This window comes from Jaculus jaculus, chromosome 12 (assembly GCF_020740685.1).
Source record: "Jaculus jaculus isolate mJacJac1 chromosome 12, mJacJac1.mat.Y.cur, whole genome shotgun sequence".
In the NCBI taxonomy this organism is placed as follows: domain Eukaryota; kingdom Metazoa; phylum Chordata; class Mammalia; order Rodentia; family Dipodidae; genus Jaculus; species Jaculus jaculus.
The window spans coordinates 63,066,616-63,643,331 of record NC_059113.1 but is presented as its reverse complement, the minus strand read 5'-3'; the positions used below and the strand labels follow the sequence as shown (position 1 = coordinate 63,643,331).

At 41.0% G+C, this 576,716-nt stretch overlaps 5 protein-coding genes, 2 non-coding genes and 8 pseudogenes across 19 annotated transcripts; 7 read left to right on the top strand and 8 right to left on the bottom strand.

The window, feature by feature from the left end:
• Positions 1-9,810: 9,810 nt before the first annotated feature.
• Positions 9,811-10,990, bottom strand: LOC101594734 (annotated as a pseudogene).
• Positions 10,991-28,626: 17,636 nt separating this feature from the next.
• LOC123453639 lies at positions 28,627-29,836 on the top strand (annotated as a pseudogene).
• A 9,602-nt stretch (positions 29,837-39,438) lies between these two features.
• LOC123453602 lies at positions 39,439-50,868 on the bottom strand (annotated as a pseudogene).
• A 25,825-nt stretch (positions 50,869-76,693) lies between these two features.
• LOC101595023 lies at positions 76,694-78,245 on the top strand (annotated as a pseudogene).
• Positions 78,246-85,210: 6,965 nt separating this feature from the next.
• LOC123453825 lies at positions 85,211-85,317 on the bottom strand. The gene has a single exon (XR_006633003.1). It is a non-coding gene; the product is annotated as a U6 spliceosomal RNA (small nuclear RNA).
• A 30,805-nt stretch (positions 85,318-116,122) lies between these two features.
• Positions 116,123-159,768, bottom strand: Rmi1 (RecQ mediated genome instability 1). Its single transcript, XM_004671023.2, has 3 exons — positions 159,560-159,768; positions 120,072-120,161; positions 116,123-119,226 (listed from the first exon to the last, which is right to left on the bottom strand). The coding sequence occupies exon 3, from the start codon at positions 119,188-119,190 to the stop codon at positions 117,346-117,348; it is 1,845 nt and encodes a 614-aa protein (XP_004671080.1). The 5' UTR covers positions 119,191-119,226; positions 120,072-120,161; positions 159,560-159,768; the 3' UTR covers positions 116,123-117,345.
• Positions 159,769-159,862: 94 nt separating this feature from the next.
• Positions 159,863-171,659, top strand: Hnrnpk (heterogeneous nuclear ribonucleoprotein K). Of its 6 annotated transcripts, none has more exons than XM_045131027.1 (16): positions 159,863-160,013; positions 161,874-161,954; positions 162,363-162,460; positions 163,767-163,823; positions 165,226-165,269; positions 166,133-166,205; positions 166,680-166,751; positions 167,258-167,371; positions 167,486-167,614; positions 167,979-168,286; positions 168,377-168,431; positions 168,747-168,830; positions 169,065-169,080; positions 169,159-169,241; positions 169,605-169,774; positions 170,525-171,659. In XM_045131027.1, the coding sequence occupies exons 2-16, from the start codon at positions 161,897-161,899 to the stop codon at positions 170,553-170,555; spliced, it is 1,392 nt and encodes a 463-aa protein (XP_044986962.1). In that variant the 5' UTR covers positions 159,863-160,013; positions 161,874-161,896; the 3' UTR covers positions 170,556-171,659. The 6 variants fall into 6 exon arrangements, with proteins under 6 accessions (XP_044986962.1, XP_044986959.1, XP_044986964.1 ...); XM_045131024.1 differs by having other exon boundaries at positions 170,465-171,659; XM_045131025.1 differs by lacking the exon at positions 159,863-160,013 and adding an exon at positions 160,287-160,365 and having other exon boundaries at positions 170,465-171,659.
• A 5,506-nt stretch (positions 171,660-177,165) lies between these two features.
• On the top strand, positions 177,166-192,087 carry C12H9orf64 (chromosome 12 C9orf64 homolog). The gene is made up of 4 exons (XM_004671024.2): positions 177,166-177,575; positions 178,267-178,526; positions 188,968-189,163; positions 191,747-192,087. Exons 1-4 carry the CDS (start codon positions 177,245-177,247, stop codon positions 191,977-191,979), a joined length of 1,020 nt encoding a protein of 339 aa, XP_004671081.2. The 5' UTR covers positions 177,166-177,244; the 3' UTR covers positions 191,980-192,087.
• On the bottom strand, positions 184,256-184,987 carry LOC123453659 (annotated as a pseudogene).
• A 14,810-nt stretch (positions 192,088-206,897) lies between the features above and the next one.
• Kif27 (kinesin family member 27) lies at positions 206,898-418,889 on the top strand. Of its 3 annotated transcripts, none has more exons than XM_045131475.1 (17): positions 206,898-206,971; positions 210,205-210,589; positions 253,692-253,892; positions 256,587-257,527; positions 324,481-324,687; positions 331,931-332,097; positions 332,903-333,006; positions 343,544-343,699; positions 364,845-365,050; positions 372,331-372,528; positions 386,906-387,016; positions 391,155-391,331; positions 396,435-396,650; positions 408,169-408,375; positions 411,041-411,239; positions 415,299-415,463; positions 418,132-418,889. In XM_045131475.1, exons 2-17 carry the CDS (start codon positions 210,292-210,294, stop codon positions 418,590-418,592), a joined length of 4,014 nt encoding a protein of 1,337 aa, XP_044987410.1. In that variant the 5' UTR covers positions 206,898-206,971; positions 210,205-210,291; the 3' UTR covers positions 418,593-418,889. The 3 variants fall into 3 exon arrangements, with proteins under 3 accessions (XP_044987410.1, XP_044987409.1, XP_044987411.1); XM_045131474.1 differs by having other exon boundaries at positions 206,911-206,975; XM_045131476.1 differs by lacking the exon at positions 324,481-324,687 and having other exon boundaries at positions 206,911-206,975.
• Positions 209,398-209,588, bottom strand: LOC123453969. The gene has a single exon (XR_006633130.1). It is a non-coding gene; the product is annotated as a U2 spliceosomal RNA (small nuclear RNA).
• Positions 418,890-428,159: 9,270 nt separating the features above from the next.
• LOC123453948 lies at positions 428,160-428,264 on the top strand (annotated as a pseudogene).
• An 11,624-nt stretch (positions 428,265-439,888) lies between these two features.
• On the top strand, positions 439,889-554,389 carry Gkap1 (G kinase anchoring protein 1). Of its 6 annotated transcripts, none has more exons than XM_045131758.1 (13): positions 439,889-440,106; positions 440,723-440,810; positions 451,548-451,803; positions 452,418-452,561; positions 473,967-474,044; positions 476,446-476,569; positions 484,112-484,134; positions 511,620-511,772; positions 530,183-530,284; positions 536,813-536,876; positions 551,300-551,370; positions 552,598-552,675; positions 554,074-554,389. In XM_045131758.1, exons 3-13 carry the CDS (start codon positions 451,588-451,590, stop codon positions 554,119-554,121), a joined length of 1,101 nt encoding a protein of 366 aa, XP_044987693.1. In that variant the 5' UTR covers positions 439,889-440,106; positions 440,723-440,810; positions 451,548-451,587; the 3' UTR covers positions 554,122-554,389. The 6 variants fall into 6 exon arrangements, with proteins under 6 accessions (XP_044987693.1, XP_044987692.1, XP_044987694.1 ...); XM_045131757.1 differs by having other exon boundaries at positions 439,889-440,156; XM_045131759.1 differs by lacking the exon at positions 439,889-440,106 and adding an exon at positions 440,382-440,401.
• LOC105944946 lies at positions 486,819-487,820 on the bottom strand (annotated as a pseudogene).
• On the bottom strand, positions 517,463-518,227 carry LOC105944949 (annotated as a pseudogene).
• Positions 554,390-576,716: the final 22,327 nt, after the last annotated feature.

Here is a 576,716-nt window from a genome sequence, read left to right as displayed (position 1 = left end):
TAATCTGTGTTTTTATTGCCTGAGCAATTGGGGTTGTATTCAGAAAGTCTTTGCCAAGACCAATATGTTGAAGGGTTTCCCCTACTTTTTCCTCTAGCAGTTTCAGAGTTTCAGGTCTGAAGTTAAGGTCTTTAATCAATTTGGACTTAATTCTTGTGCATGGGGAGAGAGAAGAATCTATTTTAATCCTTCTACAGATATATATCTAGTTTTCCCAACACCATTTTCTGAAGAGACTGTCTTTTCCCCAAAGAGTATTTTGGGCATTTTTATTGAATAACAGGTGGCTATAGCTACCTGGACTTACATCTGGGCCATCTATTCTGTTCCATTGATCTACATGTCTGTTTTTGTGCCAATACCATGCTATTTTTGTTTACTATGGCTCTGTAGTATAGGTTAAAATCAGGTATGGTGATACCACCAGCCTTATTTTTATTGCTCAGTATTATTTTAGATATTTAAGGTTTTGTGTGATTCCAAATGAATTTTTGGATTGTTTTTTCTATTTCCATGAAGAATGTCTTTGGAATTTTGATATGGATTGCATTAAATGTGTAGATTGCTTTTGGTAAGATTGCCATTTTCACAATATTGATTCTTCCAATCCAGGAACAAGGGATGTTTTTCCACTTTCTAGTGTCTTACGCAATTTCTCGCTTAAGAGCTTTAAAGTTCTCATTGTAGAGGTTCTTTACTTCCTTGGTTAGGTTTATTCCAAGGTGCTTTATTAATTTTTTTTTATGCAATTGTGAATGGGAGTGATTCTCTGACTTCATCCTCTGTGTGTTTGTTGTTAGCATATAGGAATGCTACTGATTTCTGTGTATGTATTTTGTATCCTGCTACATGGCTGTAGGTTTTTATCAGCTCTAACAGTTTGCGAGTAGAGTCTTTAGGGTCCATTATGTATCGAATTATGTAATCTGAAAATAATGATTACTTGATCTTTCCTTTCAATTTATATCCTTTTTATGTGTGTGTCTTGCCTTATTGCTATGGCTAAGACTTCCAGAACTATAATAAATAAAAGTGGGGACAGTGGACACCCTTGTCCTGCTCCTGATTTTAGTGGAAAAGCTTCCAGTTTTTCCCCATTTAGTAATATGTTGGCTGTAGGCTTGTCATAAATAGCCTTTATTATATTGAGATATGATTCTTCTATTCCCAGTCTCTGTAACACTTTTATCATGAAGGGATGTTGGATTGTCAAATGCTCTCTCTGTGTCTAATGAGATGATCTTGTGATTTTTGTCCTTCAGCCCATTTTTATAATGTATTATATTTATAGATTTGCATATATTGAACCATCCCTACATCTCTTGGATAAAGCCTACTTGGTCAGGGTGAATGACCTTTCTGATATATTCTTGTTTTCTGTTTGCCAATATTTTGTTGAGAATTTTTGCATCTATGTTCATGAGGGAGATTGGTCTGTAATTTTCTCTTTTTGTTCTATCTTTGCCTGGTTTTGGTATCAAGTTGATGCTGGCTTTACAGAAGGAATTTGGTAGGATTCCTTCTTTTTCTATATCCTGGAAAAGCTTGAGAAGCAATGGTGTTAGCTCCTCCTTGAAGGTCTGGTAAAATTCAGCAGTGAATCCATCTGGGCCTGGGCTTTTTTTTAGTTGTGAAATTATTTGATAATTGTTCCGATCTCCATGCTTGTTATAGGTCTATATAAGTGATTAATATCATCTTGATTTAATAAATCAAGGAATCATCCATTTCTTTCAGACTTTCATACTTTGTAGAGTATATGCTTTTATACTATGTCCCTATGACTTATTGAATTTCTCTCAAATCTGTTGTGATGTTACCTCTTTCATCTGTAATTTTATTAATTTGTGTCTCTTCCCTTTTTCTTTTGGTCAGAATTGCTAAGGGTTTATCAATCTTGTTTATCTTTTCAAAGAATTAACTCTTTGTTGCATTAATTTTTTGGATTTCTTCTTGTTTCTATTTCATTAATTTCTGCCCTAATCTTAATTATTTCTTCCCATCTACTGATTTTTGTTTGCCTTGTTCTTCTTTTTCCAAGGCTTTAAGGTGAAGCATTAGGTCATTTACGTGCAACCTTTCAAATTTCTTAATATAGGCACTTAAAGCTATAAATTTATCCCTTAGGACTGCCTTCATTTTGTCCCAGAGATTTTGGTATGTTGTGTTCTCATTATCATTTGACTCTATAAATGTTTTGATTTCCTTCTTGATTTCCTCATTGACCCATTCATCATTTACTAGGGTATTGTTTAGGTTCTATTGTTCTATTGAGTATTGTGTATGTTCTATAGCCTTTCTTGCTATTGATTTGTAGTTTCATCCCATTGTGGTCAGATAGAATGCAAGGAATTATTTCAATTTTCCTGAATTTGTTAAGATTTGCTTTGTGTTCTAATATATGGTCTATTTTAGAGAATGTATATTCTGCAGCATTTGGATGAAATATATATATATATATATATATATATATATATATATATATATATATATATATATATATATATATATCTGTTAGGTCCATTCCTTCTACGACCTCATTTATTCCAGATGCCTCTCTGTCCTCTCAATTTATGAGAGTGGGGTGTTAAAGTCACCCACCACCACTGTGTTTGGTGTTATCTGTGACCTTAGTTCCTGTAGTGTTTGTTTGATGAATTTGGGCGCCCCCATGTTAGGTGCATATATGTTTGGGATTGTAATGTCCTCCTGTTGGAACATGCCCTTAATCAATATGAAGTGACCCTCCTTTTCTTTCTTGACTAACGTTGGACTGAAGTCTACCTTGTCAGATATTAGGATAGCAACCCCTGCTTGTTTTCTAAGCCCATTTGCTTGAAACTCCATTTTCCAACTTTTCACCCTAAGATAATGTCTATCCTTTATAGAAAGGTGAGTGTCTTGGAGACAACAAATTGTAGGATCGGCTTTTTAACCCTGTCTAACCCAGATCCTTATACGGGTGCTTTTCCTTTTCTTCGGCATGGAGAATTTTTTCAAGTATTTTCTGTAGAGCTGGTTTTGTCTTCAAGTACTCCTTTAACCTGCTTTTGTCATGGAATGTCCTTATTTCCCCATCTATTTGAATGGATAGCTTTGCAGGATAAAGTAACCTTGGTTGGCAGTTGTTATCTTTCAGAACTTGGAATATATCACTCCAAGCCCTTCTAGCTTTTAAAGTTTGTGTTGAATAATCTGCTGTAATCCTGATGGGCTTGCCTTTGTAGGTAACTTGATTTTTCTCTCTAACTGCTTTCAATATTTTTTCTTTGGTTTGTGTGTTTGGAAGATTGATTATAATATGGAGAGGAGAGGTTCTTTCCAGGTTTTGTCTGGCTGGGGTTCTAAAGGCTACCTGTATCTGCATTGGCACCTCTTTCCCAACTTGGGGGATGTTTTCTTCTATGATTTTTTTGAAGATGTCTACTATACCCTGAAATCTTATATTTGATATTTTCATAGTGTCCCGAATATCTTGAAATTCCCACTCATACTTTTCTATAAGTTTGTCCTTCTCATTGTTGGACTGTTTAGATCTGCCACCTGGTCTTCTAGCTTAGATATTCTGTCCTCTCCTTCATCCATTCTACTGGTGAGATTTTCTACAGACTTTTTTATTTCATTAACTGTGTTCCTCATTGCTAGTAATTTTGACTGGGTTTTCTTTATTATTTCTATTTCCTTATTTATGTCTTGTATTGCCTTCTTTATTTCATTAAATTGGTGTCCAGCATCTTCTTTGATTCCTTGGATTTCCTCTTTGAGTTCCTCTTTCACTCCTTTGATTTGGCCTTTGACTTCTTTGAACATATTTACAATCATTCTTTTGAACTCTTTCTCAGGCATTTCTCTAACTTGTTCTCACTGGAGGTCATTTCTGATGCATTAATACTTTTAGTTGGATTTATATTGTCTTGCTTTTTAGTGTTTCTTGTGTTATAATATATATATTTTTGCATCTTGGATTAAGTTAATGCTTGGATATTCTAGCTTGCTGGGTAGTCTTAGCTGTATCAATTGATCTGATGTTATATATCTTCAGGGTAGGAGCTTAAGTTGTTAGGTGTGGCTCTTAAGACTCTCAGAGTATCTACAAAGGTGTTCCTAGGGGTTGAGTTTGCCTGCTATGGGAGTATTCAAGTAGGGTGAGTGGAATAAAATACAGGTGAATTCTAAAATTTAACTAAACACTGTACACATTCAATCAAAAACAGCACCAAGTATTTATGTAAAGTAGGTATTATAACAACCAGATCCTCTATCAACAAAAAGGTTAAGATTTCTGGTCTGTTGAGGGATCCAAGTCAGCTTGTGACCAAGTGAGAGCCTTCCCTGGTGCAATCCCAGTTACCTTTTTGGATGATTTTGGTCTCAGTCAAGTTGCTGGCTGGGTCATTGGGCCACTGTTCTGATTTATGGAGCTGAGAACTGGCTTTTCCTGTGGGGCAAACCGAGCCTGGCAACTGTGGCCCTGCAGATCAGCACCCCTAGTGCTGGAACCGCTACTGCTGCTGCTGAAGCTGCTGCTTCTGGATCCTTAGCCACTGTTGCTGCTTCTGTAGCTGCTACTGCTGTATCTGCTGCCACTGGGGCCACTGTTGCCAGTGCTGGAGCCACTGATGTTGCTGCCAGACTCTGCTCCTGCTGGAGTCCTGCTGTAGGCTCAAGTTGGCGTGGCTGGGTCCTGGGACCACTGCTCTGGGACCACTGCTCTGTTCGCTGGAGCTGGGCACCAGTGGTGGGGGAGGGGAGGAAGCCACAGCTGCTCTAGTTCTCTCACTGTTCCACGTGTTCTTCTACCTTGCGATCTGCTCCTCCATTGTTCACTGTCACTCTCCCTTCACGTTTCTTGAGTTGCAGAGAGCTCTGGTGTGAGTGGAAGCTCCCCTCACCTGGCTTTTCCTGTGGCTCGAGCTGAGCCTGGCGGCTTTCTGGTGTGCCGCAGCAGTTGGCAGACCTGCTGGGGCCACTTTTGCTGGCTTGTGAGGGCTCTGGATGCTCTGGATCTCTTCTACTTCTCCGCTACCATATCAGTTTCCTATACACCTCACATTTTAGTAAAACTGTGTATTTTGCTGAGTTTTTTTTTTTTTTTTTTTTGGTCTTTTTCCCCCTTAGGCTTCTTTGGCATGGTACCTATGCTGCCATCTTAACCGGAAGTCCTAAAGTTTTTTGTTTTTTTCAAGTTTAACTTTAATTTATTAGAACCCAGTAAGTGATGATTTTAAAAGCAGAGTTCCCATATCAAATTAACATTTAATTCAGGGCAAAAGTACATTTAAAATAACCTAAATCTTAAGGCAGAAGTAAAACATTATAAAAACATCATGTTTAACACAGACTGTATAATGTCAAAATTTAAGAGATTCACATAATATTTTTAGCAAAAAAAAATGTTAATACAGTCAGAAATATTATCAATTGGTCCAAGATTTCTCAGTTTATAAAATGTCTAAATTGCTGATTGAAGTTTTTGCTGTGTAAGAATAACTACCACATGACTAAGTGATATATAATGACAAAGGAACTAAGGTATGTGTGGTGGTTTGATTCAGGTGTCCCCCATAAACTTAGGTGTTCTGAATGCTAAGTTCCCAGCTGATGGATATTTGGGAATTAATGCCTCCTGGTGGGAGTGTATTGTTGGGGGCGGGCTTATGGGCTTTATAGCCAGTTTCCCCATGCCAGTGTTTGGCACACCCTCCTGTTGCTGTGTTCTATCTTATGTTGGCCAGGGGGTGATGTCCACCCTCTGCTCATGCCATTGTTTCCCCCTGCCATCGTGAAGCTTCCCCTCAAGCCTGTAAGCCAAAATAAACCTCTTTTTCCCAGAAGCTACTCTTGGTTGGGTGATTTCTAACAGCAATGCGACCCAGACTGCAACAGTAAAGTGGTACCGAGGAGTGGGATTGCTGCTAGACACCTGACTATGTGGCTTCAGCCTTTTGTAGCTGATTTTCAAGAGGAATGTGGAAGGCATTGAAACCTTGGCCTAAGAGATGCCTTGCAGTGCTGTAAGTACAGCTTGATGGTCTATCCTGGTCAGAGCTGAAAGACCTGAAGGCAGTAAGAACTATGGACTGTGAGGTTTGGCTTATGAGGGTGAGAAAGAGCTTTGCCTGGACTGGGCTAGCAGTTTGTGTGAGAAGTTTGCTCTTGTGCCCTTGTCCTGAGAAGTTGTACAGGGTTGCTTTGCGTAGAAATGAACTGGTGTGTGCAGAGGGATATGGCACAGAAAGGAAAATCTTTGGGTGAACTGTTGCCTGTTCAGCTGCAACTGAGAGATTACAACCTTTGAGACTGGGCTAGCTGACCTGTGCTGGGGCAACAAAAAGAATGTCGACTCTTTTGAAAGGGCCTGAGTGCTCAAGGAGTGTCCTGTTCTTCAAAGTCTGCTTTATTCCCCCCTGGATTAACAAATTGGCACCCTACCTGGTATCGTGGAGTATAAGAAATGCTGGAAAGAGGGTCATTGAGTTTGCAACACGGTCTTGTGTTTTGGAAATGGCCATGGGCAGTGTGAAGCGGGTTTGCTGGTTGCCTGCATAGAGACCCCATGGGGCCATGAGGACGAACCGTGGCTTGCAGTGGAGACCCAGTGGAGATGCCGGGACCATGAGATGGCTGCCGAGGAGCTGCCGGCCCCGATGAAGTTTCCCAGGACTGTGAGTAGCCTAGCTGGAGGGGCGGAATTGGAATGCCAGAGACTTGTTGCTGGTTAGAATTATCAGACTTGAAGATTTGTCACTGGCTAGAGTTGCTGGACTTGAAGCTACAGATGTTTGCCCCGGTTGTTTTAAATCTTATATTGGTTGAATGTTTCTTTGTTATGCCCAATGCCATCTATTGCAGTGTGAATATTTATTCTGTGCCATTCTGGGTTTTTTGAGGTTATATTTTGGTATTATGGCTCAGTTAAAAGATTTTGAACTATGGGGATGTATGAACATCATTGGGATTGATAAAAACTATGGGGACTTTTAAAGTCAGACTGAAAGCATTGTATTTTACATCATGTATGGATATCAGTTTATGGGGGCTAGGGGCGGAATGTGGTGGTTTGATTCAGGTGTCCCCCATAAACTTAGGTGTTCTGAATGCTAAGTTCCCAGCTGATGGATATTTGGGAATTAATGCCTCCTGGTGGGAGTGTATTGTTGGGGGCGGGCTTATGGGCTTTATAGCCAGTTTCCCCATGCCAGTGTTTGGCACACCCTCCTGTTGCTGTGTTCCATCTTATGTTGGCCAGGGGGTGATGTCCACCCTCTGCTCATGCCATCGTTTCCCCCTGCCATCGTGAAGCTTCCCCTCAAGCCTGTAAGCCAAAATAAACCTCTTTTTCCCAGAAGCTACTCTTGGTTGGGTGATTTCTAACAGCAATGCGACCCAGACTGCAACAGTATGTAATTTCATGGTTTTCGTCTATAAAGACTGTTACATCAGACGTGACATATTAGTAGTATTTTAGATTTATCTCTCAATGCTAATGTCCAAAGTATGTATGTTCTCTTTTTTAATATATTTTATTTATTTATTTGAGAGAAATAGGGGGGAAAGGGAATGGGTGTGCCAGGGCTTCCATCCACTGCAAACAAACTCTAGACACATGCACCACTTTGTGCATCTGGCTTACGTGGGTCCTGGGTTATCAAACCTGGGTCCTTTGGCTTTGCAGGCCAAATCAATAAGCCATCTCTCCAACCCAGGACGTGTGATCTCTTCAACTGTTTTGTTTTGTTGTTTGAATTTTTTTTTTCCCAAGGAAGAGTCTCACTCTAGCCCAGTCTTATCTGGTGAGCACTCTGTAGTCCCACCTCTACCTCCTGAGTGCTAGGATTAAAGATGTGTGCCACCATACCTGGTTTTGATTTTAGTTTTGTTGTTAGTGGTAGTGGCATATTTGTTTGTTTTTTGATTTTTTGAGGTAGAGTTTCAGTCTAGCCCCTGCTAACCTGGAATTCATTATGTAGTCTCAGGCTGCCCTCAAAAATCATAACGATCCTCCCACCTCTGCTTCCCAATGGCTGGGATTAAAGCATGCACCAGCACCACACCTGGCTGTTTTTAGTTTTTTGAGTTTCAAGCAGCCCAGACTTACCAGGAACTGGCTATGTAGTCAAGACTGGCCTTGAACTCCTGTTCCTCCTTCCTGTACTTCCTGAGTGCTAGAATTATAGCCATGTGCCACCATGTTCCATTATTTTATCTCCATTTAAAATTTCTGAATCATATATATTATTATAGGCATGATTCCACTGACAATAAAGTATGAATTGTTTGATACAGTAGAAAAACTAACTTCCATATATTATTCCACCTTATCCTGGTCATTAAGTAATTTTGTGCTGAAGTCTAAGAAAATAGCAGCCTATTTCTTCTATAAACCTGAATTTTTGTATATTGTATAGGTGGAGTCATCTTTGCTTGGTTGGTTGGTAGGTAGGTAGGTATTTATGTGTGTATATACGTATGTGCAGTGTTGAGAATCAAAACTAGGCCTTACACATCCTCAGCAAAAACTCTATCAATGAACTATATCCCCATTCCTATAGTTCATGTTTATATTCAAATAACAGTAGTCCTTCTAACATATAGGATTAAAAACTTTGAATGTCCCCTAATATCAAAACTGTTCACTTTTTAGGGAGCAAGATTTAAAAGTGCTTGAATTCAGAAAATAAGGATTAGTTTATATATCCTAATGAATTATGTCAAAAAAGACAAAATACATTGAAAATACTTCTATAAGTCTAGCAAATGTGAGGTTGATGGGTTCTTACCTGATGCATTAATTACAAAGATTTCATTTTTATTACAAATCATTAAGCCACTTTAATAAAACAGCTGTAGACTTCACTGTACTTATATTTATCTGCACATTAATTAAAAATGTTAAAATTCCTTATTTAGTAGTTCTGGAAAAGTCTAACCAAATAAAATCATTAAAACTACCAGAAAAAGCTTTGAAATATTGCAGATTCATTTCAAATTAGATTTAGTCCCTTTAGGGATTTGTCATTTAAATGAACTCTGAAAATAAAAAGAATGTTAGCCAGCACTGGCAATAGCTAAACAGTAGTGTTATTACTTGAAAAACTAAAATTTGAAAATACAATGCCAATCATGCATCTCACAACTTCAAGAACTAAGTAAGGCACAACATAAATATTGTTATGTCTGTGAAAATTTTCTTAACTTTGATCAGGCATCAGATGAAAGTTAATCTACCAAAACGCATCATTATGTTTAAAAAAAAAAAAAAAAAAAAAGGAGCAGCTAAGGTAACTCTGTACACGTTGCCCAGTGTTCCAGTGTTTGGCATCCAGTTTCCCCTCTTTTCTGTCATTATTCTAATATAACTCCTTGAAGAGCATTAAATGAGGGTAGACAGAACACCTGTTGGGCTAACAAGAATATATTAGTGTATAACAATTTTTCAGCTGAATAACTTCTCACCATGGTTATGCTATGTGCAACTTATAATCTGTACAACCACTCAATCCTGCTTGTCTATCTGTGGGGGGGGAAATGGGCTTAGTAAAATGTGGCATATACATTAGTTTGCTTTAAATGCAAAGATTAATTGTTTTTGGTTCCACTGTGTCATAACCAAAAGCATTTCTGCTTTGACAATACAGTATGAAAAAGTTCCCTTATGTACATAGGTACACTTCATCAATAAAGTTTTTCCTTAAATCTATTACAATGTATCTTTACAACTGAAACAACTGATCTTTACAACAAAAGTTAAAGTTGACAAAGTAGAAATAATTCCATTTTTACAGCACTTTGGTTTTCTGAAGTTTTACTTTAGGCATAAAGGACATCGTTGAAACGTTTTCCATAGTCTGCAGGATCAATCTGAAGCTCTAGTTCTTCACCATTTTGCTTCAGTTTGTGGAAATCACTGACTCTGTCCTTGGTGGCCTGCTTCAGTACGTCTGTTTGAATTTTGGGTTCTCTCACCAAGTTTGAATCTGGAATTAAGTGCTGAAGAGGATTGGAAGTTTTCTGTTTGGACATACCAGGATTTCCATTGTGGTTTACATGTGAACCTGGAGCCACATTTGCTGAAATAGATTGTCCAGTTGGGAGATGGGAGATTGCTTGATGACTTTCATGTGGAGAACCTAAAACAGGGGGCTTCTTTAAAGCAGCAGGAAAATCGTCAGCTTTTGCTAGGTCATTCTCTTCTATTCCAGGCATGCCTGCATCACCAACTCGTTTGATTTGTTCTTTCCCATGTGGAATATGATTACTTGAGGGTTCCTCATTTGCAGCATTCTCAGCTATGTTTGGAATATTGTTAGGTATTACATGATCATTTATACCCAGTTCTTTTCCATCATTTGATTGAACCTTGGGACCTCCTGCTTTTGTTCCTGTAAAAATTGGTCTGCTAACTTTTTAATATTTTCCTCATGTTGTGCTCTTAACTCCTTGATCTGTTGTCCACACTGAAAACTTTCATATTCTAACCTCTTCACAAGATAAGTATTATTCTTCCTATAGTCTTGAAGCTGATCTTCTTGTTGAAGAAACTCCTAGCGAAGCTCAGCAAGTTGTTCCTTTAAATGATGTATATCTGCCATCTGATAAGCTATGTTGTTCTGTAGTTTAACCTTGTCACCCTCACATCTTTTCCGCAGGCCCTCTATGGCCTGCAGCCGGCTGCGGCCAGAGTCGGCCTCCTTCTGGTCGATGTGTTTCTATGTGTGTCCACAATGAGCAAGAGGTCGGAATTGCGCTTCTCCAGGCGTCCACGGGCCACCTCGGTGCGCTGGACCTGGCCCTGCAGCTCAGCCACCTCCTCCTGAAGCAGAACGTGAAGGGAGGAGATGCTCCAGTAGTTGAACGCGAGGATGACGATCACCACCAGCAGCACCACCAGCACGAAGGAGGCAGGCGGCCGGCCCGCCGGTTAGCCCCGAAACCCACCATGGGGTCAAAGCCGGCTGTCCCGCGGGGCCTCGCCTCGCCTTGCCTCCGACACCTGCGGGCAGACGCTCAGGCCTCCCTCGGTGGGTATGCGGACCCCGGGGCCTGTGGGAGGAGGAGGCGGCGGCAGAGGCGGGCTCGCAGGCTCCCGAAAGTTCTTCTTAATGTGTTTCTTCTTTTAAAAAAAAAAAATTAAAGGCTAGGATAATTTTTATTTAACTGACCTGGAACTCACTCTGTAGTCCCAGGCTGGCCTCAAGCTCTGCCTCCCACACGCTGGTATTAAAGGCAAACACCACCATGTCAGCTAAAAACCTATAATTTTAAGATGGTTCTGCAAAGAGAGAAAAACATTATATTTCTCTACATTTCTTTATAACTAGCAAAGAGAAATATAAAAGTCAGGAGAATCTGTTGATGGCAGACAAACAGGAGGCTCTGCTAACAGCAGGTGAACAAGAGGCTCTCCTGGGATGAACAGCATTTCCTGAGCCTGCATTGTTGAGCAAACTCCTTAAGATAAGAGGGTCTCCTGGTCACAGGCCTACCTTGCACCTCCCAGGTGCCACTTCCTGTAACTGACCAACAGATCTGTTTGAAAGTTCCCTTTTTTTTTTTACTTTTATGGCTGTAACTGTCACATTTAAATTGTGATTTAGGGTTTAGCTCCCATTCTGTTTTTTTTTCTAACATCATGTGATTATTTCCAATAAAAGCTGACCACTCTGAACAGTTCAGGGCTTCACTCAAAATCTGAAATGGAACCCCGGGATACTACTGTATCCTTTTTTCTCCTTTTCTATATTTTTTACCCACATTCCACAAGTCAATGGTCTTACTTGTGCAACACCAGACCGCATAACAGCTCCTGTCTTGTTCAGGCTGGTTTTGCTGGATGGTTATTACTAAGGTTATAATCTAAGTCTTATAAAAGATGACTTAGGCCTAGAGAGATGGCTTAGCAATTAAGGTGTTTGCCTGCAAAACCAAAGGATCCCAATTCAATTCTCCAGGACCTGCAGAAGCCAGATGCACAAGGTGGCACATGCATCTGGAGTCCCTTTGCAGTGGCTGGAGGCCCTGGCAAGCCCATTCTCTCTCTCCCTCCCTCTCTCTCTCTCCCTCTTTCTCTATCTCAAATAAATAGATAAAATATATATATTTTTTTTTACAAAGGTGACTCAGTCATTGTGATTTTGTTCTTAGGAAACTGATCCTAGAAAAAATCTGCTATATACAAAAATATTAATATAGTTTTTCTAAGCTTTATATAACAGTCATAAATATTTCTTTAATTAAGCCATAAAATTATTCAATGTTAAAAGGTACTTACTTAAGAAATTACTTTGTGTCTGTCATAATGTCTCAAATCAATGTTAAAATCAGGCTAGTTTAACTCAACAATGACCAGGTTTGACTTTATTCTTAGGCTGTGTATAATCAGTCTCACTAAGGTTTTATTTTATTTAAGTAAGTTCATAGATAAATAGATAGATAGATAGATACTTAAACATGTCTCTTGCCCTAAAAAAAAATCTTAAACTGCTGTTCTGCCTCCATTTTGGTTTAGCAATTGGTGCCTGCAAAGTTATTCAGACTAGCCAAAGTTGTTTTCAAACACAGATGCCACATTTTTATACTGTCTTATCTTTTCTTGACATACGATATCTAGATTAAATCAATTGACTTAAAGTTATTGATAAAAATAATTGATAAATTTTGTTTTCAGGGCTACTAAAATATTATGCCTATACTTCTAACTGATAGACACTTAAAAGATAAAGATAAAATATAGCCAGGTGTAGTAGCACAAGCCTTTAATCCCAGCACTCAGGAAGCAGAGGTGGGAGGATTGCCATGAGCTCGAGGCCACCCTAAGATTACATAGTGAATTCCAGGTCAGTCTGGGCTAGAGTGAGACCTTACCTCAAAAAAACAAAAAATATATATATATAATGTGCATATTTTCTATGTTCCATATGTAGCTTACACTGACAAGTAAATTAAAACACTATCCAAAATGATTTTAAAATATTGTGTCATTCCCTGCCCAGATCTGCTTTGCTAACAAGATATGTTCTACACCTTTTTAACTAAATCTATTTTGCTAATCAGATATGTACAGTCTCTCTGAGTGATTAATAAACATATATAACAGCCAACTCAATTGGAAACATTAGAGTTAAAAGGATAACCAATATTTTGGTTCCTGCTTCCAAGTCAAAAAGCCACAGGAGATGATGGAATACTTGTTAACATCTATCCTCGTATGACATCTGTCTTCTTGATCAGAGAGAATATGGAGACCCAGAAATGAATTTGAAGTAAGTGTATCTGCAACAGGACAGTCACAATGGAGGAAAATCAGCCCTCAAGGCTTCCCAAAAGAGGGAGGGCCACTTGGTCAACATGGCCTTGACTTATCCTAGAAAATGACAATTCTAAGAGTTATAGAACTCCTCACAGGTCCCTAAAAATGTCTCTCCTATAGTGCCATTATTGACCTTCAAAATATATAGTTAATTCTGGAAGTCTACATGGTTTTAATCACCCAATAAAAATATAACCACAAGAGGTAAGAAGATCACCACAAGTTCGAGGCCACCCTGAGACTACATATTGAATTCCAGGTCAGCCTGAGCTAGAGTGAGACCCCAGCCCATCTTAATATGTAAAAGCAATTTAAAATTATAGCTATTTTGATATTGGAGAGTGGGCTTATGTTTGGATATGGTTCTGACTTGTTTCCCAGCTCCAGCTATGGGTCCCATACCACTGAGGGGATCAGTTAGCCAAATCAAGAGCAGTGGTTCCCTACCATGGCTGTGTGCCACGATTGCGCTTGTGTGGGCATCACAACAGGGTATTTGTTGCTAAGTAGGTTAGACCATGAGTTGCTTTGTTGGGTCATGATATGCAGAGACATTTATCATACCAATAACTGTGGGCTAACTCCACAATGCACAACCCATATACCTCAACAAGGAGGGGCCAATGGGGAGGGGGTAGGTCATGGATGAGCCTAATAATGGTACCAAACTGCCTGTATTTGCTGAATAGAAAACTAATTTTTAAAATGTATAAAAAAAATTATAGCTATTTTTCTTGCTGATGTAGATGGTGCTGATTGTTCTAAGGTGTCTCTTTGCTCAGATATATAGAAGTAAACCAGATTCACTTGCTGTAAATGGTATTCCCTTAAAATTTATAACACAAGGGGACCCACAATCCCCCAAGAAATTGGGCCTATACCCATCAACCAAGGGATATAAATTCATCACACCAAAGTTAAAAGGACAATCTCCTCAGCTGATTGTAACAGCTAACAGATTACCAGAAACCCAGATGGTCCCCTTCAAGTCAAGCTCCAGAGCTCACCTGCCCCTGACAAAGAGACTACAGTCCTACTCTAGTCACTCCAAAAGCTGACTAGTCTATGAATGGCAGAAGCTTAAGGAATTCAACACTAGACTAAAAAGAAATGGACATGATGTATACTGTGACTGGTTGAAAAATTACATGTTAAAATATAAGGGATTATGACTGGAAAGATGTTTTAAATGTTGTAAAGTCACTATAAGAGTTAACTGCTAAGATGATAAACTTATTTCTGTCAGTAGCTGAAAAAAAATCCCAAAATAGATATCTGATACCAATCTTTGTTCAATTGGTACCCCTGCCTAATTACTCTTATCTCAGCTACAGTGAGCCCTTTGTTACTTGTCTTATTTCCCCTAACAATTGGGTCATGCATTCTCCGAAACATTACTAATTTTATATCCAGACAGATAAATACTTCCTCTTGATAAACATTATCAGCCAATAAAAATAACCCCCTTTCAAAAATTTGACAGGAATACACAAGAAAAGTGGGGAATAAAGAGCCAACCTGACACCATTTGAACATCAAGAGATATTTTGGTATTATGACTAAGTTATGTTTCTGTTTCTCTAAGTTTCTATGTTTGAGCTGGGGCTACAAATTGGTCCCTGGTTACTGTTCCCAGGATTGTGTATTCATAATGTTCTGGGAAGTAGTTTAAGTGTATCAGCTGGTCTACTTCTGTCACCATGCTTGCTGGCCTCTGAAAACCCCCTACCCTGTGATTTCTATGGTTTTGCCCTATTAAAAAGAAGCCTGAGTGACCTTGTGGCGCAATGGTAGCGCGTTTGACTCCAAAAAGAAGCCTGAGAAGCTGACTCAGAGCTGCTTTCTACACCCCTGCCTTACTGAACCACTCTATTGTACACAATTAAAAACTTGCTTCGATTTGACCATAATTTGTGGTTGGTCTTGCAAATTCTGGGTTAACATCTTCTCTTAAGCTTAAGTTCTATCTACTATTTAACAAAATCCATCTGAAAACTTTACCCTCTGGTCAGTGGGGATTTGAATTCTTTGAATTCATGATACTCTGGAAATAGGTGGAGAGATTGCTCAGTGTTTAAAGGTGCATGCTTGCAAAACCTGATAACCTGGATTTGATTCCTCAGTACCCATGAGAAGCCAGATGCACAAAGTAGTGCATGTGTCTCGAGTTCTGCAGTGGCAGGAAGCCCTGGTGCACCCACACTAATTCTATCTGCCTCTTTCTCTTTCTCTCAAATAAATAAAACATTTTGTAAAAAAAAATCAGCTGAGCTCCTTGTGCAGACAGTGTGAGGGCATGCACTGCAGTCTTGAGTAAGTAGGCCATCTAGACCCATTTATGGGCTCCTCCCACCTCCCAGGTCTGAGTTGCCTGCCCAAGTCTGTGTGCTGGATGACTGAGCATGAAGTAGGCCAGATCCCTGTTCCCTTGCTCTTCCCAGTCCCCTGGTCCTGGTAGGTCCCATTGTGCCCTGCGTGGGGAGGTCTGGTCCCTGTGTGAGGTGTGTAAGCAGGCCTTTTGCTCTGGTATCCTGACTGGCAACTAGGTACCAACATCCCTGTTCACCTGAGTCAGAGTGCTAACAGGCCAAAGTACAAACACTTGCCTCCTCATCAATAAAATAGTCTTCCTAAAATGGGTAGACAACAATGCAAAACAGGCAATGAAATCCAGAAAACTGAGAGATCTCCAAGGATCCTAGTCCTACAGTGGAAGCTTCCAAGGAAACCATAGAGAAATCAACAGAAATTCATTCCCAAAATGAAAACACAACAACCAATGAGACCTTGATTAAAAAAAAAAATCACTGAACTTGAAGCAAACTATCAAAGACCCAACAATCATATCAATTAAATTGAACAGAATCATCTCTTAGAGCGTTCAACTTTTGACAGTAGGCTTAACCTGATTGAAGAAAACAATGGAACCCTCCAAAGAGATATGAATAAATTGAAGGTAAGTCAAGAAATGGGAGACCAGGATGGAGAGATGGCTTAGAAGTTAAGACACTTGCCTTCAAAGCCAAAGGACCTTGGTTCAATTCCCCATGACCCATGTAAGCCAGGTGCATAAAGGGGTGCATACATCTGGAGTTGTTTGCAGTGACTGGAAAACTTGGCATGCCTATTCTCTCTCTCTATCTATCTATCTATCTATCTATCTATCTATCTATCTACCTATCTATCTATCTATCTCTATCTCTGTTTCTCTCTCTCTCTCTCTTTCTGCCTCTCTTCCTATCTCAAATAAATAAATAAAAATTAAATATTAAAAAAAGAAATGGAAGACCTCAACAACCAGTTGATGAACCTTCATGAAGACTTGATCAAATGCAAGAATAAACTACAGGAAGCACCAAGAAAACGAGAACTCAAATTGAAATCATACCTCAAAAAAGAGATGGACACAATGCCAAATGATACAATGGAAAAATAAAAATCAAATACAAATTATAAAAACCTCTTAGAACCACTCACCAACAGAGTCACTCATGTGGAAGACAGAACCTCTGACCTGGAAGATGAGTCAGAAAAATAGATCAGGAGGCCAAAAACTTTGCTAAGTTTAAAAAATCAAGTGAACTAATAAATTAAATTTTAAAAAAATCAAGTGAACAGAATATGAGGGAACTGTGGGACACTCTAAAACAACAAAACATCTATATCATGGGTATACCAGAAGGAGAAGAGATCCAGACCAAAAGCACAGAGAACCTATTCAACAAAATTATTGAGGAAAATTTTCTCAATCTCACAAAAGAGAGGCCTATCCAGATACAAGAGGCCCACAGAACACCAAACAGATAGGACCAAAGAAGAAACTCTCCAAGACACATCATACCTAAAACTCTTTAACAATTAAAACAAAAAAAGAGTGTTAAAAGCAGAAAAAAAGAAACAATTCACAACATACAAAGGCAATCCCATTAGAATTACATCATATTTCTCAGTGGAAACCCTGAAAGCCAGAAGGGCCTGGAATGGAACACTTCAAAGTCTGAGACACTATGGCTTCCAACCCAAGCTTCTCTACCCAGCAAAAGTATCCCTCGTAATAGAAGAAAAAAGAAAAACTTTCCAGGCACGGTGGTGAACGCCTTTACTCCCAGCACTCAGGAGGCAGAGGTAGGAGGATCGCCATGAGTTCGAGGCCACCCTGAGAATACAGAGTGAATTCCAGGTCAGCCTGAGCTAGAGTGAAACCCTACCTCGAAAACCCAACCAACCAACCAACCAAAAGAAAGAAAAGAAAAGAAAGACTTTCTATGAAAAAACTTGGAACATATCATTCTACATGAACTCACACAATCACAGAAAGACAACTGTCACATGATCTCACTCATCTGCAGTTCGTAACCTGAATCAGTTCAAGTTGCTGACATAACTGAATAGCATCTTGAGGCTTGAACAATAGGGAGGGTAGGTAGGGCTTGGGGGAAGCGGAAGGGTGGGAGACACAAAATTGAACCCAAATTGAACTAGGACCATAGAATCTTATATCCTGGATGTCAGACTAAAAGGTAGAACCCTCAAGAGGACCTTAGGGGGAGCACCTGAATAAAAGGGCCCTGGAGAGAGTGAGTTGAATCCTAACCTCAGATTTCTTCTGTTTCTCCTTCTTCTTTGTCTTTTTCTTTTTCCTTCTCCCTTGGTGCTGGCCTGTAATTCCATTTACCATGATGTGATATATATGTATGTATATGTGTGTATATGTATATATATATGGAGGGGGGGCACACTGTTGAGCAGAAAGAACTACTAGGTCTCCCAAAATAAACAAGACAGACTTCTGTGAGAGCACTTGATTACCCATCAGAGATTAGTGGGAAGACCTGCTGCTGAAGACACTAAATGCTATTGGCATGGACCATAAAGAGGCCTGGTTAGAATCCAGAGGAGAGCCAGTCCCCAGAAAATTAGCCCACCTAGTTCTGGAAAGCACTTCATGAGCTTCTGGGGGAAAGTGGCCAATGTCTGTCCAAGCAACTCAAAGTCTAAGCTGCTCAGAAGCAAACAACCTAACGTGATGCTCACACAAGTGCAATAGTGGTACACAACCATGCTAGGTACCCAACTGCTCTTAGATTGGCTAACAAATCCACTCAGTGGAAATGAAACCATATCTGAAACTTGGAAACAAGTCAGAATCATATCCAGATAATGATTCTGCTTTCCATTATCAAGCTCCCACTAACCTTAGACTATAAGAGGGTCTATACCCTTTTAATTTTCTCTAAATCAATAAAGGTTGTCCCATTTAACTAGCACTGACTTCATTCTCTATTTGAGAATCTAATTCTCTTTTTCAGATGGGAGCTGGATCTGAGGAGATAACAACCCAATGTACTCCACCCTAGCCCCAGCTGAAACCATAGAGATATTGGGAAAATGAGCTAGAATGCTGCTTTCTCAGTGAATCTGTTATCAGCACAAGGGTGAAGGAGATAGATACTGAGGACACTCAACACCTACCAAACCAGAGATCCAGAGGCTCCTAAGTGCAAATCACTGAAGTAAACTTAAAATGCTCCCAGCATGGCTCAGGGAAATTTGGCGAAAAGGGGCAGAAAGATTGTTAGAGCCACAAGTTGGGACATTTTTCACAGAGACATTGCCTCCTCCCCTCCAAATGCATGACCCACAATCCCCATGGAGTAGACCTGCATCCCCAACGAGGAAGGCCTCTTGAGAAAAGGGACAAGGACGAAGGAAAGGATGATACCAACATGTGTTGTTTACATTCAAAATATGTCCATGTATAATAAAAAAGAACCCAGAGATAAACTAAGATTCTCATATCATATTGATGAATTATCATATCATATTTGTGAATTGACAAAGACCTCCAATTCCTGTAACATATTAGTGTATTGCCCAGGAAAGCGGAGGGTTACTATTCTGATTCCTGCCTTCCTCATGAAAGTGGAGATGATTTGTTCTTCCTCTAATTCTCTCTTCCATACAATTCTTCTGCCTCGGAAATGGGCACATTTAAAACTTAGTAGGTTGTAGATTTGGGAAATTTCTGTGGAATATTGTAGCACACAGCTTTAGGTTTACTAAGATGAACTTCCAGACCAGGCACAGTTATGGAGGAAGGGATTTATTGAAGTTTACAGATCCAGGGGAAGTTCCATAATGGCAGAAGAAGCTGGCCTGCTTTCATAGGACCAAGCAGAGAAAGAAGTACAAGCCAAAAAGCCAAAAGCCACACAGCACAGCACAGTTCAGGAACTCCAGCAAGACACACTATATATATCTTTAGATTGAAATCTGAAACCCACCACCACACCTTAAGATCTGCCCAGTGAAACTGCCTCCAGCCTAGTGGCTGCAGATGCAAACTACAAACTAATAAAACACTATATATATTGGGGACCATCTATTCAAACTACCACATTCTGCCCTTGGCTCCCAATATATTCATATCCATCACACATTTCAAATTGTCCTCAGTCCAGTTTCAAAGGTCTCCACAGTCTTGACCAATTTAAGATAGTGAGTCCTGTAAAATTAAATAAGTTAAATACTTCCAACATATATAGGCACAGAGTAAACATTTTCAATTGGTATAATGTATAGCAAGGAGAGACTACCACAATGCAAACTCAACCACCATTAAGCAATCATCAAACTTTTGCAGTTCAAGTTCAATATAACCAGAGTTGACAGTCTCCAGATTTTTTAATTCACTCCTCCAGCTGGATAGAGTAGCCAGGGAGTACTTCTGTCCTAGGCCTACAGTGTGCTTCATGGTAGCCCTTGCACAGTACTGGTATATCCAAAATATCTTCAAGTCTTCATGCAAACCATGGTCCAGCTGGGTAGAGTAGCCAAGGAATACTTTCATCCTAGGCCTACAGTGTGCTCCATGGTAGCCCTTGCACAGTACTGGTATATCCAAAGTATCTTCAGGGCTTCATGCAAACCATGGTCCATCTTTCAAAGACTCTTTCAGCCTATCAGGGCATCAGGCCTGCCTCATGTCACATGTCAGCAGCAACTCCTGGAACCGTGGGCAATTCACAACCACTCCTAGCATTTTTTATGTTTCATAAACCAATACTAGGTGTGCAGGACACAGCCATATTCTTAATCAGGGATGAAATAAATCATAGCCTTGAAAAGCAGGTTCCTTTTTTAGGCAACTCTTTCCAAAAGAGTTTGCATTTCTATGATAGTCTTTCCTCAGGCATCCTTTCTATTGTTTTAATGTAAAGGAGTTGGCCATCTTTTTAAGATTGCTAATGTGTTTGACAGTATCAGGTTCAGTAACCTAAGACCAGTCTCGGTGCCTATAATTTTAACTTGCTTGAGGTTTTTCAGCTTAAAAATCTTAAATTTCTCAGTCCAATATCTTTAGCCAAGCACATCAGTCTATTACAAATTAAACCTTGATCAAACTCTCTGGGCCTGGGCAGTAGAATGCAGCCAGCCCTTATACCAGTAGCCCAGTTCCAACAAAGTCCTCTGCAGTCTTTCCTTCTCCATAGAAAGCTCATAAGCCAAGCCTTGAAATTTAATACTGTCGGTACTTAGCATTCTCAAACTTTCATCAAAATAACCTATAAAACTTGGCTTACCACTCCAGAAGGCATATTTAGTTGCAAACACCAAGTCCATGTCCATTCCTCCAAAACAAAGGTTCCAAAAGACATGGTTAGGTACATCTCACCTCACTCTCGGTACCAACTTCTGTAGCAGACAGCTTCAGGTTCACTGAGATTAACTTCCAGACCAGGCACAGTTATGGAGGAAGAGATTTATTAAACTTTACAGATCCAGGGGAAGTTCCATAATGGCAGAAGAAGCTGGCCTGCTTTCATAGGACCAAGCAGAGAAAGAAGTACAAGCCAAAAAGCCAAAAGCCACACAGCACAGCACAGTTCAGGAACTCCATCCAGCAAGGCACACTATATGTACCTTTAGTTTGAAATCTGAAACCCACTACCACACCTTAATATCTGCCTGGTGACGCTGCCTCCAGCCAAATGGCTGCAGATGCAAACTATAAACTAATAAAAACACTGTATATGTTGGGGGACATCTATTCAAACTACCACAGACATATAATAAAACTTTGCTTTATCTTTCTGTCTGCCTGTAAAGCTAATAGCAAAATGTAAATGCTGTGTGTAGAATGCTGACTTTGTCAGGATATATTTTCTGTTTGCTCTATGGAACATTGAGTTTTTAACTTTTTTTTTTTTTAAGTAGGGTCTTGCTCTATCCCAGGCTGACATGGAATTCTCTATGTAGTCTTGAGGTGGCCTTGAACTCGTGGTCATCCTCCTACCGCTGGGATTAAAGGTGTGCATCTCCATGACTAGTGAGTTTTAAATTCTAATGATCAATGTTAGTCTGTGGGGAAACATAGATTTTGTCTGGTATTGCAGTCCTGCATTTGTAACCAGTGGGATGTTTGGTGACACCAATTCATGCAGCATGATAAGGGTACCCCAGTGGGAGTTCAGACCCATAAGGCTGTGGCCTACACTAGGTGCCAAGCAACAACAGCATAAGGACAAAGAGTGACCCTGCAGACAAGTAACAGGTGCAGCTGTGACTACTTGGTGATCAGTCACAAGCAGCAGAATTGTCATGTAACTGGGCAGGAGGCTAATAGACTTATTTGCCTGATATTCCCTGTCTTTCTTTTTAGATGTTTGTTTTTTTGTTTTTTTTTTTTTTAATCTGGGAACTGCAAAGATTACTCAGTCGTTAGAAATGCTGTTGACTGCATCTTATATGTTTTCTGGTTTACTTTTCATTTTAGAGGGAATGGTATGTTTATGTTTAGACAGTTTTATTCTCTATATTGCATGTGATAAAACACAGTATGGTTTTCCTAACCCATGCAGTGTGACAGTTTTGAGTGGAAAATGCACCCTGACTGTTATCATGTTTGCATTCTATCTACTCTAGTTTATTTTTTCTTTTGTTTTGTTGTTGGTGGTGGTGTATTGCTATTAGACAGGTTTAGAGTCTGTGTGGCTGATATCAGTCATAGATCCTGCACAGGCAGGCTAAGAACAACCAGGCAAAATGCAATAAAAGGTCATCTAGATTGTAGGGTATTATTTAGGGTCTGTGGTGGTTTGATTCAGGTGTCCCCCATAAACTTAGGTGTTCTGAATGCTAGCTCCCCAGCTGATGAATATTTGGGAATTAATGCCTCCTGGAGGGAGTGTATTGTTGGGGGCGGGCTTATGGGCTTTGTAGCCAGTTTCCTCATGCCAATGTTTGGCACACCCTCCTGTTGCTATGGTCCACCTTATGTTGGCCAGGGGGTGATGTCCACCCTCTACTCATGCCATTGTTTTCCCCTGCCATCGTGGAGCTTCCCCTCAAGCCTGTAAGCCAAAATAAATCACTTTTTCCCAGAAGCTGCTCTTAGTTGGGTGATTTCTACCAGCAATATGAACCAGACTGCAACAGGGTCCATCAGTAAGGTATTGAATCTGTAGACTCTAGGCTTACTTAGGGTCACATTGGTAAAGGAAGCCATAGACTCTAGGCTTATTTTGGGTCCCAATGGTAAGAGGTAATACATATTCTCTGGGCTTCCCTAGAATTATGATATTGAAAGTGCTTTATATATAGGCTCTTTGTTGTAAAATTCCATGCCACTTCAGTGATATTGGCTGCCATGGGATCACATGACATGACCTCTGGCTGGGGACATGATTTTGAGGCTCCCAGGGACTTGATTTTCTAAGTAAATAAAAGTGCCACATAGTGAGAATTTAAATTAGGGTGAATATTTTAACTCTGTTCCTCTCACCTTGTTCTACCTCACAGTAATGTCATGAGCTGTTTAAAACTGCTGTTTAAGCTGGGTGTAGTGGTACACCCTTTAATTCCAGCACGCAGGAGGCAGAAGCAGGAGGATCACCATGAGTTCGAGGCCATCCTGAGACTACATAGTGAATTCCAGGTCAGCCTGAGCTAGAGTGACACCCTACCTCAAAAAACAAAAACAAAAAAAAAAAAAAAGGAGAAAAGAAAGAAAGAAAGAGAGAGATAAAAGAAAAGTATAAATTAAAGTATGCCTTAAAAGATTTGGGTAACATAGCCAAGGGAATTTCCCTTCTTAATTCCAAAAGTAAAATAAGAGTGACAATTGCACAAAACAGTGATTGGTGGTTTTAGTCAGATGTCCCCATAAATTTATGTTCTGAGGGCTGCGTGTGGTGGCACACACTTGTAGTCCCAGCACCCAGGAGGCAGAGGTAGGAGGATTGCTGTGAGTTCAAGGCCAGCCTGAGACTACATAGTGAATTTCAGGTCAGCCTGGGCTAGAGTGAGACTCTACCTCAAAAAAAAAAAAAAAAAAAGTGTTTTGAATGCTTGGTCCCCAGCTGGTGACAATTTTGGAGGTGGAACCTTACTGGAGGAGGTGTGTTGTTGGGAGTGGGCATTGAGGTGTTATAATCCAGCTCCCCCTTGCTAGATCTCTACTCACTTTCCCATTGTTTTCCACCTGGTATGGCAGAGGAGACATCCAGCTTCTGCTCATGCCATGCTTTCCCCTGCCATCATGGACCTTCCTTTGAGACTTTAAGCCAAACTAATATCTTCCCCTCATAAGCTACTTTTGATTGGGTGCTTTCTCCCAGCAATAAGGTAACTACAACACTGTGTGACTTTAGATAAATGTGCTTATAGCAACTGAGAGCAACATCTGTGCCATTATCAAGGTTAATGTTGTGCATGTATTCTGCTAATGTCTCATCTGTTCCACAAGATCTAAAAGAACAGGTATAGATCATGGCAGACACCATATCATGTGGTGAACAGCTTTGAAAGTGGATTTCAGAATCTTTATGGTGGAAGGAAATTATAACTATTATCCTAATATTAATATAATATACTAATAATATCCTAATATCCTAATAATCCTAATAGTAATTCTGATAATTTTTGGACCTTTTATACACAAGTTCTGTTTTATTCATTTACCATCAGCCCATGCTCAGATGATCCTGCAAAACCCTAACTCTGTCTATCTGTGGTCCCCTTTTTTCCCTGCAAGGTCTGAATGTCTATAAGAATGGGAAGCCTAAAGAGCCCTAATTTGCTCAGGGCCCACTTCTCAACTCCTTGCTTTTTAGTCTTTCTCCTCAATGCCTTATTTTTTAAATATATTTTTTTTATTTATTTAATTTTCAGGCAACAAGAGATAGAAGAGAGAAAGACAGAGAGAATGGGCACACTAGGGGCTCCAGCCACTGCAAATGGATTCCAAATGCATATACCAGGACCAAGGTTCAGTTCACCAGGACCCACATAAGACAGATACACGGGGTAGCACATGCATCTGAGGTTCATTTGCAGTGGCTGAGGCCTTGGTATGCCCATTCTTCCTCTCTCTCTATCTGCCTCTTTCTTTCTCAAATAAATAAGTAACTTTTTTTAATTTGGGAGGAGAGGAGAAAGTGGGAGGAGGATTAATTAAAACTTTAGACTTATGAATAAGCCATATGGAAACCTACTTCTTTGCTAGGTAATACTATCTATTGTCAGAGACCATGACCTGACCGCCCTAGGACAAAAGAAGAACTAACAGCCTTCATATGGCCCCTCACTGCCCTAGGACAAAAGAAGAACTAACAGCCCTCATATGGCCCCTCCCCGAGGGCAAACACCAGCTCTGGAAAATGTCACAAGACATTCCATTCCAAGATGTTCCAGAAAGATTACGGCCAGGTGGCCCTACCTCCTCGGGCCCCCTGCTTGGCCCCCTGCCTGCTGACTGATTACAAAAAGGCTAAAAAATCCAACATTAAACGAGACCTTGACAAAACCTCCGCTTGGTCTCCTTCTTCTTTCCCGCCCGTTCTTTCAGGTTGCAGCCCTCCTCAACCACCCCGCGTAACATTGGCCCCGCAGGTCGGGGGCAATCTATGTCTTAACAAAGAGTTTTGGAGCCCAGCATGGTGGTGCATGCCTTTAATCCCAGCACTTGGGAGGCAGAGATAGGACTGCTATGAGTTCAAGGCTAACCCTGAGACTACCTGAGATAGAGGGAGACCTACCTCAAAAAAAAACAAAACAAAGCCGGGCGTGGTAGCGCACGCCTTTAATCCCAACACTTGGGAGGCAGAGGTAGGAGGATTGCCATGAGTTCAAGGCCACCCTGAGATGACAGAGTTAATTCCATGTCAGCCTGGACCAGAGTGAAACCCTACCTCGAAAAACCAAAAAATAAAGTAAAATAAATTAATTTAAAAAAAAAAAGATGTTTGAGTGCTGGAGAGATGGCTTTGTAGTTAAGGTATTTGCCTGAAAAGCCAAAGGACCTTTGTTTGATTACCCAGGACCCACATAAGTCATACGTACAAGGTGGGTCTAGAGTTTGTTTGCAGTGGCTGGAGTCCCTGACATGCACATTAACTCTCTTCCTCTCTCTTTCTCTCTTTCTCTCTCTCCCTCTTTCTCTGTGCCTCTTTCTCACAAATCAATAAAAATAAAATATTTTTTAAATTTTTGTGGGGGGTCCCGAGGTAGGGTTTTGCTCTAGCCCAAGCTGACCTGGGATTCACTATGGAGTGTCAGAGTGGCTTCAAACTCATGGCTATCCTCCTACCTCTGCCTCCCAAGTGCTGGGATTAAAGGTATGCACCACCATGCCCAGATTTTTTTAATATTTTGAAAAAAAAAAAAAGAATTTTGACAGCTGGAGAGATGGCTCAGAGGTCAAGGCACTTGCTTGAAAACCTAAGGACTAGGGTTCAGTTTCCTAGTACCCATATAAAGCCAGGTGCATGAGTCACTTTGTGCATCTGGCATTTGTTTACAGAAGCTAGAGACCCTAGTATGACTATTCATTCCCTTTCTCCTTCTCCTTGCATATAAATAAAATATAAGTTTGAGCAGAAGTATCTTGCAGAAGTATATATAGTTGTGCCCAGAAGCCATAGACTGTTATGAGAAAAAATTCAGTTCCAAGGGTTGGGATAACTTCCAGTGAGTTGTTGGTCAAGGAGGTCCATGATGCCCCCAAAACATTACAGGCTATTTCCAAGGCTGCCCACCATAACTATATGGCAAGACCATTACTTAAGAATACACATTAGGGGGTTGGAGAGATGGTTTAGCAGTTAAGGCATTTGCCTGCAAAGCCTAAGGACTAAGGTCCCGTTCCCCAGTACCCAAATAAACCAGAGCACAAGATGGCACATCATCTGGAGTTTGTCTCTAGTGGCTGGAGGCCCTGGTGCATGCTCTCTCTCTCTCTCTCTCTCTCTCTCTCTCTCTCTCTCTCTCTCTCTCTCTCTTTCTCTCTCTCTCTCTCAAAAGAAAAGAGAAAAAGATGAATCCACATGCTTGGGCTGCAGGTCAATGAGAAATCAAGCTGAACTTGAGCTGGAAGCCTCCTCCCTATTGACTAGCTGTCATAGTGCTGGAAAAAGCTATGCAGCACACATCCTTTGGGGAGAGAGAAGTCATCAACAATCTTAACTAGCACTGGACCCTGCAAGTCTTAAGGCTGGCTAGCCAAGCCAAATGTGCCAACTGATTACAATGGTGGCATGTGTGTTATGGGGGGAAACAACTGCTTTCTGATTAGACTTGAGACCTGTTCTATGGAAGGAAATTCATACCTGGTACTGAAAACTTAGTCAAAAGCTTATGACTGGAGAGATCATAAGCTCTTGGAGAAAACTAACACTGTTATCTGGCTAAATGCATATATTATGCTCACCAAACTGCCCACGTATATTTATTGCATATTTATACTACTCTCTTTTGGTTAGAGAACCTTCTCTTTTCAAGTAGTGGTGACTACTGAGGCCTATCAAAACTCAGCAAAGTGCTTTAAGAAGTGTACAGTAAAGCACAGGGACCATTGTGGAAGAAGTAACAGAAAGAATGTAAGAGTCAAAAGGGTAGGAATGCTTATATATGGTCTTGCATTACTTCATGATCACACAGAAGACCTACATAATAAGAGGGAAGAAAAATAATGATATCAAAATAGAAGAGAGCGAGAGAAAAGAGGGGAGTTAGTGGAGGGAGATTTGAGAGGGGCAAAAGGAAGAATAGTGGGAGGGTATTATGATCATGGTATCCTGTCTATAAATATGGAAGTTGTCAATAAAAAGTTTTAAGAGGGCTGGAGAGATGGCTTAGCGGTTAAGCGCTTGCCTGTGAAGCCTAAGGACCCCGGTTCAAGGCTCGATTCCCCAGGTCCCACATTAGCCAGATGCACAAGGGGGCACATGCGTCTGGAGTTCTTTTGCAGAGGCTGGAAGCCCTGGCGTGCCCATTCTCTCTTTCTCCCTCTATCTATCTTTCTCCGTGTGTCTGTTGCTCTCAAATAAATAAATAAATAATTTTTAAAAAAAAGTTTTAAGAAAACTGTAAAACCCATGGAAAAATACCAGGAGCCAAAAACAGCCCCCAGATGCAGATAGGCAAACAGCCTTGTGACCCCCAGATGCAGACAGGCAAACAGCCTTGTGATCCCCAGATGCAGACAGGCAAACAGCCTTGTGACCCCCAGATGCAGACAGGCAAACAACCTTGTGACCATAGCTTGACCATTAACCCCGCCTAATGTACTATAGATAACCCTGTCAGGATGTTTCCGAGGAAAAAAAAACAAAAGAGGATCCCCACCGACTCCAAGTCTATTAATAAGTAACCAGTAATCAGTGCTGGGACTGAAATCATGCTTCTGCTTCTGTAAACCTGCTTCTGCTCTCCCTAAACCCTATAAAAAGAGACCCTTCCCCTTGCCCGGCGCGCTCAGCCTCTCGAAGGACTGGAGTGCCCGCAGGCGCCTGTGCGAACAATAAAGCTGCCTCTTGCCTTTGCATCCAGTGGCTCGGTCTTGGTTCTTGGGCGCGGGTCTCCCACCACGGAAGGTTCCCCCTCCCCTGGGAATCTTACAGCTGGGGGCTCGCCCGGGATTGGGAACCCCCGCCCAACCCAATTACTGCCCACCGGAAGGTAAGCATTTGATTTGGTGCACCATTCTATCTGTCTACGTCTGGTAACGTTTTTTGCGCTGCGTTCGAAAATCGGCTCGGATCCGTGTCGTTCTGTATCTGGGCGGCTTGAGAAGGAGCTGACGGGCTCGGACTTCCCCCCCTGCCACCCTGGAGGACACTTCAGGGAATTTGGGAGCCCGATTTTTCGGAGCTCAACAAGTATCCGAGGGATACGTTAGTCTGTTGGGTAGACGAACAGTCTCTCCATCTGAATCTGCATTTTCGGTTTGCTACCGAAGCCGCGCTGCGCGTCTCTGTGCTGGCTGTCTCTCTGTTGTCCTAGTCCTTGGTGTTTGTTTAGTGTTGTCTCTTGACAAAATGGGTCAAAAAATGGTGACCCCCCCTGAGTTTAACCCTAGATCATTGGAAAGACGTTCGGAAGATTGCTTCCAACCAGTCAGTAGACGTCAAAAAGGAAAAATGGCAAACTTTCTGCTCCGCAGAATGGCCCACTTTCAATGTGGGCTGGCCAAGGGATGGAACTTTTAACCTCTCTACTATTTTACAGGTGAAAGATAAAGTGTTTGATCGTGGCCCGCACGGACATCCAGATCAGGTCCCCTATATAGTTACCTGGGAAAGTCTGGCAGTCGACCCGCCACCCTGGGTCATTCCTTTCATCCCTCCTCCACCTACCCCACCGCTGCTTATCCCTGCCCCTACCTCCTCCTCCTCTTGTTGTCCAGTTGATACCAAGAAGCCCCTAAAACCAGTACTTCCCCCGGACCCCCTTATAGACCTCCTCTCGGAGGAGCCCCCTCCCTATAGGTCTCAGACCCACGATACCCCTAGTCACCAGCCACCGGCCCCTTCGGCCCCACCCGAGCTCCCTTCCCCAGTGGCTGGACGTCTGAGGAGTCACCGAGAGCAGCCACTCAAGAATGAGACTTCACAAGCCTTACCCTTGAGGCAGGGGCCAGGGGAACAGGTTCAATATTGGCCCTTCTCTGCCTCAGACTTATATAACTGGCGGACCCACAATCCGCCTTTCTCCAAAGACCCTACTGCCTTAACTAACCTGATTGAATCTATCTTAGTTACCCATCAACCCACTTGGGATGATTGCCAACAACTCTTACAGGCTCTTCTCATGACAGAAGAAAAGCAGAGAGTCTTCCTGGAAGCCAGAAAGAATGTTCCAGGCGATAACGGGAGACCCACCCAGATACTAGATGAGATTAATGATGCTTTTCCCTTGACCCGCCCCGACTGGGACCACACCTCAGCAGACGGAAGGGGACACCTACGCCTTTATCGCCAGTTGCTCATAGCGGGCCTCCGTGGTGCTGGGCGCCACCCTACTAATTTGGCCAAGGTAAAGCAAGTAATACAAAAACCAGATGAATCCCCTGCTTCCTTTCTAGAGAGAATTAAGGAAGCCTATAGCATGTACACCCCCTATGATCCAGAGGATCCTAATCAGGGGGTAAATGTGTCTATGACTTTTATCTGGCAGTCTGCCCCAGATATTAGAAATAAACTTCAAAGATTAGACAATTTACAAGGACAGTCTCTCCAAGATTTATTAAAGGAAGCAGAAAAAAATTTTAATAAGTGAGAGACACCAGAAGAGAGAGAAGACCGCTTACGTAGGGAGGCAGAGGACAGGGAGGACAAGCTTAGGAAAGAAGCAGAGGACAGGGAGAATGCAAGAGAACGCAAAAGGAGCAAGGAATTGAGCCGCCTCTTGGCCACTGTAGTACAGAACAATGATAGGACTAATAGGTTGGGAGACCAAGGGAGACCCAGACCCAGAGTGGACCGGGACCAATGTGCATACTGCAAAGAAAAAGGACACTGGGTAAAGGACTGCCCTAAAAGACCCAGGAAACCAACGGATTCCACCCCGAAATCCAACCTGTTTGCCCTAGATGAAGACTAGGGCAGTCAGGGCCAGGAGCCCCCCCCCTGAGCCTAGGTTAACTCTTACTGTCGGGGGGCACCCTGTCACGTTCCTGGCAGATACTGGTGCCCAACATTCGGTGCTCACCCAGTGCCCTGGACCCCTGAGCGACCAGACTGCCTGGGTACAAGGTGCCACAGGAGGAAAACAATACCACTGGACCACCAAGCGGAAGGTACATTTAGCCACCGGTAAGGTCACACATTCTTTTCTACACGTACCAGATTGCCCCTACCCATTGTTAGGGAGGGACCTTTTAACAAAATTAAAAGCCCAAATTCACTTTGAAGAAACTGGGGCCAAAGTATCTGGTCCTAAGGGAGTTCCCCTACATGTACTGACTCTTAATCTGGAAGATGAATATCGGCTCCATGACAACTCCCTAAGGGAACCTAAAGATATAAATTATTGGCTAAAGGCCTATCCGCTGGCCTGGGCAGAAACTGGAGGGATGGGATTGGCCAAACAACAGGCCCCCCTTATTATAACCTTAAGGACATCGGCATCCCCAATATCAGTTAAACAATACCCAATGTCTAATGAGGCCTACCTGGGAATTAGGCCTCACATAAGAAGACTCTTGGACCAGGGAATTCTGACCACCTGTAGATCCCCATGGAATACTCCGCTATTACCTGTCAAGAAGCCTGGTACCGGGGACTATCGCCCTGTCCAAGACCTTAGGGAAGTTAACAAAAGGGTGGAAGATATCCACCCCACTGTGCCTAATCCTTATAACCTGCTGAGTTCTTTACCTCCCTCTCATCAGTGGTATTCAATATTGGATTTAAAGGATGCCTTTTTCTGCCTGAGACTGGCTCCCCAGAGTCAGCCCCTGTTTGCATTTGAATGGAAGGACCCTGACTGCGGAATCTCAGGGCAATTAACATGGACAAGACTTCCCCAGGGATTTAAAAACAGTCCCACCCTCTTTGATGAAGCCTTACATCGGGACCTGGCTGACTTTCGAATCCAGCACACTTCCTTAATTCTGCTCCAATATGTGGATGACCTCCTGCTTGCGGCCTCCTCACATCAGGACTGTCATACAGGTACCAGGGCCCTGCTTGAGACTCTGGGACGCTTGGGCTATAGAGCTTCTGCTAAGAAGGCCCAAATCTGTCAACAAGAGGTCACCTACTTGGGGTACAAATTAAGAAATGGCCAACGCTGGTTAACACCGGCCCACATAGACACTGTAGCTCGCATTCCTGTCCCCCAGAACCATAGACAACTCAGAGAGTTCTTGGGGACTGCTGGGTTCTGTCGCCTATGGATACCAGGGTTTGCTGAAATGGCAGCCCCTCTTTACCCCTTGACTAAACAAGGAACCCCCTTCAATTGGACTAAGCCACAGCAAGAGGCTTTTGACAAAATTAAACACTCTCTCCTCTCTCCTCCGGCTTTGGGCTTGCCTGACATCACCAAGCCCTTCGAGCTATTCATAGATGAAAGACAGGGGTTTGCGAAGGGAGTGCTAACTCAGCAGCTTGGACCATGGAGGCGCCCGGTTGCATATCTCTCAAAAAAGTTAGATCCAGTGGCCTCAGGCTGGCCACCATGCCTAAGAATGATCGCTGCAGTTGCAGTCTTGACCAAGGATGCAAGTAAACTAACCCTGGGGCAACCTCTGACTGTGCTAACGCCACATGCCATTGAGTCTATCGTGAGACAGCCCCCAGATCGCTGGCTGTCTAATACACGTATGACTCATTACCAATCCTTGCTTCTCGACAAAGACCGTGTGCAATTTGGTCCGGTAGTGGCCCTAAACCCGGCCACCCTGTTGCCCCTCCCTGAGGGGCCAGAGACTCATAACTGCCAGCAGATTCTTGCAGAGGTACACGGAACCAGAAAGGATCTCACTGACCAGCCGCTGCAGGATGCAGATTTCACCTGGTACATGGACGGTAGCAGCTTCCTACTGAATGGTGAGAGGCGAGCCGGGGCCGCAGTGACCACCAGAGACCAGGTAGTCTGGTCTAGCGCCCTGCCTGGAGGGACCTCAGCACAAAAAGCGGAACTCATTGCCTTGACTCAAGCCCTCCAGCAGGCTAAAGGTAAAAAACTCAATGTGTACACTGATAGCCGGTATGCATTTGCCACCACCCACATACATGGGGAAATTTACAAAAGAAGGGGCCTGCTGACTTCAGAGGGAAAAGAAATCAAAAATAAGACTGAGATATTGGCCCTCCTCAAGGCTCTGTACCTACCCCAGAAGCTCAGCATTATACACTGTCCAGGTTATCAGAATGGAAACAGCCCCGAGGCCATAGGGAACAGGTTTGCTGATAAAGCCACCCGTGAGGCAGCTCTGGGACCCCAACTCTTGATTTTGATGGCCACTGAGGAGGGGACTCCTAAAGCAGCATCTCCAACTCCGGGATGGGAATACACGAATGAGGACTTGGACTTGATTCAGAAACTGGGGGCATCATATGATGCTGCCCACGGCAAATGGACTTACCTAGAAAAGACTATTGTACCTCAAAAGATTACAGCCCTCCTCATTAAGCAACTTCACAGGCTAACCCACATGAGTGCTCAGAAGATGAATACTCTACTAGAACAAAAGGAAACAGGACATCTTTTTCTAAACAAAGGTTCAATCCTAAAAGAAGTTGCAAACACTTGTAAGGTGTGTGCTCAGGTAAATGCTGGACGAGCCCAGATGGCCTTTGGGCCTCGCCTGAGGAGACACCAACCCGGGGCTTGCTGGGAGCTTGACTTCACTGAGATAAAACCGGGTATGTATGGTTACAAATATCTCCTAGTTTTTGTAGACACTTTTTCAGGATGGGTAGAAGCATTTCCCACCAAGCATGAAACTGCCAGAATGGTAACCAAGAAATTACTAGATGATATCTTTCCTCGGTATGGAATGCCACAGGCACTCAGGTCAGACAATGGGCCCGCCTTTGTCTCCCAGGTAAGTCAGTCAGTGGCCAAGGCACTGGGGATCAATTGGAAGTTACATTGTGCATACAGACCCCAGAGTTCAGGTCAGGTAGAAAGAATGAATAGAACAATTAAAGAGGCTTTATCTAAATTAACGCTTGCAACTGGCTCAAAGGATTGGGTACAACTCCTACCCCTGGCCCTCTACAAGGCCCGAAACACCCCAGGCCCTCATGGCCTAACCCCCTTTGAAATCCTTTATGGCAGCCCCCCGCCAGCTGTCACTTTCATGCTTACAGAAATTTCTAATTTTACTGATACCCCCACCCTACAGGCTCACTTGAAGGCCCTACAGTTGGTACACCAGGAAGTTTGGAAACCTCTAGCAGCTGCCTATAAAGAGACAACTAATAAACCGCTAATCCCCCATTCATTCCAGATAGGGGACTCGGTTTGGGTCCGTCAACATCAGACCAAGAATCTGGAACCTCGCTGGAAAGGACCTTACACCGTGCTCCTGACAACTCCCACGGCCTTAAAAGTAGACGGAATCACCACTTGGATCCATGCCTCCCACGTCAAGGCTGCCCTGACAGAATACCCAGACAGCACACCACCAAACCTCGCATCATGGAAAGCACATCGCACTCCAAATCCCCTAAAGATAAGACTCTCTCGATCTTAACATGCCTCTTCTTAACTTTCAGTTTTGTGAGTAACGTCTCTGCTAGTCCTCACCTTCCCTTATCTTTGACTTGGCTAGTCATTTCTGAGGGAGGACAAATTATTTGGTCTAATACCTCCCCTGCCCCGTTATGGACATGGTGGCCCTCCTTAACCCCCAATCTGTGCGCCTTGACTGCCCATAGAAAACCTTTTGAAGAGACTTTAAAAAGGACTCACCGGAAGAGACACAACCCTCCTGTTAGCCCAGGATGTTACTCCAAACCTGCCAGACAGTTGTTAAACTCCACTCTATATGTTTGACCCCAACATGCCCAGGCATCAAACTGTGGAACTAGAGTGGACTATTATTGTAAAAACTGGGGATGTGAAACCACTGGGAATGTATACTGGCAACCCAAATCCTCCTGGGATTTTATTACTGTAACTCGCCTAAATCAGGGTAACAAGATGCTTCTAAACATTACTTTCACTTCTCCCGGCAAGGCAGATAGGACATGGCTCAAAGGCCATACTTGGGGGGTCCGTCTTTACATAGATGGGCCAGACCCAGGTTTCCTCCTTACTATTAAGCTCCAATTATTGACTGACATAAGTCCAATAGGCCCCAACCCAGTTCTACCAGATCAAAAACCTATCCCCCAACTCCCACTTTCCTTGGCCCCGCCTTCTAAACCTACCAATGTTATAATTCCCCCTCCTAAAAGACCAACCACTCATCCCTATAAACCCCAGGGAACAGGTAATCGACTCTTTAGTCTAATACAGGGGGCTTATCTCTCCCTAAATGCCTCTAACAGTAACTATACCCAAGACTGCTGGCTCTGTTTAACTGCTGACCCTCCTTACTATGAAGGTATAGCCTTACCAGGAAATTTTACCAATTCCACTAACATTCCTACTCGATGTCTTGCTGTTGCGTCTCATAAATTAACTCTTGCAGAAGTAACTGGCCAGGGCTCCTGTATCGGGACCATACCCACTACTCTTCAACATTTATGTAACAAAACTACTCCTGTGTCCCCTGGAGCTTATTACTTAGAATCTCCAAATGGAACCTATTGGGCCTGTAATACAGGACTGACTCCTTGCGTTTCTGCTACTGTCCTTAATTCTACTGCTGATTACTGTGTCCTAGTCCAGTTATGGCCACGCATCACCTACCATAGATCAGAATCCATTCTTCAGGTATTTGAAAACAGACCTAGGCGGGAGCCCATAACCCTTACCATCGCCCTCCTTTTGGGAGCAGGAGGAATCTTAGCGGGGATAGGAACTGGAACAACTTCCCTGGTACACTCTGAGCAGACCCGAGCCCTACAAGAAGCGATAACCACAGACTTACAGGCCATAGAAAAATCTATTTCTGCTCTAGAAACTTCCCTTACTTCCCTTTCAGAGGTAGTATTGCAAAATAGAAGAGGCCTAGACTTATTGTTTCTAAAAGAAGGGGGCCTCTGTGCTGCCCTTAAGGAAGAATGCTGTTTTTATGCTGACCACACGGGCATAGTCCGGGAATCTATGGAAATGCTCAGGGAAAGACTAGCCCAGAGGCAGAGATTGCTAGAGTCACGACAGGGCTGGTTCGAAAGTTGGTTTCATAAATCCCCTTGGTTCACCACCCTCTTATCCACTCTCCTGGGTCCTTTGCTCATTCTTGTGCTCCTATTAACCTTTGGTCCATGTATTCTCAATAGGCTGGTACAGTTTATATGGGACAGGCTCTCAGTTATCCAGGCGTTCGTCCTCACTAGTCAGTATCAGCCATTAAGCCAAAATGACATTGGATTATAAGTAAAAGATTTTACTCAGTTCCAAGAGAAATGGGGGAATGTAAAACCCATGGAAAAATACCAGGAGCCAAAAACAGCCCCCAGATGCAGACAGGCAAACAGCCTTGTGACCCCCAGATGCAGACAGGCAAACAACCTTGTGACCATAGCTTGACCATTTACCCCACCTAATGTACTATAGATAACCCTGTCAGGATGTTTCTGAGGAAAAAAAAACAAAAGAGGATCCCCACCGACTCCAAGTCTATTAATAAGTAACCAGTAATCAGTGCTGGGACTGAAATCATGCTTCTGCTTCTGTAAACCTGCTTCTGCTCTCCCTAAACCCTATAAAAAGAGACCCTTCCCCTTGCCCGGCGCGCTCAGCCTCTCGAAGGACTGGAGTGCCTGAGGCGCCTGTGCGAACAATAAAGCTGCCTCTTGCCTTTGCATCCAGTGGCTCGGTCTTGGTTCTTGGGCGCGGGTCTCCCACCACGGAAGGTTCCCCCTCCCCTGGGAATGGAGTTCTTTTGCAGAGGCTGGAAGCCCTGGCGTGCCCATTCTCTCTTTCTCCCTCTATCTATCTTTCTCTGTGTGTCTGTTGCTCTCAAATAAATAAATAAATAATTTTTTTAAAAAAGTTTTAAGAAAACAAAATAAAACTCAGGCTGGAGAGATTACTTAGTGGTTAAGGCACTTGCCTGCAAAGCCAAAGGACCCACATTCAACTCTGCAGGACCCATGTAAGCCAGATGTACAAGGTGGTGCATGCATACATCTGGAGTTCATTTGCAATGGCTGGAGGCCCTCACACACCCATTTTTCTCTCTATCTGCCTCTCTCTCTCTCTCTCTCTAATAAATGAAAATAAAATATTTTAAAATGAATTTTTAATATACACTAAATGTCCTTTATATAGATTGATTACAATTTCTTTTTGAGGATTTATATACAAGTGCAAAATATAAATTCTTTCATTTTATGTGTTCATTGAGAATCTTTAAATTTCTTTTTTAGTAGAGATTACAGAAATACAATCCCAGAAAACAATGGAATTCAGTATCTGGGTAGACCTGTGTGTGTGTGTGTAATAATGATAGCCATGTTGTTCAGTTTGCAATTAATATCTTATGATTTTTAAAATGAATTTTAACTTACAGTTGTGACTTTAAAATATAAAAATTATCGTCTTCGTCTATGTTCTCCTTCAAAACAGTTTTTATTTTTTTTGGAGGCCTTCAAAAAAATTTATGTTAAAAGTCATTTTAAAGGCTCTGTTTTTGAGATCTAAAATTTTTGCTTTATTTCTGTGAAGTCACATCTTTTAAAGGTATACGTAAGGAGAGTAAAATGTTATATTTCTCTACATTTCTTTATGTCAACCTTAGAGAAAAATAGAAGTCACTTCCTTGTAGGAGCTTATAAAAGAATGGAATGAAACACTTGCTTAAGCAGATCAGGATGGTAGATAAACAAAATGTTCTTGCTGGTCTGAATAGCATTACCCCAGGCCTGCATTGTTAAGCAAAATCCTTAAGGGCAGATAAGTTGGATATTTGGAGAACCTGGGACACAGGCTTACCTCACACCCTCCAGGTGATTCCTATAACTGACCAACATACCTGTTCACATGTTCAGGGTTTTTTTTTTCTATAATCATCTAAGAATGAAATGTCCCTGCTGTAATGCACTGAATCCCCCTTTATGTGTAAAATAACTTTTATGGCTGTTAACTGTAATATGTAAGTTGTGATTTATGGTTTAACTCCCATCCTGTTTTTGCAATAAACATCTTGTAGTTTTCTCCAATAAAAGCTGACACTCTGAACAGTTTGAGCAGCTCAGAGCTTCTCTCAGAAATCTCACCCTCTGATGTGCAGCCACAGAGCATCTGTTCTCACTGAGCACTTTGTGAGTCAGTCGCCTTACTGTGTGACACCAGAGCCCACAACATATAGATTTAAAATTAAAGACTAAGAAAGGTTAGCCAGACCAATATCTAAACTAAAAACTAACAATGATAGGTCTGAATAAAAGCTATACAATCTTTGGTTTTTATTTAGTCTATCTCTGTATGTATGATATGTAATGTCAAATTGACTTACAAGTAAGTGGTCATATAGATAAAATTGTTAAATTAGTCCTAATTTAATTTTAAAAGTAATATAATTAAAACTTTAAACAAAAATTATACAATTCTTAATCAAAATTTTATTTAATAAGTCCTTGCCTTAATTCAAATTATACAAAGTCTTTGCTTGCTTAGATTGGCTCTCAGGACTCAAGCCTCAGCCTGAACACAATTACTCCCACGTGGGGAATTAAAACAAAGGAATGTTTCATTTAGACCCAAAATCCAGAAATTGAGAGGATGACTTATCTCTGCTTTCTGCTTCCTTAAATAATTAACATACTTAAGTAAATAATATATTTGCCTCAGAGTTTTACAGATTAACCATAAAAAAATATTTAGGGCTAGAGAAATAGCTCAATAGTTAAGGCTGTTGCCTACAAACCGTAACACCTTGAGTTGGATTTCCCAGTGCCCACATAAAACCATATACACAAGATGATACATACATCTAGAGTTAGTTTACAGCTTCTGTCTATTTATATTCAATCTCTCTCTCTCTCCCAATCTGCTTACAAGTAAATAAATAAATAAATAAAAACATTTTAAAACAGAGATGCCAAGATGTTATCTTACTTTGGTTACCTTTGATAACAGATTTCTTTTTCCATAGTAATACTAAAAAGGAAAATAAAAAGCCACTCCTTTCTGCCCCGGCCAGCGGGGAGTTGAACAAGGACTCAAGGAGAAGCTAACCTGAATGGGGGAGGCAAACAGACACAAGAAGGAGACCAAGCTAGGTATTTGTCAAGGTCTCAAAGTTTATTTTTACACAGGGTTTTTATAGGGTTGTAGGGGGAAGGAGTCATAATCAGGCCAGAGATCACAGGGTTACTGGCTAAATGCAATTTCTTTGTTTCTTCATCATTTACCAGCAGCACCAGGAGAGGCGTGATGGCTCCTTCATTTCTGGTAATAGATCATTAGATGAAGAAATAGAAACTTAACTTGCTATATGGCGGTTTCTGTCAACATGGCCAAGGTTTGCTTCATAGCTCCCAACATCTCCTCCCTTCTTCTACTCAAAAAGAGGGGGAGGCCCACTTTGCAGTGGTGGGCATTAACCAACTGGGGGAGTAGGGACCCGACTCCTCCCATGGAATGTCTTTTTCCCACAATCTTTGGCCCTTGCTACCTTTTGGGGAGGGGAGTCAGGGCCTATGTGGCCAGAGAGTGAGGCACAGCCTTAATGATAACAGTTTTGCTACCAACCTCCATGTAAGTCAGGTTTTTCTCTCAGGGAATTCAGAAGCGGTCAGTAAGGGAACTTCCCTTGCAGTGCTTTGCCTCGCACCCACATTGGTGCCCATATCACACTCACTTTATTGTGTGCTGATATGCATAGGTCTGAATACGATGCAGCTCCCCTAGGAGGGGTAGCTATTTGGCCATGACAGGTAGACTGCAGCAATAGCAGAGGTGTAGAGGACAGCAGTATAGTAAATGAGCACAGAATGTAAGATCAAGGGAGAGTGACAGCTGCAGGTGGTAGGTCTTCAGTGGCAATGCCTCAATCCGCCAGCTCCAGTCTGTGATAATGAATCTGCAAAGGCTGCATCTTAATAGCATCAATCTGTTGACATATAAAAGACATAATTTTATTTATAATAACAGGTCTGATTGTGAGTAGGAGGATTAAAATAAGTAGAGGTCCTATTACTGATGGCAACCAGGAGAGGAAGGGGGAATTGGTCCAAAATTGAGAGGAGGAGGGACCATATTGAGAATGCAACTCTCGACTAAGTTTTTGCAAATTCTGTTATGTTTTCCTCAATGATTTCGGATTCATTGATATAAAAACAGCACTCCTCTTGGAGAGCCATACATGTTCCTCCTTTTTCTGCTGTAAGGAGGTCAAGAGCATGTTGATTCTGTAGGGTGACCTTGACTAGGGAGGTGATCTGTCTCTGGAGGGATTCAAGACTATTAGTGGGGGAATCAATCATCTGTTGTAGTTTTTCAGAAAATTCACTGGCAGAATATAAGGAGTACCCCAATGCTCCACCTGCCACCCCTGCAGAAATAATTGATGTGATCAGGCTTACACCTACTACTAGTGGAAGGAAGGCTACTCTCTTATGAGTGGTGTGGAAGAGCCAGGCAAATTCATCGGGGCTGTACATGGTAAGTTGGGGGACCACAGCTACCAGGATACAGGGTCCCGGGGTGGTGCTATTAATGTGAGTAAACAGGGTTTCAGTGCACCAGAAATAAATCACTGGGGGGAATATAAGTTCCATAGTTACAGAGGTGTTTTGTGTGCAAGTTAAGTCAGTAGGTAGTAATTCATTAGTAAGGAAGCAGCGCAATGTGAAAATGTTATTTAGATGGTGAGAGAGTAGTAGGACTGGGGAGAAAGGCGGAGTGGTCTTGTAGTAAGATTGATTAAAGGTAAGGCTGAGTGTAGAGGAGGCATTTAGGGGAGTTGCAGCAAGGATTGGACATGAAAGGGAGGCACAAAGCAAGCAAGAAGAGGCATTTACCTGGGAGGCCTTAAGTAGATTGACAGCATATTGGAGATATATTGGCCAAGAGTCCCATTTTACCTTGTCATGCTTTTGGAGGGCAGAGTGGAGGTTTTGCTCATTTTCTAAAATTGTTTGATTTACTTGATCCTTGGGGTCTGCAGGGACTAATTGTCTGGATATATATATATTTCCCATAGAGTAGGAGGACCAGCCATCATTATAGAGTTTGCCTGCGACTCCCTTTTCCCAGTGCTCATGCCAAGGGTCAGAGATAACAAGGATGAGTTCTTTTCCTTGGAGGCAGAGAATACCCTTTTTACCATAGACTATGCATTCTGCAGCTCCAATATCTACAACCTCCATAGGTGGATACATAATCTAAATAACTGCCCTTATTGTCATAAGAAAAGCAGGCATAAGAACTATATGTAGCAGTAATTGTTTTGGGAGTGATTTTAAAGGTGAGGGCTGACTGGCATCCTGTAAGAGGGCAGTGCCCTGAACCAATAAGGGTGGTGGAATCCTGTTTGATGGGGCCCTCCTTTACTTGAAATTCCCATTGAAAGATGGTAGCAGTAGTTAAGGGGACGATGGGCAACAGGAGCAGAGGAATAGTAGATGTCTGGGGTTGGCTGTTTTCATCTTGAATCTTGAGTACTGGAAACCTGGAAGAGAAAAGAGGAAATTGCCTCAGGAACAGGGTGTTCTTGGGCATGTTTTACTGAGAACTTATAGGTTCATTGACTTGTTTAACTAAACGCTCTGGTAGCCATCTTGCAGCATCATTTTGAGTATCAAACACACAAACTGACCCGCGGCCCCAAATGAGGACAGGGTCTGGGCCATTCCATTTTAAGGTTAAAGGATCTTTCCACATAGCTTTGGCAAAGGTGTTTTTTGTGTTTGTGTGCCAAAAGCGATCAGCAGCTGACTTTCCTTGAGCATCAAGGGTTAAAAAGTTTAAGACAAACAAAGCATGATGAAGAATGTTTTTGGGGGAGCCTTTTATGAGATATAAATCCCCCATTTTTAACTTTTGGAGGGTATGTTTAATACTTTGATGGGCTCGCTCAACAATTCCTTGACCCTGGGGATTGTACGGTATGCCGGTAATATGTTTAATTTGTAATTGATGACAGAAATTTTGGAATTTATTTCTAGTATGTCCAGGAACATTATCAGTTTTAATAATTTGGGGCTTTCCCATGACACTAAGGCAATTGAGTACATAAGCAATGACATTTTTTAAAGCTTCTGCAGCATGGAGGCTGGCAAAAATGAATCCACTAAAGGTATCCACAGTAACATGGAGGTACTTAAGATTACCAAATGAGGGAACATGTGTAACATCCATTTGCCAGATCTCACTGGGAATTAAACCTCTAGGATTTACGCCTAAGTGGAGAATGGGTAGGAGGGTGACACAGTTTGTGCATTGTTTGACTATCTGACAAGCTTGTTCCCTAGTTATTTTTAAAAGAAGACACAAGGTTTGAGCATTAAGGTGATGTACAGAATGAGCTGATTTGGCCTGGGCCACAGGATCGAGCTTAACAAGGAAAGCAAACTGGGTGGCTTTGTCAGTCATGACATTGCCTGTGGCTAGAGGCCCAGGGAGTCCAGAGTGAGCACAAATATGGCCTATATAAAAGGGATGTTGTCTAGAATGTATACATTGCTGAATGGAGAAAAACAGAGGGGTAGCATTTGTAGTGGGTTTTATGTATGGCACAGTTTCTAAAAGGGGGATGGATTGAGCAATATAAACACTATCAGTATACAGATTGAAGGGAGTATTTGGAAGTTGTTGAAAAACCTGCAAAACAGTGAAAAGTTCCACCAATTGAGCAGAGTGGAATGGGGATTGTAGGAAAGTGGTTTGATTGTTTACAGTGAAGACTGCCACTCCATTAGAGGAGCCATCAGTGAAAACTAGGGGGACATGGGGAAGGGGCCGGGGAGAATTTAATGTAGGAAAAATAAATGGCTGAATTCTCAGAAAGTGGAGAAGTTGGTTAGCAGGGTAGTGGTTATCAAGAGATCCCTGAAAAGAAGTGCAAGATATTGCCCATTCATCAACATTTTGTATTTGGGAAGTGGAGTAGAGTAGAATGATTTTATCAGGGTCCTTACCAAATATTTTTCTGCTTTGATCACGTCCAATTTTTATTAACTCTGCTACCTATGAGGTGTAAGGGGTAAGGACTCTGGGTGGTGAAGTGGGTAAATGGACCCAGAAGAGGGGCCCCTCCTGCCAGAACACCCCAGTGGGTGTAAAGTCAGTGGCACAAATGACCAGGAGAAGAGGCTTTTCATAATAGATAAAAGTGACACTTTGGCTCAGAATTGCAGCCTCCACTATCTTCAGGGTCTCTAGAGTGGGGGCTGTTAATGAGCAGCCTGAAGCAGGATCTGGGTCTCCATTTAGGATGTCAAACAAGGGTTTAAGCTCTCCAGTAGTTAACTTAAGATAAGGTCTGAGCCAATTGATATCTCCTATGAGTTTTTGAAAATCATTTAAAGTTTTTAGATGATTAGTTTTAACTTGAATCTTTTGTGAAAGAATTTTGTTATGAAAAAGTTCAAAGCCTAAGAATAAGTAAGGAGGTTTTAATTGAATTTTATCAGGAGCTATCTGAAGACCAGCTCTGGTAAGGGCCCTAGAAAGCTCTTGAGAGCAAGTAAGGAGTTCAGTGGGATCAGGACCGACCAAGAGGATGTCATCCATATAATGAATGATATACAAAGAAGGCCATTTATGTCTAAATGGATCTATAATTTGGGCCACAAATTTTTGGCACAGTGTAGGGCTATTAGCCATCCCTTGGGGTAAGACTTTCCATTGTAATATCTGCATAGGGCCTCTAAAATTTACCACAGGTAAACTGAATGAAAAATGCTGATGATCTTCAGGGTGCAGGGGAATTGTGAAAAAGCAATCCTTTAGGTCAATAATGATTTTCCAATATCCTGCAGGAATTGCTACTGGAGTGGGGAGGCCTGGTTGCAGGGCTCCCATAGGTACCGTGGCCTTATTAATTTCTCTAAGGTCCTGGAGCAGTCTCCATTTTCCAGACTTTTTCTTTATAACAAAGATAGGAGTATTCCAATGAGAGGTGGTAGGTTCAATGTGGCCTGCAGCAAGTTTACCTGCACTAACGTCGTGGCTGCAGTTAATTTTTCAGAGGCCAGAGGCCATTGAGCAACCCAAACAGGCTCTGTTGTTTACCAAGATATTTTATCTGCATGGGGTACAGGCATGTCAACAGCCATTGGGATAAATTTTCATAGCCTATTCCAGCATGATCAGTCTTTATAGTAACTGGTATTGGCTTTTTCATTCCCTGTGAGTATTTTCACAATCCTTGTCCCAGGCAGAAGCCTTGGTTAAGCATCTTGTAAGCTACCAACTCATTAGGGCTGCACATAATGAGGTTCATTTGAGAGAGGATGTCTCAGCCCCAGAGATTAATGGGCAGGCCTGGGACCACGTAAGGTTGAACAGTGCCTTGATTGCCCCACGTTGGGTGCCACTTGCTCTGGCCAGCGGGGAGTTGAACAAGGACTCGAGGAGAAGCTAACCTGAATGGGGGAGGCAAACAGACACAAGAAGGAGATCAAGCTAGGTATTTGTCAAGGTCTCAAAGTTTATTTTTACACATAGGTTTTTTTAGGGTTGTAAGGGGAAGGAGTCATAATCAGGCCAGAGATCACAGGGTTACTAGCTAAATGCAATTTCTTTGTTTCTTCATCAATTATCAGCAGCACCAGGAGAGGCAGTCACCCAGGCGTAACGGCTCCTTCATTTCTGGTAATAGATCATTAGATGAGGAAATAAACACTTAACTTGCTATATGGTGGTTTCTGTCAACATGGCTGAGGTTTGGTTCATAGCTCCCAACACTTTCTATCCAGAGAACTGCTCTTAGAGATATAAAATAAATAAATAAATAAATTTCTAGATTTAAATGTTAAATAAAATGTCTAGATCAAAAATTATTAAGTTCTTATATATGTTTAAAAATGGTTATTAAATTTTACAATCCAAAATTCAAACTCTGTGAAAATGATTTTGCTTTTAGTAATGTTTACAAAATGCCTAATTCTATTTCCCACAACAGATTTCTTAGGTATTACCATGCTTTTACTAATACACACTTAATGGTTTACAAGCAAAAGTTTTAAATTTATATGTTTTCCATTAGAGTAAACCTTTATTTTCTTTACTATTTTTCTTGTACACTTACAACAAAGTTTCTTAAGTATTCTATTTTTACCAGTGTTTATAAAAGTAGCTTACAAGTGTAAGGTTTGGGAGTGACCAAGACCACAGAAACCACTCTGAGGCAAAGATGAAAGCATTTATTAGGGAAAAATATGAGCTGCCAGGACTGACTCTCAAGAGCAGAGCACAGCCAACCTGAAATTCCAGATAGTGGGATATATAGGACTCTTCAGTTGGGGGAAGGTGAGGAAGGGAAAAGTTTAAAAAAAAAAAAAAGTTTTCTTTAGGAGAGATCTAAGATAGCCATGCTATGATACCAGAAAAGTGACCACAAGATAAGGGGGCAGGAAATCATGACTTGGGCGGGGGGAGGTGGGCATTGTTAGGCAATAAAGGTATAATGGTTAGGTGGTTTCTTGAGGAATGTGGATAACCTACTTCTTTATGTCTCTGTCACCACATGGTGTCTCCATTTTGGGAGCCTGTTCTAACCTATCACTCCAGCCTTTTGTTAATGATAAGAGATGAAGGTTAATTTACTCATGCTGACCATAAGGATGATGAGTGCTTATGGGAGAGGCTGGATAATGCACTTGATGAGTCTCCCTTCAGGGCAGGTGATAAGGCAGTTTCATGGTGGCTAGAGGTGGCAGAGTGGTGAGATCGATAGCACCAGTGTAGCATGTTGTTATACCTTGGTCCTGAGCAAAGCAGAGTGCCGGAGCCTGCCAGCTGAAAGAGTTTGAGCCTGATGGGGAGTAAGGATTAAGGAAAGACAGAAGAAAGACTGAAAGCATGGACCCCAGTCCAGGGCTGAAGCAAGGCCTCAAGCCAGGACTGAAGACATGGTTTATTTCATAGCATTCCTTTTTATATCTTTTTACAAACAGTTTTTCCATGGACAAAGATTGTATGAGCTTTACAAGTTTCTATCAAAAAACCCTTACAGAGTTTTTGTACTTCAATCACTTCTCCATACAAAAGACCAGCCAAATGGCTGAATATACATAATCTTGCTTACAAGTAGGTGCTGAGGTCTTGCTGCTAAGTGGCTTCCCCATACTGAATTTACATAATCTTGCTTGCATGTAGGCTGCTATAGTTTTGCTAATGTCTTGCTGCTGGAAGCCCAGAGATATGGATACAAGTCCAGAAAAAATGGCTCCCGACAATTACCCCTTTTTTATTGATTATTTTTATGAACCAGGCCCCACCGGGCCTCAGTGCAGAAAGACTGTGTCTGTCTTAGGTTGTTCTCTAGGACATTTAGGCCTTACCTGTCATTGGTACATGAATTCCATCATTCATGCCCTGTCTTAGGTTGACCTAACTTGAGAGAATCTTACCCGTCTTTGACTACTAGCCTCTGCAGGGGCTTTAAGATAATGTCTCAGGAAACTGAGGTTGGGTCTGTAGCTGTATCCCATGTATTTCTGCATGGATATCCATAATGGATCTTAAAAGGCATTTAACGAGTATGGGCAACAGACACAGAATGAGCAAAAGACAAACACCTGTAGCAGCAAAGCTTCCTATCCAAGAAGAGAGAGAATTCCATCCAGGCAAGGCAGACTTAAAAGCAGATATTAAGTCATCAGCAGCTTTAGCTGCATCAAAAGTAAGATGATTATTTTGCAAAGACAAAATCTCTGAATGCAACTGAATCAGATCCAAGGAAATATTATCATTATGCCAAATACCTCTTAGATGCATTTTTATCTTTTCCCAATGCTGTTGACTGTCATTATATTTTTTAGAAGTAAAACAGATCCATTGAAAATCTACATGACACTCCAAACGAGTTCTAACTTTCAACCCTAGTATCTCCTCACCCAAATACGTAACCTCATCATACAGAACATCTATTTTTTCTTCCAGTTTTCTATCTATATCTACTTGAGTTCCTAGAGAAATAGAAACATTTTTGGATAAATCATTAACAAAATTGCAGTTTGAACTTCTTGTGACAAAGCAACAGCTGCAGTAGTAGCAGTAGCTAACAATGTAATAAAAGCTAGGATGCCTGCAATTACTAATCTTTTTGGTCTACTTAAAGTATTCTTTACTTCCTGTAACACCTGTATTCCCTTGTCAGAATACCAAGGCCTGGTTACATTAACAGGAATCATAACAAATGCTGGTTGCTTAAAAATCATAACTCTATCAGAGGACAATTCTGAAACACAATTAGACAAAGTACAATTGAACATTTCCTCAGCCCATGTAATATTTATGTCTCCCATTAACATAGCGTAGGGTGGAGTAACACAAGCCATGACCCTTCCCTTTGGGAGGGAAGAACTGTCATTCCTGGGGGAGGTGACGCTCACTCCTCCCATGGCTGCAGCAACTTTCCATAAATAAATCTGTTGGAAGCCCTCATCAGACCACCAAAGTCCAGCAGAGAGTCCACCAGTCCAGTCATTGTTCCATTTACCACTCCCTTCTGCTCCAGGATTTCCTGACCAGTCCTTAACATGCCTTTTAGTTATGGAGATGTTATACATGATTTAAGCAGTCCCAACACACCTTTTCCAATACAAAGACCTATTACACCAAGGCGATTGTCCCTCATAGGGGGCAAAAGCAGCTGGTGACTCGGCTCCTCTGACTTGATTCCCTGAGGGGAGCCAAATAGAGACTTGTGAAATAGACCCTTGGGCTGGAGAGATGGCTTAGCAGTTAAGCGCTTGCCTGTGAAGCCTAAGGACCCCGGTTTGAGGCTCCATTCCCCAGGTCCCACGTTAGCCAGATGCACAAGGGGGCGCATGCATCTGGAGTTCGTTTGCAGAAGCTGGAAACCCTGGCGTGCCCATTCTCTCCTCTCCCTCTATCTGTCTTTCTCTCTCTGTCTGTCGCTCTCAAATAAATAAATAAATAAATAAAGTTTTTTTTAAAAAAAGAAAGAAATAGACCCTTGACTTGCTTTTTTCCCTTTATCTGCTGAATGCTTTACAATCACATTCCTTGGTTGAATTTTTAAACATCGAGTTACTTCTGTTTTAGTTAGGCATATAGGAATACCAGTGCCATGACCAGTATAATTGACTCCAAATTTCTGATGAGCCTGCATATTCCTACTGGATGGCATGCCTAGTAAAACGAGTATTGTTTACCAAGACTATAATTTCTCTATCTTCCCAAGTTGCTGGATGTAAGATGGGTGGGTCAGGAACATAAGCCCAATACAGCCCACTGTGGATCATTGGGAGTTGAATCCACATCATCAGGAGCAGAGGCATCATTCTTCTGATGTTCAGTCCCTGCGAACCGGACCAACCTCTCTGGCAGCCACCTGGCATTGTCAGCGTCCTGGGGGAAAACACAAACATACCCTCAACCCCATATTAATACTGGGTTGGGTCCATGCCATTGTCCATCAATGGGGTCCTTCCATCTAACCTGAGCATAAGTGTCCAATGTTCTAGGATACCATAATCTGTCTGCAGCAGAATGACCAGATGCATCCACATTTAAAAAATTTAAAATAAAGAGTACATGATTTAAAGCATTCTGTGGTGACCAAGGATATAACTCCCCCTTTTTTATTTTTTGTAATTTATTTTTTAAAGCTCCATGAGCACGTTAAACAATTCCTTGTCCCTGAGGGTTATAAGGTATGCCTGTTTTATGAACACTTGATAATTGAGCACAAAAGCACTGAAAAGATTGACTAGTGTAACCTGTACCATTATCTGTCTTTATAATTAATGGCATACCTGCTACAGCAAAACATTTGATGCAATGTGCTATGACATGTTTAGTAGCTTCCCCAGTCTGTGCTGGAGCCATCAGAAATACTGAGTATCAATGGATACATGAACATATTTTAATTTTCCAAATTCAGAAATATGAGTTACATCCACCTGCCACAGATGATTTGGTTTTAATCCTCTAGAGTTTATTCCATACTGAGGAATTGAGTGATATTCAGGACGGGTATTACATTGTCACACAATTTGCCTAGCAGCTTCTCTAGTAATTTGAAACTGCTTTCTTAAACTTTGACTATTTTTATGATGTAAATTATGAGATCTTTGAGCTAATTCCAATTGAGATATACCTATGATCTGTGTGGTTTTATCTGCCATACCATTTCCCAATGCTAAAGGACCTGGAAGCCCTGAATGAGCTCATATGTGACCCACAAAACAAGGATGAGAGCGAGCATGTATGCATCTCTGTATTTGACTAAACTTGCACTTGAATATTAGCACTTTTTTGTTGTTGTTTGTTTTTTTGTTTTTCAAGTTCAAGGTAGGGTCTCACTCTGGCTCAGGCTGACCTGGAATTCACTGTGTAGTCTCAGGGTGGCCTTGAACTCTCGGCGATCCTCCTACCTCTGCCTCCCAAGTGCTGGGATTAAAGGCGTGCGCCACCACACCTGGCAGTATTAGCACTTTTAATAAAAGATACAGTTTCAAGTACCTGTAAAACTCTAGCAATATATTGACTATAAGTATACAAATTAAATGGAGTTGCAGCTAAAACATTAAATACTGTAGCTACAGCTCTAAGTTCCACTATTTGAGCTGATGCTGGGGGAGTAAAAAATGAATAAGACTGTTCTTGAATAACATATGCTGCTTTGCCATTCGAGGATCCATCTGTAAACACAACTAAAGCATCTTCAATAGGCTCTGCCCTGACTGTGTGTGGGGAAAATAAAGGAATGAGAATTTGCAAATTGCAACAACTTGTCTTTAGGGAAATGATTAACTATAATAACAGGATAATGTGCAAAAGCAATAGCCCAAGAGTCCACATTTTGAAATAGCCAATCTACTTGTTGCTTTGTAAAAGGAACCCCTATAATAGCTGGTTCCTTACCAAAATATTTTCTAGAGTTTACTCAAGCCATTTGAATTAAACAAGCTACTGCTTCATAATAAGGACAACACTCTAGCAGGAGAAACAGGTAAATGTAGCCACAATAGAGGTCCTTCTTGCCATAAAACTGCAGTTGGAGTATGTTTAGTGGCCAGAACATATGCAGCCCATCCACGAGACTAATCTATATATTGAATTTGTTGTTTTTCAATAGCTTGTTCTACTAAGGCTAATGCCTTACGTCCCTCATCTGTTAACTGACATAGAGACTTTGGATTTGGATCTCCTTTTAAAATGTCAAAGAGAGGCTTTACTTCTCCAGTACTAATTCTTAAATGAGGTCTAAACCAATTAATAACTCCCAAAAGCTTTTGAAAATCATTTAAGGTTTGTAGCCCATCTTTCCTGAGTTGAATTTTTTGTGGGAATGTAGTTTTGGGATATAATCTGTGTCCTAAATATAAATATGGTGGCTCAGTTTGAACCTTGCTTGGAGGTATAATTAATCCTTGCTCTTTTAAGGCTCCCTGTAAATGCGAATAAGCTGTTAATAATAATCCCTCTAGTGTGAACACCAGGAGAATATCATCCATATAATGAATAATATGTACCTGAGGATAGGCCTGTCTAGTCTTTGTTATAGCTTGAGCCACAAACTTTTGACACAATGTGGGGCTGTTAGCCATACCCTGGGGCAACACTTTCCAATTATATCTTTTAATAGGCTCCTTAAAATTGATAGACGGCACACTAAAGGCAAATCTTTTACAATCTTGAGGAGCAAGAGGAATAGTATAAAAACAATCTTTTAAATCCAATATAATTTTATAAGTATCTTTAGGAATAGCAGAAGGCATAGGCAATCCCGGTTGCAAAGTTCCCATTAATTCCATTGTTTCATTTACCTTTCTAAGATCCTGTAATAACCTCCATTTTCCAGACTTCTTTTTTATAACAAAAATTGGAGAATTCCAAGGTGAATTTGAAGAAGAACCTCCTTTACTGACTTCCCTTGAAGGGCAGCAACCAAGGCTAGCCTTTGTGCATAGGATGGTCCTATGTCAGAGCATAGACTAATATAATCAGTTATATTCCCCTTTCTCCTAAATGGCCTCAAGGCAGCTTGACAAGCAGAGTTAGCATTCTCATAGGCTAATAATTTTACAAGTACAAGTCCTGCTTCAGAATCTCCAACCAATCTGTTAGCAGCCTGTAATAATCTATCCACAAAGTTTTAATATAATTCATCAGGTCCTTGCCTAATTTTTAACAAATCTTCAGTCCCCCTCCCAATAGATGGAAGTTTACGCCAAGCCTTTTTAGCTTGTACATTGACCTGAGCATAAACACCTGCATCAAACTTCAATTGATTCTCAAGTTCCCGATATGGTCCCTCTCCTGCCAGCATATCAAAAGTAAGATACCCCCTGAGCCTTATTCACCTCAGCAATAGCCTGACAGTTCTCCGTATATTCTGTTTTCCACAATAAGTAGTCTCCTCCTGACAAACATGCCTTTGCTACTTGTTTCCAGTCCCCTGGAGGGAGCGCCTCAAATGCCATAGAGTCTATAATAGCAAGCGTGAAAGGAGCTGTAGGGCCATACTGCACACAAGCTGCTTTTAATTCCTTCAACTGCTCAAAAGGTTATGAGATCTTACTTTATTCCCTTGACTATCTTTTTGTTCAAAAATAGGATATACATCAAATCCCTGCATATCTTCTCCTCTTTGCACTGCTCCTGTGTCCTGACCCGCGGGACCTCGTTATTCATGGGGGTGAGGAGGACCCCAACCTGAAATAAGATGGGCGAGAGAGAGGAAGAGACTCAAGCAAATGTACACTTGTCAAGAGTCCAATTTTATTGAGCCACAGCGGCCTTTTTAAGGGTTAGGGTTAGGGTTAGGGTCTTGGGTGAGTGGGGGGGGCTGGAGGAGGCAGGTAGTGGAAAGTTACAGAATCTTCTTGGCCTTTGGCCTAGGACAGTTTACAGTTATTCCAAGAATTCACAGTATAGTTCTCACGTCTCTGCAGTCACCAGGCAGGATGTTAATTAGTTAGGTGTGGCGGGGTGAGGGGATGGAATCAGTTAGGTATGACAGGGTGGGGGGATGAGGAAAGGTCGGAAGTTGCTCAGGGCAGAAGTTATCTCAGGGCAGAGGTTATTTCAGGGCAAAGATCTGTTCAGGGCTCATCTCCTCATCTCCAACATCTCCCCCCTTCTGTATACAAGGACCAGGATAGGGAGGTTACCGCGACCCCTTAATGATGTCCCAAAGAAGGGCTTGTTTTGGTGGCCGATTATTTTTGTTTAAGAGTAAAAATGGATCCAGAGGAGCAACCTGACAGTAACCTGACATCAGAGAGGCGAGCATTCCCCAGAGTAGGTTGAGCGCTGTTACTCATAGGTCATTGATTTTGATAGTCATTTGGATTGACCTTAGAACAAGGGGCACAAATGGGGTCTGAGCCTGTTAGAAGAGCAGTGCTGGACCCTTACCCGTCATTGGATCGGCCTCCTCTCGGCGAGGTCGTCCTGTCTTAGGCGGGTCGAGACTTAGCCACCCGTTCCGTCGCTGACTTACCAGACCACTCACTTTGTGGAAATGTAACGCATTTTGCTCTCAACAAGACCGTCAATGCCACATAAGGATCCTGGAGGAAATATGTTTGGTAGCCAATTAGTATGAGGGGTCGCGGAGACCTGAGTTATTATTTGGAGGGGCGGGACCAAAATTTCCACCCCAGGGTGGGTTTTTGCAGGGAGGTAAAGTCTAAGGGTCGAGATGGGGGGTTGTCTTGTTCTTTTGGCAGGTCAGCGGCAGATGTTTCTTCTGTGGCGAGGCGAGGTAGTGGACTTCCACCGGCTTGATTGCAGAATCTACCTGACTCTTAATGAAACTGGTTAGTCGTCTGAAGGCCCAGGGGCCAAAGGAGATAAGCAAAAGGAATCCAACAAAAGGGCCTAAAAGACTGGGAAGCAAAGTAGTTAGCCAGGGAGATGTGGAAAACCAATTTTTATACCAAGATTCTTGTTGTTCTCGAGTCCTTTTTCTATCCTCTAGATTTCTTTTAACTTTATCAAGGCTATTTTGTATTAGCCCAGTCTTATCTAAGTAAAACAACATTCTTCTTTGAGGGCTACACAGAGTCCCCCTTCCTTTAAGAACACCAAATCTAGCCCTCTCTGGTTTTGAAGTACAACCTCAGAGAGCAAGGCCAAAGAATCTTTGAGATCTTGTATCCCCTCATGTATGAGGTTAAGATCTCTGTCCACTAAGGCACTGAGTTGTGAAAAATGCTGTTGGGAGGTTACCAGCGAGGCAATACCTGTCCCGGCCCCTGCAGCACTAAGTCCCAGGAGCACAGTCAGGGTGAGGGCAGTTAAAGGCTCTCTTTTTGGTCTAATGGCAATGCCTTGATCTATAGTAGTGGTAAAACTTTCAGAATCATGAATGAAAAATCGTGGCAAAACTATAACTACAACACAATAGCCCTTAGTCTGTAAAAAGTCCTTGTTGACAATAAAGGGAGTCAGCCCCGTGGAACAAGCAAGATAGGAGTTACTAGGGGCTTTAGTATATATAAAGGAGTCATTGATAATAGCAGTTTGGTTGCATACTGGTTCAAGAGTCAGAGGAGGGAGCATATCAGGGCCTAATAGACACAGTCCGAGGCCGGAAATGGATGTAAGAGTAGTACCCCCCTCTGGGGCAGAGTGCCAGAATAATCCCTCTGCACTGTTAGTAGACACAGGAGATGTAAGGATGGCAATTCCCTCATAAAAGGGAGGTCCTAGAACTTTTAATCTGTATGGCATTTCAATCAAGCTCTATAATTTTATTTGAGGAACTTTAAATAAACTTATTTTAAGTAAACTTTATCTATGACAACAGGAACGTATGGTATAGACAGTCTATTTCCCTTTTATTTCTCCCTCTCATGAGAAGACACTCTAACTGCTTTAGGGGGCTGGGTCGAAGACATCAGATCATTTACTACTTCCTGCTGAACGGGACACGAAGTGGAGACTTGTTGCAGTTAGAGAATCTCTCCTAGAGAGGGGAACTATTTTAATGTACCCCAGAGTGTAGGAAGATAATCTTGAAAGATAACTTTGGAAAGAAAGAATAAAAGTAAGGAGTTACTGAGAAGTGAACACACAGCAAACTGGTCTTTTTGTAGGTCGAGGGAATCCAGGTAGACAGGCTTGGATCATCGCAGGACCATCTGAGGATGAGCTGGCTAAGATTTTCTTTCAGAACTGTTCATTAAATGGCACAGTAGTATTTAACATGGCTTGTAAAACAGATGAGATGCTAGCAGAGTTATCAGAAACATATACATAACATTTAATCTTAATAATAAAGAGCTATTTTTTATCTTTGGTTATACATTTTTCTCTGAGTGTTTAAGACCTTGCAGATAGCCAAAAGTTAATTAAGGATTAATTTTGGAGGTCATTAATGGCTCTCCAAAGAGACTTTAGGGACACAGGAGTAGCCCCATAGCTTACTGGTGTCTTTTGCCTGTTAGGATGAGTCAGGGCCATGCTGGGCAAGTAGTTTTCCCTTCTTTGGGAAGTCAGGAGGACTGATTGCTTCTCAATTGTGACGCTCCTATTTTACATTGTACACCACTTTTGTTTGGGTCTCCATATCCTCCCTGCTCAGGAAGACAGGTGACTTACCAGGGGGCCAGTGTAGAAGTGTCCCATCATCTCCAGTGGCCTCATGACATGGGAGCACAGGCCAAAATATTGACACTTTTTACTCCGATGATTCCAATTGGCTTTGGCTTCTACATAGGTGATTAACACACTTAGAAAGGAAGTTACATCAGCTTGGATGTACATACATATGGAGCACATTTAATTACTGAAATAGACTTAACTAAAGAATGGCACAGGGCTTCTAAAATCATTTTGTCCTATCTTTAAAATTTTTGTTGTACTGTGGTAGCATAAGCCATATATCTGAGGTATAGAAAGTAGGCACATCTCCCATTTTAAATATCCAACATTTATAAGTAAAGGCAGAACCTGTTATCAGTCTTGAAAACAGTACCAGTTGATTTACAAACTTAACTTATTTAACCTAGAAAACAAGTAAGACAGTATAAGGTCTTAGCACCTGTGTGAAAACATCTTTGATTAGTCCAGATACCTGTGTGGGTACAAATTACCCAGAGAACATTGGAAACAGAACCATGGAGCTTGATTTTTTTTTTTTTTTTTTCTCAGATGAGGACCATTGTTTGAGCATGAGGCTGTGCCCTAAAGTAGGGAATATGTCTTAAGGGTTAATTTTGTTATAAGCACTGTACTTAAGATGCCAAAATTGAGACAGTTACTTTACATATAACAGAGTAGAATCTGGTCTTTTCTGAGCCCAAACAGCTAGCTAAATATTAATATAACCCTTGATAAATCTTTTTGAAAGAAAAAAACATTATTTGACAACCAGTGATTTTGGCTTAAACTTGATAACTATTGATTTCATGCACCACAGAAATTTTTTATTAACATAAAACAATTTTATGTTTTACCCACGACTTAAATTTGATAAAGCTCAAGCAAACTATCCCAACATACTTAAGCCTGAAATTTTTTTTTTTTTTATCACTGCAGCCAATATCCTATTTAAGTTACTTTCTTGTCTCCTTTTCCCGTTATTTTTTCTCTCTTCTGCTTCCTTTATTTTTTCTTTCTTTTCTTTTTCTCTCTCTTTTATGATAAACCTTTTCAGCTTCCTTAATTATGTCTGTCAAAGCTAGATCTTGTAAACCCTCCAGATGTTGTAATTTCTTTTTAATGTCTGGAGGGGACTGCCTTATCTATGTCATTGTTATCGCTGCCTGTTGACCCGGAGAAGTAGGGCCAAAAGGAGTATATCTACGGGAAGCCTTCATCAAGCATTCTAAAAAAAATAGAGGGAGCAGCCCCCCTGAGACCTGCCATCAGAGCCTGGCGGTAGACTGTCAGTTGCTCCCTACCTTCTGCTGAGTTATAATTCCATTCAGGTCGGGTGAGAGGGAATCCCACATCAATCTCATTTGGGAGCTAGGTAGGCTGCTCATTTGGGCCTGAGACAGGCTAGGGTCAGGGGGAGGACCAAAGGCTCGTACAGTGGAATCAGGTCCTTCAGTTTCTAGTCCCTGCAGTGGGCCCATCTCCTCTTCCCTCAGGCAAAGCTGGAGCAGGGAGAGCAGGGGGCTAAGGTGGGGGAGATGGAATCGGGGCAGAGGGCCACTCGGGAGGGTCCTCTATTTCAGGATATATTTTGGGCTGAGCCGAGGGGTCTGTGGCCATTCGGCTTGGTTTTCTCGTGGCTTGTTGGGCCACTGCCAGGACTCGGGAGCCTGACTGTGGTGGGGGGGTGGATCCAGGGCTTGACCCATGCCGGGGATCCATCACTAGGCTCTCCCAGACCAGGATGTATGGCTGTTGATCTGGGTGAGAATGGGTCCCTTCTGAAAAACAATATTCTTAACAGCAAAAATAATGGTTAGATCAAATGCTCCCTCTGGCAGCCATTCAAAGGAGCAGAAAGTCTGTTATTTACCTTTTTTAATTTTTACAGATAAGTCATGAGCCTTACTTCTAACTTCAGAGAAATGAGATACCATCAGAGTCAGGGGGGTCGTCATAGTCTGTCCCATAATTAGAAACAAGAGTCCACAAACAAACACAAAATAGATACTGACAAAAAGAAACCAAAAACTGTGACACCTCTGATGCGTCCAGAACAGAAAATCAAATGCAGTTTCAGATGGAAGATGCCTCTGTGGTTTCTCCTGAAGGAGAAATACACAATCTTCCTTTACCAGATAGGAGACTGTCAGCCACCCTGACTCTCCTCAGATCCTGGGGCGTCCCCCAGGATTGCAGCCTGTGGTCCTGCCAACCACCATTGTCAGGTCCTCACGGTCCTGAACAACAGCTGCCCAAACCGAAATTAAAACAGATCAGAGCAACAGAAATCACAGAAATCACTCAGACAAACACTCAGACAAACACTCAGACAAGCAGCGCTGCAGACATTTACATTGTTTACCTCCAAGGGGGTCTCCGGAGTCCTGGGTAGACGTGCAAATCCCTGGACGAGCTCTCAATTGAAAGACCCCCAGAGAGAGACCTTCACTCAAGTCTCGAGATAGCACGCACCCAAAGACACACAGGAGACCCAACTTGCTGCAAAAGCATGAGGCTTTATTTAGGAAACCAGAGCTCTGGGGTCGACACATATCTCACGCAGGAGACAGAGGTGTCGACTCTTTGCCATTTCTTCAGTAGTAAGTTTTGATTTAATTCTTTACTGACCCTTTGTCATTTCCTGGGATGAATGTTAAGTCCATCAATCATAAACCATGGACATGTCTTATCAAAAAAAATAAAAAACTGTATAAGATCCTTTTTCTATACCCGTATTCCTCGCTCTCTGAGAGAGGCTTTTAAATCCTTTATGAAAGAAGCCTCTTTAGACAATGAATGGCCCATCTTGATGGGACGGAATGAAGAGGGAAAACTTACCAGGTCTTGCCGTCTTCTTGGGCGGAGAAGCGGTGATCACTTAACAAATCCTCCGGAGGTCGCTGAATTGGGGGTCTCCGTCCGGTAGGGGTCCGTGCCTCGAGCCGCCACGTTGGGTGCCACTTGTCCCGACCCGCGGGACCTCGTTATTCGTGGGGGCGAGGAGGACCCCAACCTGAAATAAGATGGGCGAGAGAGAGGAAGAGACTCAAGCAAATGTACACTTGTCAAGAGTCCAATTTTATTGAGCCACAGCGGCCTTTTTAAGGGTTAGGGTTAGGGTTAGGGTATTGGGTGAGTGGGGGGGGCTGGAGGAGGCAGGTGGTGGAAAGTTACAGAATCTTCTTGGCCTTTGGCCTAGGACAGTTTGCAGTTATTCCAAGAATTCACAGTATAGTTCTCACGTCTCTGCAGTCACCAGGCAGGATGTTAATTAGTTAGGTATGGCAGGGTGGGGGGGATGAGGAAAGGTCGGAAGTTGCTCAGGGCAGAAGTTATCTCAGGGCAGAGGTTATTTCAGGGCAAAGATCTGTTCAGGGCTCATCTCCTCGTCTCCAACACTCCTGGCAAGAGTGGCTTGCAGGGGTGAGACAGAAGGCCAAGAGTCAAAGATACAGGATGAAGTTCACCCTCAGGTTTTGAAACTACCTCAATAGCGGGAGGTTTTGTTACAGCAGAAGGATTGGGAGTGACTGTATTTCCTGGAATGCGCTTTCCCTGAAATTGCTGTACTTGTAAAGACAGTGATTTAACCATACTTTGAAAACGTTGCTTCTCCTCTAAATATTTTTCTTTCTGTTCATCCTCAGATTTAGTAAAAGTTATAAAAGGTGGAAAGTCTTCCTCTTGGTGACCGTCTGTCACCTCCTCCTCTACTTTTGCTTCCTTATCTGAATCTGAATGATCAAGGCAACATTCTTCTTTTCTATAAAATAATAGCTTAGATCCAGACTCTGGTTCTTCAGGTGAAACAGAAGGCTTAATTTCATTTTCTAAGTCCACGCTGGGAAGCAGTCCTTTGTCTTTAATTGTACCTGATTTAACTTTATCTCTTTCATATCTAGGATCTAAACTATCTCTAACTAAAGCCCACAAGCTAAAAGTTTCCACTGGTACTTTACTTGGCCTGTGGGCATTATAATAATCTTGAAGCTCAGTCCCTACCCTTTGCCAGATTTTTAAATCGATAGTTCCTCCTTCCAGGAACCAAGGACAGACTTTTTCTATAAATTCCAAAAAGTTACTAAGTTGTTGTAGACTAACTTTGGTTCCCCGAGTACACAACATATTTTTTAGCATATGAACAAAAAGCATACGACTACTACCTTGTCCATTTTTACTTATATTACTCACCGCTCCTTTTTTTCTTTTTCCAAGCGCGCTCCTTTTCAATCTAGCACTGTCCTTCACTGTATCCCCATCTTCAGGCCACACGTTTGGGCGCCACTGGCAGGAGCCTGCCGGCTGAAAAGGTTCAAGCATGATGGGGAGTGAGGATTAAGGAAAGACAGAAGAAAGACTGAAAGCATGGACCCCAGTCCAGGGCTGAAGCAAGGCCTCAAGCCAGGACATGGTTTATTTCACAGCATTCCTTTTCATATCTTTTTACAAACAGTTTTTCCATGGACAAAGATTTTATGAGCTTCACAAGTTTCTATCAAAAAACCCTTCTTGTTACACAGTTTTTGCACTTCAATCACTTCTCCATACAAAAGACCAGCCAAATGACTGAATATACATAATCTTGCTTACAAGTAGGTGCTGAGGTCTTGCTGCCAAATGGCTTCCCCACACTGAATTTACATAATCTTGCTTGCATGTAGGCTGCTATAGTTTTGCTAATGTCTTGCTGCCAGAAGCCCAGAGCTATGGATACAAGTCCAGCCAAAATGGCTCCCGACAGCAGAGACTACTCTCAATACCATCCCTGTATTGAGCGGGCCTCAGGACAGTCGCTGCAGATACCTGTTATAGAGGTGAGGGAGATGGGCTCTGTGCATCCTGTGAGAAGACAGAAGGGAGAACAAAGGTGCTTGTTACTCTTGTCAACAGCTATGACATCAAAATGCCATGCATAAAGGGAAGATGAGCATTCAGAGGTGAGAAATAGAGGACTTGGGGCAAGAGAGGAGGCAGAGGGGCATTTTGTGATCAGAGAAAGAGTAGGAACACAAGAGTTTGAGAGTGCCCATTGGGGTGGCAGTGTGCTTATCCCTGGATGATAGGGTAAGGGCTAATGAAGAGGGGGCCCAAGGAATAGCTCTGATTCTGGCTAAGGCAAGTGGGAGAAGCTGGGGTCAGGATAGGTGAAGTTAATCAGGGATAGGCAGAGGCAGAAAGCATGAGTTAATGTTGGAGTTTAGTCTTATAAGACAGCATCAGACAGGGAAGCCGGTTAGTCTGAATCATTATTTATATTGTAGTTATATTTTTTCTTATTGGGTGATTAAGACCATATAGGCTGCCAGAATTAATTGTATATTTTGGAGGTCAATGATGACTCTGTAGGAGAGACTTTTAGGGATCTTTGAGGTCTATGACTCTCAGCATTGTTACCTGGTAGGATAAGTCAAGGCCATTCTGACCAAGTGGACTTCCCTCTTTTGGGAAGCCTGGAGGACTGATTTTTCTTCAATGTGACTTTCTTGTTGCAGATACACTGACTTGGAATTCATCTCTGGGTCTCCATATTCTCTCTAATCAAGAACACAGATAACTTACCAGAAGCTGGAAGTTAGTACTGTCCCATCATCTCCTGTGGCCTTCTGCTCAGGAACAGGAAGAAAAATGTTGATTATCCTTTTAACCCCAATGTTTCTAATTGATTTTGGCTTTTATATATGGTTATTAATCAGTCAGAGGGACTATAAATATCTGATACGCAAAACAGATTAGTTAAAAAGGGTACAGAACATATCTGGTTAGCAAAGCAGATCTGGTTAGAGAATGATACAATCGTTTAAAATCATTTTGATTAAGATTTAAGTTTAGTTGTCAGGTGACAGTATAAGCTATATTTGGAATATAGAAAGCAAACATATTCTATCTTTTATCTTTTAAAAAAAATTAATTATTTATTTGAGAGAGCGAGAAGAAGAGGCAAATAGAATGGGATTGCCACAGCCTCCTGTCCCGTCCCGTGGGACCTAGTTATTCAAGGGGGCAAGGAGGACCCTAACCTGAAATAAGATGGGTGAGAGAGAGGAAGAGACTCAAGCAAATGTACGCTTGTCAAGAGTACAATTTTATTGAGCCACAGCAGCCTTTTTAAGGGGTTAGAGCACGTACTTCCAAGGAAATGGGATGAGTCCTTTGGATATATGCCTAGGAGTGCTATAGCTGGGTTATATGGTAGATCAATCTTTAGCTGTTTTAGGAACCTCCACACTGTTTTCCACAATGGCTGGGCCAGATTGCATTCCCACCAACAGTGCAGAAGGGTTCCTCTTTTTCCACATCCCCGCCAACATTTATGATCATTTGTTTTCATGATGGTGGCCAATCTGACAGGAGTGACATGGAATCTCAATATAGTTTTAATCTGCATTTCCCTGATGACTAGTGATGTAGAACATTTTTTTAGATGCTTATATGCCATTCGTATTTCTTCTTCCGAGGATGCTCTATTTAGCTCCATAGCCCATTTTTTGATTGGCTTGTTTGATTCCTTATTATTTAACTTTTTGAGTTCTTTGTATATCCTAGATATTAATCCTCTATCAGATATATAGCTGGCGAAGAGTTTTTCCAATTCTGTAGGTTGCCTCTTTGCTTTCTTCACTGTGTCCTTTGCAGTGCAAAATATTTGTAATTTCATGAGGTCCCAGTGATTAATCTGTGGTTTTATTGCCTGAGCAATTGGGGTTGTATTCACAAAGTCTTTGCCAAGACCAATATGTTGAAGGGTTTCCCCTACTTTTTCCTCTAGCAGTTTCACAGTTTCAAGTCTGATGTTAAGGTCTTTAATCCATGTGGACTTAATTCTTGTGCATTGCAAGAGAGAAGAATCTATTTTCATCCTTATGCAGATATATATCCAGTTTTCACAACAGCATTTGCTGAAGAGGCTGTCTCTTCTCCAATGAGTATTTTTGGCATTTTTATTGAATAACAGGTGGCTATAGCTACTTGGGCTTACAGATGGGTCCTCTATTCTGTTCCACTGATCTACATGTCTGTTTTTTGTGACAGTACCATGCTGTTTTTCTTACTATGGCTCTGTAGTATAGGTTAAAATCAGGTATGGTGATACCACCAGCCTCGTTTTTGTTGCTCAGTATTATTTTAGATATTCGAGGTTTTTTGTGATTCCAAATGAATTTTTGGATTGTTTTTTCTATTTCCATAAAGAAAGCCTTTGGAATTTTGATAGGGATTGCATTAAATGTGTAGATTGCTTTAGGTAAGATTGCCATTTTCATAATATTGATTCTTCCAATTCAGGAACAAGGGATGTTTCTCCACTTTCTAGTGTCTTCTGCAATTTCTCACTTGAGTGTTTTCAAGTTCTCATTGTAGAGATTCTTTACTTCCTTGGTTAGGATTATTCCAAGGTACTTTATTTATTTATTTATTATTTTTTTTGATGCAATTGTGAACAGGAATGATTCTCTAATTTCAGCCTCTGTGTGTTTGTTGTTAGCATATATGAAGGCTACTGATTTCTGTCTATTTATTTTGTATCCTGCTACATTGCTGTAGGTTTTGATCAGCTCTAACAGTTTGCTGGTAGAGTCTTTAGGGTCCTTTATGTATAGAATCATGTCATTTGCAAATAATGATAACTTGATCTCTTCCTTTCCAATTTGTATCCCTTTTATGTGTGTCTCTTGCCTTATTGCTATGGCTAAGACTTCCAAAACTATATTAAATAAAAGTGGGGACAGTGGACACCCTTGTCTTGTTCCTGATTTTAGTGGAAAAGCTTCCAGTTTTTCCCCATTTAGTAATATGTTGGCTATAGGCTTGTCATAAATAGCCTTTATTATATTGAGATATGTTCCTTCTATTCCCAGTCTCTGTAGGACTTTTATCGTGCAGGGATGTTGGATTTTGTCAAATGCTTTCTCTGCGTCTAATGAGATCATCATGTGATTTTTGTCCTTCAACCCGTTTATGTAATGTATTACATTTATAGATGTGCATATGTTGAAACATCCCTGCATCTCTGGGATAAAGCCTACTTGGTCAGGGTGAATGATCTTTTTGATATACTCTTGTATTCTGTTTGCCAATATTTTGTTGAGAAATTTTGCATCTATGTTCATGAGGGAGATTGGTCTGTAATGTTCTTTTTTTGTTCTATCTTTGCCTGGATTTGGTATCAGGGTGATTCTGGCCTCATAGAAGGAGTTTGGTAGAATTCCTTCTTTTTCTATTTCCTGGAAAACTTAAGAAACAATGGTGTTAGCTCATCCTTAAATGTCTGGTAAAATTCAGCAGTGAATCCATCTGAGCCTGGGCTTTTTTTAGTTGGGAGATTATCGATAACTGTTCGGATCTCCATGTTTGTTATAGGTCTATTTAAGTGATTAATCTCATTTTGATTTAATTTAGGTAGGTCATATAGGTCAAGGAAATCATTTCTTTCAGATTTTCATACTTTGTGGAGTATATGCTTTTGTAGTATGTCCCTATGATTTTTTGAATTTCTCTGGAATCTGTTGTGATGTTACCTTGTTCATCTCTGATTTTATTAATTTGTGTCTCTTCTCTCTTTCTTTTGGTCAGATTTGCTAAGGGTTTATCAATCTTGTTTATCCTTTCAAAGAACCAACACTTTGTTTCATTAATTCTTTGGATTGTTCTTTTTGTTTCTATTTCATTAATTTCTGCCCTAATCTTTATTATTTCTTCCCATCTACTGATTTTTGGTTTGCCTTGTTCTTCTTTTTCCAAGGCTTTAAGGTGAAGCATTAGGTCGTTTACTTGCGACCTTTCTAATTTCTTAATATAGGCACTTAAGGCTATAAATTTACCTCTTAGAACTGCCTTCATTGTGTCCCAGAGATTTTGGTATGTTGTGTTCTCATTATCATTTGACTCTATAAATTTTGATCTCCTTCTTCTTGATTTCTTCATTGACCCATTCATCATTTAGTAGTGTATTGTTTAGTTTCCATGATTTTGTGTATGCTCTATAGCCTTTCTTGCTACTGATTTGTAGTTTTATTCCATTGTGGTCAGATAGAATGCAAGGAATTATTTCAATTTTCCTGAGTTTGTTAAGATTTGCTTTGTGTCTTAATATATGGTCTATTTTAGAGAATGTTCCATGTGCTGCTGAAAAGAATGTATATTCTGCAGCCTTTGGATGAAATGTCCTGTATATATCTGTTAAGTCCATTCCTTCTATGACCTCATTTAGTCCAGTTGCCTCTCTGTCTATTTTTTCCTGGGATGACCTGTCGATTGATGAGAGTGGGGTGTTAAAGTCACCCACCACCACTGTGTTTGGTGTTATCTGTGACCTTAGTTCTAATAGTTTTTGTTTGACGAATTTGGGAGCCCCCATATTAGGTGCATATATGTTTAGGATTGTAATGTCCTCCTGTTGGAGTGTGCCCTTAATCAATATAAAGTGACCTTCCTTATCTTTCTTGATTAACGTTGGACTAAAGTCTACCTTGTCAGATATTAGGATAGCTACCCCTGCTTGTTTTCTAGGCCCATTTGCTTGAAACACTCTCTTCTAACCTTTCACCCTAAGATAATGTCTATCCTTTGTTGAAAGGTGAGTTTCTTGGAGACAACCAATTGTAGGATCCTGCTTTTTAACCCAGTCTGCAAACCTATGTCTTTTCATTGGGGCATTGAGGCCGATGATATTAAGAGATACTATTGAAAGGTGTGTATTTATGTTTGCTTTTTGTTGTTGTTGTTGTTGTTGTTGTTGTTGTTCTGGTTCTACCTATGCTGTCTTCTGTTAACTAGTATTTGAGTATTGCTTGTTTTTTCTAGGTTCCTTATATGTCTGCTTTTCCTTTTCTTCAGCATGTCGGATTCTATCAGGTATTTTCTGTAGAGCTGGTTTTGTCTTCAAATACCCCTTTAACCTGCTTTTGTCATGGAATGTCCTCATTTATCCATCTATTTGAATGGATAACTTTGCAGGATAAAGTAACCTTGGTTGACATTTGTTATCTTTCAAAACTTGGAATATATTACTCCAAGCCCTTCTGGCTTTAAAAGTTTGTGTTGAATAATCTGCTGTAATCCTGATAGGCTTGCCTTTGTACGTAACTTGATTTTTCTCTCTAACTGCTTTCAATATTTTTTCTTTGGTGTGTGTTTGGAAATTTGATTACAATATGGTGAGGAGAGGTTCTTTCTGGGTTTTGTCTGGCTGGGGTTCTAAAGGCTTCCTGTATCTGCCTTGGCACCTCTTTCCCAATTGGGGGAAAATTTTCTTCTATGACTTTGTTGAAGACACCTACTATACCTTGGGAGTGGAATTTATCTCCTTCTACTATGCCCTGAATTCTTATATTGGATCTTTTCATAGTGTCCCGAATATCTTGAAATTCCCACTCATACTTTTCTATAAGTTTGTCTTTCTCTTTGTTGGACTGTATTAGATCTGCCACCGGGTCTTCTAGCTTAGATATTCTGCCCTCTCTCTCATCCATCCTACTGGTGAGATTTTCTACAGAGTTTTTTATTTCATTAACTGTGTTCTTCATTGCTATTAATTCTGACTGGTTTTTCTTTATTATTTCTATTTCCTTATTTATGTCTTGTATTGCCTTCTTTATTTCATTAAATTGGTGTCCTGCATCTTCTTTGATTCCTTTGATTTCCTCTTTGATTCTTTTGATTTGTTCTTTGACCACTTTGAACATATTTATAATCATTCTTTTGAACTCTTTCTCAGGCATTTCCTCTAACTCGTTCTTACTGGAGGACATTTCTGAGGCATTAATACTTTTAGGTGGATTTATATCGTCTTGCTTTTTAGTGTTTCTTGTGTTATAATGTATATATTTTTGCATCTTGGATTAAGTTAATGCTTGGATTTTCTAGCTAGCTGGGTATTCTTAGCTGTATCAATTGATTTGATGTAATATATTTTCGGGGTAGGAGCTTAAGGTGTTAGGTTTGGCTCTTAAAACTCTCAGAGTATCTACAAAGATGTTCTTAGGGATTGAGTTTCCCTGCTATAGGAGTGTTCAAGCAGGCTGAGTGGAATAAAATACAGGTAGATTCTAAAATTTAACTAAACACTGTACACATTCAATCAAAAACAGCCCTGAGTATGTATGCAAGAGTAGTTATTATAATGACCAGATCCTCTATCAACAAAGAGGTTAAGATTTCTGGTCTGTTGAGGGATCCAAGTCAGCTTGCAACCAAGGGGGACCCTTCCCTGGTGCAATCCTAGTTACCTTGGATGATTTTGGTCTCAGTCAAGTTGCTGCCTGGGTCGTCGGGCTGCTGTTCTGATTTCTGGAGCTGGGCACTGGCTTTTCCTGCAGTGCAAACTGAGCCTGGCAAGTGTAGCCCTGCAGATCAGCACCCCTGCTGCTGGAACTGCTGCTGCTCAAGCTGCCGCTGCTGCTGCTGCTGAAAGTGCTGCTGCTGCACCCACCACTGCTGCTGCCTCTGCTGCTGCTGTAGGTGCCACTGCTGGAGCCACCACTGCTGCTGAAGCTGCTGCTGCTGCTGTGTCCACTGGTGCTGCTCCCACTGAAGCTGCTGCTGCTGGGTCTGCTGCTGCTGCCACTCCTAGATCTGCTGCTGCTGGGGCCGCTGTTACTGGTGCCAGAGCCACTGATGTTGCTGCCGAACTCTGCTCCTGCTTGGGTCCCGCTGTCGGCTCAAGTTGGCATGGCCAGGTCCCGGGAGTGCTGCTCTGTTCACCGGATTTGGGCCCAGGCAGTGGGGGAGTGGAGGGAGCCACAGCTGCTCTGGTTCTGTAGCTGCTCCACGTGTTCTTCCACCTCGTGGTCTGCTCCTCCATTGCTCACTGCCGCTCTCCCTTTGCGTTTCCTGAGTTGCAGAAAGCGCCTGTGTGAGGGGAAGATCCCGCACCTGGCTTTTCCTGCGGCTGGAGCCAAGGCTGGCCGCTTTCTGGTGCGTCAGTGCAGCAGCAGTTGGCCGAGCTTCAGGAGCCACCAGAGCCGCTTTCGTTGGCCTGTGCGGGCTCTGGATGCTCTGGATCTCTTCTACTTCTCTGCTGCCACTTCAATTTCCTATACACCTCACTTTTTAGTGAAAGTTTGTATTTTGCTGAGTTTTTTTGGTCTTTTTTCCCCCTAGGCTGCTTTGGTGTGCTACCTATGCCGCCATCTTAACTGGAAGTCCAGTTTGTAATTTCTTATACACCTCACTTTTTAGTAGAGGATTTTATTATGCTGGGTTTTTTTTTAAGGCAGGGTTTTAGATATAATAACCTTAGGAGAGAATTAAACATTAATGGGTCCATTTTAATCTTAAGATTTAGTTAAAAGGTTAATGTGGTAGTTTGAACAGATGTACCCCAATGTATTTATTGTTTTACTCATTTGTAGTTTGTATCTGCAGCCAGATGGCTGGAGACAGTATCACTGGGCTGATCTTAAGGTGTGCTGGTGGGCTTAAGATTCCAATGTAGAGATATGCAAAGTGTGCCTAGCTCCAGTTCCTGAAGTGTGCTGTACTATGTGGCTTTTGGCTTATGCTCCTCCCTCTCTACTTGGACCTATAAAGGCATGCCAGCTTCTTTTAACGTTATGGAACTTTCCCTGGGTCTGTAATCTTCAGTAAAAATTCCTTCCTCCATAACTGTGACTGGTCTGGAAGTTCATCTTAGCAAACATCACATTTGCTGTGTGCTACAGTTGACAAATAGAGGATCCTAGTTATCTTGGTTGGATGCTCTAAATTCAGACTTTCATGACCATTATTATGACCAGATTGACATCAGTGAGTTAAAGTTCAGCTTAATTGTACTTTTTTAATTGTACAAATACAACCTGAATACCATAGCAATCTGCTACCAGCCAGGGCCATACTTTGTTAGTCTGATTTGTTAGATTTTGTTAGCCCTAGGCTAATAGTCATTTTGTGTCTCAAGATGTCTGTAATCTGATCAAGTACTTTGTCTTTAACCTTTTGATTAGGCTTACTCATACCTTCATCTATATGCTTCTACTCTACAATCTATGTAACTACTCTGTAACAATTTTTTCATCAAACATTTAACATCCAACACTTAAAGTTTCCTCTCCATCTTATCTTCTTTAGTCAGTTCATCTCATAACTACCAAAAAAAAAAAAAAAAAAAAACTTTTATTGTCCTTACCATAAGACTTTTAATATGACCCTTTAAATTTTGGATTTTTTTCCTCAAAAGGCTTATTGAAATAACTTTTTTTTTTTTTAAACTACACTCTTAGCTTTTTTTTTTTTTTTTTAATTTTTATTTATTTCAGAGTGACAGACACAGAGAGAATGACAGATAGAGGGAGAGAGAGAGAATGGGGGCGCCAGGGCTTCCAGCCTCTGCAAACGAACTCCAGACGCATGCACCCCCTTGTGCATCTGGCTAACGTGGGACCTGGGGAACCGAGCCTCGAACCTGGGTCCTTAGGCTTCACAGGCAAGCGCTTAACCGCTAAGCCATCTCTACAGCCCTGAAATAACTTTTTTTTGAAAGAGTACATCATATTTGATTTATACTATTTACCCAGAATAAACATACAGATTTTGATCATTTGTTGATTTTGAAACTTTGTGTCTTATAACTTTCCTGAAACACATTTTTTTAAAAATATATGAAAACAGATTCAAACAGTTTTAGAAATTTTCTTACAAACTCAGTATTGAGTACTTCTAAATTTAAATATAAATCTTGAAGCTGTTGTTTGTTAGTAGCTCCAAAGAAGCATAGAAAGATAAAGTAAATGTAAAAACAGTTACAAATTTTTTTTTTAATATTTTATTTATTTATTTAAGGGAGGGACAGAGAAAGAAGAAGACAGAGAGAATGGGCATTCCAGGGCCTCCAATCACTGCAAACGCAAGTGCCTTAACTACTACACCATCTCTCCAGTCCCAAAACAGCTACAAATTTCTTATAAGAACTCCCCATCTGTTCATGGTGATTTTGTATTCACCTATCATCATGTTGGGGCCAGGATGCTGAGATTCCCTGTGCTTAGAGCTCGCTGGCTCTGCAAGAAAGGGAAGCTAAGAAAGAGCCTTCTTTTTTTTCTCCCTAAATTCCAGGTAGAGTTTTGACTTCCCTCAGGGCTACAAGGCAGCTTTCTAATCTTGCCATTTTACAACTCTTTAAGAGTAGGAGAATCTTGTATTTTTTTGCCTATGATCTTAATAACTTTTAGTGTTCCTTCTGGGGGACACTCAACAGTAAAATTGGTTATGCCATCTAGTACAGTGGGCTTGGTGGAGAACATCCTCCTGCCCCAATGAAATGGCACTGCTCAGAACAGAAATCATTCTGCAGCCTTAGGGCTGTAAGCCACATACATATTCATACACACACATTCATTTTAAGTGCACCTTTATATAGACTCTAGACAACCATTTCCCCTTCACACATTCATTCATTCATTTATTCAGACGTTATGCATTCTCACTAGAAGGACCTGGTAAGAAGAGCAGGTAGAGTAGAGAAGGCCATGCATGCAGAGTGAAAAATAGGATATTTTGTACCATTTGCTTATACATTGGCAGAATTTTTTTAGATCAGCAAGAATTTAGAAATCAAAAGTACCATTTTCAGACCATTTGGACCTTTTTTTCCAGCTTATATTGTGGCCAGGCAGAGTTGCAGAGAAAGATAAGATGTTGTCCAAGAGTCATAGAGGCTTTAAGGAGACAGAGAAAGAGCAAAATGACCCCTTGGCCCATTAAGGTGAACAGTGCCTGCACCTCCCATATGACCAGAGGCCATACAGGTCACAACTGTCAGCTTTTTATCCTGTTAGTGGGCAAGACAGGCACCTGTGCTCCTGATGGTGAAAGCAGCTGGCAGTGAAAGATGAGACCTCAGGAGATAAACAAAGGTGAGAAGAAGGAACCAGGGCTTAATCTGGGTTTACACAGAACACCAATTTGACCCCCTGGCCCTTTAAGGTGAATAAGGCCTGCACCTCCCATGTGGGCAGAGGCCATACAGGATACAGCTGTAGGCTTTTAAGTCTGTTTGTGGGCAAGGTGGGCGATTGTGCTATCAATGGTGAAAGCAGCTGGCAGTGGAAAATGAGACCTCAGGAGGGTGAGGGAGGAGGAGAGTGTCCCGAGATGATGCAACCAAACCAAAAAGTGCCCCTTAGGGTACAGTAGACCATACAGTGAGAGACCCGAGGTGTTGAGAGTGTGTCTTTCTTGAGACCTGGGGTTGGGACCTAAAAGTAGCCGAGGTGTGTAGCCTGGAATGCTGGTATAGCTTCCCAAAGGAGGGATTAAACCTGAGAATGGGACAACCCTAGAGGGACACTTACCAAGAAGGAGGGAGATGATAAAGGGAAAAAGAGCGAGGCTGATTTGTGGTGAATGTGAAAGCCGGTACCAGGCAGAGATGGTCCAAAGCCTTCAGAGGGTCAAATGTCAGCTTGGAGGTCTAGTCAGGGTAAAGGAGTTCTTGCCACCCAAGAGGGCAACAGGAAGCCTCCTATCAGAATCACAGCACCAGATGTAAGGCTCAAAGATGAAATGAGCTGCCAGGACTGACACTCAAGAGCAGAGCACATACAACCTGAGATTCCAGATAGTGGGCTATATAGGGCTCTTCAGTTGGGGGAAGGTAAGGAGGGGAAAAGATAAAAAATAAAAAAGGTTTCTTTAGGGGAGATCTAAGATAGCCAGGGTGTGACTCCAGAACAGTGACCACAAGGTAAAGAGGCAGGAAATCATGATGGTGGGGGGCGGGGGGGGGGGGAAGGGGGCATTGTTAGGCAAGGAAGGGATAATGGCTGGGTGGTTTCTTGAGGAATGTGGACAACCTGCTCCTTATGTCTCTATCACCACATGATGATTTCATTTGGAGAGTCTGTCCCAACCTAACAACAAGGATTTAATGTTTCATCCTTTTAATAATAAAGTCTCTAATAACCTATAGTTAATTACATCTAAATGCTAAGATTATACACTTTCTCATTTTAGATAAACCTTCAAAATACTAGAAATTTAAATTTGTGTATAAAATGTGAAGTATTATTAACTTTTATTTTGTTTTTTAAAAAATCCTTGGCACACACCTTTAATTCCAGCACTTGGGAGGCAGAGGTAGGAGGATCACTTTGGGTTCAAGGCCACCCCGAGACTCCATAGTGAATTCTAGGTCAGCCTGGACTATAGTGAGACCCTACCACAGAAAGCCAAAAAGAAATTAATTAATCCTCAAGGGTTCTTAAGGACAACATGGTGACCACCTAATTGCACTGCATCTCCCCGGGAAAGAAAGGCAAGTCATTAAGGATTTACTGGGTCCTTTAAGGGAGAGAAATCTCTAATACATTGCCAGTGGGAGGGCACAGAGGAGAAAAATTAGGGAATCACTGATTCCCTTCCTCACAGGTAGCCCATCAGTGCCCCCACACCAAGCAGCTGCCGTCCCAGCCATAGTCACAGTCTCAGGATACTTTCGCACTTACTGTAGGAAAGGGGGCCCAGGCCAGCATAGTTTCATTTGCCTCACTGCTCAGGGGTGATCACCTTGCTACCCTCATCCACATGTGACCTCCAGCAGGCTCCGTCCACTGGCCCACTCAAGCTCAGGCTCCATCCATTCATCTGCCTGACAAACGTGTGCCACTAGTTTGCCCATGCAAGTTCAGTCTGCTCTGTCCATTTGCCCACTTATAGCTCTGGCTGCCCACACATCCACACAAGCTCAGGCCCATTCCACCTGCCCATATAGGCCCAGGTTCACTCTGCCTATCAGCCAGTGCAAGCTCAGGCTCAATGCCCCTGTCTGCTCTGCTGGCTGCCCTCCCATCTGCCACTTCCATGTCCCACTATGGTAGAGCTCAAGCTGCTTCTGCATCCCGCCTTGTGAGAACTAAGGCTGTTTCGGCATCCCAACATGTGAGAGCACAGGTGTGAAAGCTCAGGTTGATCCATCTACTCATGTGTTAGCTCAGGAACATTCTGCCCATCTGCTTGCATGCCTGCTGGCTCAGGCCAGCTACCCCAAGAGGCACCACTTCCCCAGTTCATCGAACCACACTCCTACTCTCTCTGCCCATACACTATGATGGGCAGACCAGAGTACAAAGGAAATAACATGAAAAACCAAATGCAAGTTAATCCAGCAAGATCACCCAGTCCTAAAATGAACATCTCTAATCAAAAAATAGGAGAGACATTAGGAACAAACACCAAAATAAAGCTATGAACAATGCAACCCTGACCAAGCTACTGGTAGAACTTGCAGAAAAGAAATAAAGGACTTATAGTCATGTGGATGCTGCCATCACTAGACTAGACCTAGTAGATAAGAAAATGGAAGGAGTTCAAGGAAAGTTAAGAGATATGAAGGGGGGTGAAAAGAAAGAGGACCTCAAAAATCAGCTGGCAATGCTAACTGAAGACGTACAGAAATGCAAGGATGAATTCCGAGAAGCATAAAGAAAATCAGAAAATGATGTGAGAAGGAAACTTGATAGGGGATGCAAACTATACATAGAAAAGCAGTAGAAATTGCAAGTCTAATTGAACAAGCCCAAAATTCTTTAGAAGCTCTCAAGAATAGAGTCAGCCATGTGGAGGATAGAAACTCCGATCTGGAAGACAAGACAGAAGAAACAGATCAAGAGTTCAAAAGTTTCAAAAAGTTCAAAAATTTTTGTGAACACAACATGAGTGAATTGTGGGATACCCGTAAATGTCCTAACATCCGGATCATGGGAATACCAGAAGGGGAAGAAATTCAGACCAAAGGCATGGTGAAATTATTTAACAAAATCATCAAAGAAAACTTTCCCACTCTCTTTAAAAAAGGCCTATCAAGATACAAGAGGGTAATAGAACTCCAAACAGATTGGACCAAAGGAGAAACTGTCCAAGGCATATTGTCATTAAGACTCTCAACACTGACACCAAAGGGAAAATCCTAAAAGCAGCTAGGGAAAATAGCATACCACTTTTAAAGGTGACCCTAACAGAATTACTTCAGACTTCTCAATGGAAACCCTGAAAGACAGAAGGGCTGGAATGGAACACTGTAAAGGCACAAGAAAACCTATGGCTTCCAACCCAAATTACTTTACCCAGCAAAAGGATCCCTCATAACAGATGTTGAAAGAAAAACTTTAATGACAAAACTCAGCATTACAAATATATGAACACAAAAACAAACCTACAGAGAGTATTTCAGGAAATTTTCCACACAAAAGAATCAAATAATCAATCTCAAATGCCTACAACAAGCAAATTGCAATAACCAAACTCAGAGAAGGCACAAAAAATTTCAAAGTCCATGAAAACACCAAAGCACATATACCAACACCATATGGCAGGAATCAAATCGAACCTCACAGTCACTACCCTAAATATTAATGGTCTTAATCTACACATTAAAAGACACAAGCTAACAGGATGGATCAGAAAATTAGACCCTCAATCTGTTGTTTTCAAGAAACCCACCTTACCACTAAAAACACACACCTCCACAGGGTGAAAGGAACAATATTCCAATCAAATGGGAATAAGAAACAAGCAGGCATAGCTATACTAATATCAGATAAAATAGACTTCAAAACAAAAATAATCAAAAAAGACAGAGAAGGCCACTTCCTACTTATCATGGGAATGATCCATCAAAAGGATATCACAGTCATAAATCTTTATGCATCAAACACAGGGGCACCACAGTTCATAAAACAAAACCTACTTGACAATAAAACAGAAATAACCACTAATGTAGTTGGGGACTTCAATACACCATTATCAGTAACAGACAGATCATCCAAACAGAAACTCAACAGGGAAGTAAAAGAGCTCAACAAAACCATAGATCACTTAGACCTACCAGACATCTACAGAATATTTATACCAAATCCACAGACTACACATTCTTCTCAGCAGCCCATGGAACATTCTCTAAAATAGATCATATACTGGGTCACAAAGCCTGCCTCCATATATTTAGGAAGATTGACATAATTCCCTGCATGATATCAGATCAAAATGCCATATTGCTAGAAATTAACAACAAAAGACCTACCAAGAATCCTATCAGCTCCTGGAAAGCACACTTTTCAACAACTAATGGGTAGTGGATGAAATAAAAAATGAAATTGCGAAATTTCTAGAAATGGATGACAATGAGAACACATCACACCAAAACTTATGTGACACAATGAAGATGGACCTCATGGGAAAATTCGTAGCATTAAATGCTTTCATAACAAAGACAGAGAGGTCCCAACTCAATAACTTAACCATCCACCTAAAAGCATGGGAAAAGCAAGAAAAAGCCAACCCAAAAAGCTCCAGACAGAAAGAAATAATTAAGATCAGAGCAGAAATTAATGAATTAGAAACTTTAAAAAAAATTAAGAAACTTGATGAAACAAAGAGCTGGGGTTTTTTTGAAAAAATAAATAAGATTGACAAACCCCTGGCCAATCTGATCTAGCACAAAAAAAAAAAAAAAAAAAAAAAGAAAGAAAGAAAGAAAGAAAGAAAGGAGAAAGAGAGAGATGCTTCAAATTAACAAAATTCAAAATGAAAAAGGACAGATCACAACAGATAAGTAAAATTGGGATAATTATCAGGACTTATTTCAAAAACCTCTACTCCACAAAACTGTATAATTTGGAGGAAATGGATAAATTCCTGGACAAATACCATCTACCAAAGCTAAACTCAGAGCAGATTAATCTCCTACACAACCCTATCACACTCATCAAGATTGAAAAAGTAATAAAATAAATAAATAAAAAAAACACAAAAGAAGAGTCCAGACCAGATGGCTTCTCAGCTGAAATCTATCAAACCTTCATGGAAGAATGCAAACCAATCTTTCTCAAACTGTGCCACATAATTGGAGAACAGGGAAAGCTCCCCAACTCCTTCTATGAAGCTGGTGTCACCTTAATTCCAAAACCACGCAGAGATGCCACAAGAAAAGAAAACTACCGACTTATTTCCCTGATGAACTTAGACACAAAGATCCTGAACAAAATCCTCACAAACTGAATCTAAAGCATCAAAAGCAATATCCACCTTGATCAAGTGGGATTCATCCCAGGAGTGCAGCGGTGCTTCCAGATTTGGAAATCTGTAAATGCAATACACCATATAAGCAAGGCTAAACCTAAAACCCACACCATAATTTCGATAGATGCAGAAGAGGCCTGTGACAAAATACAACATCACTGCATGATCAAAACATTGGAGAGAATTGGCATGGTTTATTCATATCTTAACATAATGAAGGCTATATACAAAGCTCCTACAGCCCAAATAATACTTAATGGAGAGAGATTGGAATTCCAATTGAGATCAGGAACAAGTCAGGGGAGTCCACTCTCACCTTTGCTCTTCAATAAAGTACTAGAAGTCCTAGTTCAAGCAATAAGACAAGAGAAAGAAATAAAAGGGATACAATTTGGAAAGGAAGAAGTTAAGTTAGCTCTATTCACAGATAACATGATTCTATATGTGAGACTCAAGAGACTCCATCCTAAAACTCTTAAAGGTAATTAACTCCTTTAGCAAAGTAGCAGTATACAAAATAAATTCACAAAAATCAGTAGCTTTTCTATATAAAATGACAAAGACACAGAGAAAGAAATAAAGACATTGTCCCATTTTTCAATAGCAACAACTAAAAAAAAAAAAACCCTTGGAATAACATTAACTAAAAAAGCAAAAGATCTAATCAACAAAAACATAAAAACACTCAAAAAAGAAATTGAGGAGGACTTGAGAAAATGGAAAGATCCCCCATGCTCATGGATAGGCAGAATTAACATTGTGAAAATGGCAATCCTACCAAAGGCAATATACAGATTTAATGCAATTCTAATTAAAATTCCAACATTGTTCTTCACAGAGTAGAAAAAATTATCTCAAAATTCATATGGAAAGGCAGAAGGCCTTGGATAACCAAGTATATCCTCAGCAAAAGAAATACATCTGGAGGCATCACTATACCTTATCTAAAGTTATATTACATAACCATAGTAATAAAAACAGCATGGTACTGGTATAAAAACAGGAGTATAAACCAATGGAATAGAATTGAGGACCTGGACTTTGAGTCAAGCAACTACAGCTACTTGATATTTAACAAAGGCCCTAACAATATAGGCTGGAGAAAAGATTGCATCTTCAACAAATGGTGCTGGACAAACTGGATAACCATATGCAGGAAATTGAAACTTGATCCACACATGTCACCATGCACAACACTCATGTCCAAATGGATCAAAGACCTCAATATAAGATCAGAAACTCAGCTACTACTGGAAAAATATATAGGAGGAACTTTCCATGATATAGGAATGAAAAAGACTTCCTGAACAAAACCTCAGTAGCACAGGATCTTAAACAATCACTCAGCCAATGGAATCACAAGAATCTGAAGAGTTTCTTCACAGACAAATGCAAATAAGCAAAGCCAATATATCACTCACAGAATGGGAGAAAATATTTAATCTCTTGAATCTGCAAAGAACTCAAAAACATAAACAATAAAAAGTCAAACAACACACTCACAAAAAAGAGCAAAGAGGTGGACAGGCAATTCACAGTGGAAGAAATACAAATGGCAAACATACAGTTAAGAAAATGACCATTATCCCTAATCATCAGGGAAATGGAAATTAAAACAACTATGAGATTCCACCTTACCCCAGTAAGGACAGCTAACATCAAAAAATCAAATGAGAATAAATGCTGGTTAGGATATGGAGAAATAGGAACCCTCATCCACTGTTGCTGGGAATGTAAGATGGTACAACCACTTTGCAAAGCAATATGGAGACTCCTAAAAATGCTTACTATAGAGTTACCACAGACCCAGTTATTCCCTTACTGGGCATGTACCCTAAAACCTTCAAGCCTCAGTCCAGAGAGATTTGCTCAACCATGTTTATAGTGGCTCAGTTCATAATAGCTAAGAGCTGGAATCTACCCAGATGTCCATCACTAGAAGAATGGATAACCAAGTTGTGGCATATTCATACAATGGAATTTTACACAGCAGTAAGAAAAAAAAAATGACACAATGAAATTTGATGAAAAAGTGGTTGAGGTTTGTTCCAGGTGCCTTTCTTGTTCTAGCCTGTGCAGATGGGTTTGTGGATTTTGTGCTGGGGGTGCGGGCCATGGGGGAAGCGGAGCAGATTCACTACGTCTGCAGTTGTGACCTGGACGTCAATGTCCAGCTGAAGATCTGGAATGAATGGCTAAAACTACCTGTGAAATACCCTGACCTGCCCAGAAATGCCCAGGTGGCCCTGACTATATGGCATGTATATGGACCAGGAAGATCATTGCCGGTGGGAGGGACAACTGTCTCCCTGTTTGATAGATATGGAGTGTTTCACCAAGGAATGCATGACTTGACAGTCTGGCCGAATGTAGAGGCAGATGGGTCTGAGCCCACAAGAACTCCTGGCCGGACAAGCAATACTCTCTCGGAAGACCAGATGAGCCACCTTGCCGAGATCACCAAGGCTCATCAGCAAGTAGATTGGCTGGACGGGCTGACATTTCAAGAGATAGAGATGATCAATGAAATTGAAAAACGAAGTTCTAATTTCATGTCCTTGATGATTGAATTTTGCTGTGTCAAGTGTGATGACAAAGAATACGGTATTGTTTATTATGAAAAGGAGAATTTGGTTGAGAACAAACAGCACAAGCTTGTGCAGTGCTTAAGAAGTGGACCATTTGACCATGATCTCAAGCCAATGCTGCTGCCAGAGACCAGCTGAATGATCCACTGACATTCAAGGATGTGGCCATAGACTTTTCCAAGAAGAATGGGAATGTGTGGACCCTGATCAGAGGTCTTTGTACAAGGACGTGATGTTGGAGAACTACAGCAACCTGATCTCTGTGGGTATTCTTGTGTCTAAGCCTGACCTGGTCACCTGCCTGGAGCACAATAAAGCACCCTGGAATGTGGTAAGAAAGAAGACAGAAAACAAGCAGCCAGATGGAGAAAAACCTTTCAAATGCAAGGAATGTTACAAATCCTTTTCTCAGAACTCAAATCTTAGAACACATCAGAAAATCCAGACTGGAGAGAAACTTTTCAAATGTAAGGAATGTGACAAATCCTTTACCCATTGCTCAACTCTTAAAAATCATCAGATGATTCACACTGGAGAAAAACCACACAGATGTCAAAATGTGGCAAATACTTTATCCAGTTGTCACAACTTATAAACCATCAGAAAATTCAAAATCAAATGTAAGGAATGTAATAAACCCATTAGTGATTGCTCAACTTTCAGAAAGCATCAGATAATTCACACTGGAGAGAAATCTTTCAAATGCAAGGAATGTGATGAATCCTTTACTCTGAACTCAACTCTTAGAACACATAAGACAATTCATACTGGAGAGAAACCTTTCAAAGGTAAGGAATGTGACAAATCCTTTTCTCAAAAATCAAATCTTAGAACACATCAGAGAATACATGATGGAGAGAGACTTTTCAAATGCAAAGAATGTGAAAAATCTTTTACTCAGTCTTCAACACTTAGAACACATCAGACAATTCATACAGGAGAGAAACCTTTCAAATGCAAGGAATGTGACAAATCCTTTACTCAGAACTCCAATCTTAGAACTCATGAGAAAATCCACACTGGAGAGAAACCTTTCAAATGCAAGGAATGTGACAAATCCTTTTCTAGGTACTCAAGTCTTAGAACACATGAGAAAATCCATACTGGAGAGAAACCTTTCAAATGTGAGAAATGTGAAAAATGCTTTTCTCAGTACTCAAGTCATAAAAAACATCAGATAATTCACACTAGAAACCATAAAGATGTAAAGAGTGTGGCAAGTTCTTTATCCAGTTGTTATGTCCTAAAACCCATCAGAAAATCTGTACTTGAGAGAAAGCTTCCAAATGACAGGAATGTGACAAATCCTTTACTGATGGCTCAACTTTCAGAAGACATCAGATAATGTGCACTAGGGAAACCCTTCAGATGCAAGGAATGTAAAAAGTCCTTTACCCTGCATTCACATCTTAGAAGACATCAGATAATTCATACTAGAGAGATATCCTACAGATGTAAATAATGTGGAAAACCTTTTATCATTAGTGATGGAATTCATAATGAAGAAAAATCCAACAAAATGCCTTATTAAAACTCATAGGCACTCAATTTTAGTTTATACTACAGAAAAGTGTTTTAGAAATAAATATGAAAATTCTTCTCATGGAGATAGCACATGTCAATTTAGAGGTAGTTTATGTAAGTACCCAGCTATGTCATCAGTAGAATTTTAGTTAATGTATCTTTATGTATGCAAAAAGGTGGACAAGCACTTAATCAACTTCAAGTCTAAGTAACAACAGAAAATTTATACTAGAATGAAATAAACTAAACATTACACACATTACCCTAAACCAGAGTACTAAAAGAACACAATCAAAACTAACATTTTAATCATTTGTATATTTTGGGAAAACACTATCAATATATGGGTAGACATAAATATGTCCTTTTGATACAATTTGGGTTAATAGTATTGGAGGATTTTCAGGTGCAAACCCTGTAGATGAATGAATTCCATAATTCCTATTTAAGGAAAATATATTTCTTTAAGCTTTCACTTGAATGTTGTCATCTATACTGAATATTTAAGTCATTTTAAATGTGCATATATTTTCCTAAATAAACATATATTTTACATCTAAAAAAAAAGTGCTTGAACCTGGAACAGATCATTCTCTGAACTTTCCCAATTACAGCAAGTTAATTCCTGCATAGTCTCACTCATCTACAGCACCTAACCTGAATCTACCCAAGATGCAATCATACCCAGCAAGCATCTCTAGGACTGGACAATAGGGTGGATGAAGAGGGAGGGGAGAACAAGGGACAGGGTGGGGGACACAAATCTAGACCCAAACAGCAATGGTACCATAAAATTCTACATTCTAAAAAGCAGAACAAATGGTTGAACCTTCACCAGGCCCTTAGAGGGAACACCTGAGTCACAAGGCACTGGAGAAGGTATGGTGAAGACTGACCTTAATCTTCCACAGCTTCTTTTTCCCCCCACCCTCTCTCTCTCTCTCTCTCTCTCTCTCTCTCTCTTCTCTCTGACTCTTTTATATTACCTATCTTTTTCTTCCTTTTCTTCATGGGCACTGACCTGTAACTGCCAGTACCAACAGGTGGCTATCATCCACAATGTGCTTTTGATCAGAGAGACCTACAAGGTTTCCTAAAAGACAGACAGATTTCTGTCAGAGTACTTGATGACCCACCAAAGGTTAGTGGTAAGACCCTACTTCTGAAGACACCATAAGCGGTTGACACGTAACATGGAGTGACACGGCTGGAAGCTGGAAGAGAGTCAGTTCCCAGACAGTCAGTGCATCTAGTGCCAGAAGGTGCTACATGGGCGACTGGGGGAAATGACCAATATCTGTCCAAGCAATTCATGGTCTAATCTACTTAGCAGCAAATAACCTGTTGTGATATTCACACAAGTGCAATAATAGTGCACAGCCATGGTGGGAAACAAACTGCTCTTGATTTGGCTAACTGATCCTCTCAGTGGAATGGAACTGATAGCTGGAGCTGGGAAACAAGTCAGAAACATATCCAAAAATGAGCCCGCTCTCCATTATCAAACTACCACCAATCATTAGCTACAAGAGGGTCTACACCTATTAAATTCTCTCTTAAAAAAACAATGGTTATCCCATTTACTGGGTGCTAACTTTACTCTCCGTTGGAGAATATGCTTCTCTTTTTCAGATAGATGCAGATCCTAAGGAGAAAACCACCCCATCATGCCTCAAATGGGCCCCAGCTGAAACTAAGAATAATTGGTGAAACAAGCAATGGTGCTGTTTTCTTGGTGAACCTGGTACCAGAACAAGCATGAAGGAGATCAACACAGAGAACAATAAACTTTTACCAAATCAGATATGCAGAGACACAGAGGATCCGAAGACCTCACTAAAGCAGACTTAAAATGAACCCAGCATGGTTCAGGAAAATTTTGTGGAATTGGGGGTGGAAAGAATGTCAGAGCCACACATTGGGTCATGATACAAGGAGACATTTCCTCCTACCCATAACTGAGGGCTAACTCCACAATGCATGAACCATATCCCTCAACAAATAGGGGCCAGTGAGAGGAGGGAGAGCAGGGAAAAGGCTAACAGTAGTACCAACTTGACTGTTTTCATTGAATGCAAAGCTAATCAATAAAACAAAATAATCCTCAAGAGTACTGGTTTAAAAAAGCAAATAGGTTGTCAAATTTAACAAACTATTTGGCTTCCTAAAGTAAGTACTGAGCACCCTATAACCATTAAGTGTATATATGCATGAACATATTTTATATGTTTATGTCATCTTTAATAAAAATAATTTTAAATTAATAAATAAAAAAATCAAAATTACAGGTTTTTCCACAATGAGCTTTAGGGAGATAAAGATAACATCAAAGACTCTTGCTTACAGAGTAAAATTTCCATCAAGTACTTCAAACTCCTGTGCTACAAAATTTCAAGGGATAGACTCTCAGATTCATACTTCCCTCTTCAAACATTTATACATACACATGGACTTAAGAAATGCTGAGTGTCCTGTCAGATTGGCCACCATCATGAAAACAAATGATCATAAATGTTGGCGGAGATGTGGGAAAAGAAGAACCCTTCTACACTGCTGGTGGGAATGCAATCTGGTCCAGCCATTGTGGAAATCAGTGTGGAGGTTCCTAAAACAGCTAAATATTGATCTACCATATGACCCAGCTATAGCACTCCTAGGCATATATCCAAAGGACTCATCTCATTTCCTTAGAAGTACATGCTCAACCATGTTTATTGCTGCTCAATTTATAATAGCTGGGAAATGGAACCAGCCTAGATGTCCCTCAACTGATGAGTGGATAATGAAGATGTGGCACATTTATACAATGGAGTTCTACTCAGCAGTAAAGAAAAATGAAGTTATGAAATTTGCAGAAAAATGGATGGACCTGGAAAGGATTATACTAAGTGAGGTAACCCAGGCCCAGAAAGCCAAGCGCCACATGTTCTCTCTCATATGTGGATCCTAGCTACAGATGACTGGGCTTCTGCGTGAGAATGAAAATACTTAGTAGCAGAGGCCAATAAGTTGAAAAGGAGACATAAAGGGAAGAGAAAGGAAGGGAGGAGGGTACTTAATCGCTGATATTGTATATATGTAAGTACAATGATTGTGATGAAGAGGTAATATGATGGAGAATGGAATTTCAAAGGAGAAAGTGTGGGCGGGAGGGAATTAACATGGGATATTTTTTATAATAATGGAAAATGCTAATAAAATTTAAAAAAGAAATAAAAAATTAAAAAAAAAAGAAATGCTGAGTGACACTGATTTTTAATTACATTACAATTAAGTACTCCAGGTAACTAAACATCTTTAACTCTTACTTTTATATTTTGCAGATCCCTTTACATTTAAGCATTTTTTTAAAAGTTGTTTTAAGGCTAGAGAGACAGCTTAGTGATTAAGGCAGTTACCTGTGAAGTCAAAGGACCCAGGTTCAATTCCCCAGGACCCACATAAGCCAGATGCACAAGGGGCACGCACGCCTGGAGCTTGTTTGCAGTGGCAACAGACCCTGGTGTGTCCATTTTCCTTGTGTCTGTCTCTCTTCTCTATATATCTCTCTCTGCTTGCAAATAAATAAATAATGTTTTTTAAAAAATTGTCTTAGGGCCAAGCATGGTGGTGCATGCTTTTAATCCCAGCATTTGGGAGGCAGAGGTAGGAGGATTGCCATGAGTTAAAGGCTATCTTGGGACTACATCATGAATTTCAGGTCAGCTGGGCTAGAGCAAGACCATATCACAAAAAATAAAAATAAAAAAATTGTCTTACATATTTAAATTTTACTTTGGTATATTTTAAGTGATGAAGATAAAGCTAATGTTGGTTTTAGCACCACTACAAATGAGGATGATATGTTCTTTCATTAATTGCTTTTGTTATGACTGTTTGCTTATCCAGACTACTACCTTACTTGAACCAAGATTCTATATTTAAAGGGATTCAAGTTTCTGTATTCACTATAATTTGGATTCAAAGCAAGCTATTACCTTTAAATTGACCAAGTTTTACTTTAACCATCTAAAAGAATACCATTCTGGGGTAACACTGTTTTTAAATCCAAGTTCTTAGAACAAAAATAGACAATTTTTTCTATGCATATTTCAATGTATATTCTTCATATCTGGAAAGTTACAAATGTTGAAAAATAACTAAAGACTGCCAGAGCCCTGTGATACATTCAAACTCTGACAAATTTAATGTAACTTAAATTTCTTCTCACTATTAGAGATACCCAGAGATTTGCATTAACTCTTCATATTTAAATTATACAAAAGGCATCAATATCTAATATTAATGGTATTTTATAACTTGAGCTGATATTTGTAAAGTCAGTATTTAAGGTGTCCTATAATACAGTTAATTAAGATCAACAGTGACTCTTATTCTGGCTCTAAAATAATAAATAATAAGATCTAGTTATTTCCACAAAACATAAAAGTCTTAATTATAATAGATCTGACTTTTCATTTCTATTATAGTCAATAAAATATTTGGTTCAAAAAATTATAAAATTTTTATTGTTATCTGATTTCTTCTGTTATTTGACTGTCCATTCAATTCCCCACATGGGGACCTGATACAATTCAAATATAATGTTAGGTCAGGACAAAATGGAGTAACCAAGAACAGGAGGGCAACAGAGACATAAGGAAGTGGGTCATTCACATTCCTCAAGGAACCATCCAGCCATTATCCCTTCCTTATTAACAATGCCCCAGGTCTAGGTTTCCTGCCTCCTTTGTCTCCCACCTGGTGACTTCTGGTCTCACACCCTATGGTTAATGTAAAGAACAAAGGAGTGCCTCTCCCCTTCCTCACCTTCCCCCAACTGAAGAGTTCTATATAGTCCACTGTCTATGATCCCAAGTCAACTGCTCCACTCTTGAAAGTCAGTCCTGGCAGCTTGTGTTTTCCCCAAATAAAAAATTCCATCTTTGCCTCAGAGTGGTATCTGTGGTCTTGGTCACTCCTGAACCTTACATGTGGTACCATGACTCAGATAGGAAGGCTTCTGGTTGCCTTCTTAGGTAGCCAGACCTCCTTTTCCCTGACTGGACCACCGAACTGCCATTCGACCCTCTGAAGGCCTCAAACCATCTCTGTCTGATACAGGCTATCACAACCACCACAATTCGGCCTCACTGTTGTTCCATCTCCTCCTTCCTTCTTGGTTAAGTGTCCCTCTTGAGTGGGCCTGCTCTCAGGGTTCACCCCTCCTCTTGGAAGCTTTGCTGGCATGCCAGGCTATACCCCCCAGCTAATAGGCCCCAACCCCAGGTCTTAAGAAAGTCGCACTCTCAAAATCTCAGGTTTCTTACTCTGTGGTCTACCTTACCCTAAGGAGCACCTTTTGGTTTGGTTGCACCATTTCAGAACACCCCTTCTAACTCCTTCCTCTCCCTCTCCCTCTCCCTCCTGAGTTCTTACCTTCCATTGCCACTAGCTTTCATCTTCCACAGCCAGCCACTTTCACAATCAGGAGGACAGTCACCTTCCTTTCCCACTAACAGGCTAAAAACCCAACATTTGCAACCTGTATGGCCTCTGCCTACATGGGAGGTGCAGACTCTGTTCACCCTAATGGGCCAAGGGGTAATATTGGTGTCCTGTGTAAACTCAGCTTTAAGCTCTGGTTTATTTTTGTCTCACCTTTGTTTTGCTCTTTCCCTGACATCTTATCTTTCTCTGCAACTCTGCTTGGCCACATCCATAAGCTGGACATGAGTCCAAATGGCCTGAGAATGATACTTTTGAATTCCAAATTTTCACTGATTTAAAAAACTTCTGCCAATGTACAGGCAAATGGTACAAAATACCATATATTCAAACATTTTTTTCACTCTGCATACATGGCCTTCTCTCTGCTCTACCTGCTTTTTTCATCAGTTCCTTCTGGCCACCTCATCCCAACAGCTCCTCCAGATCTAGCTCTCTCAGCCTGTCCTGACACCCTGCCTGGTAACAAAGTTTGCTTTTAGTCTCCAGAGTTGTAAATATAATAGAAATTTAAAATGGGAATGCATAATGTCTGAATAAATGAATGACTGAATGTGAAGGGAAAATGGTTGTCTAGAATCTATATGAAAAGTGCACTTAAAATGAATGTGTGTTTGAGTAAGTACGTGGCTCCCAGCCCTAGGGCTGCAGAATGATTTCTGTTCTGAGCAGTGCCATTTCACTGTGGGGATGTTTTCCACCAAGCACACTGTACTACAGGGCATACCAATTTTTATTGTTGAGTGTCCCCCAGAAGAAACACTAAAAGTAATTAAGATCATAGAATAAAAAATACAAGATTCTCCTACTCTTAAAGAGTTGTAAAATGGCAGTATCAGAAAGCAGCCTATAACCCTGAGGGAACTCTACCTGGAATTTAGGAGGAAAAAATGGCTTTTTCTTAGCTTCCCTGCCTTGCAGAGCCAGGGGCTGCAAGCACAGGAAATCTCAGTATCCTGGCCCCAGCATGATGATAGGAAAATGCCAAGTTATTATAAACAGATGGGGACTTCTTATAAGAAATTTGTAACTGTTTTACATTTATATTTCTATGCTTCTATGGAACTACTAACAGACAGCAGCCTCAAGATTTATTTTTAAGTTTAGAAGTACTCAATACTAAATTTGTTAAAAAAAAATCTAAAATTTCTAATGTTTAAATCTGCATTCATATTTTTAAAAATGTGTTTCAGGTAAATCATAAGAAATAAAGTTCCAAAATCTATGTTTATTCTGGGTAAATAGTATAAGTCAAATCTGATCTACTCTTTCTTTTTTTTTTTTTTAATCTTATTACAACTTTTTAAAAAATTTTTATTAGTTTTGTATTCAGCAAATAAAGGCAGTTTGGTACCATTCTTAGGCTCATCTGTGACCTACCCCCTCCCCATTGGCCCCTCCTTGTTGAGGTATATGGGTCATGCATTGTGGAGTTAGCCCACAGTTATTGGCACAATAAATGTCTCTGCATATCATGACCCAACATGTGGCTCTGACATTCTTTCTGCCCCTCTTCTGCAAAATTTCCCTGAGCCATGTTGGGTTCATTTTTAGTCTGCTTCAGTGATGAGGTGTTGGGGGCCTCTGAGGCTCTGGCTCTCTGATTTGGTAGGAGTTGATTTTTCTCTGTGTTGGTCTCCTCCCTTGTGCTGATATCCAACTCATCAGGAAAACAGCACCCTTGCTTGTTAAAAATATGGACCGCTTCACGAATTTGCATGTTATCCTTGCACAGGGGCCATGCTAATCTTCTCTGTATCATTCCAATTTTAGTATATGTGCTGCTGAAGCAAGCACTACTCTTTCTTTAAAAAAGTTATTTCAAGAGGCCTTTTAAGGGAAAAAATGGTCATATTGAGCTGGGCGTGGTGGTGCACACCTTTAATCCCAGCACTCGGGAGGCAGAGGTAGGAGGATTACCATGAGTTCAAGGCCACCCTGAGACTCCATAGTGAATTCCAGGTCAGATTGGGCTAGAGTGAGACCCTACCTCGAAAAAAAAAAAAAAAAAAGGTCATATTAAAAGTGTTATGATAAGAACAATAAGTTTTGTTGGTAGTTATGAGATGAGCAGACTGAAAAAGATAAACTGGAGGGAAAAACTTATATGTTGGTTGTTATACGAGTAAGCTTAAACAGGTTAAAGACAAAGTACTTAATCATATTACAGACTTCTTGAGATATAAAATGACTATTAGCCTTGGGTTTGCATCAGACTAACAAAGTATGGCTCTGGCTGGTGGCAGGTTGCTATGGTATTCAGGTTGAAAACTTTAATTCATTGATGTTAATCTTGTCATATGGTCATAAAAGACTAAATTTAGAGTACCCAACCAAGTTAACTAGTCCTCTATTTGACAACATTTGAACTAAATCTTTAGGTTATTATATCTAAAACTCTGCCTCAAAAGAACTATTTATTTCATGGTGAACAGTAAAAAAAAAAAAAAAATCTTAGCAAAGTTATGTTGTGATTTAAGATGTAATCCCTCAATTCCTACAATAGTCAGTCTTAATACTTTAGATTTAACTTATGTCATTACTAAACAAGTTTACCAAAGTACTACAGACAGAACTATAGAGGTGAGTAAAGCTCAAATAGTTAAATATGGTGTCATAAAACTTTTGTGTATGTTAAGAGGTTAAAAATATTTCTTGGGATGGAGAGATAGCTTAGCAGTTAAGGCATTTGTCTGTGAAGCCTAAGGACCCCAGTTTGATTCTCTAAGACCCATGTAAGCCAGATGCACAAGGGGGCACATGCATCTGGAGTTCATCTTCAGTGGCTGGAGGCCCTGGCATGCCTCCAGCCACTTTCTTTCTTTTACTCTCTTTCTCGCTTTCTCTCACTGCCTCTTTCTCTCAAAAAAATAGACAATAATAAAATATTTTAAAATATATTTCTTTTCAGCTCAACAGTTAAAGGTGCTTATTTGCAAAGACAGGTACACATAGTAGAGTATACATTTGGAAATTGTTTATAGTATCAAGTGGCTATGGCATGCCCATGCTCTCTTTTTCCATCAGACTTGTCTACTTTTTTCATTAGATCATGTCTGCTTAATCCAGTTCTTCTATTCACTGGGCATATTAAATATAGCTAAATTAATTTCAAAAACTGACTTATAGATTGGATGTGGATCTTATTTATCTTTTTGTTTGTTTGTTTGTTTTTCAAGGTAAGGTCTCACTCTAGCCCAGGCTGACCTGGAATTCACTATGGAGTCTCAGGGTGACCTTGAGCTCATGGCAATCCTCCTACCTCTACCTCCCAAGTGCTGGGATTAAAGGCATGTGCCCCTACGCCTGGCTTTATTTAGCTTTTAAAAGTGCTAAATCTCCTCATAAATATATATATATATATATATATATATATATATATATATATAAAGGTATTCCACCTCTGATGAACTTCAAAAATTCTAAAATTTTTCATGTCTATTTTAAATTCTGTCAGCAGATCTTTTGTTCATAGTTCATTAACTGTAGTTTCATGTGCCTTAAATATGTAAACTCTACTTTTTGTTAATATCAGTCTTTTCAAGATATCAAAATATTAGATTATTATAATTTGGTTTATACAAAGTCCATGATGGTTAGCTATCAATAAGCAGGCATCATCATGCCTGGCTAAAAATCTGTAATTTTAAGATGGTTCTTGTCTTGTTCTTGCTGATTTTGCTAGATGGTTATCACTGAGGTTATAACCTAAGTCTTACAAAAAGTAACTTATTGTAATTTTGTTCTTTAAAAATCTGAAAAAGCTCCCCATGTCTTACAAAAACTCCACTGTAACATACATATTAATATAGTTTGTTGGAGTGGCTGGAGAGATGGCTTAATGGTTAAGCATTTGCCTGTAAAGCCTAAGGACCCTGATTCAAGGCTCAATTCCCCACGACCCACATAAGCCAGATGGACAAGGTGGTCAGATGCATCTGGAGTTCGTTTGCAGTGGCTGGAGGCCCTAGTGTGCCCATTCTCTCCCTCACTCCCTCTCTCTCTGTCTATCTCTGTCTCTCTCTCTCTCTCTCTCTCTTTCTCTCTCTTTCTCTCTGTCTCCCTCTCTCTGCCTCTTTTTCTCTCTGACTGTTGGTCTCAAATAAATAAATTTTAAAAAGTAAACAAAACTTTAATATAGTTTGTCTAAGCCTCATGTAACAGTCATTAATATTTCTTTAGTTAAGCCTTAAAATGACCAAGTTTTATTTTATTCTTGAGCTATGTATGTATGCAGGGTTTTAGATATAATAACCTACAGATTTAGTTAAAATGTCAGTGTCAGTCAAGGTTTCACTTAATTAATTGTCTCATTTCTGATATCTTAAGTTCAATGCTTACAGAGATATTGATACTTAAAAGATGAAAATACAAACAATGTTAATATAGTTTGTCTAAGCTTCATGTAACAGTCCTAAATATTTCTTTATTTAAGCCTTAAAATTGTTCAATGGTAAAAAGTACTTATTTAAGAAATTGCTTTGTGTCTCTCATATTGTCTCTAATGTATGTTAAAATTGGGCTTGCTTAACTCAACAATGACCAAGTTTTATTTTACTCTTTTTTTTAATTTATTTTTATTTTTTTATTTGAAAGTGACAGACAAAGAGGCAGATAGAGAGAGAGAATGGGCACACCAGGGCCTCCAGCCACTGCAAACGAATTCCCGATGCATGCACCACCTTGTGCATCTAGCTAACGTGGGTCCTGGGGAATCGAACCTCGAACCAAGGTCCTTAGGTGTCACAGGCAAGCACTTAACCACTAAACCATCTCTCCAGCCCTTATTTTATTCTTAAGCTATGCATAAATGGTCTCAGTCACATTTTCATTTAATAAATTGTCTCATTTCTGGTATCTTAAGTTCATTGCTTATAGAAATATTGATACTTAAGACATGTTTCCTGCCCTAAAAAAAATAATCTTTTAAATTGCTGTTCTACTTCCAGTTTGGGGGAGGGATAATTGGTACTTGCATTAGTATACAGACTAGCTAAAGTTGTTTTCAGACACAGATGCTAAGTTCTTACACTGTCTTGTCTTTTTCCTGGCACACAATTTCTAGATTAAATCAATTGCCTTAAAGTTATTGATAAAATAATTGATAAAAATATTGTTTTCAGGGCTACTAAAATGTTCTTCCTATACTTATAACTGAAAGATAAAATGTGTATGCTTTCTATGTCCCAGATATAGCTTATACTGCCACCTGACAACTAATGTTAAATATTAATCAAAATGATTTTAAACTATTGTGTCATTCTCTAACCAAATCTGCTTTGTTAACCAGATATGTTCTGCACCCTTTTGAAGTAATCTGTTTTGCTAATCAGATATGTACAGTCTCTGAGTGATTAATAACCATATGTAGAATCCAAAATCAATTAGAAACATTGGAGTTAAAAGAATAACCAATATTTTCGTGCCTGAACCCAAGTCAAAAGGCCACAGGAGATGATGCTTGAATTTCTACCCTCTGATAAATTATCTGTCTTCTTGGTCAGAGAGGATGTGGAGACCCAGAAACGAATTCCAACTCAGTGTATCTGCAACAGAAGAGTCACATTGGAAGAAAACCAGTCCTCCAGGCTTCCCAAAAGAGGAAGGGCCACTTGGTCAGAATGGCCTTGACTTATCCTAGCAGATGACAATGCTAAGAGTCATACAACTCCTCACAGGTCCCTAGAAGTATCTCCTACAGAGCCATTATTGACTCAAAGTATACAGTTAATTCTGGCAGCCTACGTGGTCTGAATCACTCAAAAAGAAAAATATCACTACAAAATATAACTACAATATAAACAATAATTCAGACTAATAGATTCCCCTGTCTGATGCTGATTACAATACTAGACTCTAACATTAGCTCAAGCCTTCTGCCTCTGCCTCTGCCTCTGCCTGTACCTGATTAACTTTACCTACCCTGACTCCAGCTCCTTTCACTTTCCTTTGCCAGAATCAGACCTATTCCTCAGGCCTCCTCCTTCCTTAGCTCTTACCCTATGTCACCCAGGGATAAGTACACTGCCACCCCAATGGACACTCTCAAACTTAATCTCTCTTCTATTCCTACTCCTCCTCTGATCCCAAAATGCCCCTCTGCCTCCTCTTGCCCCAAGCCCTCTATATCTTGCCTCTGAATGCTCATCCTCCCTTTACACCTGGTGCTTTGACAAGAGAAACAAGCTCCTTTGTTCTCTCTTCAGTCTTCTCACAGGGTGCACAGAGCCCATCTCCCTCACCTTCTCTATAATAGGTATCTCCCAGCGACTGCCTTGAAGCCAGCTCAATACAGTGATGGTACAAGAAAAGTCTCTGCTTCACTCAGTACCAAGTCATAACAACATGCTACACTGGCACTATTGATCTCACTATCCTGCCACCTCTAGCCACCATAAAACTGCCTCCTCACCTGCCCTGAAGAGATACCCATTGACCACATTATCCAGCCCCCCCCCATAATAACTCATCATACTTATGGTCAGCATGACCTTCATTTCTTATTATTAACAAGAGGCTGGAACGTTAGGTCAAGACAAAAATGGAATCACTAAGGACAGAAGGAGGGAAACAGAGACATAAGGAAGTGGATCATTCACATTCCTTAAGGAACCACCCAGCCATCATCCCTTCCTTGTTAACAATGCCCCAGGTCTAGGTTTCCTGAACCCCTTGTCTCCCACCTGGTCACTCTGATCTCACACTCTATGGCTAATGTAAATAACAAAGGAGTTCCTCCCCCATTCCTCACCTTCCCCCAACTGAAGAGTTTGATATAGTCCACTGTCTGTGATCCCAAGTCTACTGCTCTCCTCTTGAGAGTCAGTCCTGGCAGCTCGTGTTCCCCCTGCCCCCACAACCCCTTACCCCCCCCCCCCCCCGCCCAAATAAAAACTTTCATCTTTGCCTCAGAGTGGTCTCCATGGTCTTGGTCACTCCTGAGCCTTACATATAATAGTAGAGATCAAGTTATTATTTACATATAAAAATTGTAATAATTTATATGTTAAAAACTAATTTTGCCTAAAATTAAGAGCTAGCTACTTCACAAAGGTTCATAGACATAAAAACAAACTTACCAAAAAAATTAAAATTCAAAGATAATAAATTATTTTAAACATGATAAGCTTCAAATCATATAAATGTTTCATAAAATAAAATGTAAACTAAAGTTCCCAGAGAACAGCTCTATCTGCTGCACCTACTTCCAGCAAGGCTGAATGGACAGATAAAGCTCCTGAGATCACAGAGAGATGGAATGTTTCAAGTCAGAGCCAAATTACCTCAGGCTACCATTAGCCCCTTAATAGCCATTTATTGCCCACCTCTTTGTCTGAACTAACATCCTGGTGACTATCAATTGATCAGGTGCAATCCTTTTTGAAATGCAAGAACAAACCCCAGCTTCCACCAACCCAAGGGCTAAGAATGACATCAGATAGCATCTGAGGCCTATGGTGGAGATTTTCTAGCTTCCCTGCAACCAGCCTACCTGAAGGTCAGCCAATGTATTTTGAACAGTACCTAGATTTATGATTTTCTTTTGTTCTGTTACTATAAAACCTTCATGAAATTGTTAACATACTGGAACATGGAATTTGGGGTAACCTAAATCTGTGTTTCTGGGCCGTGATTACTCATATTTGGCTCCAGAATAAACTCTTATCCCCCTTGAGATGAGAGCTGTGTCATGTATGGACAGTTTTGGTGCCCAAACGTGGGGCCCAAGGACAAACCACTTCCACTTAGAATGCAGCCAGTCAGAGCCAGGTACCAGTGTGGGCCCTTTGTGCCCAACCATCCAGTGTTGTCTTCTTGAGTGCAGGTTGATGAGTTCATTCTGGAGCTTGGACCTCCCTTGATTTGCTCAATGGTCCACTTGTTTATTCTGAGCTAGTTGTGTAGTGAGTGCCAGACCAGAAATGAACAGAAGACCACCTCTAGAGGTTTTCAGATCAGATGACTCTCTGCTCATCCTTTTGATGTCCTTTGACTGCCACTCCTTCCTGTTGGAGCCTGTAGAATGTCCCTGGGGCTGAGGAACATTTCTTAGCAGCTGCCCCATAGGGTCTTCGACCAGCAGTCAGAGCACAGTCTCAAGAAATTAAGACTCTGTGAGACCAGAAGTGGGGGTCAGTTTAGCAAGAAAAATATGCCTTGCAGGGGCCTCCAAATGTAGCAAGTCCAAGACCATAAATGAGCAGAAGGCCACTGAATAAAAATTTTAAAAGGAGGGGTGGAGGGATGGCTTAGCAGTTAAGGCATTTGCCTGCAAAGCCAAAGGACTCATGTTCAATTCCCCAGGACCCACATCAGCCAGATGCACAAGGGGCACAAGCATCTGGAGTTCATTTTCAGTGGCTAGAAGCCCTGGTGCACCCATTCTCTCTGTCTCTCTCTCTCTCTCTCTCTCTTTCTCTCTCTCTTCCTTCTTTCTCTGTCAAATAAATAAAAATTAAATTAAATTTTTTAAAAAGTCTTTATTAAGCCTGCTGGCATATGTCCCCTCTCAGCAAGGAGAGCAGCCTAAAAAATATTTTTTAAAACTCAAAACACACACACACAAAACAAAAGAAATTTTTTTAATTTTTAAAAATCTTGCAGGGCATAGTGGCACATGCCCTTAATCCCAGCACTCAGGAGGCAGAGGTAAGAGGATTTCTTTGAGTTTGAGGCCAGCCTGGGACTACATAGTGAATTCCAGGTGAGCCTGGGCTAGAGTGAAACCCTACTTCAAAAACATTAAACAAAACTCTCAATGCACTCAATGCAATAAGAAATGAATCCACATAATTGTTCTTTATTTATTTTGAGAGAGAGGGTACAGGGAATAAGTGTGCCAGGGCCTCCTGCCACTGCAAAGGAACTCTAGACTCATGCACAATTTTGCTCATCTGGCTTTACATGAGTACTGAAGAACTGAATTCAGACTGCTGATTTGCATGCAAGCACCTTTAACCACTGAGCCATGTCTCCAGCTCCACATAGTTGTTCTTAATTCTAGCTTATATTGTAAATAAAGGTCATGTTAGAGAACATGAAAAATGCCTTGCTGAACTCTAATTACACTAAATGCGTATTTGTTTTCTTGAGTAATCTAGCCAAATGGCATTCATTCAATAGATCTCTCAGTAACTTGTCATCTATATTCTCAATATCTCAGTATATACACTGCACTGAACTAGGCTCTGAGATGCAGCAATGTACAAGACATTTGACCTTACATTGACAATGGTGATAGTCACTACTCAATAGACTTCATAATTAATTATCATGGTAGATAAGTATTTGTACCTAAGTGTTGGGAGCTATGAACCAAACCTTGGCCATGTTAACAGAGACTGTCATATAGTAAGTTAAGTTTCTACTTCCTCACCTAATACTCAACTGCCATAAACAAAGACTGCCATATAGCAAGTTAAGTTTCTACTTCCTGACCTAATCTTTAACTACCAGAAACAATGGGATCATACACCTGGCTAAATGCTCCCCCATCCTGCCAGTAGCTGATGAAGAAACAAAGGCATTGCAGTTTAACCAGTAATTCTGTGATCTTTGCCCTAACTGTCACTTCTTCTCAATACTATGTTGCCTTTTGGTTCATCCCAGTGGTCACAGCCATCTGAAAAGAAACTTCCCTAACCAAAAGGGAGCATAGTGTTAATATATAAATATGACCATTAAGTGTATTGCTTACAGGGTAGTTTGGTGAGCATAGTATATGTATTTAGCCACACAAGAGCAGGTTATACACCCCTAAGGTTCATGACCTCCCCTGCCATAGGCTTTTGATGAGGTTTTCAGTACCAGGCATGTATTCACTCCCATAAAGGGGCCTTCACTCCAATTAGAGAGCAGTTGGTTTCCCCCAGAACAAACATGCCACTGTTACACCTGTTTGGTCATTTGGCCTGTCTGGCCAAACTTGAGGTTTTCAGTGTCCACTGTTTTCACTGCCAATAACTTCTGCCTCCCATAGGGCTGAATGCAGTGAAGCTTGTTGCAGCTTTCAGTCATCTGGTCTACAGGGAGAAGGTTTTCAGCTCACTATCAGCTTAAGTTCTCAGTGACACTACTGCCTAGACATGTGGAGACTTCACCAATAGGATCTTACCATTTGTTTCTGGTGGGAAACCAAGGGGCTTGGCAATAGCCTGTGATGTTTTAGAGGCAACAGGGACCTCCCATGCCAACAACTAACTGGAAGGTATCCCATCCCTGAATTGAAATTTTTCTAATAACAATCTATGGCTTCTAGATGTGCCATTATCCAAAAAGTAGGCTTTCATGTGTGATATTCAGAATATCTTTAATTTTGATTGACCCTCTCCCAACCTGTTTTTACTCAGTCTCTTCCTCTGGCCTCACTTAGGCCACTCCACTCCCTGTAATCTATTCTTTTACTTACATATATACAATCCCCTTAAGTCCTTCCCTCTCCTCCCTCCCTTATAGCCATTTTCTAGCTTATCGGCCTCCGCTACCAATTTTTGGTTCCAGCTCACATACAAGTCTATATATTTGTAGCTAGGATCCACATATGAGAGAGAACATGTGACATTTGGCTTTCTGGGCCTGTTGCCTCACTTACTATAATCCTTTCCAGATCCATCCATTTCCCTACAAATTTCATAATTTCATTTTCCTTTGCTGAATTGGACCTGGAGAATCAAACCTGGGTCCTTAGGCTTCACAGGCATGCACCTTAACCACTAAGCAATCTCTCCAGCCATAAAATATTTTTAATCTATAATTTGTTAATTGACAATTTCTGTACTTACAATTGCAGACAATAAACCATGTCTTTATTATCCATTCATCTGTTGAGAACATCTAGGCTGGTTCCATTAGCTATTGTGAATAGAGCAGCAATAAACATGGTTGTGCAAGTATCTCTAAGGTAGTGAAAAGAGTCCTTAGCTGTCTCAAGAACCTCCACACTGATTCCCACAAAGGCTATACCAGATTACATTCCCACCAACAGTGTAGAAGAGTTCCCCTTTCACCACATCCTCACAAACATTTATTGTCATTTGTTTTCTTGATGGCAGCCATTCTGACAGGAGTGAGATGGAATCTCAAGGTAGTTTTAATTTGCATTTCCCTGATGGCAAAGGATGTAGAACACTTTTTTAGATGTTTATATGCCATCTGTATTTCTTCTGGTGAGAACTCTCTACTTAGTTCTATTGCCCATTTTTTAATTGGGTTGTTTGATTTTTTTTATTGTTTTGTTTTTTGAGTTCTTTGCATATTCTGGATATTAATCATTTGTCAGATATATAGCCGGCAAATATTTTCTCCCATTCTGTAGATTGTCTCTTTGCTCTATTCACTGTGTCCTTTGCTATACAAAAGCTTTGTAATTTCATGAGAGCCCAATTGATTAGTGGTTTTATTTCCTGAATAACTATGGTTATATTATATTCATAAAGTCATTAGCTATACAAATATGTTCTAAAGTTTCCCCTACTTTTTCCTCTAGCAGTTTCAGAGTTTCAGTTCTGATATTAAGGTCCCTGATCTATTTGGACTTGATTCTTGTGCATAAGGAAAGACAAAAATCTATTTTCATCATTCTACATATAGATATCCAGTTTTCAAAGCACCACTTGTTGATTTTTTCCAATGAATTTTTTTGGCATTTTTATCAAAAATCAGATGACTGTAGCTGCCTGGATTAACATCTGGGTCCTCTGTTCTGTTCCACTGATCTACCGTGCTGTGTTTGTTAGTATGGCTTTGTAATATAACTTAAAATTGGGTATGGTGATACCACCAGCCTTATTTTTATTGCTCAAAATTGTTTTGGCTATTTGAGGGTTTTGTGCTCCCAAATCAATTTTAGGGTTTTTTTTTCCATGAAGAAGGCCAGTGGAATTTTAATGGGGATTGCATTAAATGTGTAGATTGCATTTGGTAAGATGACAGATTCACAATATTGATTCTTCCGATCTAAGAACGTGGGATATCTTTCCATTTCCTAGTGTCTTCTGCAATTTCTTGCTTGAGTATTTTAAAAGTTTTCATTGTAGAGATCCTTCATTTTTTTTTTTTGCTTTGGTTTATTCCCAAGATACTTTATTTTCTTTGAGGCAATTGTGAATGGGAGATATTACCTGATTTCATCCCCCACATAATTGTTATTAGTATATAGGAAAGCTATTGATTTATGTGCACTTATTTTGTGTCCTGCTATGTTGCTAAAGGTGTTTATCAGCTCTTACAGTTTGCCAGTAGAGCCTTTAGGTGTTGGGCACTGCCAGCCACAGTCTGGAGCCTTTTGGAGACAGGCCTCAGCTGCCAGGCACAGCTAAGGACCCACCCCTGGGCTACAGGAGGCTATTCCCTTTCCAAGCCTGGCACACCTGAACTTAGACTTTGCCTGTAGCCCTATGACTTTTGGCCAGTTGCCTAGGAAACTCCTTATCAGCCAGCAGCCTTCACACAACCCATCCACCTTCAACCCTCTTCCCACCACTATGTAGATCAACTGACTCTCTCCCTGTGTGCTGGAATTAATATCCCTAAGAATAGCCTAGCAACCTGGGAACCCACAAATCCCGTTAGGACCTTCTTCCAACTTCCTCTTCTCAACTGCTTATAAATCCATTTCCTTAACAGAAAATAAGAGCTGTTCACTGAGTCTGGCTCTCAAAAGTGGTTCTTTCATCACACTCACAGCTGCTCAAGACCCTGATCTCCACAGTTGCCTGGATGCCTTCGAGGAACCATGGCCCTGAGGATCCAGGAACCCACAGCTGTCAGCTGAACAGGGACCCTCTGAGATGTGCCAGTGCTCTCCCAGAGGGACTGGGAAATATCAGCACATGTGGCCTTGCCTCCACAATTTTGAGGGCTGGCACATTTCTCTTTTGTCCCCTTTATTTTTGGTTCATGCCATCATCTTGGCATTTCCACTCTTTTTCTATCATGAAGAATATTGTCTCCCACTAAAAGGAATCATAGATTCATGGATTAAGTGCTCTCTTGAAAGTTAGGGGAATTAAGCTCTCCCAGAAGGAGGCCAACTCCTTTTGGGAGGAAGTTCCCCAGGTCATCTCCTGGATGATTTCTGGGTATCCATGTGACCCAGACACATGACCCCACATAGCTTATCTGGCTAGGAAATGAAAAGTGCAGGAAGGAAATTTCTCCTCACTCCCTTGTCATTTTCTTTCAAGTTTCTCCACTAAGACATTGGAGAAACTGCAAGCTGGCTATATAAGCACTCCAAAGCAGCTCGGGTTCAGTGGCAGGCTCACACACACCAAGACAATGGTGCCTTGGCCCATGCAGGTGCAATGTCTCTGGCCCCCGGCAGTCCTGGGGGACCCCTCCCTTCAATCCCCCTAGTGAAATTGGACTCAGGAGGCTCCCTGGGCCAGCTGGCACCTTGGGCCACTCGGAGTCTCAGCCATTGCCTCCATGCCTACCAGACCTGACCCCCAGTAAGTGCCCAGGAGCAAGGTGGGGCTGATCCAAAGGTGGCAAGTCATGCAAACTCCCACCACACCCAGCCACTGCCTGCTTCACCAGCACCAAGAAGCACCAGGAAATAAAAGTGTCACATTTAACTAAAGCCTATGTAAATAATGCTATTTGGTACATGATGTCATAAATATAAATACTGAGTTTATGTTCTAGGTCAACTTCAACTTATATAGAGGATTATTGAAAAAAAAAAAACAAAACACAATTCTCTCTGAGGTGGTTGAAGAGCCAGCCCAAACCAAAGTAATACCATGACAAGCTTTAGAGATATCAGTAGGCCTAAGTTTCTGTTTCCTGCCAAGTTACTGACACAGCACTTTGCAGTTACTGGAAAAACCACAAACTAACTGTCCAGTACCTGAAACAGGCCAATCAGAAAGGACCAAGTACATGTTATACATTCTTGTGGCTCCTGTGGCTATAGATAAGTTTGCTTAACATTCCTCAGCAACTATGTAATCAATCAGCTTACAACATGTATACCCTTGCTAGATGTCAACCAATCACCTTAGAAATTCCCCTTTTCTTTGTTTGAATTTAATAAAAGCTTCTCCCAAATGCCATTCTGGGCTCTTGGACGGATCCACTGTGTTGGTAAAGTCAGGAGCCTGAGATTAAGCCCGAAATAAAGCTCTTTGTTATGGCAAGCATGTCTGACTCTCTTGGTGGTCTTTGGGGATTCAGTGATCTGGGCATAACATTTAGGGGCTTGTCCAGGATCCCCAAGACCCCTGAGACCCTTGACACATTGAGCTGAACCACCGGCTGGTAAGTGTCTATGTTTTGTCCTTCTTTCAGTTAATCTTAAACGAGCTTGCCCTGTAATTCTGGTTTTGCCCCCCATGGTCTGGTGGATGCACCACTGGTGACCACCCTGTCTGAGAAGTGGGGTCCTGGGTGCCTCAGGCCAAGCTGACAGGGATTCAATTCCCTTAGTGGATTTGCAGAGACGAAGTGAGTCACTTCCATGGCGTGACAAGAGACTGATGTCTCACTTTCAGTTTTGTGTCCAGTGGCCAGGAGGATTTATTCTTTTTCTGTGTGTGCTCATTGTTCTTGTTAGTTCTGTTGTGTTTGTGACAATGACTAAAAAGATGGGACAGACATAGGTGATACCCTTTTCTCTCCTAGAGGGTCATTTTAAGGAAGTCAGGGACCGCACTCATAATTTGAGTGGGGAGATCAAAAAGGAAAGTTAAATGTCTTTTACAGGAGCAAATGGCCAACCTTTAATGTTGGATGGCTGACTGAAGGTACTTTCGATCTATGGACCGTTTTTCAGGTCCAGGAAATCATCTTTGGCAGACCTGGCCACGTGGACCAAATTCCTTACATTGTTGTTTGGTGACACCTTGTTGAAAATCCCCCTCCTTGCCTAAAACCTCTTGTTCACTCTAAAGCCAGTACTTCTAGAGTCTTGGCCTCCTGACCAACATGGTAATCAACCTCACCACTACTGGCCTTTCACCTCTAGTGATGTTTATAACTGGAAGATTCAGATCCCAAAATTCTCTGAGAAACTGGAGATTTAATAGATCTATTATATTCTATAATTGTCACCCACTAGCCAACTTGGAATGACTATCAACAGCTTTTTCAGATCCTCTTTACTACAGAAGAAAGGGAAAAGATCCAGACTAAGGCTCATAAACCAGTCCCGGGATAGATGGGACCCCAACCAACAACCAGACAATAATAGATGCGAGCTTCCCTTTGACTAGACCATACTGGGATCTAACATGACAGAAGGTAAGGAGAGACTACAGATCTACCAATAGGCTCTAATGAGGGGTTTCCAAGCAATCGATAGGTGGCCTGCCAATCTGGCCAAAGTTAGTGATGTACAGCAAAGGAAAGATGAATCACCTGCTGCCTTTTTAGAAAGGCTCATGGAAGCATATTGAACATATACAACCATTGACCCAGAGAAACCTGAGAATAAGACTGCAGTCATACTAACTTTTGTCAATCAGGTGGCACCAGATATCAGGAGACACATACAAAAATTTAATAGGTTAGCAGACAAGAGTTTTCAGGAGCTAGTCACCTTGGCAGAATGAGTCTACAACAACAGGGAAAGTCCAGAAGAGCATCAAGCTCATGCTTTAGCCTCAGCAAATGAAAAGAATGCTCAAAATTTGGCCAAAGTTCTTTTGGCAGTGACTGCTGAGTCCCTGGGAAAATGGAACTGACAATTCAAGAAACTTGCAACTGAACAAGGTAAGAGGGGACCTCAATGGGAGACATCTACACTCCAATGCAATCAGTGTGCCTATTATAAAGAAATGGGGGACTTCCGGTTAAGATGGCAGTGTAGGAACCACATCAAAGCAGCCTAGGGGAGAAAAAGCCAAAGAAAACCCAGCAAAATACACATGTTAACTAAAAAGTAAGGTGTATAAGAAATTAAAACAACAGGAGAGATACAGAGCATCTAGAGCCCACATAGGAAGGCTGAAGTGAATCCAGCAGTGGCAGCACCAGGGCCAGTGACAGCTCGGGCAGTGACAGCAGCGTCTATAGCAGTGGTGGATCCTGCCGCAGCAGTGGCAGCTACAGCAGTGGCAGCTTCAACAGTGGCAATGGCAGGGCAGCTCCAGCAGCAGTGGTGCCAGGTCTGCAGGGCCACAACTGCCAGGCTTGGCTTGCCCCACAGGAAAAGACAATGCCCAGCTCCAGAAAAAAAAAAAAAAAAAAACATTGGTCCAGTGACCCAGCCAGCCTACTTGAACATACAGGGAACCAAAGAGCACAAGCAGAGCACAGCATAACTGAGATCAAAATCATCCAAAAAGGTAACTGGGATTGAACCAGGGAAGGGTCTCACTTGGTCACAGGCTGACTTGGAACCCTCAACAGACCAGAAATCTTAACCTCTTTGTTGATAGAGGATCTGGTTGTTATAATACCTACTCTTGCATAAATACTCTGTCCTCTTCTTCATTGAATGTGTACATTGTTTAGTTAAAGTTTAGAATCTACCTGTATTTTGTTCCACTCAGCCTACTTGAATACACCCATAGCAGGCAAACCCAACCCCTAAGAACATTCTTGTAAATACTCTGAGAGACTTAAGAGCTACACCTACCACCTTAAGCAACTACGCTGAAAATATATAAAATCCAACCATTAACTTAATCCAAGATGCAAAAATATATACACAAGAAACACCAAAAATCAAGACAATATAAATCCACCAAAAAGCACTAATGCATCAGAAATGATCTCCAATGACAACAAGTTAGAGGAAATGCCTGAGAAAGATTTCAAAAAATGATTGTAAAGATGTTCAAAGACGTCAAAGAAGAAATCAAAGGAATGAAAGAAAAAATATCAAGAAATCAAAAAGGCACAGGACATCAATTTAATGAAATAAAGAAGTCAATACAAGACAGAAACAAGGAAACAGAAATAATAAAGAAAAACCAGTCAGAATTAGTAGCAATGAAAAACACAGTTAGTGAAATAAAAAATAAAATAAATAAATAAATAAATAAAAACCTCTGTAGAAAATATCAGCAATAGAATGGATGAAGGAGAGGACAGAATATCTAAGGTAGAAGACCAGGTGGCAGATCGAATACACTCCAACATAGAGAAAGACAAATGAATAGAAAAGTATGAGTGGGAATTTCAAGATATTTGGGACACTATGAAAAGATCAAACATAAGAATTCAGGGCATAGTAGAAGGAGAAGAATTTCAGTCCAAAGGCATAGTAGGCATCTTCAACAAAATCATAAAAGAAAACTTCCCCAAATTGGGAAAGAGGTGCCAATGCAGATACAGGAAGCCTTTAGAACACCAGTCAGACAAAACCTGAAAAGAACCTCTCCTCACCATATTATAATAGAACTACCAAATACACAATCCAAAGAAGAAATAATGAAAGCAATTAGAGAGAAAAATCAAGTTACCTACAAAGGCAAGCCCATTAGGATTACAGCAGATTACTCAACACAAGCTTTAAAAGCCAGAAGGGCTTGGAGTGATGTATTCCAAGTTCTGAAACATAACAACTGTCAACTAAGGTTCCTTTATCCTGCAAAGCTATCCATTCAAATAGACGGAGAAATAAGGACATTCCACGACAAAAGCAAGCTAAAGGAGAATTTGAAGACAAAACCAGCTCTACAGAAAATACTTGAAAGAATCCTCCATGACGAAGAGAAAGGAAAGCACACATATAAGGAACCAGGAAAAAACAAACAATACTCAAATACTACTTAACACAAGAGAGCAAAGGTAGAACAGGAACTAAAAAACAAAATGGAAAACATAAATACACAACTTTCAATAATATCTCTTAATATCAATGGCCTTAATGCTGCAACCAAAAGACATAGGTTTGCAGACTGGGTTAAAAAACAGGATCCTACAATTTGTTGTCTCCAAGAAACTCACCTTTCTACAAAGCATGGACATTATCTTAGGGTGAAAGGTTGGAAAACAGTGTTTCAAGCAAATGGGCCTAGAAAACAAGCAGGGTTTGCTAGCCTAATAAATGACAAGGTAGACTTTAGTCCAACATTAGTCAAGAAAGATAAGGAAGGTCACTTTATATTGATTAAGGGCACCTGCCCACAGGAGGACATTACAATCCTAAACATATATGCACCTAACATGGGGGCTCCCAAATTCATCAAACAAACACTACTAGAATTAAGGTCACAAATAACAACAGACACAGGTGTACTGGGTGACTTCAACACCCCACTCTCATCAATTGACAGGTCATCGCAGGAAAAAATAAAATGAGAGGCATCTGGACTAAAGGAATGGACCTAACAGATATCTACAGGACATTTCTTCCAAATGCTACAGAATATACATTCATTTCAGCAGCACATGGAACATTCTCTAAAACAGACCTTATATTAGGACACAGAGCAAATCTTAACAAATTCAGAAAAAATTGAAATAATTCCTTGCATTCTATCTGACCACAATGGAATCAAACTATAAATCAATAGTAAGAAAAGCTATAGAGCATACATAAAACCATGGAAAGTAAACAATACAGTACTAAATGATGAATGGGTCAATGAAGAAATCAAGATGGAAATCAAAAAATTCAGAATCAAGCAATAATGAGAACACAACATACCAAAATCTCTGGGACACAATGAAACCAGTTCTAAGAGGTAAATTCATACCTTTAAGTGCCTATATTAAGAAAGTAGAAAGGTCACAAGTAAACAACCTAATGCTTCGCCTTAAAGCCTTGGGAAAAAATAATAAGGTAGATGGGATGAAATAATAAAGATTAGGGCAGAAATTAATGAAATAGAAACAACAACAACAACAAAAAAAAACAATCCAAAGAATCAATGAAACAAAGAGTTGGTTCTTTGGAAGGATAAACAAGATTGATAAACCCTTAGCAAATCTGACCAAAGGGAAGAGTGAAAAGACACAAAGTAATAAAATTAGAAATGAAAAAGGTCACATCACAACAGATAGCAGAGAAATTCAAAAAATCATAGGGACATACTATAAAAGCATATACTCCACAAAGTATGAAAGTCTGAAAGAAATGGATGATTTCCTTGACCTATATGACCTGCCTAAATTAAGTAAAAATGAGATTAATCACTTAAATTGACCTATAACAAACATGGAGATCCGAAAAGTTATCAAAAATCTCCCAACTAAAAAAAGCCCAGGCCCAGAGGGATTCACTGCTGAATTTTACCAGACTTTTAAGGAAGAGCTAACACCATTGCTTCTTAAACTTTTCCAGGAAATAGAAAAAGAAGGAATTCTACCAAACTCCTTCTATGAGGCCAGCATCACCCTGATACCAAAACCAGGCAAAGATAGAACAAAAAAAGAAAATTACAGACCAATCTCCCTCATGAACATAGATGCAAAAATTCTCAACAAAATATTGGCAAACAGAATACAAGAGTGTATCAAAAAGATCATTCACCCTGACCAAATAGGCTTTATCCCAGAGATGCAGGGATGGTTTAACATGCGCAAATCTATAAATGTAATACATTACATAAATGAGTTGAAGGACAAAAATCACATGATCATCTCATTAGACGCAGAGAAAGCATTTGACAAAATCCAACATCCCTGCACGATAAAAGTCCTACAGAGACTGGGAATAGAAGGAACATATCTCAATATAATAAAGGCTATTTATGACAAGCCTACAGCCAACATATTACTAAATGGGGAAAAACTGGAAGGTTTTCCACTAAAATCACGAACAAGACAAGGGTGACCACTGTCCCCACTTTTATTTAATATAGTTTTGGAAGTCTTAGCCATAGCAATAAGGCAAGAGACACACATAAAAGGGATACCAATTGGAAAGGAAGAAATCAAGTTATCATTATTTGCAGATGACATGATTCTATACATAAAGGACCCTAAAGACTCTACTAGCAAGCTGTTAGAGCTGATCAAAACCTACAACAATGTAGCAGGATACAAAATAAATAGACAGAAATCAGTAGCCTTCATATATGCTAACAACAAACACCCAGAGGATGAAATCAGAGAATCACTCCCATTCACAATTGCATCAAAATAAAATAAAATAAAATAAAGTACCTTGAAATAAACCTAACCAAGGAAGTAAAGAATCTATACAATGAGAACTTGAAAACACTCATGTGAGAAATTGCAGAAGACACTAGAAAGTGGAGAAACATCCCTTGTTCCTGGGTTGGAAGAATCAATATTGTGAAAATGGCAATCTTACCTAAAGCAATCTACACATTTAATGCAATCCCTATCAAAATTCCAAAGGCTTTCTTCATGGAAATAGAAAAAGCATTCCATAAATTCATTTGGAATCACAAAAAACCTCGAATATCTAAAATAATACTGAGAGACAAAAAAGAGGCTGGTGGTATCACCATACCTGATTTTAACCTATACTACAGAGCCATAGTAACAAAAACAGCATGGTACTGGCACAAAAACAGACATGTAGATCACTGGAACAGAATAGGGGACCCAGATGTAAGCCCAAGTAGCTATAGCCACCTGATATTCGATAAAAATGCCAAAAATTCCCACTGGAGAAGAGACAGCCTCTTCAGCAAATGGTGTTGTGAAAACTGGATATATATCTACAGAAGGATGAAAATAGGTTCTTTCACCATGCATAAGAATTAAGTCCACATGGATTAAAGACCTTAACTTCAGACCTGAAACTCTGAAACTGCTAGAGGAAAAAGTAGGGGAAACCCTTCAACATATTGGTCTTGGCAAAGACTTTTTGAATACAACCCCAATTGCTCAGGCAATAAAATCACAGATTAATCACTGGAACCTCATGAAATTACAAAGATTTTGCACTTCAAAGGACACAGTGAAAAAAGCAAAGAGTCAACCTACATAATGGGAAAAAGTCTTCGCCAGGTATATATCTGATAGAGGATTAATATCTAGGATATACAAAGAACTCAAAAAGTTAAATAATAAGGAATCAAACAAGCCAATCAAAAAATGGGCTATGGAGCTAAATAGACCATTCTTAAAGGAAGAAATACGAATGGCATATAAACATCTAAAAAAATGTTCTACGTGACTAGTCATCAGGGAAATGCAGATTAAAACTACATTGAGATTCCATGTCACTCCTGTCAGATTGGCCACCATCATGAAAACAAATGATCATAAATGTTGGCGGGGATGTGGAAAAAAAGGAACCCTTCTGCACTGCTGGTGGGAATGCAATCTGGTCCAGCCATTGTGGAAATCAGTGTGGAGGTTCCTAAAACAGCTAAATATTGATCTACCATATGACCCAGCTATAGCACTCCTAGGCATATATCCAAAGGACTCATCTCATTTCCTTAGAAGTACATGCTCAACCATGTTTATTGCTGCTCAATTTATAATAGCTGGGAAATGGAACCAGCCTAGATGTCCCTCAACTGATGAGTGGATAATGAAGATGTGGCACATTTATACAATGGAGTTCTACTCAGCGGTAAAGAAAAATGAAGTTATGAAATTTGCAGAAAAATGGATGGACCTGGAAAGGATTATACTAAGTGAGGTAACCCAGGCCCAGAAAGCCAAGCGCCACATGTTCTCTCTCATATGTGGATCCTAGCTACAGATGATTGGGCTTCTGCATGAGAATGAAAATACTTAGTAGCAGAGGCCAGTAAGTTAAAAAGGAGACATAAAGGGAAGAGAAAGTAAGGGACGAGGATACTTAATCAGTTGATATTGTATATATGTAATTACAATGATTGTGATGGGGAGGTAATATGATGAAGAATGGAATTTCAAATGGGAAAGTGTGGGGGTGGGGAGGGAGGGAATTTCCATGGGATATATTTTATAATCATGGAAAATGTTAGTAAAAATTAAAAAAAAATACTGCAAGTCTTAGCCATAACAATAAAGCAAGAGACACACGTAAAAGGGGTACAAATTGGAAAGGAAGAGATCAAATTATTATTATTTGTAGATGACATGATTCTATGTGTAAGCGACCCTAAAAGCCAGGCGTGTTGGTGCACACCTTTAATCCCAGCACTCAGGAGGCAGAGGTAGGAAGTTTGCCGTGAGTTCAAGGCCACCCTGAGACTCCTTATTGAATTTCAGGTCAGCCTGAGCTAGAGTGAGACCCTACCTCAAAACATCAAAATAAATAAATAAATAAAGGACCCTAAAGACACTTCCAGGAAACTGTTAGAGCTTATAAACACCTACAACCATGTAGCAGGATAGAAAAGAAATACACAGAAATCTGTGGCATTCCTATATGCTAACAACAAACACACAGAGAATGAAATCAGAGAATCACTCCCATTCACAATTTCATCAAGGAAAATAAAGTACCTTGGAATAAACCTAACTAAGAAAGTAAAGGATCTCTACAATGAGAACTTTAAAACACTCAAGCAAGAAATTCAGAAGACACTAAGGAATGGAAAAAGCATCCCTTGTTCCTGGATTGGAAGAATCAATATTGTGAAAATGGCAATCTTACCTAAAGCAATCTACACATTTAATGCAATCACCATCAAAATTCCAAGGGCATTCTTCACGGAAATAGAAAAAACGATCCAAAAATTCATTTGGAACCACAAAAAACATCAAATATCTGAAGTAAAACTGAGCAACAAAAATAAGGCTGATGGTATCACCGTACCTGATTTTAACCTATACTACATAGCCATAGTAATAAAAACAGTATGGTACTGGCATAAAAGCAGACATGTAGATCAATGGAACAGAATAGAGAACCCAGATGCAAGTTCAGATAGCTATAGCTATGTTATATTTGATAAAAGGCCAAAAAATACTCTTTGGAAAAAAGACAGCCTCTTCAGCAAATGGTGCTGGGAAACCTGGATATTTATCTGTAGAAAGATGAAAATAGATTCTTCTCTCTCTCCATGCACAAGAATAAAGTCCAAATGGATTAAAGACCTTAACATCAGACCTGAAACTGCAATTGCTAGAGGAAAAAGTAGGGGAAACACTTCAACATACTGGTCTTGGCAAAGACTTTCTAAATGTAACCCCAATTGCTGAAACACTAAAACCATAGATTAATTGCTGGCACCCCATGAAATTACAAAGATTTTGTACAGCAAAGGACACTGTGAATAAAGCAAAGAGGCAACCTACAGAATGGGAAAATTTTTTGCCAGCTACACACCTGATAGAGGATTAATATCTAGGATATACAAAGAACTCCAAAAATTAAATAATAAGAAATCAAACAATCCAATTAAATAATGGGCTATGGAACTAAATAGAGAGTTCTCAAAAGAAGAAATATGAATGGCAAATAAGTATCTAAAAAATGTTCAACATCCCTAGTCATCAGGGAAATGCAGATTATAACTACATTGAGATTCCATCTCACTCTTGTCAGATTGGCTACCATCATGAAAACAAATGACAATAAATATTGGTGAGGATGTGGAAAAAGAGGAACCCTTCTATGCTGTTGGTGGGAATGCAATCTGGTCCAGCCATTGTGGAAATCAGTGTGGAGGTTCCTAAGACAGCTAAAGAATGATCTACATATGAAGCAGCTATAGCACTACTAGGCATGTATCCTAAGGACTCATCTTATTTCCTTAGAAGTGCATGCTCTACCATGTTTATTGCTGCTCAATTCACAATAGCTGGGAAATGGAACCAGCCTAGATGTCCCTCAACTGATGAATGGATATGGTACATTTATACAATGGAGTTCTACTCAGCGGTAAAGAAAAATGAAGTTATGAACTTTGCAGGAAAATGGATGGATCTGGAAAGGATTATTCTATGTGAGGTAACCCAGGCCCAGAAAGCCAAGCATCGCATGCTCTCTCTCATATATGGATCCTAAATACAGATGACTGGGCTTCTGTGTGAGAGGGAAAAAACTCAGTAGCAGAGGCCAGAAAGCTAAAAAAGAGATATAAAGGAAAGAGAAAGGAAGGGAAGGGGTTACTTAATAGGATGGTATTGTATATATTTAAGTAGTAGAATAGATTAATGGGGGGTAAAAATGTCCAAAATGAGGCTTGAGGAAGAGATTGAGTAAAGGAAATGTGGAGGGAGTGCTAACCATAATCTAAGAGGAAATAAATAAATCATATGTAATCCTACTTTTTTGGACAATGGAACACTCAGGAGCCATAGACAAATGTCACAGTCCATAGTCCTTATTGCATTCAGGTCTTTCAACTCTGACCAGAATCGTCCATCCAGCTGTACTTATAGCACTGCAAGGCATCTCTTAGGCCAAGGTTTCAAATTCTTCTGCATTCCTCTTGAAAATAAGCTCCAAAAGGCCAAAGCCACAGACTCAGATGTCAAGCAGCAATCCCACTCCTCTGGTACCAACTATACTGTTGCAGTCAGGTTCACATTGTTAGCAGAAATTACTCAACAAAGAGCAGCTTGTAGTTAAAAAAAATTTTTTTTTTTGGCTTACAGACTTGATGGGAAGCTCCATCGTGGCAGGGGAAAATGATGGTATGAGCAGAGGGTGGCCATCACCTCCTGGCCAACATAAGGTGGCCAATAGCAACAGGAGAGTGTGCCAAGCACTGTCAAAGGGGTCACTGGCTATAATACCCATAAGCCCACCCCCAACAGTACACTGCCTCCAGCAGGCATTAATTCCCAAATCTCCATCAGCTGGGAACCTAGCATTTGAACACTTAAGTTTACAGGGGACACCTGAATCAAACTAGCACACCATGTGACCCAGCTATACCACCCTAGGCCTATATCCTAAGGACTCTTCACACCTTAGAGATACTTTCTTACCCATGTTTATTGCTTCTCTATTCACAATAGCTAGGAAATAGAACCAGCCTAGATGTCCCTCAACTAATGGTTACATTAATGTACGTGGTACATTTATGCAATGGCATTCTATTCAGCAGTAAAGAAAAATGAGCCAGGTGCGGTGGTGCATGCCTTTAATCCCAGCATTCGGGAGGTGTTGGGTTCTGAAAGGCCCAGGCATGAGGCCTAGTGGAACTTCCTAAGCCTAGCTAAAGTTTGGCAACCTGTCTCTGGCCAGCTAGGACTCAGCAAGATGCCTAATGGCTTCTGGCTTGCTACTTCTGTGCAGGTGTTGAAATTACCATTTCAATAGTTAAAGTTTACTATTGGCCCTTACCTCTTCCCCCATCCTAAAATCCCCACCTTCGTCCCCAACATGATATTGGCAACTGCTCATAGCAATAAAGAAAGTTCCTGCTTTCACAAGACTCCTGACTTAGTGTGGTTTTTCTCTGGTGGCCAGGAGAGGTTTCTGAGTCATTGTACACTCATCTTCCTCCTTAACCCCTTGGGAGGAACCAGCAGGCCTGGTCCTTCCACAGCACTACCTGCCTACCAGGGAGGAGCCCAGCATCTGGCACCCAACGTGGGGCACTGGGAACCCAGCAGACTAGTGCTCCATGAGAGGCAGTTGTTGAGGAGGCAATCGGTGTACATGTGCGAGTGCGTGTACCCTCATAAGTTATAAGACAGTCTTCATATTTAATGTGCTAAACTTTACTTCTATAACCTATACTTGTTTGTCAACATCTCTTCATTCTCTGTCTCTTTCCTTTCACTTTTGGTTCACTGGCAGCTTTTGTATTTCTGAACGGGGCCTAGCAAGCTGCATCTGTGGCTTTTATATTTCTAAAGGCTGTGCTCCTCTCTCTCCCTCCCTCCCCCTTTCTCTCTCCCTCCCTCCCTCCCTCTCTCTCTCTCTCTCTCTTTCCCTGCTTGGGCCTGTGAAGGCAGGCCAGCTTTTTCTGCCATTATGGAACTTCCCCTGGATATGTAAGCTTCAGTAAATATTCCTACCTGCATAACTTTACCTGGTAGGGAAGTTTATCTCAGTGAACCTAAAGCTGTCTGATGAGCTGAAATGATCCTGACCATGTGGATGTTAATCTTTTGGAACCTTTGTTTTGGAGAAATAGGCATGGACTTAGTGCTTACAACTGAAGGTGTCTTTTGGAGTGGTAAAGCAAATGTTATGGACTATTCAGTCAAAAGTTTAAAAATACTAAGTGCAGACAGCATTAAACTTCGAGGCTTATAAGCTTTCTAAGAGGAAAGAAAGACTACAGAGGACTTCGTTGGAATTGGGCTACTGGCATAAGGGCTGGCTGCATCCTGCAGCCCAGGCTCAGAGAGTTTAATCAAAGTTAAATTTGTAATAGACTGATATGCTTAGCTAGAGATATTGGACTGAGAGATTTATTTTTTGTTTTGTTTTGATTTCTTGAGGTAGGGTTTCACTCTGGCCCAGACTAATCTGGAATTCCCTATGGAGCCTCAGGGTGGCCTAAAACTCATAGTAATCCTCCTACCTCTGCCTCCCAAGTGCTGGGATTAAAGGCATACACCACCACGCCCAGTTGAGACTTAAGATTTTAAGCTAGAAAACCTCAAGCAAGTTAAAATTACAGACACTGAGACTAATTCTAGGTTATGGTGGTTCAGTTTACATTGTTTTAGTCTCTCCTTGCTATGCCTTATACCAGTTAAAAATGTTTACTCTGTGCCTTTATATGTTAGAAGTGTTTAACTTGTTCAATTTTACAAATCTTACTATCTTAAATTGGTCAAGACTGTGGGGACCTTTAAAATTAAACTGAGTACAATTTATAATATGTGTTATATAAATCTATCAGGAGCCAGGGGCAGAATTTGGTAATTTAAATAGATGGCCCCCCTCCTGGCAGCTTGTGCCCGTCCCTCTCCTACTTGGAATTAGCGGGCAATCCACCACCTGGGAGACTGCCACGTGGCCCCCTTGGACTGACCCAGGTGGGGACAGGAGAGAAGTCCGCCCTGTCGTGGTGACTGGGCTCACTAACCTTTTCCCGTGCCTACTGGGCATTGGCACATGCTGGGGAAAAATATAAACATGCCACTAGTCATATACTTCAATGTTTTGTTACTCTTGGGCTGCCTGATCAAATTAAAACAGATAATGGCCCCTGCTTCGTAAGCAAGGCCTTTGTAGATTTTCTCCAGACCTGGAAAATCTCACATTACACCAACATCCCATACAACCCCCAGGGCCAGGTTATTGTTAAAAGATATAATCAGACTCTCAAGTCTCAATTACAAAAACAAAAGGGGGAATCCTTACCCCCATATGACCAACTAAAAAAGCCATTATTTACCCTAAATATTTTAACTTTTTCTAACAATTTATGATGTGATGGTTATAAATCTATTAGACTCCAGGGGCAGAATATGATAATTTAAATAAATGGCCCCCAATATATTCAATTATTTATCTTAAGGTATGATGGTGGGTTTCAGATTTCAATCTAAAGATATACAAAGTGTGCCTAGCAGGAGTTCCTGAAGTGTGCTGTGGCTTTTGGCTTTAGGCTTGTACTTTTAATGTCTAGCTATCCTTCATATTCACAGCTTTAAAGTAGCTCCTGAAAAAGTTTAAACTGTACATTCCTTTAAGATCTTGGGCTCAATCCTTACCCTAGATACAGTTTCACCTGTTAGACACTCTATATGATGTGACTACATATTTGGGCAAAGAGATACTAAGGTTACAAGTTAAAACTCATTTGGAGTGTCATGTAGATTTTCAATGGATTTGTGTTACTTCTAAAAAATATAATGATAGTCAACAGTGTTGGAAAAATACATTTATCTAATTCAGTTACATTCAGAGATTTTGTCTTTACAAAATAATCCTTACTTTTGATGCAGCTGAAGCTGCTGATGACTTAATATCTGCTTTTAAGTCTGCCTTGCCTGGATGGAATTCTCTCACTTCTTGGATAGAAGGTTTTGCTACTACAGGTGTTTGTCTTTTGCTCATTCTGTGTCTGCTGCCCATACTCATTAAATGCCTTTTGAGATCCATTATAGATACCCATACAGAAGTACATAAAATACAGCTACAGACCCAACCCTGGCTTCCTGAGACATTATCTTAAAGCCCCTGAAGAGGCAGGTAGTCAAAGACGGGTAAGATTCTCTTGAGTTAGGTCAACCTAAGATGGAATTCATGTACCGATGATGGGTAAGGCCTAAATATCGAAGAGGACAACCTAAGACAGACACAGTCTTTCTGCACTGAGGCCCAGAAGGGCCAATTCATAAAAAATAATAAATAAAAAATAAGGAATTGTCTAAAGCCATTTGGCTGGCCTTGTATCCATAGCTTGTGGGCCATTTGACAGCAAGACTTTTAACACCTGCATGTAAAGAAGATTATACACATTCAGTGTTACTGATAAGAGCTGGCCATTCCTGAAGATTTATGTTTGTATTGCTGAGATAAAAGGGTTTGTTTCCCAATCTTGGGATAATCTTTTATACTGAGAAGTGATTAAAGTACAAAAACTCTAACAGAAAGTTTTTTGATAGAAACTTATATGAAGCTCATGGAATTTTTGTCCATGGGAAAACTTTGTAAAAAAAAAAAAAAAAGACCCATTTGGGTACCAACAAGAGACCTAAAATATTTGTCCCAATAAGGGGACACTGACAATCACTTCTCTAGGGAGTGCCCCGCCCCTGAGGACTTCCTAAAATGGTCCTTCACCCTGCTAAACTAAGTAACTCCCTCCCTTGCGGAGGATTGCTGGCTTTGCCTCCAATCTGGGCCTCTCTGGCTGCTTGCAGTACAAGTGCTCACCTTCCCCATCCCTGTCCAGCTTTTCCCAATGTTTCCTCTGGAACTTGCATTTGGGCCCCGCCTTCCCCAAATAACTTCAATATAGATGTGGGATACATTCATCATTCCTTCTATACTTTTAATACAACTAAGCCCAGGGCTCAATGCTGCCCACCTTCTGGAATGGTTTATGCTCATGGAGGCAGGATGGCCTATGACTTTCTGCCTACCAATTGGACAGGCCTTTTTGCCTCAGCCACCTTAATCCCAGATATAGATATCATCCCTGGAAATAAGGCCCTCCCTATGACTTCTTTTGATTATAGCAGAGGGAGACCTATCTCCAACAACAGCTAGATTCCCTGGCTGAGGTAATCCTACAAAACAGGAGAGGACTAGACCTACTAACGGCCGAAAAGGGAGGTGCATGTTTGTTTTTACAGGAAAAATGCCGCTTTTACGCCAGTAAATTGGGAATCGTCCAGGACAAGATCAAGAGGCTCTAGGAAGACTTGGAGAGGAGGTGGCGGGAAAGGATTATACTTAGTGATGTAACCCAGGCCCAGACAGCCAGATATCACATGTTCTCTCTTATATGTGTATCCTAGCTACAAATGTTTGGACTCTTATGTGAATGGAACAAAACTCAGTAGCAGAAGCCAGTAAGGTAGAAAGGGGATATAGAGAATAGAAGGGGAGGGAGGAGATGGGGCAGCTTAAGAGGATGGTATTGTATATATGTAAGTAGAAGAGATTACTAGGGGTGAAAAGACTTAAGTGAGGTTAGGGGAAGAAACTGGGTAAAGGAAAGGTGAAGGGAGGACTAGTCAAAATCTAAGAGGGCATGAATACATCATATATCTACTTTTTTGGACAATGGCACACCCAGAAACCATAGATTGTTACTAGAAAATTTTCAGTGCCAGGGATGGGATACCTTCCAGTGAGCTGTTGGCCAGAGAGGTCCCTGATACTCCACAAAACACTACAGGCCATTGCCAAGGCTCTTGGTTCCCCAACAGGAATAGATGGCAAGACGCTATTGCTGAAGACTCCACATACTTGGGCTGCAAGGTCACTGAGAAATCTTGCTGGAGCTGAGCTGAAAACCTCCTCCCTGTAGACCAGGTGACAGAAAAAGCTACACCACATGCAGTTCCATGGGAGAATCACCAGTGGAGATAAATAATGGATACTGCAAGCCTTAAATTTGGCCAGCCAGGTCAAATGAGCCAATGGGTACAATATTAATATGTCTGTTATGGGGGAAACCAACCACTCTCTAATTGGACTGGAGGCCTGCTTCATGGGAGGGAATACATGCCCGATACTGAAAACCTATGATGGGGGAAATATATGTACTAGCTCACCAAACTGCCCAGTATGTATTTCTCTTACAGTTCATACCCATATACTAATGTTACTTTCACTTTTGGTTAGAGAACCTTCTCTTCTTAGATGATGATAATGTTAGGATGACTCAGAAGACACCATAATGCTGAGAAGTGACAGGGGAGTGCTTCCTTCCATGGCTTAAAGAGGTGGTGGAAAGAATGTAAGAACCAAAGGAAGTATAGGACTCCTTACAGTGTGTTCATCCAGACACAAAGTGGCCTGGATATCCATGACTTCACAGTCCCTGACACTATGTACACAAGACCATAGGAAGAAAAGATCATGACATTAAAATGAATGATTTAGAGGGGTTATGATGTAGAGTGGAGCTGCAAAGGGGATAATGGGGGGGAGATACCCAAGGGCAAAGACAGAAAGGTTAAAGGCATTATCTACCCAAATAATAGCAGAAATAAGACATGTGAGTATATAAATAGTGTTACTGGGAGATATGTCAGTATATAGACAAGAGTGCTAACAGAAAACATGTATATAAATAATAGTACTACTAGAAGATAATGTAAGTATATAGATGAGTATATAGAAAATATTTAAGTATACAGACAAAAATGCTACTTGAAGATATATAAGTATATACCCAAATGTACTACTAGAAGGTATATAATATATAGAAAAGAATGTTACTAATAGATATGTAAGTATATAGAAAAGAGTGCTAGTCGAAGACATGTGAGACTTCCTGCCTTCAAAGGCTGGGATTACAAGCATGTACCACTATGCCTGGATTTTAAAATTTCACTTTATATCATATATTTTAAATTTTTTGTTGTTCTTTATTAGAAAACTATTGAAAGGAAATTTTTACTGGCACTTTTTCCTCAAATGCTCAAAGGTTCATTTAAAGTTCAGAGGGCCTACAAAGTCAAGTTCAGTGTAGTTATAGCCAAGTGCTCACCATCACCAAAGGTTTTGGGATGTATATGTGCCTCTAATCCCTTCTTCCTACTTCCAGTCTGAAGCATGGTGGATTCTCATCATGCAAAGCTAACACACCACTAAGGAAAGCAAAAACAGTGCCTGCTGCTGTCATGGGTACTCCAGCAGAGAAAGCCACCCAATCAGAGGAGTGGAGAATTATTCCCAGATTCACAGCCAGTACGCCCATGATGGAGATGAGTATATATTCAGAGAAAACTGAGTACTTGGAGAAGGCAAGCAGATAGGCTCCTGCTTCCTGGTCTGGAGGTTGGTCTGGGAGCCAAGCTTCCCCAGAGGCTGCTGTATTGCAGCCTTTCCCTGATACAACAGGTGGCTTTTTAGTAAACAAATATCAGAGATGGTTTCTGCCCAGGCAGTAGTGATCTTTCAAGATGCAGTGCCCAAAGGCTTATATCATATTTTTATACACCTACATACTTTCCAGATTATTTTCTGTTACATTATTTTCACTAAAATAAAGAACAATGTAAAAAAAAAAATCTTTGGGCTGGGCGTGGTGGCACACACCTTTAACCCCAGCACTCGGCAGGCAGAGGTAGGAGGATCACCGTGAGTTCGAGGCCACCCTGACAGTACATAGTTAATTCCAGGTAATTCCAGGTCAGCCTGGACCAGAGTGAGACCCTACCTCAAAAAACCAAAAGCCAAAAGAAAAAAAAGAAAAAAAGAATCTTTAGGACTGGAAGGATGGCTCTGCAGCTAAAGGTGCAAAGCCTCCTAGTCCACTGTCAATTCTAAGCCACCCAAATAAGCTGGACACAAAAGTGGTACAAGTGTCCGGTATTCATTTGCAACAGGAACAGGTCCGGGCATGCCTTCCCCACACACACCCCCAACAAAAACACACAGATTTCTTTTTTTAAATTTTTAAATGTCATTTTATTATTTTCCTCTTATTTAAGCATTTAATATTTTAAAATTCAACCTCAAGGAGTAAAAGATTTATAAAACTAACTTTACCTCCCAAACACAATCTTGTAACAGAAAAGTAGAACAGTGATCTCCCTTTAAAATAATCCCAAATAGCTGGCTGAGGTGGTACATACCTTGAGTCCCATAACTCTGGAGGTTGAGATAGGAAAATCCTTGAGTTAGAGGCTAGTCTGGGGCTACAGAGTGAGTTCAAAGTCAACCTGGACTACAGTGAGACCCTGCCTTCAAAAACTAATAAAAAGAAGCACAACAAAATTAAGGGATGGCTTGAATGCACAATACTTCAGAGAAGGTATTATACTTAAAGTCCTGAATAAATGCCTCATCCTAATCCAATGAATTAACTTAAGCATGTTTTCAATATACCATTTAAAATACACTGTTTTTGAAAATAAAGCTTTTAGACATTCAATGTAATCTGTGAGCCAGTAATGGTGGCAACTATTTATAAACCCAGCACTCAAGAAGCTGCAGCACAAGGATCATAAGTGTGAAATCAGCCTGGGCTACACAGTGAGACTCCATCTCAAAATCCAAAAATGGAGCCGGGCGTGGTGGCACTTGGGAGGCAGAGGTAGGAGGATCGCTGTGAGTTCGAGGCCACCCTGAGACTCCATAGTGAATTCCAGGTCAGCTTGGGCTAGAGTGAAACCCTACCTTGAAAAACAAACAAACAAACAAAAAAAAAACAAAAAAGAAAAAAAATCCAAAAATAATAATGTTGATAATAAACTAGGCATGGTGGCTCACATCTGTAATACCTACCTGTACTAGGCCAGCCTGGGCTACATGAAAAAATAGATTTTAAAAAACAAGGTACTAAGGATGTGGCTCAAATGGGAGATTACTTGTTGGTATAAGATTCTGCATTCAACCACCAGCAGCAAAAAACAAAGCTGACCTTTTATCCCAGCACTCATAGGAGGTTTGTGGTGAGTCACAGGCCAGGATGGGGCTACAGAGTAAGTTCCAGGTTAGCCTGGATTACAGTAAGACCCTACCTTGAAAAAAACAAAAGAAATAATGAAATCAAACAAACAAAAACCCCAAACCCTATTAAAAATTAAAGTGATTCCTTGCTATGAAACAACAGGATCCCAACGTCCCACTTTATAGCAAGCCTAAACTCCAAATGATTGAAGATGTTCAACCCAGTTTATGAATGTCTATCCTAATAAGGATGCACTGAATCCTCAGCACAATTGCAGGATGCCCTCAGTGCCAGGTTTCTGCAGCCATAGATGTGAAGAGAAGCAAGGATATGTGTAAATGCAGTTTGCAGGCCGGCCTAGCAGGAGCCTGCTCAGCCCATCAGATGCAGGCACAGAGCCAGCTGGCAGTGGGTGGATGCCCAGGAGCAGCAGACTGGGTCTAGGGGAGTACTGGGGAGGGAAGTGTGGAAACAGGCTAATCAATGGCCAGCATGCATAGAGGGCTGGAGAGCAGTGGCACCGAGTACATTCTGTGTCCTTGGCATTGGAGGGCTAAGGGCTCAGTATTGACAGGGCCTGGGGCAAAACTGCGGAGATGGGAGCTGCATCTTTATTGTGATCAGTATCGACATGAGCTCCTGCAGCTCCCAGAACTCAACTTCTTCAGGGTCACACTGCACAACTTGTGCACACAGCGGGGGTTGGAGGCATCGATCTCCCAGGTGGCCAACAGGCTCATGGGCATTGGGGTATTGGGTGCCAGGCAGGCTGAGGCAGCCTTCCTTAGTCTTGACACCACCCACAGTCCCTTTGTGGCCTGGCTGCAGTTCATATGATTAAACATTATTTAATTAAGCTATGAAGCTTCATTTTTAATTTTCTTACAAAGAATTTCAAAAATAAAGTTGTGAGCAAATTTAATTCTAAATATTTCCTTGCTTTGAATTGTGCTCTAGGGGTTGGAGAGAGGATGCAGCAATAAAAAGCTAAATTGTTCTCTAATACTACTTTGGTAAATTACTGATTCAAACGTTTCTTTAAGTTCTCAAGGTGTTCCATATTAACATCCTGTAATGCAAGTACCATTGCTTTACATGAGGAAGGAGTAAATGAAATAGTCATTAAGCAACACAAATCTATTAGATCTCTCTGACATTTCTGCAACCCTTCTAAAAACTTTTGGTATTTAAGAGGGTCCTTTTTTAACTGTTTCATTTCTTGTACTGAAAACCCTATCAAACTAGTAAGTATTTCATCTACAAAGTCTACATCCAGATATGCAGTACCATCAGAAACCTTTGCTGTTACACTCCAAATGCCACCAGAACTTGAGAGATTTCCAGTTAAAGTTACAATAAAGGCTTTAATTTTCACTGTCATAACTTTCTCTGGTTTGCTAGCCATTAGAACAGACAAATAGGTAAAGGGCGGAGAACATAAATCCATGCTAATAGAAAGATCAATAATATTCCCCGATGATTTCGAAGAGCCAGCTTGTAAATGATGGTCACTTTCATTAGTAGACTGTGAACTCTTTTGCTTTCCATGTAACACTTCATTACTTAAAGGATGGTCATCTGAACTATTGGTGGTTGGTTTCATTTTAATATCTGTCTCTGAATTCTTAGCTTTTTTCATAAAATCATAGGTCAAAGGCACATTATGATGACTTAAAAAAAAACTACTGTTTTGGTCTCTAGCAGATGGACAACCAAAAGATTGGTCTTCATGAGTCATTTGTTCAGATAATGTTTTTTCATTCATATTATTATTTTGTTTGTAAATCAATGAAAAATCATTCAGAGTATTAGGTATGTGTGAAAATCTCTTTATACATCTTTCTGTGTTCTTGTTCAAAGCTGATAGCTGCAATGCTCTTGTTTCCATCTGTTCTTTCTGGACAGTTTCTTCTAGAAGCAAGGCCTCTTCTAATGAAAAGTCATCCAATTCCCCATCAGTGAAGTGCACAGGTTGGTTTGGTGGTTTATCCTTTCGTCTTAGAGAAATAGCAAATCCTGACTCAAAACCAGACTGTCCTGTAGGACTAGCATTTGAGGAATTGCCTGTGTGGAAGGTGGTGGTATTTGTTGTAGGCTCATCATTTTCATTAAGACTTGCCAAAAGTTCTTCGTCAGATGGTCCCAAAGCAGGGTCCAAAACATCTATAACTCTGGGGATGTTTAGGTTAGAATTATTTGGCATGACTGGAACTACAGGATCAAGTTCTCCAATTAGTCTTGCAAGTACTTTTTCTTGAGCATATTCTTCTAAAAGACCATCCACCTCACCTCCCAACACTTTCACATTTTCTGGTTTCAATAAGAGAACACCAAGACGGAACAAAATATTTCCATAAATCAAAATTTTTGTACCTGGAGTAAGACCGTTATGAAGAGCTGGAATAGGCTGATATTCCATTCCCTGAATTTGCACAGTTCCATCAGTGAGCTGCAGCATCAACATTCGTGAAGACTTTGCTTCCCAAGGTTTTGGGGTAACTTGTGTTTCAGCTGTAACTATATCATTTGTTGTATTTTTTCCTCTCAGCTTCTGTATCTGGGAATATGCAGGTTGACTTACATCAACCAAGGAATTAATCTGTAGAGCATAAAATCCATTCAGTTCCCCTTTTGGAACTTCTAAAATGTCATCAGGTAACAGAGGATGTTCCAAGTCTCTCAGATCTGTAAGTAGCCATTGCTCAAATACTTGTTTATTTATTTGTGCCTGACTCAAATTAATATTATTATTTTCTTCTTGGACCCAGCTAATACATGCTTCCAGCCACATCAGAGGGACTTTAACATGCCACGTTGCCAAAAGCCAGTTTTCAACTCTTGAAGCAATGCTAGTTACACTCATTTCTGTTAAATAAAAGAAGTAATATGGATCTGCTACCTGAAAACAAAAAACAAAAGTTACAATTCAAAAAAAAGTTAAAATTAAGTACATTAAATACAGGATCTAATGATAAATAGGTATCACAATCACATTCCTTACAGTTTTTTCTCTCTAGCATCTTAACAATACTTGACTTTCTTTCTATCTGGCCAAAATTCAAATATTAAAGTGATCAGACAGTACAATGAATGACAAAAGTAAAATATCTAGAGATAGATAAAGCAGGTTTGAAAGCTGGCTCTATTACACTATAAGCTATATTTCTTCCCATAAATTTCTCAAACTCACTTTTTAAAAAAAATTGTGAAATGTTAACTTCACAATACATCTCATAGGGTTGTTGAAATAACTGTATGAATAATATTTATAAAGTATTAATGTCAGACCCATAAAAGACACTCAGCAAATGGTAGTTATTACACCAAAATAATAATCAGGTTCTAACAATTTAAAATTCACTTAAGAAACATGTTCACTAAGGTTCTTTCTGTATCCATAATTAACTCTAATTAGAATTTAACTCTATTAAAACATGTATGACTATGTGGCCACTTAGCACTTAAACAGGTAGTTTAAGGATGAAATGTTAACAAGTAATGGTAGACTCTGAGCTGATGCAATTTAATTTGTCTCCCTAAATATTCTTAACACTCATGCCAGGTATGTTATTTCTGATTTTCTTAGTCTGATAGTATTAGCAAAATACTAGAGTAATGAATTACATATTCACATAGTTCTATTTGTTCCTTCTATAAATGAAGATAGTTATCTAAAAGGAAGAATTTATTATCTATGATATGAATAATTAATATTTATATTAACATTATCAAAAGAAAACTTACCACTTAGCACACCGCCACAGGATTTGATAACAGGATTTAGAGTTGGTTGTTCAGTGGGGTACTCAAAACCTCTGCTGCTCAGAAATGGTCCTGAGAGGTAACACAAGAAGAAATACGGGTTATAAGATACAGCCATAATAAGAATTACTGACCTATTTCCATGAGTGTGAATCCTGTTACAGGTCAAGATAGAATGAGAGCAATGTAGAATAAAAACATGAATTTAGAATGAGATAAAAAAGAAACAAGTGACTACGGGGAACTCATTGGGCTACTGTGAAATTTTAAGAGAGGCACCTTAGAAGTTAAGATATTTGCCTGTGAAACCTAAGGACCCAGGTTCAACTCCCCAGAACCCACATAAACCAGATGCACGTGGTGACGCATGCTTCTGGTATTGGTTTGCACTGGCTAGGGGCCCTGGCACACCCATATTCTCATTCCCTCTCTTTCTTTCTCTCTCTCACACACACACGCAAATAAATTAAAAAAAAAAAAATGAACTGAGCTGGGCATGGTGGCACATGCCTTTAACCCCAGCGCTTGGGAGGCAGTGATAGGAGGACTGTCATGAGTTTGAGGCCACCCTGAGGCTACTACATAATGAATTCCATCCAGATCAGCCTGGGCTAAAGCAAGACCCTACCTCAAAAAATACAGAATTTTTTTTTTTTTTTTAAAGACAGGAGTGACAGGATGTGGTAGAACATTTCAGAGAACAATGCTGGTGCCAGACTCCTTTCATTTACAAAACTCTTGACCTTTAGCTAGGCACTTGGGAGGCAGAGGTAGGAGGATGGCCATGAGTTCTAGGCTACCCTGAGACTACATAGTGAATTCCAGGTCAGTGTGGGCTAAAGTGAGGTAGGATTACCTCGAAAGACAAACAAACCCACAAACAAAAAACTCTTGACTGGGCTGGAGAGATGGCTTAGCGGTTAAGCACTTGCCTGTGAAGCCTAAGGACCATGGTTCGAGGCTCGGTTCCCCAGGTCCCACGTTAGCCAGATGCACAAGGGGGCGCACACGTCTGGAGTTCGTTTGCAGAGGCTGGAAGCCCTGGCACGCCCATTCTCTCTCTCCCTCTATCTGTCTTTCTCTCTGTGTCTGTCACTCTCAAATTAAAAAAAAAAAACAAAACTCTTGACCTTCAACAAGTTATTCAAGGTATCCAACTTGCTTCATTTGTAACATGAGAATAATAGCATTTCCTTAATAAGCTTGAGAAGACAGAGAACTAGCAGGGTGTGGTGGCAATGGCTTTTACTCCCAGAACTCCAGAGACAGAGGTAGGAGGATCAATGTGAGTTGAGACCAGCCTGGAACTACAGAATAAGTTCTAGGCCAGCTTGGGCTACAGTGAAACCCTACCTTGAAGAAAAACAAGAAAAAGAAGAGTGAACTAATTTGGAAAAAGCAGTATCTGGCACACAGAAAGAACTGTGTAAACTTCTTACTCAAGTACTTACTATAGCATCTAGTGGAAAATAGTCACTGAAAACTGTTATTGTTTTAGGGTAAATGACTAAGTCCTGCATTGGATAACATTCTATACTACTTTGAAATTAATAAAACAGCAATTTTTCTGTAATATTTTTCAAACAGGAAAATAATATATATATACCTAAAATTATGGGGGCTTAAACATACTAACATGACTTACCTTAAGCATACCATAGCAACAAAATAATGTTACATTCCTCCTTAGAAAAGCTAAAAGAAGTTGGGCACATGTCTGAGAAATAGAAGGAAACTGCAGGTTATTTCTCATCTTTTTTTTTTTGTTGTTGTTGTTTTTAGAAGCAGGGTCTCACTCTAGCTCAGGATGACCTGAAATTCACTATGTAGTCTCAGGGTGGTCTGGAACTCACAGCGATCCTCCTACCAAGTGCTGGGATTTCTAATCTTTTTTTTTTTTTTAATTATTTATTTATTTAGTTGCAAGAAGAGAGAGGAGAAAGACAGAGAGAATGGGTGTGATAGGGCCTCCAGCCATTGCAAATGAACTCCAGATGCATGTGCCAACTTGTGCATATGATTTTATGTGGGTACTGAGGAATTGGACTTGGGTTGTTAGGCTTAACCGCTAAGTCAAATCTCCAGCCCTATTTCTAATCTTAAAGTCACCCCTTGTATAACTTCTTTTATTTCTCAGTGATGTGGACTCCTTATCTCCTCCAAATGATTTCTCTTTGCTTCTTTGTTTCTGTCTTAGCACACAGTAAACCCAATGCAAGTGCTTTTTCTTCTTTTTCTTTTCTGTTTTGAGACAGGCTCTCATTATGTAGCTCTGGCTGGTCTGGAACTCACTAGCTGAGGATAAGCTGTGGACCTTGAACTTCTGATTCTCCTGTCTCTACCTCCCAAGAGCTGGAATTACAGGTGTGTGCTTCTATTCTTGTTTTGTTCTGTTTTGAGGTAGGGTCTCACTCAGGCAGACCTGAAACTCACTCTGTAGCCCCAGGCTGGCCCTCAATTCACAGCAATCCTCTTCTGCCTCCCACGTGCTGGCTTTAAAAGTATGCCCCATATGCCTTCTTTTTGTGTGTATGTGGTGTGTGTGCATGTATGTGTCTGCATGTGGAGGTTAAGGTCAGGCAGGTATCTTTCTCAGTCATTCACCACCTTATTTTTTGAAACAGGGTCTCTTAATGGACTTAGAACTCAACAATTCAGCTAGACTAGTTAGCCAGGGAGCCCCAGGAATTCTGTCTCTACCTTCCCAGTGCCGGTAGGTATTACAGGTGGACATAACCATGCCTGGCATTTTTACATGGGTGTGGGGATCAGGTCCTCATGCTTGCCACTGACCTGACTCCCCAGCCTGCAAGTGTTTCTTTATAGCATATAAAAGACACAAAGCTCTCAGACACCTACAAATGATAAGTTCATTATTAACCCAGGTGTGGTGGCGCATGCCTTTAATCCTAGCACTTGGGAGGCAGAGGTAGGAGGATCACATTGAGACTACAAAGTGAATTCCAGGTCAGCATGAGCTGAAGTTAAACCCTACCGCAAAAAGGGGAGGGGGCTGGAGGGACGGCTTAGCGGTTAAGGCATTTACCTGCAAAGCCAAAGGACCCAGGTTCGATTCCTCACGACCCACGTTAGCCAGATGCACAAGGGGACACATGTGTCTGGAGTTCATTTGCAGTGGCTGGAGGCCCTGTTGCACCCATTCTCTCTCTCTCTCTTTCTGTCCCTCCCTCGCCCCTCCTTCTTTCTCTGTCAGATAAATAAATAAAAATAAAATATTAAACAAAAAGTTCATTATTAATTTAATGAATAGTTATAATTTAAAGGAGATAGAGAAATTAAGGTTATTATAATTATAGAATTGGTGAATTTTTATATTGAAGAAAATGGTTGGGAGTGCTTTTTTTTTCCCCCCAAAGTAGGGTCTCACTCTAGCCCAGGCTAGTTCTAGGCCACCCTAAGACTACATAGTGAATTCCAGGTCAGCCTGGGCTAGAGTGCAACCCTACCTCGAAAAAACAAACGTAAAAAACCCAAATGATAGAGGGCTGGTAGCTTAACAGTGGAGGCTCAGGGTTCCCTCCCCTGTAACATACACGACACAACACAACACACAGGATAGAAAAAAATACCTGAGAACTAGGGAGGTAGCTCATTGGCAAAGTGCCTGCTCAGCATGTATAAGGCTATTGCACATGTGTTGGGGGGGAAATGGATGAAAGTTTTCAGTACAAGGAAAATGATTTTGTAGGTTGAAACAGCTCAATACTGAAAAATCAGCATTTCTAAAATTCCCCACTTAAGTACAGTAAGACAAGATGAAAGATATTAAAGATAAAGCAAAAATACATTTTTTTAAAATTTATTTGAGAGTGACAGACACAGAGAGAAAGACAGATAGAGGGAGAGAGAGAGAATGGGCGCGCCAGGGCTTCCAGCCTCTGCAAACGAACTCCAGACACGTGTGCCCCCTTGTGCATCTGGCTAACGTGGGACCTGGGGAACCGAGCCTTGAACTGGGGTCCTTAGGCTTCACAGGCAAGTGCTTAACCGCTAAGCCATCTCTCCAGCCCAAAGCAAAAATATTTTAATACCTAAGAAGTTATATAAAATTCAAGTTAACAAAAATGGGAAAGTAAAGATAGAATTCAGAAGGCAGTTAAGGTGTTATTGTTTTGCCAAGGAAGGATTAAGACATGACTAAGTTTACAATTTCAGAGAAAAAAGTACAAAATTATGTGTGTGTGTATGTGTATACACATATACATATGTGTGTGTGTGTGTGTATCTGTTTAAGAGTAAAGATGGGGGCTGGAGAGATGGCTTAGTGGTTAAGCGCTCGCCTGTGAAGCCTAAGGACCCCGGTTCAAGGCTCGGTTCCCCAGGTCCCACGTTAGCCAGATGCACAAGGGGGCGCACGCGTCTGGAGTTCGTTTGCAGAGGCTGGAAGCCCTGGCGCGCCCATTCTCTCTCTCTCCCTCTATCTGTCTTTCTCTCTGTGTCTGTCACTCTCAAATAAATAAATAAAATATTAAAAAAAAAAAAAAAGAGTAAAGATGGAGGGCTGGAGAGATGGCTTAGCGGTTAAGCGCTTGCCTGTGAAGCCTAAGAACCCCGGTTCAAGGCTCAATTCCCCAGGACCCATGTTAGCCAGATGCACAAGGGGTGCACACATCTGGAGTTTGTTTACAGTGGTTGGAGGCCCTGGCATGCCCATTCTTTCTCTCTATTTGCCTCTTTCTCTCTCTCTGTCGCTCTCAAATAAATAAACAAAATTTTTTTTAAAAAAGAATAAAGATGTAAAGACAGAGGGAGGAAGAGATGACTTAGCAGTTAAGGCGCTTGCCTGCAAAGCCTCAGGACCCATGTTCAACTCTCCGGGTCCCACATAAGCCACATGCACAAGATGGCAAAAGTGTACAAGGTTACACATGAACACATGGTGGTGCACATGTCTGGAGTTTCACTGCAGTGGCTGGAGGCCCTGGCATGCCAATTCTCTCTCTTTCTTATTAAAAAAAAAGAGAGGGGCTGGAGAGATGGCTTAGCGGTTAAGCGCTTGCCTGTGAAGCCTAAGGACCCTGGTTCGAGGCTTGATTCCCCAGGACTCACGTTAGCCAGATGCACAAGGGGGCGCACATGTCTGGAGTTCATTTGCAGTGGCTGGAGGCCCTGGCACGCCCATTCTCTCTCTATCTGCCTCTTTCTCTCTCTCTGTCTGTTGCTCTCAAATAAATAAATAAAATAAACAAAAAAAGTTTAAAAAAAAAAGAGGGGGCTGGAGAGATGGCTTAGTGGTTAAGGTGCATGTCTACGAAGCCTGAGGATACAGGTTCGATTCTCCAGATCCCATGCATCTGGAGTTCATTTGCAGTGGATAGAAGCCATGGCATGCCCATTGTCTCCCTCTCTCTCAAATAAATAAAAATCCTTTTAAAAAGTAAAGATGAAGACTTAAGGCTGGGCATGGTGGCTATATGCCTTTAATCCCAGAACTCAGGAGGCAGAGGTAAGGAGGACTGCTGTGAGTTCAAGGCCATCCTTGGACTACATAGTGAATTCCAAGTCGGCCTGGGCTAGAGGGATAGCCTACCTTGGAGAAAGAAAAAGATGGAGACATAAATACACATTCCTAGCCAGCACAGTGACACATGCCTGCAATCCCAGCACATGGGAGAAAGAAGCAGAAGAATTAGACATTCAAGGATAGCCTCAGTGACATGGTGAAATCCAAGCCAGCCTGAAGTATGTGAGAAAATAATTTTGTTTGATTAAGCTGGGTGTGGTGGCACACACCTTTAATCTCAGCACTTGGGAGCCTGAAGTAGGAGGATCACAGTGAATTCAAGGCCAGCCTTAGTCTACATAGTAATTCCAGGTCAGCCAGGGGTAGAGGGAGATCCTACCTTGAAAAAAGAAACAAAAAAAAAAAAAAAAGAAATTTTTTGAAAAAGAATTAATCTTCAAAAACTTCCCACAAAATGGATTATTCAAAGTCCAGGGTGATGGGCTGGAGGGATGGCTAAGTGGTTAAGGCATTTGCCTGCAAAGCCAAAGGAGCCAGGTTCGATTCTCCAGGACCCACGTTAGCCAGATGCACAAGGGGCTCATGTGTCTGGAGTTCATCTGCAGTGGCTGGAGACCCTGGCGCACCCATTCTCTCTCTCTCTCTCTCTCTCTTTCTATGTCAAATAAATAAATAAAAATGTTTTAAAAAATATCCAGGGCTAGGCTCAGCCTGGTGGCTCATGCCTTTAATCCCAGTGCTTGGGATGCAGAGATAGGAGGATGGCTGTGAGTTCAAGGTCACCCTGAAAATACAGAGTGAATTCCAGGTCAGCCTGGGCTAGAGTGAAATCCTACCTCAAAAAACAAAACAAGGGCTGGAGAGATGGCTTAGCGGTTAAGCGCTTGCCTGTGAAGCCTAAGGACCCCAGTTCGAGGCTCGGTTCCCCAGGTCCCATGTTAGCCAGATGCACAAGGGGGCGCACGCGTCTGGAGTTCGTTTGCAGAGGCTGGAAGCCCTGGCGCACCCATTCTCTCTCTCTCCCTCTATCTGTCTTTCTCTCTGTGTCTGTCACTCTCAAATAAATAAATAAAAACAAAACAAAACAAAACAACCAAAACACCACACACACAAACAAAAAACACAATTAAAAAAAAAATCCAGCCATGATTGAGATGGGGAGGTAATATGATGGAGAATGGAATTTCAAAGGGGAAAGTGTGTGTGTGGGGGGGGAGGGAGGGAATTACCATGGGATATTTTTTTATAATCATGGAAAATGCTAATAAAAATTAAAGAAAAAAACAGTAAAAAAAGAAAAAAAAATTCAGGGCTGGTGTTGCAGTCAGGTTTGCACTGCTGGCAGAAATCACCTGACCAAGAGCAGCTTGTGGAAAGAAGGGTTTATTTTGGCTTACAAGCTCGAGGGGAAGCTCTATCATGGCAAGCGAAAACAATGGCATGAGCAGAGAGCGTGGACATCACACCCTGGCCAACATAAGGTGGAGAGTGTGCCAAACACTGGCAAGGGAAAATTGGCTATAACAACCATAAGCCCGCCACCATACACTGCCTCCAAGAAGTGTTAATTCCCAAATCTCCATCAGCTGGGAACCTGGCACTCAGAATACCTAAGTTTATGGGGGACACCGGAATCAAACCACCACTGCTGGAAAGATGGCTCAGTGATTAAGGTGCTTGCTTGTAAAGCCTAATGACACATGCATCTGTAGTTTGTTTGGGGCAGCAAGAAGTCCTGGTATGCCTATTCTCTCTCTCTGCTTTCAAATAAATAAGTAAATAAATAATTTTTTTTAAATCCACAGAACTCTAATAAAGAAATCTCTAGGCTGGGGAGATGGTTCCACTGGTAAAGTGCCATGCTACCAAGAGGACCTGAGTTTGTCTCCCCAGTACCCACATAAAAGCCAGGTAGCTGGGTATGGTGGTGCATACCTTTAATCCCAGCATTTGGGAGGCTGAGATAGGAAGATCGTTGCAAGTTTGAGGCCAGCCTGGGCAAGAACCTACCTTGAAAAACAAACAAACAAACAAAAGAGAAATCAGGCATAGGGTCTGGGGAGATGGCTTAGCAGTTAAAGGAACTTGTCTGCAAAGCCAGGTTCAATTCTCAAGCCACCTAGGTAAGCTGGACACAAAAAGTGACACAAGTGTCTAGTATGCATTTTCAGTGCAAAAAGCCCCGGAGTGTGTTCACCATGTACACATGCACACAAATAAATAAAGGTTTGCTGGCAACTAATCTAGCTGCTTCAGTGAGGTCTATATTCAGTGAAAGACCCTGTCTCAAAAAATAAGATGGAGAGCTCAGTGATTGTCACAAGCATGAGGGGCCTGAGTTCAGATCCCCTCACACTCTCTAAGAAAAAACCTAGAAAATCCATTGTCTCCGGGTAACCCTATCAAACTAAAGAGGGCTGGAGAGATGACCTAGCTGTTGAAGTGCTTGCCTACAAAGCCAAAGAACCTAGTTTGATTTCCCAGTACCTATGTACAGTCAGATGCACAAGGTGGTACATACATCTGAAACTTGTTTATAGTAGCTAGAGGCCCTCCCATGCTTATTCTCTCTTTCCCTCCCTATCTGCCTTTCTTTTTCAAATTAATTAACTACTTAAAATTCTCATTCATGCTCTCTTCTAACAAATAAATAAGAAGCCAGGTGTGGTGGCACATGTCTTTAATCCCAGCACCTGGGAGGCAGAGGTAGGAGGACCACCATGAGTCCCTTGAAAAACCTAAAAAAAAAAAAAAAAAGAGAGAAAGAGAGCAAGCGAGTGAGCGAGCTGGGCATGGTAGTCCATGCCTTTTAATGCCAGCACTCAGGAGGCAGAGGCAGAGGCAGAGGCAGAGGCAGAGGCAGAGGCAGAGGCAGAGGCAAAGGCAGGAGGATCTCTATGAGTTCAAGGCCACCCTGAGATTATGTAGTGAATTCCAGGTCAGCCTGGGTTACAGTAAGACCCTACCTAAAAACGAAATGAAATGGGACCAAGGAGATGGCTTGGCAATTAAAGGTGCATGCGTGCGTTCTTCCTTTCTTCCTTCTTTCCTTCCTTCCTTCCTCCCTCCCTCCCTTTCTCTCTCTCTCTTTCTCTCTCTCTCTTTCTTTCTTTTCTTGAGGTAGGGTCCAGGCTGACCTGGAATTCACTATGTAGTCTCAGGGTGGCCTTAAACTCAAAGTGATCCTTCTACCTCTGTCTCCCCAGTGCTGGGATTAAAGATGTGTGCCACCATGCCCGGTTAAAGGTGCTTTCTTACAAAGCCTGTTGACTTGGGTTCAATTCACCAACAACTATGTGAAGCAGGATGCAAAGTGGTGCATTTGTGGCATGTTTATGCTCATAAATAAACACACACACACATATATACACATACAAATAAAATTTTTTTTAAAAAGGAAAAGAATGAGTAGGGAGAGGAAGAATGTTAGTTTGAGGACACTTGAACCTATAGTGAGACCCACAGAAGAACAACAGAGCCAGGCATGGTGGCACATGCCTTTAGTCTCAACATTCTGGAGGCTGAGGTAGGAGGATTACCATGAGGTCCAGGTCAGCCAGGGCTACAGTGAGACCCTGCCTGTGGGGGAAGGGCAAAACCTAAACAAAAACAAAGCCCCCAAAGATAAAAATATGAAAGATAACCATATAAACTGCACCAAGACTCAGAGTTCTAATTTGCTTTCTAATGTCCTACTTTTTTGTTGTTGTTGTTTGTTTTTTTGAGGCAGGATCTCACTCTGGCCCAGGCTCTGGTCTCAGGGTGGCCTTAAACTCAAGGTGATCCATCTACCTCTGCCTACAGAGTGCTGGGTATTAAAGGCATGTGCTACCACATCTGGCTTGATAAAGTTTTTTAGTAGAATCTTTTCTCAGACTTCTTGTTATAATTAAGAGTAGGACAGCTGGGTAGGAGGATCACCGTGAGTTCGAGGCCACCCTGAGACTAAAGAGTGAATTCCAAGTCGGCCTAGGCTAGAGTGAGGCCCTACATCAAAAAACAAACAAACAAACAAACAAAACCTATCAAACAGAAAAATGCAATGGAGTAACTACAAAGAGAGGTTAAAAACTTCAAAAAAACATAATTAATATCCTCAGGTAGATAAGTTATATATCTATGAGGGCTGAGGAGATGGGTCAGTGGATAGAGTACTTGCCACACAACTCTAAGTCCCTCAATTCAGACCCCAACCCCCCAGACTCCACATAAAAACTATTATAGGTGTCTGTAATCCCTGTGGCCAGAAGGAATGCAGAAACAGAAGAAATTTCCCCGAAGCTCACCAAAGGAGTGGTGAACAAGAGACTCTGCCTTAAAGGAGGTGGAAGGCAAGAATCAACCCAAAAGTTGCCCTTTGACCTACACACACACATACAACACAAGAAATAAATACATGATGCTATAATGCTATAATAAAGAGTAGGACCAGGGCTGGAGAGATGGCTTAGCGGTTAAGTGCTCGCCTGTGAAGCCTAAGGACCCCTGTTCGAGGCTCGGTTCCCCAGGTCCCACGTTAGCCAGATGCACAAGGGGGCGCACGCGTCTGGAGTTCGTTTGCAGAGGCTGGAAGCCCTGGCGCGCCCATTCTCTCTCTCTCCCTCTACCTGTGTCTCTGTGTCTGTTGCTCTCAAATAAATAAATAAATAAGTAAATAAATAAATTAAAAAAAAAAAAAGGCCTGGGCCACTACGCCCAGCTTAATTTAATTTAAAGAGTAGGACCAAAAAAAAAAAAAAAAAAAAAGAACTTTGAGGAAATTTAAAATATGGTAACAGGGCTGGAGAGATGGCTTAGCAGTTAAACGCTTGCCTGTGAAGCCTAAGGACCCCGGTTCGAGGCTCGGTTCCCCAGGTCCCACGTTAGCCAGATGCACAAGGGGGCGCACGCGTCTGGAGTTCGTTTGCAGAGGCTGGAAGCCCTGGTGCGCCCATTCTCTCTCTCTCTCTCTATCTGTCTTTCTCTCTGTGTCTGTCACTCTTAAATAAATAAATAAATAAATAAAAAGCATGTGCCACCACACCTGGCTAAATTTTGAAAAAAAAAAAATATGGTAACAAACTCAATAGAATAAATTAAAGATAAAAATTAAGAAAACATTTAAAAGTAAAATATCAGGGCTGGAGAGATGACTCAGTGATTAAAGGTGCTTGCTTGTAAAGCCTGACAGTCCAGATTCAACTCCCCAGTACCCATGTAAAGCCAGATGCACAAAGTGGTGCATATATCTGGAGTTCAGTTGCAGTGGCAGGAGGCCCTGGCAAGCCCCTACTCACTCTCTCTGTGCTTTCTCTCTAATAAATACATAAAATACTTTTAAAAAAAGGTGAAAAATCAATTCAAAGAAATCAATGGTACATAAAAGGAAAAAATAGGGCTGGAGAGATGGCTTAGCAGTTAAGGCGCTTGTCTGCAAAGCCAAAGGACTCAGGTTTGATTTCCTGGGACCTATGAAAGCCAGATGCACAAGGGGTTGCATGCATATGGAGTCAGTTTGCAAAGGCTGGAGGCCCTGGTGTGCCCATTCTCTCTCTTTCTCTACCTGCCTATTTCCCTCCCCCTCTCTCTCAAATAAGTAAATTAAGTAAATTTAAAAAGGCGGGGGGGGGGGTTGGGGGAGAAGGCTGGGCATGGTAGCACACACCTTTAATCCAAGCACTCAGGAGGCAGAGGTATGAGGATTGCTGTGAGTTTGAGGCCACCCTGAAAATACAGAGTGAATTCCAGGTCAGCCTGGACTAGAGTGAAACCCTACCTCAAAAAAAAAAAGGAAAAAATAGAAAGGACAGCAGAAGTATTAACTAGCCATGGTGGTTAATCTTCACTTTCATCTTGACTGGATTTTGAATCACCTACAACACTGGTAAGACATACACAAACATGCACAGACATGTATGAGAGTATTCCCCAGATGATTTACTGGGTGAGAAAGAAGCACCAGTAATGTGTGTAACACCTATCCCTCATCGCCATTAGCTGCCCCGACCCAAATAAGAGAGAAAATAAAAGTCAAGAGCTGACATTCCCTCTCTCTGATTCCTGGCCTGTGCCATTAGGTGAAGTGCTCTGATATGCCACACCCTTATGTCTTGATGGATTGAGAACTCTGAAACTGTCAGTCAGAGTAAGTAATTCTGAAAGAAAAAAAAGGGGGGGCAGATAAAAGCCTGGTGCGGTGGTGCACACCTTTAATCCCATCACATGGGAGGCAGAGGTAGGAGAATTACTGTGAGTTTGAGGCCACCCTGAGACTACATAGTGAATTTCAGGTTAGCCTAGAGTGAAATCCTACCTCAAAAAACCAAATAAAAAAGAAGAAAAAAAAAAAAAAGTAATCCCATGGGCTGGAGAAATTGAGAGATGGCTTAGCACTTAAGGTGCTTACCTGCAAAACCAAAGGACCCAGGTTCAATTCTCCAGGACCCATGTAAACCAGATGCACAAAGTGGCACATGTGTCTGGAGTTCATTTGCAGCAGTTGGAAACCCTTGTGCACTCATTCTCTCACTAGCTCTTTCTCTCCCAAATAAATAAATAAAATATATTAAAAAAAATAAGTAATTCTACAAAAAAAAAAGACCAGTATGTTGGTGCATGCCTTTAATCCAAGCACTTGGAAGGCTGAGGTAGAAGGATCACAGTGAGTTTGAGGCCAGCCTGAGTTCTAGGTCAGTCTGGACTAGAATGAGACCTGGCTTCAACCCACTCCCCTAAAAGGCAATTTCTCCTTAAACCAACTTGCTCTTAAGTATTTTGATCACAGAATGATACAGTAGAGGATAAGAATTTTCTGAATGCAAATTTTGCTCCGATAGGCAGACTAAAGGTAAGCACCAAAAAACAGAAATTTAACTTTCACAACTAGCTAAAAAAATTCAAGTCAAAGAGGGCTTGGGAAGATGGGTAAGCAGTTAAAAGGCACTTGTTTGCAGATCCTGCCAATCTAAGTTTGATTCCCCAGTACCCATGTAAAATCAGATGCACAAAGTGGCTCATGTGTTTGGAGTTCTTTGCAGCAGCAAGAGGCCCTGGTGCACCCATATTCTCTTTCTATCTCAAATATATAAAAATATTCAAAATAAAAAATAGAGGAAATCACTCAACAAGATTGAAGAAGTGCTGTAAGCGGAAACAGTAAGATGGTAAACACAGTCTGGATCTGTCAACAATAATAATGAACATAAGTAGGTCAGGCTTAACCTATTAAAAGATACACTTAAACTAGACAGACTAACTCCCAACTGTATGCTTCATAAGGGAGACCTAAAACGAAACCACCAAAATATAAAATTAAAATAAAGGCATGTTAAAACTTCCAAGCATGATGCCACAGTTATAGCTTAGGAATAACTTATCTTCACACTGAGAGATCTATGTAACCTAAGATTCCAAAGAGCTACTTGACTGCATCTGTTGTCATCTTTTATTTTGTCTGAGACAAGGTCTCCTCCCTATGTAACGTAGGCTGCTCTCATATTAGGATTCTTCTGCCTCAGCATCTCAAGCGTGGCATACAGGAGTATGCACCATGCCCAATGTATGGCCACCTTTTTTCTAATGTGGTGCTTTGGTATTTTTATTGAGTTGTGTATGTGTGTATGTGGTATGTATGCATGTACATGGATGTATATGGACAACTTTGCGGTGTCAATCCTTGCCTTTCAATATGATTTACAGCAGGCTCTCTTGTTTTCCTTGTTGTTTACTACTCTATTAGCTGATCTGTGAACTTTCTGGAAATTCTTCTGTCTCTGCCTGTCATCTAGGCATCTAGGTATGCTGGCATTACAGAATCTGCCAGAGTTTATAGCTTTTTTTCACATGGCATCTGGAGACCCGAACTCAAGTATTCAGGCTTGTGCGACAAGTGCTTTATACACTAAGCCACCTTTGCTTAAATTTCAAAAATTAATCCAGATCTATTTTTTTTTTCAGTTTTTCAAGGTAGGGTCTCACTTTAGCTCAGGCTGACCTGGAATTCTTTTTTTTTTTTTTTAATTTTTATTAACATTTTCCATGATTATAAAATATATCCCATGGTAATTCCCTCCCTCCTCACCCCCACACTTTCCCATTTGAAATTCTATTCTCCATCATATTACCTCCCCATTACAATCATTGTAATTACATATATACAATATCAACCTATTAAGTATCCTCCTCCCTTCCTTTCTCTTCCCTTTATGTCTCCTTTTTAACTTACTGGCCTCTGCTACTAAGTATTTTCATTCTTATGCAGAAGCCCAGTCATCTGTAGCTAGGATCCACATATGAGAGAGAACATGTGGCGCTTGGCTTTCTGGGCCTGGGTTACCTGACTGAGTATAATACTTTCCAGGTCCATCCATTTTTCTGCAAATTTCATAACTTCATTTTTCTTTACTGCTGAGTAGAACTCCATTGTATAAATGTACCACATCTTCATTATCCACTCATCTGTTGAGGGACATCTAGGCTGGTTCCATTTCCCAGCTATTATAAATTGAGCAGCAATAAACATGGTTGAGCATATACTTCTAAGGAAATCAGATGAGACTTTGGATATATGCCTAGGAGTGCTATAGCTGGGTCATATGGTAAATCAATCTCTAGCTGTTTTAGGAACCTCCACACTGTTTTCCACAATGGCTGGACCAGATTGCATTCCCACCAGCAGTGCAGAAGGGTTCCTTTTTTTCCACATCCCCGCCAACATTTATGATCATTTGTTTTCATGATGGTGGCTAATCTGACAGGAGTGAGATGGAATCTCAATGTAGTTTTAATCTGCATTTCCCTGATGACTAGTGATGTAGAACATTTTTTTAGATGCTTATATGCCATTCGTATTTCTTCCTTTGAGAACTCTCTATTTAGCTCCACAGCCCATTTTTTGATTGGCTTGTTTGATTCCTTATTATTTAACTTTTTGAGTTCTTTGTATATCCTAGATATTAATCCTCTATCAGATATATAGCTGGCGAAGATTTTTTCCCATTCTGTAGGTTGCCTCTTTGCTTTTTTCACTGTGTCCTTTGCGGTGCAAAATCTTTGTAATTTCATGAGGTCCCAGTGGTTAATCTGTGGTTTTATTGCCTGAGCAATTAGGGTTGTAGTCAGAAAGTCTTTGCCAAGACCAATATGTTGAAGGGTTTCCCCTACTTTTTCCTCTAGCAGTTTCAAAGTTTCCGGTCTGATGTTAAGGTCTTTAATCCATTTGGACTTAATTCTTGTGCATGGCGAGAGAGAAGAATCTATTTTCATCCTTCTGCAGATATATATCCAGTTTTCAAAACACCATTTGCTGAAGAGGCTGTCTCTTCTCCAATGAGTATTTTTGGCATTTTTATCGAATATCAGGTGGCTATAGCTACTTGGGCTTACATCTGGGTCCTCTATTCTGTTCCACTGATCTACATGTCTGTTTTTGTGCCAGTACCATGCTGTTTTTGTTACTATGGCTCTGTAGTATAGGTTAAAATCAGGTATGGTGATACCACCAGCCTCTTTTTTGTTGCTCAGTATTATTTTAGATATTCGAGGTTTTTTGCGCCACCATGCCCAGCCCAGATCTATAGTTCTTAATTGCATTGATTCAATTTATTACCATTCTCCTCTAAACTTTAACCATAATGGTCACAAATAAACCTATTATAATTTTCAAAGGTGTTCTGAGATGCTAAGAATCACTAGGTAAACTGAAATAAGGTCAGAGTATTCTAAGAGTTGTGAATTATTTTGGAGAAGTATAAAGCATAAATGTATAATTATTTTGCCCTATAAGTCACTCTGGATACAGCATATGCCCCTACATTATTCCAGGCAACTATGTAACATGAATGCTACTTTTTACCTGAAACCGCTAGATGTTAGAATTTGGGATTCAGTTTTAGTTCTATAGGCTCTGCTGTGGAAGAGAAGGGGTGGTGGTAGGGTTTAGGGGCCACCATGGCAGTGACAGTGGTAGAAATAGACAGTTGTAGAGACAGAGAGTGGGAGATCAGAAGAAAGGCATAATCAGAAAAGGCAGGAGGGGGCACAGCAGGAGGCTTTGGTTAGAGGTGCAATCTTGACAAAGAGAGGAGCATGCATGTAAATGGAAGAAAGCTTGAACATGTTTCTTTAGATCCCTTGCCATTTTGTTTTATAATGTTGTCCAAATCAGTAAGAACTTGTAAATCAAAGGCTTTAAATTTTGGCCAATTATGGTTATCAGATAAAACCAGAGTTTTAGTTTTGTTTTTAGTCATCACAAGGGAGTGTCCCTGGAGACAAAGAGGTCAGAGCCCACTTTTGAAAAGGTATAATCTGGGAAGGTAAGGCACAGGCGAGATTTTGGCAGTAGGTCATCACCTAGTACCGAGATAGAGCTGGAGGCTAGAATCTGGTAGTGGGTTGTCAGCCAGTACCTAAGTGCAGCTGGAATGGAAGGACAGACTTTGAAAAGCTGGGTCTCAGGGTGTAGGGAGAAGGTGTCCCCTATCTCTACCAGCTGGAGGCTTAACAGCCAGAAGCCACTGGGTGGGAAGAACAGGAGTCTAAAGTACCTATAGATGAGTCTGGGGCCTTATCTTAATGAATTTTTGATGAAGTGTTGGATGGAGGAAGGACCAAATGGCAAGAGGCCTCTGCTGGAGATAGGTATGGATAGGAAAGTGAATAGGGGCCCAGAGAGGGGACAAGACTGGGGGTTGGATTTACTCAAAAACTTGTTCACTGCTGTGTTTGCTAGGCTAGCTGACCTGTGAACTTCCAGGTGATTCTCCTGCACACTGTAGGGACACTGAGGACATACATACCCTTGACAGTGTCTGATTTAAATGGGTCCTAAGGACTAAACTCAGGTATTCATGCATACATAGCTGGCATTTCATCTGCTAAGCCATCCCTCAGTTCTCTAAAGGGATTTCTATATAAGTGGTTTTTCCAAATTAAAAAAACAAAACAAAACTGTGTTTAAAAGGGAGGGTGGTAGAAAAGAATTAAGATTATGATATATTGCTTATATTTATGGAAGATGTCAATATAAAAAAAAATTTTAAGTCAATTCCAGAGTCTGTGCTGCTTAGGAAGACAAAAGTTGTGAAAGCTGAAGCTTCAGGTAGCGTACTAGCAACTGTTAAGCCTGTGTAGTAAGCATGGCAGACGTTTAAGTTCTCAATAGAACCCAGTATGAAAGGGAAGGAGTGGATATAGAGAGTAGCCTGGCCATTTTCTTCAGTTTCCACAGGTGAGCAGCCAATCTCAAGCAGCCCTGCAGACCAGAGTAGATATTTCTTTTTCTTAATATATATCTTTTACTTTCCAAATCTAATGTTAAAAGAAATAAAAAAAAACTGAGCCCAAAATGTATCAGCGAGGTCAATCCCAGAACTGAAAAAGCAGAGAAAGGAAAGACAGAAAGAAGGTATGGGGGAGGGGGAGGGAGAAGCAGAAACAAAACATTTATGTACCAGTGTTTTTGTTTTTCCAGGTAGGGTCTCCAGACTGGCCTGGAACTCACTAGGTAGTCCCAGGCTGGTCTCAAATTCTCAGCAGCAATCCTCTTACCTCTGCCTTCCAAGATCTAGGATAAAAGGCGTGTGCTGCCACACCCAGCTGTGCCTGTGTTTATCAATATTTTGGGGGTTTTTTTTGCCTGTTTGTTTTTTTGAAGCATGGTCTTGTTCTAGCCCAGGCCAACCTGCAATTCACTATATAATTCAGGGTTGCCTTAAACTTGTGGTGATCCTCCTACCTCTGCCCCCAAGTGCTGGGGCTAAAGGTGTGCACCACCACTCCCAGCTTATCAATGTGTTTTGTTTTATTTGACAGAGATGAGCACAGTAGAGCTTTTTGCTGCTGCAAAGGAACTCCAAATGCATGCAGTACCCCTGCTGACAGGCTTTGCAAGCAAGTGCCTTTAACTGTGGAGCTATCTCCCAAGCCTTATCAATGATTTTTTTTTAAATCAATTGTGTCCATTTTTTTTTTAATATTTTTACTTTATTTATTTATTTGAGAGTGACAGAGAGAGAAAGAGAAAGAGGTAGAGAGAGAGAGAGAATGGGCGCGCCAGGGCCTCCAGCCACTGCAAACGAACTCCAGATGCGTGCACCCCCTTGTGCATCTGGCTAACATGGGTCCTGGGGAATTGAGCCTCGAACCGGGGTCCTTAGGCTTCTCAGGCAAACGCTTAACCGCTAAGCCATCTCTCCAGCCCTCAATGATTTTTTTTGAGGCCTACCTCACAATCTCACAGTAGCCCAAGTTGACCTGGAATTCACTATGTAGTCTCAGGCTAACCTTGAACTCACAGTGATCCTCCTACCTTGGCCTCCCTAGTGCTGGGATTAAAGGTGTGTACCGCCACACAGGGCCTCAGTGTGTTTTTATAATTTGGGGGAAAAATCTAAAAATTCAAAAGAAAAAAGCATTGTATCATAAATGTAGGATATAAAAGATTATAGAAAATTTTTGTTTTGTTTTGAGACAGGGTCTTACTAGCCTAGGTTGATTTGGAACTCACCCTGTAGCCCAGGCTGGCCTGCAACTCATAGGGATCCTTCCACCTCAGCTTCCAGAGTGCTAGGAGATTAAAGGTATGAGCTACCACAATCAGCTGGGCTGTGGAATTTTTAAAAAATATTTTACTGATTTATTTGCAAGCAGAGAGAGATACAGAGGAGAGCTGGGCTTGGTGGCGCATGCCTTTAATCCCAGCACTCAGATAGAAGAGATAGAAAGGATTGCCCTGAGTTCGAGAGCACCCTGAGACTACATAGTGAATTTCAGTTCAGCCTGGGATAAAAACAGACAGAAAGAATGGGGATGCCATTCTCTCTGGGTCTCCAGCTACTGCAAACAAGCTCCAGACGCAAGTGCCTTTTGTGCATCTGGCTTTATGTGTGCACTGGGGAATTGAACCCGTGCCGCCAGGCTTGGTGGGCAAGCATCTTAATCACTGAGCCATCTCTCCAGCCCTAAAAAGTATTTGTAAGAAATGCTTAATGTACTATATCTACATTTTGCTAGAAAAAGGAAACACATAAGATTATATATGGCTTAATTTCACCTTTTTTAAAAATATTGTATTATTTTATTTATTTATGTGAGACCAGAAAAAGGGAGGGGGATGGGGAGAGAGAGAGAGAGAGAGAGAGAGAGAGAGAGAGAGAGAGAATGGGCACGCTAGGGCCTCCAGCCACTGTAAATAAACTCCAGATGCATGCACCACCATGTGCCTCTGTCTTTTGTGGGTTCTGCGGAATTGAACCTGGGTCCTTAAGCTTCACAGGCAAACATATTAACCACTAAGCAATCTCTCCAGCCATCTATTCAATTTTTTTTTTTCAGAAGAAGGGTTTCACTGTAGTCCAGTCATCTTTAAAATTTTGAATTCAAAGATGATGGTGTAGGAGCTGTAGAGGGCTTAGAGGTTAAGGCATTTGCCTGCAAAACCAAAGGACCCAGGTTCAATTCCCCAGTACCCATGTAAGCCAGATGCACAAGGGTACCTGTGTCTAGAGTTCATTTGCAGTGGCTGGGGGCTCTGGCGTGCCCATTCTCTCTCTGTCTCTCTTCTCTCTATATCTCTCTCTGCTGGCAAATAATAAATAAAATTAGGAAAAAAAAAAGATTTGTTAAAAAAAAAAAAAAGATGGGGCTGGAGAGATGGTTTAGTGGTTAAGTGCTTGCCTGTGAAGCCTAAGGACCCCGGTTCGAGGCTTGGTTCCCCAGGTCCCATGTTAGCCAGATGCACAAGGGGGCGCATGCGTCTGGAGTTTGTTTGCAGTGGCTGGAGGCCCTAGTGCGCCCATTCTTTCTCTCCCCCTCTATCTGTCTTTCTCTCTGTGTCTGTTGCTCTCAAATAAATAAATAAAAATTGAACAACAACAACAACAAAAAAGATGATGGCGTAGGAACCATGCCAAAGCAGCCTGGACAGAAAAAGCAAGAAATGAAAGGCCCAAGAATTCAGAAGCCCAGAAATACTATCATACTCCAAAGGGAGCTTAAGCGGGCCCCTGCATACCTCAAACTCCAGGCTTTACTCTCTGTTGGAAGCAAGTAAAGAATCCCTCTTCTCATTATATCAGAGCCCGCTCCTAATATAAAACTAGGTAAAAGGGGCATGAGATAGCCCTCAAGGATGGGAAATGAGTAATGAAGTGAACTACTCATTTGGTTTTTGTAAATAGCCTGCACCATAAGCCTTAATAGCCCACACCGTAAGCCTTAGTAGCCCGCACCATAAGCCGTAGCAGCCTGCCTCAGACCACCAAGGTCATAGGAGACTGATTGGTCCACGAGGGGCTTGAACAAATTAAACTAATTGGCTTAGAAACTATGGAGTGGCACAAACTGACTGGCTCGCACCCGACGGGCTCCTGATGTTAAAAAAAAATGATTGGTCTAATGCACAGGCTTTGTTAGAAGTCCTATAAAAACTGTCCCATTCCTGCATTCGAGGCTCTGCAGTCCTCTACCCCTGCGCAGTGTACGATTGTGGGCCCCAGCACGCTTGGAATAAAATCCTCTTGCAGTTTGCATCAAGACCGCTTCTCGTGAGTGATTTGGGGTGTCGCCATATCCAGGCAGAGCGTGGGGTCCCCACGTTGGGGTTCCTTCAGAAACACAGCAAATACACTCTTCTACTAAAAATAGAAGGTGTATAAGAAATTATCAACCATAGCAGAGAAGTAGGAGAGATCCAGAGTGTCTAGAGACCACAGAAGCAGGCAGAAGTGGCTCTAGCACCCGTGGCACCAGGTCTGTGTGGCCCTGGCCACCAGGCTTGGCCTGAGCTGCAGGAAAAGCCAGGTGAAGGGTTTTTCCACTCACACCAGACTCCTTACATGAGATCAATCACTTAAATAGAGCTATAACAAGTATGGAGATCCAAGCAGTTATTAAAAAGTTTCTCAAACGGGCTGGAGGAATGGCTTAGTGGTTAAGACATTTGTCTGCAAAGCCAAAGGATCCTGGTTCGATTCCCCAGGACCCGCATAAGCCAGATGCACAAGGTAGCAAATGCCTCTGAGTTCATTAGTAGTGGCTGGAGGCCCTGGTGCACTCATTCTCTCTCTCTGTCTATCTGCCTCTCTCTCAAATACATAAAATATATTTTTAAAATAGGGAAAAAAAGTCTCCCAACTAAAAAAGGCCAGGCCAGAGGGTAAATTTTTAGTAAATTAAAAGTATATTTTATTTATTTGTTTATTTGAAAGAGAAAGAGAGGACTTCCGGTTAAGATGGCAGCGTACGTACCACGCCAAAGCAGCCCAGGGGGGAAAAAGCCAAAAAAAAAAAAAAAAAAAAGAAAGAAACCTCAGCAAAATACACACTTTTACTAAAAAGTGAGGCGTATAGGAAATTGAAACGGCAGTGGAGAAGTAGGAGAGATCCAGAGCATCCAGAGCCCACACAGGCCTGCAGAAGCAGCTCCCGCGGCCAGAAAGCCACCAGGCTTGGCTTGAGCCATAGGAAAAGCCAGGTGAGGGGATTTTCCACTCAAACCAGAGCTCTCCGCAAACTCAAGAAACATGAAGGGAGAGCAGCAGTGAACAACGGAGGAGCAGATCACAAGGTAGAAGAACATGTGGAACAGCGAGAGAACTAGAGCAGCATTGGCAGCCTCCCCTCCCCCACCCACAGTACCCAGCTCCAGCGAACAGAGCAGCAGTCCAGGGACCCGGCCACGCCTACTTGAACCCACAGCAGGACCCAAACAGGAGCAGAGGTAACTGGGATTACACCAGGGAAGGGTCTCACCTGGTCACAAACTGACTTGGAACCCTCAACAGATCAGAAATGTTAACCTCCTTGTTGTCAAGATTGAGGGTGTGGGTGGGGCACAACATACCCTAAGAGACAGAGGATCTGGTTGTCATAATACCTACTCTTGGATAAATACTCTGAGAGTCTTGAGAGGCACACCTAACACCTTAAGCTACTACCTTGAAGTTATATAACATCAGATTGTCTGCTACATCTAATACCCAGCTAACTAGAAAATCCAATCATTAAATAATCCAGGGTGCAAATATATTTACATTATAACACAAGAAATACCAAAAATCAAGACAATATAAACCACCAAAAGAGATTAATACATCAGAAATGACCTCTAATGAGAATGAGTTAGAGGAAATGCCTGAGAAAGATTTCAAAGGAATGATTATAAATATGTTCAAAGAACTCAAAGAAGAAATCAAAGGAATGAAAATCAAAGGAATCCAAGAAAACACAGAATACCAATTTAATGAAATTAAGAGGTCAATACTAGACATAAGTAAGGAAAAAGAAATAATAAAGAAAAATCAGTCAGAATTACTAGCAATGAAGAACACAATTAATGAAATAAAAAACTCTGTAGAAAATCTCACCAGCAGAATGGATGAAGGAGAGGACAGAATATCTAAGCTAGAAGACCAGGTGGCAGATCTAATACAGTCTAATAATAGAAAAGTATGAGTGGGAATATCAAACTATTTGGGACACTATGAAAAGATCAAACATAAGAATTCAGGGCATAGTAGAAGAATTTCACTCCAAAGGCATAGTAGGCGTCTTCAACAAAATCACAGAAGAAAACTTCACCCAAATTGGGAAAGAGGTGCCAATGCAGATACAGGAATCCTTTAGTACACCAGCCAGACAAAACCTGAAAAGAACCTCTCCTCACCATGTTATAAGGAAACTACCAAACACACAAACCAAAGAAAAAATACTGAAGGCAGTCAGAGAGAAAAATCAAGTTACCTACAAAGGCAAGCCTATCAGAATTACAGCAGATTACTCAACACAAACTTTAAAAGCCAGAAGGGCTTGGAGTGATATATTCCAAGTCCTGAAAGATAACAACTATCAACCAAGATTACTTTATCCTGCAAAACTAATAAGGACATTGCACGACAAAAGCAAGCTAAATGAGTGTTTGAACATAAAACCAGCTCTACAGAAAATAGTTGAAAGAATACTCCATGCTGAAGAAAAAAAAAGCACACATATAAGGAACCGGGGGAAAAAAACCAACAATATGCAAATAGTAGTTAACACAAAAGAGCAAGGGTAAAACTGGAAGAACTACAAAAAAATGGCAAAAATTAACACACACCTTTCAATATTACTGTTATCTCTTAATATCAACGGCCTCAATGCCCCAACCAAAAGGCATAGGTTCTCAGACTAGGTGCAAAAGCAGGATCCTCAATTTGTTGCCTTCAGGAAACCCACCTTTCTACAACAGATGGACACTATATTAGGGTGAAAGGTAGAAAAATGGTGTTTCAGGCAAATGGACATAGAAAATAAGCAGGGGTTGCTATTCTAATATCTGAGAAGGTAGATTTCAGTCCAACATTAGTTAAGAAACATAAGGAAGGTCACTATATACTGATTAAAGGAACCCTGCAACAGGAGGCCATTACAATCCTAAACACATAGGCACCTAATATGGGGAGCCCCAAATTCATCAAACAAACGCTATTAGAACGAAGGTCACAGCTAACACCAAACACAGTGGGAGTGGGTGACTTCAACACCCCACTGTCATTAATTGACAGGTAGGTCATCCTGGGAAAAAATTAACAGAGGCAGCTGGACTAAATGAGGTCATAGAAGGAATGGACCTAACAGATATCGACAGAACATTTCATCCAAATGCTGCGGAATATACATTCTTTTCAGCAGCACATGGAACATTCTCTAAATAGACCATACATTAGGACACAAAGCAAATCTTAACCAATACAGGAAAACTGAAATAATTCCTTGCATTCTATCTGACCACAATGGAATCAAACTACAAATCAGTAGCAAGAAAGGCTATAGAGCATACACAAAATCATGGAAATTAAACAACACACTACTAAATGATGAATGGATCAATGAAGAAATCAAGAAGGAAATCAAAAAATTTATTGAGTCAAATGATAATGAGAACACAACATACCAAAATCTCTGGGACACAATGAAGGCAGTTCTAAGAGGTAAATTTATAGCTTTAAGTGCCTATATTAAGAAATTTAAAAAGTCGCAAGTAAATGACCTAATGCTTCACCTTAAAACCTTGGAAAAAGAAGAACAAGGCAAACCCAAAATCAGCAGATGGGAAGAAAGAATAAAGATTAGGGTAGAAATCAATGAAATAGAAACTAAAAAAGCAATCCAAAGAATCCATGAAACAAAGAGTTGGTCCTTTGAAAGGATAAACAAGATTGATAAACCCTTAGCAAATCTGACCAAAAGAAAGAGAGAAGAGACACAAATTAATAAAATTAGAGATGAAAAAAGTAACAACAGACCCTAGAGAAATTCAAAAAGTCCTAGGGACATTCTATAAAAGCATATACTCCACAAAGTATGAAAATCTGAAAGAAATGGATGATTTCCTTGATTTATATGACCTACCTATATATATATATATATATATATATATATATATATATATATATATATATATTTTTTTTTTTTATTTATTTGAGAGAGACAGAGACAGAGAGAAGGACAGATAGAGGGGGAGAGAGAGAATGGGCGCGCCAGGGCTTTCAGCCTCTGCAAACGAACTCCAGACGCGTGCGCCCTCTTGTGCATCTGGCTAACGTGGGACCTGGGGAACCGAGCCTCGAACCGGGGTCCTTAGGCTTCACAGGCAAGCGCTTAACCGCTAAGCCATCTCTCCAGCCCGACCTACCTATATTAAATCAAGATGAGATCAATCACTTAAATAGACCTATAACAAGCATGGAGATCCAAGCAGATATCTAAAATCTCCCAAGTAAAACAAGCCCAGGCCCAGATGGATTCACTTCTGAACCAGACCTTCAGGAAAGAACTAACACCATTGCTTCTTAATGTTTTCCATAAAATAGAAAAAGAAGAATCCTACCAAATTCATCCTATGAAGCCAGCATCACCCTAATACCAAAACCAGGCAAAGATAGAAGAAAAAAAGAAAATTAAAGACCAACCTCCCTCATGAACATAGATGCAAAAATTCTCAACAAAATAATGGCAAACAGAATACAAGAATATATTAGAAAGATCATTCACCCTGACCAAGTAGGCTTTATCCCAGAGATGCAGGGATGGTTCAACATATGCAAATCGATAAATGTAATACATTATATAAATGGACTGAAGGACAAAAATCATATGGTCATCTCATTAGACGCAGAGAAAGGGTTTAACGAAATCCAACATCCGTTCATGATAAAAGTCCTACAGAGACTGGGAATAGAAGAAACATATCTTAATATAATAAAGGCTATTTATGGCAAGCCTACAGACAACATATTACTAAATGGGGAAAAACTGGAAGCTTTTCCACGAAAATCAGGAACAAGACAAGGTGTCCACTGTCCCCACTTTTATTTAATATAGTACTGGAAGTCTTAGCCAATAAGGCAAGAGACGCACATAAAATGGATATAAATTGGAAAGGAAGAAATCAAGTTATCATTATTTGCAGATGACATTATTCTATATATAAAGGATGCTAAAGACTCTACCAGCAAATTGTTAGAGCTGAAAAACACTTATAACCATGTAGCAGGATACAAAATAAATACACAGAAATCAGTAGCATTCCTACATGCTAACAACAAAGATACACAGGATGAAATCGGAGAATGACTCCCATTCACAATTGTATCAGAGAAAAAAAATACCTTGGAATAAACCTAACCAAGGAAGTAAAGGATCTCTACAATGAAAGCTATAAGACACCCAAGCGAGAAATTGCAGAAGACACAAGGAAATGGAGAAACATCCCTTGTTCCTGTATCAGAAGAATCAATATTGTGAAAATGACAATCTTACCAAAAGCAATCTACACATTTAATGCAATCCCCATCAAAATTCCAAAGGCATTCTTCATGGAAATAGAAAAAACAATCCAAAAATTCATTTGGACTCACAAAAACCTTGAATATCTAAAATAATGCTGAGAAACAAAAATAAGTCGGGAGGTATCACCATATCTGATTTTAACCTATACTAGAGCCATAGTACAAAAACAGCATGGTACTGGCACAAAAGCAGATATGTAGATCAATGGAACAGAATAGAGGACCCAGATATAAGTCCAGGTAGCTACAGCCAACTGATATTCGATAAAAATGCCAAAAATACTCATTGTAGAAAAGACAGCCTCTTTAGCAAATGGTGCTGGAAAAACTGGATATGTATCTGTAAAAGGATGAAAATAGATTGTTCTCTCTCTCCATGCACAAGAACTAAATCCAAATGGACTAAAGACCTTCACATCAGACCTGAAACTCTGAAACTGCTAGGGGAAAGTCGGGGGTGATGGGTGGGAAGGAGTGTATTACCATGGGAAATTTTTTGTAATCATGGAAAATGTTAATAAAAATTGAGAAATATATAAAAATAATAAAAAAAAGAAAGAGAAAGACAGAGATAGGGAAAGAAACAATAGGTGCACCAGGGCTTCTAGCTACTGCAGAAACACTCTAGATGAATGCACCACTTTGTGGCCTCTGTTTACATGGGGCGTGGGGTATCGAATCTGGGTCCTTTGGCTTTGCAGGCAAGTGCCTTAACCACTAAGCCATCTCTCCAGCCCCACTGGCGAATTTTATCAGACCTTCACAGAAGAACTAACACCAATGCTTCTCGAGCATTTCTGTAAAATAGAAAAGGAAGAAAATCTACCAAACTCCTTCTACACAGCCAGAATTACCCTGAAACCAAAACCAGACAAAGACAAAACAAAAAAAGAAAACTACAGACCAATCTCCTTCATGAACATAGATGCAAAAATTCTCAACAAAAAGGACTGACTGCAAAAAAAAAAAAAAAAAAAAAAAAATTCTCAACAAAATATTGGCAAACAGAATACAAGAATATATCCCAAAGATCATTCATCCCGACCAGGTGGGCTTTGTCCCAGAGATACAAGGGATAGTTCAACATACGCAAATTGATGAATGAAATACATTATATAAATGGACTGAAGGACAAAAATAACATGATCATTGCATTAGATTCAGAAAAAGCATTTGACAAAATCCAACATCTGTTCATGATAAAAGTCCTACAGAGACTGGGAATAGAAGGAACATATCTCAACATAATAAAGGCTATTTATGACAAGCCTACCGACAACATCATACTAAATGGATAGAAACTTGAAAAGTTTTCCACTAAAGTCAGGAACAAGACAAGGGTGTCCACTGTCTCCACTTTTATTTAATATAGTACTGGAAGTCTTAGCCATAGCAATAAGGCAAGAGACACACATAAAAGAGATACAAATTGGAAAGGAATATTTACAGATCACATGATTCTGTACATAAAGGACCCTAAAGACTACCAGCAAATGGTTAGAGCTGATAAACACCTATAGCCATGTAGCAGGATACAAAACAAACATGCAGAAATCAGTAGCTTTTTTTTTTTTTTAAAACTTTATTTATTTATTTGAGAGCGACAGACACAGAGAGAAAGACAGATAGAGGGAGAGAGAGAATGGGCGCGCCAGGGCTTCCAGCCTCTGCAAACGAACTCCAGATGCGTGCGCCCCCTTGTGCATCTGGGTAACATGGGACCTGGGGAACCGAGCCTCGAACCGGGGTCCTTAGGCTTCACAGGCAAGCGCTTAACCACTAAGCCATCTCTCCAGCCCATCAGTAGCTTTTTTATATGCTAACAACAAACACAGGATGAAATCAGAGACTCATTTCCATTCACAACTGCATCAAAATAAATAAATAAATAAATTAAGTACCTTGGAATAAACCTAACCAAGGAAGTAAAGGATCTCTACAATGAAAACTGTAAAACACTCAAGTGAGAAATTGCAGAAGACACTAGGAAATGGAAAAACATCCCTTGTTCCTATATTAGAAGAATCCATATTGTGAAAATGACAATCTTACCAAAAGCAATCTACATATTTAATGCAATCCCCATCAAAATTCCAATGGCATTCTACACGGAAATAGAAAAAACAGCCCATAAATTTATTTGGAAGCAGAAAAGACCCTCGAATATCTAAAACAATTTTTTTTTTTTTTGGTTTGGTTTTTTGAGGTAGCGTCTCACTCTGGTCCAGGCTGACCTGGAATTAACTATGTAGTCTCAGGGTGGCCTCAAACTCTCAGCGATCCTCCTACCTCTGCCTCCCGAGTGCTGGGATTAAAGGCGTGTGCCACCACACCCGGCTATCTAAAACAATTTTGAGCAACAAAAATAAGGCTGGTGGTATTACCATACCTGATTTTAACCTATACTTCAGAGCCATAGTAACAAAAACAGCATGGTAAATCAGGCATGGTGGCGCACGCCTTTAAGCCCAGCATTCGGAAGGCAGAGGTAGGAGGATCGATGAGAATTCAAGGCCACCCTGAGACTACACAGTTAATTCCAGATCAGCCTGGGCTAGAATGAGACTCTACCTCAAAAACACAACAAAACAAAACAAAAACAACAACAAAAAAACACACAGCATGGTAGTGGCACAAAAACAGACATGTAGATCAATGGAACATAATAGAGGACCCAGATGTAAGTCCATGTGGCTATAGCCACTTGATATTCAACAAAAATTCCAAAAATACTCATTGGAGAAAAGACAGCCCCTTCAACAAATAGTGCTGGGAAGTGTATCTAGAAGGATGAAAATACATCCTTATCTCTCTCCATGCATAAGAATTAAGTCTAAATGGACCAAAGACCTTAATATCAGACTTAAAACTCTGAAAGTGCTAGAGGAAAAAGTAGGGGAAACCCTTCTACATATTGGTCTTGACTAAGACTTTCTGAATATAACCCCAACTGCCCAGGCACTAAAAACACAGATAACTGCTGGGACCTTATGAAATTCCAAAGCTTTTGTACAGCAAAGGACACTGTGAATAGAACAAAGAGGCAACCTACAGAATGGGAGAAAATCTTTGCCAGCTATACATCTGATATAGAATATCTAGGATGTACAAAGAACTCAAAAAATTAAATAATAAGAGATCAAACAACCCAATTAAAAATGGGCTATGAAACTAAATAGAGAGATCCTAAAAGAAGAAATACAGATAGCATATAAACATCTAAAATAATATTCGACATCCCTACTCATCAGGGAAATTCAGATTAAAACTACATTGAGATTCCATCTCACTCCTGTCAGATTGGCTACCATCATGAAAACAAACGACCATAAATGCTGGTGAGGATGTGGAAAAATAGGAACCCTTCTATACTGTTGGTGGGAATGTAATCTGGTCCAGCCATTGTGGAAATCAGTGTGGAGGTTCCTAAAACAGCTAAAGATTGATCTACCATATGATCCAGCTATACCACTCCTAGGTATATATCTATCCTAAGGACTTGTCTCACCCACCACCTTAGAGATACTTGCTCAACCATGTTGACTGCTGCTATTCACAATACCTAGGAAATGGAACCAGCCTAGATATCTCTCAACTGATGAGTGGATAAGGAAGATGTAGCACATTTACTCAGTGGTAAAGAAAAATGAAGTTATGAAATTTGCAGAAAAATGGATGGATCTGGAAAGGGTTGTACTAACCTAGGTAACCCAGACCCAGAAAGTCAAACATCACATGTTCTCTCTCATATGTGGATCCTAGCTACAAATGATTGGACTTCTGTGTGAGTAGGAAGAAAACTCAGCAGCAGAGGCCATTAAGCTAGAATGGAGATATAAAGGGAATAGAAAGGTGGGGGGAGGACTTAAAAGAATGGTATTGTATATATGTAGGTATAAGAACTGAGTAATGGGGTGAAAAGGCCTAAGTGAGGTCAGGGGAAGAGACTGAGTAAAGGAAAGTTGAAGGGAGAGCTAATCAAAATTTTAAGAGGATATAAATAAATCATATGGAAACCTACTTTTTTGGACAATGAAACACACAGGAGCCATAGATTGTTCCTATAAAATTTTCAGTGAGCTGTTGGCCAGGGAGGTCCCTGATGTCCCCAAAACATTATAGGCCATTGCCGAAGCCCTTGGTTTCCCACCAGCAATAGATGTTAAGACCCTACTGCTTAAGACTCCACATACTTGGACTGCAAGGCCACTGAGAAATCCTGCTGGAGCTGAGCTGAAAACCTCCTTCATGTAGATTAGCTGACAGACGGCTGGAAAAAGCTATTGTGCATGCAGTTCAATCACCAGTGAAAATACTCAGCAGTGGACACTGCAAGCCTTAAATTTGGCCAGCCAGGCCACATGAGCCAACGGTTGCAATAGTGGGACATCTATTGTAGGGGAAACCAACTGCCCTCTAATTGGACTGGAGGCCCGCTTCATGGGAGGGAATACATCCCTGACACTGAAAACCTCAACAGGTGTAGTCATGAGCCCTAGGGGTGTAAAGTCTGCTGCTGTCTGGCTAAATGTATATACTGTGCTCACCAAACTGCCCAGGAAGCACTTCTCTTAACATTCATACCCAAATATTAATGCTACTTTCAATTTTGGTTAGACAACCTTTTCTTTTCAGATGACATTGACCTTGGGATGACTCATAAGGCACCATGGTGCTGAGAAAAAGTGACAGAAGAGTGCTCAGCATTGAAATATCTCTATCACACCTTCCAAGGTTCAGAGTCCATTGGGGAAGAGAGGGCAGAAAGAATGAAGGAAGGGTAGAATTCCTTATAATATGCTCCTCCAGACACAAAATGGCCTGGATATCCATGACCTCACAGTGCCTGACATTACCTACACAAGACCATCATAAGAAGAGGAAAAGATCATGACATCAAAATAAGAGACTGGTTGAGAGGGGGAGGGGTGTGATGGAGAGTGAAGTTGCAAAGGGGAAAGTGGGGAAGGGAGGGAATTACCACCATGGGTTGTTGTCTATAATTAAGGAAGTTGTCAATAAAAAAATATATTTAAAAATTTCGAATTCATGATAATCCCTTAGTCCTGGGATTAAAAAGCTTCTTATACTATGGCAGCCTAAAGCCTTTTATGGATGTGTGTACACAAGCACATGTATGGGTATTTCAGAGTCTCTTGCTGCTTGCAAACACCAGACACTTGTATTTTTTGTGTCTGGCTTACAAGCACACCTTGGGAACTGAACCCAGGCCAACAGACTTTGCAAGTAAGTGCCTTTAACCACTGAGCAATATTCCTAGCCCCATACACACTTATTTTCATTTATTAATTTGCAAGACAGAGAATGGGTGTGCCAGGGTCTTTAGTCACTGCAAATAAACTCCAGAAGCATGTGCCACGAAGTGTATCTGGTTTACATGGGTACTAAGGAATGTGTCCTTAGGTTTTACAGGCAAGCATCTTAACTGTTAAGCCATCTCTACAGCCCCCATACTCAGTATTTTTAAAATGAGGGGGGGGGGGAAACTATAAAAGACCCCAGCAAAAAAACTATAAAAGACCCCAGCTTGGAGCTGGACATGGTGGCACACACCTTTAAGCCCAGCACTAGGGAGGCTGAGGTAGGAGGATTGTTAAGGCCCCACTGGAGCTACAGAGTGAGTTCCAGGTCAGCCTCTGCTGAGTGAGACCTTATCTCACAAAAACAAAAAAATAAAATAGCCCTGATTGAGTTTCTAGATAGGCTTTGCCCTGTTCCTTCTCATATGCAGGAACTCCCTCTATTCTCTCCTCATTCTTTCTCTTAAGCACTTTAAGTTCAATCTATAATCTAATAAAATCTCTCAAAACCTTAAAATAATAAAGTGAGGTTAAAATTTTCAGTTTACCTGCATTTGTGCTTAGTAAACTCTGCTGGCCACATTAATTTATATTCTAAATCTGGACTGCCCAGAACTCACAGAGAACAAAGTAGAAAATTCTATCATGGTATGGGAAGATGGCTCAGTCCTGGCATGCCCATTTTCTCTCACTTGCAAAGAAGTATTTTTTTTAAAAGTTCAGCCTTAGCAGGGTATGGTGGTGCACACCTTTAATCCCAGCACTCAGGAAGCAGAGGTAGTAGTTGGATCTCCATAAATTTGAGACCACCTTGAAACTACATAGTGAATTCCAGGTCAGCCTGAGCTGGAGTGAGACCCTACTTCAAAAAACCAAAAAAACAAAACAAAAAAAAGTTCAGCCTGAAAGTCAGGTGTGGAGGCACTTTCCTTTAATCCCAGCAATTGGGAGGCTGAGGTAGAAGGATCACTGTGAGTTTGAGGCCATCTTGAGACTAAGGTCAGCCTGGGCTCAAGTGAGACCCTACCTCAAAAAACCAAAATAAATAATAAATAAATAAAAAAAAGAAATGGCTCAGCTTTATCATTTATCACTGAGGTTTATGTTTTGATTTATAATTTCCAGTGCCTTAATATTTATTTATTTGTAAGCAGAGAGAGAAAGAATAAGAGAAAGAGAGAGAATGGCACTACTTTGTGCATCTGACTTTACATGGGTGCTGGGGAATTGAATCTGGGCAGGTAGGTTTTATAAGCAAGCACCATCTCTCTAGCTCTATAGTCTTTTTTTTTTTTTTTCAAATAAAAAAAGTGGTACCATCCTTGGATAGTATGTGGTATTTAACCAATAGCTGGGATTGAAAAGTACTAACAAATATTCACAACCATTTTACATTTCCATAATCTTCATATAAAAATAAATCTAAAAAAGGCTGGGCATGGTGGCGCATGCCTTCAATCCCAGCACTGGGGGGACGGGGGGGGGGGGGGGGGGAGGGAGGGGGGGGGAAGCAGAGGTAGGAGGATCCCTGTGAGTTCAAGGTCACCCTGAGACTACATAGTTAATTACAGGTCGGCTTGGGCCAGAGTGAGACCCTATCTTGAAAAGCCAAAAGAAAAGTCTAAAACTAATGTTAAAAGAAAATAAAGTTCCAGGTGTGGCGGCGCACGCCTTTAATTCCAGCACTTGGGAGGCAGAGGTAGGAGGATTGCCATGAGTTCAAGGCCACCCTGAGACTCCATAATGAATTCCAGGTCAGCCTGGGCTAGAGTGAGACCCTACCTCTAAAAAATAAATAAATAACAAAGAAAAGCCAGGCATGGTGGCACATGCCTTTAATCCTAGCACTTGGGAGGTAGAGGTAGGAGGATTGCCACGAGTTTGAGGCTACCCTAAGACTATATAGTAAATTCCAGGTCACCGGGGCTAGGATGAAACCCTACCTGGGGGGGAAAAAAAAAAAAGACAAACTGGGCATGGTGGTGCACACCTTTAATTCCAGCACTCTAGAGGCTGAGATAGAAGGACTGCTGTGAGTTCAAGGCCAGCCTGGGATACGGTGAGGTGATGCTAAGAAAGAGGGAAAGAAAGACAAAGGGGCCCAAGGTACATCCCTAAAATAGAGTGTATCTCTGAGGCCCTGGATTCAATCTCCAGAACTGAAAGAGAAAGAGGGAGAGGAGGAGAAAGGGAAGAGAGAAGGGAAAAGAAATATCGGAACATTTATGTCCCAGTGGTAATGACTTCAAATTAATTTCAGAATTTTGAGAAGGTTCTCTATAAAGCAAAAAGGAGGAAGCTGGGAGTGGTGGTGCATGCCTTTAATCCCAGTACTTGGGAGGCAGAGGTAGGAAGATCACTGTAGTTAGAGGCCAGCATAGGATATAGCAAGACCCTATCTTGAAGAAAAAAAAAACAAAAACAAAGCAACCACAGGAGCTATTTGCAGATTTTTCCACAACCTACCACAAGGAAATGGAAGAATAAGATCGTTCAGGAGTCTGCAAAACCACTTGGACATATTTATTATTATAATTTTTGATCCCTCATTCATAAAACAAAGAACTACAACTTACTCAAAAGATTGTCATAAGCATTAAATTGCCAGCACAAGGTCTGGGACACAGTGAAGAACTCAGAATATGGTCATTATTGTATTTTAAATAATATTCCAGCCAAGTAGTATAAATCTCTATATTAAATCTCACAAGTAAGCAATGTTTGTGGAAGATCCAAAATAATCACTAAAGCATTAGACCATTTACACCAATTAGCTTTAATTAACAGGAGCCACTGGGTGAATCAAACTGGAAGGTCCTTCAGTGAGTACAGGCTTTGATTTTGTTGTTTTGCTCTCGAACCCAGGGCCTCAGGCTTAGACTGCTTTGTCACTGAGCTACAAACAGTCCTGAGCACAGGGGAAGACAGACTTTTATTGTTTAAAGGAAGAAATATAAAAAGTAGTTATTAAAAGGCAGGAAAGAAAACAAAAGATGCCAGGTGAGGTGGTACACATCTATAATCCCCAAATTTGGGAGGCAGAGGTAGGAGGATCACCACTCTGAGACCATATAGTGAATTCCAGGTCAGCCTGGGCTAGTAAGACCCTACCTCAAAAAATAAAAATAAAGAAAACAAGGATAGGCTACAGAGATGGCTTAGCAGTTAAGGTGCTTGCCTGCAAAGCCTAAGGGCCCAGGTCTTATTCCCCAGAATTCACATAAGCCAGATGCACAAGGTGGCACATACATCTGGCATTCATTTGCAATGGCCAAAGGCCCTGGCATGCCCATTCTCATAAATAACTAATTAAAAAATATATTAAAAAAAAAGAAAAGATGATTGGGCTTCTGCGTGAAAAGGAAAATACTTAGTAGCAGAGGCCAGCAAGTTAAAAAGGAGACATAAAGGAAAGAGAAAGGAAGGGAGGAGGGTACTTAATAGGTTGGTATTGTATATATATAAGTACAATGATTGTGATGGGGAGGTAATATGATGGAGAATGGAATTTCAAAGGGGAAAGTGTGGGGGGTGGGGAGGGAGGGAATTACCATGGGATTTTTTTTATATAATCATGGAAAATGCTAATAAAAATTAAAAAAAAGAAAAAAGAAAAAAGAAAAGAGTAGGGTTGGGAAGCAAACAGCTTTCCCATAGTGTCATCTATAGAAATAATAACTATCAACAGTTAGGGTTTAGTCAAGATAATTCTTCTACAGAGTGGCACCCTCTAGCTTCCCACTCATCACTACTTCCCAAGGAAGAAAATTATGTTGCAACATATACTTTTTTTCTCCCCAAGACAGGGTCTCACTCTAGCCTAGGTTGACCTGATAGTCACTCTGTAGCCCCAGGTTGGTCTTGAACTCGTGTAGATCTTTTTTTTTTTTTTCTTGTTTTTTGTGACGTAGGGTCTTGCTGTAGCCCGGACTGACCTGGAATTCACTATGTAGTCTCAGGGTGGCCAGGAACTCACAGCAATCCTCCTACCTCTGCCTCCTGAGTGCTAGGATTAAAGGCATACACCACCACACCCGACTTCATGTTGCTCTTTCTATCTTAGCCAGTTGAGTGCTGGGACTAAGGAAATACTTTTTAAAAGAAAAAAAAATTATTTCTTTATTTGCAAGCAGAAAAGAGACAGAATGGGCATGCCAAGCCTTCCTACTACTGCAAATGAGCTCCAGATACATATGTGCCACTTTGTGCATGTCACTTCACATGGGTACTGGGGAATCAAACTTGGCTTTGAAGGCAAACACCTTGACCATTGAGTCATCTCTCCAGCTCCATACCTTTTCTTACATATTTTTATTTATTTGTAAGCAGAGGGAGACAGTGGGGAGGGAGAGAGAAACAGACAGACAGAATGGGTGCACTAGGGCCTCTAGCCACTTCAAATGAACTCCAGATATATGTGCCATATATTGCATCTGACTTTACCTGGGGTACTGAGGAATCGAACCAAGGTTGTTAGGCTTTGCAGGCAAGTGCCTTAACTGCTCAGCAATCTCTCCAGCCCATTTTTTTTTTTTTTTTTGGCTTTTTGAGGTAGAGTCTCACTTTAGCCCAGGCTGATCTGGAATTCACTATGTAGTCTCAGGGTGGCCTTGAACTCTGCCTCCCTGAGTGCTGGGATTAAAGGCATGCACCTCCATGCCCAGCATCAGCCCATTTTTTTTAAAGATTTATTTTTATTTACTTATTAGAGGGGGGGAGAGTGAGAATGGGCGCACCAGGTCCTCTAACCACTGCAAACAACTCCAGAGGCATGTACCTCCATGGGCGTCTGGTTTATGTGGGTCCTGGAGAGTTGAACCTAGGTCCTTAGGCTTCACAGGCAAGTGCCTTAACCACTAAGCAATCTCAACAGCCCCAGCCCACTAAAAAAAATAAATAAATAATGGCCGGGTATGGTGGTGCATGCCCTTAATCCCAGCACTTGGGAAGCAGAGGTAGGTGGATCGATGTGAGTTCAAGGCCAGCCTGAGACTAACTACATAGTGAATTCCAGGTCAGCCTGGGCTAAAGTGAGACCCTACCTTGAAAAACCAAAAATAAATAAAATGAGAGATAAAGAAGCACGGGGCAGGGGAGGTGTTGGCAAAATGGCTTTGTGGTTAAGGCATTTGCCTACGAAACCCAAGGACTCCAGTTCAATTACCAACAACCCACATAAGCCAGATGCAACAGGTGGCACATGCATCTGGAGTTCGTATGCAGTGGCTGGAGGCCCTGGCACGCCCATTCTCTCTCTCTCTATCTGCCTCTATATTTCAAGTAAATAACATATTTAAAAGAACAAAAGAAACACCAGGGCTATAAATGGAACTCAAGATGCATATACCACTCTGTGTATTTGATCTGGTTTTAAAATACATTATGGTGGCTGGTAGGCTTTGCAAGCAAATACCTTTAACTGTAGAACCATTTCCCCACCCTAGAAATGGCTCAGTAAGTACAGGCACTTGCTTGCAAAGCCTATGATTCAGGTTCAACTCCCCAGAACCCATGTAAAGTCAGATGCACAAAGCGGTGCATGCATTTGGAGTTCATTTATAGTGTCAGGAGGTCCTGCCATACCCATACTCTGCCTCATTCTTTCTGTCTCAAGTAAATAAATAAATAATTTATTTTAAGAAAAAGTTTGTTATACCACCAACAGGTTGTCATGGATAAGAGGATGTCCAAAAAAGAAAGAAAAAAAGACATCAATGTAAAAGAGGTGTGGTGGTGCAAGCCTTTAATCCCAGCACTTGGAAGGCAGAGGTAGGAGAATCACTGTAAGTTCAAGGCCAGTCTGAGACTACATAGTGAATTCCAGGTCAGCCAGGGGCTAGAGTAAAAACCTACCTTGAAAAACAAAACAAAACATCAACAACAACAAAAGGCCAGAGGAATACAGAGGAAAAAAAAAGTGGAGGAAGGGGGGGAATAAAAGACAGCAGTGGGAAAATGTTATGTGAAATTTTAAATTTTAATGAATTTTTAAAAAATTTTATTTAAAAATAAAGCTGGGCATGGTAATACATGCTTTTAATCAGCACTCATTTGTAAGGCAGAGGTAGAAGGATTGCTGTGAGTTTGAGGTCATCCTGAGACTACATAGAGAATTTCAGGTCAGCCTGGGTTAAATTGAGACCCTACCTTAAATAAATAAACAAACAAAACAAAAAAAGGCAATAAAAATCTAGCTGGGCATGTAGTACATGCCTTTAATCCCAGCACTTGGAAGGAAGAGGCAGAAAGACCCCTCCCTGTGAGTTTGAAGCCAGCTTGGAAGTGTGTTCCAGGTCAGCCTGGAGTAGAATAAAACCTTACCTCAAAAATTCCAATAAATAAATAAATCTGGGGGCTGGAGAGATGGCTTAGTGGTTAAGTGCTTGCCTGTGAAGTCTAAGGACCCCGGTTCAAGGCTGGATTCCCCAGGACCCACGTAAGCCAGATGCACAAGGGGGCGCACACATCTGGAGTACGTTTGCTGTGGCTGGAGGCCCTGGCGCGCCCATTCTCTCTCTCTCTTCCACACTGTCATTCTCAAATAAATAATTTTTTAAAATAAATAAATCTATTACAGTTCTCCTGTATGTACATGTATTAGTGTTAATAAAATGCCTCAGAATTTCAGGGGTAATTGAATATTGTAAATGCTAACCAACAGATTGAATCTTTATAATTCATGTAGCTCCACCCATATGTGTATCCATTCATCAATTCTTGGATGAATTTTTTTTTTAATTTTTATTAACATTTTCCATGATTATAAAAAAAAAGCCCGGCTGGAGAGATGGCTTAGCGGTTAAGTGCTTGCCTGTGAAGCCTAAGGACCCCGGTTGGAGGCTCGGTTCCACGTTAGCCAGATGCACAAGGGGGGGGCACGTGTCTGGAGTTCCTTTGCAGAGGCTGGAAGCCCTGGCGCGCCCATTCTCTCTCTCTCCCTCTACCTGTCTTTCTCTCTCTGTGTCTGTCGCTCTCAAATAAATAAATAAAAATTTAAAACAACAAAAAAAAAACCAAAACAAACAAACAAAAAAATCCCATGGTAAATCCCTCCCTCCTCCCCCCCCCTTGACACTTTTCCCTTTGAAATTCCATTCGTTGGATGAATTTTTAATAGAAACATGAACTTTTTATTTCGGGACCAAAATGTTAGTTAAGCTTTACTTCAACAAAACTAAATTTGTCATGGTGTGGTGGCTTTAAAATTGCACTACATAGGAGGCTGGGGGACATGGCTCAGCAATTAAAGGTGCTCGCTTGCAAAGCCTGCAGACCTAGGGCTCCCAGCACTCACCTGAAACCAGGCGCTCGTGTCTGAAGGTCTTTTGCAGTGGTAAGAGGATCTGGTGCGCGGGTGCGCGCGCGCGCACACACACACACACACACACACACACACACACACACACAACGTATTACTTAGGAAATAAGTACAGAGGGATGGGGGACAATGGAAGACAGTTGGAGTGATTTTTTTTGGTTATTGGTTGGTTTTGTGGAAGTGTCATTTTAGCCTAGGCAAGCCTCAAACTCAGTGATTCTCTTACCTCAGCCTCCTGCAAGATGGGACTAAAGGCATACATCATAATGGACAACCAAGTTTTGAGTTATTTTAATAAAGTCTTTATTTTTTAATATTTAGTTATTTATTTTAGAAAAAGGCAGATAGAGAGAACGAGAAAATGGGCATACCAGGGCCTCTAGCCACCACAAACAAACTCCAGACACATGCACCACCTTGTGCATTTGGCTTACATGGGTACTGGGAGATCAAACCTGGGTCCTTAGGCTTCACAGGCAAGTGCCTTAACCGCTAAACCATCTCTCTAGCCATTATTTCAATTTTATTTTATTTTGGTTTTTAGAGGAAGGGTCTCACTCTAGTCCAGGCTTACCTGGAATTCACTGTGTAGTTTCAGGGTGGTCTTGAACTCAGTGATCCTTCTACCTTTGCCTCTCAAATGTGGGGATTATGGGTGTGCACCACCTCACCTGGCATTCTTTGTTTTCCTCCCTGCCTTTCAATTAAAGGCGTGTACCTCTACACCTGGCTCCATTATTTCAATTCACATCTGTAATCCCAGAAAGCTGGAGGGTGAGGCACTATTATGGTCACTATCCTTGGCTACATAGTGAATTGCAGCCTGGCTAGAGTGAGCCTGTCTCAAGAAAATAAATAAATAAATAAAAATAAAACAATAACGCTGGTAACTTTTGGAAGCTCCACAATCCCACATTATGCCCTAACAGAGAGCAGTGCTTTGCTATATCCTCAGCTTCCTTAATAAGTTTTCTTCCCAGTCACACAAGTAATGATGGTAGGTGTATGCAGTTATTACGTTGCTATTAAGACGGATGCTGGTATACGTTTTTTACAAATTACTCAAGAAGAAAACTGTTAACAACGGAGGAGCACAAATGCATTGCTACTGCAGATACAGGTGTTGAGTTTGTTACTGAGAGTTTCGTTTTTCAACAGATTATGTGTTCCACCACAGGCCTGGGATCAAGGTCGGGTGAGGGACGTGAGAGTGGGGACTGGACCTGAACTGAGTATTTACCCGGCTTGACTTTATGAAATGTCATCAAAGCTTAGCACTGCGGCCTTTAAAAATCAATGACCAAACATTAAGTGTGGACGGCAGTAGCCAGAAGGGAGAGTACTGGACAATGCGGATGCTTTCATCGTTACCGAACCGACCCCAGTGGGCGCTTCTTCCCGGGGATGGACATGGTACCGCTCACGTCCTTCTCAACTCACTACGACGCTACAAGATGGAGCAAATGGTGAGGAGCAGCGGAGGGACCGCTTCGCCGGCCGCCGGGCACGGGTTGTGGGTCCGCGGGAACACTTACCCACGCGAGGCTGCCCGCAGCCCAAGGGAGGGAGACAGACGCGAGCGTGGCCCGAGGCAACGGGGCGCGAACATGGGCCAAGCACCGACAAGGGCGCTCCATCTCCCCCGGCCGGGAGAACAGAATCCGCTACCAGGAGCAGCCTAACCTTGTTCTTTCTCTCTCTTTTAATTTCTTCCCGCCCGATTTGCGGCGCACAACGCCCCTCCTCCAACCCAAAGGACGCCTGCGGGCCACAAAATTCCCATTCTCCGCCCCCTCCCAACACACGTGAACAAGAGCGACTTCAGGTCTCGCGAGAATGTCTCGTTTCCCCTCCCCCCCACCACAGAGTGCGCGAACGAGAGAGGAGGAGGGCGCTATTGGCGACGCTACTGCAGACGCCATTACCCTCTGTTTCTCCGCCGCACCGACGTCGACGTCTTGCCTGTCCCCACTTGTTTGCCGCCTCTAGGTATTGGAGCTCCTGGGGTTTCGGTGTTGTGGACTCGGGAAGTGGGCTGGTTTCTCCGAAAGGCTGCTTCGCCGCTTTCCAAGCCCGGCTTTCCTCAGGCCCGGGGCCTTAGAGCCCAAAGGGAGTCGCCGGCGGAAGGCGGGGGTTATCGGCTCTAGTCGCAGTAATTGACGCGGCCTCGGGCCAATCGCTTGGCCCTCGCACCACTGCCGAAGCTCAAGCAGCCAATGGGGCGCGACGAGGGGGTAGGAGGGCGCGCAGGCGGGCGGGAGGGGGCTTCCCTGTTTCTCTTGTCTAGCCGTGACCGATTCTCGGTGGCGGCACGGCCGTGAGGCAACGGCGGACCCTCGCGGTGAGCCGCGGAACGGGGTCGGGCGCGGAGCTCAAGGGCTGGGCCGGGTTTTCCGATGGAGGGAGGCGTTGAGGCTGGCCCGCTGCTCCCGGGGAGCGTTGCCCGGCCTCCCCTCCCCCACCCCCGCCATTTCCTTGAGTGTGTCTGCAGTCGGATGGGGTAGAGGCTGGAGAGCGGCGCCATGTGCCCTGGCTGACTGCTGGGGTGGGGTGGGGTGGGGTGGGGAACCAGCGCCCCGCGGAAGGAGGAGGGCTGGCGTACGGGAGCGGGCCTCGGCGCCACCGCTCTTTGTGTCCTGCACACTGGGCCTCCAGGCTCGGGTGCGGACGATGGGACGGCCGGGAGGGTGCTGGCGGCTTTGTCTCGGGCGGGCGGCGTGCCGCGGGGGAAGGAGTCGCGGCCCGCGTGGTAGGGGTGGGGGGGAGGGGGTCCTGCTCAGCTCCGCCTTGTCGCGCGTAGTCGCCATTACGCGGGCCGCCATTTCCTGTCGGCTCCGGGTTAGGAGAGGTGCGGCGTCGGCGGCGCCGGGTCTGGGGCCGGGAGGAGGCCTTGTGGGCTTCCGCGGCGTCGGTGCGGGAATGTCCGGGTGAGAGGGTCGCTGCCGTTGGCGACGGAGGAGCTACGCGTTGTCGACGGGGTTCGGGTGGACAGGGCTTGCTTGCTGTTAACTCGAGAAGCTCAGAATTGAACTGAGGGTAGGTACCTCGAGTACTCAAGGAGGGTGACAATACCAGCCCACGCCACGAAACGCGACGCGTAATGGTTGCCTTCATTTTCAGCCCTTGGCTGCCAGGCCACCCGTTAATGGGCCACAGGTAGCCTTTGTGTTGCGGTAAAGCTTTTGGGTCTCCCGTTAGAGGTGAAATTGAGTTTTAAAGTGAGGGTTTTTTAATTCCTCCGGTGATGTTCAAAGACGCCATCATTTTTGTTGAGTAGTGGTAGTTTGAGTATGGTCCTCAATCAGGATTTTTAGGTTTATCCTCCTGGCAGATGGCTTCGTTTATGTGGTTTATTGTTGGGTATGTGTTGTGAACGGGCTTGTTCCATTTCAGGTTTTTATGATAATGCAATAGAAACATTGCTGTAGAGGGATGCAATTGGATAGCTAAAAAATTACTGATCTTAAGTCTGTAGCACTGGCTATCCTGGAACTTTGTACTCTCAGATCAGCCTCAAACTCAAAGCCCTCTTCCTACCTCTGCCTCCTGAGTACTGGGATTTTAAAGACGTGCACACGGACTTAACTTTGCATCTTTTGATGGTGGGGCTTAGACTTAATTTGTTGGGACAAGGTCAAAAGAAAAGCAAAACTGTTGGTTCTTATAAGCTACTGCAGTCCTGTAGTGTCAGATCTTGATCCTGGCCAGAACAGTACATTTCACTCTGCAAGGATTTATAACTGATACTCAAAAAATCGAACCTCTTTAAATAAAATTTTAAAAAGTAAACAAAGTGCATAGCTTACTTTCCCATAAACCAAATGTACTAACCTCTTTATTTTTCAACAGATAACTGTCTTTAATATAAGAAAATGGAAACTGAACAACCAGAGGAAACCTTCCCCAACACTGAAACCAATGGTGAATTTGGTGAGACAATATTTTAATTATGGTAGTTGTATGTTTTCTATTTGTTAATTTCTATACAAAATGAGTTCGTGTTGTATGCTGTCAATATCTCTTAACTGATTTTAACTTCATTTGAGACAAATCACATTTTGATTTTATGAATAAGATATGACCTTCCTCTGAAAAGATAACTGAAGCAGCTAATAAATAAGAATTTTAATTCACTCTATTTTGTAATTTCTAACCTTTAAAAGGTATTTGCTAACAATTTGATTACTGTGTGTTACATTGGGAGTAATGACCAAGACACTGTCATTCTGAAACATGCATGGAGTTAGTAACAAATCTCTTCAACCTACAAGTTAAAACTGAATTTAACTTGTTTCTTGCAGACTTGGTTACTTTTAAATTTGAACTGTTGATTTCTAGGTAAACGCCCTGCAGAGGATATGGAAGAGGAACAAGCATTTAAAAGATCTAGAAACACAGATGAGATGGTTGAATTGCGCATTCTGCTTCAGAGCAAGGTATATAAACTTTCATTTAAAGGTTAAATGTGTGAAGTGCTTCATACTGAAGTAGAAATTAGATACTTAAATCCTCCTGTGGCTGTCTGGGAAATTTCCAGAGCTTTACACACTGATGAATTTATAAGTTGTTTTGTGTGACTCTTCCTCTTTGGTTTTTGAGACTAGGTCTTTATGTAGGCAAGGCTAGCTTTGGACTGCTAGACAACTGTACACCTCTCAATCAGGGATTATAGGTGTCTTGCCACGCCTAGCTTGTGTGGTTGGTTATATATAAACAAGTTGGTAGTGACATTTTGATAAAGCCCTTGTTATAGGGGATCAGTATAGGTTAAGCTAAGAGTGTAAGGGAAGTGACTCTTAAGGAATTAATGGAGTACAAATACCTGCTACATTGTGGATTCCCCAGGAAACTAGTGAATGATAATAGTTCACATGATTGCTTTATCCAAGTTGAAATACAAGTATATTTACTACTGATTTGTGTCGGGGAGGGGCGGCACTGTAAGAGTAATCAGTTACTATTTATAATTTTTGAGGTAGGGGCTCACTCTAGCCCAGGCTGACCTGGAACTAACTTTATAGTCCCAGGTTGGCCTCTACCTCTGCCACCTGAGTGATGAGATTAAAGGTGTGTGCCACTATGCGCTGCTAAAAATAATTTTATTTGAGAGAGCTAGAGAGCCAGGTTAGTCTGTAATTTTTTGGTTTTTTGAAGTAGGGCCTTGATCTAGCCCAGGTTGACCTGGAATTCACTATGTAGTCTCAGGGTGGCCTTGAACTCACAGCAATCCTCCTACCTTTGCCTCCTGAGTGCTGGGATTAAAGGTGTGCACTACCATGGCTGGCTGATTGTTTTTTTTTTTTAAATTATTTATTTATTTATTTGAGAGCGACAGACACAGAGAGGAAGACAGATAGAGGGAGAGAGAGAATGGGCGCGCCAGGGCTTCCAGCCTCTGCAAACAAACTCCAGACGCCTGCGCCCCCTTGTGCATCTGGCTAACGTGGGACTTGGGGAACCGAGCCTCGAACCGGGGTCCTTAGGCTTCACAGGAAAGCACTTAACCGCTAAGCCATCTCTCCAGCCCAATTTTTTTTTTTAAGAAACTATACTAGTTACATTTTTGGCATTCTGGACATTCCATAGATTCATCTTAAAGGTCTTTTTCTCTCATCCATCACTGATATTTTTCTTATTGCTAGTCCTGTGCAAACATTTTGTTAAATCGAAAATCATGGATAGACATGTTAATTTTAGGGAAAGGTAATACACACATATGTATGTATTATGGTCTTATTACAGAATGCTGGGGCAGTGATTGGAAAAGGAGGCAAGAATATTAAGGCGCTTCGTACAGACGTAAGTATTAAGCTACTAAACAAGCAGATTCAGTGTGTGTTTCTAGAATTTCAAAGGCTTGCATAATAGAAATCAATGTAGCTACGAGCCATCTATAATGATTGCAAAGATTTCAAGGTTTGCCATTCCTGTTTTAATAACAGATTGAGTCGGGTGGAAGATTCAACCTCTTCACTTCCTTAAAGATCCACCAAATTAATTCACCTTAAGATAAAACATAATTGTAAATGGTGACTGTAAAAACCCTTAATTGCACCATTCCTCCCCCACATATATAAATCAAGCATTGCTACTGAAAGCCATTGAAGGTTGCTGATTAAACCAACAACTTTCATGTCCTCTTTAAAAATTTCCATCTGTTCCACAGATTGCACATGGAGCACAAAGATTTTAATGTTGAGGCTGCATGGTTTAAACATGGATTAAAAGGAGTAGTTTAATAATCAGAACCACTTGTCAATTCCTATGATTTGTTTGAGTCTTCATAATTTACCAGTGGGTTGACTCTTGTGATTAGACACATTAAATGTTGGCAGCACCAGAAGTGAGTGTGTATTTCTGGAACTTGGCTACACTAAGATTTCTAAGTTGTTTATTTTGTTTATTTTTTTCTCATAATGTACACATTTAATGTTTTTTCTTGGTGATACTGAGGCAAATAACTGTTGAGTACTTAATATTTCATTTCTCTCGGTCACAGATCTTTGTATGTTCTTCTTGATTACTATAAGCTTTAAATTTTAAGTTTTGCAGACTTGCCTGTACAATCTTGGGAATGTGTTTTAAATCTCAGGAAAACCAAATTAATCATTTAGTTGGGGTTTTGGCATGGGAATTTTTGTTTTTGTCTTTAAACCTCTCTCCTCTTGATCCAGATGTTCTATATATTTATCTGGGTTATCAATTTCCCCAATTCCTCAAGATTTTCAGTAAACTTTTGAGTTTTATGACAGGTCTTGTGTCTACCCTCATGAGCCAGCCTGCTACTGAAACATTGCTTTTAAAAAACAAAACTAGAACCATCATTTAAGGTCCTTAAATGTTAAGCCACAGTCAGACATAGAGAAGTCCATTATTGTGTTAGTCTTCAGAACAACTTAAGCTTGTTTCATTAATTGAGAGTATGAGTATAGTTTGTATTAAATTAAAATTTATTGCTTTTCCCCCTTTTCCCTCTCCTTGTTTTTTTGGCCATATATCTCCGTTGCCCATGTACTGGATCGACTTACCCCTGCGTTGCCCACCATGACGTTGGCCCATCCGCCCCTGAACGCCCATGTGAAAACCCTGGTTGGCTATGCCCAAAAATGTGCTCGTTGCCAAACGGGTACAATACTTGACAACTTCCGATTGAATGCCCATGCCCAATGCCAACATCCACGAACGCCAATGACCAATGCAGTACAATGCCAGTGTTTCAGTCCCAGACAGCAGTGGCCCCGAGCGGTATGTCCCAACAGTTTATGCCTCACTGCCTGATTAGAAAGAGAGAAATGTATTTTATTACCTGCCTTTATATAATTAAATAGTATCCCCTTTAGACGGTGTATTGTTTTTCAAGTTTCTGTCTTATTTTCCCCATTAAGTCTTTTTGTCACTGAACTTTTACCGTGAGTTGCCCACCCAAACGATCCACTAATTTTATTTCGATGGAAGGAGCACAGCTTCAAGTGTTGCATATTTGCTGCATTGTAAATCAGATTGTTACCCAAATAGTCTTTTGCTCTGTCTTTGTGGCCCACCTTGCTTCCCAACATTGCCTGTTCATAATTTTTTCTGATGAAATGCTAACTGGTTCACTTTCCTTCACTTCTCATTCGTGTTGTCTTTGTTTTGTCTTGCATTTGTATTTGTTTTCTAGCAGAGCCCATTAGTAATCTAATTTCTAACTGGTATCCATAACCTTACTCCAGATACAGTGTTCACCACTTGCATATTCCCCCACTTGGCCTAAGAGAAGGTGTGCCAGTTTTACCAATGTAACAGCAAGGATATCCTTAGCTTGGTGGCGGGGAACATAAATATTCAACTCTGCTTCAGTTCTGGTCAATTTATTGCCCACTTAATCTGAGCCCTTCCAAAAGTCCATTCTCTGTTTCTCTTGAAGTCTCCTAATACTGTTATGTCTGTATTGGGCATAAAATAAAATGCATGTGTAAAATTCATAAATAGGCTACCCTAAATGGGGACTATTAAGCAATTGTTTTTACCTCTCTGTAAAAGTTTGTGTAACTACTGATGACAAACACAAATCTCATTTTTTCTTTTCCACCTTTTTTGTACTATCTGATATTTGTGGTGTTTGACAGCATATTGAGCATCAGTGCTGATATTGAAACAATTGGAGAAATTCTGAAGAAAATCATCCCTACCTTGGAAGAGGTAGGCTCCTTTTGTTTAAAAAAACCTGTTTGACATTATGAGGGTCAGTGCTTGAAAGTATTTTATTGGGGAGGGGAGAAAAGATTAATTAATGGTTTTATGCCTGCAACATTCTCTGTATAATGTACGGCATTAAGTTTTCAGGCTAGACAATACTGGAGCCGTAATTGATTAATTACTTATGTTTGTGTATCATCATGGGTTTAGTGTATATTTTAAAGTCATTAATTTAAAATGGATGTTTTCTTAATCTAGAAGGTAGTAGGTTACAAAGGACAATATAAATCTAACTCTGGGTCATTATGATGCTATAATCATTGAGTAGTTCATATTTTTTTATGTTGAGTTTTGCTGTTAGGTGAGCAGTTTTCTCAACATAGATACAAATAGGTTGTAGTAGCTTTACCAATATATGCGACAATAGCCTGATCACGCCAGACACTTAACCTATTACTCTTATTTTTCTACTTTCAGGGCCTGCAGTTGCCATCACCCACTGCAACCAGCCAGCTCCCGCTCGAATCTGATGCTGTGGAATGCTTAAATGTATGTCATAGTGCCATTGAACCCCACTGAAGTATGGAGCCTGGCCCGTAGGATCAATTTTACTTTTAACATAGTGCACTTTTCCCATCTCTATAGAAAAAGGCTTAAAAGCATGATACACAAATGGTCTTACAACTCACTGTTGACCCTGCTCCATGCTGCAGTGGGAATTAACTACATTTGCAAAGTGCTTTGCAGTCATTTTTATTATGGTGTTATTTGAATGTTAATAATTTTGTGGTAACAGCGACATGCTAAATGGCTGCAGTGTGGGTATGGTGTTGCAGGACCTGAAAATAAATAGTTCTTTAAGGTGGTGCAGATTGTCCTTTTTGGGCCTGGCTATTGAGGATAATAAGCACATAACTGGTAAAGTTATTGAGATATAAATTCAGGTTGCTCACTGCAACAGTACAGTATTGTTATGCTTACATAAGCTGATAAGTGTATATTGTAAATTACTTGATAGAAGGCTAAGATTTTTTTTTTATTTCACTCCTTCACAGTACCAACACTATAAAGGAAGTGACTTTGACTGTGAGTTGAGACTGTTAATTCATCAGAGTCTGGCAGGAGGAATTATTGGAGTTAAAGGTGCTAAAATCAAAGAACTTCGAGAGGTAAGGCATTTTGTTCTGTTGTGCTACTTAGTGGAAAATTTTTCAGAGACTTGGTTCAGTGCACTTTGTATTATTTCTTACAATGCATATGAATTTTTCCTTTTGTTAATATAGAACACTCAGACAACAATCAAACTTTTTCAAGAATGCTGCCCTCATTCCACCGACAGAGTTGTTCTTATTGGAGGAAAGCCTGACAGGGTTGTGGAGTGCATAAAGATCATCCTTGATCTTATATCTGAGGTATCTTCACAATACTTTTGTTTACAGTCAACTTTTCATGAAACAAACTGATTTTTTTCCCCACAGTAGTTACAGATTTTTACTTGGCCTTTTCCCTGTTCTATGTTGCAAGGCTTTGCATAGAGCCTTTGGTCCTTCTCACGAAGGTTCCTGTAGTGGTACTAGTTTCATTGTTCTGCATTGCATTATTCTCATATATGTCCAAGGTAATGCTCTCCTCAAACAGCATACATTTTAAAACCCTTTGTCATTTGCTCCTGTCCTCATTTCATTATCTTTTGGGAATAATTAATGCATTGCATAAATGGGTTGATAGGACCAAGGCTTTTGTCTTCAGTCTGTAAAGTTGTATTTTTGTTTTTAGTCTCCCATCAAAGGTCGTGCACAACCTTATGATCCTAACTTTTACGACGAAACCTACGATTATGGTGGTTTTACAATGATGTTTGATGACCGCCGTGGTCGTCCTGTGGGATTTCCCATGCGGGGAAGAGGTGGTTTTGACAGAATGCCTCCTGGTCGGGGTGGACGTCCCATGCCTCCCTCTAGAAGAGATTACGATGACATGAGCCCTCGTCGAGGACCTCCTCCTCCTCCTCCTGGCCGGGGTGGCCGGGGTGGTAGCAGAGCTCGGAATCTTCCTCTTCCACCACCACCACCACCCAGAGGAGGGTAAGTTTTAACAAAAGAGTCTCATTTAATAGCATATGAAGTAAATTTTGATGTGTGCAGAAATGAAGATAGATTATGTTATGCTTGCAGAGATCTAATGGCCTATGACAGAAGAGGGAGACCTGGAGACCGCTATGATGGCATGGTAAGAACTTTTCTTAAGTGTGTATGTAGGTGTTGTAAGGGATCTTCAAAGTCAGATAGTAAACAATTCGAAAGAGTGAGTAAAAGGCTTTTTGAAAAAAAATTAAATTTTTTATATAGTCAGGTATTGAATTCCTTACATAATCAATGCAAATCATTTGTTTGCTACTAGAGTACTAGAATTATGTTGAGATTTGTTCCCCCCCCCCAAGTGCCCAATTGCCCCCAATATATTTTAGTAATGTAAATCAGTTGAATGTAAAAATCGGTAGCTGTGACAGTTATAATACAGTTTGTTAATATTTCTGTAATACAGGTTGGTTTCAGTGCTGATGAAACTTGGGACTCTGCAATAGATACATGGAGCCCATCAGAATGGCAAATGGCTTATGAACCACAGGTTGGGTATTGCTGTGTTGATGTGCGTAGCAGTAACTTAGGAAGCTTAACTGTTCACAAATAATGTTATATTTCTCTAAGTGTAATAATGTCTTGTGCTTGTAGTGTTGTGCCTCTAAATCGCTTAAAAAAGGGAGGATGGGCAGACTGATTTCCTAAATGCTGGGATTTTTAGGAGTAGTAAAAGAACATAGTACTTAAAGACAGTAATTTTTATGTTTCCTTTTGTTTTTAGGGTGGCTCAGGATATGGTAAGTTTCACTTCTGTAAAATCAAGCATTACTTTATACTTTTTAAAAATGAACTTAACTGCTCATCATTTAAATCAGATTATTCCTATGCAGGGGGACGTGGCTCTTACGGTGATCTTGGTGGACCTATTATTACTACACAAGTAACTATTCCCAAAGATGTAAGTATTTTTAATCTGGAAACATTTTCATGATTTTGTTAAGTTTCCTGTAAACGCTAAAGATTTTCATCAAAGACTCCCTTTTTAGGATTAAGGACTTCAGTTATAGTTTTATGCTGCAAGTTGAGTTTTATCAAGTGAGCTTGATTCCACTTGTAAAACAGACAGCTCGCAGTTTTAGGTTATTAAAGGAAATGTTAATATGGGTGGTACACAGTGCATAATAATCCAAACTGACTAGTTTATGAGCTGTGTTCATTATGAATAGGTATAAAGTTAATGCTGTTAAATCTTTAATAATGAGGAAAAGGTGTTTTTTTTTCTGAAAAGTATCATAACACTTGTATTTGAAAATCTTTCCAGTTGGCTGGATCTATTATTGGCAAAGGTGGTCAGCGTATTAAGCAAATTCGCCATGAGTCTGGAGCTTCCATCAAAATTGATGAACCTTTAGAAGGATCCGAAGATCGGATCATTACTATTACAGGAACACAGGACCAGATACAGAATGCACAGTATTTGCTGCAGAACAGGTCAGTTGAAGCTTAGCTTTGTGTTAACATAATACATACTAAACCCCTTAAAAGCTTTTCTTTCCGATTGATTCTTCTTTTAGAAACCATGGTATTTCCATCACTTGGACCTAACTTCTAAACATTCTAATTAATAGCTTTGCCTTAATTTTTCTTTTTTCTTACTAAAAATGAAGACATTCAATACTAATCTTGCTGAAAGAAGCCTTAACCAAGCAAATTTCTCATTTCTGTGGTGAAAACTGCTGCCAAAACCACTTGATATAAATTATACAGAGCCTGTAGAAACTAGAAGATTCCTTGGATGTTGGCCTAGTTCTGTGTGGAAGACTAGTGATTTTGTTGTTTTTAGATAACTAAAATGACAACAAATCACAGTCTGCCATATGGCACAGGCCACCTCTACAGGACAAATGATTGGTGCTGTAAAATGCAGCATTTCACACCTTCCTGGCATTTCTCTCTCTTCTATCAATTAACAGCTTCCAGTTTCATTTTCTTAATTCTGCAGTACTAATGTCTGATTATTTTTCTTGGATTTTTACATTGCTTTAATTTGTAGTTGCTAATGGTTTTTGAAATTCTAATTGCAATGAACATGTTTATCATTTGTCATTGAAATTGTCTTGTGTTGATTAAGATGTCTCAAACAAAAATTCTAATTCGTACTTTTTTTCTTTTCTTTTATAGTGTGAAGCAGTATGCAGATGTTGAAGGATTCTAATGCAAGATATTTTTTCTTTTTTATAGTGTGAAGCAGTATTCTGGAAAGTTTTTCTAAGACTAGTGAAGAACTGAAGGAGTCCTGCATCTTTTTTTTTTTTTATCTGCTTCTGTTTAAAAAGCCAACATTCCTCTGCTTCATAGGTGTTCTGCATTTGAGGTGTAGTGAAATCTTTGCTGTTCACCAGATGTAATGTTTTAGTTCCTTACAAACAGGGTTGGGGGGAGGGCATGCAAAAAACTAACATTGAAATTTTGAAACAGCAGCAGAGTGAGTGAATTTTATTTTTTGTTCTTTGTTGGTGGTTTTAAAAAAATTCCCCCCATGTAATTATTGTGAACACCTTGCTTTGTGGTCACTGTAAACATTTGGGGGGGGGGACAGGGAGGAAAGTAATAGTCCACATGTCCCTGGCATTTGTTCAGAGCAGTGTGCAGAATGTAATGCTCTTTTGTAAGAAACGTTTTATGATTTTTAAAATAAATTTAGTGAATCTATTTTTGGTGGTCTTTTTTTTTTAAGACAATTTTCAAATGGAGGTTGAATATCCCAACCCCTCCCCCCACCTAAACACTTGAGTTTGGTTTTCAGCTCCTCTGTTGGACAAAAGTGCTCCTCTTGAATATAGGTTTATAAAGCTTGGGTGATTTCTAGATGCTTGGACAGAAATTCCGTCACACTTCTACTCATAATGAACTCTGAGGGTGTTTTTTGTTTTAAAATGTTTGCTCCCACTTTTCACATTTTGTAAATTGTGAAGAACCCAGGTGTGAGCAGCAGTACTACAGGATACTAGTTTATACCAGAAGTCTGATGGACAGCAAGTTTTATCAGAATAACATTTGGTTATGGAAGTGGCTGATGCTGAGTAAATTCTCATTATTTTTGTTAGGTAATTTCTTACTTATAGACTTAAACTGTCAACCTGCCTAGTGTTTATTAGTTAAAATTTGTAAAAAAATATATATATACTTGTTTTTCCATTGTATGCAAAATGAAAGAAAAATGTACCATTTCTCTGTTACGTGTTGAATTATGTAGGAAATGTTTGTGAAAATTCCAAAAAAATGGAAAAGTTACTGTGGATGTTTTGTGTAGTATCTTGGCATTTGTATTGATAGTTTAAAATCCACATCCAAATAAAACTTCCGTGATGCTAGAGTTGATGTGTGCCCAGTTTGAAAAGGGTTGAAACTGTAAAATCTGTTGAAGTTTACCTCTTATGAAAGAAATCCACTTAATCTTAAAACTGATTAGAGCATTTAACAAATGCAATCTGATAGAATAATAGATTCAGATAGTCAGACTCCTCACTTGTTAAAGGGTGGTGTTGTATTCTCAGGGTGGCCTCAAACTCTGGGTAATCGTCCTACCACTGCCTCCCTAGTCCTAGGATTAAAGGTATGCACCACCATGGCCAGCCTTGTTGCTGTTTTTAATATTTTGTTTATTAGTAAGAGGCAGGTGCGTCATGGCCTCTACCCACTGCAAATGAACTTGAGATGCATATGCCACCCTGTGCATCTGGCTTATGTGGATACTGGGGACTCAAACCTAGATTCATAGGTAAGCACCTTAACCATTAAGCCATCTCTTCAGCACCCCCTTCCCCTTTTTTTAAGAGCCTATTTCAGTTCTGTCCTTGTTCTGAGTTACTTTGTATGAATTTCTCAAGCTAAAGCAGCTCTGAAGCCCAGTGTAACTGCAGTGAGTAGCTTTGCATATGGTTGGTTCCTAAAGTTACTGGCTTTCCAACTTTGAAAAGACACGAATAATAATGCTGCTTTCTTAAGTGTGGGATGAGGTTCATATAATAAAATAGGCGGGTTTTCTGTAGTATGTATTTGGTAGTATATGTAAACAGGCCTCTCTTTGTCCATTTTTCAAGGTTGGGTTTTGCTCTAGCCCAAGCAGACCTTGAATGTAGCCTCAGGATGGGAACAAAGGCATGTGACTTAATTTGTGGAGGATCAGTTACAAAAACACCTGGAACTATCAAATGCTCCTTGAACTTTTTTGCAGAAGTGAAGTTAGGCTGCAGTGCCAGTAACACTATTGGAGGAGAGCATTCCTTGAGAAGGCATTAGCTTTCAAAACATTATGGACTCAATGAAATTTAACATACTATTAACTAAAGGTATCTTCATGTTTGCTTTTTAGTTTAACAGAGTTTGACATTGAATGTACAGTTTGTAGAAAGGGTAGGCTTTCTTGCCTAACTAGTCCTATTGATTCTCAATAGGACCAGGAACACATAGATTATGAAGTATTGAGGTTTGCTGGGACATAGCAAGTTGGAGGCCAACCTATTAAAAAAAGGGGGTTGGGTTACAGACAATGTGCTTCATGATGCAACAGTGTAATCACTGCACTCAGGAGGGTTGCCATCCTTGTCTCCATAGTTTAGGGAAGCCAAGGTTATGTAATGAAATCCTGCCTCCCCAAAAAAGCCAAAATTTATTTCTACTGAAACTATATGAGTACCAGCATTCTGCTTATGGAAGCTGTCAAGGTTTTTGTTGAAAGTGGCAAGATGCCAGTCATGGTGGTATATGCCTTTTAATTCCCTTACTCGGGAGTCCAAGGTAAGATCACTGAGTTTGAGGGCAGCCTGAGGCTACATAGTGATATCCAGGTCAGCCTGTGCTAGAGAGAGAGAAGCTTCTTCAAAACTGGCAAGAAATCCTAGTCCACCACATTCTGGAATGGAATGATGCCTGATCCCCCAGCATCTTGGCTTTGTGTGTGTGTGGCTTTGTGTGTGTGTGGCTTTGTGTGTGTGTGGCTTTGTGTGTGTGTGTGTGTGTGTGTGTGTGTGTGTGTACACACACACACACACACCATTTAGGATCCCAAATTGTGTGTTCAGCTACTTTTATAGATACAGAAAAGTAGACTATCAGAGCTTTGTGTACATGAATGGGCATGATTTGTCCAACCAAGCTTCAGCACTTCCATGCAGGGAGAGTAATTTGACAAGTATGAAGGCCTGGGATTTTGAGGCTGCCCAAGTTTGATTCCCTAGTACCCATGAAAGCAGCTGGGCATGGTCATGCATTTGTGTAATCCTAACTATAGAGTGAATGGAGATGAGAATCACTGGGATGTGCTGAAACCCCCCCTTTAAAAAGGCGGTAGAAACAGCAACTCTGGGTGGGTGTGATAAAAGGACACCCAACATTCTCTTGTGGTTTTCACATATGCATATACCACACAGTGTGCACATGTGGCAGAAAAGAAAAAGGTGGTAGGCCTGGAAGGTTGGTGGAGCCTAGTTAGAGGAAATGGGTCACTGAGGTGGAAGGGAGTATTACTTTTCTCTGCTGGAACAAAATGCCTGACCAAAGGAGGAAAATGAGGAAAGGTTTATTTTAGCTTCCAGTTGGAGCTTCTAGTTCATTGTGTGGTGTGACATGGGAGCAGCAGGCAGCAGCTGCTCTCACATGTCGAGCAGTCAGGAGGCAGTGGTGAATGCTAGTGCTCAGCTTTATCCCTTCTATCCACTCCAGGACCCCAATCCTTGGAATGGTGCAACCCACAGGTAAGGTGGGTTTTGCCACCTCAGTATAATCAAGATCAAGATCTGTCAGGCTTAGGAACATTGGAGAATGGGATAGAGAGACTCAGCTGGAGAATGAGAAGCACCATGAAGCTCTTATTATGTAGACATAAAGCCAAGGCTATTGCACTCATGAACTTGCAGCAGCTGTAGATATGCAAACAAGACATACATGATGCAGCCAGTCAACACTGTTATGGACCAGGGAGGGTAGGTCACTTCCCTCACTGTTGACCTAGCTCATTGACAGTTAATGTTTGCCACACAAAGGGGAGTCATTCATTGTCTTGTTGGATAACCACTGGTAAGTGATGAGAAGTAGTGGCTAGAACATGTTCTGTTCCCTCAATGTTAATGCCTTCAGATTGCACCTTATTAGAAAATATCAGCACTGGCTGGGGACATAGCTCATTGGTAGAGCATTGGCTTAGCATGCCGAGTCCTGGTTTCAGTTCTAACCATCACACATGCACACAAGAAAAAAAAGAAAGCTGGTCGTGGTGACACAGGTCTTTAATACCAGTGAGGATTGTGAGTTTGAGGCCAGCTTGAGACTACATAGTGCATTCCAGGTCAGCCTGGACTAGCATAAGACCTTATCTCAGGAGAAAAGGGGTGGGGGTGGGGGGGGCGTTGCTGGAGCGATGGTTTAGCAGTTAAGGTGTTTGCCTGCAAAGCCAAAGGATCCCAGTTTAATTCTCCAGGATCCACCTAAGCCAGATGCACAAGGTGGCACAGGCATCTTGGGTTCAATTGCAGTAGCTGAAGGTCCTGGCGTGCCCATTCACTCCCTTTCTCTCAAATAAATTTAAAATATATATATATATATATATATATATATATATATATATATATATATATATATATATATATACACACATACACGTGTGGAAAAGAATAATTAAAGCATTTAATTCCTGACTCAATTTGATTTTTTTTATTCTGCAAAGTAGGGTTTCTTCTAGCCCAGGCTGACCTCAATTCACATCGATCCTCCTACCTCTGCGCCCTGTGCTACCACAGCCTGTGCCTCATGTGTTTTGAATGCTTAGTACTCAGTTGGCAGTTTGAGAGGTGGAGCCTTGATGTAGGAGGTATGCTGCTGGGGCAGGCTTTGGGATGTTACAGCCCAGTTTCCCCCTTGTCAGAGCTAAGCTCTGTCAGCTCCAGTCTCTGATCTACCATAACATCCTACCATGAAGAGGCTTCCCCTCCAGACTGTAAACCAAGATAAACTGCTCCCATCAGCTGCTTTTGATAGGTGTTTTGTCCCAGCAATGCAGAGGTTAACTGTAACACCAACTTTTCCTCTTAAACTCTTGAGACAGGGTCAAGGATAACCTTGAACTTCTGATCTTTCTGCCTTCATATCCTGAGTGCTGAGATTATAGGCATGCTCTATACTGCAACAGAATTTTGGGTTTTGTGCATGCTAGGCAAGCAATCTGCCAACTGAGCTACATCCCCAGCCCTCTGTTTCTTTTAAGTGCCTACCTTAGTATATTATGATAGAAAATGGAAACTACAATCATTCTGCAAAGAGCTTGACATTTAGTTTAGCAATTCAGAATGATAGCTGTCATTCAAAAGCCAGCTGTGGTGCATGCCTTTAATCCCAGCACTGGAGGCAGAGGTAAAATGATCTCACGTGCGCCACCACGCCTGGTGATAGTTACTTTTTTATGTGTTAATATTTTCTCAGTAGGGCCACAGAGTCACAATTGACCAGAATGATTGGTATTTGTGATTGATTCCTCTAGTACCCTTGATTTGGGATGAACAATTACCTAAATCTTTTTTCTCAATTTTTATTAACATTTTCCATGATTATAAAAAGTATCCTATGGTAATACCCTCGCCCCCCCACACACACTTTCCCCTTTGAAATTCCATTCTCCATCATCCCTTCCCCATCTCAATCATTCTTTTATTTTGATGTCATGGTCTTTTCCTCCTCTTACATGGTCTTGTGTAGATAGTGTCAAGCACTATGAGGCCATGGATATCCAGGCCATTTTATGTCTGGAGGGAGCATGTAAGGAGTCCTACCCTTCCTTTGGCTCTTACATTCTTTCTGCCACCTCTTCCGCACTAAATCTTTTTTTTTTAAATTTAATTTTATTTATTTGCAAGCAGAGTGGAGACAGACAAGAGAATGGGCGTGCGAAGGACTCTAGCCACCACAAACAAGCCTCAGACACATGCACCCCTTTGTGTATCTGACTTACGTGGGTAGTGGGGAATTGAACCTGGATTCTTTGGCTTCGCAGACAAGCGCCTTAACCGCTAAGCTATCTCTGCAGCCCCAACAGTTACCTAAGTCTTAAATCCTGGGCTGGAAGGATGTCTCAGCGTTAAGGCACTTGCCTGCAAAGCCTAATGACCCAGGTAGATTCCCCAGTATGCGCATAAAGGCAGATGCACAAGGTGGAGCATTAGTCTGGAGTTCTTTGCAGTAGATAGAGGCCCTGACGCGCCCTTTCTATCAAATAAATATTTAAAAAAAAATAACCTACACCATTGCTACAGGTGGCCAGGAGGGACAACCTAATCACAGGCTCATTAAGCTTCATTTGCAATTTAGGGATCACTATTGCTCCTGAGATTCAGTGAGTGAGCACAAGATAACGCACAGTTAACAATATTGTTTCTTCATCTACTTCAAATCTTCCACTTAGCCCTAAGCGTTCAACCGGTCTCTAAATGGCCCAAGAGTTTAGCAAAAGAAGAGTGGCCGCCATTCGGTGTCCGGTCAGGGGAGCTTGTCTGCGCGCGTTTGGGTCCCCAGACATCAGGCTCCTTATGACTCATGAGGTGTACTTCGGGCTTCGCCTGTCGCTCAGACTTCGTCTTCCCGCGGGTGAAGTCCACGAAGGGCGTAGGTCACCGCGAGCAGGGCCACAACGGGGCCAAAGACTTGTGTCTTTACGGAAGGGCGGCGCAGGACAAAACAAGACGGCCAAGAAGTACATCCCCAGAGCTGGCCACAAGTCCCCGTGAGGAGCCGCGGGGCGCCGCAAGCGGAAGTGCTTCCTGGGCGGGCGCCGGAGAGGATGGGCGGGGCCGCTTTCCCAGAAGCTCTTGCGGCAGGGCGCGCGCTGACCCCGCGCTCCGGGCTCTGTGTTCTGTGCCCGTCGAGGGCCCGGAGTTCCAAGTGCCGTTCTCAGCTGACGGAGCTCCGGGCAGCATGGACGAGCCGCTGCCTCCGCGGGAGTCGGCGAGGTACGTGGCGGAGAACAGCCGGGACGTGGTGGTGGACCGCGCGGGCGTGCGCCGGGCGGCAGCGATGCTGCGGGCGGCGGCGGCCGAGTGGCGCGTGGAGGACTGGAAGGCGCTGCATGAGCTCAATCCCCGGGCGGCCGACGAGGCTGCGCTCAACTGGGTGTTCGTCGTGGACACGCTCAACTTCTCCTTCTGGTCGGAGCAGGCCGAGCGCCAGTGCCTGGTGACGTACCGGGGAAAGGCCTACAGCGGCTACTGGTCCCTGTGCGCCGCGGTGAATCGAGCCCTGGACGCAGGTGGGTTCTCGGCCAGAGCATGTGTGTCGTAGACGGACGAGAAGACAGCTCTACGTCGCCAGTCGCTTGCAGTAAGAGCGTAACGGGCGTGTTCCGTGGAAAGGAATGTATATAAATTATTAGTGCACTTAGGTGTGAAAGTCAGTTGCGTAAAGAAGTCTATTTCAAGTCAAGCGTGTTGGATTGCACCTCTAATCCCAACTATCAAGAGGGTGAGGCAGGAGGATGGCCTCGAGTTGCAGGCCAGCCTAGGCTTCAACTGAAACCCCTATCACCGACAAAGAAAAAGAAATGGCACTTCAAGGACTCCTGAAGAGCAAAGTATAGAGTGCAGAACATTTTATACAAGCTATATGAAACCCATTACAGGCCATTGCTGAATAAGTACGCAGAGCATAGCGATGGCGTCTGATTGTCACTCGTCCTCCTTGCAAGCATTTCTTTTTTTTTGCGAGGCAGTGTCACATTGTAGCCCAGGGTGACCTAGAACTCACTCTGTAGTTCTAGCCTGGCCTCACTAACAGCGATCCACTTTCCTCTGCTTTCTAGTGGTGGGACTAAAGGCATGTGCCACCACCCCGGGGCCCTTGCAGCATTTTTATAGCACTTTGCTTTCATATTTCATTTTGTAAAAACAAAGGCCTAATGAACTACTAAAGTATGACACTTTATCTGAATTTTTTCTTTGAAGGGATACCAATAACTAGTGCCTCCTACTATGCCACAGTGACCCTTGATCAAATTCGGGATATATTTCGTTCAGACACCGATGATTCCATGCCTTTAATAGAAGAAAGGCATCGGATTCTTAATGAAACCGGGAAAATTTTGTTGGAGAAGTTTGGAGGCTCTTTTCTTAACTGTGTCCAAAAAAGTGAAAAAAGTGCGCAGAAGCTAATGCACTTGGTCGTTGAATGTTTTCCTTCTTACAGAGATGTGACTCAGTTTGAGGTAAGTTTGTTCTGCTGGAGATTCCCCCTGTATCCCCCTTCCCCCTAAGGTCTTGCTCTAGCCTGGGCTGACCTATGTATTCTCAGGGTGGGCCTCAAACTTAGAGGTATCCTGCCTCTGCAAATGCTTCAAAACTAACAAACACTTACCCCCTCCATAGTATCACTTGAGGATGAGTAAACCTTCAGGACTTCAAAGATTTTATACTGTTGGGTGAAATTCACAATGTGTATTAAATTCTCTCTACTAGAAAGCACTTCTTGAAAAGTTCATTATATCCATAATGTGTTTTCTTTTTCATACACAGTGAATTTTTTTTTTTTTTTTGTACTTATGAGAGAGAACGAATCAGCACTCCAGGGCCTCTAGCCACTGCAATTGAACTCCAGACACATGTGCCACCTTGTGTGCATGTGTGACTTTGCACGTGTGTACCACTTTATATGTATCTGAGGTCCTTTTTTCACTTACAAATAATTGAGTAACTGCAGTAAAGACCATATAACCCATAGAACCCAAGCTATTTGACTCTCAGGTCCTTCACAGAAAAAATTGTTGACTCTTGTTTTAGACTTTACTTTGTTTTACTTTTGCTGAGATACCTGAAAACACATATTGTTGTATGTAGCCTTTTGACTTAACTAAAAAGGGAAAGGTGTCTGATTAATGAATGTCAAGATTTCTTTTTAATTGTACACATAAATATAAAAAGCCTAAAAAAATTTGTAGGTGGATATTTAGACAGATACATACCAGATAGGTACTCAGGTGGCTCCCATCTTTGCTTGTTGGTGCCATTTTTTTCCCTGAGACAGACTGACTCAATGAAATACAAGAGATTACTGTCTGTGAATTTTCCATCTTACCTCTTGCTTAGACCACTGGCACGAGAGAGGAAAGGAGACGTTCCAGTGCCAGTTCACAAATTCGTAGGCAAATACTGATTGAACTGATATGTATTATAACCAGTTACATATTGCCACTAGGTATAGAAGGGGCAAAGAGAAAGTTCTAGAAATGAGTCTGTAGCCCCTGTTGAATTTCATTTTCTATTTACTAATGCAAAGATTTCCTTGAGACCTTTTTGTCTTCAAAGTATGTCATTTTGGCCTTGTTTTCCAGCATATTTTGGATTGAGTTCCTTGGTGTTCCATTTGGGCCATTGTTTTTCAAGGTAGGGTCTCACTCTAGTACAGGCTGACCTGAATTCACTATGTAGTCTCAGGGTGGCCTTGAACTCACACTGATCCTCCCACCTCTGCCTCCTGAGTGCTGGGATTAAAGGCATATGCCACCATGCCTGCCTACAGGCCATCCTTTTGTTTTGTATTTTTGTTTTTCCAAATAGGGACACACTAGCCCAGGCTCACCTGGAATTCACTATGTAGTCTCAGGGTGGCTTCCAACTCATGGTGATTCTCCTGCCTTGCAAGTGCAGGGATTAAAGGTATGCACTACCATGCCTGGTTCCTGTTAATCCCTTAAGTCATCTCTTCAGCCTATTTTCTTTCATGTTGTCTTTAGTTTGTGGTTTTTGTGTGTGGAAAGAGTAATTTTTCTTTTGGTAGACTTTCTGTTGTTGTTTTATTAGAGAGAGAGAGAGAATGGGTGCACCAGGACCTCCAGCCACTGAAAAAGAACTCCAGACACATGCGCCACCCTGTGCATCTGGCTTACATGGGTCCTGGGGAATCGAACCTGGGTTTGAGGGCTTTGCAGGCAAGCACCTTAACTGCTAAGCCATCTCCTACAGCCCCTATTTGTTTCCTTTGAGGTTAACCCGAAAGTCTAGCCCACATTATCCTCTTAACTTCATGGCAGTTCTCCTATGTCATCCCTCTAAGTGATGGGATTACAGGTATGAGCCATCATATCTGGCTTCAGGTTTTGTTTCCTTTAAGACACAGCACTCTTTTTGTTATGTTTTCAAAGTAGGGTCTCGCTCTAGTTCAGGCTGACCTGGAATTTACTATGTCATCTCAGGGTGGCCTTGAACTCACAGTGATTCTCCTACCTCTGCCTCCCCAGTGCTGGGATTAAAGGTGTACACCACCACACCCAGCTAAGGCGCAGTACTTTTGATTTGCTCTGCTGAAAAGTTCAATTTTTAAAGAACATATTAGAATAAAGATTAACTTTAAAGCTTTTTAAAAAATATTTTATTTATTTGAGAAAGAGGCAGAGAGAGACAGGGAGAGAATGGGTGTGCAGGGCCTTCAGCCACTGTAAATGAACTCCAGATGCATGTGCCCCCTTGTGCAGCTGGCTTATGTGGGTCCTGGGGAATCAAACCTGGGACTTTTGTCTTCACAGGCAAACACTGCTAAGCCATCTCTCCAGCCCTTGTTTTGTTTTTTTTTTTTTTCTTTGTTGTTGTTGTTTGTTTGAAGTAGGGCCTCACTCTACCAGGATGACCTGGAACTCACTCGGTAGTACCAGGATGGTCTTAAACTCAACAGTGATCCTCTACCTCTGCCTCCTGAATGAAAATTGGTATATGGACTATGTGGTGGACTGAACTTTTTGTAAAATGCTCCCAGCCTCAGCTGGTGCTGCAATTCTGGAAGTTTGTGTAAACTTTATGAGGTAGAGCCTTGCTGGAGGAAGTGAGGAAGTGTGTCACTGGGAGTGGGCCTTGAGGTCTTGTACCCAGCTCTACACACTGTTAGTTTTTTTAGTCTCTCTCTCAGCTTTCTTTTCTTTTCCTTTATTTTTTTTGGGGGGGTGTTGGGTTTCAAGGTAGGGTCTCACTCTAGCTCAGGCTGACCTGAAATTCACTAAGTGTCTCAGGGTGGCCTCAAGCTCACAGTGATCCACCTACCTCTACCTCCCCAGTGCTGGGACTAAAGGCATGTGGCACTACTCCTGGCTTCTGTCAGCTCTCTATGCTGCAGTGTGACACTGACTTCCTGCTCAAGCCTGCCATATCTTCCCTACCACATTGAAACTTCCCCTTTGAAAACTGTAAGCTGAATTAAATCTTTTTCCTTTCATTAGCTACTTCTGATCTAGTATTTTGTCCTAGCAATGAAAAAGTAACTGATAGAATTATATCTGAGTCTTCATATATTTTTTAGAAAAATCCCCCAAACATAACAACAAAAAAAACACATTTAATAATCTTAACACTTGGGTGATGGAGAGATGGCTTAGCTATTAAGTTGTCTGCAAAGCCAAAGGACCTGGGTTTGATTCCCCAGGACCCACATAACCAGATGCACAAGGGGGTGCATGCGTCTGGAGTTCGTTTGCCGTGGCAGGCGGCCCTGGTGCACCCTCTCTGCCTCTGCGTCTCTCTCTCAAATAAATACATATATTTAAAAAGATTTTTTTTCTGATTTATTTTTATTTACTTATTAGAGACAGAGAGAATGGGCGCACCAGGGCCTCTAGCCACTGCAAACGAATTCCAGACAAATGCACCACCATGTGCATCTGGTTACGTGGGACCTGGAGAATCAAACCTTGGTCCTCAGGCTTCACATGCCTTAACCACTAAGCAATCTCTCCAGCCCAGATATATATATATATATATTTTTTTTTTTTGGGGGGGGGGTTTCGAGGTAGGGTCTCACTCTAGCCCAGGCTGACCTGGAATTCACTATGGAGTCTCAGGGTGGCCTCGAACTCATGGCAATCCTCCTACCTCTGCCTCCCAAGTGCTGGGATTAAAGGCGTGCGCCACTATGCCCGGCAAATATATTTTTTAAAAAAGAATCTTAACACTTGGGAGGTTGGAGAGAGGCCAATCAGCAGTTCAAGTTCATCCTGTACATATTGGGATATCTTTTTTAATTTTTATTTATTAGAGACAGGGAGAATGGGCACATCAGGGCCTCTAGCCACTGCAAAATTACTTCAGATGCATGTGCCACCTTGTGCATCTGGCTTACATGGGACCTGCAGAATCGAACCTGGGTCCTTAGGATTTGCAGGCAAGAGCCTTAACCATTAAGCAATCTCTCCAGCACATCAATATACATATTGAACTTGAAACTAACCTTAGCTACATGAGACCCTATCTCAACCTCCCTTATTCTCCCCCCCCAAAAAAATCATTACTTTTTTTTTTTCTCTTTTCAGCATGAAAGTTACACTACTGCAAGTGAAAGTAGTCCCCAAATGATTACCTTATACAAGCTGTGAGGTTTTTAAACTTGTGACAGGGAACAGAAGGGAAGTTCTACTAATTGGGAGGAAATCCTCACTTGTGTTTCAGAGAGCTGCAAGAACTTAAAACCCACGAATCTTCAGCTGACTAGCCTTAGCCTTAGCATTCTCTATTAGGAACCAGCATATGTTCTTGCGCTGTTTACCCTGTAGCTGAATTACTTCTCCATATTTTGGATGCTCAATTACAGTACCATTGCAGGCAAATTTCTTCTTAAATGTTAAGCCTTCTCTAGTTTTTTGGGTTTTTGTTTGTTTTTTGTAGTTTTTAAGATATATTCTCTTTTTATTTATTTGCAAGCAGAGATAGAGAGAATGGGAATGCCAGGGCCTCCACCCACTTCAAAGGAGCTCCAGATGCATGTGCCACTTTGTGTATCTGGCTTTATGTGGCTACTGGGGAATCAAACCAGGGAGTATTGTGTTTTCATTTTGTTTTTGCTATACAAGGACACCACCACCACTGATCGGCACCAATAACAGAAGTATGTTTTTTTAAAATATTTTTATTTGCAGACAGAGAGATAGAAGAGAGAATTTTTCCATAACATTAGTTGTAAGGTTAATATTAGTTATCCTAAAGCACTTTTTTTCTTTTTGGTTTTGGTTTTTCAAGGTAGGGTCTCACTTTAGCCCAGGCTGACCTAGAATTCACTATGTAGTCTCAGGGTGGCCTCAAACTCACAGGGATCCTCCTACCTCTTCCTCCTAAGTGTTGGAAATAAAGGTGTGCACCACCACACCCAGCGGTTTTAAAAAATTAACTTTAAATTAAATTATTATTGTTGGTTTTTCCAGGTAAAGTCTCATTCTAGCCTAGGCTGACCTGGAATTCACCAAGTAGTCTTAGGGTGGCCTCAAAGTCATGGTGATCCTCTTACCTCTGCCTTCCCAGCACTTGGGTGAAAGGCGTGAGCTAATTTTATAATAATAATAATAATATAATATAATAATAATAATGCCCAGCTAATTTTTTTTTAAAGGTTACATGCTTAAGTCTCCTCTCACTCACCCCCATTACACTGAGTGCCCTCCTCAGCAGGGTTATTAGTACTCGCTGTGGGGTCTTGAAGGCCTCAGTCAGTCTGAGTTAGGGACCAGAGCACTATATTTCTATAATCCTGTTTCCTAATGTAATAATGAGCTTGCTAGTCACTAAACACCTTTTTTTTTTTTTAAATGGAAGGAAAGGGTTTATTTCTGACTTACAGTTTCTTTTCTTTATTGAAAACTTCCATGATTATAAATAATATCCCATGGTAATTTCCCTCCTTCCCCCCATTTTCTCCTTTGAAACTCCTCCATCATATCACCTCCCACTCTCAACCAGTCTCTCTCATGTTGATGTTACCATCTTTTCTTCCTATTATGATGGCCTTGAGTAGGTAGTGTCAGGCACTGTAAGGACATGGATATCCAGGCCATTTTGTGTCTGAAGGAGCAAGTTGTAAGGAGTCCTACCTTTCCTTTGGCTCTTACATTCTTTCCATCACCTTTTCTGCAATGGACTCTGAGCCTTGGAGGGTGTGATAGAGATATTGCAGTGCTGAGCACTCCTGTCACTTCTCAGCACCATGGTGCCTTCTGAGTCATCCCAAAGTCACTGTCATCTGAAAAGAGAAGGTTCTCCACTGAATGTCCCTGCCCTGGGTGAGCTCATCCAGCTCCATAAAGTCCTTCTTGTTGATCACATCTTTCCCAGCACTTGTTCTCCACCCATTCTTCCATCCTTGAACCCAGTTAGTTATCCCATTGATGGTGAGCATGCTGTCTGTGTATAGCACCAGCTTGCTGATGTTCTGAGCCTTTGCTTGTTCATTGGCTTTGCAGGCTACATGGATCTCTGCTCTTTGGTTTGTCTCTCGTCCAGGAAGCCTAATGCCTAGGTTTAAAGGCTGGCCTGGCCCCCAGTAAACACTAATGCCAGCTCAAGCTCGCCTTTGCCCATTACTGGAATAGCAGCCATCTGTGTAGATAACCACTGATTCACCTTCATCCAGAGGCTGCCAGGGTCTCTTGCTGATCTCAAGCATACTGGAGTTTTCCTGCCCTTCTGCACCATCTGGGCTGGCAGAGTTCCTCACAAAGGCCCAGGCCTCATCTTCAGTGGCAAATTTCTTAAACCTGCCAGCAGGAAACCAGTCTCCCTGGGCTTTACATTCATTCCAGGTGAGGAAGACACCGGTCCTGCGGCCCTACCTCATCACATAGAACATCCCAAGCCAGCAGAGGCCGTGCCTGCATCACACGGCCACAGAGACGCTGCAGGACAGAGGCAGCAGCCAGTGCATTGCTCACTTTCTCCCACCTGGCAGCATCTCTGCTGCCAGGTCTTGGCTTCATAGTCCCGTGTTTTTTATTATTATTATTTTTTTGCTTTTTTTTTTTTTTTGAGGTAGGGTCTCATTGTAGCCGACCTGGAATTCACTATGTAGTCTCATGGTGGCTTTGAACTCGTCGTGGTCCTCCTATCTCTGCCTCCCAAGTGCTGGGATTAAAGGCGTGCACCACAACACCTAGATAAAGCATGTTTTTATTTATTTATTTATTTGCAAACAGAGGGAGACAGAAGAGAGACAGACAGAAAGATGGAGAGAGAGAGAATGTGCATACCAGATCCTCTAGTTGTTGCAAATGAACTCCAGCTACATGCCCCACATTGTACTTATGTTGGTACTGAGTAATCAAACTAGGGTAATTAGGCTTTGCAGGTAAGTGCTTTATCTGCTGAACCATCTCTCTAGCCCATTAACGCTTTTTTTTTTTTAAAAAATTTTCAAGTAGGGTCTTGCTCTAGCCCAGGCTGACCTGAAATTCACTATTTAGTTTCAGAGTGGCCTCAAATCTTGTGGTGATCCTCCTATCTCTGCCTCCTAAGTGCTGAAAACCAATTCGTTTTGTTTTGCTTTGTTTTGTTTCTCAAGGTAGGGTTTCACTCTAGTCCAGGCTGACCTGGAATTCACTAGGGTGGCCTCCTTGCAGTCCTCACACCTGGCTGAAAACCAATTCTTTTTTTTTTTTTTTTTTTTGGTTTTTCGAGGAAGGGTCTCACTCTAGTCCAGGCTGACCTGGAATTCACTCTGTAGTCTCAGGGTGGCCTCGAACTCACGGTGATCCTACTACCTCTGCCTCCCAAGTGCTGTGATTAAAGGTGTGTGCCACCACACCTGGCTTGAAAACCAATTCTTTAAAAAATATTTTTTCCCCCACGGCTCAGGGAATAGTGCAGAAGTGTGTGGTAGAAAGAATTGTAAGAGCCAGAGAACAGGAAGGAATAATTTGGGACATTATCTTCTGGCTCTGAGCTCATTACTCCACAGCAGCTGTCATTGTCTCCAGAAGACTTTCACAATATTTAGTTCACCAACATTTTACTATGAATGATGGAAGTGGACAAAAAAACCCAATCAAAAATGGAAGGATTAATTGGAATAATAGTATAGTGGAAGGGAAGAGAAACAAAAGAAGGTATTGGGAGAGGATTATGTTCAAATTACTTTATGTTCAACTATGAAAACTCAAATAAAAAAATAAAAATTAAGCTGGGCATGGTGGCGCACGCCTTTAATCCCAGCACTCGGGAGGCAGAGGTAGGGAGATCGCCGTGAGTTCGAGGCCACCCTGAGACTCCATAGTGAATTCCAGGTCAGCCTGAGCCAGAGTGAGACCCTACCTCGAAAAACCAAAAAAAAAAAAAAAAAAAAAATTTAAGACAAGGTTTTGCCATGTAGCCCTAGCAAGACTGAAACTCCCTGCATAGGTCAGGCTATCCAAAAACTTGTAGCAATCCTCCTGCCTTAATCTCCTGGCTGTGGTTTAAAGGCATGTGTACCTTGACTGGCCAAAAGAGTCATGGTTTTTTCCCTTGACAGTTATTTTGAAAATATTTTATTTGCTGGGTGTGGTGCTGCACACCTTTAATCCCAGTATTTGGGAGGCAGATGTAGGAGGATCACCATGATTTCAAGGCCACCCTGAGATTACATAGTGAATTCCAAGTCAGCCTGGACTAGAGTGAAATCCTACCTCGAAAAACCATAAGAAGAAAAGAAAAGAAAGAAAAACGGAAATATTTTACTCACAAAACACAGTTATGGGACATAAAGAGAACTGCTGTTTGAGGACTTTATTTTTGGTGTGAGGATCTCATACATGTTAGACTAACATACTTTTAACCTACATGCTCAGTTCTGGGTCCCAGAATTTGATTACTGCAACCATAATTAGCTTATTTAGAAAAAATTTTCTGGGAAGCTGGGTGGGGTGGCTTAGTCTAAAATCCTAGCACTTGGGAGGCTTGAAGTAGGTTGAAGCTGGCCTCAGCTACAGAGTTGAGTTCCAGGTCAGTGTAGGCCAGAATGAGACCCTGCCTCAACCCCTCCCCCCCCCAAAAAAACGAGTTTTGTTGATTATTGAATTAATTTATTATTCATTCCTCACTTGAGCTTTATTTTCTTTGAGACAGGATCTCACTGTGTACCTCTGACTAGCTTGGAACTCATACCTATCCTAGGCTGTCCTTGAATTTGTGGTGCTTATTCTGCCTCATCCTTCTGAGTGCTGGGATTATGGTGCTTGGTTTTACTTTCCATGTTTGGGTCCTCTTTAATTTTATATTTGTTTAATTATTTACTTTTTGAAGTAGAGTCTCTCTCTAGCCCAGGCTGACCTGAAACTCACTCTGTAGCCCCAGGCTGGCCTTGAACTGACATGGATCCTCCTGCTTCAGGGATTCAATGTTAATGGGGTGCATCACTACATCTAGATAAGAATACTACGTTGATATTAACAATTATGGGCTGGAGAGATGGCTTAGTGGTTAAGACACTTGCTTGTGAAGCCTAAGGACTCATGATCTACTCTCCAGGTCCCATGTAAGCCAGATGCACAGTGACAAGTGTGCGCAATGTCGCACACATGGGGAGAGGGGCAACCACGTGTTTGGAGTTTGATTGTAGTGGTTGGTGGCCCTGGCATGACAACTCTCTCTCCCTGGCATTAAAAAACAAAACAAAACAAAACAAACAAAGGCCAGTCTATTGGGCTTTCTTTAAAAATAATAATAATATGGCCAGTTGTGGTGGCGCATGCCTTTAATCCCAGCACTCAGGAGGCAGAGGTAGGAGGGTCACCTGAGTTTGATGCCAGCTTGAGACTACATAGTGAGTTCCAGGTCAATCTGGGCTAGAGAGAGAGCCTACCTTGAAAAGAAAAACAAAAATTATTATTTATTTGACACAGGAGCACTTAAGTGCAGGGACAACGATCATAACATTGAAATACATATATGAGGTAGTAACATTGAAAATGAATATTGATGGTACCAGGATTGCACAAATTGTTTTTGTACTTGGAAAAAAACTTTGGAGTGATAGAGACAATTAAATGTTAATTAAAACCTGGGTATGGTGGCACACACCTTTAATCCCAGCACTCAAGAGGCAGAGGTAGGAAGATCGCCCATGAGTTTGAAGCCAGCATGAGACTATGGAGTGTCAGCTCAGCCTGGGCCAGAGTGAGACCCTAACTCAAAAAACAAAACAAAACAAATATATATATATATATATGTTTGTTAGATCCTTTTATTTTCTTTTAAAACTTTTTAAATTTATATTTATTTTATTTGAGAAAGAGGCAGATAGAGAAGACAGTTCTAGCCACTGCAATTGAATTCCAGACATGTGTGCCCCATGTGCATCTGGCTTATGTGGGTTTTGGGGAGTTGACCGTGGGTCCTTTGGCTTTGCAGACAAGTGCCTTAATCGCTAAGCCATATCTCAAGCCCAGATCCTTTTATTTTCTGTAAAAAAAGATTATGAATTCTTACCAACATATTCTGCCTGAGAAAATGTTTTTAACATGTACCATTTAATTTTAATTTTTTTTTTTTTCCTGTTTGGTTTTTCAAGGTAGGGTCTTGCTCTAGCCCAGGCTGACCTGGAATTCACTATGTAGTCTCAGGGTGGCCTTGAACTTTTAGCTTTGCCTCCCGAGTGCTGAGATTAAGGGCGTGTGCCACCATGCCCGGCTTCCTGCTTTTTTTTTGGTTTTGTTTTTTTAGTTAGGGTCTCACTGTAGCCCAGACTGACCTGGACTTCACTAGGTAGTCTTAGGGGGACCTCGAACTCATGGCAATCCTCCTACCTCTGCTTCCCAAAAGTGCTGGGATTAAAGGCGTGCGCCATCACGCCCAGCCCACATGTACCTTTTTAAAGTAGCACACATAAGACTTTTAGATATCATGGTGACACATATTCTCGTCATTTTTTAGGGGAAAAGAATTTCTTTTTACAAACGAGCTCAAATCCTTGTGGCAGACACGTGGAGTGTACTAGAAGGAAAAGGCGATGGATGCTTTAAGGATATCTCTAGCATCACCATGTTTGCCGATTACCGGTTACCTCAGATTCTTGTTTACCTTGGAGCCCTGAAGTACTCTGATAAATTAATGAAGAAACTTCTCAAAGGTTTGCTACCTTAAGTCATTGTTTGCTATGGTATGATTTGTTGTCTAGTCTCTGGTTTCTTTCACACAAAAAATTCCTTTGCTTAAAAAAAAAATAAAAAGCAAGATTGAAATATATGTTCTGGGCTGGAGAGATGACTCAGTGGTTAAGGTACCTGACTGCAAAGGATCCAGGCTTGATTCCCCACTACCCACATGAAGCCAAATGCACAATGTGGCATATATGCCTGGAGCTTGCAATGGCTAGAGGCCCTGGTGCTCCCATTTGCTCTCTCCCTTTCTCTATCTGTCCCTCTCTCTCTTAAACAAATAAATAAAATATTAATTTTTAAAATATTTTTTTGTACTTTTTTATTTTTAATTTATTTTACTAGAGAGAGAGAGTGAGTGAGTATGGGCATGCCAAGGCCTCTAGCCACTGCAGACAAACTCCATACACATCTACTACCATGTGCGTCTGGCTTACCTGGGCACTAGGAAATTGAGCCTTGGTCCTTTGGCTTTGCAGGCATCTACCTTAACCACTAAGCCATTTTTCCAGCCCTAAAAATTGTTTTTAAAAGAAAGAAACATATGTTCTGGATATGGTGGTGCATGATTGTCATACAGCACTTAGGAAGTAGAGGCAGGAGGGATGGGTTAGAGAAGAAAGCCTGGGCTACATAGCAAGACTGTGGTCAAAAAAATGTATAAGAGTAAAGAAAAGTGTCAGTGTATTTGAAATGTAGGAAAAGTTGTTTACACTTGAGAATATGGGAATTGTTGAGAATTGTGATATTTGAACATTTTAATTGGAGAGCCTAGTAAAATTAAACTTGAATTTGTTACATGGAGATGTGTGATACAGGGTTAACATTTGAAGAATGTTAATTATACTACATTGTGATAGAGGTGGGATTAAAGACGTGTGCCACCCACACCCAGAAGATTATTTGAAACTGTATTTTAGAATTCGTTGAATTCTTAAAGATGCTGTTTGTTCCTAAGATTTTGATGGCCTTATAACATTCCGTGACATAACTGGTCACAAGTTCCGTTTCAGAGTAAAAATGAAAAGGTAGGGGTCATTCATGTAAATATGTTGTGTGGAGAAGGCAGATCACCAACACTACTTTTTGTTGTTGTTCATTTTTTATTTATTTATTGGACAGCAACAGATATAGACAAAAAGGGAGAGAGAAAGAGAGAGAGAGAGAGAGAGGGAATGAGAATGGGCACACCAGGGCCTCTAGCCACTGCAAATGAACTCCAGATGTGCCCCCTTGTACATCTGGCTAACATGGGTCCTGGGGAATCGAGCCTTGACCCGGGGTCCTTAGGCTTCACAGGCAAGCGCCTAATGGCTAAGCTATCTATCCAGCCAGGATGGTGTGATTTTACTTAAGGCAAATGTAATGAGAGGTAGAAAGGCAATTTACCATGGGAACTTGAGGCATAGGGTGCCAATCCACTTTTCACGAGGATGGCTTTTCATGCCTAAGTTTTTGCATCAGAAACATGGGACTATTTCATGTTCATTTTTCCTGAAGTGTGTTTCAAGGGTAAGATATCCCATGAGATACTATGGGATAAGTACTCCAAAGTTAGATAACATTTGGTAAGTACTATGCACTCTATGCTACCAACACTACTTTTTGAAATGCTGAGAACAGCTCTATCTGTGGAGTAGTGAGTGGGTCAGATTTCTCCTTTTGGATTTAGTCTACACTGCATTCCTCCTACCCCAGCCTTCCCAAGTGCTAGGGCTTTATGCAATTTTAGTCAGTCTTTAACACTTGAAAATTAGGAGAGTTCACATAAAAATCAGATTTATTTTTTCCCTTTTTTGACACACTATGTGGCCCAGAATGGCTTGTAATTTAGGATCCTCCTGCCCTCAATTTCTTGAATGCTAGGTTATAGGACTGCCTTATAGTACCTCAATTAAAAATTATATTTCCTGCCAGGTGTAGTGAGACCCTACCTCAAAAAAAAAAAAAATAGCATTCCTATTGGGCGTGGTGGTGCACGCCTTTAATCCCAGCACTTGGGAGGTGGAGGTAGGAGGACAGATAGGAGCTGGAGGTCACCCGAGACTGCACAGTGAATTCCAGGTCAGCCTGGCTACAGTGAGACCCCACCTGGAAAACAACAAATAACCTACCTTGAAAAACAACAACAAATTACTTTTTTTAATTTTTATGTTGTTTTTTTGAGGTAGGGTCTCAGTGTAGCCCAAGCTGACCTAGGATTCACTATGGAGTCTCCGGCCTCGAACTCATGGCAATCCTCCTACCTCTGCCACCCAAGTGCTGAGATTAGAGGTATGTGCCACCACACCAGGCTTATTATTTATATATTTTGTGAGAGAAAAAGGTAGAGGCAAAGAGAGAGAATAGGCATGTTGGGGCCTCTAGCCATTGCAAATGAACTACAGATACATGTGTCTTCTTGTGCATCTGGCTTTATGTGGGTACTGGGGAATAGAACTTGGGTCCTTAGGGCCTTAACCACTGAGCCATCTCTCCAGTTCATAACTTTTAATTTTATATTAATGCCTAAGCTTAGAAATGATTTTTCCCTCTCCCTTTTGTAACCATTGTAGGAGAAATGCTCTCATACGGAGATAAACAAGAGGTGGAAATTAGAGGGTGCTCAATTTGGTGCGTCGAACTGATCCGGGATTGTCTTCTGGAGCTTATTGGAAAAGAGAGTGAAAAAAACAAAGAAAATATCAATTCCATTTTTCTGGATTATTACTTATGGGACTACGCTCGTGATCACAGAGAAGATATGAAAGGAATTCCATTTCATCGCACACGGTGCATATATTATTGACCCTGAGTGCAAATCATTCCAAGAAACACTTATGTTTTTGTGTCATATAATCACTTGTACAATTCTGGTTTGATATCAGGGTGGTAGAATATACAGGAAAATTAATTATTTAGTCTCCAATTTTTATTTATTTACTTATTTTGAGGTAGGGTCTTGCTCTAGCCTAGGCTAACTTGGAATTCACTACATAGCCTCAGGTTGGCCTCGAACTCAGTGATCCTCTTACCTTAGCCTCCCTAGTGCTGGGGATTAAAGGCGTGAGCCATGACACCTAGCGCTCAACCTTATTTTTTTTTTTTGGTTTTGCTTTTTTTTTTGGTTTTTCAAGGTAGGGTTCACCCTGGTCCAGGCTGACCTGGAATTAACTCTGTCATCTCAGGGTGCCCTTGAACTCATGGCAATCCTCCTACCTCTGCCTCCCGAGTGCTGGGATTAAAGGTGTGCGCCACCATGCCCGGCTACACCCTTATTTTTGAGACAGTCTTTTACTGAACCTGGAGCTAACCTGTTTTGACTAGACTAGCTAGCTAGCCAATAAGCATGTACCATCATGCCAGCTCTTCAAAAGTTTTTTTTTGTTGTTGTTTGTTTTTAATTTTTTTGTTTATTTTTATTGATTTATTTGAGAGCAACAGACAGAGAAAGACGCAGAGAGAGAATGGGCACACCAGGGCCTCCATCCACTGCAAACAAACTCCAGATGCATGTGCCACCTTGTGCATTTGGCTTATATGGGTCCTGGGGAATCAAGCCTAGAACCAGGGTCCTTAGGCTTTACAGGCAACCACATAACCACTAAGCCATCTCTCCAGCCCTTTTCAAAAGTTTTAAACCAGGGACTGGAGAGATGGTTTAGTGGTTAAGGTGTTTGCCTGTGAAGCCTAGTGACACAGGTTTGATTCCCTAGGACCCATGTAAGCCAGACACACAAGGTGGTGCATGAGTCTGGAGTTCATTTGCAGAGGCTGAAGGCCCATTCTTTCTCTGTCTGCTTCTTCCTCTCTCGTGTGCTCTCTCTCAAATAAGTAAATGAAATATATATATTTTTATGTTTTAAGCCAAGAGTGTTGTAATCCCATCAAGGAGGTGGGGGGTGATGGATACAGGCGTTCAAGGTCATCCTCAGCTCTATATAGTATAAGTCCAGCCAGTGATATAAAAGACCCTGTCTGACTCAAAAACAAATTTTTTAATTTTTATTTATTTATTTGAGAGAGAGAGAGAGAGAGGGTACACCAGGGTCTCCAGTCACTGCAAATGAACTACAGACACATGTGCAACCTTGTGCATCTGGCTTACGGGGGTCCTGGGTACCTGGGTCCTTTGGCTTTACAGGCAATCACCTTAACCGTTAAACATTTCTCCAGCCAAAAACAAAAATTTTATTCTTGGCATATCATTGTGTACTACCTTTATCGTGTTGCACAATCTTGAATGGTAACATTTATCTATTCAGTTGATAGCTTTTCTCAGCTACTAGTTATTTTCTTCCTTTCCTTTCCCTCCCCTCCCCCCACCATCATTTTAGGGATCAAATCCAAGGCCTTGTACTTATTAGGCCAGTATTCCACCACTGAGCCGTACCCTCAGCTCAGTTATTTTCTGTATGTCTTAATAGTTGAATAGAAGAGAGAGAGAAAGTAAGAGTGTTTGACATATGAAATACTGGTTTTATAAAAGTCAGTCTTGATTGTCAGAGGTACAGTGGTGCATCCCAGCACCTAGAAGGTGGTGAAGCAGGCAAGCCTGGGGAATACTTTTAGTTTCCTTGGATATGGCTTGGCTTGAACAGTCTACACACCCTTCTACACAATGCACCTTAGCAACCTATTGGGAATCTGGCACTCCCATCTGTACCAGGCTGCCTGTAAGCTCTGCTCCAATGAGCTCTTTCTCCCCAGTGGCCATTCTGACCTTTCTTTTTGATCAGCACCCATTCAAATATATTCTGAGATAAATCCAGAAGGGAAACATCAAGTAGCCATTCAGCCTGTACTCATTTTGGGTACATGTGCAGTAAGGCTGTCTTCTCAGCAAACTTCTAGGGTAAAATCCTTTATTTACCATCTTCTGACTATGTATGACTGAAAACTTATATTAAAATCAGAGCCAGGCTTTGGAGGTGCACACATTTAATCCCAGTACTCAGGAGGCAGAGGTAGGAAGGATTGCCATAAGTTTGAGGCCACCCTGAGACTACATAGTGAATTCAAGATCAGCCTGGGATAGAGCAAAACCCTACTTCAAAAGACCAAACAACAAAACAAAACAAAAAACAGATGCATCAAGGGAAAGAACATGCTCAGAAGAGAAAAACATGAAACCTAAACCTGTTAACCAAACCAGAGAACCATCCAAACTAGCAACCAATCCATCCTTTGCTAAAATCCACTTCCTGGTGCCTTTGAGTACTCTACAGTATAGTCAGTTTTTTCAGACTTATTATTGCTTTTAATCTTAATAAAGTTTGTTTCTAAGTACTTGTTTGTACCTTCAGTTCTTTGAGTAAGATGTCACAAATCTGGAAACACCCAGTGATCAACAGTAACAGTGGAGGCAGGAGTATTATGGGTTGTCTCACAAAAACAAAACTTGACATGGGGCTGGGAGATGGCTCAGTGCATAAAGTGCTTCCTGTGCTACTCTAGATAAATTCTGATCCCTAAGCCCCACATAGAAGCTCAAAGATGTTAGCAGGCTTTTAAATCCCAGAGAAGGGAAGCAGAGACAGAAGTTTCCCAAAGCTCAAGAACTGGGCAGTGAACAGTCAGGCCCTGCTTGAAACAGGTAGAAGGTGAGGACTGAATGGATAGTTGTCCTTTGACTTCCACATGTATGTCATGCCATACACATGCATCTCCCCCCAACATACATACCAAATCAAAAATATAGGCTGAGGCTGGGCATGGTGGCGCACGCCTTTAATCCCAGCACTTGGGAGACAGAGGTAGGAGGTTCACCATGAGTTTGAGACTACACAGTGAATTGCAGGTCAGATTAGGCTAGACCAAGACCCTACCTTGCCCCCCACCCCCCCAAAAAAAGGCTGAGGATGTAGCTTATTCAGTCCATGCTTAGCATGCATTGGCCAGTCTCTAGCAGTGCAAAAAGGTGGTGGTACATACTTTTAACTCTGGGAAGAGGATCAGAAGTTCAAGGTCATGCTCAGGTACTTGATTTCAAGGCCAGTTTAGCACAGATGAGAGCCTGTGTCAGAAAATAGGTGCTAGAGGCTGGGCGTGGTGGTGCACACCTTTAATCCCCACCTGAGGAGGCAAGGTAGGAGGATCACCATGAGTTCAAGGCCACCCTGAGACTACATAGTGAATTCCAGATCAACCTGGGCTAGACTACTACCTCAAAAAAACAAAAATAAATAAAGGTGCTAGGGAGGTGGTTGAGAGGATAAAGTACTTGCTGTGCTACTCAGTACTTGAGATCAGGTCTCCAGACTAAAAGTTGAAAAATGGCTACTTCGTGAAATCAGAGAAGGGTGATAGAGAATTTCTGTCAAAGCTTACTAATAGAATGATGAAGGGGACCCTGCCTCAAATGAGGTGGAAGGTGAGGACTATCCCGAAAGAGGCAGCGAGAGAGGGAGAATGGGTGTGCCAGGGCCTTCAGCTGCTGCAAATGAACTCCAGATGCATGCACTACCTTGTGCATCTGGCTCATGTGGATCCTGGGGAATCGAACCTGGGTCCTTTTTCTTTGCAGGCAAGCACCTTAACCATTAAGCCATCTCTGCAGCCCCCAAATAAAAATTTTAAAAATATATATTTGCACCTGACGTGGCGGTGCACGTCTTTAATTCCAGCACTTGGGAGGCAGAGGTAGGAGGATCGCCATGAGTTTGAGGCTACCCTGAGACTACATAATGAGTTCCAGGTCAGCCTGAGCTAGAGTGAGACCTTACCTCAAAAAAAAAAAAAAATACAACAAAACTACACATTATATGTGTGTGTGTGTGTGCGCGCGCGCGCGCACGCGCGCATTTGGAATCAGAGAATAGGCCACTGCAGATGAGCTTTAGGTGCATATGCCCCTTTTGTGCATCAGGTACTGGTGAATTGAACTCTGGTCCATAGGTTTTGCAGCAAGTGCCTTAACCACCTCTCCAGCCCTTTCAAAAAATAAATATTTGAGGAGAATGGACACACCAGGACCCTTAGCCAGTGCAAATAATTCCAGATGCATGCACCCCCTTGTCCCTCTGTGTGGTGGTTTGATTCAAGTGTCCCCCATAAACTTAGGTGATCTGAATGCTAGGTTCCCAGCTGATGGAGATTTGGGGGAATAAACACCTCTTGGAGACAGTGTATTGTTGGGGGTGGGCCTATGGGTGTTCTAGCCAGTTTCCCCTTGCCAGTGGCACACTCTCCTGCTGTCCACCTTATGTGGGCCAGGGGGTGATGTCCACCCTCTGCTCATGCCATCATTTTTCCCTGCCATCATGGAGCTTCTCCTCAAGCCTGTAAGCCAAGATAGACCTCTTTTTCTTACAAGCTGCTCTTGGTTAGGTGATTTCTGCCAGCAGTGCGAACGTGATTGCAACAATCTGGCTTTACATGGGAGCTGGGGAATAAAACCCAGGTCCTTAGGCTTTGCAGACAAGCACCTTAACTGCTGAGCCATCTCTCCAGCATAGTATTTTTATTGATTTATTTGCAAGCAGAGAGAAGAGATAATGGGGACACCAGGGTCCCTAGCCACTGCAAATAAACTCCAGTCACATTTGTGCTTCTGGGTTTATGTGGGTACTGGGGAATTGAACCCAGAGTCATTAGGTTTTGCAGGCAAGTGCCTTAACCACTGAACCATCTCTCCAGGCCTCTTCCTGCTCCCCCCCTCCCTTTTTGTAGTTTTTTCCAAGGTAGGGTTTCACTCTATCCCAGGCTGACCTGGGATTCACTATGGAGTCTCAGGGTGGCCTCAAACTTTCTGTGATCCTCCTATCTCTGCCTCCCAAGTGCTGGGCTTTTTATTTATTTATTTTTTTAATCTTGGCACTTTATTTTTGTATTGGTAATGGTAGTGGGTTTAGACATAATGATTTTCAGTTTTGGATATGTTGGTTTATGTGGCTTCATACTACATTGGAATTGAATAAAATTTTTCAAGAAACTTTTATTTTAGAGAGGAAGAATATGGGTGTGCCAAGGCCCTTGACACTGCAAACAAATTCCAAATACATGTGCCACTTTGGGCATCTGGCTTTATATGTGTGCTGGGAAATTGAACCCAGGCTGGTAGGCTTTGCAAGCAAGTGCCTTTAACTGCTGAGCCACCTCTCTAACCTGGAATAAAGATCTTTAATTTTATTTATTTATTTATTTATTTATTTGGTTTTGCGAGGTAAGGTCTTGCTCTGGCCCACGCTGACCTGGGATTCACTATGTAGTCTCAGGGTGGCCTTGAACTCACAGCAATCCTCCTACTTCTGCCTTCCAAGTGCTGGAATTAAAGGCTTGGGCCACCATGCCCAGCTGAAGATCTTTAAATTTTAATTAGTCAGGCTTGGCACATGCCTATAATCTCAGCACTTGGGAGGCTGAGGTAGGAATAATGCCCTGAATTTGAATTCAGCAAGTGAGAGTTCTAAGTCAGCCTGGGCTACAGTGAGACCTAACAACCCCCTCCAAAAAATAAAAATAAAATTTGCCACAAATAATTTAAAAATGTCTGCCCTGAAGTGATTCTCACTGTTAAATTAATACTTGCTATGCACTTATTTCCCAATTCTATCCCATAGTTTAGGATTACCCTAAACTTCTGATCCTCCTGACCCTACCTCTCAAATTCTGGGAATACAGGCATGTTTATTTATGTAGTACTTGGGATTTAACTGTGGGCTTTCTGCATGATGGCTGACACTACCCACTAATTCACATCCCTAGCCACCCTAATTTTCTTCTAGTTTGTTAGATGTCCATAGTACTTCCTTTTTTTTTTTTTTTTAATGCACACATGCAGGAGTTGCAAGAGTGGCCTCCAGCCACTGCAGTCGAATTACAGACATGGGTACCACCTTGTGCACATGTGAGAGCTTGCACACTTGCTTCACCTTGGGCATCTGGCTTACATTGAACCTGGTTAAGGCACTTGCCTGTGAAGCCCAAGGGCCCAGGTTCCATAACCCAGTACCCACATATGGTGGTTTGATTCAGGTGTCCCCCATAAACTTAGGTGTTCTGAATGCTAGGTTCCCAGCTGATCGCAATTGGAAATTAAAGCCTCCTGTAGGCACAGAGTATTGTTGGGGGCAGGCTTATGGGTATTATATCCAGTTTCCCCTTGCCAGTGTTTGGCACACTCTCCTGTTGCTATCATCCGCCTTATTTTTGCCAGGGCCTGATGTCCACCCTCTGCTCATACTACCGTTTTCCCCTGCCATTGTGGAGATTCCCCTCGAGCCTGTAAGGCAAAACAAACGTCTTTTTCCCACAAGATGCTCTTATTTGGGTGATTTCTGTCAGCAATGAGAACCTGACAGCAACAATAAAGTGGTACCAGGAGTGGGGTCATTTGCTGCTAGACAATATGTATTAACATGAATCCCTGTTGGGTAAGGATGCTTTCCCAACTTTGAGCCTGGAATAATTTGGGAAATCCAGAATTTTCTCTGGATATCACCTCCCAAACTTTTACCCTCTTTTCCCTCTCTCTTAAAACTTTTTATTGATAACCTTTTCTTTTTGTTTTCTTGTAAAATTTATTTTATTTTTATTTATTTGATAGAGAGGGGTACAGAAATAGGTAGAGAAAGAATGGGCATGCCAGGGCCTCCAGCTACTGCAAACGAACTCCACATGCATGTGACCCCTGGCTTACATGGGTCCTGGGGAGTCAAACCTGGGTCCTTTGGCTTTGTAGGCAAGTGCCTTAACCACTAAGCAATCTCTCCAGCCCCCCCCTTTTTTTTTTCAAGGTAGGGTCTCATTCTAATCCAGGCTGACCTGGAATTCACTGTGTAATCTCAGGGTGCCCTCAAACTCATGGTGATCCTACGTTTGCCTCCTGAGTGCTAGGATTAATGGCATGTGCCACTATGCCTGGCTGACAACTTCTGTTTTTATAAACCATGATAATCTCCCACCACCCCAACTTTCCATCTCTCAAATTTAACCTCCACTGAATCCCTTCTTCTTTCCAATTAGGCTCCCTTCTATTTTGGTGTCATCCTTTTTTCTATTAGCAGGTCTTGTGCAGGTAGCATCGAACACTGTGCGATCATGAATATCAAGGCCACTCTGTGTCTGAGAGACAGCATTCCAAGCACTCCTCCCCTTCCTTTGGCTCTTATGTTCTGTGACGTCTTCTACAAAAGGGATTTCTCTTTATTCAAGAAGTGATGGGACAGTTTTGGGAAAGCCACCAAGAACGCTTGGTCTGGATACAATTGAGATAAAAGGAGTATACCCAGGCCTTTTGAACATCCCAGCATTTAGTTAACGTGGTGGGAATAACTCCCAGGAAAGCTGAAGTCTGGGTTTGAGATAATGGTTTCCAGAGCTTTCTATAAAGGACATGTGTCTTCCAAGTCATTCCCACTAGTTGAGGTTTCTGTGGCAAGAAACAAACAAAAAAAAAAAATCTGAAATTCGGGCTGGAGAGATGGCTAAGCAGTTATGGCTTTTGCCTGCAAAGCCAAAGGACCTTGGTTCGATTCCCTAGGACCCACGTAAGCCAGATACACAAGAGGCACATGCGCCTGGAGTTCATTTGCAGTGACTGGAGGCCCTGGTGTGCCTATTTACTCTCTCCCTCTCTCTCTCAAATAAATAAAAATAAGCCAGGTGTGGAGGTGCATGCCTTTAATACCAGCACTTGGGAAGCAGAGGTAGGAGGATTGGCGTGAGTTTGAGGCCAACCTGAGATTAAATAGTTAATTCTAGGTCAGCCTGAACTAGAGTGAAACTCTACCTCAAAAAGCAAAATAAAGAAATAAAATAAAATTCTAAAATATGTAATAGATAAGGCACACTGGTTGTGCTAATTATCTTGAGGTACCAGAAAAATGAATCCATAAGGTGATTGAGGTAAAAATGATAAAAGAAGGAAAAAGTGCAGGTCCCTTAGCCTAGTTGTAGGAACTCATGAATGTTTGAGGTAACTAAAGTTTGAAGAGGTACTCTAGAACTTCACCAGTAGAATTGGAATTGGCAGGGTTTTGGTTCCACGAGTCTACTGAAGATTCAGAAGAACCAGGAGCAGTCCAGGGCTTGAGATGGGATGATGTATCAATAGGTCTAGTCCTGCCATTTCCACTGCCTGACAAGTAGATAAAATAATGGGATATAGTCTTTCCTATAGGAAGCAAGCAAGGCTTTTGCTTGGGATGAGGACCAGGGGAAAAGAATCGGACTGAAAACCCCTTGAGCTTTCGTATCTGTAAGGAAACTAATCTAGAGTTCCTTTATAGTCAAGATTGCTGGGGTCTCCTTAAGATTGACTGGCATAGCAGAAGCTCTAAGACTCACCATTGTACTAGGGAAGGAGATGACTTCAGTCTCAACAGTTTCCAAAGGCACCTAGCCTTCCAGTGATTGCCCTGGAAGATGGGCCAGGGCCCTCAAGGACTGTGCTTCTGTGGGCACTCCCATCAGAAATGGCCTTCCTGCCCAGAGGAAACAGGTGGTCTTAGACCACATACCTCAAGTGGCTTTTAGTCTCTAGTAGTTCTCTGTGATGTCTATCTTTCTGCTTTTCTCTCTCTAGTTCCTAACTGTAAAAAACCACAGTAGCAGCTTGGACCCAACTGTCCAATGACTGGATTACAGGATTGACCAACAGCTTCAGAAGCTTTCTATGACTATCAGAGGTCGATTGGGTCAGAAATTTCTTTTAGGAGAACTTTTCTTCCTGTGACCCTGGTTATCTATTTGTATACTTCTTTATCCTGGAGCTGCTAGAGAAAGGCGACCAGAGTCTCAGTTGCTCCCTAATATATGGTGGCTAGCTGGGAGTAATTATGAGGTTTTGCCTTTGCCCCTCTCAAACCTTGTACGATACAGTATATGAAATCGGCTCATTCCATTCATGCCTCTGGTCTTCAAAGTCCAAGTTAGGGTCATTTAGGGAAACAGCTTATGCCCTGTAGGGGTGTGGACCTGGCACCGGTGGGTAATCAACATGTAATATTCATTCCCCACTTGGACTGCTTGTGCTATTATCCTGTCTTCTCTGGAGAAAGGGCCAGTCCTAGTATCAGCATCATGTCTTTCCATGCTATGTAATAAAGGCCATTAAGCTCTACAAAGGTCATTATGTAATCGTCAGGATTTTTTTTGTGTGTGTAGCTTCCTAAATCTTATCTAAATTGAAAGAGAAAATGGGGTATAGACAAAATTATGTCCCCATTCTTCCAGGTGCACTCAAGAAATCTGGAATATTCTCTGGTGTAGTTGATCTTTCTGAGTTGATGGAGGAGCAGGATATGAGGGGCAGTGTCCTTAACCTGACAACGTAGCAGAGGGCCCAGGATAGATCTTTGGGACGGGTATAGAGGTGTAAGTCTCAAGGACTAAGGGCTTCTGTGCTGTTGTGGTATCCAGTTGGGGAGCCTCATATTTAGTGGTCAAAGATTCTACTTTTGTATTCTTGGAGGTTACAAGGGGATTAGAACATATCACAATCAATATTCAGGGATCTAGTTTACTGTTTTGGGAAAATGCGAGATGGTCCCTGAGATAAATAAGGAATAGGACATTGTGAGAAAATTTTCAGGGCCAGGGATGGGATACCTTCCTCCAGTGAGTTGTGAGCTAGGGAGGTCCCTGATGCCCCCAAAACATTAGAGGCCATTGCCAAAGCTCTTGGTTTCCCACTAAGAATAGATGGTAAGACCCTACTGCTGAAGAGTCCACATGCTTGGGCTGCAAGATCACTGAAAAATCCTGCTGGAGCTGAGCTGAAAACCTCCTGTGTGTAGACCAGCTAACAGAAAGCTGAAAAAGCTACATTGCATGCAGTTCAATGGGAGATAGTGAAGTCACAGTGGACACTGCCAGTCTTAAATTTGGCCAGTTAAGCCAAACGAACCAATGGGTGCAATAGTGGCATGTCTTGTTATGGAGAAAACCAACCACTCTCTAATTGGACTGGAGGCCCACTCCATGGGAGGGAATACATGCCAGATACTGAAAACCTATGACAGTGGTAGTCATGAGCCCTAGGGGTGTAACATCTGCTTCTGCTCTGGCTAAATGTATATATTATGCTCACCAAACTACCCAGTAAGCACTTCGCTTAATGTTCATATCCAAATATTAATGCTATTCTCACTTTTGGTTAAAGAAGCTTCTCTTCTCAGATGGCAGTGACCTAGGGATGACTCAGAAGGCACCACAGTGCTGAGAGGTGACAGAGGAATGCTCAGAACTGAAACATCTCTATCACACCTTCCAAGGCTCAGGGGCCACTGAGGAAGAGGTTACAAAAGAATGTAAGAGCCAAACGAAGGGTAGGACTCCTTACAACACACTCCTCCAGACACAAAATGGCCTGGATATCCATGACCTCATAGTGCCTGACACTACCTATATAAGACCATAATAGGAGGGAAAGATGACATCAAAATAAAAGAGACTGATTGGGGGTGGAGAGGTATGATGGAGAGTGGAGTTGTAAAGGGAAAAGTGGGGAGGGGGAGGGAATTACCACCATGGGTTATTGTCTACGTCTATGGAGGTTGTCCATGAAAAATTAAAAAAATAGCCAGGCGTGGTGGTGCATGCCTTTAATCCCAGCACTCGGGAGGCAGAGGTGGGGGGACTGCCATGAGTTTGAGGCCACCCTGAGACTACATAGTTAATTCCAGGTCAGCCTGGACCAGGATTAGACTCTACCTCGAAGAAAAAAAAAAAAAAGAGCAGGACATAGGATAACTGTTTCAGTCAGGTTTGCATTGCCAGGCATAAATCACCTGACCAAGAGCAGCTTTTGGGAGAAAAAAAAAAGGGGGAATTCTTTTGGCTTACAGACTCGAGGGGAAGCTCCATGATGATAGGGAAAAACAATGGCATGAGCAAAGGGTAGATATCATCCAGTAGCCAACATAAGGTGGACCATAGCAGCAGGAGAATGTGCCAAACACTGGCAAGGGTAAAGTAGCCTTAACACCCATAAACCCACCCCCTAAAATACACTGCCTCCAAGACCAAGAGCAGCTTTTGGAAGAAAAAAAAAAAAAAAAGAATTCTTTTGGCTTACAGACTCGAGGGGAAGCTCCATGATGGTAGGGGAAAACAATGGCATGAGCAGAGGGTGGACATCATCCAGTGGCCAACATAAGGTGGACCATAGCTGCAGGAGAGTGTGCCAAACAGTGGTAAGGGGAAAGTAGCCTTAACACCCATAAACCTAAACCCACCCCCTAAAATACATTGCCCCCAGGAGGTGTTAGTTCCCCCAAATCTCCATCAGCTGGGAACCTAGCATTCATGATACTCAAGTTTATGGGGGACATCTGAATCAAAACACCACAATAGCTCAGTCTACTTTTCCTCCCTCTTATAAAACAATTCTAGCTGAAAAATGGTATTATAATTAAGAATTCCATAGGAGGACCAGAACTCTATCCTCCAGGGGGTGTTTGGGCCATGCATGAATGAAAATTTGATTTGTGATTTTTTTTTTTCCTGAAAAATTTTGAGGATTTTCCTTGTCCCATTTCTTTAAGAGGCAGGCCAGTGGGGAACTGAAAGGAATCTTGGAAGCTCTGCAATCTGCAGTGAAAACAAATGGGAGAGGTTGGTGGAAGGTTCCCCCTTTCCTTCTCCAATCTCTCAGTCCTATGTCCAGACACTCCTGTCTAGGTGAGTGCTATTGACATGGCCTGTTCTGCCTAATGGGAGTGGCCTGTGTCTACCCACTGTACCCAGTCCTGGTTCCTGATATTTTCACTTGTAGCTTCAAAATCTCTAATGTCTCTATTCATCAGAGTATTTAAGTTCCATACTGACCCAATCAGTAAAGGGTTGAATAGCTGCAAGGAATACCAGGTGCTCAAGGGATAGTTTCCTTCTCTTCCACCTTTGGTTTTGACCTACCAGGGTAACTCCCTGTCTGGCACAGTTTCCCAGTGAAACTAACTGCAATCTCTGACTAGCTAACAGCAAAGTGTGGGACTCATAGCACCAAAGATGGTAAAAATTCTCAGTAGAGATGGGCTTGGTGGCATATGCCTTTAATCCCAACACAGGAGAGGCAGAGGTAGAATCGCTATGAGTTTTAGGCCCCCTGTGATTACATAGTGAATTCCAAGTCAGCTTGGGCTAGAGTGAAACACTACCTCTGTTAGAATTTGGAATTGACCAGGGATATGAGGGACATAAGAATGAGAGAAGAGCCAGTCTCAACAGCACAGACTTCAATGGAATATACCAAGAGGCAGCCTTCTCCAGAGAAATGAGAATGGTGGCCCCTTTGAGTGGGCCATTGAGGATTTTAAGGAGAAAGGCTTCAGGACAGCCTGAGATGGAGGCAGAGGGGGAGAGTTAAACAAACTTTAGGCTGTCTCTATCTGCTGTTTATTTTTCTTTGGGAGTGAATAACAAGAAAATAGAACCTCTTTTTTTGTTTACTGATCACCTGCTGAGAGCAGATTAGGGCTGTTTCTTAGGTGGCCATCTTCAAGCTTCTGGTTTTATGGTCCAGAAGAATTTTTCCAGTAAGGTGATTCATAAATCCTTCAACCTCAAAAAGCAAAACAAAACAAAAATAAACTTGTCTTTAAACAGCAGATAGGACAAGGGATTCTTGGGGGACACAGTTGAGTCAGAAAAAAATTTGCATCTTTTGGGAGATGGTAGCTGTCCCTAGGTATGAGTCTTCTCTACTCTTCTCTTACCTATAGCATGCCCACAGATGCCCTGGATCTCTTCTTTCCTTCAGCCTTCCCCATCAGGACAGCCCCTTATCCAGCCCTCCTTGGGCCTGTCACTCAACCTCCTCTTACCCACTCCTTTCTCCAAGGCACCTCCTGATGGGCGGGCCCTTACCCTGGGTGAGGGCTGAATACCAGACTGAACCAACATAAGGCTAGGCAGGTGCCAACCAATCCCACCTCCCACAGGAGAGGTCTGCAGCAGGCTCAAGGCTTTCCTTCTTCCCTTCCTCCCTTTCCTTTTTTTTTTTTTTTTTTTTCTTTTAAAGTAGGGTCTCCCAGGCTGTAAGGAAAGTGTAAGAGAAAAACAAAAGAAAACACCGGACTTGTTCTCTAGACAGACTGTTTATTGAGAGAAGCAGCGAGGGGTCTCAACTTTCTCATGGGATGAAGGCTGAAGCCCTGGGACAGGCTGGGTTGCAAGTTTATAAGGAGGATCCTCAGAAAAACAGACAGTACCAGGTTCAGGTCTAAGGGAAGTAGATAAGGAACTGTAGTTTTGTGTGTCCTTGCTCAGAATAAGCTTTTTTTTAGCCAATTTGTTTAGGGAGGATAGCCCACCAGTTTCTGTTCCCTCAAGGTTTTCTGAGCTAAGGGAAGTTTAGTTTATCATTTGGGAGTGGACAGGCCTGTCAAGGCCATGCTTCTGAAGGTTTTTTTTTATTGCTTGTTGGTCTTAGGGATAGTTATTAAATCTTTAGTTCCCTCTATTTTTCAGAGAAGTCTATTAACTCTTCACAGGCTGACCTGGGATTCATTCTGTAGTCTCAGGCTGGCCTTGAATTCAGTGATCTTCCTACCTCTGCGTCTGCAGTGCTGGGATTAAAGGCGTGTGCCACCACGCCTGCAGCCCCCCTTTCCTCTTAAAAGATACAGCACTAAGTTGAGGATCCTTTCCCCGGTCCCCATAGCTACAGCAGTGCCCCGACATTTGTGGCAGGTTGACACCAAAGTATTTGGTCTCCCACCCTCCTCCCAAACGCCCAACAGTAGGCTTCTAAAGAAAGGCCTAATCCCCAATCCCAGGAAGGGGAGAAAAGAACCCCTGTTTGGGATGTCAAGCAGCAAGTCTCCAAGGGGTTTCTCGGTCCGCAATGCTGAGGAGGTACCCACCGTAATGGCCACACTCTTTGAGTCCTTCACGGTTTGGGGAGGTTCGTACATGTAAGGTTTGGGAGTGAGCAGGACCACACAAACCGCTCACTCTTGAGGCAAAGATGGAAGCTTTTATTCGGAAAAACACGTGCTGCCTCTCAAGAGTGGAGCACAGCCAACCTGGGATTCCAGACAGTGGGCTTTATAGGGCTCTTTAGTTGGGGGAAAGTGAGGAAGGGAAAAGTTTAATAAAAAGGTTTCTTCTTTAGGGGAGATGTAAGATAGCCAGGGTGTGACACCAGAACAGTGACCAGGTGACTTACACGATAAGGGGACAGGAAATCATGACTTGGGGGGCCATTGTTAGGTAAGGAAGGGATAATGGCTGGCTGTTTTCTTAAGGAATATGGGTAAGTCTGTCACCATCCTGCTGTCCTCGGTAAGTCCATTTGGGGAGCTTGTCCTGACCTAGCAGTACTGACCTTAAAGGAGGTGGTGGTTTGGAGGATCCTTGGACAAGCTTCCACTAGCCTTCCCGTTAGGTCGGCTCGTCCTCCCCGTGGATTAAAGAAAAGGCAGGAAGCAGTGCAAGCGGTGCGAAGGGCGGCTGTATCCAGAGGTGCCAGGCACGCGGGTGCCGCCTAGTGGGCCTCCCGCCGCTCTCCTGGTTGGCCTGCTCCAACAAAGACCAAGCTGCTGATTGGCCCACTGCGCACTGCGCGTTCAGGTACGGCAGGTAAGCTACCCAGAGGGCCAATGGGAGAGAGGGATTTTCGCCCTCGGGTTCTTGGCACTCACGAGAGAAGGGCAGGAAGTAGGCAGACCCTCCGCCATCTTGGGGCGCGAAAGCCCCACGGCTCCCGTCGCTCAGCCTCACCCCGGAAGTGCTACGGAGAGCACCGGGCGGGGCGGGGCGGGGCGGGGCGGGGCGGGCCGGCCGCACGCTGCCATGACAACCCGCGACAACAGAAGACGCGGGCGGCGGCGGAGCGCAGCGCGGAGCCTGAGCGGGTTGGTTAGTGAGAGCCTGCGGGCTGGGGCGAGCCGGGCGGCGGCGGCGGCGGCGGCGGCGGGGCGGGAAGCCGGCTGCCCAGGCCTGGCCGGGGAGGGAAGTGCGGCCTTCCGGGTGGGACCCGAGCTGGCCCTCGCAGCCCGTCCCTAGTACCCGGGGCGAGTGTGAGGAGGACGCAGAGGCCTTGGGGTTTCCTTTGGTCGGAGGCCGCTTGGTTCCCTCCTAAAAATGAAAACTGGTGTATTCAAGTCCCGTGAAAATCCGAAATCCTCCATTCCCAGTGGCGGCTGAGAACGGAGAATACAGACAAAACGCCTTTAAGTATTGTGCCCCCCTTCATTCGGCTATCTTTATATTATTGGAAGCCTTTTATGTAACCCTTATGTGCTTTATTATCTGCTGGGAAGTGTTTTATGAAAATAATAATGAACACACCACAACGTTTAAACCCCGCTTTTTTTTTTTTTTTTTTGAGAAACCAAGGGGACAGAATAGCAACTGTATTTACAAAGGTTCATGAACAATCACATCATCAGGCACTTGGTCACATTTCAAAAACTCTTTGGTGTACCTATTATTGCAGTCAGGTTCCCATTGCTGACCAAGAGCAGCTTGTGGGGGAAAAAGGTTTATTTTGGCTTACAGGCTCCAGGAAGCTCCATGATGGCAAGGGAAAAGAATGGCATGGACAGATGGTGGACATAACCTCCTGGCCAAATTTAGCAGCAGGAGAGTGTGCCAAACATTGGCAAGGGGGAAACTGGCTGCAATACCCATAAGCCCGCCCCCAGCAATACACTTCCTCCAGGAGTCACTAATTCCCAAATCTCCATTACCTGGGAACCTAACATTCAGAACACCTAAGTTTATTGATGGACACCTGAATCCAACCACCACACCTGTCATCACACTTCCCTTTTTTTAAATTTGTTTTTTGAGAGAGAAAGGCAGATAATAGAATGGGCACGCTAGGGCCTCCAGCCACTTCAAATGAACTACAGAGGGCATGGGTCACTTTGTGCATCTGGCTTTATGTGGGTCCTGGGGAATGTCCACATTTCACTTTTTTTTTTTTCAAAGTGTGGTCTTGTTCTAGCCCAGGCTGACCTGGAATTCACTATGTAGTCTAAGGCTGGCCTCAAACTCATGGCGATCCTCCTACCTCTGCTTTCTGTGTGCTGGGATTAAAGGCGTGCCCCACCACACCCAGCCACACATTTCACTTTGTTAAAAAAGAACTTTTATGTGTTTGCATGTGTGTGTGCTAGTGCACCCTGCTCTTTTACTACTGCAAACAAATGTCTGTCTGGCATTTTATTGGTGCTGGGAAATTGAATCCTGGCCACCAGACTCTCTAAGTCAGAATCTTGAACCGCTGAGTCATCTCTCTCTAAAGAATTTGATTAGAGCTGAGTGCATTCAGGAGACAGAGGTAAGTGTATGGCTGTGAGTTTGAGGCCATCCTGACACTACATAGTGAATTCCAGGTCAGCCTCTGCTAGAGTGAGACCCTACCTCAAAATAACAAAAACCAAAAACAAAAAACCCCACAAAGAATTGATTAAAATGATTGAAACTGTGTTAAAGCTGTGAACATCTGTTTGCCTTGGCCTTTAAAGAGAATTTGTTCACTCTTTGGGGGCGGGGGCTATAAAGCCCAAGGGACTGTTCCCCCCCCCCCATGGTGTCTTTAACAGCACTTAGAAAGTTCTTTTTAAATTCCTTTTATTAAGAACATACTTGGTATGGATACATCATTGATGGTTGGTACCATCTTTTCCCTCCTCCCTGTCCCTATTCTGCTGGGGGCCCCCCTCAGTGGGATTGCTGGTATTCTCCATGGGGTTGTGGGTTATGCATTGTGGGAGCAGCAGTCAGTTACTGGGGTGGGGGGAGTGCCTTTGGGCATGATGCCCCAACCTGTGGCTCTTAAAATCTTTTCACCCCCTCTTCTGAAAATTCCTTGAGCCTTGGTGGGTGTGTTTTAAGTCTATTTCAGTGATGAACTCTTAAAAGCCTCTGGATTTCTGCTTTGGTATGTCTCCTTCACTCTGGCGCTGGTTGTCAGGCTCACTGTGGAAGCAGCACTCTTGCTGATCTCCCCAGTTCCTCTGTGGTTTCACCTGGGCCTTGGATGAGATGTGAAGGGTAGATTATCTTCTTTGGTCTTGCTACCTTCTGTGCTTGCACCCTCTGGAGCAAAGACTGTCTATTCTAAATACACAGTGCTCTTACTGAGTCAGTTATCTCCTTGCCTTAATTTTCTAACTCTGTAATTATTCATTATTTATGTTAATGAACTAGGAAACATTGCCACTATAGAAATAAAGACAAAGCCCAATCCTGTGGACTTTTCCTTAAGCTTCATAGTTGACCAGCTCATGGGCCCGAGCTTCCTCAGCTATTTTTTTTTTTTTTTTTTTTTTTTTGGTGCACCGTTCCTGGAAGTACTGCAATACCAGGTCGATGCGTGGAGTGGACGGAGCAAGCTCCTATTCCAACTCCAAGCTCCAAAAAATCCATTTAATATATTGTCCTCAGATAGAGGACGTATCAGATATTAAACTGATAAGAACAGATAAGAACTTGATCTTAGCCAAAAGGCCGAGAAGCGATCAGCTATTTTTTTTAAAGACTGTGTTTTTATTTATTTGAGACAGAGAGAGGAAGAGAGAGAATGGGCATGCCAAGGCCTCTTACCACTACAAACAAACTACAGATGCATGTGCTACCACGTGCATCTGGCTTATGTGGGACCTGGAGAATTTGAAGCTGGGTCTTTAGGCTTCATAGGCAGGCACCTTAACCACTAAGCCATCTCTCCAGCCCTCCCTCAGCTATTTTGAAGCAAGTCTAGATATTGTGTCTCATCAGCAGTCACTTATTTGTACACTTTACTAGACAGATTTACCGTGTGAAACTAATTTGTATTGGAAAAGAACTTCTAATTGACTTTGCTTTAAAAGATGAGCAGGGCTGGAAAGGTGGCTCAGTGATTAAGGCACTTACCTGCAAAACTTAAGGACCCAGGTTTGATTCCCTAGTACCTATTTAGCCAGATGCTCAAAGGTGGCACATGCATCTGGAGTTCATTGTAGTGGCTAGAGGCTCTGGAGTGCTCATTCTCTCTATATGCCACTCTTCCTCTCAAATAAAATAATTTTAAAGGTGGGCAGTTTTATTAAGTGAAATCAGTTAATTGCCGTTTATCTCCTTTTATTTTGATATGCAGGAGTCCAGATCTTATATAACATGGATGTTTCTCACACTAGATAATGAACATTAAGTAGTTAATCAATTCAGCAAAATCTAAGCTGCCATGGAAGAAATACCAGTGAAAGTCGCCGTAAGAATTAGACCTCTGCTCTGCAAAGAAGTTCTTCATAATCATCAAGTCTGTGTGAGAGTGATTCCAAACACCCAGCAAATTGTCATCGGGAGAGATAGAGTGTTTACTTTTGATTTTGTTTTTGGTAAAAATGCCACTCAAGGAGAAGTTTATAATATATGTATAAAGCCCCTAGTGTTGTCACTCATTGAGGGCTATAATGCAACTGTTTTTGCTTATGGACAAACTGGATCTGGGAAGACATATACCATTGGAGGAGGCCATATTGGTAAGATTCTCTTTGCCTTTTATTTGAGACCTTAGAAAGATGCTAAAATATGATAGTATCTGATACTGTGGATGTTTATTGATTGGTTGAATAATGAATAAGATAATCAAACATGAGCCAGACATGATGGGGCATGCCTCTAATCCAAGCACTTGGGAGGCAGAGGTAGGAGGATCACTGTGAGTTCGAGGCCACCCTGAGACTACAGTGAATTCCAGGTCAAACTGGGCTAGAGTGAGACCCTGGCTTGGGGGGGGGGGGTTATCAGATGTGAACACAAGATCATCATCATGTATTCCTTTTTCTTGGAAAAAAAAAAAAACATTTTATTTATTCGTTAACAAAGACATAGAGGGAGAATGAGCATGTCATGGTCCCTTGGCACTTCAATCAAACTGCAGACACTTGTGCCACTTTTTGCATCTAGCTTTACAAGGGGTACTAGGGAATTGAACCCAAGCTGGCAAGCTTTACATAAAAGCACCTTTAACCACTGAGCAATCTTCTCAAACCAAATACTTGTTTTTAAATATTGAAATTTCATTAATCTAACTTATGATTATATTTTCTTTCCTTTATTATTATTTTTTTGTTAATTCGTTTACAAGATAGGGTCTCATTCTATCCCATGGTGACCTGTATCTCACTCCATAATTTCAGGCTGGTCTTGAACTCATGGTCATCCTCCTATGTCTGCCTCTTGAGTGCTGGGATTAGAGATGTATGTCACAGTGCCTGCCCTCTGATTATATTTTTTTAAAAAATTTTTATTTAATTAATTTATTTGGGAGTGACAGACAGCCAGAGAGAGAGAAAGAGGCAGATAGAGAGAGAATGGGCATGCCAGGGCCTCCAGACACTGCAAAGGACCTCCAGATGCATGTATCACCTTGTGCATCTGGCTTATGTGGGTCCTGGGGAATCGAGCCTCGAACCGGGGTCCTTAGGCTTTACAGGCAAGCACTTAAACACTAAGCCATCTCTCTAGCCCTGATTACATTTTCTTAATGTAATGTTCAGCCCTTGTTACTTTGGACAGAATTTAAAAGAGGTAAATGAATTAACATGATCAGATTTTACATCCTTAAATAAACAAGCTGGTTATAAATATTAAGAGCAATACTACTAGGATTCAGGGTCAGTAGGAGAAATTTAATATTTTATTAATTTATAAACTTGAGAGAGGCAGAAAGAGGGAGAGAGAATGGGTGTGCGTGAGTGTGCCAGGGCCTCTAGCCACTGCAAATGAACTCCAGATGTATGCGCCACCATGTGCATCTGGCTTTACATGGGTACTAGAGAATTGAACCAGGGTCCTTAGGCTTTATAGGCAAGCGCCTTAATTGCTGAGCTCTCTTTCCAGTACCAATAAAATATATTTATTATAGCCTGGCACTCAGGAGGCAGAAGTAGGAGGATCGCTGAGAGTTCAAGGCCACCCTGAGACTACATAGCTAATTCAAGGCCAGCCTGGACCAGAGTGAGACCCTACCTCGAAAAAAAAAAAAAGAAAAAATATTTATTATATAGTTTCAAGTGCTTTTTTTTTTTTCTTATTTTCCAGCTAGATTCTTCTTTCCTCCCTCTTCATTATTATTATTATTATTATTATTATTATTATTATTATTTATTTATTTATTTTTGTTTTTTTGAGGTAGGGTCTTACACTGGCCCAGGCTGGCCTGGAATTCACTATGCAGTCTTAGGCTGGCCTCGAACTCATGGCAATCCTCCTACCTCTGCCTCCCAAGTGCTGGGATTAAAGGTGTGCACTCCATGCCTGGCTTCAAAAAATTTTTTGTTGTTGTTGTTGTTTGTTTATTTGTAAGGAGGAGAGAAAGAGAATATGAGTGGGTGTGGCAGAGCCTCCTGCACAAAAAATCAACTTCCAGACACATGTGCCATTTTGTCTATCTGGCTGTATGTGAGTACTGGAAAGTCAAACTAAGGCTTTCAGGTTGTGCAAGCAAGTGCCTTCACCACTGAGCCATCTCTTCAGCCCCTTTATAGGATTTTTACTATGAAGTCCAGGCTGACTTTAAATCTCTATCCTTCTGCCTCAGCCTCCCAAGTGCTAGGATTACAGGCATTAGCCACTTTGCCTGGCTCTCAGATTTTTATTACTTTAAAAATAATTATTTATGTCTTTGCAAGAAGAGAGAGAGTATGTGCTAGAGCCTTTAGCCCCTACATATGAACTCCAGATGCATGTACCATTTGTGCATCTGGCTTTACATAGGTATTGGGGAGTTGGACCCCAGTTATTAGGCTTTGTAGTCAAGTGCCTTAACCTTTAGAGCCATCTCCCCAGCCCCTTCTATTTTATAAAGTTTAGTTTTCTAGTAAGAAGATGTTTTCTTTGAAATTGAAGGGGTTTTTTTTTTGACATTTTGATTGGAAAATTATTTATGATCTTAAGGTCCTTTTTTTGTGTGTGAGCATATAATACATATGGTGTATATTTGTATAGCATATACATATGTGTGCATGTGTATGTGCCCGGTGTTCATCCATGAAAAGGCTGGAGAGGAGATTGGTAAGGGTCTTCCCCTATCATTCATTCATCTGCTTTTTTCCTTGAAATAGAGTCTCTCACCAAACATAGAGCTACAGTTTTTGGTCAGGCTTCTTGATCAGCAAGCTCTAGAAATTCTCCTGTCTCCACACCCTCTAACCTCCAGCCTCTTTGCCTGGACTAGGGTTATATAGCTGTGTAGCTATGCCTAGCTCTTCCCCCTCCCCCCTCCAGCCTTTGTTTCCTTCCTTCCTTCCTTCCTTTCTTTTTTTTCCCCAAGGTAGGGTCTCACTCTAGCCCAAGTTCACATGGAACTCACTTTGTAGTCCCAGGCTGGCCTCGAAGTCACAGTGATCCTCCCTCCTTTGCCTCCTGAGAGCTATGATTAAAGGTGTGTGCTACCACACCCAGTATATACCTAGCTTTACATGGGTCTTGAAGATTGAACTCAGACTCTCTCTGGGCCTCATGCTTGCACAGCAAAAGTGCTCTCATCTATTGAGTCATCTCCCCAGCCTCCCTAATATGTAGTTATTTGTGTTTTAACTTTCAATTGACAATCTTCATACATATAGAGAACATACCATGATCATAATACCCTCACACTATCCTCCGTTTCCCTCCTCTTGAATTCCTCTTCTGAGTTCCTTTCTTTTTTTTTTTTTTAACTAGTCTCTTTTCTGTTTGATGTCACATTTCCCCCCTCCTATTTGCAGATTTTTTTATAGGTAGTGTCAGCCACTGTAATGTCATGAATATCAAGGCCACTTTGTGTCTGGAAAACAGTATTGCAAAACACTCCTTCCCTTCCTTTGGCATTGATATTCTTCCTGCCATCTTTTCCACAGCAGTCCCTGAGCCTTAGGGATTGTGATAGTGTTGTTTCAGTTAGTGCTGAACACTCCAGTATCACTTTTCAGCACTTTGGTGAGTTTTGAGTCTCCCCCATCAGAGGTCACCACCATTTGGAAAGAGAAGTTTGAGTGTGAATCTGCTTCCCTCTTGGGTCCTAATATGTTTTTTTTTTTAATATTTTATTTCTTTTTATGAAAGAGAAAGGGAAAGAGGCAGAGAGAGAATGGACATGCAGGGCCTCTGGCCACTGCAAATGAACTCCAGACACTTGCGCCACATTGTGCATCTGGCTTATGTGGGTTCCAGGGAATCAAACCTGGGCCATTTGGCTTTGCTGTCAAGCATCTTAACTGCTAAGCCATCTTTCCAGCCTGCTAATATATTTTATACTAATAGTGTTGCAGATACTGTAGGGGTCTCTTATTCTTTTTTTTTTTGTTTTGTTTTGTTTTGTATTAAGTAGAAACTTTGTATGGGCACATAATATGTTGGAACCATCATTTCCCTCCTCTCTGCCCCCACTCCACTGAGGGCCCTCCTTAGTGGGATTGCTGGTATTCACCATGGAATTGTAGGTTATATGTTGTGGGAGCAGTAATCAGTCATTGTGGGGGTGAAGGCACAATGTCTCTGGATATTTTCTCTCATCCTGTGCCTCTTACATTCTTTCTGCCCCCTCTTCTGCAAAATTCCCTGAGCCTTGGTGGGTGTGCTTTAAGTCTACTTTAGTGGTGAGCTCTCAGCAGCTTCTAGATTTCTGCTTTGGTGTGTTTTGAGTATCCACAGAGTCTGCCTTTATTACCCTGAAGCAGGTTGTCAGGCTTGCCATGGAAGCAGCACTCTTTTTTTTTTTTTTTTAAATTTTTATTAACATTTTCCATGATTATAAAATATATCCCATGGTAATTCCCTCCCTCCTCACCCCCACACTTTCCCGTTTGAAATTCCATTCTCCATCATATTACCTCCCCATTACAATCATTGTAATTACATATATACAATATCAACCTATTAAGTATCCTCCTCCCTTCCTTTCTCCACCCTTTATGTCTCCTTTTCAACTTACTGGCCTCTGCTACTAAGTATTTTCATTCTCACGCAGAAGCCCAGTCATCTGTAACTAGGATCCACATATGAGAGAGAACATGTGGCGCTTGGCTTTCTGGGCCTGGGTTACCTGACTTAGTATAATACTTTCCAGGTCCATCCATCTTTCTGCAAATTTCATAACTTCATTTTTCTTTAACGCGGAAGCAGCACTCTTAATCATCTTGTCAATTCCTCTGTAGTTTCACCTGGGCCCTAGCTGATGTGCCAGGGGTGGTTCATCCCCTGCCAGGGAGTCAGATATCTGTTCTTATCTTGTTGGTAGATTTGGTTGTCCTTGGCTCTCATTAATTTTGGAAAAAGAAAACAGATTCTCCAATAGGGAGTGAGATCAGGATGGGTTAAAGAGGATAAGCATTGTTAATTTAGAGAGATTTTGGTGGGTGTATCCTCACTTTTAGACAAAGACTAGTTGGAGCATCTCATTGGAGTTCATAATTTTGGTATCCATAGGATTCTGACTTGGTTCCCACTTCCAGCTATGGGTTCCTTTCCACTGAGCAAATCTTATAGCCAATCAGCCATTGGTTATCCACCTAGCCAGTGTACAGGTGTGTACATCTTGTCAGGCTGATTGGTTTCATATAGCAGTGTCCCCTGCTTGCTCACAATGTTGTCGTCCATTTTGCCTCAGCAGCTCATGTAGAGCTTTTCAGGACTATACAAGCTAACCATCTGGGAACTGGCTTTCTTCCAGATTCAGCCAGATCTCTTGATGTTCTGTATCAGCAGCTTGTGTCTTTAGCAATAGGGTTTTGAGGTCTCTTATTCTTGTCTTCTTGAAGAAATGACTTCAGTCAAGGGATACAGTTTGAGTGGAAGTTTTTTTTTTTTAAGCAAAGCTGAGCCCCAAGTGCTCCTAAGAGAGGTGGGAGTAGGTTGCCTCAAGGAGAGCAGTATAGTGGGTTTTATGATATGGATTTTAAAGACATTTTATGAATGTGGTAGTTGGCATATTCACAAGGTTAAGGTAACTCTTTTACACCTCAAATCATGGTGGGCTGGATCTCCTTTTAGGTATTTCCTTCCATAATCACCATAAAAGAGTGTTGTTAATATGACATCAGATCTTATGGTGATACAATTCTTTTGTTAGTATACATATGTGGGCAGATCCCCTGGTACCTTAGCTTCCAGTATAGTGGGAACAACCTAACTGCAGCTTCAAGGATGTTTAACACCAATAACATTTTCATCAGGAGACACAGTTAAAAAATGTAACTGACTGGGTATGGTGATATATGCTTTTAATCCCAGCACTGAAGAGGAAGGGGTAGAAGGATCACTGTGAGTTTGAGGCCAGCTGGGAACTACAGAATTGAGTTCTAGGTCATCTTGGGTTAGAGTGAGACCCTACCTTGAAAAAATGTAGCTGTAGTTTTCACTGGTTATCTCATATCTGACTCCATGTATATGGGGTGATGTGGGAAAGTAGGTGTCTTTCCTAGATGCTATTTATAGAATAAGTTTGATAGTGCCCTTCTCTGTGCTCATGTGATGAGTTTATTAATATTCCTCTCTGATTTATCAAACATTATGCAAGCATTAATGTTAGCTCTTCTGTAAAGGTTTGGTAGAATTTGACTGTGAATGCATTAGGTCCTTGACTTTTCTTTCTTAGGAGAGTTTTGAAAATATTTTTAGCCAGGTGTGATGGTGCATGCCTTTAATCCCAGCACTTGGGATTAAAGGCATATTGCCATGAGTTTGAGGCTACCTTGAGACTACATAGTGAATTCCTTATTAGCCTGGGCTAGAGTAAGAAAAAAAAACTACCTGTGTGTGTGAGAGAGAAGGAAGAGGGAGAGAGAGAGAATGGGCACACCAGGGCCTCTTGCTGCTGCAAATGAACTCCACATACGTGCTGCACTTTATGTGGGTACTGGGGAATCAAACCCATGCCAGTAGACTTTGCAAGCAGGTGTCTTTAACCATTGAACCCTGCTTATCAATACATGTCGTTTGTTGTTAAAATCACACACTGCATCAGCAGCTCTGGCTGAACCCCTCTACCAAGCAGTCTTGAGATGCATTGCTTATCCAGAGGTCCTGAGATATACTGGTGCAGGCCCAGGAGCCAGGGCATTCTGCTGAAGCCCCTTCACAATATCCACAGCAGGTTTCAAGGAATATACTTTATTAACCTACCTCTCAAATTCTGGAAGCTAAAATTCAGCCGAATTATAACAATCTATTTACAGAGTGCTGTCTATTGGACAGTTAGAGTGGAGTCTGGTCCTTCTGTAGCTGCCCATGCCCCCACCCCACCCTAAGCCCATTCTCTGAACAGATCTGGGGCTGCCTTCCACCACAAAGAAACACCTGGCATTTAGGAATATTGATAGCCATCTGTCCAAAGGTCCTGACCCATGGAAGTTCAGGCCGGAAGACATCAGCCCAACCCAGAGTCAAGGCCCTGAGACTGCCAAGAGGGCTGAGTGCCTGCTTCAGGGCTTCTTCAAGCTGTAGGTCAGGCTGCTGGGGACCCTAGTGCCTTCCAAGGGTGGTGAGTTCCAGAAGGTGGAACTGGTGCACTTGTGGTAACAAGGCTTGCTCTTCTTGAAAATGACCTCCAAGTCCAGCAGAAGAATAGAGCCAGAAACCTTGAGACGGTTCAGGGGTGGTAGCCTGGATGAGCTGGGTGCCTCTGGTCCAGGAGGGGATGGGCTTCTAGCTCAACACAACATGGCTTTTAAAAAAATACTTTGTGGGTATGGAGAGATGGCTTAGTGGTTAAGGCACTTGCCTGTGAAGCCAAAGGACCTTGGTTTGATTCCCCAGGACCCACGTAAGCCAAATGCACAGGGTGGTGCCTGCATCTGATGTTCATTTGCAGTGGCTGGAAGTCCTGGCCCACCCATTCTATCTCTGTCTCTCTGTTCCTCTCTCTCTCTGTCTGACTCTTCCTCTCTCAAATAAATAAATAAATAAATATAAAATATTAAAAAATACTTTCATACATTTGCAAGCAGAGAGAGAGAGAGAGAGAGAGAGGGAGAATGGTTGCGCTAGAGCCTCTAGCAATTGCAAATGAACTCTAGACATATGCACCACTTTGTGCATTCAGCTTTACATAAGGTTGGGAATAGGTAATGGGTAATCGAACCTGGGTTGGTAGGCTTTGTTGGCATGCTGAGCCATCTCTCCAGGTACCCACATGGCATTTTGGTGCATCTCTAGTTTGGTTACCCCACCCTTCTTTCCAACATCCTTCCATCCCCTGTCCTCTCCCCTACCCCCAAGTCTTTCCATCCCCAGTATTTCCCTAGCTGGTAGAGCCTTTGGGAGGTACAGCCTTGATGAAGAAAGTGTGTTAATTGGGGCAGGACTTCATGTTTATTATCCAGCCCCACTGTGTGTTCATAGCTTGCCCACTCTTTTTTTTTTTTCCACTCTTGTTGCTTCCTTTCTGCTGAAGTGAGAGGATGTGACACCTAGCTGTCTGCTCATGCCTTGCTTTTTTCTCTATGGTGAAGCTTCCTCCCAAACCATCAGCTGAAATAAACTCTTTCCATAAATTGCTTCTGGTTGGTGTTTTGTCCCAACATTTAAGAAGATAACTGCTATACTTGCCCTCTCTGTTTTCATAAAACTTGTGTTCTATTAATCTGCCCTCTCCCCATGCCCCTACTCTCCTCATATCATGGCCCCTTACTAGCTCCCTAGACTCTACAGACACTCAAATACACAAATCCAAAAACTTAAAACTGGTATCCATGTATGATAGAGGTCAGGAGGCATGTATCTTTCTGTGTCCAGGTTAACACACTCAGTATATATAATATTTTTCCAGTTCAATCCATTTTCATGCAAAATTCATATTTCATTTTGCATTATAGCTGAATAAAATTCCATTGCATATATGTACCACATTTTCATTATACATTCAAAGTTGATGGACATGTAGGCTGACTCCATTTTCTACCTAATATGAATAAAGCTGCAGTGAACACAGATGTGCAAGTACTTCTGTGGTAGCATAGAGGGCCCTTTAGATATGTCATGGTATAGCTGAGTCATATGGAAGTTCTACTGTTAGCATTTTGAGAAACTTCGACCCTGATATCCATAGTGGCTGCACCAAGCTATTTGCTCCTACTAACAGTGGCTTAAGGATCCACTCTGACATCCTAAACATAATTTATTTCTTATTTTTATTTATTTATTTTTTGCCATTTGTTTTCTGCATGTCAGCCATTCTAACAGCAATAAGGTGGAATCTAAGAGTAGTAGTAATTTGCATTTGCTTGATGGCTAAAGATTCAGAAAATATTTTATACTACTGATGGTTTGCATTTCTTCTTTTGAGAATTCACTAGCTTATTTTTTTGTGTGTGACGTTTGTTGTCTTAAAATACAGTTTGTTTGTTTTTTTTTCCCAAGATAGGGTCTCGCTCTAGCACAAGCTGACCTGCAATTCACGACTTAGTCTCAGGGTGGCCTTGAACTCACATCAATCCTCCTACTTCGGCCTCTCAACTGCTGGGATTCAAGGTGTGTGCCACCATGTCTTCATTTTTTTTTAAAGTTACTATTTTTTTTCACAATATTTATTAATATTTTCCATAATTATAAAAATATCCCATGATAATACCACCCCCCTGCACTTTCCCCTTTGAAATTCCATTCTCCATCATATTACCTCCCCATCACAATCCTTGTGCTTTCATATATACAGTATCAACCTATTAAGTACCCTCCTCCCTTCCTTTCTCTTCCCTCTATGTCTCCTTTTTAACTTACTGGCTTCTGCTACTAAGTATTTTCATTCTCACGCAGAAGCCCAATCATCTGTAGCTAGGATCCACATATGAGAGAGAACATGTGGCGCTTGGCTTTCTGGGCCTGGGTTACCTCACTTAGTATAATCCTTTCCAGGTCCATCCATTTTTCTGCAAATTTCATAACTTCATTTTTCTTTACTGCTGAGTAGAACTCCATTGTATAAATGTGCCACATCTTCATTATCCACTCACCAGTTGAGGGACATCTAGGCTGGTTCCATTTCCCAGCTATTATAAATTGAGCAGCAATAAACATGGTTGAGCACGTACTTCTAAGAAAATGAGATGAGTCCTTTGGATATATGCCTAGGAGTGCTATAGCTGGGTCATAATGGAAGATCAATCTTTAGCTGTTTTTGGAACCTCCACACTGTTTTCCACAATGGCTGGACCAGATTGCATTCCCACCAGCAGTGTAGAAGGGTTCCTCTTTTTCCACATCCCTGCCAGCATTTATGATCATTTGTTTTCATGATGGTGGCCAATCTGACAGGAGTGAGATGGAATCTCAATGTAGTTTTAATCTGCATTTCCCTGATGACTAGTGATGTAGAACATCATCTTAGATGCTTATATGCCATTTGTATTTCTTCCTTTGAGAATGCTTTACTTAGCTCCATAGCCCATTTTTTGATTGGCTTGTTTGATTCCTTATTATTTAACTTTTTTTTTTTTTTTTTTTTTTTTTTTACTGAACATAAGTATAACTTTAATTTAGAAGTGGGTATGATTTCCACTTTTCAGCTGAGAAAGGCTGCATATTTAGCATGAACTGAGGTACAAATCTAGCTCTGCTTGATAGCAAAATGTTTACTGAGGACATTAGCCACTTGGATGCTTAAAGTTACAGGTGTGTGCTGTGGCTTATCTGTTTAGGTTGTGTATTGTTTGAAACTAGTTAAGAACTTTTTTTTTTTTAATTTTTATTAACATTTTCCATGATTATAAAATATATCCCATGGTAATTCCCTCCCTCCCCCACCCCCACACTTTCCCGTTTGAAATTCCATTCTCCATCATATTACCTCCCCATTACAATCATTGTAATTACATATATACAATATCAACCTATTAAGTATCCTCCTCCCTTCCTTTCTCTACCCTTTATGTCTCCTTTTCAACTTACTGGCCTCTGCTACTAAGTATTTTCATTCTCACGCAGAAGCCCAGTCATCTGTAGCTAGGATCCACATATGAGAGAGAACATGTGGCGCTTAGCTTTCTGGGCCTGGGTTACCTGACTTAGTATAATACTTTCCAGGTCCATCCATTTTTCTGCAAATTTCATAACTTCATTTTTCTTTACCGCTGAGTAGAACTCCATTGTATAAATGTACCAGATCTTCATTATCCACTCATCTGTTGAGAGACATCTAGGCTGGTCCATTTCCCAGCTATTATAAATTGAGCAGCAATAAACATGGTTGAGCATGTACTTCTAAGGAAATGAGATGAGTCCTTTGGATATATGCCTAGGAGCGCTATAGCTGGGTCATATGGTAGATCAATATTTAGCTGTTTTAGGAACCTCCACACTGTTTTCCACAATGGCTGGACCAGATTGCATTCCCACCAGCAGTGCAGAAGGGTTCCTTTTTTTCCACATCCCCGCCAACATTTATGATCATTTGTTTTCATGATGGTGGCCAATCTGACAGGAGTGACATGGAATCTCAATGTAGTTTTAATCTGCATTTCCCTGATGACTAGTGACGTAGAACATTTTTTTAGATGCTTATATGCCATTCGTATTTCTTCCTTTGAGAACTCTCTATTTAGCTCCATAGCCCATTTTTTGATTGGCTTGTTTGATTCCTTATTATTTAACTTTTTGAGTTCTTTGTATATCGTAGATATTAATCCTCTATCAGATAGATAGCTGGTGAAGATTTTTCCCATTCTATAGGTTGCCTCTTTGCTTTTTTCACTGTGTCCTTTGCAGTGCAAAATCTTTGTAATTTCATTAGGTCCCAGTGATTAATCTGTGGTTTTATTGCCTGAGCAATTGGGGTTGTATTCAGAAAGTCTTTGCCAAGACCCCTATGTTGAAGGGTTTCCCCTACTTTTTCCTCTAGCAGTTTCAGAGATTCAGGTCTGATGTTAAGGTCTTTAATCCACTTGGACTTAATTTTTGTGCATGGAGAGAGAGAAGAATCTATTTTAATCCTTCTACAGATATATATCCAGTTTTCCCAACACCATTTTCTGAAGAGACTGTCTTTTCCCCAAAGAGTATTTTTAGCACTTTTATCGACTATCAGGTGGCTATAGCTACCTGGGCTTACATCTGGGTCCTCTGTTGTGTTCCACTGATCTACATGTCTGTTTTTGTGCCAGTACCATGCTGTTTTTTTTTTTTAAATTAATTAATTAATTTATTTATTTATTTGAGAGCGACACAGACACAGAGAGAAAGACAGATAGAGGGAGAGAAAGAGAATGGGCATGCCAGGGCTTCCACCCTCTGCAAATGAACTCCAGAAGCGTGTCCCCCCTTGTGCATCTGGCTAACATGGGACCTGGGGAACCGAGTCTCGAACCGGGGTCCTTAGCCTTCACAGGCAAGCGCTTAACCGCTAAACCATCTCTCCAGCCCCCATGCTATTTTTGTTAGTATGGCACTGTAGTACAGGTTAAAATAAGGTATAGTGATACCACCAGCCTTACTTTTGTTGCTCAGTATTATTTTAGATATTTCAGGTTTTTTGTGATTTCAAATGAATTTTTGGATTGTTTTTTCTATTTCCATGAAGAATGCTTTTGGAAATTTGATAGGGATATTGTTAAATGTGTAGATTGCTTTTGGTAAGATTGTCATTTTAACAATATTGATTCTTCCAATCCAGGAACAAGGGATGTTTCTCCACTTTCTAGTGTCTTCTGCAATTTCTCGCTTGAGTGTTTTAAAGTTCTCATTGTAGAGATTCTTTACTTCCTTGGTTAGGTTTATTCCAAGGTACTTTATTTTTTTTTGATGCAGTTGTGAATGGGAGTGATTCTCTGATTTCATCCTCTGTGTTTTTGTTGTTAGCATATATGAAGGCTACTGATTTCTGTGTATTTATTTTATATCCTGCTACATGGCTGTAGGTTTTTGTCAGCTCTAACAGTTTGCTAGTAGAGTCTTCAGGGTCCTTTATGTATAGAATCATGTCATCTGCAAATAATGATAACTTGATCTCTTCCTTTCCAATTTGTATCACTTTTATATGTGTCTCTTGTTTTATTGCTATGGCTAAGACTTCCAAAACTATATTAACTGAAAGTGGGGACAGTGGACACCCTTGTCTTGTTCCTGATTTTAGTGGAAAAGCTTCCAGTTTTTCCCCATTTAGTAATATGTTGGTTGTAGGCTTGTCATAAATAGCTTTTATTATATTGACATATGTTCCTTCTATTCCCAGTCTCTGTAGGACTTTTATCATAAAGGGATGTTGGATTTTGTCAAACGCTTTCTCTGTGTCTTATTGAGATGATCATGTGATTTTTATCCGTTGACCCACTTATATAATGTATTACATTTATAGATTTGCGTATATTGAACCATCCCTGTATCTCTGGGATAAAGCCTACTTGGTCAGGGTGAATGATCTTTTTTTTTTTTAATTTTTTTTTAAATTTATTTATTTATTTGAGAGCGACAGACACAGAGAGAAAGACAGATAGAGGGAGAGAGAGAGAATGGGCGCGCCAGGGCTTCCAGCCTCTGCAAACGAACTCCAGACGCGTGCGCCCCCTTGTGCATCTGGCTAACGTGGGACCTGGGGAACCGAGTCTCGAACCGGGATCCTTAGGCTTCACAGGCAAGCGCTTAACTGCTAAGCCATCTCTCCAGCCCGAATGATCTTTTTGATATATTCTTATATTCTGTTTGCCAGTATTTTGTTGAGAATTTTTACATCTATGTTCATGAGGGAGATTGGTCTGTAATTTTCTTTTTTTGTTGTATCCTTGCCTGGTTTTGGTATCAGGGTGGTACTGGCTTCTTAGAAGGAGTTTGGTAAAATTCCTTCATTTTCTATTTCCTGGAAAAGCTTAAGAAACAATGGTGCTAGCTGTTCCTTGAAGGTTTGGTAGAATTCAGCAGTGAATCCATCTGGGCCTGGGCTTCTTTTAGTTGGAAGATTATTAATAACTGTTCGGATCTCCATGATTGTTATAGGTTAATTTAAGTGATTAATCTCATCTTGATTTAATTTAGGTAGGTTATATAAATCAAGATAATCATCCATTTCTTTCAGATTTTCTTACTTTGTGGAGTATATGCTTTTATAGTAAGTCCCTATGATTTTTTGAATTTCTCTGGAGTCTGTTGTGATGTTACCTTTTTCATCTCTGATTTTATTAATTGGTGTCTCTTCTCTCTTTCTTTTGGTCAGATTTGCTAAGGGTTTATCAATCTTTTTTATCTTTTCAAAGAAACAACTCTTTGTTTCATTAATTCTTTGGATTGTTTTTTTTGTTTTGTTTTTTTATTTGTTTCTATTTCATTAATTTCTGCCCTAATTTTTATTATTTCTTCCCGTCTACCCATTTTTGGTTTGCTTTGTTCTTCTTTTTCCAAGGCTTTAAGGTAAAGCATTAAGTTGTTTACTTGCGACCTTTCTAATTTCTTAATGTAGGCACTTAAACCTATAAATTTACCTCTTAGAACTGCCTTCATTGTGTCCCACAGATTTTGCTATGTTGTGTTCTTTTGACTGTATAAATTTTTTGATTTCCTTCTTGTTTTATCATTGACCCATTCATCATTTAGTAGTGTATTGTTTAGTTTCCATGATTTTGTGTATGCTCTATAGCCTTTCTTGCTACTGATTTTTGGTAATTCCATTGTGATCAGATAGAATGCAAGGAATTATTTCAATTTGAATTTGTTAAGATTTGCTTTGTGTCCTAATATATGGTCTATTTTAGAGAATGTTCCATGTGCTGCAGAAAAGAATGTATATTCTGCAGCCTTTGGATGAAATGTCCTGTATATATCTGTTAAGTCCATTCCTTCTATGACCTCATTTAGTCTAGATGCCTCTCTGTTTATTTTTTCCCCGGATGACTTGTCAATTGATGAGAGTGGGGTGTTAAAGTCACCCACCACCACTGTGTTTGGTGTTCTCTGTGACCTTAATTCTAATAGTGTTTGTTTGATGAATTTGGGAGCCCCCATGTTAGGTGCATATATGTTTAGGATTGTAATGTTCTCCTGTTGGAGTGTGCCCTTAATCAATATAAAGTGACCTTCCTTATCTTTTTTGACTAACGTTGGACTGAAGTCTACCTTGTCAGATATTAGGATAGCAACCCGTGTTTGTTTTCTAGGCCCATTAACTTGAAACACCTTTTTCCAACCTTTCACCCTAAGATAATGTCCATTTTTGGTAGAAAGGTGAGTTTCTTGGAGACAACAAATTGTAGGATCCTTCTTTTTCACTCAGTCTGCAAACCTATGTCTTTTGGTTGGGGCATTGAGGTCGTTGATATTATGAGATATTATTGAAAGGTGTGTATTTATGTTTACCTTTTTTTTTTTTTTGTGGTTCCAGTACTACCTGTGCTCTTTTCTGTTAACTAGTATTTGAGTATAGCTTGTTTTTTCTAGGTTCCTTATATGTGTGCTTTTCCTTTTCTTCAGCATGGAGGATTCTATCAAGTATTTTCTGTAGAGCTGGTTTTGTCTTCAAATACTCCTTTAACCTGCTTTTGTCATGGAATGTCCTTATTTCTCTGTCTGTTTGAATGGATAACTTTGCAGGATAAAGTAACCTTGGTTGACAGTTGTTATCTTTCAGAACTCCAAGCCCTTCTGGCTTTAAAAGTTTGTGTTGAATAATCTTCTGTAATCCTGATAGGCTTGCCTTGTAGGTAACTTGATTTTTCTCTCTAACTGCTTTCAATATTTTTTCTTTGGTTTGTTTGTTTGGTAGTTTCATTATAGTATGGTGAGGAGAGGTTCTTTGCAGGTTTTCTTTGGCTGGGGTTCTAAAGACTTCCTGTATCTGCATTGGCACCTCTTTTCCAGTTTGGGGGAAGTTTTCTTTTATGAGTTTGTTGAAGACACCTACTATGCCTTTGGTGTGGAATTATTCTCCCTTTACTATGCCCTGAATTCTTATATTGGATCTTTTCATAGTGTCCCGAATATCTTGAAATTCCCACTCATACTTTTCTACTAGTTTGTCTTTCTCTTTGTTGGCCTGTATTAGATCTGCCACCTGGTCTTCTAGTTTAGATATTCTGTCCTCTCTCTCATCCATTCTGCTGGTGAGATTTTCTAGAGAGTTTTTTATTTCATTAACTGTGTTCTTCATTGCTAGTAATTCTGACTGGTTTTTCTTTATTATTTCTATTTCCTTATTTATGTCTTGTATTGCCTTCTTTATTTCATTGAATTGGTGTCCTGCGTCTTCTTTGATTCCTTTGATTTCTTCTTTGAGTTCCTCTTTGACTCCTTTGATTTGTTCTCTGACTTCTTTGAACATATTTACAATCATTCTTTTCAGATCTTTCTCAGGCATTTCCTCTAACTGGTTCTCACTGGAGGTAATTTCTGATGCATTAATACTGTTAGGTGGATTTATATTGTCTTGCTTTTAATGTTTCCTATGTTATAATGTATATATTTTTCCATCTTGGATTACGTTAATGCTTGGATTTTCTAGGTAGGTATTCTTAGCTGTATCAATTGATTTGATGTTATATATCTTCAGCATAGGAGCTTAAGGTGTTAGGTGTGGATCTTAAGGCTCTCAGAGTATCTACAAAGGTGTTCCTAGGGGTTGAGTTTTCCTGCTATGGGAGTATTCAGGTAGGCTGAGTGGAATAAAATACAGGTAGATTTTAAAATTTAACTAAACACTGTACACATTCAATCAAAATCAGCACCGAATATTTATGCCAGAGTAGTTATTATAACAACCAGATCCGCTGCTGGATCTGCTGCTGCCGCTGCTGAAGGTGCTGCTACTGGATCCGCCACTGCTGGGGCCGTTATTGCCAGTGCCAGAGCCGCTGATGTTGCTACTGGACCCTGCTCCTGCTTGGGAACTGCTGTCGGCTAAAGTTGGTGTGGCCGGGTGCCAGGACCTCTGCCCTGTTCCCTGGATTTGGGCTCAAGTGTTGGGGGAGGGGAGGGACCCGCAGCTGCTGTAGTTCTCTCGTTGTTCCATGTGTTCTTGTACCTTGTGGTCTGCTCCTCCCTTGTTCACTGCCACTCTCCCTTCACGTTTCTTGAGTTGCAGAGAGCTCAGGTGTGAGTGGAAGCTCCCTGCACCTCGCTTTTCCTGCGGCTTGAGCCAAGCCTAGCGGCTTTCTGGTGTGTGGCCCCTGCTGTGGTTGGTGGACCTTCTGGGGCCACTTTTGCCGGCCTGTGTGGGCTCTGGATGCTCTGGATCTCTTCTACTTCTCCAATGCCGTTTCAATTTCCTATACACCTCACTTTTTATTAAAAGTGTGTATTTTGCTGAGTTTTTTTGGTCTTTCCCCCCCTAAGCTGCTTTGGCGTGGTAACTACTCTGCCATTTTAACCAAAAGTCCTGTTTTTTTTTTTTTTTGTTGTTGTTGTTTTTTTGAGGTATGGTCTCACTCTATCCCAGGCTGACCTGGAACTCACTCTATGGGTCCCGGCTAGCCTCAAACTCATAGCAGTCCTACCTCTTCCTCTCGACTACTGGGATTAAAGGCATGTGCTACTATGCCTGGTGACATTTAGTTTTGTGTTCTTTGTATAATCTAGATATGAATCATCTGTCAGATGTATAGCTGGCAAGGATTTTCTCCCATTCTGTAGACTGCCTCTTAGCTTGATCAACTATTTCCTTTGGTTTTTGATTTCATGAAGCCTCATTTTTGATTGTTTGTGCAGTTTCTGCCCCAAGGATCCCTTATCTCTCCCTACCTTGTGATAGGATTATAGTTGGTCATCACACTCACTTGGTGTGGGTGCTGGGGATCTCAACCCCAGTCCTTACATTTGTGTCCAAGTGGTTTCTCCACTGAGTCATGTCCCCAGTGCCACTCTAGCAACAACTAAAAAAATTTTGAGGCAAGGTCTTACTGTAGCCCATCTGACCTGGAATTCAGTGTATTGCCCAGGTTGTCCTAGAACTTATGGCAATCCTCCTACCTCAGCCTCCTAAAGGATGGGATTAAAGGCGTACACCACCACACTTGACTTCATATTAGAGAGAAGATGTGGCTTTTGTGTTCCTGACCTTGGGTTCCTCCACTTAGTATATGTTCCACATTTATCCATTTCCTTGAATTTCATAATTTTATTTTCTTTACAGCTGCATAAAACCATTGTGTGTATATGCCACATCTTTGTTTATCAGTTGATGGACATCCAGGCTGATTGTGACTGAGTGACTGGAGTCTTATATCCGTGGACTAGAGCAAGACCCTACCTCCAGAAAAAAGAAAGAAAGAAAGAAAAAGGAAAACAAGCCCTTACGGAAGGCTTTATCTTGAAGTGCTTCCCTGCTTTTTCCTCTAGTACTTTCAGAGTTTCAGGTCTGGTGTGGAGGTATTTGTTCCATTTTGAGTTGATCCTTTGCATGGAGAGAGAGAAAGATAATAAAATTCATCCATTTTGTTTTTCTATGTGCTTATATATAGTTTTCCCAGCACCATTTGTTAAAGAGGCTGTCTTTTTCAGATAGCTATTTTTCACTGGTCTACATGTCTGTTTTTGTTAACTATGGCTCTGTAATATATTTTGAAATCAGGTATGGTAATACCTTGTCTCACTACTGCTATGATTGCTACTACTGCTTATGTATATATTTTTTTGCTCAGGAACTTTGGCTACCTGAGGTCTTTTGTACCTTTAAGTTTTTTTTTTTGTAATTTTTATTAACATTTTTCATGATTATAAAATATATCCCATGGTAATTCCCTCCCTCACCACCCACACACGTTCCCATTTGAAATTCCATTCTCCATCATATTACCTCCCCATTACAATCATTGTAATTACATATATACAATATCAACCTATTAAGTATCCTCCTCCCTTCCTTTCTCTTCCCTTTATGTCTCCTTTTTAACTTACTGGCCTCTGCTACTAAGTATTTTCATTCTCATGCAGAAGCCAAATCATCTGTAGCTAGGATCCACATATGAGAGAGAACATGTGGCGCTTGGCTTTCTGGGCCTGGGTTACCTCACTTAGTATAATCCTTTCCAGGTCCATCCATTTTTCTGCAAATTCATAACTTCATTTTTCTTTACTGCTGAGTAGAACTCCATTGTATAAATGTGCCACATCTTCACATCTTCATTATCCACTCATCAGTTGAGGGACATCTAGGCTGGTTCCATATCCCAGCTATTATAAATTGAGCAGCAATAAACATGGTTGAGCATGTACTTCTAAGGAAATGAGATGAGTCCTTTGGATATATGCCTAGGAGTGCTATAACTGAGTCATATGGTAGATCAATCTTTAGCTTTTTTAGGAACCTCCACACTGTTTTCCACAATGGCTGGACCAGATTGCATTCCCACCAGCAGTGTAGAAGGGTTCCTTTTTTTCCACATCCCCATCAACATTTATGATCATTTGTTTTCATGATGGTGGCCAATCTGACAGGAGTGAGATGGAATCTCAGTGTAGTTTTAATCTGCATTTCCCTGATGACTAGTGACGTAGAACATTTTTTTAGATGCTTATATGCCATTCGTATTGCTTCCTTTGAGAATGCTCTATTTAGTTCCATAGCCCATTTTTTTGATTGGCTTGTTTGATTCCTTATTATTTAACTTTTTGAGTTCTTTGTATATCGTAGATATTAATCCTCTATCAGATATATAGCTGGCGAAGATTTTTTCGCATTCTATAGGTTGCCTCTTTGCTTTTTTCACTGTGTCCTTTGCAGAGCAAAATCTTTGTAATTTCATGAGGTCCCAGTGATTAATCTGTGGTTTTATTGCCTGAGCAATTGGGGTTGTATTCAGAAAGTCTTTGTCAAGACCTATATGTTGAAGGGTTTCCCCTACTTTTTCCTCTAGCAGTTTCAGAGTTTCAGGTCTGATGTTAAGGTCTTTAATCCATTTGGACTTAATTCTTGTGCTTGGCGAGAGAGAAGAATCTATTTTCATCCTTCTGCAGATGATATATATCCAGTTTTCAAAACACAGTTTGCTGAAGAGGCTGTCTCTTCTCCAATGAGTATTTTTGGCATATTTATCGAATATCAGGTGGCTATAGCTACTTGGGCTTACATCTGGGTCCTCTATTCTGTTCCACTGATCTACATGTCTGTTTTTGTGCCAGTACCACGCTGTTTTTGTTACTATGGCTCTGTAGTATAGGTTAAAATCACGTATGGTGATACCACCAGCCTCTTTTTTGTTGCTCAGTATTATTTTAGATATTCAAGGTTTTTTGTGATTCCAAATGGATTTTTGGATTGTTTTTTCTATTTCCGTGAAGAAAGCCTTTGGAATTTTGATAGGGATTGCTTTAAATGTGTAGATTGCTTTAGGTAAGATTGCCATTTTCACAATATTGATTCTTCCAGTCCAGGAAGAAGGGATGTTTCTCCACTTTCTAGTATCTTCTGCAATTTCTCGCATGAGTGTTTTAAAGTTCTCATTGTAGAGATTCTTTACATCCTTGGTTAGGTTTATTCCAAGGTACTTTAGTTTTTTTTGTTGCAGTTTTGAATGGGAGTGACTCTCTGATTTCATCCTCTGTGTATTTGTTGTTAGCATATATGAAGGCTACTGATTTCTGTCTATTTATTTTGTATCCTGCTACATTGCTATAGGTTTTGATCAGCTCCTACAGTTTGCTAGTAGAGTCTTTAGGGTCCTTTATGTATAGAATCATGTCATCTGCAAATAATGATAACTTGATCTCTTCCTTTCCAATTTGTATCCCGTTTATGTGTGTCTCTTGCCTTATTGCTATGGCTAAGACTTCCAACTATATTAAATAAAAGAGGGGACAGTGGACACCCTTGTCTTGTTCGTGATTTTAGTGGAAAAGCTTCCAGGTTTTCCCCATTTAGTAATATGTTGGCTGTAGGCTTGTCATAAATAGCCTTTATTATATTGAGATATGTTCCTTCTATTCCCAGTCTCTGTAGGATTTTTATCATGAAGGCTCTGTAGTATTTTTATCATGAAGGGATGTTGGATCTTGTCAAATGCTTTCTCTACATCTGATGAGATGATCATGTGATTTTTGTCCTTCAACTCATTTATGTAATGTATTACATTTATAGATTTGCGTATGTTGAACCATCCCTGCATCTCTGGAATAAAGCCTACTTGGTCAGGGTGAATGATCTTTTTGATATTCTCTTGTATTCTATTTGCCAATATTTTGTTGAGAATTTTTGCATCTATGTTCATGAGGGAGATTGGTCTGTAATTTTCTTTGTTTGTTCTATCTTTGCCTGGTTTTGTTATCAGGGTGATGCTGGCCTCATAGAAGGAGTTTGGTAGAATTCCTTCTTTTTCTATTTCATGGAAAAGCTTAAGAAGCAATGGTGTTAGCTCTTCCTTAAAAGTCTGGTAAAGTTCAGCAGTGAATCCATCCGTGCCTAGGCTTTTTTTAGTTGGGAGATTATTGATAACTGTTTGGATCTCCATGCTTGTTATAGGTCGATTTAAGTGATTAATCTCATTTTGATTTAATTTAGGTAGGTCATATAGGTCAAGGAAATCATTTCTTTCAGATTTTCATACTTTGTGGAGTATATGCTTTTGTAGTATGTCCCTATGATTTTTTGAATTTCTCTGGAATCTGTTGTGATGTTTCCTTGTTCATCTCTGATTTTATTAATTTGTGTCTCTTCTCTCTTTCTTTTGGTCAGATTTGCTAAGGGTTTATCAATCTTGTTTATCCTTTCAAAGAACCAACTCTTTGTTTCATTAATTCTTTGGATTGTTCTTTTTGTTTCTATTTCATTAATTTCTGCCCTAATCTTTATTATTTCTTCCCGTCTACTGATTTTTGGTTTGCCTTGTTCTTTTTCCAAAGCTTTAAGGCAAAGCACTAGGTCGTTTATTTGCGACTTTTCTAATTTCTTAACATAGGCATTCAAGGCTATAAATTTACCTGTTAGAACTGCCTTCATTGTGTCCCAGAGATTTTGGTATGTTGTGTTTTCATTACCATAAATTTTTTGATTTCCTTCTTGATTTCTTCATTGACCCATTCATCATTTAGTAGTGTATTGTTTAGTTTCCATGATTTTGTGTATGCTCTATAGCCTTTCTTGCTACTGATTTGTAGTTTAATTCCATTGTGGTGAGATAGAATGCAAGGAATTATTTCAATTGTCCTTAATTTGTTAAGATTTGCTATGTGCCCTAATATATGGTCTATTTTAGAGAATGTTCCATGTGCTGCTGAAAAGAATGTATATTCTGCAGCCTTTGGATGAAATGTCCTGTATATACTGTTAAGTCCATTCCTTCTATGACCTCATTTAGTCCAGTTGCCTCTCTGTTTATTTTTTCCCGGGATGATCTGTCAATTGATGAGAGTGGGGTGTTAATGTCACCCACCACCATTGTGTTTGGTTTTATCTGTGACCTTAGTTCTAATAGTGTTTGTTTGACGAATTTGGGAGCCCTCATGTTAGGTGCATATATGTTTAGGATTGTAATGTTCTCCTGTTGGAGTGTGCCCTTAATCAATATAAAGTGACCTTCCTTATCTTTTTTGACTAAAGTTGGACTAAAGACTACCTTGTCTGATAGGATAGCAACCCCTGCTTGTTTCCTAGGCCCATTAGGTTGAAACACCGTCTTCCAACCTTTTACCCTAAGATAATGTCTATCCTTTGTAGAAAGGTGAGTTTCTTGGAGACAACAAATTGTAGGATCCTGCTTTTTAACCCAGTCTGCAAACTTATGTCTTTTCATTGGGGCATTGAGGCCGTTGATTTTAAGAGATATTATTGAAAGGTGTGTATTTATGTTTGCCTTTTTTTTTTTTTTTTTTTAGTTCCAGTTCTATCTGTGCTCTCTTCTGTTAACTAGTATTTGCGTATTGCTTGTTTTTTCTAGGTTCCTTATATGTGTGCTTTTCCTTTTCCTTTTCTTCAGCATGGAGGATTCTATCAAGTATTTTCTGTAGAGCTGGTTTTGTCTTCAAATACTCCTTTAACCTGCTTTTGTCATGGAATGTCCTTATTTCTCCGTCTGTTTGAATGGATAACTTTGCAGGATAAAGTTACCTTGGTTGACAGTTGTTATCTTTCAGAACTTGGAATATATCACTCCAGGCCCTTCTGGCTTTAAAATTTGTGTTGAATAATCTGCTGTAATCCTGATGGGCTTGCTTTTGTAGGTAACTTGATTTTTCTCTGTAACTGCTTTCAGTATTTTTTCTTTGGTTTGTGTGTGTTTGGAAGTTTGATTATAATGTGGCGAGGAGAGGTTCTTTCTGGGTTTTGTCTGGCTGGGGTTCTAAAGGCTTCCTGTATCTGAATTGGCACCTCATTCCCAATTTGGGGGAAATTTTCTTCTGTGTTTTTGTTGAATACGCCTACTATGCTTTTGGAGTGGAATTCTTCTCCTTCTGTTATGCCCTGAATTCTTATATTGGATCTTTTCATAATGTCCTGAATATTTTGAAATTCCCACTCATACTTTTTTATAAGTTTTTCTGTCTCTTTCTTGGACTGTATTCGATCTGCCACCTGGTCTTCTAGCTTAGATATTCTGTCCTCTCCCTCCTCCATCCTACTGGTGAGATTTTCTACAGAGTTCTTTATTTCATTAACTGTATTCTTCATTGCAAGTAATTCTGACTGGTATTATTTCTGTTTCCTTATTTATATCTTCTATTGCCTTCTTTATTTCATGAAATTGGTGTCCTGCGTCTTCTTTGATTCCTTTGATTTCCTCTTTGATTCTTAACTTCATTTTTCTTTACCGCTGAGTAGAACTCCATTGTATAATTGTGCCACATCTTCATTATCCACTCATCTGTTGAGGGACATCTAGGCTGGTTCCATTTCCCAGCTATTATAAATTGAGCAGCAATAAACATGGTTGAGCATGTACTTCTAAGGAAATGAGATGAGTCCTTTGGATATATGGCTATGAGTGCTATAGCTGGGTCATATGGTAGATCAATCTCTAGCGGTTTTAGGAACCTCCACACTGTTTTCCACAATGGCTGGACCAGATTGCATTCCCACCAGCAGTGCAGAAGGGTTCCTTTTTTTCCACATCCCCGCCAACATTTATGATCATTTGTTTTCATGATGGTGGCCAATCTGACAGGAGTGAGATGGAATCTCAGTGTAGTTTTAATCTGCATTTCCCTGATGACTAGTGACTTGGAACATTTTTTTAGATGCTTATATGCCATTCGTATTGCTTCCTTTGAGAATGCTCTATTTAGTTCCATAGCCCATCTTTTTCATTGGCTTGTTTGATTCCTTATTATTTAACTTTTTGAGTTCTTTGTATATCGTAGATATTAATCCTCTATCAGATATATAGCTGGCGAAGATTTTTTCGCATTCTATAGGTTGCCTCTTTGCTTTTTTCACTGTGTCCTTTGCAGAGCAAAATCTTTGTAATTTCATGAGGTCCCAGTGATTAATCTGTGGTTTTATTGCCTGAGCAATTGGGGTTGTATTCAGAAAGTCTTTGTCAAGACCTATATGTTGAAGGGTTTCCCCTACTTTTTCCTGTAGCAGTTTCAGAGTTTCAGGTCTGATGTTAAGGTCTTTAATCCATTTGGACTTAATTTTTGTGCATGGCGAGAGAGAAGAATCTATTTTCATCCTTCTGCAGATATATATCCAGTTTTCAAAACACCATTTGCTGAAGAGGCTGTCTCTTCTCCAATGAGTATTTTTGGCATTTTTATCGAATATCAGGTGGCTATAGCTACTTGGGCTTACATCTTGGTCCTCTATTCTGTTCCACTGATCTACATGTCTGTTTTTGTGCCAGTACTGTGCTGTTTTTGTTACTATGGCTCTGTATATAGGTTAAAATCAGGTATGGTGATACCACCAGCCTCTTTTTTGTTGGTCAGTATTATTTTAGATATTTGAGGTTTTTTGTGATTCCAAATGAATTTTTGGATTGTTTTTTCTATTTCCATGAAGAAAGCCTTTGGAGTTTTGATGGATTGTATTAAATGTGTAGATTGCTTTAGGTAAGATTGCTATTTTCATAATATTGATTCTTCCAATCCAGGAACAAGGGATATTTTTCCACTTTCTAGTGTCTTCTGCAATTTCTCGCTTAATGTTTTAAAGTTCTCATTGTATAGATTCCTTACTTCCTTGGTTATGTTTATTCCAAGGTACTTTATTTTTTTTATGCAATTGTGAATGGGAGTGATTCTCTGATTTCATCCTCTGTGCGTTTGTTGGTAGCATATATGAAAGCTACTGATTTCTGTGTATTTATTTTGTATCCTGCTACATTGCTGTAGGTTTTGATCAGGACTAACAGCTTGCTAGTAGAGTCTTTAGGGTCCTTTATGTATAGAATCATGTCATCTGCAAATAATGATAACTTGATTTCTTCCTTTCCAATTTGTATCCCTTTTCTGTGTGTCTCTTGCCTTATTGCTATGGCTAAGACTTCCAAAACTATATTAAATTAAAAGAGGGGACAGTGGACACCCTTGTCTTGTTCCTGATTTTAGTGGAAAAGCTTCCAGTTTTTCCCCATTTAGTAATATGTTGGCTGTAGGCTTGTCATAAATAGCCTTTATTATATTGAGATATGTTCCTTCTATTCCCAGTCTCTGTAGCACTTTTATCATGAAGGGCTGTTGGTTTTTGTCAAATGATTTCTCTGCGTCTAATGAGATGATCATGTGATTTTTGTCCTTCAACCCGTTTATGTAATGTATTACATTTATAGATTTGCGTATGTTGAACCATCCCTGCATCTCTTTCCCAATTTGGGGGAAATTTTCCTCTATGATTTTGTTGAAGATGCCTACTATGTCTCTGGAGTGGAGTTCTTCTCCTTCTATTATGCCCTGAATTCTTATATTGCATCTTTTCCTAGTGTCCCGAATATCTTGAAATTCCCACTCATACTTTTCTATAAGGTTGTCTTTCTCTTTGTTTGTTTGTTTGTTTGTTTGGCATTAGGTCTGCCACCTGGTCTAGCTTAGATATTCTGTCCTCTCCCTCATCCATCCTACTGGTGATATTTTCTACAGAGTTTTTTATTTCATTAACTGTGTTCTTCATTCCTAGTAATTGTGACTGGTTTTTCTTTATTATTTCTATTTCCCTATTTATGTCTTGTATTGCCTTCTTTATTTCATTAAATTGGTGTTCTGCCTCTTCTTTGATTCCTTTGCTTTCCTCTTTGATTTCCTCTTTGATTGTTTTCATGTGTTCTTTGACCTCTTTGAACATATTTATAATTATTCATTTGAAATCTTTCTCAGGCATTTCCTCTAACTCTTTCTCACTGGAGGACATTTCTGATGCATTAATACTTTTAGGTGGATTTATATCGTCTTGCTTTTTAGTGTTTCTTGTGTTATAATGTATATATTTTTGCATCTTGGATCAAGTTAATGCTTGGATTTTCTAGCTAGCTGTGTATTCTTAGCTGTATCAATTGATTTGATGTTATATATTTTCAGGGTAGGACCTTAAGGTGTTAGGTGTGGCTCTTAAGACTCTCAGAGTATCTACAAAGATGTACTTAGGGGTTGAGTTTCCCTGCTATAGGAGTATTCAAGCAGGCTGAGTGGAATAAAATACAGGTAGATTCTAAAATTTAACTAAACACTGTATTCATTCAATCAAAAACAGCCCTGAGTATGTATGCAAGAGTAGTTATTATAATGACCAGATCCTCTATCAACAAAGAGGTTTAGATTTCTGGTGTGTTGAGGGATCCAAGTCAGCTTGTGACCAAGTGAGACCCTTCCCTGTTGCAATCCCAGTTACCTTGGGTGATTTTGGTCTCAGTCAAGTTGCTGCCTGGGTCGTCAGGGTGCTGTTCTGATTTCTGGCGCTGGGCACTTGCTTTTCCTACGGGGCAGATTGAGCCGCTGCTGCTGCTTCTGCTGCTGCTGTAGTTGCCACTGCTGGAGCCACCACTGCTGCTGAAGCTGCTGCTGCTGTGTCCACTGCCGCTGCTCCCCCTGAAGCTGCTGCTGCGGAGTCTGCCACTGCTGCCACTCCTGGGTCTGCTGCTGCTGCGGCCGCTGTTACCGGTGCTGGAGCCGCTGATGTTGCTGCCGAACTCTGCTCCTGCTTGGGTCCCGTTGTCAGCCCATGTTGGCGTGGCCGGGTCCCGGGCCGCTGCTCTGTTCGCTGGAGCTGGGCTCAGGCGGTGGGGTGGGTTGGGGAGGGAGCCACGGCTGCTCTGGTTCTCTCAGTGTTCCACATGTTCTTCTACCTCGCTGTCTGTTCCTCTGTTGCTCGCTTCCGCTCTCCCCTCACGTTTCCCGAGTTGTGGAGAGCGCGGTGTGAGGGGAAAATCCCGCACCTGGCTTTTCCTGCGGCTCGAGCTGAGTCTGGCAGATTTCTGCTACGCCGCGGCCGCGGCGGTTGGCGGAGCTGCTGGAGCCGCTTTTCCCGCCTGTGCAGGCTCTGGATGCTCTGGATCTCTTCTACTTCTCTGCTGCCGCTTCAATTATCTATACACCTCACTTTTTAGTAAAAGTGTGTATTTTGCTGTGTTTTTTTGGTCTTTTTCCCCCCTAGGCTGCTTTGGCGTGGTACCTACACTGCCATCTTAACTGGAAGTCCTCTCTTCTTTGATTCTTTTGATTTTTTCTTTGACCTCTTTGAACATATTTATAATCATTCTTTTGAACTCTTTCTTAGGCATTTCCTCTAACTCGTTCTCTCTGGAGGACATTTCTGATGCATTAATACTTTTAGGTGGATTTATATCGTCTTGCTTTTTAGTGTTTCTTGTGTTATAATGTATATATTTTTGCATCTTGGATTAAGTTAATGCTTGGATTTTCTAGCTAGCTGGGTATTCTTAGCTGTATCAATTGATTTGATGTAATATATTTTCAGGGTAGGAGCTTAAGGTGTTAGGTGTGGCTCTTAAGACTCTCAGAGTATCTACAAAGATGTTCTTAGGGGTTGAGTTTCCCTGCTATAGGAGTGTTCAAGCAGGCTGAGTGGAATAAAATACAGGTAGATTCTAAAATTTAAACACTGTACACATTCAATCAAAAACAGCCGCGAGTATGTATGCAAGAGTAGTTATTATAACGGCCAGATCCTCTATCAACAAAGAGGTTAAGATTTCTGTTCTGTTGAGGGATCCAAGTCAGCTTGCGACCAAGTGAGACCCTTCCCTGGTGCAATCCCAGTTACCTTGGATGATTTTGGTCTCAGTCACGTTTCTGCCTGTGTTGTCGGGCTGCTGTTCTGATTTCTGGAGCTGGGCACTGGCTTTTCCTGTGGGGCAAACTGAGCCTGGCAGGTATGGCCCTGCAGATCAGCACCCCTGCTGCTGGAACTGCTGCTGCTCAAGCTGCTGCTGCTGGGCCCACCACTGCTCCTGCCTCTGCTGCTGTTAAGTAAGTTTTAACATCTTTTTATAGTTCTGAAGATTGGTGTTAAAATTTTGATGGCGATTGCATTAAATTTGTAGATTGCTTTTGGTTATGATAACCCATTTTATGATATCTGTTCTTCGAGCTCATAAGCCTGAAAGGCATTTCTGTTTCCTAGTGTCTTTTTTCAATTTATCTTAGGTGTTTTTTTGTGCCAAGGTCTCCTGCCACTGCAAACAAACTCCAGGTGTATGTGCCACCTTTGTGGCTTTACATGGGTACCGAGAAATTGAACCTAGGCCGTCAGGCTTTGCAGGCAAGTGCCTTTAACCACTGAGTAATATCTGCAGCCCTTCTCAAGTGTTTTAAAGCTTTCATCATAGAGATTGCTTACTTCCTTATTAGGTTTATCTCCCTCCCACCAAATTAATTAAATTGAGGTAACTCCTTGATTTCATTTTCAGGCATGTTTGTTATCGGTAAATAGGAAGGCTACTGATTTCTGTGTGTTAAATTTGTATCCTTTCTAAAAATAGTGATGCTTTAGGGTCTCTTATGTATAGAATTATATCATCTTGTAAGCAAGTGCTTTTACTGCTGAGCCATCTTCCCAGCCCAGTTTTACTGTTTCTTTGAAGGTCTGGTAAAATTCACCAGGGAATCTATCTGAACCTGGATGTTTTTAATCACAAAGCTCTGAATATATGAAAGGTTTTTGTTGTTATTGGTACTGTTTGTTACAGGTCTGCTTAAATGGTTTATCTCATGCTGGTTTAATTTTGTTAGGTCATATGTATCTAGAAATTCTAGGAATTCATCCATTTCTTTTGTAGATTTTCCATTTTAGTGAAGCATGTGTTTTAAAATATGTCCTCATGATTTTCTGAATTTCATTGGTATTTGTTGTTATGACTTTCTTTTCATATCTTTTTTTTTTTACCATTTTCTTTTCATCTCTTAATTTATGCTTTCCCTCTCACTTGCTTAGTTGCACTAAGGATTTATCAATCTTGTTTATCCCTCAAAGAACTCACTTTTTGTTTTACTGATTCTTTGTATTATTTTTTCATTTTTTTTTTTTTTTTGTTTGTTTTCTAGGTAGGATCTTTAGCTCAGGCTGACCTGGAATTCACTATGTAGTCTCAGGGTGGCCTCGAACTCACAGCAATCCTCCTACCTCTGCCTCTTCATTACTTTCTTTTTGAGGTAGGGCCGAGGTGGTGTCCAAGCTCCTGCATGAGCATGACTTGGACCTCATGTGCTAAGCATATGAAGTACTAGAAGATGGTTATGAGGTCTTTGCCAAGGGACAACTGGTGATGCTTTTCTGAGCTCCCAGTTGCTGTGGCAAATTTGACAATGTTGGTACAATGATAATGTGGTTGAGACTCTCATGTGTCCCTTCCAGATCCTCAAGCCCACTAACAAGAACAAGGGGAAGTTATGGGCACTTCACCCCACCCTGTAATTCTGCCAAAGCCAAGAAATAGCCTCTTGGTGCTGTCCTCTGTCCTAGATGGATTGTACTGAAATCATGCTGCCAATGGGGCACACGTACCCCCCCCCCCCACACACACACCCAGGCCTACCCTACACAGGGACCACAGAGCATTAGTGTCTTTTTCTTTCTTTTTTATTGAACCCGTAGCAGCGACTAGTCTCCCAGGTGGGCTCCCTCCCACCTGCATCTGCAGTGATTGAAAGTGGGAAAGAGGCTGCAGCTAAAAAAACAAAACAAAGCATTTGTATATGACCAAAGAAGGTTAACTCCTAAAGATACAAACAATTAAAAACAGCAGAGTAGGGCTGTAGAAATGACTTAGTGGTTAAAGTGCTTGCCTGTGAAGTCTAAGGACCCAGATTTGATTTTCCAGTATCCACACAGGCCAAACGCACAACAGGAACATGCATCTGGAGTTCATTTGCACTGGTTGGATGCCTTTGCATGCCCTTTCTCTATCTGCCTCTTTCTCTCCCTATATATCAAAATGGATAAAATTAATACATAAAACAGCAAAGTATACTAAATGTACTTAGATTAGAAGTCAAAATTTTTGCCTTGGAAGGGATAAGTTTTGAATTATTTTTCTCCCTATGATGTTACCTTCAGCAACCTGCCGTGATATGGGACGTACAATTAGTACTTATAGTTCAGCAGATTTGGGCATGCATTGCCCAGGAGAGATCAGCTCAGTCACCTTGTAGAGTGGGTTTCTATCCCATGTATGCTGAGTTGTAATGAGCATTCTAGACTAAGTAAGTCTGGGCTTCTGACCAGCTGGTCTCTGTTGCATGGGGGAGGGGTAATTGGAGACTTTGGCTTCCTGAAATTTTTGGTGTTCCCTTGCTGGTGAATGGGGACAAGGGTTAGGGAATGCTGCCTGGAGGTGTTCTCAAGAAGCTCAGCTGGTCTCCCATCCTCTGATTTTTCTGATTTTGTAAGGCTGGTGTGAATGGGGAGAAGCCCTTCTCATAACTTCCAAGGCACTTGCTGACATGACAGGGTAGGTCAGTGTCCTTAAGAAGCACTTCCTGGGGCTGGAGAGATGGCTTAGTGGTTAATCGCTTGCCTGAGAAGCCTAAGGACCCTGGTTCGAGGCTCGGTTCCCCAGGTCCCACATTAGCCAGATGCACAAGGGGCCGCATGCGTCTGGAGTTTGTTTGCAGTGGCTGGAAGCCCTGGCGCGCCCGTTCTCAATCTCTCTCTCTCTGTCTCTTTCTCTCTCTCTTTCTGTCACTCTCAAATAAATAAATAAAAAATGAACAAAAAAAATTAAAAAAAAAAAAAAAAAGAGAAGCACTTCCTGGCAGCTGGTGCCCATCCACACTGATTAGCAGGTGCTCCTTCTTGCTCCTCCACCGAATCTCACCACACTTAATAAGGTTGTTTACAGATATGGTCTTTTGTCTCTTGCGTATAATCTTGTCTCCCCCCTACACCCCTGGTTTCATTCACATTTTATTTATTTGTGTGTGGAGGGACACACCTGTGCTGGGCTTCTTGCCACTACAAATGAGCACCAGACCCTTGTCATGTTTTGTGTCCAGCTAAATAGGTAATTGAATCCCTGGCCAGCAGGATTTGAAAGCAAATACCTTTAACCACTGAGCAGTCTTTCCAACCTCCATCTCCTCCCCACCCCCACGCCAGGTCTCCTATTTTGCTATCTTACTCAGAAGTCTTGAAAATGATTCTTGGAAACAAATGAAATGCCCTCTAGTGTATTGGTAACATAAATGAATGCCCTCCAGCCTGTTGAGATTATACCAGGCCAAATTAGAATATTTTAGTGCTTAAGACAGTGAATAGGTTGGGTTGCCTGTGACTGGTTCTCTGCTTTTTTTCTTTTCTTTTTTTTTAAAATATTTTTGTTTATTTTTATTTTTTTTATTTGAGAGCAACAGACAGAGAGAGAGAGAGAGAACGGGCATGCCAGGGCTTCCAGCCACTGCAAATGAACTCCAGACGCGTGTGCCCCCTTGTGCATCTGGCTAACATGGGTCCTTGGGAGTTGAGCCTCGAACTGGGGTCTTTAGACTTCACAGGCAAGCTCTTAACCACTAAGCAATCTCTCCAGCCCATTAAAAAATTTTTTTTTGTTTATTTTTATTTATTTATTTGAGTTTTTTCTTTTTTAATTAGCTTCTCCACTTCAGAAATTACATTGTTTAAAAGTGCCAACGTTTCAATATCACACTGACTCCCACTGGTTGAGTTCACACTGGTGAACTCCAGAGATAGAGTGGGTTTTGGAAGACAGGCCTTTGAATAGAAAGCTTTTTTTAAAATCCCCCTAAGAAACACTGAATGAGGAAAGATATAAGATGCATTTCCAGGGCTGGAGAGGTAGCTCAGCTGTTAAGGCACTTGCATGCATAACTTCTAGCCTCTAGCCACTACAGTGAACTCCAGATGCATGCCACCACCATGTGCATCTGGCTTACATGGGTAGTGGGGAATTTAACCTGGGTCCTTAAGCTACACAGGCAAGCACCTTAACCACTAAGCCATGTCTGTAGCCATCATACTTTATTATTATTATTATTATTATTATTATTATTATTATTAGTTTTTTTGTTGTTTTTTGAAGGTAGGATCTTATTCTAGCTGAGGCTGACCTAGAATTCACTATGTAGTCTCAGGTTGGCCTCGAATTCTCAGCAATCCTCCTACCTCTGCCTCCCGAGTGCTGGGATTAAAGGCATGTGCCAACAAGCCTGGCCCATAATATTTTATTTTTTATTTATTTATTTTTTTTGCTTTTTAAAACATTTTATTGACAACTTTCATAATTATAGACAATAAACCATGACGATTCCCTCCCCTTCCCCAATAAATATTCTTTTATGATTTATTTCGTTGTTGCTACCTCACAAACCAGATGCTTTTATCAAAGGAAGGGCCCATGAGGGCTGCTAGGTTGCATCTGTGTTACACAGGTGGGCAGGTGAGCTTGAGCTCCATGAGTGAGGCTTAAACCTTCCTGCATTCTCTCTCACATCTGGTTCACTCACAAATTGAAAATATGCCTTGACAGATGTTAACTGGTGAGTCTCTGAGTGGCCTAGCTGAGAGGAGTCAGGAGCAAGTGGAGTGGACTTTGGGCTGTAATGGTAATTCTATTTTCAATGTCAGCTTTCAGTTAGGGATTTTTCTCTCATATGGGCTTTGCAATATTACTAGTGCCTAGCATAACACCTGACATTATGGTAGCAGCTTAAGTAATAATGTAGAGTAATTGTACTTTATCCCATAGCATTCTGGAGAAATTCTTGTTGCATCTACCATGTATAATAATAAATAAAGAAGCTAATGATGATCATAGGCTGGCCTTGAACTCACTATGTAGCCAACGATGACCTTGAACTTCTGATCCTCCTGCCTCTACCTTCTCAGTCCTAGGATTACAGGTGTGCACCATTACACCCAGTTTTACCATCATATTATATTATCATAAGATTATATATTATAATATTATCATAAGAATGTATTCAGTTGCTTGTCTCCCTGCTAGCCTAGGAACTTCTGGAGAACAAGGCTTTTGTCAATACTATCTGGATCCCAGGCATGGAATAATACACACTGTGGCTGACCATAATACTTGAATAAATTAATGAATAAGTGTTGAGACAAGAATGGTAGAGCAATTTATGATAAAAATTTTAAAGTGTTCTGTTTGTTTAATGAGACAGGGTCTCACTATGTGGTTCAGGCTGGCCTCAAACTCAAAAGCCTCCTGCCTCTGCCTTCTGAGTGCTGCCATTATAGGCATGTGCTACTATAACCAGCTTAAAGATGTTTTTGTGCACCTTTTTTGTGTGTCTGTGGTATTGTGTACATGTTATGAGTGTCCATCTGCATGTGGGAACATGTGTGTGTGTATAGAACAGAGGTTGATGTCAGGTGTCTTCCTGACTCACACTACACTTAAGTAACTGAAGTCGTTTCTCTCGAGTCCACAGCTATCTGATCCAGCTAGTCTAGCAAGTCAGCTTGCCCACGAGTTCCCCTGAGCACTGGGATTACAGGTGGACCACCATGCCTGCCTGGCATTTATGTGGCTGCTAGGGATATGAACTCTGGTCCTCATGCATATGTGGAAAATGCTCTAATGAGCCATCTCCTCAGTCCTTGAGCAGCTTTCAAGAATGGATAAATTAGATTATCAATAAGGGACAGAAATGTACAAGTTTAGAAGCACAGACAATCAGAAGATATACACATGAGGCTTTCCCAGAGCAGGGTGCTGACAAGACCACTACTGGCCTCTTCATTGCTTTTGTTCAAATTTGAAAGAGGAGTTCCTCCCTGGCAAATCCCACAGAGCCCAGGCAGGGAGGCAGCTCCTATGCTTCCCCACTCAGCTGGTTTTTGTAGGGAATAAGTTCACAGTTGTATCCCAGAAGCCCTGGCCACTGATGGAGACACCTGCTACATAAGGAAGGAGACAGGCCACTTAGAAAGTCAAACTTTGACATAAAAATAAACTGAGTTTTGCAGAGAAGCTATTTCTAGCCCAGGTGCCAAACGAGACTTTGAAGCCAGGGTGAACTGCTGTGTGCCCCAACATCCCACCTGCCATTAGTTAAGTGGAGCTCCTCTGTGCAGGCTGGTTCTGAGCACCCTGCTTTCCCCCTGGGTATCTCCTGCCTTCCGAAGGCTATCTTTTCCTGTTGTTGGATATGGGGCCAAGTAAAGCAGGTCAGGGAGGCAGAGAAAGACGGCACTGCTGTCTTGGGCCAAGTGATGCTCTCTCTGATGGCCTTCCTTTGATATCATCTCCCACTCTTGGCAAGTTTCACCCCACCACACAGATGCTATGAACCCACCCAGCCTCTGCCATGGAGCTCTGGAGGGCGTTTGACAGAACTGCATTTCTCCACGGGGGTGGGGGGACAGAGTCCTAGACAGGAGGCAGCAGATCTTCATTTGCTCCCTTGGCTAGGTAAGGGGGAACCTGCCTGGGCAGGAGCTGGGACCAGGTTCCAGCCAGGAAGAGCATGAAGCTTCTTACTCTTTTTTTTTTTTTTTTCCACCTTGCCTAGTTCCAGGAAGGAATGCAGGGGAACTACAAGGGCCTATTAAGGCCTCATAAGTCAAACAGGAATGAGAACAACAAGCTTAGGCAATGAAAGGGTTCAGAGAGTGTCACCTAGAAAGTCCCACAAGTGGGCTACAAGCTGCCACAGACCTGCCTTCAGGCCTGGCAGTGCTTCTGGTCTTGGCCATCCTGGGAACTTCCTGGGGACTTCTACAGAAATCCCAATGCTGGGGCCCCTCCCCAGGTACTGTGATGTTATGGAGCCGGCATGCAGCTTGGGGAGGAAGGTGTTTTAGGTCTTGCTAGGTGATTTTAATATGCAGCTAAGGCCTGGTTGGTCAGAAAGCTCACAAAGGGCAAACAGACTGGCTGCAACAGGACACTTGAATCCACGAGATACTAAGCAGGCAGCTCAGGAGAATAGGTCTGTAAGTCAGACACAAGTCTGTAAGGGTCCTCGCACAAGTGGCAGAACTGACAGGACAAACATGGGCTGCCACAGCCCCTCCGTGTGGTCTCAGAGCTCTGATCTTAGTACAGCACACACTCAGCCTTTGGAACTCATGTGAAAACATCTGGGAGCAGGAGGTCAGGGGAACTGGGCTGATGGCACAGCACAGTCAAAGCATGCAGCTTGCACATGGTTTGATCCAGGGGCAGATTTTAGACTGAGTGTGAATCACACATCCTTCCAGAAGAGTGTTTTCTCATTGCAATTCCTCAAGGTGGAGATCCCAGGCACTTAATGATATTTCTAACTGGGGGCAGTGGTTGGAACTGCATGTTTATCAGGTCAGAACAATTGTTAGACCCCTGGAGGATAGACACAGACTTCTGGACTGGCAAGCGATCCAGGTGATGCCCTTGTATGGCCCAAAGCTGAGCAATGCTGTCCAGGTGGCACTACTGACCTCTATTGTCTAAACGTCCCCTCAATCTCTCCTCATGTTCCCTCCCAGTCTCTTTTCAGTCTTCTTTTCAGTCTTCTCTCAGTCTCCCTCTCCCTCTTAGTCTCTCTGTATCGATCATCCTTTAGTCTTCCGCTCAGGATCCCTCAGTCTTGTCCTGAGATATGGGATGACCAGGGTTATGCCCATCGTATAGATGCTTCTACTGACAGAACTGATAGTTACTGATAGAAACTGGTGGGTTGGCATTGATTCCATGATCCCCGTGAGGATGTTGTCTTCAGTTCTCAGTGTCAAGGCAGAATGTGATAATCTGATCTCATGATGCACACATGTACAACCCTGCTTTACTGGCTGACAGTCACAGACCCGGCACTGGGCCTGTGGAAGCAAAAGGAAGTCCCTATGCTCCAGGAGCTGATGGCAGGAAAGACAGATGTGACCCCTCAAGGCAGAGGAAACACAGACTTAACAGCCACAAAAAGCAGAGTGAAGGTATCCCTGTAAAAGATTCATGAGATGGCAGCTAAGGAATTTGTTTTGGAAAGGCCAAATTTGAGCTGGAATCAAGACAGGAAGGCAAATTGTATGCAGGGACAAAGATAAGTTCTGGGCAACAAGTCCAGGGGACAGTTGAGGAAGAGGGATCAGGGGACACAGGAAAGATGAGAAGCTGAGGAAAAAGCCTTGGTGGGCAGCATCACAGATGGAGGAAAAAGAGGAGCCAGAGGGACAAAGCTCACCCAATGCAGGGTGGTGAGGTTTCGTGAAATGAAGCTGGGAGGGAGGCTACTGGTGTCTTGGGGGTCTTTCAGTAGCAAAGCTAAAGGGTTTCCAGGAAGGGAGTGGGTCAATGAGTACACTGGCCCTGCTAAATCCTGCTGGTGAACATATGGCTTCCTCAGGGCTGAAGTACCCCAATGCCCAGTGGGGGTGGGGGCTGGGGTGGTCCCCAGTATGGGCTAAGAAAGGCAGTAAGAAGACAAGGGGATGACATGCCCATGTGGTAGCCGGGGCAGCATAGGGACGTCTGTATGGCCCATCCTTGGGAAAGGGTCACAGAGGACTAATGGAGAAAGAGAAGGAGCTGCAGGGGAGGAGGGACTGGCCATCACACTGAAGTGAGCTACCTCTAGTGGTGAGAGGAGACCAGCAGGGGAGAGAAGAGCAGTGGAAGGATCAACTGGGAGAAGGGAAGGGACGCTGTGGTCAGGATTGGCACACCTGCACTGGAACAGCTCCCATTCACTCTGGAGATCTGGGAGATGCAGGTCATTTTACTTCTGCAGACAAAGGGCTTGGAAGTGCTGTGAGTCCTTCCCACAGTCCCAGGGACAGAGGCAGGGGACGATACATAGGTCACCTCTTGGGGCCACAGGCGCTGGCCTTCCACCTGCTCCTGACCCCACAAGTTCCTTCCTGCCACTCTTGGCCTAGCCTTTAGTTTTGCACAGATTGAGTCCTCAGCTAACCGCCCCTGGAAGCTCAGGTGTCAGGTTTCTGCCCCACTGCTTCTGGAACTCTTTTTGTTACTTGCGTGATTTTCATCAAACTTCTTAGAGCAGATGGCGGTGCTCCATGCTTTACTCCTGAACTTGTCTGTTTTGTAGCAAAAGCCAGTGAGCTGATCCAGTTTCCAGGATGAGCTGGTAGCTGCTTCCACTGGTCACTAGAGGTGACAGCTGGGTGTAGTATGTCTAAGGAACTAGTGAGTATCCTTGCGCCATCCGTCTCAGGTAAGCTCAGGATTCGTCCCCAGGATGCAAAAACTTCGATGGCCACCAGTACTTAGCAAAACATGAGCATCACGGGGAAGCCAGATGATCTGCGGTCTCAACGCTCCGGCCCCGGCCCGGCGCGTACAGAGCCCAGGGTCGCGGGTGGGCGCCGGTAGCTGGGGCCGCTCGCATCCTGGCCCGCAGAAACGGATCCAGGTCCACCTCGTCGCCTTCCTGCTTTCCGCCTCCTCTCGCTTTTCCTCCTCTTCCTCCGCCGCCGCGGCCTCCTGGCAGCCCAGGGAGGATGCCCGGGAGAGGGAAGTCCGTCCTGTCCGTCAGCCCGGGTGGTTATGCGCGGTGCGGCGCGGCTCTCATGGAGGCGGCGGCGGCGGCGGCTCCGGCAGCATCGCCCACTCCGTCTCCTCGCGGCCGCGGGGCTGGGGCTGGCTGCGTGCTCGGGGCTCGGGCACCGGGTGCAGACTGTGCTCAGGCTCGGCGGTCGCCGGGGCCGGGGCGGGGCCGGAGCTGCGGCTGGATCCGCGGTGGCAGGGACGATGGCGGCGGCGCGGGGACCATGCTCCCTTCTGGCTCGCTCCGCTCCGGGTACCGTCTCTCATAATATTTTATTTTTAATTATAGTTTAGATATTTAAAATTATTAATGATGGCAAAAAATTAGTTATGGCAACTGTAAGATTGAAGTTTTCTTTTTTCCTGAGCTAACCATTACTTTTATCCTTTTATAGTTTTATTTATTTATTTTTATATTTTTGTTGTTGGTTTTTCTAGGGAGGGTCTCACTCTAGTCTAGGCTGACCTGGAATTAAGTATGTAGTCTCATGATGACCTTGAACTCACTGCGATACTCCTACCTCTGCCTCCCAAGTGCTGGGATTAAAGGCGCGTGCCACCACACCTGCCTCGTTTTTCTTTTTTATAAAAACATTCTTATTTGCAAGCAGAGAGAGAGAGAGCGGGGAGGAGAGAAGGAGGGATGGAGGAAGGGAGGGAGGGAGAAATGAACACCAGGGCCTGTTGCCACAGCAAGCAAATTCCAGACACATGTGCCACTTTGTGCATCTGGCTTTAGTTACTAGGGAATTGAACTCAGGCCTATAGGCTTTGCAAGCAAGTGCCTTTAACCATTGGGCTGACTCTCCAGCCCATTTTTGTCTTTTGTTGTTGTTTATTTATTTTTTGAGGTAAGGTCTCATACTAGCCCAGGCCAACCTAGATCACACTTTGTAGTCTCAGGGTGGCCTTGAACTCATGATGATCCTCCTGCCTCTGCCTCCCAAATACTGATATTAAAGGAGTGCACTAACATGCCCGGCTTCATTTTTGTATTTTTTTAAACATATTTTTAGGGGGCTGGGTAGGGTGGCATACAGCACTTGGGAGGCAGAGGTAGGAGGATCACCTTGAGTTCAAGGCCACCCTGAGACTAACTACATAGCACATTCCAGGTCAGCCTGAGCAAGAGGAAGACCCTACCTTAAAAAACCAATAATAATAATAGTAACAACAATAATAAAGTATTATGGCTATAGAGATGGCTTAGCAGTTAAGGTGCTTGCCTGTGTAGCTTAAGGACCCAGTTCAATTCCCAATACCCATGTAAGCCAGGTGTACATGGGGGTGCATGCATGTGGAGTTCATTTGCAGTGGCTACTTCCAGGTCAGTCTGGGCTAGAGTGAGATGCTACCTCAAAGAGGAAAAAAACAAACAAACAATATTTTTAGGGCTGGAGAGATGGCTTAGCAGTTAAGGCACTTGCCTGCGAAACCTAAGGAACTATGTTTGACTCCCCAGGTCCCACATAAGCCAGGCACACAAGGTGATGCATGTACAAGATTGCACATGCACACAAGGTGGTGCACATGTCTGGAGTTCAATTACAGTGGCTGGAAACCCTGGCGCTCCACTCTCTTTCTCCTCTCTCTCTTGCTCTTGTGCGCTCTCACAAAAGAAGCCAGTCTGTTGGCCTTGCCTGAAAAAATATATACATTTAGTCTTCTATTTGTTTATTTGAGAGAGAAAGAGAGACAGAGAGAGAGAGTGTGCATGGGCACACTAGGGTCTCCAGCCACTGCAAATGAACTCCAGATGCATGTCCTATCTTGTGTATCTGGCTTTATGTGGGTCCTGGGAAATCAAACCTGGATCCTTTGGCTTTGCAAGCAAGCGCCTAAACCACTAAGCCATCTCTGCAGCTCTTAAAAACTATTTTTTTAAATTTAAATTTAAATTTTTATTTATTTGACAGAGAAAGAGGGGGGAGAGAGAGAGAATGGGTGCACCAGGGCTTCCAGCCACCGCAAATGATCTCCAGATGTATGTGCCCCCTTGTGCATTTGGCTAACGTGGGTCCTGGGGAATCGAACCTCAGTCCTTTGGCTCTGCAGGCAAATGCCTTAACCACTAAGCAATTCCTCCATCCCCTTAAAAACTATTTTTATTGTGAGCAGAAAGAAAGAGGGGAAAAAAATGAATGAATATGGGTACAGTGGCCTCCTGCCTCTCCAAACAAACTCCAGATGCATATACCACTTTGTGCCTCTGGCTTTCCGTGGATACAGGGAATTCAGTCTGGGTGGTGGGCTTGGCAAACAAGTGCCTTGAACCATTGTGCCATTACTCCAGGTCTTTGTCTTTTTTTAAGTTTTCTTTGTATAGATTCATGTTTTTCTTTTACCCAAATAAAATTAGCCCTGCAATTGTTTCCTTTTTAATTTTGAAACAAGGTCTTAACATGTAACCCAGGCTGGCCTCAAACTTCAACGTCCTAAGAGAGTTAGGAGTACAAGTGTAAGCCATCATACCTGGCTCACATAATATTTTATGCAGTAAAAGTATTATATTAATGATTCTGAACATAATGTATCAGTTACAAAGGTATCATTTTCAGTAGTATTTTAGTATAGCAGTACTAATAACTGAGAGGGTGCTGAATATATTAGATAATACTATTCTTTAAAATTTTTTTATTTATTTATTAGAGAGAGCAAGGGGGAGGGAAAGAGACAGGTAGAAAGAAAGAGAGAATGGGCATGCCAGGGCATTCAGCCACTGCAAACGAGCTCTAGATGAGTGGGCCACTTTGTGCATCTGGCTTATGTGGGTCCTGGGGAATTGAACCTGGGTCCTTTGGCTTTGCGGGCAAGGGCCTTAACCATTAAGCCATCTCTCCAGCTCTAGATTATACTATTTTTAAAAACAGCCTTTCTTAGCCGGGTGTGGTGGCGCACGCCTTTAATCACAGCACTTGGGAGGCACAGGTAGGAGGATCACAGAGAGTTCAAGGCCACCCTGAGACTACATAGTTAATTTCAGGTCAGCCTGGACCAGAATGAGACCCTACCTCGAACCCCCCCCCCCCAAAAAAAAAAAAAACAGCCTTTACCCACTTCCTCTGCTGTCTGCCATTCCTTTTCTGTTTTTTTTTTTTTTTTTTTTCAACAGAGCTTTAAACTGTCACCTGTGACTCACTGTGTCCAGTGTTCTGTATCCCTTCTTTCCTGAACTCATTCAACCTTCCACAGCCTTTGACAGTGCACATGTCAAGATAATTCTCAGTGGCTTTTTTTTTGCTAAATCTGTTGGACCTCTTAGTTCATTTGACAGTTTCTCTACTTGGTTTCCAGGTGACCACATCCTAAGTTTTCTTCTTTCTTAGTCTCTCCTCAGGTACCTTTTCTGGTTCCTGATACCTCTGCTAAAAAAATGCAGTGACTCTGGAATCAGTTTTTGGTGCTCTTCTTTTCTGAGTCTCCCTTTGGTGGCTGTATCCAGCCTCATCACATGACCCTCATAGTTCAGACTGCACCTTACACCCAACACACAGTTTATTCTCCCAGTCCTTTTCCTCTGCCTTGGTTTTTACTCCACATGCACTTACACTTTTTTGTTTGTCTTTATGCCTTTGTTGTATGGCACAGGTTGACCTTCAAGTCTTGAACCTTTTTTCAGCTCCCAAAATGCTGGGCTTTTAGGTGTGTACCACCATGGTTGGCCACTTTTTAAAAAGAGAATGTTTATTTAATTTTGAACTTTTTATTGACAGCTTCCATAAGTATAGACAATAAACCATGATAATTCCCATCCCCATTCTTCACCTCTCAAATCTACCGTCCATCAAATCTCCCACTTTCAATTAGTCTGTCTTCTATTTTGATGTTATCATCTTTTCATCTTATTATGAAGGTCTTGGTTAGGTAGTGTCAAGCATTGTGAGGTGCCCCAGCCAGCAGGGAGTTGAACAAGGACCTGAGGAGAAGCTAACCTGAATGGGAGAAGGCCAACACACACAAGAAGGAGACCATGCTAAGTGTTTGTCAAGGCCTCGAGATTTTATTTTTACATGTAGGTGTATATAAGGTTGTAGGGGCAAGGGGACGTAATCAGGCCAAAGATCACAGAGTTACTGGTTAAGCCGCAATGCCTTTGTTTCTTCATCAGCTACTGGTAGCATGGGGGAGTATTTACCCAAGTGTACGATTCCTTTGTTTCTGGTAGTTGAATTTTAGACGAGGAGGTAGAAACTTAACTTGCTATATGGCAGTCTTTGTTTCTGGTAGTTGAGTATTAGGTGAGGAAGTAGAAACTTCCTTGCTATATGGTGGTTTCTGTTAACATGGCTGAGGTTTGGTTCATAACTCCCAGCAGTGAGGTCATTGATATCCAGGTCATTTTATACTGGAAGATTGCATTGTAAGCAGTCCTACCCTCCCTTTGGCTCTTACATTCTTTCTGCCATGGACCCTGAACCTTAGACGGCATGATAGAAATGTTTCAGTGCTGAACATTCCCTTGTCACTTCTCAGCACTATGGTACCCTGTATTTACATCCCAGAGATTATCACCATCTGAAAGGAGAAGCTTTTCTAACCAAAAGTGAGAATAGCATAAATACATATGAGTATGAACATTAAGAGAAGTTCTTACCTAGTAGTGGTGAGCATAATATATATACTTAGCCAGACACCAGCAGGCGTTATACCCCTAGGGCTCATGACTTCCCCCCCTCCCGTCATAGGTTTTCAGTGTCAAACATATTCCCTCCCATAGAGCAAGCCTCCAGTCCCATTAGAGAGCAGTTGGTTTCCCCCATAACATGTCACTATTGCTTCTGTTGGCTTATTTGGCCTGGTTAGCCCATCTTGTTTATTTCCACTGATGACTTTTTCTCCCATGGAGCTGCATGCAGTATAGTTTTTACTAGCTTTCTGTCAGCTGGTCCACACAGGCAGTTTTCAGCTCAACTCCAGCAAGATTTCTCAGTGAAGCCATAGGCTTTTGACTTAGGTTTTCAGTACTGTGGAGCAGGCCTCCAGTCTAATTAGAGAGTGGTTGGTTTCCCTCATAACAGACATGCCACTATTGCACTAGTTGGCACATTTGGCCTGGCTGGCCAGGCTTAAGGCTTGCAGGGTCCACTGCTGTTTGACACCATTTATGACTTCTTTTTCTCAAAGAGCTGCATGCAGCATAGCTCTTAACAGCTTTTTGCCAGCTAGTCAACAGGGAGGAGGTTTCCAGCTTAGCTCCAGCTTGATTTCCCAGTGTCCTAGAGCCCAAGCATGTAGAGTCTTCAGCAATAGGGTCTTATCATCTAGTTCTGGTGGGCAGCCAGAGCCTTGGCAATGGCTGTAATGTTTTGGGGGCTTCAGTGACCTCCCTAATGGTTGGCCACATTTTATTTTATTTTGGTTTTATGAGAGGTAGGGTCTCACTCTAGCCCTGGCTGCCCTGGAATTCACTATGGAGTCTCAGGGTAGCCTCAAACTCACTGTGATCCTCCTACCTCTGCCTCCCAAGTGCTGGGATTAAAGGTGTGTGCCAGCACACTCAGCTGTTAGCCACATTTTAATGCACCATGTGTGTTGCAGGTGCTCTTTATTGTTACTACCTGTTTCCCCTTGGAAGAATCTCATAGGGTTAGAGACCACTCCCCCTGCAGGTTTTCTTCATTGATCCCAGACTCCTAGAATATTCATGATACTTAGTAGATATTAAGCAAATATTTATTGGATGAATGAATTATATGTAAGGGGATACATATGAAAACTTATGCCATGAATTTTATTGCTTTTTATTATAGAAATGTAGAAAATAAATTTATTAAGTGAAAATTTCAGTTGAGGCTTTTTTTTATATTTCAAGTTCCAGTTATGCTTTCTGTTTCTAAATTTTCAGCTTCTGTTGTGGAGGGTCAGAAAGGTATCATTCCTCGAGCTATCCAAGAAATATTTCAAAGCATCTCTGAAAATCCGAGCATTGACTTTAATGTAAAAGTATCATACATAGAAGTGTACAAGGAAGACCTAAGAGATCTTCTAGAATTGGAGACATCTGTGAAGGATCTTCATATCCGAGAAGATGAAAAGGGAAACACAGGTGAAGTAGCCTACTTAAATTGATTGCTTCATTAGCATATAGATAAACCTTAATTCAATTTCCAGATACAGTCCAAGGAAATTTTTTTAAATTTAATTTAATTTATTTATTTGAGAGTGACAGACAGAGAAAGAGGCAGAGAGAGAGAGAGAGAGAGAGCGCGCGCGCGCGCGCGCCAGGGCTTCCAGCCACTGTAGATGAATTCCAGATGCATACGCCCTCTTTTGTGCATCTGGCTAACATGGGTCCTGGGGAATTGAGCCTCAAATCTGGGTCCTTAGGCTTCACAGGCAAGCGCTTAACCGCTAAACCATCTCCCCAGCCCTCCAAGGAAATTTTTAAAAAATATTTTGAGCTGGGGGTGGTGGTTCATGTCTTCAGTCCCAGTACTCAAGAGGCAGAGGTAGGAGAATCATAGTAAATTCCAGATCATCCTGGGTTAGACTGAGAACCTACCTCAAAAAATATTTTTATCTATTTATATTTAAGAAAGAAAGAAAGGAGCTGAGTATGGGTGCCAGGGCCTTGAGCCTCTGCAAATTAATGCCAGACACATGTGCAACTTTGTGTATCTGGCATTACATGGGTACTGGGGAATTGAACCTGGGCCAGCAGACTTTGTAGGCAAGTGCCTTTTACTAATGAGCCATCTCCCTAGCCCTAGTCCAAAGAATTTTTAAAAACAGAGAACATTTGTTGTTCATTTTATTGGTTTACTTTTCCAGGCCAGGAATTGAACCAATGTTAGGCAAGTGCTAAACCACCAAATTACATCCCCAGAGCTTGTTCTCTTTCTCTCTCTCTCTCATACACACCTATTTTGGGACAGTATCTCACTAAGTTGTCCAAGCTGGCTTTGACCTTTAGATCCTCCTTCCTCATCCTCCAGCATAGCTGACTTTAAGGCCTGTACCACCAGGCCTAGTTCCCATTTTCTTATAGGCCATCCATAAAAACTGAAATAAAGAGTTCTTCTGGCTTTTGTTTTGTCCCATTTTGCTTCTTGGTTCTAGGAATTGAACCTAGGGCTTCACTTGTGCTTTTGTGTACATTTCTACCACTGAGCTATAACCTCTGTCCAATAGTTAACTATGATGTGTAAGTGAAAAAAACCTATACTTACAAAATAAATTACATCTTTTACAGTTTAGACACAAGTGCTGTGTATTAAATGGATACCTTTGGGACATTTTCTAAGTTTTCTTAATTGGCTTTGTTTGAAGCAAATCTCATTCTGTAGCACAGGCTGGCCTCAAACTTACAGTGATTCTCTTACCTTAGCCTCCCCAGTGATGAAATTACAGGTATAAGCCACCACATCCAGTTCCTAAAAATCTTTAATGATGCTGACTGGTTTGATTCTCTAGGTCCCACATAAGCCAGATGCACATGGTGGTGCATGTGTCCGGTGTTCATTTGCAGTGGCTAGAGGCCCTGGCATGCCCGTTCTCACTCAGTCTCTCTCTCCCTCCCTCCCTCCTTCTCTCTATCTGTAATAAATAAATAAAAACAAATTGGAAAACATTTAAAAAAGAATTAAAAAATTCATGTGTATGTATGTATGTTATGATGTTACTGTCTGCAATGCTACTAAAAAATTTTGGTGGGGCTGGAGAGATGAATTAGCAGTTAAGGCGCTTGCCTGCAAAGGCTAAGGACCCAGGTTTGATTCCCTAGAACCCACATAAAGCCAGATGCTCAAAGTGTGCAAGCATCTGGAGTTTGTTTGCAGCAGCTAGAGGCCCTCTCATGCCCATTCTCTCCCTCTCCTTTCCTCCCTCCCTCTTCTCTCTCTTTCCTTCTGTTTGCAAATAAATAAATAAGAACTTAAAAATTTGTGTGGGAGTGATGGCTTACCAGTTAAGACACTTGCCTGTGAAGTCTAAGGACCCAGGTTTGATTCTTCAGGTCCCATGTAAGCCAGATGCACATGGTGGTGCATGTGTCTGGTGTTCATTGGCTAGAGGCCCTGGCATGCCCGTTCTTACTCAGTCTCTCTCTCCCTCCCTCCTTCCCTCTCTCTGTCTGTAATAAATAAATAAAAACAAATTGGAAAAAATTTAAAAAAGAATTAAAAAATTCATGTGTATGTATGTATGTTATGCATGTATGTATTGTGTATCTATGTGTGGGCACATGTGTGTGTGTGCACTTGTGGATGAAGGTACATATGAATATAGAGTTTTTCTCAGTCGTTAGTCACTTTCCACCTTATTTACATAGACTGGGTCTCTAAGGTGAACACAGAGCTTATTGATTCAGCTAGCCAGCTTTATGGAGGAATCTGCCTATCTCAGCCTCCAGAGCCCTGAAATTACAAAAGGCCACCAACAAGGGTTTCTCAGGGCCCCATGCTTACATGGAAAGTGCCTTACTGACTGAGCCTTCTTCTCATCTCCTATTGATTTTTTGTTTGTTTTTGTTTTTTGAGGTAGGGTCTCAGTCTAACTTAGGCTGACATGGAATTCACTGTAGTCTCAGGGCCACCTCAAATGCGTGGTGATCCTCCTACCTCTGCCTCCTGAGTATTGGGATTAAAGGTGTGTGCCACCACACCTGGCTGTCCTATTGATAGTTTTCAATGGAGGCTATCTTCTGGGGCTATTTAGCAAGGAATAACTGTTGTGTAATCAATTTAACTCTACTGAACTTTGACAAAAACCTGGTTTTAAAACTTGCTATTACTGTTTTAAGTGATTGTTGGGGCTAAGGAATGCCACGTGGAGAACATGGATGAAGTGATGAGTCTCCTGAAGGTGGGAAATGCAGCCAGACATACAGGCATCACCCAAATGAATGAGCACTCCAGTAGGTCACATGCCATTTTTACAATCAGTATTTGTCAAGTTGAGAAAAATACAGAGGCAGCTGAAGATGGATCCCGAAGGCATCCGCATCGGCATATTGTCTCCAAATTCCATTTTGTGGATTTGGCTGGATCAGAAAGAGTAACCAAAACAGGGAATACTGGTGAACGGTTCAAAGAATCCATTCAAATCAACAGTGGATTGCTGGCTCTAGGAAATGTAATAAGTGCCCTTGGGGATCCACGAAGGAAAAGTTCACATATTCCATATAGGGATGCCAAGATTACTCGGCTTCTGAAAGATTCCTTGGGAGGCAGTGCCAAGACTGTCATGATCACATGTGTCAGCCCATCCTCCTCAGATTTTGATGAATCCTTAAACTCTCTTAAATATGCCAACAGAGCACGGAACATTAGGAACAAGCCTGCTTTGAACTTTAGCCCTGAGTCAGACCGCATGGATGAAATGCAATTTGAAATAAAGTTGCTTCGAGAAGCTTTGCGAAGCCATCAGTCTAGTATCAGCCAAACTAGCCAGATCCCTCAGGAGGACACGCCTGATAAAAGTAGAATCCATTCTCTTGAGGAGCAAGTAGCTCAGCTCCAAGAGGAATGTCTAGGCTACCAAAATTGTATAGAAGAAGCTTTTACCTTCCTGGTGGACTTAAGAGATGCTGTCAAACTCAACCAGAAACAGCAGCACAAGCTACAGGAGTGGATTAGTATGACTCAGGTCAGGAAGGCTGCCACCTTATTCTCCAGAAACCAAGGAGTTGAAATCCTAGAAGGACCACAGTATACAACAGTTCTCCAGCTGAAGAAATACCAGGTACTTAGAAATCACTTTCATTAATTAATTAATTAATTAATTGGCATATTTTTGAGACATGGTCTCTTTGTAGCACCAGCAGAATATAGCCTTTCATATGCTAGGCAAGCACTCTTCTACCACTGAGCTACATCCCCAACTCTGTTTTATTTTTCTTTTTTCGTTCTTTTTTTTTTTTGACATAAGGTCTCTAGTTCAGACTAGCATTGAACTCATGGTCATCCTCTTGCTTCAGCTTCCTAAGTGTTGGGGTTGTAGTATGTGCTACTATACCTGGCTTATATACATCACTTTTACAAGTAGCTTGCTTAAGGACTACATTTATTTGGCAATTCTAAAAGTCATTTTGGAATTTCAGAATGAGGCTGTTAGGGTGACTGGGCCCCTAAAGCAAGCAGGAAGAATGTCTTTGGGCTTGCCCTTGCAGTCTCCACTTTGCTAGAGATCAGAGAAGAATCTGGCTTCTCCTTATCTCTTGCCTAATCTGTTTTTCCTTAAACACCCTGTGTTTCTCTGTGGAAAGGGGTTCTACTTTCCTAAAATTAAGGTTTCAATCTGATCCTGGAATTCTGACTGATTAAACTCGGCCCTAAACTTGGCATTACAGCTGACCTCTTCTTGAGCCAGCCCTAGCCCAGACCTCCTTCTGGCTTTTTACCTCTACTGTACTTCTAAGTCCTTGCTCCTGCAGCCCCCCACCCACATTCATCTCTGCTCTGCTGGGCCAGGATGGGAGCAAGTAGGACCCCTACCTCTACCCCTATTTCCACATGGACACCCCACCCTCTCTTGCCTTTCACATGGCAGAAGCTCTCTTTACTTTCCTTCTCTTTTTCCCTGGAAAAAAAAATCATTTAACAATTATCCTTCTTAGTCTTATTGTATCCAAATTCTTTGGTAAAAGACCACAACTCATGGTTTGGAGTTTAAAGATTTTTCCTGAACCCTAAAAACCCTTTTAAAAGAAGTTTAAAAACAATTTTTTTTGTATTTTTATTTATTTATTTGAGAGACAGAGACATAGAAATGCTATGGGTTCACCATGCTCTCTGGCTACAGCAAATACACTGCAGACACATGTCATTTACTCATATGGCTTAACGTGGCTACTGGGAAATTGAACCCAGAGTGGTAAGTAGGTTTGACAAGCAACCTCTTTAACTGCTGTGCCATCTCCCCAGCCCCAAAAGTTTTTTTTTTTCTTTTCTTTTTCTTACTCTAGCCCAGGCTGACCCAGAACTCACTCTGTACTCCCAGGCTGGCCTCAGACTCACAGCAATCCTCCTACCTCTACTTTCTGACTCCCTAGTACGCCACCACGCCCAGCCAGAAGTTATTTTTTTTTCAGAAGTATTTTTAAAAAGAATCTTGTGAACTCTCATTGTCATTGCCTTCTTCTGTTTCTTCCTATGATCTCCTTTCCCATTCCTCAAGTTTTACCTTTGTTAGCTTGCCTTTCTCTCTCCTATGGTTAAACTATATTTTAATGTGTTATATTTATTAAATAGAACCTTATGAGCCTTCCCTGTTAAGGAAAGGATGAAAAAAAAAAACATTTTTAGGAGCAAAATTATGTTTCACTGAGTTTTTCTCCCTTTATGGCTTTGTGTTGTTTTCAGTAAAGTGCAAGGTGCTGGGGATCCAACCAAAGGCAAACACTATACCACATATCTGTGCCCTAGTCCTTTTTTATTTTTATCTATCTTTTTGAGATAGTCTCACACTGTAGCCCAGCGTGACCTCAAACTGAGCAGCCTCCCAAGTGCTAAGATTACACATGTGAGCCACTATGCCCATTATGGCTCTGTGTTTCAGTGTATTATACAGTCCAGAGGTGTTTGGAAGAATTTGAAATGAACACATAACAAAGAATATCATTCAAAGTAGGCTCGGGGGTTCCCTGGAGAGAGAACCCTACACTCAGGGCTTTTATTTAAGGTTAATGAATAGAAAACTACAGAGACCTTTAGCAGAATTAAAAGAATGTTTGGCATTTCCTACATATGACAATCATGAGTTGTTTGACTTGTGATTATCAGTTCAGATCATATACTTATTAGTTTGGATCTGAATTTTTGTTTAGGTTTATTTCATCAGAAAAACTTTGTAGAAGCTGTCAGTTTTTGCTTTCAAGAAGCTCTACCCAAGATGCACAGCTTTCCATGTCCTCAGGCTTAGCTTGTGCAAAGATTACCCTGTTATGAATTAACTTGACATCTACATCTCCCCCATTTAGCTTGATATCCACAGTGTGTCACCATACCCAGTTTTTTTTTTTTAATTTTATTTATTTATTTGAGAGCAACAGGCACAGAGAGAAAGACAGATAGAGGAAGAGAGAGAGAATGGGCGCGCCAGGGCTTCCAGCCTCTGCAAACGAACTCCAGACGCGTGCGCCCCCTTTTGCATCTGGCTAACGTGGGACCTGGGGAACCGAGCCTCGAACCGGGGTCCTTAGGCTTCACAGGCAAGCGCTTAACTGCTAAGCCATCTCTCCAGCCCACCATACCCAGTTTTAATGTGGTGCTGGGGATTGAGCCCAGGGCTTCTTGAATGCTAGATAAGCATTGTATCAACTGAGTTATATTCCCAAACTCCCTTTTGTGGTTCTTGAAAGAAGAAAACACATACACATTTCCTCACTGCTCATTCACAAAACACATGGATTTTGAATGATTGTATTTCACAAGGAAGCTGGGTATGGTAGGAAACACCTCTAATCCCAGCACTCTGGAAACTTAAATAGAAGGATTGTTGTGATCCTGCTTGAAAAACATATATATATATATATATATATATATATATATATATATATATATATATATATATATATATATGGAACACAGAGAACAGGGCACATTTGTTCTGCTTTTGTGGAGAGAAAGTTCATCAGTTAAGAATACTTTCCATGCAAACATGAAGACCTAAAGGGGCTTGAAACTGCCTGAATTTGGTTCCCCAGAACCCATGTAAACATCTGGACATGACCATAGTCCCAAGTCCAAGCAGAGGTGAGAGAATAGCTGGGGCTTTCAAAAATGGCAAATTCTAGCATCAGTAAGAGACACTGTCTTAAAGGAAACAACTGGATGGAGGAAAGCCAACTGACCTGTGTGCATTCATGAGGGGTATAGCATCTCTGAACATCCATGTACACACATATTGCACACATCCATGTACCACACATATTACATACATGCATCTACAAAAAAATCTCTATATTAATATCTACTGGTCTCTGGGCTGGAGAGGTGGTCTAGTGGTTAAGCACTTGCCTGTGAAGCCTATGGACCCTGGTTTGAGGCTCAATTCCCTAGTATCCAGGTAAGCCAGATGCACAAGGTGGCACATGCATCTGGAGTTTGTTTGCAGTATCTGGAGGCCCTGATGTGCCCATTCTCTCTGTCTGTCTGTCCCCCACCCCCTCTCTGTCGGTCTCAAATAAATAAAACAAAACAAAAAAATTAAAAAATACATCTACTGGTCTCTATCTTGTTATTTGAATGTTTTTTTTTTCTGTGTATGATTTTGGATTTCTGGTCATTTTGAAAATAATTGCTATATTATACAGATAAAATAGCTGTTGCACCATTTCATTATTTTTTATTTTTAAGCATTTTATTTATTTGAGAGAGAGAAAATGTGCATACCTGAGCCTCTAGACACTGAAAATGAACTCCAGATGCATGTGCCACCTTGTGCATTTGGCTTTGCATGAGTACTGGGGAATTGAACCCGGGTCCTCAGGTTTTGTAGGCATATGCCTTAACTTCTGAGTCATCTTTCCAGTCCAAAATATTTTTATTTATTTGTCTGCAAACAGAAAGAGAAAGAAGGGGGACAGACAGAGAGAGAATGGGCACACTAGGGCCTCTAATCACTGCAAGTGAACTCCAGACACATGTGCCACTTTCTGCATCTGGCTTTATGTGGGTACTGGGGAATTGGACCTGGCTTCTTAGGCTTTGCAGGTAGTACCTTAACCACTGACTCATCTCTCCAGCCCCATTTCATTATTTTTTTTATTTTTAATTAATTAATTGTTAATTTATTTTAAGATAGGGTCTCACACTAGCCCAGGCTGACCTGAAATTCACTATGCAGTCTCAGAGTAGCCTCAAACTCATGGTCATCCTCCTAACTCTGCCTCCCAAGTGCTGGGATTAAAGGCATGCACCCACCATGCCTGGGTCCCATTTTTATTATTTTAGCACCAAAAAATTATGTTTCTTTCTTTTGTTTTCTTTTTTTTTAAAATAACAACTTTCATAATTGTAAACAATATCCCATGGTAATTCCCTCCCTCCCCCCACTTTTCCCTTTGAAACTCCACTGTCCATCATATCCCCTCCCCCTCTCAATCAGTCTCTTTTATTTTGATGTCATGATCTTTTCCTCCTATTATGATGGTCTTGTGTAGGTAGTGTCAGGCACTGTGAGGTCATGGATATCCAGGCCATTTTGTATCTGGAGGAACACATTGTAAGGAGTCCTACCCTTCCTTTGATTCTTACATTCTTTCTGCCACCTCTTTCGCAATGGACCCTGAATCTTGGAAGGTGTGATAGAGATATTTCAGGGCTGAGCACTCCTCTGTCACATGCCACTATTGCACCCGTTGGGTCATTTGGCCTGGCTGGCCAAATATAAGGCTTGCAGTGTCCATTGTTGAGTATCTCTACTGGTGATTTATCTCTCCCCATTGAGCCACATGCAGCGTGGCTTTTTCCAGCTTCCTGACAGCTGGTCTACAGGGAGGAGGTTTTCAGCTCAACTCCAGCTGGCAAAAGGAACTTAAGGAAGGAAAGGTTTACTTTGACTCATAGTTTGAGGAAAAGCATGGTGGCAAAAGCATGAGGTGGCTAGTTACCTTGTGCCTGCAGTCAGGAGTATAGAGAGATGAATGCTAGTGTTCTGTGTGCTTTCTTTGGTTCAGTCTAAGAACTCTACCCGTGGATAGTGGCATCCACAATTAGGGTGTGTCTTCCTTCTTCAGTTAAACCCAGAGGGGTACTTTTCTCTTTTCTTTTCTGTTTTAATTTATTTGAGAGACACAGAAGCAGAGAGACAGAGAGAAAGAGAGAGAGAGAGAGAGAGAGAGAGAGAGAGAGAGAATAGGCACACCAGGACCTCCAGCCACTGTAAACAAACTCCGTATGCATGCGGCACCTTGTGTATCTGGCTTACATGGGTCCTGGGGAATTGAACATGGTCCTTTGGCTTAGCAGGCAGGTGTCTTAATAGCTAAGCTATCCCTCTAGCCCTTCTTTTCTTTGTTTTAAATATTTTTTTATTTATTTGAGAGAGAGAATGGGATAGGCATGCTAGGGCCTCTAACCACTGCAAATAAACTCTAGGCACATATGCTACCTTGTGCATCTGGCTTATGTGGTTACTAGGGAATTGAACCTGGGTGCTTAGGGTTTGCAGTTAAGTGCTTTAACCACTAAGTGATCTTTCTAGCCCCAGAGGGTAATTTTAAATCCAGTCAAGTAGACATAGAAGATTAGCCACCACAAAATATCAATCCTTTTTTTTTTTTTTTTTTTTTTGGTTTTGGTTTTAGGTTTTCAAGGTAGGGCCTTGCTCTAAGCCCAGACATTCCACCATTACACCAGTTGGTACAACCATACCTTATAGGGTCCACTGCCATTTAACACTGTTGATGACTGTTTTGTTTTGTTTTTCGAAGTAGGGTCTCACTTTGGCCCAGGCTGAACTGGAATTCCTTATGTAGTCTCAGGGTGGCCTTGAACTCATGGTGATCCTCCGACCTCTGCTGCGATTAAAGGCGTGTGCCACCATGCCTGGCTCCGTTGATGACTTTTATCTCCCAACAGTCTGCATAAATCTTTTTTTTTTTTTTTTTTGGTTTTTTGATGTAGGGTCTCACTCTGGTCCAGGCTGACCTGGAATTAACTCTGTAGTCTCAGGGTGGCCTTGAACTCATGGCGATCCTCCTACCTCTGCCTTTCCAAGTGCTGGGATTAAAGGCGTGCGCCACCACGCCTGGCAGTCTGCATAAATCTTTCCAGCATTCTGACAGCTAGTCAATAGGGAAATGGCATCTAGCTCAGCTTCAGCTTGTTTTCTCAGTGACCTGCAACCCAAGCATGTGTTATCTTTAGCAATAGTCTGACCATCTAGTTCTGGTGGTGAAGGGCCTTGGCAGTAGTTTGTAATGTGAGTTGGAGAGATGGCATAGTGGTTAAGGTGCTTGCCTGCAAAGCCTGTATACCCAGTTTCAATTCCTCAGGACTCACATAAGCCAGATGCAGTAGGTGGCACATGCATATGGAGTTTGTAGTCTCAGGGTGGCCTTAAACTCATGGCAATCTTCCTACCTCTGCCTCCCAAGTGCTGGGATTAAACACTGTGCCCCACCATGCTGGGCTCCACATCCTACCTTTAATAAAGAATTAATAAAGATGGACTCAAGAAGGATAAGTTATGAATTATTAAGTTAATTTAGGAGGAAATTACAATTTGTGGGGATTATTTAAGGGAGATTGGGGTCTGAGAGGGAGACTAAACATGTGGGAAGTAGGAAACACTCTTAGGAGGAAAACACAGCAATAGTGTATGAGATCCATTTAAGAGAAGTAAAAAAGGCAAATGGTGTTGACTTAAAGATAAACAACAGAGAGAAAATGTCAAAGCAGAAGGGAAATTGAGGTTTTCTTTTTTTTTTTGGTTTTTTGAGGTAGGGTCTCACTCTGGCCCAGGCTGACATGGAATTCACTATGGAGTCTCAGGGTGGCCTCGAACTCATGCAATCTTCCTACCTCTGCCTCCCGAGTGCTGGGATTAAAGGCGTGTGCCACCACACCCATCTCTAAATTGAGGTTTTTTTTTAAATTTTTATTAACATTTTCCATGATTATACAATATATCCCATGGTAATTCCCTCCCTTTAAATTGAGGTTTTTAAAAAGAAATTAGAGTAAAGCTGCCTATTCTCTTTTTCAAATAAATGAATGAAAATTTTTTTTAAATTTTAAAAAAAGTAGAGTCTAGGAGCTTCTGTAGGGGGACCTAGGAGGAACCCGAATGGCATCTACCATGTGTTTGTAGGGGACTTAAGAGGAAAAACGATGAGGGCTCAAGGAAAAAAAAATGAAAGGGCAGATATCAAAGAAGAGACCAAGAGATTCAGAGAAATGAGTGATAAAGAGGTCAGGGTCATGGCTACCCTGAGTTTAGAGAAAGAACACAGGTAGCAAATCCAGAGTTGGTGAGAGCACCCATGTGATAGATTTGGAGATCAGAGAAACATAATACATGTAAGTAAAGTGAGAAGTTACCCCAAACTATAAAGCAGAGGCAAGTAGAAAAGTTTAGATCAAGCAACAATGTTGAGGCAGGGCGTAGTGGCACACACCTTTAATCCCAGCATTAGGGAGGCAGAGGTAGGAGGATTGCTGTGAATTCCAGGCCACCCTGAGACTACATAGTGAGTTCCACTACCTCCAGAGGGAAAAAAAAAAGGAAAAAAATGCTGTATTTTCCCATCCTCCACCCAGCCAGGCTTGAGCTAGGGTTTCTGGTTTACTGCTTCATTCTCCAGCTACCTGATTGGCTAGTCAGCACAGCAGACTATGGACAGCATGGGGTACTGTAGATAGGTCTTGTTCTGACATGAGTTCTGTTTTTTTTTAATATTATTTCAGAGAAAGAGGGAGGAAGGGAGAGACAGAGAATGGGCGCACCAGGGCCTCCAGCCATACAGAACTCCAGACACATGCGCCCCCTTGTGCATCTGGCTAACGTGGGTCTTGGAGGGTGGAACCTGGGTCCTTTGGCTTTGCAGGCAAACACCTTAACTGCTAAGCCATCTCTACAGCCATGAGTTCTGTTTTGGTTAAGAGTTCTGTTCTTATTCCAGGGCAAGGTGGATGTGGGATGGGATCTCATGGTTCTCTTTGAGCCTCAATTCCTAACTGAAACTACCTTAAATCTTGCTTTCTCCTATCCTCCTTCAGTTGGGGCTCCATTCTCCAGCAACCATGTAAAGCCAGATGCACAAAGTGGTGCATGCATCAGAAGTTCATTTGCAGCAAGAGGCCCTGGTGCCCATACTCTTTCTATTTTACTATCTCTGTTTCTCTTTCTCAAATAAATAATAATAAAAACTTTTAAAATAAATAAAAATCTAGCCAGGCATGGTGGTACACGCCTTTAATCCCAGCACTTGGGAGGAAGGTAGGAGGATTGCTGTGACTTCAAGGCCACTCTGAGACTATGTAGTGAATTCCAGGTCAGCCTGGACTAGAGTAAGACCCCACCTCGAAAAGTCAAATAATAAAATAAAAATCTCTTCATAGCTGGGCATGGTTGTACTTACTTTTAGTTCCAGGAGTCAGAGGCAGGAGGATGTTATGGTTTGGTTCAGGTGTTCCCCATAAACTTAGGTGTTCTGAATGCTAGGTTCCCAGCTGATGGAGGTTTGGGAATTAATACCTCCTGGAGGCAGTGTATTGTTGGGGGTAGCCTTATAGATATTATAGCCAGTTTCTCCTTGCCAATGTTTGGCACACTCTGCTGTTGCTCACCTTATGTTGGCCAGGGAGTGATGTCTACCCTCTGCTCATGCCATCATTTTCACCTGCCGTCATGGAGCTTCCTGTCAAGTCTGTAAGCCAAAATAGACCTTTTTTGTCACACAAGCTGCTCTTAGTTGGGTGAATTTCTGTCAGCAATGCAAACCTGATTGCAACAGTAATGTTGGTACTAAGGAGTGGTGTCCTTTGCTGCTAGACACCTGACTTTGTGGCTTTGGCCTTTTGGAGCTGATTTTCAAGAGGGAGTGTGGGAGGATTTGATACCTTGGCCTAAGTGATGCCTTGTAGTACTGTATGTACAGCTTGATGGACTATTCTGGTCATAGTTGAAAGACCTGAATGCAGTAGGAAATATGGACTGTGAGGTTTGGCTTATGAGGGTGAAAAAGAACTTTGTTTGGACTGGGCTAGAAGCAGTTTGTGTGAGAGGCTTGTTGTTATGCCCATGTCCTGAGAATTTGTGCAGGGTTGCATTGCATAGAAATGGACTGGTGTGAGCAGAGTGATATGGCACAGAAAAAATCTTTGGACTGAAACTTCTGCTCATTCAGTTGTAATTATATAGGGGTTACAACCATTGAGATTAGGCCAGCTGACATGCATTGAGAGACAACAGAAAAAATGCAGTCTTTTAAGGGGACTGAATGCTGAAGATGTGTCCTGTTCTTCATAGTGTGCTTTATTCCTCCCTGGATTAACAAATTGGCACCCTACGTGGTATTATGGAATATAAGAAATGCAGGAAAGAGGACTGGAGAGATGGCTTAGCAGTTAAGGTGATTTCCTACAAAGCCAAAGGACCTCAATTCGATTCCCCAGGACCCACGTAAGCCAGATGCACAAGGTGGCACATGCATCTGGAGTTCGTTTGCAGTGGCTAGAAGCCCTGGGGCACCCATTCTCTCTCTCTTTCTCTCTTTCTCTGCCTCTTTCCCTCTCTCAAATAAATAAATAAATAAATAAATTTTTTTAAAAGAAATGCAGGAAAGAGAGGGTCATTGAATTTGCAACATGGTCTTGTGTTTTGGAAATGGCCATGGGCACTGTGAAGCAGGATTGCCTGTTTGGAGATCCGATGGAGCTGTAAGGATGAACCATGGGTTGCAGTAGAGATCCAGTGGAGATGCTGGGATCATGAGTGGCTGCTAAGGAGAGCTGCTGGCCCCTCATGAAGTTTTCCAGGACTGTGAGTAGCCTAGCTAGAGGGGTGGAATTGGAATTCCAGAGACTTGTTGCTGGTTAGAATTATCAGACTTGAAGACTTGTCACTGGATAGAGTTGTTGGACTTGGAGCTACAGAGTTTAATGTTTGTCCTGTTTGAGTCTTTCTGGTTTTAGAGGTAGGGTCTTGCTCTAGTTCAGGCTGACCTGGAATTCACTATGTAGTCTCAGGTTGTCCTTGAACCCTCGTCGATCCTCCTACCTCTGCCTCCAGTGCTGTGATTAAAGGCATGTGCTACCATTTGAATCTTATATTGGTTGAAGGTTTCTTTGCTATGCCCAATGTCATCTTCTGTAGTGTGAGTGTTTATTGTGTGCCATTATGAGTTTTTTGGTTTATTTTTGTTATGGCTCAGTTAAAAGACTTTGGACTATGTGGATGTTTGAACATCATTAGGATTGATAAAACTATAGAGACTTTTAAAGTTGGATGAATGCATTATATTTTATATCATTATGGTTATCAGTTTATGGGGGCCAAGGACAGAATGTGGTGGTTGGATTCAGGTGTCCCACATAAACTTAGGTGTTCTGAATGCTAGGTTCCCAGCTGATGGAGATTTGGGAATTAATGTCTCTTGGAGGCAGTGTATTGCTGGGGGTGGGCTTATGGGTATTATAGCCAGTTTCCTCTTGCCAGTGTTTGGCACACTCTCCTGTTGCTGTTATCAACCTTGGCCAGGGTCATGCCATCATTTTCCCCTGCCATTATGGAGATTCCCTTTGAGACTAAGCCAAAATAAACCCTTTTCCCACAAGCTGCTCTTGGTCGAGTGATTTATGCCAGCAGTGCAAACCTTACTACAACAGAGGATCACTGTCAGTTCAAGGTCAGCTTGGCACTATACAGGGAGTTTCTGGTCAAAATAGGCTAGATTGAAACCTTGCCTTTAACATACCAAAACAAGGCTTGTGGGATGGCTTAGCAGTTAAGGCGTTTGCCTGCAAAGCCAAAGGACCCAGGTTTGATTCCCCAGGACCCACGTTAGCCAGATGCACAAGGGGCCATACATATCTGGAGTTCGTTTGCAGTGGCTGGAGGCCCTGGTGCATCAATTCTCAGTCTCTCTCTCCATCAAATAAAATAAAATAAAATACCACAATAAGTAAATAAATAAAAATTCAGCTGGATGTGGTGGCACACAATCCTAACACTTGGGAGGCAGAGGAAGGAAGACTGCCATGAGTTCAAGGCCACCCTGAGACTACATAGTGAATTTCCAGTCAGCCTGAGCTAGAGTGAGACCCTGCCTAAAAAAAAAAAAAAAAAAAAAAAAATGGTGTTCGTATGTGTGCATATAGGTGTGCATGTGCTATGGCATGTGTGTGGAAATCAGAGGAGAAGGACAACTTAAGTTCTTCTACCTTTTTTGAGGTAGGGTCTCTTGTTCACTGCTGCATTCTCCAGGCTAGCTGACCCATGATTCTCCTGTCTCCACCTCCATTCTCCCTCTTTGATTTAAGAAATTCACATTAAAATCTTAGGACTGTTCTAGCCAAAAGCTTGCTGATTGTACTCTAGAACCTATATGACTAATTTTCACATACAGGAAATAAAAATCAGGAGAATTGTTTTGTCTTCATAGTTCTTAATTTCTGTGGCATAGCAATGATAGGTTCCTCTGTTGTTCTTAAGAACACAGGTACCAGAAAAAGTTGAATTGAGAGGATAAGCAAACCTTAACCGACATTGTCAAGCTGTCATAATGTGCATGTCTTATGACTCTGGAGATCCTCCTGAATATTTTTTGCGTTTGTGCCTTCTTCCCTCCAGTGTACTATGTCACCTATCAGACAGGACATACTCAGAAGTTGCTGGAGATGAGGCAGCTGCAGGAGAGGAAAGGATGTGCCTTGTCTTTGAAAGAAGTGTAGAAAGTAAATAGATTGCAGGTAGGGTTTCTTCATGTCTCTTGCCCTATAATGTAGTACCTGACTGAATAGAATAGCCCTGTCAATGGTAACTTGGTACTTTCCAAAAGCATATAACAACTGAAGAGTTCTCAGCATTAGCACCTGCAATAATGCAGTTTTCTCCCTAAATTAGCATAAATAGAAAAACACTTTTTTGTTTTGTTTTTTGAGGTAGGATCTCACTCTAGCCCAGGCTGACCTGAAATTCACTATGTAGTCACAGGGTGGCCTTGAACACATGGTGATCCTCCTACCTCTGCCTCCTGAGTTCTGGGACTAAAGGTGTGTTCCACCATACCCAGCTAGAAGACACTTTTATTATTAGCCTGTGTTGCAGTCAGGTTTGCATTGCTGGCAGAAATCACCCAACCAAGAGTAGCTTGGGGGTGGGGGAAGGGCTTATTTTGGCTTACAGACTCAAGGGGAAGCTTCATGATGGCAGGGGACAAGATGGCATGAGCAGAGGGTGGACATCACCCCCTGGCCCACATAAGGTGAACAATAGCAACAAGAGAGTGTGCCAAACACTGGCAAGGGGAAACTGGCTATAATACCCATAAGCCCATCCCCAACAATACACTGCCTCCAGGAGGCATTAATTCCCAAATCTCCATCACTTGGGAGCCTAGTATGCAGAACACCTAAGTTTATGAGGGATACCGGAATCAAACCACCACAGCCTGCCTCACTGCTTCACAAATATAAGGATAATACCTGGGAACTTAAGTTAGGAATTACACAGTCCTTTTTGCATACTTTTCACTTATTTCCAGTAGGTAATGTATTATTAAGAGTTGGATGTGTGGGCCTCTAGCCACTGCAAATGAATTTTAGATGTATGTGCCACCATGTGCATCTGGCTTATGTGGAACCTGGAGAATTGACCTGGGTCCTTAGGCTTCGCAGGCAAGCATCTTAACTGATAAACCATCTCTCCAGCCAAATCTTACCTTTTAAAAAATCTAATCTTTCTGGGCATGGTGTTGCATATCTTTAATCCCAGTACACAGGTGGCAGAAGTAGGAGTATTGCCATGAGTTCAAGGCCACCCTGAGACTACATAGTGAATGCAAGGCCAGTCTGGGCTGGAGGAAGACCCTACCTCAGAAAACCAAAAAGAAAAACAAACAACAACAAAAAATTCTAATCTAGTGTATCTTTTGGTGGGATATTAGGACCATAAATACTCAGTTATTATTCTAAAGTATGTATTGGTTCTTTTCATTTTCCCTTTTTTTTTTTTCCTCGAGGTAGGGTCTTATTCTAGCTCAGGCTGACCTGGGATTCACTATGTAGTCTCAGGGTGGCCTCAAACTCACTAATTGGTTAGTTTGCTATTTTCCTATCTCTCTCTTGTGTATTTATTTATTTATTTGCTTTGTTTTACTTTTTTGAGGTAGGGTCTCACTCTAGCACTGACTGACCTGGAATTCACTATGTAGTCTCAGGGTGGCTTGTGATCCTCCTACTCTGCCTGCCCAGTGCCTGCATTAAAGGTGTGCACCACCACACCTAGCTTACTTATCTCTTATTATAGAATAGTTTGTTTTTTATTTTTATTTTTTGGTTTTCTGAGGTAGAGTCTTGCTCTAGCTCAGGCTGACCTGAAGTTCACTATGTAATCTGAGGGTGGCCTCAAACTCACAGCAATCCTCCTACCTCTGCCTCCTGAGTGCTGGGATTAAAAGCTTGCACCACTATGCCCGGCTTAGAATGTTTTAATTTTTCCTGTGGGCTCAGGGATGGATTTGTCTTTCTACTTTGGTCTGAAGGATTTCCTCCAGTGTCTTCAGTAGAGCTGGCTAAGTGTTTATGAATTCCTTTACCGTACTTTTATTATGGAAAGTTTTTTGTTTTTTTTTTTAACTCCCCACTTTATTTATTTTTTTTAATTTTTTGGGTTTATTTTTAGTTATTTATTTGAGAGTGACAGACAGAGAGAAAGAGGCAGATAGAGAGATGGGTGTGCCAGGGCCTCCAGCCACTGCATACGAACTCCAGATGCGTGCACCTCCTTGTGCATCTGGCTAATGTGGGTCCTGGGGAATCGATCCTCAAACCAGGCAAGCACTCAACTGCTAAATCATTTTTCCAGCCCAACTCCCCACTTTAAATTATGACAGATAGGTTTGCTGGGTGTAGTAGTCTGGGTTGGGAGTTGTTGTTTTTCCAAACTTCAAATATGTTATTCCAAGGTTCTGGCTGTTAAAGTTTTCAGTTAAGAAGTCTGTTTGGGGCTGGAGAGATAGCTTAGTGGTTAAGCGCTTGCCTGTGAAGCCTAAGGACCCCAGTTCGAGGCTCGATTCCCCAGGACCCACGTTAGCCAGATGCATGAGGGGGTGCACGTGTCTGGAGTTCATTTGCAGTGGCTGGAAGCCTTGGCATGCCCATTCTCTCTCTCTTTCTCTCTCTCTCTGTCACTCTCAAATAATAAATAAATAAATAATGAACCAAAAATTTTTTTTAAAAAGTCTGTTTTTATCCTGATGAACCTGTTCTTTTTAAAAAAATTTAATTATTTTTATTATTAGCAACTTCCAAGCTTATAAACATTATCCCATGGTAATTCCCTCCCTCCCTCCCTCCACTTTCCCCTTTAAAACTCCATTCTTCATCATATCCCCTCCCCCTCTCAATCAGTCTCCTTTATTTTGACGTCATGATCTTTTCCTCCTATTATGATAGTCTTGTGTAGGTAGTGTCAGGCATTGAGAGGTCATGGATATCCAGGCCATTTTGGGTCTGGGGGGAACCACGTTATAAGGAGTCCTACCCCTTCCTTTGGCTCTTACATTCTTTCCACCACCTCTTCCGCAATAAGCCCTGAGCCTTGGAAGCTGTGATCGAGATATTGCAGTGCTGAGCACTCCTTTCACTTCTTCCCAGCACCATGATGCCTTCTGAGTCATTCCAAAGTCACTGCCATCTGAAAAGAGAAGATTCTCTACCAAAAGTGAGAGTAGCATTAATATAATGGTATGAACATTAATTGAAGTGCTTACTGGACAGTTTGATGAGCATAGTATACACAGCTAGTCAGACAACAGCAGACGTTACACCCCGAGGACTTATGACTACACCTGTTATAAGTTTTCAGTATCAGGGATGTATTCCCTCCCATGGAGTGGGCCTCCAGTCCAATTAGAGGGCAATTGGTTTCTACCATGACATGCCACTGTTGCACCCATTGGCTCATTTGGCCTGGCTTGCAGTGTCCACTGTTGAGTATCTTCACTGGTGATTTCTGTCTCTCCCATTGAACTGCATGCACAATAGCTTCTTCCGGCTTTCTGTCAGCTGGTCTTCATGGAGGAGGTTATCAGCTCAGTTCCAGCAGGATTTCTCAGTGGCCTTGCAGCCCAAGTATGTGGAGTCTTCAGTAATAGGGTCTCACCATCTATTCCTGGTGGGAAACCAAGGACCTTGGCAATGGCCTATAATGTTTTGGGGGCATCAGGGACCTCCCTGGCCAACAACTCACTCACTGGAAGTTATGCCATCTCTGGCACTGAAAAATTTCTAGCAACAATCTATGGCTCCTGGGTGTTCCATTGTCCAAAACTGTAGGTTTCCATATAATTTATTTATATCCTCTTAGCTTTTGATTGGCTCTCCCTCCACCTTTCCTTTACTCAATTTCTTTCCCTGACCTTACTTGGGCCTTTTCACCACCCATTAATCTATTCTTTTATTTACATGTGTATATAATACATTCCTACTAAGTACCCCTCCCTTCCTTTCTCTTCCTTTTGTATCTCTTTTGTAGCTTACTAGCCTTTGCTACTGAGTTTTCTTCCTACTCACACAAGTCCAATCATCTGTAGCTGGAATCCAATTATGAGAGAGAACATGAGACATTTGGCTTTGTGGGCCTAGGTTACCTCACTTAGTATAATCCTTTCCAGGCCCATTCATTTTCCTGCAAATTTCATAACTTCACTTTACTGCTGAGTAGAATGCTATTGCAGTCTGGTTTGCATTGGTGGTAGAAATTACCCAACCAAGAGCAGCTTCTGGGAAAAAGAGACTTATGTTGGCTTACAGGCTCGAGGGGAAGCTCCACGATGGTAGGAGACAACAATGGCATGAGCAAAGGGTGGACATCACCCCCTGGCCAATATAAGGTGGATAATAGCAACAGGAGTGTGTGCCAAACACTGGCATGGGGAAACTGGCTATAAAACCCATAAGCCCGCCCCCAACAATACACTCCCTCCAGGAGGCATTAATTCCCAAGTATCCATCAGCTGGGGACCTTGCATTCAGAACACCTAACTTTATGGGGAACACCTGAATCAAACCACCACAATGCCATTGTATAAATGTGCTATATCTTCATTATCCACTCATCAGTTGAGGGACATCTAGGTTGGTTCCATTTCCCAGCTGTTGTGAATTGAGTGGCAATAAACATGGTTGCGCAAGTATCTCTAAGGTAGTGAGACGAATCCTTAGGATATCTGCCTAGGAGTGATATATTTGGTCATATGGTAGATCTATTTTTAGCTGTCTCAGGAACCTCCACACTGATTTCCACAATGGCTGGACCAGATTGCATGGCCACCAACAGTGTAGAAGGGTTCCTCTTTTTCCACATACTCCTCGGCATTTATGGTTATTTGTTTTCATGATGGTTGCGAATCTGACAGGAGTGAGATGGAATCTCAATGTAGTTTTAATCTGCATTTTCCTGATGACTAGGGTTGTGGAATATTTTTTAGATGCTTATATGCCATCTGTATTTCTTCTTTTGAGATCTATTTAGTTCCATAGCCCATTATTAATTGTGTTTGATTTCTTATTTTTAAATTTTATCTGAGTTCTTTGTATATTGAAGAGATTAATCTGTTTTTCCCATTCTGTAGGTTGCTCTTTGCTTTATTCACAGTGTCCTTTGCAGTACAAAATCTTTGTAATTTCATGAGGTCCCAGCAATTAATCTATGGTTTTATTGCCTGAGCAATTGGGGTTATATTCAGAAAGTCTTTGACAACATGAATATGTTGAAGGGTTTCCCCTACTTTTTCTCTAGCAGTTTTAGAGTTTCAGGTCTGATGTTAAAGTCTCTAATCCATTTGGACTTCCTTCTCTATGCACAAGAATTATCTACTTTCATCCTTCTACAGATACATATCCAGTTTTCCCATCACCACTTGCTGAAGGGGCTGTCTTATCTCCAGTGAGTATTTTTGGTATGTTTGTTGAATATTAGGTGGCTAAAGACTTACATCTGTATCCTCTGTTCTGTTCCATTAATCTACATAACTGTTTTTGTGCCAGTACCATACTGTTTTTGTTGCTATGGCTCTGTAGTGTAGGTTAAAATCTGGTATGGTGATACCACCAGCTTTATTTTTGTTGCTCAGTATTGTTTTAGATATTCGAGATATTTTTGTGCTTCAAAATGAATTTTTGGATTGGTTTTTTCTATTTCTGTGAAGAATGCCATTGGAATTTTTTATGGGGATTGCATTAAATGTGTAGATTGCTTTTGATAAGATTGCTATTTTTCACAATATTGATTCTTCCGATCAAGGAACAAGGGATGTTTTTCCATTTCCTAGTGTCTTCTGCAATTTCTTGCTTGAGTGTTTTAAAGTTTTCATTGTAGAGATCCTTCACTTCCTTAGTTAGGTTTATTCCAAGGTATTTTATTTATTTATTTATTTTTATGCCATTGTGAATAGGAGTGATTCTTGATTTCATCCTCTGTGTGTTTGTTGTTAGCATATAGGAAGGCTACTTATATCACTTTGTTTATTTTGTATCCTGTTACATGGCTATAGGAGTTTATCAGCTCTAACACTTTGCTAGTAGAGTCTTTTAGGGTCCTTTATGTATAGAATCATGTCATCTGCAAATAATGATAACTTGATCTCTCCCTTTCCAATTTGTATCCCTTTTATGTGTGTCTCTTGCCTTATTGCTATAGCTAAGACTTCAGTACTATATTAACTGAAAGTGGGGACAGTGGACACCCTTGTCTTTTTCCTGATTTTAGTGGAAAAGCTTCCAGTTTTTCCCCATTCAGCAATATGTTGGCTGTAGGCTTGTCATAAATAGCCTTTATTATGTTGAGATATGTTTCTTCTATTCCCAGTCTCTGTAGGATTTTTGTCATGAAGGGATGTTGGATTTTGTCAATGCTTTTTTTGCATCTAATGAGATGATCATGTGATTTTTGTCCTTCAGTCCATTTATATAATGTATTACATTTATTGATTTGCATATGTTGACCCAACCCTGCATCTCTTTTATAAAGCCTATTTGGTCATGATGAATGATCTTTCTGATATATTCTTGTATTCTGTTTGCCAATTTTTTTTTTTTTTTTACTTTTCTTTTCTTTGCACATTTTTTGTCAGTATGCTAGTCAGACTGTTGATTGATAAGACAAAATAGCTGAGCAAGGGCTGGAGAGATGGCTAAGCAGTTAAGGCACTTGCATGTAAAGCCTAATGGCCCGGGTTTGATTCCCCAGTACCCATGTAAAGCCAGATACACAAAGTATGACAGAGCCTCCTGCAGCTACAAAGGAACTGCAGACACATGTTTATGTTGGTCCTGAGGTATCAAAGCCTGTCAATCAGGCTTTGCATCTGTTTGCCAATATTTTGTTGAGAATTTTTACATCTATGTTCATGAGGTAGATTGGTCTGTAATTTTCTTTCTTTCTTTCGTTCTTTTTTTTTTTTTTTTTTTTTTTTTTTGTTCTATCTTTGCCTGGTTTTGGAATCAGGGTGATGCTGGCATCATAGGAGTTTGGCAGGATTCTTTCTTTTTCTGTTTTTGTGGAAAGTTTAACAAGCAATGGTGTTAGGTTCTTCTTTGATGGTCTGGTAAAATGCACCAGGAATCCATCTGGGCCTGGACTTTTTTTAGTTGGGAGATTTTTGATAACTGCTTGGATCTCCATACTTGTTATAGGTCTATTTAATTGATTAATCTCATCTTGATTTAATTTAGGTAGGTCATATACATCAAGGAAATTCTCCATTTCTTTCAGATTTTCATACTTACTGGAGTATATGTTTTTATAGTATGTCCCTATGATTATTTGAATTTTTCTGGTATGTGTTGTGATGCTGACTTTTTAATCTCTAATTTTATTAATTTGTGTGTCTTCTCTTTATTTTGGTCAGATTTGCTTGTTTATCCTTTCATAGAATCCACTCTTTGCTTCATTGATTCTTTGGAATTTTTTTGTTTGTTTGTTTGTTTGTTTTTGTTTTTGTTTTTTTGGTTTCTAATTCATTAATTTCTGCCCTAATCTTTATTATTTCTTCCCATCTACTGATTTTTGGTTTGCTTTGTTCTCTTTTTCCAAGGCTTTAACATCAAGCATTAGGTTGTTTACTTGAATTTTCTAATTTCTTAATATAGGCACTTAAACTATAAATTTCCCTCTTAGGTCTGCCTTCATTGTGTCCCAAAGGTTTTGGAATGTTGTATTCACATTATCATTTGACTGTATGAATTTTTTGGTTTCCTTCTTAATTTCTTTTTTGACCCATTCATCATTTAGTAGTGTGTTGTTTAGTTTCCCTGATTTTGTGTATGCTCTATAGCCTATCTTGCTATTGATTTGTAGTTTGATTCCATTGTGGTTTGATAGAATGGAAGGAATTATTTCAATTTACCTGTATTTTTAAGATTTGCTTTATGTACTAATATATGGTCTGTTTTAGAGAATGTTCCATGTGCTGCTGAAAAGAATGTATATTCTGCAGCCTTTGGATGAAATGTCCTGTATATATCTGTTAGGTCCATTTCTTCTATGACCTTATTTAATCCAGATGCCTCTCTGTTTTTTGCCAGGATGAGCCATCAATTGATGAGAGTGGGGTGTTGAAGTCATGCACTACCACTGTGTTTTGTGTTATCTGTGACCTTAGTTCTAATAATGTTTGTTTGTCGAAGTTGGGAGCCCCCATGTTAGGTGCATATATATTTAGGATTGTAATGTCTTCCTGTTGGAGTGTGCCCTTAATCAATATAAAGTGATCTTCATTATCTTTCTTAACTAATGTTGGACTGAAATCTACCTTGACAGAGTTTAGGGTAGCAACCCCTGCTTGTTTTCTAGGACCATTTTCCTGAGGCACTGTTTTCCAGCATTTCACCTAAGATCGTGTCCATCCTTTGTAGAAAGGTGAGTTTCTTGGAGGCAACAAATTGAAGGATCCTGCTCTTTAACCCAGTCTGCAAACCTGTGTCTTTTGTTCGGGGCATTGAGGTCATTGAGTTATTATTAATAGGTGTGTGTTTATTTTTGCCAATTTTTTTTGTTTTGTAGTTCTTCCAGTTTTACCTTTGCTATCTTGTATTAACTAATATCTGAGTATGGTTTGTTTTTTCCAGGTTCCTTATATGTATGCTTTACTTTCTCTTCAGCAGGGATGATTCCTTCAATCATTTTCTATAGAGCTGGTTTTGTCTTCAAATATTTCTTTAGCCTGTTTTTGTTATGGAATGTTCTTATTTCTCCATCCATTTGAATGGATAGCTGTGCAGGATAAAGTGACCTTGATTGACAGTTGTTATCTTTCAGAACTTGGAATACATCACTCTAAGCCTTTCTGACTTTTAACATTTGTTTGGTGTAATCTGATGAAATCCTGATGGGCTTGCCTTTGTATGTAACTTGATTTTTCTCTCGAACTGCTTTCAGTATATTTTCCTTGGTTTGTATGTTTGGTAGTTTAATTATAATATGGCAAGGAGAGGTGTTTTCCAGGTTTTGTCTGGCTGGAGTTCTAAAGGCTTTCTGTATCTGCATTGGCACCTCTTTCCCAATTTGGGGGATGTTTTTTTCTGTGATTTTGTTGAAAATGCCTACTATGCCCTTGGATTGAAGTTTTCCTTTTCTTTTCTTTTCTTTTTTTTTTTTTTAATATTTTTTATTTATTTATTTGAGAGCAAGAGACACAGAGAGAAAGACAGATAGAGGGAGAGAGAGAGAATGGGCGCGCCAGGGCTTCCAGCCTCTGCAAACGAACTCCAGACGCGTGCGCCCCCTTGTGCATCTGGCTAACGTGGGACCTGGGGAACTGAGCCTCGAACCGGGGTCCTTAGGCTTCACAGGCAAGCGCTTAACCGCTAAGCCATCTCTCCAGCCCTCTTTTTTTTTTTTAATTAAAATTTTTTATTAACATTTTCCATGATTATAAAATATATCCCATGGTAATTCCCTCCCTCCCCACCCCCACACTTTCCCATTTGAAATTCCATTCTCCATCATATTACCTCCCCATTACAATCATTGTAATTACATATATACAATATCAACAAATTAAGTATCCTCCTCCCTTCGTTTCTCTACCCTTTATGCCTCCTTTTTATCTTACTGGCCTCTGCTACTAAGTATTTTCATTCTCACGCAGAACCCCAGTCATCTGTAGCTAGGATCCACATATGAGAGAGAACATGTGGCGCTTGGCTTTCTGGGCCTGGGTTACCTCACTTAGTATAATCCTTTCCAGGTCCATCCATTTTTCTGCAAATTTCATAACTTCATTTTTCTTTACCGCTGAGTAGAACTCCATTGTATAAATGTGCCACATTTTCATTATCCACTCATCTGTTGAAGGACATCTAGGCTGGTTCCATTTCCCAGCTATTATAAATTGAGCAGCAATAAACATGGTTGAGCACGTACTTCTAAGGAAATGAGATGAGTCCTTTGGATATATGCCTAGGAGTGCTATAGCTGGGTCATATGGTAAATCAATCTCTAGCTGTTTTAGGAACCTCCACACTGTTTTCCACAATGGCTGGACCAGATTGCATTCCCACCAGCAGTGCAGAAGGGTTCCTTTTTTCCACATCCCCGCCAACATTTATGATGATTTGTTTTCATGATGGTGGCCAATCTGACAGGAGTGAGATGGAATCTCAATGTAGTTTTAATCTGCATTTCCCTGATGACTAGTGATGTAGAACATTTTTTTAGATGCTTCTATGCCATTCGTATTTCTTCTTTTGAGAACTCTCTATTTAGCTCCGTAGCCCATTTTTTGATTGGCTTGTTTGATTCCTTATTATTTAACTTTTTGAGTTCTTTGTATATCCTAGATATTAATCCTCTATCAGATATATAGCTGGCGAAGATTTTTTTCCCATTCTGTAGATTGCCTCTTTGCTTTTTTCACAGTGTCCTTTGCGGTGCAAAATCTTTGTAATTTCATTAGGTCCCAGTGGTTAATCTGTGGTTTTATTGCCTGAGCAATTGGGGTTGTATTCAGAAAGTCTTTGCCAAGACCAATATATTGAAGGGTTTCCCCTACTTTTTCCTCTAGCAGTTTCAGAGTTTCCGGTCTGATGTTAAGGTCTTTAATCCATTTGGACTTAATTCTTGTGCATGGCGAGAGAGAAGAATCTATTTTCATCCTTCTGCAGATATATATCCAGTTTTCAAAACACCATTTGCTGAAGAGGCTGTCTCTTCTCCAATGAGTATTTTTGGCATTTTTATCGAATATCAGGTGGCTATAGCTACTTGGGCTTACATCTGGGTACTCTATTGTGTTCCACTGATCTAATGTCTGTTTTTGTACCAGTACCATGCTGTTTTTGTTACTATGGCTCTCTAGTATAGGTTAAAATCAGGTATGGTGATACCACCAGCCTCTTTTTTGTTGCTCAGTATTATTTTAGATATTCGAGGTTTTCTGTGATTCCAAATGAATTTTTGGATTGTTTTTTTTTTTTTTAATTTCCATGAGAAAGCCTTTGGAATTTTGATAGGGATTGCATTAAATGTGTAGATTGCTTTAGGTAAGATTGCCATTTTCATAATATTGATTCTTCCAATCCAGGAACAAGGGATGTTTTTCCACTCTAGTGTCTTCTGCAATTTCTCGCTTGAGTGTTTTAAAGTTCTCATTGTATAGATTCTTTACTTCCTTGGTTATGTTTATTCCAAGGTACTTTATTTTTTTTGATGCAATTGTGAATGGGAGTGATTCTCTGATTTCATCCTCTGTGTGTTTGTTGGTAGCATATATGAAAGCTACTGATTTCTGTGTATTTATTTTGTATCCTGCTACATTGCTGTAGGTTTTGATCAGGTCTAACAGCTTGCTAGTAGAGTCTTTAGGGTCCTTTATGTATAGAATCATGTCATCTGCAAATAATGATAACTTGATTTCTTCCTTTCCAATTTGTATCCCTTTTCTGTGTGTCTCTTGCCTTATTGCTATGGCTAAGACTTCCAAAACTATATTAAATAAAAGAGGGGACAGTGGACACCCTTGTCTTGTTCCTGATTTTAGTGGAAAAGCTTCCAGTTTTTCCCCATTTAGTAATATGTTGGCTGTAGGCTTGTCATAAATAGCCTTTTTTATATTGAGATATGTTCCTTCTATTCCCAGTCTCTGTAGGACTTTTATCATGAAGGGATGTTGGATTTTGTCAAATGCTTTCTCTGCGTCTAATGAGATGATCATGTGATTTTTGTCCTTCAACTCATTTATGTAATGTATTACATGTATAGATTTGTGTATGTTGAACCATCCCTGCATCTCTGGGATAAAGCCTACTTGGTCAGGGTGAATGATCTTTTTGATATACTCTTGTATTCTGTTTGCCAATATTTTGTTGATAATTTTTACATCTATGTTCATGAGGGAGATTGGTCTGTAATTTTCTTTGTTTGTTCTATCTTTGCCTGGTTTTGTTATCAGGGTGATGCTGGCCTCATAGAAGGAGTTTGGTAGAATTCCTTCTTTTTCTATTTCCTGGAAAAGCTTAAGAAGCAATTGTGTTAGCTCTTCCTTAAAAGTCTGGTAAAATTCAGCAGTGAATCCGTCCGGGCCTGGGCTTTTTTTAGTTGGGAGATTATTGATAACTGTTCGGATCTCCATGTTTGTTATAGGTCTATTTAAGTGATTAATCTCATTTTGATTTAATTTATTATGTAGGTCACATAGATCAAGGAAATCATCCATTTCCTTCAGATTTTCATACTTTGTGGAGTATATGCTTTTATAGTATGTCCCTATGATTTTTTGAAATTCTCTGGAATCTGTTGTGATGGTACCTTGTTCATCTCTGATTTTATTAATTTGTGTCTCTTCTCTCTTTCTTTTGGTCAGATTTGCTAAGGGTTTATCAATCTTGTTTATCCTTTCAAAGAACCAACTCTTTGTTTCATTAATTCTTTGGATTGTTCTTTTTGTTTCTATTTCATTAATTTCTGCCCTAATCTTTATTATTTCTTCCCGTCTACTGATTTTTGGTTTTCCTTGTTCTTCTTTTTCCAAGGCTTTAAGGCGAAGCATTAGGTCGTTTACCTGCGACCTTTCTAATTTCTTAACATAGGCACTCAAGGCTATAAATTTACCTGTTAGAACTGCCTTCATTGTGTCCCAGAGATCTTGGTATGTTGTGTTCTCATTATCATTTCACTCTAAATTTTTTGATTTCCTTCTTGATTTCTTCATTGACTCACTCATCATTTAGTATTGTTTAGTTTCCATGATTTTGTGTATGCTCTATAGCCTTTCTTGCTACTGATTTGTAGTTTAATTCCATTGTGGTCAGATAGAATGCAAGGAATTATTTCAATTTTCCTGAATTTGTTAAGATTTGCTTTGTTTCCTAATATATGGTCTATTTTAGAGAATGTTCCAGGTGCTGCTGAAAAGAATGTATATTCTGCAGCCTTTGGATGAAATGTCCTGTATATACTGTTAAGTCCATTCCTTCTACAACCTCATTTAGTCCAGATGCTTCTCTGTTTATTCTTTCCCGGGATGACCTGTCAATTGATGAGAGTGGGGTGTTAAAGTCACCCACCACCACTGTGTTTGGTGTTATCTGTGACCTTAGTTCTAATAGTGTTTGTTTGACGAATTTGGGAGCCCCCATGTTAGGTGCATATATGTTTAGGATTGTAATGTCCTCCTGTTGGAGTGTGCCCTTAATCAATATAAAGTGACCTTCCTTATCGTTCTTGACTAACGTTGGACTAAAGTCTACCCTGTCTGATATTAGGATAGCAACCCCTGCTTGTTTTCTAGGCCCATTTGCTTGAAACACTGTCTTCCAACCTTTCACCCTAAGATAATGTCTATCCTTTGTAGAAAGGTGAGTTTCTTGGAGACAGAAAATTGTAGGATCCTGCTTTTTAACCCAGTCTGCAAATCTATGTCTTTTCATTGGGGCATTGAGGCCGTTCATATTAAGAGATATTATTGAAAGGTCTGTATTTGTGTTTGCCATTTTTGTGTGTGTGTGTGTGTTTCTGGTTCTACCTGCGTTCTCTTCTGTTAACTAGTATTTGAGTATTGCTTGTTTTTTCTAGGTTCCTTATATGTGTGCTTTTCCTGTTCTTCAGCATGGAGGATTCTATCAAGTATTTTCTGTAGAGCTGGTTTTGTCTTCAAATACTCCTTTAACCTGCTTTTGTCATGGAATGTCTTTATTTCTCCATCTATTTGAATGGATAACTTTGCAGGATAAAGTAACCTTGGTTGACAGTTGTTATCTTTCAGAACTTTTAATATATTACTCCAAGCCCTTCTGGCTTTTAAAGTTTGTGTTGAATAATCTGCCATAATCCTGATGGGCTTGCTTTTGTAGGTAACTTGATTTTTCTCTCTAACTGCTTTCAATATTTTTTCTTTGGTGTGTGTGATGGAAGTTTGATTATAATATGGCGAGGAGAGGTTCTTTCTGGGTTTTGTCTGGCTGGGGTTCTAAAGGCTTCCTGTATCTGAATTGGCACCTCTTTCCCAATTTGGGGGAAATTTTCTTCTATGATTTTATTGAAGACGCCTACTATGCCTCTGGAGTGGAGTTCTTCTTCTTCTACTATGCCCTGAATTCTTATATTGGATCTTTTCATAGTGTCCCGAATATCTTGAAATTCCTACTCATACTTTTCTATAAGTTTGTCTTTCTCTTTGTTGGACTGCATTAGGTCTGCCACCTTGTCTTCTAGCTTAGGTATTGTGTCCTCTTCTTCATCCATCCTACTGGTGAGATTTTCTACAGAGTTTTTTATTTCATTAACTGTGTTCTTCATTGCTAGTAATTCTGACTGGTTTTTCTTTATTATTTCTATTTCCTTATTTATGTCTTGTATTGCCTTCTTTATTTCATGAAATTGGTGTCCTGCATCTTCTTTGATTCCTTTGATTTCCTCTTTGATTTCTTCTTTGATTGTTTTGATGTGTTCTTTGACCTCTTTGAACATATTTATAATCATTCTTTTGAACTCTCTCTCAGGCATTTCCTCTAACTCTTTCTCACTGGAGTACATTTCTGATGCATTAATACTTTTAGGTGGATTTATATTGTCTTGCTTTTTTGTGTTTCTTGTGTTATAATGTATATATATTTGCATCTTGGATTAAGCTAATGCTTGGATTTTCTAGCTAGCTGTGTATTCTTAGCTGTATCAATTGATTTGATGTTATATATTTTCAGGGTAGGACCTTAAGGTGTTAGGTGTGGCTCTTAAGACTCTCAGAATATCTACAAAGATGTTCTTAGGGGTTGAGTTTCCCTGCTATAGGAGTTTTCAAGCAGGCTGAGTGGAATAAAATACAGGTAGGTTCTAAAATTTAACTAAACACTGTACACATTCAATCAAAAACAGCCCCGAGTATGTATGCAAGAGTAGTTATTATAACAACCAGATCCTCTATCCGCAAAGAGGTTAAGATTTCTGATCTGTTGAGGGATCCAAGTCAGCTTGTGACCAAGTGAGATCCTTCCCTGGTGCAATCCTAGTTACCTTGGATGATTTTGGTCTTAGTCAAGTTGCTGCCTGGGTCGTCGGTCTGCTGTTCTGATTTCTGGAGCTGGGCACTTGCTTTTCCTGCGGGGCAAACCAAGCCTGGCAAGTGTGGCCCTGCAGATCAGCACCCCTGCTGCTGGAACTGCTGCTGCTCAATCTGCCCATGCTGGGACTGTAGCCACTGCTGCTGAAGGTGTTGCTCTGGACCCACCGCTTCTGCTGCCTCTGCTGCTGCTGTAGCTGCCACTGCTGGAGCCACCACTGCTGCTGAAGCTGCTGCTACTGTGTCCACTGCCGCTGCTCCCCCTGATGCTGCTGCTGCCGAGTCTGCCGCTGCTGTTGCTGGGGCCACTGTTATCGGTGCTGGAGCTGCTGATGTTGCTGCCGAACTCTGCTCCTGCTTGGGTCCTGCTGTCAGCCCAAGTTGGCATGGCCGGATCCCGTGCTGCTGCTCTGTTTGCCGGAGCTGGGCTCAGGCGGTGGGTGAGGCGAGGGCGCCACAGCTGCTCTGCTTCTCTCGCTGCTCCAAGCATTCTTCTACCTCGCTGTCTGCTCCTCTGTTGCTCGCTGCCGCTCTCCCCTCACGTTTCCTGAGTTGCGGAGAGTGCGATGGGAGGGTAAGCTCCTGCACCTGGCTTTTTCTGCGGCTGGAGCCAAGTCTGGCGGCTTCCTGGTGCGCCGCGTCCGCAGCGGTTGGCTGAGCTGCCGGAGCCGCTTTTCCCTCCTGTGCGGGCTCTGGATGCTCTGGAACTCTTCTACTTCTCCGCTGCCGCTTCAATTTCCTATACACCTCACTTTTTAGTAAAAGTGTGTATTTTTCTTCATTGCTAGTAATTCTGACTGGTTTTTCTTTATTATTTCTATTTCCTAGTCTTGTATTGCCTTCTTTATTTCATGAAATTGGTGTCCTGCATCTTCTTTGATTCCTTTGATTTCCTCTTTAAGTTTCTCTTTGACTCCTTTGATTTGTTCTCTGACTTCTTTGAACATATTTACAATCATTCTTTTGAAATCTTTTTCAGGCATTTCCTCTAACTCGTTCTCACTGGAGGTCATTTCTGATGCATTAATACTTTTAGGTGGATTTATATCGTCCTGCTTTTTAGTGTTTCTTGTGTTATAATGTATATATTTTTGCATCTTGGATTAAGTTAATGCTTGGATTTTCTAGCTAGCTGGGTATTCTTAGCTGTATCAATTGATTTGATGTTATATATTTTAAGGGTAGGAGCTTAAGCTGTTAGATGTGGCTTTTAAGACTCTCAGAGTATCTACAAAGGTGCTCCTAGGGGTTGAGTTTCCCTGCTATGTGAGTATTCAAGTAGGCTGAGTGGAATAAAACACCGGTAGATTCTAAAAGTTAACTAAACACTGTACCCATTCAGTCAAAAACAGCCCCAAGGATGTATGCCAGAGTAGTTATTATAACAGCCAGATCCTCTATCAACACAGAGGTTAAGATTTCTGGTCTGTTGAGGGGTCTCAGTCATCTTGTGACCAAGTGAGACCCTTCCCTGGTGCAAAACCTTGGATGAGTTTAGTCTCAGTCAAGTTGCTGCCTGGGTCGTCGGGCTGCTGTTCTGATTTTTGGAGCTGGGCACTAGCTTTTCCTGTGGGGCAAACCAAGTCTGGCAACTGTGACCCTGCAGATCAGCACCCCTGCTGCTGGAACTGCTGCTGCTTCTGGGTCTGCTGTTTTTGCCGCTCCTGGGTCTGCCGTTGCTGCCACTCCTGGGTCTGTTGTTGCTGGGGCCGCTGGTACCGGTTCCGGAGCTGCTGATGTTGCTGCCGAACTCTGCTCCTGCTTGGGTCCCATTGTTGGCTCAAGTTGGCGTGGCTGGGTCCCGGGACGCTGCTCTGTTTACTGGAGCTGGGCTCAGGCGGTGGGGGAGGGGAGGGCACTGCAGCTGCTCTGGTTCTCTCGCTGCTCCACGCGTTCTTCTACCTCATGATCTGCTCCTCCCCTGCTCACTGCCGCTCTCCCCTCTCGTGTCCTGAGTTGCGGAGAGCGCGGTGTGAGGGGAAGCTCCCGCACCTGGCTTTTCCTGTGGCTGGAGCCGAGTCTGGCGACTTTCTGGTGTGCCCCGCCGCAGCCGCGGTTGGCGGAGCTGCCGGGGCCACTTTTGCCGGTCTGTGCGGTCTCTGGATGCTCTGGATCTTTCCTACTTCTCCGCTGCTGCTTCAGTTTCCTATACACCTCACTTTTTAGAAAAAGTGTGTATTTTGCTGAGGTTTTTTGGTCTTTTTTTCCCCCCAGGCTGCTTTGGCGTGGTACCTACGCCGCCATCTTAACCGGAAGTTCTTGAAGTTTTTCTTTTACTATACCCTGAATTCTTATGTTTGATCTTTTCATAGTATCCCAAATATTTTGAAATTCTCATTCATACTTTCCTATTGTCTTTCTCTTTGCTGGACTGTATTAGATCTGCCACCTGGTCTTCTAGTTTAGATATTCTATCTTCTCCTTAATCCATTCTACCAGTGAGATTTTCTAGAGCTTTTTTTTTTTTTTTAATTTTATTGACTGTGTTCTTCATTGCTAGTAATTCTGACTGTTTTTTCTTCATTATTTCTATTTCCTTATTTATGTCTCATATTGACCTCTTTATTTCATTAAATTGGTTTCCTGGGTTTTCTTTAATGTCCTTTTTCATTCCTTTGATTTCCTCTTTGCCTCTTTTGAGCATATTTATAATCTTCCTTTTGAAATCTTTTTCAGGCATTTCCTGTAGCTCATTGTCACTGGAGGTCATTTCTGGTGCATTAATACTTTTTGATGAATTTATATTGTCTCGGTTTTAGGTGTTTCTTGTGTTATAGTGTCCATATTTTTGTATCTTGTATTAATTTAATTCTTAGATTTTCTGGTTAGCTGCAGCATTATTAAATGTATCAATCAATCTGGTGTTATATATCTTCATGGTAGGAGCTTCAGGTGCTAGGTGTGGCTCTTAAGACTCTCAGAGTATCCACATAATTGACCCTAGATGTTGGGTATTCAAGTAGGCTGAGTAGAACAAAATACAGACAGAATCTGAATTTTAACTAAACATTGTATGCATTCAGTGAAAAACAGCACAGAGTATTTATGCAAGAGTAGGTATTATGACAACCAGATCCTCTAAGAAAATCTCAATCCCTTAGGGTTGCCCCACACCCTTAATCCTGTCAACTAGGAGGTTAAGATTTCTGGTCTGTTGAGTGTTCCAAGTCAGCTTGTGACCAAGTGAGACCCTTCCGTAATGAACAACAGAAGAGGAAACAAAGGCATTATAAATCAGGAAGCAACAAATGACAAACATAAAATATAGCTTATTTAAGAATGGCAAATCTGAACATCCATCAGATGTAACATATAATTTATCCTGATATGAAAGTTGCAATTAGCACTTTCAATTCAAGCCTATATACCAGGTTTACTTGGTAGGTATTGACCTGATGTAATATCAGTTACCTTTTGGGATGATTTTGGTCTCAGTTATACTGCACTCCTGCGTGGGGCCCTCTTTGTTGCACTGTGGTTTCAAGTAGGATAGCTGGGTTGCTGGATTGCTGTGAGCTCCCTTCCCCTGGTCTCTGGTGCTTGCTGGTGCTTCTGCTGGCAGTGGGGGAGGGGTGGCTGTGGATGGTGGTTCTAGTTCTCCAGCTGGTCCATATGTTCCTCTATCCCCTGGTCCTCTCTTGTTCATTCTGGTCCTCCCTTCACATTTCTTGAGTTTCTGAGGAGCTTCAGTGTGCATGGAAAATCCTCTCACCTGGCTTTTCCTGTGACTCAAGCCGAGCTGTGCAGCTGTGGCCCCGTTGCCATCCTTCCACCATGGACCTGGTGCTGCCGCTGCTGGAGCGCTTCTGCCTGCTTATGTGGGCTCTAGATGCTCTGGATCTCACCTACTTCTCTGCTGCCATTGGTAATTTCTTATACACCTCACTTTTTATTAGAATAATTTTTTTTTTTTTTTGGCTCTTTCTCCCCTAGGCTGCTTTGGTATGGTTCCTACACCACCATCTTAACCAGAAGTCTGATGAATCTGTTTTTATAGGTGATATAATTGAATTGGCATTACTCTCTTACTGTCTTTAATATACTTTCTTTGTTCTTTATAGATTTTATTAATGTATTGAAGGGAGTATCTTTCCTCATCATGAATGTAGTGTTCTAAATCCCTCTTGTGCCTGGGTTAGCTTCTCTTTTTCCAAACTCTCTGAAATCTGCTATGAATTTGTTGAAAATATTTTCTGTGCCATCAGAATGTCCTCTGCTCATAATTCTTAAATTTTATTCTTTTAATATTTTATCTATTTATTTGAGGGGGCAGAGAATGGGCACACCAGGGCCTCCAGCCACTGCAAACCAACTCCGGACACATGTACCACTTTTTTATCTGACTGATGTGGGTACTAGGGACCTGAACCTAGGTCGTTGGCCTTCACAGACATGCACTTTAACCACTAAGCTATCTCTCCAGCCCTCTATTTGATTTTGTTTGTTTGTTTTTCAAGGTAGAGTTTCACTCTAGCCCAGGCTGACCTGGAATTCACTATGTAGTCTCAGAGTGGCCTTGAACTCATGACAATCCTGCTAGCTCTTCCTTCTAAGTGCTGGGATTAAAGGTGTGTACCACCATGCCAGGCCTAAATTTATTTTTCTTAAGAGGCATATAGATAGAGAGAATGGGTGCACCAGGACCTCTAGCCACTGCAAATGAACACCAGATGCATGCACCACCTTGTGCATCTGGCTTATGTTGGTACTGAGGCTTCACACCTGGGTCCTTAGGCTGCACAGCCTTAAATGCTAAGCCATCTCTTCCAGCCCTATATTTAATTTTTTCAATTTTTAGTTTTTCAAGGTAGTGGCTCATTCTAGCCCAGGCTGACCTAGAATTCACTATATAGTCTCAGGCTGGTCTGGAACTCACAGTGATCCTCCTACCTCTACCTCCCAAGTGTTGGATTAAAGGTGAGTACCACCACGAGCAGCAGAACATTTTTACAGTCATTCTTTCTAGTGTAGTTTTCCTGGGATTTTATCTATTTTACTCTTACTTCAGGCCATTATGCAGGTTAGTAGTTTTTGAGTGTACGATGTTGCCTTGGTATTTTGTCTTTTTTGCATTACTATATGGAGATTTACTCATCTTGTATTATTTCATTGCTTGGAACTTTTTAAAAAATATATTTTATTTGCTGGGTCTGGTGGCACATACCTTTAATCCCAGAACTGGGGAGGCAGAAGGAGGCTCACTGTGAATTCGAAACCAGCCTGAGACTACATAGTGGATTCCAGATAAGCCTGAGCTAGAGTGGAAAACCAAAATAAATAAATAAACAAAATAATAATAAATAATATATATGCATAGAGAGAGAGAGAGAGAGAGAGAGAGAGAGTTTATTTATTTGAGAGAGATAGAGAAGGAGACTGAGAGAGAGTGAGTGTGTGTGAATGAGTGCATTAGGGCTTCCAGCAACTGCCAATGAACTCCAGATGTGCCCCCTGAGCATCTGGGTTATGTGGGTCCTGGGGAATCAAATTGGGATCCTTTGGCTTTGCAGGTAAATGCTTTAACTGCTGTGCCATCTCTCCAGCCTCATTGCTTGGGATTATAAAAAATCATTTATATTCTTTTAGTTGAAATATTTGTTTGGATTTTAGTATATATGTTGCTAAAGTTAGCAATGAGTTGAAGTATTCAGAATATTAAATTGGAGCTTGCATGTAGTAGAGTTGACGTGCATAATTCAAAAAGTAGCTGCACAGTCCGGAATTTCAGAGTGTTTGATGACCTCTGTATTACTACTCCCTGATAGAGTATTAACTGCAGGGGCAGACCTAGTTGCTGGATCTTCTTATTATACATATATTGTATTAGCCAACTAGCAATAACTGGTGGAGGATAAATAAAAAAATTATTTATGTTAGAATTTTAGTCACTAAGATAGAGTAGACGCCAGGCATGATGGCACACACCTTTAATCCCAGCACTTAGGAGGCAGAGGTAAGAGTATCACTGTGAATTCAAAGATGGCCTAGAACTACAGAGTGAGAGACCCTGTATCGAAAAAACAAAACAAAACGGGGGTGGGGGAGGGTCGGGCTGGAGAGATGGCTTAGTAATTAAGACGCTTCCCTGCAATGTCAAAGGACACAGGTTTGATTCCCCAATACCCACGTAAAGTCAGATGCACAAGGTGGCACATGCATCTGGAGTTTGTTTGCAGTAGCACTATACCTGGGTGTGCCCATTGTTTCTATCTGCCTGCCTCTCTCTTGCAAGTAAATTTTTTAAATGCCCCCCAAAGATAAACATTTTCATAGCTAGAGTGGTGGTGGCCCACACCTTTAATTCTAGCTCGTGGAAGGCACAGGTAGGAAGATTGCTGTGAGTTCGAGATCAGCCTGGGACTATAGAGTTCCAGGTCATTGTAGGCTTGAGTGAGACCCTACCTCAAAATAACAACAATAACAACAAAAAAAGAGTACAGAGAACTAATGTGTGTGAGACTAGGGATTAAGTATTAAAAGTAAACTTTAAAAACTGAAGTGTGAAAAAAAGCTGGGAGAGGAAAGTTAGAATACTGTCTAGGGTCTACAGATTTTAGAGATTGTTAAGGCAAAGGCAGATTATAATTAAGAACTATAATAAGGAGTTGATAAAGAAGTGAGAAAAAGCCAGGCATGGTGGCGCACGCCTTTAATCCCAGCGCTAGGGAGGCAGAGGTAGGAGGATCATCATGAGTTCGAGGCCATCCTGAGACTCCATAGTGAATTTCAGGTCAGCCTCGAAAAACCAAAAAAAAAAAAAAAAAAAAAAAAAGAAAAGAAAAGAAAAGAAAAAGAAATGATGTAGGAATAAGAGGAAAACATATGAAAAGTGCATGGAAAGAATAATAGAGAATACCCAGTAGTAGACTGGATGGAGAAACATTACAAGTCAGTTCTAAAATCTATCTGGACAATATAGAAACAAAACTATCCTGGGATATATTTGCAAGAGTGAAGATTAGAAACTAAAAAATAGAAAGTTTATGAAGTAAGTTTCTGGCATTGATGCACTGAGTTTAAAGTAAAATTGTCATACTTACCTGGCAGGAGATATTCCATGATCAAGAAAGGAAAATTTGCGGGGCGTGGTGTCACACGCCTTTAATCCCAGTACTTGGGAGGCAGAGGTAGGAGGATCACCATGAGTTTGAGGCCACCCTGAGACTACATAGTGAATTCCAGGTCAGCCTGAGCTACAGAGAGTCCCTACCTTGAGGGGGGGGAAAAAAAAAAAGAAAGAAGGAAAAGAAAGGAGAATTTATGCTGGATGCATGGTTTAGTGGCTTAAGACGCTTGCCTACAAACCTAAGGACCTAGGTTCAGTTCCTCAATACCCAAATAAACCAGATGCACAAGGTGGCACATACATCTGGAGTTCGTTGGCAGTGGCTAGAGACCCTGATGCTCATATAATCTCATTCCCTCCCTCCCTCCCTCCCTCCCTCCCTCCCTCTCTCTGTCTCTCTCTCTCTCTCTCTCTCTCTCACTCTCTCTCTCACTCTCTCTGTCAAATAAATTTTAAAATACAAAGTGGGTCTGGAGACATGGCTTAGCAGTTAAGGCATTTGCCTGTGAAACCTAAAGATCCAAGTTCTACTCTCCAGATCTAACTTGAGCCAGATGCACAAAGGTGAGGCAAATGCAAGGTTGCACATGCCCACTAGGTGGCGCAAGTGTCTGGGGTTTGATTTCAGTGGCTGAGGTCAACTCATTCATACTCATTCTCCCCCCACCAAAAATAAAAAAGAAGGAAAATTCCCAGATCCTTCTGATAGAATTCTCACATCCTTACCAGGGTCTTACAGGTTCCACTGGGTTCTGAGGGAGAGGGGCAAGTGAGAGCCCTCTGTTTCAGCTGCTTGGATGTTCTGGATAGTTCTGGCATGTAGGAAGGGGGGAGTTGTAAGCCCTTGGTGGTTCCTAAGGATCTAAGCTGTATTCCACCACTGTACACTGTTAGAACATATATGTGGTACCTTTTAAGAGGCCCCCCAGTTGCCTGAGACCAAGGCCAAATGAGGAAGCATGATCAGCCCCTTGTATGCCAGGTAAACCCAGGACCACTCAAGTTAAGGCCTTTGGTTCTATCTAGAGCCTATATGGTTTCTCAAGTATAGGCTGAGTCACATGGAGTAAACTTACTTTCCATCCTGTGAAAACACAAAAACCAAGAAGTACCCTTGGTTCTTTGGCTTTGCAGATTCTCTTTTTCTCTTTCTGGCTTCAAACCCCACTACAACAACTTCCCAGGGTCTATAACTTTTCTAATAATAATAAAGCTTTAATTATTTTCAAGAATTTATTTGCATGTGTGTGTCACCTTATGTCTGGCTTTACATGGGTGGTGTAGAATTGATCTCAGGACAGTAGGCTTTGCAAACAAGTGCCCCTAAGTGCTAAGCCACCTCCCTAGCTCTGTAAAGCTTTAGTTCTTAAATCACAATCATCTCACTGCTTTTCTAGTCTAGCATGTACTCCACTGCTCTTATTTCAAAGTTATCTATCCCACCTGAGCTTCCTCTGATCCTGCAGTGCTAGAATCTGGGAGAAGAGGAACTTCCTGGGCTATTTCCAGTGCTTTCCTTGGGGCAGCTTGAATTGGCTGGCAGGCATTAATCTTAAGGATGTAGGATTTACAGCAAGGTACCAATTCCCTGTTGCTTGTACCTGCTTCCCTGCAACACAACCTTTTAGGTGTGTTTTTTAGCTTTCCCAATGCTGTTAGCAGCCCAGCTGGTCAGGCAGAATTGGAACTCCAGAGACCTTGTTGTAGGTTCTACATAGGGCTCCAGGATTTGATGTTTGCCCTGCTTGTTCTAGACCTTGCATGGGGGTTCAGTCTTTCCATAAAATGCCTTTTGTAGTGAGAATATTTACTTTGTGCCATTATATGTGTGTAACTTGTGTTTTGGTTTCAGGCTTATAGTTAAGAGACTGTGGACTATGGGGGTGTTTGAACAGTGCTGGAATTATAAAAACTGTGGGGAGGGCTGGAGGGTTTGCTCAGTGGTCAAATGCACTTGCTTGCAAAGCCTGACAGCCTGGGTTCATTTCCCCAGTACCCATGTAATGCTAAATGCACAAAGAGGTGCATGCATATGGAGTTCCTTTGCAGTGGCAGGAGGCCCTGGCACACCCATTTCCCCTCTAACTCATTCTTTATCTCTTTTCTTTATCTGCTTGTAAATAAATAAGTGAATAATTTAAAAATTATGAGGACTTTGAAAGTTGGACTGAATAATATATTTTACATCATGAAATTGTCATGAGTTTATGGAGGGCAAGGGCAGACAGAACAGGGTGGTTTGAATCAGTTGCCTCTCATTGACTCATGAAATATGAATGCATGGTCCCCAGATGGTGGCAGTCTGGGAGGTGGAATCTTGCTGGAAGAGGTGTTTTGTTGGAGGCAGGCTTAGGGATGTCAGATCCAGATCCCCTTTGCAAGAGTTCATTTAGCTCACTCACTCGCTGCTGTTTTCCATTTATTATGGCAGAAGTGATGTCCAGCCTCCTCTTGTGCTGTGTTTTCCCCTGCCTTCATGAAGTTTCCCCTTGAGACTATAAGCCAAAAACAGACTTTTTCTTCCATAAGCTATTTTTGGTTTTGTATTTTATCCCAGCAATGCAAAAGTAACTGCAACAACATGTAATATCTATAAGTGTGCATATATGGAGGAAAAATGTGAACAAAGTCTATAAAGGTAGAACTGTGACCAAAAGTGAACCCAATGAACTAAAGGGGTGGGGACTGGAGAGATGGTTCAGTGGTTAGGGCACTTGCCTGCAAAGCCAAAGGACCCAGGTTCAATTCCCCAGGACCCACATAAGCCAGATGCCCAAGATGGTGCTTGAGTCTGGAGTTTGTTTGCTGTGGCTGGAGGCCCTGGCACACCTGTATTCATTCTCTCTTCCTCTCCCTCTGGACCCAATGAAATAAAGGGGTGGGGACTGGAGAGATGGTTCAGTGGTTATTACACTTGCCTGCAAAGCCAAAGGACCCAGGTTCAATTCCCTAGGACCCACATAAGCCAGATGCCCAAGATGGTACATGAGTCTGGAGTTCATTTGCTGTGGCTGGAGGCCCTGGCACACCCATATTCATTCTCTCTCTTCTCTCCCTCTCTGCCTGCCTCTTTCTCTCTCTCTCTCTCTCAAATAAATAAAAACAAACTAAAGGGGGGAAGATATCAGGAAAGTAGTGACATTACAGGGGAAGATACTGGGAAGAGAAAGTGAGTTCAGGGAAGGGGAAGTTAGACATAAGGAGAGTAGAATGACAATAAAAACAAATTGTATTTGAAAATGGCAAAATGAATGGTACTTAAATCTCTGTATTTCAATTCAAAAACTAAAATACAACTTGCTTCATCTTAAGATATTCCTGTTGGAGCCAGTTATTTTTTTTGGGGGGCGGGTGGGAATGCCTCTGGGCATGATGTCTCAACCTTACAACTCTTTACAATCTTTCTGCCCCATCTTCTGAAAAATTCTCTGAGCCATGGTGGCTGAGTTTTAAGTCTACTTCAGTGATGAGCCTGGGCTATTGTGCCCACCTCTTTTGCACCTCTTTTTGCTTCTTGGTTACCTGAGTTGTTTCTTCAGAAATCAAATGCCTTAGTCAACTCTTCAGGGGGCATGGGACACCAAGTGATCCAAGCGGAACTTCAGAACGTGTCAGTTCTGACTTGCTCCACACATATGAATCATCCTCCCCTGGGCACAACTCAGGGTCCATATCAGTCTCCAGATCAGAAACACGAGGCTCACATCCTGTCAGAGGTGGATCCTCAGAAGTGCTCATGGCACATGGAGTTCCTTTTTCCAATCCGGATGCCAGGCCATCCTTCATCGCCACTGTCAATTTCCTCTGGTGTGTGCCACAGGTTCTTGCACAGTCCTCCTTCTGCTTCACTCTCGAGGCCCCAGGGGTGCCCCGCAAGCACTTCTCTGGCCCTATAGGAATGGGACTGGGGACTCCATCTCCATTCTGCTGGAGCACACTCTGCATGGAAGACTGAGTAGTGTTGTTTCCAGTGACGCACGGGTTCATTTCTGCAGATGTTTTATTTGCCAGGGTAATGTCTGCTGAGAGATGGGAAGATGCTCAGTGGCTTGAGGTGCAGACCTGGGAACTCTTGAGGCAGAAGCTGCTCTAGCTGTTTGTTTGCTTTTTGTGTATGTGTGTGTGTGTTATGGCCTACTCATCTTAGGCAAACAGTTTATGCTACTGAGGGGAAAGCAAATATTTGTCCTTGTAGGATCTTCAGAGGGTGTTCTGTTTTAACTATAAAGTAGATTGGTCTAGTGGTGCATGATGGGGTTATAACCCCAAATTCACAGATTGTGGAGATTGCAGGTACATCAGAAGTACCTGGGGGACTGGAGAGATGGCTTGGCAGTTAAGGCGCTTGCCTGCAAAGCCAAAGAACCCAGGTTTGATTCTCCAGGTCCCATGTAAGCCAGATGCACAAGGTGGCACATACATCTGGGGTTTGTTTGCAGTGGCTAGAGGCCCTGACATGCCCATTGTCACACTCTCTCTGTCTCTCTCTCTCCCTCTTTCTCTATCTCTAATGAAAATTAAAAAAAAAAAAAAAAGGTACCTGGGGAACTGGGAGGTGGGGAACTGGGAACTCTGCCCTTCTCTCACTATGCTTGCATGTACTCTTCATCACACAGGGAATAGGGGTTGGGGAACTTGGAGGCAGCAAACTGGAGAGCTGTGGGCAAGAAGCCAGCTCCTACACAGGCTCATGTACGCTCTGACCCAGGGGAATAGGGATTTGGGTACCCAGGGGCCAATCAAGAAATCAGAGCAAAAGGTCTGCTTCCATAGCCCCCACACAGGGACCAGGCCTCTCCAAGGCAGCAGCAGGAGTACTGGGACCAGGGAACTGGGAGGTGGGGAACCAACCAGGAGCTCTGGCCTACTCACTTTGTGAGCATACCCTCCAGAGCAGGGGATCCAGGAGTTGGAGACTCAGGGGCCATTTAATCAGAAGGTAGGACAAGGAGCTTGCTTCTGCAGCAAGCTCATTGGGTCCAGGCAGCCTCAAGCCAGCATCAGGGGAACCAGCCAGGAACAGGAAATCTATTTTAATCCTTCTACATATAGAGATCCAATTTTCCCAGCACCACTTGTTGAAGAAGCTGTCTTTTCTCCAATTATATTTTTGCATTTTTGTCAAAAATCAGATAGCTGTAGCTGCCTCGGTTAACATCTTGGTTCTCTATTCTGCTTCACTGATCTATGTGTCTGTCTTTGTGCCAGTACCATGCTGATTTGTTACTATGGCTTTATAATATAGCTTAAAATAAGGTCTGGTGATACCACCAGCCTTGTTTTTGTTGCTCAAAATTGTTTTGGCTATGCGAGGTTTTTTGAGCATCCAAATAAATTTTAGGATTTTTTTTCCCATATCTGTGAAGAATGACATTGGAATTTTAATGGGAATTACATTAATTGTATAGATTTTTTTTTTTCTTTTTTCGAGGTAGAGTCTCACTCTGGTCCAGGCTGACCTGGAATTAACTCTGTCATCTCAGGGTGGCCTTGAACTCATGGCAATCCTCCTACCTCTGCCTCCCGAGTGCTGGGATTAAAGGCATGCGCCACCACGCCTGGCTAGATTGTTTTTTATAAATACATTTTATTTATTTATTTGAGAGAGAGAGAATGGGTGAACCAGGGCCTCTAACCACTGCAAACAAACTCCAGATGCATGCACCCCTTTGTACATCTGGCTTACGTGGGTCATGGAGAGTCGAACCAGGATCTTTTGGCTTTGTAGGCAGACACCTTAACCACTAAGCTATCTCTCCAGCCCTAGATTGATTTTGTTAAGATTGACATTTTCACAATATTGATTCTTCCAATCCAAGAACATGGGATGTCTTTTTGTTTCCTAGTGTCTTCTGCAATTTCTTGCTTGAGTGTTTTAAAGTTTTCATTGTAGACATACTTCACTTCCTTGATTAGGTTTATTCCAAAGTTCTTTTTTTTTTTTTGAGGCAATTGTGAATGGGAGAGATTCCCTGATTTCATCCTTCGAATGTTTGTTGTTAATATATAGGAAAGCTACTCATTTCTATGTTTATTTTGTATCCTGCTATGTTTCTAAAAGTGTTTATCATCTCTAACAGTTTGCTGGTAGGCTCTTTAGGGTCCTTGATGTACAGAATCATATCATCTGTGAATAATGATAATTTGATCTCTTCCTTTCCAATTTGTATCCAATGTATGAGTGTCTCTTTCCTTATTGCTATAACTAAGACTTCCAGTACTCCATTAAATAAAATGAGGACAGTGGACACCCTTCTCTTATTCCTGAATTTAGTGGGAAGGTGTTGCAGTCCAGTTCGCATTGCTGGTAGAAATCACCCAATCAAGAGCAGCTTCTGTGAAAAAGAGATTTATTTTGGCTTACAGGCTCAAGGGGAAGCTCCACGATGGCAGGAGACAACAATGGCATGAGCAAAGGGTGGACATCACCCTCTGGCCAACATAAGGTGGACACAGCAACAGGAGGGTGTGCCAAACACTGGCATGGGGAAACTGGCTATAAAGCCCATAAGCCCGCGCCGAACAATACACTCCCTCCAGGAGGCATTAATTCCCAAATATCCATCAGCTGGGAACCTAGCATTCAGAACACTTAAGTTTATGGGAGACGCCTGTATCAAACCACCACAGAAGACTTCAACTTTTTTTCCCATTTAGTATTATGTTTGCTATATGTTTATCCGAAATAGCCTTTATGATGTTGAGATATGTTCCTTCTATTCCCAGTTTCTGTAGGACTTTTACCGTGAAGGGATGTTGGATTTTGTCAAATGCCTTTTCTGTAGCTATTGAGATGATCATGTGATTTTTTTTGGCTTTTTTTTAAAATTTTTATTAGCATTTTCCATGATTATAAAATATATCCCATGGTAATTCCCTCCCTCCTCACCCCCACACTTTCCCATTTGAAATTGCATTCTCCATCATATTACCTCCCCATCTCAACATTGTACTTACATATTTACAGTATCAACCTATTAAGTACCCTCCTCCCTTCCTTTCTCTTCCCTTTATGTCTCCTTTTTAACTTACTGGCCTCTGCTACCAAGTAATTTCCTTCTCACGCAGAAGCCCAATCATCTGTAGCTAGGATCCACATATGAGAGAGAACATGTGGCGCTTGGCTTTCTGGGCCTGGGTTACCTCACTTAGTATAATCCTTTCCAGGTCCATCCATTTTTCTGCAAATTTTATAACTTCATTTTTTTCACTGCTGAGTAGAACTCCATTGTATAAATGTGCCACATCTTCATTATCCACTCATCTGTTGAGGGACATCTAGGCTGGTTCCATTTCCTAGCTATTATAAATTGAGCAGCAATAAACATGGTTGAGCATGTACTTCTAAGGAAATGAGACTATTCCTTTGGATATATGCCTAGGAGTGCTATAGCTGGGTCATATGCTAGATCAATCTCTAGCTGTTTTAGGAACCTCCACACTGATTTCCACAATGGCTGGACCAGATTGCATTCCCACCAGCAGTGTAGAAGGGTTCCTTTTTTTCCACATCTCCGTCAACATTTATGATCATTTGTTTTCATGATGGTGGCCAATCTGACAGGAGTGAGATGGAATCTCAATGTAGTTTTAATCTGCATTTCCCTGATGACTAGTGACGTAGAACATTTTTTTAGATGCTTCTATGCCATTCGTATTTCTTCCTTCGAGAATGCTCTATTTAGCTCCATAGCCCATTTTTTGATTGGCTTGTTTGATTCCTCATTATTTAACTTTCTGAGTTCTTTGTTTATCCTAGATATTAATCCGGTATCAGATATATAGCTGGCAAAGATTTTTTCCCATTCTGTAGGTTGCCTCTTTGCTTTTTTCACTGTGTCCTTTGCAGTGCAAAATCTTTGTAATTTCATTAGGTCCCAGTGATTAATCTGTGGTTTTATTGCCTGAGCAATTGGGGTTGTATTCAGAAAGTCTTTGCCAAGACCAATATATTGAAGGGTTTCCCCTACTTTTTCCTCTAGCAGTTTCAGAGTTTCCGGTCTGATGTTAAGGTCTTTAATCCATTTGGACTTAATTCTTGTGCATGGCGAGAGAGAAGAATCTATTTTCATCCTTCTGCAGATATATATCCAGTTTTCAAAACACCATTTGCTGAAGAGGCTGTCTCTTCTCCAATGAGTATTTTTGGCATTTTTATCGAATATCAGGTGGCTATAGCTACTTGGACTTACATCTGGATCCTCTGTTCTGTTCCAATGATTTACATGTCTGTTTTTGTGCCAGTACCATGCTGTTTTTGTTACTATGGCTCTGTAGTTAAAATTAGGTATGGTGATACTACCAGCCTTATTTTTGTTGGTCAGTATTATTTTAGATATTCGAGGTTTTTAGTGATTCCACATAAATTTTTGGATTGTTTTTTCTATATCCATGAAGAAAGCCTTTGGAATTTTGATAGGGATTGCATTAAATGTGTCGATTGCTTTAGGTAAGATTGCCATTTTCACAATATTGATACTTCCAATCCAGGAACAAGGGATGTTTTTCCACTTTCTAGTGTCTTCTGCAATTTCTCGCATGAGTGTTTTCAAGTTCTCATTGTAGGGATTCTTTACTTCCTTGGTTAGGTTTATTCCATTGTACTTTATTTTATTTTGATGCAATTGTGAATGGGAGTGATTCTCTGATTTCATCCTCTGTGTGTTTGTTGTTAGCATATATGAAGGCTACTGATTTCTGTGTATTTATTTTGTATCCTGCTACCTTGGTGTAGGTTTTGATCAGCTCTAACAGTTTGCTAGTAGAGTCTTTAGGGTCCTTTATGTATAGAATCATGTCATCTGCAAATAATGATAACTTGATCTCTTCCAATTTGTATCCCTTTTATTTGTGTCTCTTGCCTTATTGCTATGGCTAAGACTTTCAAAACTATATTAAATAAAAGTGGGGACAGTGGACACCCTTGTCTTGTTCCTGATTTTAGTGGAAAAGCTTCCAGTTTTTCCCCATTTAGTAATATGTTGGCTGTAGGCTTGTCATAAATAGCCTTTATTATATTGAGATATGTTCCTTCTATTCCCAGTCTCTGTAGGACTTTTATCATGAAGGGATGTTGGATCTTGTCAAATGCTTTCTCTGCGTCTAATGAGATGATCATGTGATTTTTGTCCTTCAACCCATTTATGTAATGTATTACATTCATAGATTTGCGTATGTTGAACCATCCCTGTATCTCTGGGATAAAGCCTACTTGGTCAGGATGAATGATCTTTTTGATATACTCTTGTATTTTGTTTGCCAACATTTTGTTGAGAATTTTTGCATCTATGTTCATGAGGGAGATTGGTCTGTAATTTTCTCTTTTTGTTCTATCTTTACCTGGTTTTGTTATCAGGGTGATGCTGGCCTCATAGAAGGAGTTTGGTAGAATTTCTTCCTTTTCTATTTCCTGGAAAAGCTTAAGAAGCAATTGTGTTAGCTCTTCCTTAAAGGTCTGGTAAAATTCAGCAGTGAATGCATCTGGGCCTGGGCTTTTTTTAGTTGGGAGATTATTGATAACTGTTCGGATCTCCATATTTGTTATAGGAGTATTTCATTAATTAATCTCATTTTGATTTAATTTATTATGTAGGTCATATAGATCAAGGAAATCATCCATTTCTTTCAGATTTTCATACTTTGTGGAGTATATGCTTTTATAGTATGTCCCTATGATTTTTTGAAATTCTCTGGAATCTGTTGTGATGGTACCTTGTTCATCTCTGATTTTATTAATTTGTGTCTCTTCTCTCTTTCTTTTGGTCAGATTTGCTAAGGGTTTATCAATCTTGTTTATCCTTTCAAAGAACCAACTCTTTGTTTCATTAGTTCTTTGGATTGTTCTTTTTGTTTCTATTTCAATAATTTCTGCCCTAATCTTTATTATTTCTTCCCGTCTACTGATTTTTGGTTTGCCTTGTTCTTCTTTTTCCAAAGCTTTAAGGCGAAGCATTAGGTCGTTTACCTGCGACCTTTCTAATTTCTTAACATAGGCACTCAAGGCTATAAATTTACCTGTTAGAACTGCCTTCATTGTGTCCCAGAGATCTTGGTATGTTGTGTTCTCATTATCATTTCACTCTATAAATTTTTTGATTTCCTTCTTCATTTCTTCATTGACCCATTCATCATTTAGTAGTGTATTGTTATGTTTCCATGATTTTGTGTATGCTCTATAGCCTTTCTTGCTACTGATTTGTAGTTTAATTCCATTGTGGTCAGATAGAATGCAAGGAATTATTTCAATTTTCCTGAATTTTTTAAGATTTGCTTTGTGTCCTAATATAAGGTCTGTTTTAGAGAATGTTCCAGGTGCTGCTGAAAAGAATGTATATTCTCCAGCATTTGGATGAAATGTCCTGTCTATATCTGTTAGGTCCATTCCTTCTATGACCTCATTTAGTCCAGATGCCTCTCTGTTTATTTTTTCTTGGGATGACTTGTCAATTGATGAGAGTGGGGTGTTAAAGTCACCCACCACCACTGTGTTTGGTGTAATCTGTGACCTTAGTTCTAATAGTGTTTTTTTGATGAATTTGGGAGCCCCATGTTAGGTGCATATATGTTTAGGATTGTAATGTCCTCCTGTTGGAGTGTGCCCTTAATCAATATAAAGTGACCTTCCTTATCTTTCTTGACTAACGTTGGACTGTAGTTTACCTTGTCAGATATTAGGATAGCCACCCCTGCTTCTTTTCTAGGCCCATTTGCTTGAAACACTGTCTTCCAACCTTCTGCCCTAAGATAATGTCTATCCTTTGTAGAAAGGTGAGTTTCTTGGAGACAACAAATTGTAGGATCCTGCTTTTTAACCCAGTCTGCAAACCTATGTCTTTTCATTGTGTCATTGAGGCCGTTGATATTAAGATATATTATTGAAAGGTGTGCATTTATGTTTTCCTTTTTTTTTTTTTTTTTTGTGGTTCTGGTTCTACCTGTGCTCTCTTGTGTTAACTAGTATTTAAGTATTGCTTGTTTTTTCAGGTTCCTTATATGTGTGCTTTTCCTCTTCTTTAGCATGGAGGATTCTATCAAGTATTTTCTGTAGAGCTGGTTTTGTCTTCAAATACTCCTTTAACCTGCTTTTGTCATGGAATGTCCTTATTTGTCCGTCTATTTGAATGGATAGCTTTGCAGGATAAAGGAATCTTGGTTGACAGTTGTTGTTTTTCAGAACTTGGAATATATCACTTAAAGCCCTTCTGGCTTTATAATTTGTGTTGAATAATCTGCTGTAATCCTGATGGGCTTGCCTTTGTAGGTAACTTGATTTTTCTCTCTAACTGCTTTCAATATTTTTTCTTTGGTTTGTGTGTTTGGAAGTTTGATTATAATATGGCGAGGAGAGGTTCTTTCTGGGTTTTGTCTGGCTGGGGTTCTAAAGGATTCCTGTACCTGCATTGGCACCTCTTTTCCAATTTGGGGGAAATTTTTCTTCTGTGATTTTGTTAACGATGCCTACTGTGCCTTTGGAGTGGAATTCTTCTCCTTCTACTATGCCCTGAATTCTTATATTGGATCTTTTCATAGTGTCCCGAATATCTTGAAATTCCCACTCAAACTTTTCTATAAGTTTTTCTTTCTCTTTGTTGGACTGTATTTGATCTGCCACCTGGTCTTCTAGCTTAGATAGTTTGTCCTCTCCTTCATCCATTCGACTGGTGAGATTTTCTACAGAGTTTTTTATTTCATTATCTGTGTTCTTCATTGCTAGTATTTCTGACTGGTTTTTCTTTATTATTTCTATTTCCTTATTTATGTCTTGTATTGCCTTCTTTATTTCATGAAATTGGTGTCCTGCATCTTCTTTGATTCCTTTGATTTCCTCTTTGAGTTCCTCTTGGACTCCTTTGATCTGTTCTCTTACTTCTTTGAACATATTTACAATCATTCTTTTCAAATCTTTCTCAGGCATTTCCTCTAACTCGTTCTCACTGGAGGTCATTTCTGATGCATTAATACTTTTAGGTGGATTTATATTGTCTTCCTCTTTAGTGTTTCTTGTGTTATAATGTATATATTTTTCATCTTGGATTAAGTTAATGCTTGGATTTTCTAGGTAGCTGTGTATTCTTAGCAGTATCAATTGATTTGATGTTATATATTTTCAGGGTAGGAGCTTTAAGTGTTAGGTGTGGCTCTGAAGGCTCTCAGAGTAACTACAAAGATGTTCGTAGGGGTTGAATTTCCCTGCTATGGGAGTATTCAATTATGCTTAATGGAATAAAATACAGGTAGATTCTAAAAGTTAACTAAACAGTGTACCCATTCAATCAAAAACAGCCCCAAGTATGTATGCCAGAGTAGTTATTATAACAACCAGATCCTCTATCAACATAGAGGTTAAGATTTCTGGTCTGTTGAGGGATCTAAGTCAGCTTGTGACCAAGTGAGACCCTTCCCTGGTGCAATCCCTGTTATCTTGGATGATTTTGGTCTCAGTCAAGTTCCTGCCTGGTTGTCAGGTTGCTGTTCTGATTTCTGGAGCTGGACACTGGCTTTTTCTGCGGGGCAAACCGAGCCTGGCAACTGTGGCTCTGCAGATCAGCACCCCTGCTGCTGGAACTGCTGCTGCTAAAGCTGCCTCTGCTGGGTCTGTTGCCGCTGCTGATGAATCTGCTGCTGCTGTAGCTGCCAGTTCTGGAGCCACCGCTGCTGCTAAAGCTGCTGCTGCTGGTTCCACTGCTGCTGCTGCCACTGAGGCTGTTGTTGCTGGATCTGCCGCTGCTGCCTCTGAAGCTGCTCTGCTGGGTCTGCTGCTGCTGCCGCTACTGGATCTGTTGCTGCTGGAGCCGCTGTTACCAGTGCTGGAGCCACTGATGTTGCTGCCATACTCTGCTCCTGCTTGGGTTCCCCTGTCGGCTCAAGTTGGTGTTGCCAGGTCCCGGGATGGTGCTATGTTCGCTGAAGCTGGGCTCAGGCAATGGGGCAGGGGAGGGAGCCGCAGCTGCTCTGGTTCTCTCGCTGTTCCACGTGTTCTTCTACCTTGTGTTCTGCTCCTCTGTTGCTCACTGCCACTCTCCCTTCATGTTTCTTGAGCTGTGGAGAGCTCCCGCTGATGGGAAGCTCCCCGCACCTGACTTTTCCTGCAGCTGGGGCCGAGCCTGGCAACTTTCTGGTGCGCCACCACCACTGCAGTTGTGGAGCTACCGGGGCTGCTTTTGCCGGCCTGTGCAGTCTCTAGCTGCTCTGGATCTCTTCTACTTCTCCACTGCTGCTTCAGTTTCCTATACCCCTCACTTTTTAATGAAAGTGTGTATTTTGCTGAGTTTTTTTGGACTTTTTCCCCTTCTAGGCTGCATTGTTGAGGTACCTATGCCGCCATCTTAACTGGAACTCAGATCATGTGATTTTTATTCTTCAGTCTATTTATTTATGTATTATTTTATCAATCTCTCTGTGTTAAGCCATCCTTGTACCTCTGGGACATAGCCTAGGTCTTGGTGAATAATCTTTCTGATATCTTCTTGTATTCTGTTTGCCAATATTTTGTTGAGAATTTTGCATCTATGTTCATGAGAGAGATTGGTCTGTAATTTTCTTTTCATGTTTTGTCATTGTCTGGTTTTGGTATCAGGGTGATGCTGACTGTGTAGAAAGAGTTCTCTAGAATTCATTTTTTGTTTTTTAAACATTTTTAAAGTTTATTAATGTATATGAGAATGAGGGAGGGAGGGAGAGAGGGAGGACAAGGAAGAATGAGAATGAGAATAGGAGTGCCAGGTTCCCCATCCACTGCAAACAAACGCCAGATGCAGTGCATCACCATGTGCATCTGGCTTATGTTGGTTCTGGGTAGTTGAACCCGAGTCCTTAGATTTTGCAGGCAAGCACCTTAACCACTAAGCAATCTCTCCAGCTCCCTTTTCTATTTTATTGAAAAGTTTGAGTAGTAGTGGTGTTAATTCTTCCATGAATGTCTGGTAAAGTTCACCAGTGAATCCATCTGGGCCTGGTCATTTTTTATTTAGGAGACTCTTTATAGGTATATTTAAATGGTTTATCTTATCTTGATTTAATTTAGGTGGTCATATGAATCCAGGAAATCATCCATTTCTTTCAGATTTTCAAATTTAGCAGCATATATATCATTAAATTATGTTAAATGATTTTCTGAATTTCTTTGGTATCTCTTCTAATGGTACCTTTTCATCTCTAATTTTTTTAATTTTTGTCTATTCTCTGTTTTTTTCTGGTCAGATTTGCTAAAAGTTTATCAATCTTATTTACCCTTTCAAACAACCGACTCTTTGTTTCATTGATTCTTTGGAATTTTTTTTGTTTCTATTTCATTAATTTCTGCCCTCTTTATTATTTCTTCCCATCTACTGATTTTTAATTTGCCTTGTTCTTTTTCCAAATTCTTAATGTGAAGCAGTAAATTGCTTCCTTGTGAATTCTCTAATTTCTTTTTTGCAAGTAGAGAAAGAGAAAGAGAAAGAGAAAGAGAAAGAGAAGAGGGAAACAGAGAGAATAGGCATGCCAGGGCCTCTAGCTACTGCAAATGACCTCCAAACACATGTGCCGCTTGTGCATCTGGCTTATGTGGGTCCTGGGGAATCAAACCTAGGTCCTCTGGCTTTGCAGGCAAATGCCTTAACCACTAAGCCATTTCTTCAGCCCTCTCTCTAATTTCTTTTTTTTTATTAAATATTTTATTTTTATTTATTTATTTGAGAGAGAGAGAAACATACAGAAATAGGCAGGTAGACAGAGAGAATGGGCGCGCCAGGGCTTCCAGCCACTGCAAACGAACTCCAGATGCCTGTGCCCCCTTGTGCATCTGGTTAACGTGGGTCTTGGGGAGTCGAGCCTTGAACCGGGGTTCTTAGGCTTCACAGGCAAGTGCTTAACTGCTAAGCCATCTCTCCAGCCCCCCTCTAATTTCTTAATCTAGGCACTTAAAGCTATAAATTTCCCTCTTAGGACTAACGTCATTGTGTCCCAAAGGTTTTAGTATATTATATTCTCATCATTTGATTCTATGAATTTATTGCTTTCCTTTTTTATTTCTTGAATGACCCATTCATCATTCAATAGTGCACTGTTTAGTCACCATGTGTTTCTATATACTCTGTAGTTTTTCTTGTTGCTGATTTGTAGTTTAATCCCATTGTGGTCAGATAGAGTACAAGGGATTATTTCCTGAATTTGCTAAGATTTGCTTTGTGTCCTAATATATGGTCTATTTTGGAGAATGTTCCATGTGCTACTGAGAATAATGTATATTCTGCAGCATTTGGATGGAATATTTTGTAGATATGTTAGGTCCATTTGTTCCATGACATTATTTAATCCAGATGTCTCTGGTTTATTTTTTGCCAGGATGACCTATGACCTATTCATTGGTGAGAGTGGGGTGTTGAAGTCACCCAGTACAATTGTGTTTGGTGTTATCTGCGACCTTAAGTCTAATAGTGTTTGATTAAAATTGGGGGCCCCCTTGTTAGTTGAATAAACATTTAGGATTGTAACATCCTCCTGTTGGAGTTCCTTTAATCAGTATGAAGTGACCTTCTTTATCTTTCCTCACTAATGCCATCATGTAGTTTCCTATTGAATCTGTAAACTAAAACAAATGCTTTCCTTTCACAAGTGGCTCTTTGTTGGGTGTTTTTTGTCTGCAACATGAAGCTGACTGCAACAGTTAAAATTGGTATTGAGAAGTGGTGTCATTGCTGCTAGAAACTGCACTGTGGGGCTTTTGGTCTTTTGGAACTGATTTGTGGGAATGATGTGGATGGATTTGAAATCTTGGCCTAAAAGAGGCCTTGCAATGCTATAAGTACAGCTTGATGGACTATTCTGGTCAGAGATGAAAGACCTAAATGCCGTAAGAACTATGGACTCTGAGGTTTGCCTTTTGAGGGTGAAAAGGAGCTTTGTAAGGACTGGGCTAGATGCAGTTTGTGTAAGAGACTTGCTGTTATGCCTTTGTTCTGTGAACTTGTTCAGGGTTGCTTTTCATAGGAATGGACTCGTGTGCAGAGGGATATGGAACAGAAAGAAATGAAAGGCATGAAAATTACTGACATGAAGTAGCTATTGGAGCAAAATTCCTCAGGATGAGATAAGCAAGGAAATAAGGAGGATGGCAGTAGAAGCTACCTTCACCCTCCTCATGGTTCATTGCAGGTTTAACTGTAACTGTCATGTACATCCCAACATAATTTCCAGTTGCCAAACTATTACATGTTTGTAAATCTTTTGTGACCTGCTCACTCATCGGTCACATATGCACTACTGTAACCCATGTTTGCTTATATTATAAAATCCCTAACAAACTTGAGTACGGTGCTGATGCCATTATGGAGAGATCTGGGTGTCAGTTCACTGGCATAAATAAACTTCCTCTTCTTCATCTGACTTGGCCGCTAGTCTCTTGACTCCCAGAAATTCCCATAGCACTTCTAAGGGACCCGATGAGATCTTTTCCACCATACCCCCTGTAGCAGACAGCTTCAGGTTTACTGAGCCGGACTTCCAGACCAGGCACAGTTCTGGAGGAAGGGATTTATTGAAGTTTACAGATCCCGGGGAAGTTCCATAATGGCAGCAGAGAAGCTGGCCCTGCTTTCACAGGTCCAAGCAGAGACAGAGAAGCCCAAAGCAAAAAAGCCAAAATCTTCTCAGCCCACTTGCAGTCTCTGGAACAGAGAAGTGCACACCTCCAAAAGGTTATCAGGGTCTCCTTTCAGTTGGCCAAAGTTGGCATGATTCCTGGAGCTGTTACCAAATGAAGTGAGATAAGACACCAGCGTGGACATCTAGACCAGGAAAAGCCACAGGGTAGACAGACAGGAGCCGGCATGTGCTGATCCCTCACAGGAGATTATATTCAAAGCTTCAACAGGATTCTAAGGTGACACTAGACTCTCATTTGGTAGGAAGGGGACCACAGAAAAACCTCGAAGGGTTTCCAAGATAAGACCAGCCCCATTTAGATAGAGCAGGAATTTGGTGGGAATAATTAGAGAACAAGTTTTTTTTAATGCATTCTTTTTTAAATAATATTTTTATTTATTAGAGAGAGAGAGAGAGAATGGCACGTCAGGCCCTAGCCACTGCAAATGAACTCCAGATGCTTGTCCCACCTTGTGCATCTGACCTACGTGGGACCTGGGGAATTGAACCTGGGTCCTTTGGCTTTGTAGGCAAGCACCTTAACTGCTGAGCCACCCCACTAACCCAAAAACAAGTGTTTTAAACTCTGAATGATTATGTGTGAATGTGAGATTGAAAGTGATGGTTCCATAGCTGTTCAGCCACGGAATCTGAGTGGGTCCTAACCTGCAGTTCCACTGAGGTTGCAGTTCCACTGAGGTTGCTCCTCCTAAATAGACACTCATCTCCTGTATCAGGAGGTGACGTAGTGTGGAGTTTATATGTGTAGCCCTAAGGTAAAGCCTCTTAAGTTGCTGCAAGGTGGCCAGCCAAGCAGACACCTGAATGAAAGAGACTACAGCTCTCCACCCTTTCCTTTGCATGCACTACATACATCCTAGGTACATATAAAATTTTGAATGGGTTCCTCCCAGTCCAAGTGTCAAACCCAGATTGTCCTCCAGATGATGCTGACAACTTTAGGCTATATAGGAGATTATGGCATCAAGATAAAACTCTCTAAGCTGAGGACCTTAAGTGAAATTGAATGGCCTTCTTTTAATGTGGACTGGCCATTAAGAGGCACACTGGACCTGCCCACCATTAGAAGAGTAAGAAAAATCTGTGTAAACAACCCAGGGAATCTTGACTAGTTTCCCTACATAGATTCCTCATATGGCTTAGCCCATGGCCCTCCAGACTGACTTAGACATAATGTTCTTCAGAGACCTACAGCTTCTGCTATCTTGACATCTCCCTGTACTTCACCTGAAAAACACCAAGGCCTCCCATTCACTAGGATCATGAACATGACTGTGAGCCCCCTTCATACCTGCCCTTAGTGACTCCATCGATTAGGCCTGGAAATCTAGCCCCATCTGCTGAACTAGTACAACCAGAAGTCTGCACAGCTAATAAGGCTCCCCATCCCAACCTCTATTCATCTTTACCTGGACTGCCGGCACCTACTAATGAAAATGAGTCCCTCCTTTTGAATGCTCCACCTCCAACTGAGAAATGGGGATGTCCCCCTAACTCAGGCCACCTCATTACTGGTGACTTCCCAGTGCCTCTCTGTCCACTTTGACAGGCTCCTGGGACATCCTTCCTCTGCAGAGATGAAATTACCCTAGTTGGCCCTCCCAGCATGATATATCAACCCTTTACTATCACTGATGTCTGGAATTGGTGACAACACACCCCGCCCTATTCAGAGAAGCCTTAAGGCATGGTACACCTGCTGAGCTCCATGATGCAGACCCACCAACCCACCTGGGATTACTTCTGTTAGCTTCTTGGCACCCTTTTTGACTCAGAAGAAAGGCTGTACATCCTCCAAACAGCCAGGACATGGCTTACAACCCATGCAACTCAAGGCTCTCTAAATCAAAGTGGTATACATATATTGCCTTTTAAGATGAGTGACCCATTTGGAATCCCAACATACAAAAACGGACAGTCCTTGACTGAATGTGACAGTCCTAGAAAGGGCATGAGCAAGAGCCCATGGGGCTACTACCTTAACTCAAGTGGGTGAGGTCATCCAAGGGTGGAAAGAGACCTCCAGGCAGTTTTATGAGGGATTTTGTGATATCTATCTGTGTTACACACCCTTCCACCCAAAGGCTCCAGAGAATTGATCAATTGTCAACACTGTCTTCATCCAGCAGTCGACTTATGATGTGTGCAGAACACTCCATCAATTGGAGGTATTTACTAGGATGCACATAATCAAGTTATTTGACATTGCCTCCAAGGTGGTAGTCAATTGGGAGATAAGGGGGGAAAAAAGACCAGAATCTTGGTGGTGGACCTTTGAGAGACAGGGATGCCAGAGAAGCCTAGACCCAATCATGGGGGAAGAAAGCACCCAGATCCCTAAATAAAGATCAATGTGCTTATTACAATAAGAAGGGTCATTGGAAAAATGAATTCCTCAAGCAAGAGGATGGAACAAAGGGGCATGAAAGAGGGCACTGAAGACAACAAGCACCCAAGCTTGTGACAATCACTGTTTCCAAACAAATGCGGCAGCCCTCCATCAATAACTTTGCTTGGAGTTTTGAATTAGACTGAAAGTGTTGCAGTCAGGTTCTCATTGCTGGCAGAAATCACCCAACCAAAAGCAGCTTGTGGGAAAAGGGTTTATTTTGGCTTACAGAATTGAAGGGTAGCTGCATGATGACAGGGGAAAATGATGGCATGAACAGAGAAGGTCACATCACCTGGCCCACATAATGTGGATAATAGCAACAGGGGAATATGCTAAATACTGGCAAGGGGAAACTGGCTGTTATACCCATAAGCCCGCCCTAACAATACACTGCCTCCAGGAGGTGTTAATTCCCAAATCTCCATCAGCTGGGAACCTAGCATTCAGAACACCTAAGTTTATGGAGGACACCTAAATCAAACACCACATTCCACCCCTGGTCCCTATAAAGTGATATTAATCCATGATGTAAATTGCAATGTATTAAGTCCAACTTTCAAAGTCCCCATAGTTTTTATCAATCCTAATGATGTTCAAATATTCCCATAGTCCAAGATCTTTTAACTGAGCCATAATACCAAAAAATCCCCCACAAAAAACATAATGGCACAGAATAAACACACTGCAAATGATGGCATTGGACATAGGAAAGAAATATTCAACCAATACAAGATTTAAAACAACCAGGGCAAATACCAAACTCTATTGCTCCAAGTCCAACAACTCTAGCCAGTGACAAGTCTCCAAGTTTGATACGTCTAACCAGCAACAAGTCTCTGGAGTTCCAATTCTGCCCCTCCAGCTAGGCTACTCACAGTCCTGGTAAACTTCATCAAGGGCCAACAGCTCTCCTTAGCAACCATTTCATGGTCCCAGCATCTCCTGACTGGGTCTCCATTGCAACCCACAGTCCATCCTCACAGCTTCATTGGGTCTCCATGCAGGCATCCAGCAAACCTGCTACACAATGCCCATGGCAATTTCCATAACACAAGAATGTGTTGCAAATTCAATGACCCTCTCTTTCCTGCATTTCTTATAGTCCATAATACCAGGTGGAGTGCCAATTTGTTGATCAGGGGGAATAAAGCAGACTTTGAAGAACAGGACACTCCTTCAGCATTCAGGCCCTTTCAAAAGACTCCATTCTTTCTGCTGTCTCAGTGAAAGTCAGCTGGCCCAATTTCAATTTCTCATACTGTTGTGGCTGAATGGGCAGAAGTTTTAACCCCAAAATTTCAATTTTTTTTCTGTGCCATATTCCTGTGCTCACACCAGTCTATTTCTATGCAGTGCAACCCTGCACAAATTTTCAGGACATGGGCATAACAGCAAGCCTCTCAAAAAAACTGCTTCTAGCCCAGTCCAGTTAAAGTTCTTTCCCATCCTCATAAGCCAAACCTCACAGTCCATAGTTCTTACTTCATTCAGGTCTTTCAGCTCTGACCAGAATAGTCCACCCAGCTGTATTTAGAGCACTTCAAGGTATCTCTTAAGCCAAGGTTTCAAATCCTTCCACATTCCTCTTGAAAATCAACTCCAAAAGACCAAAGTCCTGCAGGTGTCTAGAAGCGATCCACTTCTGTGATACCAGCCTAACTGTTGCAGTCAGGTTGGCATTGCTGGTAGAAATCACCCGACCAAGAGCAGTTTGTGGTAAAAAAAAGGGTTTATTTTGGCTTATAGACTCAAGGTGAAGCTCCATGATCACAGGGGAAAATGATGGCATGAGCAGAGGGTGGACATCATAAGGCCAACATAAGATGGACAACAGCAACAGGGGAGCATGCCAAACACTGGCAAGAGGAAACTGGTTATAATACCCATAAATCCACTCCCAACAATACAATGCCTGGTCCAGGAGGTGTTAATTCCCAAGTCTCCATCAGCTGGGAACCTAGTATTAGAATACCTAAGTTTATGGGGTACACCTGAATCAAACCACCACAGAAAGTGACCAGGCTCAATCTGACCAGGAGCCCATGGTCAGAGTTGATCTAGGGGGCCAAACCATGGAATTTATACTGGACACTGGGGCCGCCGTTTCCATCGTGACCTTTCTCACTGGCAAGCTTATTAAAGACACTGTCACCATCATAAGGGCAACAGGATCCAACAAGAAATATTGGTTTTAGCCCGGTGTGGTGGCACACACTTTTAATCCCAGCACTTGGGAGGCAGAGGTAGGAGGATTGCCATGAGTTCAAGGCCATCCTGAGATTACATAGTAGTGAATTCCAGGTCAGTCTGGGGTATAGGGAGACCCTACCTCGGGAAAAAAAAAAAAAAAAAGCAAGTAATAAGAGTTTTGCGAGCCATGACTCTAGACTCTACTCAGTGGGAGACTACTGGGTTCACCACTGGTTTCTATATGTGCCTGAAGCCCTGGTGTCCCTACTAGGGAAAGACTTGGTATCCAAGCTTAGCACCACAGTGACCATGGACTTAGGTACCACAACTAACCCCAGCCCCTTGCCCGTGTTAATGCTAGAAGTTCACCCAGAAGAGAAATGGAGAGTCCACCAAAAGGCACCAGGGGAAAACATATCAAGTTCCGCAACCATTGACTGGTATCTGGAGCACTTTTCCCAAGTCTGGGACATACAAGGAAAAATTGGCCTTACAAAAGGCCACCCTCTGGTGATGGTGGCACTAAAACCAGGTGCTGCTCTAGTGAGGCAGTGACAATACCCAGTCTCCTTGGAAGCCCAACTTGGGATAGTCCCCCATATCAAAAGCCTCAAGGATGAGGGGGTCCTGTTGGAAACTCAGTCCCCATGGAACACCCCTTTACTCCCAGTAAAATATGCCAGGGACCATTAACTATTGTACAGACTAAGACCTTCACAGAATCAGTGATGCCACAGAGACTCTTCATGCCATGGTCCCTAATCTATACACATTGCTGTTTGATACCCCCAACTACTCCTGTCTTCACATGACTAGATCTGAAAGACACCTTCTTAAGACTAGAAGCGATCTAGGCAGTAGCTAAACACTCCCAGGAAACACGTCTCTCCTGGCCCAAGAGCCTACCACTTGTGCTGCTTAGGGTTCGATGTGCACCTCACAAATGCGTGTTTTGCCCTTTAGAGATCCTGTTTGGGCATCCTTCCCTGCTCCTTCCAAGGGATTCTGGCAACCTCCGGGAGTATGGCCAAATCTGCCTACAGCACTTCCTGAAAAACGTGGTGAACATCACCACAGAAACTGCTGGTCATTTAAACCAACCCCTCACCCCACCCCCAAAAAACGCAGGGCCCCTTACATCATTGGAGTCCAGGAGATGGGATCTATATCCAAAGTCCAAGCACGGGGATGCTTGGACCCACGATAGGAAAGAACATACCAAATTATACTGACCACCCCTTCAGCCCATAAAGTTGCAGGCATTAAACCTTGTGTTCATCACTCCCATGCCAAGGCCACTACCGATCCCAGCCAAAAGTGGACCACAAGATCTGCCCCAGGCCAGCCTTTAAGACTGACAATATCAAGACAAACATGAGGCAGGATTGACACTGCAGGCATCCCACCATCACTGCAGAATGAGGAGGATAGCCCAGTACCCAACCTGGCATCTAATGCCCCTCTTGATCCTGTGGATGTCTAGCCAGACCAACTCTCACCAGGCTTCCATGACCCTGTCAACCAAGCTATCCTGGAAAACAACCCTGTCCCAGAGAAACCCCAGTTCCTGGACGCCTGTGAACATAACTAACTGTGCCCCAGAAGGGCCTTACCTTATCTCTTTCAGGTGGAGCATGAAGGATGGCTCCTCTAGCATCATCCTATGGACCTCATCCTGCTATGATAAAACCACCTTCATTGGAGTGGCACACTGTGATATTTTCTGAAGATATGCCTAGAAAATTGACACATGTGGGTGGGTTCTCAGAGGACAAAATGATAAATGCAGGGAACCTACTGGTCCTACCTTAAGTACTGGTTGTGTATGGACTTTGCTACAGAGGGTTCCTGGGAGAGAACTCCCACAGCAGGACAAAGAGTTAAGGCTGTTAACTGGTTTTCAGGTGGTGGTGGTAGGGGGAACCAAAGGGACATAATATGAGAACTGATATAGAGAAGCCTCTCTTGCGGGGAAACCAGATTTTTGAGAATGGGCTGGTATACTACGGGTAGAAGAGACCCTTTGCAAACCCTGTGACCTATTATTTCAGCAATCAACGTGATGGCACCAGTCAGCAGAATTAACAACCTAGATCCATGGGCCCCACAACCTAAGGACTCCCACTCTGAGCAGCAACCCATCTAAGTTTGTCCCTGATGCCCCCCTAATGAAGGTGTTCAAGCTGGTGAACATCAGCCATGAGCTATTAAATCAAGCCAACCTGACCTGGAAACTGTTGGATGTGCCTGAGGACAAGTCAAATGACCTATACTGGAGTGAGGGTCACCAATTTGGCCATGGCCAATAAAATATCAACTCATTGGTCAGGCCTCCTGTCCAAATCCTAGGGAAAGCCTTATACATTGGAAAAAAACAAAAATTGTACATACCTCTTCCTCTAGTTGCCAAGCCCCTGAGGAAACCTACTTTGCTTGCCCAAACAGCATGCATACCTGCTACCCTGAGAAAGACTGCAACCTGGTCTTTCTTACTCCTGACTCAGATATTCTCCCAGGTGGAGAGGTGCTGCAGCAATAATCCTATCATTACAGGCAAAAGAGGAATCCAGTTCTGCTCCCTATCCTGCCGGGAGCCACCTTAACAGGCAAAGAAGCTACTGGGGCAGCAGCGATTGGACTCCAACAGGTCCAGCATAGGCAGCTGTCCAACCAACTCAAAGAAGACCTTGGTCTAGTCCAACAAAACATTATCACACTACAAAACCAGATAGACTCATTAACAGTGGTAGTACTACAAAACCATAAAAGTCTAGAACTGATTACAGCAGAAAAGGGAAAATTTGTGTCTATTTAGGGGAAGAATACTGTTCCTATGCAAACCAATCTGGAATAGTTAGGGAAAATACAAAACAACTACTTGAATTAAGGTTAGGGGACAGGAAAGTGAGTCCTACTGGAAGAGTACCTCTACTGCCTGGGTTCTTCGGATAGCCTCTCTAACTGGGCCTCTAGTTAAGGTGCTTTTAGCTCTGTTGTTTGGGCCTTGTCTGATAAACCTTCTCACTAGATTCATCCAAAACTGGGTAGAGGCTGTCAGGTAATTCTTCAGAAATTTCAGAGTACCCCTGAAAGCAGATGTAAGGAATTATGTAGGCAGAGAGGAGGGAGTGTAAGGGCATGAAAAATTACTGAATTGGGTATTACCATGGGATATTTTTTATAACCATGGAAAATGTTAATAAAAAAATAAATATTATAAAAAATTACTGAATTGAAGTAGCTACTAGAGTAAAATTCCTCAGGATGAGACAAGAAAGGAATGAAGGAGGATGGCAGGAGAAGCTCCCCTCGCCCTTTTTGTGGTTTATTGTAGGTTTAACTATAATTGTCACAAACATTCCCAACATAATTTTCAGTTGCCAAACTGTTACATTTTTGTAAATCTTTTGTGATCTGCTCACTCAACTGTCATGGCCCTTTGGCTTTGCAGGCAAGTGCCTTAACCGCTAAGCCATTTCTCCAACCCAAACTTTAATTTTTTTAATTAATTTTTTTTTCAAGGGAGTGTTTCACTCTAGCCCAGGCTAACATGGAAATCAGTGTGTAATCTCAGTGTGGCTTTGAACTCATGGTGATTCTCCTGCCTCTGCCTCCCGAGTGCTGGGATTAAAGCCATGCACTGCCAGTTAAGAGAGTGGCATAGGAACCATACCAAAAACCTAGGGGAGAAAAAGCCATTTAAAAGAAAATAAAAGCAAAATACACTCTTCTACTGAAAAGTGAGGTGCATAAGAAATTATCAGCTGCAGTAGAGAAGTAGGAAAGATTCAGAGCCATCTAAAGCCTGCAGAAGCAGGCAAAAGCAGCTCCAGCAGTGGCGGTACCAAGTCCACATGCCCAAAGTAGCAAGGCTCAGCCTGAGCCTCAGGAAAAGCCAGGTGATGGGATTCTCCACTCACACCAGAGCTCCTTGCCATCTCCAGAAACATGAAGGAAAGACAGCAGGGACCAATGGAGGAGCAGCGTTTCAAGAACCAGCGGGAGAACTTCAGCCACCATCCACAGCCACCTGTCCCCCACTGCCAGCGCAAGTGGTAGCAAGCACCAGAGACCTGGGGAAGGGAACTCACCTACACAACACCTGTCAGAAGTTTATAAAATAGAACCCCCCCCAAAAAAAAAATCCAAAGAATTAATGACACAAAGAGTTGGTTCTTTGAAAGGATAAACAAGATTGATAAACCCTTAGCAAATCTGACCAAAAGAAAGAGAGAAGTGACACAAATTAATAAAATTAGAGATGAAGGATGTCTACAATGAAAACTTTAAAACACTCAAGTGAGAAATTGGAGAAGACACTAGGAAATGAAAAGACATCCCTTGTTCTTGGATCAGAAGATTCATTATTGTGAAAATGACAATCTAACAGAAAGCAATGTACACATTTAATGCAATCCCCATGGTATTGTATATATGTAAGTAGAAGAAGAGATTAATCAGGGTTAAAAGGCCCATGTGAGGTCAGGGGAAGAGGTTGAGTAAGGAAAAATGGGGGGGGGCAATCAAAATCTAAGAGGATATAAATAAGTCATATGGAAATCTACATTTTTGGACAATGGAACACTCAGAAGCCATAGATGGTTACTAGAAAATTTTCAGTGCCAGGGATGGGATACCTTCCAGTGAGTTGTTGACCAGGGATGTTCCTGATACTCCCAAAACATAATAGGCCATTGCTGAGGCCCTTGGTTTCCCACCAGGAATAGATGTTAAGACCCTATTACTGAAGACTCCACATACTTGGGTGACAAGGTCACTGAGAAATCCTGCTGGAGCTGAGATGAAAATGTCCACATAGACCAGCTGACAGAACGCTGGAAAAAGCCACACTGGATGCATTTCAATGGGAGAGAAATCACCAGTGAAGATACCCAACATTGGACACTGCAAGCCTTATTTGACCAGCTAGGTCAAATGAACCAATGGGTGCAATAGTGGCATATCTGCTATGGGGGAAACCAATTGCTCTCCAATTTGCCTCAAGGCTCGCTCCATGGAGGGAATATATCCCTGATACTGAAAACGTATAACATGAGCCCTAGAGTATAACAGCTGCTGGTGTCTAGCTGAATGTATATACTATGTTCACCAAATTACCCAGTAAGCACTTAATGTTCATACCCATATATTAATGTTACTCTCACTTTTGGTTAGAGAAGTTTCTCTTTTCAGATGGCAGTGACCTTGGGATGATTCACAAGGTACCATGGTGCTGAGAAGTGACAGAGGAGTGCTCAGCACTGAAATATCTCTATCACACCTTCCAAGGCTCAGGGTCCCTTGCGGAAGAGGTTGTGGAAAGAATGTAAGAGCCAAAGGAAGGGTAAGACTCCTTACAGTGTGCTCTTCCAGACACAAAATGACCTCACAGTGCCTGATACTACCTACACAAGACCATCATAACAGGAAAAGATCACGACATGAAAATAAAAGAGACTGATTGAGAGGAACAAAGGATGTTCTGGAAAGTAGAATTTCAAAGGGGAAAGTGGGGGGGGGAGGGAATTACAATGGGATATTGTTTACAATTATGGATGTTGTTAAATCAATAAATAAAGTCTCTCTAAACAAACAAACAAAAAGGCATGCACCACCACATCTAGCTTTACGGTTCTTTGGAAGTTGGACTGAATGTATTGCATCAAAATCATGTACAGTTACCAGTTAATGGGGCCAGAGGTGGAATGTAGTGGTTTGTTTTAGGTTTTTCTCCCCCCCCACCCATAAGGTTATATGTTCTGAATGCTAGGTACTCAGCTGGTGGCAGTTTGGGAGTTGGCACCTCCTAGAGGCAGTGTATTGTTGGGGGTAGTCTTATGGGTGTTATAGCCAGCTTCTCCTTGTCAGTGTTTGGCACACTGTATTGCTGCTGTCATCTACCTGATGTTTGCCAGGAGTGATGTCCACTCTCTGTTCATACCATCATTTTCCCTGCCATCATGGATATTCCGCTCAAGTCTGTAAGGCAAAATAAACCCTTTCCTAGTACAAGCTGCTCTTGGCCAGATGTTTTCTGTTAGCAACGTGAAGCTGACTGCGACACATAGTTTCTCCTTGTTCACTGCTGCATTCACTAGACTGGCTGGTCTTCAGATTTTCTGGGATTCTCAAGTCTGTGCCTGCCCCCCTCTCTAGGAATGCTGGCATTACAGACACAAGCACTACTGCTTCTGGCTTTATGAGGGTTCTGGGGATCTGAACTCAGGTACTTATGCTAGTGCAGCAAGTGCTTTATCCCCTGAGCCATCTTCCCAGCCCTCAAATGATTTTTTTTTTCAAGGTAGGGTCTCATTCTTGTCCAGGCTGACCTGGAGTTAACTATGTAGTCTCAGGTTGGCCTTGAACTCACGGCGATCCTCCTGCCTCTGCCTCCCTAGTGCTGGGATTAAAGAAGCGTGCCACCATGTGCAGCCCTTAAATGATTTTTTTAATCACATGATTTTTCTTTTTTGTCTTCTCATGTGGTGAATTACATTATTCTAGTTTTAAACCCAGTATATGCCCCTTGAATAACACCCTCCTTTGTTTTGAAGTTCTATTGTGTTGGAGTTCCCAAGAGCATCCTCTAGTTGGATGATGTAGTAAGAGAACTGAGCACATATCTGTTCTTATAGTCAAGGTTTTTTGTTTTTACCACAAATGTGTAAAGGGGAAGAGGCACATGGAGCAGAGTCTGGAGGAAAATGAGCCAGCTTCCAAGATTCTTTGGCACTGGGGTCACACAAGCTGTACTAAGTTCTCCAAAAAGAGGTTGAGACAATATGTAAGATGTTCCCAGGGAGACTAAGAGTCTCAGTGACCATGGATTTTTATCAAGGACAGTTCATAAAGGAGCCTTCTACTATCATAGAGTATAGCAACAGACTACTAGAAGGAACAGGTATACATGCACAACAGTGTTTGTACAGGGTAAGCCTTCATTAAAGTGTTGGGAGCACCCCGTAAACTGAAATTCTCAGACATATTGTAATTGGTAGCAAGCCTTTGAAAGGATAGTAGTTAGATCTTCTAAGTCTGCTGTGTTAACTAGCTTTTGGCATGATATACTGCCCTAGATTCAGGTTGCCAATATGTTGCTTAGTGCTTCTGCATCCACACAGACCAGTGACAGTGATCACTACTTCTAAATTTTCAATTTTGTTTGCATGTTTGTTTTTCATATTCTTTTGTCTCTATAATGTTTATGTGTGCATGCACAACCCATTTTCCATTCCAGGTTATTTGTGCCTTGTCTCTTGTTCCTTGAGTAGTTTTACTGAGGGTTCATCAACTTTATTAGTTTCAGCTGCAGAGGAGTTCACTGGTGGAGCATTTGTTAATGAGGTTCAATCTCTGGGGTCACTCTACAGCACCACATACATAACTTTTTGTTAGTGTCTTCATTGTTGTAGATTTCATCATTATTTAACTTTGCACCTTTTTTTTTTCTTTCTGTTTTAGCAAGAGAAAATAATCATTTCCTTTTTCTCCACTCTCCCCCCCACCCTTGTGCATGCTTTCTCTTCCCACTTGCTCTCTCTCTTTTGAGAGGGTTTGAAGGTAAGGTCTTGCCCTAGCTCAGGCTGACCTGTAATTGACTCACTATGTAGTCTCAGGCTGGGCTCATCCTCATGGTGATCCTCCTACCTCTGCCTCCAGGGTGCTGGGATTCAAGATGTGCACTGCCAAACCCACTTAAGGTTTGTTTTTTTTTAAGGAGAGATAGACAGGGAGAGAGAGAATGGGCATGCCAGGGCTTCTAGCCACTTTAAGCAAACTCCAGATGTATGCACTACTTTGTGCATCTGGCTTTATGTGGGTGTTGGGGAATCAAACCTGGATAGTTAAGCTTTGCAAACAAGTGTCTTAATGACTGAGCACTCTCTCCAGCCCATCACTCTTCTTTCTGACAGAGTATCTAGCTGTGACTGGCCTCAAACTATGTAGCCAAGGATGACCTTGAACTTTTCTTTTTTTGTTTGTTTGTTTTTTGATGTGGAGTATCACTGTAGCCCAGGCTGATCTGTAATTCACTATGGAGTCTCAGAGAGGCTTCAAACTCACCATGATTCTCCTATCTCTGCCTCCCCAGTGCTGGGATTAAAGATATACACCACCACGCCCAGCTCTGAGACCTAGAATTCTTATCTTCCTGCCTTTACCTTATGAATGCTGGGATTACATGCATGCCCCACCATACCCAGTTTATGTAATTCTGGGGATCATGTTCCCAGAGTTTTTAAGGGTCAGAGCTTGGGCCCTGACAGCCTCAAACCAGGTTGCTCAGAAACCCTTTCTCGCCCGTAGGTATGTACAAGGTGTTTAGACCACATCAGTTTACCACAAAGGGAGTTTCTGTTAAGAGTCCTAGAAAACTGCAGGTTTGTATCTGGGAAAGAAAAAGGCCTTATGAAAATTTTTTTTGTTCTTTTTTTGAAGTAGTGATGCAGGATTTGGGGGTTCAAGAGGGGTCCTCCAGAATTTATGAACCCTGAGTTTTGAGATCTGTCCTACCTTTTATAATAAAGATGGACTCAAAAAGGATAAATTATGAATAATTAAGTTTATTTAGGGGGAAATCACAAATTGTGGGGTTTATTTAAGAGAGATTGGGATTTAAGAGAAACTGAGTCTTTGAAAGAGAGATTAGGGCTAGAGAGATTGCTCAGTGTTTACGGTACTTGCCTGCAAAGCCAAAGGGTCCTGGTTCAGTTCCCAGTACCCATGTAAAGCCAGCTGCACAAAGGGGTGCATGTATCTGGAGTTTGTTTGCAGTGGATAGAGGCCCTGGCATACCCATTCTCAATCTGCCTCTTTCTCTCAAATAATAAAAAAATATAAAGAGAAATTAATATAAAGCTGCAAGCACATGGACTTAAGAGAAACTGAAGCTTTTAAAGAGAGACTAGAGTAAAACTGCAAGAACATGGAGGATAGAATTTAAGAACTTGTGTAAGGAGATTTAGGAAGAACACATATGGCATCTGCTATGTGCTTTCCTATGGAGGGAAGTTAAAAGGACAAGCAGGGAGGCTCAAGGAAGAATAAGAGGGAAAATATCAAAGCCAAGACAAAAAAAATCAGAGAAATGAGTACTGAAGAGCTATACTCATGGTTACCCCGAGGATCCTACCTAAAAACAAAAACATAAAAGAAAGAATTTAAAAAAGAAAAAAAAAAAAAAAGGCTGGAGAGATGACTTAGTGGTTAAGGCACTTGCCTGCAAAATCTAAGGACCCAAGTTTGATTCCCCAGGACCCATGTAAGCCAGATGCATAAGGTGGTACATATGTCTAGAGTTCGTTTGCAGTGGCTAGAGGCCCTAGTGCACTTATGCTCTGTCTCTATTTCTCTCTCCCTCCCTCTCTTTCCCAAATAAATAAAAGCAAAAGAAACAATTATGATAGGGTGAGAGAGTCAAGGGACCAAGGAAGATAAGAAGTTCAAGGGCTGGGCTGGAGAGATGGCTTAGCGGTTAAGCGCTTGCCTGTGAGACCTAAGGACCCCGGTTTGAGGCTCGACTCCCCAGGACCCACGTTAGCCAGATGCACAAGGGGGCGCACGCGTCTGGAGTTCGTTTGCAGAGGCTGGAAGCCCTGGCGCGCCCATTCTCTCTCTCTCCCTCTATCTGTCTTTCTCTCTGTGTCTGTCGCTCTCAAATAAATAAATAAATAATTTTAAAAAATTTAAAAAAATAAAATAAAAAAATTAAAAAAAAAGAAGTTCAAGGGCAGCCTCAGCTATACAATGAGCTAGAAGCCAGCCTAGACTATCTGAAACTTTGTTTTGAGAAAACAAAAACTTAGCCAGGCTTGGTAGCACACATGTTTAATCCAGCACTCTGAAGGCTGAGGTAGGAGGATAGGCCACCAAAGCCAGCCCATCCTGGTAGTGTGCCAGACTATGGGCAGCAGGGGGTACTGGAGATGAGTCTCCATCAGATATAAGTTCTATTTCTGCCAAGAATTCTGTTCTTGTGCCTGGGCAAGGTAGCATGTGTGTTGGCATCTCTGTTTGTCTTCATCCATCAATCTATAAGTGAAACTGCCTATGCTCCTTTAGTAGGGTCTAGCTCTAGCCCAGGCTGACCTGGAACTCACTATGTAGTCTAAGACTGGCCTTAAACAGTGATTGTCTTACCTCTGCCTCCCCAGTGCTAGGATTAAAGGTGTGTACCACCACTCCCAGTGAGGACAGGGGAGGGAGAGAGAAAGAGAATGAATAGACCTGATAGGGCCTCTAGCTACTGCAAATGAACTTCAGATGAATGCACCACTTTGTGTACTAGCTTTATGTGATTACTGAGGAATCAAACCAGTGTCATTAGGCTTTACAAGCAAGCACCTTAACTGCTGAGCTGTCTCTCCAGTTCACAAATGTAATAATGCTAGAATTCTTGCTTCTCAGGTGGTGTGAGGCTCCAATGGTATTCTACACTGAAAGGGCTCCTTTCCCTTCTCATGTCTACATAATTTTTCCTTTCTATCCACTTCACATTTATGTAAAGTTGTTCTTTTATTTTTTTTTCATAAACTGGCTCATGAGACCCTTCTTATTTATTAGCTTTCTTGATTATAATGTGTCAATATTAGGTACATTTCTTTAACAAAACAGAGCTGAATTACATCCATTTCTCATCAACCCATCAAAGCCATGCAGTTATGGTTGTATCTGCCATTTATGCTGCTTGGCAGGGGCTCTTCCACTAGAGCCTCCCATGGTTTCAACTGCAACTTTTTTCTTGCCAAGACTTAGTTCTTTTTCAGTCTGAGAATTACCTCTTCTACTTGGCCATCCTGAAGCTGTTCTTCTAATTGTTTAACATCTGGTTCTGCTTTAACTATACTCAGCTTCTCATTTGTAATCTGTTCTGTATATTTCCTGTGTGCTGCATTTTTAGGGATTTGGTCAAGAACATCAAGAATTTTTGTATACAATATTCTTTAGTCATGTAGACCACCAGGCCAGTGATCTTCTGCACACACACCATGACAAGCTGTTTTATTCTTTTTTAAAGTGGTTATCCTGAAGAATACTATGTACCCTTCACATCTTATATTGATTAGTACTTTTACCTTTCTTCCAGACAATAAGGATTCCATTGAGTTAAGGTCTCACTATGTTGCCCAGGCTGGCTCAAAGACCTCTCTAGGTCTCCTCCTCCAAAAGCTGGGATGACAGGCCTGTGTCACCATGCCTGGCTGACAATGTTTTGTTTACATAAGTTTGTACTTGTAAAGCAGAGATTGAGGTCCAGCTTTCTGAATTGTATTTGTCTCAATAAATTTGTTTGGGAGATATGGAAAAACCTAATCCACTCTCAGACACACCCCTGGCGCCCAGTTCATTCTGCCTTTGAGTTTCAGTCCTCCCAAGACTGCCAGCTGTCTAGCTTCAGTCTCTGGTGTGGTTTTGGCTTTTGTTTTCACTGACTAAAGTTGATTACCTCCCTGAATTTGGTAACATTTGCTGTCTCCTTGCTGCAGTCTGTGCCATCTGTAATACTTCTCTATTTTTAGCCTTTAACTTTTTAACTTTGTCCCTTTTCTTGCATTTCAGTCTGAAAACTCATACTTTTATAAAAAACACTGGCAAACTGATTCACAGGTGATAGAACATTATCTAGTAGTAGGTGACTCTTTTGACTGTTTTTGTTTACTATTTAAAAGGTTTCGGGCCTTGAGAGATGTCTTAGCAGTTAGGTGTTTGCCTGTGAATCGTAAGGATCCCAGTTTGAGGCTTGATTTCCCAGGACCCACATAAACCAGATGCATTTGGAGTTTGTTTGCAGTGGTTGGAGGCCCTGATGCACTCATTCTCTATATATCTACCTCTTTCTGTCTGTCTGTTGCTCTCAAATAAAAAAAATAAAAATAAACAAACAAAAAACAAAGATTTCTACTGGGCTGGGGATGTATGTAGCTCAGTGGTAGAGCTGCAAGTGTAAGTAGAGTCCAAGTATGTGAAGAGTAATTGCGTACTATACACAATGGGCTTGATCCCCAGCATTCAAAAAGAAGGGTTTTACCTCGTAGAACAGTACTCATTGCTTTTTGACTCCAGCAGGATATATGAGGCTTGACTGTACTGTTCAGGTATTTGTAATTTTGGCCAATCATGATCTGCATCTGTAGTAAAGTTCTTTACTTTTCAATTTCTCATCTCCAAATTCCAAGAATGAAAAGATATTAGAACAGAAATTTCTTGTGGGCCAACTGAGTGAAGAACTAACAAAACTTAACCAGTCAGTGACTTCTTCAGCAAAGGAAAATTGTGAGGATGGGCCCAATACTGGGATCCCTGAAAAGAGACCACACACTGTACCATTTGACGCTCATTTGGGACACTGTATTTATATCCCATCAAGACAAGATTTCAAGAAGGTAAAGTCATATATTAATATTTTCTTATTTTGAAATTAAAACATACTTATAAAATCACACTGAGGGTATTTGTATACCCTCAGGGATTTTGGTTTATGGACTTCTATGTGTACATGTTCTTTTAAGAATGCTTTTTTGGCTGGGCATGGTGATGCACTCTTTTAATCCCAGCACTTGGGAGGGAGAGGTAGAAGGATCATTGTGAGTTTGAGGCCACCCTGAGACTACATAGTCAATTCCAGGTCATTCTGGGTTAGAGGGAAATCCTACCTTGAAAAAAAAAAAAAAAAAAAGAGTGCTTCTTTCAAATAAAAATTAATAGAATGCATAGTTATATTTAGAGGGAGTAATTGGATGAAAACAATCTTTATACCTCATTCAGGAGCACAAGGTATATTTGCCATTATTTTTAAAACTTTTTTAATGCTAGCCCAGGCTGGCCTCCAACATACAGCTATCCTCCTACTTCAGCCTTCAGAGTGCTGGATTAAACATGTGTGCTACCAAGCCTGGCTAAGTTTTTGTTTTCTCAAAACAAAGTTTCAGATAGTCTAGGCTGGCTTCTAGCTCATTGTATAGCTGAGGCTGCCCTTGAACTTCTTATCTTCCTTGGTCCCTTGACTCTCTCACCCTATCATAATTGTTTCTTTTGCTTTTATTTATTTGGGAAAGAGAGGGAGGGAGAGAGAAATAGAGACAGAGCATAAGTGCACTAGGGCCTCTAGCCACTGCAAACGAACTCTAGACATATGTACCACCTTATGCATCTGGCTTACATGGGTCCTGGGGAATCAAACTTGGGTCCTTAGATTTTGCAGGCAAGTGCCTTAACCACTAAGTCATCTCTCCAGCCTTTTTTTTTTTCTTTGTTAAATTCTTTCTTTTATGTTTTTGTTTTTAGGTAGGATCTCAGTGTATCCCAGGCTGACCTGGAGTTCACTCCATAGTCCTAGGCCAGCCTTGAACTCACAGTGATCCCCCTACCTGTGCAATCAGAGAGGGGGGAGGGGTATGCCAGGGCCTCTAGCTGCAGCAAATGAATTCTAAATGTGTGCACCATTTTGTACATCTGGCTTTACTTGGGTACTAGGAAATTGAACCTGGGTCATCAGGCTTTATAGGCAAGCACTTTAACCACTGAGCCATCTCCCCAGCCCCCTCTTTACTATTATGTTTCAGATGTGACTAAGTTGGATAGTTTCACAACTTTTCTTTTTGTTGTTATTGTTGTTGTCATTGTCATTTTAACTCCTTACAGGTGAGGTGAGGCTGGAGGGAGTTTATTTTGATTTACTTGGTCTGTCTTAATATTTCAATGTGACATTTTGGTATCATTCAGTCTTACCAAGCTGACATAGTTGGGATGGTATAAAGATCAGCATGAAGCTTTGTTTTAACTTTTTTTTTTTTTTTTTTTTTTTTTTTTTTTGGTTTTTCGAGGTAGGGTCTCAATCTGGTCCAGGCTGACCTGGAATTAACTCTGTAGTCTCAGGGTGGCCTTGAACTCACGCCGGCGATTCTCCTCCCTGTGCCTCCCGAGTGCTGGGATTAAAGGCGTGTGCCACCACACCCGGCCCCTGTTTTAACTTTTATTATTTGTAAATGTGTAGGTGGCAAACACATGTCTATAAATATTTCTATTGAATAAATTGTGAAGAAATTTACTATGGAAAAGACTTTATTAGCAGATTCATGAATTTTGTTTCTCAGTTACTGATTTTATGAAGGGACATGATTTAAGTGAGATCTGTGTCGTAAGCTACAGTCAGATATGAGAATAGAAGAAGCAAGTTGTATACATAGGGGAAAGACTGCATCAGGCAAGTTTAGATGTGAAGAGCAGGTCTTTGTAGCCCTGGACATACAATTCAACCTGACTGAGCCTTACATTCCTTAGAGTAAATGTAGGGGTAAGCATGATAAAGTATGGAGAGTTTGCATGAGATGCTTAATTTTGTGCACTGTATCCTTATCAGACATCCATAGTACCTTTAATATGTCCTAGTCTCAGATGCCTCAGAGTCAGGAAGACAGATGTTACCCTTGCCTGTATGCTTTTCAATTTTGTGTTTGAACTTTAAATTTTAAATCGTTGTTGCTATTAATTTTTTTTTAATTTGTTTATTTTTATTTATCTGAGAGCAACAGACAGTAAAAGAGCAGGAGAGAGGGCAGGGAGAGAATGGGCGCGTCAGGGCCTCCAGCCACTGCATACGAACTCCAGATGCATGTTCCACCTTGTGCATCTGGCCTGGAGAATCTAGCCTTGAACTGGGGTCCTTCAGCTTCACAGGCAAGCACTTAATCACTAAGCCAGCCCTGTTAACTATTAATTTTTTTTTAAATTTTATTTATTTATTTGAGAGCGACAGACACAGAGAGAAAGACAGATAGAGGGAGAGAGAGAGAATGGGTGCGCCAGGGCTTCCAGCCTCTGCAAACGAACTCCAGATGCGTGCGCCCCCTTGTGCATCTGGCTAACGTGGGACCTGGGGACCCGAGCCTCGAACCGGGGTCCTTAGGCTTCACAGGCAAGCGCTTAACCGCCAAGCCATCTCTCCAGCCCTGTTAACTATTAATTAAAAAAAAACATTTTATTAATTTGTAAGCAGAGAGAGAAAGAGAGAGAGGGAGTGTGCCAGGGCCTCTTGGCCCTGCCAATAAATTCCAGATGCATGCACTACTTTGTACATCTGGCTCTACATGAGTACTGGGGTATTGAACCCAGACTATCAGGCTTTCAAGCAAGCACTTTTATCCACTGAGCCATCTCTCCAGTCCTCATTGTTAGTATTAATTTCAGTCTTACTTTGGAGAATTATTGATGTTTTCCTTGTTGAATAGATAGATAATTTGCGTATACTATTTGCAAAGGACTATGAGTCAGGCTTTTGTGTTGTTATAACCAAATCCCCAAGAAAAACAACTTAAAGGAAGAAAGATGGATTCTGGATCATGGCTTCAGAGGGTTCAGTCCTTAGTCACTTAGCTTCTTGTTTCTGGGCCCATTGTGAGGCAGAGAATCGTAGCTATGGTGGGGGGAGCATGTGGTAGAGAACCATTTGCCTCAAAGTGGCTAGGAAGCAGAGAACAGGGGAATACAGAAAAGGGCCAGGGTAAGATACTGCTTTAAGGACCAGCTCCCTAGTAACCTACTTATCCCATCTTGGCCCAATGTCCTACCACCTCCCAGTATTGCTATCACATTAGAGCCCATTAAAAGAGTGATCTTTAATTAGGGCAGAGCTCTCAGGATCTGTGTCTGGAGAGTCTGTCCATCCAGACACTTGGAAAGGTAAGCATGTATACATGTGTGTATATGATGTGGAGTATATGCTCATGTATATGCAGATGTGTTCATACATAGACTAGAAGCAGAACATAGGTGTACTTCTCTGATCACTCATCCATGAATTTCTGTGATAACAGAATTTCTCCATCAGTGTAGAGCTGCTGTCCATCAGCAAGCCCCAGTAATTCTGAGGTCACCATGCCCCACTGACTGAGGTTACAGGTGTGCATGGCCATGCCCATCTTTTTATGTGGATCCTGGCATAGTTGAGTTTGGCAGTCTCTAGCTCCAGACCTTGATGCTTAAGTGGCAAACACTCACCCATCTCCCCAGCCCTAAAAACCCTTTTTCAAAATTACTGGCCAGTAATATGAAAGAATTCCCTGTTCTATATGTTCCTGTATTTCTTTTTTCTTTTTTTTTTTTTGAGAGGGAGTTTTCAAGGTAGGGTTTCACTATAGTCCAGGCTGACCTGGATTTCACTATGTAGTCTTAGGGTGGCCTTGAACTTACAGTGATCCTCCTACCTCTGCCTCCAAAGTGCTGGGATTAAAGACGTGTGCCCCCATCCTTGGGTTGTTCTTGTATTTCTTAAAAATAGCATTTAAGAGCTAGGGAGATGGGTCAGGTTTGATTTTCCAGTACCCATGTAAAGTCAGATGCAAAAAGTGGCATATGCATCTGGAATTCTTTTGCAGAGGCAAGAGACCCTGGCACACCAATATATGTACATACCCATGCATGTATATACACACACACACACAAATAAATTAAAAATTTTAAAATAGCATTCAAGTTTCTTTCTTTGGCTACAAAAACTAATTGTAGGGCTGGAGAAATGACATAGTGGTTTAAGGCACTTGCCTGCAAAGCCTAAGGTCCCAGGTTTGATTTCCCAATACCCACATAAAGCCAGATGCACAAAATGGCACATGCATCTGGAGTCTTTTGCAGTGGCTATAGGCCCTGCACACATCCATTCTTTGCATATATTTCTCTCTCACACACACACAGCAATCCTCCTACCTCTGCCTCCCAAGTGTTGGGATTAAAGTGGTGTACCATTTTGTACACTGAGCATCCAGCACTTGGAAAGCACGGGTAAGATAGTCATCAATTCATGCCCATCCTGAAACCGCATGGAATTTCAGGTTAGCCTGGGCTAGAGTGAGACCCTATTTCAAAAAACCAAAAAATAAAAAAAGTGCTACTTTCTATACATGGCATAATTATATACTAAGAAAGCCAACCAAAGTATTTGTAAGGATATATTTATAACACTCTAGTTTGCAAATTTGAAAAATGAAATATAAAATATGCTTTTTGTGACTACATTGAACTCTTTTTTTCAAAGTAGAGTCTTGCTTTTGTCCAGTCTGGCCTGGAATCCACTATGTAGTCTCAGGTTGAGCTCCAACTCATGGCAGGCCTCCTACCTCTGCTTCCTAGCACAGAGAGAAGGAGAGAGAATGGGTGCTGCAAGGCCTGTAGTCACTGCAAATGAACTCCACACACATGCACCACCTTGCGCATCTCGCTTTACATGGGTACTGGGGAATCAAGCCTTGGTTTTTAAGCTTTGCAGGCGAATGTCTTAACCACTGAGCAATCTCTCCAGCCCTTCATTGAAATTTTAATCAGTGACAGTGTTCTTGGGCATACCCTACTCTTGAATTTATACTAAGATTTTCTCTCATGCAAAGGTCATTTTCCCCCCACAAATGAACAATTTGTTGTTTAATGTTTAAATCACTGCTTGCAAGGAAAGGGGTGAACAAAAACTAAGTGGTGGGAGATATATTTTGTTGGCTTATTTTCCAGTTGTTTCACTAACTGGACACCATTGTCATGGCAGCAAAATTGCAAATTATTATCTTAAACCATTGCAGAATTCTCAATTGAAACTATAGAATTAAATATGTGGAAGCTACAGTCATGAAAAATGGATATTCCAAAGTTTTAATAAAGCTAGTGAATAAAAACCAAATGTATTACTGATGAGATATTATTTGATTATATGGCAGTTTAGTCTGGGCAGTATACTTTAAGAGAAATTACTCATTTTTAGAGAGCAGTACTTAGGAGGCAGAGGTAGGAGGATCACCATGAGTTCAAGGCCACCCTGAGACTACATAGTGAATTCCAGGTCAGCATGGGCTACAGTGAAACTCTACTTCAAAAAACAAAACAAAACAACAACAACAACAACAAAATCCCATTCCCTCATACTTCATTTCCCATAGCTAGAAGACCTCCTAGAAAAATTTTACTTCCTATTATAGTGACATGACATATAATTCATAAAAATCAGATGTAATAGGATTTTCATTACCAGGTAGGCATTTTTTGGGAGGAGACAGTGCTGCCAAGTAGTTGAATCTTTAAAACCTGTGGTACTCATATTCTACTCTGTTGTAATTTTCACAGCTTACATAGTGATTGATACTAATGAACTGAATGTCCTCTTCAAGATTTTATTATTTGCCTGTTTTGTAAGTCACTCTGTTGTTTAATTATAGAGATGTGATGAAAAAGGAAGTATTGGGGGCTGGGGAGATGGCTCAGTCAGTACAGTGCTTGCTGCACAAGCATGAGGACCTGAGCACCCACATCAAAGCCAGATGTGCTACGTGCCGATAATCCCTGTGCTGTGGAGCTAGACACAGTTGGGTTGCTTGCTACTTAGTGTAGCCAAATTGGTGAGCTCTGGTGGTCAGTGAAAGTCTCAAAAAAATTAGATGGAGAGTGATTGCAGTCAAAATTAATTCCAATTGACTTTAAATCTTGACCTCTGGAATCCAAAAACATACATGCACATATACCATACACATGTAATAAGGGAAATATTTAGGAATAGAATCTATAACAAAAGGATAAAAGACATTTCTAATTCATTATTGTTTCTAGGGTTTTTTTGAGTATGTAAAATGCATTTACAGTAGAAATGTGTTACAATATGGAAGACTTCTGGGCTAGACAGTAACAAATTATTTATTGCATGATACATGTTAACTATATCACTTGAAACATTAATTCATCTGTACCTAACACCACATGTGTCAGGTATGAGTAAATGTGCTCTGATTTCCAAATCAGGAATATTTGGCTAGCAAAGAGTGGTGTTGATGCTGGATTTCTTCCTGTGGGGTTTGGACTCGAGGGACATGTAGCCTTCTGCATCAGCCCCACAGCTCTCCAGTGTTTTGAACTGGGATGACTGGGTTGCAGACACTTTGACAGGGGCATGTGTGCTGTGTGGAAAAGCTGAGATACTTCTATGCTTCCCTTTGTCTTCAATTTTGAATACTGTTTCCCATGAAGCTACCTGGAAGAGAAAGCTGTGTAGCTGAAGAGGATTGAGTCTGGGAAGCATGGTAGTATTATGGAATAAATTGTGACTGTTTTGTAAGGGAGCACATTTTTAGTGATTGCTATCTTGAGTACCTATCTAACTTCTTAAAAGACATTTGAGCGCTGGAGAGATGGTTTAGTGGTTAAGTGCTTGCCTGTGAAGCCTAAGGACCCTGGTTTGAGGCTTGATTCCCTAGGACCCACGTTAGCCAGATGCACAAGGGGGCATACATGTCTGGAGTACGTTTGCAGTGGCTAGAGGCCCTGGCGTGCCCATTCTCTCTCTCTCTCTGCCTCTTTCTCTCTCTGTCTATAGCTCGCAAATAAATAAATGAAAATGATCAAAAAAATTTTTTAAATAAATTAAAAAAATTTTGAGTCATGGGATAAAAATGGACATTAAGGGCCAGGCATGGTGGCACACACCTTAATCTCAGCCCTCAGGGAGGCAGAGGTAGGAGGATTGCCGTGAGTTCGAGGCCACCCTGAGACTACATAGTGAATTCCAGGTCAGCCTGGTCTAGAATGAGACCCTACCTCGGAAAAAAAAAAAGACATTAAAATCATTTTTCTTTTGTTGTTGACTGGGGAAATCACAAGATCTACTCAAGTCCTCCTAAGTACTGTATGGACCAAGTATTTGCTGGGTTTCGAACACAAAGTCAGATGCTGTTGAGTCACTTAGAAGAACAAGATGAAGTTCTCCACTACCAGTTTTCTGATAACAGTGATGACGATTCAGAAGTCCAAGAGAAATCTAGAATTAGGTATGTTACATATAGACTCATTATTTTAATTTTATTATGAAATAAATGACATAGTTTTATTACAGTGTATCTTTTCCATTTAATAAAAGAATAAATAGTTTTTGCTAAATCCATTCTCAATCTGTTGTGAAAATAATGTTTGAGCAGAAATCATTAATTGTGAGGCTAAGAAGATGCCTTAATGAGTATTGTGATTATAAGCATACGACACTGAATATAGAACTGCAGCACTTACGACAATGCCAGTTGTGGTGCATATTCCTATAACCCTAGCACAGGGGAAGTGGAGACAGGGATCCCTGGGCTCACTGGCCTTAGTCTAGCTAAGTTGGTGAGCTCTAGGTTCAGTGAGAGATATGTTTCAAAGAATAAGGTGGCAAGTGATTGCAAAAAAACATCAATTTCTGGCTCCGCACAGGCACCTACACACACACACACACACACACACACACACACACACACACACACACACACACATGCACGCACACACACACACACATGCACGCACACACACACGTGCCAACACATATGTAAGGCAAACATGATTTGTGTACACATGCATACACTTGTGTTTTTTTAATTTTGAAGGCTTTTGTAGTTATTAGATTCTAATTTTCAGAGAAATTGGGATTTCCAGATGTTCTTACTACAGTTGTTACAAACATGATGAACTTTCCATTGACTCCAAAATGATGTTATCCAATTACATTTTTAATATTACTATTACCTAACTAATTTACTTGATAAAACATTAGAAAATGTTAAACACATTACCTTTAATTCTGATTTGTTTTCTGTTTTTTAGATGTAGAAGTCGCTCATGGATTAAAAAGCCAGGTTCTGTTTGCTCTCTTATTGAATTAAATGCTACCCAGGAGGAAACACTGAAGTCAGGCTTGGGGAATGAAGGTATAGTCTTTTTGTTTTTGTTTTTGTTTTTTTTATTTTTATTTTTTTAATTTTTTTCCTGGTAGGGTTTCACTCTGGCCCAGGCTGAAAAGGTATAGTCTTTGCCAAATAATTTAGATATAATGGTTGAAAGATATTTGGCATTTTGTTTTTTGATTTTTTTTCCAAGGTGATAATTTAAAAAGTATCTAGAAATTCTCAGAACCAGAACCTGGTAGAAATGATGTAGAAATGTTTTCTTTGTTGGTAGGAATTTTGTTTTATTTTTTGGAGGTAGAGTCTCTTTGTAACTCAGTCTGATTTGGAACTTACTCAGTAGTCCTAGTGTGGCCTTTGATTTCATGGGTATTCTCGTACCTCTGCCTCCAGTGTGCTGAGATTAATGTCTTATATTCTCAGTTCTACCTCCATTTTTTCATGATTTTATTCCTTAATCACAATAAAAAAGGTTTTTCATAACAGGTGTTTTCTACAATATGTTGGTAGAAATCAAAAGGCTCATAAACATCATTTTCAGAAATGAGTTAAGATACTTCAAAGTTCAAACACACTGATATAAGAGTGTATATGTTACAAGGGGTTTAATTGGGTGGACTAAATTAATATTTGCCTCTGGTCTATTATATGTAAAACATCAGACAATACCACCAGTGCAGAAATGCTCAGCATCGTAAGAGCCCAGCACAGTCATTAAAAACATTACTTGGATCACCATCAGTTCAAGGCCACCCTGAGAATACAGAGTGAATTCCAGGTCAGACTGGGCTAGAGTGAGAGACCCTACCTCAAAAAACAAAACAAGGGCTGGAGAGATGGTTTAGCAGTTAAGCGCTTGCCTGTGAAGCCTAAGGACCCGGTTCGAGGCTCGGTTCCCCAGGTCCCACGTTAACCAGATGCACAAGGGGGCGCACGCGTCTGGAGTTCGTTTGCAGAGCCTGGAAGCCCTGACACGCCCATTCTCTCTCTCCCTCTATCTGTCTTTCTCTCTGTGTCTGTCGCTCTCAAATAATAAATAAAAAATAAAAAAAAAAGAGCTAAAACTGTAAACTTTAACTTTTATTGGTGGGTAATAACTGAAAATAAAGATTTATTTTCATTCTGAAAAAAAAATAAATAAAAAGGCTTTTAAATCTGGGTATAAATAGTAGTAAATAGTAAGATACTTATGGTTTTAGCACTCAGGAGGCTTAGGTAGGATGATTAGACTTGAAGTTATTCTGGAATACATAATGAGATGGTTTCAAAATAGTTTTCTACCTATCAATTCTGTCTAGAGACACAGGTTGGCTCAAAATACAAACTTCCTACTCAGACCTCAGTGGCATGCTTTGTATTGTGGATTGCTTAAGGTATTGGTAATCTGCAAGGTATCTACTTCACTTGCCACTGGCACACATGTATGCTATTGGTGATCTCTTTGCCTTAAAGCCCAATCAGTATAGTGTATGCTTGTAATGTCTTAGAACAAAATTGGCGTGAAGTTTTATGCATCAAAGGGCACCATTTAAAACAGTTACATAGCAAAAACTATTCTAGAATATTTTAAAATACATTTATTTATTTGAAAGCAGAGAGAGAATGGACATGCCAAGGCCATTGCAGATGAACTCCAAATTTATGTACCACTTTGTGCATCTGGCTTTATGTGGATACTAGGGAATTGAACCTAGGTCATTGGGCTTTGCAGGCAAGCATCTTAACCAGTGATCCATCTCCTCTCCAGCATTACAAATAGGGAATTTTTGTTTTTGTTTTTGTTTTTTTGAGGTAGGGCCTCACTTTAGCTCAGGCTGACCTGGGTTCACTATGTAGTCTCAGGGTGGCCTTGGACTCTCAGCAATCCTCCTACCTCTGCCTCCCAAGTGCTGGGATTAAAGGCATACGCCATCATGCCCAGCTATAAATAGGGTATTTTAAACTCATCTCCTTGGCCTTTAAATGAGTCAGTACACAACAATAAGGTTATAGAGACTTGAACACAATAAGTGTCCAAGTGTGAAAACAGTATCTGTTAAAGAACCCATGAATGTAATAGTTATGAAATTTGACTATAAGTAAAACTAATACTAATTTTAAAATACAGAAATCCTAAAGATAAGTGCTATTTAGATAGCCATCTTTAAAGACGTTGTTGCCAGACATGGTGGCACATGTCCTTACTCGCAGCACTCTCAAGGCAACAGGTAAGAGAATTGCTGTAAGTTTGAAGCCAACCTGGGACTACAGAGTGAGTTCCAAGTCAACCTGGACTAGACTGAGACCCTACCTTGAAAAAACAAACAAACAAAAGTTATTATCTTTAAAAAATATATTTTTGGCTGGAGAGATGGCTTAGCAGTTAAGGCACTTGCCTGTGAAGTCTAAGGACCCAGGTTCCATTCTCCAGGTCCCACATAAGCCAGATACACATGGTGGCACATGCATCTGGAGTTAGTTTGCAGTGACTAAAGGCCCTGGCATGTCCATTCTTTCCCTCTCTCTCTTTCCCTCTCTGTGTCTGTAATAAATAAATAAAAATAAAATCTTAAAAAACTTATTTGTGCACATGGGTGTGTGGGCCAGGGTCTTGTACCACGTTTTGCATCTGGCTTTATGTGGGGAGCTGAGGAATTGAACCCTGGCCCACAGGCTTTGCAAGCAAGTACCTTTAACCGCTGAGCCATCTCCCCAGGCAGCCATGTTTGAGACATTGTTCTGGACCTGCAACCATCAAAAAAAGTATGCCTGAATATACACGAGGGCACCCAGTCCCTCACTGAGAAATCTTGATTATGAAAACAGTGACCTGAACAAAGGCAATATGCTTAGTGACACATTTGCCTTACATTCTAATGCAGGGCATGCACAGACTGAACTGGACCAGGATCTTGAGCAAGATGCAAGCTGTCTTCTCTGATTATAATAAAGCTAGAAGTTACTAGGGAAAAAGCTAACCTTCTCCTCACCTGGAGATTTCATACCTCTATGAATAACTCTAATGAAAGGGAACAGCAAATCATGTATCCAAATTTATGGTGATGACTACAAGAGATCATATATATATGTGTGTATGTATGTGTGTATATATATATATACACACACACACACACATACACACATATATATATATACATGAACATATACAATTATATATAAATATAAATATATAAATATATATATATATAATATATATATAATTGTATATGTTCATGTATAATGAAGGCTATATTTTGTTATAAACAGGTTTTTTAATTAGATATGGACATATTTAGTATGTAAACAACACATGTTGGTACCCTCCTCCCAGCCCCTTTTCTGTTTTTTGTTTTTTTTTTTCTTTTTCAAGGTAGGGTCTCACTCTAGCCCAGGCTGACCTGGAATTCACTATGGAGCCTCAGGGTGGCCTCGAACTCACGGCAATCCTCCTACCTCTGTCTCCCGAGTGCTGGGATTAAAGGCGTGCGCCACCACGCCCAGCCCAGCCCCTTTTCTGAAGAGGCCTTCCTCATTGGGGATGCAAGTCAACCCCATGGGATTGAATCTGATATTAGCACAAGGGTGATGGAGATAGAAACTGAGTACACTAACACCTACCAAACCAGAGATCCAGAGGGTCTTTAGAGCTCATCACTGAAGTAGACTAAAAATACTCCCAGCATGGCTCAGGGAATGTTGCAGAAGAGGAGGACAGAAAGAATGTTAGCGCCACAAGTTGGGACATTTTGCACAAGAGATATTGCCTCCCACCTCCCCCTTCTTGTTTGTTTTGGGAGATCTAGCAGGTCTCTCTGATCAACAGCTCATTATGGATGTAGACCACATCCTCGTCTAGGGAATTACAGGTCAGTGCAAAGAGAAAAGAAAAAAGAAGACCAAGAAGAAAGAGAAACAGGAGCAATTTGAAGTTAGGTTTCATCTCACCCTCTCCAGGGCACTTCAATTCAGGTACTCCCCCTAAGGTCCTCTTGAGGGTTCCACTTTTAGTCTGACTTCCAGGATATAGTATTCTATGGTAGCAGTTAAATTTGGGTTCAGTTTTGTGTCCCTCACCCCTTCCCCTTTCCCCAAGCCTTACCCTCCCTATTGTCCAAACCTCAAGATACTATTGAGGTATGTCAGTAACTCAAGCTGATCCAGATTAGGAATGGTTGTCTTTCTGCAATGGGTGTCTCTCTCTGATTGTATGAGTTCACTTAGAATGATCTGTTCCAAGTTAGACCATTTTTCTACAAATTTGATTGTGTCATTTTTTTCTTACTGCTGAGTAGAATTCCATCATGTAGTTATACCGCATCTTGGTTATCCATTCATCCAATAATAGGCACCTGGGTTGATTCTAGTTTTTAGCTGTTATGAATTGAAGAGCTATAAACATGGTTGAGCAAATCTCTGAACTGAGATGTGGAGCTTTTAGGGTAAATGCCCAGTAAGGGAATAACAGGTTCTGTTGGTAACTCTATATTCATTCTTTTCAGGAGTTTTCATAGTGCTTTCCATAGTGGTTGTACCAACTTAAATCCCTGCCAACAGTGAATGAGTGTTCAAGTGTGTGTTAGCCATTAGTAATTCTTTCTCTGAGAACTCTCTATTTAGTTCTCTGTCCCACTTTTGGAGAGGGTTGTTTGATTTTTTTATTGTTTAGTTTTTTGAGTTCTTTGCAGATTCTAGATATTATGGCTGGCAAAGATTTTTTTCCCCCCATGTAGTGGGTAATCTATTGGCTCTGCTTATGGTATGTTTGTCTGTGCAAAAGCTTTTTACCTTCATATGATCTCATTGGTTGAGTGTTTGTTTAATTTCCTGGGCTACTGGGGTTTTGTTTTGGAAGTCTTTCCCCACTCCTATATCATGGAGAGTGCCTCCTATTTTTTCTTCTACTAGGAGAAGAGCTTCAGGTCTTATATTGAGACCTTTAATCCTTTTGAACTTGATTTTTGTGTATGGAAAAATTAGTGAGTCTAATTTCATTTTTCTACATACGGTCATCTAATTTGTCCAATACTATTTATTGAAGATGCTATATTTTCTCCAGTCTATGTTATTGGCACCTTTGTCAAAGATCAAGCAGCTGTAGTTTCTTGACCTGTGGTCTGGGTCTTCAATTCTGTTCCATTGATCTATGTTTTAGCCTTTATTCCAGTACCATGCTGTTTTTGCCACTATGGCTTTGTAATATAGCTTTAGATCAGGTATGGTGATACCACCAGAGGTGTTTGTTTTGTTGAGGTTATATTTGGATATCTGAGGCCTGCTGCCATTCCACATTAATTTTTTTTTTTTCGAGGTAGGGTCTCACTCCAGCCCAGGCTGACCTGGAATTCACTCTGTATTCTCAGAAATCCTCCCACCTCTGCCTCCCAAGTGCTGGGATTAAAGGTGCGCTTGACCACACCCAGCTCAATATGAATTTTTAAAAAATATTTTTAAATTTTTTCTTTCTTTCTTTCTTTCTTTCTTTCTTTCTTTCTTTCTTTCTTTCTTTCCTTCTTTCCTTCTTTCCTTCTTTCCTTCTTTCTTTCTTTCTTTATATTTCTTTATTTATTTAGTGGCCTCTAGCCACTGCAAACAAACTGCAGATGCATGCGCCCCCTTGTGCATCTGGCTTGCATGGGTCCTGGGAATCGAACCTGGGTCCTTTGGCTTTAAAGGCAAGTGCCTTAACCACTAAGCCATTTCTCCAGCCCTCCATATGAATTTTGAGATCATTTTTTCTATGTCTGTGAAGAATGATGCTGGTATTTTTATTGATATTGCATTAAATCTGTATATTCCTTTTAGTAGGAGCTTTATATATAGCCTTTACTATATTGAGGTATAAATGCTCCATACCTGTTCTTTCCAGTGTTTTGATCATGAAATGGTGTTGCATTTTGTCAAAGGCCTTCTCTGCATCAAGATGCTCATGTGTGGTTCTTATGGTTAAGTTTATTTATGTGATATATTACATTGACCAATTCCATATGTTAAACCATGTCTGGGATGAAGCCTACTTGATCAAGGTGGATAATGCTTTTGATAGGTTGTTGAAGTCGGTTTTGCAAGGATTTTGTTCAGGATCTTTGCATCTAAGTTCATTAGGGATATAGGCCTATCATTTTCTTTCCTTGTTGCATCTCTGTTTGGTTTTCGTATTAGGGTGATGATAGCTTCATAAAAGGAATCAGGGAGGATCCCCTGGTCTCTAATTATGTGGAATAGTTTGAGAAAAATTGGTTTTAATTCTTCTATGAAGGTTTGATAGAATTCAGCTGAGAAGCCATCTGGTCCTGGACTTTTATTTTGGGGGAGGTTTTTGATTATTCACCTTCCATGGATGTGATAGGTTTGTTTACGAGATTAATATGCTCTGAATTTAGTTTTGGTAGGTGGTATGTGTCTAGGAATTCATCCATTTCTTCCAGATCATTTGATTTTGTAGCGTATTCTTTTTTTTTTTTTTTTTTGGTTTTTCGAGGTAAGGTTTCACTCTATCCCAGGCTGACCTGGAATTCACTATGTAGTTTCAGGGTGGCCTCGAACTCACGGCGATCCTCCTACCTCTGCCTCCCAAGTGCTGGGATTATGTAGTGTATTCTTCCAATTTCATTTACATCTGTTGTGATCACTCCTTTTTTTATTTCTGATTTTGTTAATTTGAGACCTCTCTCTCTCTCTCTCATTTTTTTTTTTTTTTGCTTGATCAGTTTGACCAGGGGATTATCAATCTTGTTTATTTTAAAAGAACCAGCTGTTCATTTCATCAATGCTTTTTTCTTTTTTAGTTTTCAATTCATTAATTTATGCTCCAATCTTGATTATTTCTTTCCATCTGGAGCTCTTTGGGTTGGATTCTTCTTGTTTTTCCAGGACCTTTAGGTAGACAGTCAGGTTATTAATTTGTGATCTCTCTGTCTTTGTAATGAAGGCATTTAAGGCTTTGAATTTTCCCCTTAGTACTGCCTTCATTGTGTCCCATACATTTTGGTAGGTTGTGTTTTTATTATCATTCAATTCTAAGAATTTTACAATTTCTTTTTGGAATTCTTTCACAACCCATTCATTGTTTTTTTTTGTATATGTGTGTGTCTTATTTCTTTCAGTTGGTATATATTTTTCTTTTTCTCAATTTTTGTTAACATTTTCCATGATTAGAAAAAATAACCCATGGTAATACCCTCCCTCCTCTACTTTACCTTTTGAAATTCCATTCTCCATCATAGCCCCTCCCCATCTCAATCAGTCTCTTTTTTATTTTGATGTCATGATCTTTACCTCCTCTTATGATGGTCTTGTGTAGGTAGTATCAGGCACTATGAGGTCATGGATATCCTGGCCATTTTATGTCTGGAGGGAGCACGTTGTAAGGAGCCCTACCCTTCCCTTGGCTCTTACATTCTTTCTGCCACCTCTTCCACATTAGACCCTGAGCCTTGGAAGATGTGATTGAGATGTTACTCAGTACCCCAGTCACTTCTTTCCAGCACTATGATAACTTCTGAGTCATCCCAAAGTCACTGCCATCTGAAAAGAGAAGATTCTTTACCCAAAGTGAGAGTAGCGTTAATATAAGGGTATAAATATTAAGAGAAGTGCTTACTGGGCAGTTTGATAAGCATAGTGTATACATTTTCCCAGGCATCAGCAGATGTTACACCCCTAGGGCTCCTGACTACCCGTTTTAAGTTTTCAGTATCAGAGATGTATTTCCCCCCCATGGAGCGGGCCTCCAGTCCAATTGGAGGGCAGTTGGTTTCCACCATGACAGACCTGCCACTATTGTACCCGTTGGCTCATTTGGCCTGTCTGGCCAATTATAAGGCTTGCAGTGTCCACTGTTGAGTATCTTCACTGGTGATATCGCTTTCTCCCATTGAACTACATGTAGGATGGCATCTTCCAGCTTTCTGTCAGCTGGTCTACATGGAGGAGGTTATTGGCTCAGTTACGGCAGGATTTCTCAGTGGCCTTGAAGCCCAAGTATATGGAGTCTTCAGCAATAGGGTCTTACCATCTATTCCTGGTGGGCAACCAAGGACCTTGGCAATGGCCTATAATGTTTTGGGGGGCATCAGGGACCTCACTGGCCAACAACTCACTGGAGGTATCCCATCCCTGGCACTGAAAATTTTCTAAGAACGATCTATGGCTCCTGAGTTTTCCATTGTCTAAAACCAGAGGATTCCATATGATTTATTTGCATCCTCTTAGATTTTGATTAGCCCTCCCTCCACCTTTCCTTTATTAAGTCTCTTCCCCTGACCTGACTTTGGGCCTTTTCACCCCCGTTAATCTATTCTTCTACTTACATATATACAATACCAACTTATTACCCTCCTCCCTTCCTTTCTCTTCTCTTTATATCTCCTTTTTAACTTACTGGCCTCTGCTACTGAGTTTTTTCCTTCTCACGCAGAAGCCCAATCATCTGTAGCTGGGATCCACATATGAGGGAGAACATATGGCACTTGGCTTTCTGGGCCTGGGTTACCTGACTTAGTATAATCCTTTCCAGATCCACCCATTTTTCTGCAAATTTTTTAACTTCATTTTTCTTTACTGCTGAGTAGAACTCCATTATATAAATGTGGCACATCTTCATCATCCACACTTCAGTTGAGGGACATCTAGTCTGGTTCCATTTCCCAGCTATTATAAATTGAGCAGCAATAAACATGGTTGAGCATGTACTTCTAAGGAAATGAGATGATTCCTTAGGATATATGCCGAGGAGTGCTATAGCTGGATCATATGGTGGATCAATCTTTAGCTGTTTTAGGAACCTCCATACTGATTTCCACAGTGGCTGGCCATTCATTGTTTTTGTTTAGTCTCCAGGAGTTAGTGGAGTTCTTGATGTGTCTCTTGTTAATTTCTCATTTTAGAGCATTGTGATCTGACATGATGTGGGAAGTTACTTCAATTTTCCTGACTTTATGAAGGCGCATTTTATGGCCTAATATATGGTCAATTTTGGGGAAGGTTCCATGGGCTGCTGAGAAGAATGTGTGTTCTATAGAGTTCAGGCAGAATGTTCTACAGATATCCATTAGGTCTAGTTGATCTATGATGTTGTGGAGCTCTATTATTTCCCTGTGGATTTTATGCTTGGATGATCTGTCTATTGATAGTGGAGTATTGAAGTCTCTGACTATGATGGTATTGGTGTTTATTTCTGTTTTGTTGTTGAGTAGATTTTGTTTTATAAACTGTGGTGCCCCTGTGTTTGGGGCAAATATATCTTTCATTTCTTGTCTTGCCTTCAATTTATTCATATCTCTTTAGAGGGCTCTGACATTTTCTTTTTTTTTTTTTTTTCTTTTTCAAGGTAGGGTCTCACTCTAGCCCAGGCTGACCTGGAATTCACTATGGAGTCTCAGGGTGGCCTCGAACTCATGGCGATCCTCCTACCTCTGCCTCCCAAGTGCTGGGATTAAAGGCGTGCACCACCACGCCCGGCTAACATTTTCTTCAATCAAGTTAAGCTACTGTCAAAAGCTGAACAGTCTAGGAGATGATTCTGTTCAAGTTCATTGATACGATTGTTGGTACTTTGATGGTTTGCTTCCAGTTCAGTGATTTTTTTTTGATTGGGGTTTCATTGGTTATTGTATTTTCATTTTGGGAATGAATTTCTGTTGACTTCTCTATGATTTCATTGGAGGCTTCCATTGTAGGGCTGGGCATCCTTGGTGTAGATCTCTCTTTGCATTGTTGTCTACTCATTTTAGGAAGACTCTTTATTTTATTGAGGAGGAAGCAAGTTTTTGTCTTTTGGCCCATGACCCTCTGACTTAAGTAATCAGGGATGTTGGTACCCAGTGACGAGTCAGGATACCCTAGTAAAAGCCCTGATTTCACAACTCAGACAGGAACCAGGTCTCCCCAAGCAAGGCACAGTGGGACCTACCAGGACCAGGGGACAGGGAGGAGCAAGGGAACAGGGATCTTGCCTACTTACTCGGTGCTGTGTCCTCCAGCACACAGACTGGCTCAGGGAACTTGGACCAGGGAACTGGGAGGAGTCAGGAAGGAGGAGTCTGGCCTACTCACTCCATACTGCCAGGCCTGCCCACATACTGTCCTTGCAGGGAACCCAGAAGGGGGAGGTGGGAGGAGCCCAGAAACAGGGGTCTGGCCTGTTCACCCCAGACCACTGTGCCTGTCAGCACACTGTCCACATAGGGAACTCAGATCAGGGAGGTGAGAGGATAGGTATATTTTTTTTAATTAAAAGATTTTTAAAGCTGGGTATATTGGTACACGCCTTTAATCCCAGCACTTGGAAGGCAGCAGTAGGAGGATCGCCATGAGTTCAAGGCCAGCCTGAGACTACACAGCAATCTCCAGATCAGCCTGGCCTAGAGCAATACCCTACCTTGAAAAACAAAAGCAAAAAACAAAAATTTAAAGTAAAAACTCTAGAAAACAGAAGTCTTAATTGCTCTTTTTCCTCTCTCCATGTTGCCCCTATCCCTGCCCTCTAAACTGCTTTTGTTGCTTTATTTTTAGATTGTACCTCAGCTCTATTTATTATGAACAGGTCTTTTTGTTTCTCAATGTTATTTATTTTATTTTAAAGATTTGAAGATGGAATACCTCCAGGGAAGTCAAGAGTCAAATTTGCAAAAATTAAGGTCTTCAGAACTCATACTTAATGAAGCTAAGCAAAAAATGAGAGAGCTTACTATTAACATCAAGATGAAGGAGGATCTCATTAAAGAGCTAATAAAAACAGGTAAGGGGAGAAAGAAGAGCTTCTGGCAACTTCAGAACTCTCCACCTCAGCTTGGCTTAGTATAAACAATATGTAGAGCAATGTGTGGAGGTTACGTAGCAGAAGTTTGTCAGGTTGGGTCCATGTTTGAACTGTTCTCTGTGTGACCTGGCACCCTTGTGTTACCTTTTGCAACTGGCTTACATGAGATCTGAATTCTTATGTTCGATCTCTTCCTAGTGTCCCAAATGTTTTGAAATTCCCAGTCATACCTTCCTATTAGTTTGCCTTTCTCTTTGTTGGATTATATTAGATCTGCCACCTTGTTTTCTAGTTTAGCTATTCTGTCTTCTCCTTTATCTATTGGTGACACTTTCTACAGAGTTTTTTATTTGATTTGCTTTGTTTTTCATTTCTAGTATTTCTGATTGGTTTTTCTTCAGTATTTCTCTTTCCTTATTAATGTCTTATAATGACCTCCTTACTTCATTAAGTTCCTGTGTTCTCCTTCAGGGGTTTGTTTGCATTTCATCTAATTCATAATTTCATCAATATCCCTGGGGGTCATTTCTGATAGATTTATAATTTTTGGTGGAATTGTCATTACTTTTTGTGTTTCTTGTATTATAATGTAGAGGTTTTTGCATCTGGAGTCATTTGATGTTTGGGTTTTCTAATTATCTGCAGTATTCTTAGATGTGTAAATCTGACATTATCTATCTTCAGGGTATGAGCTTAAGTTGCCAAGTGTGGCTTTTATATTATTTCCAGAATAACAGGAGAAGTGACTCTAGGTGTTTGGTTTTCCTGCTATACAAGTGTCCTAGTAGGGTAAGTGGAGCAAAATACAGGCAAATTCTAAAATTCAACTGAGCAATGTACACAGTCAAAATGGGCACAGAGTATTTATGCAAGAGTGGGCACTAAAATAAACAGAAAGTCTAACAAAGTCGAAGTCCCTAACAGTGGATATTGTTCAACACCCTTAATCCTGTTGTTGCAGTTAGGTTTGCATTGCTAGCAGAAATTACCCAACCAGGAGCAGCTTGTAGGGGCTGGTGGGGGAGGTTTATTTTGGCTTATAGAATTGAGGGGAATCTCCATGATGGCAGGGGTAAATAATGGCATGAACAGAGGGTGGACATCACCTCCTGCACAAGTTCTCAGGATGTGGGCTTGACAGCAAGCCTCTCACACAAACTGCTTCTAGCTTAGTCCAAGCAAAGCTCTTTCTCACCCTCTGAAGCCAAGCTTCACAGTCCATCATTCTTACTCCATTCAGGTCTTTCAACTCTGACCAGAATAGTCCACCATGCTGTACTTACCACAGTGCAAAGCATCTCTTAGGGCAAGGTTTCAAATCCTTCCAAATTTTTCTTGAAAATCAGCTCTAAAAGGCCAAAGCCACACAGTCAGGTGTCTACCAACACCACCACTCTCGGTACCAACATTACTGTTGCAGTTAGGTTCACGTTGCTGGCAGAAATCACCTGGCCAAGAGCAGCTTGTGGGAAAACAGTTTATTTTGGCTTCCAGGCTTGAGGGGAATCTCCATGATGTCAGGGAAAACAATGGCATGAGCAGAAGGTGGACATCACCCCCTGTCCAACATAAGGTGGACAACAGGAACAGTATAGTGTGCCAAACACTGGCAAGGGGATACTATATATAATACCCATAAGCCCTCCCCCAACAATACACAGCCTCCAGGAGGTGCTAATTCCCAAATCTCCATCAACCTCCTGAGTGCTGAAATTAAAGGCATGTGTCACCGTGCCCAGTTTGTTACTTTTTAAATTGCATTTCAATGTGGACAATTTTTTTTAAAGACTTTTTCTTGTCAGTTATCTTCCTTGATGATCCTAGCATTCAGAACACTGAAGTTTATGGGGGAAACATGAATCAAGCCACCAAACCTGTCAATTGGGAGGCTGAGATTTCTGGTTTGTAAAGGATTCTAGATCAGCCTGATGCTGAGTAAGACCCTTACCCCAAAATGACAGAAGAATAAGACAAGGGCACTATAAATCAGGTGGCAACCAAAGTCACCCCCAACATACAGCATATTTAAGAATGGCAAAGCCTTCCATCAATCATATCTAACATATAACCTGCCCTGACATGGAAAGGTGCCATTACCACTTTCAATGCAGGCCTGTATACTAGGCTTTGGGGCGGGTGTTGACCTAGTGTAAGTAGGCCATTACCTTTTGGGATGGCTTCTGGTTTCACCTATGCTGTGTGTCCACTTATATCCCTCTTTACTATGCTGTGGCTCAGCTACGCTGTCTGGGTCAGTGGGTCCACTGATCTCATCAGCTGTGCTGGGTGCTGAGTGAGTGATCTCCCTTCCTCAGGTCTCCAGTGGCAGTTGGGGGAGGGGTGGCTTTGGAGGGTGACCAGAGTTATACCAGAGCTCTGTAGCTGGTCCCTGTGGTCCTTTTCCCCAGGAGTCATTCAGCTGGTGTCTGCTGTCTTCTCCTTCAGGTTTTTGACTTTGCAAGGAGGCTGGTGTGAGTGGAGAGTACCCACATCTGGGTTTTGATCCCATGGCTCGGGCAGGGGCTCACACAGCATAGCTCTTCCCAGAGATTGGGACCAGTTACAGCACAGTGGTGGGAGCCAGTTCTGCCTGCTTCTGTTGTTGCCAGAAGCTCTGAGTCTGTCCTGCTTCTCTGCTGTGATTGATAATTCCTTGTACACCTTCAATTTTTGGTAGAAGAGTGCATTGTGGTGTTCTTCCACTTTTTTTCCCCCTATGCATGACTACTATGCCACCATCTTAACCAAAAATCTCAAAAATTTTTTCATTAATTATGTTTTTTGTTTAGGAATTGAACCTAAGTCCCTGAGAATGGTAGGCAAGCACTCTACCACTAAGTTACATCCTGAGCCCAGAAGTTTGTATTTGTTAGTTGTGGGTGGGGTTTGTTTGTTTGTATGTTTTTTGTTGTTGTTGTTGTTATTGTTTTTTGAGATAGGGTCTTGTTCTAGCCCAGGCTGACCTGGAATTCAGTATGTAGTGTCAGAGTGGCCTCAAACTCATGGTAATCCTTCTCCCTCTGCCTCCTGAGTCCTGAGATTAAAGGTGTGTGCCTCCATGCCCAGCTTATTTGTTAGGATTTTTTTTTTCTTTCAGTTTTTTGAGGTAGAATCTCACTATAGCACAGGCTGACCTGGAATTCACTATATAGTCTCAGGGTGGCCTTGAACACATAGCAATCATCCTAACTCTGCCTCCCGAGTGCTGGGATTAAAGGCGTGTGCCACCATGCCCAGTTTATTTGTTAGTTTTTTACATTGCATTTCGATGTGGATAATATTTCTTTAATGATATAAAGACTTGTTCTTGTCAATTATTTTCCTTGATGAGCTCTCTTCCTTCTTTCCTTCTGTTGGGTTGGGGATGGATAGATTACATTTCTTCTCCTCAGCTACATTATATTTACCTTGAAAAGGGCAATTTAGACTGCTTGGTTTTTTTCTCCCAATATACTCAAAAGACCAACCTTGATAACTTTGACAGTCAGTAAAGAATTAAAGGAAGGACTGGGAAGATGACTTAGTGAATAAAGTGCTTATTGCACAAGTGTGATGATGACCTGAATTCAGAGATCCCCAAAACCCACTCAGAAGCCAGATACAGTAGTGAGATGGCATGTGAACACTGGAGTATTCTAGTAACTTGTAGACAAGCCAGCATGGGGTTCACAGTGGTCAACAAGAGTCTCTGCCTCTCAATACATGGTTGAAGGCAAGGGCTGGCACTCAGGGTTGTCCTTTGGCCTCCACACTCAAGCTGCACTTAGCTTACCAACACATACATACACACACACACAGAGAGAGAGAGAGAGAGATGATGAGGTTGGCTGGAGAGATAGGTCACCTGGTAAAGTTTTTGCCTTGTTAGCATGAGGGCCTGAGTTCAATCCCCAGTACCCACATAAAAAAAATGAATATATAACTTGAAAAAAAATGATGGTGGTGGTGGTGAAGAACTGAAGATGTAAAGAGACACTGGCATGATTTTCTCCAAACACCAATGGAAAAGAACTCTTTGGTCTCATTTTTGGTAACTGAAGGAAATATTTTCCTCTTCTTCCAGCCCAAACTATAAGTCGCCCTCCAGTTACATAAATTATGAGTTATTCCATCTGTCCCAGCAAGAAAATGGCTTTCACATTTCCTTTCCTGCTACTCGTCCGTCCTCCTTTCTCAACCTCTTTTTCTTTCCCAAAGTATTTTCCTTCCTCATGCCTAGAAACATATATGTGTCTGTCATCCTAACTCTGGTTATCCCAGATGTATCATTGAGTTTGACCATGCTTTTTTCTCACAGGCAGGATCAAATGTCAGCTGACCCCTACTAGGAGTACATGGGAACTGATCTAGAGGCCGAAGTGGCATCTCTGTCCTCACAGTTCCAGAACATTGACTGTGGAAGTGCCATCTTACCAGACCTTGTCCTGTTTTTCTTTTGTTTTGCTTATATGTGTATGATGTGGTATGGTGTATATGGTGTATTGGGTGTCCATATGCTTGCTTATAGTAGCTGGAGCAGAGCATTGGGTATACCACTCCATTGCTCTTCCACCTGTTTTTTGGTTTTTGTTTTTTAATTATTTAGTTCTTTTTTTTCTTTTTTAAAAAATATTTTAATTAATTAATTAATTTGACAGAGAAAGAGGGGGAGAGAGAGAGACAGAGAATGGGCTCACCAGGGCCTCCAGCCACTGCCAACAAACTCCAGATGCATGTGTCCCCTTGTGAATCTGGCTAACGTGGATTCTGGGGAATCTAATCTGGATCCTTTGGCTTTGCAGGTAAATGCCTTAACTGCTAAGCCATCCCTCCAGCCCCTACTTATTTATATCTAAGGAGAGAGAGAGTGGGCATGCCAGAGCTTCTAGCCACTGCAAACAAATTCCAGATGCATGTGCTATTTTGTGCATCTGGATTTTTGTGAAGTTCCTTAGGCTTTATAGGCAAGTGCCTTAACCACTGGGCCATCTCACCCCACCTGGTTTTTGTTTTGAGCTGGAGTCTCATTACTGTGTCTGAAGTTTGCATGGCTGCAATGATTCTCAGATCTTTGCTCTCTGCAGGACTGGACTGGGGTTACAGGTGTGCATGACCACACCCAGATGTTTATATGGGATCTAGCAATTCAAACATTAGTGATCTAAGGCCCTCATGTTTGCACAGGTAACTCAACAACGGAGCCATCTCTCCAGTTCCTTTTGTTTTATGTTTTTTGGTTTTCAAGGTAGAGTCTCACTCTAGCCTAGGCTGACCTAGAACTCACTCTATAGTCTCAGACTGGCCTCAAATTCATAGCAATCCTCCTACCACTTCCTCCTGAGTGCATCACCATGCCAGCTGTTTTCTTGATAATTGCTTTCTGACTGTGGTGAGGTTTGAATTTCAGAGTAATTTTAATTTCATTTCTCTAAGGCTAAGAATGTTGCCCATTTGTATTTCTTGTCTTGAAAATCTCTATTCAGTGCTACAGATCATTTTTGGTTCACTGTTTGTTTCCTTGGTATTTAGGGTGTTGTTTAAAGATCTATGTTTCTTTATTAATTGATTAGAGACAGAGAGAGGGAGAGAATGAGCGTGCCAGGGCCTCTAGCCAGTGCAAATGAACTCCAGAGGCATTCGCCACCATGTGCATCTGGCTTACATGGAACCTGGAGAATCGAACTTGGGTCCTTGGGCTTCACAGGCATGCACCTTAACCGCTAAGCCATCTCTCCAGCCCAATATTTAATTTTTTGAGTTCTTTCTGTATTCTAAATGTTAATCCTTTGTCAGACATATAGCTGGCAAAGATGTTCTCCCATTCTGTAGGCTGCCTCTTCATTAACAGTTTCCTTTTTCAAGGAAGGGTCACACTCTAGCCCAGACTGACCTGGAATTTGCTATGTAGTCTCAGGGTGGCCTTGAACTCATGATGATTCTCCTACCTTTGCTTTCCAAGTGCTGGGATTCAAGGCATATGCCAGCATACTCAGATTTCAATAGTTTCCTTTCCTGTTGTACAATTACGTTCGTTAGAAGATAGCCTCAGGATGTTGGTCCGTCATTTACATTTACACCCTTCTACCATGTTTGAGGCAGGATCTATTCTCTCTTGCCCCCACCCCCTCTGCTGTGAATGCCAGACTAGATGGGCTGTGAGCTGCCATAGCACATTGGGTTTACAGAAGTGAGTGCCTCTAATGTCTGCCTTGATGTGGGATTTGGGAATCTGAACTCAAGTTATCAGGCTTGTGCAGCAAGTGCTTTAACCACTGAGCAATCTCCCTAGTCCCTTTTTATTTGCTTCTCTTTTGTTTGTTTTTGTTTTTATGAGGTGTAGGATTTCATTCTAGCCCAGGATGACCTGGAATTCACTATGCAATCTTAGGGTGACCTTAAACACACAGCAGTCCTTCTACCTCGGCCTCCTGAGGCTATTTGCTTCTCTTCTCCTACTGCTTATAGCTAAGACTTCCAGCACTATGTTGTAGAAGAACGGAAAGGTGGGACACCTTGTCTTGTTTTTTTATTTTGATTTGAGTTTTCTACCACTTAGTACAGTGTTTACTATAGGTTTGTTGAATATGGTCTTCATTGTGTTAAGATGTGTTCTTTCTATTCCCACTTTCTTCAGCACATTTCTCATGAAAGGATGTTGGATTTTGCTAGTGATCTTTTCTGCATCTATTGAGAATTGGGTGATTTTTTTTTTTCCTCTGATTTCATCTATATGGTATATTATAATTATCAATTTGCATATGTTGAACCATCCCTAGATCTCTGCAATAAAGTAAAATTGAAAATGGTGGGACTGGAGAAATGGCTTAGTGGTTAAGGCGTTTGTCTACAAAGCCAAAGGACCTCAGTTCAATTCCCCAGGACCCCCATAAGCCAGATGCTCAAGGTGGCACATGCATCTGGAGTTTGTTTGCAGTGGCTGGAAACCCTGACGCACCCATTCTCCCTCTCTCTCTCTGTGTCTTTCTCTCTCTTAAAAAAATAAATAAAAATAATAAAATAGCCTGGCATGGTGGCGCACGCCTTTAATCCCAGCACCTAGGAGGCAGAAGTAGGAGGATCACCATGCGTTTGAGGCCACCCTGAGACTACATAGTGAATTCCAGGTCAGGCTGGGCTAGAGTGAGACCCTACCTCAAAAAATCATAATAATAAAATATTTAAAAGAAAAAAGAAAATGGTGAATGATCTGTTCCTGTGTTCCTATTTTCTGTTTGTAAGAATTTTGTGTCTATGTTCATCATTGATCTGGTCTGTACTTTTCTTTTTTTGTTGTGTCTTTGGTTTTGGTATCAGGGTAACACTGGCTTCATAAACAGACTTGGATAGTATTCCTATTTTCCTATTTAACAGAATAGTGTGAGAAGCTTTGGTGTTAGTCCTTTAAAGTCTGTAAATGAATCCACCTGGGTGTGGACTTTTGAATTAGATTATTTTGTCACTGATTCCATCTCACTGTGTAATGTGGATCTGCTCAAATTACTGATCTCATCTTGATTTAATCTGGGGAGGTCTTAGGGAGCCAGAAATTTATTTCTTTAGACATTCTAATTTAGTGGAGTATATGGCTCTAAGGGATGGCCTCATGATTTTTTCAAATTTCATTCAGGGAAAAGGTAGTTTTAAGGGCTCCCTTTTCATTAGTAATTTGGGTCTTCTCTCTTTCTCTTGGTTAGTTTGGCTCAGGGTCTGTTGATCTGTTTTTCATTGCAAAAGAAGCAGCTCTTGGGACTAGGGAGATGGCTCAATGGATAAAGACACTTCCTTGCAGAGCCTCTGGACTATGTTCAGTTCCCCAGGTGCGCATGCACTTTTTTTGTTTGTTTTTTGAGGTAAGATCTCACTCTAGCCCAGGCTGACTTGGAACTCACTATGTAGTCTCAGGGTGGCCTCGAACTCACAGTGATTCTCCTACCTCTGCCTCCCACGTTCTGGGATTAAGGTGTGCGTCACCACACCTGGTACACATGTACTTCTGTTTGCAACAGCAAGAGACTTGATGTATGTGCATGAGCATGTACATACACATCAAATAAGTAATAAAGCACCTCTTTGTTTTGTTGATTCTTTGTATTTTTTCCATTTCTCATTAATTTCTTCCCTGATCTTGATTTAGTCCATCTACTCATTTTGGATTTAGTTTGTTCTTGTTTTTCTAAAGCCGTAAGGTGTATCATTGAGTGATTTATTTGATATGTCTCTGGTTCTTTTTTTTTTTCTGGTTTTTCTTGGTGGAGTCTTGCTGTAGCCAAGGTGACTCAGGCTGGCCTCAAACTCATAGCAATCCTCCTATCTCAGACTCCCAAATGATGTACCACCATGTCTGGCTCTGATTTTTTAAAAAAACTTTTATCTTTATTTTTCTGGGTTTTATACTTGTGTTTGGTTATTTTTTTTTCCCTTTTCTCTCCAATTTGACATTTATAGCTATAAATTTCCTTCTCTGGAGTGCTTTCATTGTATCCTGTAGATTTTGTTATGTTGTATTATTATTACTATTTAATTCCAGGAAATTTTTGTTTTCTTCTTGGTTTCTTTAGCAACTCATTCATCATCAGTCAGTAGTGTGCTATTTAATCCCCATAGGTTTGTGTACATTCTGTAGTTTATCTTGTTGGTGATCCGTAGTTTTTCAAAAATATTTTATTTAGCCAGGTGTGGTGGCGCACACCTTTAATCTCAGCACTTGGGAGGCAGAGGTAGGAGGATCGCCATGAGTTCAAGGCCACCCTGAGACCACATAGTAAATTCCAGGTCAGCCTGAGCTAGAGTGAGACCCCAGCTCAAAAGGCTTTGCAGGCATGTGCTTTAACCACTGAGATATCTCTCTAGCCTGGTTTTTAATTGTTTACTGGTCATTTGTATTTCTGGTTTTGAGAACTCTATTTAGGTCTAGAGCTCCTTTATTTTTATTTTTAATAATTTTTATTTGTATTGATTATGAACTTTACTGTGTGACCAAATCATGTGTTGGTCATATTCCCTGGGTTGTTCTCTTACATTCTCTTTCTCCTGCTCCCATTCCACTGAAAACCCTCCACAGTGGGGTTGTTGGTATTTATTTTAGGGTCATAAATGTATCAGTCTCTTGGAAGGGAACAATTATAGCCCATTTAAAAAATATTTTTTTTTATTTATTAGAGGAAGAGAGAGGAAATGTCATACTATGGCCTCTTGGACCTCTTGCTGCTGCAAACAAACTCCAAGCACATGCCCCACTTTGTGTATCTAGCTTTATATGGGTACTAGGGACTCTAACCTAAGCCAGCATGCTTTGCAGGCAAGTGTGTTTAACCGCTGAGCCATCTGACCAGCCCTCTTTTTTATTAGGTTATTTGATTTCTTATTATTTAGTTTTGTGTATGTGTGTGTGTGTGTGTGTGTGGTTTTTTAGGTTGGGTTTTGCTATAGCCCAGGCTGACCTGGAATTCACTATGTGAATGGGGTGGCCTTGAGCTCACAAGGATCCTCCTACCTCTGCATCCCAAGTGCTGGGATTAAAGGTGTGAGCCGCCATGCCTGGCTTTTATTTAGTTTTTTGAGTTCTTTGTATATCCTGGATATTAATCCTAGTCAGATGTATAACTGCCAAAGATTTTTCCCATTTTTTAAACTGCCTCTTTATTCAGTGTCCTTTGCTGTACCAGAGCTTTTACTTTCATGAGGTCCCAAATGCTTGACTAGCAGTCTTACTCCTTGAATAACTGGGATTCTGTTCAGAAAGTCTATGCCTTTGCTAGTATGCTAAAAATTTCCCCTCATTTTTTCCCTTAGCAGATTCAGGGTTTTCGATATAATGTTTGACCCAATTATAGTCAATGCTTGTGCCTGGAGAGAGATAAGGATCTATTTTCATCCTTGTACATTTAGATACCAGTTTTCCTAGCACCATGTGTTAAGGAGGCTGTCTTTTCTCTAGTGAATATTATTTGGCATTTTGGTAAAATCAGATGGCTGTAGCTGCCTGGGTTTACATCTGGGTCCTCTATTCTGTTCCATTGATCTACAGGTCAGTCTGAGCTAGAGTGAGACCCCACCTCAAAAAACAAAACAAACAAACAAACAAAAGACACTATAAGATAATACCAATAACAAAAGTTGGGCTGGGAAGATGGCTTAAAGGTTAAAGGCACTTGCAAAGCCTGCCAGCCTGGTTTGATTCCCCAGCACCCATGTAAAGCCAAGATACACAAAGTGGTACATGTATTTAGAATTCTCCTTGCAAATTAATACATAAAAATGATACAGTCAATCATAAATATAACCAATAAAGCAAAGCATGCTAAATGTATATTAAATTTAAAAACTGCATCAGCCTATATTTCTTACTTGGTGAGCTGGGTTTTGATTTCCTTTCTTCCCTGGTGATGTAGCAAGTAGCACTGATAGGGAACGTGGACTTCACACTTCCAATTTAAATCCACTGAATCAGATTTGAATATATTTTGCTCCCATGGAGTTTAGACTGGTCACTTTTTGGAGTGTCTGTCTAATGTGAGCTGAGCTGAGCTGAGGAGTTAGTTTCTACCTTGCTGCTCTCTTAGTTTGTCTCCGCCTGGTGCTCTGTGGGGGAGGGGAATGAGAGCACATGGTATCACCTGCAGTCTGAGTTTACCCAGGGGGAAGGGGGCCTGTCGTTTCCAGGGGTCTTTGTTGGCTCCTGACCTCCTGTGTTTCCTTTTCTGATTCCTCAAGGCTGATAACATAGGTAGGAGACAATTCCTGGCCATTTCCTCTGACTTGCCAGCTGGGATAGCTGGAGATGTACTTCCAGGTGGTCAATACCACTTCATTTAGTGGGAAACATAGATCCTTCCAGACTTACATTGATCCCCTCTTACTTCCCAGTGGAGATCTCATCGGACTTAATCAGTTGGATTCCAGATCTCCTCTCTTGCAGGAGGTGATTTTTGTATGTTTTCTTCACTGTTTTAGTTCCCTGGGTCTCATTGGTGAGATTTGTAATCTGTCATCTCACCCAGAAGTCCTAGAACATTTTTGAAAAAGTTCAAGAAGATCATGGATAGCAGGAAGCCATAATGTAATAAGCAAAAAGACAGAATCACGTCTGATATCATAACAATTATTTTTACTCTAATATTTTATTTTTTATTTATTTATTTGATTGAGAGAGAGACCAAGAGAAACAGGGTGGACATGCCAGGGCCTCTAGCCACTGCAAATGAACTCTAGATGCATGTGTCACCTTGTGCATCTGGCTTTAATGTGAGTACTGGGGAATCAAACCTAGGTCCTGAGGCTGTGCAGGTAAGTGCCTTAACCACTGAGCTATCTCTTCAGTCCATAACTGAATTTAAAAAATTATATTTTATGGGCTGGAGTAATGGCTTAGCAGTTAAGGCATTTGCCTGTGAAGCCTAAGGACTCAGTTTCGATTCTTCAGGTCCCAAGTGAGCCCGATGCACATGGTGGTGTTCATTCTCACTCTCCCTCTCACCCCTCTCTCTGTTTCTCATAAATAAATAAAAGTAAATCTTAAAAAAATTATTTTATTTTTATTTATATATGAGAGAGAAAGAGGCAGAGAGAGAGGGAGAGGCAGATAGAGAGAGAATTGGCGCACCAGGGCCTTCAGCCAGTGAAAATGAACTCCAGAAGCATGTGCCACCTTGTGCATCTGGCTTATGTGGGTCTCGGGGAATCAAACTTGGGTCCTTAGCTTAGCAGGCAAACGCTTTAACTGCTATAACTCATAACTCAGCTCATAACTGCCCATATTCAACTGTAGATTCAGATGATCACAAATAACATACCCTAGGGGCTGGGGATGGCTTAGTAGGTGAGAATGCTTGCTGCCCATGCGTCAAGCTGGGTTTGATTCTTAGCACCCAAATAAAAAAATGGGGCATGGCTGTGGGTCCCTGGGTCCCATACCTGATATTCTCCTCTGTCCTCCACATATCTGCTGCTGCACACATGCGTGCATATACGATACACACACCACACCACACCCACTCACCAAAAAAAAAAAAAGAAAAAAAAAACACAAAAGATTAACCAATGAAAAAGTTCATCTGGAAGGAACCAGATCTAAGCCTGCAGTAAAGAACTAATCATTTACATGTCTGGTGGGAGCTGTGAGATGGCTCAGTGGTTAAAGGTGTTTGCTTGCAAACCCTGCTGGCTTGTGTTCAATTCCTCAGTCCCCATGTAAAGCCAGGTGCGTGAAGTGCATGCATCTGGAGTTCATTTGCAGTGGCTGGAGGCCCTGTTGTATCCATTCTCTCTCAGTTTTTGTCTCTTTCACTCTTAAATAAATAAAAATTGTCTTTCCCTTTGTTGGGCTGTATTAGATCTGCCACCTGTTCTTCTAGCTTAGATATTCTGTCCTCTCCTTTATCCATTCTACTGCTGAGATTTTCTACAGAGTTTTTTATTTCATTAACTGTGTTTTTCATTGCTAGTAATGCTGACTGGTTTTTCTTTGTTATTTCTATTTCCTTGTTTATGTCTTGTATTGACTTCTTTATTTCCTTAAATTGGTGTCCTGGATCTTCTTTGATTTCTTTGATTTCCTGTTTGATTCCTTGGATTTCTTCTTTGACTTCTTTGAACATACTTACAATCATTCTTTTGAAATCTTTCTCAGGCATTTCCTCGAACTCATTCTCACTGGAGGTCATTTCTGATGCATTAATACTTTTTGGTGGATTTATGTTGTCTTGATTTTTAGTGTTTCTTGTGTTAATAATGTTTATATTTTTTGCATCTTGGGTTAAGTTCATGCTTGGATTTTCTACTTAGCTGTGTATTCTTAGCTGTTTCAATCAATCTGATGTTATATATCTTCAGGGTAGGAGCATGAGGTGTTAGGTGTGGCTCTTAAGACTCTCAGAGTATCTACAAAGGTGTTCCTAGGAGTTGGGTTTGCCTGCTATGTGAGTATTCAGGTAAGCTGAATGGAACAAAATACAGATATATTCTAAAATTTAACTAAACAATGTACACATTCAATGAAAAATAGTACCAAGTATTTATGCAAGAGTAGGTATTATAACAACTAGATCCTCTATGAACAAAGAGGTTAAGATTTCTAGTCTGTTGAGGGTTCCAAGTCAGCTTGTGACCAAGTGAGACCCTTCCCTGGTGCAATACCAGTTACCTTTTTGGATGATTTTGGTCTCAGTTATGCTGCACTCTGCTTGCATCCCTCTTTGGTGCCCTGTGGGTTCAAGTAGGCTGGCAGGGTCACTGGCTGCTGCTCTGTTTTCTGTGAGGCAAGCCGAGCCTGGCAGCTGGGGCCCCACAGACCTGGCACCACCGCTGCTGCAGCCTCCACTGCTGTAGCCCCTGCTGCCACTGCCACTGCTGAAGCTGCTTTTGCTGCTGCTGGAGCTGGATCTGGAGCTGCTACTGGTGCTGGATCCCCTGCTGCCGGAGCCACTACTGCTGCTGCTGCCGGAGCTGGCACTGCCAATGCCGGACCTGGAGCCAGAGCCAGAGCTGCCACTTCCACTGCCTCTGCCCCTGCTGGAGCAGCCACTGCCAGAGCTGAAGCCACTGCTGCTGGAGCTGGAGCCAGAGCCACCACTCCCAGAGCCACTTAGGCCTGCCTGTGTGGGCTCTGGTTTCTCTGGTTTTCTCCTACTTCTCTGTTGCCATTTTAATTTCCTATACACTTTACTTTTTAGTAAAAGTATGTATTTTGCTGGATATTCTTTGTCATTTTCTCCCCTAGGCTCCTTTGGTGTGGTTTCTAAGCCGCCATCTTAACCAGAAGTCCTCTTACCATCTCTTTTTGGTGGGAAACCAAGGGCCTTGGCAATGGCCTCCTGCCAACAATTCACTGGAAGGTGACCCATCCCTGGCACTGAAAATTTTCTAGTAACTATCTATGGCTCCTGGGTGTTCCATTGTACAAAAATGTAGGTTTCCAAATGACATTTCTATCCTCTTAGATTTTAATTAGCCCTCCTTCCACGTTTCCTTTACTCAATCTTTTCCCCTGACTTCATTTAGACCTTTTCACTCCCATTAATCTGTTCTTCTACTTACACATATACAATACCATCTTGTTAGGTCCCCCTTCCCTCCATTTCTATTCCCTTTGTATCTGCTTTCTAGCTTATTGGCCTATGCTACTGAGTTTTTTTCTTACTTACACAGGAGTCCAGTTGTTTGTAGCTAGGATCCACATGTGAGGGAGAACATGCAACAATTGGTTTTCTGGGCCTGGGTTACCTTACTTAGTATAATCCTTTCCAGATCCACTCATTTTCCTGCAAATTTCATAACTTCATTTTTCTTTACTACTGAGTTGAATTTTGTAAATGTGCCATATCTTCATTATCCACTCATCAGTTGAGGAACCTCAAGGATGGTTCCATTTCTAAGCTGTTGTGAAAAGAGCAGCAATAAGCATGGTTAAGCAAGTATCTCTAAGGTAGTGAGATGAGTCTTTACGATATATGCCTAGGAGTGCTATAGCTGGGTCACATGTTAGATCTATTTCTAGCTGTTTCAGGATCCTCCACACTGATTTCCACAATGGCTGGTCCAGATTGCAATCTCACCATGCAATGTAGAAGTGTTCCTCTTTTTCCACATCCTCACCAGCGTTTATGGTCATTTGTTTTCATGATGGTAGCTAATATGACATGAGTGAGATGGAATCTCAATGTAGTTATAATCTGCTTTTCCCTGAAGACAAGGGATGTAGAACATTTTCCAGATGCTTATATGCCATCCGTGTTTCTTCTTGTGAGAACTCTCTATTTAGTTCCATAGCCCATTTGTTAATTGGCTTGTTTGATTTCTTATTATTTAACTTTTTCGGTTCTCTGTATATCCTAGATATTAATCGTCTATCAGGTATATAGCTGGCAAAGATTTTCTCCCATTCTGTAGGTTGCCTCTTTGCTCTATTCACAGTGTCTTTTGCTATACAAAAGTCTTGCAGTTTCCTTAGGTCCCAGCCATTAATCTGTTGCTTTATTGCCCGAACAATTGGGGTTTTATTCAGAAATTCTTTGCCAAGACCAATATGTTGAAGGGTTTCCGCTAGGTTTTCCTCTAGCAGTTTCAGAGTTTCAGATCTGATATTAAGGTCTTTGATCCATTTGGAGTTAATTCTTGTGCATGGAGAGAGATAAGGATCTATTTTCATCCTTCTGCAGATGCATATCCAGTTTTTCCAGTGCCATTTGCTGAAGAGGCTGTCTTTTCTCCAATGAATATTTTTGGCATTTTTGTCGAATATCAGGTGTCTATAGCTATCCAGACTTACATCTGGGTCCTCTATTCTGTTCCATTGATCTACATGTCTGTTTTTGTGCCAGCACCATGTGTTTTTTGTTACTATGGCTGTGTAGTGTAGGTTAAAATCAGGTATGGTGATACCACCAGCTTTATTTTTGTTGCTCAAAATTGTTCAAGGCTTTTTATGCTTCCAAATGAATTTTTGGATTTTTTTCTATATGCATGAAGAATGCCATTGTAATTTTGATGGGGATTGCATTAAATGTATATATTGCTTTTGGTATCGTTGCCATTTTCAAAATGTTGATTATTCCGATCCAAGCACAAGGGATGTTTTTCCATTTCCTAGAGTCTTCTGCAACTTCTCACTTGAGTGTTTTAAAGTTTTCATTGTAGAGATCTTTCACTTCCATGGTTAGTTGTATTCCAAGGTACTTTTTTTTTTTAATGCAATTGTGAATGGGAGTGATTCTCTGATTTCATTCTCTGTGTGTTTGTTGCTGCTGATTTCTGCATGTTTATTTTGTATCCTGCTATATAGCTATAAGTGTTTATCAGCTCTAATAATTTGCTAGTAGAGTCTTTAGGGTCCTTTATGTATAGAATCATGTTATCTGCAGATAATGATAATTTGATCTCTTCCTTTCCAATTTGTATCCCTTTTATGTGTGTCTCTTGCCTTATTGTTGTTGGTAAGTCTTCCAGTACTATATTAAATAAAAGTGGGGACTGTGGACACCCTTGTCTTGTTCCTTATTTTACTGGATAAGCTTCAAGATTTTCTCCATTTAGTATTATGTTGGCTGTAGGCTTGTCTTAAATAGCCTTTATTATGATGAGATATGTTCCTTCTATTCCCAGTCTCTGTAGGACTTTTGTCATGAAGGGATGTTGAATTTTTTTTGAATGCCTTTTCTCCATCTAATAAGATGATCATGTGATTTTTGTCCTTCAGTCCACTTACATAATGTATTACATTTATCGATTTGCATATGTTGAATCATCCCTGCATCTCTGTTATAAAGCCTATTTGGTCACAATGAATGATCTTTCTGGTATTTTCTTGTATTCTGTTTGCCAATATTTTGTTGAGAATTTTTGCATCTATGTTCATGAGGGAAATTGATTGGTAATTTTCTTTTCTTGTTTTATCTTTTTCTGATTTTGGTGTCAGGGTGATGCTGGCTTCGTACAAGTAGTTTGGTAGAATTCCTTATTTTTATATTTTATGGAAAAGTTAGCTATGGTGTTAGTTGTTCCATGAAGGTCTGGTGAAATTCACCAGAGAATCCATCTGGGCCCAGACTTCTCATAGTTAGGAAATTTTTGATAACCATTTGGATCTCCATCTTTGTTTTAGGTCTCTTTAAGTGGTTATTCTCATCTTCATTTAATTTAGGTAGGTCATATAAATCAAGGAAATCGTCCATTTCTTTCAGATTTTCAAACTTAGTGGAGTATATGTTTTTATAGTAAGTCCCTATGGTTTTTTGAATTTCTTTGTTATTTGTTGTGATAGTGCCTTTTTCATCTCTACTTTTATTAACTTGTGACTCTTCTCTCTTTTTTTTGGTCAGATTTGGTAAAGGCTTATCAATGTTGCTTATCCTTTCAAAGAATGAACTCTTTGTTTCATTGATTCCTTGGATTGTTTTTGTTTTCTCTCATTAATTTCTGCCCTAATCTTTATTATTTCTTCCTGTCTAATAATTTTTGGTTTGCCTTGTTCTTTTTCCAGGGCTTTAGGGTGAAGTATTAAGTTGTTTACTTGAGACCTTTCTAATTTCTTAATATAGACACTTAAAACTATAAATTTCCCTCATAGGACTGCCTTCATTGTGTCTCAAAGGTTTTTGTATGTGTGTTCTCATTATCATTTGACTTTATGAATTTTTAAATGTCCTTCTTTTTTTGACCCCTTCATCATTTAGTAGTGCATTGTTTAGTTTCCATGATTTTTTTGTATGCTCCATAACTCTTCTTGCTATTGCTCTGTAGTTTGATCAGATAGAGTGCAAGGAATTATTTCAGTTTTCCTGTATTTGTTCAGATTTTATTTATGTCCTAATATGTGGTCTGTTTTAGAGAATGTTGTATGTGCTGCTAAAAAGAATGTGTAGTCTGCAGCATTTGGATGAAATGTCCTGTAGATATCTGTTAGATCCATTTGCTTTATGATCTCATTTAATGCAGATGCCTCTCTGTTTGTTTTTTTGCCAGGATGACCTGTCACTTGATGAGAGTGGGTTGTTGAAGTCACCCACTACAACTGTGTTTGGAGTTTCCTGTGACATTAGTTCTAATAGCATTTGTTTGATGAAGTTGGGAGCCCCCGTGGTCGGTTGCATACATGTTTAGGATTGTAATGTCTTCCTGTTGGAGTGGGCCTTTAATCAATATAAAGTGACCTTCCTTATCTTCCCTAACTAGTGTTGGACTGAAATCTACCTTGTCAGATATTAGGCTAGCAACCCCTGCTTGTTTTCTAGGCTTATTTGCTTGAAACACTGTTTTCCATCCTTTCACCCTAAGATAGTGTCCATCCTTTATAGAAAGGTGAGTTTCTTGGAGGCAGCAAATTGAAGGATCCTGCTGTTTAACCCGGTCTGCAAACCTGTGTCTTTTAGTTGGGCCATTGAGGTCATTGGTATTAAGAGTTATTATTAATAGGTACATATTTATTTTTGCCATTTTTCTGGTTTGGTGTTCTTCCAGTTTTACCTTTGCTTTCTTGTATTAAGTAGTATTTGAGTATGGTTTGTTTTTTCCAGGTTCCTATGTATGTGTTTGTTTTTCTCTTAAGTATGGAGGATTCTTTCAATTATTTTCTGTAGAGCTGGTTTTGTCTTGAAATATTCCTTTAGCCATCTTTTGTTGTGCAATGTCCTTATTCTCCATCTATATACATGTTTAGCTTTTCAGGATAAAGTAACTTTGGTTGACAGTTCTCTTTCAGAACTTGGGATACATCATTGCAAGCCCTTCTGGCTTTTAAAGTTTGTGTCAAGTAATCTGTGATCCTCTTCAGCATGGAGGATCCTTTCAAGTATTTTGTGTAGAGCTGTTTTTTTCTTTAAATATGCCTCTAGCCTGCTTTTGTTGTAGAATGTCTTTAATATATCACTCCAAACCCTTCTGGCTTTGAAAGTTTGTGTCGAGTAATCTGCTGTGATCCTGATGGGCTTGCCTTTGTATGTGACTTGATTTTTTTGTCTAACTTCTTTCAATATATTTTCTTTGGTTTGTATGTTTGGTAGTTTGATTATAATATGTTGAGGAGAGGTTCCTTCCAGGTTTAGTCTGTTTTTTGGTGTTCTATGTCTGCATTGGCATCTCTTTCCTAATTTGGGGGAAGTTTTCTTCTATGATTTTGTTGAAAATGCCTACAATGCCTTTGGAGTGAAATTCTCCTTGTACTATACCCTGAAATCTTATGTTTGATCTTTTCATAGTGTCCTGAATATCTTGAAATTCCTATTCATTCTTTCCTACTACTTTGTCTTTCTCTTTGTTGGACTGTATTAAATATGAAAGCGGATTTAACTACTATTAGAAATTTTCAAATTTTTTTTTACAAATTTAGTATTGAGTATTTTTAAATTTAAAGCATAAGTCTTGAGGCTATTATCTGTTTGTAGTTTCATATAAACATTGAAAGATAAAGTAAACATAAAACAGCTACAAGATTTTTATAAGCATAAAACAGTTATAAATTTCTTATAAGAAGTCCCCATAGTGACTTGGCATTCTTTCATCATCATGCTGGGGCCAGGATCCTGAGATTTTCCTTGCTTGCAGTTCCCTGGCTCCGCAAGGCAGGGAAACTGAAAAAGAGCCTTTCCCCCCTAAATTCCAGGGAGAGTTCCCTCAGTCTTGTAGGCTGCTTTGCAATCCTGCCATATTACAACCCTTTAAGAGGAGGAGAATCTTGTAATTTTTTTTCCTATGATAGTAATTACTTTTAATGTTTCTGAGATTTCCTCTGCTTGCAGTTTCCTGGCTCTGCAAGGCAGAGAAGCTAAGAAAGAGCCATTTTCCCCCTGAATTCCAGAGAGAGTTCCCTCAGGGCTATAGGCTACTTTCCAATCTTGCCATTTTACAATTCTTTAAGGGTAGGAGAATCTTGTATTTTTTTCTATGATCTCAACAGTAAAAATTGGTTATGCTGTCTCCATACAGTAGGCTTGGTGGAAAACATTCCCACAATGAAATAGCACCGCTCAGAACAGAAATCATTCTGCAAACTTAGGGCTGTGAGCCACATATGTACGCATATACACACATTCATTTCAAGTGCACTTTTCATATACAGTCTAGACAACTACTTCCCTTTCACACATTCATTCATTCATTCATTCAGAAGTTATGCATTCCCATTTTAAATTTCTATCTTTTTCTTTTTACAACTCTGGAAATTATAATCAAACCTTATTACCAGGCAAGGTGTAGGTGAGGGAGCCGGAGGAGCTATTGGGGTGAGGTCCTCTATAGTGTCAGGGTCAAAAGCAGAGGGTGAGGACGAGTATCGGGGAGGGGCTAAAGGACCTGGTTAGAAAAGCAGGTAGGGCAGAGAGAAGGCTGTGCACACAGAATGAAAAATAAGGCATTTCAGACCATTTGCCTGTACATTGGCAGAAATTGTTTAAATCACTGAGAATATAGAAATCAAAAGTATCATGCTCAGCACATTTGGACCCATTGTCCAGTTCATGGATGTGGCCAAGCAGAGTTGCAGAGAAAGATGTTGTCTAAGGGTCAGCTGGGCGTGGTGTCGCACGCCTTTAATCCCAGCACTTGGGAGGCAGAGGTAGGAGGATCACCTTGAGTTTAAGGCCACCCTGAGACTACATAGTGAATTCCAGGTCAGCTTGGACCAGAGTGAGACCCTACCTTGAAATCCCCCCCAAAAAAAAATCAAAACAAGAGTCATAGAGGAGACAGAGAAAGAGCAAAACAAAGGTGAGAGAAAAAGATAAACCAGAGCTCAAGTTGGGTTTACACAGAACACCAACATGACCCCCCAGCCTGCTAGGGTGAATGGGGCCTGCACCTCCCACATGGACAGAGGCGTACAGGTCACAACTGTTGGCTTTTTAGCCTGTTAGTGGGCGAGGAGGTCAACTGTGCTCCCAGTGGCCAAAGCAGCTGGCTGTGGAAGATGAAAGTGGCTGGCAGTGGAAGATGAGAGCTCAGGAGGGAGAGGGGAAGGAGAGGGAGAGGCGGGGGGCGGGGGTGTCCCAAGATGGTGCAACCGAACCAAAAGCCACCCCTTAGGGTTTGGTAGACCAGAGAGTGAGAGACCCAAGGTGTCCAGAGGGCATCTTTCTCGAGACCTGGGGTTGGGGCCTAGCTGCCAAGGAGTGTAGCATGGTGTGCCAGCACGGCTTCCACAAGGAGGGTTGAAACCCAAGAGAAAGGGGCACTTACAGATAAGGAGGGAGGAGAAGGAAGAACAGTGAGGCCAAGTCGTGGTGGGTGTGAGAGCCTGTATCAGACGGAGATGGTTGGAGGCCTTCAGAGGGTCAAATGGCAGCTCTGTGGTCTGGTCAGGGAAAAGGAGTTCTGGCTGCCTAAGAGGGTAATCAGAAGCCTTCCTATCCAAGTCACAGCACCACATGTAAGGTTTAGGAGTGACCAAGACCACGGATACCACTCTGAGGCAAAGATGGAAGTTTTTATTCGGGGGGGGGGGGGAGGGGAACACAAGCTGCCAGGACTGACTTTCAAGAAGGGAGCAGTTGGGGGAAGGTGTGGAAGGGAAGGAATTTCTTTGTTACATTGTCCTGACCTAGCACCTACCTCAGAGGAAAAAGGGAAAAACAAATTACTGCCCAACTACAGTTTTAAAGATTTTTTATGTTTTAGCTTTATAAACATAATTTTAACTTGATATTGTTATCTTGTGAAGGTAACAGTGCAAAGTCAGTGAGCAGACAGTATTCACTCAAAGTGACAAGACTGGAGCACGAAGCTGAGCAGGCAAAAGTGGAACTGACAGAAACACAGAAGCAGCTGCAGGAGCTGGAGCACAAGGATCTTTCTGATGTTGCTCTGAAGGTAAAATTACAGAAGGAGTTCCGAAAGAAGATGGATGCTGCAAAGCTGAGAGTTCAGGTAACAAAACAATGAATGTAACTGAGTAAATGTTTTTTCAAAAACATACTTTATTTATTTATTTGAGAGAGAAAGGGAGAGAGAGAATGGGCATGCCAGGGCCTCTAGCCACTGTAGACGAACTCCAGATGAATACGCTTCCTTGTGCATTTGGCTTACATGGGTCCTGGAGAGTCAAACTGTGATCCCTTAGCTTTGCAGGCAAACATTTTAACCACTAAGCCATCTCTCCAGCCCCTGAGTAAATGTTTTAAAGCCGTCCTTCCTTAACTGAAATCCTGCTGAGTCTCAGTGAATGCTTATCTCCTGTGTGAGGCTCTAGATTTGATCCCTAGCACCACATAAACACAAAGGAAACTTAAAAAAGAATCTTGCTTATCCTCAGGGTTTGTCTCCTACACCCTGGCACTGACTATCAGGTTCTGCATGGAAGCAGCACTCATGATTGTCTCCCCAATTTCTCTGTGGTTTCAGCTTGAGACATCATGCCCAGAGGCATTCCCTGCCCCCCCCAAAATAACTGAGTGTTGCTCCCACAATGCATAAACCACAACCCCTTGGGGAATACCTGCAGCCCCACTGAGGAGCGTCCCCAGTGGAATGGCGGCAGGGATGAGGGAAAACAGGCTACCAACCCATGATGTATACATACGAAATATGTTGTTAATTATAAACATAAAAAAGAATCTTGCTTTTGGAGGTTCTTATATTGAGTTAATAGGTAAATGGAATTAATTCAGTTTTTATTACCCAAAGAAACTGTGTAGCATTTGTTTTCTTCCTTATGCTAGTTAGTGGATGTATTTTAATATCTGCCTAGTGTATTCCTTTTTCTTTAATTTATTTGAGAATGACAAACAGAGAGAGAGGCAGATAGATAGAGAGAATGGGCCCACCAGGGCTGCCAGCCACTGCAAACAAACTCCAGAAGTGTGCACCCCCTTGTGCATCTGGCTAACGTGGATCCTGGGGAATTGAGCCTTGAACTAGGGTCCTTAGGCTTCACAGGCAAGCGCTTAACCACTAAGCCATCTCTCCAGCCCTGAATACTGTATTTCTTTACTCAGTATTATTTTAACCACAGTATTAAAAAACAATCACATGTTAAGAAACAAAGATAACAGAAATAGTATCCTTTCCTGAAGTGTGAGTGACTAAATAGTGGCTAAACAATAAGTATAAAACATTAGGAGCTAGGCGCGGTGGCATACACCTTAATCCCAGCACTTGGGAGACAGAGGTGAGAGGATACCCATGAGTTCAAGGCCACCCTGCTAGAGTGAGTTCCAGGTCAGCCTAGGCTAGAGTGAGACCCTACTTTGGAAAAAAAAAAATCAATTTAGCTATAATTCAGAAATAGCTATTGTTAAAAATTCTGTTCTAAGACTGGGGATATAGTTCAATGATAGTTCATTTATCTACTATGTGTGAGGATGGGGGTTCAATTTCCAAGAACACACAGGGAGAGGGAGGAAAGAAGGGAGAGAAGAAAGAAAGGAAGAAGAGAGAGGTATGGAGATCCTATTCAATGAGAATATTCCAAACAGATTTAATGTAAAGAAGCCATTTTCACATGATCATCATGTTTTGTTAGGTTATAGTGAGTTTCCTAGAATGCCTCGAAATATTTTTATCTTTTTTATTTACTTGTTTTGTCTGTTTGAGACAGTACTGTATAGCCCAGGTTGGTCTCCTTGTCATCCTCCTGCCTTAGCCTCCTGAGTACTGGGATTACAAGGGAATGCCACACCTGGCTATCTTTATATCTTATCTATTGCTTTCATATTGTAGAGGAATTCATATTATCTGCATTGTATGTAAAGTTAAATTTAGTTAACCTATTCAGAGCATTGTTATCCTTTTTGGCTAGCAACTATGTTATTGTCATTCTTTTTTTAACAAGATAAATGTCTGCTATACATCTGTGCTATATCAGGACCTATCACAGGCAGGGATGCAGTGAGTGGTAACCAGACCAAGAAAAGTCTCTCCTGAAGTGTCTCTTATATAGCCTGGCTTGTCAGTACCAAGATAAAAACATATGACTTACGACTTGAATGTTTAAACTGCTTAAAAGAGGACCAGTGGTTGTATACATGCCACCTTTCCTTCAGAATGTTGATTTCACTTTCTCTTCCTTCTTTCGTTTAGTTGTTTTTTTTTTTGTTTTTTTTTTGAGATATAGCTTAGGCTGGCCTTGAATTCACTATGTAGTTGAAGAGAACTTTGAACATCATTATCTCCTGCCTCTACCTCCCAAGTGCTGGAATTCTTTATTTTGAAAAAAATAAATATAATATTTATTTAATAATATTTATTTATAATTTCACAGATTTGTATCTTAACTTCAGCTTTTAGTACATTTCTTACAATTAGCATTAATAATAAGCAAAACTATTGCTTTTCTAAAGTAGTTATATTTACCATATATATCTGTATACTATGCCTTGTTAAGAATTTTTAAAATATTTTTGTTTATTTATTTGCAAGCAGAGAAAGAGAAAGAGTATGTGTGTGCCGGAGACTCTTGCCACTGCAGGACTTCAAATGCATGCACCACTTTCTGCATTTGGCTTTACATGGTACTGGGGAATTGAACCTCTGCCAGCAGACTTTGCAAGCAAGCATTTTTTTTTTTTTTTTTGGTTTTTCAAAGTAGGGTCTCACTTTAGCCCAGGCTGACCTGGAATTCACTATGGAGTTTCAGGGTGGCCTCGAACTTACGGCAATCCTACCTCTGCCTCCCCAGTGCTGGGATTAAAGGCATGCGCCACCATGCCCGGTTTAGCAAGCACTTTCAACTACTGAGCCATCTCCCAAACCCTTGTTCAGAATTTAAAAAATAATTGTTATGTTTTCTAATCTCACACAGCTAAAGTGGTTGAAATTAAAAGATTAAAACTATTAATAAGTTAATGAATTATATCATTTTATTTTCCTGCTTTTAAATATTTTTATTTATTTGCAAGCAGAAATGGAGAGGCAGAGAGAGAGTGAAAACTGAACACCAGCCTCTACCAATGCAAGCTAACTTCAGATGCATGTGCCACTTTATGTAGCTGGCTTTACATGGGCACTGGAGAATTGAACGCAAAATTTGGAAGGATTTGCAAGCAGATGCCTTTAATTGCGGAGCCATCTCTCTAGCCCTTCTAGATTTGTTGTTTTATTATCAGTATTATCTTATTTTATTTTGTTTTTTCCAGGTAGAGTTTTGCTCTAGCCCAAGCTGACTTGGAATTCACTATGTAGTCTCAGGGTGGCCTAGAACTCATGGCAATCCTCCTACCTCTGCCTTCCATATGCTGGGATTAAAGGCATGTGCCACCTTGCCTGGCCATTTTTTGTTTGTTTGTTTTTTAAGCAAGATGTCACTCTAGCCCAGGTTGACCTGGAACTCATTTTGTACTCCAGGCTAGTCTTGAACTGATGGGGTGGCCCTGTTACCTCAGCCTCCCATGTGCTGGAATTATGGACATGCACCACCATACCTAGTTTTTTGTGCTATTTTCTGCTACGTGTCCTGCTTTCCTTTTTTATATTTTTTCAAGGCAGGGCATATAATCCTAACTCTAGCCCAGGATGACCTAGAACTCACTCTGTAGTTCCAGCCTGGCCTCAAACTCACAGCAGTCCTCTTACCTCTGCCTCCTGAGTGCTGGGATAAAAGTGTGTGCCACCACCCCAGGCAATATGTTTGCTTTTGCTAAGTACTTGAGAAGAAAAGAAAATGCAGAACTTAGCCTCTGAATAGTATGTGGTTCAGCAAAGGACTGGAACAACATGTGTGCCCTTGGCATGTCCATAAAGTTTCGACAGGAGACAGGTGATAAGGACAATCGTCACCATTTGTGGAATGTTTGCAGAGTGCCATATTCATATCAGATATTTTACATAGATGTGTGTGTTATTTTATCATTATTGAATCCTCATTTTACAAAGGAGGAAACTAAGTTTTAGAAAGGTTAGATAATTCATACAGGGTTGCATAGTGTTAATAATAGGTTTTAGTACTCTATGTGCCATTTTAGAATATTGAAACCTATTTTTATTTATTTATTGAGAGAGAGAAAAGCAAGTAGAGAGAGAATGGGTGTGCCAGGACCTCCAGATGCCGCAAACAAACTCCAGATGCATGTGCCACCTTGTGCACTTGGCTTACATGGGTCCTGAGGAATTGAATCTGGGTCCTTTGGCTTTTAAAGCAAGCATCTTAACCACTAAGCCATCTATCTCTCCAGCCACCTCTGCCACTCTCCCTTTTTTATTGTGTTTTGAGTTAGTGTCTCAGTCTATCCCTGGCTGACCTGGAATTTACTATGTAGTTTCAGGCTGGCCTTGGACTCACAGCAAACCCCTACCTCTGCTGGGATTAAAGGTGTGTGCCACCATACCTGGCAATCATTTCCATTTATAAAACTAATTTTCTTAATCGTATACACTGAACTTATATTTTATATTTTTGTTATGTGACAATATTAATACTTTAATGCTCACAAAGTTACACTTTTGAGCATTTGTGTGATAGTGTAAAAGACAGTGGCAACCTTACTGTTATGTAAATTTGTCATGATATACACTGATACTTGGTATTGTATAAAGGTGTTATCATTTTTGCTTTTATCATGATAAGTGGCAAAGCCTCAGGTTCCAAGTAAAGGCTGTGGCCTCCAAACCAGTGGTGTCCCTTTGTGCATTGTCAGTTCTTGATCTGTAGTGAAGTAAGTTCTCTGTGCAGCTTACTTCATCATAATGCCCTCTTTGAACTGCGCAGGATGGAACACTCCTGTAATCCCCACACTCAGAAAGCTGAAGCAAGAGGATCAGGAAGTCACCCAAGGCTATATAGTGAGAGCTTGTGTCAAACAAAAAAGCCCAGTGTGGTGGTGCATGTCTTTAATCCCAGCACTCAGGAGGCTGAGATAGGAGGGTTGCTGTGAGTTCAAGGCCACCCTGAGACTACATAGTGAATTCCAGGTCAGCCTGAGCTAGGTGAGACCCTACCTCAAAAAAAAAAAAAAAAAAATGTCTAGCTGGGTGAGGTAAATGCCTTTAGTTTCAGGACTTGGGAGACTGAGGTGAGAGGATCTCCATGAATTTGGGGCCATCCAGGGGCTATACAGTGAGTTCCAGGTGGAGTAAAACCCTGCAGAAAAAAAAAAGTCTTTCATGGAAACAGTGTTAGCTGAGTTTGATGGTACACTTAGCTGTGTTGACAATGGTTTCAGTTAGGATGGGCCACAGACCCACTCTGAGCAGCACTGCCCCAAGATACAGCTTTTCTGTGAATACCAAATTTGATTTAAAAACAAAAACATGCTGTGTTGAAAATCTGTTGCTAAGCAAATAAAATAATATTCATGGTCTATTTAATTCATGTGACCATCCCTTAACATTTTAAGTGTTTTTTTTTAATTATTTATTTGTTTATTTAGCCTCTTTTGAAGCAAGCCCAACAGATTGGCTTTTGTGTGTGTATGAGAGAGAGAGAAAATTGGCCCACCAGAGCCTCAAGTCATTGTAACCGATCTCCAGATGTGTGTGTCACCTTGTGCGCATGTGCCACTTGAGCATGTGTCACCTTGTGCATCTGGCTTATGTGGGATCTGAACATGGGTCCTTAGGCTTTGCAAGTAAACACCTTAACTGCTAAGACATCTCTCCAGCCCTGGTGTGGTTTTTTTGTTGGTTTTTGAGATAATCTCACTATGTAGATTGGGCTCACCTTAAACTTGTGATCCTCCTGCTTCTACCTCAAAAGTATTGGGATTCCTACCATGTCCAATATCCTCTTGACTTCTTTTGCCAGTTTACCTAATGCAACACTAACATATAATACAAATCTGACACATGCTTATCTGTTTTCACTCGTATTTTATATTAGTCATATAAACACTTTGAAAATGTGAGCAAATTCCTTTTGCTGTCTATAGATAATTTTAGATGTACTGGAGAAAATGGTCAATTCTGATCACCTTTATTCAAGAAGTTAATGATTCATATGACAGTTGAATCTAAAAATAAAAGCACAATGGAATATTGTGAAGTCACATAGAATGATTCTTAGACCCCAGAAATAAGTAGAAAATAAAAAGGGTGGCGTATAGTGTAAATACATGCATTTCTTTGCGTGTATATGTATAACATTTCTGGAAAAATATTTAATTAATCAATAATTTTTGTGTCAGGAAACAGAGCAGGTAGATTTGGGGTCTGGGACAAGAGACTTTTTTAAAATTCTAAGCTTGGTTTTGTACCATTTAAGTTTTTACCATTTATATTTATATGTATATTTGTCTGGGTGTATTTGACAGGATCTCATTCTGTAACCTAGGCTGGCCTGGAACTTACATGATCCTCCTGGCTTCAGCCTTTTGAGTGTTGGAACTATAAACATGAGTCACCATGCCTGGCTTACATATAAATACATATTATATCACTTAAATACACTGCACAGGGGCAGTAGGCTAGGCAGTAACTAGAGCACATCCTACCACAGATATATATATTTTTTTCCAATTCTCAAATGAGTTTTATTCCCACACAATTCTGAGACATTTCCTTGTGTCAAATGTACATGGGAACGTGATTCTTTAATGCAAACAATAATTTATGCCCCGGCTCCACATGCGTGCGGTGGGTGGCCTTGCAGCAGTGGGGGTGTGATGGAGGTGAGGGGTTGGTCTGGGCCTCCAGCCACAGCCTCCCCACACTAGTCAGGGCTGTGGAGCAGTTCTGGATGTTCCAATCACCCTCTTTCGGTGCAAGGGTGAGAACAGGGCTTGAGCCTCCCTGACACACCACTGGGGATGCCTAGGGGTGAGCATTACAGCTGGGCCCACAGATATTTTTAACTAAAATCTTACTAATAAAAGAGGCCTATTTTGCTGTGGTTGTCAGCATAAAGAAGTCTCATCACTCATTTAATTATTTATATATCTGATGAAAACGAATGATGTTTTCCCCGACTGCAAAATTAGAAGTGTAAAAAAGTAAATAAATGCCAGGTGTGGCAGTGCATTAATTCCAGCACTCAGGTGGCTGAGGTAGGAGGATTGCTATGAGTTTGAGGCTAGTCTGAGACTACAGAATGAATTCCAGGTCAGCCTGAGATAGAGCAAGACCCTACCTTGAAACAAGATGAAAAAGAAATGTTTATGAACTTCATAAACAATGTAAATCTATAGAAAATGGCTGTCCTTAGCATTGAGTAAAAAGCTTTGTGTAGTTAAGAATGAGAGGTGCACTTTTTCATTTTGGACTATTCCCTGTGCTCTCAGGTCTTACAGAAGAAGCAACAAGATAGTAAGAAGTTGGCTTCTCTGTCAATCCAAAACAAGAGACGTGCTGATGAACTCGAACAGAATATAGATCATTTGAAATATCAGAAGGCACAGCTGCAAAAAAAACTTCAAGAAGAAAATGAAAAAAAGAAGCAACTAGATGCAGAGATTAAGAGGGATCAACAAAAAATCAAAGTAATCCTGTCATACATTCCTGCTTAGTGTAATGTGATGTGCACAACGGCTCAGAGCTAAGGAAGTCGAGGTGCTGACTCAGTTGTTTGTGACATGTCTGTATTTGACGTGTCCTTCAGTGCTGTCCCTCCTTACTTTACAGCTTTGTTATCTACATAGTAAAACCTATTTATTGAACTTTGAGTACTGTCTTGAAGGGTTTGACGTCACAGAATGAGGTACAGTGATAAAACTTCTCTTTATAAGGTCTTTAATGAATGCTGTCAAAACGTAAAAACTGGCTTTTTAGCTGGGTGTGGTGGCACACACCTTTAAACCCAGCACTTAGGAGGGAGAGGTAGGAGAATCGCCATGAATTTGAGGCCACCCTGAAACGACATAGTGAATTCCAGGTCAGCCTGGACTAGAGTGAGACCCTACTTTGAAAAACAAAACAACAACAAAAAAACTGGCTTTCTGTAATATCATTTATAAAGGATTTTCAGAGTGCTCTGATATACATTGTCCATGTAGCTGTATGGAAAAGAAACACCAGGTGAGATGGTGCCATTTTCCTTAAAGTGATCAGAGTGACAGGATTTGTGTATACACAGCAGGATCTGGCTCTGGAGCCAGGCTGGTATTGGACTCACTCCCAATTTCTCAGTTCCTGGCTGGGAGATTTGTGAGAAAATCACCCTTCCTGAGTCTGTTCTTTTCTCTAAAATGGCCTTAGAGTAGCTGCCTGGGCTTGGGAAGAGCTGGTGGTGATCAGAACAGTGCACATTTCCTAGCCCTGTGTGCCAGGCTTTGTTCTGCTGAAATAAACATAACCTAATGCCTGAGACAGACAGTTCCCAGAATTTTTGTTTTAGTTTTTTGTTTTTCGGGGTAGGGTCTCACTATAGCTCAAGCTGGCCTGGAATTCACTTTGTAGTCTCAGGGTGGCCTTGAACTCACAGCAGTCCTTGTACCTCTGCCTCTCAAGTGCTGGGATTAAAGCTGTGCACCACCATGCCCAGATAAGAATATTTTTAATTAAAAATATATCAGAGCAGTTTTAGATTCTCAGCAAAATTGAGAGATAGGTACCCTTCTGCCCAGTACATGTACAACTTCTCCCATTATCAGATTCCCCAAATTGGCTAGAGTTTTAAACAGTGTGTGTAATCCATTTTCAGACCATAGAAAATCATGGAATCTGGTTATGGATAGGAATTTAAAGAGCATTTTACACATTCTTTTCTCTAAAACTTACTGGTATAGAATCTATGTACTATACAATGGGTTTTGGTATATCATTAATTTTTAAAAAATATTTTACTTATTTATTATTTGAGATGGGGAGAGAAGTGCCAGATAGAGAATAGGCATGCCAGGGCCTCCAGCCACTACAAACAAACTCCAGACACATGTGCCACCATGTGCATTTGGCTTACGTGGGTACTGGCGAATCAAACCTGTGTCCTTAGGCTTCGCAGGCAAGTACCTTAACCACTAAACCATCTCTCCAATCCTATCATTAATTTTTTACAAGCTGTGGTAAAATATCTATAACAAAATTTATCCTTTAACCATTTAAGTATATAATTCAGTGACATTAATTATATTCACAATGTCATGGCTATCATACCTGTTTCTAAAACTTTTCACTACTCTGAAAAAAATGTAATAATCAGTAATTCTCCATCCTCATCTTCCTATAGCTCATAATAAACTCTGATATACTTTCTATCTCTATGACTCAGCTTTTTCTATATATTTCATGTATGTGCAGTTATTGCATATTCATTCTTTAGTGTCTGACTTATGTATGTAACATGTTTTCAGGGTTCATCCATGTTGTAGGATGTATCTTTTATGACCAAACAATATTTCCATTGTACATCTGGGCCCAGTGACATATATTTGTCATCCCAGCTCCTCCAAGAGGCTAAAGCAGGATGATCTCTTGAGCCCATAAGTTTGAGGCCAGCCTGGGTAACATAGCAAGACTCCATCCATCTTTAGGAAAAGAAAGTTTAGGGCTGGGGAGATGGTGCACCTATTTTCTCCCTCTATCACTCTATCAAATAAATAAAATGCTTTTTTAAGAAAGAAAATAGTAAGTCAGTCAGTCATTCTAGTTGGGCATGGTGGCACATACCTTTAATCCCAGCACTCAAGAGGCAGAGGTAGGAGGACTGCTGCGAGTTCAAGGCCAGCCTGGAATATACCCAATCAGCCTGGGAGAGACCCTATCTTTAAAAAAAAAAAAAAAAAAGTGAAAGGCACATATTATTCATCCACACCATGAATGAATGAATACTTTCCACCTTTCCTTTTTGTTCAGAACACTGACATTAATAAATGTTCAAGTCCTCACTTTTAGTTCCTTTTGGGTATATACCTAGAGATAGAATTGCTGAGTCATTCAATAACTGTACTTAACTTTTGGAGGAACTGCTGGTGGTTTTCCATAGCAGCACAATAGTTTTGTGTTCTTTTCATCAGTACAAGAATATTGTAATTTCTCTTGGGGCTGGAGAGATGGCTTAAGGGTTAAAGTGTTTACCTGAAAAGCTAAAGGACCCCGGTTCAATTCCCCAGGACCCAAGTAAGCCAGATATAGATACACAAGGGGGCACACTCATCTGGAGTTCATTTGCAGTGGCTGGAGGACCTGGGGCATCCATTCTCTCTCTCTCTCTTTTTCTCAAATAAATACATAAAATATTTTTGTAATAATATTTATTTATTTAATTTTTATTAACATTTTCCATGATTATAAAAAAAATCCCATGGTAATACCCTCCCTCCCCCTAAAATATTTTTTAAAAAGAATATTATAATTTCTCCCTATCTTCACTAATACCTGTTGTTGTATTTTTATTCAATTTTTTTATTTATTTTATTTGGGAAAGAAAGAGAGAGTAAGTGAGTGTGGGCATGCCATGGCCTCCTGCCACTGAAAACGACGCCAAACCATGCAAACACTGCATGCAGAAACACTGCAAACAAAACCAGATCCTTTCACCACTTTGTGAGTTTAGCTTTACATGGATACTGGGGAAATGAACTCAAATCAGCAGGCTTTAGAGGCAATCACTTTTAACTGTCCAGCTGTCTCTCCAGTCCTCATTTTTTGTTATATCCAAATAGGTGTACAGTGGTATCTTGTGCTTTTGATCTGGATTTCCTTAGTAATGTTGATTTATTTATTTATTTATTTTTGCGTTTTTAATTTGTCAAGGTAAGGTCTCACTCTAGCCCAGGCTGACCTGGAATTCACTATGTAGTATCAGGCTGCCCTCAAACTCACAGTGATCTTCCTGCAACTGTCTCCAGAGTGCTAGAATTAAAAGTGTGTACCATCATGCCCAGCATTAACCACTTTTAAAACTTATTTATTAATTTACTTGGGGCAGAGTCTCACTCTAGCCCAGGCTGTCCTGAAACTCACTCTATAGTCCATCTTTTCATGTGCTATTAACTATTTGTATATCTTCTTTGGAGAAGGACCTTTTCCTTCTGTGTGTGTGTGTCTATTCACATTCATTGTTCACCTCTTTTATTTAGTTAATTATTTAATTTAATTTTTTAGTTAATTATTTGATTTAATTTTTTATTTAGTTAATTTATTAAGAGAGAAAGAGGCAGCCAGAGAAGAGAGAGAATAGATGTGCTAGGGCCTCCTGCTATTGCAAACGAACTCCAGACACATGCACCACACTGTGTGTTTGGCTTCACATGGGTTCTGGGGAATTGAACCCAGGTTGCTGGGCTTTCAGGTTTGTCAAGCAAGTGTCTTCAACTGCTGAATCATCTCTCTAGCCCCATTGTTCACCTTTTAAGTTGTTTTCCTTAATTGTCAAGTTGTAGGAAATTTCTTATGTTTTCTGGACATGAAGTCCTATCAGATACATGATTTCTGAATAATTTTCCAATTTCATATGTTATGTTCAAACTTATAAAGATTTTGACATAGGCTATCATGATGTTGCCTGTGCTGATCTCAAACTCATAAGCTCAAGTGATCTTCCAACCTCAGTCTTCTACAGATGTGTGCCACCACACACAGATTAACTTCAACTTTTTTTTTTTTTGAATATTTTTACTTTTATTTATTTGAAGCAGAGAGAGAGACAGCGAGAGAATGGGCATGCCAGGGCCTCCAGCCACTGCAAATGAACTCCAGACGCATGTGCCTCCTCGTGCATCTGGCGTACATGGGTCCTGGAGATTCGAACCTATATCCTTTGGCTTTGCAGGCAATTACCTTAACTGTTAAGCCATTTCCCCAGCCCAAACTTAAATTTTTATAATATTCTTTGGTATGTGTAAGTTTTAAATTTTGAAGTCCACTTTGTTATATTTCATTTATTTATTTATCTATTTGAGACAGAACGAGGCAGATAGAGAAAATGGGCATGCCAGGGCCTAGAGTCACTGCAAATGAACTCCAAATGTATGTGCCACCTTGTGTATCTGGCTTATATGGGTCCTGGAGAATTGAACCTGGGTCCTTTGGCTTTGCAGGGAAGTGCCTTAACTGCTTAATTCCCCTCTTTTTGGCTTTTTATGCTTGAAATATCTTTCCATCCTTTCACCCTAAATTGGTGTCTATCTTTATATGTAAAGTGGGTTTCTTATAGACAGCAAATGTATGGATCCTGTTTTTTTTTCCCTTTTTCTTTTTTCTCTCAATTTTTATTAACATTTTCCATGATTATAAAAAATATCCTATGGTAATACCCTCCCCCCCCCCCCCCAACTTTCCCCTTTGAAAGTCCATTCTCCATCATATCCCCTCCCCATCTCAATCAGTCTCTCTTTTATTTTGATATCATGATCTTTCCTCCTCTTATGCTGGTCTTGTGTCGATAGTATCAGGCACTGTGAGGTCATGGATATCCAGGCCATTTTATGTCTGGAGGGAGCACCTTGTAAGGAGTCCTGTCCTTCCTTTGGCTCTTACATTCTTTCCGCCACCTCTTCCACATTAGACTCTGAGCCTTGGAAGGTATGATCGAGATGTTACTCAGTACTCCAGTCACTTCTTTCCAGCATTATGATACCTTCTGAGTCAACCCACGGTCACTGCCATCTGAAAAGAGAAGATTCTTTATCCAAAGTGAGAGTAGCGTTAATATAAGGGTATAAATATTAAGAGAAGTGCTTACTGGGCAGTTTGATAAACATAGTATATACATTTTGGATCCTGTTTTCTGATTCAGCTTGTTAACCTGCATCTTTTGACTGAGTCCACTAATGTACACTAATGTGGACTCAGTGTTATAATTGAGAGGTGTGAGTTAATCACTGTCAAGTTGAAGACGGTGAAGTTTAGTGTTTTCTGTTTTTTTAAGTATTTTTATTTGCAAATGGAAAGAGAGAGAATGTATGTACCAGAGCCTCCTGCCACTGCAAACACACTCCAGAAGCATGTGGCACTTTGTACATCTGGCTTTACATGGATCCTGGGGAATCAAACCTGGGCTGTCCAGGCTTTGCAAGAAAGCATCTTTAATTACTGAGCCATCTCTCCAGCCCAAGTTTAGTGTTTTCTAGATATTCATTTGCTTTCACATTTGTTTTATTTATTTTTATTGTTTTTCCTCCTGTAACCTCTTGAGTGTGTTTGTTCTTCTCTTCCATGAGAAGTATTTTCTGTCGGTCTGGCTTAGTGCTCATATATTCATAAAGCCATTTTTTATTATAGGAAAATTTTCTTTCAACTTATTTTATTTTATTGATTTTTTTTGATGCAAGCCCAGCAGACTGGCCTTTTTTTAAAAACTCTTTTTTGGTATTTTTATTTATTTATTTGAATGCAACAGACAGTGAGAGAAAGAGGCAGAGGGAGAGAGAGAGAATGGGTACACCAGGGCCTCCAGCCACTGCAAACGAACTCCGTATGCATGTGTCCCATTATGCATATGGCTAATATGGGTCCTGGAGAATCGAGCCTTGAACCGGGGTCCTTAGGCTTCACAGGCAAGCACTTAACCGCTAAGCCATCTCTCCAGCCCCAGACTGGCCTTTTGTTGTTGTTGTTTTTCTTTTTGGTGTTTTGAAGTAAGGTTTCACTCTAGCTCAGGCTGACCTGGAATTTACTATGTACTCTCAGGATGTCCTTGAACTCATGGCAATCTTCCTTCCTTGGCCTGTCTTTTTTTATGTGAGAGTGAGAATTGGAGTGTAACTGGGCCTCCAGCCACTGCAGTTGAACTCCAGACACACTCCCTTGTGCACATGTGTGACCTTGTGCATATGCATTACTTTATGCATCTTGCTTACGTGGGATTTGCAGAGTTGAACATGAGTCCTTAGGTGTTGCAGGTAAACGATTTAACCACTAAGCCATCTCTCCAGCCCTCACCTTCTATTATTAATTTGCTGGCTGTAATAGTTTGTGTTGGCAGTTGTGGTCTTTCAAATTTTACAATACTTTATTCCAGGCCCTCTGGCTTTTAGAGTTTTTGTAGAAAAAAAAATGGATAGAATTTTGATGGGCTTGCCTTTGTAAGTGGTGAGACATTCTTCTCTTGCAGCTTTTAATATTCTCTTTTTTCTTTGTGTAGGGTTTTTAAAAATAAAAATAGTTTTTATTTATTTACTTACCAAAGAGAGAGAGAATGGGCATGCCAGGGCCTCCAGCCACTGCAAACAAACTTCAGACACATGTACCACCTTGTGCATCTGGTTTATGTGGATACTGGGGAATTGAACCTTTGACTTTGCAGGCAGTTGCCTTAACTGTTAAGCCATCTCTCCAGCCCTGTGTAGTGTTTTAACTATAATGTGATGGTAATTTTTTTCTCTTTTCCACTCTATTTGGTGTTCTGTGTGCTTCCTGTACCTGGATGGGCCTCTCTTTTGGAAGATTAGGAGAATTATTTTCTATAATTTTAAAAATATTTTATTTATTTGTTTGAGAGTGACAGAGAGAAAATGATGAGGGCCTCTAGCCATCACAAATGAACTCCATTTCACATGTCCCTTTGTGTATCTGGCTGGACGTGGGTACTAGCAAATAGAACTGTGCTCCTTAGGCTTTGCAGACAAATGTCTTAACTGCTGAGCCATGTCTCCAGCCCGATTTATTTATTTATTTTGGTTTTTTGAGGTAAGGTCTTACTCTAGCCCAGGCTGACCTGGAATTCACTATTTAGTCTCAGGCTGGCCTCAAACTCACAGTGATCCCCTACCTCCACCTTCCCAGTGCTAGGATTAAAGGCATATGCCACCATGCCCAGAATATCCTCTATAACTTTTTTAAATATTTTATTCATTTTTATTTATTTATTTCAGAGTGACAGACAGAGAAAGAGGCAGATAGAGAGATCGAGAAAGAGAGAGAGAATGGGCATACCAGGGCCTCTAGCCACTGCAAACGAACTACAGATGTGTGCACTGTCTTGTGCATTTGGCTCATGTGGGTCCTGGGGAATCGAGCCTAGAACCAGGGTCCTTAGGCTTCACAGGCAAGCGCTTAACTGCTAAGCCATCTCTCCAGCCCATATCCTCTATAATTTTATTGAAGATGTTCTCTCTATTATTGGCATATAGTTTTTCCCCTTTTGTATGCCCATGGTTTTGTCTTTTTAAGGTGTCCCACATTTCCCTCATGTTCTGTGCATATATATATTTTTTTGAACTTGTCATTGATTTTGGTCTCCTGATCTATTTTTTTCTATCTTGTCCTCAATCCTTTAGTTTGTTCTCCACATGATCTATTCTATTGATGACACTTTCTTGGGGGCCTTTTAAATGAGGTATTTCATTTTTATTTTCCACCAGGTTTCATCAGCATCTCCATCTCTTTATTGAATTCCATTTTCATTTTTTGATTTGACTTTATTTTTCAAGGTAGAGTCTCACTTTAGCCCAAGCTGACCTGGAATTCACTATGTAATCCCAGGGTAGCCTCGAATTCATGGCAATCCTCCTACCTCTGCCTCTTGAGTGCTGGGATTAAAGGTGTGCGCCACCATGCCTGGCTCTGATTTGACTTTCTTATTGTCTCTTGAAATTCTTTCCTGCATTTTATCATGTCCTCTGTGAGTTCATTCTACTGTCCATTGAACTCTTATTGTTGTTGGTGATTCTCATCCATTTCATTCAACTGTCTGTTTAGTTCTTTTTTTTTTTTTAATGTTTTTATCATTTAGCAAGGCGTGGTGGCACACACCTTTATCCCAGCAATCAGGAGGCTGAGGTAGGAGGATTGTTGTGAGTTCAAGGCTAGCCTGGGACTACATAGTGAATTCCAGGTCAGCCTGAACTAGAGGGAGACCATACCTCAATATAAATAAATAAATAAATAAATAAATAAATAAATAAATAAATAAATACAACAAAACAAAATTATCATTTATTTGGAAGGATAGAGAGGGGAGAGAAAGAATCTGAATATGAGAACAGGTATGCCAGGACCTCTTGCTCCTGCAAATGAACTTCAGATGCAGGCATCACTTTGGGCAAATGACTTTATGTGGGTACTGAGGAATCGAACCCAGGCTCATCAGGCTTTTAAGCAAGTGCCTTTAACTACTGAGCCATCCTTCCAGCCCCAACAAATAAGTATCTTTTCAACTCCTTTAATTTTCAGGGAGAAAGATAGTTGAATGTATATTAAAATGTTAATTATTAGGGATAAAAATAGAAGGAAATAATAAAACAAGTTTCACCATTCATATTAGAGCACCAGAGAAAAAAAGAAAAGATGAAATAGCTGGGTGTGGTGGCACACACATTCAATTCCAGCACTTGGGAGGCAGAGGTAGGAGGATCGCTGTGAGTTCGAGGCCACTCTGAGACTACATAGTAAATTCCAGGTCAGCCTGAGCTCGAGTGAAACCCTACCTTGAAAAAACAAAAGAGAAGAAAGAAAGATGAAATAGGAGAGGGGGATATGATAACAAAGGAGAGATGAAGCAGCTCCAGCACAAAGAAGAATGGAAGAAAAATAACTAATGAAATGCCATCAGATAGCCTAGAACATTCCAGCACTTGGGAGGCTGAAGCAGGGAGACCCCCAACTCTGGGCCTTCTGTATTCTCTGGGAAAGCCCATCAACCAGGACACAAGACAAAACAAAGGAGAAAGAGAACAGGGTGGGACAAAGCTGGTCCACTAAATTGCACTTGGCTATTAAATGGAAGTGAAGGAAAGAGAGCAGCATGGGAGCCCATGGTTGTACCTCACCTGCATGCAGATGCTCAGTGTGTCTCTGTGAGGGCCTTCATGGGTGCTAAACATGGTTCTAATGCCCCCTGGCTGCTGACTCAGAAGCAGGGGTCTTTCTTACCAGGGTGAGTGCCCAGGAGAGGATTTTCCCAGGACCACCCCTCTCTGCCGGTGCAGCTACTGCCAAATGGCTTTCTCTTCCTTCCTCCTCCTACCTCTCCCTTTCTTTCTCCCCCTCTGCTTCTCTCTCCCCTCCCTACTTCCTGTCTCTTCTTAAAATGGACAGCATGACTTCTCTGAGGCTCTGTTGTAGCTGTGGTTCTGACCTCTGCACTTGCAGTACTCACTATTAAGAGGACACAACTCACCATCTGAGCCAAGATCTGTAGAACAGACTCTCAGTTCTTTCCCCTTCCATTGTTTTCTAAAGTTTCCTTTCTTTGCTTACTGAAACTAGTGATTGTCTGCTATCACCCACCTTATACAATGGCTGTTCTGCAACTATGGCCAGTTTATTCCCTGGTGACCCTAGCAGTCGGTACATGGCTGTGCCCCACCTAGGGGATCTCAGCTGCCAACTTGTACCATTTCTAGTTGTTAGCAACCCCCCACCATTGTCAGTGTTCCTTCCCCAGTGTTGGCATCAAGCCTGTCAGCCTATGGTCTTTGCATTTCAGCTCCTCAAGTCTCATAGACCATGTCTCAGATCTAGAAGATACAATGTTGTGTAACCCACCAGTGGGGAAAAGAAAAATTTCTCCTTCAAAGAGTGCATAGCAAGTGGGCGCACACATGTGAGTTCGTTTGCAGTGGCTGGAAGCCCTGGCACGTCCATTCTCTCTTTCTCTCTGCCTGTTTCTCTCTCTCTCTGTCGCTCTAAATAAATAAGAATAAACAAAAAAAAATTTTTAAAATTTAAAAAGTGCATAGTCTGCTGAAATGCAATGTTTGACATTCTTCTGTGGAGTATTTTGTTCCTTCAGGTATTCTGACAAAGGAATATTTGACAGATGTATATGGTATTTCTACAGTTTCATGCAAAACCAGGAACAGCTTTGTTTTCTATTCTTTTGAAACTGTTTGAAACTCCTGTTTCTTCTTTTGCACATACCTAAACCATTTCCATAGAATAGCATGACTTATCCATAGGCTCCATTTTTTTCTTTTAATATATATATAATATATATATATATATATATATTATATATATATATTTATTTATTTATTTATTTGCAAGCAGAGAGAAATAGAATGACAATGGGTATACCAGGGCCTCCAGGCACTGCAAATGAACTCCAGACACGCACGTCACCATGTGCATCTGGCTTATGTGGGTACTGGAGAATCGAACCGTGGTCCTTAGGCTTTCTAGGCAAGCACCTTAACTGTTAAGCCATCTCTCCAGCCCTTTTTGTCTTTTTTGGCAGTATTGGGGATTGAACTCAAGGTCTCACACATGCTAGGCAAGTGTTCTACCATTGCACTACATCCCTACCCTTAGGTTCTGGTTATGATTTGTTTGGGGATAGAATCTTGCTCTGTCATCCTTGCTGGCCTGAAACTTGCAACCTTCCTACCTCAGCTTCTAGAGTGACATATGTGTCCCCATGCCTAACTATGCATAGAAATAGGAATCCCTGAAATTATGGGCAGATCATCTTGGGTTTCTTACTTCTCTAAGCATTCCTTTTTTAAACATTTTAATTTTTATTTATTTGAGAGAGAGAGAGAAGCAGACAGAGATACGGAATGGACACCCCAGGGTCTCCAAGCACTGCAAACAAACTCCAGAGTATGTGCTGCCTTGCACATTTGGCTTACATGGGTCCTGGAGAATTAAACCCAGGTCCTTTGGCTTTTCAGGCTAATGCCTAACCACTAAGCCATCTCTCCAGCTCTTGTTTCCATTTTAAATGGAGTTTACAATAGTACCCTCCATATAGTATTATTTTAAGGATTAAATATTTATTTTATAAATTGTAACAGATTATTTTTAAAAGGCAGGGCTGGAGAAATGGCTTAGTGGTTAAGATGCTTTCCTGCAAAGCCTAAGGACTCAGGTTTGACTCCCTAGATCTCATGTAAGCCAAACACACAAGGTGACACATGTGTAAGGTCACACATGCACACAGGTTTCACACACATCTGGAGCTCGACTGCAGTGTCAGGAGACCCTGGTATGCCAAGTCATTCTCTTTCTCTCTCTCTCTTTCTCACATACACACATTAAAAAAAAAGAAGCAGTAATTTTTTTAGAGCACCATGTCAGAGAGGAAGTCAGGCCTACTGTGGCATACTTCTAAAGCATACAGAGATAAAATGGGGTGCCCAGAGGCACCTCTAAGTATAAGGTGCCTCTATTTATTTAAGGCAGCCTTCATTTAGCATCCTGAAATTACTGGAAGTATGGTAGAGTCTAAATTATGGCTATAAACTGACTAAAGGATTAAGTGACCGCTGATTAAAGGAGGGAAGTATTCTAAATTCATTAATATGCTTCTCCATTACCCTGTATGTCTTGCTAACTGCCAGAAACATGCGGAGACCTAACCAAATTTCAGGCTGTTTAGATCTTACTCTGAAAATAAAAACATTTTCCTTAAATATTTCTTAGGTTTCTATACTCTGGCCCTAAGTTTCTTCCTCTCTGTACTTTCCCCAAGATGGTGTCTGGCATATGCATAGCTGAGCATGTGTGCAACTTTCTTTTCCTTCATCCCACAAAGTTGGAAGAATGGTGATCGTAGAATGTGTTGATTTATTTACTTTTTTTTTTTTTTTTTTTTTTTTGAGGTAGCATCTCATTCTAGTGCAGGCTGACTTGGAACTCACTCTGTAGTCTCAGGCTAGCCCGAAACTCATGGAAATCCTCCTACCTGTACCTCCTGAGTGCTGGGATTAAAGGTGTGCACCATCACGCCCTGCTACAATGTGTCTTCCTTTGTCCACCTTACCATGTCTGTGAGAGTATGACAATGCTTGGACTGCATCATTTCTCCACTGGCACTGCACACCTTTGCTGAGACTACCAAATCTTCTGTCTAGGCGTTAGCACAGTGACCTGTACCCACAATGACTGGCCTGCATTCAGGACCCATGCCTCTCATCTTGTTCTAACTGTGCCTCTTGTCTAATTCACTGAGGCTGAGAAATCCCATGTGGACGTGGGAGCTGTGCATTGGATCTGTGTTCTTTTTCCCTGATTGGTTAGCACACCCTCTGCCCTCCCAGATACCTTTACTTATCACCCCCTTTCTGGGCCCATACAAGAGAGGACAACTGGCACAGAGCTCTTTATTATTCTGTTTTCTGATTCCATGTCCAAGTCTGGACTTTCCCTTTTCCTTTGTCTCCTTTTTATGGAGAAGCACATAATTGATTTCACTGTAATTTGTCAAAGCCTAGTGCTTTTATAAAGTATAAATGAATAGAAAACTGAAGTAAAGATCTACAAATTTTCATTGCATAGACCAAACTACCCTCAAAGTCACAGTGTCTGAGCTTCGTGAGTGCTGGCCTAACAGGCATGGGCTGCCACCATACCCAGTGCTTCCCCATCCTTTTATCTGAAATGTAGTTTCTGTTGCCTAGGTTAACCTCAAGCTTGGGGTTCTCCTATCTCAGCCAAGTAGCTGGTCTTATAGGCCTGAGCCATTGTGCCCAGCTAAATTTTAAATTACTAAAATCAGTAGATGTAAAATTACCCTGTTAAATTGCTATGAAAGTATTTCAACACATTTCAAGTTCTGTCCTTGTCTACCATGGGCCACTGATAGATAAACCTATGTTCAACCAAATGTCTACCTGCTCAGATTGTACTTAGAAAACGTAGACATTTTCTTGAAATAATTTTTAGGTCTTTTGAATAACAAGGCCCAGGACCTAAGTCTCTTCTACTGCACTTATTTCTCCAAGGTAGTAGTCAGCATCAGGGACCATGCTATCTATGGCCTCCTCTGATTCCTGCCAGGCCATAGTGGTGGACAGCCATGTCTTTTTAAACCCCATAGCAGCACCATGAGAATTGGCCTCTTGACCTGGTCCTTAAGACATGGGTAGAAACTAATGGCATTTGGAAAATGCTCTTTTCAAGATCATGACCCATCCTGTCTTGCAAGGCCGCAAACTCCTGTTTGTGAGCACCAGAAACTTCAATGTTGCTTTTCTTCTAACATTTCTATTGCAACTCAAATAAATAAAAATAAATTCAAATATCCCTAAGAAAGATGGATATCTTGAGTTGATTGTAAAGATCATAATCTCAGAAAGGCAGAAAAGAAAAATACATAGATGAATTGCAAATTCTATTCTAATTTAACACACTAGCAATAAAAACAATTATTCAGTTTTGCTAGTAAACCCTATCTTTTCCTGTTAGATTTCATTACCTCCAGGATAGTTAAGGGTATTTTCTTTTCATAACTTCAAACTTTATCTACTTAATTTCTCTCATCTTGCAACTAGGAAAGTATATGTTAAGAATATTATTTTAGAGCTGGAGATATTGCTTAGCAGTTAAGGTGCTTGCCTTTGAAACCTAAGGACCCAGGTTCGTGTCCCCAGAACTCACATAAGCTAGATGTACAAGGTAGCACATGTGTCTGGAGTTCGTTTTCAGTGGCTAGAGGCCCTGGTGTACCCATTCTCGCTCTCACAAATAGATAAAATAAAAATTTAAAAAAGGAATATTATTCTTGGCTGTGGGTATAGCTCAGTGGTAGAGTGTGAGTTTTGCATTATATGACAATCTTACTGCTGACAAGGAAAGGAAAGGGGGGATGGGGAAGAGCAAAGAATGGAAAAGAAAACAAGAAAAGAAAATATTTGTCTACATGTTTACTGGTAGCCAGACAGTGAAAATGATAAGACGTTTTTGTTTGCTGGTTGGTTGGGGTGTATGTATGATGTATGCATGGTGGATGGAGGCCAGAGAGGGATGTTGGTGCCCTCCTGTATTGCTCTTCCTCATTTCCATGAGGCAGTTTCTCTCTCTGAACCTGAAATTCTTACTGTCTTTCTGTTAGACTGGTTGAACAGTGAACCCCAGCAATTCTGTCCCTACCATACTCTCGTAGTGCTGGGGTTATAGGCATGTGCAGCCATGTCTGACTTTTTATGTGGGTGCTGGGGGTCCAATTCAGTTCCTCATGTTTGCTTAGCAAGCATGCTTATCCACAGAGCCACCTCTCCAGCCCTGATATGATGTTTTTAATCTCTTTTTCTATAGGAACTACAGTTAAAAACAGAACAGGAAGAAGGTCTAGAACTGAAAGCTGAGGCCCTTGATGCTTTTACCTTGAGGAGAGCCTGTCCTTGGGGAAGTATAGACCGACTCCAGGTTTGTCAATGCTTTAGTGTTTTAGGTTTCTCTTCAATTTAATGAGTGTCTAAGGAGAGGGTTTGGAATGAAATCTGGAAAGACTAGACCTTGTTCCCACTTGTGTGTAAAATCTTTTATATTTCTTACAAAATTTTTGCTGTTAAATTATTTCTCAGATTGGTGTGGTGGCTCACACCTATAATTCCTGCACTCAGCGGAGGTAAGAGGAGATCTCTATGAGTTCAGGGCCAGCTGTGGCTAGAGGGAGACCCTGTCTCAAAAAAGAGAAGAAAAAAAAAGAGAAATTATTTCTTATCTAAAAGTGTGCTTTCAATCTTATTTCAGCAGAAATGGGTTTGAGTAGTATAGAATATAAACATTAAATCCATGTTCACTAAATTATGTTTATTCCTACTACAATCTAATTTATTATCATGGAGATAGGTATATTTTTAAAAATCAGAAACCCACATTCAAACAACCAAATTGTATATATACAGTAATATGAAAGAGTAATTATTTTAGGTTCTATTTCAAAAATGAAGTCATAACCCATAAACTAATTTCAGAAGTCAAAGAAATTAAAAATATTTGAGGAAAAGCATGTACTTAAAGTTGTAATTTATTCAAAATGCAAATATATCTATTTCAATTTTGAAAAAAGTCTTACAATTTTATGTACTAGTAACTTTAAGATATGATGTATTCCCACATACCCATTCCACTTGGTAAATGTCTTTAGCAGTTACAATCATTTTGGTTTTCTCCTACTGAAATGGCACTTACTCAACTTTGAAACTTCACCCACAGTTGACAAATGCTATAGAGTATGTTTAAGTTAATTGAGGATTTCACAGGATCTCCTATGGGGCCTAAGGTTACAAAAAAAAAACAAAAAAAAAAAACTAAGTTTTTACCACCAAACTGAAGTATATCTTACTGTTCCTGATAATTGCAGAGCTGTTATCATGGGATTTTTCTTGACAACAGGGAAGTATCATGGTTTGGTATATACTCTATGAGAGGGAAGAATTGCAGTGGGTATATACCTCTATGACAGGGAAGCGTTACGGTAGGTTGTTGTGATGGGGTGTACACCTGTATGACAGGGAAGTGTTCTGGTCGGGTGTGCACCTCTATAACAGGGAAGTGTTGTGATGGGGTGTGCACCTCTACGACAGGGAAGTGTTGTGGTGGGGTGTGCACGTCTACGACAGGGAAGTGTTGTGGAGGGGTGTGCACCTCTATAACAGGGAAGTGTTGTGGAGGGGTGTGCACCTCTATAACAGGGAAGTGTTGTGGAGGGGTGTGCATCTCTATGACAGGGAAGTGTTGTGGAGGGGTGTGCACCTCTATGACAGGGAAGTGTTGTGGAGGGGTGTGCACCTCATGACAGGGAAGTGTTGTGGAGGGGTGTGCACCTCTATAACAGGGAAGTGTTGTGGAGGGGTGTGCACCTCTATGACAGGGAAGTGTTGTGGAGGGGTGTGCACCTCTATGACAGGGAAGTGTTGTGGAGGGGTGTGCACCTCTATGACAGGGAAGTGTTGTGGAGGGGTGTGCACCTCTATGACAGGGAAGTGTTGTGGAGGGGTGTGCACCTCTACGACAGGGAAGTGTTGTGGAGGGGTGTGCACCTCTATAACAGGGAAGTGTTGTGGAGGGGTGTGCACCTCATGACAGGGAAGTGTTGTGGAGGGGTGTGCACCTCTATAACAGGGAAGTGTTGTGGAGGGGTGTGCACGTCTACGACAGGGAAGTGTTGTGGAGGGGTGTGCACCTCTATGACAGGGAAGTGTTGTGGAGGGGTGTGCACCTCTACGACAGGGAAGTGTTGTGGAGGGGTGTGCACCTCTATAACAGGGAAGTGTTGTGGAGGGGTGTGCACCTCTATGACAGGGAAGTGTTGTGGAGGGGTGTGCACCTCTATGACAGGGAAGTGTTGTGGAGGGGTGTGCACGTCTACGACAGGGAAGTGTTGTGGAGGGGTGTGCACCTCTATGACAGGGAAGTGTTGTGGAGGGGTGTGCACCTCTATGACAGGGAAGTGTTGTGGAGGGGTGTGCACCTCTATAACAGGGAAGTGTTGTGGAGGGGTGTGCACCTCTACGACAGGGAAGTGTTGTGGAGGGGTGTGCACCTCTATGACAGGGAAGTGTTGTGGAGGGGTGTGCACCTCATGACAGGGAAGTGTTGTGGAGGGGTGTGCACCTCTATGACAGGGAAGTGTTGTGGAGGGGTGTGCACCTCTATGACAGGGAAGTGTTGTGGAGGGGTGTGCACCTCTACGATAGGGAAGTGTTGTGGAGGGGTGTGCACCTCTACGACAGGGAAGTGTTGTGGAGGGGTGTGCACCTCTACGACAGGGAAGTGTTGTGGAGGGGTGTGCACCTCTATAACAGGGAAGTGTTGTGGAGGGGTGTGCACCTCTATGACAGGGAAGTGTTGTGGAGGGGTGTGCACCTCTACGACAGGGAAGTGTTGTGGAGGGGTGTGCACCTCTATGACAGGGAAGTGTTGTGGAGGGGTGTGCACCTCTACGACAGGGAAGTGTTGTGGTGGGGTGTGCACCTCTATGACAGGGAAGTGTTGTGGAGGGGTGTGCACCTCTATGACAGGGAAGTGTTGTGGTGGGGTGTGCACCTCTATGACAGGGAAGTGTTGTGGAGGGGTGTGCACCTCTATGACAGGGAAGTGTTGTGGAGGGGTGTGCACCTCTACGACAGGGAAGTGTTGTGGAGGGGTGTGCACCTCTACGACAGGGAAGTGTTGTGGAGGGGTGTGCACCTCTACGACAGGGAAGTGTTGTGGAGGTGTGTGCACGTCTACGACAGGGAAGTGTTGTGGAGGGGTGTGCACCTCTATGACAGGGAAGTGTTGTGGAGAGGTGTGCACCTCTATGACAGGGAAGTGTTGTGGAGGGGTGTGCACGTCTACGACAGGGAAGTGTTGTGGAGGGGTGTGCACGTCTACGACAGGGAAGTGTTGTGGAGGGGTGTGCACCTCTATGACAGGGAAGTGTTGTGGAGGGGTGTGCACCTCTATAACAGGGAAGTGTTGTGGAGGGGTGTGCACCTCTATGACAGGGAAGTGTTGTGGAGGGGTGTGCACCTCTATGACAGGGAAGTGTTGTGGAGGGGTGTGCACCTCTATGACAGGGAAGTGTTGTGGAGGGGTGTGCACCTCTACGACAGGGAAGTGTTGTGGAGGGGTGTGCACCTCTATGACAGGGAAGTGTTGTGGAGGGGTGTGCACCTCTATGACAGGGAAGTGTTGTGGAGGGGTGTGCACCTCATGACAGGGAAGTGTTGTGGAGGGGTGTGCACCTCTACGACAGGGAAGTGTTGTGGAGGGGTGTGCACGTCTACGACAGGGAAGTGTTGTGGAGAGGTGTGCACCTCTATGACAGGGAAGTGTTGTGGAGGGGTGTGCACCTCTACAACAGGGAAGTGTGGTGGCGTATGCACCTCTACCAGAGGGAAGGATTGTAGTGAGTATACACCTGTATGATAGGGAAGGATGCCTAGCATGTTTGTAATGAAAATAAAGAAAACTGTTGGTGTTTTCTGTCTTGAGTTTTCTGTATGTTTTGTTTAATTTTTTGAGATAGGATCTTTTGTAGCATCACCTGGTTTCAAACTTACTATGTAGTTGAGATTGGTCTTGAACTCTGGATCCTTCTACCACCACCTTAAAAATAGGATCACAGGCATGTACCACCTCACCCAGCTTTTGTATGTCATACTACAGAATCTAACGTGTTTAGGGGTCAAACTTTAACTTCCTAGAAAACCTCCCAGTAACATGTCAAGTAGAGCCACTTATTTGGATCAGACAGGAACATGCACTTCTCTGGCTGATAGTTTTTGTTGTGTTTTTTTTTTGTTGTTGTTGTTGTTTGTTTGTTTTGTTTTTAGGTAGAATTTCACTCTAGCTCATTATAACATGGATCTCACTCTGTAGTTGCAGGAGAGCCTCAAACTCATTTTGATCCTCTTTCCTCTGCCTTCTGAGTGCTGGGATTAAAGGCATGCACCTCCATGCCTGGCTTGGCTGATAGTTTTAATGATCACTTCAGAGGTTTCAGCAAATTTGTAATTATTACCATAATTTCTGTGCTAAGAGGAAAACAAGTGATATAATTTTTTTATTATAGAAATTGGATGAGCAAAATAAATGGTTAGATGAGGAAGTAGAGAAAGTTCTGAACCAACGCCAAGAACTAGAGGTGCTGGAAGAAGACTTAAAGAAATGGGAAGACATTGTTTCTAAGAAGGAAACCCTGCTACAGGAGAAGAGCCATTTGGACAATAAGAAGCTGAGATCTAGTCAGGTATTCTGTTTACTTCACTGTTTGATTCTGGTTCTAGGAATTGTTTTTCTCTAAAAGGTAAATCGTACAATTGTACTTAGAGCCCAGAAGAAAATAATTTTTATCCTTAGTATATTGTTCTTATTACAACTTTATCAAATGACCTTCACCAAAACATTACAACTTTGAGGTAAAATGTTCAGTATTCTTCCAAGTATGATTTAGTATTAACTTTTTAAAAAATATTTTATTTTATTTAGTTATTTATTTGAGAGAGGGAAAGAGGCAGAGAGGGAGAGAGGGAATGGGCATGCCAGGGCTTCCAGCCACTGCAAATGAAGTCCAGATGCATGCGCCATCTTGTGCATCTGGCTTACATGGTACTGGGAAATCGAACTAAGGTCCTTTGGCTTTGCAGGCAAGTGCCTTAACCACTAAGCCATCTATCTCTCCAGCCCCAATTTGGCAATTTGGAAAAATGGGCTTGAAATCTATTTAGCTGTTACTACTACCAAAAACAGGATTGCAAGATTCCTAATAAAGAAAAACAATATTATAGAATTAAGATTTACTTAAAAAATTATTTTTGTTTATTTTTATTTATTTGAGAGTGACAGCCAGAGAGAGAAAGAGGCATAGACAGACAGAGAGAGAGGGTGGGAGGGAGAGAATGGGCATACCACGGCCTCCAACCACTGCAAATGAACTCCAGATGCATGCGCCCCTTGTGCATCTGGTTTACGTGGGTCCGGGGGAATATAACTTCGAACTGGGGTCCAGGCTTCACAGGCAAGCGTTTAACTGCTAAGCCATCTCTCCAGCCCCAAGATTTACTTTTTTAAATGAAAAACACTTGAGAAACTTCACAAATATCTTTCCTGTTTAAATAAGTTTGCCTGTTTTAAGTATTAGAGAAGAATGATTGTGGAGGAGATAGAAGGAGTAGGAACTGTTTTCTTGACTTATTTGTATGTATCTTCCATAATAGCATCTAAGATGAAGGTAGCTTACTTAACACTATTACCTCTAGCTGGCATTGGTCCACACATTAAATCATGGGACAAAAGACCAGTGGCCTGTTAAACTTGGCTTTATCAGCAGTTATCTCAGTAGGACCTGAGTTGGTAGTGGTTTCTAAATATCTTCACATGGACATAAAAGGTGGTAGGGACCTTCACTTAGCTCTGCTGTGTCCTCTACTTCCCAGTCCACAATGACACAGAATTTAGCAATAGGCCATGGAACACAAGTTCCAAGTGACCCCCTCTAGCCAGCCTGCTTGCTGATGCCATATCCAGGTCACATGCTAAAACTGCCTATCGGGGTGAAACTGTGTAAGCTATCCTTTAGAAAAAGAAGGGAAAACAAACAAAAAAAAAAAAAATTGAAATCTCAGATGAGCAAGTAGAGATAAATTACCTGACTACTACAGTATGTTTTATCTCACAAAAGAAAAAAGAAAGTAAAGCAAACATGAAGAGGAAAACCCTTTCCCTGAAATCAGTTACTTTATGAGCTAGAAAAGGAAAATATAAGAAAAACAGCTGTTTTCTGTTTTTAGTGAGATGATGTTTTGAGGAAGTAACACATACAGGAAAGTGGGTGTACAGTGAGTGAAAACTTCCTTAAAGCAAAGCAAAACTGATTTTGAAAATTATTTTAATGAAACAGAAGAGAAGCTTAAGGCTGTTATCCCACTGAGTTCTTTTCAGAACAAAAGGTATAAAAAGATTTCATCCGGCTGGGCATAGTGGTGCATTCCTTTAATACCAGCCCTCAGGAGGCTGAGGTAGGAGCAACGTCATGAGTTCAAAGTCACCTTGAAACTACATAGTGAATTCCAGGTCAGCCTGAGCTAGAGAAAGACCTACCTAAAAAAAAAAAAAAAAAAAAAAAGATTTCATTCTGTTTTTAGTGTTTGAGAAATATAATAAGACTTGATTATATGTATTTTAGACAAGGAACACAATGAACTGAACATAGATAGATCTCCCCACTATAATGTATACAAAGTTAACTCAAGCAGGCATACACTGCTAAACCTAGTAGCATTAAGGAGGCTGAGACAGGAGTGTGAGTTCCAGGCCAACATAGGCTACATAACAAGTTCAAGTTCATCTTGGGTGACACCACGCCTTTAATCCCAGCACTTGGGAGGCCAGTGAAGGAAGATTGCCATGAGTTCGAGGCCACCCTGAGACTACATAGCAAATTCCAGGTCTGCCTGAGATAGAGCAAGACACTACTTCAAATAACAAAAACAAAAATTAAAATGTATCACCTAGAAATAAGAACTAAATATAAAACTTTGAGAATAGTGGTGGGGAAACAACTGGGTAGTCAAAGGTACTGGTTTTCAAAGCCTGCTAGTCAATTCCCCATCCTCCCACATAAAGTCAGGTGGGTGTCCATTTGCAGCAGCAAGACGTTTTGTTGTGCAAGAGAGACTGAGAAGAGGGGCAGGTTGAAAGAGAGAGGGTGTGTGTGTGTGTGTGTGTGTGTGTGTGTGTGTAAGAGAGAGAATAGAAGTACCAGGGCCTTTATCTGCTACAGACAAACTCAAGATGCATCTAGCTATATTATGTGGGTACTGGGGCATTGAACCCAGGTCATTAGGCTTTGAAGACAAGTGCCTTAACCACTGAGCAATCTCTCCAACACAAATTCTTTAACTTTTAAAAAATTAAAGAAAAAATTCAAATAGGTATTTCCAAAATTTCAAAATCAAAACTTAAAAAACCTCTGAAGAACTGGAGAGATGGCTTAGCAGTTAAGGCCCTTGCCTGCAAAGCCAAAGAACCCAGGTTTGAGTCCCCAGAACCCATGTAAGCCAGATGCACAGGTGAGGCATGTGTCTGGAGTTCCTTTGCAGTGGCTAGAGATCCTAGCTCACCCATTCTCTCTCTCTCTACCTCTTTCTCTCTTTCTCTTTCTCTCAAATAAATAAATAAATAAATTTTAAATGTCTTTAAAAAAACCTCTGAGAAGAGCACATAGACATAAATCACCATGACATATAAAGTAATGATTTCTTGGCTGTTACACCTAAAACATAAGCAACAACAACAAAAAAAACTGGACTGAACATTAAAAATACTTATGGTGCAAAGAATACAAGTTGAAAAGTTAGAAAATAATTTACAGAATGAGGAGGTATTTGCAAAACCTATATCTTGAGAATAATAATTCTATATCTTTTTTTTTTTTTTTTTTTTTTTTTGGTTTTTTGAGGTAGGGTCTCACTCTGATCCAGGCTGACCTGGAATTAACTTTGTAGTCTCAGGGTGGCCTTGAACTCACAGCAATCCTCCTACCTCTGCCTCCCAAGTGCTGGGATTAAAGGCGTGCACCACCACGCCCAGCAATAATTCTATATCTTAAGAATATCGTAAGAATATAAGCATATATAATGAACAGATAACCTGCCTGAAATCTCTGCACCTGGGAGGCTGAATAGGGGGGTCTCAGGTTTGAGGCTAGTCTGGACAATATAGCAAGACTGTATCTAAAAAAAAAAAAAACAAGCAAGTAAAGGATCTTAAATAGACTTTTCCAGCCATGTGATTCTCTTCATAGTTCAAACTCTTAAGCAATGTGAGGATTATTTGAGCATTTTCAGATAAATGAATGCTCTCCCAGCAAGCTTGTCTCAAGAAAATATGTGTGTGGTGCTTCGCAAGTATAAAAGCATACACTATGAGAAAGGACAAGTCAGGCCTGGAGGGTCATCTTTCAACAGGGAAGTCTCAGGTCACACAGTCTAGGTTAGAGTAGAACATAGACATTCCAGACAAAATGTTTGGAGAAAGGAATATATTGAAAAGATGTCCTGAGAAGTCTGATGACATGAAGAAAGTGTGCATGTTACAGTTCACTGGGCAGGAGTTAGCTCTCAGAAGGACAGGTAAGATGGAAACATTCATGAAGCTATTTCAGCTGTGAATGACAGCCACCAGTTTATGAGATAAGGGAATTTTAATTCGCCAACACTGCAACTTAACTTAATTTAACTTATATTTGGAGAATTGGGAAGGGAGGACTAGTAGATAAAGGAAGATATGGGGCTGGGAAACTGGCTCAGCCAGCAGCAAGTAAAGGCACTTGCTTGCAGAGCCTACCAGCCCAGGGTTCAATTTCCAAGCCACCCATATGAGCTGGATGCAAAAAGTTGCACAAGGATTTGGTATTCATTTGTATCATCAAGAGACTCTGGCACCCCCACCCTGTGCAAATAAATAAAAATAGAGAATGGGAAATATAAATGCTAAATTCTTCTGTAATATACAAACAATAGTAACCAAAATGGATAAATTATTTATATGAATAGCAATATCAAGAGAAGCAATTAAAAAGGTTTAAAAGACCGATTCTGGGGAATGGTTCTGCTTTTTTAAAGGATAAACTTGGGCTAGAGAGATGGCTTAGTGGTTAAGGTGCTTGCCTGCAAAGCCTAAGGACCCAGGTTCGATTTTCCCAGGACCCACATTAAACCAGATGCACAAGGTAGAGCATGTGTCTGGAGTTCATTTGCAGTGGATAGAGGTCCTGGCAACACATTCATTCATTCATTCTCTCTCTCTCAAATACATAAATAAAATATTTTTTAAATGATAAACTTTATGATACTTTATATATAGAAGCATATGTATATATGATTACTATGATAAAATATTTTACAAGTTAATATGAATATCTCCATAAATGTGATCAGATTTTCCTTATTTTCTGACCAAAATGAAATAAGAGTTAAAAGTACATTACATGTTTAAACACAGCAAATATTAACCTGTAGGAAATCTTAACAATTTTATCATGTATCAGACTAAGAAAAAAATTAGCTGGGTATGGTGGTCCACTCCATTAATTTCACCACGTGAGAGGCTGAGGTAGGAGGCTTGCTGTTAGTTCTAGGCCAGCCTGAGACTACAGAATGAATTCTAGGTCAGCCAAGGCATGTTGGTAATAATTACATAGTTTGAATCTATACATTTTAAAAGATAGTACATTTAAGGTCTTAGATAATGAATCCCCCCTAATTAATGGGAGAAAATTATAAACAAGGCAAAAATATAATCATTTGGTAATTTTTCCCTCTATTTTTTCTGGTTTGTTATATCTTTTTAGGCCTTAAACTCAGATATTTTGAAAATATCAGCTCGCCTGAATTTACTGGACCAAGAATTGTCTGAAAAGGGTTTGCAGCTTGAAAACAGTACGGCTGAGGAGAAGATAAAGATTTTTGAACAAGTTCAAGCCCTTCAGAAGGAAAAGAATGAGCTCCAGAGACGAAGAAACAGTGTGGATGAAAAACTTAAAAATGGAAGAGTACTGTCACCTGAAGTAAGTCAGTGTTCTGTGGAACTGAAGTTACTGTATGATGATGGATGACTTGGGTGATTTCCTTGGATTCTTGTTACATAGTCATAAAAATGACAAATCTGATCAACTTTGTTTCTTTGAGACTTTTTCAGTTGCAATGAGTTCACCTGGTATGTATTTGGTACTCTGAGCCATGCTTGGCTAGAGACAGCTGTTTTCGCAGAGTGGATTATGGATGAACCTCCTGGCATTGCCACTGGCTTCCTCAGTGCTGTTTTTCACCTGACATTTCAGATCACAGAAAATAATTTGAAGGACTCTTTTCTCAGGTTTTCAAAGAAGGGCACCTAAATTCTCTCTAAATCTTTGTTAATTATACTAGGTAATCCACTATGTACAACAAATCAGCATTAAAGGTTAGTAATTCTGTCCATGGAAGCCTGAGAAAGAGCTTCTATCTAGAAAATTCCACACTGTCCAAACAAATACACACACACACAAATCAAACCCCAGGTGTGTTAGTTACTTTCTTATTACTGGGACAAAATACCAAACCAGAAGTAGCTTAAGAAAGGAAAGGGTTTATTTTGGACTTACAGTTTTGAAGGGGACATTTTGTCATGGTAGGGAAAGTGTGGCAGGAGCTGGAAGCTGGCTTACATCATCAAATCAATGTAGAGGAAGTAGGAAGGTGAATGCTAAATGCTCATTAACTTTCTCCTCTTCACTCAGTTCAGAAAGCAGCCTATGGGTCCTCACACCAAATCTAGAAAGTCTATCACAGTCATGACCAGAGATATGTTTCTGTAGTCGTCGTGATTATAAATGCTGTCAAATTGATATCTAGAGATTAACCATCACTTCTTAGTTTTAATTTTAGTGTTTTTGTGGGGTGGGGGGTTGTTGTTGTTGTTGCTCCTGGTGTTGTTGTTAAACTACTCATAGTTGGACCTTTCTGTAGCTCAGTCTGACCTGGAATTCACTATGTAGTCTCTGGCTGGCTTCCTACTTCTGCCTCCTGAGTGCTGCAACTAAAGGTATGTGCCACCACAACCAGTTAATTTTATTTTATGTTTGGGAGAGCACGTCACTTTTTATCACCTATTGCTCTTTTGTTTTAAACTATTTTTAAAATATTTTATTTGTTTATTTGCAAACAGAAAGATAGAGAGAGAATGGGTAGGCCAGGGCGTCTAGCTACTGCAAATGAACTCCAGATGCATGCACCACTCTGTGCCTCTGGCTATATGTGGATACTAGAGAATTTAACTTGAGTCATTAGGCTTTGTCGGCAAGCTTCTTAACTGTATGAAAAAATAAACTAAACCCTAAATCCTAAATGTATTAGTCAATTTTTTGTTTCTGGGACAAAATACCTGACCAGAAGCAATTTATGGAAGGAAAGTGGTTAATTGGCATACAGTTCCAGATGGTAGAGTCCATCATGGTGGGTAAGGCATAGCAGGTTGGAGTGGGAAGTTGGTGTTACAGGAAGCAGAGAGAACAGCACGTGAAGCTGGAGTATATAACACCTCAGGGCCTTCCCCAGTGATACACTTTCTTTTTTTTTATTTTTTAATTTTTATTAACATTTTCCATGATTATAAAATATATCCCATGGTAATTCCCTCCCTCCCCACCCCCACACTTTCCCATTTGAAATTCTATTCTCCATCATATTACTTCCCCATCTCAATCATTGTACTTACATATATACAATACCAACCTATTTAGTACCCTCCTCCCTTCCTTTCTCTTCCCTTTATGTCTCCTTTTTAACTTACTGGCCTCTGCTACTAAGTATTTTCATTCTCACGCAGAAGCCCAATCATCTATAGCTAGGATCCCCATATGAGAGAGAACATGTGGCACTTGGCTTTCTGGGCCTGGGTTACCTCACTTAGTATAATCCTTTCCAGGTCCATCCATTTTTCTGCAAATTTCATAACTTCATTTTTCTTTACCACTGAGTAGAACTCCATTGTATAAATGTGCCACATCTTCATTAACCACTCATCTGTTGAGAGACATCTAGGCTGGTTCCATTTCCTAGCTATTATAAATTGAGCAGCAATAAACATGGTTGAGCACGTACTAAGGAAATGAGATGAGTCCTTTGGATATATGCCTAGGAGTGCTATAGCTGGGTCATATGGTAGATCAATGTTTAGCTGTTTTAGGAACCTCCACACTGATTTCCACAATGGCTGGACCAGATTGCATTCCCACCAGCAGTGTAGAAGGGTTCCTTTTTTTCCACATCCCCGCCAACATTTATGATCATTTGTTTTCATGATGGTGGCCAATCTTGATACACTTTCTTTATCAAGGGCACACAACCTTCCCAATGCTACCAGCTGGGGATTAAGTATTCAAACCCATGAGTCTATGGGAGAAATTTTACATTCATACCAACACATTCCTTCCCTGACCTCCATAGGCTCTATGACTGTCTCATGATACAAAATGCATTCAGTCTAACTTTCAAAGTCCCCACAGTCTTTACTAGTTACAACACTGTTCAGAAGTCCAAAGTCACATCCGAGACTCAAGGCAGTCTCTTAACTGTGAGCCCTATAAAATCAAAACATATGTTACATACTTCTAACATACAATGGCATTGAGTAAACATTCTCAATCCGAAAGGGATCACAGGGAGCATGGCCAGAGAAGACTAAGACTGAGCTCCAAAAGTCTTGAGCAGGGCTGGAAGGATGGCTTAACAATTAAGGCATTTGTTTGCAAAGCCAAAGGACCCAGTTTGATTCCAGGAACCACATAAGCCAGGTGGTACATGTGTCTGAAGTTCATTGTAGTAGCCCTGGTGCACCCATTCTCCCCACCCCAAATAAATAAATAAATAAAGATAAATTTTAAAAGGCTTCAGTAGCTCTGCTCCTCCAGCTGTGCTACCTTTAGCCTCTTGTGGGCAGAATCCACCCAAGCCTACAGCTTTCCTTGGTGGACATCCCATGGTCCTGGCATCTCCAACATCTTGAGATCTCCATTCAACCTTGGGTTCACCTTCAGAGATCCATACAGTGTTCTCTTAGGGACTCCATGCAGGGGCTCCAACCCTGAGCCACATTGCTTAGCCTCTGTTGGTCTCTGGGGCTGTGACAGGATATTCCATGACCTCTATCTTGCATGTTTCGTGCTTCCCAACTAGAACTGTATGAGCCATGCTGCCAAGTTGTGCCACCTAGGGATATAGTCTGGTGACTTCCTTCAGGCATTCTCCTAAGAAAAGAATTTATATTCTTCCCATCTGGAGCCTTTGTTGGGTTGTTCTTGCCCTCAGCATCTTCCCTGTTGTCTCAGTGCACAACAGTAGATTTCTCTTTAATGGTGTTAATCTATTTAACAGTTATCGTTAAAGAGGCTCTCTTCTCTTTGCCTGAACCGTGAAATTTGCTTACATTTTCTTCCATATCAAACTTCACATTTTTTTTCATAACTTTCTGCTCTAAATTTTGTTTTCTTTCATTGCAGATAGGAATAAGAGCAGGTAGCAGAGGTCATACCACAGCCTTTTGTTTTGAAACATTTTATTTTTATTTATTATTAGAGATAAAGAGGCCGATAGGGAATGGGTGTGCCAGAGCCTTCAGCCACAGCAAACAAACTCCAGACACATGTGCCACTTTGTACATTAGCTTACATGGGTCCTGTGGAATTGAACCTGGGTCCTTTAGCTTTGCAGACAAGTGTCTTAACCACTAAGCAATCTCTCCAGCCCTCACTGTTTTTATGCTTTAAGTTTTCCCCCACCAAACACATTAATCCATTACTTTTTTATTTTTTATTTATTTTATTTTTATGAGAGAAAGAGAATTGGTGCATGTGTCACCTTGTACATCTGCCTTACATGGGTTCTGGGGAGTTGAACCTGGGTCTAAGACTTTGTAAGCAAGTGCCTTAACCACTAAGCTATCTTTCCAGCCCAATCCATTACTTTGAAATCCAACTTTACTGAACTTCTCAGGCTTTGGGTAAAATGAAGCCAGTTTCCTTGCCAGAATATCACATGAGCTTCTGTAGCCCAGTTCCAGATACAGTCCATGTTCCCCTTGGAAACCTCACCATGACCTTAGCCTCCATATTCCATATTTCCCTCACTTTCTGCCTTCCAAACTCCCACCAGAATGGCCCATTAAGTTCTTAGAGCCATTGTAAAGCTTCTCTAGTCCAAAGTTCCAAATCCTTCCACATTCCTCTTCAAACTAGTTCCAAAAGATCAAGACACACATGATCAGGTTTGTTGCAGTAGTGGCCTCACTTCCCAGTGTGAATTTTTTTTGAGGTAGGGTCTCACTGTAACCCAGGCTGACCTGGAATTCACTATGCAATTTCAGGGTGGCCTTGAACTCATGGCGATCCTCCTATCGCTGTCTCCTAAAGTGCTTAATTAAAGGCATATACCACCATTCCCAAATGATTTTTTTTTTTTTTAATTTTTAGATCTTGGGAGATGGCTCAAACAGGCATGCCAGAGCAGAATCTGTTAGAAGAGCAGAGCCTTGGGACCAAGGGCTGTGCTAGATCAGAATCCATATTTGATCAGCCTTCTCAGTGCACAATGAAGTGTGAAAAGTATATTAAGATAAGCACAGTTAGCTCCTGATAATCTTTAGTTCTGTAGTAGTACATTTTCTTAATAGGAGAGGTTTCTATTCACCTGTCAGTTCATAGCTATTGTGGCATCAGAGAGAATACAACCACATGCAGAAGTTCCATTGGTGGGAGGAATCCTCGAGAGTTGGTCTACCTCGTGGTACCTCAGAATTCCTTAAGTTAGGCCTAAAGCTGGAGAACCTAATATGATACCAAGTTGTTTGCAGCCACATTTAAAAGCAAACTCTTAGCAATCTCAAAATAGCTTAAACAGGGCTGGAGAGATGGCTTAGCGGTTAAGCGCTTCCCTGTGAAGCCTAAGGACCCGGTTCGAGGCTCGGTTCCCCAGGTCCCACGTTAGCCAGATGCACAAGGGGGTGCATGCATCTGGAGTTCGTTTGCAGAGGCTGGAAGCCCTGGCGCACCCATTCTCTCTCTCTCCCTCTATCTGTCTTTCTCTCTGTGTCTGTCGCTCTCAAATAAATAAATAAATAAATAAATAAATAAATAAATAAATAAATAAATAAATAAAATTTAAAAAAATAGCTTAAACAATAATTTAAGCAGTTTAAGATGGATGTGGTAAAGCACACCTTTAATCCCAGTAGAGATAGGAGGATTGCTTTGAGCTCAAGGCCACCCTGAGACTACATAGTGGATTCCTGGTCAACATGGGCTAGAGTGAAACCCTACCTTGCAAAACAAAACCGAACGGGGGGGAAAGGCAGTTTAAATTAGGGCAGGTACTTAGAAGATACAACTCTCGGGAGAACATAAACCTGAGTAATGATTTAAAATCCCCAGTGTCTAAGAAGTAGATTCCACTCTTAAGTGACCTCTTAAGAGTGACTCCTTTCTACAGAAGAAAGCAAACTACTTTGAAGTCTAAGGGAATAGGCATGGTTGTGTTTTGGCAAGTAGTACACCATAGAAATGCTGTTCTCAAATGTACTACTTCCAGTGAATGGACAGAGAACAGCCTTAATCGCATGTGTATTATCAGTAGTCGCAGTTTCCTTGTCTTTAAAATGGGATTGGGGGGGGGTAGGGCAGTCTTGAGCTAGCTAGACTGCAGGACTTGAACCATTCTAAGGTGTTGATTTGTAAAATAACTTTGCTTCTATTTATCCAACAATTATTTCTGAAGTACCTTATTAAATAGTGTACTAGATACAGCTCTGTAATTTTCCAATCCTGCATAAATTAGCTGTTTCAACCTGACAATTTGAAGGATTTGACAAATTCCCACTTTTTGTGGTAATACTAACTTAATTTTAAATAACTTCTTCCTATGGACCAGCATAGTTGGGAATATTATATATATGTTATAGTTGGGAATACTAAATATATGTTATTTTTGCTTCAGTTCTTCAGTGTTAATAATCATAATTCTGAAAAACAAGAATGAGAGTAAGAGATATTAAATACCAGGAGTTCAAAGGTAGCTTGGGCTACATGAGACTCTGTCTTCAAAAAGAGAGGTCAGGCTGGGATTAAAAGTGTGCATCACCATATTTGGCTCTATTTTTTCTTAAGTATCTTTACTTGCAAGGAGAGACAAAAAGAGAGGGAAGGAATAGGTGTGCTAGGGCCTCTAGCCACTGCAAACAAATTCCAGAAGAATGTGCTACTTTGTGCAACTGGCTTTATGGGGGTACTGAGGAGTTGAACCAGGCCACTAGTCTTTGCAAACAAGTGTCTTTTGGTGGCACACACTTTTAATCCCAGCATTTGGGAGGCAGAGGTAAGAGGATTGCCATGAGTTCAAGGCCACCTTGAAATCATAGTGAATTCTAGGACAGTGAGACCCTACTTTGAAAAAGAGAGAGAGAGGCATTAATTACCAATCAAAAACATAACTTCAGTTTGGTAGTTTGCATATTATAAGGAATTGGTAAATGTTTAAGCATGCTTAACTGCTTTCAGAAACAAACTGGTTCTCTAATGAGTTTCTACATTCAGATGAAGGGATTTGAATGCACCTAGCCAGCAACGAAGGGAACATCACGTTCCCCTTGAGCCTATGCACTTACTTTTGAAGAAGTAGCTTTCTCACTCTCTTTTATTATTTAATATAATCTTTATTAGCACAGTAAACACCCCTTTCCGATTTTCACTTAAGGGCCTTTGAGACCTATGATTTAATTTATAGCTAGCATATTGCCTTGTTCTAAATAATTAGCTGATCATTGTTATGGTTGTGTTTTATTTTGGTGATGCCATCAAACCCAGAGCCTTGCACATGTTAAGCAGGCCATTGAGCTATTTCCCCAGACCACGCTGAAGACCTGCAAGTGGTATAGAAGTCAGGGAAAGGCTGCCTCTTTGGTGTTTCAATTGGTATCTTGTAAGACCAGATCAAAATGAAGCCTTGCCAAAATTTCTAGTTACTCTTTTATCCCTCCAACACCTGAATATTTGTGATGATATTTAAGAAAAATGGCATTTAATTTCAAATCTTGCCATTGTTACCACAAACAAATTAGTCAGGAGACTTGGTTTACCTGGGCACAAATGTACTGGAATATTCAGTACCTTCAGCATATGACCAATATCATGCCAAACCAAAGAACAGCTGTGGTATATTAGTTATTGAAAACACACGTTTACAACGTTTAGTTTCATCTTCACATAAAAATGATTTTTTAAAACTTTTTACACATTGAGTGGTTGTGATCAATGTGATAAAGAGTATAATTGAGGTTAGTTTAAATATATGCAATGTTTACTTGAATTTTAATTATTTTAGAAAGAAAATTTTGACTATGTTTACAAGAGTGTTTAACATGGAGAGCTCATTTCTGAAGCAAATCTATATAAGGGCTTAGTGTTAGTACTGAGTAAACAGTAACTTAAAATATGTTTAACTTAACATTTTGGTCTATAAATTAGTACTTCATCATTGGAGAAATATTTTTTTACCTGTTACTAAAAGAGTAATCATATTTTTGCATTTCAGTCAAACTAAAGAGCATATCTAAAATCTCTTCAATACAGATATGTCAATCTGAAATCATGTTTCATATGTTCTAAGCTGTATTTTTTAATTTGATTACAATATAGATTCAGGAAGGCGCATATTTTTCTAATGGCTTTACTCTATTGTTTTGGTTACATAAAGAGGCAAGGAATAATGTTTGTACTAAGGGAGTAAAAAAGATGTTTATTATATTTGTACATGATTACAGATGTCTGCCAATTCAAAAGAAAAAGGGCACTTTTAAAGTGATATTTAATATGCTTTCCTATAAATAATTTGAAATACTATCTTGGTTGTTATTACTCATCAAGTAGCATAGCCTTGTATTTATTTCTTATTTGTGTGGTACTGAACCATGACTGGCAGTTGACTCTTTGCTATGTCTTTTTGGATGGCCCAACCTACATTAATATGTGCACATTTTGCATTTTTTTCAAAATCACAATTTCATTATTAATAAATGTAAAGATACCAAAAAATAAATAAATAAAAGCAAACTCTTAATGTTTATGTTTAGTAAAATTCAGTCACATATGGACTTACAAATCTATGGATTCTTTGAATCACTGACTTTTTATTTCTTGGTTCCTCTTGTACCTTCACCCAAGTTCCTTTCAAAAATATTTAAGGATTTTTTTTCCTTCTAAAGGTGAATATTATTTTGTTTCTAATGGAACCATTAGCAGATCTTTGGATGGTGAGTAGTGGTTGTACAGAGAAAGAATGACCATTGTTGCCGTCAAGTTTGCTGCACTGCTGGCAGAAATCACCCAACTAAGAGCAGCTTGTAGGAAAAAAAGTTTTATTTTGGCTTACAGATTCAAGGGAAAGCTCCATGACAGCAGGGGAAAATGATGGCATGAGCAGAGGGTGCACATCACCTCCTGGCCAACAACAGATAAAGAGTATGCCAAACACTGGCAAAGGGACACTGGCTATTGTACCCATAAGCCCACTCCCAACAATATACTACCTCCAGGAGGCTTTAATTCCCAAATCTCCATCAGCTGGGAACCTAGCATTCAGAACACCTAAATTTTTTTTAATTTTTTTTTTATTTTTTAATTTTTTTTTTAAATTTTTTTTATTTATTTGAGAGCAACAGACACAGAGAGAAAGACAGATAGAGGAGAGAGAGAGAATGGGCGCGCCAGGGCTTCCAGCCTCTGCAAACGAACTCCAGACGCGAGCGCCCCCTTGTGCATCTGGCTAACGTGGGACCTGGGGAACCGAGCCTCGAACCGGGGTCCTTAGGCTTCACAGGCAAGCGCTTAACCGCTACGCCCTCTCTCCAGCCCTGGAACACCTAAATTTATGGGGGACACCTGAATCAAACCACTATATTTTGGCCCCCATAAACATAACCATACATGATATAAAATACAATGCATTCAGTCCAACTTTAAAAGTCCCCATAGTTTTTATCAATCGCAATTTTGTTCAAACATACCCATAGTTTAAGATCTTTTAACTGAGCCATAATACCAAAAAATTACTCTCCCCCCAAAAAAATCCATAATGGCATAGAATACACATTCACACTGCAAAAGATGGCATTGGGCTTAGCAAAAAAATAGTCAACCAATACAAGATTTTTAAGAAACCAGGGCAGCCGGGCATGGTGGCACATGCCTTTAATTCCAGCACTCAGGAGGCAGAGGTAGGAGGATTGCCATGAGTTCGAGGCCACCCTGAGACTCCATAGTGAATTCCAGGTCCGCCTGGGCTAGAGTGAGACCCTACCTCGAACCCCCCCCCCCCCCCGCCAAAAAAAAGGGCAAACATCAAACTCTGTAGCAACAACTCTAGTCAGTGACAAGTCTCCAAGTCTGATAATTCTAACTAGCAACAAGTCTCTGGTGTTCCAATTCTGCCCCTCTAGCTAGGCTACTTACACTCCTGGAAAACTTCATCTGGGATCAGCAGCTCTCATTGGCAGCTATCTTGTGGACCTGGCATCTCCACTGGGTCTCCACTGTAATCCACCGTTCATCCTCATGGCTCCAGTGGGTCTGCATACAGGCATCCAGCAAACCTGCTTCACGCTGCCCATGGCAATTTCCAAAACACAAGACTGTGTTGCAAATTCAATGACCCTGTCTTTCCTGCATTTTTCTTACTCCATAATACCAGGTAGGGTGCCAATTTCTTAATACATGGGGGAACAAAGCAGACTTTGAAGAACAGGATACTCTTTGGGCATTTGGGGCCATTAAAAGAGTCTACATTCTTCCTGTTATCCTAATCTCAAAGGTTGTAATCTCTCATATAATTGCAGAAGTTTAACCCCAAGATTTGATTTTTCTGTGCTATATTCTTCTGCTCACACCAGTCCATTTCTATGCAATGCAACCCTGCACAAATTATCAGGACATGGATATAACAGCAAGCCTCTCACACAAACTGCTTCTAGCCCAAGCAAAGCTCTTTCTCACCATCATAAGCCAAACCTCAGAGTCTATAGTTCTTACTGCATTCAGGTCTTTCAGCTCTGACCAGAATAGTCCATCCAGCTGTACTTACAGCACTGAAAGGCATCCCTTAGGCCATGGTTTCAAATCCTTCCACATTCCTCGTAAAAATCAGCTCCAAAAGGCCAAAGACACATAGCCAGGTATCTAGCAACAATCACACTCCTCTGATACCAGCTTTACTGTTGCAGTCAGGTTCACATTGCTGGCAGAAATCACCCAACCAAGAGCAGCTTGTGGGCAAAAAAGGTTTATTTTGGCTTACAGATCTGAGGGGAAGCTCCATGATGGCAGAGGAAAATGATGGCATGAGTAGAGGGTAGATATCACCACCTGGCCCACATCAGGTGGACAATAGGAACAGAAAAGTATGCCAAACACTGGCATGGGGAAACTGGCTATAATAACCATAAGCCCGCTCCCAACAATACTTCCTCCAGGAGGCATTAATTACCAAATCTCCATCAGCTGGGGACCTAGCATTCAGAACATCTAAGTTTATGGGGGAACACCTGAATTAAACCACTACAACCACTGAATGATTTTTTTTTCAAAATTATTCTTCCAGATTTTATAAGGGTTTTCAGTCTCCCACTAGTTGAAGTTACTACTTCTTGTTTATGGAAATCCTAAGAAGGAGCTCCAGAAGTCACTAGGTAGATTAGAAATATTCACATAATTTTCCTATAGGATGCTGAGAGGAGAATTGTAGAAAAATAATCCAGGACATATGAAAGTATTTTTTCTTTCATTAACTCATTCAGGATATACTGATGGAGTCTCAACTGTATTAGGTACTATGTTAAGTAATAAGGATATGAATACGGACAAAACAGTCTGCCCTGAAGAAACTTAGTATGGGTAACTTCCACACCATGTATATGATTTTGCCAGGTACCTGGAGGTCTAATATCCAGGGTCTCTAAAGATCTCAATAGTGGAATTACTGATGGATTAGATGAGGTGTACTTTAGGAGTATTGGAGGGAGTTGATAATACTGCTAACTCTGTCAGCCGAGGCTATGTTCACAAGAATTCCTTGGATTGGGTAATTAGTATTTGCCTCATGACCTTAGAATACTGCAGAACTCACTTAACTTTTGACTCTCCCATTTTGTTACATAAGGTTTATTGTGAAGAGTCAATGACTGTGTGACATACAATGCATTTTGTAGCTTAGCTACAATTCAGACACTTTTTTGTTTTGTTTTTTGAGGTAGGGTTTCACTGTAACCCAGGCTGACCTAGAATTCACTATGTATTCTTAGGGTGGTCTCAAACTCATGGCAGTCCTCCTACCTCTGCCTCCAAGTACTGGGATTAAAGGCATGTGCCACCACAACCAGCTGTTTCTTAAAATTGGTGAGAGTTGTACTATCCTCTTATGCTCAAATAGCAGATGAGAGCCAAGTATATGACAGACGAGATCAGGTTATGCTGCTCCTTTGAAATAACTACTTTCTATTAAATCTAGGAAGAACATCTTCTTTTCCAACTGGAAGAAGGGATTGAAGCCTTGGAAGCTGCAATTGACTACAAAAATGAGTGCATCCAGAGTCGCCAGAACCTGCTGAGGGCATCATTTCAGAGTCTCTCTCAGAGTGAAGCAAATGTCTTGGAAAAACTAGTTTGTCTGAATCTTGTTGAGATTAGAGCTATTCTCTTCAAATATTTCAATAAGGTTTGTTTTCAAGAAGCAATGTTTTTATTTAAAGAAGGGTGAAAGTGCTCTCCATACTTATATTGAATCTCAAATGAAACTGAAAGGTTCAATGCTCTGATGATATAAATGTAAGCATGACATCTCTTTATGAGAATGTACACTCCATTGTCATCTGAGTGTTTTGTCATTATTCAGATAAGTAGGCCTGACTTTGTGAGGTGGTTAGAGTTGGAAGGCTTCTCAATAGAAGACCTTTACTAACATACTTTTAAAAGTCAACATACTTTCTAAAGTTATATTCCTATCTTATTATTTCCTGATTATAGGTTTGAAAATTGCTCTGCAGCATTTATGAAAATCAAGGGTCCTGTAGCTGGTTGACTCCTTTTCCTTCATTGCTATGGATAGGAAACATGTGTTTTTCTCTCATCATAATGTGTGAGTTGGAGTTGAGTGGTGTATTGGTGGTGAAGACAATACTACATTATATTAGCCTGGATGTCCTTACATCAATTAAAATATTTTATTTTACCAGGCTTAGTGGTGCATGCCTTTAATCCCAGCACTCGGGAGGCAGAGGTGGGAGGATCACCGTGAGTTCAAGGTCACCCTGAGACTAAACAGTGAATTCCAGGTCAGCATGGGCTAAAGCGAGACCCTACCTTGAAAAACCAAAAAAAAAAAAAAAAAATTATAAAAATTTTACAATTTGCCAATTACAGAGATTTCATAGCATTGAGAACTATGTCTATCTTTTCTCTAATATCTTTTTTAAAACATTTTATTTATATACTTTATTTATTTATTTGAGACAGAGAGAGACTGAGAATGGGCACACCAGGGCCTCCAGCCACTGCAAACGAACTCCAGACACATGTGCCACCTTGTGCATCTGGCTTATGTGGGACCTCAGACATCGAACCTGGCTCCTTAGGCTTTACAGGCAAATACCTTAACTCCTAAGCCATCGCTCCAGCCCTTCTAGTATCTTTTTGACTTAAGATACATATTGGGAGCCGGGCATGGTAGCACATGCCTTTAATCCCAACATTGGGGAGGCAGAAGTAGGAGGGTTGCTCTGAGTTAGAGGCCAGCCTGAGACTACATAGTGAATTCCAGATCAGCCTGGGCTAGAGTGAAACCCTACCATGAAAAAAAGATATGATATATATTGGGGGCTGGAGAGATGGCTTAGCAGTTAAGGTGCTTACCTTCAAAGCCCAAGGACCCAGGTTCAATTCTCCAGGACCCAAGCCAGATGCACAGGATGACAGATATGTCTGTAGTTTTCAGTGGCTGAAGACCCTGGCATTCTTTCTCTCTCTCTTTTCTTTCTCTCAAATAAATAAATAACATTAAAAAATATTTTTAAAGCTATATATTGGAAAGCACTGCCATTCTGTGAAAAATATATTGAATTAATAGGAATATGAGAAAATTGATTTAAAACAAAACATTGAAGCATGTAAAGTTTTGTGTTACATAAAGATAAAAAGTACATGGAAGCCAGGTGTAGTGGTGCATGCCTTTAATGCCAGCACTCAGGAAACAGAGGTAGGAGGATCACCACGGGTTGGAGGCTACCCTGAGACTACATAGTTAATTCAAGGTCAGCCTAGGGTAGAGCGAGACCCTACCTCAAGCAAAACAAACAACAATAACAACAAAAAACAGTGCATGCGAATGTTATTCATAGTTTCCTCTAATACAATTGCTAGTGGTAATAAGCTATAGTTACTGATGAGGGTGTGTCCTATTACCACATGTTTGAGGTAAGAAAAAATAGTAAAACAGTCCTAGGCATGGATACGGAAAATGTTTTGTGAGGTGCTTAAGGGCTACTCACCCAAATTATCCTAGCTAAGGCTGGTAGATTTTGACCATGAGAATCCTGTATAAAAGTGAGTGTTCTTTTGATGAGAAAGTGTTTGAGATTAGCTATCTAGTTCTATGATACATTGTGGCTGAGAACTCAGCAGATAAAATGCAAGACCTGAAACTGAATCTCCATGTTTACAGTTTAAAACAATGTTACTTAAAACATCAATTTTGGAGTCAAAACAGAATCATGTTGAATTATTAATATTGATACCCACGCACAGTAGAAAAATAGAGTTGCGGAATTATAGCCACATGTAGTACGTAAAGGCAGGAGAATTGCCAAAAGTTTGAAGCCAGCCCTGGCTATTTCTCAAACAAAAAAAGAGTAATTATATAATACAACAAAGGTCACATCCAGGAATTCTTTGTTTGTTTGTTTGTTTGTTTTTATTTCTTCCTTTCACAGAGAAAGAGGGAGAGAGAGAGAGAGAGAGAATTGGCACACCAGGGCCTCTAGCCAGTGCAGATGAATTCCAGATGCATGTGCCCCCTTGTGCATCTGGCTAACGTGGGTCCTGGGGAATCGAACCTAGGTTCTTTGGCTTTGCAGGGAAAGGACTTAACCACTAAGCAATCCCTCCAGCCCCACATCCAGGAATTCTTGAAGGCATAGCTATTGGAGAATAAAAATGTTACCAATTTAGAATTTCAGCAAACTCCAAAGGCTGTCTTGTGGGGATGTATAAAGCATTTGTAGAGATACCCAACAGCAGTTAGAAGGAGGTTCATCTTCATGTAGTCTGAGAAAACCAGGCTGATCTATCCTGCTAGACTACATAAGGTCAGAAAATGTTTTTGACAGGTGGTTCATTTGCGAGAAGTGGAGCGGAAGCAACAGTTGGAGAATGAGGAAATTAAGCTGAAGATTTCAGAGCAGGACAATATGGTGCGAGAGCTGGAGTGTGCCCTGGAGCATCTGAAAGTGCAGTGTGACCGGAAGCTGACCCTCCAGCAACAGGAGCATGAGCAGAAGTTACAGCTGCTGCTGCGTCATCTCAGAGGTAATGCCATGTCAGTTATGTGTGGCGCTTTGATTCAGGTGTCCCCTATAAACTTGTGTGTTTTGAATGATAGGTCCCCAGCTGGTGGCAATTTGGGAATTGGAGCATTCTGGAGGCAGTGCATTGTTGGGGGTGGGCTTATGGGTATTATAGCCAGCTTCTCCTTGCCAGTGTTTGGCACATCCTCCTGCTGCTGATGTTGGCCAGGAGATGATGTCCACCCTCTGCTCATGCCATCTATGGAGTTTCCCCTCTAGTCTGCAAGCCAAAATGAATCCTTTCCTCCCACAAGCTGTTCTTGGTCTTGTGTTTGTCACAGCAAGGAGAAACTGACTGCAGCAGGTACTGAGGTAGAAAGACCAGTGGTGTGATGACCTAGCATGTATGACTAGTTACCACCATGCAAGGTTTTGTCCTTTACATGCTTTGGTTACCACATTTTGATAAATTTTTTGTATATTCTACATGGCTAGAAGTGCCATCTTCTGCCTGTTCCAGTGGACACTTAAGAACTCCTGCAATCCTGCTAGCTGTTAGTCTATTTTTTTATAAAAAAACATTTTTATTTACTTGTAAGCAGAGAGAGAAAGAGAAGAGGTGGAGGGGGAGAGAATGGGCACACTAGGGCCTCCTTCCACTACAAAAAAAAAAAAAAACCCCAAACACAAAAAACAAAACTCTAGACACATGGCCACTTTGTGCATCTGGCTCTACATGGGTACTTGGGAACCATACTTGGATCGGCAGGCTTAATAAGCAAGTGCCTTTAACTGCTGTACCATCTCCTTAGTCCTGTTAATCTACTTTTATGTAAAAATGTGAGATAACTTCTGTACTTTTGGTGTTCACTTGAAATTTTTCTTTCAGGAATATAGTACTATATTAATATAGTACTATAATAAATTACTCTTTACTAACAAAATTAAAGTAATAGGTTCTATCATATTCCTAGTTATCTTCTTGTGATAATTTTCAGTGGATTATAAAATGTTATGCATTAAAGGTTCTGTTTTAGGGCATAATCATCAGGCACATACTCTACCAATGATCAGCAGCTCCTTAAGAGTCCTGGTATAGAAAAGGATCACATTACCTGGGCATATGGCAAGGACCCAAACAGTGGCTGTGATAGAATCATGCCAAGGTATATTGTCTCTGCTGCAATCCAGGCTGTTTAGTAATGATTTTCAAGACTCCATAGCTGCCAATGAATGAAAGAAAGGGATTTGAATGAAACAACTTGAGGAAGCAGAAAATTAGAAATACAGAAATTTGAGTGTTGTAGCAGCTCACCAATGTGGTAGTTCCACAACTGGTTAGTTTGCAACTAATTTGCCTAATGACAAGACTTTCTTGCAGGATCTCACTCATTATTGTCTTCAAACATGCTCTACTTAATTCTTAAAAACTCATGCCAGGTGCTGGAGAGATGGCTCAGTAGTTTAAGGCACTTGCTTGCAGTGCCCAATGACCTGGGTTTGATTCCCCCGTACCCTCTTAAAGCCAGATGCACAAAGTGGTACATGCATCTGCAATTCATTTGCAGTAGCTAGAGGCCCTGACGTACCCATTCTCTTCCCCCACCCTGTTCATTCACTCTCTCTTTCTCTCTCTCCTTGCAAATAAATAAATAAGTAAAACATTTTTAAAAATATCATTCTTGAAATCATTTCTGAGGGGCTTGGAAGTGTAACTCAGATGGCAGAATGATTTCCTAGCCTGCATGAAGCCTGGATTCACTGTTCAGTACCATGTAAACCAGACATAGTGTTGCATGTTTGCAACCCTAGCACTTAGTACATCAGGACATGAAGGCAGACTGGGAAAGAGACGCTACCTCAAAAAAATTCATTTCTGTAGCTATACAGGCTCATAACAGAGTTGTAACTAAAATGTTAACAACTGGTGACTTTTCTAATTTCAACTGAAAGAATAAAGAAAATAAAATTGATTCATATAAACATAATTTATGTAGGCTTAGTTTTGTGGGGCTTTTTTGCTGTCTTTTGGGACCCTGCACATGCTACTCAACCATTTACTACTGAGATGATGTTGTTGATTTTAAGTATTGTTTTTTTCAAGGTAGGATCCGTCTCTAGCCCAGGTTGACCTGGAATTCACTCTACAGTTCCAGGTTGGCCTCAAACTCACAGTCATCTTCCTACCTCTACCTACTAGGTGCTGGAACTAAAGGTGTACACCACCACACCTGGCTTTAAGTAATATTTTTTAAAAGGGTTAATTTATTTTTATTTTTATTGCTAAAATATTTTTATTTATTGAGTTTGCTAGAGAATGAGAGGGAGAGAATGAGAATGAATGGGAACATCAGGGCCTCCTGCCAGTGCAAACCAGGCAGATGCACCAATTTGTACCTCTGGTCTTACATGGGTACTGAGGATTCAAGCCCAGGTCAGCAGACTTTGCCAGCAAGCACATTTAACAACTGAGCCATCTCAAGGGTTAGTGTAGACCACACAAATATGTTTAAATATAACTATAAACCAATAGGACCATTTTATAAATATGCCAGTGGGAGGAATTGGGTCGGACAGTGTGTGCTTTCTGGAGGTCAGTATACTGGATTTTTCTGCTCTATAGCAGTGATTCACAATCATAAACACTAATTAGAAGTTTTCAGTTACATAGGGCATCAACTACACTTAAGTCCTTTCTATGTTTCCCTTACTGATTTCATCTTTCTAGATGTTTTGCATGTGTGTGCTATGCTGTGGCATATACATATATTTGTGCACATAAATGTGCTGCATGCACATGCATGTGGAGGCCAGAGGAGAGCATGAGGTGCCCTCCTCTAGTGCTCACCCACGTGTTTCCTGGAGACAGAGTCGCAAGTTTCAGTCACACTGGCTGACTAGTAAGCCCCAGGCATTCTCCTGATTTGGCTTTCCACAGGATAAGGTTATAGTCATACATGGTCACACCAAGATTTTTTTTTTTGTTTTATCTTTATTTATTTATTTGAGAGCAACAGACATACAGTGAGAGAAAGAGGCAGATAGATAGAGAATGGGTACGCCAGGGCCTCCAGCCACTGCAAACGACCTCCAGACACATGCGCCCCCTTGTGCATCTGGCTAAAGTGGGACCTGGGGAATTGAGCCTAGAACCGGGGTCCTTTGCTTCACAGGCAAGCACTTAACCACTAAGCCATCTCTCCAGCCCAATACACCCAGATTTTTATATGTGTGCTAGAGCTCAAACTCAGGGTGACCAAGCCCTCACACTTGCATTGCAGGTGCTCTTACCTGCTCAGTCTTTCAAGACAGGACAGGTTTTCTTTTCAGTTATATGATACTTGGACCTATAAACCCTAGATTTAAGATGTTCTATACAACCACAGTGTGTGTATACATGTGTGTGCATCAGGGCTTCTTGTCATGGCAAATAAAACACCAAATGTTTGCACCACTTTTTGCTTCTGGCTTATGTGGGTGACTTGGAAATTTAACCCAACCCATCAGGCTTTGCAAGCAAGTACCTTTAACCACCAAGCCATTTTCCAGCCCCTTCCCCCATATAAGCTTTATAAGTAATCTGTTAACACAGCTGATAGGGTTCTAAATGTGGACTTTTATAGAAAATACCTACTTAGGATAATCTTTCTTAGGATAAGTCTTGGTACTAGCAACTGCAAACAGTGCTTAGGATTCATGAAAATAAAATGGTTGGTAGGAGATAGCATGGAGCTATCTAACATCTCAATCCTTTGAAAAAAATGTATAGGCAGAAAAATCACAATTGCCGCTGAAAACAAATCTATCCAGGTAACAGCTACGTGGAACAATAAAGATAGTGTAGGTCTGTGTTAAAACATAATTTTTGTGGGAGGGGGCATTCAAGGTAGGGTTTCATTTTAGCCCAGGCTGACCTGGAATTCACTATGTACTCTCAGGATGGCCTTGAACTCACAGCAATCCTCCTACCTCTGCTCCTTAAATGCTGGGATTAAAGGTGTGTACCACCACACCTGGCTTAAAATATAACTTTGAAACATTTCTGTAAAGCCAAGTTTAAATGTAAATTTCTGCTTTGTAGAGCAAGATGGAGAAGGCATTGTAGAAACTGTCAAAGCATATGAAGATAAAATCCAAAATTTGGAAAGGGATCTTTACTTCTATAAGAAAACCAGCAGGGAACTTAGGAAGAGACTGAAAGCATCCACACAAGAAGTGGGTCAGTGGCAACAAACAGCATCAAAATGTAAGTGTTGCTTGTCACCTTCACCCCGTTTCTCTAGCACTTGATGAGGTCATTCCTGATTTGTAATGGAGCATTTCCCAACTAACAGCAGAAATGCAACATTTGGCTCATCATGTAGCTTGTGTATAAGACAGAACATGGACAGTGAAGGAAAATCAACAAATGCATTTATGCAAAGGGAATGGTCAAAGTTTTATTCCCCATGGAGAAGATTTAGATCACACTTGAGAATTAAAGTACAATATGGCAGAAGTATTTATTTGAAAATAATGTTAATTCCAAATAAAGGTTGCTTCAAATATAAATGCTCAGGTTAATTGGTTAATTTCTCCTCATGCAGTGAATTCATGAATCTCATTCTTTCTCTTTTTCTTTCTCTCTGAATTGAATGTAGGGCCTCACACATACTAGGTAGGCCAACTAAAATTTGTGTGCCCAGAGGTAGCCTAAGTGCTGCCAGCAGACTTCTTGTTTTCACATTTTTAAAATTGTATTTATTTATTTATGAGAGAGAACAAGTGTGCAAGGGTCTCTAGCCACTGCATTCGAACTCCAGACACCTGTACCACCATATTCATCTGGCTTACATGGGTTCTGGGAAATTGAACCTAGGTCCTTAGGCTTTGTAGGCAAGCACCTTAACCGGTAAGCCGTCTCTCCAGCCCTTGTTTTTATATTTTGTCTTCACAAGTCCAAAGGTGTACTAAATATTCTCCAATGTATGCTAATCCAGACACTTCATCCCATTAGATCTAGTGAGTCTATGGGCTTTCTATAAGCAGGTTTGTGTCTGTGATATTAGATGTGTTATGATCTGAAGATTAAAGCAAGTTTTTAGTTCCTCACCCACTTTAGTCCCTCATTCTAGGAGGCTGTTCATCACTGGACATTTTGATGGTGGGAGGTGTGGTCCACACTCAGTACATTTGGATAACAGCATCCTGCTGTCATTCTGGGGCCAACCAAGACAAGATATTCATACATTCATGCCAAATCCAAGTGTGCCTAGAGACATGGGGCACAGTCATTGTTCTCCAGGCTGGCATTACTTGGCAGGATTTGGAGCTCTGCGGTGGCAAGCCAAGCAGAGATATCCAGAGCACTCTTGATGTTCCAGGTGTAGCAGCATCACTAGATTATTTTATTTTATTTATTTATTTTGGGTTTTACAAGATAGGATTTCACTCTAGCCCAGGCTGACCTGGAATTCACTATGTAGTCTCAGGGTGGCCTTGAACTCACTGCGATGGTGTGCACCACCACACCCGGCTATTTTAAATTTTTGATGAGTTCAAATTCTTGGGCTGGAGAGATGACTTAGTGGTTAAGGCACTTGCCTGTGAAGCCTAAGGACACATATTCAACTCTCTAGGTCCCACGTAGGCCAGATACACATTGACGCAAGGTTGCACATACACCCAAGGAAGTGTACACATCTGGAGTTCCATTCCAGTGGCTGGAGGCCACTCTCTCTCTCACTCTCATTTTAAAAAAGGCAGTCCATTGGTCTTGCCTCAAAAAAAAAAAAAAATCTTATTCATAATGCTAGAGACTTTTAAAAAATTGTTTATTTTTAAAACTTTTATTTTGATCAGGAAAAAGGACAATCTCAATGTTAGCTTGCCACCTAATCATAAGCTTGAATGAACAGAATTCACTGTAATTTTTATTTTTCATTGACAACTTCTATACTTGCAGGCAATAAACCATGATATTTTCCTCCCCTCCCCCACTTTCCCCTTCACAACTCTGCTCTCCATCATATCCCCTCCCTCTCTCCATTAGTCTTTTAGTAGTCAAACTTAATTTGACATCATCATCTTTTTCTCCTTTTGTGAGGGTCTTGTGTAGGTATTGCTAGGCACTGCGAGGTAATGGGTATTGAGGCAATTTCTGTCTGGATAGTTGCATTGTAAGGAGTGGTACCCTTCTTTGGCTCTTATATTCTTTCCACCACCTCTTCCACAATGGACCCTGAGTCTTGGAGGGTGTGATAGAGATGTTTCAGTGCTGGACACTCCTCCATCCCTTCTTCTCAGCACTGTTTTGCCTTTTGGGTCATCCCAGTGGTCATCACCATCTGAAAAGAGAAGCTTCTCTATCCAGAAGTGAGAGTAACAATATATGAATATAAACATTAAGTGTAGTGCTTTCAGGGCAGTTTGGTGAGAATAATGTATACATTTATCCAGACAGGAGCAGGCTTTATACCCCTAATGCTCATGACCTCCCTTGTCATAGGCTTTTGATTAGGTTTTCAGTACCTGGTCTGTATTCCCTCCCATAGAGTGGGCCTTTAGTCCAATTAGAGAGCAGTTGGCTTCTCCCAGAGCAGACATGCCACTATTGCACCCGTTTGGTCATTTGACCTGTCTGGCCAAACTTGAGGCTTCCATGTCCACTGTTTTCACTGCTGATGACGTCTGTCTCCCATAGGGCTGCATACAGTGCAGCTTTTTCCAGCTTTCAGTTGAATGCCGGAGACTTTTAAGTGAATCGGTAATTCATATTCATAAATCTGTTTGTCTGGAAGAAATCATTAGACTAACGACTGAAATGCATCATGTATGTTGAATGATAATAATGTAGTTATGTTGGAACCTTAAGATCACAATACCTAGTTTTGAAGAAATAATCTTCTAAGTTTTTGATATGGGATTGTTTTTAGATCATGCTGCTGGAAATGGAGTCCTAAACCCAGAAGAGACAGGTGTGCTTTCTGAAGAACTAAAATGGGCATGTAAAATTGAAAATAAATTCAGTGGAAGAGAAGTAGAGAGCTCTTCAAGCGGCCTAACACAGCAGCCTCAGAAGGCTGGAGACTGTGCTACAAACTCACCTCCAGACTGCAACTCTTTAGCACCCCCCAGTGGACTGTTGAGCAATGAGGATGAAACAGATAAAACTCTGGTCACACAATCTCTCAGCCGACCATCGCCCCAAATACCCACTTTGCGAAATGTGGTGCAGCCTCATGGTGTCAAGCCTGTAAAATTGTGTCGCAAAGAATTACGCCAGATTTCTGCCTTGGAACTATCATTACGACGTTCGAGTTTTGGAGTTGGGGTTGGATCAGTGATTGCTGATTCCATTGAAGTAGCTAGGAAACATAGTGACTTAAAAACCTAGGCATTTAACAATAGTTTTTACTTCAGTAACTATATGAAAAGATTCCCTTTTCTAACTTAGGAAATTAAAGCTCAAGCTACTAGCTCTTTGCTTGGGATAAAGGAAACAAGGGGAGGCCTAATGTTGTGTGCCATAGAGATGTATATCTTCTGTAGGATATTATGGACATTTTACAGCCCTTTTTCAGTACTTCTAACACATAAATATTTCCACTTATTAAGATGCTTAAATTCCTTTCAAGGAATATTCTTTTTATTTTTTTATTTTTCAGGTATATTTGAAGACCAAATGTCTGTTGATGTGTACTATTATATTATTATTATATATTATGTTATTATTATATATTATATTGCTACTTTTGTTGTTGTCTTATTTATTTTGACATTTTCATACATTTTATTTATTATTATTTTTTAGGGTGAGAAAGGGAGGGAGAGAGAGAGAGAATTGGCCTGCCAGGGCCTCAGCCACCACAATCAAACTCCAGACACTTGCACCACCTAGTGGGCATGTGGGGTGCTGTGCTTGCCTTACCTTTGTGCATCTGGCTAACGTGGGATCTGGAGAGTCAACATGGGTCCTTAGGCTTTGCAGGCAAGCTCCTTAACTGCTAAGCCATCTCTCCAGCCCCACAATACTTTTTTGAAAGTTTTAAAAAATTTTATTTATTTATTAGAGATAGAGCGAGGGAGGAGAGAGAGAGAATGGGCATGCTAGGGCTTGTAGCCACAGCAAACGAACTCCAGATGCATGTGCCACCTTGTGCACCTGGCACACATGGGGCCTAGAGAATCGAACCTGGCTCCTTAGTTTTTGCAGGCAAGTGCCTTAAGCGCTAAGCCATCTCTCTAGCCCCCCCCCCCAGTACTTTTTGATCCCACTCCCTGCTGTTACCCTCTTTCTTCCCCTTCTACTCCCACCGAAACTTTTCTTCTTCCCCTTGGGTCTTCACCCTACTCGTACAAGTGCCACACTATAGACTTGGAACTCACTCTGTAGCTCCGTGCTGGGCTTGAACATTGCAGTTCTCCTACCCACAGCCTCCCCAATGCTAGGATTAAAGGCGTGGCCTACTACACCCAGCCATTCCTCATTTTTTTGTCTTTGTTTGTTTGTTTGTTTTTGATTGACTTAAATTAGGATTACTTCCATTAAAGTAAAACCTGCCAGGCTGTCAGGCAGCAGGCAGAGGTAGATCTTTATGAGTTCCAGGTCAGTCTGGGATAATCCTTGAAAACTAAAAAAAAAAGAAAGAAAGAAAGAAAAGAAGCGTGAAGTAATATGAACCCTACCTCAAAAGAGAAAGAAAGAAAGGAAAGTATAACCTGATAGGAATAGGACCAATGCCTGAGAGGTTTATATAACAAAATTTGTAATAAAAATAAATGATAAAATAAAGAAGACAAAAATAATGTACCCTCCCCAGAGCAAATATTGTCATTTTGTCATTGTGCTTTTAGTTTTGCATATATATAAAATACTTGTGGTATTTTTTTAATTTTTATTTATTTGCAAGTAGAATGAATGAGAGAGAGAGGGAATGGGAACTCCAGATGCATGTACCACCTTGTGCATTTGGCTTTATGTAGTTACTAAAGAATGGAACCCAGGTTTTTAGGCTTTACAAGCAAGTACCTTTTAATGGCTGAGCCATCTCTCTGACCTGTTCATTGTTTTGTTTTGTTTTTTAATCTCCATCTGGAGCACAGCATGCAATTAAGAGAAAGTAAAACTGGCTTTACCTCTGTAAATACTCATTCCTTCCCTAACTCCATAGTGTGACAGGTAGCAGAATTGGAAAATGCTTTGAGTATGGAAACCAGGCTGATGAAAATATTGAAGAAGGTATTTTCATACTCTCCTTCATGTATCCCAGTGCCAGAGGTCCACCCAGAGCCTTGGTAAGCTCACCACCACCATCACCATGGGAGCAGCCTTTTTGTGTGTTTGTTTGTTGAGGTAGAGGCTCCTTCTAGCTCAGACTGACCTGGAACTCACTCTGTAGTCCAAGGCTGGCCTCAAACTCACAATGATCCTCCTTCCTCCTTCCTCTGCCTATGAAGTGCTGGGATTGAAGGTATGCTCCATCATGCCTGGCTCCCACAGCCCACTTTTGTTAATGTATGGTTTGGTTCCTCAGTTATTCATATTCTCATATACACAAGGCCCAAGGGCTCAGCAAACATGCACAATGGTGTTCAGTTTTGTGGACTCTCTTGTCACTAGCTGTTGCCTTGTTTATATTAATCTATAGCAGTAATGTTGTATTAATTTATAATTTATATAAGACTTATTATATAAGATGAGGATGGGTGAGCAATAATGGAGTTAAACACCTCAGTTAGGGGTCAGTTCTAGTGTCAGCAGTTCACTCAGCCATTGAAATTGGCCCACAAGAATGCTTCCAAGTCCTCTGTGGTTCTGTACCTCTGTCAACAGCATTTAGTGGAATGATTTTTCGTCATTATTATTCTTGCTTGTTTGTTTTTCAAGGTAGTGTCTCACTCTAGCACAGGCTGACCTGGAACTCACTCTGTAGCTTTTCTGGTAAGTCATCTCTCAAGCCCCAGGAAGTTCTTTTTTTTTTTTTTGAGATAGGGTCTCATTCTAGCCCAGGCTGACCTGGAATTCACTATGTAGTCTTGGACTGGCCTTGAACTCACAGCGATCATTCCACCTCTGCTTCTGAGTGCTGGGAGTAAAGGCATGTGCCCCCAATAACTATTCATGTGTTTTATTGTATGTTCAAATTTATTACAGTATATGAAAAACAAAGTATAATTTTTCAAGTCCAAATAAGTAAATATTGTTAGCTTGATTTGCTTAGATTTATTTATGTTTGGGGGGGGTGGAATCAAACCTATGGCCTTGTGTGTTCCAAGCAAGCACTTCCTGGTCAAACTATATCACAACCTGAAGGTTTTTTAAAATATTTATTTATTTATTTATTTGCAGGGAGAAAGAGAGGAGAGAGAATGGGTGTGCCAGGGCCTCTAGCTGCTGCAGATGAGCTGCAGATGCATGTGCCACTTTGTGCATCTGTCTTTACTTGGGTACTAGAGCATTGAACTGGGGTCAGTAGACGGCACTTAGCTACCTCTCCAGCTCCCTGGAGAGCTTGCTTGCCTGCCTGCTTCCTTCCTTCCTTCCTTCCTTCCTTCCTTCCTTCCTTCCTTCCTTCCTTCCTTCCTTCCTTCCTTCCTTCCTTTCTTTCTTTCTTTCTTTTTTGTAAAGACAAAGTGTCTGCTCTCTAAGGGAAGATGGTGGAACTCAGCTACAGCTTTTCACTGACTTCTTTCAGCTCATCTTAAATACTTGATTACTTGAATTTATTGAGAAGGAAATGGATTTCTTGTTGGTTTGTTTTGTTTTTTGAGGTAGGGTCTCACTCTAGCCCAGGCTGACCTAGATTTCACTATGTATATAGTCGCAGGGTAGCCTTGAACTCCTGGCAATCCTCCTACCTCTGCCTCCCAAGAGCTGGGATTAAAGGCATGTGCTATCACACCCAGCTTGGAAATGGATATTTTAAATTACCATATGGGAAACCATATAATAACTTTGCCAGATACACAAAAGCATATTAATATATGTTTATGATGAAATTTTAAGGTTTCCATAACTGTGAAAATGAGTTGATTTGGCACACACAAACATTTTCTATAGGAATTGATTTAGTCATATGTCCTAGCAACAGAAATTACAGTATTCTCTAGTTTCTCAGGAAAATATTTAAAGAGTTGAATCTATTTTTAGGTATAAGTCATGTTTTGTGATTATCCTTGAAATCTGAGTGAAAGAATATATATTTACTTTTTTTTTTCAAGGTAGGGTCTCACTGTAGCCCAAGCTGGAATTCCTTATGTAGTCTCAGGGTGGCCCCGAGCTCAGTGATCCTCCTGTCTCTGCCTCCCGAGTGATGTGATTAAAGGTGTATGCCACCACGCCTGGCACTTACTGGGGTTTTGACCACTAGTTTTTGGCTATCTTTCCACTTCTTTCATTTGGAAAAGTTCTGTTTGAATTACTGAAGCATTACTAGGAAATGACTTTTCTTAAAGCTGAGGAGTTCTGTTCCATATAGTGGCATATGATCTGATAAACAGCAAAGACAGCCTCCATTGAGTATGGGTTCCTCTCAACTACCAGATACAAGGATGAGAATTAGATCCTAGCTCATTCCCATTAGTTTACATTTATCTTCAATGTTAAATGTTTAGTCTCTATTTGGAGCCAAGCAATTCCAACTTGAGCAGTCAAAATAATCAACGAGGCCAAGACTTTAAGGGTAATAGCACCTGCTGGCAGAAGGATTCTGTGCACTGGGAGGCAATTAGAAAGATTGGCTCTTCCTAGTGACAACTGGGGTCACCTTAGGTTTATTAGAAAATTCAGAGGCCAGACAAAAGAGGATGGTAGGAGGGGACTATGATCAGGGTACATTGTTTATATGTATGGAGGTTGTCCATTAAAAGTTTAAAATTTATAAACAAGCTGGGCATGGTAGCACGCACCTTTAATCCCATCATTTAGGAGGCAGAGATAGGCTTGCCATGAGTTTGAGGCTTCCCTGGGACTATATAGTGAATTCCAGGTTAACCTGGGCTGGAGTTGGACCCTACTTCAAAAAAAAACAAAACAATGATGGAGATTGGAATTTCAAATGGGAAAGTGTGGGGGTGGGGAGGGAGGGAATTATCATGGGATATATTTTATAATCATGGAAAATGTTAATAAAAATTTAAAAAAAAAGAAATTATAAGCAATGGGCTGGAGAGATGGCTTAATGGTTAAGGTGCTTGCCTGTAAAGATAAGGGCCCAGGTTCGATTCTCCAGGTCCCACATAAGCCAGATGCACAAGGTGACACATGCATCTGGAGTTCATTTGCAATGGCTAGAGGCCCTGACATACCCATTCCCCTCCCCTCTGTCTATCTCGAATAAAAATTTAAAGAAAAAAAGTTACAAACAAAATTCAGTAGCCCCTATGAGCAAGTAAGCTAGCTATAAGATTGTTTGAGATAACTGGGAGGTCATAGCTATCCTGGAACCCTTTAGGACAAGGCCATTACAAGACTTCAGTGCACTTTGTCAGGGTTGAGCACAGTGGTAGCTATTTATTTTCTGAAAATACCACAAAAGAGCATCTGTAAGCAAAAGCTAGAAGTGTATATATATGGCTGGGTGTGGTGGCACACACCTTTAATCCCAGCACTTGGGAGGCAAAAGTAGGAAGATTGTTGTGAGTTTGAGGCCACCCTGAGATTACATAGTGAATTCCAGGTCAGCCTGGCTAGAGCCTCAGATATAAACAAAGAAATGTTAATATGTTTTTAATTTGTAGGGTTTTTGTGTTTTGTTTTCAATTAACCTTTTATTTTTGCCAAGAGATCTGAGAATAACCCTATTCCTCAAGGAATTTACAGTCTAGTAATTAATGTAAGAGCACAGAATTAGGAGTGCTTTTTATATAGAAATATGTTTCTGGGCTGGAGAGATGGTGTTGCAGCCAACCAAGAGCAGCTTGTGGGGAAAAAATGGGTTTATTTCAGCTTATAGGCTCAAGGGGAAGCTCCATGATGGCTGGGGGGAAGCAATGGTATGACCAGAAGGTGGACATCACCTCCTTACCAACATCAGGTGGACAATAGGAGAGTGTGCCAAACACTGACAAGGGAAAACTGGCCATAATACCCATAAGCCAGCCCTCAACAATGCACTGCCTCCAGAAGGCTTTAATTTCCAAATTGCTATCAGCTAGGGACCTAGCATTCAGAATACCTAAGTTTATGGGGGACACCTGAATCAAACCACCACAGATGGGTTAATGGTTAAGGTGCTTGCCTGTGAAGCCCAAAGACCCAGGTTTGGTTCGTCAGTACCCACAAAAGCCAGATGTGCAAGGCGCATCTGGAGTTAATTTGCAGTGGCTAGAGACCCATTTCTTTCTCTCTCCCTCTTTCTCAAATAAATAAAATATTAAAAAGTTTAAAAAATGTTTCTTAGCTCATGAATCTGAAAATTCACTAACAAAAACCATTGCTTTTCAAACAGCCAATGCATCTGTGTGGCTGTATATAAGGAGCAAGCATCATGAACTATCTGGAGGCAGAAGTCACATTAGGCCAGATCTGGGTGTGGGTGTGAGTGTATGTATGTATTTTTTTGAGATCAGGTTACACAGTATAGCCTATGCCTGGGATTTAGTATGAGGTCCAAACTGACCTTGAATTCATCATCCTCCTGCTTCAGCCTCCTGAGTGCTGGATTGTAAATTTCCAACCACTTTTGATGGGAAGAAGACACTGATGGACTCACTAAGCCATTATTTCCTTTGCTAACAAGGTGTAGTGCTCTACTTCTTTGACCTATACAATTGCTTAGGATTTATTCCAAATTTGAATTACTTCATTAAAAATTGAGATATAATTTGCATAATATTTATTAAATTAAGGTATATAATTAATTTTAGTGTATTCTCTTTGTTATGTATTCATACTAGATATGAAATATTTTAAGCTTTTTTATTGACAATTTCCATATATGTAGACAATATGCCATGATCATAATCTCCTCTCACCACTTTCTCTTTTCCCCCTTCTAAGTCCCCCACCACCAATGAATCCCTTCTTCTTTCCAGCTAGTCTCTCTTCTATTTTGATGTCATCATTTTTTTTTTATCTCCTATCATGCAGGTCTTGTGTTGGTAGCATCAGCCACTGTGAGGTCATGAATTTCAAGGTTATTTTATGTCTGGAAGATAGTATTGTAAGCACTCCTCCTCTTCCTCCCTTCCTTTGGCTCTTCTACAATGGTCACTGGGCCTTGGAGTGTATGATAGAGATGTCTCATTTAGTGCTCAGCACTCCACTGTGACTTCTCTTTAGCACTTATGTGAATTTTGAGTCACAATGGTGGTCACTACCATCTGAAAAGAGAAACTTCTCTAACCAAAAGTGATAGTGACATAGACAGGACAGTTTGGTTGGCATAGTAAATCCATTTATCAAGACAACGTTAGTAGCTCTCCCTGCCCAGGGGTTATAACCTCCCCAGCCATAGGCTTTCAGTTTAAGTTTTCCATACTGGGCAGGAATTCCCTCCCGTGGAGCAGGCATCAAGTCCAATCAGAGAACAGTTGGTTTCTTCCATAACAGACATGACACCATTGCACCAGTTGGTACATTTGGCCTGACTCTTCAGCCATAAAGCTTGTAGTGTCCACTGCTGGTTAAGACTGTTGATGACTTTTCTCTCCCAGTAGGTCACAGGACTTTCCAGTATCCTGACAGTTGGTAAAATAGGGAAGAGGCTTCTAGCTCAGCTCCAGCTTGATTTCTGAGTGACCTGCAGCCAAACATGTAGTATTCAGCAATAGGGTCTTACCATCTAGTTCTGGTGGGCAACCAAGAACCTTGGCAATAGATGTAATGTTTTAAGGGCATGGGGGCCTCCCTGGCCAACAACTCACCAGAAAGTATCCCACCCCAGCACTGAAATTTTTCTAATAATAACCTATGGCTTCTTGTAATGAACATTATCTATATTCACAGGATATCTGCCCACTCTCTTTAAAAATTTATTTTATTTATTTAAGAGAAAGAATGGACACACCAGAGCCTCTAGCCACTACAAATGAACTCCAGATACATGCACCACCTTGTGCTTCTGGCTTTACTTGGGTACTAGGGAAGGCCTTTGGCTTTGCCAGCAAGTGCCTTAACTACTAAGCCATCTCTCCAGCCCCCATTCTCTCTCTCCCTCTTTTTTTTTTTTTTTTAGGTAGAGTCTCACTCTAGCCCAGGCTATGGCCTTGGACTCACAGTTATCCTCCTAGGTGTCTTCTGAGTTCTGGGATTTAAGGCTTGTACCACCACACCCATTTTGTTTTGTTTTTTAAACATATATTATTAGCTAGCAAAGAAATAGGTTTACATATGACTTATTCATAACATCTTAAATTTTGATTAACTCTTCTCCTACCCCTTCTCTCCTCCATCCCCTCCCCTGACCACTCTTAGACCATTTCACCCCTAGTATTCTGCCCCTCTACTTACATATCTATAATACACTCCTCTTAAGGCCTCCCCTGCCCCCATAGCCACTTTCTAGCTTCCTGGCCTGTATTACTGATTTTTACTCGAACTCACCTACAAATCTAAACATGTAGTGTTTGGCTTTCTGACCCTGGTTTGCCTCACTTAGTTTAATCCCTAAGGATTATGTGGGTTCTGATTATGCAAGGTCCTCATGCTTGGAAGGCAAGCACCTTATTGGATAGATGGTTATATTTGAGTTATATTTTCCTAAGTAATGACAGCATCTTTTCATGTGCTTCTTGACTGTATTTTTGGAGAAATGCCTTCAAATCTGTTCTCAACTTAAATTCATTATTTCATTGTTGAATTGTAAAACACAAATCTCTTATCAGATACATGATTGACAAACACTTTCTCCCTTTCCCTTTCACCTTCTTTTATTTTATTTATTTTGTTTTATCCAGAGTTTCACTCAGGCTGAACTGAAATTTACTATGTAGTCTCAGGGCGGTCTTAAATTCACAGAAATCCTCCTACCTCTGCCTCCTGAATGCTAGGATTAAAGGCATGTACTTCCATGCCTGGCAGAGAAAGAAAGTGAGAGAGAGAGAGAAAATGAGAATTGGTGCACCAGGGCCTCTTGCCACTGAAAATAAACTCCATATACCTGTGCCACTTTGTACGTCTTGCTTTATGTGGGTACTGGAGAATCAAACTCAGATCATTAGGCTTTCTGGACAAGCGCCTTAACTGAGCCATCTCCTTACCCCCATAAATATTTTTGGTGACTATAAGTGAAATTTCTTTTTTTTAATTTTACTTTTTACTTTTCATTGCTAGTGTATTAAAAGAATTCACTTAGCAGCCCTTTATGGTATGGTCATATGTTAAAAGAAGCAAAGTTTTATAGCTTACCCACATGTCAAGGAGCATATAGTCTATTGAGAAAAGAAAATCCCAACAGTGACTTTGGATATGTTTATCAAACCACCATTTTTATGCAACAATGAACCTGACCTTATTAGTAATGTATCAGTAAGCAAAATAGACTGTTTCTGTCTTGATGGGGCTCATAATGTAAGCAGCAATATAAAAAGCCTAGTAAAAACAAAGTATAATGGGAGTAAGGGAAGGGTATCTTCCTTTGTTTCTAAACCTTTTTTTGTTGTAGGTTGGGTTTTGATCAGGCTGACCTGGAATTCATTAGGCAGTCTTAGGGTGGCCTCCAGCTCACAGTGATTCTCCCACCTCTGCCTCCCAAATGCTGGGATTAAAGGAGTGCACCACCACACTTGGCTTCCAAACCACTTTTAAATTGTGCTAAAATAGATAGAACGTGAAACTGGCCTTGGAAAAGTATAAATAAGTGCTGGGCTGGGCTTGGTGGTACACACCTTTAATCCCAGCATTTGGGAGGCAGAGGAGGATTGCTGTGAGTTTGAGGCCAGCTTGAGTCTACATAATAAATTGCAGATCAGCCTGAGCTAAAGTGAGACCCTACCTCAAAAAGAAAAACAACAATAAATAGTGTTGTATGAAAGGAGAGACAGTTAGCACTCCCCTTGACAAAGGTCAGCCTGCACACAGTTAAGGCATTGCCACCTATTTTGTGGCACCTGACCACTGTTTTTCAAAAATATTTTATTTATTTATTTGAGGGGGGGATGGAGAGAATGGGCTCATCACGGCCTCCAGCCACTGCAAATGAAGTTCAGATGCATGTAGTCCCTTGTGCATCTGGCTTATGTGGGTCTTGGAGAATCGAACCGGTATCCTTTGGCTTTGCAGCCAAATGCCTTAACTGCTAAATCATCTCTCCAGCCCCTGACACTGTTTTGTTTTTTTTTTTAAATTGTTTTGGTTTCTGGCCTGTAACTCCCAGTACCAGAAATCTGTTGCCACCCACAATGAGCTGTTGATTGGAGAGATCTAAGAAGTCCCCAAAACAAGACAGGTTTCTGTTAAAGCACTTGATTACCAACCTGAGGCACAAGGTAAGACCCTATTGCTAAAGATACCATATGCTGCTAACATCTCTATGTTATGCTGTGCTGTGCTGTGCTGTGCTGTGCTGTGCTGTGCTATGTTATGTTATGCTTCTAACATCTGGGTTATGGAGAGTCCTGGCTGGAATCCAGAAGAGAGCCAGTCCCAGTCTTGGAAAGCGCTACATAACTACTGGGGGAAAGTGGCCAAAAACAGTCTGAGCAACCAGAGGTCTAAGCTACTCAAAAGCAAACATCCTAACAGAATGTACACACCAGTGCAATAGTGGCACACAGCTTTGGTGGATAACCAATAGCTTTCTGATTGCCTAAAGTATCTGCTTAGTGTAAAGAAACCCATATCTGGAATTGGGAACAAGGTCAGAATCCTGTAGAGACAAAGATTATGCTCTCCAGTGTCAAGCTCTCACTAGTCTTTGGCTAAAAAAAGGGGTTGCATACATCAAATTTTCCCTAAATTAATAATGCTTATCCCATTTAAACTATGCTGACTTCACTCTCTACTGAAAAATCTGTTCTTGTTCAAAAGGTAGCAAGACCCAAGAAGATAAACTACTCCTCGCACTTCAGCCAAGCCACAGCTGAATGGGGAATGAGAAAGAGTGCTGCTCCCATGCCATTCTGATAATCAGTGCCAGCTTGAAAGAGACTGACCCTGAGTGTATGCAACACTTACCAAAGCAGAGATCCAGAGGCTCCTATGAGCTCATCACTTAAAACTCATCCACCATGGCTTCAGGGAATTTTGTGGAAGAGGGAGCGGAAAGATTGTAAGAGCCATAAGTTGAAACCTCATGCCCAGAGGCATTCCCTCCCCCCAAAGATAACTGACTGCTGCTCCCACAATGCATGACCCACAACCCCACAGGGAACACCTGAAACTCCACTGAGTAGGGTCCCCAGTGGAATGGGGGCAGGGACAAAGGAAAAGAGGTTACCAATACATGATGTATCCATACAAAATATGTTAATATAATAATAATTAAAAATAAAATAAAAAACATAAATAAAAGAGTTGGATGTTTTGGGTTAGTCATAGCACAGAGTCTAAGAAGTACAAAGCAGTCCAGTGGCTAGGTGGGTTCACTGTGGCTCAGAATAGTACTGCTGATGACTGGGTGATAGCGATGGTGTTGGTGACGAGATTTGGATCACAATGGGTGTAGTAAATATCTGAAGGCTATAGATTGCCTGTTGCAATCTTTTTCTTTACAGTTTACATAGTTGTACTGGTTTACTTTTGCTCACACAAATATTTTATTTCAGAAATCGTTTAAAGGATGTAAAAAACACCAGAAGAGAGTTAAAATCTCACTGAACAAAACATTATGTATAAATTATAATATAGTATTATCTATCTATATAAATACATCAGTTTTAATTACTGCCAGACTCCTAAGGAAGATATATTTGGGGGGAGTAACTATCTTTCTTTGAGACAGGGTCTCACTATGGAGCAGAGGTTGATCTAGGACTCATGATCCTCCTGCCTCAGTTTCCAGGTTCTGGCATTACAACATACCTCACTTAGAGCTTAAAATAAAAAAAAAAAGTTATTGAAAGTACAAAATAATCTTTCAAGCCAGGCATGGTGGTGCATGCCTTTAATCCCAGCACTCAGGAGGCAGAGGTCGAAGGATTGCTGTGAGTTCAAGGCCAGCCTGAAACTATTTCAGGTGAATTCCAGGTCACCCTGGCCTAGAGCAAAACCCTACCTTGAAAAACAAAAAAGAATCATAATTTATACTTGGGTCATTTTTCAATTCAAGTAAATGATATAAAATATGTGACATATAAATAGCATGCTATAGGGCTGGAGAGATGGCTTAGTGGTTAAGCGCTTGCCTGTGAAGCCTAAGGACCCCCATTCGAGGCTCGGTTCCCCAGGTCCCACGTTAGCCAGATGCACAAGGGGGCGCACGCATCTGGAGTTCGTTTGCAGAGGCTGGAAGCCCTGGCCCATTCTCTCTCTCTCCCTCTATCTGTCTTTCTCTCTGTGTCTGTCTCTCTCAAATAAATAAATAAAAATAAATAAAAATTTTAAAAAAAATAGCATGCTATAAGTAATACAACAGTGAGGGCAGGGAAAGAAAATAGTCAATCAGAATACTAAGAAGCAACATTCACATTTCTTTTGTGCATTGTACTGTATGAAGGTAGAATAAAAAATGGCTCTTAGTTCCTCAATATATGTGATTTTCTTGAAATAGTTACTTTTAAAGTACTAACCAAGCAGACATGATGTTGCAGGCCTATAACATTTGGGAAGGGTAGCAAGTTCAAGGCCAGCATCAGCTACATAGGAATGCTAGCCTAGATTACAACAAGACTTTGCCTCAACTAAAAATGTGCTAAACCAGAATTCTTCCTATTTAAAATATTAGTATTAATGTAGGGTGATTAGCAGTGTCGTGTTTAAATTGAAAGTGATATTTCATGATAATTCAACCTTTTCTTCCTCTCACCATTAATTTTCCTTTTTTTAAAAAAAATATTTTTAAGGTAAGGTCTCACTCTAGCTCAGGATGACCTGGAATTCTCTATGTAGTCATACTTAGGCTAGTCTTAGACTCATAGTGATCCTCCTACCTCTGTCTCTCAAGTGCTGGGAGTAAAGGTATGCACCAGTATGCCTGGCTAGTTTTCCATCTTAAAGGAAATATTTTAATTTTTTCAATGTAGTTTTATATATATATGGTTTGAGTTAAATAGATACAAGAGTTATCACCTGTCATTGATTCTTCCTTCTTAACAGGAGGGTTGTTCTGCTATCTAGCTACAGGTTTCTAAGTAACACAATGCTATAGTGGTTTTTTTTTTTCATTTATTTTTATTTATTTATTTGAGAGCAACAGACAGAGAGAAAAAGGCAGATAGAGAGACAGAATGGGCATGCCAGGGCCTCCAGCCACTGCAAATGAATTCCAGATGTGTGTGCCCCCTTGTGCGTCTGGCTAATGTGGGTCCTGGGGAATCAAGCCTAGAACTGGGGTCCTTAGGCTACACAGGCAAGCGCTTAACCATTAAGCCATTTCTCCAGCCTTATGGTGGTGTTTTTTAGTTTTAACCATCTCATATGATCTGTAATTTTCTCAATATTTTATAGCATACTGCTCAGTATTACATATTTTTATTCATTCTCTCTCATTTATTTCACTTTTTGTATTGCTAGGAATCAAGCCCAGGGAATAGAGCCTCAAACTGGGGTCCTTAGGCTTCACAGGCAAGCGCTTAACCACTAAGCCATCTCTCCAGACCACAAATAAATTTAAAAAAATTATATATATATGTATGTATATTGTTTTGTTTTGTTTTGTTTTTTGAGGTAGGGTCTCACTCTAGCTCAGGCTGACCTGGAATTCACTATGTAGTATCAGGTGGCCTCGAACTCACAGCGATCCTCCTACTTCTGCCTCCCTAGTGCTGGGATTAAAGGCATGTGCCACCATGCCCAGCTTAAAATAAATATTTTTGAAAAAGAAATTTGCAGGAAAATGGGTGGATCTGGAAAGAATCATTAAGTGAAAACTCAAAAAGACCAAAACCACATGTTCTCTGATATGCTGTTCTTAGCTTGTAATATCAATCAGTATGGCCATATAGGGAGCAAATGTGGATAAAACCTATAAAGAGGTGAGTAAGTCTGGGCTGCATGTTCCTTGGCTCCTGGTTCCCCAACTCCTGGTTTTCCTGCACTGAAGGTTATAGAGATCCAAGGAGATAAACCATCCCTTGCACATCAGGCAAGGCCCAAGCGAAACCACAGAAGAATTGGCAAGATTAGCAATGCTGCTGCTTCAATGGAAAGCCTGAAAAACAGTGTCAGCGTGATGGAAACAGACACTGAGGACACTCAAAATGGACCAGAGTAGAAATCCAGAAACTGCTGAGAGTGCAACACTAAGGTAGACTTAAAACACACTCACCATGGCTCAGGGAATTTTGTGGAAGAGGGGATTGTAAGAGCCACACAGTGGAAGGGAATGTCCAGAGGCATTGCCCTCCACCTCCCTTACAATGACTTACTGTTGCTGTCACATCTCATAACCCACAATCCCAGGGGAAATACCAGCAATCCCCCTGAGGAGAGCCCTCAACAGAATGGGGGCAGGGAGGAGGGAAATTATGGCACTAATACATGATGTGTTCATACAAAGTTTCTACTTAAATATATAAAAAGCTATAAAGATAGAACGATAATCAGAAGTGAATATATACAAGAGGGAGGATGGATGGGCAAAAGAATATACGTGATATGTAAACATAAGGGCGGAAAAATTCAAGGGGAAGAAGGATGGGATGGGGTTAGAGAAGTAGGTGAGGAGATAGAACACAATAAAAACAAATTGTGTTTGTAAATGCCAAAAGTAAAAAAAAAAAAAAAAAATTAAAAGAAGAGAGTATGACAAGTTTTCAAGAACCATAAGACCTGGCATATGTTGGATTTGTAACACAGACAGATGGGCATTGCCTGTAAAAGAAAGTGGTTTTCTGAGAAATGCATCATTAAGTGATTTCTGTCTTGTAAAAACATCACAGAGGGACTTAACATAAGAGAAGATAGCTACATGCCAATATAATCCATTTTTGTTATTATAGTTTAGTTTTTTTTCTTTTTTAAGATGAATCTTTTTGTTTATTTATTTGAGTAGTGAGAGAGAATATGTGTATGGACACACTGAGGCTTCTTGCTGCTGCATATGAAGTCCAGATGCATGTACTACTTTGTGCATCTGGCTTTATGTGGGTACTGGGGAACTGAACCTTGGTCATCAGGTTTTATAAGCAAGCACCTTTAACCACCAAACCATCTCCCTAGCCCAGGGTTTGTTGTTGTTGTTATTGTTGTTTTTTCGGGGTAGGGTTTCACTCTAGCTCAGGCTTGTCTGGATTTCACTATGTAGTCTCAGGCTGGCCTCGAACTCATGGCAATCCTGCTACCTCTGCTTCTCGAGTTCTGGGATTAAAGGTGTGTGCCACTGCATCCAGCTGTTTTTATTATTATTATTATTGATTGATTGATTGATTGATTGAGACCAGGTCTTGCTATTTAGCCTAAAGTCCAGCCTCAAACTTGCTATGTAGCACAGGTTGGCCACAAATTAATAATCTTCCTGCCTCCACCTCCCAAGTATTGGAATTACAAGTGAGCATTACCATACCCAGCCCTAGACTATATAATCTTCTTTTATTTTCTGACATTTTTATAAATGTATATAATGTATTTTGTTCATAATCACCTCTCATTAACTTCTTTTTTTTAATTACTTATTTATTTGAGAACGACAGACACAGAGAGAAAGACAGATAGAGGGAGAGAGAGAATGGGCGCACCAGGGCTTCCAGCCTGTGCAAATGAACTCCAGACACGTGCGCCCCCTTGTGCATCTGGCTAACGTGGGACCTGGGGAACCGAGCCTCGAACCGGGGTCCTTAGGCTTCACAGGCAAGCGCTTAACCGCTAAGCCGTCTCTCCAGCCCTCATTAACTTCTTTTGTCCGTACTCTTCCTCCTTCCACTGAACTCCTCCTTCATCCCAACTAGTCCCTCTTCTAGGTTGATATGTGTGTGTGAGAGAGAGTCCCACTGAGTTTAATTAGGGTTGCCTGCATGAGCATAGGTGGGAGGTTTATTTATACAACATCTTATTAAAAGCTAACGGGGAAAATAACTCTCCTGGGAGGAATGGGAGCCTCATGTCCTCCTCCACCATCCATGACAGAATGTTGACTGGCCCAATATTGTGTAGGTAACTACAGTCAGCATGAGGTCATGAGTGCAATGGTCATGTCATACTTAGAAGAAAGCATTCCACAGCACTCCTCCCCATCATTTGGCTCTGACACTCTACCCCCTCTTTTGCAATGTTCCTTGAGCCTTTGTAGAGTGCAATACAAATATCTCATTTAGCTAATAGCACTCTACAGTCATTTATTCTCAGCCCTTTGATAAATTTTGAGTTTCCCCAGTAGTCAATGCCAACTGCAAACAAAAGCTTCTCTGGCCAGAGCTGAGAGCAGCACTAATCTACAGGCATAAATGGAAATATTTAGAAGTAAATGATGAGCACAACACAGCCATCTTAGGTGACCACTCTTGTATATGTGATGTGTTATTATCAAGACATTATGTGGTGTGGCTAGATAAAATATATAAAGCATGATATGTTCCTTTCAAAACCCTGGCTCCCTCTCAGTTCCTTGACCTATTCAAAGGATCTTGGGTCCTCTTCCTGTGGTGTCAGTTACAACAAATACCTCTTCTGTAAAGAAAAGATTAATAATTTGAAAAGTTTTGAGGCCCCAGCACATGACTAATTAGCTCCATTGCTTTGGGCCTGTGGTGAGCATCATAGCACCGAGCAACCTCCCAAATGGCTCACCTCACAGCCAGGATAAGAGAAAGACCTTGGGGCTGGAGAGATGGCTTAGCAGTTAAGCGCTTGCCTGTGAAGCCTAAGGACCCCGGTTCGAGGCTCGGTTCCCCAGGTCCCACGTTAGCCAGATGCACAAGGGGGCGCATGCGTCTGGAGTTCGTTTGCAGAGGCTGGAAGCCCTGGTGCGCCCATTCTCTCTCTCTCCCACTATCTGTCTTTCTCTCTGTGTCTGTCACTCTCAAATTAAAAAAAAAAAAAAATTTAGAAGAAGAGAAAGACCTTGAAGTAGAAGACAGAATCCATGATTTCTTTTTAGGGCACATCTCCAAAGACCTAAAGATTTCTTATTTAATCCATACCTCCTCACAGTTCTACCACCTCCCAAATAGTGTCATGCTTTTAGATCTTTGGGGAAAACTTAAGGTCAAAGTATAGCACTCATTTACTCATTCTCATGATCATCCCCTTACCCTGATGTTACTGACAACTATAGACCCATTTTAATGGGAAGCCCTCCACTCTTTGAACTATTTTTTTTTTCCTTAAGCCTATAGGACCCAAGTTTCAACAATTCTTCAATTTGACCAGAAACACCAGTCTAGATACCCTGCCTTCTTTTTGTCTGCTCCCCATCCTCCTCTTAATCTTCCCTCCCAACCATGCTTCTTTTGTTTCTGTTCTCAATGACTTTGTCCTATCCTTTTCCCCTTTGTACCTTCCTGGCCACATCTCTGTCCTGAGTAGTGCCCAAACTGCCCAAACAGTGCCTGCACATGAACTGGAGAAAAATGTATGACCCATTGACCAGTATCACTAGAAATTCATGATTATTCACAGAGAGGGTCCTTTCTTTTAACTTTTTTTGTTGACAACTTTCACACATGTTCATAATGTATTTTGCTAATAATCCCTTCCCATTACCTTCTTTTGTCCCTCCTCCCCCATCCTCTTCCACTGAAGCCCTTCTTCCTGAAGGGAGTTCTTAGTGCTAACTACAAAGCTTTCTATGCTGCCTAGTGTGTTTATTCTCCCTATCTCCCCTCTCACTTCCCAGTAACAACCATGTTGACTAGAGGAGGTTAAACTGCTACAACAAAAGGACCTAAAGGTGTTATGTCTCCAACTCAGCTGAAATGTATATGCAGCTCCCATCATCTTTGGGTGTTCCAGGCAAGTGGGCAGCTCTTCATCTAGGTTTCTTTCTTGTGACTCTGCAAACTGGGGACTGAAAGTCACCTGTATAATCAAACCAAAGGCTCCATCTGCAAGATCTAGCTGGCACAAAAGGAAGATACATGAAATAGTCGTGTTGTTCCAGCAAAGGCTCTGGCCTAGCAGTGGCAGACATGATTCCTGCTGGTTTCCTATTGGAAATAATACTTGGCCACACTAAGAGAGGATGGCTCCTGGGAGCACAGATATTTTATCCATTGTGATGTACAATTAGCCATCTGCAAAATGTTCTTGTTTCTTACTTCACTAAGACCTTCTATATCTCTTCCTCCATCCCAGTTCGAGGCTCAGTTCCCCAGGATCCACGTTAACCAGATGCACAAGGGGGCGCACGCATCTGGAGTTCGTTTGCAGTGGCTGGAGGCCCTGGCACACCCATTCTCTCTGTCTCTCTCTCTGCCTCTTTCTCCCTCTGTCATAAATAAACAAAATTTTAAAAAATGCAAACATATATTTTTTTCCTTACACTCTGACTTTTGTAGTTTGGAATATTGCTGCCATGCTCTGCCCTGCCCAACTTTTGTGAAACTACAGTCTACCTTGCTTTGATAATCCTGCCTTGGCCTATTTCTCCTCCTTTCCCTTTTCCTTTTTCTCCATTAGCTTCTCAACTAGAACTGAACCTCTCAAACCTTTTGGAGTTTTTGGAAAGTTGAAGGAGCCAATTCCACAGATCCAGGCTGGGGCCCAAGATTGTGTTTCTAACAAACTTACTGGTGATACAAATGCAACTGGGCCATTGAGCACATTTTGAGTAGCAAAGTTGTTTTCGAAAGTATTACTGCTAGGCTGATTAGTTTCCAATCTATTTCCCAGCTCAGTCTTGTTACCTAGGATCACAATTTTTATTTCTATGTTCTTGGGAACCACATGTACATGACTGCCTTCAAACCCTTCAGATGTCCAAATCTAAATTCATCATCTTTTCTTTGAAAAGCAGTTCCTTGGGGCTGGAGAATGGCTCTGCTGTGAAAGGTGCTTGCTTGCAAAACTTGCCAACCTGGGTTTGATTCCCCAGTACTCACATAAAACCAAATGCACAAAGTAGAGTTCATTTCTGGAGTTCCATTTAGAGTAGCAGGAGGCCTGGTACACCCACACTGACTCTCTTTATATCTGTTTCTTTCTCTGTGTCAAATAAATAAATACATCTTTTTTGAGGCAGGGTCTCACTCTAGCCCAGGCTGACCTGGAACTCACTCTATAGTCCCAGGCTGGCCTTGAATTCACAGTAATCCTTCCTAGTACTGGGATTAAAGATTTATGCCACCACACCCAGCTACAAAATACCGTGTGTGTGTGTGTGTGTGTGTGTGTGTGTGTGTGTGTGTATCAGCTCCTCCTTTCTGTTCCATGTATTCCTCTCATAATAATCTACATTAACTTTCTAGTAATCAATTTGCCAAATTCTAGATTGTGTACCTTTACATCATCATTTCTCATATTCTTTTTTTTTTTTTTTTTTTTCTGAGGTAGGGTCTCACTCTGGCTCAGGCTGACCTGGAATTCACTGTATAGTCTCAGGTGGCCTCAAACTCATGGCAATCCTCCTACCTCTGCCTCCCGAATGCTGGGATTAAAGGTGTGCGTCACCACCATGCCCGGCTCTCATATTCTTTTAATTTCCCATTTTCCCTTTACCTCTGATTCATCTCTACCTTCCTCCACTGTTTTTTCTTCTTCCTCCTCCCCGTACCAAACTCACCATCCTGTTGCCTCAGCCTCTAAAATGTTGGGATCATAGGTGTGCACCACCACAGCCATTATTACCTTGTTCCTGATCTATGTCAGATTCTGTCAGTTTTCCACCTACAATTTCTGCATTCCTTCACAGGGAGAACAGTAGTTACAGTGAAAAGGCCACAGAGCATGGTGGCACATGTCTTTAATCCCAGCACTTGGGAGGCCAAGGTAGGAGAACTGCTCTGAGTTCAAGACCAGCCTGAGACTACATAGTGAAGTCCAGGACAGCCTGGGATAGAGACCCTACCTCCTAAAAACCAAAAAGAAAAAATAAAAAGCCTTCCTTTTCTTCCTCTGAACATTTAAAACATGAAAAACTCAAATTATTGTCTTTAGCATAAATTCATACACTTGGCCTTTGTGCCCCAGTCTCTACTGTCTGCCTAGATTCAACTTGGCTTTGTGCAGCACAGCTTTTCATTGGCCTTCATCTACGTTCCCATAGTGGTGCTGCAAAGCCACCTCCTTGCAGATCAATCTCAATTGCCTCTTCATACCATCTGTCTGTCTTGATCTTCTACACAGAAGTGCTTTTTCTAAAAAAAAATTAATTAATTTTGGTTTGGTTTTCAAGGTAGGGTCTTATTCTAGCCCAGGCTGACCTGAGATGCACTATGTAGTCTCAGGGTGGCCTTGAACTCCCAGCAATCCTCCTACTTCTGCCTCCCAACTGCTGGGATTAAAGGCGTGTGCCACCACACCAGGCCTTAAATTTATATTTATTTATTTGTGTGTTTTGGGGGATCGTGGGAGAGGGAGAATGAGTGTATGGGCATAACAGAGTCTCTTGCCACTGCAAACAAACTCCAGATGCATTCACCACTTTGTGCATCTGGCTTTATGTGGTGTGGCGGTTTGATTCAGGTGTCCCCCATAAACTTGGGTGTTCTGACTGCTAGGTTCCCAGTTGGTAGAGATTTGGGAATTACCCTACAGGAAGCAGTGTATTGTTGGGGTTGGGCTTATAGGTATTATAGCAAGCTCCCCCTTGCCAGTGTTTGGCATACTCTCCTGTTGCTATTGTCCACTTTATGTTGGCCAGAGGGTGATGTCCACCCTCTGCTCATGTCATTGTTTTCCCCTGCCATCATGGAGCTTCCCCTCCAGTCTGTAAGCCAAAATAAACCTCTTTCCCCCCACAAGCTGCTTTGGTTGGGTGATTTCTACCAACAATACGAACCTGACTGCAACATGTGCATACTGGGGAATCGAACCCATGTTGGCAAGCTTTGCAAGCAAGAGCTTTTCTGACGGCTAAGCCATCTTCCCAGTCCCAGAAATATTTTTTTTTTAATTTTACTTAGGTGTGTGTGGGGGGGGGAGAGACAGAGAATATATGAATATGGACTGCCAGGGCCTTCAGCTACTGCAAACGAACTCCAGATGCATGTGCCACCTTGTGCGTCTGGCTTATGTGGGCCCTGGGGAATCGAACCTGAGTCCTTTGGCTTTGGAGGCAAGCGGCTTAACCGCTAAGCCGTCTTTCCAGCCCTAGGAGTGGTTTTTTGATTCTATGCAAGTACCTTGCATTTTTCACATAAATTCTATCATGGCCTGTCATCATAACCATTTTATCTTGTTTTATTTCTCTTTGAGGACAAAAATGTTATCTTAAATGATTCTCTGTAACACTACAACATCTTATCCATGAGGGGAAGTTGTCTAATATCAGTCTAATCAAAGCGACTTATATGAGATAACGTCATGCAGTGGAGTGAAATCTGGAAGCCAGTTTAGCTGGGTTCCAGCTATTCCATTAGCTGCCATTAGCTGCGAGGCTTTGGGTAAGTCACTTAACTTGGCTGGCAAAATTAGACTATTACCTGACAAGAGCATTTAGGCAGGCAACTGAGCAGGGTTAACTTTCTTAAAGAGATCTGAAGCTATCTTGACTGACAGCAACACTCTACTGAGGTGCTGGGAATCTGGCCACCGAGTTCGCAGAGCTTCCTCCACCCGCTTGCCTTTGGACCGCTCTCGACAACGCCAGGAGACGCCGAGCTGCGCGCGAGCTGCCTGAGCGAGCGCCTTCTCCCGGAAGACCGCCCACCTTCACCCGCTCCTAGAGAGCCTCTCTCTTCCCGGTGACCCCAAGGACCGCGGAGCCGCCGCCTACGTGAGCCGTTTGGACCCTGCCCGGCCCCCGTAGCTCCCCTTCTCCAGCAGGTGGTTCTGGCCCTTTCCTGTCAACCGCGGACCTCAACCCAACGCCAGCGCCCGCGTCGGCTGGTGCGCCAGGCCCAGCCCCGGCCGCGCCCCCCGCCGCCGCCGCCGCCGCCACTGCGCGAGGCCGCTTGCCGCCCGCGCCGCGTCGCGGCCGGTTAGCGTCCCGCGCCCTCCCGCCCCAACGCCCGGCGCCGTGCGGGGAGCGGCCGCGCAGAGGCGAGCGGGCCGGCGGCGGCCCAGGCCCGGTGAGTCCTCGCCTCTAGTTCCCTGGGGCGGTCGTGGCTCCGCGGCCCGCCTCGAGCGGGACTCGGCCCGAGGCCATAGGCTGCCGGGCGGGCAGGGCCGCGGCGGACGGCCGGCGGCGGGAGCGCCTGCGCCGACCCCAGGCCTCGTCCTCGCCGCCCCGCTGGTGACAGGTGCCGGCACCGCCCGCCGCGGCCCCCAAAGGGCCGCCCGCTCGGACCTGACTCCCTGCTTCTCCCTTGCAGGCTTCCAGGCGGCGTTTCCGCGGGAGCGAGCTCTAACTCCGCTCCCCTCCCTCCCCTCCCCTCTCCTTTCCTCCTCAGTTCTTTCCAGTGGACTCGGCGAAGAAGTTTGCAGCATCCGTGAACAGCCCGTGCGTGAAATCTGCCTTTCATTCATGAAGGAGGTCTGGTGAGTGAATATAGCTCTCTTCCTCCTCCCCTCAGCTACGGAAAAGCAAACAGCGGGATTTAAAAACGTTTTTTTTTTTATTCCTTGCTATTAATGTTTTTAACCGTCACAAATATTTTGTGCTATCTCTGACGTTTAAGGTGATTAGTAAATATTGAACAGTTAGGGCAAAAGTTTATTTCATTGTCTGCCCACCTCCCTTTTTCATTATTTACCCTAGCCACATAATTTTAAGTTGATAACACATAATATTTTCATTTAGAAGTATCAATAAGAGACTGTCTTTTATAAACTGAAATGTCGGTGACATTTTTCTCACCATTTGCCATTGTCTACGTGGTTAAAACGTGCTTGCGATTGTAACCGGAATCAAGTCCCCCCCCCCAAGGTACGGGTTTGCGGTGTAGCTATAAAAAATATGGAAAATTAGAATACTGTGTTTAAACTCTGCTGAAATCTAGATCTCTTTCTACACTAGTTTATAAAATTGGTAAGTAGTCAAGTCCTATTTAATGAGATATGATTATAAAGAGTCGTCATAAACTGTCTCTATGATACCAATCTAAGGGCTTCAACAAACTACAGCATTTATAACCTGGAAGTTGGTGGAAAGGACATTGTCCTTTATTCATGAGATAACCCCTTAGTACGTTTTTTCTTTCCTTAACATTTTCAGCCCACAGAAATTAAAAGCAGCAGATACAGAGAGAACAGTCCTGAACCATAAGTAAAAAAAAAAAAATGGAGTTTGGGAAATGCCATTAAGTTGACATCATTTGCAAATGTGTTGTGAACACTTTTAAATACACTTGGCACCTGCTGATCACCAGCCTTAAGTTTTAAGAAGCCAAAGGAAAGATTCATGGGAACAGAGCTTAAATAATGTAATTTTTATTTCAGTAGGTGTTAGTCTTACTCAGTGATGTTTTATTTTATGCTCAAGTTTTTTTATTTTAAAATTTTATTTTTTGTGGTGCTGGCCATCAAACTCAGGACCTTGCATATGCCAGGTCATTAATGTATTGTTTTCAATCCACATTTCACAAAAGCCACTCTAACTGGGTGTGGTGATGTACCCCTGTAATCACTCAGAAGGATCCCAGCTCAAGGCTACATAGCAAGATCCTATCTCAAAAAACAAAAATCTATTTTGGCATTTACATTGTACAGTTTCTTTCTTCCTTTCTTTCTCTCTCTCTCTTTCCCTTTCTTTCTTTCTTGTTAAGTATTTTTATTTATTTATTTACAAGCAAAGAAAGACAGAGAATGGGCACATCAGGGCCTCCAGCCCACTGCAAATGAACTCCTGATGTATATAACACCTGTGCATATGGCTTTACGTGGATACTGGGGAATCCAGCCAGGGTCATTAGGCTTTATAGGCAAGTGCTCTAACCCCTGACGCATCTTTCCAGCCCTGCATTATACAGTTTATTTCTTCTTCTTCTCCTTCGCCTTCTCCTTCTTCTTTCTTCTTCCTTTTCCCAAGGTGGGGTCTCACTCTAGCCTAGGCTGACCTAGAATTCATTATGTAGTCTCAAGCTGGCCTTGAACTCATCATTATCCTCCTACCTCTGCTTCTGAACTGCTGGGATTAAAGGTGTGTGCTATTACAATTTCTTTTTGATCAGACTAACTGGTTGATGCTATTTATAGATGGTAATTGTCATTCACTTTATTAAAAGGGTTGTTGGTTATTCTCAATTAGTGATTATATAATAGAGTTCCCTCGACTAGTGAGGTCAGTGTCTAGAGGAATGAGGTCACAACAGCAATGGCCGTGATAGAGACCAAGAAAGCCAGTCAGTTAGACATTCTGCTGACTGCCACTTAGCATTTATTTGCTTTTGCAGCAGCTTACCTGAGCACCTGATGCCACTTTAGTTTTTGTTCTTCAGAGCTGGCTCCTTTCCCTTTTATTTTATTTATTTACTTATTTTGAGAGTGAGTGAGTGAGAGAGAGAGAGAGGGGCAGATAGAGAATGAATGGGCACATTAGGACCTCTAGCCCCTGCAAATGAACTCCAGATGCATGTGCCCCCTTGTGCATTTGGCTTACATGGGAGCTGGGGAATCAAACTTGGTTCTTTAGGCTTCTCAGTCAAGCACCGTAACCACTAAGCCATCTCTCCAGCTCTTTATACATTCTTAAAACTTAGCTAATAAGGGTGATGGGCTCTTGGAAGCATATAGCATATGTTGTCTTGACATCTTTACTCTCTGTAATTTGACTTCAGCATCACTTACAGAAAGGTCCACAGATAACTCATTGTCAACTCTGACATGGAGTTGCCTTTCTTAATTTTAACAGACAGGAAAATCAACATTGCATTGGTTCCATTATACTTTTTCAGTTAGGGATTAGATGATAATTTTACTTTTTTCAAGATGAGTTTTTCTTTACTTAGAAGTCATTATAGAACATCTAGGGAAATAGCGAAGATTATAGAAAGCAAATGAAGCATAATAAGTAATCCTATGTATTTCTTTCTTAGGGGGCCATATATTGATAATATGAAAAATTGGAGATGATGATTATTATTATTTTGGGTTTTTTTGGGTAGTGCCTCACTCTGGCCCAGGCTGACCTGCAGTTAACTCTGTAGTCTCAGGGTGGCCTCGAACTCATGGTGATTCTTCTTCCTCTGCCTCCCAAGTGCTGGGATTAAAGGCGTGTGCCACCATGCCTAGCTGTTTTTTAATATATTTTATTCTATTTTTCATTTAAAATTCTGTCTTTGTCGCTTCTGAGTCCTGGTGAGTATGCTTTATGTTATTTATTTTTTTATTTATTTTGAGGCATGCCCAACAGACTGGCCTTTTTTTAATGAGAGAAAGCAAAAGAGCGAGAATTGGCATGCCAGGGCCTCCAGCCACTATAATCAAACTTCATTCACGTGCACCACCTTGTTGGTGTATCTGGCTTAAGTAGGATCTGGGGAATCAAACATGGGTCCTTAGGCTTTATAGGTAAACACCTTCACTCTAAGCCATCTCTCCAGCCTGAGTATTCCTTTTGACATATGTTAATTCTGTTATAGCTTTTGAGGATTGTGAGTTGGAGTCCAGCCTGCTATATGTAGTGAGCTGCAGGCCAACCTGGTTTACATAGTGAGATCTGGTTTCCAAATAAAGGAAAATACAAAAAGAAGGTACAGCATGAAGCACTGTTGTTAGGCCTTACAGGCAAGTGCCCTAAACCTGACCCATCTCTCCAGCCCTTGTACTTGTCTTTTACTATTATTATTTTTACTTATTCAGGAAACATTTCTATTACATGTCTACTGTTTAAGACATAACCCCAATTGTGGCTCTTGGGTTTCAGGTGAATCTGTGGTTATCTTCTGAATTGTTAGGCCTTTGACATGGCATTACTGACTGTTCAACCCCCACCTTAATGTCTTCAAACTTTTTATCTCAAAGATTAAAGATAGGCAAATGTGGTTTGAATTCCAAACTTTATTTTTTTGCAGCAGAGTCAGCCATGCTGACAGAGCTGTGCCAGTTCCGGTGCCTTTTAAAAATGTTTGGGAAAGAACTTTATGAACATTGGATTCATACAAGGCATATTTCATTCAAATAACAGTAGGAGCACCAGGAGTCTTACATTTAAGTGTCTGTGCTGTACTGATGACTGTGCTGCACGATTTCTGTGTGTTGGACCTATATTTAACAACTTCACAGAAGTTGTTACTCACTTCACAGAAGATACAGATCAAATAGGTTTCCTAGGGCTTCATAGTAAACAGCAAGTTGGGTTTGACAAGGCATTCTGGTTCTTAGTCTACACTCTTGTATTAGTGTCCTCTGCCATTTCACTTCTGCATTACTAACATAATCGTTGTCTCAAAACTGGAGGGAGGGATGGATAGATGGCTTAGCAGTTAAGGTGGTTGCCTGCAAAGCCTGAGAACTCATGTTCAACTCTCCAGGTCCCACACAAGCCATATATACAAAGGTGACACAAGTACGTAAGGTTGCACATGTACACAAGGTAGTGTACACATCTGGAGTTCGATTACAGTGACTGGAGGCCCTGGTATGCCAGTTCCCTTTCTCTCTCTCTCTTTCTGTCTCTCTCACTGTCACTCTCACTCTTGTTGTCTTTCATTAAAAAAAAAAAAAGAAGAAGGTTAGTCTGTTGGGCTTGCCTCAGGGGGGAAAAAAACTGGATGGAGAGATCTACAAGTGTCTCTACAGAGCTAGTGGGTAAGTATGTTTTTTTTTTTTTGTAATAGATTCTTTTTATATTTTATTTATTTCTTTGAGAGAGAGGAAGAGGCAGAGAGAGAGAGAGAGAGAGAGAGAGAGAGAGACAGAGACAGACTGGGCACACCAGGACCTCCAGCCACTGCAAATGAACTCCAGATGCATGTGCCACTTTGTGCATCTGGCTTACATGGGTACTGGAGAATCGAACCTGAGTCCTTTGGCTTTGCAGACAAGCACCTTAACCACTCATCTCTCCAGCCCTATGTTTTGAAATAGTATATCATCAAGTTAAATAGTATAAGGTATCAGACTGTAAATGTTCAGTTCATAGTTTTTTACAATGTCCATTGAGAAAATTATGTTTGATTCTTTGGACATAAAATTTTAGTTATCAGGCTTATCAATGAAATAAAAAACTTAAGATTCCTGATCTAGCTATTTTCCTTTTTATGTGGTTGTGTGTGTGTGTATGTGTGTGTGTGTGTGTTATTTTGTGGTACCCATATGCTGTCCTGCAGTGTAGGAAGGGAAATTTGCCTACAGTTGAGGAGTCACCCTTCCACCTGGTCTTTTTTGAGGGGGAGGGTGTGAAATAGGCTTTTGCTATAGCCCACGCTGACCTGGAATTCACTGTGTAGTCTCAGACTTACCTCAAACTCAACATTGATCCTCTTACCTCTGCCTTCCAAATGCTGTGTGCCACCACACTAGCTTGGTCTTTGTTTTAAACCAGAGTTTCTACTGATTACATAGCTGAGGGGCTCCAATGATTCTTGGGTCTCTGCTTCCCTATGAGACTGCAGTCACAGGTATGTGTGGCCATGTCCAGCTGTTTATGGGGGATGTAGACATTCTATCTCTGGTGGACTCAGACCCTCATGCTTGTGTAGGAAGTGTACTTAGACATTGAACCATCTCTTCAGACCCCCTTTTTTTCATTTTGTGGCTACACACACACATACACACACACACATTAGTGATACTTCCATACTTATAATAAACCATGATAATTCCCTCCCCTCCAAACTTCCCCTTCACAAATCCACACTCCATCATATCCTCTTCCTCTCTTCCTTAGTCTCTTTTATTTTAACATCATCATCTTTTCCTCCTATTATGAGGATCTTGTGAAGGAAGTTCTAGGCACTGTGACAGCCCCCTTTTTTGTTAGCTTTAAAAAAATTTTTATTGCTGGGGCCTGGTGGTACATGCCTTTAATCCTAGTACTCAGGAGGCAGAATTGGAAGGATCGCTGTGAGTTTGAGGCCAGCCTGAGAGTACATATGAATGCCAGGTCAGCCTGTGCTAGAGTGAGACAATACCTTGAAAAAACAAAAACAAAATTAATTATTTTCATGCTGGAGGGATAGCTTAGCAGTAAAGGTGCTTTCCTGCAAAGCTGAAGGACCCTGGTCCGATTCCCCAATACCCACATAAGCCAGATGCACAAAGTGGCGCATGTAACTGGAGTTCTTTTGCAGTGGCTAGAGGCCCCACTGCTCCCATTCTCTCCCTCTCCCCCCATCTCTTTCTCTCTCAAATAAATAAATAAAGATTATTTAATTTGTACCCTATCCCTTTTCTATTGAATCCTTTCTTCTTTCCAACTATTCCTTCTTGTTTTGATATCATTTTTTCTTGTTCCCTCCATCATCCTTGACAACATGTTTATGGGTGCAATATTATGTAGATTTTATGCAGGTAATGACAGCCTCTGTTAGGTCATGATTATACTGGCCACTTTGTATCTGGAAGACAGCATTCCAAAGTACTCCTCCCCATCCTTTGGCTCTTTCATTCTTTCCAATAGCTGTTCCACAATGGTCCCTGAGCCTTGAAGGGTGTGATAGAAATGTCTCATTTAGTGCTGAACACTCATCTATCACTTCTCAGCACACTGATGAGTTTTGAGTCTCCCTAGTAGTCACTTGCATCTGAAAAGAGAAGCTTCTCTAACAAAGTGAGAGTAGTACTAATTTGGCAGACATAATATATCCACTTAGCCAAACAACATTAGTAACTCACCCTCCCAGGGCTTATGACTTTCTCAGCCCTAGGCTGTTGACTAAGTTTGCAGTACCAGGTATGAATTCTCTCCCATGGAGCAGGTCTCAACTCCCATCAGAGAACAGTTAGTTATCCTTTTACCATACATGCCATATTAGACTAGATGGCACATCTTGCCTGAAAGGCCAGTTGCTAGCTTTCAGGGTCCATTGCTAGTTAAGACTGTTGATGACTTTTCTCCCTCCGTAGGCTGCATAGTACTTTCCAGCACTATGATAGCTAATCAGTAGGGAAGAGGCTTCCAGCTCAGTTCTAGCTTGAGTTCTCTGTCCTGCAACTGAAGCATAGTTTTCAGCAATAAGATCTCACTGTCTAGTTCTGGTGGGCAACCAAGAGCCTTGATAATAACCTGTATTGTTTTGGAGACCTCAGGGTCTTCCCTGAACAACAACTCACTGGGAAGATCTAGACTTTAAAATAATGATTTATTCAAATTGAGTGTCCCTTAAAATTTTGTTTTTATCAGTAAGTAATAAAAACAAAAAACATGGATGGAGAGGTGGCTTAGCAGTTAAGGCACTTGCCTGCAAAGTCTAAGGACCAGTGTTGTAGTCTCCAGATCCCACGTATGCCAAATGCACAAGGTGATGCAAGTGCACAAGGCTGCACATGCACACTAGATGATGCATGCTTCTGGAGTTTAATTGCAGTAGGTGGAGGCCCTGGCATGCCAATTCTCTCTTTCCTCTCTCTCTGTCTCTCACACATTAAAAAAGAAACAAGGAGGGCTGGAGAGATTGCTTAATGGTTAAGCACTTGCCTGTGAAGCCTAAGGACCCGTTCGAGGCACGATTCCCCAGGACCCACATAGCCAGATACACAAGGGGCCGCATGCATCTGGAGTTTGTTTGCAGTGGCTGGAGGCCCTAGCATGCCCATTCTCTCCCTTTCCCTCTCCCTGTCCCTCCCTCTCTCTGCCTATTTTTCTCTCTGTGTCACTCTCAAATGAAGAAAAAACAAAAAAGAAACGAGGGCAGGGGAGATAGCTTAGTGGTTAAGGCATTTGCCTGCAAAGCCAAAGGATCCTGGTTCACTTCCCCAGTACCCAAGTAAGCCAGATGCATAAAGGGGCACATGCATCTGGAGTTTGTTTGCAGTGGCTGGAGGCCCTGGTGCACCCATTTTCTCTTTCTCTCCCTCCCCCTCTTTCTCTCAAGTAAATAAATAAATAAATAAATTTTTAAAAAAGAAACAAAAAATGGGGTTGGAAAGATGGTTCAGTGGTAGAGAGACACTTCCCTACAAAACTTAATGACCTGGGTTTGATTTCCCAGTACCCACATAAATCCAGATGCAGAAAGCGGTACATGCATCTGGAGTTCATTTGCAGTGTCTGGAGGCCCTAGTGTGCCCATATTCTCTCATTCATAGTCTCACTCTCTCTGTCTGCTTGCAAATAAATAAAATATTTTTGTAAACTGGGCTGGAGAGATACCTTAGTGGTTAAGGCACTTGACTGCAAAGCCTAAGGACCCATGTTCTACTCTGCAGATTCCACGTTAACCAGACACATAAAGGTGAGGCAAGTGCAAGGTTGCACATGCCCAGTAGATGGCACAAGTGTCTGGAGTTTTATTGTAGTGGCTGAGGCCCTTTAGTGCCAATTCTCTCTGCCTCTATTTCACTCTCTCTCTACATATAAAAATAAAAATAGAGAAACCCATTTTTGTTATGTAAGCATTTGGTAGTTTATAACAGTTGAAACTATTTTTAAAAATATTAATACTTGGGCTGGAGGGATGGCTTATTGGTTAGGGTGCATACGTGGAAAGCCAAAGTACCCAGGTTTGATTCCTCTGGGCCCACATAAGCCATGTGTACAAGGTGGTGCATGCATCTGGAGTTGGTGTGCAGTGGGTGGAGTCCCTGATTCACCCATTCTCTCTGTCTCTCAACTAAGTAAAATAAAATGATTTTTAAAATTTTTAGTACTTTTTGATGAGAGAGAGAGAGAGAGTGCATGCTAGAGAGAATTGGCATGCCAGGGCCTTTGGCCACTGCAGTTGAACTCTAGATGCATGCGCCACCTCATGTGTCTGGCTTAGGTGGGTTCTAGGGAGTTGAACCTGGGTCCTTATGCTTTGAAGGCAAACACTTTAACAGCTAAACCATCTCTCCAGCCCAAAAATCTTAATACTTTTAAAATAAAAAATGTAATATAAACTTTCTTGTGATATAATGAAAGGATCTCAAACTGAATTGGTTTCTAACTTGAAATGTTTTAAAGTACTGACAGAGTTCTGAATGGCAGAAAATGTTTATTGTTCAAGCCAGACAACTTGCAGCCAGAGTTTGTTTTACTAAAAGGGCATGTTACTACCAAAGGGGAAAATATCATTGTAGTTCTTTAAGACCATTGATTATTACCTTGCTCACAAGGAGGTTTTTGGCTTTTCCATGACTGACCTGCTGTTTCCCGTACTTGTACCTCCAATTTTGAGCATGCACTCTTCCAGGGGTTTAAAGGCTTAGCTGTGTACCAGCCATGCTGACAGCAGTGCAGAATTCAGCTGTCTGATCAAGTTGGTTTTTGAGGGCATAGAACACTTATGCAGGACAGCATGAGCAGTAGCTGGTTACTTGCACCTAAAGTTGACTATCTCAGACAGTGGGAACTTCTCATTTTTCTGGTTGTCCAAAGGCCAGAGAGAAACTTTATCTTATTATACACTAGTTAAGGAAATCACCTTGTACCTGAGAAAGAAAATATCACTGGGCTTTGGAGAGAAGTTTTAGAATACATGTTTATGAATATTTAACTCATACAGAGCCTCCCAAGATATGTTATATTACAGTAACAACCTGAACTTCGCAGCAACCTAAAGCAGCACAGTTGCTTGCTTGCTTAGGCTACATGTCCAGCACAGAGTAGTCAGGTAGCTTTGTTCATTGTTATCAGAGCTGGCTAATAGAGCTCCATATGCTTGCATAGGCTTTTCTGTTTTTAATTTTTTTTTGAGTGTGTACATGAGTGTGTGTGTGTAGGTGCATATGTACCATAAAGCATGTGTGGGGGTTAGAAGACAACCTCAAGGTATATGTGCTCTACTTTCTGTGAGACAGGGTCTCTTGCCAATACAAAGCAGTGTAGGCCATGAGCTTCAGATTTTCCTGGCTCCGACTCACATTGTCATAGATGTACTGAGATTACAGATGCATGGTCACCTTATATCTGGCTTTATGTGGATGCTGGGGAATTGAACCTGGGCCGAGAGGCTTTGCAAACAAGTGACTTTATCCACTGAGCCATCTCCCCAGCCCACTTTCAGTCTTAGAGGAAGAAAAAAGAGAACATGGTGAACAATAGGTACTAACATGCTATTCTAATAAAAATACTTTAATGACTGCTGGCTGACTTCTTCAAATATTAGCTTATATTAGGATTTTTCTTCATTGAAATGTTTCCAAATATTTTTGTGGGTTCCTTGGATAGAAGATTTAATACATGCTTCTCATCTTAGTTTTCTCTGAAAACTTACATACTATAGTGTGTGGTAAGCTCTCAACATGGATCTCAGTGATCCTTTCCTCCTAGTAGTTCTGCACATTGAGTAGAGTAGACCTGTGATACTGTGAAAAAATAAGAAATGTATATGTAGAACTAGAGAGATGGTTTAGCAGTTAAGGTACTTGCCTGCGAAGCCTAAGGACCCAGGTTCAATTCCCCAGTACCCATGTAAGCCAAATGCACAAGGTGTTGCATGCATCTGGAAGTTAGTTTGTGGCGGCTAGATGCCCTGGAATGCCCATTCTCTTTCTCTGCCTCTCTCTTCTCTCTCAAATAAATAAATAAATAAAATACTTTAAAAAGCAGCAGTGGATTAAAAAAAGAAATACATGTGTAACTAATAGAATTTTGTAGAAATAACAGCAGCTAGTTCTTATGAGCACTGTGATTCAAGCCGAATATGATAAAACTAAAAAGAAACAAATAAGCAATACATTACAAAAAGATGATGACAGTTGTCTCTCAAATCAGACGAGATGGGGCGTGTTCAGGGTGATATGACCATAGACTACTGTCTCAAAGCAAGTGACTTAAGCATTTCAAATAGAAGAATGTTCTCTTGTGCTTTTATTATTTTCGTAGTGGGAGGGAAGCTGTATGTAAACAATGCTGTTCCTCTGTAAGCCATCTTGACTTGAGTTGTTTCCTATAAGTATGTAAATATTACAGAGGCATGTAAAGAAGAAGAAAAGCATGGATTTCTGAAAGTCAAATGTGGGAAAATGAACATACTAATAATTTTGGAGTAGTTATCTGTGAAGTATCAGTGTAAAATTGTCTTCTGAACAATTTCATATTGCTTATTTAAGTTAAAAATATGTTAATGACAGTAGGACTGAGAGTATCCAAATATGACCAAATTTGATGTCAGGAGAAATATATATTTCTAGAGACTAGAATACTTTTACATCACTGTTTTCTCATCTGCCTCCTCTTCTCCTTCTCTACAGGAGTTATTCTTGACGTAGCATTTTGAAAGACAACTCTATCATGGCTTCAGCAGTTCTTAGCTCTGTTCTTACGACTGCTTCTCGTTTTGCCTTGTTACAAGTGGATAGTGGCAGTGGTTCTGATTCTGAGCCTGGGAAAGGAAAGGGTCGGAATACTGGGAAGTCTCAAACTTTGGGAAGCAAATCAACTACAAATGAGAGAAAAAGAGAGAAAAGAAGAAAAAAGAAGGAACAGCAGCAGAGTGAAGCGAATGAGGTACTAGTTGTGCTTGTTTGTGCTGTCTGCTTTCTGCCGTGTCATCTGTAACACTGTACCTAACCCCTGTCCTTAAATACAGCAGATGAATCTGTTACATCAACTCAAGTACAGTGAAAAAATGTTTGTTCTGATTGCATTAGCTGGTGCTCATTCTAAAAAGTTTAAAACAGGGAACTCTTAAAGGACACAGGCCCATGCTTATAGTCTTAGTTGCTTGGGAGACTGAGGTGGGGATTACTTATACCAGCCTGGACAACATAGTGAAACTTTGACTTACAGATGAATAAAACTAAATTGAAAAATAAAACACACAAATCACAACTTTATTTTAGTTGTGCAAGTTAGTTTAGTGAGTACTTAGACTAGAAATATAAACACTTTTTTAAAAAATCATTAGGGTTAGCCGGGCGTGGTGGCACACGCCTTTAATCCCAGCACTCGGGAGGCAGAGGTGAGGATTGCCATGAGTTCAAGGCTACCCTGAGATGACAGAGTTAATTCCAGGTCAACCTGGACCAGAGTGAAACCCTACCTCGAAAAACCAAAAAAAAAAAAAAAAAAAATCATTAGGGTTGATGAACTGTATTTAATATATTTTATTTATTTCCTAGCTCAGGAATCTTGCTTTTAAGAAAATTCCTCAGAAATCCTCCCATGCCATGTGTAATGCTCAGCATGAGCTTCCATTGCCAAGCCCAGGACAGAAGGAGTCGCGAGAGGAAAACTGGCAGGAGTGGAGACAAAAGGACGAACAGGTACAGCTCATGTGTAGCATTGCTGTGCTTTGTACTCATTTCCCTTGAATACATGTCACCATTGTTCTCAGGGACAATGAGTGTCACATTAATTTACATGTGCTGCTTCTAATAAATTCTGGTTTTCATCTGGTAGAAAATCAGGCTATACATTTATTACTTAAGCTAGTTTTGGCAGTTCAGAGGAGTTAATTATGTTTTGCTTTTTGATCCCAGGGATCAAACCCAAGGTCTTAAACATACTAAAAATATGTTCTCTCTCCAAGCTACAGCGTGTGTGTGTGTGTGTGTGTGTGTGTGTGTGTGTGTGCATTCATCTACCTTTTTACAAATGGAGTAAAGAGAAGGTAGAGGAATAGGGCTAACTTGCTTCAATTTTTTTTTTCAAATTTAAAATAATCACAATTATGGGGAAGAGGTCTGTTGTTATCTGGTAACAGTTTTGCTTTAAGAAAAGGACTTTTGGGGCTGGAGAAATGGCTTAGCGGTTAAGCGCTTGCCTGTGAAGCCTAAGGACCCAGTTCAAGGCTTGATTCCCCAGGACCCATGCTAGCCAGATGCACAAGGGGTCACACACGTCTGGAGTCCATTTGCAGTGGCTGGAGGCCCTAGCACGCCCATTCTCTCCCTCTCTCTCTCTCCCCCTCTAGCTGCCTCTTTATCTCTCTATTGCTCTCAAATAAATAAATAAAACAAAAAAAAATTTTTTTACGAGGACTTTTGTAGATAGGGCATTTATTCCTTTAGCTCCCCCGCTCAGACAGTGTCTCACTGTAAATCCAGGCTGACCTGGAATTCACTTTGTAGTCCCAGGCTGGCCTTGAGCTCACAGCTATTCTCCTACCTCTGCCTACTGAGTGCTGGGATTAAAGGTGTGCACCATCACACCCAGTCCTTTAGCTTTTTTTATAGTATTTATTCCTTTATGCATCCGAGGTTAGTAATGTATTAAGACCAATACTTTGTGTGTGTGTATCCTAGAAAGTAACTTACACAGCCTGGCATGTTTTCCAGGGGTTGTTGCATGCACAGGAAATAAAACATTGTTTGTTTGCTTATCTGTTAAATTATATCATTTGATGTATCAGAAAATAATTTTTAAGAGATGATAATTATTTTTTTATTTTAACTCAATTTATTTATTTGAGAGTGAGAAGGGAGAGAGAGAGATGGATGATGGGCACGCCAGGGCCTCTAGCCCTGCAAATGGACTCTGGACGCGTGCGCCACCTTGTGCATCTGGCTTATGTGGGTCATGCGGAATCAAATGTGTGTCCTTTGGCTTCGCAGGCAAAGTGCCTTAACCGCTAAGCCATTTCTCCAGCCCAGAAAATATATTTTTAAAAAGATGCTTGGCATATTACAGTGGCTATTCCTGTCATTCTTGGGATATCAGCATTAAAAGAAGTAAACAGAGCTGAATATTGTGGTACACATCTGTAATCCCAGTACTTGTGGGAGGCTGAGGTAGGAAGATCTTAAGTTAAAAAGAAAAGAAAGAAAGGCAGGCAGGTAGGCAAGAATTGTGATATATGGACACTAAAAGATAGGTTCTGGTTATTTAATACGTTTTATACTTTGCTGAGATATGCTGCCAAAGCATCTGGAAAAATTGTAGAGGAGATCTTTGCTGTGTTATTTGCATCTACAAAGAAATAACTCATTTTTTCATTTCGTACATCTGTATCTTTCCCACAAACTTCATTGTGGAATTAGAGTCTCATGTTGCCTATCCATTTCTTTGCATTGCATAGTTGCATGTATCAAATGAGGTACATGTTTCACCTTGAAATAGTGAATTTTATGTGATATATATGAAATATGTGAGTTATATCTCAGTAACACTTCTTTGGTATGTGTGTGTGTGTGCATGTTTATTTATGTGTATATCTGTTCATATGTATGTATGTGCACATGTGTACATGTGTGTAGAGGCCAGAGGTTGAAGTCAGGTTTCTTCCTTGATCGCTGTCCTCTATATTCTTTAAAACAAGGTCTATCAGATGGTTCAGTGGTTAAGGCATTTGCCTACAAAGCCCAAGGACCCTGGTTTGATTCCACAGTACCCATGTAAAGCCTGATGCACAAAGTGGTGTGTGCATCTGAAGTTTATTTTCAGTGGCTAGAGGTCCTGGTACACCCATTCTCTCTCTCTGCTTCTTTCTTTCTCTCTCTCTCTCATAAATAATTAAAACAATATTTTTTAAAAACTAAGGTGTCTGTCTGAACCTTGTCTCTGTCCTCCTCCACAGCACTGGTATTACAAATGTGTACCACCATATTTGGCATTTTATGTGGGAACTGGGGATTCATACTCAAGTCCTCATTTTTGTGCAGCAAACATTTTACCCACTGAACCATATTTCCACTCTCAAAGTAAGACTGTTTTTTTGAGCTGTAGGGTCTTCTCTAGCCCAGGCTGACCTGGAATTCTCTATGTAATCTCAGGGCGCCCTTGAACTCACAGCGATCCTCCTACCTCTGCCTCCCAAGTGTTGGGATTAAAGGCATGTGCAACCACACCTGGCTTTAACAAACTTTTTGAACTGATATGCAGGCCATGGATTTACTTATTTTTATTTACTTATTTGAGGTGACAGAGAGAGAGAGAGAATATGAATGGGCCCATTAAGGCCTCCAGCCACTGCAAACGAACTCCAGATACATGCTCCACCTTGTGTACCTGGCTTCTGTGGGTACTGAGGATTCAAACCTTGAACCAAGTTCCTTAGGCTTCACAGGCAAGTGCTTAACCACCAAGCTACCTCTCCAACCCCTGGATTTACTTTTAAAATATTTTATTTATTTACTTGAGAGAGTATAGACAACTGTTGTTCACATTGCTGGTAGAAATAACCCAACCAAAAGCAGTTTGTAGGGAAAAAAGAGGTTTATTTTGGCTTACAGGCTCATGGGGACAGCTCCATGATAGTAGGGAAAATGATGGTATGAGTAGGTGGTGGACTTCATCCCCTGGCCAACATAAGATGGACAATAGCATCAGGAGAGTGTGCCAAACACTGGCATGTAGAAACTGGCTATTACACCCATAAGTCTGACCCCAACAATACACCACCTACAGTAGGCATTAATTCCCAAATCTCCATCAGCTGGGAACCTAGCGTTCGGAACACCTAAGTTTATGGGGGCACCTGAATCAAGCCACCACATTCTGCTCCTGGCCCCCATAAACTGATATCTATACATGACATAAAATGTAATGCATTCAGTCCAACTTTAAAAGTCCCCATCGTTTTTATAAATCCCAGTGATGTTCAAACACCCATAGTCCAAGATCTTTTAACTGAGCCATAATACCAAAAAATCCCCCCAAAACCCATAATGGCACAGAATAAACATTCACACTGCAAAAGATGGCGTTAGGCATAGCAAAGATATATTCAGCCAATACAAAATTCAAAACAACGAGGACAAACATCAAACTCTGCAGCTCCAGTCCAACAACTCTAGTCAATGACAGATCAACAAATCTCTGGTATTCCAATTCCACCCCTCCAGCTAGGCTACTCACAGTCCTGGAAAACTTCATCTAGGGCCAGCAGCTCTCAGCAGCCATCTTGTGTTCCCAGCATCTCCGCTGGGTCTCCACTGCAATCAACGGCCCATCCTCATGTTCCATGGGATCTCCATGCAGGCATCCAGCAATCCTGCTTCACACTGCCCATGGACATTTCCAAAACACAAGACCATGTTACAAATTCAATGACCCTCTCTTTTCTGCATTTCTTATACTCCACAATACCAGGTAGGGTGCCAGTTTGTTAACCCAGGAGGGAATAAAGCAGACTTTAAAGAACAGGACACTCCTTGAGCATTCAGGCCCCTTCAAAAGAATCTACATTCTTCCTCTTGCCCCAGTGCAGATCAGCTGGCCCAATCTCAAAGGTTGTAATCTCTCAATTGCAGCTGAATGGGCAGCAGTTCACCAAAAGATTTTTTTATTCCTGTGCTATATCCCTTTGCTCACACCATTTCATTTCTACACAAAGCAACCCTCCACAGATTCTCAGGACACAGGCATAACAGCAAGTTTCTCACACAAACTGCCACCCCAATCTAAGCAAAGCTCTTTCTCACCCTCCTAAACCAACCCTCACAGTCCATAGTCCCTACTGCATTCAGGTCTTTCAACTGGGACCAGAATAGTCCATCAAGCTGTACTTACAGCACTGAAAGATATATCTTAGGCCAAAGTTTCAAATCCTTCCACAAGTCGGCCCCTAAGAATACACTTCCTCTAGGAGGTGTTAATTCCCAAATCTCCATCAGCTGGGCACCTAGTGTTCAGAACACCTAAGTTTATGGGCAACACCTGAATCAAACCATTACAACCCAGGGCTTCCTGCCACTACTAGTGAATCTCAGATGTATGCTCTACTTTGGGCATCTGGCTTTATGTGTGTACTAAGGAATTGAACCCAGGCTGTCAAGTTTTGCAAGCAACTGCCTTTAACGATTAAGCTATCTCTATAGCCCCCAAATCCTCACACGAGTGTGGGTGTGGGTGTGAGCATGCCAGGGTTTCTTTCCTCTGCTAAGGATGTCACTTTGGTACATATGGCTCCATGTATGTGGTGGAGATCAAACCCACATCCTCAAGCTTTGTAAGCTAGCACCTTCAACCACTGAGTCATTTCCTCAGCCTGGCTTTATTTTATTGTATTATAATTTTTACTATTTTAATATAAAGATGAAAAGACATTGTTCATCAGCAGCTATTGGTTATGAAAAAGTGTCTCCATACATGTTTTGGTACCACCTCTTTTCATTCACAATGATTTAATGCTAGTGATTCAGTATACCTTTTTAAAAAGGCTGTAGTATAGCTCAAAAATCATTAAAAACATTTCTCCTCCAAGGCTTTTAGTATTAAGCAGGTCAATTTAATGTATATGTCTTCCTCTTACTTTATCAATTTAAACTCCACATATCCCTGACTTTGTTTACCTCTTAAGTGAATGCCTGATAGCATGTGTATGATGGTAATTTCTCTCTCACATATTATCTCTAATTAATTTTGTTAGAAGGATTTTCATAGTAGTTTATTCTGGTCCCATTTGTTTACATGCTATATTTTATTAGCTTCATGGTCAGCCTTCGTCTTCTTGTAATAGTTTGATTTGTACCTGTTTTCCATGTGATGAGTGCAACTTTAAGTGAAGCCTCTGTGTTTTGGGTTCTTGAGGAGCAATTTAAAAAATACTTTACTTATTTGAGAGAGACAGAGAAAGAGGTATACAGAGAGTATGAGTGTACTAGGGCCTCCTGTCACTGCAGATGAATTCCAGATGCATATGCTACTTTGTGCTTCTGGATTTACGTGGGTACTGAGGAATCACATCCAGGCCATCAGGAAGTGCCTTTAACCATTGAACAATCTCTTCAGTCCATTGAGCAAAAAAATTTAATGCTTATGTGCTGAAGACATTACTTGATACTTGACCTGCAAAGATTTCTACAGGTCACTGGACAGTGTTTCAAAGGGAAAAATGGAGAGAGAGAAGGAATTACCATGGGATATTGTTTACAATTATGGAAGTTGTCAATAAAAATTATTTTAATAAAAAAGAGAGAAAGAATAATGTTTTTATTTCTTTATTTGAGGTGAGGCAAATAGAATGGACAGCCACTGCACACAAACTCAGATGTGTGCACCACCTTGTACATCTGGCTTTATATGGGTACTAGGGAATCAAACCTGGGTCCTTTGTCTTAGCCATCAAGTCCCTTAACCACTAAGCCATCTCTCCAGCCCTAGGCATTGTTTTAAAATGAACAAAAGCAGCTGGACATGATGGCATATGCCTATAAAGCCAGTACTTGGGAGGATGAGCTTGGAGAATCTCAGTTCAAGGTCAGCCTCGTCTACATAGAGAGAATGGGCATATTAGGGTCTCCAGCCACTACAAACAAATTCTACTGTTTTGTGCCTCTGGCTTATGTGGGTCCTGGGGATTTGAACATAGGTTCTTTGGCTTTGCAGGCCAGCGCCTGAACTAAGACATCTCTCCAGCTTTCCCCCACACCCCCATTTTTAATTCTTACATCATTGAACCATTTCTATTACTTGGAGATACTATACAGCACATCTCATACAGTTTCAGCAAAAATAAAACTTGAAGCCTAAAAAGTACATCAGCTGAAATAGACTAAATGTGACCATTAGTGTAAACAACTACATGTGATTTTTATAAAGCAACCTATAAAACCAATAATTTTTTTCAGTGTCTTAAGTTTTTATTCATGTGAGTTGTTAAAAACAAGCATCCATACCAGTGTGACTGGGGTGGCGTGGTTGCGGGCGGAGGGAGAAAGATGAAGGAAAGAATTCTGCTTTGTTGATAATAAAGCTCCAGGTTCATCCCAGAGACACATAGTCTTTATAAATTGTATACCCCTTCTTAAGAACAATCTTGTTCCAGCAGGTGCCAGTTTGAGTTGCTATCAGTTTCTTAAGGTCCCTGTTGGTATAATTGGTGTTACACTTCATGTGAATTTTCTTCCTCAGATGGTCATTACAAACAACCTTAATCATTATAGCTGGAGCTTAAATCTCCTTGAAACTGCCAGTGTCACAACCTCCTAAATTCATAATGGTTAATAATACTATTACAAGATTTCTGAATTAGGAATAGATATGTGCTGTACACTTTGAAGACTCACTGAGTTAGAGGACCACAATATACTGTTGCTATGATGGCTTGTTGCAGATGTAAGGTATCTTCAGAGTGATGTTTTCTGGTATTTCTATAGGTATCAGTTATAGTAATTATAATGGCTTTGATTACAACAATCTTATATATGTATATACTTATATACATATGTATATATACATATATATATATATACACACACACACATATATAGTATACTTTGATCATATTCACTCCCCATTTACCTTTCTCTTCCCCCACCCACTGATCTCTTCCTCTTCCCAACTAGATCCCCTAATGCCTTTATGTCTTCTTACAATTACTATATTTTATTTATTTGAGAGATGAAAAGATAGAATAGTTGCACCAGAGCCTCTTGGCACTGCATACAGACTGTAGATGCATGTGCCACTTTTTGTATCTGGCTTTATGTGGGTACTGGGGAATTAAACTCAGGTTAACAGGCTTTGCAGACAAGTGGATTTAACTGCTGAACCATGACCCAGTGAATTATATTAGGGTTGCTTACAAGAGTACCTTAACAGTTGGCTATAGCACTAAAGAAAATGTCTCTGTCTCCCCAGTGACTATTAGCTGCTTACAAATCTTTAGGGAGGGGAGAGGCCTTATGAGCTCTTTGCTTCATGAGAAGGTGCTTGATGGGCCTTGTCATGTGCAGATTGTGCAGGTAAACACAGCTACTGTGAGTGCAGTGGCCATGTCATTCCTGGAAGTCAGTTTTCCCCACTTCTCTTACATTCTCTTACCTTCTTCCCACCCCTTCTTCTATATTGTTCTCTGGGTCTGAGGGAGAAGCATTATAGCTATCCCATTTATGACTGTCTGAGCCTTCAACAGCTACTGACATCAGTTTGACAAGTTACAAGCCTCTGCAGTTACTACTGCCCACTGCAAAAAGAAGCTTCTCTGACCAAAGCTGGCAGCAGCACAATCTGTGAATGTAAACATAGTTATTTAGAAGGCTATGGGCACATCACGTCCAGTTAGCAAAATGGCAGCAGTAGCTTCCCTACTAGGGCCTGTGACATCCCAGCCATGAGCTCTATGTATAATTTTAAAATGAAAACTAATTGAACATAATTGTAGGCCACAACAATATTTCAAAACTAGCAAACAATAATTAATAACCATTGGCATATTTATATTGGCACATATATAACCTCAAACATTTTGCCATTTCTTTGGGTTGGAAACATTCAAAATTTTATCATTTTATAATAATTGTGTTCCCATAGTCCTCTGAGAAAAAAAGATTAACTTTTTATTTGAGAATTTGAATTGGATTAAATGAATAAACTTGTGACTTTTTTGTTTTGTTTTTCAAGGTAGAGTCTCACTCTTGAATTAATTTTTCACATGTAGTTATAAAATATTTACTTTTCTTCAAGTTTTTCATTAGTTTTTTATACTCAGATCATATAACCTTGAGCTGTAGGTTTGCTTAAATAGGAATAAAAGTTTTACTACCAGACGGGTGAAGAGGAGGCTAAGTGGAAGGGGACCTGATGTCTTCTTCATTTTGTAAGCATCTCTTTCCTTTCTTTCCTCCCCCAAACATAAAATGACAGGGAACTTTCCATTTGCAAACATAAATATAGGCCACTTCCTAAATTTATGATGGACTTCAAAATAATGCCAAAGTGATAACCAATCAGTGCAGCCTATTGGGGGATTTTGAATATTGACCTTTCCTTGGGCTGAGGATGTGCAGTGGGTAATACCTGGTGCTGCTGAATGACCACAGTCCCCAGTTAGCCATGCAGAGGAGGGCAAACAGCCACCATTCTACAGTGTGCTGTGTTACCAGTTGTTTGGATATTGTGCTTTATGTTTTTAAATCCCATCATTCTATAAAATACCCATTTGAGTCTCATACCTATTCAACCATTATTTTTCACATTCAGTACAACACTCATCGTCTGGTAGTCAGTTCTTTAGTACAAAATGGGCTTTATAATAGGTGATTTTACCCCACTGTAAACTCATGCATTTAGAGTGTGTTTAATGCAGACTGGGATAAACCATAATATCCAGAGGTTATGTGTATTAAGTGCAATTTTATCTTATATTTCCAACTTATTTTGGGCTTACTGGGATTTAGCCCCATGCTATGTCAAGGACCATTTGTACAATAAACTTTTTCGAAATCATAGCTTTATTTGCATTTCATTGCTTAGAGCCTATTGTAGACCCTGTCTATCTGTCTGACTCTATGTCTGTCTGTGTCTTAACTGTGTTAGTTCAATAACGTATACACACACACAGATTAAAAAGTTTGACCTTTGATTTATTCATCTTTTCTTATTCATCATATTCAACCTTTGTTCCAAACTGTCTCTTCTAAGGTAAAGCCTTCTTCTTATTCTTCACTGTGGTGTGTTAGTTCAGGTGTCTGTCTGCTACCTGAGAAAACATGGCTTAGCTGCACACATGGATTTTAAGTTACTGTCCTTCTAACATTCCAGTTTATCTTTTAAAAAATAACTTCTAGCACTGGAGAGATGGCTTAGCAGTTAAGGCGCTTCCCTGCAAAGCCTAAGGACCCCGGTTTGACTCCCCAGAACCCACATAAGCCAGATGCACAAGGTGGCACATGTGTCTAGAATTCCTTTGCAATGGCTGAAGGCCCTGGTGCATGCTCTCTCTCTCTCTCATAAATAAAAATAAAACAAAAATTAAAAATACTAATACTTCTGTTAGCATTCTCTTTTGACCTGCCCCAATTCCCTAATTTTTAGGAAATGCTTGGAAGCTCATTCGACCCTGCCAAAGCAATCTTCTTTTCTGCTGTTCTCCAGCAGGGAAAGAAAAGGCTGAGTTCTAGTACCTGTTGGCCTCTGAGCAGACGCTGCACTAGGTACCCCATGTGTGCTAAACTCTGAAATCCTTAAGACTCCCCTGCAAAGTTTAGATTCTGATTTCTGTTTAAATGTGAGGAAACTGAAACTCGCAGCAGTTAGATAATTGCCCACAATTGTAGCTAGCTTGGACAAAATGGGACTTTAACTGACATATTTCTGTGTTATCTCCTACATATCTATCTTATATTATTTTAAATTCACTTTATGAGAGGTTAGATTTTATTTTATTTACTTATTTATTTGAGAGAGAGGGAGAGAAAGACAGACAGAGAGAGAGAGTTCAAGAATGGGCATACCAGGGCTCCAGCCACTGAAAACTCCAGATGCATGCACCACCTTGTGCATCTGGCTTACATGGGTACTGCAGAATTGAATCTGGACACTTAGCATTCACAGGAAAGCATCTTAACCTCTAGGCCATCTCTCCAGCATTCTTATTTATTTAATTTTTTTTGTCTACAATGCTTATCTTTTATTTTTGCAGTAAGGATATTTAAAATTTACACACATAATTTTGAAATACATAGTGCATAACAATAAGTATAGTCACTGCATCGTATATTTTTATTTATTTATCAAAACTATTTTATTGAGAATCTAATTGTATAAACACAATGCACATTGGTCATAGTCTCATCAGCTTATATTCTTACGTTGCCTCTCCCCAGCCCTCCATTCCACTGAGGGCCCTCCTCACTGAGGTTATCTGTAATCACTGTGCAGTATGGAGCACAATGCCTGAGAATATGTGTTCCCATCCTGTGACTCTTACATTTTTTTTTATTAGTTAGTATTGTACTCAGCGAATACAATCATTTTGGTACCATTGTTAGGCTCATCCATGTCCTACCCCCTCCACCTGGCCCCCTTGTTGAGGTATATGGGTCGTGCATTGTGGAGTTAGCCCATAGTTATTGGTAAGATAAATATCTCTGCATATCATGACCCAACATGTGGCTCTGACATTCTTTCCGCCCCCTCTTCTGAAAAATTTCCCTGAGCCATGTTGGGTTCATTTTTGGTTTGCTTCACTAATGAGGTGTTGGGGGCCTCTGGGTCTCTGGATATCTGATATGGTAGGAGTTGATTTTTCTCTGTGTTGATCTCCTTCACCCTTGTGTGGTCCCTGGTTCACCAAGAAAACAGCACCCTTGCTTATTTTGCCAGTTGTTCTTAGTCTCAGCCGGGGCCCTTTTGAGGTATGATGGGGTGGCTCTCTCCTTAGGATCTATGTTTATCTGAAAAAGAGAAGCAGATTCTCCAATGGAGAGTAAAGTTAGCACCCGACAAATGAGATAACCCTTAATTTTTTATAGAGGATTTAATACATGTAAGCCCTCTTGTAGTCCACGATTGGTGATAGCTTGATAATGGAGAGTGGGCTCATGTTTGGATATGGTTCTGACTTGTTTCCCAGCTCCAGCTATGGGTCCCATACCACTGAGGGGATCAGTTAGCAAATCAAGAGCAGGAGGTTCCCTACTATGGCTGTGCGCCACTATTGCACTTGTGTGAGCATCACGACAGGCTATTTGCTGCTAAGTAGGATAGACCATGAGTTGCTTGGACAGATATTGATTATTTTCCCCCAGTCGCCCATGTAGCACCTTCTGACACTAGACGCACTGACTGTCTGGGGACTGACTCTCTTCCAGCTTCCAGCCATGCCATTTCATTTTATGTGTCAACCCCATATGGTGACTTCAGCAGTTGGTTCTTACCACTAACCTTTGGTGGGTCATCAAGTACTCTGACAGAAATCTGTCTGTCTTTTAGGAAACCTTGTAGGTCTCTCTGATCAAAAGCTTATTGTGGATGATGGCCACAGGCTGGTACTGGGAGTTACAGGTCAGTGCCTACTAAGAAAAGGAAAAAGATAACTAATATAAAAGAGTTAGAGACAAGAGAGAAGAGAGAAGACAGGAGAGAGAGAGAGAGGAGCTGTAGAAGATTAAGGTCAGTCTTCATCATACTCTCTCCAGTGTCTTGTGGTTCAGGTGTTCCCTCTAAAGGCCTGGTGAAGGTTCAGCCATTTGGTCTGCCTTTTAGGATGTAGAATTGTATGGTACCATTGTAGTTTGGGTCTAGATTTGTGTTTCCCATACCCTCTCTTGTCCTCCCCTCACTCCCCACCCATCCTATTGTCTAGTCCTTGAGATGCTTGCTGGGAATGTAAGGCATCTTGGGTAGATTCAGGTTAGGTGTTGTAGATGAGTGAGACTATGTGGTGATTTTCTTTCTGTGATCGGGTAAGTTCACTGAGAATAATCTGTTCCAGGTTCAACCATTTTTCCTCAATTTTCCTTGTCATTTTTTCTTACTGGTGTCTAGAATTCCATTGTGTAGATATACCACATCTTAGTTATCCATTCTTCTAGTAATGAACATATGGGTTGATTCCAGCTCTTAGCTATATTTATTTTAATTTTTTAAAAATTTATTTACTTAGCTGGCATGGTGGCACACGCCTTTAGTCCCAGCACTCAGTAGGCAGAGGTAGGAGGATCGCCATGAGTTTGAGGCCATCCTGAGACTACATAGTGAATTCCAGTTCAGCCTGGGCTAGAGTGAGAACCTACCTCAAAAACAAAACAAAACAACTTCAGGCATGTGGTACACACCTATAATCCCAGAACTTGGGAGAAAGAGGTAGGAGAATTGCTGTGAGTTCAAGGCCAGCCTGGTACTACAGAGAGAGTTCCTAGGTCAGTCTGAGCTAGAATGAAATACTATGTTGGAAAAACCAAAAAAAAAAAAAAATTTTTTTTTTTACTTACTTATCTGAGAAACAGAGAGAATGAGGCAGAATGGACATGCTAGGGCCTCTAGTCACTGCAGACTAGATGCATGTACCACTTTGTGCATCTGGCTTAGGTGGGTATTAGGGAATTGGACCTGGGTCCTTTGGCTTTGCAGGCAAGTGCCTTAAACACTAAACCATCTCCCCAACCCTTACTTTTTTAATGTAGTTTTTCATTGACAACTTCTATCCTTACAATAAACCATGATAATTTCCTCCCCTCCCCCACTGTAACTCTACTCTCCATCATACCCCTCCCTCTCTCTGTTAGTTCTTATTTTGATGTCATCATCTTTTTCTCCTATTATGAGGGTCTTTTGAAGGTATTGCTAGGTACTGTGAGGTTGTGAATATTAAGGCCAAGTTCTGTCTGGATAGTTGCATTGTAAGGAGTGGTAATCTTCCTTCAGCTCTTACGTTCTTTCCGCCAGCTCTTCCACAATGGACCCTGAGTCTTGGAAGGTGTGATAGAGATGTTTCAGTGCTAGACACCCCTCCACCACTTGTTTTCAGCACTGTGTTGCCTTTTGGATCATCCCAGTGGTCACCGCCCTCTGAAAAGAGAAGCTTCTGTAGCCAAAAGTGAGAGTAGCATTAATATATGAATATGAACATTAAATGTAGTGCTTACAGGGCAGTTAGGCAAGCATAATATATGCATTTAGCCAGACAGGAGCAGGCTTTATACCCCTAAGGCTCATGACCTCCCCTACAATAGACTTTTGATTAGGTTTTCCATACCAGGTATGTATTCCATCCCATAGAGTGGGCCCCCAGTCCAATTAGAGAGCAGTTGGTTTTCCCAGCGCAGACATGCCACTATTGCACCCATTCAGTCATTTGACCTGTCTGGCCAAACCTGAGGCTTCCAGTGTCCACTGTTTTCACTGCTGATGACTTCATGTTGTACAGCTTTTTCTAGCTTACAATTGGCTGGTCTACAGGGAGAATGTTTTTTAGCTCAGTTCCAGATTGATTACTCAATGACCCTGCTGCCCAGGCATGTGAAGTCTTCAGTAATAGGGTCTTACCATCTGTTACTTGTGGCAAACCAAGGGCCTTGGCAATAGTCTGTGATGTTTTAGAGGCAACAAGGACTTCCTGGCCAATGACTCACTGGAAGGTATCCCATCCCTGGCACTGAAAATTTTCTAGTAACAATCTATGGCTTCTGAATGTACCATTATCCAAAAAAGTAGGCTTTCATATGTCTTATTCAGAATTTCTTGAATTTTGATTGACCTTCCCCCAACCCTTCTTTTGCTCAATCTCTTCTCCTCATTTAGGCTATTCTTCTCTCTAATCTGTTCTACTTTCATATATACAGCACCACCTCCCTTATAGCATTTTTCTAGTTTACTGGCCTCTGCTACCAATTTTTGGTTCCAGCTCACACACAAGTCTAAACATTTGTAGATAGGATCCACATATGAAGGAGAACATGTGACATTCGGCTTTCTGGGCCTGGGTTACCTCGCTTAGTATATTTCTTTCCGGATCCATCCATTTCCCTGTAAATTTCATAATTTCATTTTTGTTACCACTGGATAGAACTCCATTGTGTAAATGTACCACATCTTTATTATCCATTCATCTGTTGAGGGACACCTAGGCTGGTTCCATTTCATAGCTATTGTGAATATATTGAGCAGCAATAAACAAGGTTGTGCAAGCATCTATAAGATAGTGAGAAGAGTCCTTAAGATACATGCCTAGGAGCGGTATAGTTCGGTCATATGGTAAACCTAGTTTTAGCTGTATCAGGAACCTCCACACTATTTTCCACAGTGCCTATACCAGATTACATTCCCACCAACAGTGTAGGAGGATTCCACTTTTTCTGCATCTTCACCAACATTTATTTTCAATTGTTTTCATGATGATAGCTATTTTGACAGAGTGAGATGGAATCACAAAGTAGTTTTAATTGCATTTCCCTGATGGCTAAGGATGTAGAATATATTTTAGATGTTTATATGCCATCTGCATTTCTTCTTTTAAGAACTCCCTATTTAGTTCCTTAGCCCATTTTTAATTGGGTTATTTGATTTCTTCTTTATTTTTCCAAATTCTTTGTATATCCTAGATATTAATCCTCTGTCAAATGTACAGTTGGCAAAGATTTTCTCCCATTCTGTAGGTTGCCTCTTTGCACTAGTCACAGTGTCCTTTGCTGTACAAAAGCTTTGTAATTTCATGAGGTCCCATTGGTTGATTGGTGGTTTTAATTCCTGAGCAATTGGGTTATATTCAGAAAGTCATTTCCTATGCCAATATGTTGAAGGGTTTTCCCTATTTTTTCCTCTAGCAGTTTCAGAGTTTCAGGTCTGATATTAAGGTCTTTGATCCATTTGGACTCAATTCTTGTGCATGGAAACAGATAAGGATCTATTTTCATTCTTTTACATATAGATATACAGTTTTCCCAGCACCGTTTGTTAAAGAGGCTATGTTTTCTCCAGTGTTTGTTTTTGGCATTTTTGTTGAAAATCAAATGGCTGTAGCAGCCTGGAGTTACAACTGGGTCTTCTATTCTGTTCCATTGATCTATGTGTATATCTTTGTGCCAGTACCATGCTGTTTTTGTTACTATGGCTTTATAGTAATAGCTTAAGATCAGGTATGGTGATACTGCCAGCCTTATTTTTGTTGCTCAAAATTGTTTTGGATATTTGGTGTTTTTGGTGCTTCCAAAAAAATTGTAGGATTAATTTTTCTATTTCTGTGAAGAAAGCTATTGGAATTTTAATAGGTATTGTATTAAATGTGTAGATTGCTTTCAGTAAGATTGCCATTTTCATAATATTGGTTCTTCCAATCCAAGAATATGAGATGTCTGTTCATTTCCTAATGTCATCTGCAATATCTCACTTGAGTGTTTTAAAGTTTTCATTGTAGAGATCCTTTACTTCCTTGGTTAGGTTTATTCCAAAGTACTTCATTTATTTATTTCTTTTGAGGCAATGGTGGATGAGAGTGATTCCCTGATTGCATCGTCCACACGTTTGTTGCTAGTATATAGAAAAGTTACTGCTTTCTGTGTGTTTATTTTGTATCCTGCTATACTGCTATAAGTATTTATCAGCTCTAACAGTTTGCTGGCAGAGTCTTTAGGGTCCTTTATGTGTAGAATCATATCATCTGCAAATAATGGTATTTTTTCTCTTCCTTTCCCTTTTATGAGTGTCTCTTGTCTTATTGGTATAGTTAAGACTTCCAGTACTATATTTCAAAAAAGTGGGGACAGTTGACACCCTTGTTTTGTTCCTGATGTGGAAAAGCTTCAAGTTTTTCCCCATTGGCTGTAGGCTTGTCATAAATAGCTTTTATTATGTTGAGATATGTTCCTTCTATTCCCAGTTTCTATAGGACTTTTACCATGAAGAGATGTTGGATTTTGTCAAATGCCTTTTCTGCATCTATTGAGAGGATCATGTGATTTTTGTTCTTCAGACCATTTATATAGTGTATTACATTTATTGATTTGTATATGTTAAACCATCCCTGCATCCCTGGGATAAAGCCTGCTTGGTGGGGGTGAATGATCTTTTTGATGTATTTTTGTATTCTGTTTGCCAATATTTTGTTGGGAATTTTTGCATCTAGGTTCATGAGGGCATTTGGTCTGCAATTTTATTTTATTTTTTTCCTTTTTTTATTTATTTATTTATTTTTTTTGTTCTGTCTTTGTCTGGTTTTGGTTTCAGGGTAATGCTGGTTTTGTAGGAGTTTGGTAAAATTCCTTCCTTTCCTATTTTATGGAAAAGTTTGAGAAGCAGTAGTCTTAGTTCTTCCATGAAGGTCTGGTAAAATTTACCAGTGAATTTATCTGGGCCCCCATATTCAGTGCGTGTTTTTAGGATTGTAATGTCCTTCTGTTGGAGTGTTCCTTTAATCAACAAAAAGTGACCTTCTTTATCTTTCCTCAATGTTGGTTTGAAGTCTATCCTGTCAGATATTAGGATAGCAAACCTGTTTGTTTTCTAGTCCCATTTGCTTAAAATGCCATTTTCCATCCTTTTACTCTAAGATTGTGTCTGTCTTTTATAGGGAGGTGAGTTTCTTAGAGGCAACAAACCGAAGTATCCTGCCTCTGAATCCAATCTGCAATCCTTGGTCTTTTGGTTGTGGCATTGAGGCCATTGATATTAAGAGTTATTATTGAAAGTATGTATTTATTCTTACTATTCTTCTTGTTTTGTGGTGTTTCCTGTTTTCCCTTTACTCTCTTGTATTAAATGTTATTTGAGTATCGTTTATTTTTTCCTGTTTCATCATGTGTGTGCTTTCCATTCTCTTTAGCGAGAAGGATTCCTTTGTATTTTCTGTAGAGTTATCATGTGGTCATATATTCCTTTAGCCTGTTTTGGATGAATAGCTTTGCTGGATAAAGTAATATTGGTTGACAGTTGTTATCTTTCAGAACTTAGAATACATCATTTCAAGCCTTCCTGCCTTTGAAAGTTTGTGTTGAGTAATTTGCTGTTATCCTGATAGGCTTTATCTTTATAAGTGACTTGCTTTTATCTCTAAGTGCTTTCAAGATATTTTCTTTGGTTTGCATGTTTGGTAGTTTAATAACATAGCAAAGAGAATTCCTTTCCAGGTTTTGTCTGTTTGTTGTTCTAAAAGCTTCCTGTATCTGCATTGGCATTTCTTTCCCAATTTGGGGGAAAATTTCTTTCTATGATTTTGTTGAAAATGTCTACTGTGCCTTTGGAGTGAAATTCTTCTTTTACTATACCCTGAATTCTTATGTTTGATCTTTTCATAGTTTCCCAAATATCTTGAAATTCCCAGTCAAATCTTCTTATTAGCTTGTCTTTCTCTTTGTTGGACTGTGTTAGATCTGTCACCCTGACTTCTAACTTCTTTATCCATTCTACTGGTGATACTTTTCACAGACTTTTTTATTTGACTGACTTTGTTTTTTGGTGCTAGAATTTCTGCCTGGTTTTTCTGCAGTATTTCTATTTCATTACTCATGTCTTATAATGACCTCCTTATTTCATTAAATTGGTTTCATGTGCCTTCTTTGATTTCTTCTTTGATATCTTTGAATATGGTTATAATCATTCTTTTCAAGCATTTTATCTAAATAAGACTCACAGGAGGTCATTTCTGATGAATTTATAATATTTGGTGATCCTAGGTGTTGGGTTTACCTGCTATGCGAATATTCTAGTAGGTCACATAGACCAAAATACTGGCAAATTCTAAAATTTAACTGAACAATGTACACATTCAGTCAAAACCAGCATAGACTATTTATGTAAGAGTGGGTATTAATTTTTTTTTTTTTTTTTGGTAGAGAGTGAGACAGAGGGAGAGAGAGAAAGAATTAGTGTGCTAGGGCCTCAGCCACTACAATTAAACTCCAGATGGTTGTGCCACTTAGTGGGCTTGTGTGATCTTGTGCTTGCTTCACCTTTGTGTGTCTGGCTTACATGGGATCTGGAGAGTTGAACATGGGTCCTTAGGCTTTACAGGCAAGTACATTAACCACTAAGCCATCCCTCCATCCCAAGAATGGATATTAAAATAAACAGATCATCTAAAAAAGTCAAAGTCCCTAAGGCTTTGTGTTGCCCCACACCCTTAATCCTGTCAGCTTGGAGGCTGAGATTTCTGGTCTGTAAAGGATTCCAGGCCAACCTTTGGCAGAGTGAGATCTTGCCCTCGTGAATGACAGAGGAAGAGTCATCAGGACTATAAATCAGGAAGCAACAAATGACAACCCCAAAATGTAGCTTATTTAAGAATGACAAATCTGATCATCATCAGATTTAACATGTAATTTACCCTGGCATGGAAGGTGCAACTCACACTTCCAATGCAGGCCTATATACCAGGCTTTTTTGGCAGGTACTGACCCGGTGTAAGCACAGTTACCTTTTGTGATGGCTTTGGTTTCAGCTATCCTGTGTGCTTGCTTGGGTCCCTTGCTTTTGTGCTGTGGGCTCAGGTAGGCTGGCTGGGCCCGTGGATTGCTGCTCTGATCTTGGTGCTGGGTGCTGTGTAGCTGAGTTCCCTTCCCCAGGTATCAGGTGGCTGTTGGCAGGTGGGAGAGGAGAAGCTATAGAGAATGTCTGAAGTACCAGAGCTGCATGGCTTGTCCCCACAATCTTCTTTCTTGTGAGCCACTCTGCTGGTCCCAGCTATCTTCTTCAGGTTTCTTGAGTTTGTGAGGAGGCTTATATGAGTGGACAATCCCTCCACAGGTTTCTCCTGTGGCTCAGGCAGGACCTGGCAGCTGTGGCTGTACAGACTAGCACTGCTGTTGGGACCACTTCTGCCTGCTTCTGTGGACTCTAGAAACTCTGGATCTCTCCTACTTCTCTGCTGTGGTTGATAATTTTTATATACCTTCATTTTTCTCTAGAAGAGTGTATTTTGTTGTTTTTCTGCTTACTTCCCTCCTAGGTTGCTTTAGCATGGCTCCTACTCCACCTTCTTACCTGGAAGTCCCCTCCTAGTATATTGAAAGTACATTGAATGATTCTAGATTTTCATTAACACCTGGAAAATTAGACCTTAGGAAAGATAGAAAATAAGAGATTCTGGATTACTCAGAGACAAGAGCTAATGAATGATTGTCCCTTTTCAGGGGTTGTCATCAGATTATTAAACCTTACATGTTTCATTTTTTTATCCCCAAATTTAATTCATAAGAGAACAAAAAAAAAAATGGATCACTTTCCTCTTACTTGGTGTTGCTGGTGATGGAATTTAGGTTTTGTATGGTTATTGTGTTTGGTAATATATGGTATTACATGCTCGGTTGCCCTAATGAATCAAGGGATATTGGGATATATGCAGAGTTATAAAGGAATTCTGGAGAGACACACATAGGCACAGATAATGTACTCAAGTCCAGGATGTGTACTTATGCAGCTTTCTTTTTCTTTCTGACTTTATTTATTTATTTATTTTGTGTGTGGCAAGCCCAACAGACTGGCTTTTTCCTATTTGGGGGGGAGGGAGGAAGGGAGAATTGGTGCACTAGGGCCTTCAGCCACTGTAGTTGAACTCGAGACACATGCGCCACCTTGTGTGCATGTGTGACCTTGTGTGTTTGCGTCACATTGTGCATCTGGCTTAGGTGGTACCTGGAGAGTTGAACATGAGTCCTGAAGCTTCTCAGGCAAGTGCCTTAATTGCTAATCCATCTCTCTAGCCCTCTTTTTGGCTTTTTGAGACAAGGCCTTGCTGTGTAGTCCAGGCTGGCCTCAAACTTGTGATTATGCTCCTGCCTGTGTTTCTGAGCTGATGGGGTTACAGACATGAACCACCATGCTCAAATTTAAATCGTGTGTGTGTGTACACACATGTGCATGCCCAGCACAAGTGTGGAGGCTTAAGGACAATCTTGGAGTGCTTCTCCTTTCCTTTCACTTTATGTTTGAACAAGGGTCTCCCTTGTTGTTTTGGCTTTTGACAGTGCATGTCACTTCATGACACTCCTGGGTCCACCTCCCATTACAGTAGGCATGGAGGGATTTCAGATGTGTGCACCACTTTGCATTCAGCTTTATGTGAATGGGTCAACAGACTTGCAAGCACCTTTACCCAGTGAGCCATCCTCCCAGGCCTTCTTGCAGTTCTTTTTATGTGCAGCTACAAACCTTCTCACCTTATGGTGAGTGGTAAGAATAGCCCAGCACCCATCCAGTTCTCTGTGGCATGTCAGGAAGAGAAATCCTTGTGGAGAGTAGTTTGAATGGAAGATAATGGAAGCAAGATTGTAAAAAATTAAGGTGAGAATGAGGAAGAAGAACCAATAGGCACAGGACATAAAGAATCATTTTAACACAGTATTAGATTTTAATGCAAGACAACCTCATAATTTATTATTTTTAGAATGGACAAATACAGTCCATGCTAGAAAAACCAGAGTATGATAGGAATTAGTCACCTTATTTAAAGCCTCATTATCTGTGGATTATCTGCATTTAGGAATGTGATCTATTATTCTTAGACATTTTTCAGTATTGTTATATTTTTCAGTAGTAATCACTGTTAACATTTTTGTCACAAATTAGATGCTCTTTGACATATACTACAATATTGATGTACTTGTAAATTTATTTTTTATTTGTTTACTTTTGGTTTTTCAAAGTAGAGTCTCACTCTAGCTCACTATGGAATTCACCATGTAGTTTCAGGTTGACCTTGAACTCACAGTGATCCTTCTACCTCTACCTCCCAAGTGCTGGGATTAAAGGTGTGTGTCACCACACTTGGCTTATATTTTTTAAATATTTTATTTATTTATTTGTGGGAGAGAGAGAAAGAGAAAGAGGCAGATAGAGAGAATGGGCTTGCCAGGGCCTCTAGCCACTGCACATGAACTCCAGATGTGTGCACCACCTTGTGCATCCAGCTTTATGTGGGTACTGGGGAATTGAACCTGGGTCCTTTGGCTTTACAGGCAAGCACCTTAACTACTAAGCCATCTCTCAACCCCAATTTTTTATTAAAGATAAAGCTAAAGTTATATATTTTATACTTATTTATGATAATTAACAATGAAAGAGAAAATAGAAATCTCAAGAATAGAAATATGTTTTCATATCTTCTATACAATAACTTTGGACAACCAGTATTGATTTTTTTATAATGTATTTGTACTCTTTTTCTGTATATATATTATCATATGTCATGGTTGTTTTGTAAGTATGGCATAAAACTATGGTTATTGTGGGGCAGGGGAGATGGTTTAGTTGTAAAGTGCTTAGTGAACAAGCATGGAGACCTGAGCTCAGTCCTCAACATCCACCTAAAAAGCTGGACATTGTAATGTGTAACTGTAATCCCAGCACTAGGAAGGCACAGACAGGCAAATCCCCGGGCCTGCTGGCCATCTAGTCTAGCTGAATTGGTGAGCCTCAGGATCAGTGAGGGACCTGTCTCAAAAAAAAATAAACTAGATAGAGATTGAAGAAGATACTCAACATTGACCTTTGGCCTACACACACACGCGTGCGCGCGCACACACATACACACCACATACACAAAAGTATGTTTATTGTGAAATTTTTTTTTTTAGCTGACAACTGAAATGTTTGAAGCTGATCTTGAGAAGGCACTGTTGCTAAGTAAATTAGAATATGAAGAGCACAAAAAGGTACTTATGTATTTATTGATTTAAGCATTTTAGAAATTTTAAGTGGTAGTGGCTAGGACTAACCTTCCTGAATTTTACATAAAAGTTCTCTTTCAGGGTGGGGTTGTAACTCAGTGTCAAGCCCTGGGTTTGAAACCTAAGACCACAAAATAAAAACAGTACAGTTTGTCCTAAAATTTTATATTCTGCTCAAAATTTGAGAGAACAGACACATATGGACCAAGCCTTCTTGGATGACTTGAGTTCCTCTAGCTAAGATGAAGGGAAAAGAGGGAAGGAAGTGTATGTCAGATGATTTATTTTAATTTTAAATAATATGGAATCTAAGTGTGTTTACTGGGCTGAGAGTGTATAGCTTAGTGATAGATTGTATGAGTAGTCCTGGTTTCAATCTCTAGCCCTTTTCCCACAAAAGTAGATTGTAAACTTTGAGTAAATTTGAGTATTTCAGTATATAAGCATCCATTAAGAGACTGTATGACAGCAGTACACTACAATTAACTAAAGTCGATGGGAGGCCATTTCTTTTGTTTTATTTTTGTAAACTTTTACCACCCCCTAAAGCCTTCTCCAACAAGGTTCTGCCTACTAAAGGCTTCCCAAGCTGGGGATTATGTATGAGGTTTAATCACAGACACCTGAGGCTATGAGGGAAATTTACATTCAAGCACTACAGTGCTGATAAAAATATAATATTTCCTAGCCAATTTTTTTGCTTGGGACCCAGAAGTATTGACATTATCAGTCAATAATAAGAATAATAAGAATGGAGGAATTTATCTTGTATGCATAATTAATATTATTAATTATTACATTAATACAGTCATTTGATTTTAAGTCAGTATTCCAATAAAATGCTTATAGTTATTTTATAATAAATAATGGGCTGTATGTGCTGGCTTAAGCCTATAATCCAGAGCTTGGAAGGCTGAGGCAAAAGGATTGCCATGAATTTGAGGTTGCTCTGGGCTACACAGTGAGTTCCAGACTAGTTTGGCCCACAGATTTAGGCTCTGTCTCAAAAACCAAGAAAGAAGAGAGGGAGGGGGAAAAAGGAGGTAAGAGAGAGGGAAGAAGGGAGGAGGGAAAGAGTGAGGAGGAAGAAGGAAAAAAAATTTGAGATTATTTTGTCACTCACTCACCAATGCTTACTAAATAGCCAAAATGTGCTAGGCATATAACGCAGATGTGGTTTATCCCTTGAGTTTAGTGGAAGGAGATATGCATATGATTATAGTGTACAGTCCTTGTAGATTCTACTCTTAATGCAGTGAGATTAAAAAAGAAGTCTTCTTAGTGCTTTTGATGGGGATGGTTTATTAAAAAGAAAAGGTTTATTAAAGTCTTGATAGATTATTAGAAGTTCACAGAGTGGACCAGAAGAAAATAGGCATTCTAAGGGAAGATGTGGCAAATATTCAAGAGATACGAGTCAAAGAACATAGCATGGATGAACAACTACTAATTTAGGGGCCTAGAAATGCTGCTACTATGGATAGGAGGTAAACAACCTCATGCTGCAGCAACATAGAAGGTAGATTGAGAGACCAAAATTAGAGACTATTGCATTGTCCAAGAAAAAGAAGGGAGGGAAATGATTGAAAGTATAAAAATAATAAATTGAAGAGATTTTGAGGAAGTAAACTCAATAAGAAGTAAGAATTAGTTTGCATGTAAAGTATGTAGGAAGAATAGGATGAAGTTTCTGACATTAACAGCTGTTTAGATAGTGGCATAGTAAAGTTCTTAGTAAAGAATCAAGAAGGGAAGGCAGGGTAGTTGCATGGAACAATAAGCACATACAGTGTAGAGATGCTTGTTGAACATTCCAGCTGAGTGTGTATGCAGACAGAAATTAGTATAAAAAAAGAGGAAGAACTTAAAAGTCTAAAATTGAAGAACAAACATATAAAAACCTAGGAAGAATGGAATACTGGTAGATAAGTGAATTTTGAGAAGGCAATTGGGAAAAAAAGCTGTGATGGAGATTTAGGAGTCATCAAAAATAAATTGAGAAAAACAAGAGTTGATTGAAAAACAGTAATGACTTGGATTTGGCAATTATGAAAAGATTAATTTTAGTGTCACAGAACAACAGAAGTCACACTTCAGTGGAATGTGAGTGGAAATTGAGTATAAATTATTCTCTTAAATTTAGTCCTGAAGGGAAGAGTAAGAAATTTGCAATGGGAAGTTTATAAAACAAGGTATAACATTTTTAATTTTATCATAATATTTTTTAAATGAGAGTATAAGCAGTAAGTAAACAAGTATCCTTTTGTACAATTTGGCTCACCTAAGTTTTGAGCCTTCTTATTAAAGTAAAGCCTTAGTAAGCACATTAGCTTTTGGTGAATTAATGTTATAATTATAAACTAAGCTTATTGTTAATTCTTTTTAGGATTATGAAAATGCCGAAACTGCTTCAACTCAGTCAAAAGTTACAAGCAAAAAAGACAAAAGAAAGAATCATCAGGGGAAAGACAAACCTCTCACAGTATCACTAAAAGATTTTCAGTGTGAAGGTAATGTGTACACAGAGTCTGATGTGCTAGAACCTTTATAACTCTCTGGTTTTGTTTTGTTTTTTGAAACAGGATTTCATGTAGCCTAAGATACCCTCAAATTCACTATGTAGCTGAGGATGACCTTAAATTTCTGGTCCTCCTACCTCTATTTTGGAATTTGAGGTATAAGTCTGCCATTATATTTCATTTATGGGGTGCTAGAGTTCAAATGCAGGGCTTTGTGTATGCTTGGCAAGGCTGTACCAACTAAGTTACATCTCCAGCCCCATTTTCTGTCTTTTTATACTTGTAAGTAACTTTCTCATTTTTAAAAATTAAATTAGGCTGGATGTGGTGGTATACACCTTTAATCCCAGCACTTGGGAGACTGAGGTAGGAAGATCACTGTGGGTTCAAGGCCATCCTGAGTCTACAGATAGAATTCCAGGTCAGCCTGGGCTAGTGAGACCCTTCCTCAAAACAGCAACAACAACAACAAAATATTGAAAGGTTTTCATTGAGAATGTAAAGAGGTAAACGTGCATCTTAGTCCATTTTATACTATCACAATAGAATAGCTGAGAATGGGTATTTACTGTCTCAGTTCTGGGGATGGGTTCAATGTCAAGGTGCCAGCATTTATCAGGTCTTTTGCTGCCTTATCACATCAAAAGAGAAAAAGGGGTGTTGTGTAACTTTTCTGGGGTACATGAACAAATGCCTGTTCACCCGAGATAGGGAACCAACAACAAACCAAAAATCAAAGATCAAAAACTTAAGATTGTTGGGCTGGAGAGATGGCTTAGTGGTTAAGTGCTTGCCTGTGAAGCCTAAGGACCCCAGTTCAAGGCTCGTTTCCCCAGGACCCATGTTAGCCAGATGCACAAGGGGGTGCATGCATCTGGAGTTCATTTGCAGTGGCTGGTGGCCCTGGTACACCCATTCTCTCTCTCTCTCTCTGCCTCTTTTTCTCTGTCTGTCGCTCACAAATAAATAAATAAAAATAAACAAAAATAAATTTTAAAAAACTTAGATTGTTGACCCAATGAGTTTACTAAGAATTGCCAGGATAGGTAACTCTTAGGTACTACATCACCAAAAAATCCCACCTCAGAAACCACATACCAAAATGGCATCCCTAAAGCTCCCTGCCCAACTTACAGACAACTCTATCTAAGAGACCTCCCCGCAATTACTCATTGTTTATGTGATCTCAGGGAGCAGCTTTTGGCATCTTTAAATGTTGGCTACCAATCTTATAAGCCTCCTTTTCCCCTCTACCAGAAAAAATGTTTCAATTCTGAGGAAAGAGCTGTACAACAGTGAGGTCATACTCATCTTTTCATGGCTCCAATTCCACCTGCTATGGTGGAACCCTCATGATTTAGTTAGCTTTTAAAGGTTCTATATCTTAATATCTTAATATTAATATCTAAATAAGTCATAGCAGTCTGCTTGGAAATAGCTATTTGGGATTTAAAATTTTTTAAATAGTAAAACCTTGTAGAATTTAGTAAGAACCTCTCTTTTTGTATTTCTAAATTTGTGAATTTTCTAGAACTTACTTGTTTTGTACATAGAATGATTTGGTTTAAACTAGATGAGGAATAACATCTTCAGACATTTATTGGTGCATCTCTGCAAGTTAATTTTTGTGTGTATATGTATATGTGTGTATGTGCACACGCATGCCATGGTGTGCTTGTGGAAGTTAGAGGACAACCTTGGGATGTGGTCTTCTTCTTCCACCTTGTTGTGAGACAGGGTCTCTTTTGTTGTTGCTTGCTGCTGGGAAGGCCAGACTGACTAGCCAACAAACTTTGGGATTCTCCTGACTCTGCCTGCCATTGTCATAGGCTTGCTGGGACACCACTTAATGTCCACTTTAATGGGAGTGATGGGTTCCAGATCCTAGTTGGTAGACTTGAGGAACCTGTAATCATTGAGCCATCTCACAAATACCTCTTCAAGTTATTCAGTATTCATTATCAGAAAACAGTGGCAGAACTCATACTATCCATTCAACTTGTGAAGATAGACCACAGAACTGTTTTGTTGTTGTTGTTGTTTGTTTGAAGTAGTGCCTCACTCTGGGACCAGGCTGACCTGGGATTTACTATGTAGTCTCAGGGTAGCCTTGAACTCACAGCAATCCTCCTACCTCTGCCTTGTGAATGCTGGAATTAAAGGCATGTACCACCACGCCCATCCACAGAACTATTTTAATAAGGGAAATGATGGACACGTCTTAGTCCTAGGTTGTACAATATGGCAACCACTATTCATGTATGGCAACTAATAAAGTAAAAATATAGTTTCTTAGTAGCATTTTAGCTACATTTCAAGTGCTTAGTAGGTACGTGTGGCTAATAGTTTTCATATTAGCCCTGCTACTATCCCCACAGGGTATTTAGTTAGCAGTCCTGTCTCTGCTACTCAGTCACTGCCGAGCACATGAGCAACTTTTTTTTTTTTAATTTTTCAAAATTTTATTGTTTTTGTAATTGCAACAAATTAATTAGACAATATTTTATGTCAGGTAATGAAGAGATGTAAAGAACAATTTATCATGCTACATGTCTGTCTTCTCTGGATTTCTTAGGGGAGATATATAAAAATAAAACAAATTAAAAATTGAATTATTTTAATTGTAAAGTTGATTATTATTTCACTAATGATAGATAGTGTGCTTCACTTAGACTGTCCCTAATAAATCAAATACTTGAATGTAGGAAGTTATAGGAGAAAGATACCTGAAGAGAGGGCAGTGGCCAGTGAAACATGGGAAGAGGCCAAGTTCTCACAGGGGACCTCTTGAATTGTTACCACTATGGTCAACTGATATGCAGTATAATTAGTGCCTCAATCGACCATAGAAAGTGGCTCTTATCTAACAGCTCCCATCCCTCACTGGTCAAGAATTGTCTTATGGAACTGAGTCTTGAGGTTCTTGCATATAATCCAGACATTCAGAACACAGAGACAGAAGGATTACTACAAGTGTGAGGCTAGCTTGACCTGCCTAGTGAGTTTCAGGCTAAATAGGGGGACACAGCAAGAGCCTATCTCAAAAACTAAAGTAAAATAAACAAATAAATAAATAAGCAAACAAAAGATTTCCCTATAGTACTAACTTCCTTACATTTGCAGGTTATCCATGTTTAAAAATGTAGCATGTTCCCAAAGGGTGGTATCAGGAGGGCTCAGGACACAAGATGATTGATCAATAGTGTGGTAAAGCTAACACAATGTAGAAATGACTCTCTGAGCAGAACTGGATGCAGCAAGTACTTTGTGCATGGTAACTTGAGATGCAGTGAGCCAGAGTTCCCATCATCTTATGCACCATTTCTAGCTGCATGAGCAACTTTTTGTTTATGGTCAGAGGAGCCTACTTGATTTGTAGGATATTTTTGGCAGATTTTTTTTTTTGTTTTGAAACAGTGTCACACTATAGCACAAGTTAACCAGCCAACCCAGAACTTATTCTTATAGCCCTACTGGCCTTGAACTCATGACTGTTCTCCTTCCTTAGCTTCCCAAGTGCTAGGATTACAGACATAGGCCTCCTTGTCCTGCTTGGGTACTGTTTTGTAAGGACTAAATGGTACCATAGCAATAATTTTAGAAACTAGATATGAAAAATCTAAGTCCATTTTCAGAAGCTAGCCTTTCCACAGGACCAAGAATAATCGAGAAGTATACTTCTTTCATTTGAAGATGAAAGTTTTTTCTATAGTCTACTGTGAGTAAATCACTTTGTTGAAACATGCTTGTTAAAATAAACTCTTGGGGCTGGAGAGATGGCTTAGCAGGACCCATGTTCGACTCTCCAGATCCCACATAAGCCAGATACACAAAGGTGTGGCAAGTGCAAGGCTGCACATGCCCATTAGATGGCACAAGTACCTGGTGTTCAATTGCAGTGGCTGAGGCTGTGGTGTGCTAATTCTCTCTCTGTCTCTCTCTCGTTCTGTCTTGCTCTCTCTAAAATAAAAAAATAAACTTTCTGAGTTCAGTGGGAAAGATTTCATGTAAGAAATAGATTTTGTAGCTGGGCATGGTGGCCCATATCTAAAATTCCAGCACTGGAGAAGCTGAGGTAGGAGGATTTCCATGAGTTTGAGGCTATACTGGGCTACAAAGTGAATTCTAGGTCTGCCTGGGCTAGAGTAAGATTCTGCTTCAAAGCAGAAAGAAAAGAAAGAGAGAGAGAAAGAAATGGAAGGGAGGGAGGAAAGAAAATATATATGAAAAGTACTTTTGTGTGTATATGGTGTGTATGTTTGTTTGTATATATGCACACGAACATCACATGTCTATGTCAGGTATCTTCCTCAATCACTCTCAACTTTTATCTTTTTTAAGACAGAGTCTCACTGAATGTACAGTTCAACAGTTCATCTAGATTAGCTTAGCCAGCAGGTACTGGGAATCCTCCTGTCTCTGACTCTGGGATTACAGGCACATACTGCCATGCCCCACTTTCACATGGGTGCAGTGGATAAAAACACAGGTCCTCACACTTGAACTATATCCCTAAACTGAAAAACATGCATATTAGGGGCTGGAGATGTAACTTAGTTGTTAGAGTACTTGCTTAGCATGTACAAAGCTCTGGGTTCCTTTCCTAGCACCACATACTCTGGCTATGATGGTGTATGTGTATGTGTTAATTCCAACAGTCAGGAGATGGAGAATCAGGAATTTAAGATGAGCCATGGATGAGCAAGTTGGATAGTTTGGATGAAATTATGTGTCAAAAAATGGTTTTAAGATGGAGTAGTGGCACACGCCTTTAATCCCAACACTTGGGGAGCAGAGGTAGGAGGACTGCTGTGAGTTCAAGGCCAGCCTAAGACTACTTAGTGAATTCTAGGTCAGCCTAGGTTAAAGCAAGACCCTGCCTTAAAACAACAACAACAAAAATGCATTTGTTTATAACTTCTGATTTATTTGCCAAATGTTTGATTTATTAATTAGCATGTAAATTTATTAGTTGTCTTGAGAAAACAGTAAAGGGATTGATAATTTTACAGGTCATGATTATCACAGGCGTGATTTTTTCCTTGGCTTATGGTTTCATATTATTCCATAGAAGAATGACATAGGCTAACTAGGTTTGGTACTTTGATGTGAAAGTTATGATTTTGGCATTGACTTTGTTTATGTAGTCTTCTAATGAGCCAATAGTTCAGACAACCAGAACAGCATTATGTAGTGTTCTAATGAGCCAATGCTTTAGAAAACCAGACCATCTTTAAGTAGTGTTCTAATGAGCCGATGCTATAGACAACTAGACCATCTTTATATAGTGTTCTAATGAGCTGATGCTGTAGACAACTAGACCATCTTTATATAGTGTCCTTATAAGCTGATGGTTCAGGCAACTAGACCATCTTTTTTTTTTTTTATTTTTTTTGTTCATTTTTTATTAATTTATTTGAGAGTGACAGAGAGAGAGAAAGAGACAGAGAGAATGATTGAGAAATGGCGCGCCAGGGCTTCCAGCCACTGCAAACGAACTCCAGACACGTGTGCCCCCTTGTGCATCTGGCTAACGTGGGTCCTGGGGAACCGAGCCTCGAACCGGGGTCCTTAGGCTTCACAGGCAAGCGCTTAACCGCTAAGCCATCTCTCCAGCCCTAGACCATCTTTTTTAAAACTTTTGTTTATTTTTATTTATTTATTTGTGAGCAACAGACAGGGAAAGAGGCAGAGAGAGAGAATGGGTGTGCCTGGGCTTCCAGCCACGGCAAACGAACTCCAGACACATGTGCCCTCTTGTACATCTGGCTTATGTGGGTCCTGGGGAATCGAGCCTCAAACTGGGGTCCTTAGGTTTCACAGGCAAGCGCTTAACTGCTAAGCCATCTCTCCAGCCCAACTAGACCATCTTTATATAGTGTTCTAATGAGCCGATGATTCAGACAACTAGACCATCTTTAGTGTTCTACTGAGTTGAAGGTTCAGACAACTTAGACTCTGCTCATGCCATCATTTTCCCCTGCCATGATGGAGCTCCTCTCAAGTCTGTAAGCCCAAATAAACCCTTTTTTCCCAAAAGCTCCTCGTGGTCAGGTGATTTATACAAGCAGTGTGAACCTGACTGCAGCATACGTGGGTCCTGGAGAATCGAACCTGGGTACTTTGACTTTTCAGGCAAGCACCTTAATTGCTAGGCCATTCCTTCAGCCCTAGACCATCTTTATGTAGTAGTGTTCCAGTGAGCCAGCGCACCAGACAACTAGACCATCTTTGTGTAGTGTTTTAATGAACCCATGCTTTAGACAACTACAAGTGTTCCAGTGAGCTGATGGTTCAGACAACTAGACCATCTTTATGTTTTTTGTGTTCTAATGAACTGATGCTGTACATAATTAGACGATCTTTATGTAGTGTTCTAATGAGTCGATGGTTCAGACAACTAGACCATCTTTAGATTCTTGGTTATAAACAAGCTGTTCTAGTGGTTTATTTTTAGCCCTTAACAATGGAAACTTTTTGCTTGTACACAAGAACATGGTTAAGTATCAGATAACTTGATTACCCCTAACTACAGTAGGCATACTCGTTGCCTATCAGCCTTGTACCTGTGGAACTTCCCTTAGGCCTTTTTTTCCTTCATGCTGTTTCAGTAATTCCTTTCCAGAAATTTTGTGTTGTTTCTGTCTGTTGTTATCTAGTTATATATTTATATTGTTATGGGCTCATTTTTCATTCTATAAATACACATCTGTTTTATGACTTTTATCATAGTGCAATTAAATCACTATGTGTATGTTTAAGATAAAATACCTAATAGTAGCCAGGCATGTGGTGCACACCTTTAATTCCAATACCTGGAAGGCAGAGGTAGGAGTACCTCTGAGTTCAAGGCCAGCCTTAGACTGCAGAGTGAATTCTAGGTCAGCCTGGGCTAAAGCAAAACTCTACCTTAAAAAAAAAAAAGAAACTAATAGTGATAAAGGATATGTTACTAGAGTACTTTTTATTTCATTCAACAAAAACAGTAATCTGAACTTTTTTTTTTGTAATGGTACTCAGTGATTTTGGATATAATTGTATGCCCTCAACTTTTTGTACCCCTAAAATATGTGAGACCAAATGAATGAATTATGCATGAAACTCACATGCTTAAAATTTAATAACATCATTTTAATGAGTGAATGCCATTTAGTAGGATATAAAGTGTAACCCTTATGCTGAAGTCTAACCACATAAACCTAGAAAAGTAAATCCCATGTGAATTCTATTTTTTTGTTTTATTACTTATTTTAAAGGAGAGAGAGAATGGGTGCACCAGGGCCTCTACAAACAACCTCCAGGTTCATGCATCATTTTGTGCATTTGGCTTTACATATGCACTGGAGAATTGAACCCAGGCCACCAGGTTTTGCATGCAAGCACCTCCAGCCCACATGTGAATTCTAAAAAACTCGTTTATGTATATAGCTTATTATAATTATAACATCCTCTTCATTACTTTGTTTTTTTACATGTTAAAACATTTGTATTGTTACTTCCTTCCAGTGAAATCTCACCTTTTTTCATTTACAGATCATATTAGTAAAAAGACTGAGGTAAGTTCCATTTTAATTATTTAATATTCTAGAAAATAATAAAATAATAAAAATCATACTAATGACACTAAAATATGATTTGAGAATGATATTTAATGCTCAACAGAAATAGCCATTTAAAGAGCCACCCATAGCTAATGATGACCTATGACGTTTCAGGCACTATAAAGACATAAATCATTTGGTGTTGATATTTTAATGTGTGTGTGTGCGTGTGTGTGTGTGTGTGTGTGTGCATATACAAGTCTAAAATCCAAGGGAAAATTGATTTGTCTTTATCTTAATCTTTATTACAAGCTTGCCCTGTTGAATGTGGTTGTTCATGCCTATAGTCCTCCTACCACTTTGGAAACAAAGGCAGATGTGAGTTCAAGGCCGTCTTGAGCTACCTAACAAGACACTATCTCAGAAATCTAAAAAACAAAGTCCATGAAAAGAAAACCAACAACAAAAAACTTAAGCAGGAAACCATGTCTCAGCTGGTTTAGGAATTATGAAAGTTGTGAGCTGAGTCTATAGTCACACATGAGTTAAGTGTCCAGATTATATATCTTTTTTTTACCTTTCATTGTTAGAGAATATTGTAGTCCTAATATTAGGAATTATTTTTTAAGCCGGGCATGGTGGTGCACGCCTTTAACCCAGCACTTGGGAGGCAGAGGTAGGAGGATCACTGTGAGTTCAAGGCCACCCTGAGACTCCATAGTGAATTCCAGGTCAGCCTGGGCTAGAGTAAGACCCTACCTCAAAAAAAAGAAGAAGAAGAGTTTTTAGAGAGACAGAGAGAATTGACAGAATTGGCATGCCAGGGCCTCAGCCACTGTAATCAAACTCCAGACACTTACACCACCTAGTGGGCATGTACAACCTTGAGCTTGCCTCACCTTTGTGCGTCTGGCTAATGTGAGATCTGGAGAGTTGAACATGAATCCTTAGACATCGCAGGCAAGTGCCTTAACTGTTACGCCATGTCTCCAGTCCAAGGATTATTTTTTAAAAGATCCTTTTGCTTCCTCTAAAATCTTTTAAACTTGACAAACAATAATATTTTATTTATTTATTTATTTATTTGGGAAAGAGATAGATGGGTGGACCCGGGCCTTTAGAAAACAAACTCTAGATGCTTGCACCATCTTGTGCATCTGTGGGTACTGGAGAATCAAACTCTGGTCCTTAGGCTTTGCAGGCAAGTGCCTTGACTGCTGAGCCATCTCTTCAGCCCCAAATGATATTATTTTTTTAAATGTTGCATCACTGAGGAAGATACTAATTAAAATGTTACATGTAGTTCTTATTTTTAAGTAATAATTTGAGTTTCACTATTCTTTTTTTCTTTTTAAATTTTTTTTTCTTTTTTCTAAACATTTCTTATTTATTTTATAAAAGATGCAGGGGGAGACACAGAGAGAGAGAGAATGGGTACACCAGAGCCTGTAGCCAATGCAAATGAACTCCAGACGCATGTGCCATCTTGTGCATCTGGCTTTACATAGGCACTGAAGAATCAAACCTGAGTACTTAGGCTTTGCAGGCAAGTGCCTTAACTGCTGAGCCACCTCTCCAAGTTCAGGCAGCAAACATCTTTCAGTGTCAATCTGTAAAAATCAATAGCTATATCCAAGATTATGATCTGTGAACCCCTCTATCTTAAGGTCATGATTTGCAAACTGAACCATTACACATTTTATGGGAAACCAGCTCACATTTAATTGCGATATTTTAAAATTGTACAAGTTTTTGACATCAGACCTCCCACCTTCTAGTTAGTCTTTTAAAATGACAGGGAAACATCATCAATCACAGGTTAATGGGTTTATAATAAGTTTACCCCCCTTTAGTTCCTATTTGCAGTACCCAATATTCCTTTGAAATACCAATCAGACCCAGCAGTGGCCAACAGTAAATTTTCATCTTCCAGAGTTGAAAAGTTCAGATTCTCCAGGCATTCTGTATTCCAGTGGCACTTGTCCAGAATTGGTATCTCCTCTAGCTGGGGAATTTTAAATGTACCAGTGAAAAATAGCTTTTTCCCCTTCAAGGGGAAGAAAGAAAATTATTCCTCAGCAGTCAGCCAATTTGGCTGTGAGGTCTGTCCTGTCCCATCTCTTCAGGCTCGCTCTCTATCTCTCTCTCTCTTTTTTTTTTTTTCTTTTTGCAATAGAGCAAGAGACCAAAACCTAACCTGAGTTACAAGAAACAAGACAGTGATGGCTAGTAAGGGAGTCAGCAGGAGTAACTGAGATACTCCTTCACCTCCCACATCCAATGTATGTGCTTCACAGAAAAACAATAACAACAAATTCACAAAATACAACAGTTAGGATTACAAAACCCATTCATCCGAGGGTGCTGGAAGGCAGCAAAGAGAGGTGGAAGGGTAATGGCACAGGGAGAAAAACCAAGTATTCAAATCCATCCAGGCACAGGGGCTGGTAAGTGTAGAAAACAGCTGGAAAACCTGTGGTCCTTTCAGACATGTGGTGGTGGTAAAAGTCCACATACTGGTGTCAGGACGATCCTGCCTTATGTGCACCAGAGACAAAGATTCCAGTTCCTCAAAGAGAAGGGGGTATGCAGAGGCCCTTGGCAGTGGGTCCCACCTTCCCTGGTAGGGAAGGAGAACAGGAAAAACAGTTGCCACATCCTCCATCCAATCCCATGATCTCCTTTGGACAGCAGGAGACTCAGCGGCCTGCAGCAGCCTTCAGTTTGGCAGGAGATGGATGTGGTGAGGGGAGCTTCTCTGTGGAGGTTGAGCTGCTTAGGGCTGACTTCAGGTAGACTGTCTTGTGGAATAGTCTGTTGCTTAAGAAGACCACCAGGGAGAAGAGGCACAGCTGGAAAAGGTATGTTTTCCCAGGAGTCTCTGCTTCATTGGCGCTGATGATGAATAAAGGAAACAGGATAGAGAAGAGGCAGCCACTGATGATGTAGGAGGACTGCATTGCTGTGAGGAATGCCAAGGGCAAGCCAAATCCAAAGTAATAAGGCCAATTCCTTTCTTGACAATCGCTGGTGCATTTCAATTCCTTTATTGAACCAATGATACTCAAAGCAGTACAGTGAGTAAAAAAGTGACATATGCAGCAGACTAACCAGCTGGCCAACAAGACAGATGGTGAAGAGACTCACGAACATCCCTTGGATAAGGAAAAGAGCCTGTAGCAGAAGGTTGAAGAGCATGTCAGCAATTATTTTGCTGACACTAGGGAATGGATGAGGCTTCCTCCCTGATATCTCAAATGCCAGGTCAGCTATTCCTGAAACCAAATGGCATTCACAACTTTGCTAAGCACAAACAGGGGGAGCACCCAAAGAGCACTGAAAATGGAGGTGAGAAATAATTCCAGCCACGACCAGACATCTCCATGGAGCGATGGGTCACCAATGATCCGGGCTGTTACTGACTGAAGCACAGGAATAAACACTCGGTAAAACAAGAGGAGACTGAACCAGAATACTCCACCATTCCAAGCACAACACTGGAAAATTCAACTAACAAGGTGTGGCTCACTCTCTTGTTTTCGCTCTATGCTCTGGGCTTTCCTCTGTGCCAGGACACTACTTGCCCTTCTTCAACGCTGCTTTTCTCTCTTTTGCTGGATTCAGGCATCTAGCTTTGAGATGGTGCAAATACTCCAGATGGAGTATTTATTAACCTGTGATTGATGATGTTTCCCTGTCATTTTAAAAGACTAACTAGAAGGTGGGAGGTCTGATGTCAAAAACTTGCACAATTTTAAAATATCGCAATTAAATGTGAGCTGGTTTCCCATAAAATGTGTAATGGTTCAGTTTGCAAATCATGACCTTAAGATAGAGGGGTTCACAGATCATAATACTCTTACCCTCATCCCTGTCCTCGACAGGGACTGTCCTTATTGGTGATGTCAGCTATGTCCATGGGCATAGTGGGTTTGCATTGTGGAGGTAGCCATCAGTTATGGGGAAGAGGCAATGTCTCTATGTGTAATGTCCCAACTTGTAGCTCTAAAAATATTTCCACCCCCTCTTCCATGAATTTCCTTGAGCCACGTTGGGTTCATTTTAGGACTACTTCAGTGATGAGGTCTTGGGAGCCTCTGTGTTTCTGGATCTCTGGTTTGGTAGGAGTTGAGTGTCCTCTGCGTCTATCTCTTTCACCCTTGTGCTGATACCAGGTTCACCAAGAAAGCAGCATTCTTGCTCATTTCCTCAATTCTCTATGGTTTCAGCTGGAGCACTGGTGAGGCACAATGGTCTTATTCTCTCCTCAGGTTCTGTGTTCATCTGAAAAAGAGAAGCAGATTTTCCAACCGAGAGTGAAGTCAGCACCAGATAAATGAGATACCATTCTTAGTTTAGAGAGAATTTAATAGGTGTAGGCCCTCTTGTAACCCAAGCTTGATATTGGAGAGTGAACTTGTTTTTTGGATATGATTCTGACTTGTTTCCCTGTTCCACTGAGCAGATCTGTTAGACAATCCAAGAGCAGTTGGTTACCCACCATGGCTATGTGCCACTATTGCACTTGTGTGAATATCACATCAGGTTGTTTGTTACTGAGTATCTTAGACCACGAGTTGCTTGGACAGATATTGGCCATTTTCCCCCAGTAGCTCATATAGCACCTTCTGGCACTAGATGAGCTAACTGCTTGGGGACTGGCTGTCTTCCAGATTCCCACCAGGTCTCTCCATGTTCCGTACTGACAGGAGTCTTCAGCAGTAGGGTCTTATCGTTAACCTTTGTTGGGTAATCAAGTTCTCTGACAGAAATCTGTCTTCTTTCAGGAAAACTTGTAGGTCTGTCTGATCAACAGCTCATTGTGGATGTTAACCACATCCTGGTACTAGGAGGTACAAGCCAGCACCAAGGGAAGAGGAGGAAGAAAACGATAGGCAATATAAAATAGAAAGAGAGAAAAGAGAGAAAGAGAACAAAAGATGATTAAGGTTAGTCTTCATCATACCCTATCCAGGACCCTTTGATTCAGGTGTTCCCTCTAAGGACCTATTGAAAGTTCAATCTTTTGGTCTGCCTTTAAGATAGGATTTTGAGTTTCACTATTCTTATATAATGCTTTCTTCTAAGTAATTTCATGATTTTTTTATTTTTAAAATTTTATTTATTTATTTATTTATTTATTTACTTATTTATTTGAGAGAGGGTGTAAGAGATAGTAGGGATAGGCAGAGAGAAAGAAAGAGAATGGGTGTGCCCGGGCCTCTAGCCGCTGCAAATGAACTCCAGATGTGTGTGCCACCTTGTGCATCTAGCTTATGTGACTACTGGGGAATTGAACCTGGGTCCTTAGGTTTCATAGGCAAGTGCCTTAACCACTAAGCAATCTCTCCAGCCCATGGTTACTTTTTAAAATATTTCTTTATTTGGGAGAGAGAGCAAGAAAAGAGGCAGATAGAGAGAATGGGTGTACCAGGGCCTCTAGCCACTGCAAACAAACTCCAGATGCATGCACCACCTTGTGCATCTGACTTATGTGGGTACTGGAGAATTGAACCTGGTTCCTTAGGCTTCACGGGTAAGCACCTTAACCACTAAACCATCTCTCTAGCCCCCAAATGTTATGTATTTATTTATTTTATTATTGAGAGAGAGCAAAACCATAAAAGTTTTTTATTTTTATTGATATATTTATTTTAGAGATGGGGGGGTTGGTAAAGAGAAAATGGGCATGCCAGGGCTTCTAGTCACTGCAGACGAACTCTAGATGCATGCACCATCTTGTGGATCTGGCTTTATGTGGATACTGGAGCATCAAACATGAATCCCTAGGCATCACAGGCAAGTGCCTTAACTGCTAAGCATCTCTCCAACTCATAATTAATTAAACTAATTAATTAATTAGAGAGTGATGAGAAAGAGACAAAGAGAGAGAGAGAGAGAATGGGGCACCAAGGCCTCTAGTCACTGCAAAAAACTTCAGACACATTAACCACCTTGTGCATCTCTGGCTTTTTGTGGATACTAGGGAATTGAACCTGGGTCCGTAGGCTTCACAGACAAATGCCTTAACCACTAAACCATCTCTCCAACCCTCATAATTAATTTTTGTATGGTTAGATGTTACTTGATTTCTCTTTAGACTATTTCATACATATGGTTTCTAGAAACATTTTTTGTTGTTGTTTTAGGGACTTACTTGTCAAGTTAGGAAAATGAAATTTAGCTCCTAAGAAAACTGCATCTAAATAGTTCTCTTAACTATATTAATAATTTAGTCTTTAGCAATGCATGCAAACACAAAATGTTATTGTTAAAAAAAATAGTTGATGGGGTGGAGAACTGGAGTAGAGGTTAAGGCACAGCCTGTAAAGCCAAAGGACCTAGGTATGATTCCCCAGGACTCAAATAAGCCAGGTGCACGAGATAGCACATGTATCTGGAGTTGATTTGCAGCAGCTGATACCCTGGTGTGCCCATTCTCTCTCTCTCTTATAAAATAATATTAAAAGAAAAGAATTAAAAAATTGAAATTTTTCCTTATTAATCTTTGTCACTAGTTCTTAGATTAAAATTTATGTAATTCATTTATTTATTTTAGTTTTTCAAGTTAGGGTATCACTCTAGTCCAGGCTGACTTGGAATTTTCTATGTAGTTTCAGAGTGTCCTCGAACTCATGGGGATCCTTTTACCTCTGTTTCCTGAGTCCTGAGATTAAAGGCATGTGCCACCACACCCAGCTTCAGACTAAAATTTAAATGGCCCATATGTAGACTTTTTTTTTTTTTTTTTCAAAGTAGGGTCTCACTAGACCAGGCTGACCTGGAACTCACTATGCAGTCACAGGGTGGCCTTGAACTCACAGTGATCCACCTACCTCTGCCTCACAAATGCTGGGTTTAAAGGTGTATGCCATTACACCCGGCTCCATATGTAGACTATTCTGTATTTAAAAGTGTAGATGTGTACTTTTGCAGTGATTCAAACTTATTTTGACTCTGTTTACTTTGGGGATTGTTTAATGTTTTTAAATTTTGTTTTGGGGGGATAGTTTAATACTTCTAAAAATTAATATTTTAAGTTTATATTATCTTATTTAATTTCATACATGTATATATGTTTTGATCATATTCACCATTACCCTCTCTTATCCCATTTCCACTCCCGCTAAACCCCTTCTTCCCAACTAATCCCATTCTTACCTTCATGTCTCTTTCCTTTGAGATCCAAGTTTAAAGTAAGGTTGCTTGCATGAGCATAGGTGAGCTATTTACTGGAGTATGAGTAATTTCCTAGTGGCTTCCTCTTCTTACAGCAACTAATTGGTTTTTCAAGGTAGGGTCTTGCTCTAGCCCAGACTGACCCAGAATTCACTACGTAGTCTGAGGCTGGCCTTGAACACACAGCAATCCTCCTACATCTCTGCCTCCCAAATTCTCAGATTAAAGGTGTACGCCACCATGCCCAGCTTCCTCCCAATTGCTATTAACTGCCACTATCTCCTCTGGGATCTGCCTCTAAGGATGATGGAATGTTAACAGGCTCAATCTTATGGATAAAATGACAGGTTCTGGAGCTCATGACTCTAAAAGACAGCATTCCACAGCACCCCTCCTCATCCTTCAGCTCTTACATTCTTTCTGCCCCCACTTTTATGATGTTCCCTGAGATTTAAAGGGGCTGGTATAGATGTCCCATCATTTATTCTCAGCACCTTTGTCAGCTGTGCATCTATATTTACCTCTAACTACTGCAAAAAGAAACTTTTGTGCCTGAGGCTGAGACCCTCAGACCAGCACTAATCTATAGGTATAAACAAATATTTAGGAGGTAGTTTGGCAACCTCTTAACTTAGCATAACATCAGTAGTAGGTTCCCCCCACTCATCAGGGCCTGTGACCTACCTAGTCTTTTGACTAGGTTTATAGTACCAGGCATGAATTCCCTCCTGTGGAATGGGCCTCAAATCCGATAAGGAAGCAGTTGGCCATCCCCATAACAATGATATCATTATTATACCAGTGGTCACATCTTTCCAGGTAGATCAGTTGGGGAGCATACCTGGTACACAACTGCATAAGATTGTTGATGCATTTATTTATTTATTTATTTATTTATTTATTTATTTATTTATTTATTTATTTATTTATTGAGGTAGGGTCTTGCTGTAGCCCAGGCTGACCTGGGATTCACTCTGTAGTCTCAGGGTGGCCTCGAACTCATGGTGATTCTCCTACCTCTGCCTCCCAAGTACTGGGATGTGCCACCAGGCCCAGCTGTTAATGAATTTTTTACCTCAGTAGCCTGCATAGTATTTGTGGTGCTATGAAAGTTAGTCATGAGAGAAGAAGCTTTCTTCTCAGTTCCTGCTTGATTTCTTTGCACCCTGCAACTGGAGTATATCATTTTTCAGCAACAGAGACTTATATCTAATTTTGTTGGGAAACCTACAGCAGTGGCAATAACCTATATTATTTTAGGGCTTTCTGTAGCCTTCTTTAGACTCATAGGGAGTTACATTGCCCCTGGCACATAGATTTTCGATTAGTAACCTATGACTTTTAGGAGCATTGTTATCCACTCATGTAAGATACTCCTTTTTTATTCCAGAATTCTTTCTTTCCCCAAGGCAGAGTCTCACTCTAGCCCAGGTTGGATTGGAACTCACTCTGTAGCTCCAGGCTCAAACTTATGGTGATCCTCCCACCTCAGCCCACCACAGCGTGGGATTAAAGGTATAAAGGCACTTGCCACCACACCACACTACTCTATTTTTAAGTATCTTTTTAATTAGCTTACAAAGTAGTAGGTTGCCATATGATTTTTTTCATACGTCCTTAGTTTTGTTAACTCTTCTCTACCCCTTCTGCCCCTCTGTCTTCGTTCCTTATTTGGAAGATATTTTTATAAAAATTAAAAAATAAAAATGGTTACACCCTTTTCCTTTGAGACTACCTGTAACTGTTATTAAAGGAAAATGTACTTCTGTATACTGTTCCTTGCTTGCTTTTTCTTCTTTCTTGTTTGAAAAAAATAACAAAAAAATGCAGAGTAACTGAGATCATATCTATTTAATGTATTCAAGATGAATTTTCTTTAAACCAGCATCTATATATGGAATCAGGTTTTTTATCTTCATTATCTTAGAGCTGCATCTACCTTAAGTTATTATTTCATATATGATAAAATTCATTTTAAGAATCCTCATAATTAAGATAAGTCCTACTATTTGTATAATTTGTTTATTTATTATTCTCAAAATCCTTTGTTATACACTGCCATCTGTTTTCAGGGACAAGTTGTTTCTGCATTTTAAAATGTATTCTAGTTGTAATTTATTCTAAACATAACTATTTTAGAAAGTAATCTCAAGCCTATATAGCACACATTATCCTGTGATACATGTTAACAGTTGGTCCTGTTTATTATGTTCTTTTCCATTAATGGTGAGCACCCTTATCTAGACTGCTTGGGATTAATGGTGTTTCTTTTTCTTGAGTTTTTTGGATGTTATAATATTTGTATAGACTTTTCTAGTTAAGCATTGCTAATCTAAAAATATATAATGCTTCAAATTCAATGAATTTTAGATTTTTGGAATAGGGCTGATCAACCTGTGTTCACTTTCTAGAGTTTATTTAAATGTTATGATGGTTGTGCCATTGCTCTGGAAATTTAGAAGAAATTTCTTTCTAGGGAATATGGAAGAATTTTGAAAAGAATCTATTTGAATTGTAAAATATATTATTTTTCTGCCAGCACTAATGTACTAGCTTTTGATACACTATATTCTGAATAACTGTTTTCACCTTAAATGTGTCACTTATTCAAAGAGATGTTTTTCATAAAGGCTACTATTAATTACCTATCTGCTGTTGAGAACAATACTATAATATTTTTCTTACCTCCTCTTAAAGCAAGGATTTAATAACTAAAATTTAAGAAATGATGTTTTCACTTTTCTGACAGGTGATACAAAGTGCTTGAATTGCATGTGTATCCCTGTATCTGCTTGCTAAACTTGTTAGATTAATTTACTTTTCTATTGCCCTATCCATCTTTTGTTTCAAGGTGGGGTCTCACTCTAGCCCAGGCTGACCTGGAATTCACTCTGTAGTCTCAGGGTGGCCTTGAACTCACAATGATCCTCCTACCTCTGCCTCCTGAGTGCTGGGATTAAAGGTGTGCATCACCATACCAGCTTATCCATATTTTCTTTTAATTCTTTAAAAAAGTTCATTGTTATATATTCATTGCGTATATTACTAGGTTATATAAGGACATTTTCATACAAGTATACAGTGTACTTTAAGGGCAGTTTCTCATAGTATAGGGGTTGTTACATTCACCTCACATACAATGTCCTTTGAGCATATTCTCCCACATTCTTTCCTCCCATTTGTTATCCCTCTGTCTCCCATCAGTCCTCTTTGTTCCATTGGAGAGATTTATTTATTTTTTCCCCCACTGTTCCACATTGGGAGATGACAGCAGAGAAGCAGAGAAGCTAGAGATGTCTGAAGCCTCCATCCTTGCTGCACAGGGGTCAGGAGATTACTGCAGAGGACCAGGGACATTTCTGGAGAGTTTTGCTTTTTTCATGTCTCATATATACATATATATATATATATATATATATATATATACATACATACATACATACACACACACATATATATATATGTATGTATGTGTATATATATATGTATATATATATGTGTGTGTGTGTGTATGTATGTATGTGTACACACACACACACACACACACACACACACACACGATTTTATGTATCTATAAAATTGCAAGACCAGAAGTGAGAGAAAGCATGTAGTAGTTGTGTTACTGAGTTAATCTGCATATGATTATCTTCAATTTTATTTATTTTCTTGGAAATAACATAATTTCATCTTTATGGCTAAAAAAATTATGTGTGTGTGACATATATATATATATCACTTTCTTCATCCATTCAGCTGTTGTTGAACTCCTAAGCTGGTTCTATAACGTAGCTTTTGTAACTAATACTTCAGTAAGCATTGATGTGCATCTCTGCTATGTTGATTTGGAGTCTTCAGGTAAATGCTCAGAAGTGATATACCTGGTTCATGTGGTAGATACTATTTTTCATAGATGCAATTTTTTGTTTTTGGTTTTGTTTTCCAAGGTAGGTCTCACTGTAGCTCAGGCTGACCTGGGATTCACTGTGTAGTCTCAGAGTGGCCTCAAATTCATGTTGATCATCCGTCTTCTGCCTCCAGAGTGCTGGGATTAAAGGCATGTGCCACCATGCTTGGCTCAGTAGATACAGTTTTTAATGAGACTTCATATTGGTTCCTGTAGTGGATAGATTAATTTGCATTCTCACCAACAGTGAGAATCTAAGGGTTCCCTTTTGTCCACATCCTTGCCAGGAAGTGTTGTGTGTTTTCTTATTAAATATTATTCCCACTGGGGTGAGAGAGAATTCCAGTGTACTTTTCATTCACATTTCTCTGATGGCTAGTGTGCTGTTGTCCACCTTACATTGGCGAGGAGGTGATATCCACCCTCTGCTCATGCCATCATTTTCCCCTACCATCATGGAGCTTTCCCTCAAGTCTATAAGCCGAAATAAACCTTTTCTTCTTCAAGCTGCTGTTGATTGGGTGTTTTCAGCCAATAATGTGAATCTGACTGCAACAATAAAGTTAGTACCAAGAGTGGTGACATTGCTCCTAGAAACCTTTGTGGCTTTTGGCCTTTTGAAGCTGATTTTTGAGAGGAATGTGGAAGGATCTGAAATCTGGGCCTAAGAGATGCCTTGCAATGCTATAAGTGAGCTTAATGGACTATTCTGGTCAGAGTTGAAAGACCTGAATGAAGTAAGAACTATGGACTGTGAGGTTTTGCTTATGATGGTGAGAAAGAGCTTTGCCTGGACTGGGCTAAAAGCAGTGTATTTTTGGAAGCAGGCTTATGGGAATCATAGGCAGTTTTCCCTTGCCAGTGTTTGGCACACTCTCCTGTTGGTATTGTCCACCTTACGTTACTGAGGAGTGATGTTCACCCTCTACTCGTGCCATCATTTTCCCTTGCCATTATGGAGCTTCCCCTCAAGTCTGTAAGCCAAAATAAACCTTTTTTTTTGTTTTTTCCCCCACAAGCTGCTCTTGGTTCAGTGCTTTTCTGCCAGTAGTGTGAACCTGACTACAACAGCTAGCAAGGTTGAACATTTTTTATATGTTTTGTCTATTTGTATTTTATCTTTTGGTAACTGTGTTTTGTTAGAACCTATTTATGGATTGGTTTGATTTCTTTTTAAAATATTTATTTATTTGAGAGAGAGAGAGAGAGAGAGAGAGAGAGAGAGAGAGAGAGAGAGAGAATGGACCATGTTCTCCTGCAAATGAACTCTAGAAGTTCACACCACTTTGTGCCTCTGACTTTACATGGGTACTAGGGAATTTAACCCAGGCCATCAGACTTTGCAAGAAAACCCTTTAACCACTGAGCAATCTCATCAGCCCCACCAATTTTTATTATTTAATTTTTGAGTGCTTTGTACATTAGATATTAATCCTTTGTCAAATGCATAGCTAGGAAAGATTTCTCTCCCATTCTGTAGGCTGTTTCGTCATTTAATATTTCCTCTGCTATGAAAAAGCTTTTCATTTTCTCAAATTCCAATTTGTCAATTGTTAGATGCTTTTTCCTGAACAACTAAAATTCTATCCATAAGCTCCTTGCCATGCTTATATCTTCTTAAACCTTTTTACTGACAGTTTTCATTCTTGTACATAATACACTCCCATTACCTTCTTTTGTTTGTCTCTCTTTTTAAAAAAAAATTTTTGGGAGGGAATTACCATGGGATATATTTTGTAACCATGGAAAATGTTAATAAAAATTAAAAAAAAAATTTGGTTTATTTTTATTGATTTATTTGAAAGTGGGAGAGAGAGAAAGAGAGAGAGAGAAAGAGAGAATGGGCGCACCAGGGCCTCCAGTCACTGCAAACGAACTCCAGATGCATGCACCCCCTTGTGCATCTGGCTAACGTGGGTCCTGGGGAATCGAGCCTCGAACCGGGGTCCTTAGGCTTCACAGGCAAGCGCTTAACCACTAGGACATCTCTCCAGCCCTGTTTGTCTCTCTTTTGTATCCCTTCCACTGAGCTACTTCTTTCCAACTAGTCCTTCTTCTATTTTGATGGTTTTTTAATTTTTATTTTTTCTTTGTTTTTCGAGGTAGGGTCTCACTCTAGCTCAGGCTGACCTGGAATTCACTATGTAGTCTCAGGATGGCCTCAAACTCATGGCAATCCTCCTACTTCTGCCTCCCAAGTGCTGGAATTAAAGACATGTGCCACCATGCCTGGTTTTATTTTTATTTTTTGACATTCACCATACATGATGGAAAGTTGATAGGACCAGTATTGTGTAAGTCTTGTACAGGTAACAAGTCTCTCTTAGGTCATGAATGAAATGATATCATATCTTGAAGACAGCATTCCAAAGTACTTCTCCCCATCCTCTGGCACTTACATTCTTTTTACCACCTCTTCTGTAATGTTCCCTGAGCCTTGGAAAGTGTGATAGAGGTGTCTTATTTAGCACTAAGTATTCAACAGTCACATAGTTTTAGTTAACACTTTGGTGAGTATTGAAGCTCCCTAGTAGTCACTGCCATCTGCAACAAAAAGAAGCTTCTCTGACCAAAGGTGAGCACTAATCTATGAGCATAAACATAAATATTTAAAGGGCAGTTTGGTGGGCACAATATATCTATTTAGCCAAAAAGCAATAGTGGCTTTTTCCTTAAGGGCTTTTGGCTTTCCCAGCCATAGGCTTTTGACTAGGTTTTCAATATCAAGCATAAATTTCTTCCCATAGAGTGTGCTTCAAATGCAATCAGAGAGCAATTGGTTACCCTCATAACAGACACACTACTATTACACTAAGGAGCACATCTTGCCTGGCTCATCAGTTGAGTACCTTTCTTGGATCCATCCACCTTATTTTTTGAGTCAAGGTTTTTTCATTGAACCTGCATATCACAAATATAGCTAGATTAGCTGGCTAGCAAGTCTAGGAATCTTCTTGTTTCCACCTCCTCAGCAGTGGGGTTAGAGATGTGTACCCTGCATCTAGTTATTTTTTATGTGAATGCTGGGGATCTGAACTCAGGTCCTCATGCTTACATGGCAAGCATTTTACAAATGTAGCAGCTAAAGGCACTTGCTTCCAAAGCTGCTGGCCTTGGGCTTCTGTTCCCCAGTACCTACATAAAGCAAGGCACACAAAGTGAAACATGCATCTGGAGGTTTTTTGTTTGTTTGTTTGTTAGTTTTCAGTAACAAGTCATTTCTCCAGCCCCATTCAACCCTTTTTTATTTTTATAAATTTTGAAACATTAAGTTACCTAGGCTGGCCTTGAACTCATCCTCCTGCTTGACCCTCCCAATAAGATAGGATTAATGGCTTTCATATCAGCTCTGGTTGAAGATAGTTAATGTTTTAAGAGCTGTAGATGAGCCATTTACTATTCCCATCAGCAGTAAATTCTGGTTCTACTCAACTCTGCAACACTTAATATAGTATTTGATTTTTATTATAGCCATTTGTGTGTGTGTGTAGTTTATCATTAAAATTTTAGTTTGCATTTTCCTTGTGATTAATGAGTATCTTTTCCTGTGCTTGCTAGCAAGTCTTATATCTTCCTTGACAGTCTTCTCAAATCTTTTGATCAATTTAAATATCTTTTTAAAGAATATTTTTATATATTTATTTGTAAGAAGAGAGATATAGAAGAGAGGAAATGGGTGCACCAGGACCTTCAGCCACTGCAAATAAACTCCAGATGCATGTGCCACTTTGCATCTGGCTTTACATATGTACTGGGGAATCAAACACAGGTCTTTGGCTCTGCAGGCAAGCACCTTAAGTGCTGAGCCATCTCTCCAGCCCCAATTTAAGTATCTTTTGATTGTGTCTCACTCAAAAATACTCAAGAGATAGAGTATCTTTTAGGAATAGGCATGCTGACAAAAGGAGCAGTAATCAAAAAACATGAGGTAGCATTGCAGCCTTCAGTGAGCAGTTTAAAATCTAGAGGCTATAGTTAGTTGTAAATAGCATGCTATTCCTTCCATAGAAGCTCAGTTCTGTTACAAGCATTTTGTACTTACTGCTTTAAATAAAATCATATCAGGATATACTAGAAGTGTTTTATAAATAAGTAGACTTAGAGTTATACCTGTACTACTTAGCAATGGCCCATGGGCACTCCTGAGACCATACTTACATGATGGGAAATTAACACCTTCTTCTGGTATTTGTGAGATTCAAAGAAAGTGATGTTTAAGCACTTTGCAAAATATGAAGATCCTGTACCAATAGTTTAATTGCCATTTATTTTGATGTACACATTTCTTTGAAACTTCATTTTCAAAGACAATGTGAAAGAAAAATGAGTAGTCTCTGAACTGTGTATCATTTGTTCATAAAAATTTGAAATTGGTGGGCTGGAAAGATGGCTTAGTGGTTAAGCACTTGCCTGTGAAGCCTAAGGACCCAAGTTCGAGGCTCGATTCCCCAGGACCCACGTTAGCCAGATGCACAAGGGGGCGCACACGTCTGGAGTTCATTTGCAGTGGCTGGAAGCCCTGGCGCGCCCATTCTTTGTCTTTCTCTATCTGCCTCTTTCTCTGTCTGTCTGTAACTCTCAAGTAAATAAATAAAAATAAACAAAAAAATGTTTAAATTTTTGAAATTGGTAAATTTGTCAGCATTATAGCCCAAGAATGTGGGTTTGGTGGTTTAATTCAGGTGTCTCCCAGAAACTTATGTGTTCTGAATGCTAGGTTCCTAGGTGATAGAGATTTGGGAATTAATGCCTACTGGAGGGTGTGTATTTTAGGGGGTAGACTTTCGGTTGTTATAGCCACTTTCCCCATGCTAGTGTTTGGCACACTCTTCTGTTCCTGTTGCCTACCTTATGTGGGCCAGGGGGTGATGTCCACTCTGCTCATTCCATCATTTTCCCCTGCCATTGTGGAGCTTCCCTTGAGCCTGTAAGCCAAAATAAACCTTTTTCCCACAAGCAGCTCTTGGCTGGGTGATTTCTAACAGCAATGTGAACCTGACTGCAGCACTGGTGTATAAGTGAAACCCATGAGTGTGAGAGGAATATTTTCTTCAGTCTCTGAATTCATTGCAGAAAATAGAATGTGTGAAATTTCTATTTTATGTCCTTTTATAGATAATGATAAAAATCTTACCTCTTTAAGATATTCTCTTTCTTGGTATTACAGTTTATATAAAAATTGCTTTTATATGCAACACAAAAGAAAGAAGTGGGGCTGGAGGGATGGCATAGTGGTTAAGGCATTTCTCTGCAAAGCCAAAGGATCCAGATTCAATTCCCCAGGACCCACAGTAGCCAGATTCACAAGTGGGCACACACATCTGGAGTTCGTTTGCAGTGGCTGGAGGCTCTGGCACGCCCATTCTCTCTCCCGCTTTTTCTGTCAAATAAATTAAAAATATTAGAAAGAGCAATGAAAAAATAGTAAGCAAGAAAATGTGATATCTACTGAGTGGTAAGAACAGGGCTGGAGAGATGGCTTAGTGGTTAAGGTTCTTGCCTGAAAAGCCTAAGGACCCAGGTTTAACTTTCTAGGGAGAGAGAGAGAGAGAGAGAGAGAGAGAATGGATATAGCAAGTGAAGCTGAGCTGTAACATCTCTGGACCCACCTCCAGTGATATATATCCTCTAGCAAGGCTTCAACTCCTAAAGGTTCTACAACCTTCCCAAATAGCACCCCCACCTGAGAATTAAGTTTTCAAGCACATGTATCTATGGGGGCCATTGTACATTCAAACCGATACATTTTGCTTTTCGCCCCCATAGACTTCTTGCCATCTCATGATGCGGAAAGTATTCAACCTGACTTAAAGGTCCCCAAAGTTTTTATCAGTCCCAATACTGTTCAAAACTCTAATAAGTCATCTGAAACTCAAGGCAGTCTCTTAACTGTGAGCCCTTTAAAATCAGAATACAAGTTATATACTTCCAACATATAATGGCACAGAATGAACAATCCTACTCCAAAAGGAAGCAATTGGGGACATAGTAGAGAAAGCAAGACCAAAACCCAACAGGGCAAATACCATCTTGCAGCTTCATGTGGGATGTCTGGGACTTGTGATGAAATCATCTTGGATATAAAAGACTTGGGTAAGGCCTCCTTATAAGGTTTTTTGACCCTGCCTGACATTAGCCTTAAGCTCCCTGGTAGCATGACTCCCTCCATTTTGCGTTTTTCATGTTTCTAAAACCACTTGGGTAACACTGTCAAATTCTGCCAGATTGGGTGAAGATTGATCTTGAGACCACAGTTGTAGCATACTCTGCATGCTGACCTTGGGTACCAGAGACTTCTTCAGCATTCTCCTTTCAGGATGAAAGAGAGGACAGAATAAGCTAGAAGACCAGGTGGCAGATCTAATACAGTCCAACAAAGAGAAAGACAAACTAATAGAAAAGTATGAGTGGGAATTTCAAGATATTCGAGACACTATGTAAAGATCAAACATAAGAATTCAGGACGGAGGGGGGGAGAGGGAGGGAATTACCATGAGAGTTTTTATAATCATGGAAAATGCTAATAAAATTTTTTAAAAAAAGAATTCAGGACATAGAAGGAGAAGTATTTCACTCCAAAGGCATAGTAGGTGTCTTCAGCAAAATCACAGAAGAAAACTTCCCCCAAATTGGGAAAGAGGTGCCAATGCAGATACAGGAATGCTTTAGAACACCAGCCAGACAAGAAAGAACCTCTCCTCACCATATTATAATCAAACTACCAAACACATAAATAATTGACTGGTGTGCTTGTTGGAAGAAAACATAGAACAGAAGGATATGAAGTTTGGCAGAGAAAAATATGAGCAGGTTTCGATCCTGGGTACAGAAACTGCAACTGCTATTGATTAAGAGAGTGCTACCGACTTCCAGCCAAGATGGCCACCGCCTAGCTGTGCTACAAATCCCAGGGAAAGAAAGACAAGACATTAAGGGTTCACTGGGGCTTTTAGGGGAGAGCAATCTCCAATAGATTGTCAGTGGGAGGGCACAGAGGGGGCAAAACAGGGATTCATTGATCCCCTCATGGCAGGTAGCCCACTGCTCCCCCCAATAGCCACTGTATCCACAGTGCCACCAAACACCGATCAATCCCTGCATGTGGAAGCTTACACTGCTCCACCCACTGTGCATTCAGTGAGTCCTGGCAATAATAGGGAACCACTGATTCCCTCATGGACAGGTAGCCCACCCCTCCACCCCCCCACCAGTAGCTGCCGTACCAGCGGAGTCACTGTGCACTAATCCCTGTAAGCAAAAGATTAGACTGCTCCACCCACTCTCCCTCTTACTGCACCAGCCACTGCGTGTTCAGCGAGTCCTGGCAATAACAGGGAATCCCTGATTCTCTCTGGAATGGGTAGTGCACCCCTCCCCCCAAGTAGTCACCGTATCCACAGCGCAGCTGTGCACAGATTGATCCCTGCGTGTGGAAGCTTAGACTGCTCCACCCACTTGCTCGCTTACTGCTCCTGCCGCCACATGTTGAGCAAGTCCAGTCCCACAGCAACTGCCACACAAGCTCAGACTGTGTTTCTCGCTTGCGCCAGCTCAGGTGCCATTCCCTACCTGTCTGCCATGTTGGCCGTCGCCATTGTCCTGTGGCGGGGAGTGCAGACTGCTTCCAGTTCCCAGTGTTCCCAGCCAGAGTTTGGGCTGCTTCAGTGCTTGATGCCTCGGGGTCCCTTCTAGCTCAAATGCAGGCAGCTTTGGCACATTACCACTTGAGAATTCAGGCAACTTTGGCAGCCCTACCAGGCAGTAGATCAGGCGGCTTTGGCAAGTGAGAGCCAAAGCCCAGGCTGCTTGGCAACTGCCCCAAGCTGCCTCAGACTCCAATTTTGCTTGAGCCTAGGCTGATCCACCCACCTACCTGCCCATACACTGTCATGGGCAGACCACAGCACAAAAGAAATAACATGAAAAATCAAATGCAAGCAAACCCAGTTAGATCACCCAGTCCTACAATGAATATATCTAACCAAAACATAGGAGAGTCATTAGGATCAGAACATCAAATTGAAGCTATGAGCAGTGCAACCCTGACCAACCTACTGGTAGAACTTGCAGGAAAGCAACAAAGGACCGATAATCATGTGGATGCTACCATCACTAAACTAGAACTAATAGATAATAAATTGGAAGGAGTTCAAAGTGAGTTAAAGAGATTTGAGGGAGAGTAAAAAAAAAAAAAAAAAAAAAAAAAAAAAAAAAAAAAAAAAACCTTAATAATCAGCTGTCCATGCTAAATGAAGACATAAAGAAATGCAAATATAAATTCCAAGAATCATCAAGAAAATCAGACAATGATGTGAAAAGGGAGCTTGACACAGGGATAGAAATTATACATAGAAAAGTAGTAGAAAATACAAACATAATTGAACAAGTCCAAAACTATCTAGAAGCTCTCAAGAATAGAGTCAGCAAAATGGAGGATAGAAACTCTGATCTGGAAGGCAAGATGGAAGAAACAGTTTGAGAGTTCAAAAATTTCAGTAAGTTCAAAAGTTCCTGTGAACAGAACATGAGGGAATTGTAGGACACACTTAAACCTCTTAACATCAGTATCATTGGAATACCAGGAGAAGAAATTCAAACCAAAGGCATGGAAAACTTATTTAACAAAATAATTGATGAAAACTTCCACAGTCTCTTAAAAGAAAGGCCCATCAAGATACAAGAAGCCAACAGAACTCCAAACAGACTGGACCAAAGGAGAAACTCTCCCAGACATATTGTCATTAAGACTCTAGACATTAACACCAAAGAGAAAATCCTAAAAGCAGCTAGGGAAAAGCAGCACACCACTTTCAAAAGTAATCCCATCAGAATTACTTCAGACTTCTCAATGAAAACCCTGAAAGCTAGAAGAGCTGGAATGAAACACTATAAAGTCTAAGAACCTATGGCTTCCAACCCAAACTACTCTACCCAGCAAAAGTATCCCTCATAATAGATGGTGAAAGAAAAACTTTCCATGACAAAATTCAGCTTTACAAGTATATGAACACAAAACCAAACCTACAGAGAGTATTTCAGGAAATTCTCCACAGAGAAGAAACAAATAATCAACCTCAAATGCCTACAAGAAGCAGATCACAATAACCAAACTCAGAGTAGGCACAAAAACCTTCAAAGTCCATGAAAATACCAACCCACATTTACCATTACTATATGGCAGGGATCAAATCAAATCTCACAGTCGTTACCCTAAATATCAGTGGCCTTTATTCACCAATCAAGAGACATAAGCTGACAGGATGGATCAAAAAATTAGACCCCTCAATCTGTTGCTTTCAAGAAATCCACCTTGGGCTAGAGAGGTGGCTTAGCAGCTAAGCACTTGCCTGTGAAACCTAAGGACCCCGGTTCGAGGCTCATTTCCCCAGGACCCACGTTATCCAGATGCACAAGGGGGCACACTCATCTGGAGTTTGTTTCCAGTGGCTGGTGGCCCTGGCGCACCCATTCTCTGTCTTTCTGTGCCTCTTTCTCTGTCGGTTGCTCTCAAATAAATAAAAATAAACCAAAATAAGTTTTTAAAGAAAAAGAAACCCACCTCACCAATAAAGACAAACACCTCCTCAGGGTGAAAGGGTGGAAACAGTATTCCAAGCAAATGGGAATAAATAACAAGCAGGCATAGCTATATTAATATTGCATAAAATAGACTTCAAAAATAATCAAAAAAGACAAAGAAGGTCACTTCCTACTTACCAAGGGAATGATCCATCAACAGGATATTACAATCATAAATCTGTATGCACCAAACACAGGGGCACCACAGTTCATAAAACAAAACCTACTTGACAATAGAACAGAAATAAGCACCAACACCATCATAGTTGGGGACTTCAATACACCATTATCAGTAATAGACAGATCATCCAAACAGAAGCTTAACAGGGAAGTAAGAGAGCTCAACAAAACTATAGATCACTTAGTCCTAACGGACATCTACAGAACTTTCCATCACAAATCCGCAGACTACACATTCTTCTCAGCAGCCCATGGAACATTCTCTAAAATAAACCATATATACTGGGTCACAAAGACTGTCTCCACATATTTAGGAAGACTGACATAATTCCCTGCATGATATTAGATCATAATGCTATATTGCTAGAAATCAACAACAAAAGACCCACCAAGAATCCCAATGGCACCTGGAAACTGAACAGCACACTTTTAAACAATAAGTGGATAGTAGATGAAATAAAAAATGAAATTGCAAAATTGCTAGAAGTGAATGACGAATAGAACACATCGTACCTAAACTTATGGGAGACAATGAAGGTGGTCCTCAGGGGAAAATTCATAGCACTCAGTGCCTTCATGAAAAAGACAGAGAAATCCCAAATCAATAACCTAACCATCCACCTAAAGGTACTGGGAAAGCAAGAAATATCCAACCCAAAGAGCTCCAGAAGGAAAGAAATAATTAAAATCAGGGCAGACATTAATGAATTGGAGACCAAGGCAACAATTAAGACAATTGACAAAACAAGGAGATAGATCTTTGAAAAAATATACAAGATTGACAAACCCCTGGCCAATTTGGTCAAGCAAAAAAAAAAAAAAAAAAAAGGAAGCTTCAAATTAACAAACTTCAAACGGAAAAAGGAGAGATCACAATAGATATAAGTGAAATTGGGAGAATCATCAGGACTTATTTCAAAAACCTCTACTCCACAAAACTGGATAATGTGGAGGAGATGGACAAGTTCCTGGACACATATCATCTATCAAAGCTAAACTCAGAGCAGATTAATCTCCTCAATGAACCCATCACACTCATGGAGATTGAAAAAATAATAAAAAATCTCCCCAAAAAGAAGAGTCCAGAACCAGATGGCTTCTCAGCTGTGTTCCAACAAACATTCATTGAAGAACTCAAACCAGTCTTCCTCAAACTGTGCCACACAGTTGGAGAACATGGAAAGGTACCCAACTTTTATGAAGCTAGTATCACCCTAATTCCAAAACTGGGCAGAAATGCCACAAGAAAAAAAAACTACCAGACTATTTCCCTGATGAACTTAGATGCAAAGATCCTGAAGAAAATTCTCGCAAACAGAATCCAACAAAACATCAAAAACATTATCCACCTTGACCAAGTGGGATTCATCCCAGGAACACAGGGTGGTTCAACATACGGAAATCTGTCAATGTGATACACCACATACACAAGGTTAAACATAAAAACCACATGATCATTTCGATAGATGCAGAAAAGGCCTTTGACAAGAAACAACATTACTTCATGATCAAAACATTGGCAAGGATTGGTATGGTTGGTTCATATCTTAATATAATAAAGGCAATATACAAAGCTCCTAATGCCCAAATAATACTTAATGGAGAGAGACTGGAGAAATTCCCATTAAGATCAGGAACAAGACAGGGTTGTCCACTCTCACCTCTGCTTTTCAATATAGTACTGGACATCCTAGCTCAAGCAATAACACAGGAGAAGGAAATAAAAGGCATACACTTTTGAAAGGAAGAAGTTAAGTTAGCTCTGTTCACTGATGACATGATTATATATGTAAGAGACCCGAGAGACTCCATCCCAAAACTCCTGAAGGTGATTAACTCCTATAGCAAAGTAGTAGGATACAGAATCAATGCACAAAAATCAGTAGCCTTCCTATATGAAAATGAAAAGGGTACAGAGAATGGAATAAGGGACATAGTCCCATTTTCAATAGCAACAACAACAAAAACCTTGGAATAACGTTAACCAAGGAAGTGAAAGATTTATACAACAAAAACATAAAACTCAAAAAAGAAATGGAGGAGGACTTGAGAAAATGGAAAGACCTCCCATGCTCCTGGATAGGCAGAATTAACATTGTGAAGATGACAATCCGACCAAAGACAATATACAGATTTAATGCCATTCCAGTTAAAATGCCTACAGTGTTCTTCACAGAGATAGAAAAAATAATCTCAAATTTCCTATGAAAAGTCACAAGGCTTTGCGTATCCAAACATATCTTCAGCAAAAGAAATACCTCTGGAGGTATCAACATACCTGATCTAAAGCTATGTTACAAAGCCATAGTAATAAAACAGCATGGTACTGGCATAAAAACAGGAGTACAGACCAATGGAAAAGACATGAGGACCCAGACTTTGGGCCAAGCAACTATAGCTACTTGATAATTGACAAAGGCCCGAACAATATAGGCTGGAAAAAAGACAGCATCTTCAACAAATGGAGCTGGACAAACTGGATAACCATATGCAGGAAATTAAACTTGATCCACACATTTCGCCATGCACTCAAGTCCAAATGGATCAAAGACCTGAATATAAGACCAGAAACTTGAATACTACTGGAAGAAAATCTAGGAAGTATTTTCCATGATAAATGAATGGAAAAGCACTTCCTGAACAAAACTCCAGTAGCTCACAATCTTAAACAGTCACTCGACCAATGGGATCACATGAAGCTGAAGAGTTTCTTTTTTTTTTTATTTTATTTTTTGTTATTTTTATTTATTTATTTGAGATCAAGAGAGAGAGAGAGAGAGAGAGAGGCAGAAATAGAGAGAGAGAGAGAGAATGGGCACGCCAGAGCCTCCAGCCACTGCAAACGAACTCCAGACACATGCGGCCCCTTGTGCATCTGGCTAACATGGGTCCTGGGGAATCAAGCCTTGAACCGGGGTCCTTAGGCTTCACAGGCAAGTGCTTAACCACTAAACCATCTCTCCAGCCCTGAAGAGTTTCTTTACAGACAAGCATACAATAAGCAAAGCCAATAGATTACCCACAGAATGGGAGAAAATATTTGCGGGTTATCCAACTGATAGAGGCCTGATCTCTAGAATCTACAAAGAACTCAAAAATCTAAACAGTAAGAAGTGAAACACTCCACTCACAAAATGGGGCAAAGAGCTGAACAGGCAGTTCACAGAGGAAGAAATACAAATGGCTAACACACACTTAAGAAAATGTTCATCATCCCTAATCATCAGAGAAATGCAAAATTAAAACAACCATGAGATTCCACCTTACCCCAATAAGTATAGCCAACATCAAAAAATCAAATAAAAATAAATGCTGGTGAGGATGTGCAGTAGTAGGAACACTCATCCACAGTTGGTGGGAATGTAAGATGATACAACTGCTTTGGAAATGCAATATGGAGCAATATGGAGACTCCTGAAAAAAGCTGACTATAGAGATACCAACAGACCCAGTTATTCCCTTACTGGGCATCTACCCTAAAACCTTCAAACCACAGGCCAGAGAGATTTGCTCAACCATGTTTGTAGCAGCTCAAATCATAATAGCTAAGAGCTGGAATCAACCCAGATGTCCACCAGTAGAAGAATGGATAACTAAGATGTGGTATATCTACACAATGGAATTCTATACAGCAGTAAGAAAAAAATGACACAATGAAATAAGGAAAAATTGTTGAACCTGGAACAGATCATTCTCAGTGAACTTACCCAATCACAGAAAAAAAAAAATCACCACATAGTCTCACTCATCTATAGCACCTAACCTGAATCTACCCAAGATGTCTTACATACCCAGAAAGCATCTCGTGGACTAGATACTAGGATGGGTGGGGAGGGAAGGGAGGGCAATGGAGGGGTGTAAAACAAAAATCTAGACCCAAACAGCAATGGTACCATAAACTTCTACTTCCTAAAAGGTAGACCAAATGGCTGAACCTTCACCAGGCCCTTACAGGGAACACCTGAATCACAAGACACTGGAGGGGGTATGATGAAAACTAACCTTAATCTTCTACATCTTCCCTCCCTCCCTCTCCCTCTCTGTCTCTTCTCTCTAACTCTTGTATATTAGTTATCTTTTTCTTCCTTTGCTTAGTGGGCACTGACCTGTAACTCCCAGTACCAGCATGTGGCTATCATCCACAATGAGCTTTTGATCAGAGAGACTTACAAGGTTTCCTAAAAGACAGACAGATTTCTGTCAGAGTACTTGATGACCCACCAAAGGTTAGTGGTAAGACCATACTGCTGAAAACATCTTATGTGGTTGACATGTAAAATGGAATGGCATGGCTGCAAGTTGGAAGAGAGTCAGTCCCCAGACAGACAGTGCGTCTATTGCCAGAAGGTGCTACATGGGCGACTGGGGGAAAATGACCAATATCTGTCCAAGCAACTCATGGTCTAACCTACTTAGCAGCAAATAACCTGTTGTGATGCCCACACAAGGGCAATAGTTGCACACAGCCATGGTGGGGAACCAACTGCTCTTGATTTGGCTAACTGATCCCCTCAGTGGTATGGGCCCCATAGATGGAGCTGAGAAGCAAGTCAGAGCCATATCCAAACATAAGCCCACTCTCCATTATCAAGCTACCATCAATCATGGGTACAAGAGGACCTACACCGATTAAATTCTCCATTAAAAAAGTAAGGGCTATCTCATTTGTCCTGGTGCTAACTTATTCTCTTCTGGAGAATATGCTTCTCTTTTTCAGATAGATGCAGATCCTAAGGAGAGAGCCACCCCATCATACCTCAAAAGGGCCCTGGCTGAAACTAAGGAAAATTAGCAATACAAGCAAGGATGCTGTTTTCCTGATGAACCAGATACCAGCCCAAGGGTGAAGGAGATCAACACAGAGAAAAATAAACTCCTACCACATCAGAGAGACAGAGCCTCAGAAGCCCCCAACACCTCATCACTGAAGCAGGCCAAAAATGAACCCAACATGGCTCAGGGAAATTTTGCAGAAGAGGGGCCGGAGAGAATGTCAGAGCCACATGTTGGGTCATGATATGCAGAGACATTTATCTTACCCATAAGTGTGGGCTAACTCCACAATGCACGACCCGTATACCTCAACAAGGAGGGGCCAATGGGGAGGGGGTAGGTCATGGATGAGCCTAATAATGGTACCAAACTGACTGTATTTGCTGAATACAAAGCTAATTAATTTTAAAAAAAGAAAAAAAAAGTGCTACCATTGCTGTTCTGCCTTGGGACAACAGAAGGAATTCTAATTCTTCTGAAAGGAGAGGACCTAAAGGAAGAATGCCAAAGAAGTTTCCTTCTCCTCAAAGGATTCATTCCCACTGGATTAACAAGTTTAGTAACTACCTGGATTTGGTTTTGATGGATTGACAAATACAGGAAGGGAAGGTTAGATTCTGAGGACAGCCAGTGGGTGATATGAGGCAGGGTTGAAGTCCCTGTGAGACTATAGCATGGAGCAGTAAAGATGAACCATGGGCTGCAGTGGAGACCCCAGGGTTTTGGAGATGCCAGGAATATGGGACAGCTGCCAAGGAAAGCTGTTCATTCTGGCTCTTGTGGAACTACCAGGAAAGCAAGCAGCATGCCTCAAAGGGAGAATTGCCCAAACCTTTTGGATTCCCAATTTTATCACAAGTTACACATACCAGACATGCAGCTGTAGGATTTGATGTTTGCTTTGCTTGTGTTCTATCTTGCATCAGTCCAGGTTTTCCTTGGTATGCCTCCTTTTGAATGGGAATATTTACTCTGTGTCATTATGTGTTGGAAGTATATAACAGTGTTTTAATTTTATGTGGCTGACTGTTAAAAAAACATCTTGAGGTTCAGAAGAGACTTTGGACTTTTAAACAATATTGGGGTTGATTAAAAAAAAAGTCATGGCACTTTAAAGTTGGGCTGAATATATCTTGTATCATGAGATGGTGATCATAACCTATGGGGGCTAGGGGCAGAATGTTGTGGTTTGAACGAAATGTCTCCCATGGTATTAAGCACTTGGTCCTAATCTAGTGGTAATTTTAGAGGTGTAAATTTGCTGGGGGAGTTGTGTCACAGGGGGCAGACCTCGAGGTTTATTAGTTCAGCCTACTGAATTTGAAAGGTAACTCACTGAGACTACTTCTTTTCTACTGGTGTGGAGATGGGACCAAGGCTTTCTGCCCAGGCTTTTCTTGCTTTGATGAAACTTCCTTTGAAACTGTAAGCCAAATTAAAATAAACTCTTTCCTCCCATGTGCTGATTCTGGTTGGGTGTTTTGTCCCAACAATGAGAAGGTAGGTGCTATGTGTGTTAGTTGTACAACTCTGTAAATATATTAAGCTGTTGGCTTGTGCATATTAAGTGTGTGAATTGTATGGTATCTGTATTAAAAAAATTCAAAGCTTGTCCATGCCAGGTATGGTGGTGCACAACTGTTATCTTAGCACATGGGAGCCTGAGACAGAAGGACCATAAGTTCCAGGTCAACCCAGGCCACATGCAAGATTCTATCTAAAAACAAAAATACAATCAATACCCTACTCCAAAAATTATGAAGAAATAGGACACTTGGAAACATGTTTCCATCTTCTGAGATGGAAAGGGGCTCTGAAGAATCATTTTTCTTTCCTATTTTATTCTTCTGGTAAATGATAGTAAATAATACTTCATTTTTAACAGGAATTGGGTTCTCCTCAGACTTTATCACATGATGGAGGATTCTTCAATAGACTGGAAGATGACGTCCATAAAATCCTTAAAAGAGAAAAAAGAAGAGAGCAGCTTACAGAATGTGATGGAGCAGATAATTGTACAGCTCATGAGCACAACCAGGCATGTAAAGTAGATTGCAGTAAGATTAAAATGCAAGTTTTCATTTTTATTTTTTAGAAAAATAAGCAGCAATCTCTTAAGTATGATTGTCAAGAGTAAGAGCTTTAGGATGTTATTTTAGTAATCTCACAAAGATACTTTCATTAAAAAGTATATGTATAAGCCAGGCATGGTGGCGCACACCTTTAATCTGCTCAGGAGGCAGAGGTGAGAGGATCACCATGAGTTCGAGGCCACCCTGACATTACATAGTGAATTACAGGTCAGCCTGAGCTACAGTGAGACCCTATCTCAAAAAACTAACAAACAAAAGTATATGTATAGTTCCTTCATTAATGAATTGAGCACATGATGGTATTAGGCAGATATAACAATATGTAATACCTTCTGTCTTACACACACAGAGTATTGGGGATCTGGAGCTGAGAAGGTAAGCCTGTAATGGGATTATCATTCAGCCTGACAGAGGCTGTGAGGGAGATAAAAAAGATATTTTGAGTTGAAAAAGTAATCAGTCACTACTTAGTTAACATTTTAAGTGGTGAATAACTGTATAAACAGAAAATAAAGGAAGATTGTAACCTAAGACAGCTGCACAAACAGAGGCCTGACATGACAAATGGCTTTAGAGTAAATATTCAGGAAGTTGTTGAATTTTGAAACTAAGAAGCATAGGGCTAAGTGAATATGGGATGAGAATATCTAGAGAAATAGATCAGAGTCATGTTTTAAAGAATTTTTTTTCCTATGAATTTAAGAAATTATGATTTCATTTTATATAACAGGGCCAACTATGGCACACAAGTTAAATGCACTCAATGTTCTGTTTTCTTTTAAGACCCATGAACTAAAAATGGTATTTATAGTTTTGAAAATGTTTTTAAAAGAGAAAAAGGGCACAATGGTGCATGCTCATAATCCTAGCACTTAGGATGCTGAGGTAGAAGAGTTCAGTGAACAGAATATGTGAAAGAAAACAAAAGCACTGTGCAACTCACAGAACCTAAAATGTCGTCTTCTACAACTTGTACTTAGTCTGACATTTGCACCATTGGCTCTCAAAATGTCTTGCAGTCTGTTGTGCCTTGATCATAACTTCCTGAGCTGACAACCATTACCAGAAAGTATTTTAGTATGGTGCTAATGTTCCCATCTGATAATCAGTGCTGGGTAATTTTTGACATATCCCAATTACTACTTAATAATGCTTTTGATGCAGCTTTTTCTGGCTTTTACAAATTCTTACTCTAGCTATTCCAATTTGAAAAGGCCTATTTCCCTTTCTTAATTTTCTGAAAGGATAGTATCTCTTTACTGAACTGCTAAGTTCAGTCGTTCAATAAATTAAACATCTACATTTTGGTATTATCTGGGAATCAAGAGAAGTCATATCTGTGAGAGCCTATTACTCTAATGCAGCAACAGAATGGCTTATAGAAAGCACTATTCTATGAAAATCTGTTTTCAGCAGAGAGGTGGAAAATCCTTGCCTACTCCAAAATACCTATAAGCATCTTGCTTTCTGGCATTTAATAAATTTCATGTTTTCCTGTCTTCCATTAACTGACACATTTTATTTAGAGTCCAGGAAACCAAAGCTAGCAATTTCATGGTTAGCAAACCTATTTCTACTATCTCACAGATCTGGATTTTCTCCTTGGTAGTTCATATCTTATTTTTAAATTTTTTGTTTATTTTTTAATTTATTTGAGAGCAACAGACAGACAGAAAGAGGCAGGGGGTAGAGAGAGAAAGAGAATGGGCGTTCCAGGGCTTCCAGCCACTGTAAACGAACTCCAGATGTGTGTGCCCCCTTGTGCATCTGGCTAACGTGGGTCCTGGGGAATTGAGCCTCGAACTGGGGTACTTAGGCTTCACAGGCAAGCACTTAACTGCTAAGCCATCTCTCTAGGCCTCTTCGTATTTTTTAAGCTATCTCAGATAATTTTTGAAGAGATGGGATGATATTAATATGTTTCAGCAAGTACCTAAGTACCTTACTCCATTGGTAGAAAAATGGTATATAATTAAATAATATTTACTAATTTATTAAAAATAATAATGCTCCTGGGTCATAAGAACAACTTATTTTTTATTGAAACAATAAAAGACTTCTGTTGATTTGGGACAAAAAATAATAATGCTATAATAAAATCAAAGTGGCAGTGTGATGTGGTAATAAAATATTAATATTAGCTCTGGTTTAGCAGTTATATTGGAATACAATTACTTTTCTTTTTTGTATTATTGTTAGGAAAGTTAGAAAGTTATGATTTAAAATGTTGAGAGATTATGCTGTATACAGTAGGTACTTAATTACTTTGTTATAGGTAAAAGCGGTGAGTTCAAACATATATACATCTTACACCTATCACACAAGTTTTAGGCACCTGAGTTAAGCCCATTATGCCCATGGAAAGATTCCCATCTTTCCATGAAGATGGAAAGAATTTCCCAGAAACTTAAGGATCAACACAGTAGTGAACAACCAGAGATCTTGCCTCAAAAATGAGGTGGAAAGCAAGGACCACCCTGAAAGTTGTCCTCTGTCCTTCAAGTGCATGTCTACTTACACATGAACACTTACACACACACACACCACTAAAAATAAAAGTAAACAAAATAGGGCTGGATAGATGGCTCAACGATTAAAAGTGCTTGCTTGTGCCGGGTGTGGTGATGCATGCCTTTAATCCTAGCACAAGGGAGGCAGAAGAGGTAGGAGGATCACTGTGAGTTTGAGGCCACCCTTAAACATTGAGCTAGAGTGAGACCCTACCTTGAAAAACAAAACAAAAAAAAAAAAAGCTTGCTTGCAAGCCTGGCTGTCCAGGTTCATTTGCAATAGCAGGAGGCCCCGGCATGCCCACATTCATTCATTCATTCTGTCTTTCTCACTCTCCTTATGAATATACATAAAAAAAAATGAAACAGAAGGCTCAAAGGGGAATGTAGTATTTGTTTGCTAGGTACATTGGGAAGAATTGTGGAGGGGTTAAAACCTGGTTTATAATTTAGTCAATAAACAGTAAAGAATTTTGGGAGGTTTTTGAGCAGAGAGTAAATAAACTTTTACTAACATTTTATTGCAGCACTTATAAAAAGCTAAAGGAGGATGAAGAGTATGGCTAAGAATTAGACAATACTCAGCTGTAAGGATATAGTACAATAGAACATAATACTAGAGGGAATGGAATTTGGGGTAACCATTTAGCAAACAAGGTGGCATTAACATTTAAAATTGAAGCTGATGGACATGACCTATGTTGTAGAAATTCTGTCCCTGGATTTAAACCTGGAGACATTAAGAACAGTTGTTTGTAATAGAAAAATCAATAGAAGCAATGAATGAGCCGATACTGTATATACCAACATAGATGAATTTTAAGAATTTAATGTGCATAGGAAAAAGTCACTACATAATGTCATGTGTAAATATTCATTTTTCAAAAATAAGCCAGTTGGGGCTGGAGAGATGTCTTAGCAGTTAAGGCACTTGCCTGCAAAGCCTAAGGATCCAGGTTCTATACTGTACATCCCATGTTAGCCAGACACACAAAGGTGAGGCAGGCAAGATGTCACACATGCCCACTAGGTGGTGCAAGTGTCTGGCATTTGATTGCAGTGGCTGAGCCCCTAGCATGCCAATTCATACTCTCTCTGTCTCTCTAAGAATAAAATTTTTAAAAAGTCAGTTATAGTGGCTTTGTTCTATAATCCTAGCACTTGGGAGGCTGAGTCAGGAGGATAAAGAGTTTGAGGCAAGCCTGAGCTACTTGGTGAATTCAAGGCTAACCTAGGATTTATACAGTAAGACTCTGTTCTCTTCTCTCCCACACTCAGATAAATTGGAAATGTAATATATTGGACAAAGAATGATATGTGCATTTGTAATAGTAGATGTCCTTGGGAGGATATAGAAAGGGAAATGATCTGGGAGAAGCACAGGGACACTGCTAAGGTATGGTTACTATTCAAATTCATGATTTTTATTTATTTAATTTATTTTGTTTTGGTTTTTTTGTGGGTTTTTTTTTTTTCGAGGTAGGGTTTCACTCTAGCCCAGGCTGACCTGGAATTCACTGTGGAGTCTCAGGGTGGCCTTGAACTCACAGTGATCCCCCTACTTCTGCCTCCCGAGTGCTGGGATTAAAAGCATGCACCACCACACCTGGCTCTTTATTTTGGTTTTATGAGGAAGGGTCTCACTCTGGCCCAGGCCAAGCTGGAATTGACTATGTATTCTCAGGGTGGCATTGAACTCAAGGCAGTCCTCCTACCTCTACTTCCCAGGTGCTGAGATTAAAGACGTGCACCACCATGCCTGGATTTTTTTTTTTTTTTTTTTTTTGAGGTAGGGTATTGTTCTATCCCAGACTGACCTGGAATTCAGTGCTGGCCTTAAACTCACTGCTATCCTTCTAGCTCAGCCTCCCACATGTTATGATTAAAGGTGTGTACCACTGCACCCAGCTTATTTTTATTTTTATTATTTTCAAGCAGAGAGGGTGAGAGAGAAAAGACACTTAGGATGAGCATGCCTGGGACTCTTGCCACTGCAAATGAACTCCATATCAATGGGCCACTTTGTGTTTCTGGTTTTATGTGTATTCTGGGGAATTGAACTCAGACCAGCAGGCTTTGTAAGCAAGAGTCCCCTCCCCCCCCATTTTTCAATCTTATTTTATTTTATTTTTTTCTGAATTTTTAAAAAACATTTTCCATGATTATAAAAAATATCCCATGGTAATAACCTCCCCCCCCCATTTTTGAGGTAGGGTCTCGCTCTAGCCTAGGCTAACCTGAAATTCACTCAGGCTGGCCTTGAACTCACAATGAACCTCCCACCTCAGCTTCCTGAGTGCTGTGATTAAGATTAAAGATGTATGCCAGCAAGAGCTTTTAACCAGGTTGCAAATTAATTTTTTTTCAGAAATTAGAACTTTATGGGCTGGAGAGATGGCTTAGCCATTGAGGCATTTGCTTGCAAAAGCCAAAGGATTCCAGTTCGATTCTCCAGGACCCACGTAAGCCAGATGTACAAGGGGGTGCATGCGTCTGGAGTTCATTTGCAGTGGCTGGAGGCCCTGGTGCACCCATTTTCTCTCTCTTACTCGCTGTTTGCCTCTCTCTCAAATAAATAAGTAAATATATATTTTTTAAAAAGAAATTAGAACTTTTATTATAAACATTCCCAGATTAGAAACTGATTTTGTGGGAAGAGTCTTTGAAACTTTTGGAACTATATATAAGGTAAGCTTATTATAATGTATTTCACTCTCCAGCGCTGCAAGTTAGATCTGACAAAGGAAGTCTAAATTGCTTCATAGAAAACCAGTGAGCATTAAAATATCTGACACAAAACTAAAACAAACCAAAACAAAACATAAATTCTGCAAAGTGTTAATCCTCCGATTTAAAATAAATGGTCTCTTAGGGAAAATAAATTCCATCACAGCAGTTTGGCAAAAAGCAGCGCCACTCTCATAAAGGGAAATCATATGTAAGAAAGATGTAGTGATGCTTTTAGAAAATGTAATTTTCATATTGGAAAACAAGCATACTAAATACTTTGTGCTCACTGTTGGAAATTAAAGTACCTCTTGAAATAGGATAAGTGGCATGAGTATCATGAAACCAAGCTCCTCAAGTATTTTTCAATTTAATACAGGAGAACCAATTAAAGAACTTCAAAATCCAAGGCTAGACTGGTCCCAAAACATTTCTTCCTCTGTCCTTTCTTGCTTGTTCCTTCTCCTTTCTACATTTGTGGTCCTCTTTCTTAGAAGCTTTATCTTGGCTTTTTTTCTCTTTTCGATTCTTAAGCTTTTCTGTACTGGGTTCAGTTTCTCTCCCTTCATTTTCTTTCTTTAAATGCTCTTTTGTTTGTTTAAATCCACTTCCTTAGAACTTCTTTTTCTCTCATGCTTGGGCTGCTCTTTCTCAGTTCTTTCTTTGCCTGCCTCGGGGTGCCTTTTCCTTTTTTTGATGCCTATATTTATGACTAGCTTGAAAGTCACTGGCACTGTAACGTGAGCAGAGGTGTTTGTGAACTCCAAATTCTATGCTGTATGAGCCACCATTGTATTCTTGCTGACTAAAGTTCAAGGGCACTTTTTTTTTTTTTTTCCTGAGAAATAGTCCCTGGTAAAAACACAGTAGCCCAGAGAGTCTTGTCTCAACTTGCTGTCATGAGCTGAGAAATGGTTCTCTATGGTTTGTGAAATATTGCATGACCTTGGATAAATTTGTATGGTTCCAGATGGAAATCTTGAGTCATATATTCTGTACCTGGGTCTGGAATCAACCTCTTCTCTGTACCCACCATTTCTTAAATAGTCCTCTCTCATCCTTATGAAAGAAGTCTCTGGCTCTAGGCCTCTGGCTTTCTGTACTTTAATGTAATTTTTGAGTTCATTTTGAAAACAGTCATAGGACTTGTTTGAATGCTTCATTAGGTTGACAAAAAGGGATTCTCTTACCAGATTGAGAGCTTGGTAGAGAAATTTGATCATATCCATCCATTAGTTGCTTCAGTTTTTTAGCATGAACTTTCCCCAAAGGAAGACTGTACAATAAGTAGGAAGACAAAATACCAGTGAGGCAGACATCTACTTTTGTCAGTATCTTATTCTCCTTCACCTTCTCTGAGCAGGGTCGGCCATCTGCAACTACTGTCTCCCTCCCCACCAACACTGTGGGAACAGCGCTGCCACCCCCCTCCCCAAGCAGGCAAGGTGGGGTAGGAGGTGGAGACATGACTTCCTGAGGGGAAGTCACCACCACCACCTGCGGCTCACTGGCAGGCGCCTGCACCTGGGGCTGGGGCCCCAAATTAATTTTTTTAATCTTTTTATTATTATCATTAACAACATATTTCATATGCATACTGGTTGGTACCCTCTTTTCCCTCATCACCTGCCCCCATTCCCTCCTCAGTGGGGTTGCAGGTGTTCCCTGTGGGCTTGTGGGTTATGCCTTCTGGGAGCAGCTATCAGTTATTTTGCAGGGGAAGGAATGCCACTGGGCATGATGTCTCAACCTGTGGCTCTTACAATCTTTCTGCTCCCTCTTCCACAAAATTTCCTGAACAATGGTGGTTGAGTTGTAAGTCTACTTCAGTGATGAGCTCTTAGGAGCCTCTGGATCTCTTCTTTGGTAGGTGTTGAGTATCCTCAGAGTCCGTCTCCTACACCCTGGCACTGATTATCAGGTTCAGCATGGAAGCAGCACTCATGTTCATCTCCCCAGTTTCTCTGTGGTTTCAGCTATGGCTTGGCTGGAGTGCAAGGGGTAGTTTATCTCCTCCTGTCTCGCTACCTTTTGAAAAAGAACAACATATTCTCCAGTGGAAAGTGAAGTCAGCATAGTTTAAATGGGATAAGCATTATTAATTTAGGGAGAATTTGATATAAGTATCCCCTTTTAGCCAAAGACTAGTGAGAACTTGACCCTGGAGAGCATAATCTTTGTGTCCATAGGATTCTGATCTGGTTCCCAATTCCAGATAATGGGTTCCTTTACACTGAATGGATCTCTTAGCCAGTCAGAAAGCTATTGGTTACCCACTGAAGCTGTGTGCCATTATTGCACTGGCGTGTACATCCTGTCAGAGTGTTTGCTTCTGAGTAGCTTAGACCTCTGGTTGTTAAGACTGTTGTTGACTATGTTCCCCCAGTAGCTCATGTAGCATTTTACTGTACTAGACAGGCTAACTGGGGACTAGCTTTCTTCCAGATTCCAGCCACGTCTCTCCATGTTCTGTGTTGGCAGCATATGGTGTCTTCAGTAATAGGGTTTTACCTTTCGGCTCAGATGAATAATCAAGTGCTTTGACAGAAAGCTGTCTTGGTTTGGGGACCTTGTAGGTCTCTGCAATCAACAACTCAATGTGGGTAGCAACCAATTTCTGGTACTGGGACTTGCAGGCCATAGACAAAAGAAAATTTTCTTTTAAGCTTAGGCTTCATCCCACCCTTTCCAGGGCCCTTTTTTTCAGGTGTTCCCCCCCCTTAGTCCTTTTGAGGATTATATCTTTTAGTCTACGTCCAAGGATAAAGGTTTCTATGGTACCAGACCATTTTGGATTTAGTTTTGTGTTTGTTTTGCTCCCCTCCTCTTCTTCTCCTCCCATAAGGAAAGTGGAAGAGAAAAGAAAAAGAGAACATCAGATTTGATTTCTACAGACAGACTGTTAACTGAGAGAAACATCAAGGGCCAGCAACCTTCCCTTGACATGAAGGCTGAACCACTGGGCCAGGCTGAGGTACAAGCTTATAAGGCAAACCCTAAGAAATACAGACTGTACCAGCTGCAGGTCCAAGGGAAGTAGATTAGGAACTGTAGCTATTTGTGTCCTTGCTCAGAATAAACTCTTTTAGCCAAATTGCCTAGGGAAGATATCCCATCAGATGGTTTCTGTTCCCTCAAGGTTTTCTGAGTTAAGGGAAATAGTCTGTCAAGGCCACCTGTCTCTCTGACTTCTTTATTGACTGCTAGTTTTAGGGAGAGTTATTAACTCTTTAGTTCCCTCTAGTTAGCAGGGAAGGCTATTAACCCTTCAGCCCCCAAACCCTTCCATCCCTGTTGTCTGGGCCTCAAGTTGCCTATTAAGTGTGCCAGCTGATCCAGGTTAGGAACTGCAGATGAGCGAGAGCATGTGCCATTTGTCTTTCTGTGATTGTGTGGATTCACTAAGTATGATCTGTTACAAGTCTTTCCATTTTTCTACAAATTTCATTGTATCATTTTTTCTTATTGCTGAGTAGAATTCATTGTGTAAAGATACCAGAAGTTTGTTATCTATTCATCCAATGATGGGCACCTGGGTTGATTCCAGCTCTTAGCTGTTATGAATTGAGCAGCTATAAACATGATTGAGCAAATATCTCTGTACTGAAGCATGGAGCATTTAGAGTAACTGTACAGTAAGGGAATAACAGGGTCTATTGGTAGTTTTATATTCATCATTTTCAGGATCTCCATATTGATTTCCCTAGTGATTGTACAAGTTTACATTCCCACCAACAGTGAATGAAGGTTCCTCTTTCCCCAAATCCTCACCAACATTTGTTGTTTGTGTTTTTTAATGATTGCCATCCTTACTGGAGTAAGGTAGAAACTCACAGTTGTCTTAATTTGCATTTCCCTAATGGCTAAGGATGTTGAAAAATTTTTTAAGTGTGTTAGCCATTTGTATTTCCTCCTCAGGGTCTGTCTCCTACACCCTGAGAATTCCCTATTGAGTTCTCTACCCTTTTTTTCTTCTTCCTTTTTTTTTTTTTTTTTTTTGAGGTAGGGTCTCACTCTAGTTCAGGCTGACTTGGAACTCACTATGTAGCCTCAGGGTGGCCTCGAACTCATGACGATCCTCCTACCTCTGCCTCCAGAGTGCCGGGATTAAAGGTGTACACCACCACACCTGGCTCTCTGCCCCATTTTTTTGAGTGGGTTGTTTGATTTTTTATTGTTTAGTTCTTTGTAGATTCTCTGTCAGTGGTATAGCTGGCAAAATTTTCTCCCATTATCCCATGGCTCTGATTATGATATGTTTGTGTCAAAAGCTTTTTAGCTTCATTAGATCTCATTGGTTGAGTAATTGTTTAATTTCCTGGGCTACTGGGGTTTTGTTTAAGTTTATCCCCACTCCTCTATCATGGAGATTTCCTCCTGTTTTTTCTTCCAGTAGTAGAAGAGTTTCAGGTCTTATATTGAGATCTTTAATCCATTTGGAGATGATTTTTGTGTATGGTGAGATGAGGTCTAGTTTCAGTTTTCTTCATATGGTTATCCAATTTGTCCAGCGCCATTTGTTGAAGATGCTTTGTTTTCTCCAGTCTACATTATTAGCACCTTTGTAGCTGTAGTTATTTGACCTAAAGTCTGGGTCTTCAGTTCTATTCCATTGGTCTATATTTATGTTTTTATGCCAGTACTATGCTGTATATAGTTACGTAGCTTTATATTGGGTATGGTGATACCTGCAGAAGTTTTTTGTTGTTGTTTGGTGTTTTTGCTGAGGATATGTTTGGATATCTAAGGCCTGTTACTATTCCATATGAATTTTGAGATCATTTTTTCTATCTCTGTTAAGAATGATGATGGAACTTTTATTGCTATTGCATTAAATCTGTATAATGCTTTTGGTAGAATGCCATTTTCACAATATTAATTCTACCTATTCAGAAGCATGGAAGATCTTTTTGTCTTCTCAAGTCCTCCTCAACTTCTTTCTCAAGTGCTTTTATGTTTTCAATATATAGATATTTCACATCCTTGATTAGTATTCCAAGATATTTCATGTTTTTATGTGTGGCTATTGAAAATGGGACAGCCTTAAAGACAGCATCTTCAGCAAATGGTGTTGGGAAAACTGGATATGTATCTGCAGAAAGATGAAAATAGATTCTTCTCTCTCTCCATGCACAAGAATTAAGTCCAAATGGATTAAAGACCTTAACATCAGACCTGAAACTCTGAAACTGCTAGAGGAAAAAGTAAGGAAACCCTTCAACATATTGGTCTTGGCAAAGACTTTCTGAATACAACCCCAATTGCTCAGGCAGTAAAACCACAGATTAATCACTGGGACCTCATGAAATTACAAAGATTTTGCACTGCAAAGGACACAGTGAAAAAAGCAAAGAGGCAACCTACAGAATGGGAAAAAATCTTCGCCAGCTATTTATCTGGTAGAGGATTAATATCTAGGATATACAAAGAACTCAGAAAGTTAAATAATAAGGAATCAAACAAGCCAATCAATAAATGGGCTATGGAGCTAAATAGAGCATTCTCAAAGGAAGAAATACGAATGGCATATAAGCATCTAAGAAGATGTTCTATCTACGTCACTAGTCATCAGGGAAATGCAGATTAAAACTACATTGAGATTCCATCTCACTCCTGTCAGATTGGCCACCATCATGAAAACAAATGATCATAAATGCTGGTGGGGATGTGGAAAAAGAGGAACCCTTCTACACTGCTGGTGGGAATGCAATCTGGTCCAGCTATTTTGGAAATCAGTGTGGAGGTTCCTAAAACAGCTAAAGATTGATCTCCCATATGACCCAGCTATAGCACTCCTAGGCATATATCCTAAGGACTCATCTCATTTCCTTAGAAGTACGTGCTCTACCATATTTATTGCTGCTCAATTTATAATAGCTGAGAAATGGAACCAGCCTAGATGTCCCTCAGCTGATAAGTGGATAATGACAATGTGGCATATTTATACAATGGAGTTCTACTCAGCATTAAAGAAAAACGAAGTTATGAAATTTGCAGAAAAATGGATTGATCTGGAAAGTATTATACTAAGTGAGGTAAGCCAGGCCCAGAAAGCCAAGCGCCACATGTTCTCCCTCATATGTGGATCCTAGCTACAGATGATTGGGCTTCTGCGTGAGAAGGAAAATACTTAGTAGCAGAGGCCAGTAAGTTAAAAAGGAGATATAAAGGGAAGAGAAAGGAAGGGAGGAGGGTAATTAATAGGTTGTTATTATATATATGTAAGTACAATGATTGAGATGGGGAGGTAATATGATGAAGAATGGAATTTCAAAGGGGAAAGTGCAGGGGGGGAGGTATTACCATGAGATATTTTTTATAATTATGGAAAATGTTAATAAAAATTGTGAAAATAAAAAAATAAATAAAAAGAAAATGGGACAGCCTTGATGATTCTTTCTCTGTATATTTTACATATAGAAAGGCTACTGATTTTTGTATGTTGGATTTGTATCCTGCTACTTAGCTGAAGGAATTGATTACCTTTAGAAGTTTTATTGTAGAGTCTTTTGGGTTACTTAAGTATATGATATGCCACCTATAAGTAGGGCTAGTTTTACTTCTTCCTTTCCAATTTGTATCCCTTTTATATCTTTCTCCTACTTTAATGTTTGGGTTAGGATTCCTAGTACTATGTTGAAGAGCAGTGGTGAGAGTGGTCACCCCTGTCTGTTCCCCATCTTAATGGGAACTCTTGAGTCTTTCTCCATTAAGTGTGATTTGGGCTTCTAGTGTTTTGTATATAGCCTTTATTATGTTGTGAAATAAACCCTTCAAGCCTAGTCTCTCCAGTGTTTTTATCATGAAGTGAGGCTGTATTTTGTCAAAGGCCTTTTCTGCATCTATTGAAATGATCATGTGGTCCTTGTGTTTAAGTTTATTTATGTGGTGTATTATGTTAATCAATTTCTGCATAATAAACCATCCTTGCATCCCTGGGATGAAGCCTGCTTGATCAAAGTAGATAATGCTTTTGATGTGTTGTTGAATTCTGTGAGGATTTTGTTCAGGATTTTTGCATCTAAGTTCATCAGGGATATAGGTCTATAGTTTCCTTTTTTATTGTGTATCTGTGTGGTTTTGATATTAAGGTGATGTTGGCTTCATAGAAGGATTTGAGGAGCATTCCCTGCTCTTCAATTATGTGAAGAAAAATTGAAAAAATTTGTTGCAGTTCTTTGATAGAATTTGGCTACACATCCATTAGGTCCTGGACTTTTCATCTGGGGGAGGTTTTTGATTGTGTTTTCAGTCTCAATGGATATAATAGGTTTGTTCCCTGGACTTATGGTAGGTTGTATATGTCTAGGAAGTGGTCCATTTCCTCCAAGTTATTCAATTTTGTGGAGTACAGGTTTTGGAAATATGTCCTGATGACCCTTCCAATTTCACTGATGTTTGCTGTGACCTCTCCCTTTTCATTTCTGATTTTGTTAATTTGAGACTTACCTTTTTTTGTTTGATCAAGTTGACCAGGGGTTTATCAGTCTTGTTTTGTTTATTTTTTTTTTAAGAATGAGCTCTTCATTTCATCAATTAACTTTTTTTCTTAGTTTCCAGTTATTAATTTCTGCTGTGATCTTAATTATTTCTTTCCATTTGGAATTCTTAGGGTTGAATTGTTCTTCTTTATGCCTTACAACACCTTTAGGTGGATGGCTAGGTTATTAATTTGAGATCTGTCTTTGTTATGAAGGCATTTTGTGCTGTGAATTTTCCCCTTAGACCTGCTTTCAGTGTGTCCCATAAGTTTTGGTATGTTATGTTTTCATTATCATTCAGTTCAAGTCATTTCCTTTTTTATTTCTTCCATGACACATTCATTGTTTCATAGTGTATTTTTCAGTCTCTAGGAGCTGGTGCTATTTCTGTTGTTTCTCTTGTTAATTTCTAGCTTTAGAGCATTGTGGTCTGATATGGTGCAGGAAGTTATGTCAGTTTTCCTGAATTTATAGAGGCATGCTTTATGCCCCAACCTATGACCTGTTTTTGAGAAGTCATGGGCTGCTGAGAAGAATGTATATTCTGTAGAATTAGAATGGAATGTTCTGTAAATGTTTGTTAGGTCTAATTGATGTATGGTACCCTTACAGGATCTTTAGTGAGTGTTCTATCTTAGGTGAACTAGACTGGAATGGTTATAACCTCAGATGTGCAGGCTGTGGAGGTTGCAAGTGTGCCAGCAATTTTGGGCTGGCGGCTGATACAAGGGCTGGTTTGAAGGTCTGAAATCTTTTTAGCCTATGGTCACAGCAGTGCTTTGCCTGTAGGGCTCAGAAACAGTGGTTCTTGCCTTTATTCCCACAGTGAACCACAGTTGAGCTGGTTGTGGAGGTGCACTGATAACTCCCTGGGCTTGCCAGATAATCCTGTGTACCCTGTGGGGGGAAGGAGCAAGGTGGAAAGGAGGTGGGGGCTGGGGTGGCTGAGGAGCTGTAGAGGGGAGGAGGGAAGAATAGACTAGGCTCCATGGACCAGGCCTGAGGCAGGGTCCACGAAGGTGACATTGGTCTGTGGGAGGCAGCCTGAACATGGGACTGTGAAGGCTGCCAGAAATATAGCTTGGTGCCAGAGAAGGCAACCAAGGCTGGGTGTGGGTTCACTTGTGTCTACCTGCCCCCATCTGGCTTCCTGCCCTCAGTGAGCACTTCCCTGGGCCCTACCTGTTCCTAGCTAGCAGGCTTTCTCCCTCTTTTAATTCTTTGTTGAAAGTGGGACAGAACCCAAAACTTGGGGTTCATAAATTTGGGGAACTTTTGCTGAAGCCCCAAATCCTGTATAACAACACATGTGAGGATCTGGTGGTTTCCTACCTACCCCACTCACTGTGGAATAGGAAGTTGAGGTCTCTGCTCATTGCACATGCGTCTATGGTCCCAGCCACCCCACAGCAGCAACAGGGGAACCAGGAGCTGCAGAACCTGGAGCCCAGGCCTACTTACACTGCATGCATACACCCCTAGTACAGAGGTACTGGGAGGTGGGGAGCCATGTGGTACCCACCAACACAGGAACTGGGAGTCCCAGGAGCCAGGAAACCAGGAACTCAGGCTGACTCTCAGTGCATATGCACAGAGTCCAAGCAGCTGCACAATAATGAGTGGCAAATGAAAGGGGTGTCTGGGAACCAGGAGCTGGGGAGTCCAGGGTCCAAGTAGTCCCACTGATTTTTTTTTTTTTTTTTTTTTTTTTTTTTAGTTGAGGCAGAGTCTCACTTTACTCATTGTGATCTGGAACTCTCTGTAGCTCAGGTTGGCCTGGAACTCATGGCAGTCCATCTAACCTCGGTCTCCCAAGTGCTGGGATCAAAGGTATAAGCAACACACTTACATGCTGCTGATTTTTCTCATTTATTTTTCTGACTCCTGGGCTTGCTGACTTTTCTTTCCAGGACCTGGATTGCTTGTATTTATCCTAATTCAAGTCCATGATGATTTTAACCAGAAACTTTTAAGTCTTCATCTGACATTTTACCCATTGAGTTTATACTGTAGTAGGAGTTGTCTGTTGCAAGGATCTTGTTGCCCTGTTTTTTCATGGTTCTTAGGCTTCTGTCTCTCTTGTTCTTTGGCCAGCCTACTTTTTTTTTTATTATTATTATTTGAGAGTGACAGACAAAGAGAGAAAAGGGCAGAGAGACAGAGAGAGAATGGGCACGCCAGGGCCTCCAGCCACTGCAAATGAACTCCAGATGCATGCGCCCCCTTATGCATCTGGCTAACATGGGTCCTGGGGAATCAAGCCTTGAACCGGGGTCCTTAGGCTTCATAGGCAAGTGCTTAACCGCTAAGCCATCTCTCCAGCCCCAGCCTACTTTTTTTCTCAATTTTTATTAACATTTTCCATGATTATAAAAAATATCCCATGGTAATACCCTCCCTCCCCTCCCCACCCCCAGCCAACCTACTTTTGAAGGCTCATTTCAAATAGTACTCAAGTAGTCAAGGAAAAAACACACTGACTTTGGAAGTGGCTTCTACTTGCCCTCTCCCAGCAAGGGAGCTTCATGGTTGAAGCTGTGTGTGGCTTATTCTTTGTCATCATCTTTTTCTCAGTTCTCAAGAATCCTTTCACTTACTTTCTCTATTTCCAAAGCTCTTCTCTTTCTCCTTTTGAAATAGTTTGATTTTTCTTTTTCTGATGTTTCCTTACTGTTTTATGCACAGGTAGCCTCTCTCACCTGCCATCTTACATGAAATCTGATAACCTATTTTTTTTTTATTTATGTGTGTATTTATGAGCAGAGAGAGTATATCTAGGTATGTATGGGCATGTTAGGGCCTCTTGCTGCTCAGTGCATGAACTCCAAACACATGTGCCACTTTGTGCATCTGGCTTTATATAGGTACTGTGGAATTGAACCCAGGCCAACAGGCTTTGCATGCAAATGCCTTTAACTACTGAGCCATCTCCCCAGCTCCCAGTAATCTATTTTTAATTTTTCTAGGTAGGGTCTTACTCTAGCCCAGCCTGACCTGGAATTCACTAGTCTCAGGGTAACCTTGAACTTATGGTGATCCTCCTACCTCTGCCTCCTGAGTGATGAAATTAAAGGCATGCACCACCACACCCAGTATTGATAAATCTATTTTTATTGCAATAAATCCATAGTGAACATTTTCATGGATAATTCTTCTTTCCACTTACCTGTTTGAGATGAATTCCTAGACCTGAGAGTCCTCAGCCTAGTTGTAACATTTTTATCTACCAATCCTAGAATGGAAAATTTCATCTTCTATGTTTCACATCCAGCTTCTAATCCCAATGCTGTTGATTTGGCCTCCAGATTCTTTCTTCTGTTTCACTGCTCTATTCTTCTTCAAGGTACACACTTGTCTGACCTTGGTTCACAGTATCAATCAAAGGGTCTTTCTACCTGTGTTATTATAGTCCATTTACCACTCAACTTATAAATTTATACTTAACAAGTATAAATTTGATACATACATAAATCTTAGTCCTGCTCAAACTTACAGTTTTATTCAGAAGCTTATAAGATCTTCCAAGATCAGTTCTATACCAATTTTTTTTTCAAAGATGTCTCCGTTTTTTTGGTGTTTTGCTATATTTGCCCAGGTTTGAACTTGTGAACTCAACAATCCTCCAGCTTTAGCTTCCTGAGTATGTGGGACTACAAGCATGTGTCACCACACCCAGCTCCCAGGTCTTCTTATACTATATTCCCCATTTAACCACATGGCCTCTTTGTTCATCCCTTTGGAGCACCATGTGTAGCAGTTTGCTTCATAACTTAAATCTTGCGTTTTTGAAAGTTTTATTTTATGTTTTTTTTTTTTTTGAGGCAAGCCTAAAAGACAGGCCTTTTTTGTGCGAGAGAGAGAGGAGAGAGAGAGAATTGGCACACAGGGCCTCCAGCCACTGCAATCAAACTCCAGACTTGTGCTCTCCTTGTGTGCATGTATAACATTGTGTGCTTATGTCAATGTGCACCTGGCTTACGTGGGACCTGGAGAGTCAAGCATGGGTCCTTAGACTTTGCAGGCAAGTGCCTTAACTGCTAAACCATCTCTCCAGCCCTAAATCTTGCTTTTTAAATATAGTTTTGCTTATGTAAAATCTGCTCCTACACCCAAAGAATCTTTGAGAGTGAGAATATTTTTTATTACTGTTCATTGTTGTGTATCTGGAACGTAGAAGCTACCTAGTGAGCATTTGTGGAGTATGTTAATGTTGCCAGTTACTCAACAGGGAAGAACTAGTTTATATTCGTCAAAAACAGAACTTAGGCCTAGAGAGATGACTTAGCCACTAAAGGTGTTTGTTTGTGAAGGCTGTCAGTCTGGGTTCAATTCCTCAGCATCCATGTAAAGCCAGATGCACCAAGTGGCACATGTATCTGGAGTTCCTTTGCAATGGCAGAAGGCCTTGGTGCACCTATTTATATACACACACTCTTTTCCTTTCTCTCTCTCTGCAAATAAATTTGTTAATTTTAAAACAAAAAAAAAGGGCTGGGGGATTGCTCAGTGGTTAAAGATGTTTGCTTGCAAAGCCTGCCAGCCCAGGGTTGATTTCCCCAGCACCCACAAAAAGCCAGATGCACAAAGTGGTGCAGGCATCTGGAGTTTGTTGGCAGCAGCAAGAGGCCCTGGTGTGCCCATTTTCTCCTCACAAATACATAAGTAAAAATATTTTTTTAAAAAATCATACTGCCTTGCCTGGCATGGTGGCTCACACCTTTAATCTTGGCACTCAGAAGGCAGAGGTAGGAGGATTGCCTAGAGTTCAAGGCCACCCTGAGACTACATAATGATTCTGCAGGACCCACGCAAGCCAAATGCACAAGGTGGTGCATGCATCTGTAGTTCATTTGCAGCAGCTAGAGGCCCTGGCACACCCATTCTGTCTATATATCTGCCTCTTTCTGTCTATTCTTCTCAAATAAATAATTTTTTAAAAATATTCATGGGCTGGAGAGATGACTTAGCACTTGCCTGCAAAGACAAAGGACCCAGGTTTGATTACCCAGGACCCACGTAAGTCAAAAATGAACAAGGGGGTGCACGCATCTGGAGTTTGTTTGAAGTGGCTGGATGTCCTAGCATGTCCATTTTCTCTCCCTCCCTGCCTATTTCTGTTTCTCTCTATCAAGTAAATAAATAAATAAAAATTTTAAAATCCTTTAAAAAAGATTCGCCTCTCTTGGTAAATGCAATTAAGAAAGAAAAATGGTGGGGAAATGTGTGTTAAAAAATAGGACTTAGGGAGGATTTACAAATTTATTTCAGTTCATGGTCCAAGATGTCAGGATTCTCAAGATAACCTAATACCAATTTGTAAAGCAGTTTCACTGTTTTTGTTCAAGGATATCATCTCAAGGGCCTGTTGTTCTAGACTCTGCTTAGGGTTTGAGACTAATCTAGTCTTAAAAAATCTTACTTGCTTTCTTTGTATATAATTAGGATAAAATAATTGAGTCAAGTTGGAAATGTAGTCAGAGTTTAAAATTGCCTAAGAAAATCAATTAAGTCAGGGTTTTTTTTTCTTTCAATCTTTTTTCAAAAGAATACTGTAAACTTAGATTGATGAAATATATAACTGTTTCATAAATATAAATAAAACAATACTGTCATAAAATAGTATCTTTCTTTTTTCAGGAAGTGGTTCTAAAAGATGGAAGAATTGAAAGACTAAAGTTAGAACTTGAAAGGAAGGATACTGAAATTCAGAAGCTCAAAAATGTGATCACTCAATGGGAAGTATGTATATATTTACTTTGTTAGATGAAAATAATTCTATACATTTATATTTTTTCTTATTTACTTACATAGAAATATGTTTACTTCCTAGTTAATAGAAATAGTCATTCTGAACTCAAATTTGTGGGGAGGGCCTCAGGTAGGGTCTTACTGTAGCCTAGGCTGACCTGGAATTTACTTTGTAGTCTCAGGAGAGCCTCAAACTCACAGTAATCTTCCTAACCTCCACCTCCTGAGTGCTGGAATTAAAGGCATGCACTACTACGCACCATCATGCCTAGCTTGAATGATAATTTTTGTAATAATATATACATATATACACACACGTATATGTTTGTGTATATCATAATATATCACTATTAAAAGTATATCATTAATACTGTACCTATACTGTGTGACCATCACCACTATTTCTATAACTTTTATCATCTCAACCAGAAAGTCTATAGGCTAGACAACCTCCCATTAGCTCCTAACTAGACTCTATAAATTTGCCTATTCTAGGTACCTCATATAGGTAGAATCATACAATACTTACTCTGTGTTTCTGGTTTCCTTCATTTACCATCATGTTTACAAGGTTTATCGATATTGTAGCAACTTTAGAATTTCATTCCTTCCTATTATAACTGGCAATAGAACATTGCATGTATATACTGCATTTAGCTTATTGGCGTACCTGGTATCTGAGTCTCTGAATTGCTTTGAGTACTTAAGAATAGAATTACTATATTGTGTGGTAATTCTGTTAACATTTTAAAGAACTTCAAAGTATTTTTTAATTCAGCTGTTATTATTTTACCTTCCTTCCAACAGTATACGTGATTCTGATTTCTTCACATCCATGCTGACGCTTGATATCTATACAATTGTTTTTAACCATAATTTATTTCTGTCTTGCTTTTCTCCTTTCACTTTTGAAAAAAAAAATATCCCGCTCATCTCAGATATCAGTTTTGTCTTTTAACTAACATTAGTTCATTCCACAGTTGTTTATTGAGAGCCTGAAGTGTACCTGGTACTTTTCTAGATCCAACACATGTAATAGTTCTAGCCCTGATAGTTGTTACATTTCCCTCATTTTTGTATTTGTGCCAGTAAAAATCATCCTTGGCCAAGAACCTTTTCCAAATGCATCTACTTATCTTCTTAGCTTTTCATTTCTGGTTTTCCTTGCTTCTGTCGTATTAAGCCTATGGTTAAAAATATGAGTGACAATCGTGTGTGTTGGCACACACCTTTAATCCCAGCACTCAGGAGGCAGAGATAGGAGGATTGCCATGAATTCGAGGCCAGCCTGAGACTACATAGTGAATTCCAAATCAGCCTGGGCCAGAGTGAGACCCTATCTCTAAAAACCAACTCATACACACACACACACACACACACACACACACACACACACACACAGGCAGACATACGTATGTATGTATGTATGTATGTATGTATGTATGTATGTATGTATGTAACATTAAGAGGATAAGGTGTAGACCAGTGCATCACAGAATAGGAATAAGAACTGAGAAAATGTGTAGACAAGTACACCCCAGAGTAGGAATGAGAAATGAGAACTGGGAAGACATAGACCAGTGCACCCAAGAGTAGGAATGAGAATTGAGATTTCATAGTGCTACACAGGTTCAGAGAAAGAGTGAATGCATTGCTACTACTGAAAATTGGTGAGGATGACTGAAAAGATGTTTCCATGTAATGCTAGATTGCATATAGTGGCAAATGCATTTGGAATTCAAATGTAGGGCCAGGAGGCCCTGGTGAGCCCATATTCTTTCTTTTTCTTTTGCAAGTAAATAAAAATATTTTTAAAAGATGGTAGGGGTTTGGGGGTAGGTGGTTGTGAACCCAATAAAAATAAAATACAATGATATATCAGATATAGATACATAAATTTATATATGTTTATATATACTTATATATAAATTTATATATATATATATATGGCTGGGGGATTGCTCAGTGGTTAAAGATGTTTGCTTATATATATTATATATTATATATATTCATATATATTATTATATATATGAAAATGTCACAAGGACATACCAGCTATCATACTCCTGAGTATAGCATTTTGTATGCTAACTAAAAAAAAATTTTTTTTTTAAGAGAAGTGATATGAGCAATATTTTGTGGGATAAAAGGTACATGTACCTGGGGCCTAGATAGCCTGGTAAAACAATGGTTGTAACAGGATGAACATGTTTTAATTGGTTTGAGGAATGTGAATGGCTGTTGTAAGCCACATGTGGTTGGCACAAACTTGTAATCCCACTTGCTCAGGAAGCTTAGGCAAGAGTATCATAAATTCTACAAATGAGTTCAAACCAGCCCAGGCAACTTAGTGAGACCTTGTCTCAAATATTTTTATATTAAAAAAAGAGGACTAGGAATATAAATTAGTACAGAACTTACCTAGCGTGTATGAGGCCCTAGGTTCAGTAGCCAATGCAGACACAAAGGAAGGAGCATGAAAGGGAGAGGAGAAAAGATAGGAACAGAAAGGGAAATGATAGGATGGAAAGGGAGGCAAAGGCAGAGAGAGGAGGGATGGAGAGGGAGAGAGGAAACTGAGACTTACATATAAGCATAAATGCTTAGGATATAGTGGGGTCACAATATATGTACATTTAACTTGATATGTTCTCTTCTTCATGAAGTTACAAATTCAAGCCAAGTGTTGTGGTACATGCCTGTAATCCTAGCACTTTGGAGGCTGAAGAAAGATGTGAGTTGGGGTCCCACCTGGGCTACATAGTGAATTCAAGACCAGCCTAGGCTACAATAGTAAGACACTGTCTCAAATCAAACAAACAAAAAATACTATTAAGAGTATGGTGTATTTCACCTACTTGTTAATAGCAACATACATTCTTGTGTTTTTGTAGATACATTTTTTACTCAGTATTGTAATAAACAATTTAGGGAATTTTTACAGGTAAATTTGCACATTTGAAGTGTTTGCCTTATGAGTGATTTGGACACTAAAGTTCACAAAGAAGGTGCCTCTTTGCCCTGACTTGATACCTTTGCCCTGTACCTCTGCCTGTGTTAGTTTGGTATGATACTAGTATAGACTGAACCCCAAGAGTAGAATTCCATAACAGTATATAGCTTATAGTGAATATTTCTATATACAAATTAAATATAGCTATAACTTAGTATGCGTGTTTTCTCCTTCATATATTTACACTTCTGACTTGTCTCTCATTCAGCATCCTGAACACTTCAGTTCCCTGTGTTGACTACAGCCATTACTCAGTAAATAGAATTGATATATCATCAGAAAGTAATTGGATACAGTACTACCTAGTAAAAGTCATATTTATGGGACTTAAAGTACATTTAAATCTGTGTTGCACACAGGTTCCCATTGCTGATAGAAATCACCCAACCAGAGCAGTTTGTAGGAAAAAAGAGGCTTATTTTGGCTTACAGGCTCAAGAGGGAAGCTCCATGATGGTAGGGGAAAATGATGGTATAAGCAGAGGGTGGACATCACCCCCTGGCCCACACATAACGTGGACAACAGGAACAGGAGAGTGTGCCAAACACTGGCAAGGGGAAACTGGCTATAACATCTATATGCCTCCCCCCAACAATACACTCCATTCAAGAGGCGTTAATTTTGAAATCTCTATCAGTTGGGAACCTAGTATTCAGAACACTGAAGTTTATAGGAGACACCTAAATCAAACCACCACAATCTGTTTTACAAAAATTTTTAAGGTCTGGGTTTAGTGGTGGAGCATGTACTTAGCATGTATAAGATCCTGGGTTAGATCTTCAGCACTACAGAAAGAAATTAAATCTGGTAAACTTCTGTACATATGTGGTACACACTGAGAGAATAAATGACGAACTCTTTTTTTTAATTATTTTTATTTATTTATTTGAGAGCTACAGAGAAAGAGGCAGATAGAGAGAGAGAGAGAATGGGAGCGCCAGGGCCTCTAGCCACTGCAAACAAACTCCAGATGCATGAGCCCCCTTGTGCATCTAGCTAACATGGGTCCTGGGGAATTGAGCCTCGAACTGGGGTCCTTAGGCTTCACAGGCAAGCGCTTAACCGCTAAGCCATCTCTCCAGCCCAAATTCTTTACACTGATATTTTTGTTTAAGCTTCTGTTTAATGATGTATTGTTTCCTTGAATGTAGCAGCGATGTTTCAGTGTGCTAAAGAGTGTTAAGAAAAGAAAGGAAGGGAGGAGGGTACTTAATAGGTTGATATTGTATATATGTAAGTACAATGATTGAGTTGGGGAGGAAATATGATGGAGAATGGAATTTCAAAGGGGAAAGTGTCGGGGGGAGGGAGAGAATTGCCATGGGATTTTTTTTATAATCATGGAAAATGTTAATAAAATTTTTTTTAAAAAGAGTGTTAAGAAAAATGTTAAGTAAGGGTAATATATGCAGAAAATTGTAAAGAACACAAATATTAAATGTGGGGACACAATTTCTCTTGTTCATAAAGGTGTAATTGTCTCATTTAGTGTGAGAAGAAGCTAAGCTATTTGGAGAAAGAAACTGGAAAAAAAAAGTGCAGTATTCAGTCAGTCACATATATGACAGTGGCAATTATAGAATAGATACAGGAACTTCTAATAACCTGATGGACTGTACTATAGAACTACGAGAGTCATTTTTCTTCAGATTTTTATCTAAATTATTCTGAGTTATAGAACAATCTTATTTGTGGAAGAAAGATAAAGACTTTTCATAAATATACAGTATTGCCTTGACTTTACTTTTATCGCTCTCTTCTTTAATTTTTTTTTGTTATTTTTTTTTAAATTTTTATTTATTTATTTATTTGAGAGTGACAGACAGAGAGAAAGACAGATAGAGGGAGAGAGAGAGAATGGGCGCGCCAGGGCTTCCAGCCTCTGCAAACGAACTCCAGATGCGTGCGCCCCCTTGTGCATCTGGCTAACGTGGGACCTGGGGAACCGAGCCTCGAACTGGGGTCCTTAGGCTTCACAGGCAAGTGCTTAAGCGCTAAGCCATCTCTCCAGCCCTCTTCTTTAATTTTTAATCACCTGTAGCAGACAGCTTCAGGTTACTGAGATGAACTTCCAGACCAGGCACAGTAATGGAGGAAGGGAAATTTTTTGAAGCTTACAGATCCAGGGAAAGTTCCATAATGGCAGAAGAAGCTGGCCCTGCCCTCACAGGTCCAAGTAGAGAGAGAGAAACCACAAGCCAGATTCCATAGCACACTTCAGGAAGTCCAGGCACTTGGCATATTTTTAGATTGGAATCTCAAATCCAGCACCACACCTTAGGGCTGGATCTGCTCAGTGATACCTCCTCCAGCCAGGCAGCTACAGATTTAAACTAAAACCTAGTAAAACTAATATATTGGGGAGCATCCATTCAAACTACCACATTCTTCCCCTGGCTCCCAACTGATTTATAACACAATTTAAATTAAGTTTAAAATTATTTCACAGACTGAGAATGAATACTTTGTCCTGATGAGGATGTGGATACAATGGATCCAATTTATTTGGAGTTCAAAAATCTGGCAGGAGAGGGGAGGGAGAAAAAGAGGGAGATATGATCCAGTGGATTACCCAAAGGGCTGTCAGAGACTTGGCTGAGCTCAGAGAGGGATTTTGGACATTCACCAAGGAGTAGTCCTGGCCAGAACTCATCAGTCTCCACAGACAAGTCACCAAGCTCATGCAATCTGAGGGTCATAGTGAGAGGGGAACAGAGAAGGAGAGAGCTGCAAGGTATCAAGCTGGGCTCATACAGAACACCAATAAAGCTCCCTGAGCTGTGAGGCCATATGGAACATGCACTGCTCATGTAGACAAAAGCCACAAAAGACCAGAGGTCTCAGGTCAGACTGGTGACCATTTAGTCCAAATAGTGAGCTCAGTGAATGTCCATGCTTCCAAAGGAGAGAGACACTGGCAGGGAGATGGGAAAGAGGAGAGAGAAAGAAAAGGGGAGGGCGAGTGGCCCAAAAGTCCTGGAGGGGAGCCTAGTCATGGCACTAAAATGTAAGGAAAGTATAAGAGAAAGGCAAGAAAACACTGGGCTTGATCTCTACAGACAGTTTATTGAGAGGTACAGTAAGGGACAGCAGCCTTCCCACAGGATGAGAGCTGAAGCACTAAATCAGGCTGGGGTTCAGCTGCAGGTCCAAGAGAAGCAGATAAGGCATCAAAGTTATTTTCTCAGAATAGGCTGTTTAGCAGAATTGGCTAGGGAAGACTGGATGTCTCCATTCTTTAAGGCCTTCTAATCTTAAGATTAGTTATTAACTCTTTAGTTCCCTGTACTTTCCAGGGAAGGTTATTAACCCTCCAATTATTATCTACTTTGTAATTAAGTAATAGTTCTGATTATACAGTCTCCATTCTGTTTCTTTCAAAACTGAGTTGTCTTTGAGTAAGCTTAGAATTTACTGATACATAAATTGAAAGTAAATTGAAAGTAAATCTTAAATTCTATAATTTATTCTCAAAAATTAATAAAATATTTCTCTTTGATTATTAGGCAAAGTATAAAGAAGTCAAGGCAAGAAATGGACAATTATTGAAAATGCTTCAGGAAGGTGAAAGTAAGTGATGTGTGTTGAGTGTTTTTAGATAAAAAGATTATCTTTTTGCCAAATATTTTTGTTTGTTTGTTTATTTATTTACAAACAGAGGAAGATAGAAGAGAGACAGACAGAGATGGGTGTCCCAGGGCTTCTAGTTACTACAGACTAACTCCAGATACATGTGCCACTTTGTCCATCTGGCTTTATGTGGACACTGGGGATGCAAACCCAGGTTGTTAGGCTTTGCAAGCAAGCTCCTTAACTGCTGGGCCAACTCTCCAGCCCCAAAATTATCTTGATCTCTGGTTTGGTAGATGTTGAATGTCCTCAGTATCTATCACCATTACCCTGTGCTGATATTAAATTCACTAAGAAAGCAACACTCTTGTTCATTTTCCCAATTCCTGTGGTTTCAGCTAGGGCTGAGGTAGAGTGTACTGGTTCAAATTTTTATTGTAGAGTGCTTTTCCTTCCTTGGTTAGGGATATTCCAAGGGTTTTTATTTTTTGAGAAAATTATGAATGGAGTAGTTTCCCTGACTTTATCCTTACCATGTTTTGTTACTGAGATTAGGAAGGCTATGTAAATTTGTATTGTGCCACTTTACTGAAACTATCATTTTCTAACGGAGTCTTTAGCATGTCCTGTGTATAAAATTATGTCATCTGTAAGTAGGGATATTTTGACTTCTTACTTTCCTATTTATATCATGTTTATTTGCTTCCTCTCATGTCTTTTTAAATTTTTATTATTTATTTATTTGAGAGAGAGAAAATGGGCATACCCAGGCCTCTAGCTACAGCAAACAAATTTCAGATGTACGCACCACCTTGTGTATCTGGATTGCGTGGGTACTGGGGAATCGAACCTGGGTCCTTAGGCTTAGCAGACAAGTGCCTTAACTGCTAGGCCATCTCTCCAACCCTGCTTCTCTTGTCTTATTCTCCTACCTAATGATGCAGAACTTTGGGTTTCAGGAGGGGTCTCCCAGAATTTATGAACCCCAAGTTTTGGTTCTGCCCTACCTTTAATAAATAACTAATAAAGACAGACTCAAGAAAATTAATTATGAATTATTAAGTTTATTTAGAGAGAAATCACAAATTGTGGGGTTTACTTAAGGGAGATTGGGAGCCAGAGCAGAGTAATAAACACATGGGAAGTAGGAAACACACTTATGTGAAAACACTATGTAGTTTATAAGGTTCAAAAGAAATTGAGGTTTGGGGCCAAAAATTGGAGTACAGCCACAAGCATGTGGAAGGTAGAGTCTATGAGCTTGTTTAGAGAGACTATGGAGGAACCTGCATGTCATCAACCATGTTTAGAGAAGTTAAGAGAACAATTGGTGAGACTCAAGGAAAATATGAAATGCAAATATTAAAGCAGAGACCAAGAGATTCAGAGGAGAAATGAATAATGAAGAGAGTTACATTCATGGTTATCCTGAGTTTACAGAAATTACACAGGTAGCAGGCTTGGAGTTGGTAAGAGCACTCACATGATAGATCTTGAGTATAAGGGAAGTATATACATGGTAGATTCAGAAAACAGAGAAAAGTTCTACATGTAATCAAAGTGAGAAGTTACCCAAACTGTAACGCAGAACTGAGCAAGGTAGGCAGAGTGGGGTAGAATGTTCCATAGGAAGAAGACTTGAGACTTTATAGGCAAGCGGAAGACCCATTTGGTTGATAGGTCTGGAGGGCGATCCCAGAGCCAACCCAGCAGGGCTGTTTGTCTAGATGACATGCTAGTCTGTGGGCAGCAGGGAGAGCTGTAAATTTAAGTAGATTAGTCTCCACCAGATTGTTCTGTTTCTGCCAACAGTTCCATTCTTGTGTCAAGGCAAAATAACATGTGGGGTGGCATCTCCTGGTTCTATTTGTGTCTCAATCTCTAAGTGAAACTGCTTAAAATAAGTCAGTTTTCTGCTATTCTCCTTCACTAAGACTTTCAGTACTATATGGAGTAAGAGTGAAGAAAGTAGATCCCCTTGTCTTCTGTCTGATTTTAGTGGGAATGCTTTGAGTTGGCTAGATTTGCTATATACAGTCTTTTTTAAAAAATGTATTTTATTCATTTATTTAAAAGAAAGAAAAAGGCAGAGAGAGAGAGAGAGAGAGAGTAGGCATGCCAGGGCCTCCAGCCACTGCACACAAACTCCAGATGCATGCGGCCCCTTGTGTATCTGGCTTACCTGGGTCCTGGAGAATTGAACTGGGATCCTTTGGTTTTGCAGGCAAATGTCTTAACCACTAAGCCATCTCTCCAGCCTTATACAGTTTTTTTTTATGTTGATATGTTTCCTTGCATTGCTAGTCTTTCAGGGCATTAGGGTATTGGAATCTATCAGAAGCCTTTTTTGTACTTATTGAGATGACCATGTATTACATATATTTGCTTTTACATATTGAACCATCCTTATATCTCTTGCATGAAGCCAACTTGATAGTGGTGAATGATCCCTTAATCTGTTCTTGATTTTGGTATGCAAGTAAACTATTGAGAATTTTTGCATGTGTGTTCATCGGGGAATGTCTATAATTTTAATTTAATTTTTTCTTTTTTTGCTGTGTCTTCATCTGGTTTTTACTTTCAGGGTAATGCTGATGTCGTAAAAAAGACTGATAGTGTTCTTTTTCTATTGCATGGAATAGTCTGAGAAATATTGGTGTTCCTTAAAGATCAATGCTTTTGACCATTGATTTCATTTGGACTGAACTTTTTTATTGTTTCATTTTTATTTATGCATTTGAGAGAGGCAGGGGGGAGAGAGAATGAATGGGCATGGCAGGGCCTCTAGCTATTACAAACAAACACCAAACACATATGTCAACTTATGCATCTGGCTTACATGGGTCATGGGGAGTCAAGCCTGGGTCCTTTGTCTTTGCAGGTAGACACCTTAACTGCTAAGCCATCTCTGTAGCCTGGAACTGCACTTAAAATTTCTTTTATATTTTTATTTATTTATTTGCAAGCAAAGGGAGAGAATGGACGTACCAGCACCTCTGCTGCTGTAAACAAACTCCAGATAGATGCAATATCTACTTTGTGCATCCAGCTTTATGTGAGTACTGCAGAATCAAACCCAGGTTGTTAGGCTCCGCAAGCAAGCTCCCCAACTGCTAAGCCATCTCTCCAGCCCTCATGACTGGACTTTTTTGTTGAAAGATTTTTTTTATTATTATTATTATCAATTCTTCGATCACATTGCTTTTTATAGATCTGTTTATAATATTTATCTTATTTTTTCATTTTGGTAGGTCAAATGCATCTAGAATTTGTCCATTTTGAAGCCTCTTTCCTCTTCTCACGGCCTCTTTATTGTTTCTGAGAATCTGTACACTGATTCCCACCTAAACACTTGCATATAATAGTTCAAAGCGAGGATCTGCATAGGATAGAGAACATGTGATATTTGTCTTACTGAATCTATGCTGCCTTACTAATTCAGTATCTTCCACTTCTACTTTTCTGCAAATTTCATAATTTCATTGTTGTTTAGTTTACATTTAAATAAAACTCAGTTGAGTTTATGTAACACATTGTCATTATCCATTTACCTATTGATAGACTTCTAAGCTATTTCTTTTTTTTTTTTTTTTTTTTTTTTAGTTTTTAAAATTACTTTTTTTTTTTTTTTAAATTTTTATTAACATTTTCCATGATTATAAAATATATCCCATGGTAATTCCCTCCCTCCCCACCCCCACTAAGCTATTTCTTATTGTGAATAGACAAGCAATAAACATGAATGAGCAACTATCTTAGTAGTAGGGTGTAGTATCCTTTGGGTATAAGCCCAGGAGTGGCATAGTTGGGTCATGTGGTAGTTCTGTTTTTAGCTTTTTGGAAAACCTCCACAATAGCATTTGTGGCTTTTTTTTTTTTTTTTTTTTTTTTTTTTTTAATGATAGCCAATCTGACTGGGGTAAAGTACTGTGTCAGTTATTTGCTCATTGTTGGGTCAAAATGCCCAATCAGAAACAACTTACAGAAAGAAAGAATTTATTTCAGTTTGCAGTTCCATAAGGTCCATCTTGATGTGGAAAACATGGCAGGAGCAGGAAGCTAGCATCACAAAGTCAGGGAGGAAAAAGAGTAAAGAACGATGGTGGTGTTCAACTAGCTATCTCCCTTTTACACAGTTCAGGGCCCCAGCCCATGGAATGGTGCTACTCACAGTTTGGATGAGTCTTCCCACCTCAATGAATCTGATTTAGAAAATCCCAGTCAGGCTGAGTTGTTTCCATAGTGATTCTAAATCCTGTCAAGTTGACAACCAGAGATTAACCATCACAAATCCCCCTTGTCAACTATAATACCTGTAAGCTATAACCTTCTACCCCTTGCCCCAGTAAGTTCATGGCTATCTCATAATGTAAAATGTATTCAGTACAATATTTTTTTTTTTTGTTTTTTTGAGGTGGGTTCTCATTCTAGCCCAGGCTGACCTGGAATACACTGTGTAGTCTCAGGGTGGCCTTGAACTCATGGCAATCCTCCTACCTCTGCCTCCCAAGTGCTGAGATTAAAGGTGTGCGCCACCATGCCTGTCTTCAGAACAATTTGTTTTGTTTCTGTAGTTTGTAATAGTTCCAAACTATTTAAGATTGTTTAGTACAGAGTGTCTTCTGAGATGCAAGTAAACTGTTTAATTATGACCTCCTATAACATCAAAAAAACCTAGTTACAGGGCTGGAGAGATGGTTTAGCAGTTAAGGCGCTTGCCTGCAAAGCCTAAGGACCCAGGCTTGATTCCCCAGTACCCACATGTGTCTGGAGTTCATTTGCAGTGGCTAGAGGCCCTGGCATGTCCATTCTTTCTATCTGCCTCTTTCTCAAATAAAAATATTTTAAAGAAACGAGTTACATACTTCCAACATGTACCATTACAAACATTTATAATCAACGATAAATGGGAGCATAGCAAGGAGTGATCAGACCCAAGCAAGACTGAAATCTTATACCCCAGCAAACACCAAATCCTGTGTCCAGTATCTGCAACTTGTGATAAAATCTTCAGGGTTCCAAAAGGCTTGGGTAGATCCACCCCTCTAGCTGGGCTGCCTGTCTCCTAAGCAGAATCTGCCACTTGCCCATAGTTTTTCTAAGCAGCTATCCCATAGTCCTGGCATCTCCAAAATTCTGAGGTCTCCATCAGATTCACCTCCACAGCTTCATGCAGTGGCTTTACAAGACCTCCTTGTAGGGACTTGCCCTTGCCTCACATTGCTTGCCCTCAGTGGCTGTCAGGAACCATGGTAAAATATTCCATGACCTCCATCTTACATCTTTCATTCTTCCAAATATAATACCATGTGGAGAGTTCTTCCAAGTTCTACTATCAGCCCAAGATAAAGTCTGGCCTAGGATAACGGTTGTAGCTGCCTCTCTATGCTATTCTTGGGAAATAGAGACCCCTTTCACCTGTTTTCCTTTTGGCCTTTTCCTTTCAGAAGAATTTGCATTCTTCATGTCTTGAGCCTTCAGTGTGCTGGATTTTGATCTTAAAATATCTGTTCTACTGTCCCAGTGCACAGCAGTTGGCTTATCTTTAGTGGTGGTAATTTAACAATTATAGCTGAAATGGTTGCAGTCTCCAGGCCTGGAATTTTAAACTTGTTCACAATTCTTTCCATGACAAACTTCACATTTGGTTTTTTGGTTTTTTGGGGTAGGGTCTCACTCTAGCTCAGGCTGACCTGGAATTCACTCTCAGGCTGGCCTCAAACTCTCTGTGATCCTCCTACCTCTGCCTCCTGAGTGCTGGGATTAAAGGTGTGCACCACCACACCCTGTTTGGTTTTTTTTTTGTTGTTGTTGTTCGAGTTGAGGTAGAGTCTCACTGTAGCCCAAACTGACCAGGAATTCACTATATAGTCTTAGGCTGGCCTCAAACTCCCAGTGATCCTCCTTCCATCTGCCTCCCAAGTGCATGGATTAAAGGTGTCTGCCACCACACCTGGCTGAACTTCATATTTTTTATATCTTTCTGCTTTGCATTTTGTTCTCTTTCGTTTTAAATTTAAATCAGGCCAGCAGAGAAAACCACATACTGAATACTTTTCTGTCTTGAAATTTCTCCACTGAAACACATTAGTCCATTATTTTTAAATTCAACTTTATTGAAGTTCTCAGGACACAGGCAGAATGCAGTCAGATTCTTTGCCAAAATATCATACAAACTGTCTCCAGCCCAGTTCCTGATAGAATCTATATTCTCCTCTGAAACTTCAACCTCCATTTTCGGCAATTCTTTCAGACTTTTGGTCTTTAAAACTCCCACCAGAATACCCCATTAAGCTCTGCATAAAGCACTGTGGCCTTCTCTAGTCCAGAGTTCCAAATTCTTTCACATTCCTCCCATAAGCCAGTTACAAAAGACTTAAAAACCACATGGTGAGGTTTATCACAGCAATGCCCCCATTTGTAGTTGCCAGAAGCAACTTACAGAAGGAAAGGGTTATTTCAGTTTAAAGTTTTGAGGTAGAGTCCATGATGGCTGGGAAAGCATGACAGGAGCAAGATGACAGTGTCACAACATCTTAACAGCAGAGACAAATAGTAAGAAAATGCTTGTGGTACTCAGCTAACCTTGTCTTTTTAAAAATATTTATTATTTATTTATTTGAGAGAGAGAAGCAGAGAAGCAGAGAGAGAGAGAATGGGCACACCAGGGCCTTTGGCCACTGCAAACAAACTCCAGACAAATGTGCCACCTGTGCATCTGACTTACATGGGTCCTGGAGAATCAAACCTGGGTTCTTTGGTTTTGCAGACAAGTGCCTTAACCATTAAGCCCTCTCTCCAGCCCAGATTTCTCCTTTTTATACACTTCAGGACCCCAGGTCCTTGGAATGGAGTGCCTACAGTTAAGATAGGTCTTCCCACCTCAATTAATCTGATCTAGAAAACCTCTAACAGCCACACCGAAAGATTTTTTTTTTTCTTAAAAATTCTGGGTCCTATCAAGTTGACAAATGTCAATTAACCATCACATTTGGAATCTCAAGGTGCTTTTTAAATGTTTTTTTTTTAATTGACAATAAACCATGACAATTTCCTCGCCTCTACTACTTCCCCTTCACAAATCCACCCTCCATCATATCCCCTCCCCCTCTCAATTAGCCTTTCTTTTATTTTGATGTCATCATCTTTTCCTCCTATTATGAAGGGTAGTACCAGGCACTGTGAGATCATGGATATCCAGGCCATTTTGTTTCTGTAAGATTGTATTTTAAGCACTCCTACCCTTTCTTTGTCTCTTACATTCTTTCCACCACCTCTTCTGCAATGGACCCTGGGCCTTGGAAGGTGTGATAGATATGTCTCAATGCTAAACACTCCTCTGTCACCTCTTCTCAACACTATGGTGTCTGTTGAGTCATCCCAGTGGTCACCACCATCTGAAAATAGAAGCTTCTCTAACAAAAAGAGTGGCATTAATATATGGGTATGAATGTTAAGAAAAGTGCTTACAGGGCAGTTTGGTGAGCATAATATATGCATAAAGCTAGACAACAGTGTTACTCCTCTAGGGCTCATGACCTCCCCTGCCACAGGCTTTTTGACTAGGTTTTCAGTATTAGGGATGTAGATGTATTCTGTCCCATGGAGTAGGCCTCCAGTCCAATTAGAGAGCAGTTGTTTTCCCCCATCATAGACATGCCACTGTTTCACCCATTGGCTTATTAGGCCTGGATAGCCAAACTTAAGGCTTTCAATGTCCACTTCTGTTTATCACTGCTGATGATTTCTCTCTCCCATAGGGCTGCATGCAGCATAGCTTTTTCCAGCTTTCTGTCCACAGGGAGGAAGTTTTCATTTGAGCTCCAGCTTGATTTCTCAGTGACCAGCAGCCCAAGCCTGTGGAGTCTTCAGCAATAGGGTCTTACCATCTATTTCTGATGGGAAACCAAGAGCCTTGGCAATGGCTGTAAGGTTTGGGGGCATCAGGCACCACCCTGGCCAACAACTCACTGGAAGGTATCCCATCCCTGAAACTGAAATTTTTCTCATAACAATTTATGGCTTCTGGGTGTGCTATTACCAAATCAAAGTAGTTTTAATTCACATTTTTCTAATGGCTTCAGATGTTGTACACTTTTTTTTTTTAATACTCAAAGGTCATGTGTTGCAATCAGGTTCACATTGCTGGCAGAAAATACCCAATTCATAGCAGCTTGTGGGACGAAAGGTTTATTTTGGCTTACAGACTCAAGAGGAAGCTCCATGACGGCAGGGGAAAATGATGACACAAGCTGAGGGTGGACATCACTTCCTGGCCAACATCAGGTAGACAACAGCAACAAACACTGGCAAGAGGAAGCTGGCTATAACACCCATAAGCCTGCCCCCAACAATACACTGCCTCCAGAAGGCTTTAATTCCCAGATTACCATCAGCTGGGGATCTAGCATTCCTGAACACCTAAGTTTATGGGGGCACCTGAATCAAACCACCAGATCATGTATATTTCTCCTTTTGAAAACTCTCTACTCAGGCTGAAACAGGAAGGGAATAGCAGCTCTGCTATCTGAGCTGTACCTGAGCAAGTCCTTGTCTAGAGAGTGGTAAAGCATTCGCATCTGGACCCCAGGTCACAGTCACAGGCTGGTATAAGGAATGTAGGTGATAGGCTTTATGAAACAGGATTCAGACAGTAATTAAACATCAGACAAGCAAGAAAGCATCCATTGACATAGATGGGAGCCCCCCATATGGGAAACTCAACTAAGGGCTAAACTTGGGGGGGGGGGTTCAAGTATGTTTTCGCTCTCTCTACGTATATTTGAAGGTGTCCTAAACCAATTGATTGTCAAAGTTTAGTAGTAACCAGAGGATCTCTCTCACTAATAAATAAAAATATATTTTTTATTTTTTTGTTTATTTTTATTTATTTGAGAGTGATAAGACAGAGAGAGAAAGGCAGATATAGAGAGAGAGAATGGGTGTGCCAGGGCCTCCAGCCACAGCAAACAAACTCCAAACGCATGTGCCCCCTTGTGCATCTGGCTAACGTGGATCCTGGTTAATCGAGCCTCAAACCAGGGTCCTTAGGCTTCACAGGCAAGCGCTTAACCATTAAACCATCTCCCCAGCCCAAGTAAAAATATTTTTAATATTTATTTATTTAATAAGCAGAGAGAGAGAATACCAGGGACCCTAGCCACTGTAAATGAACTCCTCATGTATGCGCCACTTTGTACATCTGGCTTTGTGGGTATTGGGGAATTGAACCTGGGTTGTTAGGCTTTGCAGGCAAGCACCTCAACCACTGAGCAATCTCTCAAGCCCATAAATAAAATTATTTTAATAAATAACTAAATAAAATGGCATCTTGCTGTTGCTTCAGTCAAGGACAGTGTAGAGATTTTTACCTGGCTTTCCTCCCTTTACTGCTGCCGTAGGCAACTTTTCCCTAAAATGTGTCTGCATTAACATTTTTTTTTTTTCAAAGTAGGGTCTCACTCTAGCCCAGGCTGACCTGGAATTCACTATGTAGTTTCAGGGTGGCCTCGAAATCACAGCAATTCTCCTACCTCTGCCTGCCAAGTACTGAGTTTAATGGTGTGCACCACCACGCCCAGTGTGCATTAATTTTTTAATATCAAATTTATGCAAAGAAATCATAATCCATAAAAGAATATATATATTAGCTATGAATAAATGAGGAAATCTTTTAGATAAAACTAATTATAGAACTATTGGACTGGAGAGATGGCTTAGCAGTTAAAGCACTTGCCTACAAAGCCTAAAGACCAGAGTTTGATTCTCCAGTTACCATGCAAATCCAAATACGCAAGCACATGTATCTGGAGTTTCTGTACTGGGGTTGGAGGCCCTGATGTGCCCATTCTGCCTCTCTTCTCTGTAACTCTCTCTGTTCACAAGTATTTTAAAATGTGTAAATAAATATAAAACTATTTTCCTTTTTTTCTCTCTCAGGGCAGAATCTCACTAGCCCAGATTGACCTGGAACTCAATCTGTAGTCCCAAACTGCCCTTGAACTCACAGCAATCCTCATACCTCTGTCTCCCAAGTGCTGGGATTAAAGGTATGCACCATCACACCTGGCTGTTGTCCTTAATACATACAAGTCATATTCCAACTGTAGTGCCTATGAGACTTGCTTGGCACTTAAAAAAAAAACTGAAACAAGCCCACATTGAAAAATAAATAAATAAATAAAAAATAAATAGATAGCTGGGTGTGGTGGTGCACGCCTTTAATTCCAGCACTCAGGAGGCAGAAATAGGAGGATCACTGTGAGTCCGAGGCCACCCTGAGACTACATAGTTAATTCCAGGTAAGTCTGGACCAGAGTGAGACCCTACCTCCAAAAACCAAAAAAAGAAAAAGAAAAAAAAAGATACCAGGAAAAATTAGATATGTCCAACTTTAATTTGAATTATAAAATAATATCAAAACAACATGCTGTCTGAGGCTTAAAGGTAAAATCCTCATCACCAGAAAAAAAAAATCTACAACAAAAATTAAAATTAGCCGGGCGTGGTGGCTCACGCCTTTAATCCCAGCACTCGGGAGGCAGAGGTGGGAGGATTGCCATGAGTTCAAGGCCACCCTGAGACTCCATAGTGAATTCCAGGTCAGCCTGGGCTACAGTGAGACCCTACCTCGAAAAACCAAAAAAAGAAATCACAAATATTTTGAGAATAAAGTAAAACTCAGGGTGTAATGGTACATGCCTTTAATCTCAGCACTTGGTAGACTGAGGTAAGAGGATCACTGTGAGTTTGAGTCTACCCTGAGACTACACAGGGCTAGAGTGAGATCCTACCTTGACAAAAACAAACAGAAAAAAAAAAAAAGTAAAACTCATATCTGTAGTCATTACAGTCATGAACAAAAGTGAAAGAAAACAACAAAAAAATTAAATGAGTAAAAACTATAAATCATGACTGAAAGTAAATTCAAGCTTGCATTTTTTTAATTTTCATTTTTGGTATGTTTGGGTGTGTGTTCATTTGAGTGAGTGCAGGTACACACATGTCACAGCACACATGTGGAGATCAGAGGACAACTTCAGGTGTTACTCCTTGCTATCCACCTTATTTGTTTCAGGGTCTCTTGTTCCCTGCTGCGTTCACTAGGCTAACTGGCCCACAAGCTTCTGGGAATTCCATCCTGAGTCCTCATCATCAGTACACTATGATTACAGATTTGACATACAGCATCTGGCTTTACTTTATATTCTAGGGATGCAAACTCAGGTCCTAAGTAGCAGGCATTTTATCCACTGAGCCATCTCTCTATCTCCCTAAGCCAGTTCTCTCTCCCCCTCTTTCTCTCTCTTTTGGACAAGGACTTGCTATGGTACTTGCCTCATTCCTCCTTCCTTGGCCTCCTAAGGGTTGGGATGCAGGTGTGTACCACCATACCCAGCTGTACTGTTAATTGTCACACAGGTTACTGTGATGAAACAGGAGATGATGAGTGATAGGAAAAGGCATTAGTTTAGGTATCAAGTCTAAGAGTAATTCAGGCTTATGCCTCTTATTAAGTGCCAAGTGGGCCATTTAAAGAACAAAATTATAGGGCTGGAGAGATGGCTCATTGATTAAAGGCACTTGCTTGCAAAAGCCTGAGGCCTGGGTTTCATTCCCCAGTACTTAAAAGTCAGATGCACAAAGTGGTACATCCATCTGGAGTTCATTTGCATTTATTCACTCTCTCTCTCCTTCCTTGCAAATAAATTTTTTTAAAAGTTTTTAATGAAAGGAAAAAAGGCTGGGCATAGTAGAGCACACCTTTAATCCCAGCACTCAGGAGGCAGAGGCAGGAGTGTCATTGTGAGTTCCAGGCCAACCTGTAGCTACAGATTTATAGGTCAGCCTGAGCTAACGTGAGACTCTACCTCAAAAAATATATGTAAAAAATAAGAAAATTATGAAGAAAAATATTTAGGAAGCATATTTGTAATTAGATAAATGATATATAGCATTGTTCTTTAGGTATATGGTGTATAAATAGGTAAAAATAACATTGCCCACTAAATAACCATTGTGAAAAGTTGTTCTCAAACGTAGATTAGGACTGGAGAGATGGCTTAGCAGTTAAGGTGCTTACCCGCCAAACCTAATGACCCGGTTTAATTCCCTAGTACCTATATAGTGTCAGATGCACAAGATGGTACATGTGTCTGGAGTTCGTTTGCAGCAGCTGGAGACCTGGCATGCCCATTCTTGTTCTCACACTCTCTCTCTCTCTTTGCCGGGCATGGTGGCACATACCTTTAATCCCAGCATTTAGGAGGCAGAGGTAGGAGGATCACTATGAGTTCCCAGGGCAGCCTGGGACTATATAATGAGTTCCAGATCAGCCTGGGCTAGAGCAAGATCCTACCTCAACCCCCCGCCCCCCAAAAAAGATAAAGCCAGACATGGTGGTACACACCTATAATCCCACTTGTGAGGCAGAAGGATAGTAAATTCAAGACCAAACTTGGGCAACAACACACTGTTTAAAAATAAAGTGCTGGCGATTCATCTCAGTGGTAGAACACCATAATCAATCAATCAACAAATTATTTTAAAAATAAAATAGATAAAAAATGGCTATTAGAGCCAGGCATTGTGTTGCTGCCTTTAATTCCAACATGGAATAGGCAAAAGTAGGAAGATCACTATGAATTTGAGGCCAGCCTGAGACTACAGACTGAGACTATCTCTCTCAGATAAATTTCCAGGTCAGCCTGGGCTAGAGTGAGACTTTACCTCGAAAAAAAAAAAAAAATTAAGGGCTGGAGAGAGGGCTTAATAGTTAAGGTACTTTTCTGCAAAGCCTAAGGACCCAGGTTTGATTCCACAAAACCCATATAAGCCAGATGCACAAGATGGTGCATGTACCTACAGTTCATTTGTAGGGGCCCTGGTGCACCCCCTTTCAAATAAATAAATAAATAAAAATTTTTAAAGTGGCTATCACAGGGCTGGAGAGATGGCTTAGTGATTAAGGTGCTTGCCCGTGAAGCCTAACAACTCATTTTTTAATCTCCAGGGCCCACGTAAGTCAGACACACAGTGACACAAGTGCACAATGTCGCACATGCACACAAGGGGGTACATGCATCTGGAGTTGTTTGCAGTGGCTGAAGGCTCTGCTGTGCCCATTCTTTCTCTCTCTGCCTCTTTCTCTTTCAGATAAATTTTAAAAATGGCTCTCACAGTGCCAAAGATATAGCCTACATGTAGATCACTTGCCTAGTGAGCACAAGACCCTGAAGTTGATCTCAACACTGAAAAAAAAAAAAAATTTACAGGCTGGGGAATTGGCTGTGTGGTTAAAGGCATTTGCTTGCACAGCTTGTCAACCAGGGTTCAATTTCCTGGTGCCTGCATAAAGCCAGATACACAAAGTGGCACATGTGTCTGGAGTTTGTTTGCAGTGGCAAGATGTCCTGGCATGCTCATATACTTCTCCCCCCCTTTCTCTCTCCCCCTGCAAAATAAATAAAATATTTTTAAAAAAAATGGCTATCAGTGGGCTGGAGAGACAGCTTAGCGGTTAAGGCACTTGCCTGAGAAGTCTAAGGACCCAGGTTTGATCACCCAGGACCCCCGTAATTCAGACGCACAAGGTGGTACATGCATCTGGAGTTCATTTGCAGTGGCTAGAAGCCCTGATGTGTGCGTTCTCTTTCTCTCTCTCTCTCAAATGAATAAATAAAATATTTTTAAAATAAATAAATAGAAGTTTGCTTAAAGATGAACCTAGAAGCCAGGCATGGAGGCTGAGGAAAAAGGATTGGCTAGCCTGGGCTCCAAGCAGGACCCTATCCATCAGTAAATAAATTAATTAAAGTATCTGAAGTTTGGTTTTTAGTTTGGGAATTGTTTTGTTTTGTTTTGTTTTTGTTTTTTTTGTTTTTCGAGGTAGGTTCTCACTCAAGCCCAAGCTGACCTGGAATTCACTATGTAGTCTCAGGGTGGCCTTGAACTCTTGGCAATCCTCTTACCTCTGCCTCCCAAGTACTAGGATTAAAGGTGTGCACCACCACACCTGGCTTAGTTTGGGGATTTTTGTTTGTTTTGAAACAGGGCTCATTATAGTCCAAGAAACCTGGAGCTCACAGAAATCCTCCTACCTCAGCATCCCAAGTGCAGGGATTAAACGAGTACATCATTATGCCTGAGTCTAACATTTTTCTTTCCTATGTAAATTATTTTAATTTTCTTATATGGTCATCCTAGTTAATGCAGATGGAAAAATTAATCATATCTCTGCAATTAATATTTGACACCACAAAACTTAAAATTCCTACGTGAGAAACAAGACCTGTGCAGGGTCTACATCCATTCGGCCCAAAGTCATTCTGGCTTCACTGTATTTACATGTGCTTTCACTAAAGTACTTGAGTGACTGAAAAAAATAACACTGCTGTTTTCCTTTTTTAAAATTTTATTTTCAGTGAAAGACAAGGCAGAAATACTTCTGCAAGTTGATGAATCACAGAGTATCAAGAATGAGCTGACTATCCAGGTAAAAAGCTGTGGAGCATATGTGACTAGTTTTCTTCAGCTGTTCTTGCTAAATAGAAACGCAGCTCAATTTTTTAAACTTTTGACATTTCTTACCCATGTATGTAATCCCATTTTGGTCATAATCCCCTCCTGTTACCTATTCTTGAAATATAGCTTATTAACACAGAAATAAGATGGTAGAAATTATGCTTTGTTATTTTTTAAATGTTTTTTTTGGTTTATTTTTATTTATTTATTTATTTATTTATTTATTTGAGAGTGACAGAGAGAAAGGGGGGGGGGGAGAGAGAGAGAGAGGCAGATAGAAAGAGAAAGAATGGGCGTACCAGGGCCTCCAGCCACTGCAAACCAACTCCAGACACATGCGCCTCCTTGTGCATCTGGCTAACATGGGTCCTGGGGAATCGAGCCTTGAACCAGGGTCCTTAGGCTTCACAGGCAAGTGCTTAACCACTAAGCCATCTCTCTAGGCCAAATTATGCTTTATTATTACATAGTGTTAAATAAAGCTTGTTTATGTTACTAAAGGAGATAAATATGTGCTAAAGAATTGGGAAAGAGAGCCGGGCGTGGTGGCGCACGCCTTTAATCCCAGCACTTGGGAGGCAGAGGTAGGAGGATCGCTGTGAGTTCGAGGCCACCCTGAGACTACATAGTGAATTCCAGGTCAGCCTGAGCCAGAGTGAGACCCTACCTCAAAAAACCAAAAAAAAAATAAAAAAATAAAAATAAAAGAATTGGGAAAGATAGACCTACAGAGACCTGAGTTCAAATCTCCAGCACCCATATAAAATTCCAGGCATTGTGGTGCTTGCCTGAAATTCCAGTGCTGGAGGAAGTGGAGACAGAATCTCTAGGGTTTTATTGACTAACTAGTTTAGACAAATTGGTGAACTGTAAATTCAGCAAGAGACTTTGTGTGAAAGAATAAGGTAGAGAGCAAAGTTGAGAAAGACACCTGATGTCAACCTCTGGCCTTTAGGTACATGTGCATACACCCACACAACACATGTGCCAATACACAAACAAGCATAGACACACACTCCTTCACATCCTTCTGCCTTCTAACAGTAAGCTTACCATAGCTGTCTTAGTTTTGTGCAATACCTTGTTAATATCGAGAGCTTCTCTGATTCATATTTATCTAATTGTCAAAATTTATCAGAATTATTATTATTCAGAATTACTGTATTAAATGAACAGTTTTGTTTCTACTTGGTTATAGGTGACTTCACTTCATGCTGCATTAGAACAAGAACGATCTAAGGTGAAAGTATTACAAGCAGAATTAGCCAAATACCAGGTATGCCGTTATAATTTTGAAGAGTTTTAATTATAAACATTTGGAATAGATACAATGTAAGAATAAATGTTTTGTTTTTAGGCAGAAATTGAATCACCATATAATATATTGCTGTTTTGTTATTTTTTTATTTATTTGAGAGAGAGAGAGAGTGTGTGTGTGTATGTGTGTGCGCGCATGTGAGCCAGAACCTCCTGCTACTGCAGACAAACTCTAGACACATGCACCACTTTGTGCATCTCACTTTGCGCAGGTACTGGGAATAAAACCTAGGCTTTCAGGGTTTGCAAGCAAAAGCCATTAACTACTGATCCATCTCCCTAGCCCAGACAATTTACATTTTAGAAAATGTTAAGGTACTCTACATATTGCTATGTATAGCAATAACCAGAGTTATTCAGAAAAGCCCTAGGGTAGCCACCCTTTTGATAATCATCTCTACAAATGTATTGTGCATGTTCATATCGCTCCTGGCATGCGTACAGCTGGGACTGCGGATGACACTGAAGGAAGGCACATAGTGGCGCGTGTACCGTCACATCCTAAGTTATATCTCCAGATAACATTTCCCTTTACAGTTAAAACAGAGTATTTGGAGTCAGAATCACTGGGAAGTTTCTTGAATTATATACTATAATCCAATTATAGATGCGGGACAATGCCACAAGAATTTTTAAAATATTGCTACATAGAATTAAGTTTGGATATCATTGCCATAGTTTGTAAAAAATAAAATTACAAAACTCTTATAATAGTTGAAAGCAATATTTATGGTTAAAATGATGGGTAGGTTATACAGTTCTGTACCTTTTCTACAATAAGAATTTGCTTTTTAAATTGAAATAAAGCAGAAAAATGTTAAAACTAATGTATATAAGAATGTTCTTTTAAGCTGTCAGGAACCTCAAGACAAATACCATAAATGATGTTTCATATGCAACAGATTACAGGTTTAATTCACGGAGCAACAAAAAAGTAAAACCTACTTATTGGTCTACAGATCACATTTGTAATGCTGTTTAAGATGAACAAAACTAGACAGAACTTGAGTCATAAATTGAATTATTCAAAAAATAAAGACGTGAATTACTAAACTTTCTGCCCTTAATGACCAAGTGAAGTATATGGTTTATTTTTGTGTTGATCAAAGACTTTACATTTTTTTAAGTTCTAAAATGTTAAAATGAGCTCTAATAAATAAAACATTTAAGATCCTACTAATTAAGCCTACATAAATTCATATAGAAGCACTTAACCATTTTCAATAACATTTATAAAAATAATTAAATAAAAATAATTTAGTGGTATATCCCAAAATACTTTTGTCCTCATATATTAAAATGAAAATGACCCCAGGTGGTATTTCCTCAATAATCTGTTCTATTTTTTTTTTTACAGGGTGGCAGAAAAGGGAAAAGAAACTCTGAGTCAGACCAGTGTAGGTGATTGAATAACCTGTGAAGTCAACACAAAAGTTAAAGCTTTCAGGTTTTTGCAAAAATGTGTGTATTTAATGCTATACAACTGCTAAGCTATGCAGTTCTCTCTGAAGGAACTAAAAGCAACCAGCTCACTAATAGTCTATAACTTTATGTTCTTTTGGCTTAAAGTTAAAAAGAAATATAGAATTCCAACATAACTTGATTATTGTTTACTGTCCAAACTTCTTATCACTTTAGTTTTTCATCAGTCAATAAAATTAATTTACCACTAATATGTTTGAAGTTTTTTTTTTTAATTTAAGCACAGTTTCATTCTGGCTGAGGCTGGCCTTGAACTCATGATGATCCTCCTATCTCAGCCTCGCAAATGCTGGTATTAAGAGAATGTACCACCCACCCAGTCTTGTGAACATTGTAAACATTGCTAATAGCTCAACCACTTACTTGGAGTCTTTGAGCTCAATGAATCTTTAGTCAGCATCACTTTCTATGCACTAAACCTCATAGGTTATGCAAGACAAATGGAATATGGCTAATCATTTCAGGTGGAGATAGTTAAAAGCAAAAATTATTATAACATATGTATGTGTATGATAGTAGAGTATGATAATCATTCAAAAATTGAGAAAACTTAGCCAGGCGTAGTAGCACACGCCTTTAATCCCAGCACTTGGGAGGCAGAGGGAGGAGGATTGCTGTGAGTTCAAGGCCACTTTGAGACTACATAGTGAATTCCAGGTCAGCCTGAACTAGAGTGAGACCCTACCTTGAAAACCAAACAAAAAAAAAAAAAATTGAGAAAACTTATAAGATAGTTTTTAGAGCTTTTTTTTCTATAAATTTATTGAGAAGTGTTCCAGGCAGAAGGGATAAAATCATGGCTAAATGATTTGCTTAAAGACCAATTTGACCTGAGTACAGAACAGGATATGACACACTGAGTAGAAGGCAATGAATGACACTTTTGTATTATGATTGCTAGAATAAGCTTCTAGAATCATTAGTGTTTGAGGGGCTTCATTTTCTACAGTATATTTAGGGGAAAAAAAACCAATTATGGTTCATTAAAGATTTTTTTATTTTTATTTTTTTTAATTTTATTTATTTATTTATTTGAGAGTGACAGACACAGAGAGAAAGACAGATAGAGGGAGAGAGAGAATGGGCGCGCCAGGGCTACCAGCCTCTGCAAACGAACTCCAGATGCGTGCGCCCCCTTGTGCATCTGGCAAACGTGGGACCTGGGGAACCGAGCCTCAAACCGGGGTCCTTAGGCTTCACAGGCAAGCGCTTAACCGCTAAGCCATCTCTCCAGCCCAAAGATTTTTTTTATTTTTGAGGCAAAGTCTCACTTTAACCTAGGCTGACTTGGAACTCAGTCTGTAGTCCCAGGGTGGCCTCAAACTCACAGCAATCCTCCTACCTTTGCCTCCTGGTAAAACCATGTGCCGCCATACCCAGGAAAGACTTCTTTGATTACCTTTGAAGTTGATTGTTGAGTGGAGCAGTGTGTAATGAACACTGATACTGCCCTACATACCAGTATATGAAAGATTGCATTTCTTGACAGTCTTAGAAGAAAAAACTAATTTTAACAGAACTGTCATGAAATTGTTTACCTGGCTTCTTTTATGAAGTTATATAAACCTTACAAAGAATTATGATTTATTACCTCCTGTGATCCCAATGCTAGTCTGTCAGAAACCATATAGTATATGCAAAAGCAGTAATTAATAAAGAAGGCATTGAAGGGAATAAAAACAATAGGTGAAAGAAAACAGATAAGCAAAAACTATGATGGGAATAGAAGTCATTTTTAAAATTTAAATGAACAAGGTTTAAAAGAAACACAGAGAACACAGATTACTAATAGAGGAAGGAATTCCACAGCTGGAAATCCCAGAAGCCAGTTTTTTAAGTGCTAGGGATCAAACCCAGGGCCTTCCATGCTAGGTGAGTACTCTACCACTGACCTACATTCCTAGCCTAGAATACCTTCATTTTGACAAAGCATGTACGTTTACACAGGACAGTAATTAGAAAGCCAGATAGGTAGTTTGGAGATAGCTGATGTCCATCTTGTTTCAGGTGAAGTTGTCTATACATAATTTCACAGGCAAGGGAAAACCATCAAAAATTTTACAGATATGATCAGAATTGTTCTTTAAGAAGATTGAGTTTAAGTAGAAAATTATACAGAAAAGTCATTTAAAAAAAAAAGTCATTTGAATAAGAATATGAAGGAAGCTTTTATAGTAGTTGAAACAGATGAAGGTGAAATGAACTAGGAAGTGGAAAAATAAAGTTTACATGGTATAGGCTAAATTGCAAATAGTGAGAAAATACAAAAGGGTATCAGATTTCCAGAATATCCTGCCTTGAAATTTTCTAACATTGTCTGGAGCGCTGTTAGGCACTTCAGGTGGGAGAAACCCATTTTATATGTGTGTTTTGTGTGTGTATAGAGAGGGGTGGAAGGTCTGGAGACTCTCTCTCAGTCAGATGTCTGTCTAGCCAGCCACCTCACAGCAACTTAAGAGGTCTTAATGATAGAGTGCTACATATATAAACCCTTTGCCTGCTCAGAAGGCCTTAGGAAGAGTTGAGTGCCCATTTAGGTGAAACGATCCCAACGGAACCACAGGTTAAGACCCATTTGGATTCCATTCCTTCAGAGCTGTGGAGCCATCCACATTCACTCTCCCATCTACACTCAGTCACTCTTAAGTTTAAACAATTCCCTATATGGTCCCACTAAAACACCTGGTCTAGTTAGCTACTAAGACCGGAACAATTGTGGTCCTGATGGCAAGAGGGCCATCAGCTTGGAACTGCCTCATGGCTCAGGACTCCTCTTGCAGGGATCAATCCACACTGACTCCTTCCTATACTGCCTGTCCCAGGTTTCCTACCTGATTTGGCCAGTTGCTCCTGATCCTTCCTCTCATTCTGCTACCCAGATGCCCAAGTCCAGGGCCCAGCAGTCCTCCTCCTGGCCTTCTGGTAGAAGACTCTGGAATTATATCAGGAGTGGGTACTTCTCATTCCCAGGGGCTGTCAGGGACTGCATTGCCTGGAAGAAGTGGTCCCTTCTATCCAACAAGGGGCCTGGTGGCCTGATTTCACTGAAGGCCTCCAGAAAACGTTGCAGAAATTTCCTGACAGAGTGAGATCAGGAGCCATTTGGACAGAGGAGGGGAAGATTTATTCACACTGAGCTGACACCCAGATCTCTCTATAATGGCATCAGCCCCAGGATTAGGCATGTGGAGCTTTTTATATCTTCTTGTTTTGTTTTTTGTTTTTGTTGTTTTGCAAAGTAGGGTCTTGCTCTAGCCTAGGCTGACCTGGAATTCACTCTGTAGTCTCAGAGTGCCCTCAAATTCACAATGATCCTACCTCTGCCTCCCAAGTGCTGGGATTAAAGGCATGTGCCACCATACCTATTTTTATGTATTTCTTCTAAGGAGATATAAGAAAGCAAGGGTACAGAAGCATGAGTGGGCAGCTACATAGTTTAAATTTCTTGTAATTCTTGTTCCAGCTAGCCCAAAACTATCAGTAACTTGCAGAATGGGGAATTTATCTTTATTCTCTGGTTTCTCCTGTGGGTAACTTGTGGGCAAGAAACTTATTTCTTTGTACTTTGGTATCTCCCTGTGGGTACTTCTGGGCAAGTGGGAGTTTATCTCTCTATTCTCTGGTCTCTCTCTGTGGGTGGCTTGAGGGCAATCAGGGACTTATCTCTGTTCTTTCTGCTAGAGTCACACAAGAATCAAGCGGGAAACATCCTCTGCTTTTCATGAAGCTGGTGAGTTACCAGAGACACAGGGAGTCCCTTGGTCAACCTCCAGAAGGCACTTGCCCCTGCCGAGAAGACTACAGTCCTGCACTAATCACTCTTGAAGCTTAAGTCTACACACGCATGGGAGAAGCCTTAGGAATTCAATGGTGGACACCATTCTGATGAGAGAATGTCTTGATTTTTAATTAAAATTGGTCAAAGTCTGCCATAATCATTCCTATAACCTTGAGTGGTCATGATCTTTTGTTTGTTTTGTTTTTTTGAGGTAGGGTTTCACTCTGGCCCCAGCTGATTTGGAATTCACTTTGTAGTCTTAGGCTGGCCTCAAACTTGCAGCAATCCTCCTACCTCTGCCTCCTGAGTGCTGGGATTAAAGGTATGCACCACCATGCCTGGTGGTCATGACCTTTTAAACTTCAGGTATCCCAGATTTAACTTCCTGAATTCCCAGCCTCCTTTCTCTCTTCAGGAGGGAATATTTCAATTTAGATGAATGTGCTACACAACAGCAAGGTTGTAAATACTGTCTTGGGTCACAAACCCAAACTTGATGGATTTAGCAGGTATATTACTTTGATGTTCTTTGAAATAGACTGTTGAGGGTCTGGAGAGATGACTCAGTGGATCAAGGACTCAGCTCTATCCCAAAACCCCATATATAAAAAAAAAAAAAAAATCCAGAACTATAGCAGGCATCTGTAATCCCAGCATGCTGACTCTTTGACACAGAGATGGGAGGCAGAGACAGGAGAAATTCCCAGGAGCTTTAGGCAAGCCCAACAAAGGATAGCAGAATGAGAATCCAGAGCAAGAAACCATGCCTCAAATGAGGTGGACAGGTGAGAAATGACCCAGAAATTGTCCTCTAACTTTTAGGCATGAGCCATGGCACATGTGTGCACACATGAACATGCACTAATTAATAGAAAGAAAAGATGAATCTTTAGATATCTTGAGAGGGTTGGTTGGTTTTGATTTTGCTATAGGAAACTGAGGCACACAGAATTGGCACCAGAGGCAGAGTGGAGAATGAAGATAAATGTTTAAGCCGGGTGTGGTGGCACACGCCTTTAATCCCAGTACTTGGGAGGCAGAGGTAGGAGGACTGCCATGAAAAGGCCACCCTGAGACTACATATTTAATTCCAGGTCAGCCTGGACCAGAGTGAGACCCTACCTTGAAAAAACAAACAAACAAAAAAAGATAAATGTTTATTATCATGCCAGTGTGGGCCCATAGGAATCTCTTCCAAAGTCTGAGCCCTGAGCTCTGATGGAACTTTGAATAGACAGTATGGCAGGCAGTTTGACATCACCCTGGTGGGTTAAACTTGGCTATGTGACTGGGTACTTACAAGTTGAAAATTACAAAAGCTCAGGGGAGTTTGCCTATGGCTGCACTAACCATATAACATATTACAAGCTGGATACAGCTATGTGGATTGGGAGGAGACACAGGGTCATGCTGTCTCCCTGTGGTAAAGGCTTGCATAATAGAAGCTGTGAAGAAGGATATGGCCTTGGGACAAAGGAGCATCATCTGTGTCTGGTTTCCTTTGATGTTTTTCTAGATATTTTCAAGAGACATCACCTATTTTGTATCATCATAGATGTTAACCTTCTGGCATCTTTGAAGGAGTGTTTGAAATTTGATGCATTTAATCCAAAAGAGATGAGCCAGGTGATCAAATTGATAATGCAGGGCCTGAAACAGGAGTAGGTAACTAGAGCTTCCATGCTTACTTTTTTCTCATTAAAGTGAGCCCAAGGCTCACCTGGGCTATGGCATGGGCTATGAGAAGCAGATAAAATTTTCAAGGAGACTCTTTACATTCTTATAGAATATGGCCAGGACAGTTATCTGCCATTAACTAATCTCCTGGGACTCTTGTTGTCAGCCCTAAGGAAATAGTAACATAAGCAGTAGCATTAAACCCAGTGGGACAGAAGACCATCATGATCATGAATGCTAGGTGTCCCTCATCAAATTCCTCAGGTTTCTGCCATGTGTATAGATTAAGTTTCCAGAGTGATTAGTGAGTACAGGGCTATAGACTCCTCCTTGGTGGGGCAGGTGTCCTCTGGAGCTTGACCAAGGGGACTCCCTGGGTTTCTGGAAATTTGCCAGCTGACACAATCAGCTAAAGATGTTGCCCTCTTGACTCTGGTGTGATGAACCTAAGGGAGGCTAGCTGAAACCTTAGCAGTTGAAGTGGCCAGCACTATGAAGGGAAGTCCTATTTATACTGGTTGGAGAAATTTTTTCCTGATCTTTTACCTTTGGGCTGGTGGGTTCGGGCCCACTTTCCCAGGAGAATGGGGGTCCTCTTGGATGAAGCCTGGCCAGAAGCAAATCATTTTCATACTTAGGTAGGGTATAGTTGAGGGCTCCCCTAAGAAAGGCTGTCAACTCTGTAGCTAACATCTCCCCAAACAGTATGGAGAAGTTCTTGAACCTTTGTGGGAGCTTTTTTTTCAAGGCTTTTTGCCCAGTTCTTGTTCTTCTCATTTAAAGGCAAACAATGGCTGGCTGAGGCCAGTCAGAAACAGAAAAAGTCATAAGTCAATGTAAGAGCTTAGTGAGGTAAGCCTTAAACATACAACTAAGAGAAGTGAATATCTCTATTTAGCATCAAACAAGGTAGCCTGTTAGCCTGAATGTTTTTTCAACATTGTAATATTTCATGATTATATCCTCTTACTGAGTGTTTAACACCATGTAGGCAGCCAAAATTAATTATGTATTGTACTTTCAGAAGTCAGCAATGGCTCTGTGTGACAGCTTCTTAGGGAACTATGAAGAGTTCTATAACACTCAGCATAGTGTCATCTGCAAGGATAAATCAAGGCAGTGCTGACCATATGGCTTTTGTTGGAAGCATTTTGTTGTGACTCTCCTTTTGCAGATTGTACACTGTTTTGTAGTTCATCTCCAGGTCTTTGTGCCCTCCCTGATCAAAAAGACAGATGGAGCCAGGCATGGTGGTGCACACCTTTAATCCCAGCACTTAGGAGGCAGAGGTAGAAGGATCGCCATGAGTTGAAGGCCAGCCTGAGCTGAGACTACATAGTGAATTCCAGGTCAGCCTGAGCTAGAGCAAGACCCTAACTCAAAAATAAATAAATAAAAAATAAAAAAGGGAAGACAGGTACAGGTGGCATACCAAAGTTGTAAGAGATGTTAGAAGTGTCCTGTCATCTCCTGTGGCCTTTTGACTGGACTCTGAGAAGGCACCACTGATTTTATTTACTTATTTTTTTAGTGTCTCACTCTTGCCCAGGCTGACCTGGAATTCATTCTGGAGTTCAAGGCTGGCCTTGAACTCACAACTATCCTATGCCACCACACCCAGCTTGATTGTCCTTTTAAACTCCAGTGTCTCTAACTGGCTTTGGCTTTTACATATGGTTATTAGTCCCTCAGAACAATATCTATACTAGTATTTTTCCTCAATTTTTATTAACATTTTCCATGATTAAAAAAATCCCATGGTAATACCCTCCCTTCCCCCTCCCACTTTCCCCTTTGAGACTCCATTCTCCATCATATCCCCTCCCCATCTCAATCAGTCTCTCTTTTATTTTGATGTCATGATCTTTTCCTCCTCTTATGATGGTTTTGTGTAGGTAGTGTCAGGCACAGTGAGGTCATGGATATGCAGGCCATTTTGTGTCTGGAGAAGCATGTTGTAAGGAGTTCTACCCTTCCTTTGGCCCTTACATTCTTTCTGCCACCTCTTCCGCATTAGACCCTGAGCCTTGAAAGGTGTGATTGAGATGTTACTCAGTACCCCAGTCACTTCTTTCCAGCACTATGATACCTTCTGAGTCATCCCAAGGCCACTGCCATCTGAAAAGAGAAGATTCTCTACCCAAAGTGAGAGTAGCATTAATATAAGGGTATTAAGAGAAGTGCTTACTGGGCAGTTTGATAAGCATAGTATATACACTTATCCAGACATCAGCAGATGTTACACCCCTAGGGCTCATGACTAACCCTGTTTTAAATTTTCAGTATCAGGTATGTATTCCCCCCCTCCCCATGGAGTGGGCCTCTAGTCCAATTGGTGGGCAGTTGGTTTCCGCCATGACAGACCTGCCACTATTGCACCCATTGGCTCATTTGGCCTGGCTGGCCAATTATAAGGCTTGCAGTGTCCACTGTTGAGTATCTTCACTGGTGGTATCTCTCCCATTGAACTACATGTAGAATGGCTTCTTCCAGCTTTCTGTCAGCTGGTCTACATGGAGGAGGTTATCAGCTCCAGCAGGATTTTTCAGTGGCCTTGCAGCCCAAGTACCAAGCACATTCTTTCATACAAACTCCAGATGGTGACCTCCCACTTAGGTGACCTAATTAAGCAGTCACAAGGACTGTGGGAGGTGATCAATCTCCCTGTCCACAAATTTGGTGGGTCTGACTAACTGAGCACCCCAGGGTGTATTACCATGTTTCTAAAGTCACAGTGCTAAGTGGCCCAGGCACAGCCATTCTCTTTCTCTCTCTTTCTCTCTTTCTGTCTTATTGCAAATATAATTTTTGTTTGTTTTTCAAGGTAGGGTCTCACTGTAGCCCAAGCTGACCTAGAATTCACTGTGTAGTCTCAGGCTGACCTCAAACTCACAGTGATTCTCTTAAGTGCTGGGATTAAAGGTGTGTACCACCATGCACAGCCTAAATTTTAAGTTGGAATTTCTGGGTGTGGTCGTGCATGCTTTTAATCCCATCCAGCCCTTGGGAGGCAGAGGTAGATGATTTTTATGAGTTCAAGACCAGCCTAGTGATACAGGGTGAGTTCCAGGTTAGTCTGGGCTAGAGTAAAACCCTACCAAGAAAAAAGTTGGAACCCTGAGTGGTGTCTCACTCTTATAATCCTAGCACTTAAAAGGCTGAAGTAAGAGAATCACCATGATTTTAAGGCCAGACTGAGCTACAGAGTGAAGCCCTGTCTCAAAAAAAAAGGAAGAAAAATAAAAATAAAAGCACTGTTTTGTTTCAAGAGGCAGAAAAATGTTTAGGCCATTTCAACCACTGTTATATATTGCCCAATAATGGGAAATTTATCCTAAGGAATAAGAGAAGGACCTATATTGGCATAAAGAGTAACATAGTAGAGGACCATGGAAATAACTCAAATATCTAACTTGGATGACTAATATAAACCATTAGTACAAAGTAATACAACCTTTTAAAGGTACAGCTAAGGTTGTCAACAGTAGTAGGGACAGAGGCACAGTCTACTCCATTCCACACAGGAACCTGAAGAGTTAGTTCCCTTTTCCCTTAAGAACCTCCATTTACACTTTCTTCATCAGGTTCATGGCTTCACCACAGAAAAGAATTCCAGGATGAGCCAGTGTGACACAGAGCTGGAGAGTTTTTTTTTTTTTTTTTTTAGCTTAACCTCCTCAGTGTTTATTGTTAGTTTTACCAAACTGTCCAGATTATATCCTGTAGTTTACAGATTCCCCACACAGACTAACTGATACTTGGACACTTTCTCCAGCCCTGGGGCCCTCTGTGAGCTGTTTACTTAGGGTCCTTTGTTCAGTTCTTTGAATCCTTTCTGTCTCAGGGCAATTTCATATACCCTTCCCCTGGCAATTCCTTCAATCCGCCTCCTCCTTCATGAGAGATGAAATCTTGCTCTGTTGCTCAAGTTGATTTGGAACTGGAAGTGATGGCCTCCCATCACTTGGGTGTTGCTGGGAAAACAGGCAGAGACCACCATGCTCAGCTTCATTCTCATTCTTGAGATATTCTTGTCAGAGGACAAAATTGCAACAATTTAGCCTCCCTATCTTGATTGGCTTTATTTTTGGCTCTAGAATCAGGCAACATTTTATTCCATAAAATAGAATAAGTGTTCCCATGGGCTGAGCATCACTAAGAATTGCAGAGCTTACTTCAGTTTCTTTGGTGTAAGGACTGAAGCAGAGAACTGGATTATCACACCACTGAAACTGGCATGTTTGGGATCAGAAGATCAGAAAGCCACTTAGTTTCAACTTTGTGATGTGGACCTTTAGCATGAGTGACTCCATTTTGAATTTTAGCCTAGTCTGGCCCTACCCACTGTTGGAGCTTAGTCAAAAAAACAAAAACAAAAACACAGGAGCTAGAGAGATGGTTCAGTGGTTAATACACTTGCTTACAAACACTGACGACTTAGGTTCAATTCCTCCATACCCACATAAAGCCAGATGCACAATGTGACACATGCATCTGGAGTTTGTTTACAGTGGCAAGAGGCCCTGATGTGCCCATACTCACTATTTCATTCTGTCTCAAATAAGTAAAATATTAAAAAACAAAAAAACAAGGTCTAGGCATGGTACTCACCTTTAATCTTAGCACTCTGGAGACAGAGATAGGAGAATCACTGTGAGTTTGGGGCCAGTCTGGGACTACAGAGGGATTCCAGCTCAGCCTGGACTAGAATGAGACCCTACCTCAGAGGAAAACATAATTGGGTGGGGGGTTTGGAAGATAGCTCAATGGTTAAAGGTGCTTGCTTTGCAGATACTACTGGCTGAGGTTTAATTTCCCAGCTGAATGCAAAGTGGTGTAAGCATCTGTGATCCCAACATGCCTAGAAGATCCCAAAGTGCCTGGAAAAATGGGAGACGGAGACAGAGTCTGGCAGTTTGTTTGCAACAGCAAGAGACTGTCTCAAAGAGTGTGGAACAAAGACACCTCAAAGTTGTCCTCTGACCGCCACATCGATGTCATGGCATGCATGCCCCCCCCCACACCACACAGAAATAACAATAATAGTAATCTTTTTTTTTTTTTTTTTTCCAAGGTAGGGTCTCACTCTAGCCCAGGGTGACTTGGAATTCACTATGTAGTATCAGGGTAGCCTCAAACTCAAACTCATGGCGATCCTCCTACCTCTGCATCCCAAGTGCTGGGATTAAAGGCATGCGTCACCTCACCTGGCTTCCAATTTCTTTATTCAAAAAAATTTTTATTAACAACTTCCATGATTATTAAAAAAATATTCCATGGTAATACCCTCCCTCCTCCCACTTTCCCCTTTGAAACTCCATTCTCCCCATCTCAATCAGTCTCTCTCTTATTTTGATGTCATCATCTTTTCCTCCTATTATGGTGGTCTTGTATAGGTAGTGTCAGACACTATGAGATCATGGATATCCAGGCTATTTTGTGTCTGGAGGAGCACTTTGTAAGGAGTCCTACCCTTCCTTTGGCTCTTACATTCTTTCCACCACCTCTTCTGCAATAGATCCTGAGCCTTGGAAGGTGTGATAGAGATATTCAAGTACTGAGCACTCTGATCACTTCTTTCCAATTTTGTTTGTCAGACATGGTTTTATGTAGCCCATGTTGTCCTGCATGTACTACCATCCCCAGTTTATGCAGTGCTAGAGATGGAAGCCTTCTACCAACTGAGCTACATCCCCAGCCCTGATCTGGGCTCTGATGGAAGAATTACACTGGACCGAGGAGTGTCATTGTCCTTCCTGGGAGGAGAGGAAAGGGCAAAGAATGGGAAGAGGGTTGTATAAAGTTGTAGCAGCTCTTGGCTGGTGATCTCAGTTTTAGATCCACGGGAAGTTCCATAATGGTGGAAGAAGCTGGTTCCCATTCACAGATCTGGCAAGGCCTTGCTGCAGCGCAGGGAGATAAAGGAAGGAGGGCTCCATGGAGTTTGGGACTTGTGGACTCACTGGTGGCAAAAGCCAGCTCTCCTCTCCCCTGAGTCAGATCTCCACGGCGTTTTCCTATATGTCTGCACCTCCCTCCTCCACCTACCCGGCCCTCCTGCCACTCGCTCGGCCGTGGCAGCCAGAGTCATTTATCACAAATGTAAATGAGAACAAGTCACCAGCCTGCGCCAGCTGAAGCTCTGTGAGAAGCTTCCCAGGCTCTTAGATAGGAGCCGGCCACTGTGCTTTCCAAACCGAGAGGGGCCTTCGCTCAGACACTGCACGGCAGAACATTTTTACATTCCAGCTGCGGCTAAGAAAAATTCAAGTGGTATTTCAGTCTTTTCAACTCATAAGCAATATATGATGTCTGTGGAGGTAGGGTCTTGCCCAGGCTAACCTGGTATTGTCTCAGGGTGGCCATGAACTCATGGCGATCCTCCTCAGTTGTTTTTTTTTAATATTTTATTTACTTGCACACATAGAGAGACAGACAGAGACAGAGACAAAGGGAGAGGGAGAGAGAGAATGGGCACTGCAGAGCCTTCAGCCATTGCAAACAAACTCCAGATGTATGTGCCATTTGGTACATCTGGCATTATGTGGGTACTTGGTAATTGAGCCTGGGTCGTTAGGCTTTGCAGGCAAGTGTTTTAATGGCTAAGTCATCTCCCCAGCCTCTGGAGATTTTTTCAAAAGATATCTCAAGGGCTGAGGAGAGATGATTCAGTTGTTAAGTGTGCTTCCTGCTCAAGCATGAGGGCCTGAGAGGGCCTGCAATTGCCCAAGTTCAGATCTTTTAAACCCATTAACCAGCTGGCAAGGACATGCATGCCTATAACCCCAGTCTTGTGGAGGGCAGAAATCAGAGAATCTGGAGGGCTCGCACATGGCAAGCTCTGGAGGCAGCGAGACTCTGTTGCAAGGACAGACAGGCAGGTGAGTGATGGTGGTGGATGCCTGACAAAATTCTCCTCTGACCAATGCAAGAGAGCTCACAGGGGTCTTGTGTGGCACATACAACATGATACTATGCACACACACACGATATTTTAATATAGGCTTACATAATGAGGGTTGAGAGAGAAGGATGGGTATGGGCTGCTAGATAGAAGGTTATATAGTTAAATGCCTTTGTGAAGAGTTTTGTTGTATCTCATTACAGCTCTAAAGGTTACGAAGAAACCACCCCCTTTTTATAGTTAACATTGTCCAAAAAGTCAGGTGTGTAGCAAGGTGTCTCAGTCAGCTTCACATTGCTGGAATGAACCTCCACTAAGCCATCTCTCCCCAAATAGTATGCAATCTGTATAGTGAATGCTTTGTGTACACATGAAAAAATAGATATTCGACAGTATAGGGGTACAGTGTTCTACAGATATCTAATTAGGTCAAGTGTGTTCAAGTTTAGAGTGCTAATGATTTTCTATCCTCTGTCAGTTAAGAATAATGTATGTTAAAGTCTGATCATGGTTGTGAATGTCTGATTCTGTCCATTGGCTTTTAGATGTTATAAATTTTACATTACCTTTGTGGTTAAAATATCAATTTTAGTGTCACAAAGTGACTGTCACTACTGCTTTTTGCTTTTGATCTCATTCAATATTCTTTTTAAATATTTATTTTATTTATTTAAGACATGGAGAGAGATAGAACAAAGGCAGACAGAAAATGAGTATGGGTACACCAGGACCTCCTGCCACTGCAAACAAACTCTAGACACATGTGCCACTTTGTGCGTCTTGGTTTTATATGGGTACTGGGGAATTAAACTTGGTTGTTGGGCTTCCAGGCTTGGCAAGCAAATGAGTATCTTTAACCACACAGCACTCTCTTCATCCCTCATCCAATGTTTGTTGAACTTTCCATGGTATGCTTTGTGCACCCTTTGATTGTCAATTTGGGTCCTTATAGTTTTAATAGGTCTCTTACAGACTATATAACTTTTTTATTTCAAATTTTTATTAACAACTTCCACGATTATAAAAATTATCCCATGGTATTACCCTCCCTCCCCCCACTTTCCCCTTTGAAACTCCGTTCTCCATCATATCCCCTCCCCATCTCAATCAGTCTCTCTTTTATTTTGATGTCATGAACTTTTCCTCCTCTTATGATGGTCTTGTTTAGGTAATATCAGGCACTGGGAGGCCATGGATAACCAGGCCATTTTATGTCTGGGGGGAGCACATTGTATGGAGTCCTACCCTTCCTTTGGCTCTTACATTCTTTCTACCACCTCTTCCTCATTAGACCCTGAGCCTTGGAAGGTGTGATAGAGATGTCACAGTACTGAGCACTCTGGTCACTTCTTTCCAGCACCATGATGCCTTCTGAGTCATCCCAAGGTCACTGCCATCTGAAAAGAGAAGGTTCTCTACAAAAAGTGAGAGTAGCATTAATATAAGGGTATGAACATTAACAGAAGTGCCTACTGGACAATTTGATAAGCATAGTATATACATTTAGCCAAACAGCAGTAGACATTACACCCCTAGGGCTCATGACTACTCCTGTTTTAAGTTTTCAGTATCAGAGATGTATTCCCCCCCCATGGAGCGGGCCTCCAGTCTAATTAGAGGGCAGTTGGTATCCACCATGACAGATGTGCCACTATTGTACCCATTGGCTTATTTGGCCTGGCTGGCCAAATATAAGGTTTGCAGTGTCCACTGTTTTGTATCTTCACTGGTGATTTCTCTTTCTCCCATTTAACTGCATGCAGAATGGCTTCTTCCAGCTTTCTGACAGCTGGTCTACATGGAGGAGGTTATCAGCTCAGTTCCAGCAGGATTTCTCAGTGGCCTTGCAGCCCACGCATGTGGAGTCTTCAGCAATAGGGTCTTACCATCTATTCCTGGTGGGAAAGCAAGGGCCTTGGCAATGGCATATGTTTTGGGGGCATCAGGGACCTCCCCGGACAACAACTCACTGGAAGGTATCCCATCCCTGGCACTGAACATAACTTTTTTTTTTAAAATCCTAGTCTGATCACCTTTTATTTCTATTTTTCCAATTTTCTTTGATGGCTGATTTGATAACCATCTCCTTTGTCTAGTCTTCAGTGATATTAAAGAAGTCTTACAGGAGCTAAGGAGATGGCTCAGCAACCAAAGGTGCACAGAAGTCTTTTACTATGTTAGTTTTACAAGAGTAGTTAATCTCAATGAGCTGGTCTTTCATGTCCCTGGACAAGGAGGAACAAAAATTTATTAGTTCCATTCAGTATGAGTCTCCACTCTCTTACTCTGCTTACTAATTTGCCCTGGCCAGCGGGGAGTCCAAAAAAGAAGCAAGGGGAAAAATACCTGAATGAAAGAAGGCAAACAGACACAAGAAGAAGACCATGCTAGATGTTTGTCATGGCCTCAAGAGTTTATTCTCACATGTAGGTTTATATAGGGTTGTAGGGGGAAGGGGATGTGGTCAGGGCAAGGAGTTGTAAGGGGGAGACTAATTTATAGCTCTAAAGTTGTGTTTTGGTTTTTTTTTTTTTTTTTTTTTTTTGGTTTTTCAAAGTAGGGTCTCACTAGCCAAGGCTGACTATGTAGTCTCAGGCTGGCTTTGAACTCATGGCAATCCTCCTATCTCTGCTTCTTGAGTGCTGGGATTAAAGGTATGTGCCACCATATTAGAGAATAATAGCTGACAATTAAGATCAGTTATTCTTAAACACTGTAGTTTATTTGCATCCAGCAATTTTAATCTTATCAAAATAATATTTTGGGAGCTGGGTGTGGTGGAACATGTCTTTAATCCCAGCACTCAGGAAGCAGAGGGAGGAGGAAGGATCACCATGAGTTTGAGACCACCCTGAGAGTACATAGTGAATTCCAGGTCAGCCTGGACTAGAGTAAAACCCTACCTCAAAAAACCAATATATATATATATATATATCTACATCTGTTTGTGTGTATATGTATATAGATAGACAGATAGATAGATAGATAGATAGATAGATAGATAGATAGATAGATAGATAGATAGATACATAGATACATAGATAGATACATAGATACATACATAGATAGATACATAGATAGATAGATAGTTCAGTCATTAAAAGCACTTGCTTGAGGTTGGAGAGATGGTTTAGTGGTTAACATGCTTACTTGCAAAGCCTAAGGACTCAGGTTTGATTCCCCAGTACCCACATAAGCCAAATGCACAAAGTGATGCATGCATGGAGTTCATACACAGTGGCTAAAGGCTCTGGCATGCCCATCCCTCTCTCTTTATGTGCACCTCCCCTCAAATAAATAAAATATTTTTTTAAGAAAGCACTGTCTGCAAAACATTCTGGTCTGGATTCAGTTTTCCAGTATCCACATAAAGCCAGATGCACAAAGAGATGCATGCATCTGGAGTTTGTTTACGGTGGCAGGTGGCCCTGGCACACCCATTCTCTCTCTCTTTATATATATATTTTTGTGGCAGTCTCACTCTAGTCCAGGCTGGTCTGGAATTCACTATGTAGTCTCAGAGTGGCCTTGAACTCACGGCAATCCTCCTATCTCTCCTCCTGAGTACTGGGATTAATGGCTATGCCACCATGACCAGCTAATATATATATTTTAAAAATATAATATTTTGGGACTGGAGAGAGATGGCTTACTGGTTAATGCACTTGCATGTCTAAGCCTAAGGACCCAGGTTCAATTCCCCAGTACCCACGTAAGCCAGATACACAAGGTAGAGCATGCATCTGGAGTTTGTTTGCAGTGCCTAGGAGTTCTGCGGTGTCCATTCCCCCTCCCTCTTTCTCTCTCCATTTGCCTCTTTTTCATGCTAACAAATAAATAAATTTAAAGTATATTTTGTCTAGCTACGTAATTAATAGTCCTGTATACACTAAGAAATAGTGTACATGACATTTGCTTTATGGTTTCTAGAGAGCACATGAATACTGCTCTCTACTGGTTTGTGTTGCTCTAAAAAATATACAAGGCTGGATCCTTTATAGAGATAAGTTCATTAAGCGCAGTATGTAGAGATCCAAGAGCCAAGTGCATGTCAGCAGTATCCTGTGTGGCTCTTCCTGGATGCAACACAACATGGTGAAGGAGGCACCAGGCTCATGCATAACCACCCACTTTCACTGAAGTGGAAAGCATTAATCCCTTTGAAAGACCTAATTGCCCATGAGGTCCCATTTCTTAAAGGTTCCATTTATCTCTCAACATTACCACACTGGGAACCAAACTTCCTTGCTATGAACCCTTGTGGACACTAAAGCCATATCCAAATCATAGTATCCACATCAGACATCAGACAACTATTTATTCTTTTTTATTTTATTTATTTATTTATTTATTTTTTTTTTTTTGCAGTGGGGTTTCGCTCTAGCCCAGACTGATCTGGAATTCACTATGTAGTCTCAGGCTGTCCTTGAACTCACAGTGATTCTCCTAGCTCTACCTCCTGAGTGCTGAGATTAAAGGCATGCACCACCAGATCAAGTAGTTTTACTAATATTTTTAATAAAGTAACAAATACTTATTTCTAAATGTTATAATATCCTCTTATACTTGTGTGATAGCAAGTCATCTATCACTATGTAATATAGTGCACCAGTTTTCTAGAAGATTTTTTAAAGGGTAGCCAGCCAGATTGAAAGCCACTGGACTAAAAATAAAGAAAAATGCACTAACTCAGACCGGGGAAAATGTATATCTTAAATACAGCATATATGTTTGGTTTCTTTTTCTTTTTTTAAAAAAAGCAAAGGTGCTGGGAGGTAGCTCAGAATTGAAAGACACTTGCTTGCAAAGCCTACCCACCCTGGTTCAATTCTCCAGCCACTCACATAAAGCTGGACAGACATTTGTTTGCAGCATCAAGAGACCCTTAGGCACCCACACATACACATACAAACACAGTGGTGCAAATAAAAATAGTTTTTGAAGTAAAACATGTACGTTTATGTAAAATCCATCTTACACACACACACATATTCTTAAATGTACCTTTTAAGGTATAAATTCTTAGACATTACATCTGTCTGTTACTCATCCTCCAGTGTGGGTTGACTATACAACTGTTTCATCCAACAGCACATGACAGAGGTGATATAGTTTCTACATCTGAGCACAGAGATCCATAACCCACCTCCCCTTCTCTGCTCCTGGAGTGGCCTCTATAGAGGAAGCTAGGACCATGTGCACTATGTACCTCAGACCCTCCGTCCTCTAAGAAACTGCTTGATGACGTGAGCCTAGCCAATACCCTGCAGCAACCTGAGCCTTTGTGAATGAACCTTTTTGTATATCCATCTCAGTCTACTTATCATATGACCACAACCTGTTACATTCTCACTGCAGCTACTTGTGAAATCCCAAATCAGAACTGCCCAGGCATCTTAGTTCTTTCTTAGTTCTCTCAGACCTCTGTAACAATATACCACAAATTGGGCATCTTATAACCATCTCATTTCTCAAATCTCTGGATCCTAAGAAGCCCATGCTTGAGGTACCAGCAGGTCATCTGGGGAGGACCTACTTTCTGGTTCCATGACTGGCACCTTCTCATGGAATGGGATGGTCAAGACCCCTGTCCAGTAAATTATTTTAAGTGGCACAGTTCTGTTTTTATTTATTGATCTTTCACTAGTTTAAATCTGTGAGGTATGTAGCATTACATAGATTATTTGTTCAATGGCCTTTGTAGGAAGGGTTACTTTGTAATTTGGCATGAACACTGTTTCAGTGCACTCAAGGTAACTTTCCCCACATTACTCTGGTTTTATTTGGTTTGCCACCAGGCATCACTGTATTATTTATTTAAAAACTATATATATATATATTATTGACAACTTCTATACTTACAGGCAACAAACAGTAGTAATTCTCTCACCTCCCTTACTTCCCCCCTCATAACTCTGCTCTCCGTCATATCCTCTCCCTCTATCCATTAGTCTCTCTTTTAATTTGATGTCATCATCTTTTTGTCCTATCATGAGGGTCTTGTATAGGTAATTCGAGGCACTGTGAGGTCATGGATATCAAGGCCAATTTTTGTCAAGACAGTTGTATGTAAGGAGTGGTATCCTTCCTTTGGCTCTGACATTCTTTCTGCCACTTCTTCCACAACGGACCCTGAGCCTTGGAGGGTGTGAGATGTTTCAGTGCTGGACATTCGTCTGTCTCTTCTTCTCAGCACTATGTTGCTTTTTGGGTCATCCCAGTGGTCATCGCCATCTGAAAAGAGAGGCTTCTATATCCAGACATGAGAGTAGCATTAATATATAAATATGAACATTAAAGTGTAGTTCTTTCAGGGAAATTTGGTTAGAATAATATATGCATTCATCCAGACAAGAACAGGCTTTAAACCCCTAAAGCTCATGACCTCCCTTGACATTGGCTTTTGATTAGGTTTTCAGTACCAGGCATGTATTCCCTCCCATAAAGTGGGCCTTCAGTCCAATTAAAGAGCAGCTGGTTTCCCCCAGAGCAGACATGCCATTATTGCACTCGTTAAGTCATTTGACCTGTCTGGCCAAACTTGAGGCTTGCAGTGTCCACTGTTCTCACTGCTGATGACTTCTGTCTCCCATAAGGCTACATACAGTGCAGCTTTTTCCACCTTTCAGTTGGCTGAGCTACAGGGAGAAGGTTTTCTGCTCAGCACCAGCTTGATTTCTCAGTGACTTTGCTGCATAGGCATGTGACATCTCTTAACATCTCTTTCTCATGAGAAAACCAAGTGCCTTGGCAATAGCCTGTAATGTTTTGGAGGCAACAGGGACCTCCCTGGCCAACAACTCACTGGAAGGTATCCCATTTCTGGCACTGTAAATGTTCTAGTAATAATCTATGGCTTCTTTATGTGCCATTATTCAAGAAAGTAGATTTTCATATGTGTTGTTCAGAATATCTTAAATTTTGATTGAGCCTCCACCCCCTCTTTTATACAATCTCTTCCCCAACCTTGCTTAGGCCATTCCACTCCCTGTAATCTGTTCTTCTACTTACATATATACAATACCTTCCCCTAAAGTCCTTCCCTCTCCTTCCTCCCTTATAGCCTTTGTATAGTTTATGGGCTTCAGCTACTGACTTTTGATTCCAGATCACTCATAAGTCTATACATTTGTAGCTAGGATCCACATATGAGAGAGAAATGCAATGTTTGGCTTTCTGGGCCTGGGTTACCTCACTTAGTATAATCCTTTCCAGAACCATCCATTTCCCTGCAAAATTTCATTTTTCATTACCACTGAATAGAACTCCATTGTGTAAATGTACCACATCTTTATTATCCATTCATCTGTGGATGGACATCTAGTCTGGCTCCATTTCCTAGCTATTGTGAATACAGCAGCAGTAAATATGGTTGTGCAAGTGTTTGTAAGGTAGTCAGAAGATTCATCAGTATATATGCCTAGGGGTGCTATAGCTGGATCATATAGTAAATCTATTTTTAGCTGTCTCAAGAACCTCCACACTGATTTCCAGAATGGCTGTATCAGATTACATTCCCACCAACAGTGTAGTATGGTTCCCTTTTTACCACATCCTCCCCAATATTTATTGTCATTTGTTTTCTTAATGGTAGCCATTTTGACAGGAGAGAGATGGAATCTCAAAGTAGTTTTAATTCGCATTTCCCTGATGGCTAAGAATGTGGAACACTTTTTTAGATGTTTATATGCCATCCGTATTTCTTCTGATAAGAGCTCTCTATTTAGTTCAGGTGTCTCTCTGTTTATTTTTTGCCAGGATGAACTGTCCATTGATGAGAGTGTGGTATTGAAGTCACCCACTACAATTGTGTTTGATGCTATCTGTGATCTTAAGTCTAATAATGTTTGTTTGATGAAACTGGGAGCCCCCATGTTAGGTGCATATATGTTTAGGATTGCAATGTTCTCCTATTGGAGTGTTCCTTTAACCAGTATAAAATGACCTTCTTTATCTTTCCTCATTGTTGCAGTCCGGTTCGCATTGCTGGTAGAAATCACCCAACCAAGAGTAGCTTCTGGGAAAAAGAGATTTATTTTGGCTTACAGGCTCGAGGGGAAGCTTCACGATGGCAGGGGAAAACGATGGCATGAGCAGAGGGTGGAGATCACCCCCTGGCCAACATAAGATGGACCACAGCAACAGGAGGGTGTGCCAAACACTGGCAAGGGGAAACTGGCTTTAATACCCATAAGCCAGCCCCCAACAATACACTCCCTCCAGGCGTTAATTCCCAAATCTCCATCAGCTGGGACCCTAGCATTCAGAACACCTAAGTTTATGGGGGACACCTGAATCAAACCACCACACTCACTAATGTCAGATATTGGGATAGCAACCCCTGCTTATTTTCTAGGACCATTTGCTTGAAATACCATTTTCCATTCTTTCACCCAAAGACAGTGTCTTTTATTGAGAGATGAGTTTCCTGGAGGAAGCAAATGGCAGGATCCTGTCTTTTAGTCCAGTCTGCAGGCTTGTGTTTTTTGGTTGGGGCATTGAGGCCATTGATATTAAGTGTTCTTATTGAAAGGTATGCATTTATTCTTGCCATTCTTCTTTGTAGTGTTTCCTGTTTTCCCTTTACTCACTCGTTTTAACTGTTATTTAATTGTGGTTTATTTTTTCCTATTTCCTCCTGTGTGTGTTTTTCTTTCTCTTCAGCATGAAGAATTCTTTCAAGTATTTTCTGTAGAGCTGGTTTAGTTGTCATTAATTCCTTTAGCCTGATTTCCTTATTTCTCCATTAATTTGGATAGTTAGCTTTTACAGGATAAAGTAATCTTGGTTGAATGTTGTTATCTTTCAGAATTTGGAATACATTGTTCCAAGCCTTTCTGGATTTTAAGTTTGTGTTGAGTAATCTGCAGTTATTCTGATTATGATTATGCCTTTGTAGATGACTTGCTTTTCCTCTCTAACTGCTTTCCATATATTTTCTTTGGTTTGCATGTTTAGTAGTTTAATTATAACATGGCAAGGAGAAGTTCTTCCTATGTTTTGTCTGTTTGGTGTTCTAAAAGCTTCTTGTATATGTATTGGCATTTTCTTTTCCCAAGTTGGTGAAAAATTTCTTCTATGATTTTGTTGAAAACACCTGCTTCCTGATGGACTGGGGGTGGTGATATCTTAAGGGAGGTATCCCACACAGCCCAATGGAGGTTGGATGTCCAAGGTTTGATACCTAGTAGCCATGAAGAACTCACTGATTTGCTGTGAGATGAGGGTTTGTATTTTTCCCTGGAGGAATTCAGTGAGGAATATGAATATGTAAGGACCAAAAAAAAAAAAAAAAAAGGGTGAGTACTATCATAATCAAAGGAATAAATTAGATATCAGAGAAAGGATAGATTTAACCTGAAGGAAGTAGAGCTGTGAGATTTCTTGATTTACAGCAATATATTTCTTTCTGTCTTTCTTTCTTTCTTTTTACATATGAATTACTCTGAATCTCTTATTTTATTTATTTTTTTATAATTTTTATTAACATTTTCCATGATTCTACAATATATCCCATGGTAATTCCAGTCCTCCCCACCCCCACACTTTCCCATTTGAAATTCATTCTCCATCAGATTACCTCCCCATTACAATCATTGTAATTACATATATACAATATCAACCGATTAAGTATCCTCCTCCCTTCCTTTCTCTACCCTTTATGTCTCCTTTTAAAACTTACTGGCCTCTGCTACTAAGTATTTTCATTCTCACGCAGAAGCCCAATCATCTGTAGCTAAGATCCACATATGAGAGAGAACATGTGACGCTTGGCTTTCTGGGCCTGGCTTACCTCACTTAGTATAATCCTTTCCAGGTCCATCCGTTTTTCTGCAAATTTCATAACTTCATTTTTCTTTACCGCTGAGTAGAACTCCATTGTATAAATGTGCCACATCTTCATTATCCACTCATCTGTTGAGGGACATCTAGGCTGGTTCCATTTCCCAGCTATTATAAATTGAGCAGCAATAAACATGGTTGAGCACGTAAGGAAATGAGATGAGTCCTTTGGATATATGCCTAGGAGTGCTATAGCTGGGTCAAATGGGAGATCAATCTTTAGCTGTTTTAGGAACCTCCACACTGTTTTCCACAATGGCTGGACCAGATTGCATTCCCACCAGCAGTGTAGAAGGGTTCCTTTTTTTCCACATCC

What these genes read in the sequence shown, in the direction of transcription:
- C12H9orf64 (XM_004671024.2), top strand. Translation starts at nt 177,245, where the DNA reads ATGGACGAGCCGCTGCCTCCGCGGGAGTCGGCGAGGTACGTGGCGGAG. An exon ending in GAGATGTGACTCAGTTTGAG is followed by an intron (nt 178,527 to 188,967) that starts GTAAGTTTGTTC and finishes GTCATTTTTTAG; the next exon opens with GGGAAAAGAATTTCTTTTTA. An exon ending in AATGAAGAAACTTCTCAAAG is followed by an intron (nt 189,164 to 191,746) that starts GTTTGCTACCTT and finishes TAACCATTGTAG; the next exon opens with GAGAAATGCTCTCATACGGA.
- Rmi1 (XM_004671023.2), bottom strand. Translation starts at nt 119,190, where the DNA reads ATGAGTGTAACTAGCATTGCTTCAAGAGTTGAAAACTGGCTTTTGGCA.
- Hnrnpk (XM_045131024.1), top strand. Translation starts at nt 161,897, where the DNA reads ATGGAAACTGAACAACCAGAGGAAACCTTCCCCAACACTGAAACCAAT. An exon ending in GCATTCTGCTTCAGAGCAAG is followed by an intron (nt 162,461 to 163,766) that starts GTATATAAACTT and finishes GTCTTATTACAG; the next exon opens with AATGCTGGGGCAGTGATTGG. An exon ending in ATGCTGTGGAATGCTTAAAT is followed by an intron (nt 166,752 to 167,257) that starts GTATGTCATAGT and finishes ACTCCTTCACAG; the next exon opens with TACCAACACTATAAAGGAAG.
- Kif27 (XM_045131475.1), top strand. Translation starts at nt 210,292, where the DNA reads ATGGAAGAAATACCAGTGAAAGTCGCCGTAAGAATTAGACCTCTGCTC. An exon ending in CTGCAAAGCTGAGAGTTCAG is followed by an intron (nt 365,051 to 372,330) that starts GTAACAAAACAA and finishes CTGTGCTCTCAG; the next exon opens with GTCTTACAGAAGAAGCAACA. An exon ending in GCAACAAACAGCATCAAAAT is followed by an intron (nt 415,464 to 418,131) that starts GTAAGTGTTGCT and finishes GATTGTTTTTAG; the next exon opens with ATCATGCTGCTGGAAATGGA.
- Gkap1 (XM_045131758.1), top strand. Translation starts at nt 451,588, where the DNA reads ATGGCTTCAGCAGTTCTTAGCTCTGTTCTTACGACTGCTTCTCGTTTT. An exon ending in AATATGAAGAGCACAAAAAG is followed by an intron (nt 474,045 to 476,445) that starts GTACTTATGTAT and finishes AATTCTTTTTAG; the next exon opens with GATTATGAAAATGCCGAAAC. An exon ending in CAGAATTAGCCAAATACCAG is followed by an intron (nt 552,676 to 554,073) that starts GTATGCCGTTAT and finishes TTTTTTTTACAG; the next exon opens with GGTGGCAGAAAAGGGAAAAG.